The 527149-nt window shown below is 32.4% G+C and overlaps 8 protein-coding genes across 28 annotated transcripts in view; 3 read left to right on the top strand and 5 right to left on the bottom strand.

Moving 5' to 3' along the window:
* Positions 1-137094, top strand: part of LOC115877955 (death-associated protein kinase related-like) — a 188483-nt gene extending 51389 nt beyond the window's left edge. Inside the window, exons 3-6 of the mRNA XM_030894307.1 lie at positions 130823-131018; positions 133699-133963; positions 134441-134687; positions 136245-137094. Of these exons, the coding sequence (XP_030750167.1) occupies positions 130823-131018; positions 133699-133963; positions 134441-134687; positions 136245-136611 (1075 nt within the window). The 3' untranslated portion in view covers positions 136612-137094. The remainder of the gene's footprint in view (positions 1-130822; positions 131019-133698; positions 133964-134440; positions 134688-136244) is intronic.
* An 11297-nt stretch (positions 137095-148391) lies between these two features.
* Positions 148392-182858, top strand: LOC115877852 (peptidyl-prolyl cis-trans isomerase G-like). 7 transcript variants are annotated; one of them, XM_030894187.1, is made up of 10 exons: positions 148392-148593; positions 148730-148972; positions 149033-149134; positions 162437-162760; positions 165929-165985; positions 171821-171950; positions 177523-177575; positions 177639-179378; positions 179434-179640; positions 181905-182855. In XM_030894187.1, the coding sequence occupies exons 2-10, from the start codon at positions 148734-148736 to the stop codon at positions 182089-182091; spliced, it is 3039 nt and encodes a 1012-aa protein (XP_030750047.1). In that variant the 5' UTR covers positions 148392-148593; positions 148730-148733; the 3' UTR covers positions 182092-182855. The 7 variants fall into 7 exon arrangements, with proteins under 7 accessions (XP_030750047.1, XP_030750051.1, XP_030750049.1 ...); XM_030894191.1 differs by lacking the exon at positions 181905-182855 and adding an exon at positions 181618-181745; XM_030894188.1 differs by having other exon boundaries at positions 148404-148673.
* A 1669-nt stretch (positions 182859-184527) lies between these two features.
* Positions 184528-466535, bottom strand: LOC115877849 (inositol-trisphosphate 3-kinase homolog). Of its 6 annotated transcripts, XM_030894173.1 has the most exons (7): positions 466396-466535; positions 465992-466069; positions 378977-379039; positions 195712-195912; positions 188251-188529; positions 186566-187141; positions 184528-184909 (listed from the first exon to the last, which is right to left on the bottom strand). In XM_030894173.1, the coding sequence occupies exons 1-7, from the start codon at positions 466465-466467 to the stop codon at positions 184829-184831; spliced, it is 1350 nt and encodes a 449-aa protein (XP_030750033.1). In that variant the 5' UTR covers positions 466468-466535; the 3' UTR covers positions 184528-184828. The 6 variants fall into 6 exon arrangements, with proteins under 6 accessions (XP_030750033.1, XP_030750034.1, XP_030750037.1 ...); XM_030894174.1 differs by lacking the exon at positions 378977-379039; XM_030894177.1 differs by lacking the exons at positions 378977-379039; positions 465992-466069; positions 466396-466535 and adding an exon at positions 218048-218167.
* LOC115877847 (toll-like receptor 7) lies at positions 401069-426167 on the bottom strand. 3 transcript variants are annotated; one of them, XM_030894169.1, is made up of 4 exons: positions 426013-426167; positions 425856-425951; positions 417419-418958; positions 402486-402801 (listed from the first exon to the last, which is right to left on the bottom strand). In XM_030894169.1, coding segments are annotated over exons 3-4 (1542 nt in total). In that variant the 5' UTR covers positions 425856-425951; positions 426013-426167; the 3' UTR covers positions 402486-402799. The 3 variants fall into 3 exon arrangements, with proteins under 3 accessions (XP_030750030.1, XP_030750031.1, XP_030750029.1); XM_030894170.1 differs by lacking the exon at positions 417419-418958 and having other exon boundaries at positions 401069-402801; XM_030894171.1 differs by lacking the exons at positions 425856-425951; positions 426013-426167 and having other exon boundaries at positions 401070-402801; positions 417419-417650.
* On the bottom strand, positions 433757-442580 carry LOC115877850 (toll-like receptor 4). The gene is made up of 3 exons (XM_030894179.1): positions 442457-442580; positions 442263-442392; positions 433757-435632 (listed from the first exon to the last, which is right to left on the bottom strand). Exon 3 carries the CDS (start codon positions 435630-435632, stop codon positions 434382-434384), a length of 1251 nt encoding a protein of 416 aa, XP_030750039.1. The 5' UTR covers positions 442263-442392; positions 442457-442580; the 3' UTR covers positions 433757-434381.
* LOC115877848 (toll-like receptor 6) lies at positions 446160-456982 on the bottom strand. Of its 3 annotated transcripts, none has more exons than XR_004049417.1 (5): positions 456755-456982; positions 456597-456687; positions 456254-456350; positions 446636-449429; positions 446160-446520 (listed from the first exon to the last, which is right to left on the bottom strand). XR_004049417.1 is itself a non-coding variant. In XM_030894172.1 (4 exons), the coding sequence occupies exon 4, from the start codon at positions 449427-449429 to the stop codon at positions 448017-448019; it is 1413 nt and encodes a 470-aa protein (XP_030750032.1). In that variant the 5' UTR covers positions 456254-456350; positions 456597-456687; positions 456755-456982; the 3' UTR covers positions 446160-448016. The 3 variants fall into 3 exon arrangements, 1 of the variants encoding a protein (XP_030750032.1); XR_004049418.1 differs by lacking the exon at positions 446160-446520 and having other exon boundaries at positions 446897-446963; positions 447124-449429; XM_030894172.1 differs by having other exon boundaries at positions 446160-449429.
* LOC115877851 (AP-3 complex subunit beta-like) lies at positions 466432-479727 on the top strand. Of its 6 annotated transcripts, XM_030894186.1 has the most exons (6): positions 471978-472074; positions 472132-472223; positions 473810-473908; positions 473967-473999; positions 479144-479446; positions 479507-479727. In XM_030894186.1, exons 2-6 carry the CDS (start codon positions 472208-472210, stop codon positions 479530-479532), a joined length of 477 nt encoding a protein of 158 aa, XP_030750046.1. In that variant the 5' UTR covers positions 471978-472074; positions 472132-472207; the 3' UTR covers positions 479533-479727. The 6 variants fall into 6 exon arrangements, with proteins under 6 accessions (XP_030750044.1, XP_030750042.1, XP_030750043.1 ...); XM_030894184.1 differs by lacking the exons at positions 471978-472074; positions 472132-472223 and adding an exon at positions 466432-466546 and having other exon boundaries at positions 473970-473999; positions 479153-479446; XM_030894182.1 differs by lacking the exons at positions 471978-472074; positions 472132-472223 and adding an exon at positions 466432-466546 and having other exon boundaries at positions 473970-473999.
* LOC115877846 (rotatin) lies at positions 479723-512484 on the bottom strand. Its single transcript, XM_030894168.1, has 27 exons — positions 512348-512484; positions 512108-512295; positions 511759-512048; positions 511447-511705; positions 511246-511386; positions 510957-511190; positions 510732-510901; positions 506898-507117; positions 506588-506849; positions 506336-506535; positions 505111-505370; positions 502216-502381; positions 500498-500807; positions 500233-500436; positions 493000-493270; positions 492756-492946; positions 492434-492706; positions 491004-491254; positions 490766-490925; positions 489178-489365; positions 488758-489056; positions 486908-487104; positions 486632-486850; positions 481613-482425; positions 480711-480922; positions 480205-480475; positions 479723-480139 (listed from the first exon to the last, which is right to left on the bottom strand). The coding sequence occupies exons 1-27, from the start codon at positions 512388-512390 to the stop codon at positions 479874-479876; spliced, it is 6558 nt and encodes a 2185-aa protein (XP_030750028.1). The 5' UTR covers positions 512391-512484; the 3' UTR covers positions 479723-479873.
* Positions 512485-527149: the final 14665 nt, after the last annotated feature.

The following is a 527149-nucleotide window of genomic DNA, read 5'->3' as shown; positions in this document are numbered from 1 at the left end:
GTTTTGTACGGTGGGGACATAAATCGCAAATATGCGATGTTTTCCAGTTTCCGTGTGTATATTATGAAGCTTTATTGGACACGTTAAGGTTACAATCTAGCGACTACCAAGACATAAATTAGACGCCTTTATTATAGTATGCACGAAACGAATTGAGTGAAATATAATATTGTATCGTATAAGAAATACTACGTAGCAAGCTACAAATATGCGGTTTAATTTTGTTTTGCTACATTTTGTTAGCTTTCCTCAACTTCTGTAATTTTAGCCAGATATTTATCTTTCTAAAGTACGTCTTATAAACATGTATGAGCTGTGACAGGGTGACAATTTAAAAAAGTAAAACAGACACCTTAAAATGTTAAAGTAATTTAATGTTTAAAAGTAAATTTCAATACATTTTATTTTAGTGGGCCAATTTTGGTAATTTGTAGTTGGATTATTTGACTTTTTAAAAATGAAAGTCCCTGTCTGTCTATTATACGAGGATAAACAAAATTTTACTTTAGCGAAAGTTTGAAACACTCTGTGGAACGGTTTAAAAAAACAATAAATTTTAATAACGCCAAAATTATAATGAAAAAAGCGATAGCCTCTAAAAGAAAAATAAAAGAGGCTTTTGTAATTCAGTCTAATAAAACTAAATGTATTGCTCATGCATCTGTAGATGTTAGTAATGTATGGCAATCGCTTCTTTGATTTTAAAGAATATAACATACGTAAAATTTAAAAATAATCATACAGAAAGTTTGGGGCTTTTGGTTTTACCTTATTAAGTAATTGTTAATTTTGAACCTGATATAATGTCATTTGAACAGAACGTCAACGGTTTCTTGTAGACGTATCTGTTTAAAAAAGTAAGGTGTTCTGGAATAGTTGAATTTAAATATTTTAATTTTTTTTTCTTTATTCTGTGTATTTTTTTTTGCTTCTGACGACGGAAAGAGATAAACTTTCCGAAACGTTAAGCATTTTTTTCTTTGTTAGGCAAATTTGTATAACTGTAAACATAACTTCTGACAAGCAGTGTCCGTTTAGGTTTAATGCCAGAACTGTTTACAAAAAATGACTATTTTATTTTGTAGATTTTCTTGCAGTGCAGTGGCGAAATACCCATAAAGGATTTTTTTGGATTGAAATTTCTTGAAAATATAAAATAAAAAAGAAATGCTCATTTACTTAGGTATTTGTATATTATATGAATATCCATTAATTGATGCATAAAAAAATTATTAAGCAAAAAATATTTGTACGAAGTGGCACTTTGTCGGATGTCCAGTGTTCAAAGTTGACATAAGTACGTCCAAAGTTGGATGTCCAAAGTTGGCATACTGTGGGCCAAATTAAATTGGAATCTTTTTTAATGCCTAATAATTTTTTAATTTTTAAATATTTTTTTTATAATTTTTTGGATATGTTATAGCCTACGATATTAGAATAAAAAAAACTGTCCAAAGCGGATCTACTTCAGTGGCATAATAACTTTTTGAATTAACGTAAAACTATTAAAATAAAAAAATACATTTTAATGTACGCCACTGAAGTAGAGTAGCTTTTATCATTGTGTTGACTGTTTTTATCTGTAGTAGTATTATCACCGTCAGTACTGTCAAAGTCACTAATTAAACTTCTACGTCCAGGTGTCTGAAGTGGTAGGTATTCTGAACCAGATTCAATTACGAATGGCTCAGATTTGCTACTCAATGAACCATCACAATCACTAATTTTAATGTTAGATAATAATAATAATAATTAACAAAATTATGTAAATCTGATGATTTTGGCTACTGTAGTAGTAATGAGCCCAAAGTTTTTGAATTTTTTGAAAATCAGATGCCTGACTCTCGAGTTTAAGCATAAAGCATAAACATCACATTAACCAATCTTACCGCGACTTTTAAACAGGGGTTCCCCTTTTGTCAAGATATCAAGAAATTTCAAGATTTCTTGAATCAAGACAAGAAATCAACTCTCAAGAATGGTATGAAGACAAGACGGAGATTTTTTTTTAATTCTTGAAAATATTTCAAGACAAGAAATTGCTTGTCAAGACAAAATTTTTTGTCTTGCCGATCCCTAGGCCCATTGTTGGCTATGCGGGCCCAAATTATCCCTGCTAATTTCCTAATATCATGGTCCCATTCCAGGTTCTGTTATTCCCAACATATTTCGTTCCATTGAACGTTGTGCGACTTGCAGTCTCCATTTGATGTCCCTTTTATCAATGAACGTTGTGCAACCTGCAGTCTCCTTTTGATGTTCGTTTTAAGTGTCTAGATTTTGCATGCACAGGTCATGACTGGTAGTACACACAATATATTGTACTATAAAATATATGAATATTTTAAGGCGTCCAATGTTTTGTAATGGTCACTGTAAGTCCTCACTATTCGCTGTTTTGGTTCTTCAATTCGGCTCGCTAATGCAGCGATTCGGCGGAATATCGGTTTTTGGACTACAACCATCAAAATAAATATCACAAACAGAATGGACGAATTGACAAACGAACCAACGAATCGCATCGCCGCACCGAACTGCATCGACGAACCGGAATAGCGAATAGTGAGTAGGGGGCTTAATATCAGAAAGATCTCGAATTTATAGGGATCTTAGGATTGTAGGGGAATTAAAACGAAGTAGCTTTTGCCCACCCGTCTCATCTCTTGGTAGCCACCACGACTTTTTTAATACGAACTAAAATTTTCGAAACTCATTACTACTATTACCGTATGTTCAAAAACTCGTATCTATATAACGTATCGATTGACAGATATTATATAGTATTATATAAATAAACATAACAGTAGTTAAGATACGTATGGATTCGTCGTGTGAATTCGTTACAAAAATTGTAATAAATCTCTTAAGTTTCACAAATGTCTCTATAAAAAACGTTGGATTCGGTATCAAGTTTCGGTAATACAAGAAGTGGTACGTACGACCTCGGAAATGTTTTACTAACTGCTTCTTGCTCGCCTATAGCCATAACAAAATTATAAAAAATGACCGGTCGTGTTTTATGTATTTTAATAACTACATTCACTAAGGATATGGCAGATAATGAGTCATAATAATTGACAATTTAATTATATACATAATGTGGGGTTTAAAATGGATTTAACGCTTTATAATGAGACATTTTTGCGGCAGGCTTCAATGTCCAATTGATTTATTTAATATATCCATCATTTTAGTATTTATATATTTTCACCTTAAATTTTTATAATTTCTATTAATTGTTGATAATTTAACAACTTCTAGGATGAAGAGTAAGTGTTGGGACACTATTTAATATTTATGTTATCTTTTTCTTTCAGTGCCGTACATTGTTAACCTCGCGTGTACTTATGTTGTCTGTCATCAGTATTCACAAGTACACAGGATTTACAGTTTATCCCCGAATCCCAACAGCTCTATTTGAGAAGTTTTACTAGGCAAATATTCTCAAAGTAGTTTGCCATTGTCTTCCTTGAGGTGACGGCGAGGGGTGTCTCACTATTGGAATTACATGTAGATTTTCCTTGGCAGTCTTACGGCAGTCGCCTATAATAATTACATGGCAGTCATAGGCAGTCTTCTTCGTAGTCATATATACATTTTCTACCGAAGTGGAGACAACCCTCGGGTGGCGCGGCGGCTTGGTGGCCGCTCTATTCAAATAAATAAATAAAGCGACCTTACTGGCTCCTGATCGAATCCAGTACCACTTGCATTGCAGTTTGACACACTACAGCTGGAGCCACGAGTATAAATTTATATCCTGTTAAAGTTTGTTAGGTTTAAATTTGACCGTCCTGTTGATGGTATGAATATTCATGAGCTGGTTTTAATTTGTGCAACAATGCATTTGCAAGAAAATTACTTATTACCGCTCGTATATTTGTTGTCTTTATTATAGCTGTCAATAAAGCAAGGTAGTAATTTGCGGTTAAAGATTTAGCAATTTCGTGGAGCATAAATTGAAAATGAAATCAATATTTTCAAAATTCAAAATTGCAAAATTAAACATCGTCGAGAATGATTTTGTTAAGGTTGTCCGGTGATATTTTCTAAAATTTTAGTAATAATAACGCCTACAGCCGGGCTGGTTTTACACATAAATGCTATAAGGTTACGTAAATTTGATTCTGTTTGCTATGTCATCTATTCAGCTTAATTACGAAATTGTTTTTTTTTTGGTTTTATACACAATGGCATGCTTTTTACCTGTAAGTTTTTTACGATTCAGTCAGGATTTCTTTTTGAAATTGTATGTCACCTCTGTATTTTTTCTACATTATATCGGAAAGCATAAATACAGGGTGACAGTTTGAAACGTAACAGGTTGAAAAACAATGTATCTAAAACAACTGATGCGTTATTCTCCAACCTGTTTTGAACCTCCATCGACAATCGACCGATGCAGCAGCGTTACTTCCCCACTCCGATTATCTCGACTGCCGCGCGCTGCTCTGTTATGCTCGTAACAGGTTTAAAAAACAACGCATCTAAAATGACTGCTTCTCCAACACGTTGCGAGCCTTCATCGACAATCGACCGATGCTGCTGTATTGGAGATTGGAGATTGGAGATGGAGTCATCCTTTTTTTTTGTCGATGGAGTCATCCTTTCCCACTCCTGTTATCTCGACCGCCAGGCGTTATGCCCGCAACTGTTTCAAAAAAGCTGCTTCTTTTATATCCTATTATTTTTAAGCTGTTGCAAGCCCCATACGACCATCGACCGATACAGCTACGTTTGCCGCGCCGTAGCGCATTCCCCACTCCGTTGTCCGTTGTATCTCGCCGCCTGTATCGATGGTTGTCGAAATAACATGTTTTCCATTTTCCATCCATAATCCATACTAGTTGTTTTTTGGAATTGCTTCGAGCAGCATCGAATTTCGTGGCGGTGCAGAGCGCCGACTTCGTTTCACGAACGGTCGATCTCTGCGTATCGTTATTTTATATCTATTATTTTTTAAAAGTAGTAACGGTTGCGTTATGTTATTTCTAAATAATTGTTATAAAATAACAGATAGTTAAATATTAAAATAATGAGTATAGAACTGCAAAATTAAAATTTAAATGTATTTGTTATTATTAATACTATACAGAAAAGTCATTCGCGTATTATTTATATTCATATAATGTTTACAAAAGGTTATGTTTTGATTAAAGGATGAAGAATTGAGAAGGATGAAGGAATTAAGATATCTAGATATTAAGATAGATAAGAAATCTACTTAAAATCTGTAACTTATAAATAATAATTTTCAAGTCTTTGTTCAATATTGGTTTAGTAGACAAAACCACACAAAGCAATGTAACAAAATTAACATAAATAAATATATAAACTAGTACTAACATAAACCCTATAAATAATACAGACATTCTTTCATAAAATTTCATTGTTTGCCGAACCTTGGATTTCTGCGAGTCCGATCTGCCAATCAAGTCAGCCTCTTATTGAATTCGAGAAGGTTATTAAACATATTTCACCTCTTTCTTAATTAATGAAATAACGATTTATCGTCATAACCGTGGCACTTTGCAAATATTTGTCGAAGCAAAGAGCGAGAGCGTTTAACGAAAGTACGTTTTTTTGTCTGGTCGGTTGAAGTGATTCTCGTAGGATGTTCAATGTCAAATGCAAATTATTTTTCGTTACGTAAAAACGCCCTAATTGCTTGTTTTGGCTAATTCTGTAATCGTTACAAGCGACAACATATAATTTTAGTTTTTTTGCGATGTAGAATGTAGAATGTTTGGGTGGGGAGTTAATCAACGCGACCTTACAGATCTATCGTGTACCCCTTTCTTGAGTCATAACGAATTATAACTCATCATACAGTTTTAGGGCTTTGACAAAAGCCAGTATCTGTAACAAAGTTTTGGCAAGAATGTTGGTAGTCTCGGCGTTGTTAGTGTACCCCAGTTTTCCCCACAGAATCTGCATTCGCCGTTGTTTCTTAGCTTTAATCTACTGAGGTGTTCATTTAGGGGACAGTGTTCTGTTAAAAACCCCGTGACAATCCGAAAATTGTTCTTACTTAAATCAAGAAAAATCTTTGATTGTTCCCTGTTCAGTTTTAATTTAAAAATCGATGCATTTTTTTTTTAAATTACTTAAAATCGGCTTGTATAAAATTGTTCAAATTTAGCATATGTATTCAGCATACGCATACCTTTAAAAGCCTGTTTACAATTTCGCTGTAAAGTTAACAGAGGTGCAAATATTTGTACAGTTCAAAATTTCTATGCGATTTTGCACTATAATCAGTCTATGTTCAAATGAGGTAGTACACTGAAAAAAAGGATCTCTCAGTCGAAATGAATATGACTTTGATTACAGTTGAGGGTTGGAACCTTTGGTGTTACACAGCAAAATAAAAACACTAAATCACCACAATACACCAAAACACTTTTACTTTTACACTCAGTTTATAATCATCTGCTGATGATGCTAACATGGTTAGCGAAACGCGCGTCCAGTGTAAAAGTAAAAGTGTTTTGGTGTATTGTGATGATTTAGTATGACTTTGACCCAAAAGATTGGCGCTTTTTAATAGGGCCAAGAACGACGTTTCTTTGCCCAAAGCATTAACTATCTTTTCATAAGCTTTAAAAAATTACTTTAGAGAATAGAAGAATCTATCTGTCCAAAGTATTTCACTCTTGACCCAAAATGAATATGCAAAGAAGTTCTTGCTACAAGAACAATAGTCTCTTTGATTTATGCAAAAATTCTTGATTGAAAAGGGACATTTCTTGATTAAAGAGACACTTTTCTTAAACCAATAGCGAATACTATTGACTCAACTAAAATTTATTTTGATCTAAGAGATATACATCATATACAGGCATATAACGAGGTATATTATTTTCTGATAAATTTAGGTTTTCCTGGTCTGTAGTTAGGTAAAGTGATATTATTTTCCTCGATAGTAGTTATTTCTGCTTCTTCACTCCTTGGTATTTTTTGGGGTGGTTCATCACTCTACAAATAACAAAAAATGTTACATCACGATTAGTCAAAGTAAAGCAAATAAATTATTAAAATTATAAGCTTTGTTCGCTTTGAATTTTTTAATACGACGACTTGAAATTCTAAAATGTTTGTAATTATTTGCATAAAAAAATCGATACATATATTCTTATATTCTTATTCTATCTATAGTCACGCATGCATTATCTAAATAGGTGCATTAGGTAAATGTCTCTTACCTTAAAATATAGCAAATAAATGCTCTAATTTCCATTTTTTCAGAAACTCCTTTAAATAATCCATATATATCCTAAAATTTGTCCATAAAAAATGACAAATGCATGTTAATAACGATCACTAATTTGTTATACGATATGCGTTTAAAAAGCAAATTATGCAAAATTCCAAGTGGAAAATTCCAAGCAACAAAACCCGTACGTACTATGATGTGCGACCTATGAAATGCGACGTACGACTGATCGGACTGCCGACTGATTGTATATACCGTCCTTTCGTCATCGTCTTTGCCTGTGGTTATTATTTTTCATCAAAAGAGTATTTAGCTATTGGAAAAATGGCCATGTTTCTTGAAAGAAGTACTTCCTAGTGTATTTTTCTTATTATCTTAAAACAAAGTAACTTGCACTTGGTTGAATGAAAATAGATTCAAGAGAAATTTTCGAATTTTTCAAGAGAACCAGTTTTCTTCAGTTAAGAGAGTTTTTCTTCAGGCAAAATATTTTCTTTTACGCTAAAATAAATTCTCTTGCCACTAATTTTTTTTTGAAGAACGATGACGACTTTAGTTCAAGTCTATCTTTTTTATCAGTGTATGTTGAAAACTAACGTAAATACCAAGTCATGTAGAATTATAATAGTGTTTTTTTTTAATAATGAGTGAATGAAAATGCGTGAACATGAAAAGCTAAATTTACGATTTAACAACGAAGATATAAATACAAAAACGTGCTACTTATAAATATATAAATAAACCAACCATTATGAAAAATAAGGAAAACGTTGGTTCGAAATTCAATATACACTTTATGATATGGGATGTGAAACATTTAGAGACTTCTGGCATTTAATGCAATTATATAACACGAATCCGATAAAGAACTTATTTTCAATGAACTTTTATGTTCTCTTTCCAACGAAAAGACCCGTTATTAAGCCCATTCCGGTTCTGATTCTGTTCTTATCTGGCAGCGGTTCACTTTGGCAGTTAATTGCCGCCGATGTTATTGCATTCATAAGGCCCTGTTCCAGAATAAGATCGCTATCGATGCCGGATGCCGTTCGAGCTCGAATTAAAATCGCTCTCTTATCGAATTTCAGACGCGCAGATCGTTTGCTTACAGTGTTGTTAAATGGTCGAACAGTATGACAGGCCTTAGAAGAATTCGCCGTTTAATCCAACAGTTAATGCCTTTTATATCTTGATTAGCAAGTTTTGATATACTGCTACCGAAATTTATAGGTATACTGGCGTGTACCAGCGACTTCGTTCGCGTCGAATTAATCATTTGTAATGGTGATGATAAAGCAAAGCAAGAATTTCCATTAACATACAAACTGGATAAAATTTTCTCACATTTATGTCAGCATGAGAAAAAACAATATGGCGATATTATTATATAACTTGGTAATATTTGAGGGCTAGTTTCATCTCGTGGAATTTGACTTTCGAAAAATCCGTTTGCCAAAAATAAGATTTTTACGTCAAGCAGTTTAAGCAGAATCGTGGTTAAGAAATTACCTAACTTGTTGGAACACTCTGTATGATTTTTTAAAAAATTTAAAAATATGTAAAAAAATAAATAAATTATGCTTGTCCAAGCGTTTTCCTGAAAGACTAACCGTTTTTTAAATAACAAATATTGTAATATTTGAGGGGTGTTTTCGCCTTCTTGGAAATTGAGATTCGAGAAACCCTTCCTTATCGGACCTCTACACCCCACAATCAATCCGTTTGCCAAAAATTAGCTTTAAACGTCAAGCAGTTTAAGCAGAATCGTGATTACTCAATGGTCATATTTTGTGAAACACCCTGTATAAATTTATAACAAATCTTTAAATATGTAAAACAACAAAATAAAATATACGTGTTTAAGAGTTTTTCCGAAAACTCACCGGTTTTAAATAAAAATATTTAAAAATTTTTCCCCTTAGAATTCGAGTTTCGAAAAATCCCTTCTTATCGAACTTCTACACCCTAAAGAAAAAGAAAGAAAAAAAGAAAAATCTGTTTTCTAAAAATCAGCTTTTTACGTCAAGCGCTTTAAGCAGGATCGTGATTAATCAATGACCAGATTTTTCGAAATACCCTGTATACATTTTTAAAAAATCTTAAAATATGTAAAAAAAAACAAAATAAAATATACCTGTTTAAGCGTTTTTTCGGAAACTTGACCGTTTTTTAAATAAAAAATATTGTAATATTTGAGGGTTTCACCCTCTTGGAACTGGAATTTCGAAAATCCCTTCTTATCGAACCTCTACCCTAGAATCAACCTGTATGCCAAAATTGAGCTTCTTACGTTGAGTGGTTTGAGCAGGATCGTGATTAATCTGTAGTAGCAATATTGTAGCTACTTACAATATAAAAATTGATGTTTTTCGTTGTTTTAAACGTTGTTAAACCAAGTCATTTTGCCAAACCAAGTCATTTTTCGAAAGATTTTTACATCTTTTTAAATTCAATTTGTCTTGTCTATTTTGTAAAAGAACTTGTAACAAAGTAGTCAATCAATATCTCATTTACTAATAAAAAGACGTTTGACATACTTAAGATACTTGCTTGAGGGAAGTACTGCAACCTAATTGGAATTTCTTGAAATAAGTCTGGGATTGTCGCCACTGGAAGATTCCAGTCGCCACAACGGAATTCAGTGACTTTGATGTATCAAGTTGATGTACTATTAAAAAGGCACTGACAATCAAGAGCAGATGAAACCAAGAGCTTAGACAGTTTAGAGAAGACCTAGCTGGGCATTCCGTTGGACTTTCATGGCTAATGAGCAAGCCTTCCTACTCGTTGATAGTCGGGTTTGGATACATGTCCTGCAACTTCTTTAGTGGCTCATTATTGGATGAATGTCCTGAAACATTCCAAGGCAGGCTTGATTGGTACTAATTAAGTAGGTAGTGGTATGGCATAGAGCAGCCATAGGATGACAAAACTCTTCTCTTAAATACCTGCATTTAATATCAGTAACTGTCCGTTGATTGAAATCGATGGATATCTAACAGTTACAACAAACATTAATTGAGGTACCTACTTCTTATTAACTTTAATCTCAGTATATACTTCAAAACCATATTTCTTGTTTCTCGTGCTGGCTTCCAATTTACCCTTAAATAGGGCTGGGTGCGAATATTGCACATCAGCATCAAAATGAAACTGTACAAAATGCCCACATTCATAAGCATTTCTACCACGTTCAAAACTACTCACATCGACCTTTCCATGGTCTTCCTAAAATGTCATGATCACACTCGATGTGCGTCGTAGCCATCATTCTGTAATATTAAATAAAAAGAACAAAGAATACAAATTGCTTAATTTTATAGAATCTATCAACTATGAAGAGTATTAGTAAGTAAGTTCAAGTCTTAGTGTGGTAAGCTTGGAAAAACTTTAGAAATCAGTAATAAAATAATAAATCGGATTAACCCATTAGATACAGAGTTTGTTTGGGTTCAGCGACACTGACCTTCCGCAACATGATGGTCACCCATTCATCTACTCACATCGTATAACGTCGCTTAATTTCGGTGATCTATCGGGAACCCGTTTTAGATACTTACAATTAAACCATATATTAAATAAATTGGAAATATCTTTGTCATTAAATGTAAATTAAGATCTGTGAAATTAAATAAAATTTCAGATTTTTTTAGTGAGTTTGCTGCTGGGTTGGAAAGATGTTCTAGAGCCTTAGTTTTTCACTATACAATTAACTGAAATATTTGGCACACTCGTATGTTTTTTAAAAATATGAGATACATTACAAGTAACAATAGTTGTGAATCTTGTTGTTTGTAAATTATGGGATATCTTAAATAGCATTCAAACATTCCTGAGCGGTTAATTTTGTGAACAGCCTTCAGTTGTGGCGATAAAAGCAAACTCAAATTCCATCGAATTCTTATATCGAATGGCTTGTTTATTATTACGCGTGTTTACATTTTTTCACATTCTGCTCTCTTTTCAATACCAATTGTTCGGCTTCTATCGAGGATGTTTTGTTGTTATATGTTTTTTCATTTTGTTGTTACGTTAGTCGTGCATTTTTCCAAGGTTTTGCGATCGGCGAGGTGAACGAACGTGAGCGATTCCGATCGAGATTCAGACGAGCGACGGCGGCGGCGGCGGCCGGCAGTGGCGTAACGGATGTTGTTGAACCGTCTTTATGCAAATTGAGGCACAAATTGGACGGAGGAACAATCAAATAATTATTGCAGGTACGCGGTCTTTCCGGGTGTTTCCAATTTTCATAGTGGGAAACAACACAAGTTACAAGTTGTTACATCTCTAATATACTCTGTTTTACGACCCACGGAAGTTATCGACAGACGATGGCAGAAAAATAGCGTTTATACCACTCCATTTATTTCACTAAAAAAAAATTCTAACATTTGTAAAGTTAACTATGGAAAGGTTGATATATAAGTCGGCCATGCGTCGTCTCTTGTTGTTTTTAACCAGTCTTATTTGAATATTTTCAAAATGACAGATCATATTTCAATATGATTGGAGTGATATGATTGGATTAGAGGAACGATGAACGACGCACAGACGCAGATACATATTAACTCGACGTAAGATTTTTGAAACTTGTTCAATTCTTGCTATCAATAAAGTTTGTATACCATCTCGTATATGGTACTGAAAAGTGGAGTAGTTGTACAATAAAGACACACGATATTGATCACACAATAATAGCCTTTTAGTACTACTACAATTCTTTTTTTAGTTTGGCACATCTTATCTCTTTTTGTACTAGTTTTAATATTCTGATTTGATTTATATAATATAATTGTTTGAAGATATAGGCCACCCCTTTCCCAAGATATTGTTATAACGACTGTTACTGACAACAATAATGTTGTGAATCGTTGCCACTAGTATCTTCGGAGGCGTGGGTTCGAATCCCACCGCTGCCACCAATTAGTGAGAAATCAAACTTGCTTGTTCTAACATTGATAAGAATTTACACTTTCTTCTTTTTAATTAAATACTTTATTCTATATGTAAAAAAAACTTTAACAATTTGGTTTTAAAAGTAAAATTAGATATAAATAGTGAGAACTGTGAACTGTCTGGAATTTAGAGAAGTAACAAGTAAAGAGCTTGTCGAAAAGTAAAGAACCACATCTTGGAATTAAAGAGAGTGTGTCATAAAGTGTTAAGAGTGTCAATTTAAAGAGTTACATCTTGAAACTTAAGAGAATAAAAAGAGTGTGAGGACAAGAACTGTGTTTCAGTTTCTTAAAGACTTAAAGATATTGTTGTCTCAGACTACCAAATATCCAGAGGCGTACAATACAATTTTAATATTTTTAGAGTAAATTTCACAGTAGGCGTCACAAAACCTAGTAGATCCTTTGTGTAAAACACAGACGTATCTGAACAAAAGCTATATAATTTTACAATCATCTTTTTTTTCGGCGATGTATGACGGTTTATTTCTTTAACGGTAAAATGCTTTTAAAATCTCTTTTTAGTGAGAAAGACCGTACAGATCGTCTTTTAGATGCAGAACAAAATTTTAACACAGTGGCGTAACTTGTGGCGTTACAACTTTCTTAAAACTAATATAACAATCTAATTAAATCTAGGTAGGGATATAACAATATGCACATCGTCTAAGTGTCCAGACAAACTAATTTAGAAAAGAAGGTGGCAACGTTATTCATGCTAGACTTCATGGTCTGGTGGAAAATACACATCTGCCAGAAGACTCGCCACCACTTTTTTACACTTATGGTCGCTTCTACAGAACTCTGGGAGGCCTTTGCTCTCTATTTTTTGCCACACATTTTTCTCTTTCCTTTCTTATTGGTGCTTAACCTTGAAGGTTGAATACCTTTAACGTGCAATACTATTTGTTGGATGAGTTGGGGTTATTCAAATGGTACTTGTTCCAAATAGGAAGTTCTGCTGAAACTCATTAATGTGCCCATCTCGTTTTGTTTACTTGATGTTAGTACCGGAAATTCGTTTCCTTCTCCAACGTCAATCTCCAAGGCAAAATGACTGAATTCATACTGCTTTCCTGAGATGCATATCGTTTTAATATTACTTTGATATTAGTATGTGGGATTTTGAGCCTTGATTCATATTAGTTTCAGTATTAGTCATAGCCAAAAATGTAATTTCATTTATGTATGAGGTAATGAAGGAAAGAATGAGACTGATTTCTTCATTGGACAGTCATCGTACGATTTATCGGGCCCACTCAGTATTCCCTGGCGCTTCACCAATGGGTGAAAACAAGATAATATTTTAAAAGAAAATTATTATTAAATTAAATTTTTCAACTGCGCAAGTTTTAAGTTTTAGCAAAGTTTAATGCCTGGAATGACGAGGTACATTTTTTGGCGATGATATTTTCTTCCATAAACCACATAACAGTATGATTAATATCTTTAGCTTTGCTTTATTATTATTCCTGGCTGAATTTATTAAAAATAAGCTTCTTTACGTAACTTTGTAATGACTATTAATTTATTACTGGTCACAAACTCGTGCTTTACTGTTAGGTTGGGTCGAATCGGCGTAATGCGGAACCTTTTGACGCTCGTTGGCATTAAAACCGTGGAACTGTTCGGCCGAATTAAAAAACGGCGCTAATAGGATTACGAGGCGTTCACATCGTTTCGCGCAGTGCCTTTCGGAAGTCGATGATCCCGAAAAGCCGTTTTTATTGGTTGTTTTCGTTGTAGCGGATTAATTTCCTTAAATACTTCTTTTAAAAGAACGGAAAATTCGTAGAATTAGTCCGAGACCTTTCGGTAATACATAACTGTAAAAGTCTTAAATTTAATCTTGTTAGGTTTTTCATTCTAGTCGATTGAAAAAATTACCAGGTTATTTTTTAGTTTAACTGTGAACTCTACGTTAAGTCCTTCTATTAACGGATATATTTATGTCAAATTTAGAGGAAATTTATTAATGTACGGGTGCTAAAAATATATTTTTCTATTAAAAAGACGATCATTAGCTTACTTCAAAGGAAACTATAACCTAACTTTCGTTCTAAAATAATTGTTGCTTTATAAAGTGAAAAGACATTAAAATTATAGATTTTAGATCTATATTATATTTAAAAACACAACCTCTAGATAATACTACATCGATCGATCGATTCTGGTGGCAGACTGCGCCATGGAAATGACAAAAGGCGTGCCCCAGGGATCCATACTAGGTCCGCTTCTCTGGAATATTCTCTATGACGGACTTCTCAGGCTTCAATTCCCCTATGGAACTGAAGTACTGGCCTACGCTGATGACATTGCTTTAATTATTAAGGCTAGAAGCGCGGAGGAAATAATTGCGATAGCAGAACAGGCAACGTTCCAGGTATGTTCCTGGATGGAGGAGGTGGCATTAGAAATTGCCCCTCAAAAAACAGAATGTGTTACACTCGTAGGAGGCCGCAAATTGTCAGGCCGAGGCATTTTAGTAAAGGACAAAGTCATTGTGCTTAAAATCACAGTAAAATACCTGGGAGTAACGTTTCAGGCTGGAGGTAACTTTACTCAGCACATATGCACGGTTGCAGCGAAGGCAGAGAGGCAATGTATACTGCTATCAAAACTTATGCCGAACTGGTCCATTATGGGGGAAACCAAGCGCAGAATGTTGGCCGCCGTTCAGACGTCTACCATTCTGTATGCTTCCGAGGTCTGGGGAAGGGCCGCTGAAGTGAAGAAGAATAGGGAAAGGTTAAGGGCAGTTCAAAGGCGATTGGCGCTGCGAATATGTCGAGGGTATCGCACTATATCAGCAGATGCGGCAGAAGTAATTAGTTGCATGATACCGATAGATCTTCTAATACAAGAGAGGATGCAGAGAAAGGCGTGTCCGGATAGATCGCGAGAGTATAACCGGGAAAAAATACTGAACAGATGGAAACACAATGTAGACGGGAAAGCGCAGTGGACAAGACAACTTATACCACATATAAGAAACTGGATAGATCGGAGCCATGGAGAAGTTACCTACGCTATGACACAATGTTTATCAGGACACGGATGCTTCAAGAATTATTTATATAAAATGAAACTTACCGATAGGCCAAAATGCATCTACGGTGACCACGATAACGACACAGCAGAGCACACAATCCTGGAGTGCAGAAGGTGGACCTATGAAAGAAATAAATTAATGGAGAGTCTAAATAGAGAGAAACTAACTTACACTAACTTGGTTCCAACGATGCTTAAGTCAAATGAGAACTGGAAAGCAGTCCGGGAATATATGGAGGCGCTGATATCTGCAAAGGAAAACGAAGCCAAAAGGTTTGGAAAGTAAAAAAAAGAAGAATAATTTGAGTGTACTTACCATACTGCTCTAGTACTGCTTTGTACTTACCACACTCGCTAGTGTCCAACTTTGACTGAAGTGCTCAATTACCTGTAACATCACAATAAAACTGCCTCCCCCAGAAGTAATGCCGAAAGGTAGTTCCTTGGGGAGATACTCAAAGCGGTTTGTGGAGGTTTTTTAGTCGGTAAGGTACCTCAACCACCCCGACAGTACCACTTACGGTCTCTGGTTTGCAGATTTTTCCCCACCAAAAAAAAAAAAAAAAATAAAGATAATACTACATAATAACATTCATTAAAATCAAAGCGGAGAATCATAAAAGGTACTCTTTAATTACCTATTTTTAACTATTCCGGTTTTTCCCATAAAAATACCCCTAATATAAATGACACAAATTTTACTAACAACGAATTTTACTAACAACTTTTACTTACGAAGAATTTTACTAAAGGAAGCTAAAAATGCAATAGTATACAGGATGCTCCATTAAAAAAAATCATCCACTCCTCACACTTTTTTGAGTCACCCTGTAGAAGTTAAAATATTTTCTGAAATACATCCTAGTACATACTTTATGTTTGCACTTAACCAAAATTTCCAAGTTTGTTAGTCCATAGGAGCTACAGATGTAGGTATAGGAGCTGTAGCTGTAGAGTTAAATTTTCAATTTATTTAAATTTGTACCACATTTTGGTGCGAAAATTGCACAAGTTTTAAGTGATTGCAGTCATTTAGTATAAATATCAGAAACACGTTTCAATTAATCGAATTATCGTAATAGTAAGTAATATAATATGACCTTTAATGGAATGTATATTTGCATAATATTGTAGTTACCGTAATAAAAAGTAACATGTAGATTGATTATAGGAATAAACGTTAACAAATAAAACAATTAAATATATCATAGCATACAGGGTAATTCGAATTGTAATCGGGAAACTTCGGGCTTCGGGTACATATTCTACAGGGCTCAGATTTTCAAAACCATGCGATTTTTTTCGCATGCGGTCTAATTCGAATGAAAAAAGTCGTGCACGAACCAAGATGCGTCTTTTTGAAGACCCTTCGAAAATGTTTTCGTATACGAGTATCATTTGCGTTGGCAACATCGCAAATTCGCATATTTGTTAATGGCCATTTCGATCGATATAAAGCGAAGAAGAATTTTTGATATTTAGTATTTAAATTTATATACCATAACCTACTTTTGATGTTTAATAACGAATTATTTTTGTATTTTGTGGTTGGTTATTTATTGAGTTTGTGTAGATCTTGTTAAATTATATTTTCTGCAGTTAAATTTCCAACGGCTAAGGACAATCATGGTTTCGATGGGCCTGTCAGATGGGGCTGTAAAAGGTCTATCAACTCTAACGTAACTGGCTTCGTCAGACGATATAATTTTCGAAATTGAGTATCCGAATATTCTTCCAGCGGATTAAGAAACGGATGAAACTATCTCTACGATCTGCCACTATTTCCGCTTCTTCGAGGGCATCAATAACATTCTTTTCAATTAAATAATCCAATCCGGCCATTTCAAAAACTTGTCTTTCAATAAAAAAAAGTAGGACAATCCACTGCCATAACCGAATCCACAAATTATTTGCAAACTAAACTAGTGAAAGGTTAAGTAAAAGGAAAACAGAGTTTTTACAACGTACATACTACGAACAACAAAAAGAACTTCAAAATTGGAAACAATGCGCAGAATTAAGTAAAATCGCGTGCGAAATGGGACATTCGACTGGTGGATACCCACTCGAGTAAACGTAACGTCAATTTTCATGCGAATTTCGTCGTATTTCGCATACGAACGGCATTTGAATGAATTCGAAAATCCGTCCCCAGATAAAAATAAGTAAAACAGTTATTATAAAATCATGTTCACATAGGGTGTAGAAGTGTCATTTTTATTTTACTACTGAGTAAAACTACTGCATTTTACGTGAAATAGTTCTCTTGAAAAAAATCGCTACGAGTAACGGTTCTCAAGATGTTTGGAATAGTTTAATACATGTCATCATGACAAAATGACAAAAATTACAACATATTGGCCAAATAGTTATTAGATTGATATAATAAATTTGAAATGTTTTTGTTCCAAAGGTTCAACAAAAACTGTTTATTCATAATTTTTTCTAAATTTATAAAAATTAAGTTTCCAAATTAATTCAGTCAAATAACTACCGTATGATCGAAAAAAACGGCGTCCAGGTGGCTTGGAAATGACGATCGATGCCACTTCCCATATAATTTTACATATAAAATGACAGCGAACTCCATTTCATAGCCATCGCTGATGCCGTTTTTATTCGATCGTACGGTATCTCGTCAACAAGTTTATTTTTCAGTCATTATGTATATTTCCATTCCAAATGGAAAGAATATTGCCATTTCCATAATGAAGAAATGAATGAGAAATGCAATATTCTTTCCATTCCAAATATCAATAAGATCATCATTTTTACCAAGAGACCTTTTTTACGTAAAAAATGACGGAAATATGTATTTTTTTACTCAGTAGTTTTATACAGGTACAGACAAAAATTACTCTTCAAAACAACTAAAATACAGGTAGGTGGCCCCCCTACAATGTTGACACGTCGAAATCAAATATCTCATGTCATAAGACACCCAGACACATTTTTTCATGCAAATATCAACAATAGATCAGAAATTATCTGGAGACAAAAATATATAAAAATGAAAAAGTTCTACACCTTGATCTACATAACGATGCATTTTAGGACATACAATATTTACAGGATTTTTTACTTATTTTCTTATCTGCAGAATATGCTGCCAAACTTTCCCGAATACAACTCGGACCAGCCTGTATACTCATGTACCCAGCACTTAGTGATGGCCCTTTACTAAAAACCTTAAAAATGTTTAATTGCTAGCAGTATTGAACCGTACGTTATCAATTAGTGTATAGGTCCCATAACGAGTTTCTTCTTCCTTTTAGGGCTGTTTACGTGACGGTCGGCCGTCCGATAATCCTGATTTAGATGCGGGCGACTTTATTGAAATATTAATTCGGGACGTTTCAATGGACACGATATATAGACAGAGACCTTATTAGATAGATAACTTTACGCCGTTTCGGCTTTCGGTTTTGGGAAATGTCAATTAACGGAGATATTACGCCTACGAAACGTCGTGACCACTTCGACATCGGTCGAAAAGGTTACTGGGTTCGTTAGTCGCGATTGTATCGAAAATTCTGGCAAATTTGGAAAGGGAGTGTATTTTTTCGGTTAGGTTATTGGCATTTCGTGTTCAAATAGTTTATCTATTATGCGTTGGTAATTTATTTGTTCGACGTCTTAGTTCTGAAACATTTCTACGATTTAAATCGATGTTGAACGTTGAAATTCCTTTTGCAGAGTTTTCTGAAACCTGAGAAGAGTTTAAACATTTCAATTGTTTCGAAGGTGTCAAAATTTCAATGTTTTGTTTGGATCTTTTATTTTTACTTTAGTCTTAGATTAAATGATTTACTTTTTCTCTCAAAATTCAAAAGAATAATATAATTTCTTCAAAAAAATGCTTAACGTTTCAGGAGATATATCTCCTACCGTCGTCGGAAGTAAAAAAAAGTGTCCACTATGTGCGCATATTTGAAGAAACTTCTTCCAGCTATTAAATTGAAGGATTTGAAGGATATATATTTTTATGAATGCTTTTTATAAACTTCAAAAAAATTAGAGTTAATATGAAACAGTATACCTACTATTCTAGCTCTATAATTTGATAATGTGTTTTTTTTATTTATTATTAAAAAGGGATAATTATATCACCCGGCATGGTAGCTGTGGCCATTAAATCAAAATACTACGACATCTATATCTCTGAATATTACTAACTGCTACTAACCAACAATTTGTTTTGTGTAGTTTGTGGTCTTTTTTGTTTAAATGTTTTGTTCATTATTCACGTTGTGGATTTATTTTTAAATTAATGTTAATTGTTTGCCAACCAGTAAACTGAAAGAATATGTATTTCTTTTAGATAATCAAAATTGTCAATCTAAATCGCTGTTGTTTTTTTAGACAGATGTCACTCATTATTCAATTCATTATTGGAATTCTCAGAATGTTGGTATCAAAAATTTCATCTTAAAATAAGATTTTTATGAATCACAATTGTTTATCTCCATCGTTTACCGAATTAATAATACAGAAGTTACATTATCTATAGTGATTTTACAGTAATTTTATTAAATTATACAAATATTCTCGTTTATTATTGGTTTGAAATAAATATGACAATGCACTGAAAAAAAGGATCTCTCAGTCGAAATGAATATGACTTTGACCCAAAAGATTGGCGCTTTTCAATAGGGCCTAGAACAACGTTTCTTTACCCAAAGCATTAACTGTCTTTTCATAAGCTTTAAAAAATTACTTTAGAGAATAGAAGAATCTATCTATCCAAAGTATTTCACTCTTGACCCAAAATTAATATGCAAAGAAGTTCTTGCTACAAGAACAATAGTTTCTTGATTCATGCAAAAATTCTTGATTGAAAAGGGACATTTCTTGATTAAAGAGACACTTTTCTTAAACCAATAGCGAATACTATTGACCCAACTAAAATTTATTTTGATCTAAGAGAAGTCTATACATCATATACAGGCATATTACGAGGTATATTATTTTCTGATAAATTTAGGTTTTCCTGGTTATTTCTGCTTCTTCACTCCTTGGTATTTTTTGGGGTGGTTCATTACTCTACAAATTACAAAAAAATGTTACATCACGATTAATCAAAGTAAAGCAAATAAATTATTAAAATTATAAACTTTGGTCACATTTTGAATTTTTTAATACGACGACTTGAAATTCTAAAATTTTTGTAATTATTTGCATAAAAAATCGATACCTATATTCTTATTCTGTCTATAGTCACGCATGCATTATCTAAACAGGTGCATTAGGTTAATGTCTCTTACCTTCAAATATAGCAAATAAATGCGCTAATTTCCATTTTTTTCAGAAACTCCTTTAAACAGTCCATATGTCCTAAAATTAGTCCATAAAAAATGACAAATTCATGTTAATAACGATCACTAATTTCTTATACGATATGCGTTTAAAAAGCAAATTATGCAAAATTCCAAGCAACAAAACCCGTGCGTACTATGATGTGCGACCTATGAAATGCGACATAAGACTGATCAGTTTGTGACTGATCGGACTGCCATGCCATGCCGACTGATTGTATATACCGTCCTTCGTCATCGTCTTTGCATGCCGTTATTATTTTTCATCAAAAGAGTATTTAGCTATTGGAAAAATGGCCATGTTTCTTGAATGAAGTACTTCCTAGCGTATTATCTTAAATTCTAAAATCTTCTTATTATCTTAAAACAAAGTAACTTGCACTTGGTTGAATGAAAATAGATTCAAGAGAAATTTTCGATTTTTTCAAGAGAACCAGTTTTCTTGAGTTAAGAGAGTTTTTCTTCAGGCAAAATATTTTCTTTTACGCTAAAATAAATTCTCTTGCCACTAAATTTTTTTTTCAAGAACGATGACGACTTTAATTCAAATCTATTTTTTTTATCAGTGTGCGAGTTACTAACTCTAAATTCTAATTCTGAGCTGGCAAATGAGCTAGATGCTTTACCTAGACCGTTATTCAGAAGCTACATACCTATCGATAAAAATATGCATGAAATCAAGGTTGGTATAGTTTCAAATTTATTATAGTGATTTTCTTAGGCGCGTATGGCACAGATCGTGTGTCACGGCCTTGAATTTTTATTCCCAATGCGCGTAAAGAAGTTTCACTTCAAAAACACAAAGAACAAAGAAAAAACTGTTTAAAATCTCTAAATACAACTATTTAAGAACACTTTATTAGTAATGACACTATAAATGTAATGAGTATGTTTATATCACAATATGCATCGTTAAAAATGAAGCACGTACCTATATCGTAGTTTTGGGCATTAAGTTTATAGACGCAACCGAGCGTGGGTTCAATGCCGATTATGAAACACATCATTAGGAGACGCACAACAACAATTACCAATTTTACACGTCGAGATTTAATATTAGATACATTTTTATTATGGCGTTATCTCTCTTAAAATTTGTTTTGATTGTTAATTAATTCGTTCTTGATCATCGCCACATACATTTTGTTTTATTAATTTAGCTAAAGGCGCGCATTAAATTATTATGATATGCAAATAAATTTGTTATAATGGATTGGCCAATAAGGAAATGTTTGTTCATCTTCTGTATTTAAATTAATTAGAGAATTAAAAGCATTTCAATATATTTACATTGCTATTAATTGAGAATAAGATTACTAATACATATATGTTTTAAATGAACATTTGTGATTAATACGAATTTTACAAACTGTTTCTGTATAATATAATAGAGTGTATAATACTACCCTATAGAGTACCTATTGGGCGATTGACTCACTTCACCTCAGTGACTACCCCAACCTATCTTGTATTATGTTAACAAGCTCATTGCTTTTTCATTTCAGTTTTAGGGTAATAACTAGGGTTTCCGGAACCGGAGCTGTTTTTCGGAACCGGGAATTTCCCGTTTTTTCGGTACTAACTAATGTTTGTTCAATGATAGTGCAGTCTATCAATTGGTGGTTTCTAAAGGGATGGTTTTCCAAAGTAAAATCGATAAAAATGAGATTTTTAATCAAAATAATATCAAATTATTAAGTCTTGAGAAATTTAACAGGAACACAAGCAAAAAAATATATAGGACAAAAAGAAAAATATAGGTAACTTAAAATTGACATCAAACAACATAACCCAGTTTAACTAAATTTAACCAAAAAAAAAACTTAAAATATTGAATTAAAAATGCAAATACCTATATAAAATAAAACTAATAGGTACATTGAACAACATTATACTAAATAACAAAATAACATATTAAACTTCAATAATTGCTAATTAGGGGCGGATACAGAAATTTATTTTAGGGGGGCCCAAATAAAAAGCAATGTAGATTGAGCTTTTTAGGGCGCCATTTTTAACCCAAAAACCTAATATTTAACCCCATTTATAGATTTTAGCCTGGGGCCTATGGGTCCCCTCTGTAACTGCCACTGACATTCAGGACTACAACATATTACCAAATAAGCACAATCGATTTTCCAAAATTTTTCAAAAAAGTTCCTCGGTACCCCCTGTCGATTTTGTCAAAAACCGAAATGTCTCAGATCGCAACTAAAATATTCTTACTGATAGATAATTTTATTTTACGTAGAATTGACTACAGCAAACCGTTCAGCGATATCTCTAATAGATCTTTAATTATTTGAGAAAATAGACAAAAGAAATTATTTTTCTGCTTTCCAAAATATTTAACAATAAATATCTCAGGAACAAGAAGTGTCAATCTCAAAAACAAAACGGTTTTGTAAATTACACATTCAATAATGCTAATAAACATTATATGATCTTCAAAGGAGAAAAAAACCAAGAACGATAAGTAATAGCATCACTTCTTATTTAGAAGAGTTTGATTTTCGACCGCTAAAAAGTATCAAAGAACTTTTTCTCATGTAACAAAATGTTTAGCTATTATTACCGAGTCCTGAAAGAACCAGGAATTCCCGGTACTTTTAAAACTGGGATATTCCGGTTCTGAACCCTAATTGGGAAAATAGGGTTCCGAAACCGGAGCTGTTTTTAGGAGGCGGGAATTTCGGAACTAGCAAATTTTTGTTCAACGATGGTGCAATTTGTCAATCAACAAGCAAGGGATGGTTTTCAGAAGTAAAACCGATAGAAAATTGAGTTTTAAAAGAAAATAATATCAAATTATTAAGTAATCAGTCATGGGAAAATTAACATGAACACAAATGGGAATAAAAACGAAGAAAAAAAAACGAAAAAAAAAACATATAGGGAACTTAAAAATTACATCAAACAACATAAACCAACACTTTTTTCCACTTACATCTTCTATGAAAAATGTCAGTAATTCTTAAAAGTTTTTAACTGTTTTTATAGACCTTTAATAATCTTCAATTCTTGAAAATTACGAATAAGCGTGAACCAGTTTGTTCCTGTAGTGGAAGCAGGCCTTTCAAGTGGCAATTCTACGGCGATAAGCGCCTTTATTATGCAAAATGAAATAGTATAATTATTGTCCGCTAATGACCACCGTCGTACGCGGATAAGGAACCGCACCAGTCCAAGGCCAATGGCCAAATACAATCGCAAACACACTCACACACATGTGCGCGATTGCGATCCGCAAACGTTTCTGAATAATTTGTTGTGCGGCCGGTCGGTGTAGAAAAATGAATTTAACGAGCGGGGAAGCGAGTACAAGCAGAACTAGCGGGCAGCACGATCTCGATGGGATTTTCGAATGGGATAATTGGATGGCAGGGCTAATTAACGCCATATTTTGTCTTTCTCCGTACTAATAAAATATTGTTTTGGTAGGGAATGTAAATTTATTTTGACCATTACAGCTATTTTTTGCGGTCAGAATACGACAAGCAGTTCCAATTACAATTCTTAAATACAACAGAGGACAAATAATATTTGTTTTTGTTTATTCTGGTGTGAACAGGACAAAACGGTGAAACACGTCAACTTTATTTTCGAAGGGGAAATAAGACGCGACTATTTTTGAAGCCCCTAATTCAAACCCCACGCAGGGGTGACATCCATCCTTAAAATCTTAAATGTAATGCGGGGTCTCGAGTAGCACATCATTTGAAAGGTTATTAAAACCTCTTTTCAGCGCCGCTGCCGTCTCATTTTTGGAGTTTTTGTCACATTTGGTGGAATCGAGCTGAAAAATAAACTTTTTATAAATTGATCATGCTTCGATATTTGATTAATTGTACAGGAATCGAAATGGGGTCTAAAATAAGAAATTTAGTTTAAATCAACAAGATTTTGCTTAAGGAATAATACACAATAAGTGGTACCCTGCTTTGAAACAATTATTTGATTAAATGTTCGAATTGAGCGCCCCCTGCTTCCATGCACGAACTATACCCTAGTTTGACGTAATACTTCTACTGTCTCCGGTTTCGTGGAGAATACTTGTTCTGAGATGTCCCCATAAAAAAATCCAACGGAGACAAATCCGGTGACCTGGCTGGCCATTCAAGAAAGGGTCCTCTTCTTCCAATCCACCGACCGGGAAATGTTTTATCAAGATACTGCCGCACACGAACAGCATAGTGTGGAGGAGCTCCATCTTGTTGAAACACAAGTTGATTTTCGTCATAGTGATCTTCATTCTCAATGATTTGGGGAATGCTGGGATTTATGGCATTTGTAAACGTATAATCACAGAATTTTCTATGATAACTGTTATGATGTCGAACAGCGCCCCCTAGCTACCACGACAAACCTATTAAGACAATTTTTTTCCTTGTATTGTCAAGGATGGAATTATTCGATATATAAAATAACATATTTAATATTAATATATTTAGTAGTAGTCATAACCCACAAAATGGGGTGTGACAGTATATTATTAAGGAAGGGAAGCTCTTTTAAATGAGCTCCATTTTGTTTAATTCCTTTAACTCAACTCAGAGTCATCCCTCAGAACAGCAAATTTTACCTTTTCCCACTACTTATTTTTATTTTATGAGTTGGAGCAAAATCACTCCTTAACAAAACATTTAAAATCTTCTCTTCACGCCCATATTTTTGAGAAAAATACCGTTTCATGATAGGCTACAACAGATGCGCCCCAGAGAATATTTTTCGAACTTAGAAATTATTTTTCCAGCAACTTCTCTTGGTCGATTTTTGGGCCTCATTTGGATCCATCATTGCAGCGTGTAATCCGCTTAAACTACCTTTAAGCTTTTAGCGATACGATGACCAGACCCAATCACCCAACAGTTGGCATTAAAATTAATGAGTTTCGCACCGAAAAGTTAAGTGCGGTTTGTGCCTACGTATTGATGAGATCGTTTACCTTTTTCCAAATTTTACTTGTTTGTCTTGTATAGGTCCTGATGCATAAAAAGTTGATTGTATTACTGTCTTAAAAGGTTTAAATTGTGTTTTTTATGAAACGGCAAGAAATCCATATCTTTTTATGATCATGAAAATATAATATTCACTCCCAAACACCAATTGTCATATCAGTGTGGGTTGTTTCTTATCTCTTTCACTTGGAGAATGTATACAGAATTAGAATGTCTGTTAAAACATTACATAGCGATCATTTTAACATACAACAGTAGTAGAGTAGTGCTAGGTCATGGAGTCGAAATATTGAGGTATGTAAGCCCCTGGGATTTTAGGATACTGGTTCGTTTTTTAGCCGACCATACCAACAGGTATGCTATAGGCTATTAAGATCGGCATTTTTTTTTAATTTCACTCAAAATGAGTTACTTGGGTCATAAATGACCTAAATACAAAATATTTTCATGGTGTCTGTGTCTGTCTGTTCGTCTGTAACACGATAACTCAAAAACCGCTAAACCGATTTTAACCAAATTTGGCACAAAAATACACCGAGAATGGCACCCGAGAATCTGGCCATTAGTTTTTGGTGGGAGTGGGGTGTTGGTAAGGGGGGCGGGGGTTAAAAATTTTAAAAAATCGTAAAATTACAGTAGCTAGCGAAACGTGGTTTACAATTTAAGATTAGGAATAATATTTGCAACAAAATTTGTAATAACATCAAAATTAATCAAAGTCGCAGGTTTTGAGATATTCCGTGTTTCCGTAGTCCGTTTTTGAGAAAATCCGTGTGGAAAACTCCAAACTCCCATCGGACGCGACCCCAGGTGGCGGATAGGGGAAATAACCGCGGACCAAAATTGGAAAAATTCCTTTACTTTGAAACTAAAAGAACTGCCTACCAACTTTTTATTAACATATTTTAGTATGGGCGGCTATACGTGCCTCCCGGCGCCAATTTTTTAATACATAATTTGAGAAATTTTGTCCTCTTTTTTTTAGTCGTTATACTTTGTTAGTTATAATAACAAAATACTGATTATTCATTTAAAGCCAAAATTGAAATTATATTTCAACCAAAAACGTTATTAAAATAGTATGCTATCAAAATTCTACCAATGAAACTGTTACTGTTCTTTCTATCATACTTGATTTAAATAAAAACGATCTATGCTTTTTTAAAGGGTCCTCATTCGTATGAAGTTACTTACAATAAGTTTGTATTTTTAAATCACCATTGAATTTCTAAATCACTCTAATTCAATTTCACCATTACGTATACAAATTGTACCACACGTACTTGTATAAATTTGAAGCAAATTTAATGTAGGCGGATCATTATTATTAAATATAGACCGTTTGGGTTTGCATAACGACAATTAGTAGGAAGAAAGCTAGGCCCGTTATAGTTAATGGGTTAGTGTGTTCTCTGGGAAAAGCCATTGCCTCGGCCATTGAGGAAAAAGTGTGGCAACGGAATAGAAGCAGTATTTTCTGTAGCAGTTTTACCAGTGTTAATTGAATATTAAGGAGAAAGTGATAGATATCGCGTCGTTTTTGCTTGTTTCTTATGATTAGTCAATGTCTTTTTTTGGGTTCTTGAATAAGGTAATAACAGCTTTCATATCACCGTTTAATTTATATTTCTTGACAAGTTTATTTTTGTTACCATTGAAGCAAGAATTGCGAAGATTAGTAGTGATAAAAATACTTAGCAATTTTGTAATTTTCGGAATTAGGGACTTCAGGATTATTAAAAGAAAAATAAAAGTATTTTAAGTTTATGTCTACTTTTTACATTGTGAATTTGGGCCTTAAGTTGAACATCGATAAAATTAAAATTAAGTGCACTCTATAAAAATCTGAGATGAATTATTGGAATATGTAGCGGAATTCAATTACCTCGGCAGTTTGATTTCAGAAAAGGCCAATATCGACTCTGAATTTCAGCACAGGTTTAGCAGCGTCTCAAGAGCGTTCTGGAAATTAAAAGACAGGGTTTTCTACAATCATGACTTGAGTACAAAAACGAAACTTGCAGTGTACCGAGCAATAATAATCCCCACCATGTTATAACATCACGTATCGGTATTTCATTCACTGAAAAGCTCACGAAAGAAAGATCCTTGCGTAACCAGCGTCTGATGCGTGTCAAATACTCGTCAGCGAGTAATGGCAGTAGTAGTAGTATGTTTTTAATACATTTATTTAATAATTTATTGCCAACCAAATACAAAATAAGCAAAATCAGAGTTATCTGAATCGTTGTTGTGATACTGATCCGTTGTTGATACCGTATGATTAAAAAAAAAACAGCGTCCAGTTAGCTTGGAAATGAACATCAATGACATTCCTCATATAATTTTACATACAACATGACAGCGATCTTCATTTCATAGCCATCGCTGACGCCGTTTTTTTTTTGATCATATTGTACAGGGTGGGTCAAATTCGACGCTTTTAAATGGAAACACCCTTTTCTATAGAAGATAGACGAAAACTAATATCGGTTTCTGGAGCTCAATTTTCATCAAAAACATGATGGTGAAAACCGCATATCGGTATCTGTTACCGTTTCGAAGTTACGGGGTGTTTTACAAAAATGTGCATTTTTACGAATCGCTGTAACTTTTTTACTATGGAAAATTTTGTATTTCTATGCAAACATTTCCAAAGCACCTTTTTACGTAGAATTTAATGGTTTAAGTATAATTTTTTTTAAATTAATAATTTAAGAGTTCTCAACAGAAAAATTGATTTTTTATTTGGGACACCCATTATATTTTTAATTAACTGAAAAGAATTTAAAATTACCTTTCCAAAAATATAGCACACTTGATATTTTGTTATAATCCTCTTCGAAATACAGAATTTTTAAAAGTTTGCCACTTTTAACTAGTAGGCTTTGGACCCCTTATTGATGATATGCCCTTAATGGAACTCCAAAACATATTTTTCCAGCAAGACGACGCACCGCCTCAGAACGCTGAAGTTATCAGCAAATTTTTGCAGCCAATTCCAAGAATAATTGAATAGCTAACCAAGATCCCAGCCGTTGGTCGTCGAGGCCGCCTGACTTAGTGCCCATGGATCTAATCCTATGGATATATTTGCGGGACAATAAAGGTTCCTTATTCTTCCGTATAATCTAGACAAGAATTAGAAATACTTAGCAGTTATGAGAGGGTATCTTCCACCCCCACTGAGTTAATGAATTCCACGAGAAATGTTTAAAAACGGCCCCGTCTGTCCATAACAGAAGACGGTCGATATGTCGAACACCTGTAGCAAAATCTCATGTTTTGGTTTGCTATTTATTTTTATTGTTATCAGATATAGTTTAAATGTGTTTGGTTTGGCGAATTTTTATATACTCTATATCTCGAAGAGGAATCGAGCAAAATATCAAGTGTATTATATTTTTGGAAAGGTAATTTTAAATTCTTTTCAATAAATTAAAAATATACAGGGTGTCCCATATAAAAAATCAAATTTTCTGTTGATAATTCTTAAATTATTAATTTTAAAAAAATTATACTTAAACCATTAAATTCTACGTAAAAAGGTGGTTTGGAAATATTTTCATGAAAATACAAAATTTTCCATAGCAAAAAAGTTACAGCGATTTGTTAAAAATGCATATTTTTGAATAACACCCCGTAATTCCGAAACGATAACAGATATCGATATGCGGTTTTCACCATCATGTTTTTGACAAAAAATGAGCTCCAGACACCAATATTAGTTTTTGTCTATCTCCTATAGAAAAGGATGCTCCTATAGAAAAGGATATCTCCTATAGAAAAGGATCCATTTAAAAGCGTCGAATTTGACCCACCCTGTACATATACATACATATTCTTAGGTATATCTAAGAAAATATTAAAAATTGTAATTATAAGCCTGTCAAAAGTTTTTTAATTAATTTTTATTATCCGGATATATTTTTTTCAATCTATAGACGTAAGAGAAAAGTTTATCAATTAGTATATAAAAAGTAACTGTACGTCTCTGCAAAAAGCTTAAAACAATAATTGTGAGAATGAAGATTATCATGGGACGATGAATAAATTTCAGTCGGTCTCTTGACACGCAAGAAGCCAAATTGTCTGAGAAAAAATTTAAGCTGTCATGCATTCCCATCAATCGGAACCGTTATGAAGCTTGTGTCGTCAAGAAGGCACTTCGCTGAGATGAAATTGCACTCATGCATTTTTAATGAAACTCTTGAGTACTCCTACCTATTATAATATAAAGTGTCGTTCTTTGGGAAAATTTGTCAGGTCTTATATTATTTTGTACTGGAATATCTAAGTATCAACTTAATGATATAAATATTTATTTAAATATTTTATAGATGGTTTGTTGACTATTGATGTTACCTCTTTACATTTACAACATTATTTCATATAACATTTTCCGATTTTACTTTGTTTATATCTAATTATTTACCTTCATTTATTTTATTTTGGTGATTATAGTTCATACCAATTAAACTTTTAGTCTGGTGGTTAAGCTTGACCGGCGTTGCTCACTTTTACATATTTTCTTTTCATCAAAATATTTTAGGAAACAAAAATAAATTAATTATATCATCTTCTTAACAGCACTTAAGGGATATAAAGGGCCATTATTACCGCATTCCCGTTCAAAATATTCTAGTAAGGTTGCGATGAGTTTTTGCATTGGCTATTAAGCTATCTTGTACACTTCAAAGAGGTTCTAAAAAGAACAGTGTTCGACTGCAAGATCTGCTTGTAAAAATGTTTAAGCTGTAAGTATCACAACAGAAATCATTTAACCAAAAACTCGTAAAACAAAACTAAAGTGTCAAAACAAATGACATCAGTGTCAGGAAATAAATAAATGTGGCAACTTGACATTTTTTTAGGGGGTAGTAGAGCTACCACTTGAATTCCCAGCGCGAAATTTAAATTCCAGTTACTGAGCCCGGCGCCCAATGTGTCCATGGTTGAAAACAATGAATTTAAAAATCGCGTCCTCGATTACGTAACTAAAAATTTAATTGGTATCGCTTGTACTTTCGTTTGTGTTGTTTGTGTTTGTGCCAATAAAGCATGTTTTGGGGACTAAGATTTGTCTTATTTTAGTTTTCATGCACTATTCCCGCAAATGTGGAATAGGGAGGGAGTGGTGGGGTGTGTATTGTTTTTAGAACGTCAACGTTTTTTGTTGCTCTCTATTTTTTTGCCCTCCCTGAATTTAGCTGTAAAAATCTGTCACATCTTTTTTTTTCGGGAGAGTCAATAAATATTATAAAAATAATTCTTTAAATATTTAGTTAGCTTTTATTTGCAAAAAACATCTTTCTGGGAAAGGAATTATTTACTCACTCAAAACATACAAACCTCAGATGTTTAAGAAAGTAATTTTAATTCGGTAAATAATCTTAATGCATTTTCCACATTTCCATCTCAGTGTTATTTATCCTTTTTCTTTTGGCTTCCTTGACCTTCTAGTCAAAGCGATGCCGAATCAGACAAAGACAGTTCAATCTGCCGTCTTCTCCTGTTTATCCTGTCTTCTACGGACCATATGGCACGACACAGTAACGAACAAAGAGGTAGGGTTGTACAAAAGTATCGAATTATTGAAAATTGTGCTGAAATATTTTTACAAGCAACACAATATATTATTCACACATTTAATATTTTAATAAATTACTTTGAATGTGCTAGAGTTCACACTTGGTAACGGTCAATGATACTTCTGACCGAAACGTTGTGTAAACAAAAATAAATAAAGACAATGGAAGTCCGAAATTCTTTTAATTTTAATAAATGTTAACAGGGACTGTTGCATTTTGCAGCATTTTTCATTATTATTATTCTTATTGGAAGATTTAATGAATTATTAGACGAAGATTATGATACGATATAGCACCTTTTTAAAATATTAATTTAAAATATACAGGTAGTGATTTTTTGACCATAATAATAATAACAAGAATGTCAAGGCGTATAGGATCTAGATAGTCGGGGATTGTAGGATCCCGGAAAATCTTTATGCTATCCCGGAAAGCGTCAAGCATTTTACTCCAGTCTATGTTTTTATTGGCGAAAAAAGATGGAAATTTTTTTGGAATTTGTTGAAAAAAATGTTTGGATTTTCTGGCAACTTAGGTAGTAGATTAAATTTACAACAACGCAACCTCAGAAAAGATCCAGTGGTTCTTAAAATTTATGCAAAAAATATTTTTTTATTTTAAAGTAAATGAACTCGGTTGAACTATTCAAACTAAGAAGAAACGCCAAATGCAAATTCTGTGGGGAAAATGGGGAACGAGATAACCATTCGTGCCATGATCTTTGGGACGACTGATATTGGAGATGGAGAACTACCCTCTGTAAAACCGTCCCAGATACTGGCTTTTGTCAAAGCCCTGGGACTGTATGATGAGTTATAACTCAAGAAAGGGGGATACAATAGATCTGTAAGGTCGCAGTGATTAACCCCCCTCCCACTCATTCTAAATTCTAAATGAACTCGGTTATTTTGGACTTTTTTATGCTTTGTTTTAATTTATTATCCACACACTATTATTAGTACGACTGGTATCGGAGATGGAGAACCAACCTCTCTAAAACCGTCTCAGTTACTGGCTTTTGTTAAAGCCCTGAGAAGGAAGAAGTATGATGAGTTTATTATTCAAGAAAGTGGAACACAATAGATCTGCGGGGTCGCTGCGATTAAGTCTCTCCCATACATTCTACATTCTGCATGCACACACCATTTCCGCAAATAATGTCGGATTTTTGTGAACGCCGCTTTTTTACCGGCTAGGAGTTTAGCTATAACAATCTGGCAAACCTAATAGTAGGTATGAGACTAGGGATAGTTTTCTTAGAAGGCTTTTCCAATGGGGGTGTAATTATCCAATATTGGGTGTCACTATTTCCCGGTCAGAAATGATTGAAATCCACTTCTAGTATCGAAGGAATAATAAGGTGTGTGACAGAATATATCGTTCATTTGCTATCTTTACTGATGGCTGATAGCCAGGTAACGTCAGCCTGAGTATTGAGACACGAGAATCACAAAGACAACGAAAAAGCAGAAAAAACTTATCAAAACTGTAGTAGGTTGACTAATAAGGGGGCAAACTCAACAGGCATTTAAAGGTGATGGTATTAACAAACGAAGTCGTGTAAACGTTCTGTCAATCAGAACAGAAGCAGAAACGACCGAACGTATTCTTTGTACTAAGCATATTTATTTTGTAAACTTTGGCATTAATATGGAGCAATGACTAACAGCTGTATGAAAGGTGCAGTATCCATAAATTATTAATCTTGTGAAAAATGAACCACAAAAAATCACTTTGTAAAATGTAATCTAATTGATCGATATTTATTGAATTCCAAATAAAAAAAAACATTCCTACAAAAGAAAACAACTGGATAAAAACTTTCTTCGGCAAGGTCGCAGACTGGGGAGCGTCTGTCAAATTAATGTTCGGATTTGTTTTTTTTGCCGCGAAGGGATATTATTTCGCGTAATTTGGCGTTCGTTTCGGTTAACGCGTTTGGCGTGAAGGAAAACGCCGGCGTCCGTCGCTTTGTACTAAACTTAAGGACGTCTAGGTCGAAGAAAAAGAATCGTCGAGGAAGCGGACGATTAAATGAAATTACAGGCTGTCGAAGAGGTATGCACATTGGTAATAGCTGGGAATGAAGTGATTTGGCAGAATGGTAAAGATTTGATTTGATGAGACGATGAAGTTGATATTACTAGGGACGTGGAAAAATGACTAGTAAAGTTTTACGAGTCCTATTTTATTTTCAGTTTAAGAATACAAAACCTTACGTGATCCGCAATACCTGACATATTTTCTTTGCGTATGTTTTTTATACTCGTTAAGTCGTACATTTAGAGGACCTTTTGTATCGTCAATATATTACTCTTCACATTCACAGAATGTACCTAGTAATGTTACCTGTTTAGTTTTAATTTAAGAATAGATGCAGTTTTTCTTAAATTAGTTAAAATCAGCTTGTCCAAAATTTTGTAAATTAGGCATGTGTATTTACCGAGGTATTTACCATTTAAAAGATATTTGCGATATCGCTCTAAAATCAACAAGACAGTTAATATTTGCACAGTTCATAATTTGCCTGGGATTGCCTGCTGTCAATGATGATGAACACCTGATATGTGTAGACTCGTGTAGACTCAGATCAGTTTTTACAATAAACATTATCTCTGTAACCATGTATTTTTTTCCAAATTTTCCATACCTTAAAACGAAGATTTAATTATTGTTTTTTTTTGTTTGTTTATACATTTAGTGGTCAATTAGTGCAGTATAATCGACGACAAAAATAAACAAATTTCGTAGAATTTCATTTACAATACAATAAACTTATACTTGAGCTTTGTCGAAATCTTATTTGCTTGTCAAAATTTTGTTTTATTTTCAGATTTGGAACCTATCTCTACAAGGTTTAAATTGTGTGAAATTTTCCTGATTTATTACCAATCCTTAATATATGTTCTTTTATATAACCTAGGTATATTTATTTTTGTTATTATCGTTCTTATTGTTAGATATTTAATATTTGTTGAAATATTTATTTACTATACAGGGTGGTCTGAACTGTATTCCGAAATGGCAATAAAAATTATTCTGCAAATAAAAATAAGTAAAAAAGTTTGTCTAAATGTATGTCCTAAAATGCTTAGTTTCAGAGATACAGGGTGTAGAAGTTTCATTTTTATTTCGATTTTTTCAAAATAATTTCTGAAGTAACGTCAATATTTGGATGAAAATTGGTGTCTAGGAGTTTTTTTACATGAGAAATTTGATTTTGATGACAATATGACTCCTGCTGGTAGAGGGCGCCACCTACATGTGTTTTAACTGTTTTGAAGCGTAATAACTTTTTGTCCGTACCTGTAAAAACTACTGAGTAAAAAATATATATTTTTACGTAAAAAAGGCCTCTTGGTACAATTGTGTGAGATAAAAAAATAAACATGTTGTGTGAGTAGATAGTTATTTGACTGAAATGATAAATTTGGGAACGTTTTATTTTTTTAAATTAATCACAAATTTTTCTTCGAAAAAATAATGATAAAATAGTTTCTGATGAACGTTTGGAACAAAAACATTTCAAATTTATGATTTCAGCCTAATTACTATTCAGTCAACATGTTTAATTTATGCCAATGATGACAGGTATTGATCATTTCGATTTTTTCGTAGCGATTTTTACCAAGAGACCTTTTTTACGTAAAAAATGTCGTAAATGTACATTTTTTACTCAGTAGTTTTATACGGTACGGGCGAAAAGTTATTAGTCTTCAAACCAGTTAAAAGATATGTAGGTGGCGCCTCTACAAGTAGGAGTCATCTTGACCTCAAAATCAATTTCTCATGTCAAAAAACTCCCGGATACCAATTTTCATCCAATTATTGACGCTACTTCAGAAGTTATTTGGAAAAAATTAAAATAAAAATGAAATTTCTACACCCTGTATCTCCCAAACTAAGCATTTAAGGACATGCACTTATACGAACTTTTTTACTAATTTTTAACTGCAGAATATGCTGCCGAAGTTTCCGGAATACAGATTTCGGTTCTGGAATGATTTTACTGGAAAATTCTTTACTTTTTCATAAACGTACTTTCACTTTTATATATTAAATTATTTTGTTATAGTGGTTCGTTAAATTATTCATATTTTATTATTTTTTTTATATTCACTTAATAAATTAACGTTTTGATTGAATTTAAATCGATTGTAAAAAAAGGAATGAAATTTTCATTCTACTACACTTTGTTCAAGAATATTACAGCGTATTAAGTAATTTAATCTATATACTCCTAAATATTAGAATGCAAATTATTTAACCAATGCAAAAAATTAACAATTAGATTAATAGTTGCCCGTAATGACCATAATTATATCTCCTAGATTTATATAGTATTGTTTGTTAAATTACAATAAACAATGAAATAAAGGTCAGCGACTCGCGATCATCGCATTCTTTCCCACAATTTTCTATCTGTATTTATTTTGTATAAAGATCCGAACCAAAAACCTTCTACCCCGATTCTCATCGTCTCACATCGAAACAATGGTTGCTATATTTTTTTTAGCTTTTTCACCGGTGTATTTGGAACGTTAAACGCACCTACACATATACGCGCAAGATTCCCATTGTTGAAGCGCATAGAGAAATTAAATATAAAACGGACCCCCTTTGAAGAAGAACACTGAGAAACCTTTAATTATCGTATTTGTACCGTAGGCACCTCTTCCATGTAACCATTGTATAATTCACCAGGCGTGTTGTATTGTTGTTTTCACGCCAATATAAAGATGATGAAGTCATTTTTTCTTTGCCATGAATTTTCTTTAGTAATATTTAGTATAATTAAAACGGTTAATCATAGATATATTTTGTCTTTTTTTTTTGCTTGAATTTTTTGATTCTAAAAATTTATCATATTTCTAAAATTGCTCAGTAACTTTTTTAGCCGACCATACCAACAGGTATGGTAGGCTATTAAGATCGGCAAAAAAAGTTTTTTTTAATTTCACTCAAAATGAGTTATTTGGGTCATAAATGACCTAGTTATGGTGTCTGTCTGTCTGTCTGTCCGTCTGTCCGTCTGTCTGTAACACGATAACTCAAAAACCGCTAAACCGATTTTAACCAAATTTGGCACAAGAATACTGTGGCACCCGAGAATCTGGCCATTAGTTTTTGGTGGGGGTGGGGGGTTGGTAAGGGGTATGAGAGGAGGTTAAAAAGTTTAAAATCGGAACTCCAAAATTACAGTAGCTAGCGAAACGTGGTTTTCAATTTAAGATTAGGAATAATATTTGCAACAAAATTTGTAATAACATCAAAATCAGTCAAAGTCGCAGTTTTTGAGAAAATTGAAACTAAAAGAACTGCCTACCAACTTTTTATTAGCATATTTTAGTATGGACGGCTATACGTGCCTCCCGGCGCCGATTTTTATTTTTTCAGATAAAAAAAACTAGATTTGATATATGTTAGTATATGACATAAATTAAGATTGATTGACTTATTTAATTGTTTTCGGTCACTTCCCATTTCACCGAAAATTCACTCTCGCGCACGTAACTTACATACAATATTTTAGAAAATTATTTCTCATCTTGGACCCACTTCTGATAATTTTCGTTATGATTAAATTATGAACACGAAAACATTTCCGGGAATAATTTAATTTCTTGTGACGTTACTAGTGATCTTAAAGAATAGTAGATAGTAGAAGTTTTAACCGTCTTAGAAAGATCCTATGCAATATGCACCTGAATATTGCTATAAGAACACAGGTTCTAACGCTCACACACTCCTATATGGAGTGGAAGCTTGGACGTTGACAGATGCTACATCTAAACGCTTGGAAGCCTTTGAAATGTGGTGCCACATGCTCAGGATTTCATACACTTAACATGTCACAAACAACACCGTGATCCAGAGAATCCAAAAGGAACTAGAAATTGTATATAGTGGTGAAAGTGAAAAAAATGGCATACCTTGAGCAACTAATACTGCAGGGCAAAATAGATAGTAGAAGAGGTCAGGGACGCCGAAGAACATCATGGCTGAAAAATATTAGACATTGGACGGGAATGACAACCGTACATTTATTCAGGGCGGCTGTCAATAGGATTATATGGACCAACAAGATTGTCAACATCCATAGAGGATAGGCACTGGAAGAAGAAGATACTAGAAATCTTATGGTAAATTCAATGAGAAAAATAATACAAAAGTCTCTATTAATTTATTTAAATCATCCTGTATACGACATTTTTTATTTTACCAACTCTCTTGTTCTTATCCGACTTAATATGTCAAACAATCCATCATCTCTAGAAGTCCATTATTAAAATTTAATACTTATATTTTATTAGCAGATGCTTATCTGCATCGCGTCTGAATAAAATTCCACTTAACAGAAGTCGTTGTAATCCGTTTTGCTAATCCATGTCCACGCCTTCCATACTACATTTTAATCTATTCTTTAATTAGGCGTACTGCTGAGTACTTGAGCCGGTTGCAAATTTAGGCAAATTGATTTTTTTTACGCCGCACTGCTGGTCTACGAATACGGTAGTCGTGGGCAGACGGTTTGGTGTACGACGATTGCGATCTCGACTCGTGGCAAGGTGTCTACGTAGCTTTACTAGGAAATATGTCTAACGTTGGATGTATTTCATTAATAATATTACCCAAAATACTTGATAAATAATTAGATATAAGAGCAAAAAATATATATAGAATGGTTTTTTTTTCATGGGTGAATAATATGATATTCAATGATTAAAGCTCATACCATTGTGGTTGATTAATCTTCTTCGAATATCGTCACTAACATATTTCTTTATGTAAAAATTTTCTGGACTCGGAAACTTCATATGTACGAGGTGAAGCAATAACACTGGTCTGCAAAAAACATCGAGTTCTAAATCCAATGTCTTGAAGCTAAATATAGCTCCCATTTACCACCCCACCCACCATTTCCGGGGGACACTCCTTCTCTACTTTTATCGCTTTTTGATAATGATGATAATTTTATGGATATTAATTTTATTTGAAGATGTGAAAATAATTATTTTAGCTGTAAACAATAATAAATACAAAGATATCTATTTGGTGCTTGCTTGCCATTTATACTTTATACCCACTCTTATTCCAAAAACCAACAATACTCCGCAACATGCTTGCATTCTTTTTCTCTGAAAATCTTTTCTCTAGCTTAGCAATGTCTTGATAGAACCGTTCCTGATGTTCATACAAGACTATCCTTAAATTTTCAGGGAAGAAGTCTAGGTGCGAGTGAAGGAAATGCACTTTAAGAGGCTTGCTACATCTCATGACCTTGTACACTAAGCACTTCTTCGGCCTAAGCGACATAATCATCATTTTTTTGGATACCCAAAATGGTCTTGCACATGTTTTGGAATGCAAACTAAACTCGTTTTATTTTCGATTCAAGTGTTCAATAAACGTTCGAATCTTTGAAAAGCTATCTGATCGGGGAACCCATAAGAACGCTTTTCTTGATTTTAGCTTCACTAAGCCGAGGAAATTTAGTATTCAAAAATTGAAATGCGTCACTTGCCTTGGTTATTGCTTTCGCAAACTGTTTGATGAACCCTAGATTTACGTGCAAAGACGGCATTATTATAAATTTATAAACCTTTATATAGCAACATGTTTGCTTTTTATGTTGGTATACACTTATAATTTTATTACCTACTAGTTGAAGCCTGGCGCATCCGCCACATCAGGAAAAAAATACTTTTTATTTTTTTTTAATTAAATGAAAAACAAAAAATCCGGCGATGACAGATTTTAGAAGAGCCAATTAGCTATCTTTTAGTAAAAAATTCACAGATTTTGCAACATGCGCAACCATCATAGGCGTATTGAAAATACCAGACACAAAAGTCGGCGGTGGTCAGCAATCACCTGTTTTTTACATTTTATATTAACTTATGACGTCATTTGGAAGAGCTCAATAGAAATATAAAAGAACTAAAGCTTGTTTGGAAAGCAATTTGACATTCGTGACGTCAGCACTCCGGCAGTCTAACGTATCGCTAATTGCCATTCGCAAATATATTCCAGATAGGTATAGTGAACAAATGAACCGTTCGCAACGTTAAATAATTTTGATATTTGACTTTTTATCGTGATGGCTTTTTTAAAAGTGAAGAATTTAGTAAGAAAAATATTAATGATGGAGATGAACGCGTACGGATTCATGAATGGTCACGATCACGGTCACGACACTATAGAAATGTGAGGTATGTGTGTATACATATATATATATATATATATATATATATATATATATATATATATATATATATATATATATATATATATATATATATATATATATATATATATATATATATATATATATATATATATATATATATATATATATATATATATATATATATATATATATATATATATATATATATATATATATATATATATATATATATATATAGTATATATATATATATATATATATATATATATATGTATATATATATATATATATATATATATATATATATATATATATATATATATATATATATATATATATATATATATATATATATATATATATATATATATATATATATATATATATATATATATATATATATAGGTGGTCCGAACTGTATTCCGGAAACTTCGGCGGCAAATTAAAATATAGTTCGACGATAATTTAGTTTGCAGCTTCTTTTCATCATACCTAGTAAAATCCCGTCACAACCACTACTCATAGTAAGTATACCTATGTATTTTTAAACATCATTATGATATTTAAGTCATAGGTGCCCATAATATGAGTAGCGGTATTGACGGTTTTTTGTTATGATGAAAATGTTGTGTGATATGAAAAAGCAACAAAATATATTATCGATTACAGCAACTATACCTAGTTTACATTCAGTATGCCCAATTAATATAGAACATTATACCTATGCATGATTTTAAAAATTTGCTACCATTATATTTTGATAGTTGAGTTTTTGAAATTATTTGTTAGCTTCTTAAACAAAACAGACCCATAATAATTCAAATCTTTATCATCCAAGACTTCCAAGAATTATAAAGTAATCTCATGTCAAAATTTTTTAAAATTATTGCATGCCTTAAATGTTTGCAAAGTTAACAAAAACATGTCTTTGATTACCTGCAATTAATATATTTGGTCCAATTTATCAGTTCTGCATCATATCCGAAATTCAGATTGTGTGTGACACAACGAAGAGTCAACGTGCAACGTGAACGAGAAGAAAATGGCAAGTAAAAAAAAATTGTAGTCTTAATTACTAATTGCACAGTCGTTCTCTTGAGTTCTCCTGCCTAAAATCTATATTGCCTTCCCTAAGATTTTAAATATAAATGATTGAAACTCATACAAGTTTACCACAATTTAAACTTAAGATAATTATTTAATTATTAAATTCATAATTATATTAAAATATAACACTTACGAAGTTACTAAATATTAACTATTTCTACTTAATCATACAATAATTCTGATAAAAACACTCTTGATTATTTATTTTAGAAATCGTACGGGCTATAATCATTAATATGACTATATTAACAATACTTAAATCAAAATTTATTTGAAGGAATGCTATTGTATTACAATAATTGTAAAACAAGTATGTAATAATAACTCGGAATAATTATTAAAAACTGCTCATCTTGTTATAGATGTCGGCGTCTTGTCTCTATTATTTTATTAGCCGTTTAGCTATAGTTTGATTTCAGATAATGCAGATTTTAATGTGCCATTTGTGTTTTTTTATTGGAATTATTATTTTTAGCATATTTGATATACTCTATGAAGTTATTTTTAAGTGCTCCTGTCCATTTTTCAATTATTAAAGTGCCTTTAGATACAATTAAAATTAATTAATTGGTGTATAGTATTTGTATTATGGGTTTGTTTATTTTTTATGAAATGAATTTTTTGCCTATTAAAATAAACAAAGCTTACTAAATCACTAGATAGCCATTTTTAAATACAGGATGTTAATTAAGTATCTGGCCAAACTTCAGGAGGTGATCCTTTGAATGTTTTTAAGGTAAAAAGTTCATATAAACATGTGCCCGGAAATGTATAATTTTAAAGATACAGGGGTGTCAAGGTGTTTTCTAATAGACCTATTAATATCTCAAAGATTTTGTTGTTGGCTGATTTTGTTGAAATTTCGCCATGTTGTAAAATTTAATAAGTTAGCACTAATTAAATGATAATTATTATTTACAACAATATTTAAACGATAAAAACTTATCCCAATAAATATTTGGCACCGCCTTGAATTCATTTGTTTTTACTGTTGACGGTGGAAACCATGCAAGCTTTTTCTTTGTCCTAAGTTGTTAATTAAAAAAATTAGTATCATATAAAAAATATAGGTCCTAATAGCCTAAATTTTATCAAAATATATCAGCAGATCCGATGAGACCCGAATTATTATATGTTTTGGAACTTAATGATTTAATTAATCATTCCCTTTAATGCATCCATTGTGCGCATTATCCTACGCGCCAAGAAAAAATATTGCATTAGTCTAAATTTATTATTTATGTTATTCCGCTCTTTCACGTATAATGTGCCCTCTGCTTTTCATAGGAAAGAGTTAGATTAAATAGTCCCACTGTACCTAACAACCCATGCATGCCTTGACGCATATTCTTTTTTATAATAATATCGGCTTTCCCAGACTAATCATCCATATCCATAAAATAGTTGGCTCACACTAATAAGACCTCATTTCGGCCCTAGGACGACCTTGGTCTATTCAGCTATCGACTTACGTGTTGACAAGTTGATTAGGCAGGTTATTGAACTCCATGTCGCCTCTAGCATGTCGTTTTTTCAAAGATGGGTCCCATATAAACGCGGCCAGAAGTATTTTCAATACTAAAAACAACTTTCTAGAGCAAGTCGTTACTTCAGTAGAGACGACACAGATAAACATTAGCATTTTATATATTATGTAGATTAGGGCTGGAAGCTGAAATATGTAAGTAAAAGCCAAAATACTCCTTTTTATTCTACCAAACCTTCCAAAAGCAGTAAAAATATGAATGGAAGTCTTTCTTAAAAACAGGGATGATGACACACACAGACCAGTGTAATAGAGGGCATCAAAAAGTTTTTTGATCTAGCAAGCTATTTATAAAAAATGGTCCCTTATAGGTTTTAGTGCTAAATTTGTCTTAAAATTTCCATTTTTACGTTCTCATGCTTTTTAAGGGAATTAATTTTGGGTTAGAGGAGACGCCCACATTGCTTAAAAATTAACCTGACCTGAGGCACTGTAGGCAAAACTCCATTTTTTGTGTTGTTTTTTGTCCGACTGCATGCTTCTAATTTAAGGATTTAATAACTGACTTTATTTACTCCCATAAAGGCCTATGTGTCAGATATTATTAAAATCGAGTTTTAGTTAAGGTTATAACAGACAATATTCAAACGCCCTAAAATTCCAACCGTTGAAATATACGGATCTAATTATAGTTATTGCTCTGCAGATCATTGCTAATAAAAGTGGCCATTCCTTGGCAAAAGAACTTTTTAATAAAGCTTTTAAGAAATAGTATGATGTTTTAAAGTCGTTTAATGTATTTACTTATCTATACGTTAAATCGAACGTTTTAGGGCCTGCATTTGGAAACGTTGAAAATTTTGTAAATTAATCTCAAGGATTTTACTGCATCTGCCTTGTCTTTCACCTTCATCCACCCGCCATTTGCATTCATAATGGGACGCCATCGAATCTGGGTTGTGTAAATATCGAATTTCGAGTGGATCGGTTCTTTTGTAATGTGGAAACAAGGACATCTGGCGGATTTGGAACGTACCGCACGCGACACCGATCTCTCGACGATCTTCTAAATATTATTTTGGATTTCCTTTAGGTTCTAGATTATATTATACTTTTATTTGTGTTGTAACAAAGCGTTTTAAAAATGTTCTTAAATCTGTAACTGATGTAAGACATTAATATGGTAACGTAAACAAACTAATCTGGTTCTGAGTACTTACTCGAAAATGTCGGGTTCGAATCCGATATACGGTAGCTTTGTTTAGTTAAATAACAATATTTTTATCTGGTAATGATATACAGGGTGTCCCAGAAATGAGTGCAGATATTTTAAGGGGTGGTAGATCTGGCCAAAAGAAACATATTTTCTCTTTACCATTTTTAAAATAGATTGAAAATAACCGAGTTATTTAACTTTGAAAGTTTAAAAAAAAAATTGCGACATTTTGAGAGCCGCCGGGGAATCTCGCGGATCCCCCGGCGCGGGGGAGAGATCTCGCGGATCTCAGCTTGTTCGCCGCCCGCTGTTGCCACATCGACTAGAAAGACTTAAAAAGTACTTGCAAAATCCCACACCATCCAAGAGGTTCTGCAGAGGTGCGTTACTTTTTTTAAGTGGGTGATCGCCAGTAGCCCTACTTTCCACATTACACAAAATAAACTAAAAGAAAAAAAACTTACCAAACAATAAAAAAAGATATCCCTATAGCAGAGAGATACAACTGCAGAGCTTTCTTTTTTTCCATTTTACCACTCTTAAAACTGCACATAACACTACACTTAATAACATCACTTCACTACAATTCTTAACAACACTATGCAAATTTTCAACTGTGGAAATATTGGCTCCCCTATTAATTTTAGAGCTAAATCGTAAATGGTTTTTAAAGATACATTACAAATTTGCACAAGGGGATCCAATATCTCGACAGTTCAAAATTTGCATGGGATATCCTATATTTCCAACGATGATGCACCACCCGGTATACCCTTGCTTCTTGACTGCATGCTATTATAATAATTGTTCAAAATGACGACCTCCATTTCCAATACATGCTCTCCTTCTTCTGAGCATGGAATTTTTAACGTTTTGCAGCAATTCTTCGTTGCTTTTCCCGAATCCCTCAAATGCTGAACCATACTTACAAAGGTTCGAGCATTAGGGATTTATCTATTCGGATACTCTTCGGAATAAAGTCTCCGAGCTTCTACAGCGCTTTCCCCTGCCAGAAAGTACCTATGCTCTTAGCATATCCACCTTCTCCGGATTTCTATACTCCATCGTGATTTGCCTATACCGATACCGATTACCGACACAAAAATATGCACTAACGAACATTTCACAACACTTTAAACACAATCTCCGATCACTTTCTCGAATTTTAAAAGCTCGATAATATTAGAAATTAGATCGATTTCTAATAGTGTACATGCTTTGTGTACATGCGATTAATAATGTCGTTAGTCGTTAATATAATACAGGAATCTGTAATTTTCTCCCCACCGCCCATTTCATTGGAAAAAACGGCGGCAAGTTTTCTGCTTTTGAAATTACGATCGATGGCATTTTATTGTGTAAAAGTGGATGGTAAATGGCATCGATCGTAATTTCTCAGGCAATTTAACGTCTTAGCAGTATACTCATTTTTTTATCAAAAAAGCTTTATAGAAAAAAGAATAACTGAATATGTTAGTAGCTTTATTACTAATTAAACTATTCAAAACATGTTTTGATATTACTAAAAAAAATTAACTAAAAAATATAGCAAATTTTATAGTTTGACGACGTTATAATTAACAATAGGCAAATGGAAAAAATTACCTAACTACATATTAGAGACATAATTCCATACCTAGAAATACCGTATGGTCGGAAAAAACGGCGTCCAGAATGGCTTGAAAATAACGGTCGGTGAAATTCTCCATAAAATTTTACACATAGATTGACAGCGATCTTTATTTCATAGCCATCGCTGACGCCGTTTTTTTTTTCACGACCATATTGTATTTCCCATTAATCGCATGGTGGCAATACTAATTTATATTTAAAGAGATATATCTAAATGTGTATATACTAGGTATTTTATGAGCAATCATATTTAAGCTATTATGACTCATATCATATTCTAATTACTTGAAACTTGAAACATAATATTTACTCCTATTATATTCATGTAACTAAATTTTCTAATATTAATAACTCTCTGATAATAAAAAACAAGAGTGTGTTTTGAAAAAGTAAAGCATAATTACTGCGTATTGACTTTATTGTGAAAAGCAACCTATTTGAAACACATTTACGTAAAATATAATGTTTTAAAAAAGAATAGTTTAAAAAAGAACTTACACACATGTTTTTTTAGTCTATTTTCTTTATTATATTTGAAAACTACAGTCCCCCTTCCAATACATAAAAACATTTATATTCAAATATACTCTAGATAGAGCTCCAATTTTTATATGAAATGAGAATTTGTTCACACATAAACTACCGTATGATCGAGAAAAAACGGCGTCAACGATGGCTATGAAATGAAGGTCGCTGTCATTTTATATGTAAATTTATATAGGAAATGTCATTGATCGTCATTTCCCAGCCAACTGGACGCCGTTTTTTTTTCGATCATATGGTACATTTTATGTATTTTATTCTTTAATTTTAATTACTACAAATGGTCTTGATATTTTTCTTTTGAATACATATATTCTTGTTACTCTCTTTCATCTTTGTCTCTAATATACAGATGCATTGCAATTTGTTGTTAGTATATTTATGTAATCATTTCATAAATCCTAAAAATAAAAATGGTTATAACATGCTTTCCAGATATCCATATCCACAATATTCTGTGTGTAAATATGTTCAATTTTTAATAACCCATTCACTAAATGAGATTGTGAGACAACATACAGGTAGCTGTTTAAATAATTTTCAATCTTTGTATGTAATAATAGATTTCACATATTATATGCATTACACAATATGCATTACCTGCAATAATAAAAGATATTTTCTTTAAAGTGTATAATTCTATCTAACACACTTCTAATAAAGTATACTCTGACTCTTTGAACATTTGTTACAGCTTCTAATAATTAGGTATATCGATAACTTCCTAAGAAATTTTGTTAGCACTTTTAGTTAGTTTACCATTTTTCTCAATATATTCTGCAGAATATAATATGACTCGATACATTCACCTAGAATAAAATCAATAATATCATTTATGAATAGAAAACTACATGTATAACTTTTTCATTAATATTTGCAATTTCAGACCAGAACTTGTCTGAAGAGAACTTTCTTGGTTTGTTTAAAAATATCTTACCGTATAACATAAATTTACATCTGAATTAATCTAATCAGATCAAATTTTCTTCATAGTATAGAAAACATCGAAACTATTTGACTGGTAATCGAGCTATCAATAAGCTGACACTAAAATTTAATGAATAATTAAATGGGATAATTATTTTCATGTAAAACAAAACTTTATACTTAATAAGACCACAGGGAGTACATTATTACACAGTGTTACTGAGATTTTTGATTTAATGTATTGCTTGGTATTTGTAGATCTATTATTGTATTGTGATTACAATTGCCTTCTTCTCCATTGATGCATCCTAATTTAAGATTACTGATTTTCTAATACATAATTAAAGTGAAATTATTTTTCCTACCATTACATAATTAATTTCTTCCTACCATTAGGTAGATACCTGAAAGGTTAATAAATTAAAAACGAATTTATTAAGACATTTAAACTGTTTACCTCATTTCTCACATATTTTTGACACCAAACATTATAAATAAATCAAAAAATATTCGTATACCAACTGAATTATATGATATTTCATTTTGAATAATAAAAGTACTTTTTTACAGGTTTATTTGGCATTGTTTGCATTGTTTTTTGTTGTTTTCTGTTTTGTTTTTGTGCGAGTTTAATAACCCACGATTAACCTTAAACATAACCTTAAACTACACACCATACTAGGGATGTACGATTCGAATCGATTATTATCAAATCGACGTGATTTTTATCAAACGATTTTTTGGTATAATCGATCTTTTTTTTTAAATCGAAGACCGATTTTATTTATACAGTTTTACAGGTTTATTTATTTGTTAGAATTTAGAATAAGAAAAAACACTTTAGTTTTGCTGGAATATTTGTTTGCAGTGCATCCCTAGTAAAAGGCCATCTAGCATGAACTGAAAAATTAAGTGTAAGTGCTCGCTGCCGCATGCGCCGATGTTTGTTTATCACTTTGATATCAGGTGTCAGATTTTTGTCGGGGCTTCCCATATTTTTATATTTTAGATAACGTAGAATACTCTTTGATTTTACCTTAATTCTTTCTTGGGTATACCCTTTCTTGTACTTTTATTTTATTTTTGGGATATCCCTACTCCATACATTAAACATTTAGAAAATTGATTTATCTATCTTTATACAACCACCAAAACGTTGACCCATAATAGTAATACATCAGTCCAGTAGAGGACGCTAAGTCAAAAAATTCCCAAATAAAAAATTGTAATTTGTAATTCCTTCAGTGTTTTCGAAATCGGGGTTGCGTCGGTTTTGAAGAAATGTCGAAGAAAACCCCGGACTGTCTACCATCAGCAGCCGGATATAAGTAGTTATTAAAGCAAGTTTTTTTTAACATTTTTTATTGTATTTATGAGTTTAGTGTTTGATTATTATCATGTGAAAAAATTTAAATAATATTTTAAAAGTGATAAGCATGTGATAGGTTTGTGATTTTCAGTTTAATAGATATTTGGTGTGTATGTGTTTGCGTATATGTGTGCTGGATAAAAACACTTTCATTAAAAGGGTAAGCTCTAACTAAACATTAAAGGTTATACTTGTTTATTGAAACGATTGAAAATATTTTCTAATATGGCGAAAAAAGAAGCTATAATTGTTAAGATTTATTTTTTCAGTTTACTCCACTGTAAAAAGTATTTAAAATATTGCGCGTTTCTCTAAAATTAGTAGAGCAATCTACACTAATATGAATAAAATGAATTTTCGTATTTTTTTCTGTAGCAACTTAAAATAATTGAATTTATAGATAAACATGCAGAACGTGGGTATGGTAGGAGGTGGCAACGTTGCATTCTCTCCGACAGTCCCTATGCCCGGTAAACGAATTTCCCGGGGAGTGAACAGTGGCACTCAAAAGTTTTTCAACATTTTCCGGAAAATGTCAAGAAAAATATAAAATTTTCAACATTTTTTTTTCGCAAAAAAAACCTCATAGGCGTGTTTCTGGGGTTGAACTATACTACCAGTTAAAATATCTGCACTCATTTCTGGGACACCCTGTATAAAACAACCCCTAAGTTCCCAACTGGCAAAAGAGTACGACAGGAAGACGCGATATCCCCAAAGCTGTTTACAACAACACTATAAGAAATCTTCCATCAACATCAACTAGACTGAACCAACAAAGGATGGAGAATATCTCAGCCATTTTAGATTCGCTAATGGCATACTCCTAATTGTCAATAGTCTTGAAAAGAAGAACTACAAGGCACAATGACTAAAGAATCCAAGGACAAATAACACCCGAGAGCAAATTGTGACGATGTCACCAAACAGTGCCGTAGCACATATTTTTCTTAACCTAGCTGTTTGAAGCAATATTTATATTTTTTGATAATTGTTTTCACTATACGCCTATGGTGTATCATCCTAATTAATTACGAAAAAAACGTATTAAAATGTTATCAAAAGGTACAAAACTAGTATCGACGTATAGCACATATCAAGTACATAATATAGATGATAATTGAAATTGAAGAATAATTATCGAATTCAATAAGAAAACGCTAAAAAGTTGGAGTGGACTGTTTATTTACATATGAAACGTAACTCCTGGCTCTTTCTTATCGCTGCTGCTTTTACACTTGAAAGCTGAACAACTAATCACCATTGTAATAAAGTTTATACAAAGTTTACTACACACAAACTATTAAAAATCGCTAAAATTGTCGCTGGTGACCAAATAATGACTCATAGTTTGCCACCAAAAGAAAGGTCTCTAAGGTCACAAATTCTGCTGCAGCCCGTATAGGTATAGGGGCGTTACATGTCCTCATATTCTTTAGTCATTGACAAGGCATAAGCACAAATTAACGAACTAAATACAACCAGCAATAAAGTAGGTCTCAAAATGAATTTAGCAAAAACTACATTAATTTATAACAAACTAGTAGACAAAAAAGGCATTCTAATAAATAGCACCACCCGGGAAATAGTAGAATATATTATATTATATTTTAATACACAGCACAGGATCTCTATACTACCAGAAATTAACAGAAGGATTAAGTTAGCATAGAGTACATAATATGGAAGATCATATTAACATCTGAAATGACACTTTATTTAAGGAAGAAAAAATTCGACCAATGTGTATTACCAGTTATGACCTATGTATGCGAAATCTGGACACTTAAAATGGACATTATATGGAAACTGCTGGTCGCAGAACGCTAGACGGAACGAAATATGCTAGGAATAACCAAGAAAACCCGTAAAAAATAGACTGGACACGACAAAAGACCCAGGTTATAGAGATCATCCACAGAATCAAATCCCTCAAGTGGCAATGGGTAGGATACCTGAAAGAAGAATGGACTACATACTATGGACCACAACAATACAGCATAATACCCACGAGGAATTAAGAGACCTGAGATGGCAGCATGAGATTAGGAAATTAGCAGGGATCACAGGGGCCCGTATGCATTTATACATTCCGTACATATACCTATACGGCACCTAGCACAATCCCATTGGCCAGATTTAAATTTTAAACCAATTGAACTCCGATATACGCGAGTATGGAATGTAAGACAGTGCTATACGCACTTACGGAATGTACTTGGTAAGTATGCTTGCAGCAGAAAGTAACCCCTGGCTATAGCTAATCTTACAAGAGTATATAGCTGTGGCTCCGTCACTGAGGCCATCGCTTCGTGAACCAAAAGTCCGTGGTTCAATTCTCACGCCGGCGCCGGACCATAACTTTTACAACTGTTTTTATTTTTTTAAAAAAATCTGTAAATATTTAATAGCATTCAAAATACGGATTGCGTTGGATTCACTTTTTTTGGTGGGGCTGATTGCGTTGGTTAGGTTAGCTATTTGGTTGGGTTGATTTGGTTTTGGTTGGAATGCTCTATAACAAAGCATTAATGGTAATATCTAAGGTACATTCCATATGTGCATATGGCACTGTCTTACATTCCATACTCGCGTATGGCACTCGGAGTTTAATTTCGGAGGGAGGTGACACCATAATTGGAAATGGTTGAATAAGCTAAAAATTATGATTATGATTTATTTTTCTAAAAAGAGCATCGGCCACCAATTCACGGAAAGCACTGGACTTGATATTGGCTATATCAAGCCCAGGACAGCCTCCCAAATAGTGCCATTCCGATTCTTCGATAAAATATAATAGGTCCCTAGTACGTATTTGTGAAAAACTGATAACATATATCACAGGTACATTGGAGTGTATTTTATAGAGAATATTAAATTATTTTTTTCTAAGGATGAACTTTAATTGGTGAACCTGAGCCACCTTGCCCTGGCCCTTGCAGTCGTATTAAGGGTCTCCCATCGTGATATCCATCTAGTTACATTACAAAAACAAGTATTTATTGTTTTTATTAGTTAAAAAAGTGCTTAATGGTTGATTTGTTACTTAATGAATATTAAGAATGAATAAAGAAGTGATTCTTAAATTACTTAATAGGTAAAGGCGTTTTCGATATTTAGAAGTGATTTTTCCATTAAGACTTTTTAATTTGACCAGTTGTCGTAAATCATTTATAACAATGATTTATCGACTTCATTATGTTATAAGTTATGCGAAGGTATTGTAACGTCAAAGAGTTTGTTTTGAATGGGCCTCGTCCAGCGACAATTAGCCAAGAATTACAAATTATATGCACTTGTTCGACGTTTTGATACGACCGCATAATGATTAACGATACATTGTACGCGAATATTGAACGTCGGACGGTTGTTGCGATTCATTGCAACGGACCCGATGTATGGTATGTGATTTATCGTTGATTAAGATGTAGATTAAGAACCAAGGTTAAGGTTCATGGATAAACGACGATATTTAAAGAAATCAATTAGGCATATTGTTTGAGGGAAATATATTCGTACTACATTATTTATTATAATGTAGTACGAATATAATAATATCATAATTATTTTTAATTGATGTAGTTTGTAATTCGCGAAAAAATATTTTTTGGGAAATAGATTTGTGTGTCCGAAACCGTTCTATCTTTTTTTAATCTGTCTTTCGGTGATGTTGGTTTTTGACAAGTTTTATGTCATTTTTTAGTAAATATCGGCTAGAGATTGAATTACCAATATTATCTTCAATTGTCCATTTCCCAACCACAAAATTATCTTCAATTGTCATTTCCCACCCGTCTTTGACGTTGTTTCTCAATGGTATTGTATTTGGTACTTAATTTAAATGCGGTTAATTTTAATCGTTTGCCCCAGAAATAAGTGCAAGTATTTTAACTGCTAGTATAGTTCAACTGCAGAAACACGCATATGAGGTTTTAATCGCGAAATTTTTTTTTTGAAAATTCGGAATTTTTTGAAAAATTTTTGTAATTTTTGTTAGTTTTTATTTAAAAAACATAATTTCTTGATAATATGGTAACATAGGTAGTAAATTAAATTTACAAGAAAGAAAATCCAGAAAAGATCCAGTGGTTGTTAAAATTTAAGCAAAAAAATCATTTTTTTTTTGGAAATTTTCAAAATAAAATAATTCCGTTTATGTTGAAACTAATTATAACTAATTTGAAAAACGATACAGAGAAAATATGTTTTTTTTGCCGAGATATACCACCCCTTAAAATACTTGCACTTATTTCTGGGACACCCTGTATAATCAATGGAAAACTATGAATTTCTCTACTGGTAATTCACTAAACTAATTTGTGTTTTTTTATTGTTTCAGGTAAGAACAACAAACAAGGATCATTTAAAAATAAATAGTCCAATGTAGTTAAATGAAAATCAGTAAGTAAACTTGGCATCAACATTATATCATAAGCATTCCTTTATATCTTTATTTTGGCGAAACACAACCAAACAACACGTTTCAATAAGAAATGCTTTCAGGTCAATAAGATTTGACGAAAGTGCAAAATTAAAACAGTTTTTGGCAGCTTTAAGTTCATTACAGTTGGGGGTTGGAACCTTTGGCGTTGTTCATAGTTTGTTGTTTCAGCACAAATTTGCCTTCAGCCTATTGAGGTGTTCGCTGAGGAGTTAGTGTTCTGTTAGAAACCCCGTAACAATCCCAAAATAGTTTTTACTTAAATCAAGGAAAACCTTTGATTTTTCTCGGTCGTAAGTTCTAAGGAACTTTTTTATCGAAAGAGATAGTCTCAAATAAATTTACATTTTTATTGTAATTTTTCCTTCTCTACAAGATGGTCAAATTAAATTTTTGATCCGACACACGGTGGGGTATTAGCATGAAAAAGGTGATCGAAATTCGAAAAAGCAAATGTGTTTAAGATTTCCCAAAAAAAGATAAATGATAAGTTAAATCATCTCTGCCATGAATGGCATTGCTATGGGTGTGTTTAGTTGCATTCATTTGTTTCAACGAAACGTCAAAGTTGTAGCTAAATTTTAAGTTTAAAATTATAAATTGTTGTTGTTTTTGTGCTCTTTTTACGTTTATATTATTGTTTTGATTGAAAATGGCTCAGCAAGCTGCAGGTATGTATTCTACAAAAACGTATTATTTATTTTGATATTCTCTATACTAACGATTTTTTTTGCAACTAAAAGTTAGGCGTTCAGAAAATTTGATTAAATTTGTGACATTTTTATTAGACTTAGACATTTAGTTGCGCATTTCGAAGAATTCAGCATATTGTCTACATACGTTTTACTTAGTAAACATTGGGCTTTCATACAGTAATATAAAATACTGCGACTTTGCTGATAAAATGAGAAAAAACATTCTTGGTTTCCTCTAATTTGCCAATCAGTGATATACTAATGCGAGGTGTAAACCGCGATGGCATTGTTGTGTACAAAGCGATCGCCATTAGCAGTAAAGCACAATTTGGCATTAGTAGCGACTTTAGTGGTATGGGCAATGCTCGCGGATCAGTCATAGCATTAGTAGTATTAGTTGCGATATTACTACTGGCATTAGTGGCATTGACCGTGGAAACACTGGAACAGTGATTTTTCTTTCTTTTTTTAGAATCGACGAATTATCCTTTATTTTGTTCATATTATTTCCTCTTTATTGAAAATAGCAATAATTTATATAAGGTCTACATAAAAAAATTTCGATCAACTATTTGTGTCAAATACCCCACTGTGCGATAGTTCGTTCCTTTGTAATCATCATCGCATAATATGATGATGGTTTTTCTTTTGAAACGTCTGATATAATTGAACGTAAGGAGCGATATATCCTTGTATTTAGAATTGAGGTAAATTGAGTTTTTAACAAATAAACACATGTTTTTGCTACTTTAAAAAATAAAGTTGATGATGTTTGGTATAGTATTTCCGAAGTCAATTGTAAGTAGTAAGACCCTAAGCTTTTTGTCTTTTTGACAAAGACAGTGCCGAAATTAAGACTATTACTACAGACAAACTATAAGAAACGGAACAGATCAGATTGTTAATCTAATAACACCAACTTTTGTGCCAACTTATCGAGCAAGAAAAGTCTGAAAAAATAATAATCTAAATATCTGTTAAAATAAGACCAGTGAAAAATAAAAATAAAATCTGTTTCTTTTTTTTTCTAAATAGCTTGGGAAGCAATGTTTTTTTAGGTTTCGAAACACGACGTTGTAGTGTTTAACAAAGCGCATTTTTTTCACTTTAATCATTAATAATAGTTTAACCATCATCTTATATGGGATACCGTGTCTAATAGTAATTCACCAGCATTTTAAATAATTCAAGATTAGCGCTCAAGAACTTAAACGATAGACTCAGTGAAGCTATCCCTAGCAATTGCTATTTCTGCGCCGATCATGCGGAATTCGTTACACGTTCAAAACTCTTATTATCTTAATTTTCTAAAGAAATCGTTTTATCTTATGAGAAATTAGTTGTACCTACTACCTAACTTGTACTACTTCCCTTTTCTAGACTTTCGGGTCAGAATATTTTCAGTCCCACGTCCTGGCGATATAATCAGATGTTAATAAATGCCGTAAATAATCGAGATCATCTGAACCGTTGCGAGACTTTGTGCAGCGCTTCATGCACGACGTGGCAGGATTAAATAATTCCAAAAGGTCTTTTAGAAAATTTCAACGTCTACTAAAGGCTACGTAGTCTTTTAATACGTACATGTGAATCTCTCGGGATGATATTCGACTAAGATAAGGCGGCGTTTCTAGGTAACCTACTTCCTGAATTCTCAAATCCCATTCTATTCGATATCGAGTCGGTCACCATTGACGTTTGCTGATGCGCGTGGGATTGATATATGGTTATGTCAAAATGTAATATTTGTTTTTTCTTCGGGTTTGTTTTACATAACGATTGACCGCTTAGTAATTACTATAAAAAATACTGACGGTTGGGAAATATATTAGTTTTGAAACTGTGAAAAATCATTTTACTTAAGGCGTGAAAAGTCGTAGATTTAAAATAGCGATGACAGTATATTATGTATCTAATTATGGATTACACATCTTGGATTTCAAAATGGTAAAAAGGAAAATGGCGTAAAGCTTAATGTAGAATATTACCTGGCCAACCTTTCTGTTTTCATTTTATTTGATAAACATGTGTTTCAAAGTTGCTGTGCAGAACTTTTGGAGCTTTTTTTGGAAATTGGGCTTCTTGGCGGATTCCATTGATTTCTGCGTCTATATAGCGGATTTAGAAATTATTGTTTATTATGTCTGAGATCTTTTATCATAAATAAGGAAAAGAACTAATTACCATCCTATATCAAAATCTAGTACTTGATTCACACTTTTTATGTCTTAAATACTTTGTGTCCGATACTTATGCCAAGGCAATAATAGAAAGCTAGCGAAACAAGGTATTTACCGTCCTTATAAAGAAACACTCGCCAATATAATATATAAAGAAGCCAAAGCAAGGTAATGATTTATAAAACAACCTCAGAGTTCCCAACTGGCAAAGGAGTAAGACAGGGAGACGCTTATCCCCAAAGCTGTTTACAGCAACACTAGAAGAAATCTTCCGTCAATTGGACTGGATCAACAAAGGATTAAAAATAGATGGAGAATATCTTAACCATCTAAGATTCGCTGATGACATAGTCCTAATTGCCAATAGTCCTGAAGAACTACAAACACAAATTAACGAACTAAAACAGCCAGCAATAAACTAGGTCTCAAAATGAATTTAGCAAAATCTAAAGTAACGTATAACGAACTAATAGACAGAAAAGACATTCTAATAAATAAAAAAAAAACACTGGAAGTAATAGAAGAATATATATTTGGGACAATAATACACAGCTCGGGAGCTCTACTACCAGAAATCAACAGAAGAATTAAGTTAGCATGGAGTACTTATAGAAGAAATTCAATCATATTCAAATCTATAGAATGCCACTTTATCTAAAGAAAAAAACAATCGATTAATATGTACTACCAGTCATGACCTATTCATGCGATACGTGAACACATAAAAAGGACATTATAAGGAAACTGCAGGTCGCACAACGCTCAGTGGAACGAAATATGCTGGGAATAACCAAGAAAGACCGTAAAAGAATAGAGTGGACGAAAATAGAAGACCCAGGTAAGAGACAAAAGACCCAAGTAATAGATGTCATTCACAGAATCAAATCCTACAAGTGGCAATGGGCAGGACATTTGGTAAGATGCACGGACAACAGATGGGCCACAAAAATTACAGCATGGTATCCACGAGGAATTAGCAGGGATAACTTGGGCACGCATAGCCAACAATAGACAACAATGGGCCCAGCTACAAAGAGATTATCTAAATATGTGAGGGAGGCTACACCATAATTGGAAACGGTTTGAATATGCTAAAAATGATGGGTTACTTGGGACGTCGGGGTTTCTTGGGACGCAACTTCGGTTTTTCTAATTTAACTGGCGGGAACAACGCAAATATAAACAAAACCTTAATTTAATGTTTTGGTTCGTTAAAGAACAATGTGTTGATGATTTAATTAAACGAATTCTATATAAAGTGATAGTATTTTACTTATATAAAAATAATGGGTGGCGGGAAGCAAGCTAAAAATAAGTGGTCGAAAACTTTATCCGTAAGAGGCAGTCAAAAAGTAAACAGGTAAGTCCAATTACATTTCTTAGTTAGTTTTTTATGTTTCATAAATAATACCAATGTCATTGCTCGCGTTTAGATAATTTTTTAGATTGTAAAATATATTTTTTAAAAAAAGTCATGGTTTGGGGTAACTTGGGTCAACAATTGTCCCAAGTTAGCCGTTGGCCCAAGTTACCCCATGTTATTTAATCGATTTTGTTTTCAGTGCTCCACATGCCAAGAAAATATATTCGCAAAGTAGGCTCTAAAAATATCACGACTTTGAAGAAAAAAAATATGAAAAGTGCCATAGAAGACATACAATCTGTAATGTCCTATAGAACAGCGGCAGACAAATGGAAGGTAACCAAATCAACTTTACAGAGCAGTGTAAGAATCAGAATTTAGAAAGATAAGGAAGACCTATAGTTTTGAAAAAAGAGGAAGAAGACGAGCTTATCAGAGGCAGTTTTATGAGAAAATCTATGAAAAACAACAAACATTTTGTGTTCCCAGATTTAGCTCATGAGTATGATATCACAGAGGATAAAATTGTGAGAATGTTAAAAGCAGAGGACGTGAGCATTACTAGAGGCCGCCATACATTTAATGGATTAAAAAATACTGGTTGGCTACAATAACGAGAATGCAATCGATCTATTTTTCTTGGGTTTACAAAATGTTTTTTTTAGTTCCTTTTTGTCCTTACGATTCAAATCGTGACTTTGTTCCTATTATGTTTATTGAAGAAATTTTACATTTTCTAATGAATATATAAATATTTCAAATAAGTTTACGCTAAATCGAGTTTTTCTTTCCTCTAAATAATTATCTGAGAAAAAAATTTCAACTCATGATGTGTGTTAGTGTATTTTTTTATTTTTTCTGCTGTCCCAAGTAACCCGTGAGTAGTTTAACATGCATTTTCGGTATAAAACCGTTAAGTCCCATTTAACCCCAATGCGGGGAAACTTGGGACAGTAAATATGTTAGTTTTTTTTTCTAAATATTCTTACATTAGGAGCCATTTATGATGCTTTATAGGTTAAATACATATGAAGGAGATTTTCTACACATAAATTGTTACTTTGTCTTCACAAAAACATTTATAAATTACCACATGACTAAAAAAATTATAGTGAATTTGTCCTAAATAACCCCATTTTACGGTAACGTTATAGTTGCTTTACTAGTGCTTAATATAATAATGTATGTGTTTATTTAAGTATAACGTTTTCAAATGATTAGAGCCATTTATTAACAAATAATTTTCAATTAAATTTCCGTTCGTGTCGCAATAAATAAACGATATATAATATTCATTCCTCTCTCTTCTGTCAAATAAGTTCTGGTTTACCATTAATCCATCGCAGACCCAGGAAGTATTAAGTTGAAAATACCTACAACTATTTTTAAAGCCAACAAACATTATATATAATTTAATTCCCACATAAAGAGAAAGATATTAAATATCTCAAGCGAATTACAAAATCAAATCAAAACTAAAGCATCGCTATTTATATCCTGGTGTAATTAATAGCAAGGGTCTGCCCAGACATCACACCGCAATTATTTATTTGCAACGATGTTTAAGAATAATTTATATTCGTTATTGTTTTAATGTTTTATAATAAATAGCCTTGCATCGCCGCATGCGCCCACTAGGATATAATCGTTATGTTCATATTTACAGGGTGTTCCAATATTATTTCATTATTGATTCTATTTAACATATGTAACGTACTTAATTTAAAAAAATAACAGTGTAATAATATTGTGACGTTTTCCTCTTTATTTCTAGTAAATAATTACAGAAAAGTTCAAACGCAATTTGTGAAGTACTGTCACAACTTTCATATATGCGGGGCTCTGTATAGAAGTGGACCGACTAACCCTTGCGGTGTATCACCAGCTTTGCTAGAACTTCAATGTAAGGTCATCGAGTTGGCGAGTAATCAACTCGAGAGAGGAGGGACATAATGAGGTCCTCACAATAGGAATTGACCTCAAATCCAGGGGGGCAATAGAGAAAGAGAGATATATCATCTATTATAGATCCGAGACAATACCGGTGTCAGGTCTAAGGAGAGACCAAGTTCAAGAGGTGGAGAAAATGGAGACAAATTATCCAGCCTCCACCTCAAAGGTACCTCAGTCGGAGACAAGCTTCTCGACTGAGCAGGGCACGGAGGGCTAAACCCCAAACGTGGAAGGGTGTAGTGTAACAACCCAAATTCGTCAACAAAGTTGAAGAGGTAGTATTTTGGCCAACTGTATAACAAGAAATTTAAATGAAAGAAAGGAACTTACGTTGTGTTAAATATTTTTTTTTTATTGTGATTACCTCGGATGCGCCTCGACAGAAGCAATATTTTGGGAAATTTGAGGAGAATAGGTTATGTAAATAAAAGGCTAAATTTGTAAGTAGCCCTACTTATTTTATTAAATGAAATGAAAGGAGTGCCGTACTCTGCCTGGAATTCACATGTAAAAGAGCACGGCAGAGAAAACCATGATCACTATTCCAGAGAATCTAACTATACTGTCGTGAACTTTAATAAAAGAGAAATAATAATATAGAAACTGTCCTCATACCTAGGTTTATAGTTTAATACATTCAAAACATGCCACATTTATATCGTTCAAAACTGAAGAGTTTTTTTGTTAGTTTAACGGGTCCCCACCTGTAGGTACGAAGTCTCTTGTTGCGGAATCGACGCTAAAGTTGAAGGTTTGGTGCCAATATCTTATAATTTAATAAATTGTAAGTTATTCTATGAGTTATTCTATTTATTGTTTTTGTTGGCCCTTTTGCGAGCTAAGATATTCGCCCATGCACGCTCGAAAATTGTTAGTACGCTCAACAAGGCCCTTATTCTCACAAATCACAAACATCGGCACGAAGGAACAGTAAACGGTTTTATTTAGATTACTTTTAAACTGAAATTATTTAAAGCATAAATAGATTCCATTAAATGCATACACATGTTATATATTGTCTTTGTCAGATCAAATGAATAAGGAAAAGCTTTAGAACCAAAGATTTTAGAACAGAATTAAAACAAGAAAACAAAATAATATGATTTAGTTAACATTAGTTAAATAATGAGAAAACATTTACTTTACCTTTAATAACATTCTTTGTCACAGAACTCAAGAACCAAAATAATATCAATGCGTCTCGAATGGTAGTGAAGCTATTATCTAACAACTATCACCTCTATTCGTCGCCTGATTTCCCTCTCCCTAGTTTGTGAATAATATTTTAAAAATCAATAATTTTATTTATGTATACAGAGTGTCTTAAAATGAATGTTTTGAATTTAAATAAATATGTCTATTTTTAAATTCGTCAACAAAGTTGAAGAGGTAATATTTTGGCCAACTGTATAACAAGAAATGTAAATGAAAGAAAGGAACCTACGTTGTGTTAAATATTTCTTTTATTGTGATTACCTCGGATGTGCGCCTCGACAGAAACAATATTTTGGGAAATTTGAGGAGAATAGGTTATGTAAATAAAAGGCTAAATTTGTAAATAGCCCTACTTATTTTATTAAATGAAATGAAAGGAGTGCCGTACTCTGCCTGGAATTCACGTGTAAAAGAGCACGGCAGAGAAAACCATGATCACTATTCCAGAGAATCTAACTATGCTGTCGTGAACTTTAATAAAAGAGAAATAATAATATAGAAACTGCCCTCATACCTAGGTTTATAGTTTAATACATTCAAAACATGCCACATTTATATCGTTCAAAACTGAAGAGTTTTTTTGTTAGTTTAACGGGTCCCCACCCGTAGGTACGAAGTCCCTTGTTGCGAAATCGACGCTAAAGTTGATGGTTTGGTGCCAATATCTTATAATTTAATAAATTGTAAGTTATTCTATGAGTTATTCTATTTATTGTTTTTGTTTGCCCTTTTGCGAGCTAAGATATTCGCCCATGCCCGGTCGAAAACTGTTAGTACACTCAACAAGGCCCTTATTCTCACAAACCACAAACATCGGCACGAAGGAACAGTAAACGATTTTATTTAGATTACTTTTAAACTGAAATTATTTACAGCATAAATAGATTCCATTAAATACACATGTTATATATTGTCTTTGTCAGATCAAATGAATAAGGAAAAGCTTTAGAACCAAAGATTTTAGAACAGAATTAAAACAAGAAAACAAAATAATATGATTTAGTTAACATTAGTTAAATAATGAGGAAACATTTACTTTACCTTTAATAACATTCTTTGTCACAGAACTCAAGAACCAAAATAATATCAATGCGTCTCGAATGGTAGTCTAGAAGCTATTATCTAACAACTATCACCTCTGTTCGTCGCCTGATTTCCCTCTCCCTAGTTTGTGAATAATATTTTAAAAATCAATAATTTTATTTATGTATACAGAGTGTCTTAAAAATGAATGTTTTGAATTTAAATAAATATGTCCATTTTTAAATAGGCGCTTCATCTCAGTGTATACTAGGGTAGATGTCCACTCCTCGGAGGTTGAACAGTTGTTGTCAGAGGAGGATGTAAAATACCCTGTCCCTCCTGCGACAGGAAGATCCCCATGTATGATGAGTTATAACTCAAGAAAGGGGGGCCCAACAGATCTTTAAGGTCGCGGTGATTAACCCCCCTTCCATCACTCATTTTACATTCTAGATAGTAAAGACTGATAAATTTTTAAAGTCGACATGGTTTTAGCGATCATATATGCATCATATATGAAAAATTGTAGATACATTAATTATCTAAACAATTTGTTATTATTGCATATTGGTCAAGTATATTGTTACATGTGACACCCGGTATATTTATGTAAGTTACGGACTTTTAGAATCCAGGAAGTGACATTATAACATGCTTTGTCCACAGCTCTTTTCCCTTTTTAGGCGATGTGCAGAATAAATAAGGCAATTAAAATTTAATAAGCAATTTAACCAAATACGAAAAACTCTGCAGGATATCAAAACGCTGAAAAAATGTTGTTTACACTGGGATAATTAAATATTAATGTTAATAATAACTGGAATACGACAGAAAATGTATTAGTAACGGCGTTTAATATTTTAACGGCTTACCTGTAGATTTATTAGAATTGCATATTTAGTAAATTTACACGTATTTTATATGACTTATATGAAGAACTCTCGAAAAAGACTTAAATTAATAAATAGATAATTGTGTTTCCCAATCTTTCCCACAGAATCTGCATTCGCCGTTTTTTCTTAGCTTCAATCTACTGAGGTGTTCATTGAGGAGAACCCGTGACAATCCAAAGATTTTTCTTACTGATAACAAAGAAAATCTTTGATTTTGATTGATTTTTCTCGGTCCTAAGTTCTGAGGAATGTCTTTTAGGCTGTTGAAGGGTTACCATTCCAGGTTACGGATGGGGTCTTCCAAGTTGTTGAGTTCCGCATTAAGTTGGTTTCCACTTGGGAAGCAGAACGGTGCTGGTACAGTTAGTGGGGTGTTCGCTCATTTTCTAGCTAAATCTTTTGTTTTTCATTACCTTCTCTCTCTTGATGGGCTAGCACCGAAAGTAGAAGGATCTTATTTTCTTTACCTGATTTGTTTAGCTTCTTTAGGCATTCTTTGACGAACTCCGAATTATTAATGGTTACTAAGTTAATCGTTTTTAACTTTTAAGGCTTCTTGACTATCGGATAAGATGATTATTTTTTGTTTCCGATAGTTCCTATCTAAGATAAGTTGTACGCATCTGCCTGAAGAATGCTGTGATAGATCACTGTTCTTGCTTTGATTTTGGAAGCATCAGTGTACTACGTTATGGTAGGGTTGCCAACTTTCAAAATAAAAAATAGAGGACGGGAGGGTAAAAAAGAGGCACTGGCGAAACCTGTTTAGAAACTTAATATCTAGAATGTACCAAAAAGTTATGTCAACGGTATGCCATTGATGGCTTTTCTTACTTTCTTAAAAATAGTTATACTCAAAACTTGTTAAAATAAAACAAACCATTTTGAACAAAACTTTTTTTTTGAAACAATCTAATAGTAAGTAAACATAAATTTTACGAGTATTTTGATATGTAAAAAAAGAGGTCTTTTTCAATACGTGAAAGAAAAGAGGACAGTGAGATCAAATAGAGGACTGTCCTCTGGAATAACCTGGAATGGTGTCCTACAACGGTCTAAGACACTCGAAAAAGTTCCTCAGAACTTAGACCGAGAAAGATCGAAGGTTTTCCTTGATTTAGGTAAAAACAATCTTCGGATTGTCACGGGGTTTCTAACGGGACACTGTCTCCTCAACGAACACTTCAGTAGGCTGAAGTGAAGAAAAAAAACGGCGAATGCAGATTCTGTGGGAAAAATGGAGAAACACTAGAACACCTTATCACTGAGTGCGCCAAGACGACGACTGTTCGTGCCATGAACTTTGGTACGGCTGATGTCGAGGATGGAGAGCTGGCCTCCATGGCCAGATACTGGCTTTTGTTAAAGCCCTGAGACTGTATGATGAGTTATAACTCTTTATAACCCAAGAAAGGGGAACACACAATAGATCTGTAAGGACGCGGTGATTAACTCCCCTCCAAAACATTCAACATCCATTCCTTTGGAATAGAGAATGCTTGGCAACCCTACGTTATGGTATGGTCTTTTACCTAAGATTACCTTAAAAATGGACTTTTACGTAAATTAGTTCATCACTTATTTCAGAATTTTCAATATTCTTCTATAATAGTTCATCGCCATACCGTGACGCATCTCGAAACCGATAAAGTACCGGTGTCGATAAAATAAAAGTGCAATGGTACGATACGATTGACGCAGGAATAAAGAAACGTTCCGCAATGGGAGTAATGGTAGTGGTCGGGTGGCCTTGGGACGACCCGGTTACGCCAATACCCACAGCGACGATGTTGACGGAAGAAATAGCCTCTGGCTTGTCGTTGACTTCTATGGATGTAGGTTGTCTTTGTGTTGACATCTTTTTTCTCGATTACGTAGTTCCGTTTTCTAGGAAACATTTGTGTGGAGACGGTCGTTCTTCAGATTCTAGCAGTACGATCTCGGGTTCGTAATGAAACCTGAATGTTCAGATCATTAGCGGTTTCTCGAAAACGGTTAAAATGTTTTGTTATTTTTATAAAAAGTGTCCGAGGATTAAGCTAGTATTTTGTACATTTTTCACTATATTTACGCAGCATTGCTATGTGAAAAATGTTATTGCCTGATTAGGAATAAGTTTTACAGTGTAATTATTTCTGGAAATACTAATCAAGGAATTTATCTGGACAGTTACTTAAACGGATATCAAGTAGTTATTTATATGTCAAGGGAATTTTATAAGGGTGTTAATTACCGAGGACAATAATTGCCAGCAAGATTATTAATACATACTTTATAATTCCCGTGGTACATAGGTAATTTTATTTCTTACTGAATTTAGTATATTTTGTTCCATTTTAAAACGACACAAATGATGCATTTATTAATTTCCAGGTGTTTTTGTATTAATGCTGCTGGCGGGAAATTCCTTTGTTACGAGGTTGCTATTGTATTATATGACCTGTTTATAAATTGGCGGTTAATATTGACGGGTATAATTGTCAATCAAGTTTACTTTTTTGCCAACGAATTCCGTGTCCCGAATTTCTTTTGCACGAATTCGGCACACGTTCGAATACGTTTCTATTCATATTAAAAAAAACGTTATATATTAAAAAAAGCTGAAGGTATGACAACCACCTAAAAGTGAATCCATTTATTATCAACAAGTATATTGCTAAAATCAATTTAATACTTACGCGAATTAAAAAAGAACATAAAAGTATTAATTTTTGCGACTTGATTCTCAATATGAGAAGGTCATTTTAGGGCCTAGGTATAAAAATAGTATAGCACTTTTACTCCTAGGCACAAAAGTACAAAATTATATTATTAAACTGACACTGTTATTATTAAACTAAACTGTCAAATGTAACGAGTGTACGCATTATTCCTCGATATATAATTACTTACAAGGTATTATTTTTTATGTTATTTGTGATGTTTGAAAAAAATAGCATGTTCTATTCTGAGTAAAAATGTACTTTTTGTGTGTCGCCGGTAAAGCCAAACGTATAACCCCGCCACAAAAAGTTAGCTTTTTACTGCTAATAAAAACTACTATTTGGTAAAGAAATACAGTAGTAATACACCCACCTCACTTATTTACTTTTTTAAAATATGTCTACGTTTTTAGTGTTTAGTTTAATTTTCACTATTGAATATTATTCATGATAAAAATGACCGTCGCGTCGGCTTAAAATTGTTCGCCTTTAACAGTTAAAATTGTCAGAATGCGAATATTTAGAAATATTGAGAACACTTGTTATAAAACGACAGTATTTTGGTTTAACAATTTGGCGTATAGAATTTTGGTTTTATACGCCATTATTAATATTTATTGCTTATACGATTTAATCCATTCTGGAATTAAGAATGTTGTAATCCTCATACTGAGTCTAAAATGGCCGTATCTATAGATATGTTGTCAGGATGCAGTATAACCGATGGATGACATAAATCATTATGGAGTAAAGACCAAGAGCAGGCAAGCAAAGCCATCGATGATCTCCTACAAGATGAACAAACAATTTTTTATATAAAAAATACCGATAAATTGAATAGCAACTGTTCATAACAGAAAAAATTAGATACATTTCGAGAAGACCGAGGAATAATGATGATGAAACTATTGATTCTTTATGACCGCCAGTGTTACGTTCTTCCATCCCACCAAGGGATAGAAGATAACAAAAAAGCAAACGATCTAGCTAGAAAAGGGGCGAATACTCCAGTAACTGGACCAGAACCGTTCTGCTTCCCAAGTGGAAATCAACTTAAAGCAGAACTCTCAGAACCCTCCATCCATAACCTGGAAGGGAAATCCTCCAACGGTCTAAAACAATCGGAAGAAATTTTTCAGGGCTGGCGACCGAGAAAAATCGAAGATTTTCATTGATTTCAGTAAGAACATTCTTCGGATTGTCACGGGGTTTTTAACAGGACACTGTCTCCTCACTGAACACTTCAGTAGATTGAAGAAATTGTGTCATATAAACTTTGATAAACTGATATTTGAGATGGAGAACTAACCTTTGTAAAATCGTCTCAGATACAGGCTTGTGTCAAAGCCCTGAAATTGTATGGTGAGTTATAACTCAAGAAAGGTACTCAATAGATATATAAGGTCGCGGTGATTAACTTCCCCCCTCCCATACAATCTAGATTCTTTCATTCATAACTTTCAATCATAAAACATCCATATAGTAATGGGGTGATGGAAAGTACAATTCAATTTGTATTTCATTGATTTTAAATATGTCTTCTCTCTGTTATTATGTACCGCTTTACTATTTTAAAATAGTAGCCCAAAACTTATTTATTTTCATGATTCCAGAATATTTCAATTACAAACTTGACCTGGCTTAACACTTGCCACTCTGTATTTCTCCAGTAAACGACCAGATATCGCTAATAACTTCTCTCTCCTAAGAACACATATATGATAAGTGAACGTAAAAAAGAAACGATAAAATAATAAGGAACAGTATAAATGCGCATTCTCCGATACTTATGCTGGCGCCATCGTCTGTTTTATAGTTCTGGTTCCGATCCGGTCGAGATGTGCATTGGAAATATCGTTAATAAAAAGATTGATATTCAATTGCGGACCTGTCGAGGAATGTCGACGGTCGAGAGCTATTTTAACGCCAGTTTAAGTAGCCCGATCTATTTCTTGTTGCGGTTTTATAGGAATAGGTCTATTACCGGATGCGACCTTGTTCGGAATAGAAAATAAAGCAACCGTTGTTTTTGCCTTTCTTTACTTTTATATGAATGCGGTTTGTGTTTAATAATAATTTAATGGCAGGCCCTTAAAGAGATTTTACTACTCTCTCGCTACTTGTTTTTCTTTTCTCTTATGGTTGTGAGATAATTTCTGTTGTTTGATCCTTCTTCTTTATAATCACGTTTTTTTTGTTTTCCTCTTTTCCATATTCCTTAAGATTTTTATACATCTATTGCTGTTTGTTTCTCGTTACTCTTATCTAAATATTGTGTTATTTAATAATTTAATAGCCGGTGTTTAATAGATTTTACTACTCTTTCGCTACTTGTTTTTGCTTCCTATCCTGTTTGTGATATTATTTAAAATATGTTAGTTCCTCCAAAGTATTATTCTTAAGTCCTTTCTACTATTGCTTTCTTATTTATTATCCTCGTTATATATTTCAAGAGACCAAGATATTCTAAGACCAAGAGACCAAGTTAAAGAGGTGGAGAAAATGGAGACAGATCTTCCAGCCTACACCTCACGGGTACCTCAGCCGGAGGCAAGCTCCTCGACTGTAAAGTGCACGGACGGCCAAACTCTAACCGTGGAAGGGTGTGTGCCCTCGGAGGAAGAACATCTGTTGTCAGCGGAGGATGGGAAATGCCCTGTCCCCTCTACAACAGAGGTATGATGAGACTGTGTGATGACTTAAGGAAGGAGGGCACAATAGATCTTTAAGGTCGCAGTGATTAACCTCCCCTTTCACTCATTCTACATTCTATATATTCCAAACTAGATGGGGGATGACATAAAACTGAACGATCTTAAGGTCGCAGTGATTAACCTCCCCTTTCACTCATTCTACATTCTATATATTCCAAACTAGATGGGGGATGACATAAAACTGAACGATCTCTTCTACATACCTATTCTTTACCTATTTTGTTTTTCGTATACTGTAGTTCAGTTAGGAATTCAGTCAGGATGTAGGACTCCAGGTAGGATTTTATTTTCTATATACATAAATATAATCGAGTGACAACGTTTTCCGTCTTCTTTCCTATTGCTAATCTCCTTATCCGTCCACTTCCAAACATCTGCATAAAACGTCTTTGTCTATATAATACCCTCTCTGCAGCTCTTACGTGGTCTTCTTCTTTTTCTTCTACTTTGGAGGCTCCAATTTATAATATAATTTCTTTGGGATTCGATGTTCTTCCATTCTTTGGACATGTTCATAAAATATTGTTGGGTTCTAATTTCGTCTACGGTGTCATGTTTTGTTTCCAGTTTGCGCCTTACGGCGTTTCATTTGGTATTTTATATTTCCTTGATTTTCCAGCCGCTCTTCCCCATAAGAGTCATTAAAGATCCTATAAGAATCATTAGACTGATAACATATTTTCTTCAATAATTCAAACCGGTTGCGATACATTTAAGAAAAAATTGAGATACTTCGCCAATGCAACTTTTATTCAGAATTATTGTATTCCTTTTTGTAGTGGTGTGTAGTTTTCTCATATACTATTAGTTATTATAGTATGTAATTTTACTCCTCTGGTGCAATTTTTTTAATTGATGTATCTGGCTGACGGATAATTATTGACGATTACCTATTACATGTTTCTTTAGTGGTATTTTTCGATTTAAGCCTTTTTCTTATCTTGGAAATTGCTTATTATAAGGATATATCCATGCGGTACTTATAGGTATCAACATTTAATAAGCAGGAGTTCCAAAAAATGTAAGCATTTAGACCGTGCACACACAGGTCGTTTCAAACTCAATACATCAACAAAAAGTTTTGTTAAAATAGAGTAAAATTAACTTAATTGATACAGTGTTTGTGGGTTATAATTTATAATCCTACTAAATTTTATGTTGTTAATTCATGTTCTAGTATTCTATTCTATTTATTCCTACCTCGACTCCTACTTAATATTTAAATTGAAACATTTCTTTTTTTCGATTATTATCATTTCTATTAAATGTATACCACAAATTTAGAATGTGTGAATTGCGTCTTGCATTCGAGTACGATAATGGAATTGTTTAAATATTTAAACATATATATGACAAAAAGTAATATATGTCGCTGGGAATTTTATCTGGTGACCTTTATTTTTTTTTGTTAAAAACTATGTCCATTATATGTCATTTATATTTCTGTGATTTTTCGATAAATAAAATTGAAGAATGTTTGTTCTGTACTTCGTTCATATTTTATTTAAGCTTGATGTCTATAGGCGCAACTGTACGTCTAAAGGTGTGCCCAGACCGGCCGCGCCGCGCCAAGCCGGACGACGCAAAATATTTTGCAACGTTGCATTCAATGTGGATGTGGAATCGCACACAAACGATCTGTTGTACGCGCGTTCGTTGTTCCAGTAGTTGTCGGTCAGTGTTGCCACTGCCAAAATTTTATTTTCAGTAGATAAATTCGATAGAAATCTGTAGATTGGATATTTAACACGTATTTTTATGAAGGCGTGCTCAAATTAAGTCGTTTTTGGGTTGCGTACACAGGACGAAGGACGAAGCTCTTAAATAAATTAATAAATACCGTTCTGGTTCAACAAAATAAGAAGTTTTCTATGGACGCTCTAGCAAAGTCCCTCCAAGTATATACTGCCTAAAATTAGTAATGCAGGAAAGATTTAATAATGAAATCTAGTAACACAGAATGCCATTATACAATTACTTAATATAAAATAACATAAATATACTAAGTATTTTATTAAATATATATAATTTATATTGTTTAAGAATCTTAATTAAATTAAAACCGTGTAATATTTATCTCCAAATGTTCATCACATTATTAAATCGCCCCTTAATAGTCTATAAGGCGAAGAAAATCATTACTGAAACCTAATGATCCATACTTCAACTGTTTTTTAATCCCCGTTTCTTTTTTGTTGCAGGTAAGGGCTCATTTACATGAATCGTGCAACACGCCCGGCAGATCATGTGCAACAATTTCAGTATTGTTTCCGACTAGGCAATCGATCGGTTTACAATATCGATTGGCAATAAAGATAAATTTTTAGAATCGATCGGGTGGAATATTGTTACGTCAGGTAAATAGTCGCGCTTGGTTGGCGGATGCTTGGTGAGTAGAATTACGTTATCTGAGAAATTTAATAAGGATCAAGATATTAATCGAATACATTTTTTTAATTAAAAATCGATTTAACTTTGATATGCATCATATTAGTATCAGATAACAAAGCTTTGCACATTAATAGGTTATAAGTTTGTTCAGTTTGACATTTTAAAATTGATTATATTTTATTGGGTTAAGGTGGTTTTTAAAATGTTTAATTAGGTCTATTACGTTAGGTAATGAACAATTTATTGTATTTTTTAAGTAAATTTATGTGTCAAGGTGTATTTAATTCGAAAATTGAATAATTTTGTGGTCTTAACTATATGATTAATTACGATTTACTACACACTAATGAAAAAGTGTTAATGATTAATTTCTGGCGTTTTTGGCTTTGGGACCATTTTGAAAGAAAGTAGACACCAATGCATCGGTGTGCATCGGGCAAAAAATACCCCAAGTTTCTGTTCGTTCATCTGTATGTGTTTTAGTGTTAAAGGTTGGAATCGCCATGAATGTTTTTAGGCATTTGGATTAATATATGTTTTGGTGCCTGAAGAAGCGACAATAAAGTCGCGAAACGTCGCAAAAACATAATTGTTTCCTTTCGAGTCTTCCCAAACACCCAGCACGATTTTTTTTCTGCGTACTAACTACTGGGAACTAACAACAATCATATCTGTCATACGTTTGACGAAAATATCTTTGGATGAAAAATCCGCGTTTATGTATTGAAAATGTATTCGTGTTAAACATAGAATAAACAACAAAAATAAAAATTCTTTTATAGGAACTGAATATTTCGTATGATCGGAAAAAGTCGTTTAGTTGGCTTGGAAATAACCATTGACATTTGCCATAATTTACATATAAAATAACAGCGATCATCATTTCCAAGCCAACTCTGTCGCCGTTCTTGGCTTAATAATATAATATTATATTAAATTGTTTAATGACCGTATTATTAACGTACTGTACCCAAAATCCATAAATCTACAGATTAATCCGTTGTTCTGGCAACACTGTTTTCGGCAACCACCAACTCTATCGACTGAAAGCAGAACTACGGTACGGTATTCTTTATCCGCGGCGGCGCAGAACTAAACTAAATCTCGGACAGGTTGACTAGCGGCGACGGTATCGCCAGCTATATCTCGGACAGGCTTTGTGCCACGAAATCTCCAATAAGGTTGCGCATCTTCTTATTTTTTCAGTCAACGCCAATACGTATTTCCAAATTGTTCTAGGAGATCTTTGATTTACGACGTTTCAGATTACTATCTTCAAGTCTTATCGAATAATAACGATCGAAACTGCAAACTAATCCGATCCGGTTTATATTTGATAATAGGAGTTTAACCGAAATTCTGTAAGGTAAATACCCTTGACGATCGCAAATAACCGTCAACATCCAATTACTGAATTCGCAAAATATAAGCTGGTTTTCGATTCCAATATATTCCGCCGGGTACTACATCTTTCCCCCCGTTTTTCTTCTTTTTTTTCGTCTTATCTGGGCCGTACTCACACGAGGTTGTTGGCGCTTTACGGGTCGCGACCGCGGTCCCCAGAGGTCACTCGTTTCGTTCCCTTCGGCCTTTTTTCTTTGCCGACCGACACGGTACCGCCGCCTCGGTCATTATCGGACACGCCCGGCTCGCTTCGGATCGGTTTTGCGCGGTCACGGCGACGTTTTCATTAGGGCCTTCGCGGCAAGATAGAAGAAAATTGTCGGTGGGGTATCGACTAATTAGTAGAGATAGACAATAGAATCGGCCAGGTGATTTTGATTGTTGGTCGTTCGAAGGTGTGTGTGGGAAGTTGTAACTTTTACGATTAACTAATTACATCATTAGCGGATATAATAGTACTAAATAAGTGGAAGAGGCGAGTAAATGATTCTTTTTTAACGGTGAATAAATCAGGAATCAGTTTAGGGACGCCCAGACCAATATTCAGCTGAGCCTAATCGTGTGACACTTAGACTATAGTTTAGATTCTTCGACGTGGCTATCGGCCTGATCCACTGCGCCCTTTTCAGATCTCTTAGGTTACATTGACAGTGATCTATCATTGTCTGTTACAGAGAACCGCACATTTGCCAGGGTGTCCCACCGACATAAAATGTGTTCTGTACGTTTTTTCTTCAGATTGACAGAACCTGCTGTCCATCATTACCATTAGCTTCAGATGCCTATTCAGCTTACAATGCCCTGTTAGTAGACTCACTTCAGCTTTGACTGCCTTTCTGTCTTTGCTTATCAGATCTGTTCTGAATTTTGACGAATGTTCTTCTATAAGTTTTTTCCCCTGTCTCTGCCCTGGTGAATTTCTCCACCATTCTAGAAATTTGTTGACCACTCATTTTGAGTGAAATTAAAAAAAAACTTTTTTTTTGCCGATCTTAATAACCTACCATACCTTCAAAAATTATTTATCAAAATACGTTACTGCACGTCAAACAATAATGGACACAAAATATAAACCTATTAGCTCTTATGCCGGAACACATAAAATCATCTTCTTAATAGTTCCAGCTGATTCGAACAATAAACCGTAATGTTCGTTCCTGTCAGTAGATTGTTTCATAACTAATTATATAAGCACGTTTGCAAATATATCCGTTAATTAAAATTAAAAATAGCCTATTAGATCTGTGCGGACTTTCACACCTTCCATCTTCAGAGCGAGCGAGGTCAAAGAATGGGTTAAGGAAGAAAATTTTCCGTATTTCTTAAATCTATTGTACGGCTTGTATGCAATAAAAAAATACGTTTTTACTTTATTTATATAACATACTTTTATTTTTATTTTCGACTTTTTATATTTTTGTTCGCGAATTTATGCAACTTGAACTTGCTTATAAATCATGGATGTTTTAAGCAATAGCAAAGAGGAATATTTGTAGAATAGTGTTAGTAGTACTAATAAAAAAAATTGGCGCCGGGAGGCACGTATAGCCGCCCATACTAAAATATGTTAATAAAAAGTTGGTAGGCAGTTCTTTTAGTTTCACAGTAAAGAAATTTTTCCAATTTTTTTTTATCTCAAAAACTGCGACTTTGACTGATTTATGTTATTATACATATGTTATTATATTTATGTTATTACAAATTTTGTTGCAAATATTATTCCTAATCTTAAATTGAAAATCGCGTTTCGCTAGCTATTGTATTTTTGGAGTTACGATTTTTTAAAATTTGTAACCCTCTCCCAAACCCCCTTACCAACCCCCCACCTCCACCAAAAACTAATGGCCAGATTCTCGGGTGCCACTGTATTTTTGTACCAAATTTGGTTAAAATCGGTTTAGCGGTTTTTGAGTTATCGTGTTACAGACGGACAGACGGACAGACCGACAGACACCATGAAAATATTTTGTATTTAGGTCATTTATGAGCCAAATAACTCATTTTGGGTGAAATTAAAAAAACTTTTCTTTTGCCGATCTTAATAATAGCCTACCATACCTGTTGGTATGGTCGGCTAAAAAACTTGAAATATAAAATAAAATTGTTTCTAAATTGTTTCTAAATCTTAAAAATCAAAAGGTGTTTCTATGGTAATATAATTTAGATGTCATTCTTTGATAGATGGTTATTATTGATTTTGATTAACGTAATATTTTTGCTGTTGTTAAAGTATCACATTTTTCCAATAACTATTATCACCTTTTCCGTAGCATTGAATTAAATAAATTTTGTGCTACTTTAACATTTTAAAACACCAAATTATATGACGTTAATTAAAATTCTATCAATAACTATTAACGAATGAAAACTAAATGATATCACTATAGAAACCAGTAATTTAAACATTTAATTAAATACATTTTAAATAAAAACATTGAGTTAGTGATTTTTTTCAGAAAGCGAAACGTATGGCCTTTTTATATTTAGTAAAAAAGTTACTTCTTGTGCAAGATGTGTCTTAAAGATGATTAGTTTCAACGATGATTGCATTTACATTTATGTGGCCATAAATTTCAAAAGGTTAGTTAATAGTTTACGGGATTTTAGATAACATACAAAAAAGCCGTTTCTTATAAAGGCATTAAACAAATGTTTTTCCGAACAGTTGAACAGCTCCTGAAGGATGGCTAAACCGTGAAAGATGCGTTATATATTTTCTTCTTGTATGTTTCAGGTCTGTTCGATATAACACTTCCGTGTAATAAAATAACAGCGGATGGCAATGGAAATAATTGACTTGCGTTTGTTATAAGAAATGTTATGTTTTTTGAAAACCGTTCTTCATTTTATTATTTTTAGTTTTTTATTATTAAATTAACAAAGAGTAAACAAGAGTAACAGGATGTTTAACAGTATTTTTTTTAATATACCTCTTTATATTTTATAGATTCACTATAATTACACGTACTGAGTCTGTATTCTTAGATTTGTGAAAATCTCCCTTTCTTAAATAATCTTTATGTTCTTTAATTCGAACATTTAAGGGTCTAGATGTTTCACCAATGTAAAATTTATCGCATTCATTTTTATTTTTCATTTTCACAAATCTAAGATTTGTCAGCATTCATGGGACACAGGGCACATAATAAATTTTAATAACGCCAAAATTAAAATGAAAGAAGCGATAGCCTCTAAAAGAAAAATGAAGGAGGCTTTTTTAATACAATCTAATAAAAATAAATGTATTGCTCATGCATCTGTAGATGTATGGCAATCGCTTCTTTGATTTTAAAGAACATAACATAAATAAACATAACATACGTCAAAATTAAAAATAATCATACAGAAAGTTTGGGGCTTTTTAGTTTTACCTTAGTAATAGTGTTAATCAGGTAGTAATTGTTAATTTTGCAGATATAAAAAATGTCATTTTAACAGAACGTCAACGGTTTTTGTAGACGTATCTGTCTTAAAAAACTAAAGTGTTCTCGAATAGTTGAATTTTTAATTTAAATATTTTAAATAGCTTTTTTCTTTATTCTTTGTATTCTTTTGCTTCCGACGACGGAAAGAGATAAACTTTCCGAAACGTTAAGCATTTTTTGTTCGTTTGGCAAATTTGTATATCTGTAAACCTAACTTCTGACAAGTAGTTTCCGTTTAGGATTAACGCAGAAGTGTTTACAAAAATTTCTATTTTATTTTGTAGATTTTTTTTCAGTGGCGAAATACCCATATAGGATTTTTTGGAGAGATGAATCCGCCACATACGTATAGACATTTTTATCAGTATTTCAATAAAACACGCTTTTAGATATATCAAAATTTAGTAAGAGTAACTTTAACACTACATAATATTTGTTTTGGCTTGTTAGGTCTTTTTCAAGAGTTTCTTAAAACTCTTTAAGAAAAGTGCTTCGTTTGTCCGCTAGAGGGCATCAAACTTTAAAGAGAAACCTAGGTTGCGAAATATAGTGTATTCGTCGAGACCACACTAAAATACATAATTTATATACTTTATAATATATTCTTTTATGTATCCTTGACTCATATATAGTCTAACGGTCATCGTTATACGCGCGTTCACTTCCGCTTGGAAAAAGAAGTCGGAGATCGACATGGAGAATTTCGAATCGTGGGCTTTTTGTTGCCACATCAACAGTTAGATCCGGTGCTCGATATGCGATCAACACGTACGTTTGTATGCTCTTTAGGCGGTCGGATATATCCGATTACAGTTAAATAACACGTCCCTAATTAAGTTTCTGACCGACCAGATCGAACGACAGGACGTGAAATTATTATCGAATAATTGTTTTTCCTGTTTTATCGGCGGTAAAAACCATTTATATGGCGTCTTGTTTTCTCTTAAATCGTTAACAAGGAATACTGCAATGGAAAATTACATGCTTCAAACACAATATACTCATATTCTTTTTCCAAAGATGTTAGCTGGTAGTCAAAACACATTTATTGCCAAACTTGTAACGCTATGGCTCTGCTACAGCTTATTCATCAGACAGTCGGTCGACTTAAGATCGGTTACACTAAACTCAGCGTACCTGCCTAGATGAATATCTATAGGTAGGTACGCAGAAGAATCCATGTAAATGGTCGTCATAATCCGACTTATGGATACATATTATTATCATCATTCTCAGCTTATTCAACCATTTCCAATTATGGTGTAGCCTCCCTCGCATATTTAGATACACTCTTTGTAGTTGGGCCCATTATTGTCTATTGTTGGCTATGCGGGCCCAAGTTATCTCTGCTAATTTCCTACATCCTTGGTCCATGGTCCCTTCTCGATTCCTGGTGATGTAATTTTTGTGGTCCATCTGTTGTCCGTTCTTCTTGCCAGATGTCCTGCCCATTGTCACTTGAGGGATTTGATTCTGTGGATGACATCTATAACCTCGGTCTTTTGTCCCTTGTTTTCTGTCTTGGTCCGCTCTATTCTTTTACGATCTTTCGTGGTTATTCCCAGCATATTTTGTTCCATTGAGCGTTGTGCGACCTGCAGTTTCCTTATAATGTCTGTTTTAAGTGCCCAGGTTTTGCATGCATAGGTCATGACTGGTAGTACACATTGGTCGAATGTTTTTTTCTTTAGATAAAGTGGCATTCTAGATTTGAACATGATTGCGTTTCTTCGATAAGTTAATTCTTCTGTCTTCGATAAGGTAGTTCTTCTGTTATTCTTCCATGCTAACTTAATTCTTCTGTTGATTTCTGGTAGTAGAGATTCCGAGCTGCACTGATAAAAAGATAGACTTGAACTGAAGTCGTCATCGTTCTTGAAAAAAAATTAGTGGCAAGAGAATTTATTTTAGTGTAAAAGAAAATATTTTGCCTGAAGAAAAACTCTCTTAACTGAAGAAAACTGGTTCTCTTGAAAAATTCGAAAATTTCTCTTGAATCTATTTTCATTCAACCAAGTGCAAGTTACTTTGTTTTAAGATAATAAGAAAAATACGCTAGGAAGTACTTCATTCAAGAAACATGGCCATTTTTCCAATAGCTAAATACTCTTTTGATGATTAGTGATCGTTATTAACATGCATTTGTCATTTTTTATGGACAAATTTTAGGATATATGGGTTCTTTAAAGGAGTTTCTGAAAAAAAATGGAAATTAGAGCATTTATTTGCTATATTTGAAGGTAAGAGACATTTACCTAATGCACCTGTTTAGATAATGCATGCGTGACTATAGATAGAATAAGAATAATAAATAAGCAAATAATTACAAAAATTTTAGATTTTCAAGTCGTCGTATTAAAAAATTCAAAATGTGACCAAAGCTTATAATTTTAATAATTTGTTTGCTTTACTTTGATTTATCGTGATGTAACATTTTTTTGTAATTTGTAGAGTGATGAACCACCCCAAAAAATACCAAGGAGTGAAGAAGCAGAAATAACTACTATCGAGGAAAATAATATCACTTTACTTACTACAGACCAGGAAACCTAAATTTATCAGAAAATATATACCTCGTAATATGCCTGTATATGATGTATAGACTTCTCTTAGATCAAAATAAATTTTAGTTGAATCAATGGTATTCGCTATTGGTTTAAGAAAATTGTTTCTTTAATCAAGAAATGTCCCTTTTCAATCAAGAATTTTTGCATGAATCAAAGAGACTATTGTTCTTGTAACAAGAACTTCTTTGCATATTAATTTTGGGCCAAGAGTGAAATACTTTGGACAGATATATTCTTCTATTCTCTAAAGTAATTTTTTAAACCTTATGAAAAGATAGTTAATGCTTTGGGCAAAGAAACGTCGTTCTTGGCCCTATTGAAAAGCGCCAATCTTTTGGGTCAAAGTCATATTAATTTCGACTGAGAGATCCTCTTTCTTGATTGAAAAGGGACATTTCTTCATTAAAGAGACACTTTTCTTAAACCAATAGCGAATACTATTGACTCAACTAAAATTGAGAGCAGAGAGAGAAGTCTATACATCATATACAGGCATATTACGAGGTATATTATTTTCTGATAAATTTAGGTTTTCCGGGTCTGTAGTAAGTAAAGTGATATTATTTTCCTCGATAGTAGTTATTTCTGCTTCTTCACTTCTTGGTATGTTTTGGGGTGGTTCATCACTCTACAAATTACAAAAAAATGTTACATCACGATTAATCAAAGTAAAGCAAACAAATTATTAAAATAATAAGCTTTGGTCACATTTTGAATTTTTTAATACGACTTGAAATTCTAAAATTTTTGTAATTATTTGCATAACAAAATCGATAACTATATTCTTATTCTATCTATAGTCACGCATGCATTATCTAAACAGGTGCATTAGGTAAATGTATCTTACCTTCAAATATAGCAAATAAATGCTCTAATTTCCATTTTTTCAGAAACTCCTTTAAAGAATCCATATATCCTAAAATGTGTCCATAAAAAGTGACAAATGCATGTTAATAACGATCACTAATTTGTTATACGATATGCGTTTAAAAAGCAAATTATGCAAAATTCCAAGTGGAAAATTCCAAGTAACAAAATCCGTGCGTACTATGATGTGCGACCTATGAAATGCGACGTGCGACTGATCGGACTGCCGACTGATTGTATATAGTATATACCGTCCTTCGTCATCGTCTTGTTCACCGTGTCGTTATTATTTTTCATCAAAAGAGTATTTAGCTATTGGAAAAATGGCCATGTTTCTTGAATGAAGTCCTTCCTAGCGTATTTTTGTTATTATCTTAAAAGAAAGTAACTTGCACTTGGTTGAATGAAAATAGATTCAAGAGAATTTTTCGAATTTTTCAAGAGAACAAGTTTTCTTGAGTTAAGAGAGTTTTTCTTCAGGCAAAATATTTTCTTTTACGCTAAAATAAATTCTCTTGCCACTAATTTTTTTTTCAAGAACGATGACGACTTTAGTTCAAGTCTACCTTTTTTATCAGTGTAGTTAATGCTTTGGGTAAAGAAACGTCGTTCTTGGTCCTATTGAAAAGCGCCAATCTTTTGGGTCAAAGTCATATTCATTTCGACTGAGAGATCCTTTTTTTCAGTATGTGTATTAGTTGTTCTAAATATATGTATTCTTCTACTATTTCCAGTTTTGTGTTATTTATTAGAATGTCTTTTCTGTCCTACTAGTTTGTTGTACATTACTTTAGTTTTTGCTAAATTCATTCTGAGACCTACTTTATTGCTGGCTGTATTTAGTTCCTTAATTTGTGTTTGTAGTTCTTCAGGACTATTGGCAATTAGGACTATGTCATCAGCAAATCTTATATGGTTAAGATATTCTCCATCTATTTTTAATCCTTTGTTGGTCCTGTCGTGTTGACGGAAGATTTCTTCTAGTGTTGCTGTAAACAGCTTCGGGGATATCGCGTCTCCCTATCGTACTCTTTTGCCAGTTGGGAACTCTGGGGTTGTTTATGATGAATATCTAGTTAGGTACGCGGAAGAATCCATGTGAATGATCTTCAGAATTCGACTTAGGGGTCTGGCGTATTTATATTTTAATGTCAACAAAAGCTATCCATCAGTTTCCAAACATCTTGTTCGGCAATTCCTTATTTCGCAGAAAATCACATAAAAAATCACTTCATTCAGATTGTTTTAAATAATGATATAACAAGCCGGTGAAACGACATCTTTACGTTATTATTCACTTCTATTCCATAAAAATAAACACGAACTATCGGTATTAGATAAAATACGAACCTCCTAGACGTATCGAATGCCCCTGTCCTCGCAGAAAGACAGTCGTGGCGTGGCATCTTTGTATCCACGCTCTATATGGCGACGATTTAATGTTTTTTAGTGTTCGGAGGCGACGACTGCCGCGTTTACTACTGGTATTTGCTGTCGTAGACAAAATAGACCTGCATTCCTGCATAACGGCGTCGATGAAATATCGTATCGCCGCTCGCAGGAAATAAAATACGCCGATGGAAACCGAATGGCCAGGCGCTATTTTGAATAAAACTCACAACACACTACAATCTTTTTAAGCTGTGTAAAAATGTGAAGTGAAGAATTATTTTAAGATGTTCTAGGCGAGTAAACACTTAGAATATACAATGTTTAGGAGGGGAGTTAATCACCGCGACCTTACAGATCTATTGTGTGTTTCCTTTCTTGAGTTACAACGAGTTATAACTAATCATACAATCTCAGGGCTTTAACAAAAGCCAGTAGCTGAGACGGCTCCACGGAGGCCAGCTCTCCATCTTCGAAATCAGCCGTACCAAAGTTCATGGCACGAATGGTCGTCGTCTCGGCGCACTCAGTGATGAGGTTAGTTCTGGTGTTTCCCTATTTTCCCCACAGAATCCGCATTCGCCGTTGTTTCTCAGCTTCAGCCTACTGAGGTGTTCGTTGAGGAGACAGTGTCCTGTTAGAAACACCGTGACAATCCGAAGATTGTTTTTACTTAATCAAGGAAAACCTTTGATTTTTCTCGGTCGTAAGTTCTGAGGAACTTTTTCGCGAGTGTCTTAGACCGTTGGAGGACACCCATTCCAAGTTACGGATGGAGTCTTCCAGATTCTTTAGTTCCTCTTTCAGTTGGTTCCCGTTTGGAAAACAGAACGGTTCTGATCCAGTTAGTGGAGTGTTCGCTCCTTTCTTAGCTAGATCATTTGCTTTTTCATTGCCTTCTATCCCTTGGTGAGCAGGCACCCAGAGTAGGAGGACTTTATTTTCTTTGCCTAATTTGTTGAGCTGCTCTAGGCATTCTTTGACCAACTTCAAATTGATGTTTACTGAGTTGATCGCGTTTAGTGCTGCTTGACTATCGGATAGGATGGCAATTTCCTGTTTTCGATAGTTCCTATCTAAGATAAATTGTATGCATCTTTCGATAGCGTAAATTTCTGCCTGAAGGATACTGGGGTAGGTGCCCATTGGTTCGGAGTATTTAGTTTTTGGCCTAAATACTCCTATCCCTGTCCCTGCGTTGGTTTTGGAAGCATCAGTATACCACGTTATGGTATGATCTTTTATATGCTGGGTAAGCGTTTCTTCTTTCCAATTATTTTATTTTCTTCCTTCACTTCCTTTTTATTACTCAAGTAGGTGTTTCAGTTTCAGTTACAGTGAGGTGTTTCCCAAAGTTATTAATTCTTGGTATGTCATCCACTGGGGGTTGGAGAAGTGGAATTTTCTTTTTGAGGGTCTTCCAAGCCCTTGACCTGAAAATTCTCCACACACATTTAGGCAACCCAAATAATGTTTCATACCGGAAACGATGTCAGTGTTACTGTATAATGTGTTTTATACAACCCTTCCTAATAGGCATTTTACAAGATGCAAACTCGAGACGTGGCTATATCCAGTTTTGTACGTTTAACGGATTCATATTAATAATCAAATTTGATTTTCAAACAATTACAAAGCAGTTTTCCATCCGAAACCGTTAGTCGAGTATGTAAGTCAAGGATTTTTTCTTATCCTGCGTGCCTTTTTTAGATCGCCAATGATCGCCGCGGCCTTGGAGGGTGACGCGTTGTACAGGGAACAACAACGGAAAAAAGCGCAAAAGTAAAATTCCTGACTGCGACCGGTTTCGCCGTCACGTACGGATGTTTTTGTCGTAATGAATCGGTTTGTTTTTAGCTCCCGTAGAAAGGCAATTTTACAGTTGGATATTCCTCTTGCGGAGACGCCAGTAGCACCATCTTTGTTAAAATAGGACTGTCATATTTCTCTTTTAACTGACTTATGATCAGAAGGAGAATCAGGCTGTCAAAGTATAGCTGTATAGTAGGTAGTTCATAAACTAATAATACCAGTTTTCTTAGCAAAACATGCGTGATAAAGAAGTAATATTATAAAAGTGTTTATAATAATTATTAAACTATATGGTATTCCAATTATAGAGATAGAATAAAACCTGTTGGTTTGAGGTGATAGTTATTGCAGTATATCGGTTTAAGTCAAAGTTAGATTCTTTTGCTGAATTCAGAAAGAGGTCATTATTTATATTCATTGGCGGTGCCTCAATCAATGCAGTACACAAATCTAATGCTTGAACAAAACTCTCAATCATTATATGCTGAATAGGGATAATATGTCAACTCCACACATGTTATTTTTAATCAGATTTATTCTATATCGCATCGCCTGATCACTTCGTTCACAGTTCATCGGAATATTATATCTGATTGGTCAAATGTTTACCAGCCGCACCATTTGTTTCCAACGATACTTTAGCGACATTCGATGTATTAAGCTGGCTCGTGTGCTCATATTCATCCGTGCACTTGTAGCTCACAATTGGAATTATCAGCGTCCGATTAGAATTTGCAATATGTAAAAAGAGAAAGTAAAGTAGAGATTTGAAGTTAACACCTCCTTTTTGCTGCCAGGGCTAATCTGGACGGGGCCTACTTTGTTTACGCGGAATCCGAACCGCGGTCCTCAGCCATATAATGGTCAATGGCCTACCGACTTAGCAAGTGTCTAAATCGACTCTTACTCACGAGATATCCCATCTCATTCGACTTCGAACCGGCACGGCGTGAATGAGCAGTATGTGTCAATAGATTTTACACTCTTTGGACAACAGCACGATACAGAGTTTCGAACCGGTCACCCGTCCATCCACTAGTATCGCCTTACGTCGCTTAACTTCGGTGTTCTAATGGGAACTGGTGTTTCGACGTAGCTGGGCCGTTGTCACTCATATATGTAAAAAGAAAAAAATGGTAGACGGGGTTTTAAGTTGGCGGGTGATTTTTTTTCTAAGCTTGCTGACTGCTTAAGAATTGAACCACATGCTGCTAATGTTTATGTTCATCTTCCTATAAATTATTTCCAAAAGTCAAAAACAATGTTTTTCTTGTTTTTGATTTATTTCTGTTACCAATTTTATCAAAGAAAAAAGTTAAAGTATTTTATGTTAACGTCTCCTTTTTAGTGCTAAGGCTAATCTGGTTGGGGCTTACTATGTTTACGCGAAATTCTCATTGGCTTACCGATTTGGCTATACATACATATATACATACAGCCGTTACTCGCTGACGAGTATTCGACACACATAAAGAAAATGGTCACTCAAGGCGTTTTCTTTCATGAGCTTTTCTGTGACTGAAAAGCCCGATACGTGATGTTATCTGCCTACCGCACTCCGGACATTCAAAAATCTCATTGCTTTGTTGCCTCTCTACTTTTTGGTTGCCGCTGTTAACTGAGTTTACAACCCTTCTCCATTGAGTTCTATTGTGAGCTGCTTTTTCCCACTCATTCTGCATGTTAATTCCCTTTAAATTTTCGTGGAAAATGTCCTTGTATCTTTTCAGTTGTCCACCCGGCCTCCTCTTACCGTCCACAAGCTCACCGTAAAGCAGAGATTTTGGTATGCGGTTTTCTTGCATTCTGCATACGTGACCAGCCCATCTTAAGCGGGATTTTGTGACCATGACTTCAATACTCTCGCAGTTAGATTTTTCAAGGACCGATACGTTTGAGACATGATGGAACCACCGGACTCTTAAGAGTTGTCTAAGGTGTCTCTGTTGCAACTTGTTCAATGCGTTCATGTGTCGGCGGTAAGGCACCCAGGTTTCGCTCCCATATATCATGGTGGGGATTATAATTGCTCGGTATACTGCAAGTTTTGTTTTTGTACTCAAGTCATGATTGTAGAAAACCCTGTCTTTTAATTTCCAGAATGCCCTTGAGGCGCTACTAATCCTGTGCTGAATTTCAGAGTCAATATTGGCCTTTTCCGAAATCAAACTGCCAAGGTAATTGAATTCCGCCACATATTCCAATAGTTCTTCTCCGATTTTTATAGCATTGTTGTGATCTTCCGGGTGAGTGCACATGATTTTAGTTTTGTCGATGTTTAGCTTAAGGCTCAAAGCCTCGTATGCCCAGGTATATGTGTTCAACATTTCTTGTAATTGTTGTACCGTGTTTGCAACTAGAGTGCAGTCGTCAGCGTATTGAAGTTCTGTGATAAATTTTGTACGTGTTTTTGCCCTGAGTCTTTTTATGTTGAACAGACCGCCGTCATATCAGTATCTAATGCCCAATCCTCTCTCCTGCAGTTTGCTGTCCACTATAATGGAGAGCGCTGCCATGAATATGTTGAATAGGAGAGGCGCTAAGACACATCCCTGCCTAACTCCTGTATTTGTTAGGAATGGGTCTCTCAGTGATCCATGATGTGACACTCTTGACTTGTTGTTTTGGAGGCTTTTACACACTGTAAGAAATTTGTTGGGTACTCCGAACTTTTCCATAATTGCCCAAAGCGCATCTCTGTTCACAGAGTCGAAGGCTTTTGTTAGATCGATGAATGCAACATAAAGTTTAGACTCCTGCTCTTTTACTTTTTCCTGTAGTTGACGGATGGAAAATATGGAATCGACGGTGCCGCGGTTGGTACGAAAACCCCTTTGCGATTCTGGAAGGATTTTTTCTATATATGGGTGCAGGCGGTTTGACATTATTTTTGCAAGAATTTTTCCGCCGATAGCCAATAGCGAAATTCCCCGGTAATTTCCGCAGTCTGATGCACTTCCTTTGTTCTTAAATATATTCACTATATTCGCGTTCGAAAATCGTGAGGTACCTCTCCGCTTTCCCATACGACATCAAAGAGAGCCTTAAGATGATCCATAATTTCTTTACTTGCACACTTATAGATTTCCGCCGGAATCGCGTCACAGCCAGCTGATTTGTTGCTGTTTTATGGAGGTCTTTATTTCTTGTTCTGTTATTGGGATGTCTAATACATCGAGGCTGTTATACTGAGGTATTGTGTTTAGTGCTTCCATATTGGGGTTGTTTTCTTGGTTAAGGATATGGCTGTAATGTTCTTTCCAGTGATTTCTGATTTGTTCTTCCTCTTTTAGAAGTTCGCCATTTTGAGCCATGATTGGGCAGCTTACCTTCTTAGTTGGACCGTATACTTCTTTTACAGCCTCGAAGAATTTACGATAATCGTGATGAGTGGCGTACTCTTGAATCTGATTCGCTTTTTGTGACCACCAGTTATCCTTTACTTGGCGCAGTTCTCTTCGAAGGGTGTTGTTGGCTGCTTTAAAGTTATCTACCAGTCTTGGATTAAGTGGATTTGCAGTGACGGCTTGATGTGCTCTATGCTTTTGTTCCAAAAAAGCCTGTATATGCTGTTGATTTTCGTCAAACCAGTCTGGTTGTTTCTTTTTGTTCGACTTTCCCAGTACTGCTTCGCTGGTTTTATGAATCGCATCCCTTAATTGTGTCCAGTCTTGTTCAGCTTCCAATATTGAGATTGAAGTTATCGGTGGAAGTGATTCTTTGATGGCTTCCCGGAGGGCGTCGGCGGTATTCTTGTTCTCTAGATCCCGTACGTTCAATCTGGTCATGTTGTTTTGCTTTTTACAGCGTGGATGTTTGGGTTTTAACTGGATTTTCATTTTTGAAATTAAAAGTCGGTGGTCAGTGCCGCATTCGGCATCTATTCTAGCTTTTGTGAGCCTAACATCTTTTAGATGCATCCTTCGAACGATTATGTGGTCCAATTGATGCCAGTGGCCTGATCTAGGATGTTTCCAGGTATCTTTAAACTTGTTCATCAACATGAACCACGTATTGGTGATGCAAAGATTATACTCTGCGCATGTTGTTAATAAGCGTTCACCATTGCTATTTGCGTTTTCCATTGTTTTCCCAATACGTCAGGCCATATTTCCTGTTGTTTGCCTACACGGGCATTAAAGTCACCTAGCAAGATGATTCGTTCGTGCTTTGGAATTCGTTGAAAGGCATTTTGTAATGCTTGGTAAAATTTATCCTTATCTTCAATTTTAGCGTCAAGGGTGGGAGCGTAGGCACTAATGTTGTTGACGTAAGTTTTGTCTGATATGGGGTACCTTAGGGTCATAAGACGTTCGGAGACACCAATAGGTACTTCTGTTAACTTGGTGGCGATTTCGTTTTTGATCGCAATGCCTACACCATGAATTCTCCTGTGTGTTGCGGGGTGACCTTTCCAAAAGAAGGTGTAATGCTCCTCAGTGAGACTACCTTATCTGCAAGGCGTGTTTCGCTTAGAGCGGCAACATCTATATTTAATCGGTGGAGTTCCTGTGAGACCAGTGCTGTTCTTCTCTCTGGTCGATTTGAATTTATCTTGTCCAGTAGAGTGCGGACGTTCCACGCCGCGAACGTGAAACATTGATGTTTTTGTTTCTCCGATGATACGCTCGAGTAGGCACCCTCCCGGAGATCCGATTGAGGGGGTATTTTACCCTCCGGACGATAATTTTGTCCCACTCGAATGTTCCATCATTGCTGTGTGTAAGCTGCGTGAAAGGTTTAACTGTGGCGGTTACGCTGCCGCACAGTTTTGGCTGCAACTGTAGCACGGGATGGCTATGGCACAGTGAGGACTGCGACGATAGTTCCCTTGTGCTACGTTCTCGGCCGGCTAGGTGTATTTTATTACCCTTTTCCTCCAAAAGTCAAAAACAATGTTTTTCTTGTTTTTGATTTATTTCTGTTACCAATTTTATCAAAGAAAAAAGTTAAAGTATTTTATGTTAACGTCTCCTTTTTAGTGCTAAGGCTAATCTGGTTGGGGCTTACTATGTTTACGCGAAATTCGAACCGCGGTCCTCGGCCATATCATTCTCATTGGCTTACCGATTTGGCTATACCGGGTGCGTCTCAAAAGTGGCTCACCCCTATAACTTTTTTATTTTTACAGTTAAAAAGCGAGATTTGGTATGTTAGTATATGACATAAATTAGGATTGATTGATGTATTCAATTGTTTTCGGTCACTTCCTTTTTCACCGGAAATGACTACAACTTTTGATTTTTAAATAGCAACCTCGGTATTTATTTACTTTATTCGATAGAAAATAACACTCTGAATAAAATGATATATCATATGTCAACTTTTGACAATTTCGCATATTTTTATTTGAAATTATAACTTTCGGTTCGTAACGAAAATTTCGCTCGAAATATTAAGTGTGTGGTATCAAATTATTCGTAAAAAAATCTTTTTCCGAATATGTTAATGAGCCACCCTCGTTCCATTTGGAAAAACTGAGATATGATTAAAAATACGATTTTAGCATTTTCTAACTGGCCAGGGCAAGACACTAAAACATTATACGATCAAATGTATTTTTCCAAAACTCCTTGATTAAGAATTAGTGCTTTTAACACAGCGATGGCACTCTAGATTGAAATTTAAAATGCGATTTTTTATTAAGCGAGAATGTCAAAAGTTGACATATGATATGTCATTCTGTTCAGAAGGTAATTTCCTATCGAATAAAGTAAAAAAATACCGAGTGTGCTATTTAAAAATCAAAACCTGTAGTCATTTCTGGTGAAACAGGAATTTACCAAAAATAATTGAATACGTAAATCAATCCTGATTTATGTCATATACTCACATACCTAATCTCGTTTTTTTATCCGAAAAAATAAAAAAGTTATAGGGGTGAGCCACTTTTGAGACGCAGCCGGTATAGAGTAACGTATTACTATTAATCTTACTCACGAAATATCCGATCTCATCTGGCCTCGTCATTGGAACACCCGTCCATCTACTCACATCGTAACGTCGCTTAACTTCGGTGACGTAACGTCGCTTAACTTCGGTGATCTATGGGGAACCGGCGTTTCGGCGTAGCTGAGCCCTTGCTCTTTATTCAAAAAGAATGTAATTTTAATAAAAATAGGTACCCGATCTTACTTTAAATACAGCTTTAATACTACAGTAGGTATATACTACTATACTACAGTATATACTACTATATACAGGACTATATACTACCCTTAAAAATATGGGAAGAATTTAAAATGAAATATTTTTACTATTCTTACTTTCCAACAGAAACTATTCAAAATTTATGTAGCAATTTAATTCGTATTCATAATTTACATGGCATAATGAACCGGCGATATAAATAGAACGCATTTATCAAAACGGATTATACAAATTTATCAATTACCTAGCGGTGTCTCTATATTTATAGCTTACTACGAGAACCGTATCGTTGTCGACGTACAGTTAGTTCAATTATGAAATTTTAACAATGCGCGAAATTAAAGAAATAAGAACTGGAATAAAACGGGCGTAAATCATGCGATCCGAAGGGGATAAAGCAGTTAAATTTTATGGCGTCTACGGACGGCACGTACGACACAAAAGAGGGGTTACTGTTATAGTCACTCTGGAGAATTGATCCAGATAGAACGAGACCAGCTGTATGAATTATTACCTTTGGGGATTAATACAGTAAGTCGTAATGGCGTATTTTCAATTAGATTATTGGAACTGCTATATGGATCGTTTTGCTTGTCGTTTTTGCGGCATCTCGTTTTGCAGGATGCCGCAGAAACGGATCGTGGCTTCCAATTATACGATCCTGCAAAAACGGATTGCGGGACCTTCGTGCAGCTACTACGCACATTTTGATATTGTGTGGCAGACGCGAAGGAACTATGTCCCTTTCAAAATTAAAAATTGTTCTATTACTTGAAGCTGAACATTTATTACGAGAACCGAAATGCCGTAAAACCTGGGTTCATCCTTTTAATTCCGAACGGGAAAGAAGACGAAGATTTGAAAACTTTTATTCTAAAATTCGAAAGTACAATGATAAATTCTTTGGCTACTATCGGATGTCTCAAAAATATTTCGATGTATTGCTTGAAATATTGAGACCCAGCATCACGAAACAAAACACGACAATGAGGATGGCAACGAGAATACCAAAATGGACTGCTTGGCGTTCCGCTAAGCGAAACCGCGAAGCGAATACTTTCGCTTACCGCTTTGAAAGCGTAACGTTTTTATGTCAAAGTTCCAGAATTCGAGCCCAGGATCTATTCAAATAATATATTTCAATGAAACTTATTTATATTATCTTTCATCATCCAAAAGCCTTTTTAATTATAAAGCTTTTTGTTTATATTGTATTTCAAAAGATGATGGGAAATGTCCAAACATGCGAACAGAGTCATTAAGAACATTACGCTCATAAAGCGTTTGATGGTTTCATTATCTAAGTGAGTATTGTGTTTTTCAAAGAAAACTTGATAAAAGCAGGGATAACTTGGACCCGCATAACCAACAATGGACAACAATGGGCCCAACTACAAAGAGAGTATGTAAGGAAGGCTACACCATAATTGGAAATGGTTGAATACGCTGAAAATGATGATGATGATATTCCAATAAACTATGATTTTTTACTTTATACCAACAAAAATCCCATGAAGCTTAGCCTAATTAATTCATTAAGAATTTTAAAAGTTACAGCATCTTCGGAAGACGACGTGGAATTTAAAGCCGACCGCGTGTTTGCCGTAGCTCGAGCGCCTGTATAAAAGGAAGAAAGACGCTTTCCCAACGAACGCCTGGAAATCGTAAATCAACTTCCTGGAAGGTAGTAGTACTAATATTTGATTCGTTTACGCCAGTTTATTGCCGGTACGTGTTGGGTCATTGTTTGTTTTTAATTAGATGTTTGATTTATCGCGACGGTGCGTATATTATCGTCGAACGGTAGTACTGCGCCTACGCCATAAAGTAGCACGTTTAATGACTACGGCTGCGTCTTTCAGTTCGATAGATGTAAATGTAAAAATATTTACAAAAAAAATAATGTATTTATTGCCATTCTTGATCTTTAATACGAAAAGGAACTTGTAGTATAACAACCCGTGTTCGTTCAAGAGGTAATATTTTGGACAACTGTATAAAAAAAAACAATTTAAATGAAATAAAAGGAACCTACGTTGTGTTAAAAATACACTCACCGGCAAAAAAAACGGCCACTAAAAACTAGTCCCAATTTCAAAGTTGGATTTCTCGCGAACCACTCATTAGATTTTGATTCTTAAATCACGACATTATCTCTGTTTGTATTGGAGATATGCTGCTTTAAAACAAACGCCTCGAAAAAAGCTTTAAAATCAAATCAAACATCCGAACGTAGACGTAAACTAACTTAAACATGAAAATTAAAAAAAAGGTAAAGGAAATTTTAAGGGACTAATATCTAGTGTCCACTCGCTTGGTGAAATTTCCTGTTTCCATATACTGATTCCAGGCATCCTGGACTGTTGTCATCCTCAACGGCCATCCTCAATTAAAGCAACAATATGAGCAACATCCGTTACAGATAATGGCATTTTTTAATTTGACAACCGTTTCTCTCATATTGCAAATACATACTCATAAATCCCTTTTCGCCTATGTTGCCTTGATTATTTACACATAAAACTTTCTGCCTTTTCCGAGATGAATTCTGAATTTTTCCGAAACGTTCGTTTTAAAACAGCATATCTCCAATACAAAAGGAGATAATGTGGTGATTAAAAAAACAAAATGCTCATAAAACTGTGTTACAAAGTTCGGGCAAAAAACGTCCTCTTATTGTTGTGCCCTGTATATGCTCAAAATAAATTTGGAATAAAAATTTCTGACGTAACATCCATTAAGAAGGAATTAATTTACAATTTAAAAAAAAGATCATCAAAATCTAACGAGTGGTTCGCGAGAAATCCAACTTTAAAATTGGGACTAGTTTTTAGTGGCCGTTTTTTTTTGCCGTTGAGTTTAGTTTTATTGTGATTAGGATGTGCTCGACAGAAGAAATATTTTGGGAAATTTGAGGAGAATAGGTTATGTAAATCAAACGCTAAATTTGTAAATAGCCCAACTTATTTTATTAAATGAAAGGAGTGCCGTACTCCGACTGGAATTCATAAGTAAAAGAGTAAACCCTGAGCACTATTACAGAGAATCCAACTATGCTGTTCTGAACTTTAATTAAAGAGAAATAATAATAATACACATACTGTCTTCCTACTAAGGTTTAAGGTTACATTCATAACTGAAGAGGTTTTGTTAGTTAACAGGTCCCCACCTGCAGGTACTGAGGCTACTCAGCTAGAGTTAATATGGTTGGTGCCAATATCTTTAGACTATGAGTACTTGCACAACCATTGGCACGGTTACACGCATCAAAGCCCTTATTGCCACACTATTATACTGTCAAAAAGTCATACTGTTATCATAAGTTGTGTCTCAAAAAGTCATACTGAACCAAAAACATCTGCACGAATGTACAGTAAACGATTGCATTTAGATTTAATTTAAAATAGCAATTATTCACAGCATAAATGGAATCTTTTAAATACATGCTGTATAATATACTCTGTTTTTTTTCTCAGGTAAGATTTCGACAGACGATGACAGAAGAAAAGCAGATGACGTCCCATACCAATCTATTTATTTTACTAAAAAAAGTTTCTAATAATTTTTAAGTTATTTATGGATGGGTTTAAATATAAATCCGTCATGCGTCGTGTCTTGTTGTTTTAACCAGTTTTTATTGGTTTGTTAAAAAATAACAGATCGTATTTCTATTTTATTGGTTTGACGGAACGATGAACGACAAACGGACGCCGATGCGTAGCGGAGCTCGCCTTTAGATTTTTGTCATTTTGACGCTTGTCAAAGTCTTGCCAAATTATAGGTTATAATTTTTGTGCCAACTTTTGTTAAATGGTGGGTTCATACAGCCAAAATAAAATAAAATAAAGAATAAAATAAAATAAGAAATAAAGAATTCTTAAGAAGCTGTGCGTTCATACAGTCAAATAAAATAAAATAAGAAATATATATTTTGCTCATGCGCAGTACGATGAGGCTGGATAAAGTTAACTTTTACGATTGTTTATAGTAATTTTACTATTTATAGTATATTTATTTATTCGTTGCCTACTATATTATACATTTACTTATGTGGTATAAAATAAATTAAATCAAACTGAAAATATTTGTAGGTTAGAATTAAGCGTGCGCAAAGCCGTTTTCACATAAAATAAAACAAGAAGTTAAAAGATAAAGACTTCTTATTTTATTTGTTATTTTATTTGGCTGTATGAACGCATGTACGGTATCCCATATAACCAACTTTCTTATTTTATTTTATTTTATTCTTATTTTATTTTATTTGGCTGTATGAACCCACCAAAATACTCTGCGTTTTGGAAGATGATGCATTTTGATTCGTATTATTACGTGTGTTTTGTGTCTTTTGAAGTCAGGTGGAGGAAAAATCGAGTGAAAATTAACTGTAGACTCAGAGCACAGTTTATGGTTAATACTCGCTGCCCAGGCAGAAAGTCTTATACACACCAATGAAGTTGCCATCGATAAAGTTTATTATACCCTTTCGTCGTAGATAAGTGCATCGTATATGGTAGAAGGATCCAAACTAAGCACATACTAAAAACTGGAGTAGCTGTAAACATCACACGATAGGTAAATAATGGATTTTTAGTACTGCAGAAAAACCATGTCAAAAGGTACTGGTTTAAAGTAAGATTAAAGTTAATTAATCAACCTTTAAGGTATAAAAATTTGGTAGGTGTTATTATTAATAAAAATAGTTTGTTTTATTTACCTATGTTGTTTTATTTATTCCTGTGGAATATTACAAATTTGTATTTGTACATAAGTTATATTGATAAATATAATTATAAATGCGGGTAGTTTCATAAAGCTTTAAAGAAATAATAGTTCTTTTTATATTTTTTTGATATGTATTGTCTTGTTCTTGTTTGTTTTGTATTATTAACTCCGTTTTTATTAAATAAAATAACTGGATTACATTTTTTTCAATTTTATACAGTTTTTCTACAATATTTTGATAATCACTCGTCATCTGTCAATCAAATTTTAAACCATATCCTGCTATGCGTTCCAGTTATACCAACTTATTTCTTTGTAAAATAAAATAAACTACTTTGAAATTAAAATGACAGACACATCTGTCACTGTCAAGGATCTTCTCGTTGGACAGACTATACCTTTGTCAGGTCAAATAAATAAGGAAATGCTTGCTGGAAAGAATCTGCTTTCTTGTATTTCCGATTAAAGTGAGTGTTTAATCGGAAGTGGCTGAAAATTCACTACATGAAATTCTAAACACATTTTGTGTATGTCGTAGGTAACCTAGAGTGTACAGGGTTGTTCACCACATACGACACGGAGTATTGTAGCTAAACGATTAGATTTTTCCAAATTGTAAGTTTTGGGTTCGTTGAAGGACTATTAGAGCTACAATTTAAAAATAATTTTACAAGATAGAGAGTGTCCCAAATAAGTAAAAAATATTATAGTTTTTTTTAAAGGATCACCCTGTATATTATTCTATTTTTAGATTCTACGAGTGAAATAAAGGTAAATTTGATTAAGGTTTATCACACTTAAACCTTACCGTTTTTAAAATATTTTCAATTTTGTGAAATTGCAGTAAAAAAATTTTTAAGGCTTCATGTCTCCAAGGATATTAAAGTTTTTAATACTAAATATTTACTGAAGATTATTTATTGATCAGATATTGTGTTGCAATAATAAAAATTGTATTACCTTATAGAGTGTCAAAAAAATTATTTTAAATAATTACTAGCTTTAAACGGCAATGTTTAATTTAAATGGAAAACCCTGTATATTATACGTGTATCAGATGCACGATTTAATTGTCTATCAAATTTTATTATACCATTATTATACTCTCTCTTCAAGTTTTTGTAGAAAATGCATTTTCTTCTAATTTAGACCTCATTTATCACTATACCCATGGAATATTGACATTTTAGATTTTTTTAAAGCAACATACCTATGTAGAAAATGTACTGGTAGTAAAAATAGTAATATTACAAGCTCATTTGTTTACAAAAAGAAAACTATTTAAATCTTTGTAAAAGAGTATACCAATTATTACTAATTATTAATATACCACCATTATTTCAGCACAAAAATTACATACTTAATTGTTTTAATTAATAAATTATTTTAAATAAATGTGGATTTGACTCAGAAATCAATACCATAATAAGTTATGAAAATGAACGTATCTGTTGTTATAAATAAGCATTCGCCCAAAAATGAAATAAAATTTATAAGGTGTTACTTTTTACCACACTGTCTAATACACATACAAAATTAAGTTTTTTAGTATTTAGAGCAATTTTTATTGATCAACGTAAACAGTCAATTAATGTAGTTTGAATACTGGCGTCATATTAATTAGTGCTCTTTAACAAAAAATATTTAAACAGCTTTTTATTTTTTAATGAAATTAGCGAACTATATCGACAACATTCGTATCTACTCTTTGAAAATTTGTTACATCATTAAAAAAAATTAAAATGTCAATATTCCATAGGTATAGTGATAAATGAGGTCTAAATTATAAGAAAATGCATTTTCTACGAAAAATTGAATTGATAAGTAAAAAATGGTATAGTGCAATTTGATAGACAATTAAATTGTGCATCTGATTCTCGTAAAACATACAAGGTGTTCCATTTAAAATAAACAAGTTATCGCCGTTTAATGCTAGTAATTATTTTAAATAAATTTTTAGACACTCTGTATAAGATAGCATTTTGTTAATTAACACAATATTTGATCAATAAATAAACTTCAGTAAATATTTAGTATTAAAAACTTCGATATCGTTGGAGAAATGATGTCTTAAACTTTTTACTGCGATTTCATAAAATTGAAAATATTACAAAAACGGTAAGGTTTAAGTGTAATAAACCTTAATCAAATTTACCTTTATTTCACTCGTATAATCTAAAAATATAATAATATACAGGGTGTTCCATTTAAAAAAATACAACTATAATATTTTTTACTTATTTGGGACACTCTGTATCTTTATAAAATATTTTTAAATTGCAGCTCTAATAGCCCTACCACGAACCTAAAATGTACAATTTGTAAAAATCTAATCGTTTAGATACAATACTCCGTGTCGTATGTGGTGAAAAACCTTGTATAATGTAGAACCCTACACACAGGCACCCTGTGTGATATGTGATATTATCCAAAGCGGACTCCGTATCACTGAGAAGATGGTGCAGGGCTGTCGGGCTGAGCATAAATTTAGAGAAGACCGCTATAAATGGAAAAAAATACTGCCATTACAGAAAGACAAATATCTGGTAATATCCCTGGACACGAAACTATGGAACAGGTATATTAAGAACATTACTAGCAAAGCCACAAAGGCTCTTATGATATGCAGAAGACTGGCGAGAAATAGATGGGGCTTTCGATAGGGAAACTTTCGATATTTTTCTAATAAAAGTACTGCATCCCAACCTACTGATGCGCTACTGTGGAAGCCAACTCTTTCTATTTATATCTCGAACAAATGTTCATACATGCTCATTTAAAAGTCTAAGATGGATATAAATGCACGTGAAGAAGGGCATTTCTCAGCATTCGAGAAATACGCACCCGTTATAGAAATTTGCTAGCTTTCCACGGCATACATTAGACGGTAAATAAACGTATCTCCGCGCGGCCCCACGGCTCTGATATTTAAGTTGCGACGTCTATGCTAAGGATATTTACTAACATCGCGAACAGATAATATAACGTGGGGTATTGCCTAAGTACACGAATTTTAACACGGAAATGAAAGCGTTTGTGCATATACGTATGCAAAATATTTAACTTGCAAAAAACTAAGTGATGTAATTGTAAGATTGTATTTGACATTTTTGAGCTCGAAGTTCGAGCTTGTTCGTTTTGAGCTCTATACAGGGTGGTCCGAATTGTATTCCGGAGTCAAATTACTCCGGAATACCTCAGAATCAAATTATTCTGATGTTAATACGACGCCTATTTGTAGGGGCAGCCACCTACATGTGTTTTAACTGTTTTGAAGAGTAATAACTTGTCGTCCGCACCTGTATAAAACTACTGATTAAAAAAATATACATTTATGACGGTTTTTACCTAAAAAAGGCCTCTTGGTAAAAATCGCTACAAGTAATGGTTCTCGGGATATTTGGAATCGAAATTATCAATACCTATCATCATTGACATAAATTCAATATGTTGACTAAATAGTTATTAGACTGAAATCATAAATTTGAAATGTTTTTTTTGATAAAAGTTCAACAGAAACTGTTTTATCATCATTTTTTCCAGAGATATTTATGATTAATTTAAAAAAATAAAAATTTCCCAATTTATTCAGTCAAATACTTTTCTACTCAGCGTGTTTATTTTTTGTCAATAATGACATGTATTAACTAGTTCCATTCTAAATATCTTGAGAACTGTTACTCGTAGCGATTTTTTACCAAGAGACATTTTTTACGTAAAAAGTCACGGAAATGTATAATTTTTCACTCAATATTTTGTGTACAGGTACGGACGAAAAGTTATTACTCAACAGTTAGAACCCAAGTAGGTGGCGCCCCCTACAAATAGGAGTCATATTGATATCAATTTCAAATTTCTCATGTGAAAAAACTCCCAGAGACCAATTTTCATCCAAATATTGACATTACTTCTGAAATTATTTGGAAAAAATCGAAATAAAAATGAAATTTCTACATCCTATATCTTCGAAACTAAATATTTTAGGCATACATACTTATACGAACTTTTTTACTTCTTTTTATTTGTAGAATATGCTGCCGAAGTTTCCGGAATACAATTCGGACCACCCTGTATAATATATTCATATAGTATATTCCTAAATTTATTATTGCTTTTAATCCAGTCTCTTTAGACTCTAGAGAATTTTTCACCGAAGAGGAGTTTTGAAGAAAATTATTTGCTAGATTCTTCAAATTTTGAAGAATCTTGTCAATGATTTTGTTTACGGAAGTTTCCGATTTTTGGATTGATGTTACGTGCAAAATTTGCCAATCATTAAGAATACCTGCATTGGAGCGTTTTATGAGTGGTTGCCATATTGTTGAAATGTCCATACTTGGATTGCTAAAGTTTTTATTATTGTTAGAACTGAATGCGGCCTCTTTTTAAATTTGAGATTTTTCCAATGAGGTTCTACAAAGAATGAAATGGATTCCGACCGTTTCATGTTGCTTGGACCATACATGATCTGCAATGCCAGACTTCATTGTTTCACCTCATTGCGTATATTTTTTATATTCGTCAAGTCGTACATGTAGAGGACGTTTTATCTCTCCAATATACGACTCACCGCACTCGCAAAATACCTGGTATATGCACTCTTTTTCTCGGTTTGATGATTCTGGTTTTTGTTATTGTTAGAATACTTCTTAGAGTTGTCTCAGACGTAAAAACAGTTTTAATTTTGTACTGCTTAGCTATTCACCTGATCTTCACCGATGTTCCTTTTACATATGGAATAGTCGTCAGGAGAGAGAACATCCTCCTCAGGCTGGCACAACAATGAGTCAGACTTGATAATATTGTCTAAGGATTTTGCAGAGTAACCATTCTGAAGCAAGTCGGTTTTGATATTACTTAGTTTAGATATAGACCTATAATCGATATGTCTATTAATAATTAGTTAATCTCTATATGACGTCATTTTTTTTGACAATTGAATGAAATTTACGAATCGAAGCAAATTGTTCATTATATATTAATTATAATTAAGACCGGTAATTAATTATGTTTATGTATATGGCACGTATAAAAGTAAAAGCGGCGAATTCGGCCACTAAACAATCTTCGTCGCGTCGTTATTCCCAATTATTCGCGGTTTATGATGTACTTACGCCAATTAACATTATACAGAGTCAACGGACAATATAACGTTTAAACTTTTAATTAGCCATAAAATACTCGACATCGAGAGTCGTTTCATAGAACATTTATCACTCATGTACCTATCGTTTCCATTTTAACGATGTCATATTATTGTCTAAGACGGTCTCATTGATGTTTGTTTGGAAGTTTAATGTCCATCTTTATGATCGTGTATGATAGCAAAATAAAACACTACTTCACCACAATACACCAAAACACTACTTTTTTTTGCGTTAAAACTAAATTGTTTTGGTATATTGTGGTGAATTAGTGTTTTATTTTGCTGTTCTAACACCAAAAGGTTCCAACCACTAACTATAATCGTTTATGATTGCATGATTGAACCTTCAATGTCTGTATCCTGAAGGGAATAGTCTAATGTTGAGACCGAAACTTTGAGATTTTTTGCTTTGTCTTTTGTAAATATTTTAATGTTTTGTGACGCAACTTTGACACAACTTTGAATGTAGCATTTTTATCATGCATCTAAAATGTAGAATGTAGGATGTTTAGGAGGGGAGTTAATCACCGCGACCTGAGATCTATTATGTGTTCCACTTTCTTCAGTTATAACGAGTTATAATTCATCATACAGCCTCAGGGCTTTGGCAAAAGCCAGTATCTGAGACGGCTCCACAGAGGCCAGCTCTCCATCTTCGACATTAGCCGTACCATACATACATACATACATACCGCCATTACTCGCTGACGAGTATTTGACACGCATCAGAAGATGGTGACACAAGGCGTTTTCTTTCATGAGCTTTCCTGTGACTGAAAAGCCCGATATGTGATGTTATCTGTCTACCGCACTCTAGACATTGAAAAATCTCATTGCTTTGTTGCCTCTTTACTTTCTGGTTGTCGCTCTTAACTGACTTTACAATTCTTCTCCAATCCGTTCTATTGTGAGCTACCTCTTCCCACTCATTCTGCTTGTTAATTCCCTTTAAGTTTTCGTGGAAAATATCCTTGAACCTTTTGAGTTGTCCACCCGGCCTCCTCTTACCGTCTACAAGCTCATCGTAAAGCAGAGATTTTGGTATGTGGTTTTCTTGCATTCTGCATACGTGACCAGCCCATCTTAAGCGGGACTTTGTAATCATGACTTCAATACTCTCGCAGTTAGCTTTTTCAAGGACCGATACGTTTGAGACATGATGGTTTGGTTGGCACGAACGGTTGTCGTCTTGGTGCACTCAGTAATAAGGTGTTCTGGTGTTTTCCCATTTTCCCCACAGAATCTGCATTCGCCGTTGTTTCTCAGCTTCAATCTACTGAGCTGTTCGTTGAGGAGACAGTGTCCTATTAGAAACCCCGTGACAATCCGAAGATTGTTCAGATTGTTTGTATTAGACCGTTGGAGGATTCCCATTCCAGGTTACGGTTGGAGTTCTCCAGGTTCTTTAGTTCCGCTTTAAGTTGGTTTCCGCTTCGAAAGCAGAACTGTTCGGGTCCAGTTAGTGAAGTGTTCGCTCTTTTTCCAGCTAGATCGTTTGCTTTTTCATTGCCTTCTATCCCTTGTTGACCGGGCACCCGGAGTGGGAGGACTTTATAATTTTCTTTGCCTAATTTGTTGGGCTTCTCTAGGCATTCTTTGACCAACTTCGAATTGATGCATCTAAAATAGAAGTTTTCCAAACATTATTTATCGAACAATCATAAGCCTCTCACTTTCTTGACGATTTCATACCGCATTGGCATTTTTGGCTTTGGGTGCCGATTTGCCTATTCTCATGCGCATGAAATCTAGCATCTGATTAAGTGGTTATGTAATAAACACTTCGCATTTTTCTCTCTCCGACTTACAAGAACGCCAGAGCAATTCACTCCTAGACTAAATACCGATCCAAGGCTTCTCTTGCCGATATGGTATATAAAAGAAACATCAAAAAATCAACTATTAAAACAGTTTTAAGTCGGAGCTACTATAAGGATCGTTTTAATAAAAGCAAAACCGAAGACATCGACAGCAAGAGAAGGAGTGTATCTACCACAAATAAATCACGAGCGTTGAATATATCTGAAATGGAATTGCTGGCAACAGATTAAGACATACACCGCAAATACCGTAACGTTAAGTCGTCAATTTTCAAAACTGTCACACAGAGATGATTTTGCGGTGACCGTATCTAATTTGCCTGATTTAAAGCCACTGCATCTTTAGAAAGCTGCGCCAAAATATCTCCCGAAATATCTTAATCGAAATTAAATGAAAAGATAATGTTTGGCATCACTACGGGTGCATTACTCTACTAATCAGAACTAACAACCAGATCGGAATGTTTCATATAAGTATACTTTAAGCAATAATTAAACTGAAGAAAAGTTATTTTTAATATCGATCTACTAAACTAAACTAGTATGTAAAATAGTGTAACTCTGTTTCAACACAAACTGATTAAAGTAATTATACGTGAGCGCAAATAATCCGGTGTTTAACCATAGTAAATTTTTGTTATTTTTAATATAAAATTCAATTGAAGTGATTAAAAAGTACTCCCTCAATACAAAAAGAAATGCAACGAAGTTACAATTGAAGACTTGAAGTAAATAATGTTCTAAGTGCAAAAAATCGATTTGTCATGTTTTATTTGTAAAATGTCCTAAGTTCCATAACCAACAACATATATAAATCGCTAAGTGCCACGGCTATTAACAACTGTATTAAAAAAAATCTCAACAGAGACACCGTTCTTATACATTGGTTATATAACAAAAAATGTTGTTTATCTCAAAATAGTGATTTTGGCACTTAGAGCATTATTTACTTCAAGTCTTCAATTAAGGAATAAATAATAAATCAAATTCAATAGAAATCTCACTGGTTTGAAATGACGCCTAGAAAATTGTGACGTCACCTATCAGCATTTGACTGAATAGTTGACAGAGGGCGCCAGTCTCTGAAGAATAATATTATAGCGTGTCTAGTTTTCTGCTACCGTATTTACACCATATATCTTAAAATCACGTTAGATTTTTCTATTTTTATTAAGATCATTAAAAATAAGTTTTTATGTGGAATTATTCTTTATTAACCCAATATTAAATTTACTTTTATATTTTTTACTACTAGAAATTAAAAATTAAATTTTTATAATTAACAGGTTACTGCCATTTTTTACCGAAGCACTAAATACCCAAAGTTGTGCGGATGTTCGAGGTTAGATTTGTATTTTGTGGATTTTGCCTTTGGCATTAAATACTTTGAGTTTTCAATTTTGTTTTATTGTACCCTCTTTATTATTTTTGTAATGAAGGGTGTTAAAGTTTGTTTTGTGAAGGGCTGTCTAAATAACTGTGAAGGCTCTCCAGAAAAAGTTTTTATAACTTTTATTTTGGATGAAAGCCGTCGAAGAGCCTGGTTTGAAGCGGCAAGATAACAATGTGTCAGCGAAAGTACGAGATTTTGCGGTGAAGATCATTTTAACGTAAGTTCCTTAAGTTTTATTTTACAATTAATTTTATATCTACTTTAAAATACATTTAGAAAAATGTTTTTATTTACCTTTGTACCTGGTAGAAAACCGTGACACTTTTGATTGCGAAAGAGATTGCAAAAGTGTAAATTTGAAATTCTTAATATTGATTAATTTTTTAAAAAAAATGGGATGAAATTGAATTAAAATAAAAAAAATACGGCTGTCACAAAATTGTATGAAGATTAATTATTTGCAATAAAAAAACTATGGTTAAACTCCGGATTTATGGTTAACAATTTTTTTTGGAACTTTCGAAAAATCATTTCAGTTTTCACTAAAAAAACATTTTTATTACGAAGCATCGTTCTTAAAAAAATGTTTATCAGTTTTAGGTATATCCATCTTAAATTTATCAACTCATGATTTATTACTTAATAAATTTGAACAGGATTAATGTTTAACCTGAAATCCATTATTTAACTATATTGGTTTGAGATCAAATTATTTCTTCTGGTGAATATGTTATAGATAATAAATTGTTATAATTTTGCATGTCCACTGACCCGCTATACATCTAAACATGATTAAATCAGCTGTTTATCTTATTACATACTGTTGGCCAGGTACAAAACGAACCCGAGAAGAAGTACCCAAGGAATTACATGGAAACACTGTTTCCTGCAACGGCATTTGGGTTAGATGAAGCGGCGAATGCCTACGATAAGAGCGGTCTTAGAGCTGCCGTTGTGTATAGCACAAAGGGTCGGTTCATTAATTAATAACGGAACTCGCAAGATGCGCATTTAAAATATAGTATTACAAAGATGCTAGCAACAATGTAAGCGATGCAATATAGAGCATAACTCTGATATTAGAGGCTAAATATGCACTATTTTTAGAGCACATTTAAAATACATATTATATCTATAGATTTTTTTGAAAGTGCTTATCAGAAAAAAAACTACAATGTAGTCAGCATAAGACCAACAAGTTACCTTATTCTAACTTAAACTACAGATATTTTATAATGCTTTTTCGAACATCCATTGACTTTATTCAATTTAACTTATACAACGTTTCGGTCAAGTTTCACAGTTAGTGAACTAAACTAATTCTTAAAACAACTGAGCTTATACACTAGGGCAAGACATTCACCGGATGCAGTCATGAAAGAGTTGGATTCAGTTAAACATGAAGTTGTCCACTGAAAACGCTAGTATTAGTGCGTTTTATAAGTGGTTGCCATATTGTGGACTTTACCTAGTACTCCAATTGCTAGGGATGATGTTTGATATAAAAAAGCTTGGGCAATACAAAAATCGAATCACGCGATTTAATTTTTCATAACGAATCGACCCTTAAGATTCGTTCATTTGAACAAACTACAAACACATGTTGCGTATCACAGTATAGATATTTTTTTGTAAATAACTGTCACATCGCTTGCATTTTAAATCCATGTGTGTTTAAGATTTATGTTCGAGTCTATTGATGCCTTACATACGCCTTACATACGCCTAATAAATACGCATTCTTCATAATTATGTAGACGGCGTTAAATTATAGGTTATTTTGTTACTAAAGCTTCATTCAGAACCTGTGATTACTGGAATAAATTAGTGGTTTCAAGTACACTTTATACTTTTTAGTTTATAATCATTCACAATGTCTAAAAAATACAATTAAAATTCATAAAATATCCTAGCAGCAGCTTCCGGTAGTCTGTTGTATCCATAGAGAAAGCATAATATTTAGCTTAAACAATAAACTTTTGATTTCTAACCAAAATTTTTCTTGACGGGTGATAATCAAAGACCAAAATGACATTCCTCGCAAATTTTGAAGTATAATTAGTGGAAAAGTCAAAAGTTTGTTAACTTTTTCCACTAATTGAAAATTACTACCTCTAATTATGACGTTATGAATGCTTACATTAAAATTAGATGAACAAACTTCTACGACTAATTGAAACTAAGTACATACTAATTTATTCCACTGATTTCGAAGTTCTGAATCAAGCTTAAGATATAAAATTCTTATAATTGAACATAAAATTTTACTACTGAGATAATAATTACTTATCAATATAGCATTGTTATTACCTATATTACAAACGTTTGGGTACCCAAGCTCATAGCATATTAGTATATTATTCTAATATTTATTTTTTAAACGAACCGTATATTGTAAGCAATGAGTCAATTCTCAGGATTCTTTGAATAAACGAGCCGTATAAACGAACGAGTCGCATTATGATCCGATTCAATTCTTATGACTCGTTCATTCAAATTATATGGATCCGCGCTGGCCACGTCTCAATTGAAAGAACCGTATTGTAAGCAACGAATCAATTCTTACGATTATTTAAACGAACGAGCCGTAGAAGCGAACGAGTCGCATTGTCATCCGATTCAATTCTTACGACTCATTTGTTCAAATTTTATGGATCCGCGCTGGCCACGACTCAATTGAAAGTGGCGGGGGCATGGGGCCCGGGCCCCCACTAAAATCTGTAAAGTGTTTAAAATATTAGGCTTTTGGGTTAAAAATGGCGCCCTAAAAAGCATATTCTACATGGCTTTTTATTTTGGGCCCCCCTAAAATAAATTCCTGTATCCGTCGCTGCAATTGAACGAACCGTATTGTATGCAATGAATCAATTCTTATGATTTTTTGAACAAACGAGTCGTAGAAACGAACGAATCGCATTATTATCCGATTCAATTCTTGCGACTCGTTCGTTCAAATTTTATGGATCCGAGCTAGCCACGATTCAATTGATCGAACCGTATTCTAAGCGGTGAATCGAATCTTACGATTTATTTTTAATACTCGTTCAAATGAAACGACTCGTTCAATATTTGCCTACTTCTAATATACAGGGTATTTCAAAAAACATGTACCATCTCTCGTGGGGCGATTCCTCACGTAAAAATACTATAAGCGCGACATATTTTAATGCTAAAAAATTGCCGATATTTACAAGTGGCGTGCATATGAGTTAGGACTGAAATATTTTCTTGTTTTAGTTTTGTTGACTTATTATTCTACAAACTTCAAACAAGCACATTATAGTAATTCATTACCAAGCCTACTCGAATAAAAGTAAGAAAAATAAGCCATATCGAAATTTAGCGTTAATTACATACGTGGCCTCTATTTTAAACCAATTTTCCCATGCTCTCCATTCGCCTCTTTTTCCTAATCTTCTCGTACTAAATAGCCGGTACGATGTTGCACTCGTGACGTAATTTCAGCCTCCGCCCGAACGCGCACGAAAAGCCGCGGGGTCGACCATCTATTGGTGCTCCCGCCCGACCCAGTGACCCTTGCAACTCATCGGTACGCCACTGACCTTTCGGCCGATCCGGCGATATGCCGCCGCGGCCGACCTCTTCGTCGGCCCCAGGGCTATTCGGACCGATGGCACAGTTTTCAACAAATGGTTTGGTTCGAATAGTAACTGCAGATAAATGTTTTATAGTCGTATAGTTTCCGTCGGCAATCATTCACATTCCGGTAAAAATTTATATTTCTTTGTATCCATTGGCTGAATAATTTAGATTCATTGAACTCGCCGGTCTTTAATGCAGACAAGTGATGATCCTTTTTAGTGAGTCGCGACTGGACATAGACTTTTCAGCATTATGAACTAAACGCTTTGTATATCGGTACCTTGTATTTTTTTTCCAGAGGAGGCAACTTGGTGCAGTTCTTATACCGGGTGGTACATCATCATTGGAAAAATTCGAAATTCTTTACAAATTTTGAACTTTCCAAATACTGGCTTCCCTGTTGATTTTACAGCGAAGCTCTAAAGAGGTTTTTTAAATGTCTGCGCTTGGTGAATTTGAACAATTTGCCAAATTTAAACAATTTTGGACAAGTCGATTTTAACTAATTCACCACAATACACCAATTCACTTTTGCAGTGGACGCGTGTTTCGCTAACTATGTTAACATCATCAGCAGATGATTAAAACTAAAACGCTAACTTTTTCCTTTTTAGTTTTAATCTTCTGCTGCTGATGCTAACATGATTCGCGAAACGCGCGCCCATTGCAAAAGTAAAGTGTTTTAGTGTATTATGGTGAATTAGTGTTTTATTTTGCTGTTGTAACACCAAACGTTCCAATCCCCAGATATAAACTGCATTTATTTTTAAATGAAAATTGAACATGTAACAATGAAAAACCAGGCAAATGCCAACATACCTTAATTTGCCAATCTATGATTTTGTCAATGTCAAATTGAAATTCCTAAACGTTAGACTTTTTCCTAATTCGAACAAGTTTTAAATTACAAAAATGCATATTATAAAAGACATAATATGATAACATAAGTAGAGTAGATTAACTAAACGTTCTCCAACCCAGTGTGAGTATATCTCAATCGCAAAACATCTAACGAAGGCCCGGACTCAAAACAGTCAAAACTTCACAATCTTTAAAAATTGTGAGGTTTTGAGTCTTCTACCCCTCATTAGAGGTTTTGCGATAGGGTAGATCAAATTTACAAGAAAGAAAACCTATAAAAATGATTCAAAATTGAAGCAAAATGTATATTTTTTAGAGTAAAATAACTCGATTAAGTTGGACTTATTTGAAAAACGGCAAAGAGAATTTTTTTATCGAGATCTACCAGTCCCGAAAATATTTGCTCTTATTGAAGACTCACCTTGTATGATATTACATTATACAAACAAAAATCTGTGCAGACAAATATCTGTACCAGTTTAATAAAATTCCAATTTACATATTTCAATAGCTCTAAGATTTTGTGTTCTTCTCACTATAGTTACATTCCGACGATCCACCACGAGAAATAATAAGATTTTATTTTAAAACTATGTGGTACGAGCTTGGTTAATAAGTACGACATTCTTGTAACCGCACACATTCCTCCGTTCCTGTTCTTATCCAGATTCTCCGAAAGTATTCCAAGAGTCACGCGCTAAATCTTGTTCATTAACTCCAGCCGCATATTTTACTGAATTTCCTGCTAATTCTGTCAAATGCGTCCACTAATTCATACTCAGTCGTCCTGCTCCTTTAGTTCGGAGGCGAATTTGGAATGGATGTGATAGATGAAATGTTTCACGACATGTGGTCTCGCACACAGGCCAAGCCAATCTGTTTTAATCAACGAGACTATGAAACGATAATGTTATTTTCGAGTGAAATTATGTCGTACTTGTTTATCACAAAGGGACGTGTGACTTAGTTATTTCTTATTACATATTATTAATTGCTGATTAAAAACGAATTAATTAATATCTTCAAAAAAGTCTAGTGGGTATTTCGCCACTTGTACTGTAGGAGAAGCTACAAAATTAGTTAGTAATTTTTTGTTAACACTGCTGCGTTAATCCAACGGAGACCAATTTCTTAGCAGTAATTTACTAATAAATTTGCCTAACATACCGGGTGGCCAACTAAGAATGGACGCCGGCGGTATTAAGTATTATTATTTATAAGTAAATCGTCCGTTTGAAAAAAAAATCGTAAATTTCGAAAAATGTCCGCTAGGGGCGTTTCTCTGATAGCCAATCAGAAAACAGGGTTTTTCTCAAAAATATGCAGGTGAACAGGTATTTTAAATATTACTATTGTAATCATCGAGAAATTTGCAATTTTTTTGATAAAGAGTATTTTGCTCTATCTCATAAAATAAAGTGGTGGGGAAAGGTTAATCTTGCTTTTATTAAAATAAGGGTAACTCTGGTTTGGGTTAACCGATTTAAACAAACTAGGGCTCTTTTAAAAGAGCTTTTCTTCCTTAATGATATCCAGTATAAATTTTGTTACCATATTTTTTTTCGTGATTTCAGCTAGATGGCGCTGCTTGACATCATAACAGATATTGCACTTTTGCATAAAAAAAAATAGAAGGCTATATTTTTCTTTGCACAGTTAAATAGAGCACAACATTTCCAAAATATCAGCGCAAACTGCAATGCCCTACATAGGACCCCTTTTGCCATAAAACCACCGATGTTATGTTCATTAAAATCAAAGAAGCGATAGCCATACATTACTAACCTAAGCAATACATATATTTTTATTAGACTGTATTAAAAATCTTTTTTTCTACAAACGTCAGTAAAAATGTAATTTTTAACGCATGCTGTCAGTGCTTACTATGTGACATTACGTCACTGATGGTAAAAGCCATTTACTTTTAGCACTGGTGCTAAAAGTAAGTCACGGATTTACTTTTAACTCTGAAACGATAATCGTTACCTTAGCAACAATAAACTTCATAATTAATTTGATTTCAGAATGACATATTATGACTTATTCATTAACGTAAAAAGTAATAATACCTTGATATATACAAGCATTAACTTGTTTGTAGAAAAAAATAGTGTATGATATGTGTGCTAAAAGTGATTTTATTTTGTTCGAAGGGATTGGACACTTCGCCTTCGGCGTCGTCTTTAATTTTTTAGTTTAAAATAACCTTTATGTTCTTAAATAACCTTTATGTTCTTTAGTTCGAACATTTAAAGGTCTAGATGTTTCACTAATATAAAATTTATCACATTCACAGACCTTTAAATGTTCGAATTAAGGAACATTAAGATTATTTAAGAAAGGGTTAATTTATCGACTAAATTCTTAAACTGGAATCTCTTAAAAAATAAAGAAAGAAATTTGTTCTCGCCAATACCATATCTAGACTTAAACCAAAATATACCAACTTTTGTACTGTAAACAAATCCATACCAATATATAGTATGGGTTTCACCCAATGTACACTTAGATGCTGCCAAATGTACTTATACAGGGTGTCCCAGAAATAAGTGCAAGTATTTTAACTGGTAGTTTAACCCCAGAAACACGCCTCTGAGGTTTTTTTCGCGAAAAAAAACTGTTGAAAATTCGAAATTTTTTGAAAAATTTTTTTGGAAATTTTTTTAGTTTTTAGTTAAAAAACATAATTTGTTGATAATATGGCAACATAGGTATTAGATTAAATTTCCAAGAAAGAAAATCCAGAAATGATCCAATGGTTCTCAAAATTTTAGCAAAAATGATTTCTTATTTGAAAAACGATAAAGAGAAAATACTTATGTTTTTTTATCGAGATCTACCTCACAACCTCTTAAAATACTTGTACTTATTTCTGGGACACCCTGTATTAATGCGCATGAAATAAAGCGTCAGATTAAGTGGTTATGTAATAAACACTTCACATTTTTTTTCTCCCACTTTTCAGCTCAGGTTAAGCCGGTCCTACATGGTGCTTCCAACGTTGGTTCCAACGTTGGAATCATCAAGTTCTCAATCAATCATCAAGTACTGCAATTCACAAGTGTGTTTTTACCTACACGATGTGGCAAATGTTCATATGTCCAACGCTGGAAGGTGTTTGACACATCGTGTGGGACCGGCTTTAGCGACATTCTCTTACCGACATTGTATAGCTATAATCGTCGAAATTGTATAAATTTGAGTATAAAGTGATTGAAAGTTCGACATGTTAATAACAGTTTTATATTATTTATAAATGTTATTTATATTTCTATTGCAACTTCTTCTTTTATTCTTTTGAAGGTAAATGTGCGAAATAAATCAGTTTAATGGCACGATATTGTCTTCTAAACGCGGATTGCGTTATTAAAATAAATCGCCACGCTGCACTAACATTTAACCATTCTAACGGCGAGATTTCTTCCTGAAGGGCAACCATTCTATATTTCAGCGGTCCGATCGCCTTTCCTAAGCCTTGTTCCTTCTCCACCCCGAGTACCACACCTCGGGACAGACGTTGCGGTCCGTTTTCTGTGTAATGCCGCTTGTAAACTGGCGATATTAATGATATGATAAGCGTGTTTTACGGTAATGACGTGTCATTTCGTAACGCTCCTTGCTTGTTTATGGTCGTTGAGGCAACGGAGTGGAGAGAGATAGAGCGTCGCTGAAGCCAGGTGGATTTCGAACAACGCGGAAGAAAGGGCAAATGGAAGTCTTAAGAGACCATTTTCTCACATTTTTTCTCGCTAAATGGCTTATCGTTTAGATTGTTTCATGGAAGAGAGATGATAAGCATAATATTATGTAGGCATATTTCCAAGTGGTCATCGAGTATTTCGAATGTTACGTGGTTATAAGGTACGTTGAGAAAACTTTCTGATTTTCGATTTCTGTTTTCTGTTACATGTAGAATAAATAGACTGACGTTACATCGAAAAAATAACAGTGCCAGAGTTGGTCTGACTATCAAAGTTATCAAGATCGCTATCATTTTAGATGATGATGTAGGTATAAATCCAGGGTGATCCGAATTGTATTCGGAAAACTTCGGCAGCATACATACATACATACATACTGCCATTACTCGCTGAAGAGTATTTGACACACATCAGAAGATGGTCACGCAGGGCGTTTTCTTTCATGAGCTTTTCTGTGACTGAAAAGTCCGATAGGTACGTAATGTTTATTATCTGCCTACCGCACTCCGGACATTCAAAAATCTCATTGCTTTGTTGCCTCTTTACTTTTTGGTTGTCGTTCTTAATTGAGTTTACAATTCTTCTCCATTGCGAGTTCTATTGTGAGCTGCTTCTTCCCACCCATTCTGTATTAACATACTTCCCCTTAAGTTTTCGTGGAAAATGTTCTTGTATCTTTTGAGTTGTCCACCTGGCCTCCTCTTACCGTCTACAAGCTCACCGTAAAGCAGAGATTTTGGTATGCGGTTTTCTTGCATTCTGCACACGTGACCAGCCCATCTTAAGCGGGATTTTGTAACCATGACTTCAATACTCTCGCAGTTAGCTTTTTCAAGGACCGATACGTTTGAAACATGATGGAAGCATCGAATTCTTAAGAGTTGTCTAAGGTGTCTCTGTTGCAACTTGTTTAATGCCTTCATGTGTCGGCGGTACGGCACCCAGGTTTCGCTCCCATATAACACGGTGGGGATTATAATTGCTCGGTACACTCCAAGTTTCGTTTTTGTACTCAAATCGTGATTGTAGAAAACTCTGTCTTTTAATTTCCAGAATGCTCTTGAGGCGCTGCTAATCCTGTGCTGAATTTCAGAGTCGGCATATTGGCTTTTTCCGAAATCAGACTGCCGAGGTAATTAAATTCCGCTACATATTCCAATAGCTCTTCTCCGATTTTTATAGCATTGTTGTGATCTTCCGGGGAAGTGCACATGATTTTGGTTTTATGTATGCCCAGGTATGTGTCCAACTTCGGCAGCATAATCTGCAGCTAAAAACAAGTAAAAAAGTTCGTATTAATGTATGTCCTAAAATGCTTTGTTTCGGAAATACAGGGTGTAAAAATGTTATTTTTATTTCGATTTTTTCCAAATAATTTGAGAAGTAATGTAGATATTTAGATGAAAATTGGTGTCTGGGTGTTTTTTGACATGAGAAATTTGATTTCGGTATTAATATGACTCCTACTTGTAGGGAGCACCACCTACCTATTTTTTAAGTTGTTTGAGAAGCAATAACTTTTTGTCCGTACTTGTATAACACTATTGAGTGAAAAAATATACACTTCCGCCGTTTTTTACGTAAAAATAGCCTCTTGGAAAAATCGCTACGAATAACCGTTCTCAAGATATTTGGAATGTAAATTATTAATATATGTCGTCATTGACAAAAATTGTTGACTATAGATGGTTATTTGCCTGATATAATAAATTTGGGGACTTTTTGTTTTTTTTAATTATTTTTTTTTCTAGGAAAAATTATAATGAAACGATTTCTATTAAACCCTTGATCTAAAAACATTTCAAGTTTATGATTTCAGTCTAATAACTATCTAGTTCACATGTTCAATTTTTGTTAATGATGACATGTATTGTTTATTTCGATTATAATATTTTGAGAACCATCACTTATGCCCGAGCTTCGCCAAGAGATATTTTTACGTAAAAAACGGCGGAAATGTATATTTTTTTACTTGGTAGTTTTATACAGGTACGGACGAAAAGTTATTACTCTTCAAACCTCTTAAAAATATGTAGGTGGCGCTACCTATTAGTAAAAGTCATATTTACATCGAAATCAAATTTCACATATTACAATACCCCTAAATACCAATTTTCATCCAAATATCGACATTTAGTTCACAAATTGTTTGAAAAAAAAAACGAAATAAAAGTGAAACTTCTACACCCTGTATTTCCGAAATGAAGCATTTTAAGACTTAAATTTATACGAACTTTTTTACTTATTCTTATCTGCAGAATATGCTGCTGAAGTTTCCGGAATACAGTTTGGACCACCCTGTAAAAACATATCGGGGTAACATTTAAAAATCAAAAGTAGTGGGCATTTTCGGTGAAACAGGAAGTGACTTAAAATAATGAAATACGTAAATAAATCCTGATTTATGTCAATATACTAATATACTAAATTTTGTCTTTTTATCTGAAAAAATAAAAAAGTTATAAGGGGGAGCCACATTTTAAAAACACCCAGTATAATGTAGAATATGTTGCCGAAGTTTCCCGAATACAATTCGGACCGCCCTATATATTATGGAATATGTCATCGTTTTTTTTTCGATGTTGTAAATGGAGTAATGTACCTGAGTAAAATTTTATTGAGAACTTTATAAGCCTCTTACAGTCGAGAATCTTTTCCCCGGCTGAGGTACCCTTGAGGTGGAGGCTGGAGGATCTGTCATTTACTCCACCTCTTAACTTTGGTCTCTTATTATTAGACCTGATGCCGGAATAATAGTGGAATACTGGCGTTTATATGTCCTTTACTAGTGTGAAACTTGTAGAGCTGTTGTCAACATTAAAGTTTTTAAGGTTGCACCCCAACATTTTCAGATCTATTGTGGTCCTCTTATCTCTAGATTACATTATCCAGTCGTAACCCTTCTACAAAGTTTAATAATTTGGAGACTGACACTTCCATATTATGCACTGGATTATCATAGCTTAGTGTAAGGAACCGTACATATGCCAGACTATAACACTGACATAGAATTTTTGTTCTGCCTTTTCTTCTTCTAGCTGACAAAATCTGCGCATGGCTTCTTCTGTTATTAGTTATTACATCTGCTTAAATCCCTATTGAGTTTACAATGCCTTTTAATAGACCCACCGCAGTTTTGACAAGTGTTCTACTATGAATATGAATATTTCGCCTGCCTCTGTCCTGGTGATTTTTTTACCATTCCAGCTAGGTTACCCAATATTTTGAGGATATTTTTATAATTATCTGTGCCGCACTGCAGAAGTGTTCTAAAGTACAGTTTGTGAAGAACAAATATCGCCGAAAAAAAGAAAAAGATTCATGAAATCTTGCAAAAAATTGTTAAAATAAATTAATGCAGTTGCATCTTTTATGGGTCTCAACTTTTCGTAAACCTATAGAAACGTATACGTTTGCTCTCAGCAGCCTCCTTGCGTCAACTACCCACTCTAGCTCGCCGAAGATGCAAGAGCGAATTGCATACCTACACTCGCGTATAAGTACGGCCAAATCGGCCGGTGAAAGCAACCGAATTGCTTTGACCTACGCACATCTCGCCAGAAGCGACAGGCATTGACCTCTTTAACGCGTTAATGCCAGGCAGCGCAAGCGTCGCGATCCGGATAACGGTGGAAAAAGACGCATGAATTGGTCGTCGTGTGGTCGCTGCCAGCGATGAATGGACGGATCAATTCGAATGATTTATGTGCGAAAATGCGGCGGCTCTAACGTCCGTCCCACACCATTAATCTTGATATACCGTGCTAAAAGTTTGCCACAAATGTGTAGATTGCAGATTGTATGGAAGGGGGAAGTTAATCACCACGACTTTACGAGTATATATCTATTGTGTCCCCCTTTGTTGAGACAGTTTTATAGAAAAAAATCATCACAGAACTTCAATACTGCTGATGACTGCGCTTTAGTTGCAAACACGTTACAACAATTACAAGAAATGTTGAACACATATACCTGGGCATACGAGGCTTTGGGCCTTAAGCTAAACATCGACAAAACTAAAGTCATGTGCACTCCCCCGGAAGATCACGACAACGCTATAAAAATCGAAGAAGAACTATTGGAATATGTGGCGGAATTCAATTACCTCGGCGGTTTGATTTCGGAAAGGGCCAATATTGACTCTGAAATTCTGCACAGGATTAGCAGCGCCTCAAGAGCATTCTGGAAATTAAAAGACAGGGTTTTCTACAATCATGACTTGAGTACAAAAACGAAACTTGCAGTGTACCGAGCAATTATAATCCCCACCTATGACAACTCTTAAGAATCCGGTGGTTCCATCATGTCTCAAATTTATCGGTCCTTGAAAAAGCTAACTGCGAGAGTATTGAAGTCATGGTTACAAAATCCCGCTTAAGATGGGCTGGTCACGTATGCAAAATGCAAGAAAACCGCATACCAAAACCTCTGCTTTACGGTGAGCAGAAACTCACCATAAAAATCAAACTGAAAAGGTACAAGGACATTTTCCATGAAAACTTAACATGCAGGATGAGTGGGAAGTAGCAGCTCACAATAGAACACAATGGAGAAGAATTGTAAACTCAGTTAACAGCGACAACCAAAAAGTAAAGAGGCAACAAAGCAATGAGATTTTTGAATGTCCGGAGTGCGGTAGGCAGATAACATCACGTATTGGGATTTTCGGTCACAGGAAAGCTCATGAAAGAAAACGCCTTGCGTGACCATCTTCTGATGTGTCATGGGAGTTTTACAGAAGGTAGTTCTCCATTTTTTTTTTTACAGAAAGTGTTCTGGTGCTTTCCCATATTCCCCACAGAATCTGCATTCGCCGTTGTTTCTTACCTTCAATCTACTGAGGTCGTGAGGAGACCTGTTGAGGGTCCTGTTAAAACCGTGATAATTTGAAGATTATTCTTACTTAAGCCAAGACAAATCTTTGATTTTTCTCGTTCGTAAGTTCTGAAATACTTCTTCTAGTGTTTTAGACCATTGGAGGATTCCCATTCAAGGTTACGAATGGAGTCTTCCAGGTTCTTGAGTTCCGCTTTGAGTTGGTTTCCACTTTGGAAAGAACACTCTACTTCTGGTCCAGTTAGTGAAGTGCTCGCTCCTTTTCTAGCTAGATCATTTTCTTTATATTGCCTTCTATCCCTTTGGCAAGCTGGTACCCACAGTAGGAGGACTCTATTTTCTTTGCCTAATTTGTTCGGCTTCTCTAGACATTCTTTAATCAACTTCGATGCTTGCTTACTGAGTTGATAACTTTTAATGCTGCTTGACTATCAGTCTTTCCGATATTTCCTGTCTAAGGTAAGTTGTATGCATCTTTCGATAGCGTAGATTTCTGCCTGTAGGATGCTGGGGTAGGTGTCCATTGGTTGGGAGTATTTAGTTTTCGGCTCAAATACTCTTATCCCTTTTGATGTTTTGGAAGCATCAGACTATACCACATTATGATATGGTCTTTTAACTGCTGAGTAAACGTTTCTCTCTTCCAATTCTTTTTATTACTCAATACTACATTGAGATGTTTCTCAAAGTTACACATTCTTGGTATGCTATCCACTGGGAGTTGGAGGAGTGGAAATTCCTTTTTGAGGGTGGTCCAAGCTCTTGAGCTAACAGTTCTTCCAGTACTGTTTTCGCCTATGGCCATTCCTTCATTTGGTTCATTTGGTCGCATTGGCATATCTACCGGCATGTTTGTGGCATATTTTTATTGGCATATCTACTAATACTAAGATTAAAGAAACAATTTGACTTATGTGTTCTGATAACTTCACTCTCATTGCAACACTTAAAACAAAATCTTTAAATTTGCAAAAATGAGGCTAAATAATGAAATATATAAACAATTGTTCAGAATTTGATTTTATAATGTTAATTTCCAAAAATATTCAAGAATTTTCCAAAAATTTAAGTTCTTGATTATTTTTCGAAAGAACATTATTTTATCTTGGATACTAATAAAATAGGTAACCAAAAAAAAACAATAAAATTTAGACTACAAATAGAGAGAAGCAATAATATTTGGAATAAAAAAAAGTAAAGTTCGTATTAAAGAGGTTAAATACTTAAAAGCCATCGCATCGTCTTTATTCTGTAATTCATTGTTAGTTATGTATACAGCTGTAGCGGGCCAAACGTCTTGCACTGTTATTTTGATGACCAAAAATAAGGAGTCTGTAAAAAAGTTTACCAGTAGATTGATATGAGAAAACGAAAAGTACATACTTTGAAACATTTATTTGCCAATTCAATGTGCATTATGTATACAGCTGTAACGGATCAGCTGTGGGCATAATCGCTGTTCCCCCTTGAAAATCTTTTATAAATTAATATTGGTTGAAAAACATTATTGATAACTGTAGATTTTGACTGTGCATTCTAACCAAGAGGGTGAAGGGGATGGGGGGGGTGACTACTTGCTACAAATCTAGCATCACAATTTAGTACCTATATAAATCTGTGGTCCAAAGAAATCATGCGTTTATATCGAAACAGTTGACAAATAGATGCTTTTGGTCGTTTGTGTACCTACAATAAGTGCACCATGGCGTAAATGATTAATTGCAGTTTACAATAATTCTAAGAGAACAATATAATTTGCGGTTGAATCGTAGTGTTGACCACGTACATAGATGGCTCTAGTATTACTACCTGTATTGTTTTATTTTAACTCGATTTAATATTAAGGATACGTAAATTAGTTTATACCTATTAATGTTTGACAAACACTATTAGTCTTGCATTTAACATATTATCAAACTGTACGTGTTTAGTTTAACATTTATTTTATTGTTATTAACTGATGCAAGTAAATAACCTCGTTTGGATCTCTGTAAGGCAATAAAATGATCGCCGCTGATAACTTCAAACGTACCGCCAAGTAGGAAACAGAAAAATGTTTTGCCGAGATTACATCCATGTTTGTCTAAATCACGTCATGTTTGACTCCTTCTGTTCGCATGCAGTGAAAGGAATTTTAAATGTACTTCATTTTGGCATCGACGGGACTATTTTCTGACATGGAATAGTAGAGATGGTCTCAAATATTTGACAGTTACGTATTATCCCTTGGTTTCTTTCTTTGTCTTCGAGATGTTTTTTCATATGTTTATAGGGGTGCTCTATGTCTATGGGACCTATTGTCATTGGTGTAATAAAGAATGTATTTTTGAGAAGCTTGAAAGTTTCATCATAATGCAAAGATATTAAAACTAAATATAATTTTAATTTTAATATCCTGTATCTAAGTTTAATGTTTTCTAAAATAAAGGGTGGTCTAACAATACGTGGGTCGTAACTCGGAAATTGTTAGTAATAGAGCCTCGAATAGAGTTTAAGAATAAAAATACTCGTTATGTAAATCGAGCAAGAGAAGTCGTTGTAAATTATATTTCACTTCGAAAGTTGACCGCTAGGGTGCGTAACAACAACACGTAATCGAAAATGCCAATTTTACTATTAAATCCTTTAATATTCCTTATTGAAGTATGATGAAAACACCATACTATCGAAAAAAACGGCGTCAAAGACAGCTGGGGAATGACAATCGATCATAATTTTGGCAAGTTCAAGCCCTAGATGTTACTTACTTGGCCCCGTATTTTTCTTTTATTTTAATGGTGCTTGCTGCCAGCTGGTCTTAAGAAGGTTGTAATTTATTTTTATATTGAGTAAAAATGATTTTTAAATGGTGTAATTTAATAATTCGAGAAAAAATATTTTTTTGGAAATAGATTTGTGTGATAGATTTGATTTGTCTTTTTTTAATCTTTCTATAATTAATACCAATTTTTGTTGTTTTATGTCAATTAGTAAATGACGTCTAGAGATTGACATCGCCAAAATTATCATCAACTGTCATTTCCCAACGGTTTCTGACGCCGTTTTTTTTCGATCATTATATTGTCTAGACACTTTTTGTCTATTATCAATAATAAAATGGTAGGGTAACATTCTTTATTCGAATGTTGATAACCTCGTTTTGGATGAACCGATTTTTATCATTTGTGTCGATTTTGGTCATTCGTGTTGTTATCGAATAAAGGCGCTTTTTGCCAGTAGTTTTAAACTCAAATTTTCAAAGAAATTCTTGAGTTAATGCTGCATTTTTCAAAAGAATCAAATAGTCTACTATGATTTTTATATCGGAATATATTTTATAGTTCGTATTTTAGAACTTTGTTTTTTTAGAAAATTTTAGAAATTTGTATATTGAAATAAAAATCTGTAGGTCCCTATTTAAATTAAGAAAAGTGCAGATGGTGTCTCGGTGTCTCGAATGCGTAACGGTGGATCAGAAAATTAACCTTGCCATTTTGTAGAGGAGCAGAAGTAACAATGATAAAGTGAAAACCACTGGTTGCCACTGGTTGCCACTGGAAAAGAAATCTGTATAATAAAATGTTATTTTTTTTGGACACCACTGCGTTGAATCCAAAAGGAAACAAGCTTATCAGTGGATTTTTACTAATAAAACAACTTTAGCTAACCGACAAAAAACACTTAACGTTTCAGGAGGTATATCTCCTCCCATCAGCATCGTCAGAAGTAGAAAAAAACAGAAGGACCAAAGAAAAAAACTCTTTAAAATATACAAATATTCAAGAGGAAGTTTATTTTCCATGAAAAGTTTATTTTTTAGCAAATACGTTTTTTACTAAACGTCAATAAAAATATCTTTTATTTTGTAGATTTCTTTTCCAGTTGCGAAAAAAATCAGACTTTTTCAAGAGAAGATTTTTCTTTATTACTAATGTAGTAAAACATTTTGAATACTTAAAATAGCCAAACTAACTTCCTAAGAACGATCGATTCTTGTGTCGATGTCTCTCGCATCGTGCATCGTGCACATTTTGAGAAATCTTGTCATGTATGTTGCGCGTTTAGTTCCTTATTCCTCCGCCGTCCCTGAGGACGACTGTTAACGTTGGATACCGTGCGCATTACCATTATCATCAATATTAGTTTGTCGCCGACGTGTGTGTGTGTGTGTTCGTTTCCGGGGTGAAACACCGGTAGAACGGGATCATGAAACTGAACACCGGAGGCACTAGGATAAATTATATGGTTAGGATGGGACGGTTATTTGGTCCAGGTATTCATATAAACGTCATAATTTTCCTTATCTTGATATTTTCTTGAGGATGATCAGAAATATATGTTTTATTTCTTTATTTATTTTTTTTTGTTTCAAATACAGGGTATTTCATTAAACATGTACCATCCCTCACGTAAAAATAAGATTTATTTTTTTTATATCAGCATAGGTGCAGTTCTGCTTTGTTTGTTCTTTTATTGACTGCTCTTCATTTTTCTTTTCGATTTATTATAATATTCTTCCAAGTGCTTTTAGCGATTCGAATGAAATTTTGACCGTAAATTTTACTATAAGTGCTACACATTTTAATGCTAAAAAAGTATCACTGGAATATTTTTCTAAAAAAAAACATGTACGCCACTGACTTTTTTCTCTTGTTAGTAAAATCATGTAGGCTGTTTAATGCCGATTAAAAATTGTGTCTTGATATTTCGATGATTTTAATCTCCTTGATGAGATATACCGGGTGCGTCTCGAAATTGGCTCACCCCTATAACTTTTTTATTATTTTTATACATTTTTTTTTGGGCATCTTTGCCCAAATCGTATTTTTAGTCATATGTCGATTTTTTCAAATGGAACGAGGGTAGCTCATTAGGATATTTGGAAAAAGCATTTTTTACGAATAATTTGGTACCACACACTTGGTATTTCGAGTCAAGTTATGAACAGCATGTTAAAAAATTTTAAAATGGTTTCAAATAAACCATATGCGCAAATGTCAAAAATCGACATATGAAATATCCTATTCAGAGTGTCATTTTATATCGAATAAAGTAAAAAAATACAGAGGGTGTCATTTAACAATCAAAAGTTGTAGTCATTTCCGGTGAAACAGGAAGTGACCAAAATCAATTGAATACCTACATATTATGTCATATACTAACATACCAAATCTCGTTTTTTATCTGAAAAAATAAAAAAGTTATAGAGGTGAGCCACTTTTTGGAACGCACCCGGTATACGTATACAATTTTGATAACCACAATAAAATAAAATTAAAATTAAAGAAAATATTTATTCTAATTTGTTATTAAATTTCATTGGAATAAAAGAAATATATTATTTAACTGGTTTTTGTAGTCACTCTGTATATAAATAATATTTGATACGTATAAATTATACTTGTGCATTTTAATACAACTTTTCGACTCATATCACTGACGTATCAGTGTTACGAGAAACTGGTATCACTGTTTAATGGCAAGTTGATCTGTGTCACTAAACTTCATTTCTTGCATGTCATTATTATTTGAACTTAATATAACTAGGTTGGTAATTCTTAATTAGAACCAATGATAACTAGGGGCGAGAAACAATAAAATAAATCAGTGATTTGTAGAAGGTATTTTTGTCTTGATCAAAATACACAATTTCTTTTGTTACCATTCTTTCATATTTTCTAATAATCTTTAATTTATTGTTACTTAAATGATAATTATATGCATAATAATAGGTCTGTAATAGCAAGGCTCCCATATTGAAATATAATTTATGATTATTATATACAATGTTATGATTAGCTCCTACACACTATCCATGTACCCACTTTTGCAAATACCGTGATTTTTTACGTTTAATTATTATGCTAATTTATCATTAGATTGTTTATTTATAATAATTGTACACGGAAAATATTTTATAATACAATAGAGTTTTATTTATGGGTTTTAAATTTATATAAATTTTTGATACCACTTTGGCTTGATAACTGCTACGGCTAAATCAACTACTACCTTATTCAAATCTTTCTTTTAAGCGGCGGCTACACGACAGCGACTTGCCTGCACGGTATAGTTAAAGTTAAGCGCAGTTAAGACGGAATGCCGTTGGGTGGCTACACGTTGCAAGCATGTTTTCGGTTTGCGCAAACCACAGTGTGGTTATGGTGTGGTAATCGTCGCTAAATTTTGTTTGAGAATTCGCAGCAATGCTAAACGACGATTTTTTTTATATTTTAAGTGCATTCTTCTACTGTTTGCTACTGAATAAAAGAAAACAATATAGATCGAAGTGGAGTAAAAAATGATTTTTGAAAAGGAGGATTTATTTCCATGTCAACCTAATTAACGAGTTACGAGCAGAAATATATAAATTCTGTTATACCTAAATGTCTTTGGATAACTCGGTACATCGCCCATTATCACTTTTCTTTTATTTTCTTTTCACTACTATCACAAAATACTCGACAAAATACTACTATATTTTAGGTTATTTCGGCCCTTTAAGGGCCGGCTACACGTACAAGCTTTACCACGAGCTTACCTGCACAAACCTGTTTGTATCGGGAACTCGCTGTGTGTAGACGGTAAAACCACAAGTTCTTTAAACTGTGGTAAAACGGTAGCACGCACAAACCAACAAGCGCGGCCTGCGTAAACGTCGCGCTGCTAAAGATTTTAGTTTGCGCCGAGGTTTGCGCAAACCAGTTTGTGCGGTGATATCATACGTGTAGACGGTATCAGCGAGTTCAAGCTACAGTTTTGTGACTTTTGTGGGTTTTGTGTTATTATTTATCAACTCTTAGAAAATGTCTGATATGCGTACTTATTCCAACTAGGAGTTTATGACGAGTTTCATTGAAATATATTGATCGTTGCCATGCCTATGGAAGATAAAATCGAAAGATTATTCCGATAGAAACAGAAAAAATGATGCGACAAGAAAATGGTCTTCTATTTAAAAGTCAGTTTTTTGCTGTTTTTTCTTTAACAATAAGCAATAAAAAACAGTAATTCGTTACTTGACATTTCCACGAAAGGAAACAAATTCAAAATAAAAATAATGATGAATGTACGCTCTTACTTGCATGGTATGGACACCGCACAGTTTTCCTTCTAGTTTGCGCAAACTATACCGTGCAGGCAAGTCGCTACCGTATAGCCGCCGCTTTAAATATCAGCAATACCGATATGGAAAATTGATTATTATCACAAGGAAGTTATTCTGAAAACAATCTATACGTAGAAATGCCACTGAATCGCAACACAAAATGCTTCTTCCCTGTTAGAGATAATCTTTCGTTCAACAATAAAATATCCATATTTCTATTCCGTATCATTGAATCGGGCGCGCCTATTCCTTTTGATTTATGCATCTCTTCTTCTCTTCTGGCTAGAAATAACTATCTCCAGATACGAAAACGGTCACGTACCAGGCCATTCATTAAATGATTTTTATTGTCGGTGAAAGAAGCGACTTCTGCCTTATGCCGCTACGCTCAGTAGCGCAACCAGAAGGACAACTTTGTGTTTATTCAAATAAATAAATATTTTATACTGTTTAATATTTTGGAAAAAAAAATTGTCGAACTTTATCTTTTGTTAAACACTTCGTATACACATAAATCGATGTTTATTGGGTAATTTTCAATTTTCTGAAAATTATTTTAGTCCTTATTTCCTTATTTGGGAAAAACTTGAATTTTTGATATAAGTTACTTTCACAGATCTAAAAACGAACTGCAAAAAATTTTTTTAAATTCACCCCCAAGAAAGGCTGAAATACGTAAATAAAGTATTTTTTCGCAATTTCGGTGAAACGGTAAGAACTAGAAAAAAAAAGTTCAAATAAGTTGCGGGTAGGGAATGCAATCCCGCACCAAAATCTCAATCCCGCAAGCCCGCGGGATTAAAGCAATCAATCCCGCGGATCCGCAAAATTGCGGGACTATAAACAATAGTCATACATTTGGTCCTAAATGGTACAAAAGGCATTGTACATTTTGCATAGGCCCACAATATATTGATATAGCGTGTATCTTAAACTAGCTGTACAGAAATTTGGACCGATATATTTGGGTGTTCAAAAAATATATTTAATATTAAGTAAACTTAAATTTTATTATAATTTATCTACTTATTTTATAAATAAAAATATTATTCTTATGTTGATGTTTTTTTTAACTTGTGTTAGTTATTTGCTTTTAGATACACTCTATATCAACAATTTTTTGGCATATGCAGAATGTACAAAGCTTTTTGTACCATTTAGGACCATACGTGTGACTAAAAATGCATATTTATTGAAAAAAACCGTCGTATTTTCCTTAAAACAAAAAAAAATAAAAAGCCGATCAATTTTTTTTCTAATTTCAATACAGATTAGTCGTACTTGGTAAAAATGTCGATTTTTTAAAAATTGTAAATTTGCGGTAAAAAAAATTCTTAACCAAATTTTCACACTCTTATAAAACACCCTGTATACGAGAATTCGCTAAATATATTTTCGAAAATCACATAGCGTTTTAATTACAATAGATGTATCTAAAACCTGGTCCAAACCGCATCCCAAAATCTTTTTTAGTTCAAGAGATATTCAACTTTAAATTTACCCTAGAATTTTGCTTGTCCCGATAATTATGTCCGGCAGTTTATTTGACGAAATTGTCCACAAGTACTAGTTTACTAGTTAAACGCTTTTCTTCACTTACGCACATACGCCAGAAAGAAAACTAAGAACTAACCTGTTTGTTGTTTCACTTATTTTTAATTGCCAAGCCGTAAGGGGAATCCCCCGGGTTCCGAGCGTCGACGCATTGGCCCGGAACGAAACGGTTTGATCCATAGACTTAAAATAAAATATAGACTGAGCATCTCATTCATAAATAGCTGGAACATGCGGTCAGACACTGTCTTGTTATTGTTGTGTTATTGTTTTAGGTTATAACGAGTGCGACACGAGCGATAGATAGGTTGTCTCTGTCGTAACGGTTGTTCCCTGACGACTCTGCCGAGAAACACAACACTGTCTTTCGTTTCTCAAGTACACCTGAACTCTCCGTATCATAGCCGGGTAATTTTTTTATTTTAATGAAGGTATAATTAAATTAAAAATATATCGTATTTAAACTTTTTTATATTTTATTAAGATTTAGGACAGGTTTTTTAAATAAAACTTTAGAAAAAACCAAGTCCAAAAAGGATAAAAATAATAAAATACACGTTATAGAAGAAATTTTATAATCGAAATTAGGTAATTTTTGAATTTAATAATAAATTATTAATTTTAGTCAAACATTTACAACCCCTAATATTAATCAAAACAGGATCTATTCCACAGATATAATAGAATCGGCGACAGGAGAGAAAAAAAAATATGATTGTTGTAATTTTTTTTCTGGTTAAGTGATATCTTATTATGTAAATTAGAGAAAACATAAATCTGTTCCATTAAAGCAAGGAAGGTTATAGGAAGTGGATAAAATAAAAACTACATTTATTTAACTCGGTACTGTCTTTATTATACCGGGTGCGTCTCAAAAGTGGCTCATCCCCATAATTTTTTTATATTTTCAAATAAAAAAACAAGATTTAGTATGTTAGTATATGAAATAAATTAGGATTGATTGACGCATTCAATTGTTTTTGGTCACTTCCTGTTTCACCGGAAATGACTATAACTTTTAATTTTTAAACGGCACCCTCGGTATATTTCTGCTTTATTCGATAGAAAATGACACTCTGAATAGAATGACATATCATATGTCAACTTTTGACATTTTCGCATATGGTTTAATTGTAATTGTAACACGCGGTTCATAACGATAATTTGACTCGAAATACCAAGTGTGTGGTATCAATATATTCATAAAAAAATGCTTTTTCCAAATATGCTAATGAGTCACCCTTGTTCCATTTGAAAAAATTGACATATGTATGATTAAAAATACGATTTGTACATCTTTTAACCGGCCTAGACAAGACACGAAACCTATTAGACGATCAAAACTATTTTTCCAAGGCTCCTTGATTAAAACTTAGTGGATTGAAAAAAACTGGATTGAAATTTAAAATAGGATATGTTTTAAGCGACAATGTCAAAAGTTGACATATGATATGTCATTCTATTCAGAGTGTCATTTTTATCGAATAAAGTAGCAATATACCGAGGGTGCCTTTAAAAATCAAAAGATGTAATCATTTCGGTGAAACAGGAAGAGACCAAAAACAATTGAATACGTCAATAAATCCTAATTTATGTCATATACCTACTAACATACAAATCTGTTTTTATCTGAAAAATAAAAAAGTTATAGGGTTGAGCCACTTTTTGAGACGACCCGGTATATTAAAAAATATTGTTTCATAATGTAATATCATTTTAAAATTCTTGTATGTTATTTTAGATTCTGAAGATAATTTTAGAATAAACCGGAATATATTTTTAATAAAAACATTATTTATTATTAACAGGGTTATAATTATGATTTTGTTACAATGTAAGTAAGTAAATAATGTAATGTAAGAGAAAAAAATCAGATTTTACATTTTACTAAAATATTATCTAAATAAGCGCCTTTCTACAACAACGCCACTGACTCCCAATGGGTAAATTGAGAGTTGCCTACCGGTCAAAAGTCGTTTCAAGACTTAAATGGATTATTAAAGTCAAATTTCTTGCAAATTTGGCACTGGCGAACCATATTTTATAGTTTTTGAACAGAAAAAGTCAATAAAATAAACAATTAAGGACTACAAGCTAAGAAAATGCGTTAATACAGCCGCGGAGATAGCGGCAACAAAGCTTTACCGCACACGTGCGACACGTACTACAAGGTAATAAATGAATGAATAGGCTCCCTCGCCTCTAATCGGTGTTGTCATATTGTAAAGAACTTATCCTTATTAAACAGTATCCGACTTATAATTTAGTAGAATAAGGACTATTTAATACATCTATGGAATATTAAAACCTACTTATTAAACTGTAGTATTAATATCTCAATATATGTGTATAACAAGAAAAAAAATATTGATAATATTAAAGACGTGACAACATAGGCTGGATGAGGAAGGCTCGGCCGACTGTACCCAGAAGTAAACACGTGTACAAAAAAGGTTGTTTGTCCGCGTTGAGATGTAAATAGTGTAGTCTATATTTTATTTTAAGTCTATGGTTTGATCGTGATTGAGATCGATTCGGTTACCAAGTAGTAATGTGTCGATCCCGCACGGTAAATCCCGCAACTTTGATCCCGCGAAATCTTAGAGGAATCCCGCATTTGCGGGATTCAGCATTTGCGGGATTGCATTCTCTAGTTGCGGGGGTGAATTTAAAAGAATCTGAATTGAAGTTTATAATTTTCGAGCAAATTGAAAGAAAATGTTAAATATCTATAACTAACTTGAATCAAAATAACTTTATAATAATATCAAAAATTCAAGTTTTTCCCAAACATTCTTATTTGAAGGCCTATTTTCTTGGACTATAGTTGCTTCACGAATAAATCAAAATTAAGTGTCAAAATTGTTATAACCCTGGTATACTAACTACCCAGTTTTGCACACCTTTAAAATATTTTAGCATCGGCAAGTCCCAAGTCGTACGCCAACAAAAATATCTCCAACAAGAACAGGATCTTGTATCCCAGCTATTTTAAAATTATTTAATATTGTAAATTTATGCCCAACCTTCCTTAATTCGAAATTATTATTCAGACGTGGTGATTCCGATTCCGTTGGAAAATAATGGCGCTATATTAAAAGTACAGTTACGTATATCCTATGGCAGTCTTAATAACTTCATTAATTTTATTTCGAGGTCGGCCTAGGCTAAGAACAGAAGACGTAGTCACCTAGATTCGAGTACTATTAACTTTTGATTTATGTGCTTGTGCAGCGTTATCAATTGCTCGACCGTTCATTTTCCTGGTCGTCCAGCTTTTGGCGATCTCTCACGATAACATCTATATCTTTTAACGTGAAACAATACATTGTAAAGTGTATTAATTGTGACGATTGGTTAAATAAATTTGTTATAGAAAAAAAAATTGTGTGTGCACTATTTGCGAATATTTGAAGTGAAACTTCTTACTAATATCTATTAATAGAAGGATTTGAAGGACACGTTTGAAAAAATTTAGTTTGAAATGTTGAAAAAGTAATAAATTAAAAATTAATAAATACTTTGATTCACTTTCACAAAATTTGTATTAAAATGACCGTCTGAGGATTCTAGCCGGGTACTTTTATCCACATGCCGAGTTTGGTTCCAACCGACCTATAATTAAGAAAAATCCTGATGATTTCGCCCATTTATAGGCATCGCATCGGTTCGAAACATCGAGGGCCTGTAGCCCGTCCCCAATTATGCCGAAATTGACCCACATTTTTCTTCAATATCAAATCCTTATTCCCACCTTGATGAAGATGTAAACGAAACGTCGTATCCAACTTTGCACCAGGGTGGGACCGTATGCACCGTCGTCGCTCACTTAGCATACCCACTAAATTTGGTCGCGATCGAACTACATCAACTTTTGACGTTTCTTACGTCAAAACAAACTATCACCGTGACACGTGTCGTATACGGTTAAGCTGGCCTTGGTCCAATCTATCGACATATCAAATTACACTTGAATCGGACGACGTTACTTTTTCTCTTCCGTGTTGTGTCACGGCTCACGGCCTTGAATTTTTACTCCCAGCGCGAGTAAAGACGTTTTATTTAAATAATTAAAAAAATCTATACTGCAGATCATTTATCTAAAACAAAACAGCAACAAACATTTCGTTTCAGTTTGGTCTTTGCAGTCCACAAAGTAATAGAATCATTCTTACGTTTCGTTCCCGTTTTCGTAATTCTGAAGAAGACGACGATTCTGGAAAATTTGACGACGATTTTTTTATTATTGGCTGATTATTATTATATTTTGTTAAAAGCCTTGGGACGATAAGAATACCGAATCGGTCCCAGAAAGAAATCGGGCTCATAATTTCAGGAAATATTTGTACCCATAAAATACTAATACGATATAGCAAGTTTCAGATTTTTAGTCGATCATACCAATAGGTATGGTAGGCTATTAAGATCGGCAAAAAAAAAGTTTTTTTAATTTCACTCAAAATCAGTTATTTGGGTCATAAATGACCTAATTCGTCGGTCTGTCTGTCCGTCTGCCGTCTGTAACACGATAACTCAAAAACCGCTGAACCGATTTTAACCAAATTTGGCACAAAAATACTGTGGCACCCGAGAATCTGGCCATTAGTTTTTGGTGGGGGTGGGGGGTATGGGAGGGGGTTAAAAATTTTAAAAAATCGTAACTCCAAAATTACAGTAGCTAGCGAAACGCGGTTTTCAAATTAAGATTAGGAATAATATTTGCAACAAAATTTGTAATAACATCAAAATCAGCCAAAGTCGCAGTTTTCAAGATATTAACATATTTTAGTTTGGGCGGCTATACGTGCCTCCCGGCGCCAATTTTTATCTACAACCCTGTCTGAATAGAATAAATCGAAAAATACTAAAAATTAGTAAAAATTGTTATTCTCAGCGTCTGTGAATCGAATAATCTAGCTACCGGAAATGTTTTGGGGCATGGTGGTCAGGTTTCGGAAGTAGTTAATTAAGACGTAATTTACCGGATTAACTACGTGTAGTTTTTTCTTCAAAAACTACGTCTTTTCCCGTTCATTAACTACATGAAAACTACGTTAATAAACTATGTATTGATATTATGAATAATTTTTCCTTTGTATGAGGTGTAATAGAGATAATATGATGTAAATTATATATTTAAAGCCATATTTCTTCTGTTTTCTTAAATACATTATGTGTTTTTAAAGCTTCAACTTATTAAAACCTCACCTCAAACCTTTGATATTTGTTATAGTTATTATTGATAAGTTACATAAACTACACCCTCTACATAAACTACATTAACTACATGTAATGTAGTTTATGTAGTTTTTAAAAGTAACATGTAGTTTTCCGAACCCTGATGGTGGTAGCTTTTTGGAAAAAAATAACGACCTATATCCGTCCGCAAGAATCTAAAAAAACGAGGTTTTATTTTTAATTTTAATTTTTAACCATGTTACGATAACCGTAAAAATGTGCAACTATTTTTTTGTATTCCTCGTTCAATTTTCGCTGAAATTATGAGCTTGGTAATTTTTTTTAAACGGTACCGCACATAAAAAAAATTAAAAGTCGATTTTTTCTCAAAATTCGATTTTTTTATGATCAACTCTTGAAATGATAAAAAAATAAATAGCAAAAGTTTTGTATTTTTACGGATATCGTAACATGGTTAAAAATTAAAATTAAGAATAAAACCTCGTTTTATGTTAGGTTCTTGCGGAAGGATATAGCTCTGATTTTTTTTCCAAAATCATGCCTCAAAACATATCCGGTCGCTAGATCATTCGATTCACAAGACGCTGAGAATAACAATTTTTACTGATTTTCAGTATTTTTCGATTTATTCAGACAAGATTATAGATAAAAATCCGAAACTTGCTGTATCGAAGTATTTTATGGGTACAAATACTCATATTTCTTGAAATTATGAGCCCGATTCCTTCAGATGGGAACACAGATGGGAACTTTAATTTTTAATTTAGAAAGATATAGTAAAAAGTCAAATAACTTAGCTACAAATTTCTTAAATGTTTATCCCAAAGTCGGTCCACTAAAACAAATATAAAACTTTAAAATGAAAATCTGAAAAAAATCTGAAACTTGCTGTATCGAAGTATTTTATGGGTACAAATACTCGTATTTCTTGAAATTATGAGCCCGATTCCTTTCTGCGGCCGATTCGTTATTCTTATCATCCCAGGGCCTTTGAAGAGAAAAAGAAGATGTTTTTGGACGAGACCCACTTTGCGAAGCCGAACGAGTCAAAGAGTCGAAACTTTAATAACAGATAACCGTGAAGATAGACATTATTTTATCAAGCTAGATACGCTCTAGTTTTACCAATGTCAAACGAAAATTTTAGCTGTTACCTTAAGATTTATGGAAGCTGCGGCTATTAGAGATGAATTCGCAGAGTACGTTGTTTCGCAGCAGGGCAAGTTCCTTGGCAAATAAAATGCTGCTAGTTAATAAAACTTGTAACTTTCTGCATATAATTAAATTAGAATTGTTATTAACTAAACGCATTAATTACTTGCTGGTATACGCATGGATAATCCTCCAGCTTCTGGACAAGTATTTCTTGTTCTTAACAAAACCCATAAGCGCAATCCAAGGCTTCCATTACAATACAATTATACACAAAAATATTAAATTTGTGGAAGGGGTGAAATACGAGTACCGAATACCTACATAATTTTGGAAAGAAATGAAACAAGATTATGTGTTTCTTCGGAGGTAATTCTAAATCTTATTAATGTTCAATATATTTCCTATGGAAATAAATTATAAAACCTCCAACTACTGAGTGAGGTCGGTATAGTTGCGAAACGATCTTGAAATGTCGTCGTATGAACGGTAATAAAAAGTAGGTGTCGAGTTGAAGAAAAACTTTCAATAATCCGTTTTAATTACATTTGCTCGAAATGTACATGCATGGCTTATGCAAATAAGTAAAGTGAAATACGATACATTCTGCAAGACGTGTGTTTTTATTTCGTCGCGGTTTTATAACTTAAAAATTGCTTTTAAAACTTTAAATCCCATTGAAAAACCAGCCAACCCTTTACGAGAGGAGCGTCAAGTGCTCCAAGTTTGCTCCAAGTGCATACTATTTTCCGTTTAATAATGCGGGATGTTATAGGATTTCCACTAACAGTTAAATGTCAAGTTTAAATACATTTTAACGTAGCAAGACGTGTTTTAAGGACAGTAAACCAGGCTTGGGTATTTTTAAAATTCCCTTCATTCATTAGTGACGCCGTTTTATGTGTTACTTTTATAACCCCTGCGTGCGTATATTTTTTATGACTTTTCAGCATACACTTCTTCCTTTTGCTCGCTCACGAATATTCCTAGAAGTACTTATTTTTGGAATAAGTAGAAGATATCGGATGACATTTTAATGTACAAACTTTAACAGTATAGTCTGTTTCTGTTTTATAGATTTCGTGGTCTTATAGATAAAGTCGCATTATAACTAAAAACTACAATTTACCACAAAAATTCCACAATGAGGATTAACCACACTCACCGGCACGAAAGACGGACACCTTAAAATTTTGGTGTATTTTAAAGTTTAATATATTTTATTTTAGTTCGCCGATTTTGATGATATTTTAAGCAATATGTAGCTAAATTATTTGTTTTTTTAGTATCTCTTTCTAAATTAAAAATGAATGTTCCCATCTGTCAATTATACGAGGGAAAACAAAATTTTAATATATTGGTGATAGTTTGGAACACCCTGTGAAATATGTTAAGACAGCAAGGAATTTAAAAACTGCATCTTTTCTCGATAGTTTGTTTTTTGGTTCATTTCAATAGCTTTACTTTTTTCGGAGATATTCGCTTTTGAAGAAGACACTAACATTTTTTCGTAATTTATAGATTAAAACCATGGCTTTGCTTTGGGTCCTAGTCAGCAGACCTAGTAAGTTGTGGTCCCGAAGCAGGCCTTCTTAACATATTCCTTAAACAGATAACAACTTAACAGATTTGCTTCATTTAATCTTCTTCTACAGTCCGTTCACTTACATGGACGTTCCTGAGATGCAATGCATTATAAATTTGAAAAGCTGGCAAACGGCGGCGGTTTCTTAGCGATATACCTACTTAAATAAATCGATCGTCTCGATTCGAAGTTCTCATACGAAGGTTTCTGGACATTGCATTTTTTCTTTTCATTTTTCTGGACATTTGTTTCATGCCTCAAAACATATCCGGTCGCTAGATCATTCGATTCACAAGACGCTGAGAATAACAATTTTTACTGATTTTCAGTATTTTTCGATTTATTCAGACAAGATTATAGATAAAAATCTGAAAATTGCTGTATCGAAGAATTTTATGGGTACAAATACTCATATTTCTTGAAATTATGAGCCCGATTCCTTCAGATGGGAACACAGATGGGAACTTTCATTTTTAATTTAGAAAGATATAGTAAAAAGTCAAATAATTTAGCTACAAATTTCTTAAATGTTTATCCCAAAGTCGGTCCACTAAAACAAATATAAAACTTTAAAATGCATCAAAATTTTAATTTTAATGAGTCTATACAAAGCCCCGATCATTTCTCGTACAGGGACTCATCTAACTCAAGTTAAAAATATAATACAAAATATAAAAACAGCCTGACAATGCTATTGTGACTTGTTACTTATGTAATTTGATTTAGTTTATAGGATAGGAACTCTTGAAATGATAAAAAAATAAATGGCAAAAGTTCTGTATTTTTACGGATATCGTAACATGGTTAAAAATTAAAATTAAGAATAAAACCTCGTTTTGTGTTAGGTTCTTGCGGAAGGATATAGCTCTTATTTTTTTCCAAAAATCATGCCTCAAAACATATCCGGTCGCTAGATCATTCGATTCACAAGACGCTGAGAATAACAATTTTTACTGATTTTCAGTATTTTTCGATTTATTCAGACAAGATTATAGATAAAAATCTGAAACTTGCTGTATCGAAGTATTTTATGGGTACAAATACTCATATTTCTTGAAATTATGAGCCCGATTCCTTCAGATGGGAACACAGATGGGAACTTTAATTTTTAATTTAGAAAGATATAGGTAGTAAAAAGTCAAAAATAATTTAGCTACAAATTTCTTAAATGTTTATCCCAAAGTCGGTCCACTAAAACAAATATAAAACTTTAAAATGCATCAAAATTTTAATTTTAATGAGTGTCTATACAAAGCCCCCATCATTTCCCATACATGGACTCATCTAACTCAAGTTAAAAATATAATACAAAATATAAAAACAGGCTGACAATGCTATTGTGACTTGTTACTTATGTAATTTGATTTAGTTTATAGGATATTTTCCGGCAAGTATTATACTAAAATATTTATTCTTTTTCAGAGGTAAATACGCGACAGTATGCCGAGCAGTTCACAAGAAAACAGGCACACATTATGCAGCAAAATTCGTAAAAAAGAGACGCAGAAATCAAGACCAGATGAATGAAATCATACATGAAATAGCCGTACTGATGCAGTGTTCCTCCACAAATAGAGTAATTCGGTTACACGAAGTATACGAATCTCTCACAGAAATGGTATGTATCTTTAACATTTTTGGAAACGTCTAACAAAATATACCATGAAAAAAAATGAAAAATCTCGAATGATGATATCTCGCGGGTTCACTTAATGACTTAATAGAGTTCTAAGTTCTAAACCCTACTTTTTACACTACTACTACTTGTTATCTACTTGTTATCTACTTGTTACTGTACAGGGTGTCCCATTTGGGCGTAGTCTGTTATTCTACGAAAAAAATATTTTTAAAGATATGAACTAAAGTTATGTTTTTTTTTTTAAATAACACCCTATATATTTATAAATTATATCATCTGGTTTGCCATAAGCTTCTCAAAAATATATATCACTCTATATTTATTTTCGCTATTTAGTGCAATATTTAAAAAAAATGTATTAAAAGATCAAATTTATTAGTAGGCCATGATTGATAATAAAAGAAACTAAAGAATTATTAAAAGTATACTTTTCTCTCTGTTTCTTGTTTTATTTTGAGAGCCACTAATAAATTCTTATATATTAGGGAAACTTAATTCTCTACCGCTGTTCGTAAATCTTGGAAGCTATCGTATCGGGACTTTTAAATGTTCCTTTAGCTAATTTACGTGAAATATACTTTCAGCAAGATGGGGCTCCCCCTCACAACTTAACTTACAACGTAAATATTACAATTTTGTTAAATTATTATTTCTCAAATCAATGAATTGAAACCAATGCACCCATATGATGACCTCTTTTATTCCTGGATTTGTCCGTTTTCGATTTCTGATTTTGTGGATTTTTGAAATATGAAATATATCGTGGCAACTAACACATGTCGAACCCCTGAAAAATGCTTTAATAATGCAAGCTTTTAGATATTAGCAAAACCCATCCCGTTATAATAAATTCCGTTATAAAAAAAGAAAACTATATTCAGAGATTCAGGGGTAACAGTTTAAAAGTAAAATATATCAATTCCAAATAAATTTTAATATTTGTATGACTATTTTAGTAAATACCATTTTGATTTTTTGTTATTTATCACGGCCTACTAATAAGAAAATGACATATTTTAAATATTGCAGTAAATAGTGAAAATAAATATAGAGTGATATATATTTCTGAGAAGCTCATAGCAAGGCGGATCATATGATTCATAAATATACAGGGTGTTCCATTTGATAAAACATAACTTTAGTTCATATCTTCAAAAATATTTTTTTCGTAGAAAAACAGACTACACTGTATTCTACGTAAAAAGTTCTCCAAGAATCAGTTTTCATCTTCTCCATATTATCCATAATAACGGAGATACGGGGGCTGACCCAAATTGCAAAATTTTCGAAAAGACCCCGTAGCTCAGAAACGAACACAGACAGATTTGTGCAAACCGCATCCTTCTATCTTTACTAATAACGGAGATACCGTATGATTTCAACTAAAATGGGACACCCTGTACTTGTTACATATATTCGTAAGCCGGCTGGCTAGTTATGATCAGGCTGTAGTATTTAGTAGTATTAATAATCGCTATTAATTAATTCAATTTCAGTTGAAGTGCTATGAGGGTTGTCGTTTATATTTTGCATATAGAAGTAGAATAAAACAGTAGATAACTTTAAACACTATTGTTTTTCGAAATATTCTGTACGAAGTGAAATGCATTTTTGCATTTGTTGGAACCAATTCTGAAAGTAGTTATTTTACACAGTTGGTACTTTGAAAACTGCATTTTGAAAGCGCTGACTGCATCTTCTGAGGACCGGAATCTTTGACCACGCAGTTTATTCTTAATTTTTAGAAAAGTAAAAAAGTCGTTAGGATTTAGGTCGGGACTGTATGGAGGATGGTCTGACAATTCGATGGTTCCTTGCTTTAAAAAATCCATTGTTTTTCTAGGTGTGTGGGAACTTGTATTGTCTTGGTGGAGGATCATTCATCGTTGAGGGTTGGTTTTTCCAAACTCAGCAATTACTTTCAGCCAACAAATACCTAAATATGTATTCCAGTCAGCGACCAATCAGCAGTAATAGATTTTTGATTTCGCAGAGGAATTGCTGCTACATGACCCGCTTTTGATACAAATGTCGCCATCATCTTAGGAGTTTTTGGAAATACTTCGGGAACGGATAACTCGTCGGTTTTGGCTCATCTCGGAACACTCAAATAGCCGATTGGTGATTATTTTCGGGTTCATAAGAGTAAATCCGTTTTGTATAGATTTTTGACACCAATTAACTCTAATTGCTTTCTATTCTTCCGTCAACAGATGCGGTATCTGACGAGAAACTATTTTTTACAGATAATTCTTCATGTAAAATTTTTTGAATTGAGGTCTTTGAAATGCCCAATAATGCTTCAATTTCACTATATGTGACATGTCTATTTTCTTGTCCATGTTTAAATTTTCCATACCAATGAGAAACTATCGACTGATATGGTTCAGGGTTCTTCATTACCGTAAACAAAAACCAATTCGGCAAGGCATTCTTTTTGAGACAATTGTCTTCTTCAAAAATTCAGTTTAGGTACATTTTTAAACGAAGCGGTTTAGTTTCTTTGGCGTTAAGTTAACTGAAGAAGACAGTTAATTTTGACATTTGATACATGTCGATAGGCGCCTACTATGTTTCTTTATACAGAATATAAAAGACAACCCTCGTACAGTTTAGTTCAAATATGGAGTACATATATTACAACTATATTTACTTTTAGGTTCTGGTGTTGGAATTGGCCGCGGGCGGAGAACTCCAACACATCTTGGACAGCGGTCAGTGCCTGGGAGAAATGGAAGCTCGCAAAGCCATGAAACAGATCCTCGAGGGAGTTTCGTACTTGCACGACCGCAACATTGCCCATCTCGACCTCAAACCTCAAAACCTACTACTCTCGGTGGAGGACAGCTGTGACGACATCAAGTTGTGCGACTTTGGTATTTCAAAAGTTCTGCAACCTGGTGTTACAGTGCGGGAAATTTTAGGTAACGATCTTGTTTCACAGTTTCATAAGTATTCTCTGATAACAAAGGTTTTACCATAAAAATGCTTTATGATGACAGATTGACTGTCTCTCAAGTTTAATTTTGTGATAATCTATGAATAAGTAGAAGATATATAATAATAATAGCTCCCGTATATAGCGTTTAACGCCTTGGGAGTAGCAAGGTACTTTTCCATACTAGAGCCGTTCGGTATACAAGGTAATGTGGCTAGCATTACGCTTCAACCGCCTATTATTACCTCACTACCTTGAGTAGTAACTACCTAATAAAGTAGTAACAATAAGTAGAAGATAATTTAATAATACATTTATTAACTATTCAATAAATTAGTGTACCCTTTGCTATGGTAGTTTTTACAACGATATTATTTCTTTGTGTTCTAAAACCCACAAATCAATAGTTAAGTTTCTTTGTATTAAATTTTCATTATGATACAAGCTGTCTTGTCTATTTCAGGTACTGTAGATTATGTAGCACCCGAAGTGCTTAGTTACGAGCCCATATGCTTATCGACTGATATTTGGTCTGTGGGAGTCCTGGCCTACGTACTTTTGTCCGGTTTCAGTCCGTTCGGAGCAGACAGCAAGCAGCAGACGTTCTTAAACATATCCAAGTGCTCGCTGAGCTTCGAACCTGAACACTTTGGCGACGTATCGAGTTCGGCCATAGATTTTATCAAGGGCGCTCTTGTGGTTGATCCAAGGTAAGTATTTGATATATTAAACTCCAAAACTCTTAAACCCCTATAATTAATTAAAATTAAATACATACACGCAAAAAGAAAATGAGAGTTAGTTAGTTTGTTAGTTTAAGATGAGAATGGAGTTCATACCTACTGACAGTTTCCTTCTGTTGAGAGATAGAATCTACAATATATCCACAATAACACAATAAATTTCCGCAATAACCGAGTTAGTAAGGGCTTCGAAACCTCATAACTTATCAATTTCCGCAATATTGTATTGTGCAAATTGCTGTACTCGTCTATAGTATTTTTTGCTTCTGCCTGTTCTCCAAAACAAATTAGTCAGATGATCCAAGAACGACAGGTTACTTCAATCTTCTTGATTCTAGGTTTCATGTTCTTTTGCAAAAGCAAGTTGACTTCTGCGATATTCAACAGATACTACCTGGACACAGGGCTGGTCTTCTAGAGAAGAGATTACCTTCAGTTAGTTTTTGACGAACCTTTCACATGCTTACATCCACATTCACAGATCATAAATCGACTATCGCACAATTTGATTGCAAATAACCAAGAACTCAGCACCAAACCAAACCATAATATTTGCTAGAATCGTCTTGAAATAAAGCTACTATCTTGCTGTCCCCGACGTTCTGACAACAAATTGGTGGTTTAAATTAAAGCATAAAAGTTTAATAGCATAAAAGATCATTTGCTTTTTCATTGCCTTCTATCCCTTGGTGAGCAGGCACCCAACGGATAGAAGGAGGCAAGCAGGAGGACTTTATTTTCTTTGCCTAATTTGTTAAGCCTCTCTTTGACCAACTTCGAATTGATGGTTACCGAGTTGATCGCGTTTAGTGCTGCTTGACTATCGGATAAGATGGCTATTTCCTGTTTTCGATAGTTCCCATCTAAGATAAATTGTACGCATATTTCGATAGCGTAAATTTCTGCCTGAAAGATGCTTGGGTAGGTACCCATTGATTCGGAATATTTAGTTTTCGGCCCAAATACTCGTATCCCTGTCCCTGCTTTGGTTGTGGAAGCATCAGTATACCACGTTATAGTATGATCTTTTACATACTGAGCAAACGTTTCTTCCTTCCAATCCTTTTTATTACTCAATACTACAGTGAGGTGTTTCTCAGAGTTGTAAATTCTTGGTATGTCATCCACTGGGAGTTGGAGAAGTGGAATTTTCTTTTTGGGTGTCCCAAGCCCCTGACCTGAAAATTCTCCCAGTACTGTTGACGGTTGATCTCAAGTTATACATGTCTTATATTGGGCATTTGGACATATTTGTCCAACGGGAGGATGTATGATGTATAACAGTTGTGTTCTGCTTTTTTTTATCTTCCCTGATTCCTTGGGCAGATTTTATCAGGTTATGCCATAAGTTTAAAAAGCAAAAATAATTGCTACATATGCAATGGATCGAAATTGTGTGTTTATATTATTTGTTATCTTTGCTTATCTTTTCTGGATAAAGCTATTATAATTGATCATTTTCATTCGCGAATCGATCTATATCTAAATCTGTTTGAATATTGATATATTTGTTTTATTTTTCAGAGAGAGGCCTACGGTTCACGAACTCCTCGACCATCCGTGGATCTCGCTGAAGTCCAACCTAGCGCCCGTCCTCGCCCTGCCCACGGATCCGAATCCCATCACCCCGAAATCGACGCCGATCAGCCAGCGAAAGAGCTTCAGCTGCATAACGACGACGACGACGACGGACGGACCATCGCCCAAATCCAAAGACTTTCCGTCGCATAAGCGCAACACTTTGAACGGGTCCTTTCCCGAACCCGGCGTCCGTACGTACACAGTCACCGCTAACTGTCTTTGTCCGCAGTGCGGGACGGCGTGCAGACACCTGTCACACCCGCCCGTCACCAAGACAACCATCACCATCGACCGGGGCATTCTGTGTTAGTTAGTTCTTATCGGTCCGGTGTATGTGTCCGCCGTGCCTTTTGTTGATACTTTGGAGCTGTTTTGATTTGGCCACTAGATTATTTTTGTTCAGAGTGATTGTTCGATATGGAGAAGTTGCTTTCCAGATATTTCATTCCGTGATTCAATAAAAACCCGTTAACTAAATGTGATTACATATCACACGTTTGAATATGTAAAATTAATATTTTACTATACATTTCACGGAACCATAAATTTGTTAAATTGTTCAGAAGAAGTGTTGCCTTTTGATTCTACAAATTGAGGGAACTTCCTCAGAATTAATCTACAGCAGTACTTTGACAACATTCATTAAGTGAAACTGAATACTTTAACTTTAAATACATATCAATAAATTATACAGAGTGGTATCCGAACTGTATTCCGGAATCTTTGGCCGCATATTCTGTAGATAAAAATTAGTAAAATGTTCTTATAAATGTATGTCCTAAAATGCTTAGTTTCGGAGATACCTACCGGGTGTAGAAGTTTCATTTTTATTTCGATTTTTTATTCAAATAATTTCTGAAGTAACGTCAAAATTTGGATGAAAATTGGTGTCTGGGAGTTTTTTGACATGAGAAATTTGATTTTGCTTTTAAAATGATTCCTATTTGTAGAGGACGCCACCTACATATTTTTTAACTGGTTTGAAGAGTAATAACTTTTCGACCTTACCTGTATAAAACAAATCTGAGTAAAAAAATATGCATTTACGATGTTTTTTACGTAAAAAAGCATCTTGGTAAAAATCGCTACGAGTAATGATTCTCGAGATATTTTGAATCAAAATTATCAATACCTGTCATAACTGATATAAATTAAACATGTTGACTAAATAGTTATTATTATTATATTAGTTATAGACTGAAATAATAAATTTGAAATGTTTTTGTGATATCATTTTTTCGAAGAAAAATTGATGATAAATTTAAAAAAATAAAAAGTTCCTAAATTTATCATTTCAGTAAAATAACTATCTGCTTAACATGTTTATTTTTTAGTTAATAATGACATGTATTGTCTATTTCCATTTTAAATATCTTGAGAACGTTTGCTCGTATCGATTTTTACCAAGATACATTTTTTGCGTAGAAAATTACAGAAATGTATATTTTTTTCACTCTAACAGTAGTTTTATACAGGTACGGACAAAAAGTTATTACTCTTCAAAACAGTTAAAACACATGTAGGTAAGCCCCCTAAAAATAAGAGTCACATTGACATAAAAATCAAATTTCTCATGTCAAAAAACTGCCAGACACCAATTTTCATCCAAATATTGATGTTACTTCAGAAATTATATGGAAAAAATCTAAAAAGTAATGAAATTTCTACACCCTATATCTCCGAAACTAAGCATTTTAGGACATATGTACATTTATACGAACTTTTTAACTTATTTTCATCTGCAGAATATGCTGCCGAAGTTTCCGGAATACAGTTCGGACCACCCTGTTATTGGTACCAATTAAGTATTAATCAACCTAAATTCTAAATTCGAAAATGATATTTGAAAAAAATTCCGTTATTCCTCTTACTCAACTAGTTCATACTTTCAATTTTGAATGAATCCTAATTTTAGTAATATGAATAAATTTAAACCAATACATGATGCGTTCCAATGCTGCGGTCCCATGCTGCCGGTCTTAACTATTAACAGGTCATTCCATATCAGCTGGCCATTTTTGATTGATTTTGAGGATCTGCGTTTTACTTGCTGGGCGTCAACAGTTAGAGCATCAGTCTCTATCGTTCGTATAAATAAGTTTCAGTGAAGCTTAGAACCCAGCTTAGCTTGGTTACATAACATAAGATAAGCGAATATTTAGAAAGGTTCACAAATTTCTATGCAAACGATCATAAGGGGGCAGGCTGGTTTAATAGGCTGTGCTCTTAATCCTAATCCTATGCAGTGTTAAGAAAAGTGTTGTTTTTTTTTGTATTCTTAGGGCTAATCCTAAAACCAAATTGCATGTTCAATGCATGTAGAATAATAGTTGACAATTTAAAATTCACAGGTTCAAAATGTCTTATAGTATCTTCTTTGCTCTAGTAATGATGAAATTTTGTTCACAACCAAATCAATGGCAGCATTGAGTAGATTAGTGTTTCATTTTCTAAACTTTAATAATATATTTGTAAATTTAGTTTAACCAAAACATAATATGTATTGTATGGACACATACTAAAAGATTCTTAAAAAAATGGTAGTACGAACAACATTTTAAATAAACTCTTGGAGATAAGTTTGTAGGACTGATGTTAAGAATAAGACCGATCTGAAATCTGAATCAACCAAAAAACGCGTATGTTAATACTTTTGTTTTAAATATGATTCTTTATGCGCTTTATTCAGGAAGGAATGTTATAATCTGAAACCTTACCCTTTACTTTCACAGTTAGGATGATATTTATTGAAAAGAAACGATTGTTCATTTCACTATTTTTAAATCTAGCACTTGGTTCTTTTCAATAAATATCCATTTGTTGTTAAATTTGCTGTTGTGATTAACTGTGAGACATTTTCTTTCATTTTCCGGCTAGCAACTCTTTTTGTATGTACATATATGTTGGCATTAAACAATGTCATTGAATTAAAAAAAAAATCTTTCTGGGTATTTAACTTCTATTGGAAAGCAATTTTTCTTCAAATATTGAAAACTGAACAATGGCATATTTACACTACCTATCTTTATCTTTTTCAGTTTTGATGTCTTGATTATTTATTTATGAATTTTCAAATTGAGGTACAATTATTGATTATATACCTCAGTTTGAAGACACCAAGAATATATTTTATGTAGTAGAAAATAAATAATGTATCCAATGAAAAAGTCGTCTCAGATAATCTAGAGGATCTAGTCTCTAAGGAATCTTATTAGTGCGAAACTAAGTTTTCTCTGGTAAATAGTCTAGAGACCATTTAACAGAAAGGTACACATGGTATACCAACTTGGAAGGTCTTAAGTGATTTATAACATTATTCTATTACCAGCGTATATTTTAGCATTTTTCCAATTTTTTTTTATGCAATGACTGATGGGTAACTGAATAATTAAAACACTATTATTTCACTCGTGATATTTGTTTAGATCTGCCGTTTTCCAAGTATCTCTCTATACCTACATATAATTTTACCATGGTATACAGGTATGGTCATCCTAAGTTGTTGATCTGAAAGATAAATGTAGCCAACTTCCATTATAATCTAGTATATAGATAGAAATGCAGTATTGTCCATTCCTTAGTATGGTAGCCTTAATAGTAGTCACCAATAAAATGTAATATATTATGTGATGTATTAGAACTATAGCAAAGCCACTAATTAATTTTTGACGTATTAAACTACATGACTGCTTCAAACTTTTTGGTCGGTGACAAATAAATTAATAGAAAATCCGACATTACCACATATGAAGAAATGTATCAAAGCCTACTCTTTGTCTCTTTTTAACTCATATCTCCATCATTATCTTACACATTAAAAGCGAGCCGACTCACATAGGATGACCAGGTCTGTGTATCTGGTTTATTAGATCACTAAGAGTGCATTTTTATTTGCGACACCATGTATAAATGATAAATATATGTATATATCACTTGAATAACTGTAAGTTATTGATTAAAAGATTAAAATATGAATAATCAAAAGGCAAACAGTCAAAACTGGTAAATAAAATAGAAGTAGACATAGACATAAATGTTTAAGAAACTTTATTTTTATTTCTTTTGAGTGAATATTTAATGTTCAGTAAATTTTTCATTTCAAAACAGTTCCAAAAATACTGTGTTAGCTAATATTACCTTTTTGCTGTATGTACGCACCTCTTAAGTTACGTTATGTCCTCAGAGCATAAGACTACTTTAAATGGTTTATATTCCAATAAAAACATTAAGACAGGTCCACGAAAAAAGTTCTCATTAATAAACGCTGCAGATAGTGTTTAAGGCTTAAAATAATTTTTAAAAAGATGTACTGCCAAAAGCAAACTGCCGTCGCCGTCAGGACATACGTCATCATTTTATTGGATTATGACACCTGGAAATTATCATTGTGCTTAAGTGAGGTCCATGTACAGAACAAGTTTTTATTTAAGCAGTAATTTATATTTCTGTTGCTTTTTTTACTTTTGATCAGTGTATATCTAAATAAAGGTTGATTGTTTTGTCTAAAACAGCGTTTTATTTCATACAATATCAATGTACTAATTTTTTTTATTTTTTTTGTGAAAATTTTTAACTTTTCTCAAGAATTATGAGCGATATTATTTTAACTATTAAATAAAGACTATATAATGATCATTTGCTTATGTATTTACATAAAAATGTTGTGGCCATTGCTTCTTTGTTTCATTTATTGTCATCATAAAACTGTCATAAGAATGGGAATCAATGTGGTTTTTTGTCATTCTCATTCTAAATGTACCTATTTAGTGAAAATTATTCCCTTAATGGAGTACCAAGCATTAAGTTTTTATTTTTTATATTATAGACACATTTAGTTGATGATTGTTTTTATTTTTATGGCATTTTCTTCATTATCACGTTGACAATTATAAAATTATAATTTTCCATAAGAACTGTTACCTATCTTAATTCAGACAGCTTGAACATAAAATTCTGTGATAACATGTAATACCATATGATTGAAAAAAAAATGGTGTCAAATAGACTTGATGCAACGAATGCTATTTATTTCAAGATGGAATTTCATAAAAAATTGTTTGCTATTACAGCGCTTTCAGATGGAGCGGATTGTCCGCATGTTTTTATACTAATGTATGTTTATGTATATGGCTGTCATCCGGACGGAGCATACGCGACCCATGTGAAATTTTTCATACTCATGGTACTTGCTCGAAGTCGCGGACGGTCCGCGCGGATGCTCCGCTCCGTCTGAAAGCGCTGTTAGAGGAGAGCTTATCTTACTTAAATTTTTATACATTTTTGATAAAAATAAATAATAATCGGATCGAAAATTTGAGGTTACAGCAGCCTTTGGGAAATTTGAAACGATCAGTTATTTCTATCAAGCAGACTCTTTTATCTCATTTTTTGTCTATGATCTCCTTTAATAAATATTGATAGAAAGTTATAAAAACGTAAAAGTTTCCAGATACGTCAAGGAACACGCAAATCTATTTAGATATACCAGTATTATCGAAAAAAAAACGGCGTCCAGTTGGCTGGGATATGATCGATGACATTTCTCAAATAAAATGATGCGATCTTCATTTCAACTTTTTCGAAAATAGATTTGTGTCAGGTAACTCTGTTATCTTCTACATTAAATATTAACTGGATGCATAATTGGAATCCATAAAGGCTATTGTGACGCCGTTTATTTTCTATAATACTCTATATCATTTATAAGGTATCAATAATAACAGAAGCAAAAATAGATAAAGTTAACAAAAAAAGTGGATTTCTTAACCGCAATCTGTAATTTTTGCCCATTGTTTTATTCGACGTCAGAAATAAAAACTGTGATGTAAAAAAATTGCGATATTTTTTCTCGATTTTTAAACTAGGTATACACTTTAAAATCATTTTTACTCAATATGAAAATAAGTTACAACATTTTTAAGGCCAACTGGAAGGCGCCATTAAAAATTAAAGTAGGGTACGGGCCAAGTAATGACGTCTAGGGCTTGACCTCGCCAAAATTATCATCGATTGTCATTCTCCAGCCGTCTTTTTCCATCGTATGGTATTTGTTTGTTAAAAATAAAATATCATTTACTAAATTGTATTACAATTTTTGAGGCATAAAAGAGAATAAGAGTAATTTACACATCATAAATGACAAGCTATGAATCAACGGCAACGTCAAAATTTGTTTAAATAATTGAATCGCTCGCACCATCTTAAAAGTCATCGATCGTCATTTCCAAGCCAACTAGATGCCATTTTTTTTCAGTCATACGGTATTTGTTTATAATAATCGTGGAAAAGTGTATTTCTTATTAGTTTAAGGCTTGATTTTGTTTAAACCGAACGTCATAGCTTATTGTAATCCATCTGTAACCCCGAGGGGCCAAAGTCTAATTGGTATATTTATTTTCAGATGACAATGAATCTAACAAACGTATAATGGTTAAACATGACATTTTTGTTCTATTGTCTTGTTACCCTGCACGAAGATGTTTAACGGACTAGAAGAATACCTCATATTATGTCTTCTAAAATCTGCCATACATAATTTATGTTTTGATTTGATTTGTCCTAATTTTATTTATTTATTGATTTCTAGGTTTATTGAAAATGAAGTGAAATGCTCAAATATGCTGAAATATTTATGTAAATACAAATTTATAAATACAGTATTAAAGTCTGTCCATTGACAGAAGGGGTGACTTTGACAGACGGCATTCAACAAATGACAAAGAATTCACACTGGCTTTTTCTTTTGAATTATAGTGGCGGGCAAGATATTATACCTATTCTCTCATTGGACAGACTATCCCTGTGTTATAAATAATTTGTCCTTTTAATAAAAAGTTTACTCTAAGATGTTTTATATTATTTGTCCGCATCAACTATCAAGGGAATTATTTTACGTATCATCATACAAATTCAAACGCTGAAAATTGGGAAAAGATAAATTTTGTCAATATCTAAAATATATGTATTATTAAGTAAGTTCTGAGAGTGGTTATCGACAGTCGACACTCAAATTGTAAATGGACAAGTAACCTTCCAGTGTAATCTGTCATATATTCTATCGTCTAGAAGGACTATACCGGGTGGTGCATCGACGTTGGAAACATAGGAAATCTCATGCTAATTTTGAACTGTCCAAATATTGGCTCTCTTTTGATTTTACAGCTCAGTCGCAAATAGGTTTTTTAAAGGTATGCATATGCTGAATATGCACGTTAAATTTGAACCATTTTGGACAAGCAGTTTTTAACTAATTTAAGAATGCATCTATTTTTAAATTAAAACTGAATAAAAAAAACTTTATTCTTATTATATATACAGGGTGAGTTTGTTACGATGTTCTCTATGGGTATCTCGGAAACTACTGGAGATAGAGAGTCGCTTAAATGGGGAAAGAATTGCAGTTTTGTGGGGTCATAAACATGCGCCTTTCAGATTTTTGAAAAAGTTCATGGCTTACTAGATATTTTGAAAAATACAAATTTCGGCTATTTCAAAAATTGTCCCTAATTCCATTATAATCTATTTTAGACAAAAAGTTTTCAGATAAAAGTTGTAGATAATCACATTCTTAATGACATTGTGTCCTCCGTTTTTTTCTAAAGCCTGTCATTTTTGACATATGACACAAACATATGTTTTTTTTTAAATGGAAACCATAGTTGACCATCACTTCATAAAAAGCGCCATTTTTTAAGCTTTTTAGCGATATAAGCTATACTATGTTTCTTGCATAAAATTACTGAGTTATAGCCAATTCTTTTATTTTTTAAAAAATTTCACTTAGTTAGCCATGGAAACAAGTTCAATCAGAAATGTGAAACTGTCACATCCAAACTTTATAATTTAAAATAAACAAAAATTGTAAATATGAATTTTTCAAATGAAGAAAAGCGCGTAGTATTATTGGTTTAACTTTACTTGGCCATACATTTTCGAGGATACGTTGACCGGTGAACGTTACTTACGTTTTTTAGAAAAGTTAAATATAGATACTTGCGCTTCAATAGAATGGTTCCAACATGACTTTCATTATGACACTCCCCCTAATAATAAAAGAAATGTTAAAAATTATTTATACTCCTCGATCACGTGACCTATCCATTAATAAGGGTTACAAGCGAACTTATGAATTTCCACAGAACGGTTGACTACGGCCGGTCGACTTTAATAAACTTCTCCCGTACCGCCTCTTCGAGTGCCTCTCTTAATTCATAAGTTCTTTTGTAACCCTTACTGTTAACCATACCGTCTAAAAAAATCAAAAATGGATAGGTCAGGTGATGGAGGAGGCCCATGCAATTGGTCCACCTCTTCCTATCCCTGAGTTTGCATAATTATGATATATATAATTTTTAACGTTTCTTTCATTATGCGGGGGAGTATCATAATGATAGTCATGTTAGAACCACTCTATTGATGCGCAAGTATCTAAATTTAACTTTTCTAAAAAACGTAAGTAACGTTCACCGGTCAACGTATCACGTATCCTCGAAAATGTATGGCCAAGAAAAGTTAAACCAATAATACGACGCGCTTTTCTTCATTTGAAAAATTCATATTTACAATTTTTGTTTATGTTAATTTATAAAATTTGGATGTGACAGTTTCACATCTCCGAGAGCAACGACAATTGAACTTGTTTCCATGGCATGGCTAACTAAGTGAAATTGTTTAAAAATTATAAGAATTGGCTATAACTCAGTAATTTTTCGAAAGAAACATATTATAGCTTATATCGCTAAAAAGCTTAAAAAATGGCGCTTTTTATGAAGTCATGGCAAACTATGGTTTCCATTTAAAAAAAACATATGTTTGTGTCATATGTCAAAAATGACAGGCTTTAAAAAAACGGAGGACACAATGTCATTAAGAATGTGATTATCTACAACTTTTATCTGAAAACTTTTTGTCTAAAATAGATTATAATGGAATTAGGGACAATTTTTAAAATAGCCGAAATTTGTATTTTTCAAAATATCTAGTAAGCCATGAACTTTTTCAAAAATCTGAAAGGCGCATGTTTATAACCCCACAAAGCTGCAATTCTTTCCCCATTTAACCGACTCTCTATCTCCAGGAGTTTCCGAGATACCCATAGAGAACATAGTAGGAAAAAAACTCACCCTGTATACGGCATTAAACACCCAAACCATAAAATTGTAACTTCTAATTAACCTTAATTATTTCAAAAGAATATATCCTGTTACTACAGCCTTCCATACACCTGAAGATTTGGCCTGTAGGCAAAGTCCCCAGGACAAATTTTCATGGGGCTGTTGTCTTTGCCCGTTACATAAACAGCCTCGGATCTAGGGGGTATATAGAGGCGTGGCAACCGCCCGCGCCCCTGGCTGCAGTTTCAGGGGCCGCCAAAATCATAATATAATATGCTTTTTTAAGTAATTTATTTCAAACGTTGGAGAATTAAGTGCACCGTGCACTACATATCAGATTTCTACCGCGGTTCAAAAAAATTGTAGATCCGGTGCTGTACATAAAAACTAGAAAAACTTAAACTAGTGGAAAACTTGATGCTGATATTATAGACTAATTTTAGTGATTTTTTTGTTTAGAAGTTAGAAGTTGAAATATCAGGGTCACAAAATAGAAATCAACAATCAATAGTTGATTTCTATTTTGTGTCAGGGTATTGTATCAGTTCATAAAAGCAAGGAGGTAAATTTAGGCATTTCTCTTATACCAGGTTGCGTCTCAAAAGTGGCTCACCCCTATAACTTTTTTATTTTTTCAGTTAAAAAATTAGATTTGGTTTGTTGGTATATGATATAAATTATAAGGATTGATTGACGTATTCAATTGTTTTCGGTCACTTCCTGTTTCACCGGAAATGACTACAACTTTTGATTTTTAAATGGCGCCCTCGGTATTTTTTTACTTTATTCGATAGAAAATAACATTCTGAAGAGAATGACAGATCATATGTCAAGTTTTGACATTTTGCATATGGTTTATTTGAAATTACATGCGGTTCATAACGAAAATATGACTCGAAATACCAAATGTGTGTTATCAAATTATTTGTAAAAAAATGCTTTTTCCAAATGTGCTAATGAGCCACCCTCATTCCATTTGAAAAAATTAAGATATGATAAAAAAAATAAGATTTGAGTATCTTTTAACCATCCAGGACAAGACACTAAAAACATTAGACGATTAAATCTATTTTTCCAAAGCTCCTTGATTCAAAATTAGTGTTTTTAACATATCCATATGGCACTCTAGATTGAAATTTAAAATACGATTTTTAATTAAGCAAAAATGTCAAAAGTTGACATATGATATGTGTCAATATGTGTTGATTATACTACACATATACTAACATACCAAATCTCGTTTTTTTATCTGAAAAAATAAAAAAGTTATAGGGGGTGGGCCACGTTTGAGACGCACCCGGTATAAAATACCGTCTATCTCAGAACAACTTATTTAGTATTAGCCTTGTATATGAATATATAAACAAGGGTATTAGGTAGGGTTTTCATAAAGGCTTTTGGAAATTCCGGACAAGTGAACTCAGAAATCTTGACAAAATCCGGACGTCGCGTTGCAAAAAATAAAACTATAAATTTTATTTATGAACTTTTATAGGACACAAATAATAGTCCCGAAATCAACAAAATATAGACCAAAAAAACATTCACTTTCCAGGAGTACACCAAAAGCGAAAAATTTGAGCGCCAAAGTATAGAAATGGGTACTTTCGAACATGCGTCGGTTAAATAGAGCTTTAGCATCGTAGAGCCCAAAATATTCAACAAAGTAACAGAGACATCAACTGTAACTGTAAAATATTTTACCAAGTTAAATTGTTTTTTGCGGTCAGGTTTCCTGGACGCTTTTTCAAATCCGGGCCGGACCGCCCCGGAGTCCCCGGACACTTTAAAAATGCGCGGACATGTCCAGGTAAATTCGGACCTGTGGACCTATATTATTTTTCTGATAATTAACCTTTTCTATTTGTTCAACTCATTAATTATTAATTATTATTTATTTACATATTATATTTTATTAACAGAGAGTACCTAATATAAAAAAATATATTAAAATCCAAGGTGTTCATGGACATGCTGATGTCTCTGTTAAGGTAAATAAGTCTTCTGGCTACTCTTCTAGAAAATATTGCTTCTTTAAAAAAAAAATAAAGAAATAATTAATTATTTATTCACTAACAAGCTTGATTAAAAACTATAATATTATTTCTATAACTTTAAAATCAGTGAACTGATAGGGTACATAAAATATTATAAAATATATAGAAATCTTCGTATAGAGAACTTTTTTGATAGTAATAGAAGGAAAAGCATGGCTACGTTGTTAGTTGTATTTGTAATTAACAAATATTTTAATTATAATATTTAAAAAAATGTGAAAAATTAAATTAAAAAATATAAACTCTATACGAGCAACTCTATATACACGTTCAGTGCACTTATAGTTGCCTAAAACCAAAATTATATTGATGTATATTTAGTCGCCTATACTAAAGTAAATTGTGCGCCAAATTGTTTTATTTGAAATTAATCATTTTCTATTTATTTTACAAAATACAATAATATTATATTAGGTATGTATTTCTTAAATATATCGGTGGCTATACAAGAGAAAGTGACCAAGTCCAATTAACAAATGTTATATGTGTATTTTATGTTTTTTTTACGTGGACTTGTACAGTTGTGGAGTTACGCAAGAGTTTACGTACAAAAAAATGTACCAAAAATGGTCTAAATTTTAATCTTTTAAATTTATTTATTTAGATATCATTGATTAGAATGTTATGGCCAAGGACCGCGGTTCGAATTCCGTGTAAACAAATTATGCCCAGTACAGAGATTATCCGTGGACTAGCCTAGCCCTGCTGTCGCCGTACCAAAATATAACACAGAACACGTATTACCATAACTACGGTATTACAGAATATATTCTCTATAAAGTTTGAATACGTTCTGTAAACGTATATTATATTCTGTAAACTTTGGTCATATTCGGCAATGCCTTAGATGGCCTTAGCAGCAAAAAGGAGATAACTATTTTAAAGAAGAAGAATAATGTCAATTTGGACAATTTGACATTATTGACAATCGTGATTGACAATCACTTTCAAACGCAAATCCTCTTTTTAGCAAATCCTAATAGACTTTTAATTTTTTCTAGAAATCTACTGAAATTGTTTATTTTAATGAACCGACTTTAATTATTGGAGATCATATGAAGAAAAGCGTCTTCACGTTACTTTTTTTCTATCCAAATTAGAATTAAACCCCTAATTTATTAAGTAAGTTTGTGTACAATATTTGGAACTAATAATTTTTTGAACAAAATCGATACCCTCTTGCAGTAATTTTCAACTGGCATGTGTGTTTTAGTGTATTGTTAATTACTGGACTACTTACTTTTGTTATCTATTTTAGCATAATGTATAATGGAATAGGATTACAAACCCCTCGTGGGTCTGGTACAAATGGTTATGTTCAAAGGAATTGGGCATCGGTGAGACCTGCAGAGAAATCGAAAGCGTACAGAACTGAAGAGGAACTGGGTGCTCTAGATACAGCAAGTAATCGCCAACCGAATAAAGAAATTTTGGACCATGAGCGTAAAAGAAAAATAGAACTGAAATGTGCTGAATTTGCTGATATTTTAGAAGAACAAGGGTAAATAATTATTGCATTATTGATTGGAATTTAAGAAGTTATGGTTCATTTATTGTATAGTTTTAGCGAAGAAGCTGTGGCAAATAAAGTAAACAACTATAGGAATATGTTAAACAAAGGAGGAAAAATAGAAAAACCTCTTGGACGTTGGAGTAGACCTAGGTAAGTTTTTACTTAATAATTAAATGCTTTTACCATGCTCTTTTATCAACATCTACTACAGACATATGTCTAAAGAGTGAGGAAAGGATTTCTACGGTTTGATAATATCCAAAAAATGTGAGAAAATACAATTTATATGTGAAATAAAATGACAGACACAACTGTTACTGTCTTAGATGCTCTTGTTGGATAGCTCATGGTTAGTGTGTCTAAATTTCTTTCAATAATTCTACTTTAGTTATTGCAAGAAATGTAGACAAAATATTTTTAAATTAAAATTGGTTACATTTTTGTTGATTAACAAAAGATATTTGTATACTTCTCTTAATAGAAAACTACTTTTGAAATCATAATTTTTAAACTATTAACTCCCAAGATATTTATTTATTTAACAGATAAGAGAACATTAATCCTTTTTAAAGTTTTGTTTTTCAAAATTAAAGTGATAAAATAAAATATTAACATTTTCTTAATTGGTTGTTTAATTTTGCAGTTTTAATGTTAATCCTCTGGCCGACACTCGTAAAATTGTTTTGGTAACAACTGGTAACAATTTTGTGCCTGGTGTTATTGGTCCTTGTATTCTTTAGTCTGTATGAACATTATTTTCATATCCTGTACTAATTAATATATATCCCTATTCTATTCTGGTGTCCAGTTGATTTTGTAAAATTCATTTTTCTATCGCTTTACACAATAATCCTGATTTATTAGAAATTGTGAATATATTTTTTTAATAAATGTTCGACAATTTTGTAGCTAAAGTATTAATATTTTCAACATTTGTATTTAGTATTGCACATGACATCACTTGTATTTTTATCCTATTAAACAACTAAGCATTTGTAAGCATTAGTTAATTTTTCACACAAGGACTAATTAAATAAGCAGCTTTCAATTTTATATGCAAAAGAACAGAATGTTTATGCCCTTGGATTTATTTGGCAGATAGTGTAAGGCACTATATGGCACGAATGGTTGTCGTCTCGGCGCACTCAGGTGTTCTGGTGTTACTTCAGTTTTAGTTTTTGAACACTAAGTCACAAATATTTGCTTTTGGGTACATTCATATCACTTTTAAATAGCGAATATTTTCATTCATTATTATAAAAAATATTTGCGTCATTTTCTATTTATTCGTATTAAAATCACACGAATTCAAATCAACGCTTTTGAAATAATGAAAAACTAACAATTGCGTTTCCACTGCAAAATTTTGATGCTACAAATGATGCTATCGTGAACAAACACAGCGAATATTCGGGTACTTTAATAGAGAACAACGGCCTACGGTCGAATCGGCCGCTGCTGGCACGTATACGTAGACGTAAACAATCTTTCACGTGTAAAAATATAATAAATGCGCATGCGTACGTAAACGTTTACGTGTTTGTAGGCTGTGCCGTTGTTCTCTAATGTCTATTAATTTACGTAGCCAAGAAAGTTTTCAGTTTCCGATTATACACAGACAGTGTGGAACTGGGTATGCTGAAATATATATTGAGACTAGTTTTTTCCAATATAATAATTTTTGTTTTAATGTAACTAATAATGTTCTAATTAGAGATGCCCAGTACCGTGATTTTCAAACCACGTTGTTAGCGTGATTTTTTTTAATATCAGTGATTTAATAAGGTGACGTGATCACGACTTTGAATTTCATCCATGACAATAAAGATATCTAATCCAGGCTATTGTGATAACAGCTATTGCGATAGAGATCACAGCGAGACGTGATCACAAAGGAAGACAGGATATCACTTACTGTTCCCAGATTTGCTAGAATGAAATTGCTCATTATTGTTGTACAGTGAGTTTGAAAATGTTAGAATTCCCTTCAAATTCAGGAACTTATTATTTAAAAAAAATGCCTCCCTTGGCTGTTATAACTGCCTGTATAGACGTCCGTTCATACTTATGTTTTCTTCTTCTTTAAGAACCAAGTCAAATTATTTAATGAAGCTGGTGCCACTTCGTGACCTCTAACCGAGGGGTGTCTAACTATTGGAATTACATGTACATTTTCATGGCAGTTATACCTGGTTATACGGCAGTCACCTATAATAATTAAATGGCAGTCATAGGCAGTCTTCTTCGCAGTCATTGGCAGTCACTTCACACTAAAATGATATTTTGGCAGTACATGTACATTTTTTATCCAAGTAAGAAACCCCTAGCCTCTAACCCTCATGCCAAGTATTTCCCAAACCTGTTCTATGGGGTTCACATCTGTCGAACATGCTGGGCAGTTTTTAGTAGTATATAGTTCACAATAATAACCAAAGTCACCTCGTAATATCGAAAAATAACATCAAAAAGAAATGATAATTGAAAAAATTACAATTGTTCAAAAGTTCATTTCGCTTTTAAAAATTAACAAAGGCATATATTGACATTTTCTTAAATTGCTATACTCTATACCGGGTGCGTCTCAAAAGTGGCTCACCCCTATAACTTTTTTATTTTTTTTTCAGATAAAACAACGATATTTGGTATGTTAGTATATGACATAAATTTAAAATTAATTGATTGAGTCAATTGTATTCGGTCAATTCCGGTTTCACCGGAAATTAATACAACTTCTGATTTTTAAATGGCACCCTCGGCATTTTTTTACTTTATTCGATAGAAAATGACACTCTGAATTGAATGACATATCATATGTCAACTTTTGACATTTTGGCATATGGTTTATTTGAAATTGTAACATGCGGTTCATAACGACAATTTGACTCAAAATACCAAGTGTGTGGTATCAAATTATTCGTAAAAAAATGCTTTTTCTAAATATGCTAATGAGCCACCTTCGTTCCATTTGAAAAAATTGAGATATGATTAAAAATACGATTTGGGCATCTTTTAACTGACCAGGACCAGGCACTAAAAACATTAAATGATCAAATGTATTTTTCCAAGGCTCCTTGATTAAAAATTAATGTTTTTAACACAGCCATGACACTCTAGATTGAAATTTAAAATAGAATTTGTTTTTGAGTGACTGTGTCAAAAATTGACATATGATATGTCATTCGATTCAGAGCGTCATTTTCTATCGAATAAAGTAAAAAAATACCGAGGGTGCCATTTAAAAATCAAAAATTGTAGTCATTTCCGGTAAAACCGGAAGTGACCGAAAACAATTGAATACGTCAATCAATTCCAATTTATGTCATATATTAACATACCAAATCTCGTTGTTTTATCTCAAAAAATAAAAAAGTTATAGGGGTGAGCCACTTTTGAGACGCACCCGGTATAGAGCGTCGGCTACCTCTCGCATGTACTTGTGATGTGTGTCATCAGTCATCAGTGTTTCACAAGTACACGGGACCTACAGTTTATCGCCGAATCCTAACGGCACTATTTGAGGGGCTGTACAAGGCAAATATACTCAAGGTGGTTTGCCATTGCCTTCCTTGAGGAGGTGGTTCGTTGGTCGCTCTATTTAGTTAAATAATTATTTTTATTTAAATAAATAAAGCTACCGTACTGGCTGGGAATCAAACCCAGTACCTTCCACCCCGCAGATCGACAAACTAACGCTGGAGCTACGGCCGGCCACTATGTATTGACATAGTCAAAAAAAAATGCTCAGAAGACATGGCTCTGATCGAAATGTTTTACATTTCAATGTTTTAGAAAAAAATGCTTACGAAATTATTGCACAAGATGTTTTAAATTTAGGATAAAAAACAATCCTTTGATTTACCCTTTATAATAAGCCAAATAGGTACTAAAATTTATAAAAAAAACTGAGCTTACGAATTAAAGTTGATATATTTATATACAGTGTTCTAAAAATGCATGAAAATAGGGCTAAAATATAAAAAAATATGACACTTTAAATTTGACTGCAAATTTTTCCTTATAAATAATACGTTTCGTTTTTTTGCATCTGAGTATAATAGACGGTTGAAGCGTAGTGTTTTTGGTTAAATTGGCCTAATATACCGACGGCTCTGGTATAACTAGATGTACCTAGTTTTGGTACCTAGGCCGACTACGACCTTTAAAAGAGTATTTACGGGAGACTTATTATATTTCTGTATAATCCAGATATTGAAGATGTGGAATATGAAACAAAAATATTAGTTTAAAAATTTAAATCCTTATTTCAAAAATCTGCCATCTAGTTTTAAGAAAAAATGTATTTTTTTAAACTTATTAAATGTAAAACATTTATATGTCTAATATAATTAGAATATTAATCAAATCTCTTTGTTAAATTAATTTTTATTGCTTTTTATAAAATAGTTTTGATCCCTTCGACACGAAAAAAAGAGTTGGATGTAAGTCCTCAATTTTAAACTGTATTTATCCCCTTCTAAGCTTGACAAGAAGTTGTTCTTGGCAATTTTAAATCGATTCCAGCGTGAATCCGGCGGATGCTGCGCGTATCAACTCCCGTTCTCTCCCTCTTCGCCCCTCTGCGCTCCCTGTCACGTTTGTTTCAAAAGCAAAATGCCTGACGTGGCACGGGTCCGCGTTTTACGGTGCGATTTTATCGAAAAATGTAATCCGTAATAAATCAAAAACTCAAAATCACAAATGTCTTCCAACGTTCGCTGAAGTTCCTTTAATATCTTCACGCCAAACCAAGTCTTCCGTTAGTTCGTAAGGATTTCGTAGCTAAGTCGAATTTTATTAAACGTCGTGTGATAGTAATCCGTAGCTTCCACTAAAACCGCAAATATACGTTATATAGAAAATGTTTTACAATAATCATCCGAGGAACAGATTGAATCTAGAAGGCCGTCTGCCGATTGATTACGGGGTCAACAAAAATATACATCGATTACCTGTAGACGAGAGGGTTATTTTTGAGAGATTATGGAGGGGTGCGTTGTGCCAAGCTCTTGGTCCTAAAGCGCCGTTAATGAATAGAAGACCTAGATCGTGTTGCTGTCACTGTCAATGCGTTGAGGATATGGGGCATAATGTGCAGCCACCAAGAAAGTCTCTTAGGTCGGTGGTCAGGTAATTAATAAATATATACTAATATGTATTTTCAAAATCGTAGATTCGTTTTTAATACAAAATTAAAAAAAATGCTAAATTAAAAAAAATGCAAAATACTAAATTAAAAAAATGCTATTTAAAATAATTACAAAAGAGTTATTTTTTAAAAGTTTCGACGTCCAGCAACTTTAAAACTATGCATTTTCGCATCCATGTTTATAGGAACTTTCTTTCACATTTTTTGATGATAAATCATTTGGCACTTTGTCCAGTTAATGACATTAGAAAATGTTAAAGGTTGCTATTAGATTTGGACTAAGGCAAGTTAATAAAAATGCATTTATCTCATCAAGGCGACTGAAACTGACAAAATATCAATAGACAACTTTTAATAGACTTTTAAGGGCCTATACAATTTTTCGAACAAGAGACAAAAAAGTCAATGGCGTACATGTTTTGTTTTTAATATCCCAGTGATAACCTCCTGGTGAATCTGTCGGTACTTTTAGCATTAAAATATATCGCACTTATAGTAACTTTTGCCCTCAAAATTTCATTCGAATCGCTAGGAGCATTTGGAAGAAAATTATAAGAAATCGAAAAAAAAATAAAAACTTTAACCCACTGTAGCTACGAAACAAAACAGAATCGGACCTATGTTGTTATGAAAAAAATATTATTTTTACGTGAGAAATTTCTCTGAGTTGATTAGCTATTATGTTTTTTTGTTTTATATTGAAGATTTAATGATAATAATAATAATGAATATATTGTTGATATCTAAATCTAAGGGGCGGAGAAAATATATTTTCTCCGCCCCTTAGAGCACAAATTATATTTTATTTTAGTTTTTTATTTAGTGATATTTGTTAAGTCTAACATTAAAAGAAAAAAGTACTATATTTCAGCTAAAATAATAATAAAATATTAAGTAAATTTCCTGGCGAAACAAATATCCCTTTTTTTTCAGAAAATTTTTATTCGCATTTTTCTGCCATATATTTATTTGGTTTCTTGGTATGGAGTTCTGTTTTTTAGAGAAAACCTGTTTTTTTTTCTGATTAGGCATTAGAGACATTTAAATCACTGAATTTTATTATAGTGGGTATTGAGAAATAAATATTTTAATTGTTAAGTGTTAATTTTGGTATCTTTAAGGGCATTTGTCTGTAGAAAATGCGAACATTCATTTTAACATAACATTTTGTTAATATAGAATATAAATATATTCTTTTTAATAACTAATTTATAATTTTTGATGACCGAAAGTAATATATCACCATTCAAATTCTTTAGTTTTCCTTCTTTGCCTTACATTGCATTCCTTACATTTAGTGCCTCAGCGACACATCTCATTATAAAGGTCCTTGTTGCAGGCTTGAGTTCATACTGTTATTCAAGGCTGTTTTTCTCACTAGAACTACATACCCTTATTAATTTGGCACTGGTAACTTAGACCGTTAGCTCCAAAGGTTAGCTCTATGCTCTAAGCTACCAGGGCTATCTGGCCTGGTGATGCAAACACGTCCAACCAACGTCCAACGATAGGTTCCTTGACAGTGACAGCTAATGTCTGTCATCTTAATTCGCAGGTAATTGTTTGTCAGTTCTTGGATAACGTCTGTCGAAATCCTCTCTGACGCTTTGGACAGACTTTGTCTATCTTTGGAAAGTGTTTTGGAGAAGTTCATATGCTCATTATCTTTGGTTTGTGAGTATTTTTGAGCGACTTCTTTTCTTTTGTGAGATAAATAGTATTGTAATATTTTTTTATATTTGTATTTCACTAATTTAGTGTATTCTATTATTTTTTTTATGATAAATAATTAATGTCATAATATATTTACTGGTTCAGTTGAATAGCTACTAGATCTCACCTAGGGATTGTACACGAATCAGACGGCCACTTAGTTTGAAAATAAGTTCGCAGATTCATTTAAACATTTCAGCACACCTACAAGTTTCATATATTGGATCTGGGAAAATTGGTTGAAAAAAATTGACCAAATGAGAATTTTCCGAAAAGAAAATGACCCGAAAAGTTAGTTGCCCGATATCCCGAAAAGAAATATCACCGAATTGCAATTGACAGAGATAAAAATTTCCCCGAAATGTCGATTTTTGGTAAGAGATTGCTCTAATGCAGGGCATTTAACCATGGTTCATTTGATCCAAACCAAACTAACAACACCCTGTATATCACACAGGAATTTGAAAGAAGTGCTACATTTTTTTGGATACAAATAACTGTGAACTAACAGTTTCTGTTTTCCCTTTTCATGGAGTGATTTGACTTCCATTTTCATTCGACTGCAGAATATAGACATCATTCAGACGGTTCTTAAAATATTTTAAAATGTATTTATTTTTTTAAAGTTTGATGCCGTCTGACGGACAAACGAAGCACTTTTGTATAGAGGTAAAGTTTGTCCAAGGAACCTATTGTGATTCCAAAAATATGGTGTTTCTAGCTACTTGTATGATGATAAACATAATAAATACAACTTTACAGAAATTGGCGAAGGATGACCATGACAATGGCCTGACAATGACCTGACAGTTGTTGCTTTTCGGGTCTCTTTCTGGTTTGGTAAAATAGTCTTAGGGAATTATATTTTCTGGCAATTTTCTGGAGCCGTCATATATTCATACTAGCGTGTACCAGCGACTTCGTTCGCGTCGAATTAATCGTTTGTAATGGTGATGACAAAGTGAAGCAAGAATTTCCATTAAACTGGATAAAATTTTCTCATATTTATGTCAGCATGAGAAAAAACAATATGGCGATATTAATATATAACTTGGTAATATTTGAGGGGTAGTTCATCTCGTTGGAATTTGACTTTCAAAAAATCCGTTTGCCAAAAATAAGCTTTTTACGTCAAGCAGTTTAAGCAGAATCGGTTAAGAAATTACCCAACTTTTGGAACACCCTGTATGATTTTTTAAAAAATTTCAAAATATGTAAAAAACCAAATAAATTATGCTTGTCCAAGCGTTTTCCCGAAAGACTAACCGTTTTTTAAATAAGAAATATTGTAATATTTGAGGGGCGTTTTCACTATTTTGGAATTTGAGATTCGAGAAACCCCTCCTTATTGAACCTCTACACCCCACAGTCAATCCGTTTACCAAAAATCAGCTTTAAACGTCAAGCAGTTTAAGCAGAATCGTGATTACTCAATGGTCATATTTTATGAAACACCCTATATAAATTTATAAAAAATCTTAAAATATGTAAAACAACAAAATAAAATATACGTGTTTATGAGTTTTTCCGAAAAACTCACCGGTTTTTAAATAAAAAGTATTTTAATATTTGAGGAATAGTTTCACCCCCTTAGAATTCGAGTTTCGAAGAATCCCTTCTTATCGAACCTCTACACCCTAAAGTCAATCTGTTTTCCAAAAATCAGCTTTTTACGTCCAGCGCTTTAAGCAGGATCGTGATTAATCAATGACCAGATTTTTCGAAACACCCTGTATACATTTTTAAAAAATCTTAAAATATGTAAAACAACAAAATAAAATATACGTGTTTAAGTTTTTTCGGAAACTTGACCGTTTTTTAAATAAAAAATATTGTAATATTTGAGGGGCGGTTTCACCCTCTTGGAACTAGAATTTCGAAAAATCCCTTATCGAACCTCTACACCCTAGAATCAACCTGTATACCAAAACTGAGCTTCTTCCGTTGAGTGGTTTGAGCAGGATCGTGATTAATCAGTATGTCAGTCACTTAAGGATTTTATATATTAGTATCACAATTAGTACCTATAGATTATTCATTATACAGGGTGGTCCGAACTGTATTCCGGAAACTTCGGGAGCATATTCTGTAGATAAAAATAAATAAAAAAGTTCGTATAAATGTATGTCCTAAAATACTTTGTTTCGGAGATACGGGGTGTAGAAATTTCATTTTTATTTCGATTTTTTCTAAATAAATTCGGAAGTAACGTTAATATTTGGATGAAAATAGGTGTCTGGGAGTTTTTTGACATGAGAAATTCGATTTTGATGTCAATATGACTCCTATTTGTAGGGGGCGCCACCTACATGCGTTTCGACTGTTTTGAAGAGTAATAACTTTTCGTCCGTACCTGTATAAAACTACTGACTAAGAAAATATACATTTCCATGACTTTTTACGTAAAAAAATGTCTCTTGGTAAAAATCGCTACGAGCAACCGTTCTCAAGATATTTAGAATGGAAATAGTCAATACATGTCATTATATTAACAAAAAATAAACACACGTTGAGTATAGTTATTTGACTGAAAAATTTTTTTATTTTTTTTAAGTTAATAATAAATTTTTCTGCGAAAAAATGATAAACAGTTTCTGTTGAACTTTTGGCACAAAAAAATCAAATTTATGGTTTCAGTCTAATAACGAATTAGGCAACATGTTTAATTTATTTCAATGATGACAGGTATCGATAATTCCAAATATCTTGAGAAGAATTACTCGTAGCGATTTTTACCAAGAGACCTTTTTTATATAAAAAAGGTTGTTAATGTATATTTTTTTACTTACTAGTTTTATACAGGTATGGACGAAAAGTTATTACTCTTCAAACCAGTTAAAACATATGTAGGTGGCGCCCTCTACAAGTAGGAGTCATATTGACATGAAAATCAAATTTCTCATGTCAAAAAATTCCTAGACACCAATTTTCATCGAAATATTGATGTTACTTCATAAATTATTTGGAAAAAATTGAAATAAAAATGAAACTTGTAACACCCTGTATCTCCGAAACTAAGCATTTTAGGACATACATTTATACGGACTTTTTACTTATTTTAATCTGCAGAATATGCTGCCGAAGTTTCCGGAATACAGTTCGGACCACCCTGTATACTATAGACAGATATATTAATGGCTTTAAAGATAATTTCCGAATACAGTTGAGGTTGGAATGTTCGGTGTTAAGACAGAAAAATATTAAACTAGTTCGCCCAATACACTAAAACACTTCACTTTTAACACTGGACACGCGTTTGGGTAACAGGGGTAACCCTGTTAGTATCATCAGCAAATGAGCGTGGCGATGATTAACACATTAGTTAGCGATTATGAAAATAAAACACTAATTTGGTTTGGTTTGGCTATTTTTCTCATAATTTCTTATTTGACGAGGATGATACAGAATGCGAAAACCGAAAGACATGTTTGATAGATATATGAGAAACGCCATTTTTCGTCGTTTATAATCATTAAACCTCTAAACTAGTAGTTTTGCTGATAAGTCTAGTAACTGAACGTGTGTTGGCTGTTTCTATTTTAACAGTACTCTATCTAATTTCAGTTTTATCGAATAAAAAAACAACTTTTCATTCAACAACGATTCATTTTTTGAGAAGTACGCGTTAGATCTGCCTTAATTTCATCTGCAGAAATAATCCAGAGGTGTTTTACGTCTAGAAACTTTGTTTTTTTTTGTTATAATCGATAAGTTTGATTTAAAAATTTGAAAAAAAAAACTATTTCTCCGAGCACGCTTATCCACCGCCGAGGCTTTACCCTACTTCTGCGTCAGTGCGAGACACAGGGGTGAACGTATTGATCGGGGGAGGCTAGTCGTCGCGTGCCACCCTTCCCATATTATTTCATACTAAGCTAGAGTGTCACGGAAGTGGGATAGTGGTCACAAGCGATACATTTTAATATTTAGCGTTATGAGTAATCACTATTAAAGGAAGTTGTCTTTACCGTAGTATATCGATTAATTTGTATTTTTATAACAGTTTTGTTATGATGGTGTGTTATAATCACGAGAAAGAATTGACAGAAAAGTAAGTTTTCACTTAGTTTTAGTTATTTGAAAGCGTTGGAAGTAGATATTTTTGCAGAGTTTCTTGTCATTTATTTAATAATTGGAGAAAATTTCAATTTTCAGTTTACAGTTCTTGCTTACTGATGGCTTATTTCAATATATTTTTTTTATTCTAAAATTCTTGTATCTCTATTTCAATCTTGTCTGTTTCAGTAATACGCCTTAAATATTGTTTAGACCTTAGTATGACTTCTTTTGGATTTATTAGAAGATTTAAATTGTAAAAAAATCTTATGAGAATTGCTTTGGCTTCATCCAAGTAGAGTTTGTAATATCTACTGTTTTTGTGTGAATAAAAACTTTTAAAACAAATTTCATGCCCTGCAAACTATGGGAGATTATATAATATTTTTTGGCACATAGGGAATGATACATCTGGTTTAGGTAATTTATTATTATCGTCATAAAACTAAAAATCTATAAAGACTGTTGAGACAATGAACTTTTTTTTAAATTAATATTCGTTTAATAAGAGAAATTATTATTTTTCTATGATCAACCCCTCTCCCCCCAACTAAAAAATTATGTTTATATAGCAGAAAAAATAATCTGAAAATCAATGGGATCAGCTAGAAGGAGACTAGACATATAGATAATCTATTTAGTAGACACTATAGTTCTGTGGTACTAAGGCAGAACCCGATATGTCATAAAAACATGTTGACTTCTGCCACCGAACAATTTGCTTGTAACACTTGTAGGACACAGGATTTTTATTTTATTGAATTATATTGTTCAGGAATTTCATATTCATATTGGGTTTTGACATCATGTTTTTTACCGTTGTTCATGTTGGCATTAAGAACAAAACTGTGCATGTTGGCATTAAGAAAAAAAATCATTTTTGTTTACATATCGGATTTTGCGGTAGTACCACAGAATTAATATTATTTAATTTTATATAGAAGATAGATTTAACATTTTAGGGGAAGTAAGATAGTATAGTTGCAAGTGATTAAAACGCTATTTTATTATCTATGAATATTCACTAAAGGAAATGGTCTTTATTGTAGTACTTTTATCAATTACTTTTTATTTTATGACAGTTTTGTTATGATGGTATGTTATAATCATAGGAAAGAATTGACAGAAAATTAAGTTTTAAATGCACCGTTTAATTAGAATAATAAAATTTATGATCAAAGAATTTTATTTTGACATTCTAGTATTCTTATAAAATTGTCACCATACATAGTTCATCATCATACATTTTGTTCACAATATATCAAGATCTATCATAGATATCTATAATCTATTAAAAAGAATAATATTTTAGAAGTATCTAAAAATACAGTGAAGAATTATTAGAAGTGTCTATTTCAATAAAACTCTCCTCATATATCTTTTGTACCTTGATATCACTTATTTTGGTATTCATTACAAGGTTTCTGATGGAATAAAATAGTTAGGTACATGAATTCTTTTGGCTTCACTTCCTTTTGTGTTATATTGGTTTCGGAAACAAAAACTTTAAAACAAGATTCATTGTTAAAATTATGGGGGCGTTAGGTAATTTATTGGGTTCTTTGAGGGTACAGAAGGAATAGTACAAACCCTTTTTGTCACATAATTATTAGAGTTACAGAACTAAATTTATTTGTAGAATCTTTTTCTCCAAATATTTTTAGAAAATTAGTGGAGAAAAACTGTAAATTTTATTTTAGTTATTAAGATTATTAAATGTTTATAAAGTGCTAAATGATTCTGTCAATAAATTTTACTTCATAAATTTTAATATCCATATAAATACTTAGTATAAACGGAGAAATCCAAAATGATTAAAGTAGCTGGCAAATCTGTGATAGAGGATTTTAGGATTAATGATTTCTATCGATTTAAAATCAAATTATCGATCGAAACATTTCAGCAAAGTATGTCAGTTCGTTTAAAATCTATCAGTTTTGAATTTGCTATTTTTGTGAAATTGACATGATTTTCATTGTAAAAGATTACCTACTATATTTTAATAAAACTATAGTGTTCAACATACAAAAATCCATTTATTTTTTATCTCGTCTCACTGTTGTGAAAAATTAATTAAATATCGTTAAAAAATTCCTAGGGGAATCCCCACTGGCACTTTAGCTGGGTCTAAGGAGCATTTCATTGTCTTGTCGCTGTCTGTAGTGGCCAGGGAATTGCACCAAAACGTACAACGATGCCCCATGGGACTACCCTGTCCGTCTGTGGTACCCTTTATTGTCTGTGGTCATGTATTACGGGCAGAGACAACCTCCTTGTAACGGTGAAGGGCACGGAGCGCTAAGTCCCAACCGTGGATTATAGTAGGAGGTAGATGCCCACTCCTCTGAGCATCTGTTGTCAGAGGAAGATGGGAAATACCCGTTCCTCCTCCCTCTTCCTCATTCTACATTCTAGTTATAGTATAATATGGGAACATTTTTAAATTTGTAGCTTGACCATTGTAAAAAATATCTGCTTTAAATGTTTATACACAATATGTATATTTATAGCAAATTAAATCAATCTCTTATTTTTAGTGTCACCGAGACGCATCAAGTAGCCGAAGCGCAGCAAGAAAAGAATGCTAGACTGCGCGAAGCATTCGGCATATCAGAATATTTCGTAGAGGGCAGCAGTTTTGATCCTGACCGTCAGGCGAAGGAAAAACTGGCCGCAAGCGCAGCCGCCGCCGAAAGAGAGAAACAACGGGCTTTAGAGAAAGAAAAAGAAAAGCAGGATGCGGGCAGATACGAATTGGTGAGAACACCGAGTCCGGAGAAAAGCGACGACGAGGAGCCAGAAGCCACAGGCAAAGTGCGCAGTCCCAAAAGGAAGAAGAAAAGGAAACAGAAAGATAACAGGTGAGAATGAGCTTGTTAAGTCGCTGGGTTCAGGTACTATAATCAGGGAGTTTCTTTATTCAAACAGTTATGTCTTTAGAAAACGTAACAATTTTCATATTTAGTAGTAAAAGTAAGATGTATTGGCTTGATAATTTTGCCAATTTACTTTGCTTATATTATACATTCTGAAACTTACTAAATAGACGGTCCGGATTTTAACGCGTAAGATAATGATGGAAATACTTTAATAGAAATTCAATGTATCTATAATCTATACTGGTTTGCGTATCTATTATATACTATCTGTAGTTATTTGATTATTTCACTATATTTGTAGGCTCCCGTGTTTTGAGTTTGTTTGTTCTGCTTAAAGAATTAATAGTGTTCGAGTTTAAATTCTGATTCCAGAATTAGAATTTAAGATTATTAAAGGGAATTGCAGTGTAAAGGAGTCTTTCTCGGGCAGTTGTAGCTTTTTGAAGATAAACTATTTTTCATCTTTTTATTATTCGTCATTGTTTCATATCTTCGGAAGTGTTGTTAAGCTAACTCAACAAATTGTTTGTGTTTTTTCTTTGCTACCACAGCTTATTCACGACATTCTGTCATCTTCGCTTGTTTTTGAGTACCTGCTTGTTACCTACTGCAATTATTCTCGTAAATGTGCGAGCAGTCAGAGTACCAGTTTCAATAGTTTTTATTAATGAAGTTTCAATTGACCTTAGAGCCTAATTTGTTTACATAACATAAGCGAATATCTACATAGGTACGCAGATTTTCAAGCAAATGAATGTATACTTTAACCAAGCTGATTTATCATGTGCGCATGTTTTTAGTTGGTTTCCACTTGGAAAGCTGAACGGTTCTAGTCCAGTTAATGGAGTGCTCGCTCCTTTTCTAGCTAGATCATTTGCTTTTTCATTGCCTTCTATCCATTGGTGAGCGGGCACCCAGAGTTATTTTCTTTGCCTAATTTATTCAGTTCCTCCTGGCATTCTCTAACCAACTTCGAGTTGATCGCGTTTATTTCCTGTTTTCGATAGTTCCTATATAAGATAAATTGTACGCATCTTTCGATAGCGTAGATTTTTGCCTGAAGGATGCTGGGGCCCATTGATTCGGAGTATTTAGTTTTCGGCCTAAATACTCCTATCTCTGTCCTTGCTTTGGTTTTGGAAGCATCAGTATACAACGTTAAGGTATGGTCTTTTACATGCTGAGCAAACGTTTCTCCCTTCCAATCCTTTTTATTACTCAATACTAGAGTGAGGTGTTTCTCAAAGTCGTAAATTCTTGGTATTTCATCCACTTGGAGTTGGAGAAGTGGAATTTTCTTTTTGAGGGTATTTTAAGCCCTTGATCTGAAAATTCTCCCAGTACTATTTCCGTCAATGACCATTCTAATAATGTGTCGCATTGGCATAACTACCGACGACAATGTGCATGGTTAGGTCTAGGATGACCTCCATTGCTGCTGTCGGGCATGTGCTCATATACCAACCATTCTACCATGTCCTTCAAATCGCTGATTTGGGGGTTTTACTGAATCTGTCTAAAAGCCAGAATCGACGATCTTGGCGCTGTGTGGTTCCTCTAGGATGACTCTCCTAACCAAACAATTCGACTCTTTCAGAATTACAGAGCTGAGAAACTTGGCGAATTCTGTGCCACTCTAGGTATTTCGATTAATTCACACTTTATTATTGAGATTCGGGTATAGTCTATAAAATGAATAACTTCTATAAAATGAATGACAACATGGCAAATATAAAATCAAAGTCAAAAAAGTTACTGATATTCTTTAAATTGAGTGCCTGAACGAATCAGCTAGGTAACTCTTTTTACTTTCGTGAGATAGAAAAGGAAAATAATAAAACAAGTGACAGTTCTTCCTCTTCTTGCAAAAATCAACACGAAATGTCACAATTGTCAAAAGTAAAGTGTCATCAGCTTTTGACATTTCTAAATATCAGACCAATGCCGTCTCTAATAGAACAGCCTCGGAGCGAGATTTATGACAGTTTATCAGTAGTTATCAATACTACGGATTAATAAATATGTTAATAGAATACATGGAAAACATAATTATTCCTCGCATTTTTGGTTATACTAAAATGTTTTTTTAACCAAAAAAAATAATGAAAAATCAAATGAAATCAGCGTTTTTCCCGAACCTAAATCCCAAGAAAATTTTACATATAAAATGACAGCGATCTTTCCATCGCTAACGCCTTTTTTCTATGATATTGTATTATTTGCAAATATAATTTTTTGAACATTGATACTTGCAAAATATACATATAAATTTTGTGAATGCAAATAATAATACATCACTATTAATAGATATTGAATGTTTTTTGTTAAATTAGATCGATTTTCAAACCCCAAATTTTAAAATATATTTTACATTTTACCCATTATCTTATGTACCTATTCATTATTTGTATATTGTAAAACATTTGCTGCATTTGTATGGTTCATTGTTTATTTGCCAAAGTATTTATTACTATAAATAGGAATATATATTGTATTTATTAACTGTATATTATGTATATTTCATGTAAATTATATAATTTTTAAAATACAAACCAAAAATACGAGGAATAATTATGTTTTCCATGTATTCTAACACATATTTATTAATCCGTAGTATCTAACTAGCGTGACGTCATAAATCTCGCTCCGAGGCTGTTCTATTAGAGACGGCATTGCCTCAGCATGCCCACAAGTTGCTAACCTAATAAAATTAACACTAGAAAAGCCCGCGGAAACTGTCAAATTCAAAGTTATTCGTTTCACAGACTATAGTATAATCATTTAGATGATTCTATAAAACATACTACTGAAATTCGTATCTAGTACTTGAAAATTAAATATTCTGTGTATCTTCTTTTCTGTATCTAAGAGCTACAAGAGTTACAAGTTTTTTATTTTAAATTTTGTATGGACTTTTGCTTACTTACGTACTATATTTGTAGTTAATAGACGGGGCATACTTTTCATTGAATCACTGACAAAGTTAAGAAATACAATTTATTTTACTAACTTCTTCACACATAATATAGAAAATGCTAATATATTTTACAATATAATTGCTAGTGAGTATTAATTGGCACAAATTATATTAGCAGGGTGGTTGTGTTATTTGATAATGACCTCGTTTTTCTTGTTACAATGCGACCTTAGTCCTTCAAGTGAGGAATCAAAAAAGAAAAAGAAGAAGAGGAGTAGGAAAAAGGACAAGTAAGTAATGACAATAGGCGTTTGACTTTTGCAGACATTTTTTCATCATGTTCTCTCTATATACTTTTATTTACATTTAAAAAAGTACAACTTAATTGAAACTTATAGTCTATATAATTTTATAGATATTTGATGTTATATTTTCGTTTAATGACTTTTTCCATTATTTTCACTTTTATTCAATAATATTTTCATATACTAATTCATTGGTGGTGTATTTTTTTTGCCGTACGTCTTTAAGATGGCTGTAATCAGGTAATTATTGTATGGTCCGATTTTATACTCTTTCGTCCGATTTATACTTTCGTTTGTCCTTTTATGATGTTTAGCCTGTCCTACTTTGCGGATAAAAAGGTGCGTTCACCAAAACGTTTCAGAGCTATCGCTAAAAATCAAATTGATATTATTGTTGTTTAAAGATATGCATTTGTATTGTTGGTACGTAATATGACATTAGGATTTTTGGTATATAAATTGTTATAAAAATATGTTTCTGAGCTATGGTTTTAAAGCGACTACAATACTCACTAATTATTTCTTTTACTAAAGCTTACAGCGTATCGTAGGAATTATCTTACTTATATTTTGTTTATTGTCAATATTGTCTGTCTATTTTATAATTTTGGGCGAGTTTTAAATTTGTAGAAAATTTAGTCTTAAAATTAGGTACTATCCCAAACCACTCAGTATGATATTTTTGAAATGAAAATTTTTGAACATTTCCATGCAGCACAAAATTTACATATCTATAAAAAATATTTTTAAAGTGTGATAAAAATCAATGTGAAAATCATTCCCTACATATTTTGTAAAAAAATATTAAAGAGAAAGCTCATATAGAAATTCTGATATGGTATTTTTTATCAAACTGTATGCAAAGTAAAAATTGTTCATAATACGTCTAAATATATTTTTTTCTTTGAACTATATACATCTTGTAAACTGAATTAAGTGGGGTATTGGAGTCTATTAATTACGACGTTTGATAACTTTCTGTATATTTTATTTTATTAGTTTGAAATTTAATTTATTACAAACTATTTACGTACATTCTATTTAAATGTATATCTTTGAACATAGAGTGTGTTTTAGTTACTACATTTCAGGTTATTTTTTATATCTTTATTGCAACATAATTAAATTAATCGTAGGAATGAAATTACAAGAAAGTGAGTTTTTAATAGTCTTATTTCTACTAATTCTTTAATTCTAAAGAATAAAATATTGATAAATTAAATAATTATTATTGTAAAAGAATATTACAATATCATTAAATATTACGGTATAGGTAAATTGTATTGATTAAATTTAGTATTGTTACTTTTTTTAGGTAATACTGTCACCAAATTTTAAATGATAAATCTAACTAGTATTGATTTTGATGGTATTGAATGTGCTTGTGTAGTTTTGAGTAAATAATAAATCTTTAGTATTTTTTATGGTTTAGAGTTAATAAAAAATAATATACTGGGACTGGGCAAAGCTAAACTTAGCTTTATATACATACAGCCAGTATGCCACATACAAAATCATATTAGCGTTGATTGAAAGAATTGGGAAGATACGCAATCTAATGGGCGAATTCCTGACAAGGCTGATTTTATTTCCTCTTACGTCTCAAGTGCTGCACGGTGGAGACGACAATCATTCTGTGGTCAACGCATAAAACACTTATTTTCTCTAATTCGGTCAGCAAAGGCATATCGAAGACGGTGTGGATCTGAAAGCGACAGTGTTGAATAAAAGCGACAGTGTTAAAATATCTTTGGATGAAAAATCTGCTTTTATGTATTGAAAATTCATTCGTGTTAAACATAGAATAAGCAACAAAAATAAAAATTCTTTTATAGGTACTTAATATGTCGTATGATCGAAAAAAGTCGTTTAGTTGGCTTGGAAATGAGGATTATTGACATTTACCATAATATTTTACATATGAAATAACAGCGCTCTTGATTTCCAAGCCAACTCTGACGACGTTCTTTGTTTAATCATATAATATTATATTAAATAATTGTTTAATGATAGAAAATATGTATTATTAACGTTTTGTACCCAAAATCCCTAAATCTACGGACTAATCACTAGATTAATCAGCAACACTGTCTCCAGCAACCACCCACTCTGTCGACTTAAAGCGGAACTACGGTACAGTATTCTTTATCCCCTGCGCTCTAAACGACTATCAGCGCGGAGCGGCGCAGAGCTAAACTAAATCTCGGAATTCTCGGACAGGCTGACGGTAGCAACAGCTACATCTCGGACAGGTTTTATGCCACAAAATCGCCCATAAGGTTGTACATCTTATTTCTTCAATGAACGATATTATGTAGTTTTTAGTGTAGCCATACTGAGTGTGTACCATTTTTAGTGTAGCCATGCTGACAAAGAAACTATGTGTAGTAATATATATATTACTCTTATATACTCTTTACATTTTTTATTTTTATTATTGTGTTATGCTCTAGTTAGCAGTTATTATTATCAGTTAAGTATTTGTGCTATAGATGTTCCCGATAGGTGTCAATTTTCGAAATTATTTTTAATTTCAAATGAAAGGGATTACCAGTTGCATTATATAATGAGATGAATTCACTTAGTATAATTTATTTGCTGTTACGTTTAATTGTAAAAATTAGAGCAGTGTTTTCACACTAGACGTTATATCATTGTCACTGAAATTGATTTTCATATAGACCATGACAATAATGTCTGTCATTTTAATGCACACGTAAATTGTATTTTATGTTTTTTTTTGACTGGCTATTCTCACGAAGAAAGAGGGAAGAAATGAATGTCATAGAAACGATCAGATTAAGTAACTATTGCGTATGCGTACTAATTATGTCGTCTAATGTACGTACATATACATTGGAGCGCTGTGCGGCGCACAGTGATGTCGAGAACGCGAAAAGTGGCAAAAAATAATTTCTCAACTTACTGCTAAATTTTTTAAAATTATTTTTGTTAAATGTGGTTTTCTAAGTGTATAAGTGATGTTTGGAGTTCAGAAAATTGAATTATGTATACAGTGTGTACTTAAATTGGCTGTAAAAAATAAAAAATGGGTTGTAAAAAAATTAATTATATTATTTTGTCTTCAATAGCATATTAATTTAATACTCTATTCTTTGTAAAGTTTAAAAAATCAAAAAAAGTTTGTGTAAACACATTAATAAATATACAGGGTTTTATTTTCAGCCCCCTACAATAGAATTAGCATTTCGTTCTTACTATAATTAATCCTTTTTTCAGAACTAGTTACCAATAAGTATTACTAAATTCAAGATATTGACATTCATTTCCATGAGAAAAAAAAAGAAAGTAAATACATCTGTATATTTTATGTAGTTGATATTAATGAAAGTAACACCCTTGATTAAGGGTAACACCAAAACATCTAAAAGACTGAGCGCTCCTTTCGCATTAGATGTAAGCAGTTGTTCATTTACAACCATTTAATTTTAGTTATATTTTTAAATGTTCTATAATTTAGAAATATCTGTAATTACCTGTGGTAAAAATATTATACTTAGATGATAATTAGAACTTAGTTACAAGAATTTAATACACAAGAAAAAGAAACTAAAAATTATCCTAAAGCTTCTAGATAAGATGGATAATATATTTAAGATGGATTTAGCAAATGGATAAAAAAATATAATAATTTAATCTATAATAAGTTTTGGAACCTCAGGATGCTGTTCTATTTTACTTGACAGGAGAAGTCTTGGTGATCTCTTACTATATCCGAGAAAATTAGTATCTAGAAGGTGCTTGACATTCTTGATAAAAGTTGTTGAATGAATATTGACGCATGATAGACACATTGACACGTCTTTTTAGTTTATATTAACAATAATTATTCAAAATTAATGAGATTTCTAATAATATTAAATTTAATGTCATATAAGCACAAAACGAATAAAAACTTAGGCTTAACAGGGAAAAGCTAGTTAAAATTACACAATAAAAAGTATTTTTAAATTTGAATACTTTGTATATCGAAAATTAAATTGAATAAGAGAAAATATATTACAGTTTTCTTTCTAAAACTAATTAAAAATAACCAACAACAATATTTTACAGCACATAAGAAACACCCAGCAATATTACTGTCATACGTAATTTATTTTGGGAAACTAAACCATGGTTTTCGGGAGAGTTAGGCAATTTAAAGGGTATTTGTGGGCTAATGTTGGTCATGAAACTTCGTAGTTATGAAGAAAAAAGGCTAATAATTATAACCTACATCATATTTTTTAGGAGCAATTTGGAGCATTTTGTATTAGCTTACATAAAATGTGATTTTAGATTAAGCAGTTCTTAATTACATCAAGGTCTTTATTGATTTTTTTATGGTACCACAGGGAAGTTAAAGCTAGAATTACCATGACGAAAAACAGTTGAAAACATTGTACTTTCTCAGAGTACCATCAGTTTTTAACTAATTTATCACCAACGTTAAACGCACTAATTTTATTTAATTAAAATTTAATCAAAATATTTTAGCTTCAGCTAATAATTTTATAAGCTCGAACATTTCTTATCAGGGATTAATAATGGGCCCGTTTTCATTCAAAAATCTTCACGATTCTGAAAATATGGTCTATTAGGAACTATACGAGTGAAATTATAATTAAGAAAAAATACTTTTGATATTTTGATTTTCTGCCGCTTTTGGGAACTTCTGCATCACTGTGCGGCGCCGCGAACATCCCGCAATCCATAGAAATCCCGCGAACATTATTTTAGTCGTTAATCATGTCTCTATCGTACGAAAAGAACTACGCAATTTTTATTCATTAATAAACAATATTCAAAGAAAAACACAAGAAAGTGAATTTATTCACAGAAAATACACATAGTCACTGATAAATGCGCGTAGAATGGGCGCGGTGTTTTTACCGGCCGTCCCAATTGAACAACGAACATAGAAAGCGGAGCGTCGAAAAACCGACTGGAGATGGTTCGCGGCTAGCTGTTGGCGCACAGAGCGCGCGAGACTTGAAAACACGTCCCAAGTACCAATAGAGGCGAATCGACGCGCAATCAGCGCGCCAATGTATACGTACCATAATGCGTGTAATCGAAGGCATTTTCACCAATATCTCTAAAAACAAATATAACACAAGTAAAATTAAAATAAATGCAACTGAACATAGAACTACAAACTGCAAACCACACCATATCATAAAAACAACAATGGTGGGTAGGGTTTTGTTTAAGGTATTATGCGTTATGTAGTTTTTGCATTTTTGATTTAATAAAATGTTCCATGTTGAAACTTAAATACACTAGTCTTCTAGAGTTAATTATGGGTTTCAACTTGTCTTTTCTGGAATGTGATATGTATATTGATAAGTATGCTGATATATGGTTTTTAAAGGCATATTAGAATACCAAAAGATGTATAGTAAAGAGTAGACGACTAAGAATTTTGATGGGATGAATATACCGTATGATCCAAATAAAACGGCTTGAGAATGGAAATTGATGGCATTTCCCATACACGACTAATTTATGGATAAAAAATGGACAGCGATTTTCATTTCCAAGCTCTTTGTCGTCGCTTTTTTTTTCGATTGAATGATATACTCGGGGTAATGATTATTATTTCAAAAAATTACTTAATATTCTCAAACAATCATTAATTATATTATGTGTTTAAATTTGCAATAGTCAGAATATTAAAAGTAAGCAGCGTATCTCACTCAAGTGTATTTTTAAAACTGAAATGTGTAAACTAAAACAACTGAAAACCTTTTATGTTGTGTTAAACACCTACTTTATTAGTTTTACTTTATTATAATCTTTATTTTTATTTTCTCTTAGATCCGCGAAGTCTAAAGACAAGAAGAAAAAGAAGAAACGCCGAGAGGAGTCTTCTGACGAATCGGATTCCAGCTCTGACAGTGGTTCTGACGACGACGATAGAAAAAAGAAGAAGAATAAAAAGAAAGAGGTATGATGGAAGTAAACATTTTTTACACTATTTTTGTTTTTTATCAACTAGATGGTATTTTAACAGCTTGCTCAGTCTTTATTCTAATAAATCTTATTTGTATATTGCTTTTGTATTGAATTTGTAATATTGTTACTGAAATGAATGATTTTGTTAAATTTTGTAATGTATGCAAAATCTCAAATATATATCCTGTTTGAAGTATGCTCTATATGTAAATATAATTTAAAGTCTTTGAATAAAAAGTAAGAAGTAGTATTATATAATAAATATAGGCGGTACCGCGAAGGGATTTCAATATGGCCGATTTGAATTTCGGATTAGCAGGGACGTTCCGATTTTTAGTCGACCGTACTGTTACGGATTCCGTGGATCCACTAATTTAAACTCACGACAAAATACTTAACGAATTTATTATCTCACTTTATACACACAATAACTAACTATAAAATTTCTTCACCAAATTGTCCGATTCACAATTTCCAAACGCGGTATATTCAAACTTCAAACTGGTCTAACTGCCAAGAACGGGCCTTTATATACCCCTACTGATTGTTTCTCGAACCTTCTACAATTATCGGAGAGCGTTCTGCTTCATACTGGACAATTCCATTGTCTGATTCGCTTACTTGTCGACTTGATTAAGAGATGGCGCCTAAAAATGTATTTTACTCTCTGGCGGATGCGCCATTTTTCTTGACACGTTGCGGTTGTGTAGGCAACCAATAATACATTTTAGCGCTACATACACCTTGACAGTACCAACAGGTATGGTAGGCTATTAAGATCGGCAAAAAAAGTTTTTTTTTAATTTCACTCAAAATGAGTTATTTGGGTCATAAATTACTTAAATACAAAATATTTCCATGGTGTCTGTCTATTTGTCCGTCTATCCGTCTGTCCGTCTGACAGAGAACTCAAAAACCGCTAAACCGTTTTTAACCAAATTTGGCACAAAAATACTGTGAATTTCCACCCGAAAATCTGGCCATTAGTTTTTGGTGGGGGTGTAGGGTTGGTAAGGGAGTATGGGAGGGGGTTAAAAATTGAAAAAAAAACTCCAAAATTATAGTAGCTAGCGAAACGCGGTTTTCAATTTAAGAGTAGGAATAATATTTGCAACAAAATTTGTAATAACATTAAAATCAGTCAAGTCGCAGTTTTTGAGATAAAAAAAATATCAAGTATGGGCGGCTATACGTGCCTCCCGGCGCCAATTTTTTTAATTAACTGTTAAATTTACTGATTTTATTGAGTCATTAGTTGTTAATAATAATTATAATTGAGTATAAAATGTGTTTCTAATAAAAGTAAATGAGTACTACAACACATTGTTAGTTATTAATAACAAAAATATACGAAACCTACTGACACAACTTAAGTAAACTTAATGAAAATATAATTAAAGTTTACATGAATCTCTTAACTGAATGGTTTAGTACTCTTAACTGATTAGTACTATAGTAAACGCCACGAATGTTTGGGAGTGATTCATCGGTCGCTACCATGTGAACTAATCTGTTCAAGGTCACATAAAACTTAATTCCAGTGCCGTGGTGTTTCAAGTCATATAATAATCAATATATAATCTGTTGTTTATGTTTTTGTTCATGAAATTTTAAATTTATTATTATTGATGAATATTACAAAAATATTACAAAAACAGTTTAAAAATATCCAAATTTATACTAAAACACAAAAATAAAATAATCAATAATATGTAGCATTCCAGCAAACTGTTAAAGTCTTGTCAGAACATATATTTGGTTATAAATATAAACTGGAATGCCCCACTGGTCGCACTGCAAGCACACCAATGGACTGACGCACAAAAACGAATCAGTCAAAGAAACGCGATATAGTATCGTCTTTGTCAATCACGCTAACATTTTAGAAAAAGTAGGAGGAGCGCAGTCAGATGCTTTTCTAACTTCATTAAGCGATGAATCACTCCCAAACATTCGTGGTGTTTACTATGTTCATCATATAATTACATACTAATGAAAATTTGTTTTATTCGTTTTCATGTTTTTTTAATCTGGGTACGATTGCACGTAGCACAAATAACTATTTTTGAAGCCCGTTTCTAAAGATTTCTAGCTGTAATTTAAACAATTATAAATAAAATATGTTCTTCCGTTTATAGACCGTTCAATGATAGATGACAGTAAAAATTCTTGTCACTGACATTTTAATTTAAATGTAGATTTATTTTCTGTCATTTTTTGGATTTTATCTGTTGAAATAGCTTTGTCGTATGTAATGTATTAATTTCATCTGTCGAAAAAGCTCTCTCATCGAATGTGTTAATGCTTAAATATAAAAAATAGTGTTTGACTCGCTTTTTTATTTATTTTTTAATGCTCGCAATACATCTAACTTTAACTTTTGCCGACTTCGCCGAATGTCAGTATTATGCCCGGTATTATGCTCTCCAAGCTTCCTCCATTCTATCGAACTCTAACAATCTCCTGTTTAAAATCCTCTATTATACAGGGTGAGTGTTAAATAAGTGCAAATATTTTTAGGGGCAGTATATTTCGAATTTCGACCCCAGAAACACGATTATGAGGTTTTTTTCGCAAAAAATTGAAGATTTGGAATTTTTTGACTAAAATTTTGGGTTTATTTTTAGTTTTTAGTTAAAAAACATAATTTCTTGATAATATGGCAACATAGGTAATAGATTAATTTTACAAGAAGGAAAACCCAGAAAAGATCTACTGCTTCTCAAAATTTAAGCAAAAAATATTTTTTTTTGGAAATTTTCAAAATAAAATGTTATTTTGGATTTATTTGAAAAACGGTAAAGAGAAAATATGTTTCTTTTATCGAGATCTACCAGCCCTGAAAATATTTTCACTTATGTATAAGTGTAACGACTCACCCTGTATAAGAACTTTAGGAAGATTGTTATATTTATTGAATGTAAAATATTTTTATCATTATTGTCATAGTCAGTGATTGATATATATAATTTTAATATACTTTTTGCTAATAATAATATAGTCCTATATAGTCTCCACGTCACATCTTAATTAGTTGTCCGATAAGAAGCCTGTTTTTTTTTAGTTTTTTTTGGCGTGTATTTGTTTTATATAAACAATTTATTGTACGCTAATTGCATGCCGGCATTTTTTTGTTAAAATAAGTAAACATTGTTTTTTTAAACTTTGCGCATCAATATAGGATAGCCTGATTGGCTTACGTCGATAGTAAGTACTGGTCCGTGTGGGACGTTTCAAGTGCATGCAGCAAATATTAATATGTTTATAAGAAATTGGTAGTGCCATTTCAATATTTTGTACTTTTAAATCGAGTCTAACACGGGGTGTCTTCGTTGTAAAATACCTTTATATTAGATTTCTGGTTGAGGTTATGTTAATATACATATAGATTATGCAATAGCAAGTAATTAGTGCACATTTTACAAATATTTTTGTCAATGTACAATGTACAGGTGATTCAAACTAAAAGAAGTCATTGCAAAAATATCATAATGTCGTTCCAAAAATATCATAATTTGGACTATATAGTTTGCACATTTATAAATAACTCTCTAAGAAATATTAAATACCAAATTACTTATAAATATTGTTTTATTAGAAGTAAAAATGATACATTTTGTGGCGAGTATGATATTATTTTTTGTGTACGTTTGACATTACACGAAAGCTATTTTTACTCCGAATAGAACATGCTATTTTTTTTAAACGTCACAAATAATTATTTATATACCGGGTCCGTCTCAAGAGATTTGGTATGTTAGTATATGACATAAATTAGGATTGATTGACGTATTCAATTTTTTTCGGTCATTTCCTGTTTCACGGGAAATTACTACAACTTTTGATTTTTAAATGGCACTCTCAGTATTTTTTTACTTTATTCGACAACTATGTCAACTTTTGACATTTTTGCATATGGTCTATTTGAAATTATAATTTGCGGTTTGTAAAGAAAATTTGACTCGAAATACCAAGTAAGTGTGTGGTATCAAGTTATTCGTAAAAAATGTTTTTTTTCCAAATATGCTGATACATCCTCGTTCCATTTGAAAAATTTAAGATATGATTAAAAATACGATTTGAGCATTTTCATAATTCATTTGAGTATTTTCATCACCAAATCAAACCAAACCAAACTGACCAGGACAAGACACTAAAAACATTAGACGATCGAATCTATTTTTCCAAAGCTCCTTGATTAAGAATTGGTATTTTTAACATAGCCATAGCACTATAGATTGAATTTTAAAATACGATTTTTTATTAAGCTAGAATCCCAAAAGTTGACATATTCTATTCAGAATGTCATTTTCTATCGAATAAACTAAAAAAATACCGATAGTGTCATTTAAAATCAAAAGTTGTAGTCATTTCCGGTGAAACAGGAAGTGACCAAAAACAATTGAGTACGTCAATCAATCTTAATTTATGCCATATACTAACATACTAAATCTCGTTTTGGTATTTAAAAAAAAAATAAAAAAGTTATAGGGGTGAGCCACTTTTGAGACGCACCCGGTAGAGGTAAATTGTGTCCAACGAACTTATTCTGATTCCAAAAATACGTAGTAGTTCTATGTCCACGGAACATTGGGACACCCTGTATATCACAAGAACAAAATTGTATTCCAAGTGACCAAAAACAATTAAATACGTCAATCCTAATTTATGTCATATACTAACATACCAAATCTCGTTTTTTTATCTCAAAAATATACATATGTAATAATATAATATAGTATAGGAAGTATTTAACAAACCAATAACATTAAACAAAACTCCGTTCATTTTTGATACAAAATTCGGGGTGTTCCATTTGAAATAATGGAGAAAAATATTTTTAGTTTTCATTCACCCGTATTTGTAACAACATTACAAATTTTAGTTGGCTGGGTTTTGAAGAATATACTATTATACAGTGGTAGTTCTTCTTCAAACTGGTACTTTAATGACAAATATACTAAGCTAAAAAATAAAAGCATTTAAAAATATACAACTTTAGATTGAAAATATGTTTGAATCTCCGTGTATATTGACAAAAATACTTTTAAAATGTGCGTAGCTGTTGCTCGCATATTTTATAAAAAGAAGATTGGAGTACGAAAATCTCAAACCTCAGACATGAAGCTTTTTCGGAAGGCACCCTGTATGTTTTTTTAAACACTAAATTCTGAAATGGTGGTTATAAATTGATTTCATTTTTTTAACTACTTTATTGATATACAAAATGTACAACTTGCATATTAGTTGTACATTTATTAGGCAGTACACTGCCTATGCAGGAAATTAAAAAAAAAGTATAATAATTATTTTCAAGTATTGTATTGTATTTTGTTTGTTTGTATGTAAGTAGTAAGTAATGATAAGTTTCATTTTTGGATCATTTGGTTATAGTGTTGCAAGTTTTATTTTTTGGCTTGTTTTTAGATTGATATAAATTCACAAACTTATTACATTTACATTAACATGAAGAAGTGTAGATATACATATATTATAATATAGGGCACTGTGTGTATTTGTTCAAACTGCGTTAACTAATTTTTAATACGTTTTTTTATTCTCAGAAAAAACGATCTAAAAAGAAGAAGCGAAGCTCATCGGAAAGCTCTGATAGGAGGTATGTTAAATAAAAAATAACTAGGAAAATGTGTATTTATATTTTTTATATTACATGTTACAGTTCTCCAGATACAAGGAAAAAGAAATCTGATAAAAAAGACAAGGATTCTCGAGACAGAAAAGAAAAAGACAAACGAGACAAAAACTCTTCAAGAAAATCTAGAAGGGATTCAAGATCAGTTTCAAAAGAGCGGCGCAATTATTCAAGGGATCGATCCAAGGACAATCCGCCTAGAAGGAAAGATAGAAGCCGCACTCCTAGAAAGCATTCTGGTGGGCGCAATGAAAAAAATGATAACGAGAACCATAGAAATGACAAGAATAAATATAAACACGGCAGAAGGTCAACTTCAGTAGAAGTTCGCAAACGAACCCCTGATCGTAAAAAATCTAGAAGTAAATCTCCTATAAAACATTCTCACAGGTCTCGGAAGTCAGAATCGCCCGTTTTAAAGAGGGAAAGATCCGTATCTGTAGAAAATTCGAAAAAATCGTATTCTAGAAGAGGCGCGTCAGAAGAAGAATCTGACAAATATAAAGAAAGTTCTCGCAGGCGTGATAGAAATGGCAGAAATAGTAGAAAATCTGAAGATAGGAAAGTATCGCCACATCGAACTAGGAACGCGTCATTTTCTCCTAAACGAAGGGACCGATCAAGATCTATCTCTAAGTACAAAGAAAAGAACAAAAGATCGTCTCCAGTACATAGAAATAAAAGTTCTGTAAATAATGAAAAAATGCACATGGATGGAAATAAGGACAGACGATCGAAAAGTAGATCAAGATCACCAAGGTATCGATCGACCGAAAGAGATTATTCAAAAAATGAAAAGTATGGAAGTGATAAATATACAAACTATAAAAGAAATAGTAACAGTAGGTCTAAATCCCCGGGTTTAGAAAGGCGCAGTAGTTACAATAGTGATACAAAGAGAGATAAAAACGGAAAAAATATAGAGAAAAATAGAAATGAAGATAGGAGTAAGAATTCTTCAGATCGAATTAATGGCAGAAATAAAACAGTTGATAGTAAAAATGAAGGAAAGGAACGTAGAAGTAGAGAAAGAAGTGTCAGTCTTGATAAGAAACATGGATATAGCTATTCAAAGAATGATTACAATCGGAGTGAAGAAAAAGGTTTAAAAACGGTTGGATATTCATCGAATCGGTCACTCACACCACCTGAAAGGCATCCTCATAAGCATTCTCCCAGAAAGAGATCTAGATCTGGAAGTCCTACAAACAACAGACACAAAAGACGTAAATCGTCCTCTCCAGTTGATAGACCAATAACCCGATCTCCTCCAAAGAGAAACTCAAGATCACAGAGCCCTTTGGAGCCACCAAGATCAAAAACGAAATCTGAGAAGTCTCGTACGAAGTCGCCCAAGGTGAAAAAACCGTTACCCGTTGTAAAATTGAGACCTTCATCTAGCGAATCAGAAGAATCGGAGAAAAGTGACAAAGAGGAAATTGAATTTGACGAAAAGGAATTGAGAACATTGAAATTGTTAAAGAGCGGATTGGCTGCAAAAGCTAGGGAGGCGTTAGAAAAGAAACGAGAAAGAAAGGAATCGGTTGTAAGTCCCATCAAAACTTTAGTGGCAAAAGATGTTATTCATCCCGATCTGTTCGATATTAAAATACTGCCGTTGAAGAAAGATGTCTCCAAATCACCAGATATTAATAAAGATTCCTTTGATATAAAGAAACGCAGCAATAGTAGATCAAGATCCAAGAGTCGGTCTAAAGATAGAAAAAGCAAATCTAGAAGTAGAAGCTCTTCTCATTCAAGTCATAGGTAATGAAATTATTTTTGAGTTTTATATTTTTCTTACGAAACATACTTATTTTAGTTCCAAGCACAGCAAATCAAGGAGTAGATCTAGATCATTGAGCCACAGCAATTCGGACAGTTCGAGGTCTAGGTCTCGCAGCAACAGTCAGTCTAGTTCGTCAGATAGTTCTTATAGTTCCAGTTGTTCATCGAGAAGATCACGTTCATTGTCTATACCACGCCGTCGAGGATCTCCAAGCTTCTTGTCAAGACGTAGAATCACCAGGTAGGTTCAACTGTAGAAATAGTGTTTATAGAAATAACAAAATACATATAATACATATCTATTAGAAAAATCGTATCATCTATGAATTTAGAGAAAAGGTATAGATGTAAATTTATGAAAAAAAATAGAAAATTATGAGAAAGATAAACTGGACGATGCAATTTTTTTAAGTGTAGTATAGTGTTCCGCCCAAAAAAATTCAATAAATTCGAAAAAATGTTCATGTGTTATCCAAAAAGATTTTGTTGGATCAGTTCAGCATACCCATTCCCAGTAACCAGAATAATCGTTTTGACACTAAACGCCCGTGACGCACGAGCTAGCGAGAGGAAAAGTGGTAACGGCAGTGTTGTCACCGCCACGCCATTCGGGGTAGTCTACCCCTCTAAAAAAACAATTTATCCCCGCTATCTCATGATAATCTATCCTGATGAAAAATAAGCTTGTGGCAACACTGGTTAACGATCTGTGCCATACGCGGCTAAGAAAATATAACATTTTCATGCTTATTTTAATCGATAGATTTGTAGCTTCTGAATAACGGTCTAGATAAAGTATCTAACTCATTTGCCACCTCATAATTAGAATTTAGAGTTAGTTACTCGTATTTTCATTGGATGACACTGCCATATTCATTTCAAACCCATAATCAACGAGAATATTCGTATAATTAAAATTACTGTAAATCACTATAAATAATGAATAATAAACAAAACATTTAAACAAAACAGACCACACAAAACAAATTGTTGGTTAGTAGTAGCCAGGTAGTCAGAGATATAGATTTAATATTTTGGTTTAATGTCCACAGCTGCCAAGACTATCCGGCAGGGTGAAATATCGTTTTTTAATAAAAATAAAAAAAAAACATTGTAAGACTGTAAAGCTAGAATAATATACGATTTAACAGATACGTTATTTGTTATAACGTATTTGTTTAAAGGGCGCTCTATAAACTTCAGCCGTGATAGTGGTCACATGACAAATGCCAATATGATTTCTTTTTGGTACCTATTGAGTTGATTCCCTCATAAACTTTGTTCCGATAACCAAATATGACAGTGACAGTTGCCTGTCATTTTAATTCGCAGTAAATTGTATTTTCGGACTCGTTGGATAAACATAGTTTTTTTGAATTTATTGCAAAGTTTTTGGCGCACACTGTATATTTGTGAAATATATCATATCAGATGAGCAACTTCCAAATTTTTTTAAGGTTTCTCCAATAATAAAATTGAATTTTAAATCCATTTGAAACCTTAAGGTTGATTCTCACTATACCTTTCATATCAGCTCCCTTCCGTTTCCCTTCTGTTTACATAAAATATTATATCATGTAAATGAATAGGACAATGCACAATATCCGTTCGGTTTCCCCTCCGTTCCATATCCTTTCCTTCCATACATTTTTTTGGCGGTCGGACTGAAGCGTATCGGAAACAGCTCAGCGTTGTCAAGTTCTTAGTACCAGTTCTGTTAAAATTTTGCTGATATTTATTTATTCTTTCACCTCTTAATTAAATCTATTACCTTTTTCAAAAGATACAAATTTTTAAAATAAAAGATTCGTAATGATATAAATTGTACAATAAAAAGTTTGGAACTGATACGGAACGGAAGTTTACGCTATACGTAAACTTCCAGTCAATACAATAAAAATACGGAACGAATATGGAATGGAAACGGAAGGTATAGTGAGAATCAACCTTTTTATATGGAAATTAATTCCTTAAAAGCTTCAAAAATATTAATATTAGTTCGCCCACTCCGCCCTGTTTTAATTTAGGCGATATGAATCATAATGTTAAATAATATGTTCAATCAATCTGTCAGTCAATAACTTAGAAAGGGGATATTTAAACTTATTTATTTAAATCATAAATACACTCAGTCAGCTATATTCTGATATATTTTATAAATTTAGAAAAGCACACATATGTAGGTATCATTTTTTACTTTGCTTTTTTTTAATTTCAGACACAAGTAGGAGATTCTGTTACTTATTAGGCCTGACTATATTTAAGCCTTTTTAAATTATGGTTTCTATTTAATGTATTCACTAGTTTAGTGTATTCAGTTATGTACAATAAATTTTTTGTTACATATTTATTTTTGTTTGAATTATTTTTGCAGTTTTTTTTTGTTCACATTCAGTTTTATCAAGGTAAGTTGCATGAAGTATGCTTTTTCTTATTGTCGTTGTGCTCTCCCATTAACGTGACTAACTTTCGTACTAACATCATTTCATTGTTTTACTAACATAGTGCTAGAAAAAGACCAATACCTTATACAAGAGTTTCGCCCAGCTCGTCTGAAAGTAGCTGCAGTAGCAGCAGAAGTCCTTACTTTGTAAGACACAGGTCTACTACTCGTTCTCGAAGTAAATCATTGAGCAGATCTGTTAGCCGATCTGTCAGCACCTCTCCGATACGATCTTCAAAGTCTCCTTGAAACTTTAGTTCTATTAGTCAGATACTAATCAAGATAGATTATTATTTATAAGCAAGTACTAATTGTGTAGTTTCAATACAGACGTTCCAAAATTTTAGTACAAATAAGTTTAGTGGAAGGTTTTGTTTGTGCAATATTTTAGTTAACTTACAACTTTTACTAATTTATTAATGTAATAATAAGACTAGTATGATATTAATATTTTTAACAAATATTTAACATTGTTAACAATGCGTGTATACTGGTGCTTTCAACCAACTGGTTTATTTTTAGGATCTAATTCATGTTTTCTCTATCTACAAATTTATGGAGGAAAGTGGAAAATATTTAAACAAATACATCTAGAAATAACATTAACTTGAAACATTCAAATTTGTATCTAAACTAGAGATCCTAAAAAAACGTTTAATGAACCAGTTCTGTTAAAAACCCTGTATATTAATATTGTCCAATACTTCACTCAAAAAGGAAATAATTATATTTGCAAAAAGAATATGTTTTACAAAAATAAACAAAAACTAGTTAGAGTTAAAATTTAAAAGGTGTTGATATATTTTTTTCAATGTATTTATCTCATTAACTATTAACTTCCAATGCGCTAAAAGTTGTATTCTTTCTTGTAACGAATAATTGTTGATAGTGAAACCCATAACTGTTGAATAAGTAATTTAATATTATATTCTAAAACATTTTCTTGCATAGGTTCATGTGCAATTATGATTTTTATATTTACATTTTCTAGTCTGCAAATACTCTAGGTGTGATATTTTATTAACTTATTTATTTTTTACTTATTTATTTATATTTATATAACTTATTTATGTGTATATATTTATTAGCGGTTAAATAATAAAATTAAGTCTATTAATTAAATACGATTTTCTGATTTTATGCTTTATTTTATACCTAATAGCGTGTACCAGCGACTTTGTTCGCGTCGAATTAATCATTTGTAATGGTGATGATAAAGCAAAGCAAGAATTTCCATTAACATACAAACTGGATAAAATTTTCTCACATTTATGTCAGCATGAGAAAAAACAATATGGCGACATTATTATATAACTCGGTAATATTTGAGGGGTAGTTTCATCTTGTTGGAATTTGACCTTCGAAAAATCCGTTTGCCAAAAATAAGCTTTTTACGTCAAGCAGTTTAAGCAGAATCGTGGTTAAGAAACTACCCAACTTTTTGGAACACCCTGTATGATTTTTTAAAAAATTTCAAAATATGTAAGAAAAAACAAATAAATTATGCTTGTCCAAGGGTTTTCCCGAAAGACTAACCGTTTTTTAAATAACAAATATTGTAATATTTGAGAGGCGTTTTCACCCTCTTGGAATTTGAGATTCGAGAAACCCCTCCTTATCGAACCACTACACCCCACAGTCAATCCGTTTACCAAAAATCAGCTTTAAACGTCAAGCAGTTTAAGCAGAATCGTGATTACTCAATGGTCATATTTTATGAAACACCCTGTATAAATTATAAAAAATCTTAAAATATGTAAAACAACAAAATAAAATATACGTGTTTAAGAGTTTTTCCGAAAAACTCACCGGTTTTTAAATAAAAAATATTTTAATGTTTGAGGGATAGTTACACCCCCTTAGAATTCGAGTTTCGAAAAATCCCTTCTTATCGAACCTTTACACCCTAAAGTTACTGTTTTCCAAAAATCAGCTTTTTACGTCAAGCGCTTTAAGCAGGATCGTGATTATACAATGACCAGATTTTCGAAACACCCTGTATACATTTTTAAAAAATCTTAAAATATGTAAAAAAACAAAATAAAATATACGTGTTTAAGTCTTTTTTCGGAAACTTGACCGTTTTTTAAATAAAAAATATTGTAATATTTGAAGGGTGGTTTCACCCTCTTAGAACTGGAATTTCGAAAAATCCCTTCTTATCGAACCTCTACACCCTAGAATCAACCTGTATGCCAAAATTGAGCTTCTTACGTTGAGTGGTTTAACTTAAGGATTGTGGTCACTTAAGGATTTTATATTATATTAGTATAGATTTGGAAGGTCTATGATAAAAATATAAAACAAAACTAGATAATGTATTTGTTTTATTATATATTTTAAATAAGTACATATAGTAACTCAAATCATAATTTATGAATATAAAAATCAAATTTACAATATTTACAATAAATAGTTCCCATAAAACTGGTAACTTTATACTTAGTTTTCTAACATAAATAACTACAATATTAAGAAACATTGACTAGATGCAATCAATAAGTCTATTAACAAAAAAAAATTGATTTGGATTCTTCTCTATTAAAAGTTAACATTTTTATCTTCTATATTGAATTCCTACCATTTCAGTTTTTTTATATTATTTAATTTTTGTAGGAAATTTAATAAGGGAATTAAAATAACGGTAGTTAATTTGTCCAATTCTGTAAGTACACGGGTCTTTGGGGTCTGGATTATATCTAGGGAGAGAAGAGATAAAGGGCAGTAAAATGATCCAGTCCTCCAAATCATAATTATATACAAAATGATACCAATTAGTAATACTTTTAAGAAATAGCGAGACCAACTCGGGTCGAACAACGAACACATTCGATAAATAAATGAATTACAATCACAAATTTCAGTAAGAGCTGCCCGACTGTGCAACGATCCCACTAATGTCCGTTTTGTGAGCTCAAACCCCCACATTTTCACATGTCAGGGTTACAGGAAGCGCATACCAAGGACTTTGTTCACACGCACTAACTCAGGATTTTACGCTGACCGTTGGCATGGGTTTCGTGAAGGAATCATGATGTCCGTCCCTGGTTTTGATGTTTTCTATGATCTGTAACAAGAGAAAACTATAATTAGACTTAACCGTTCAAATCTTACAGCATTCTAAATATGTCCTGTATAAATGGGATTGAAGTTCAGTGAAATTAGCACTTTTCTGACGTGCGTTCTTATTGCATGTACTTAGTTACACAGGCGAGGTTAATACTGAATAATCAGCTTAAAAAAGGAACATGTGTGTGGACATTAGTAATTTGCATAACTATTATTTGGTAACTTACGTCGGCTACACATTTTCAGCTATTTTAAGTAACAAAATATCAATAACAAGGTAGAAAGTAATTACGATGTGTAATTAGTGTTTCTATTTATTTACAACTTGTCTAATATATTAATGTACGCTCAGGCAAAATTGGTACGTTGACGTTAATATTTATAGCTATTAATAAAAAGATATATACTTTGGGAATATTTTTAAAATAATTTCTCTAGTAATATTGTCATTAAAATAACCTCTAATTAAATATTTCTTTTTTTTTAAATAAAGCTATTGGGTCATTTTCATTTAGTTGTTTAGCAAAAAAAATTGTTAGTTTGCCATAAGACATTCAAAAAATACCAGAAAAAACTTTTACTTTTCAATTAAATTGACAGTCTTGGACTCATATTGTTATACTGTTCTGGTCAATCTAAATCCGTGGTCTGTACTTTGAGTATATAAAGAGTAAGATAAAAGAGTTGTCTTATGTCAAAACCAGTTGATAAAGGTACTAAACCCTTGCTATATTAATATCCAAAACACTTTCTTGGTCGGTATTAAATATTAATGCCCACTTGAACCGTTTGTATAAACTTTGTTTAAAGGCTAAATTAACTATATAATATTTTATTATAGTTAATCACTGTTTAGCCTTTAAACAAAGTTTATACAAACGGTACAAGTGGGCATAAATCTTTTAATGCATCTACCCAATCTTTATCTCTCTTTAGCATATTTGAATTTCCATTAGGGTATATCCATCATCATCATACCCATTAAAATCCAGACCACAGATTTAGCATGACGAGATATGTATATTGTTTTATCGGATAGATACTAGCCCTGGTCGCTTCATCTGCTTGGTCTGTATTTTAATGCATGCGACAGAGATAAATATAAATGACCGATTGACAGACAGAGAGACATAGTAAAAAGCGGCATACAGTGTTGCCGATTTTTACGTGTGTAGGAAAAGGTGTGTAGCAAAAAAACTATTTTAAAAACTTTCATGTATACTACTGAAATGCAGATACTCTATCTAAGCTAAATATAATCTATTACAGCTGTAGTAAAATGAGTTATTAATTGTGAAAAATAAAGTTTCAAGCCTAGATGCGACATTTTTTGTAAACGCCTACTTGTGCGGTTTGAAATTTTGATGAAAAATCCGGAAATCCATAGAAGAAATGTACCAACCCAATTGTTATCTATTTTTATTGCATTTAATTTTCCATTAAGCTGTTTACATCGCTGTCTTATATGTTAAAATCCAGATCACGCAGTTTCGATGACCAGATCGGTATATAATATTTGATAGATCATAGCGAATTTTGAACTAAAATGACCGATAACAAATGTCACTATCATAATTCATTCAATTTCATCATTAAGAAATGAATTTTAGTGATAATTTGGAGTTTCCCGAATAATAAAAAATATTAATACTACCGAAATAAGCCGATCAAATCCAAATAATAATCCTTCCTCATAATTGCCTTGTACCCATGGCGTGCGATGGTTGACAGTCTTTCCTTCGGGTAACTTATTAGTTTTCGCAAAATCGATGAGCCAAACTCCCACTTTCGAATCGTCGTAGATGATGAACAAGCTACTCCCAATTACTTCTCTCGTCTTGAAGTATTCGGACTGGTCTATTTTATTTCTAATCTCGCAAAGTCGAGCTAACAGTCTTTGTCTTACGTCCTCTCTACCCGCGAGAAACATGTCTAGCGTGTTCAGAACTTCGTCTCTGGATTTGACTTTTTTCAAATCCGTAACTGGCGGTGATCCTCGGCATTTCATCGCTTCTAATCGAAAGCCTTGGCTGCAGGTGGACGATTGTAGTTCTCTGAACTGCATGTAACGCAGCTTGGTTACAGCTTTGTTTTGATGCTCTTCTTCGGTCGGGGCTTGAGGATCGATAGCTACCATTTTTTGATACAAATCAGGTCTGGCTACAGTCTTACGTACTTCGGATTCTAAGAAAGTTCTGGTTCCCATTTTAATGTCAACTACATAAGGGTCCTGCAAAGAAAAATTTAAATTTTAGAAATTGTCTTAATAGAGATTAGCGTTAAATTTAGGTGTATATTAGTTTGTCCGGTGAAAGAACGTATGCTAGTAGTTTTCTCCTTTATGAGTAAACTAAGAGCTAAGAAAATTTCTGACATCTCAAGGTTAGGTTAGGTTGCTGGGGTTTGGGACCATGTTTGATCCCTCACTTGGAGGCCTTGGGTCCATTGCGATACCCCTGCCATTGTTGTACTAAATCTTCCTCTCATTCTTTCTTTGCGTTAAAGCACTTGCAGCTCTTTGCAAAGTTCCCGATGTAGCTGATGTTGGCTTCTGCTGCTTCCTCTAGTCCCGTCAAAAAACCTTGTCCTAAAGTTTTAAAGCGTCGTTATTCCACTGCCGGACAGCGGACAGTAGTACAGCAGATGCTCTATGGTTTCTTCTTTCTCTCCGCATTCTCTGCAGTAGTAGTCGTTGGAAATCTTCCATCTCACGAGGATTACCCTGTGGAGCAGTTTCCCGTGATGACACCTTACAATTATGCGTACTAGTTTTTTTTTTGTACTTTAGTAGTTGTTTTGTCTTTTTGCTATCTACCACTGGGCACAGACTTCGAGCTGTAGCGCAGTCCTCACGGTGTTGCCACGTCTCTTGCTGCTTGGCCTTGTTGGTAGATCCTATAGCTTCCTTCAGTGTGTTGATGGGATGAGGAACCTGCATCATCGATAGCTACCTGCTGTGCCACTGTCCGGCACTGGATTAACGACGCTTTAAAACTTTAGGGCAAGGTTTTTTGGAGGAACCAGAAGCCAACATTAGTTACAGCGGGAACTTTACAAAGAGCTGGAAGTGCTTTAACGCAAAGAAAGAATGAGAGGAAATTTTGGTACAATAATACTTCTGACATCCCAATCTCAAATAATAAATATTATGTAATTGTAATGTAGGAAGAATAAATAAAGTCTGTCCAACGACCTAGGGAAGATTTCGACAGACGACATCTAAAAAACGACACAGGAACGTCTAAAAGATGAATACCGGAATTGAAATGACAGAGATAACTGTCACTGTCATGTCTCCGCTCGTTGGACAGACTATATACGAGTATAAACAAAACCTACCTGGAAACCATGGAGAAGATCCTGTAACTCGATGAAATTCTCTCCTTGGTATTCTACTTCGCGGTAATATTTAGGTACGATGTCCTTAAGTATGGGGTCCTGGCATAACTCCTCGTAAACGATTCTTTCGGTGTCGTCGGAGTTGGGGGAACGTTTTTTCCACACCGTGCCTGGTCCAGCCGGCGCTAAACTGTCCGGGTGTCCGCTAAGTTGGAACCAATTGGTACTCCGGCTTTTTAATAGGACAGGGCTGGCGGGTAAACTGAGATCTAATGCATTCTGTAACAAAAATAAAAACATATTACAAACCTGACAATTTTTTATTAAGTCAAATAAATAGGAAATTATGAAAAAGTTGTATTAGGTTGTAATCCAGTGGTGGAACGACATTTAATGTTTGAATTGTGGGGATATGTATATATAAGCGATATGGAATTAATCTTTTAGTCACGTAATCGAGGGCGCAATTTTTAAATTCATTGCTGCCAAGTATAGACATATTCGGCGCCGGGCTGACTAACTAGAATTTAAATTTCCCGCTGGGTATTCAGGTGGTAGCTCTGTTCTAAAAAATGTCAAGTTGCCACATGTATTTATTTATTTCCTGACATTGTCATTCGTTTTGACATTTTAGTTTTGTATTACGAGTTTTTGGTTTAAATGAATTGTGTTGTGAAACTTTAGGCTTAAAATTATTTATTTTAAGCTATTTATTTAGGCTATTTTTACTGGCACATTTTGCAGTCGAACATTGTTCTTTTTAGAACCTCTTTAGTGTGAAGTGTACAAGATAGCTTAATAGCCGTTGTAAAAAACTCATCGCAACCTTATTAGAATATTTTGAACGGGAAAGCGGTAGTAATAGCCCTTTATGCCCCTTAAATTCTGTTAAGGATGTGAGTTTTGTTGATGTAAATAATAACTTTATATGTTTTTAATTTATTTTTGTTCTCTAAAATATTTTGATGAAAAGAAAATATGTAAAAGTGGGCAACGCTGTGCCGGTCAAGCTTAATCACGCGACTAAAAGTTTATTTGTTATTGCTAATCATATGAAGCTCATGCAATGTAAGTACTTATAAAAATTTAGAATATCGAAACTTAGAAAAATCATCTTTATCTACAAGATAATAATAATATAAAATAGGTACACATTTAATAAAGCCAACAAATCAGTGCCCAGTATATAAAAAGAAGCATATTTACTAATTTATTTTAAGAATTTCCGATCATGTGTGCAGTTTAAATCAGATATGGAGAAATTAACGTTAAAATTATCTGTTAGTGATTTATGGTATTGTTGTTGCACTAAAGTTGAGAAAGTTCACCTTCGGATATAAGCTATTAGTTTAGAGGCTAAAACACATGTTCTTTTCTTAACAGACCGGATATAACGTGTAGTTTTTTTCTAAAATCTAAATTTAATCGAATGATTTGTTTCATAAAGCGCATTGACTCCACGTAAAACGCAAGCGTGAACAATTTATTTATTTGCTATAGCTATATGAGCATCATTTTTGGTAAATTTTTCATTAAGTCTGTTCAACGAGAGAATATATACAATGCTTAGTATTCATGTTCGTAAGTATTTCTTTTGTCAATTTTTGAACGTTGTTTGTCGAAACCGCCCCTTTTATTGCTGGATATTTTTTAAATATATCTCGATAGCGACAAAAATTAAATAAAAAATCAATTTAGAGTCGTTGGCACGTATGGTTGTTTGTTTTTATTTTCCTCGGTTGCACCGGAGACGGCAAAGACCAGATCGGCGCATACAAACGAGCGCATTTGTTGTACCGACTCGGAACAATCCTACGTAAATTGAATTACGAAACTATTTCGAAGGTGGACGTCGCCCGATGGACAAGAAAGAATCCGATGGATTTCTCTTCGCCTTGACAAAAACCATCAGTCACCGATTTGAGGTCGTTCGCATATCGCATAATAAATTTGTTTTTTTTATGAAAAAAGTTGACGTCAAATGCGCTTGTTAGGTAAGCTCAGGAAGCGAGCAAGCGACCGTTGTTTCCTTCCTATCGTCCGTCCGTTCGACCGGAGCATTTTCGCTAAATATATCGGATTCCATTTAGAGAAAATATAGCTGTTTTCTTTGGTTCGGTGCATAAAAATATACTGCGACGCGCCACCCTAATCGGTGTTTTGACTGAATCGCGTAAAAATTCCTCCAGTTTGGTATCTGTTTTACGTCAATCGTGCCAATTTGATACACGCCGAGCGGGAATTTGCCGAACATTCGAAAAAAGAAACTTTTCGAAATGGTTTCTAAGAGGAATCGTCCTATCGCATCGCGAAAATATATAAATATTATTACATTCGCTACAAGCATGATTTATTAATTACAGAGCGCTGACATAAGCATGGTAAATCGAAAATATCGTTATCCATTCATAAATATTGAAAATTATTATACAGTTTTCGATATAGTATCTTATATGCTTAAGTATCAACACTATTTTAAGAAGTAATTATAAGTAAAGCTAAAAAATTCATCATTACTTCAGTTCTTATATAAATAGCTTGGTTGTAATAAGCATCTATTAACTTTTCATCCAGTATTTTTTTAAACTGCTAACTGTGTAAAAAACTATATTGATATACCTACTAACTGTAAACGAATAGATTAAAGTGCTATGTAATTTTAACATAATATTAATTAATTTTAACTTTAATTTAAAAAAAATAGTCGATGTATACTACGACCACAGATTATCTCAGATTTATCCGTAAGTCGGAGAAACATAATTAAAACTAGGATGCATTCGGGCCCTTTAAATATCTTATTTAAAGGGACCAAATGTAAAGCGCATGCGTTTGATGAATCGCTACAAAAAAGCTGTGCCACAGATTAAGTATTATTTTAATTGGGAGTATATTTTTTTACAAAAGGCAACAATGTATTCGAGAAAATTAACGAAGTCTGACAACGCCATAGCCCTATTAAAGGTCCGAGGTCACGGCGGCGTTTATCAGCAAGATGAAATAAGTGCCACATCTGTATAATAATACTTAATCTGTGCTAGTACTAACCATACAAACTACTTATTTTCAGTTTCATGTTTGAAATCAAAAATTACGGATAAAAAGGTTGTTTCTTGTAAGATTAGCGAAATACTGAGACATGAAAAATCATTTATGGGAGGAGAATATATTACAAAATCAAGGGAGTCAAACCCAAAGGCCATAGTATCGCATTTTCCTGGTTACGTATCGTAGTATTGCTAATTGTTTAGTTTTTAATTTTTCATATGTATTTTTTCAATTTGACAAATTACTTCTTGATATCAGGTTATATGTATACAGAGTTTGTAGTATTAAGTAGGTGTAGTTGTTAAAAATTCTTGAAAATAAAATGTGTTTTTTTTTCAGAAGGTAATTAATTAGATTAAATTGACAAACTAAACCGGGATTCAAATCGAAATTAATTCCAACGAATTTATGGTTAGATATATTTATAATACATAGTTATCACCTGCAATTTTTAGCAAATAATCAAACAGCAACCTTAACTTACAATCAATAAAATTAACATAGTAAAATAAAGTTCGAAAAAAAGAACCCAGGCAGTTTTTTCCTGCTGAACTTTAAAATGATATGCGACACCGGTAAACAAGTACACCAAAATAATTACGTCAAAGAAAAATTATTATTATTTATAAAAGTCATTTTTATTATTAAGTATCATTTTATTATACAGTATGTCCCCGGATTGTCTTTACAAGAGGAAAAACTTTTTTGAGAAAAATGCATTCTTCATCAAAATTTTTGCTTGTTTGCTTGTTGCCTATTTATACTTTTTCAAATTTCCATACCGTTTTAGAGAAAATGAACAAAAACATGAAAATATGGTTGAATTTCCTGAAGTCCTAAAAATCAAAAGGCGTTTCTATAGTAATAGAATTTAAATTTCATTCTTATGATGGTTATTAATAATTTTGATTAAACGTCATATTATTGCGGTAGATAAAGTATACGTAGTACACTTTGGTAGTACATTTTTCGATAACATTATCACCCTTTCCGTAGGATTGAGCTAAATAAATTTCCATCTTGTTTAACATATTCAAACAGCAAAAAATATGGCGTTAATTAAAATTCTATCAATAACACTACCATAGAAAGGCGTTTCGATTTTTAGGACTTAACGGTATTTAAATTTGGAAAAGTATAAACGGGATTAACCATTTTAGAGCAAGCAAAACTTTTTATGAAGAATATAAAAAAGTTTTTCCTCTTGTAAAGACAATCCGGGGACATACTGTATATGAGAATTCGAGCTCAAAAATTACGCCTGCGTTTTAAAACAATAAACAGTCCTAACTGATGTTTTAATTATAAACAGTTGTTTTAAGAATATTCGAGTCATACTTCAAATGCGTGTTTCGAAAAATTTGACCTTTATAGCTGTCGCAGACAAAACACTTGGTTGCGAAAAAAATGAAAAAAAATGCGAAGAAATTCGCTAACTAAATTTAAATTAAAATCAGGATAAAAATGTATAAATTCCATTAACCACGAATTTACAAACAATGTTGGATTTGCCAAACAACGATATGTCATTGGTGGTTTTTCTTCAAGTTGAATATCAATTTTTGCGATTAAAAAATTCCGTCAGATGTACGTGATAGAAAGACAACACAGAAGTTCGTCAAACCGAGGAAGTTAATTATCACAGAAATTATAAAATCCATGCCCGAACGTTCATTAGCAAATCAGGGAAGCTATTACACATACCTGAAGCATTCAGTTATTATAAATATTAATTACTTTAGGAGGAAATACGGTCGGATATTGTTTGAAGAAAAATGCTTCAAGTTCCCATCGCAATGCTAGGAATATTAACAATTTTAAACAGAAATTGATATCACTCGATTGTAGTAGTCGGGGACTAGACTGGTAAATAAATATTTACATGGTGAACTTTGTAGGTAATTGCCTAATTATTCGTGTACGCACTGTATGCCCTTGAAAACGATAGCGATTTTTTGATTTTTGATAGTAGGTGTACAAACAAATTGCGTTTTTGCCGACTGATTGACAGAAATTTGACACACCTCTATGACGCATAGAATACATCATGCGTAGATTATGTATAGAACTCATTTGTTGAAACTCTTTACATATTTGTGGTAATAATTAAGAGGAGATTTAGATAGGTCAGGTAACGTTCTCCCAACACTTGTTTGAGTACGATTTATGTTTAGTACTTGTATAATGTGTGAACCACCTTTTTTTTGTGCTAACACCATATCCGTTTTATAGATATCTTCTTAATGGATTCAGTTATGAAATTTTTTGTTATGAATGGAGTTCAATATTTCATGTAATTGATGAAACGCCTATGATTTTATTGCCTTCATATACCTACAAGCGATATTAATTTAAACTTTTAGTTACGTAATCGAGGGCGCGAATCTTAAATTCATTGTTGTCAACCATGGACATATTCGGAGCCGGGCTAACTAACTGGAATTTAAATTTTCCGCTGGGGATTCAGGTGGTAGTTCTGCTGTAAGAAATGTTAAGTTGCCACATTTATTTATTCCCTGACATTGTCATTCGCTTTGACACTTTAGTTTTGTATTACGAGAGAGTTTTTGGTTTAAATGTGTGTGTTATGATGTTTTAAGCTTAAAAATGTTTACTAGCAGACCTTGCAGTCGAACATTGTTCTTTTTAGAACCTCTTTTAGCGCGAAGTTAACTAAAGAACTCAACGCAACCTTATTAGAATATTTTGGACGGGAAAACGATAGTAATAGCCCTTTATGTCCCTTAAGTGCTGTTAAGAACGTGCATTTTGTTGATGTAAATAATAACTGTTTATATACTATTTATAATTAATTTCTTTTTGTTTCCTAAAATGTTCTAATTAAAAGAAAATATGTAAAAGTGGTCAACGTTGGACGTGCCGGTCAAGCTTAATCAAATGACTAAAAGTTTAATTGGTATGAACAATATGAACGTCTTTCCAATGTTTTAGAGATTCAAAATGTGGTGAAGAGCAAACATAGTAACTGGGATTTTGAATATTATTTGATTTATTAAGAATAATATTTGTGTGTGGGATTTAACTGTTGAATGCTGATAAAATCTGAAACTGATTCCTTTAAAAACTGCGAAAATTGACAGTAAAAAGAAGAATTGAATTTTCTGCTAAAGAAAAAAACATTTCCCGCCACGAGGCTGATTAATTGATTACTACCAATCAGACAAAGCGGGCAAATTATCTTAACAAAATAACACTTCATTTGTCGCACAATATAAATCAAATTGAGCTCTCGACCATACGCAATTGATCAGTTTCAATTAGCGTGGCATGCGGCCCGCTCTATTTCAGCAAAACAATTTTAATGCCAGTTAAGTTGAGATGCTATTTACAGTATCACTCGGGGTATTCGTGGACAATTAAGGCTTTCCGATAGACATTTTTTTAGATCGGGGAACCAATTGGGTTCGGGTCAGATGCTGGACGATTTATAAATATTTGTGATTGAGATGCAAGATGTTCGAATTCGAAAACCAGTTTCCGCCAGAGTTACATGATATGATGGACAAAATTGATTTTGCAGGGAAGCTTTACACGCGCTGGAAATAAAAATTCAAGACCGTGATACGCGATACGACACGCGACACGACAGGCGAGACGAAAAGTAGTAAGGACAGCTTACAGCTTAGAAAAAATTGTCCGATTTAAATGAAATTTGGCATGCCAATAGAAATTTGGCATGTCAATAGACCAAGGCTAACTAAGCCGTGTACGACACGTGTCGCTGTGATAGTTGGGTTTGACGTAAGAACCGCCAAAGGTTGATGACGTCCGATTTGGTGGGTATTTGGCGACCAAATTTGGAGGGTAGGCTAGGTGAGCTACGGTGCACCTCATGTTTACATTTTCATCAGGGTGAGACTAAGGATTTGACATTGAAGAAAAATGCGGGTCGATTTCGGCATAATTGGGGATGGGCTATAGTATAATTAGGAGGACGCCCTCGTTTCGAACCGATGTCTCTAAATGGACGGAATCATCAGGATTTTTCTTAATTATGGTTAGATTGGAACCAAACTCGGCACATAGATAGAGGTACCCGAATGGAGTCCTTAGACGAAGAGACGGTCATTTTAATAGAAATTTTGTGAAATTGAATCATATTATTTATTTTTAATTTATTACTTTTTCAACATTTCAAACTACACTTTTCCAAAAATGTCCTTTAAATCCCTTCAATTTAATAGCTGTTAGTAAGAATAAGTTAGTAAGTTACAAAATATGTTTAAGTTGCCTTCGTCAGTTATGTATCAATTATTATTCTTTTCCAGTGTTTCCAATGACAATAGATGCATAGATGGATGAATACAACTTTATAAAGTAACGAGTAAAAAAATTAAAGCTCGTGATATCAAAAAATGACATGAAGGATAGATCTAGTGCTTATAAACTTACAATTGCCAGAAATTTCAACAGGGACATATCTTCTTCCACATTAATAATATCTGGACCGCGTTTGGTTCCATTAAGGGCATTTTTGTTCTGGTTCGCCTTCCTCCATCTTTTGAAGGCATTGTGTGGAGACGGAGAACGGATGGTTTTTCCGTGCCTTCCCGGTTTCCAGATTTCGGAGGCTTCGATTTCATGATCGCTGGGCTGTAACAAACAAAAAAATAAATAAATTACTAAATACAACAGCAGTTGTATTTCTATTCTATTCAATAACTATAGTTTTATTGTATTTTTTGGCGAAATTTTTATTTTCTATGTTACGTTCTTGTTTAGCAAACAAATTTATTTTAGTGATGGGCAAAACTGTTATTTTTAGATAACAGTTGAAACTGTTATAGTTATTTATAAAAAACAGCTTAAAATAACAGCTTAAAAATAACAGGTTTCTTTATTTTATTGCTAAATATCTGAAAGAATATGAGGCGGTCACCGCCAGGCGTATTAACGCAGTTGCAACGTGCTCGGTGGTAGTATTTCCAGGGTGTCATAACATTTCTAAATATCGATTGTTATCTAAAATACCTCTCTAAAAACGGGGGTTGTTTACAAATAAGCGCTGTTTACAAATTGCGATATAAAAAAGCCAAAATGCCGCCACTCGTCTATATCTATAAATTCCGATCTACCTACGCCCTACCCCTCGATCCGCGTAGATTCTGAATTGCGTAGCAGTGTACAGGGTGCATCTCACTCGACGGGCGAGAAGCTCTTCGTTATGATTTTACCATTTGCGGTCAAAAAATAGCAATATAAGAAAATGTGTAGTATATTCTTCATAAGTAAACCAACTACACACTAGAGTTCGAATTAATTTTACACTTAAACTAGCATGTACAGTTTGACAAATATAGGAAGAGACTTGGGGATAGCACCGGTCGCGCACACGATAGAGAGAGAACGCATTCGGCGGAAGAGAGATGCAGTTACGCTACGAAAAATCTGATTGAAGCAAATTTGTGGGATGTCCACTGCGCATCGGGGGGCGTCTCTTATTTTATATTTCTCACGTCTCTAGCTATACTTGTTAAGTTGTACCCGCGACTTCGTTCGCATCGAATTATTAATTTGTAATGGTGATGATAAAGCAAAGCAAGAATTTCCATTAACATACAAACTGGATAAAATTTTCTCACATTTGCCAAAAATATGCTTTAAACGTCGAGCAGTTTAAGCAGAATCGTGGTTAATCAATTACTCAACTTTTTGGAACACCCTGTATTATTTTTTAAAAAATTTCAAAATATGTAAAAAAACAAAATAAATTATGCGTGTCCAATCGTTTTCCCGAAAGACTAACCGTTTTTTAAATAATAAATATTGTAATATTTGAGGGGCGTTTTCACCCTCTTGGAATTTGAGATTCGAGAAACCCCTCCTTATCGCACCTCTACACCCCACAGTCAATCCGTTTACCAAAAATCAGCTTTAAACGTCAAGCAGTTTAAGCAGAATAGTGATTACTCAGTGGTCATATTTTATGAAACACCCTGTATATATTTTGTAAAAATCTCAAAATATGTAAAACAACAAAATAAAATATACGTGTTTAAGAGTTTTTTCGAAAAACTCACCAGTTTTTAAATAAAAAATATTCTAATATTTGAGGGTGGTTTCACCCCCTTAGAATTTGAGTTTCGAAAAATCCCTTCTTATCGCACCTCTACACCCTAAAGTCAATCCGTTTTCCAAAAATCAGCTTTTTACGTCAAGGGCTTTAAGCAGGATCGTGATTAATCAATGACCAGATTTTTCAAAACACCCTGTATACATTTTTAAAAAATCTTAAAATATTATTCTGAAAATTTTTCAGAATAAATAAATACTTAAATATTGAAACTTAATAACAAAGTATTGAAACATACAGCGCCATAATATCTCGACCTCCGCCCGTTATGCTCGTAACAGGTTGAAAAACAATATGTATCTAAAACAACTGATGCGTTATTCTCCAACCTGTTTCAAACCTCCGATTATCTCGAACGCCGTTCTGTTATGCTCGTAACAGGTAAAAAAACAACATAGCTAAAACAACTGATGCGTTATTCTCCAACCCGTTGCGAGCCTCCATCGACAATCGACCGATGCAGCAGCGCTCCTTTCCCACTCCTGTTATCTCGACAGCCAGGCGTTATGCCCGCAACTGTTTCAAAAAAGCTGCTTCTTTTATATCCTATTATTTTTAAGCTGTTGTCAGCCCAACACGACGCGCCGCGCCGTAGCGCATACCCCACTCCGTTGTCCGTTGTATCTCGCCGCCTGTATCGATGGTTGTCGAAATAATAGGTTTTCCATCCATACTAGTTGTTTTTTGGAATTGCTTCGAGCAGCATCGAATTTCGTGGCGGTGCAGAGCGCCGACTTCGTTTCACGAACACTCGATCTCTGCGTGTCGTTATTTTATATCTGTTATTTTTTAAAAGCAGTAACGGTTGCGTTATGTTATTTCTAAATAATTGTTATAAAATAACAGATAGTTAAATAACAACCCATCACTAATTTATTTGAATATTTACTTCTTTTTGAGTTTTAATCATATGCTGATGATGGTAACCTGTATTTTGGTGTATTGTGGCAAATTCATTATTATTTTGATGTTGGAAAGCGAGAAGAGGTTCCAATCCAAACCCAATTGTATTCTCTAAATTATAATGAATTTATCTTTTTAGTATCTAGGTTAGAAGTAAGTAGAGTACTGGATAAGACATTGTAAAGTCAAATCTCAGGTTATATGTATAAAAAAGCAGTATGTTTTTCATAAACACATCAACAGGTTGGAAAAAGATGGTGACGCGTTAGTTGTCGGTATATGGTTAAAGAAAATGCGTGGAGGTCAGCTTCATCCTCGTGTTGATGAGAAAAAATGTGCTATTAACACTTGAACGCATATCCCATATTCGTTAATAAATTAATTAAATCCTCCATCAATTGTCTGTTGAAACTAGCTTAATTAGATTAATAGCGGTATATGGTATTTACTTATTAAGTTTAAAAAGTTTTAGGAATAAAAAGAGGGCATAAAAAGCACAAGAATCGACAAAACCAAAATTTAGATTTCTTTTTCTTTCACTTTTTCATTTCACACTTTTTTTACAAGCAATGCATTTCTATTTATGTTTCAACATTGTCTGTTAAGTTCAAAGAAACGTTTAAACCTATCTAGACTGCATCTATATCCTCCTACGTAAAAATAGCCACTTTTGTGCTAATTATAGTTTCGTAAATAAATGCAAATGAAAAAAACAAACAAGTGAAAATCGAAACTCGGCGTCGTCGGACGTCAAAACGTCGAATTTTTCCATCATGGTCGGGAGGTGTGAATCGGCTGTAATTAATGACGTCCAAATGACAGAAATAACCGGCAATTAGACAAATCGATCGTGACGTTCTTATAAACACACAATTGAAATAATAATCAACGGTTCCTAGCAAACTGATTTGCTTTAAATGATTTCGAAACATACACAATAATATATCGCTGGAGTTTAAACATTATCACAGCAAACGAGAAAGTAGGACGTTACTCATTCGAGATACAGGAACAAGCGAACAAAGGAAACGTTTTAAAATATCGAAAAAGATGTCGCTGATTAGAAGGGAACAGGATATTGCAATAAAAATGTGAAATCTATAATTATGCTTTCGAGGTACTTCTAAATATAATTACCAGATTTTTTCTTTCATAATGATATATTGTTTGAATACTTTTTCCCATAATTATCCTCAATTGTAATATTTTACATAAAAAATCGCACGAAAATCTAGCATAAAATTAAGTTCACCATTACTTTCTAATAGATACGTTGAACAAGAGTTTTTTTATCGCTTTGACGTGATTTGGGCAAGGTACAGTTATCGTAGTCAATGTTAATGAAAATGTCAGCTAAACCACATTGAAAACACAATAAAGAACATAATTTCACGCCAATTAAGGAGGTTCTTTCGAAAATATGGACTGACCGTGGTCATGGTCTCCATTTAATCCGAATTTCGAACAAGGCTGGCGATGGTGTGCGAAATTTATCGGAAAATTAAATTATTTGTCGTACTGTTTTACCAAATATGTAAAATTTGGTTATATTAATGGAATTATAAGTGTTTCGAAGACACTTTGAAGTTCTGTTGTAATCCATATTGTTCAATTTAATATTAAAGAAGTTTTATTTTTAGAAATAGTATCTAGATATTTAAACAGTCTTTATCTATTTTCTTATAGTTTTTTAGTTTTAATATAATTATAATAAATCATAATAACCAAGTTAGTATCAACATCTACTACATCATCTGCGGTGAACTAGTGTTTTATTTTGCTGTTGTAATGCCAAAGGTTCCAATCTGTACTGTATCATTTATACATATTTTATAATACAAAGTCACAAAGTAATAATATCTAATATCATAATCTTTTAGAATATGATAAACACTTTTTATTAAGTTTTAGAATGAAATTATATTGACTATAGGCTATTTTAAGGAATAAAATAATGGTCCTTAGAGTACCATGGAGATTGTATTAAAATTATGAAGAAATATATACTGGAGGATCCTACTCTAGGTGCCAGCTTACCAAGGGATAGAAGGCAATGAAAAAGTAAACGATCTAGCTAGAAAATGAGCGAACACTCCACTAACTGGGCCAGAACCGTTCTGCTTCCCAAGTGAAAACCAACTTAAATAAGCGGAACTCAAGAACCTAAAAGAGTCCATCAGTAACCTGGAATGTCACACTCGAAGACATTTCTCAGAACTTACGACCCAGAAAAATCAAAGATTTCCTTGACTTAAGTAAGAACAATCTTCAGATTGTCACGGGGTTTTTAACAGGACACTGTCTCCTCCACGAACACCTCAGCAGATTGAAGCTGAGAAACAACGGCAAATGCGGATTCTATGGGGAAAATGGGGAAACACCAGAACACCTCATTACTGAGTGCGCCGAGACGACAACCATTCGCGCCATGAAGTTTGGTACTACTGATATCTAAGATGCAGAACTAACCTCTGTAAAACCGTCCCAGATACTGGCTTTTATCAAAGCTCTGAGACTGTATGATGAGTTATAAAGAAAGGAGGACACACAATAGATATGTTAGGTCGTGGTGATCCCCTCCCATATATTCTACATATACTGGAGGTTCTGTCAGAATAATAAATTAAATATAACGTTAGATTAATAGCTTAAATGGTAAACATTTTGAATGACAAAGTATTGGAGAATCTTTGTAAATATTAACCATATTACATATCGTAGATCACGCTAAATAACATTTTATGGCTTTCGATCAAATATTTCTCGTTAAATGTGTCGTTTCCGTTTCAACTACCTTTAATATGTAAGTAATTAATTAATCAGTTTTTATTACAGCTCGTCGTGCGATTGTAACCCCAATACTCGTTCCGCCAAACGGAAGAACAGACGAATTTCAAATGCGGGTCGTGCTTCGTCGGTCAAGATATTTTTTAAGGTCGCCGACGCGGATGATGAGGTTACATCCGCGAGCAAAAGTGTAACAAGAACCGGACGAAGCTGCTAGAAGTGGAGAAGAAAGAAACGCGAAGAAAAATGGTACACTTTATACACGAGAGATTGCGGAAGAAAGATTAACTTTACCGGTTGTCTTGTATTATGTCATCGGAATTAATGAGAAGAAATTAGTACGAATTTATACAACGAACTGAGTCGAACTGTAGCTTGAAAAATACAAGTTTCTACGTATACCAAGATGGCTTTTTATAGAGGATTGGATGGATTTGCTTTGACATAATAATGGACTGTTAAATGTAAGAGAATATTGTTAATAGGGAATATTATACCTACAAGATTAATATATGAGATAAATTGGATGGAGTTTATATTTAATATTCATTTGTAATATCTACAGTGCTTTTATTTTAACTATGCATAACAAATAAGCTATCATTGACACCTTATGATGATTAAATTTTTATAATAACTAGTACTGTTGGTTTCATACAACTATTAATTCAATATACAGACGTTTTTCATTTTCAAATCGTATTAGAGTATTATTGTTTACAGTTAAAATAACTTGTACTGTACACAATATGTATATTATGTATGTGAATCATATGCATCAAACTTTAATTTGCATCAAAATGGCTATGTCCAAAGATATACATGTATAAATAGAATTTATGTGCATTAATATCTATTTCCCTTTGTTATATTTGCTTATTTAGATCATGAACGTATCGATATTAACAGATGGATATTTTTGTTGAATACGAAGGTGTTTTGTAAATATTAATACACAGACATTAGACATAGAGAAAAAATATTACACCACGCTGACCACGCGCACTTGCGGGAAAAACATCATAACAATTTTTATTATGCGATTTACGGCATTTTTATGCGACGCCATTTCTATTGAAATAAAATGGGACTGCACATACTATGCACTAGTTATATGAAACCTCGAGTACAATAATACTTCCTATAAAGAGAAAAAAACTTTCCCTTCAAAATAAGAGCCTCCACAGACGCTCAGTTCTTTAACACAGCCAGTTTGCGCAGTTTTAACTGTACATTTTTACCCTAAATTATTACTTTTTATTTATTTTTTCTAAAAGAGCATCTTAAATTATGAATTTTTTTCGAATCAATCTCCTTTAGCTTATAAAAAATAGATAGAATTGAGCGTTTGTGGGGGCGTTAAGCTTCAGGCATGATAATTTAAATGAACCGATTAAAACATTTAGGTATTTTTATTATTAAAGTGTAAATATTAATAAGGCGTTGTTTGAATACCATTCTGATAAAAAATAGAAGTGTGCAAGTCAAATAATACAAAATGAAATTAGCTAGTCTTTTTTTTTAATAGAGATATTTTAGATAGCTAATAAATATGCGTTAAGGCTGACAAATTGTCAGTTAAGCGGAGTCATTAGTAAATTTATATAAATTAACTGTATATTAGTGATATTATGGTAAATAAGAAGGAATTTTTATTGTTTTTAATTTGAGACGCAACAAAAATATTTTGCAATGTGTGCATAATATATATTATTTATTAATATGTTGGCTTAGACACTTTAAATATGCATACCTAATTGTATTATACATAATAAGATTAAAAGTTTATATGTAAAGGTCATATTTATAGGTTTGTAGTATAAAAATAAAATAATGAAATAAATATTCTGTTAAAAAATTATTTCCAAACGGCATACTTTCTATTTTGTTACGAAATAAATCTGTTACCATAACACTTAAAAGCAAATTTTCCCAAAAAGAAATAAAAGATGTCTTTTCCATATTCGAAATAAAACACTTCAATATTATTATGATTTAATAATGTCAAATATATCGGACTACATCACATTTTATCACGAAACTCAATAAGAAATCTTGAGATAAAATATCGCGACTGGCGCCTAGCCAACAAGTACTGTTTATATTTCATTTTATGTTATTTTGATTATTTCTTGGAATAATTACATACTATTACTCGGACTTGGGAATCTCATCGGGACTTTGTACTCAGACCCTCATAAATTTACGACATCAGAAATTTCCTTTATCGATTCGGAATTGTTTGAAAAAAAGAATGGAACGATTGCAGAGTGTCTTGACCCATATTTTTTTAAAGCATTGACGCAAATAGAAAATTAATATTTAATGCGCTAGAATTTTTGGAACCGCACTCACCTTGAGGAGATATGAGACCCGTATTATTAATGACATCCTTTTAAAAATATTCTTTTTTCAAATAGTTAATTTTAGTAGAAATTTGATTACATTGACATTGGCTATTTGCATTGAAAAAAAAAATAAAAGTAGAAAAAAAGAAATAGTATGGAATATGAAAAAAAACATAAAGACATATAGCGAAATAAAACACTAATTAACCACAATACACCAAAATACTTTACTTTTAACACTGAACGCGCGTTTTGCCTACCCATGATAGCATCATCAGCAAGTTTGCTGATGATGCTAACATAGTTAGCGAAACACGCATCCTGTGGCAAAAATACAGCGTTAAAACGGTGTATTGTGGTGAGTTAGTGTTTTATTTTGCTGTTGTAACTCTAATGTTCCAACCTCAAACTGTAATAAATATACCTATAATAGGTATTCCATTTATTGGCGAAAATTTTAACATGCAAATTTACATTTCTTTTATTATGTATTTATATAGTAGTATAATAGTTATTATTTTCCTGTCTATATCACTAAAATGTTTAAATAAAAAGCATTAAAAACCACATTTACTGAAACTTTAAATTCTGTATTTTTATTTGAATCTCCTAGTTGTAGATCCTCTTAAAGAATAAAATAAGAATAAAGAATAATAATAATCACTCAAGTCTCTTGACCCATATTGATTTCAATTGACGTAAATTGAAAGTTAATAAATATTTAATGTATCAGAATTGTTTGTGGTTTGGAAAGAAACTGATAAATTATTAAAATGAAAAAAAAAAGTGAATGATTACGTTCACACTGTCTGAAAAACTTTGTAAAAAATATAAAAAAACAACTCTTGAATAACCGGTAAAATTCTTTTAGACTTCAAAAACATGTCAGTCAATATTTTAACAGTTTATTGATTTTGATTTCATCATGCTCATTTTGGTTATAATTTAAAATTTTAAAAATCCGGTTTTGTTTGTAAATTTGTCTTCTAATAATATACATGCAAATCAAAAATTTAAAATCGTCATTTTAAGTCATATTTATCATGATAAAATCCAAACTACACTACAATATGTAAGACATTTTGAACTGCAAAATTATTATCAAGCGGCGTTCATGACCTAGCAAACGAATCATTAAAAAGTCCTGTGGAATGTTCATTTAAAACTCAACTCAAATCATTTAAAATTCTAAATTTGTTGCAGATAAATGACTTGTTTATTAGTATTTGTTTACAATGAACAATTCTAAACAGATTGAGAGAATTTCTAATTAGATGTACACCTGACAATTCAGATTGAGATATCTTTTCAATTTTGAAAAATATGAGATTCCCGCAAAAATTTGAAGTGGAATTTGAAAAGTGTATTCTTGCCTTGGCAATTAAATTGAAACACCAAAGTTTCCCCAAATAATCCAGTTTCACTATTTGTTCGAAAAATAAGACGAGAAACATTCGAAATTTATAATTCGTCGGCGCCAAACGCGTCGTCGTCGTCATCGTCATCATCCACAAAGGGCACTGTCCTTACCGAGAGGTTCTTGCACTTGAAGCAGCTGATCTCCTGGATAAAGCCCGAATAAGTGTCCCTTCCCTTGTTGGCTACTAGACTGACGACTGCCGGGACCATTTCGAAATGGCTAACGCACATATTTCGCTAACTAGAAACACTAAATGAGAAAATTCGAGTCACTGTTTGAAACGATGAGATTTATCGGGATCGCGACAGGCGGTATGAGTTCTGAGATGAGTGTTCGGACGACGACGAAACGTCGATCGCGTCGATCGGTGTTCGGTGTGCTTGCACACGCTAGCGAAAGCTGCTGTGAAACTGAAGCCGTGCGCTGCAAAACCGCGGAGATATCTTGAACGGCTCGAGTCGTTTCTGTGCGTCAGAACGCGGTTACGGTGCGCTTCGAGAGAGTTTTTTACCGATTCCCTACGCGCTCGCCGAACTTTTCGAAGCTTAGATTAAATTTAGAACAAACACTGCAACAGCTTGAAGGTCCGACAGCACATTCGTCGTAGAGGGTGCGATACATATGTTTCCAAAATCATCACAACTATTTGAAGAGACACACCTTCGTCATTCATTTGATCTCTTTTTAAATTTCAGATTTAAAATATTTATAAAATTTGTTAAAATATATATTTCTCTAGGCATAATTGCTTTTGTATCTTGTGTTTTTTATGATCTGTTGTTCAATTCTGCGTTTGTGAATAACTGGAACTATGCAGATTATACCAACAAGTGCGCTGGAGGTAATGCTGGATTACCTCCATCTTTTGCTAAAATCCATAGGTTTAGCAAATCTGGCAATAACAATTATGGGTATGTCTCAAGTTTGTTATTGTTGTGAACTTCGAACCCTTTCGTAGATCATGGAGAAGCACAACGCAGCCTCTGGCATGAGACTTTCAAAATAATACCCAACCTACAAGCAAGTGATATTTCCTTGAAAATTGTCTTCGACATGCCCTATACGCGATACACTTAGTAAAATTGGAAGTGTAATCATTTTAATCAATATAGTCATAGACCAAAAGGTTAAGAATGAACGGGTTGTGGATTATGTTGAAGAAGCTGAAAAATTCAAGATAAATTGATCTGCAAGCATATCTAGTATGAAGATAACGGGCAAAGGCAGCAGCATCTTGACCGATAGTTAGTTTAAGCGTAAGAAGACTCAAATTAACTACTGGATCTACAAAGAAATGTTATCAATCTTTTATAGTGGCAAAAGTAAGAGAGCAGCAAGTCTAAATAACAATGATCAATCATCCCCACCCCATTGTCAATAATAGTGATAACAGATAAAAAATATCCAAATACGTATTTGGATAAAGCAAACAACTGAAAATGACGACGCAACAATAACATTTTTGGCCAGAAGTAGTCATCGAAATGTAATTGAGATTCTAACTGGACATTGACAACTCAAGTGTCATACCATACTCTGCAGAGGAAGTAAACAGGAGAAAGGGACTGCCGATTCTTGTGAAATAGAAGGCAACAGAGAGTCAAACAGATGTTTGACTACGAAGCGAGACTATTCGAGTCACACTCTCACTTTCTTTTCTAAGTCAGGTTCACTTGTGGATTAGAGGATGTACATCTCTTGGATCGGTCGAGGTTGCCTCCGAAGTAGCCTATAAGTTGATAGGAGCAGGAGATGAACAAAGGGTTCAACGAGACCTAAGTGCTGTAGTTTTTTAGGATTGCCCTCACTCCACCAATCATACTAGATCTTCCCCCCCCCTCCAATTTTTATCAATAGCTTTTACTTCAAAGAATACGCAAAATAGCTATAGATCAGACAAATCCTATATAAATCGCCAAAAGCGTTCTTCTAAGCAAATAGTTCTTCTAAGCATTCTCAGATCAACTTGACGGATCTGGGTAACTCGTTAAGGGTCTTCTTTAGGAACAATTATTCCCTTCAGACGTGTATTCCTGGAATCATACTTCTGGAATATTCACTTCAGGAGTGTGATTAAACCTACATGTTTGCTCTGTAAATATCATTCCTTTTGTAACAAGTCGAGAGTGTAGTTCAAATGATATCGTGTATCAGAACCGTTTGAATAACCGACAAAAATGCTTAATGTTTCTCCTCCCGTCCTCGAAAGAAAAAAAACTATTTAATACTATTTAAAATATCCAAATACAAATATTCGAGAACACTTTAATTTCTCTATTAGAAACCGTTGACGTTCTGTTTCGTTTGGTTTGAAATGACATTCAATAGTTCCGTCTATACATTTTAAATAGTTTTTGTTCTTTTGACTTCTGATGACGGGAGGAGATATGCCTCCTGAAACATTAAGAATTTTTCGTTGATTAGGAAAATTTGTTATACTAGTAAAAAACCACTGACAAGTTGATTTCCGTTTGAATTCAACGTGGTATTACAAAAAAATACATATTCAAAGATTTCTCTTCTAGTGGCAAAAAACAACAGACTCTTTTCAAGAAATAAACCCGCCACACAAGGTATAGACACTATTTATAGTTCTTTTGGTATATTGTTTTAGAACAGTGTCATTTTTCGTTGTAACACCAAAAATTTCAATCGAAGTTATATTACATAAAAATAATTAATTATATTTAATAAATCAGTATTAAAGGTAGATGAAAGTGAATTTATAGAATTTTGCTTAACTGTATACAGTTAGATAATTACTAACTACATATTTTAATGAGAGTGTCAGAGATACCATGATGTAAAGCTTTTGCAAATTCCCCCATTACTTTAAAAAATATAAAAACTAAACCGACTGACGTTGTCTTCATCGAATTTAATTTTGCTGTGGATTTGTATTAACAACGTACTTTCAGTCACGTAAGCAGGAATATTAAAATGTCATTAATAATAAATATGTTAAACTAGATTCACATAATTCTTGATGGAAGTAAATAAGTAGATTTATTATTATTTATCTATGTTGATAAAACTTTGTAGCAACATTAAGACTTTAGCCCTTAATATGAGTTGTTTAAAAGGATTCTTTATTTAAATTTTAACCTCCTAGAATTTATGTTTAAAAATGCACATTTTTTGATTACCTATGAGTAAAGAAAACTTATTTTTAAAATAAGTAATTTAATTTTTAGGATCGATGAAGCCTAACATTTACACACAAGAATAAGATTTGGAGCTGATACTTTGCGAGTGGAAATTTAAAATAACTGATACTCTCAATATTTTTTCTGTAATGTAATATTTTAGATTGAGCAGCAGATTTGACTTAGTATTGTGAATTGCCGTCAAATCTGCTGTTCAATCTAAAGTATTACATGTTAAGGTGCGTCCAGACTTGAACATTTTAGACCCGAACAGAACGAACCAAACGCTCAGGAACAAGCAGAACAAATAGTCGGAACAAAAAATCATTGCGTTCGCGCAAACATAAATATGAATAAATATTCTATCTGCCTCGAAGTGTTTGTGATACTGTGGTAGATAAGTTTTACTAGTAAATGTACAAACTCAACAATGAAGATTCTATTGACATGCATCGAGTCACTAACTTTTTACGAGAAACGGACCAGTTTAAAAAAAATCCCTATCCCACTACATTTTCAAGTGGAAATTATGCTAGTGACAAAACGCGAACGACACAAATGCTGCGAACAGCACGAACTGAGTTCTTTTCTCGTCAACTGAATAATTCGACGAACGCTAAATCCTTTTGAGCATTTTCGATTTGCCGACACGCTCAGGAAAACATTTGGCTAGGAGACAGGTCCAGACTTCGCCTTCGGTTCGTTCTGTTCGTCGGACTATATGCTTAAGTCTGGACGCACCTTTAGATATTTCAAAGATATTCCGCATGGGGGTAGTGTTTCTATTTGAGTCCAGGAATTGAAATGGTTTGGGCACCTCATGAGAATGCCAGATGATCGATAACCAAAACGCAACTTTCAATTGGTCCCGACACAACGAAGAAAACGAGGAAGACCACGAAGATCCTAGAATGATGGAACTTAGAGAACGATGATGTCTTTGGCAGACAACTTGGAGACTGGAAACGGGAAGACGGCGCGGCGTTAGCAGTATAATAATATAATATCCTAATGATTTGTTTATAATTGTAATAGTTTCCACCCGTAATAACATAAGGTAGTGTTTTCAATCAATGTTCGTTGAGGAGTAAGTACTAGTACAGCAGGGGGTATCACTACCAGAGAAGATACTTCTAACAACAGGTTCTAATGTTTCTTTTGCTGATCTATATATTTTTAACAACTGTTTAGTATAAAGTGGTTAAACTAATACAGGCATACACGGCTTAAGACGATACAGCTAAATCACAGATATGGCACTTATTTCATCTTAATAGGAATAGGGCTATGGCATTGTCAGACTTCGTTTTTTTTTTCTCGAATGCATTGTTGCCTTTTGTAAAAAAGGTATACCCGATTACTTCATCAATAGTTAATATGTGGCAAATCTTTTTTGTAGCGATCCATGGTAGCGATTCATCATACGCATGCGCTTTGTATTTGGTCCCTTTAAATGGGATCTCCTTGTTTTATTTAGTTTCGCCGTCTTACTGATAAATCTGTGTTAATACGTCTAAATACACAAATACTAGTCAAATGGATCTGTGATTTTTCGTATTTTTCGCCATTTACGTGTACCTTTATCAGAAAAAATCAAAAATCTCTGTGGATGGTAGCGCGTAATTACTGTATTATTGTCACATAATAGTAAGAAACAACACTATCTGTTGTAGTATTGAATAAGCTGTGATTCTAGTTTGACTGAGTCATACCTTATGTAAGTGATGTAGTATGTCAATTTAAGGTAAAACGCAATTAAATTCAAAAAATCTGATATAAACAAAGATTTTAATATTTCTATGAAATACGCTTTTTACTATAATAATCAATCAAATGATTAAGTATTAAGATATTATATCTGTCAGTGTCAGTAAATAAATATGTGGAGTCAAATTATGACTTCTGATCTAACCCATTAAGTGAAAAATCAATCTAGATTAATAAGTCTAAAATATAAACTATAATAAACTATTTGAAAAAATAGGTTTCTATAAAATGTTTAATTTGAAAAATAAGTTACAATAAACTCGTAATATACCGAGTATATAAAAATTTAATCGTTATAAAATTAAAATTTTAATTTAAAATTTAAAATATAGGGATATATTAGAATAAATTATTCAATATAAAATTAGTGGAGCTTACTAACATAGGGTTTTTACGTAGGCATAGGCAGTTTCGATATTTGTAACAATCTATTTTTGTAAATGGTGAACAATAATGGTACATCGAACAATAATGACAAAATTGGAATTTTATTAAATTTGTCTAACGAGACGCAGATATTCAGCAACGTAGGTTTGGGATCAAAGTTTGAAAACATTCAATTATATATGACAATAATCAGAAGATGATTAAGATTTAAGTAATTTTTTTTAAACGTCACAAAAGTATTAATTTTTGCGACGTGATTGACAATATAAAAAAGTCACTTTAACGCCTAGGCATAAAAGTAAAGCACTTTTACGTACAAAATCACGAAAATATAAAATTAAACTGACATACAGTGTCAAATTCAAAGAGTGTAACCATAATTTCTCGATATACCGGATGCGTCTCAAAAGTGGCTCACCCCCTATAACTTTTTTATTTTTTCATTTTTATATGACATAAATTAGGACTGATTGACGTATTCAATTGTTTTCAGTCATTTCTTGTTTTACCGGAAATGACTACAACTTTTGATTTTTAAATGACATCCTCGGTATTTTTTTACTTTATTCGATAGAATATGACACTCTGAATAGAATTACATATCATATGTCAACTTTTGACATTTTCGCATATGGTTTATTTGACATTATAGCATGCGATTCATAACGACAATTTGACTCGAAATAGCAAGTGTGTGGTACCAAATTATTCGTTAAAAAATGCTTCTTCCAAATATGCAGAGTCACCATTGTTTCATTTGAAAAAATTGAGATATGATTAAAAATACGATTTAGGTTTGGTTTGGTTGCGACAAGACGCGAAAAACATTATACGTTCAAATCTATTATTCCAGGGCTCTTTGATTAAAAAAAAGTTAGTGTTTTTAACACAGCCATGGCACTCTAGATTGAAATTTAAAATACGATTTGTTTTTAAGCGAAAATGTCAAAAGTTGATATATGATATGTCATTCTATTCAGAGTGTCATTTTCTATCGAATAAAGTAAAAATATACCGAGAGTGCCATTTAAAAATCAAAAGTTGTAGTAATTTCCGGTGAAACAGGAAGTGACCAAAAACAGTTGAATACGTCAATCAATCCTAATTTATGTCATATACTAATATACCAAATATCATTTTTTTATCTGAAACATTAACACAAAGATTTATTATTTTTAACCTCAAAAATTTTATTGAGAATTCAAAATAAAAAAAGGTATACCATCGGTATATTTATATTAAAAATGTATAATTGATCAATGCCACATTTTTAGATTTAACTTTCGGTAAGTTAAAATTCCACACATTTCAACAATTTTTAATTACTTTTAATTATCTGTCAGTTAATATTTTTTATCTGATATAACATCTGCCACGATCTAGACTTTGGAACACTTTCGTTTGATGTACATAATTGCAATTAAAAAAAAATGAGAATTTTTTTCACCATTTATTAGAATTAATGTGAGCTGTGTTTGATTTGATGACTAACCACTCTTTATATTATTCATTTTTTTTAGTTTCGTTAGATGATTAAAAAATTAAAAATCATGTTTTTTAACTTGTTTTAACTATCAATTATTAAAACGTGACTTTATATTATATTAAACAGATATAAAGGCTGTCTCAAATATTATGTAAACCATAAAATATGAACCATTTGTCAATATACTGGTTGAAAACTGACAACCAAGGCCGTCAATTGATTTCTTTCTATGACGCAGGGGCAACAGGGGCAAAATAAGGCTATGAATCTACATTTTTATCTTTAAATTAATTTTTTAATAATAAATATCAACGCTCTATTGCGAAATAAAATATTTTGAATTATTTTTGTGAAAATATTGCAAAAAATTAAAAAAAATATATTAAAAAAATCATATTAGGTCCCCTCGCTGCCTTGTGACCCTCGATATAGTACCTAACATTTGGTCCAAACAGTTCGGGGCATAAAGTATATTTACTTTATTTATCAATCTTATTAACATGTAATTTCGGAAATTTGCTTGCATCATTTTTTCATTACATATAATTAAATAAAATCCCTTTCTTTATTTACACGGTTTATGCTGCGTACAATTCTTTGATATAGTGGGAAACATCTGTACATAAATACGTCAAATAATATTGGAATATCCGTTAATCTGGGGGAGACTTTTTGTTAGTCTGTTCAAAAGTTATCTGTCCAAAACATTACCAGGAAGATGTACAAATAATATTTTTCTTGGTTGTGTGCGTCAGAAATACATCAACGCAAATTCCAATGTCTTGTTGCACATCGATTCCCGTTGGGAATTTAGAAGAGTCGTATACAGGGTGGTCCGAACTGTATTCCGGAAACTTCGGCACCACATTCTGCAGATAAAAATAAGTAAAACAGTTTGTATAAATGTATGTCCTAAAATGCTTAGTTTCGGAGATACAGGGTGTAGAATTTTTTTTTTCGATTTTTCCTAATAATTTCTGAAGTAATGTCAATATTTGGATGAAAATTGGTGTCTGGCAGTTTTTTGATATGAGCAATTTGATTTTGATGTCAATATGACTTCTCCTTGTAGAGGGTGCCACCTACATATTTTTTACCTGGTTTGGAGACTAATAACTTTTTTTCCGTACCTGTATAAAACTACTGAGTCAAAAAATATACATCTACGACGTTTTTTATGTAAAAACGGTCTCTTGGTAAAAATCTCCACAAGTAATGGTTCTCGAGATATTTGGAATCTAAATTATGAATACCTGTCATCATTGACATCAAACATGTTGACTAAATAGTTATTAGACTGAAATCATAAATTTGAAATGTTTTTGTTTCAAAAGTTCAACAGAAATTGTTTTATCATCATTTTTTCGAAGAAAAATCTATGATTAATTTTAAAAAATACAAGTAGGAGTCATATTGAGATAAAAATCAAATTTCTCATCAAAACTACCAGATACCAATTTGCATCCAAATGTTGACGTTACTTCAGAAATTATTTGGAAAAAATCGAAATAAAAATGAAATTTCTACACCTTGTATCTCCGAAATTAAGCATTTTAGGACATACATTTATACGAACTTTTTTACTTTTTTCTATCTGCAGAATATGCTGCCAGAGTTTCCGGAATACAATTGGGACCACCCTGTAAAACAACATACCGATCTACATGCGTTTTCTGTTCTTACGTAAAAAATATATGCTAATACAGGATGTGGAGCACAAAATCTACAATAAAATGACACTTGCGATCTCAGGGGATTAATGACACTAAAATAAATATTATTGAAATCTCTTTAACCCTTTAACCCTTAAAATTTGACAGACACATTTTGACTAGAAGATGGGAAATAAACAAAACTCTGCTATCGTTACCTTCAAACATTCCTTTAAAGGTCTCAACTATTTTGTTCGGATAGTATGAAATATTTACGATTACGATTATGTAAGTATGTCGTAATAGTCGTAATGGGGTATTGAAATTCATGTATTATTTTTAAACAATCAGACATAGCACTAGCAGATAAGTATTTTTATTATATAGTTAAATTATGGAAAACCAATATAATAATAATATTTTGACAAATATGTACTTACAGGGATTAGGTTAACTGTTCTTGCTTACAGGGTATTCTATAGTCTATAAAATGAATAACTTTGAATTTTGACCGTTATTTTTTACCAACATGGCAAATATAAAATCCCTCTGTAAATAAAGTTACTGATATTCTTTAAATTGAGTGACTGACCGAATCAGATAGGTAACTCTTTTTACTTTCGTGAAATAGAAAAGGAAAATTATAAAACATGTCACAATTCTGCCTCTTCTTGCAAAAATCAACACGAAATGGCATAATTGTCAAAAGTCAGATGTCATCAGTTTTTGACATTTCTAAATATCAGACCAATGCCGTCTCTAATAGAACAGCCTCAGAGCGAGATTTATGACGTCACGCTAGTTAGATACTACGGATTAATAAATATGTTGTAGAATACATGGAAAACATAATTATTCCTCGTGTTTTTGGTTTGTATTTTAAAAATGATATAGTTTACATGAAATATACATAATATACAGTTAATAAATACAATATATTATATACCTATTTATAGTAATAAATACTTTGGCAAATAAACTATGAACCATACAAATGCAGCAAATGTTTTACAATATACAAGTAATGAATAGGTACATAAGATATTGGGTAAAATGTAAAATATATTTTAAATTTTGGTTTGAAAATCGATTTAATTTAACAAAAAAACATTCAATATCTACTAATTATTATTATTTGCATTCACAAAATTTATATGTATATTTTGCAAGTATCAATGTTCGAAAAATTATATTTGCAAATAATACAATATCTTAGAAAAAAAGGCGTCAGCGATGACTATGAAATAAAGATCGCTGTCATTTTATATGTAAAATTATTCTAAAATTTTTGATTTTCTTGGAATTTAGGTTCGGGAAAAACGCTGATTAAGTTTTCATTTGGTTTTTCATTATTTTTGTTGGTTTAAAATGAAAAAAAAATCATATGACAAAGCAATGATTAAGACTATAATGTTAGCCGAAACGTTTTTTTTTTAACCAAAAAAAAAATAATGAAAACCCAAATGAAAACTTAATCATAGTTTTTATTTATAAAAAAATATATATACAGTTAATATATTTTTTTATATTAACTTATTCATATTAACTGTTTATATTAACTGTATATTATGTATATTTCATGTAAACTATATCATTTTTAAAATACAAACCAAAAATATCAGGAATAATTATGTTTTCCATGTATTCTACAATATATTAATCTGTAGTATGTAACTAGCGTGACGTCATAAATCTCGCTACGAGCCTGTTCTATTAGAGACGGCATTGCGTCAGCATAGCCGCAAGTTGCTAACCTAATAAAATTAACACTAGAAAACCTAGAAAAGCCCGCGGGAACTGTCAAATTCAAAGTTATTCGTTTCACAGACTATATTTAGCGTGAACTTGAAGTAAAGTGGAATTTTCAAGTCAAAGCAGTCTAGATGTTTTGCAAAGCCGCAAAATTTAGTAGCTGATGGTAATTTTTTGTCCTAAAACTCAAGTGGCTGAAATATTTATTACCAATAGAAATTATATGCTTCTGTTACAATTACATTCAGTTTCAAAGGTTGTGATTCAGATACCTTTTAAATTTTTCAAATACTGCGTAATGTATTTCAATTTCCGGTCATGTATTTGAAATATCCCTTAAAGTATTTTAGTATCTATGATAAGGTATTTCCTTTTCTCATAGTAAATATCTATAGAGTGATAAAAAAAATCATAACAAATGTTTAATTTTGTTTTAAGTTATGGAAAAACGAATGTAGTATGTATATTTATTCAAAATGCACAATAAGAAAAAATAATTTCCACATATACCATGAGACAACTGACTTTAGGTAATTAAAAATTGACTAAAATGTCAAAAATGAACTAATTTGACAAGATATGAAAAATTATTAAAGAGAATAGTTGTGACATTAAAGGTCAATTTTTATAAGAATTTTAGACCTTTAAAATAATCATTTTGTCTATTTTTTGATCTTTAAAAAAATACCCAGTTTTTACATTCAAATATATCACTGTAAAAAATAAAAAATAATAATTAATTCCAAAAATGTAAAATTTAGTGTCTTAAATTTAAGAATTATAATAAAATTATTTAAAAATATTTTGATATTATGTTTTAAATAAAGTTTCTAAATGTGTAGTGAAAGTGAAATTATACGTAACAGTTCTTAAATATAAAACTAAAATATACCGGGTGGTACATCGTCGTTGGCAACATAGGAAATCCCATGAAATTTTGGAATTGTCTAAATATTGGCTTCCATGTTAATTTTATAGCGAAGTAGTAAATAGGTTTTTTAAAGATTTGCATATGCTGAATACGCATGCCCAAAGCCAATTATAACTAATTTAAGAAAAACTGCATCTATTTTTAAATTAAAATTGAACAGGTAACAATGCAAAACCAGGCAAATGTTAACATATCTTAAGTTTTCAAATGATGTTATGATTTTATCATTGTCAAATATAATTTCTTTTGATGTCTACACTACTACGTTATAGTCCCTATGGTTAGTGTCCCCGAAATGCATTTTGTAATTTAAAACTTGTTCGAATTCCTAGATCATATATACTTACGTGGATAAATCAACGCCATAAGTTTAGCATTAAAAAATATGTCTCCAACATCACGACATGCCATTTTCAAACCTTCTTTATTGTACTTACGAAACGTTTAATAGGTTTGTCTTTCTCGAGGACCTTACTTTGCGTATGCACATGAAAAGTTGCATGTATTTCCAAAATAATCACAATTTTATACGGTTTAGAAAATACAAATTATACATTGTTATGAAAACTAAACCAACTTTTCATTGTCATCATATTATCATAATCATATGTCATAATCTTATTTCTATTGTGTAACGACCCTTGTTTTTTGCGTTTTTTATTTTAAAAATTGTATTAATTATTCTTTTATCGACCGCTTTTATATAGCCAAGGATGCAAGTGTGTTCCGTGAGAAGTTAATTTTAAGTTTGTGCAACTATATTTCTATTTTTTTTTCGTTGGACTTTCTAAATACTCGTAAAAATGACTAGAAAGTGTTTAGTGTGTGAAAGTGCTAATATAGAGGTCCCCGAATTATCTTTTATTAGGCAAGTAAAGTATTTAGTTGTTCTTTTATTTATATTAAGCCCCATGCATACTTTCTGGTTAGATTTCCTAAGAATATTGATATTCGTACGGAGTGGCTAAATGTATCTTTTATATAATTTAATTTTTGGGACAGTAAACATTCAATTTATTGTTCAAATATAAGCATTTTACAAATTAAATTTTTAAAATTAATGTTCAAATTTGGCGCGCGGACGATAGGTCCTCGACAAGGATAGATAGAGTAGAAGCACCGCGTGTGCAACAAAAAAAGAAGATAAATGGAAGTCGTTGATATGTTTGCGACTGTTTTCATAGGGATTTACTTATCCACGTAAGTATATATATGACCTAGGTTCGAATTAGGCAAAAGCATAACGTATAGAAAATACAAGTTGACATTGGCGTTTGCCTGGTTTTGCATTGATACCTATTCAGTTTTAATTTATATAATAGATAAAGTTTTTCTTAAATTACTTAATATCGGCTTATCCAAAATTTTTCAAATTCGGAATGTGTATTCAGCAGAGGCAAACCTTTAAAAAACCTAATAGAATTCCCTGTAAAATTAATAGGGGAGCCGATATTTGAACAGTTTTTTTTTCCAACGACGATGCACCACCCTGTATATGATCAAAACGTATTTTGTCTCATTTTATTTTATATTTTTCAGATAGAATACCCACTTATAAAAAATCTTTGTTTTTTATGTCTTTTTATGTTATTTCATTTTGAAGTCCTTATATTTGATTTAGTTGGCAAAAACAAAATTAAATCTATTAATAAACGGTTAAAAGTAAATTAAGAATAATTAATTGGAAACAGTCGGTTAATATCTAACCGACTAGTAGTCTGAGACTACCCATTTAAAACGGTTGTGTATAAAGTGCAGCCCTTTTAAAAGATTGGGTTCTTGATTTTGTAAAGGTTATTTTACCTGAATTTTTATACTGAACGGGTTTAGAAACACTTATGACAAACCCTCATTTTTGTGATAAAATTTTAGAAAAGTTTGCTTTTTATACATCATAATTGTGATCTAATTATTCTAAACAAATTCGAATTATAGCCAAAAACCAACCTATTGTAAATTTTCATTACTTTAACAAAACCAAAACACATTTTAATAGCTTTAGACGCACATGTTAGCATCACCAGCAGATGACTAAAAAACTAAACAAACAAAACAAAATCTTGTACTACGACTTACACAAAAATATAAATCCTTGGATTCTTCTGGCATTATAATAATATTCCGAAAATACCTCAAACGAGATAAACACTGTTCTAGAGAACGACGCGACGGAAACTGACACTTTGATAGGCGCAGGCAAACAGAACTTAGGTACTACTTGAAGGTCAAGAAAAGGATATCAATAGGGTTCTGTTCGGATTTTAGGTACCTCGATTTAATTGCTTATTCTCCCGAAACGGTGGCTAACTTCTCATTTAAAAACAGATTGGTTTTTAAATTTTTGTTAGATTAGTTGATCAAAAGATATTATAATATTGTGGTATTTTAGAATGAGCATTTTATGACATCCACTGAGCAAAGAAAAACATTACAGATTGTTGTATTTATGCTTACATATTATGGTTTCTAAAATATATTGTAACATTGATATTTTTCTTAGGGCCGGTTTTATACTCGTGTGAAGTTGGCACCCTTTTTTCAAAAAATGAACTGGAATTTGAGAGTTCTGGATAAATTTACAATAGTTCTATAGTTCTTGATAAGATAGATAAATAGTTCTGGTTAATTTCGGGAGATATGACAAGGGGGTGCCAACTTCAAGTAGCACCCTTTTTTTATTCTGGAACGGTTCTGATAGTGGAAATATATTCTAGAACAAGAGTTCTATAGTTCCTTCGTTCTATTGTATTAACCAAGTTATGAACAAAAATAAAATGGCAGCCTGCGCAGTTTAAATCGATTTTCTAGGTAAAAAATGATTTAAAGAATAGTTCCGAATAGAGTTCTGAATAGCACCCCAAAAGTTCTATAAGATGTACTATTTGATTTTTAAAAAATACCAATAATTAAAAATTTCATTGATGCATGACTCTATAGATAGACATAAAAAACGACTTTACGGAGGAAATGCAATGTTGAAAAACAGTTCTGGTTAGAGTTCTGAATAGCACCCCAAAAGTTCTATAAGATGTACTATTTGATTTTTTAAAAATACCCATAATTAAAAATTTCATTGATGCACGACTCTATAGATAGACATAAAAATCGACTCCACCAAGGAAATGCAATGTTGAAAAACAGTTCTGGTTAGAGTTCTGAATAGCACCCCAAAAGTTCTATAAGATGTACTATTTGATTTTTTAAAAATACCCATAATTAAAAATTTCATTGATGCACGACTTTATAGATAGACATAAAAATCGACTTTACGAAAGAAATGAAATGTTGAAAAACAGTTCTGGTTAGAGTTCTGAATAGCACCCTAAAAGTTCTATAAGATGTACCATTTGATTTTTTAAAAATACCAATAATTAAAAATTTCATTGATGCACGACTTTATAGATAGACATAAAAATCGACTTTACGAAAGAAATGAAATGTTGAAAAACAGTTCTGGTTAGAGTTCTGTGAAATTCTTTGATATTTATATGAAAAAGAAGAGAATACAAATAGTACGAATGCAAAGTTACATGTATTTATTAGCTTCAAATTTATATAAATAGTTTAATCTCAAAAGGGGCAAAATAATTAAATCACAAATTTAACCTTACAAAAATACGTACGTTCTTACCAAGAACGCTTTGTATAGTACCTTTCTATAATTTATATTCTATTTATAACGACTCAATATTTTATAAACCCATGGTATTTTTTAGACGCAGCCTTTTTGTAATAAATTCTCTGGCTTTGTTTTTATTAGGACGAATCGGCCAGTTCTTGAACAACTCGCTCTTGTATTTTATTTGGGTGTCGAGTTACACATACACCAGATAACGATATCCAGTGTGACAAAACTAACCTAACTATTACCTGCTATTACCACTATTACGGAGGAAAAAATTAATATATCATGTTACATAAATATTCATTTAATCAGTTTTATTGCCACGTAATTTAGAATCAATCAGAGCCAACCAAATTTTCGATATAGTAAGTTTTATAGATGCAAAGTAATTCCATCTTTTTATAAAATTTCTGTTATTAAAAACTCTAGTCTGACTATTACTTTGCTATTACTTAATATTATTTTTTGCTCTTAAAGTCAACCTCTATGAGACCTCTTTTGAGAAAAAAGGAAAATGCATTCTTCATAAAAATATTGGCTTGTTCTAAAATGGTTAATTCTGTTTTTATATACTTTTGCTAATTTCCATACCGTTTTAAAGAAATTTAAAGAAAACATGAAAATATGGTTGAAAACCCCTAAAGATCAAAACGCGTTTCTGTGGTAATATAATTTCATCTTCATTCTTTGATTGTTATTGATAGAATTTTAATTAAAGCCATATTTTTTGCTGTTTTGAAATGTTAAAGAAGCACAAATCTTTTTTAGTACAATACCACAAATTATAGGTAATTTGTGACAATACTACGAAAAGTGTGATATTTTAAAAGAGCAAAAAATATGACGTTAATCAAAATTTATAATAACCATCCATCAAAGAATTTAGTCGAAGTAATCTTATACATACTTATATATATAAATAAATAATCTTATACATACTTATAATATACATACTTATATTAGTCTTATAAAAATAAGTCGATTTTTATGTCTATTTATCATAGAAATGCCTTTTGATTTTTAGGACTTAGATCAAATTAAATAATACTTCCATGTTTTTTTTAATTTTTTCTAAAACGGTATGGAAATTTGGAAAAGTATGAACGAGATTAACCATTTAAGAACAAGTAAAACTTTGTATGAAAAATGCATTTTCCTCAAATCCGACATACTGCATAACGTCGGGAGTCAATGAAATTTTTAAAAATTAATATTTAAAAAAATCAATTGGCACAACTTATAGAACTTTTGGGGTGCTATTCAGAACTATAGCCAGAACTGTTTTTCAACATTGCATTTCCTCCGTAAAGTCGATTTTTATGTCTATCTATAGAGTCGTGCATCAATGAAATTTTTAATTATGGGTATTTTTAAAAAATCAAATAGTACATCTTATAGAACTTTTGGGGTGCTATTCAGAACTCTAACCAGAACTGTTTTTTAACATTGCATTTCCTCCGTAAAGTCGATTTTTATGTCTATCTATAGAATCGTGCATGAATGGAATTTTTAATTATGGGTATTTTTAAAAAATCAAATAGTACATCTTATAGAACTTTTGGGGTGCTATTCAGAACTCTAACCAGAACTGTTTTTCAACATTGCATTTCCTTCGTAAAGTCGATTTTTATGTCTATCTATAGAGTCGTGCATCAATGAAATTTTTAATTATTGGTATTTTTAAAAAATCAAATAGTACATCTTATAGAACTTTTGGGGTGCTATTCAGAACTCTATTCAGAACTATTCTTTAAATCATTTTTTACCTAGAAAATCGATTTAAACTGCGCAGGCTGCCATTATATTTTTGTCCATAACTTGGTTAATACAATAGAACTATTTTGATCAATAGTCAGGAACTATAGAACTCTTGTTCTAGAATATATTTCCACTGTTCCAGAATAAAAAAAGGGTGCTACGTGAAGTTGGCACCCCCCTGTCATATCTCCCGAAATTAACCAGAACTATTTTTCTAACTTATCAAGAACTATAGAACTATTGTAAATCTATCCAGAACTCTCAAATTTCAGTTCATATTTTGAAAAAAGGGTGCCAACTTCACACGAGTCGGTTTTATAACCTTGAGATAACAGTTTATCATAAGATCTTATAGAAATTGGCCTTTCTAAGTTGTGATACACTGTAATTAAAACTACAATCTGAAGATTTGAGACTGATCTGATTATTTATTTACTTCGTTAATTTCTTGTTTTCCTATATGTCGATTGAGTAATTCTGTTTTTTGTATAAAAAAAAATAAATTCTCCCTTAATAAAAAATCGTATTTTAAATTTCAATCAAGAGTGTCACGGCTATGTTAAAAACACTATCAAGGAGCCTTGGAAAAATATATTTGACCGTCTAATGTTTTTAGTGTCTTGTCCTGGACGGTTAAAAATGCCCAAATCGTATTTGTAATCGTATCTCAATTTTTTCAAATGGAATGAGGGTGGCTCATTAGCATATTTGGAAAAAACATTTTTTTACGAATAGTATGGTACCACACACTTGGTATTTCGAGTCAAATTTTCGTTATGAACCACATGTTATAATTTCAAATAAATAATATTATGCGAAAATGTAAAAAGTTGACATATGACATAGGTATGTATATTATCTTTTTTTTTAATTTCACAGGTTTTTCATATGTGCTAGCCGGGGTTTAACCAAGGCTATCATATTTCCACATTACCTGGATAGAAACCGTCTCACAATTGCTGTGGTGCCCAGAATTGCAGCTTTTTGTAATTAGAACAAGGACCGATCTCCGTAATCCCAAACGCCTCAAGATATCAGCTAAGTTTTTACGTATTAAACCGTTGGCAGTAATAATTATTGGCAAAGTTTTTACGGTTTTTAGATTCCCAACTCTCTTCAGCTCAACGTTTAGAGTCTCATATTTATACATCTTTTTCTTGTACGCCCTGACTATGTTGTCATCTACAGGAATTGGCACGTCTATAATGGTAAGTTCTTTATTTTCTTTTTTTCCAACATCATGATATCAGGCCTATTATTTGGTACTAGTTGATCGCTAATTATGCTCATATCCCAATAAAGCTTAGCAGAATCATTTTGGGTTATTGCTTTAGGCTGGTATCTATAATATGTTTCTTTATTTTGGACTATTTTGGGTTTCAGCCCCAGTTCTTGGTGGATGATTTTGGCTATTTCATTGTATCGGCTGAGGTATTCTGTAGGAGCCAAATGAGTGCAGCTTGACACTATGTGTTGAATCGTTTCCTCCTGTTTGCACCCCATGCGGCATGATGTATCAGGAAAGTTATCTTTTAATATGAACTTCCTATAGTTTTTAGTTGGAATTACTTGGTCCTGTATTGCTGCCAATGCCCCTTCAGTTTCAGTAAATAAATATCCCTGCGTTAGATAAAGAAATGATTCTTCTTTTGCTACTTCAGGATTTTGCAAACTTATAGAACCTACTATGCAGAGACTTCTTTTGCCATGTTTCTTTAAAAGTTTGCGGTATAGTTTGGTCTTCTTTAACATCTGAAAGTGATAGTGGTGATAACTGCTTATCTATTTGGATTATTGCTCTAATTAATGGATGGTTTTGTCGATTGAAATATTTACATAAGCTGTTTTTTTCTTGTGTTAAAGCCAGCTCTAAATTGGTTAGACCCCTACCGCCCTCACATCTTGGTAAATACAAATATTTCTATTGCAGATTTTGGGTGATGTATGGTATACTTTGTTATCTATTATTAATGTTAATATTTAATTCCTTTCCTCTATATAATTAATTTAACGTGTGGGACTGATCTCCGTAATCCCAAACGCCTCAAGATATCAGCTAAGTTTTTATGTATTAAACCGTTGGCAGTAATAATTATTGGCAACAGTTTTTACGGTTTTTAGATTCCCAACTCTCTTCAGCTCAACGTTTAGAGTCTCATATTTATACATCTTTTTCTTGTACGCCCTGCCTATGTTGTCATCTACAGGAATTGACACGTCTATAATGGTAAGTTCTTTATTTTCTTTTTTTCCAACAGCATGATATCAGGCCTATTATTTGGTACTAGTTGATCGCTAATTATGCTCATATCCCAATAAAGCTTAGCAGAATCATTTTGGGTTATTGCTTTAGGCTGGTATTTATCATATGTTTCTTTAATTTGGACTATTTTGTGTTTCAGCCCCAGTTCTTGGTGGATGATTTTGGCTATTTCATTGTATCGGCTGAGGTATTCTGTAGGAGCCAAATGAGTGCAGCTTGACACTATGTGTTGAATTGTTTCCTCCTGTTTGCACCCCATGCGGCATGATGTATCAGGAAAGTTATCTTTTAATATGAACTTCCTATAGTTTTTAGTTGGAATTACTTGGTCCTGTATTGCTGTCAATGCCCCTTCAGTTTCAGTAAATAAATATACCTGCGTTAGATAAAGAAATGATTCTTCTTTTGCTACTTCAGGATTTTGCAAACTTATAGAACCTACCATGCAGAGACTTATTTTGCTATGTTTCTTTAAAAGTTTGCGGTATAGTTTGGTCTTCTTTAACATCTGAAAGTGATAGTGGTGATAACTGGTTATCTATTTGGATTATTGCTCTAATTAATGGATGGTTTTGTCGATTGAAATATTTACATAAGCTGTTTTTTTCTTGTTTTAAAGCCAGCTCTAAATTGGTTAGACCTCTGCCGCCCTCACATTTTGGTAAATACAAATCTTTCTATTGCAGATTTTGGGTGATGTATGGTATACTTTGTTATCTATTATTAATGTTAATATTTAATTCCTTTCCTCTATATAATTAATTTAACGTGTGTCGTTTCGTTAATCTTTATACTCGTAGCTCTCTTGACATTTTGTGCTCTACCATTATGGGGATAAAGACAATTATAATGGCTTTAGTAACAGAATATCCAATTTTCATATTTAAATATAGACGCCAAGTATATTTTGTTAGCATTACGACCAACAGTTTTTTATAATTAATTTTTGAAATTTAAATATATTAATAATAAAAAATAAATTCAATGTCAAATTCACAGTACAAAATTATTTAATAAAATCTCGGGTACTGATTGACTTAAAATATTTCATTTTTGTAAAAAATAAACAAACAAAAAAATTAATCTATCGATATTTTTGAATTAATGTGTAAAAACTAATAAATTATACGGATGTTAACATCCGTTAATAATTTTACGCAATAGCGAAAATACGAAATAATGTTGTTGTCTAGTAGCACGAACGAAAATAGAATTAATATTCAAATTTCCAAAAATTAATTATAAACTAATTGTTTTTAATGTCATTATAAAAGTAATCAATATTAATTTTTAGAAACAAGAAAAGCAATAAAAAATAATTTGTATACTATTATTATTAATAGGAATTGGACTATTTTAAATATACTATTTTTTTTCTCAGGTAAGATTTCGACAGACGATGACAGAAGAAAAGCAGATGACGTCCCATACCAATCTATTTATTTTACTAAAAAAAGTTTCTAATAATTTTTAAGTTATCTATGGATGGGTTTAAATATAAAACCGTCATGCGTCGTGTCTTGTTGTTTTTAACCAGTTTTATTGGTTTATTTAAAAAATGACAGATCGTATTTCAATTTTATTGGTTTGACGGAACGATGAACGACAAACGGACGCCGATGCGTATGAACTCGCCTTTAGATTTTTGTCATTTTTGACGCTTGTCAAAGTCTTGCCAAATTATTGGTTATAATTTTGTGTCAACTTTTGTTAAATACCCTGCATTTTGAAAGATGATGCATTTTGATTCGTATTATTACGTGTGTTTTGTGTCTTTTGAAGTCAAGTGGAGGAAAAATCGAGTGAAAATTAACTGTAGGCCCAGAGCACAGTTTATGGTTAATACACGCTGCCCAGGCAGAAAGTCTTATACACCAATGAAGTTGCCATCGATAAAGTTTGTATACCATTTCGTCGTAGATAAGTGCATTTCGTATATAAGGATCAAACTAAACACATACTAAAAACTGGAGTAGCTGTAAAATATCGACATCACACGATAGGTAAATAATGGATTTTAGTACTGGTGCAGAAAAATAATGTCAAAAGGTACTGGTTTAAAAAAATTAAGATTAAAGGTAATTAATCCACCTTTAAGGTATAAAATTTGGTAGGTGTTATTATTAATAAAATAGTTGTTGTATTTACCTATGTTGTTTTATTTATACCTGTGGAATATTACAAATTTGTATTTGTACATAAGTTATATTGATAAATATAATCATAAATGCGGGTAGTTTCATAAAGCTTGAAAGTAAATAATAGTTATTTTTTATATTTTTTTGGTATGTAGTGCCTTGTTCTTGTTTGTTTTGTATTAACACATACCGTTTTTATTAAATAAAATAACTCGATTACATTTTTTCAGTTTTATACAATTTTGAAGTAATCACTTCTTGTCATCTTGTCAATCAAATTTTAAATATATCCTGCTATGCGTTCCAGTTGTACCAACTTATTTCTTTGTAAAATAAAATAAACTACTTTGAAATTAAAATGACAGTCACATATATCACTGTCAAGGATCTTCTCGTTGGACAGACTATAGAATCCCTAAAAACATGTATACAGGGTGGCACACCTCATTCGCCTCGGTTGATTATACGAAAACGGAAAGATGTAGAAGCAAAATATTTTATGGGTATATGTGGGAAGGCAATGTACATAATTTTAAATTATTTTGAAATGTACAGGGTGTGTCAGAACTAAGATACATACCAAAGTTATATTTTTTCTTATGGAACACCCGGTATTTTATTTTATTTTTGGATTCTTGGGCATTAAATAGGGCATTTATTATAAGAATTTAATATGTTTAAATCATAGATTTAGGAAGAACAGATATCACATTATGCATTTTAACCCGATCAACCATTCGGAGGTTGACTACGTACTGTAAAAACCAACTGAAATAGAGAAGGCGACATTGCCACATATCAAATTTGCGCCTATCTACTTATTTTGATTTGCAGAAAAGGTTACTTTAAAACCTTCACCGGAGATCAATAAATCTCAATTTCTTAATTAAATGAATAGTTTATTTTTAAAGAAGCATGTGTAATAATATGTTATTAACCAGAGGATATATGCGTTACTATTAAAGGACATGTTTACTGTTTAATGTGCTGAAACGTCTAGAACTATTGGCAACGTCGCTGCTAGTCTTCCAGAATGAAATGAGCCGTCCGTCCCACCACCCCTCGCGACGGCCTATGGTCCCGATTATAGCGTACTACGTTTAGCTTAGAGGTGTGTTTGAAGTCGGAATCAAGTCCAAAGTGAACTTTTCAGTGTTTTCAGTAGTTTTTGTTATTGTTTAATGTACTTTTGAATCTGCGAATTTTCAATATGGTACGACAGTGTCAAATGTGTGGACAAATAAGCTCAAATTACCCGAATTTGGCTTTCCACAGGTGGTATTATTGTCCGCCGCGCCATGTAATCGTACATAGGCGTCCCACAAGGGAGCCTCTCACAATTAAAATAATTTCTAATTATATTTGTTGAATTTTGATCTACTAAAACAAGAACGTAGTAGCCGGTAATTGAATTATAATTTGTCTCAATTACTACCTAACTGTTGTAGATCATAACAAATTTAAATATAAACGTTACATTTGAAACTTTATTATAAGCCAGAAAGTGACATTTTGTTCTTAAAATTGCGTCCTATTTTGGTCATTATAAACGTTATTCTAAAGGAATTTTGCTCAATAAATAAACATAGGTGTTTACCCGTCCTTTTTTACATTTTATTGCTTTATTATATCTGCTCCTACAAATACATCTTCCTAGAGTTATTTGTACGGTGGGTTTAACTTTTTTTAGAATGGGACGAACTGTAAATAATTCCTAGGCTACTAGTTTTATACATATCTATATAGAGAGTGACCCAGGCCTCCAAAAAAGCTTTTTACCTATTACGTTTTTGGTTTGTGATTTTTATTTCAATTTTTTACATAAGATGGGGGTCATTGTAACGCACATTTTCAAAATATTTTTGTCAACATACAGGGTAATTCAAACCGCAATACATATGCTTAATACAGTTCATGAAGATTAGGACATTTAACTAAAATTTGATTATCTGATGAAGCCACCTTTAAAAGTAATGGATTTGTAAATAAACGTAATAGGTATTTATTATTACGCAGAAATCCCATACTGTAGCACACAGATTTTATACTTTTAATGATAAATGCCTTCTATTGCGAGACTAAAAGGCAATTGCCTCGTATCAGAGCCATCATAATATAAGAAGAAAACCGAAAGTCAAATCTTGTCTTATATTTTCAAAAAAAACACAATTTTCTCATTAAATATTGATTTTAGGTATAGGAAGTTATTAATAATACAAGATTAAACAACTATTACACAGTACTTCTAGGAAGCTATCGATTGCGAACTAACTAAATCGTTGCTGAATTAAACGGGAAGTTCTAATTAATGTTGCCTATTCTAAACTTAAAGAAAAATATTTATAAGTTAAGTTTTTATAACATTCCTAATTAAATTTGGAATATTTGTGTTTGCTGTAGGTAATTTTCTCAGGAAAATATGAAAATAAAATGACTTTTTAAGTCAAAAAAGTCAAAGGACAAGTTATTCAAAAAGGACAACTGGCAACCTTCTATGTATCTGGCACGGTTTGACAGCCTATCTCTTCTGTCCTTGTTTGTACATTGGAATGTTTGATACACTACCAACGAGTATTTATGAATGAGATGTTCGGTCTATCTTTATAATGTCTTTGGTTTAAATGCTTTGGATTTTAAGATATTTAAAGATATTTAAATATGCTTGCTATAATAAAAAAGTTTGTAAACATCCTGTACATTACTTTTCAGAATTAATTCTTGTGCTGACTTTCAAGCCAGAGAAATAAACTTTACTAAAATATTTGATTGCTTCCTTATACAGTTGTATCAAAAATGATTGCTGGTCTATTTTAAATATTTATTTTACATAAAAACTTCGTTATTTCAAATGCAACACTATGTATTTTTTAAATAAGTCGAAGCATATTTAATGCTCTTTCAAACTATATTTGGGTTTCCTATACCTACATATCTGGCTCAGATTTTGAATTAAAAGCGATTTTTCAATAAAATTGTAATCAAGATGGCTGGTGTAGCCATGGCAATTTTCTAGTGACACTTAGTAGCTATTTTAAAAATTGACATTAGTTTATGCACTTTATTTAAATGTATAACAGGTTTTTTTATTTAATTTACCTACAATAAGGTTAATAAGTAAGTATTTATTATTTTATCAAGAAAAATGAAGCAGTATCTTCTGGCGGACGGAATGGATATGTTACTAGTGATTTTATTTTGTAAGGACAATAATTGCTTGTTGGCCTGAGGGGTTTATGCTCAAAATTATCCAAATATGAATTTTCTTGACAAGCGTTCCTTTGAAAAAATACTTTTCCTATTTCGCAGAGCTGATAGTGTAGTATATGAAAAACCTATTAGGCAAAAATCTGTCGTTGGAAGTGAAGAAAATGAATTTGCCTTAATTGGTTCTTTTGTAGAAAATCCAATATACATATCTACAAATCAAAGAACTATTTCTTTATTTTTCTTGATAAAATAATAAATACTTATTAAACTATTGTAGATAAATTAAATAAAAGTAAACTGTTATAAATTTAAATAATCTCCATAAACTAATCTCGATTTTGAAAATAGTCATGGTCATCTTGATTGCCATTGTATTGAAAAATCGCTTTTTATTTAAAGTCTGAGCCAGGTAGATATAAGAAACCCCTGAGAGAAACCCTAATACAGTTTGAAAGAGCCTTTATATCTGCTTCGACTTATTTTAAAAAATACATAGTGTTGTATTTGAAATAACGAAGTTTTTATGTAAAATAAATATTTAAAATATACAAGCAATTTTTAAAACCCCTGTATACATTCAAGGAAGCAATAAAAAATTTTAGTAAAGTTTATTCCTCTGGCTTCAAAGTCAGCAAAAGAATTAACTCTAAAAAGTAATGTACAGGGTGTTGACAAACTTTTTTAGTATAGCATGCTTATTTAAATATCTTTAAATATCTCAAAAACCAAAGTATTTAAACATATTAAACCCTTATAATAAATGCCTTATTTTATGCCCAAGAATCCAAAAATGAAATAAAATACAACACATTGGGTATGGATCTTAGTTCTGACACACCCTGTACATTTGAAAATAATTTTAAATTATGCACATTGCATCTCTACATATACCCATCAAAATTTTTCTACATCTTTCCGTTTTCGTATAATCAATCGAGGCGAATGAGGTGCGCCACCTTGTATATACAGGGTAAGTTTTAAATAAGTGCAAATATTTTCAGGGCAGGTAGACCTCGATAAAATAAACATATTTTCTCTTTACCGTTTGAGAATATTAGGTAATTTGATTTCCTTTTAACCCGAACAACCTACGTCTTATTTGACGTTAATAATAACTTAATACCGTAATAAACCTAATCAATGCGTTTGGATTTTAATTGTACGATATTTTTTTTTGTTAAATTTTATCAAATACCAGTGACTTCAAATGTAGCGTGTTAACAAAAAACTATTTTTTTCATCTGTACCGCGTATTGCGTTTATTTGTTTTTGGTAGGTGTGTCAGTGTATTAATTAGCAAACAAGATGATAAGACATTCGAACTTAAGCATTGTTTATTGTTTCGAATCGTTAAATGTTTAGTACTGTTGTACTTGGCTCTTTAAAATACCAGTTATTTTATTATATTCGCTATGTTCATGTACCTGTGGTAGTAGAAAAATAGTGTGGTTTTCATGTATCATTATGTCCGTAAGTTATGTGTGTCATTTGAACAAAGACATTTGAACAAAAACAATGTACGCTAAATAGGATACTTGGCTAGTTTTAAAACTAACCAGCTAATACACAAACTAACTAAAAGCGCTGTTATTTTGAAAGAATTCGCCTATTAATTTGTGTTAACCATCTACTGGTTACCCACTATTTTGAAAGAATAAGCGGATTTAAAAGGAAAACATCTCTTTTATTTGGTTTCCAAAATTGCTGGCTAGTTTTGAAAAACTAGCGAAGTATGCATTATAGCCGTAACATATAATAATTTCATATTGAAAACTTCTGAACACACGTCTAGATAGTGTGACAAGTTTCGAGATCGCGATATTGGTTGTGTTTCATCATCTGCAAAAATGGGTTGAGGTCTGGTGTACAACCAATGGTAAAACATTGTGATATGGCTTTAGAAGTTCAGCAATGTTCAATTGGGCGGAAAATTAAAAGTGTTAATAACGCCAAACTGGAAAATGAAGAAATTCGACAAGTAGAATCTGCACAGTTTGAAAACGGCCATGATTTTGGCATTAGCCTACTAATTAACATTAATGGGCTCATAAGCTTTTGTTAAAATCAATAATAAAGGCAGTTTATTTGATTAAGTATGCATAATTTACCCTGGATTATCTGCTATATTAAGAGCCAATTTGTTGTAGATTTAAGAATTTACTTTTATCTCTAACCATTTTCCCACGTTTTCACTGATTCAATTATCTAGAGGCTTATATATTATGAATCTACACTATTTTAAAATACCATTAGAATAAACCCTTATTTGTATAAGACTTCTTTATACTCGTCTAAGAGCAATCGCGCACGGCTCAGCTACGTCCCAATTCATAACCAATAAATCACCAAAGTTAAACGACGTTGGACGATGCCAGTGAATAGAGGGGTAACCGTCTGGGAAACTCTATCGTGTTGTTGTTCCATGGTAAGAGTGTAAACATCTATTGACAGCTAATGCTCATTCAGGCCGGATGAGATCGGATATCTGGTGGGTAAGAGTCGATTTAGACACTGGCCATGGTCGGTAGGCCATTGACACTGATATGGCCGAGGACCATGGTTCGGATTCTACATAAACAAAGTAGGCTCTGTTTAGATTAGTCTTAGAAGCAAAAAGGAGACGCTAACATAACATATTTTTATATCTAAAGTAATAAACAACTGCAGTTGGTCAAAACAGGAAAAAATCAAAATCGATTAAAAAGTACAAATATTTCATTGTATGTATAGTTATTTTAATCGAAATTGATTATGTAAAAGTATGTAATTCAATATTAAAAAAGACGCAGTAAACCAAGTGCGCACTATAGTGCGTTTTTAGGAAGTCGGTTATGGTTTTCACTAAATGTATTCAGTCCAGTAATTGGTTAAATGATATCCGAAAACTGATTAATCTATAAAATCAATTTTTGCCAGCTAACAATATGGGTAAAATCAGTCTTTATTTTCGAAAGAAGAAAAGATATGGTTGGGCAAGAAATTGCCTAATGGTTGATCTACCTTTAAAAACATTATTTTATTTTAGCTGAGAATGTGGCTGCAATATTTAAATTTCGTAAAAAAAACTATCTAAAGCAGCGGAATCTAAATAAGTGAACTTAAATTACTTAGATCATCTCGTTAAAATAAATGGAAACAAATTTACGTTTTCTTTTTAGAATAATGTTAGTTTACACGAAACGTTTAACGGACGACAAAGATGTTTGATAAACATATCAGTGACGTAGACTAACTTACGAACTATCAAACGTAACTTAAATCTTGATTCGTCATACAAGGAGTTAACTCGAGGTCATACACACATACACATGAAAAGACACATTTTTGATAGTATTTTAATCAGTTTTTATAAAGTTAGTAGAGAATCATAAATGTTTTACATACACATAATATACAATATTAAAAAGGCCTAACAAGCCGAAACATATATGTTGAGTTAAAGTTACTCTTATTAAAAGTTTTTTGAAACATCTAAAAGCGTGCTTTATTAAAATACTAATATACAATATGTCCAAAAAAATCTATAATCAAATGTCTTTAAACAAAGATTTATGTTACTACAGACCACACGTCTTTTTTTTGGAAATTTCTGATTGACTAATTAATAATTGAATTTATAAGCTATACTACTAGTGATCGCAGCTCATCAGCAGCAGTGTGATGATTCGCTAAGCCGAGAACAGCTAGTTCAATAACCATTTAGTAAGGTATTTAAATGAAAATCATTATCTATCTCAATAAAGTGACCATTGGCAGTCACCTCAGGAAAGACAAATCACAGTATAGTCTATCCAATGGGAGGATCTCCGATAGTCACAAATGTGTCTATCGTTTTAATTCACAGGCAAATTGTATTTTCTGTCATTTCTGGGAATCTTCCCTGAGTAGTTGGATAGACTATAAGTATAATTTCTAGTACCGTCGCGTCGTAAAAAAGTGTTGTTCAACTTTGGTGATAATGTTCGGTGTAGATTATAAGGAATAATTATAAATCATACACATCAGAAATATATGCGAGAAATCGCCTACATAGATTATGGATTATCATGACTGGTTCAGAGTGACCTGTCTGTGTGAAATAGGACCCGGAAGGACTACTAAGCCATGCAAATCTTCTTGAAAATTGTGAAGTCAACCGCCGCCTCAGACATGGGTTTATCAAAACGACAACCCTCCCACTGACATATGCGATGGAATTTCTTCGAAGTTGTATCTGACAGGTCCTACGAGACTCACAACAATGGTAAGGATGAAAGTGTATAAAAATTTAAGAGAAAGTATCATAAATAAAGAGACTAGTAGTAGTAGTATCCTAGAGATAGAACTGGCAGGGTATATTTCCATGGAAGCCAGAGAAATGTTCCTTAGAGAAATTAATGGGGCAAAGAATCAGAATATTGACAAATATTAGGACCTAAGTTACTTTTACAAAGTGGTGGCCCATTGTAAAAAACATAATGTTAAAATCAAGAACAAAGCCCAAACCACTGGTCCCTAATAAAGAATTTTTTTGACAGTGGTTTGGGCTTGATTTTAACATTAAGATATTAAGTAGGCAGTCTTTTCTACAAAAATTCACAAGACAAGACACTTCAATATGTGCTATGCTACTACCCGATTTTTTTTTCATAATGGACTATCTGATGCAAATGGACTATCTGAAGACTGCAATCGCATGCATAACATCTAGTCTTCCTGTTTACACCCCTTCCAGAATAATGTGTCATTTTGCGCGTTTTCTTATAACAACATACCTCCATGAGTACCTAATGATATTTACATACAGACCCGTTAGTTGAAAAAATATTTAAGATAGTATCAACAAAATACTACACAAAATATAATTACTATTTCCATAAAATATTAATAGGTACTATTGGTTCTCTACCTGTCTTGAATAGAAAATGTTTGACCGGGGGAAACATTTTATTAGGTTTTCGAAGACTACATTAAAAAGTCGTATTACCCCAGCCCTTATTAGAAACTATAAATAGCATTCCTAAATACCATATCGGCAATACTAAAAAATATCCTTTATCAAATTAGGTGGGCGGAACATCCTGTACATTCATTGCATTAATCAAAAGCTGACAAGTGACGAAAAGGAATTTAAAATCTAAACATTATCTGGCATATACACGCGTCTAATGCATGTCAAGCGTGTGTAACAAATAGTTTATTTTAATAAGCTCTGGCTGTTATTTTTCACAAACCAAACAGTCTGCACTGAAAAATCGACAATTTTCTCACCAGACGTTAAGACGTTAGACTTCTAAAAACAGAGTTCGTTAAATTATCCAAAAATATTATTCTTCGTTTTCTCTAAACGAAGTGATTTATTTATAGTGATACTAGAATAATATATTTTCTTAACTTGCCAAACATCTATTTATGTAAGAGTTTTGTTAAAATTCCTGCCAATGTTAAAGATTCAACGTCACAATTTAGTTAGATCTCTTCTTTGTTGCAAGAGATAAACTTGATGGGAAAAGAGGTGTCGACCATTTTATGTGGTCTGCAATACCTCACTTCAGTGGCACGTTGCGTCTCTCCAATATATGACTCACAGCACTCACAAGATACTTCTTTTCCAATAACAAGGGGCCGTCCTCTGCTGGAAACACTGCGACCTGTGAGGCCTATTGTGTTTGTCCCCTTTCTATATCTGCACCCATCCTCCTATCCCAGTGCCCTGCACTAACTTATGCAGGTCCTTGATAGGATGGGAGCATGTTCATGAGCAACGACTTCCTTGATACAGGTTGAGCTTGTTCAGGTAACACTTGACACAAGATACTTGGCAGATGCATTCATTTTCTTGTTTTGATGATTCCGGGTAGTTCCAGACTTACTAACAACTTTAATTTTATGGTGTTTGGCTATAGGTCTGATCTTCTTCCGGCTGGTGCACCATTAAGTCAGTTATGTAATAGGATATAATCTTATCGAGGGACTTGGCAGTGTAACCATTTTGAAGCCAATTCGTTTTAATATTACTGAGTTCAGAATTAAAAGATTGTCGGCCACTGCATATAGTGATACCTACTTGGTCACTGCATAATATACAGGGTGTCTCAGATTTTAATCGGGAAAATTTAATAGACGATAGAACTTGCAAAAATAAAACAAAAAGTTCATATCAACTTGAAAGATTTAAAGCTTCCTTTTCGAGATACAGGCTACCATTAGAATACCAATTATAATATTAAGTACCAATTAGAATTTATTTTTTTTCGCAAGAAGTAAGCAAGATAGACAAAAAAGTCAGGAGACGAAAAAATAATATTTTTAATTACTAAATCCAAAAATAATATTAAACTTCTAAAAAAACAGTGGCGTGCCTATTTTTTCCTTTGAAATAATTTAACAGTGATGCCCCACCGCCGCCCCTGGCCATTAAACTTAAATCTAATTAGATCAAATTAAGTCCCATAGTAAGTATTATAAACGGGTCAAGTTATATCAAAATCGATTAAATAGTTTTTCAAATATCTTAATTTGTTTTTCTTTTTTAAGTAACTTTGTATCTCGAAAAGGAAGCTTTAAATCTTACAAGTTGATATGAACTTTTTGTTTTATTTTTTGCAAGTTCTATCGTTTATTAAATTTTCCCGATTAAAATCTGAGACACCCTGTGTGTTGCTCGATGAATACTATTGACTATATCATTGAAAATATATGATATTTTATTGTAATACTATTTTGGTTGCAGAATGATTCGACTGAGAATTTAAATATTGTACTGTAATGTGTGGGTTTTCTATATACAGAGGTGCTAATGGATCCATCGTTTCTAATGTTAAGAACATCCAGAAAACTGTTTCTGAATCTGCAATACCCCACTTCAGTGGCACGTTGCGTCTCTTCAATGTGTACAGAGGCAGAAGGCAGAAGGTTTTCCGTTTCTCAATCGTAAATCTGATGGAGTTACTTTGACAATTCCGGTGATTGAGAAATGAATCCAACTGCCTACCGTTCCAGATTATAAAGATATCGTCAACATATTAACGATATCTTCATAATCCGGAATGGCTACTCTTTCTTGCTAACATGTTATTCTTAAGTTGATGATACTGACGATTAGTAACGAGGTGTTTATTAAAGCTTAGATTATTCCTCGAAATAACCAACCATATTAAATATGCTCTGTCAATCCAATCATCAAAGTCACTGGCGGAACTATGTTTCAAGCTTAGATAAATATAACTCAAAATGTGCGACGTATGCCCCACTTCAATTTCCTTCAATAAAACACTAAACAGCGCCATATACTCGGTAATTATTTTCTTTCAGTTTGTTATTGCCTGTGGTAAGATTAGATTTTATTGGGGGGAGATAGGACCAAGACACAAAAACAAATATTGCTAGATAGCATTACGTTGTTGAATCAGAGATTTGAAGGATAGATATGAAATTCTAATCAAATAAGGACAAACGATGATGGCTCGTTAAGTTTAATGTGTGATTGTGCAATAAATTTAAAAATAAATGATGAGTTTGTCAATAAATGTTTATCGATGGACCGGTATGCCTTTAACATTTTATAGGTATAGTAAAAATAATACAATAATAGGTACATAATGACAATGCAAAAAAAGGAGATTGATAAGACATCCAATAAATGTGAACGCTGTATAGGTAAGGAACAAACATGATTGACAAGCTCTTGATGGTTAGTTGTCGCTCGCATTTTATTTATCCAATAGGTAGATATTTATCATGAGATAATAAAAACGCAGAGCATTGTAAATATAAAAAAAATGAATCAATCGTTTTGACTGCCTCAGATTGATGTACCTGACAATTACTTAACATTATTTATACAGGCATATTGTATGGTGCAAACTATTTTTATTTTAATAAAAATAGTCGGCTGATGAAATGCCGGCTGTAGGATTCGAACTAGAGGCGGGCAAAGATTGAACGAGTCGTTCATTTGAACGAGTATTAAAAATGAATCGTGAGATTCGATTCATTACTTGCAATCCGGTTCGTTAAATTGAATCGTGGCCAGCCCGGATCCATAACATTTGAACGATGAGCCGTAAAAAAGAATCGCGAGAATTGAATTGTTGTCGCTCGCGTTTTATTTATCCAATAGGTAGATATTTATCATGAGATAATAAAAACGCAGAGCATTGTAAATATAAACTACAATTACTTAACATTATTTATACAGGCATATTGTATGGTGCAAACTATTTTTATTTTAATAAAAATAGTCGGCTGATGAAATGCCGGCTGTAGGATTCGAACTAGAGGTGGGCAAAGATTGAACGAGTCGTTCATTTGAACGAGTATTAAAAATGAATCGTGAGATTCGATTCATTACTTGCAATCCGGTTCGTTAAATTGAATCGTGGCCAGCCCGGATCCATAACATTTGAACGATGAGCCGTAAAAAAGAATCGCGAGAATTGAATTGGACCACAATGCGATCGTGCGTTCAAAGAGTCGTGAGAATTGATTCATTGATTACAATACGGTTCGTTCAACTGAATCGTGGCCAGCACGGATCCATAAGATTTGAACGATGAGTCGTAAAAAAGAATCGTGTGAATTGAATATGATCAAAATAAATCGTGGCCAGCACGGATCAATAAAATTTGAACGATGTGCCGTGAAAAAGAATCGTGAGAATTAAATCGGATCACAATGCGATCGTTCGTTTCTAAGGCGCAGCGCGGGCGGTGATACAGGCATAAATGCAGGCACCAATATTTAGACTTGAACAAAAGCCGTAAACAAATATCAAAAGCATAAAATGCAACGGTAAGAAAGTTATTTAAAAGAAAACAAACTTATTTATACTGTGCTTAGTACGGGAGTATCTGTAAGGTATTTAATTTTCACGTTAATATTTTTGTTAAAACAATATTACCGACTATTAAATGTCGGACTATAAAACGAAATCGTGTCTTTATGCACCTCCAAATAAATATTGTTGGCCTCTGCTCTATGTGATGAAAAAAACGGCGCGGCGTGAGCGATGGTTATAAAATGATGGTCGCTGTCATTTTATATGTAAAATTATATGGGGAATATCATCGATGTTAATTTCCAAGCCAACTGGACGCCATTTTTTTTCGATCATGCTGTATTCTATACTATTTATTATGATTATTAAATCGGATTTAAAATATGGCTCTAAAAATATTAAATTGGTATTAAGAAGTCTTTAATAAACAGTATATTAAATGTATAAATTGAATTGATAATTTTAAATTTTTTATTGGTAAAATAATCAATCCAATTCCGCCAGTGTTATAAAGTGTTCAAAACAAAATAAAAAAACGGTAATTTCTTTTTCTGATCCCTTAAGTTAATGTTAAAGATTCTCTTTTTTAGAGCTTTGCTGTGCGAAGCGTGCATTTTACAATCATTTGGGGCAGACTCTTGCGGTCTTGCCATATTTTTCACGTTTTTATGATTAAGAATATACATATTTGTTCAAAAATGTTCATCACAGATGTTCATCCACCGAGGAATGAGCATCTACCTCTTACAAGGGTACACACCCTTCCGTGGTTGGGGTTTAGCCCTTCGTACCCTTCACAGTCGAGGAGCTTATCTCCGGCTGAGATCCTGAGCCTCTGAGACGACGACCATTCGTGCCATGAACTTTGGTACGGCTGATATCGAGGATGGAGAGCTGGCCTCTGTGGAGCCGTCTCAGATACTGGCTTTTGTTAAAGCCCTGAGACTGTATGATGAGTTATAACTCGTTATAATTCAAGAAAGGGGAACATACAATAGGTTTATAAGGTCGCGGTGATTAACTCCCCTCCTAAACATTCTACATTCTAGTAGGAAGCAAGTCTTAAAAGTCAAATGAAAATGAATATATTATTAAAAAAATATATTTATACTAAGTTGGGTATTATCCATCAAACTAGTAACAAACGACACTACAATCTCAATAATATAATAATATAATTATTATATTAATATCCTAACTGCATTATTGATTTAAAAAAAACTCAGTACGTGTTCCAATAAGCCCTGTATGAGGCTTATTTACCTCACGTCCTTTTATTTTATTACGTCAAAGAAGATACTAGAAAAGACGTCATAAACTGACTAGTATTTCAAAAGATATACAACAAAGTTTGTTACAACAAAACGCTAAATTAAATAAAAACCAATTGCGTTCAATGCACTTTTTAATATTGTTATTAATACCTTAATAACTATAGGTATATAGTATATTTCCTTACTTCCTCTTTATTCGTCTTCAAAATAATAATAATAATGTAATTTTGGACACTTCTATGGCTTAGTAAAGGCAGATTTATTGATATTGAATAAAATTGTGTTTGCACAATTTCAACAGTTTTTTTATTTTATTTTTTAACATAATATCAGTTAAAAACCATAATAATGTAAACGACCAACAAGAATGTTTAAAGAACTCTAAACATTTTTTATTGCCCCGTTGTAAACTCCTTATAGTCTAAGAGCTGGCTACATAAAAAACCTTATCATCGTTACATGGCTAATTTTTCTTGTGAAGTATCCTTTTGTGTAGCCATTATGAAATAATCATGACTGCCAGCGCGATCCCGGGGCTTAAAGCGGGGGCGGCCAATCGAAAGGGTGAAATTTTGACACTAAAAATATTATAAGATACATGAGTTATAATTGCGAAAATAGCTTTTATTTATTATTAAGAAACGTGGAAAATTGTTGGCAGGCATTTTCCAGTCGCTAAAATGCCGACAGACTACGCGAAAGAGGCATGAAATTTTAAAAATTATTAAAAAATGAAATTTAAAGAATTAAAAAAATTATGGATATTATAGATTATATTTGCATGCCGATTGGTGAAATGTCATATTTATTTATTTTAAAAGCCATATGCAAAAGGGCAGACAAAAAGATCGTGGCTCAATCAGCTGCAGACAGTTATCAAAAGCGCGATATTACTCAAGCGCTTTATTCAGTGAACGCTGGCCGCCTCACCGTGGTCACAGAAAGCTAATCAGATTCAAGAGTACGCCACGCATCACGATTACCGTAAATTCTTCGAGGCTGTAAAAGAAGTGTACGGCCCAACCAAGAAGGCAAGCTGCCCAATCATGGCACAAAATGGCGAACTTCTGAAAGAGGAAGAGCAAATCAGAAACCGCTGGAATGAGGATTACAGCCATATCCTTAACCAAGAAAATAACTCCAATATGGAAGCGCTAAACACAATATCTCAGTATAACAGCCGCGATGTATTAGATATCCCAATAACAAAACAGGAAATAAAGGCCTCCATAAAACAGCTTGAAAACAACAAATCTGCTGGCTGTTACGCGATTCCGGCAGAAATCTATAAGTGTGCAAGTAAAGAACTTATTGGTCATCTTAAGGCTCTCTTCGATGTCATATGGGAAAGCGGAGAGGTACCTCAGGACTTTTGCAACGCAAATATAGTGAATATATTTAAGAACAAAGGAAGTGCATCAGACTGCGGAAACTACCGGGAATTTCACTCTTAGCTATCGGCGGAAAAATTTTTGCAAAAAATTGTGTCAAACCGCCTGCACCCACATATAGAAAAAATCCTTCCAGAATCGCAAACGGGTTTTCGCACTAACCGCGGCACCGTCGATTCCATATTTTCCATCCGCCAACTACAGGAAAAAAGTAAAGAACAGCAGTCTAAACTTTATGTTGCCTTCATCGACCTAACAAAAGCCTTCGACTCTGTGAACAGAGATGCACTTTGGGCAATTATGAAAAAGTTCGGAGTACCCAACAAATTTCTTACAGTGTCTAAAAGCCTCCATAACAACAACCAGTCAAGAGTGTCACATCATGGATCACTGAGTGACCCCTTCCTAACAAATACAGGAGTTAGGCAGGGATGTGTCTTAGCGCCTCTTCTATTCAACATATTCATGGCAGCGCTCTCCATTATAGTGGACAGCAAACTGCAGGAGAGAGGATTGGGCATTAGATACAGATATGATGGCGGTCTGTTCAACATAAAAAGACTCAGGGCAAAAACACGTACAAAATTCATCACAGAACTTCGATACGCTGACGATTGCGCTCTAGTTGCAAAAACTGTACAGCAATTACAAGAAATGTTGAACACATACCTGGGCATACGAGGCTTTGGGCCTTAAGCTAAACATCGACAAAACTAAAATCATGTGCCCTCCCCCGGAAGATCACAACAATGCTATAAAAATCGGAGAAGAACTACTGGAATATGTAGCGGAATTCAATTATCTCGGCAGTTTGATTTCGGAAAAGGTCAATATCGACTCTGAAATTCAGCTTTTAGGATTAGCAGCGCTTCAAGCGCATTCTGGAATTAAAAGACAGGGTTTTTTACAACCATGACCTGAACACAAAACGAAACTTGCAGTGTACTGAGCAATAATAATCCCCACCATGTTATATGGGAGCGAAACCTGGGTGCCAATACCGCCGACACATGAACGCATTAAACAAGTTGCAGCAGAGACACCTTTAGACAACTCTTAAGAATCAAATGGTTCCATCAATGTCTCAAACGTATCGGTTCTTGAAAAAGCTAACTGCGAGAGTATTGAAGTCATGGTTACAAAATCCCGGACTAAGATGGGCTGGTCACGTATGCAGAATGCAAGAAAACCGCATACCAAAATCACTGCTTTACGGTGAGCTTGTAGACGGTAGAGGAGGCCAGGTGGACAACTCAAAGGTACAAGGACATTTTCCACGAAAACTTAAAGGGAGTTAATGTGCAGAATGAGTGGGAAGTAGCAGCTCACAATAGAACCCAATGGAGAAGAATTGTAAACTCAGTTAACAGCGAGAACCAAAAGTTAAGAGGGCAGCAAAGCAATGAGATTTTTGAATGTCCGGAGTGCGGTAGACAAATAACATCACGTATTGGGCTTTTCAGTCACAGAAAAGCTCATGAAAGAAAACGCCTTGCGTGACCATCTTCTGATGCGTGTCAAATACTCGTCAGCGAGTAATGGCAGTATATATGTTTGGCAGTATATATTGTTACGTTTTTCGTCGGTTCCGTGTGGATAGAAAGTCACAATTTATTTAAACACTATTTATTTAACACTAATTAACAAAAATAATAACGATAAAAGACTTATAGAACTATTTACAAACGATTTATAACTAAGAATTTATTTTGAATTTTAGCGCGTCAACTGTATATTTATAACTGCCCTCTCTAGGCCACTGCCGCCGGCTTTTATACCGACAGGTAAAAGAAATCTAGAATAGTCCAAAGATCGTTAGGCGCATAGAGAAGGTTTTCGAATGTTCTCGTATGTACTAGTCCATGCTAGTGGGTCTCGACTCTTCTCGAACGAATGAATCATTGCGGTGTCTAAGGTCATCCGAGGGCGAGGATGTTAAGGTCATCCGAGGGCGGGCCATATTGTGAGGTTAGGTCGAGTCCACACCGGCTCGCAACACTGCCCCCTTCTTAGGCACATGCTCGTCCCGAGATGTATACGGTGAATGAAGGTATTTGCAAAGCTGGCCCCTGGTACATTGCGAAGTCTGGTAGAAATAAGCAGTCTACAGTTTTCTCCCGATCTCAGCTTTGGGTTGTAGCAGCAAACGAGGATCTCGATTCCCGTAAATCTGAACAAGACTTCAATCATGTTCCGGATTGTACGCCAACTCAAACCATCGAGTCCACACGCCAGCTTCGGGAATGGCTAATCGTGCAATGTTGTTGTTTAGCAGGGCTTCTCAGTTCAATCAGGGTCTTCCATAGATTCAGATAAGTCGGCTTACTCGGGGACCATTCCTTGGTGACCAGGTAGAAGATGTGCCTTGCTTGACCATGTGCATTGTCGGTTAGCCTCAAAACGCTTCCAACCTCTGGATCCTGTCGGCGTAGTTCTCCGACACGCCCAAACTTCTCATTGAACGTCGCAGCGATTCCTCTGGACATCCGCAAATCTCGAGCCACACAATGAGCGAGCGAATAATCAGGAGGCACGGAAAAGAGGTCTCGTTGATCTTCTTTGGTTACACCATAGCGAGCCTTCTCACTGCTGTTGTATCGGGCCATGAAATCGTCAAAGGACATCTCCGAATCAGGGGAATCAAAGCTGCAGGTTCTCACGGTCCCAGCACGATCTTCTATTTCGCCTTGGTAGGGGCTCAAACGGTTGAAATGGACTACCCTCGGTTTTCCTTTTGGCAATTTTCTGATACGGTATACGACGTCATTAATTCTATCCATGACTTCGTATGGCCCTTCCCACGAGGATTGTAGCTTCGGAGATAACCCACGACGTCTCTGCGGGTTATATAGCCACACCAACTTCCTGTTTGGTATCCTCCATGCTCAGCTTGAATGTCGTAGTGTTCCTTCATTCGGTCACTAGCACTTTGAATATTTAGGCGGACTCTCTGATGAATGTCGTCCATCCTTTGACGTAGTGTGTGGACATAATCTTCTCCGGCGACTTCTTCTCCCGGTCGGCAACCAAATTTCAGATCACAGGGTAGGCGCACTTCCCGTCCCATAACGATGCTGGCTGGAGTTTGCCCTGTAGATTCTTGGACGGATGAACGGTGAGCCAACAGGAACAGGTGAAGAAATTTGTCCCAGTCTCTTTGGTGGTCAGAGACTACTTTGGCCAGATAACGGTTGATAGTTCTGTTCATGCGTTCAACCATCCCATCGGATTGTGGATGTAGAGCAGTCGTCCTGGTCTTGCGGATGTTCAGGACTTCACAGACGCCTTGGAACAGATTGGACTCAAAGTTTCTTCCCTGATCTGAATGAAGCTCCATGGGAACACCAAACCTGCAGATCCATTCTTTAACAAGGGCATCAGCAATCGTGGACGCTTCTTGATTTGGCAACGCGTAGGCCTCGACCCATTTGCTGAAGTAATCCATTACTACCACAATGTATTTGTTGCCATCGTTCGTCTCCGGGAAAGGACCAGCCACGTCGATCGCTATTCGTTCGAAGGGACTACCAACATTGTACTGGCGCATAGGGGCTTTACCACGCTTTTGTGGCCCATTAATGGCTGCGCAAATGTCACATTTCTTACACCAGGCCCTCACATCTTCTTTGCAGTTCACCCAGTAGAACCGTTCACGCAGCTTGCCAAGTGTCTTGGTAACACCAAGATGTCCACCGCTGGTTCCATTGTGAACTTCCGCCAAGACTTCCGGGACCATCTTCTTTGGAATGACGATCTACCTTCTCTCTTCTTGTCCCTCTGGTCTCTCAATCACACGGCGAAGTAATCCGTTATCTATTACCAATGAATTCCACAGGGACCAGTACGACTTCACGTTCGGCGAATATCTGCAAACTTCCTCCCACGTTGGTCTCTGGTCCGCGTTTTCCAGTTAATCACCAAAAACCAACTCTGGATCACTGATTTGGTCATTTGCAAGATCTTCGGTTTGCCAACTATCACCAACCACAGTCGTCCTTAAGACTTTCACTTCTTTCTCTTCTTTGCAACGATTTCCCATCTGTCCACAATTCCAACAGCGAATCGGTCCCCCCTTCTTGCTCATATACTGATCCAGTACTTTCCGCACAATCCTTTCCACTTTGGAATCGTCGGAACTCTCCTCAACAGCCCGTACAAATCCTAGAGACCTAGAGCATTCTTTCAGTGGCCTCAAATTCCAGGGCACGTGCTGGGCATCTCCCAAATGCGTTGGATGAGCTAAAAGAAGTGTTTGCCTTGTCTCGTTGTCACGTAAACCATCAATAAAAGCCTGTACTGTTAAGCGCTCCATAACATTTTCGGGCATAGCAGGGTACGCAAGGCGAACGAGGCGGGCTACGTCGGCTTCCAAACTCCTGCAGAGACTCATTTGACTTTGAATGCGATTTTTTAGCTGGGAATGATAGACATGTTCCAAATGAGCTTGGCCGTACCTCATTTCTAAATGTCGTACCAATTGCTGATAATCTCCCTGTTCCGATGGTGACAATGTCTGCAGAATATCAGTCGCATCTCCTCGCAGTGCGACAGTCAAAGCCGGTAGCCTTTTCAGCGATTGTCCATCCGTTCGCTCTCGCAGCGGCCTCAAACTGGCAAAAATAATTGGCCCAAGCGGTTTTTCCGTCAAACTGTGGAGGCTTAATAACTGACTTGAGATATACTTATTTTCGACTAGTTTCGGCACCTCCGATGTTTCTTGACATTTTGGTGAATTTTGACTTCGCTATTTCTTCTCTTAAAATTTCGATTTTCTATTTACATCTTCCTCAATCTCTGTTATTTTATTGTTAAAACTTTCTTCCAAAATTACTATTTTATTATTAAAAGCTGGCCTGTATATCTTACAAATTTTTCGATGATCTTATTCTTCTAATGTGATGATTAAATCCTGGGAATTTTCCATAATTTTATCACTGATTTTCTCTTCTAAATTAAATTCCAAGTCAATTATTTTACTATTCAAATTGTTCAAGTTGTCGTCTAATTTTTGAGAATTCTCTGTCATTCTATTTTCTAATTTTTGTAGGCACGAGTCAAGATCACCTTCCAACTCAAAGCAAAATGTGTCAGGATCCTCACCTTCCTCCACCAAAACGTCTCAGTCTAGCTTGCAAAATGCTTTTCTTTCCATCTGTTTCGCATTCCCTCTCTTCCAGAACGCATTTTAATTCCGACACTTTCAAGTCTTTCAACAATTTTTTCGAAGTCATTGTCAGTCTTATTTATTTTTTTTTTAGTCTATCACACACGCCACACTTGACACCAATTGTTACGTTTTTCGTCGGTTCCGTGTGGATAGAAAGTCACAATTTATTTAAACACTATTTATTTAACACTAATTAACAAAACTAATAACGATAAACGACTTATAGAACTATTTACAAACGATTTATAACTAAGAATTTATTTTGAATTTTAGCGCGTCAACTGTATATTTATAACTGGCTCTAGGCCACTGCCGCCGGCTTTTATACCGACAGGTAAAAGAAATCTAGAATAGTCCAAAGATCGTTAGGCGCATAGAGAAGGTTTTCGAATGTTCTCGTATGTACTAGTCCATGCTAGTGGGTCTCGATTCTTCTCGAACGAATGAATCATTGCGGTGTCTATGCGATGTTAAGGTCATCCGAGGGCGGGCCATATTGTGAGGTTAGGTCGAGTCCACACCGGCTCGCAACAATATGTATATATGTTAAGTATAGATAAATCATATATCTAATATACGATTATACATATTATAAATATATTTTTTTAATATTTCAATAACAATTTTTTTGTGTACCCTTTTGCATACGGCTTTTTAAATTAACAATAAACATGGCATTCCACCAACCGACATGCATGTATGCGATGATTTTTTGTCAAAATCCTATGCCTCTTTCGCGTTGTCTGCCAGCATTTCAGCCACGAGCAAAACGTCTGTGAACAATTTCACACGTTTCCTAATAATAAATAAAAGCTATTTGGCAATTATAACTCATGTACCTTCTAATATTTTTAGTGTGAAAATTTCACCCTTTCGATTGGCCGCCCCCGCTTTAAGCCCCGGGATCGCGCTGGCAGACGTGACTATTTCACAATGGCTACACAAAAGGATACTTCACACAAAAAATTAGCCATGTAACGATAATAAGGTTTTTTTTATGTAGCCATCTCTCGGTCTATTATACCCATCCCCATAGAAAATACACTCAGATGCAAAAAACGCAACGGAGAAATTGTTGGTCAAATTTAAAGTGTTATAATTTTAGCTCTATTTTCATGAATTTTTTAGCAAGCTGTATAAAATTATATCAACTTTAATTCGTAAACTAAGTGTTTTATAAACTTTAGTATTTGGCATATTATACAGGGTTAAACGAAGGGTTGTTTTCTTACCTTAGCTTTAAAACACCCTGTGCAATAATTTCGTCTGTGTCCTGAGCATTTTCTTTTTTGGTTCATGTCAATACATGCTTTGGTTAATTTTTAAGAGCGAAATGTACTTCCCACGAACAATTTGCAATTTTTTCAATTATCATTACTTTTTGATGTTGTTTCTCAATATGGCGGGGTGGTTTTGGTGATTAATGTGAACTATATACTACTATGAACTGCCTATCACGTTCGAAGTTTGGGAAATTCTTGACAGGAGGCTCTGCAGGAGGTTTACAGGTCGCGAAGCGGTACAAGCTTCATTAAATGAACTTCGCTTGGTTCTTAAAGAAGAATAGGAAAGCATAACGCAATATGATATACAAAATATAATATGATAATGACAGTATGGACGGACGTATACAGGCAGTTGTAGCAGACAATACTTTGTATTGCCTCCCTTAGCACTACTTTGTATTGCGTATTGATAACCTCCGGGTATTTTTTACAATTTTTTTCTGTTTGCATATTTGAGTATTACAGATGTTTTCTTTAAGATCGTTAGTTCTGTTATCGTTATGAGTGTTTATTAAAACCAGGACTCTATCGTTAGTTTCTAATGATTTTTTAATTTAGTATAGAGTATCCATTGCAACGTAATGTGACGTCACGACAATGGTCACCAAAACCATCTTATATTAAAAAGTAATTATAATTAATTGGAAAAATTGCATATTGATCGTGATTAGTTCATTTCGCTCTTAAAAATTAGCCAAACCATGTATTGACATGAATGAAAAAATAAAATGCTCAGGAGTCATGGTTTTTATCGTAACATTATATTTTAGGAAAATTTACACACGAAATTATTGCACAGGGTGTTTTAAAGTTAAGGTAATAAAACCCTCGATTAACCTTGTATAATATGTCAAATACCAAAGTTTATAAAAAAATTAGTTTATGAATTAAAGTTGATATAAATTACATACAGTTTGCTAAAAAATTCATAAAAATAGGGCTAAAAATAACAAAAATATAACACTTTAAACCAAACCAAAAATTTTTCCTCGTTGCGTTTTTTTTGCATCTGAGTGTATATTTCGTTACACTGTATAATTTTAGGTTATTTTGCAGAAACTCTTGAAAAAGGCCAAACATTGTAGAGTTAAAACTACTTTCATTAAACATGAAACATCTAAAACCGTGTTTTATAAAAATTCTAATACTTTCAGTTAAACAAAACAATCGTAATCCAAAATGCTAAAATTAACTCAGTTTTGATTATCAAGGCCTATGCATTACCAGTTTACAGAATACTAATCTGCAAATTTTTATTATATTCATTATAATTATTTTTGTTAGTAAAATAAATGTACCGTCAAATGATGATGTAAAATTGCTAAGCCTAACATCTATCAATGGTGAGTTTATCGGAATAAAAAAAATAATCAGGCTTATTTAAAATGTTTACAATTTACTTAATTCACACTCAGAAATCAAAGAGGCTACATTGAAAACTACGTCAGAGAATGTTTATTATTTCATCATAAACGTTACAACAGAAAATGACCTAAAATCGGAACATAAACTATCGGATTAAAATGCAACAAAATATTTTTTTTATATATCGGTGGTCATAAAATTGATTACAGAGTAAACAAAAACAATTAAATTACGAATTTAAAAGAAAGACATTAATGAAATTTTAAGGGGTAGGTGTAGATGTGGATGTAGGTGTAGATGTTATCAACCTTTCCTCAAGTAATTGGTATCTAACTCAATAAGAAGTGTTGATTTCGTTACTTTAAATAAAGTGTGCTTTAAATAAAGTGGAAAGAGAACAAACTGATATTACTGAAGAAGTTAATATTTCCTTATATAAAGTTACTGAAGTGTGAGTAGAATGTAGAATGTTAAGGAGGGGAGTTAATAACCGCGACCTTACAGATCTCTCTATTGCGTATTCCCCTTTCTTGAGTTATAACGAGTTATAACTTATCATACAGTCTCAGGGCTTTAAAAAAGCCAGTATCTGAAACGGCTCTACAGAGGCCAGCTCTCCATCCTCGACATCAGCCGTACCAAAGTTCATGGTACGAATAGTCATCGTCTCGGCGCACTCAGTGATAAGGTGTTCTGGTGTTTCCCCACTATCCCCACAGAATCTCCATCATAGGCCAAGGGGGGGCCAAAGTTAAAGATTAAAGGTAACCGGAGAAAAAAATAGCGTCGCAGGCGAAATTTTTTTTTATACGAGCGTGCGCAAAGTAACATTTTCCGCACGCAGAAAATTGATTTTCCCGAACGGCGCGGCAAATTTTTTTCCGCATCGTTTTTAGTGCGGCAAAACTTTTCCGCTATTGTTCATAACATTTTTAAAAACGTGCAAAATTATTTTTTTTCCGCAATTGTGAGGAAAATTGCTATTTTGGGTTTGGATTAATAAAACAATAAATTTAAGTAGGTACAGTGTTGCGCCCATAAAAATCTGGTACAACAATTTATCCTGGTCTATTATAAAAAACACCTGAGGACACAGGGTTGAAACAAGATTTTAGATTATCATGTAGGTTTCAGGTACATGATATTATGTCACCCATCCGTCAAAACACATCTAATAGTCTAGGAGATAAGTATTTCTTAAAAAAAAATTTGTTCCAGATTTTTATGGGCGCAATTTGATAATATTCTCAGGTTTGATAATATTAATGCAAATGTTTGCCAATTACTTAAATAATTTAAAAAGTATTTTATAGCTAAAATAATTTCTATTAAAGCTTTTCCAACGGTTTTTTTTGTGGGTTTTCGTTTGAGGTCTTTTTTATGTATTATTTATGCTGATTAGGGGGGGGCATGGCCCCCCGGCCCACCCGTGGGCACGCCTATGATCTGCATTCGCCGTTGTTTCTCAGCTTCAGCCTACTGAGATGTTCGTTGAAGAGACAGTGTCCTGTTAGAAACCCCGGGATAATCCGAAGATTGTTTTTACTTAAATCAAGGAAAACCTTTGATTTTTCTCGGTCGTAAGTTCTGAGGGACTTTTTCGAGTGTCTTAGACCGTTGGAGGACACCCATTCCAAGTTACGGATGGACTCTTCCAGATTCTTCAGTTCGGCTTTCAGTTGGTTCCCGTTTGGAAAACAGAACGGTTCTGATCCAGTTAGTGTAGTGTTTGCTCCTTTCCTAGCTAGATCATTTGCTTTCTCATTGCTTTCTATCCCTTGGTGAGCGGGCACCCAGAGTAGGAGGACTTTATTTTTTTGCCTAATTTGTTGAGCTTCTCTAGGCATTCTTTGGCCAACTGAGTTGATCGCGTTTAGTGCTGCTTGACTATCGGATAGGATGGCAAATTTCCTGTTTTCGGTAGTTCCTATCTAAGATAAATTGTACGCATCTTTCGATAGCGTAAATTTCTGCCTGAAGGATACTGGGGTAGGTGCCCATTGAAGTGTGAGTAACTTTATGTAAAATTATTTTAACTGGGTAATATAAGTACATTTTGTGAGACTACCAATGTATACTAGAGATGCTGTATAAGTTGTAATATACAATACTTGTAATATATAATATAAGTGTTGTGTCCCTCCGCCCGGAGACCAACTACAAGTAGTGGGGCTTTCCCTAAAATTTGAAATTTACCTTCAATTTTTTGTCAGAAAACTTTGATTGTTTCAATATGAACAAGAAAAAAATATAAACAATGTTGGGAATGGAAGTAAATATAATTTGCATAATGGTAGCTGTCTAACACTACGAATCTTATTATAGTAATAGTCTAAGTAACCAAGCTTAGAACAAATCTTGTAATGTAAATCCGAAGTGAACCTTCCCGATTTCCTAAGGTCGTATTTGTGTCCAGTTTTCCTGACTGTTTTGAAAGTGCTCGATAAAATACTATCTTTGGCGATTTCCTAAATAAAGAAGGAAAAGAAATAGGGGATTTTCAATTTCTATAACAATATAATTTCGTTTTCATTCTTTGATAGATTGACAGATATAATTTTAATTGATGTCATATTTTCTGCTGTTTTAAAATGTTAAAGACGCACAAAATTTATTTGGTTCAATGCTACGGAAAGAGTGATAATAGTTATCACTCACGACAAGAAATATAAGCGGTCTGGTGTAGAAAGCTAGTAATATTGATTAATTCCTGAAATTTACTTTTAAGGGTATAGACGTTTTTGGAAATGACAGCAATTATTTAATATTTCTAGTAGACATTCTTTAGAACCATTTAAAATTAAATATTTACTGAAAATCTTTCAACCGCAAAGTTTCCATAAATATTTAAACGGAATTTTGCAAATGGTACGTAGGTAGAAATTAACTGGCTATAAATACTGATCTCGTTCTTAAGCAAGAGTTTACAATTGCTATAATCTGTGGATAACCAGCTGCTAAAAATAATGTTCGCGTTAAACACCCAGTAAGAGATCGGTTTCTGTATATGGCGATTTCATCAACGATTTTTATTTTTCTAAACGATTTATTATACATCTCCCAAGAATTAATCAATCAGCTATAATTTATTTTCCTCGTCGATTCAAAGTCCCCTTAAAAAATGTAGTACTATATACTCTACCAAAAGTAAAGACACGTCAGAAGATGAAAACAAACGAAAATTATCAAATGGTTTGTCTTTTTGTCTTATACGATTTGAAATTTGACAGAAAGGAGCATTTTAATTAAATAAAGTTTAAACTATTAGTTTACAGCGTTTTCAGTGATCATTTTTGGCTTCGTATTTTGGCATACTTTGGATCGTATTTTGTTTTTCAAACAATTCTCATGTTGTATTGGTTTTCTGCCATGATACAAAGAAAACAAGGTATTATTGATAGCGGCTTTAATTTCGTTCAGTTTGCGTATCTCGTTCAATTGCCACTAATAAAAAAAGACCTAAAATAGGGAAGAATTAGGACATTACCTCAAAAGTTATGTCAAATCATTGAGCTTGACATTTAAAAAGTAATTTTCACATTATTTGTAGGGCAACGGCCCAGCTACGTCGAAACACTGGTTCCCATTAGAACACCGAAGTTAAGCGACGTAAGGCGATACTAGTGGATGGACGGGTGACCGGTTCGAAACTCTGTATCGTGCTGTTGTCCAAAGGCAAAAGTGTAAAATCTATTGACACACACTGCTCATTCACGCCGGTTCGAGGCCGGATGAGATCGGATATTTCGTGAGTTTGAGAGCCATTGACCATGATGTTTGGGAGCCATTGAGCCATTGAGCCAAGGACCGCGGTTCGGATTCCGCGTAAACAAAGTAGGCCCTGTCCAGATTAGCTCTGGCAGCAAAAAGGAGACGTTAACTGAAATCTTTACTTTTTACATTATTATGTGTCATCAGTTTGACGACTTGAAATTGGCGCGCGGAGCTTGCCGACCAATGGTGCAATTGGCACCTGCATGTGACGTAGTGACCAAACCTGCGCAATATCATACCTTGTTTTCTTTGTACCATGGTTTCCTGCCCATTTTTTCTTTCCTGGAACGCCTTGTAGTTGTATTTATTGTGTATTGTCTTCATTATGTGTATTAGGTGGTATTAGGTATGGCTGTGGTTTGTATTGCTGATTTATTTTAATATCTCACCAATAAAATATGATGATAATCGTTTTTTATTATTGTTTCTTTGATGTGGGTAATGTCGTCGTGTAATAAATTATATTATATGAACATTGTTACTCTGCAAAATCCCTAGACAATATTATATCCAATTGCAATTCGTGCGCCAGCCTGAGGAGGATGCTCTCCCTCTCTCTTGACGATTCCATATGTGAAAGGAACATCTGAGAAGATTAAGATAGCGAATAGCTAAGCAGTTTAAAATTAAAGCTGTTTTTAAGTCTGGGACTACTCTAAGAAGTGTCTTAACAAAAACAAAACCGGAATCATCGAACCAAGGAAAAGGGTGCATCTACCAGGTACCCTGCGAGTGCGGTGAGTCGTCTATTGGAGAGACAAAACGTCCTCTACATGTACGACTTGGCGAACACAAAAAACATACGCAAAGAGGTGAAACAATGAAGTCGGGCATTGCAGAAGTCGGGCATTGCAGATCGCATGTGTGATCCAGGCACAACAACATAAAATGGTCGGAAGCCCGGGTTGTCCACAAAGAACCCCATTGGAAAAAGCGCAAATTTAAAAAGAGGCCGTATTCATTTCTAATAATAAGAAAATCCATAGCAATCCAAGTATGGAAATTTCAACAATATGAAAACCACTCATAAAACGCTCCAATGCAAGTATTCTTAGTGACTGCACCCAACTAATTCACGGGTGAATGCTCGGCTCTAGTATATAAGCTCAGTAGTCTTAGGATTTAGTGTCGAGTATGCTTCACACATGATAGCGGTCAGTGATACCTGACCGAAACGTTCTGTAAGCAAAATTATTAAAGGCAATGGAAGTACGAAAAATTTTTAGTCTTAAGGTTGAAACCAACCAGGCAGTTATGATGAAATCAATACCTTGATGTCTTGAGGATGAGATTAGAATGAGAATTCATTGTACATCTATCAGTCACAAGCAAACGATTACCCCGTAAAAAATGAGACGGACAAAATGAAAGTATTCTTAAAACTTTGAATTTTCAACTGTCTTATTAAAAATGTGGTTCATAAAAATAGTTAACACTATTAAACATACCGCCTAAACCCTAAAATTTACTTTTAAGGACGTAGACGTTTTTAAAAGTTAATATAAATATAGTGCATAATGTGTATTTGTACTAAAAATTCCTTAGATTTATTTAGACTTAAATATTTACTGAAAATCATTCAGCGAGTAGGTAGAAAATAAGCGGCAATAAATCCCGATGTCGTTTTTAAGCAGGAGTTTACAATTACTCTAACGATTAATGTGGATAATCAATCATAAGGTCAAAGAATACATAAAGAAGCTAAACAAATTAAGAAAAGATAATGTCCTCCTACTCTGAATGCCAGCCCACCAAGAGACAGAGGCAATGAAAAAACAAATTAAACCGGACCATTAACTGGACCAAAACCGTTCTGTTTCGCAAGTGGAAACAACTTAAAGCTCAAGAACCTGGAATGGGACCCGTCCAACAGTCAAGGTATTCGAAAAAAATTCTCAGAACTTACGATGGAAAAAAGTCAAGGATTTTCCTTGATTTAGGTAAGAACAATCTTCGGATTGTCACGGGGTTTCTAACAGGACACGGTCTCCAACAAACAAACAACAAACAACGCTTTATTGTGCAAAAAGCCAAAACAGCTTCATCGACAAAGCAATCACAAAACAAAGAAAAGCACAAAAAAATATATACAAACAACAAAAAATACACAATACAAATCATACAATTCAAAAAAATTATATTATAATTACAAAAAGTACATACATTGACAATTTCAGAATAGTAAGCAGTAAATAGGTATAACTTTAAGAGTTAAAAAATTTTAAATTTTTTAAATACTTGACCTTTGACCAGTGTGTGAGATGATCAAAATTTTAAACCTCAAAATTGTTCAAGATTAAACATCAATAAAAAAGTCGTTTACCGCATATAGGGCTCTCTCCAGTAAGTATGATGTCAGAGCTTTGCGAAATGCGGGAAAGAATGAAAGCGACTTGATATTCAAAGGCAGATGATTGTACATTTTTTTTGGCATTGTACAGTATTGAGCCTTTAACTAGTCCTGAGCTCGGGGTTGGCAGATAAAGATCGTGCTCCGCATTCCTAAGTGGATGGCCTTTCGGGAATAGCAGATATGTGCTTGCGGATTAAGCAAACGGATTCAAAAATGAATAAAGAAGGAAGAGTCAGTATTTTGAAATTTTTAAAGAAATTCTGGCAGTGAGTTCTACTGTTCAGTCTCAATAAATATCGACCTGCTCTCTTTTGAAGTCTGAAAATACGATCAAATTTTGTTGCGCAGCAAGTACCCCAGAATGGAAGGGCATAACGAAGATGTGACTCAAAAAGGGCATAGTAGGCTATTCTAGAGGTTGATAAGTTAAGCTCCTTAGAAACTGATCTTAGCGCAAAATAGGCAGCGCTTAGTTTCTTTGATAGAGCTTCGATGTGAAAGTCCCATTTTATCGAGTTGTCTACAACAAGTCCTAAGAATTTCACAGAGTCCACGACGTGAACGAACACTTCAGTAGATGAAAGCTGAAAACCAACGGCAAATGCAGATTATGTAGGGAAACTGGGGAAACACCAGAATACCTCATCACTGAGTGCGCTGAGATGACAACCGTTTGTGCCATAGTCTTTGGTGCAGCTGATGTTGGAGATGGAGAGCTGGCCTCTGTAAAGCTGCCTCAGACACTGGCTCTTACTTATATACTAAGCCCTGAAACTGTATAACTCGTTATATCTCAAGAAATGGGAACATACAATAGATCGGGGTTCGCGTTGATTAACCCCCCTCCTAAAAATATTAACATTCTAAAGTGCATAATGTTTATTTGTTCTAAACATTCCTTAGATTTATTTAGACTTAAATATTTACTAAAATCATTCAGCAAGTATGTAGAAAATAAGCGGCAATAAATCCCGATTTCGTTTTTAAGCAGGAGTTTACAATTACTATAATCATTAATGTGGATAACGAGCTGCTAAAATTAATGTTCACGTTAAACACCCAGCAAGAGATCGGCTTCTGTATATGGCGATTTCATCAAGATTTTTATTTTTTTAAACGATTTATTTACCCCACACATCGAATCGATTATTAATACGTCAAAGAGGTGATTGGAAAATGCGTCACGGACTGTTATTATATTTCGACATAATTATTACGAAAATGCTTGACGCGAAAAGAAATACTATTCCGATAAATAAAAGTGCACCTGGGTGCGTTGAACTTATTTTTAACGGAAATTATGTGTGTCGACGAAAAAACATGGCTTTTGACGTGGGGAAAAGTTAAATATTTCACTTTTGTTTATTCATTAGGAAAGGTTAAAGGAAATCAACAAAAATGATTAATTATTGTGCACTATGGCACAAATAGATAACTAACCTAGATCAATAAAATTGTAAGATTACTATTTAAAAAAAATCAAATAAAGGTAGTTTTTAATTATTTTATACATTAATTTCCAATTCTCAAGTCATCTATTTTTTCAAAATCTAATTCAGAAAGTCATATTTGTCGTTGGCACTACAAAATAATTTTTCTTGTTTTTTTTTAATGGAACACTCTGTATATTATTTTTTCAATAGATGGAGAATTAAAAAATGAACATTTTTGTATTTGGAGTATTTCAAAAATTTTGAAAGTTTTGCAGATATTCGCGGTTTTAGATTTCATATGACATTATGCACGGTAAATTTTTATCAAAGCCACCCAATGATTTTTCTTTCGTATTTTACCGTTGAAAGAGCCATAGTATGAAATAAAACTGCGTGTATCTGCAAAACCATTAAAAATATTGATAAACTTTAAATACAAAAAATGTAAATTTTTTAATTCTCCATCTAATAAAAAATAATATACAGGGTGTTCCATTTAAAAAAAAACGAAGAAATATTATTTTATATTTTAGAAAGTTTAACGTAGAATTTTGAACACCCTGTATGATTTATGATTACGATATTAATAGCAAACTAAATATAGACCATCTAAAGTAAGTATCTAATATAGTTTTGATTTCAGGAGAGGTTGAAAAATATATATTTTTCATTTATTCATTAATATTTCTGAAGCTATCGCTATTTACTCATATCTTAGGATTATGTAAAGTGATTTGAAAACAAGCCAAAAATGCATGGGCGCGGGAAGAATGAAATTTAGGGGGGGGGGGGGCAAGGTAATAATGAATAAAAAATTGACATTTTTGGTAATTATTGGGAAAACTGGAAATCATCCGATTTTCACCAAAATTGGTATACATCCTATTTTGAAGTCGTAGATTACGAATCTGAACTTTTTTCTTGGCGGTCTCTTACCGTTTTCAGAAAAACGGAAAATAATTTCAATATCGAATTTTTCTTAATTTCTCATATTTTTAAGGTTTTCTAGCACATATTTTGTTAGGTATTCAATAATCAATAATGTTTTTGCTATTTTCTGTTACTTTTTTAACCAATTCTATGCATAATAGAGGAAAATTTGCTTAAATAAATTTGTAAACAATCTGAAAATGTTAGATTATAGTTCGTTTCTTGTTATTACCGATTCTGAACCGTCCAAGAACTCTGCAGCGCATGCGCAAATGAAATAGTGTCTTCATATTTCCTTCTGCGCATACGCATCACAGTTCTAGGACGGTTCAGAATCGGTAATAAGAGAAACCCGAAGTAAGTTTATGTGTTTCTGGCATTTAAAGCAACGTTGCCAATGCTAAACCTAAATTTAGCGTGTTTTTCGCTCATTCTGAATTACGAAAGGCGGTCGCCAGAAGAACGGTTCCTTCCCATAACTGCTATTTTACCAACGAGATCTGACTATTTATACCCACGAAGTTGCACGAAAGAGAGTTTTGATTGCATTGGTTACAACTTCCATGCAGAGGGTGTTAATCTTTTGTTGTTATATTATTAGATTAACTAAAAAAGATTAACCCCTCCGCAAAGAAGTTAAAACCAATGCAATCAAAACTCTTCCGCGTAATTTTGTGGATATAGGTGTATATTTAATTATTGTCGATCTCATAATAGGTAATTTATTTAAAATCCCTAATCACCCGAAAAAATAGAAGATATGGCAACGTTGTAAATTTTCAAATTTCTAGATTAGGTCTAGAATATATTTGTCTCTCTTATTACATAGGAGAGAGAAAGAAGGATATATCAAATGTCAAACTTCCATCTGATCTCAATTTTCTTTGCTATTTTGTTAAGAAAAGTGTTTGTCAGTAAAATGTTGGACACTTTTCTATCCCCAATCAAGTGTGGCTTTTAGATAAACTATAATATAATGAAAATATAGTGAAATTATTACTTTATAGGGCCGAAATAAAGAAAAATTCAATGTTGAAATAATTTTCCGTTTTTCTGAAAAACGGTAAGACAAACCAAACTAAACCAAACAAAAAAAAATAGATTCGTAATCTACGACCTCAAAATAGTGTGTATACCAATTTTGGTGAAAATCGGACGATTTCCAGTTTTCCCAGTAATTACCACATTTTTTATTATTTTACAGGTAACACCTAACAATTTCATAATAATGATTATTTTTTTTACAGATGGATGTAAGAAGATAGCTTTTATTTTTATGGTTTCAGTGATCCAGGGGGGGAGGGGGCAAATGCCCCCTCTTGCCCCCCTGTCCGGCGCCCATGCAAAAATGCAATAATATACAGGGTTTCTATTTATTAGTTAAATTATTTTCCTGAAATACATCCTCGGATATACTTTAGGTTCGCACTTAAACAAAATTCTCAAGTTTTTTATTCTAGCAGTTATAGATGCCCTATGCAATACTGCCGGACCCTGTATAGACTTAAATAAAAAAAACGATTTAAATTAGGTACATTTATATTGTTTTAAGTCTTTACGAAAATTAGTTGGCTTGAAAGAACATGATTTAAGTCAGACTTAAGATTTAAATCATTTAAACTGTATGTTGAAATTGACTTAAGATTTAAATAATTTTGATTTTAGAAATAACTTAAGACTTAAGATTTAAGTCTTTTTGACTTGTTGCAAAAGCAGACAAGCAAACAAGATAACAGAACACATTACAATCGTGTAATGTTCGACAATCAAGAATGATAATGTAAACGTGCGTCCAAGAAAATAATTTATTTATAATTCACGATTGTCTACCGCTTTCAAATAAACATTCCATATTCTGCAGAAGACTTACTGCAACTTAATTTAACATTCGGCGAGGAGAGAATACTTCTTCGCTTTATGCTTTTTGTATCCACGCGTTTCAAAAAACAGCAGTATTTTAAAATTGACTTTTGTCCAAAAATCCTATTTTGAAATTTACTGCTTGTGACAAATAAATACCGCACTTAAATACGGTATGATAGAAAAAAAACAGCGTAAAGTTGCCTTAAAAATGATAATCGACAACATTTTCCATACAATTTTTCACATAAAATAACAGCAATCTTCATTTCCACGACCCATCTCTGATTCTGTTTTTTTTTCGATCCTATAGCCTCCACTTTTAAACTAAATATATAACCGCCACTGAACGATCTCATGGTTTATAAAAATACCTTATAATATATCTCTGTATGTAATTTGGAATAGCATTAAAATTTAAAAAAATGTCGGAATGCCTTAATTAGAAGCCATAAATTAGCCATATGTTATAATTATTAACGAAACATTAATGAATTTAATATATAATAAATGGGTAAATTACTTTTAAACAGTCTAGTTCCTGTTATTCCTACAACGATATTTACAAAAACTGCAGAAAAATGCGCCATTAGTTAGATATAATGAGACAGGAAGAGTATAAAATATTATGAAAAATATGGAAAATGCTGAGGACAAATATTAAGTATTTTTTTTTTTAATATACGAATCATTCAAGTACTATAAATTATTATATTACAGAATACTATTTTATTTTTAATTTTTTTATTGTTATAGAATATTCTAAAATTTGTATTAGTATAGCTTAAAACCTTATATTAATAGGTTGAAGTTGTGATCGAAGAAATATGAAGATGCGCGACCTTATGGATGATTTCGCGGCACAAAACTGTCCTAGATGTAGCTGGCGATACCGTTGCCGCTAGGCAACCTGTCCGTTACTTTGTTATTAGATCGGCGCCGCGCCGCTGCGCGCTGACTGATTGTCGTTTACGGCGCAGCGGATAAAAAATACAGTACCGTAGTTCTGCTTTCAGACGACAGAGTGGGCGTTTGCCGGAGACAGTGTTGCCAGAACTACGGATCAATCCGTAGATTTACGGATTTTGGGTATAGTACATTAATAATACAGATTTTCTATCATTAAACAGTATAATATTATATGATTAAACAAAGAACGGTGTCAGAATTGCCTTGGAAATGAAGATTGCTGCTATTTCATATGTAAAATATTATGGTAAATGTTAATAGTCGTCATTTCCAAGCCAATTAAACGACATTTTTCGATCATACGAAATATTCAGTACTTATAAAATAAAAATATTTTTGTTGTTTATTATTATGTTTATTTATTTCTATGTTTAACACGAATAAATTTTCAATACATAAACGCGGATTTTACATCAAAATATATTTTCGTCAAACGTATTACAGATATTACACATTTTAATATGGCACACTGTCATTTTCAGTCCCACACCGTCTTCGATATGCCTTCGCTAGCCGAATTAGAGAAAACGAGTGTTTTATGCGCAAAACGATTCAAGGCTCCACTGTACAGCATTTGAGACGTAAGAGGAAATCAAATCAAATTTGTCACGAATTTGATCATTAGGTGGCGTATCTTCCCAATTCTTTCAATCATAATAATAATAATATTAAAAGGCCTTTATTTTTAGCTTGGCGAAGGACAGCAATGATGTTTGCTTAATATCATTACCTGTATCTATAATGCAGTACTGGCCAATAAGGCGATATGAAATTAAAAATTAAAATCATATGATTCATTTTCTATCTTCTTGTTAGTTATAGAAAGCGACAAGAAACTTCAATCCTTAATATAAATACTTTCCAGATGGAATTTGTACAAACTGGTTTTATAATTATCGTAAAAATATGTTAAGGGGCGTTTCACAAGTCAAGTGAATTGATCAAGTCACATGAACTCAACTGACATGAAAGCATACTCCGAGTTTACATATTTCATATGAAAAAGTTTCTGGAAATTGATTCAAAAAGGGCTACAGTGCCTAAGGTCATACTTCAGACTGCCAAAATTATGGCAGTCTGAAGTACGATTTTTAATTTTTTTACGTATGTTATATTTATTTATGTTATGTTCTATAAAATCAAAAAAGCGATTGCCATACATTACTAACATCTACAGATGCATGAGCAATACATTTATTTTTATTAGATTGAATTAAAAAAGCCTCTTTTATTTTTCTTTTAAAGGCTATCGCTTCTTTCATTATAATTTTGGCGTTATTAAAATCTATTCTGTGCCCTGCGTCCCATGAATGCTGACAAATCTTAGATTTGTGAAAATCTCCCTTTCTTAAATAATCTTTATGTTCTTTAATTCCAACATTTAAGGGTCTAGATGTTTCACCAATGTAAAATTTATCGCATTCACATGGTATTTGGTATATTACATTTTTTGATTGTTATTCTGTATTCATTGGTTTAATATGTGATAAAATGGATCTAAGTGTATTTTGTGTTTTGAAAGATATTCGTATGTTATATTGTTTTCCTATCTTTCTTATTTTTTCCGAAACGCCTCGTATATATGGAATGTAACAGACATGTATGAAATATAACAGACAGTCAGGCATATATCAGGCATTCCCAAATATTTCTGGGCGATACCTTTGCATGGGCTTGTAATAGTCCCAAGAGTTGTCCTGACTGTCTTCGACGACGGAAAAACACAAACTTTCCGAAACGTTAAACATTTTTTGTTTGTTAGGCAAATTTGTATATCTTTAAACCTAACTACTGACAAGTAGTTTCCGTTTGGGATTAACGCAGAAGTGCTAACATAAAATAACTATTTTATTTTGTAGATTTTCTTGCAGTGGCGAAAAACCATATATCATTTTTTGGAGGGATTTAGATTTATGTCTGCATATACACTCATATTGGTCATAAATATTAATAAATTCACAGTATTTTTTTCTGACCCAACTACTTTCCTTCGGCTGATGCTGATCAATTATTGGCTGCAGAATTCGAAGCCACAACCTTCAGATTGCTCTATAGGAGAACTGTTCTTCTACGCCACAGCACTGATAAAAAGATAGATTTGAACTAAAGTCGTCATCGTTCTTGAGAGAATTTATTTTAGCGTAAAAGAAAATATTTTGCCTGAAGAAAATCTCTCTTAACTCAAGAAAACTGGTTCTCTTGAAAAATTCGAAAATTTCTCTTGAATCTATTTTCATTCAACCAAGTGCAAGTTACTTTGTTTCAAGATAATAAGAAAAATACGCTAGGAAGTACTCCATTCAAGAAACATGGCCATTTTTCCAATAGCTAAATACTCTTTTGATGAAAAATAATAACGACATGCAAAGACGATGACGAAGGACGGTATATACAATCAGTCGGCATGGCATGGCAGTCCGATCAGTCGTACGTCGCATTTCATAGGTCGCACATCATAGTACGCACGGGTTTTGTTGCTTGGAATTTTGCATAATTTGCTTTTTAAACGCATATCGTATAACAAATTAGTTATCGTTATTAACATGCATTTGTCATTTTTTATGGACAAATTTTAGGATATATGGATTGTTTAAAGGAGTTTCTGAAAAAATGGAAATTAGAGCATTTATTTGCTATATTTGAAGGTAATATGCATGCGTGACTATAGATAGAATAAGAATATAGGTATCGATTTTTTTATGCAAATACTTACAAAAATTTTAGAATTTCAAGTCGTCGTATTAAAAAATTCAAAATGTGACCAAAGTTTATAATTTTGATAATTTATTTGCTTTATTTTGATTAATCGTTGTCACTGCTTTCCAAGTGGTAACCAACTCAAGGCGGAACTCAAGAACTTGGAAGATTCCATCCGCAACCTGGAATGGAAATCTTGCAATGGTCTAAGACACTCGAAGAAGTTTTTGAGGGCTTATGATCAAGAAAAATCACAGATCTTCCTGGGTCTGAGTAAGAACAATCTTCGGATTGTCACGGGGTTTTTAACAGGACACTGTCTCCTCAATGAACACCTCAGTAGATTGAAATTAAGAAGAAACGGCGAATGCAGATTCTGTGGGGAAGATGGTGAAACACCAGTACACCTCATCACTGAGTGCGCCGAGACGACAACCATTCGTGCCATGAACTTTGGTACGACTGATATTGGAGATGGAGAATTACCCTCTATAAAACCGTCCCAGATACTGGCTTTTGTCAAAGCCCTGGGACTGTATGATGAGTTATGATTCAAGAAAGGGGGACACAATGGATCTGTAAGGTCGAAGTGATTAACCCCCCTCCCACTCATTCTAAATTCTAATTGATTAATCGTGATGTAACATTTTTTTTGTAATTTGTAGAGTGATGAACCACCCCAAAAAATACCAAGGAGTGAAGAAGCAGAGATAACTACTATCGAGGAAAATAATATCACCTTTACTTACTACAGACCAGGAAAACCTAAATTTATCAAAAAATAATATACCTCGTAATATGCCTGTATATACCTGTATAATATGATGTATAGGCTTCTCTTAGATCAAAATAAATTTTAGTTGGGTCAATAGTATTCGCTATTGTTTTAAGAAAAGTGTCTGTTTAATCAAGAAATGTCCCTTTTCAATCAAGAATTTTTGCATGAATCAAAGAAACTATTGTTCATGTAGCAAGAACTTCTTTGCATATTAATTTTGGGTCAAGAGTGAAATACTTTGGACAGATAGATTCTTCTATCCTCTAAAGTAATTTTTTAAAGCTTATGAAAAGATAGTTAATGCTCTTTGGGCAAAGATACGTCGTTCTTGGCCCTATTGAAAAGCGCCAATCTTTTGGGTCAAAGTCATATTCATTTCGACTGAAAGATCCTTTTTTTCAGTGAGGGCATCCTAATTCCTAAATTTATTGCGTTAAATGTCTGTTAACAAGTAATTTGCATTATCGAAAATCCTCGCAACTTAGTCTTGAATCGTAGAACAAAGTTGAGAAAGGCAGCAAAAATATTATATCGTTATGATCAAATTATTTACAGGTTTTGCATCACAGATGTTCCAGTAAAACGAAACGCATCATAATAATACAGATTTGATATAAATATTTAGATCCTAGATTTTTCGGAATGAACGGTTTAAAAACCTTCTGGATGATACGTGATCCGTGTTTGTTACTTCACTTTTCGTCAGTCACTTTATATGTTTATATGAGAAAAATATTGAGTTTATTTTTTTAACAAAACAGGAGACGTTTAGTCACTTACGTATATATTTACATTATCTTTCTTTAACCTGCGATATCATTATAACATAAGTCTTGATAATAAATAAAATGTCTCCACGTAATCTGAAAGTATTGTTAACTGATCCATTTAAACCAAGAAACTATGTTATGTGATTATTAATTTCTGTAGAATGTTTATTCAATTTGTTTTTATTTTATTCAATTTAAATTATGCTGAATTTGGATATAAAGATGACTACAGCCCCCCTTCTTCTTAATGCATATTGCAGCGATGACAGATAAAATCAAAGACACTACCTTACAAACATGGGCGCCGGACAGGGGGGGCAAGAGGGGGCATTTGCCCCCCCCCTGGATCACTAAAACAGTAAAAATAAAAGCTATCTTCTTACATCCATCCGTAAAAAAACAATCATTATTATGAAATTTTTAGGTGTTACCTGTAAAATAATAAAAAATGTGGTAATTATTGGGAAAACTGGAAATCGTCCGATTTTCACCAAAATTGGTACACACACTATTTTGAGGTCGTAGATTACGAATCTACTTTTTTCTTGGTGGTCTCTTACTGTTTTTTTTACCGAAAAACGGAAAATTATTTCAACATTGAATTTTCCTTTATTTCGGCCCTATAAAGTAATAATTTCACTATATTTTTATTATATTATAGTTTATCTAAAAGACACACTTGATTGGGGATACAAAAATGTCCAACATTTTACTGAAAAACAATTTTCTTAACAAAATAACAAAGAAAATTGAGACCAGATGGAAGTTTGACATTTGATATATCCTTCTTTCTCTCACCTATGCATTGAGACAGACAAATATATTCTAGACCTAGAAATTTGAAAATTTACAACGTTGCCATATCTTCTATTTTTCGGGTGATTAGGGATTTTAAATAAATTACCTATTATGAGATCGACAATAATTAAATATACACCTATACCCACAAAGTTACGCGAAAGAGTTTTGATTGCATTGGTTTTAACTTCTTTGCGGAAGAGGTTAATCTTTTTTTGATATAATATAACAACAAAAGATTAACACTCTCCGCATGGAAGTTGTAACCAATGCAATCGAAACTCTTTCGTGCAACTTCGTGGTATAGTCAGATCTCGTTGGTAAAATAGCAATTATGGGAAGGAGCCGTTCTTCTGGCGACCGCCTTTCGTAATTCCAGAATGAGCGAACAAAACACGCTAAATTTAGGTTTAGCATTGGCAACGTTGCTTTAAATGCTAGAAACATATAAGCTTACTTCGGGTTTCTCTTATTACCGATTCTGAACCGTCCTAGAACTGTGATGCGTATGCGCAGTAGGAAATATGAAGACATTATTTCATTTGCTTGTGCGCTGCAGAGTTCTAGGACGGTTTAGAATCGGTAATAACAAGAACCCGAACAAAGCTATAACCTAACATTTTCAGATTGTTTACAAATTTATTTTAGCAAATTTTCCTCTATTATGCATAGAATTGGTTAAAAAAGTAACAGAAAATAGCAAAAACATCATTGATTATTGAATACCTAACAAAACATGTGCTAGAAAACCTTAAAAATGTGAGAAATTAAGAAAAATTCGATATTGAAATTATTTTCCGTTTTTCTGAAAAACGGTAAGAGACCGCCAAGAAAAAAGTTCAGATTCGTAATCTACGACTTCAAAATAGGGTGTATACCAATTTTGGTAAAAATCGGACGATTTCCAGTTTTCCCAATAATTACCAAAAATGTGTTTCAATTTTTTATTCATTTTTACCTTGCCCCCCCCCTAAATTTTATTCTTCCGGCGCCCATGCTTACAAATCTTAGCAGAATTAAAGAGACAGTTATAAAGGGGCTAAAACAGTGCCTACTTACTTATTGTCATTACTCGCTGACGAGTATTTGACACGTATCAGAAGATGGTTACGCAAGACGTTTTCTTTCATGAGCTTTTCTGCGACTGAAAAGCCCGATACCTGATGTTATCTCTCTTCTACACTCTGAATATTCAAAAGCCTCATTACTTTGTTGCCCTTTTACGTTTTGGTTGTCGCTGTTGACACTGAGAGCTCCCAGTTCACCCAGGTATTCCCAAACATTTCTGGGCGATATCTTTAGATTTGTAAGAGTCTCATGAGCTGCCTGACTATCTGAGCATATATTGATGAGCTTACCTGAATAATATGTTCTGCTGTTCGACATCATTTACTAAAGATTGGCATAAAACTTGTCAAAAATTAACGCTAATTATAGAAGAATAAAAAAGGATAGATATTTTCCAGACACACAAATCTATTTCCAAAAAATCATTTTTTTCTCGAATTTTAAACTACAGCATTTAAAAATTATTTTAACGCAATATAAAAATAAACTACAACCTCCATTAAAAACAAAAGAAGAGTACGGGCCAAGTAAATGACGTCTAGGGCTTGGCCTCGCCAAAATTATCCACGATTTTCATTCCCCAAGCCGTCCGTCTTTGACGCGCCGTTGTTTGCGATCGTATGGTAGATCCACAATAATGTTATGTTATATGTATTAATATAGGAATTTTTTTATTAATTTGGTTATATTAAGTAAAATTAGACGTATTTTACGTTTGCAATTACATTAAATACTTTTATTCAATTAATAACCCCTTTTAAATTTTATTAATAATTGATCGTAATGTCATAGTATTTTACATAGGTTATGTTTTTTAGACATACATTTCAGTTATTACTTCAACTAATTTAATTGTGCGATAATAAGGTATAACGTCAATACAATTATATATTTTTCCAACGTTACAGTAGTTTAATATATTTAAATTGAATTTGTAATATTACTTTAATTAAGAATATAATCAATTTGAAAGATTGATCGTTTTTTATAATATAAAGTATTAAGGTGCTTACGATAATTGGTTATTATTTTATTACACGGGAAGTTTTTTTTCCAACCAACACTCAATGTGAAGGAATTATTATAAAATTACTAACTAATGTGATAAGTTTTTAGCTGTAAGTTGTTCTGTAAGTAGTGATGAGTAAATACAAGAACAAGACTCCCTTGGCCTTGGGTTTGCAGTCTAATATGTTTTCTTGGTCCCTTGGTCGTGGTCTTGCTGCAAGACCGTCTTGGGCTTTTATATTATATTTTTACTAAAGGCACTTTCTACATAGAAAATCTTCAAATTAATAAATAGCAGTTTAAATAACTTAATGTAAATGAAAGTTTAAAGAAAGGAATATTTGTCTGATTAAAATGTTTAATATTCAATATTTAATTAGTCTATTAAATCAGCATTGGATCTTCCGCCTCTTCACATGCTGATACAGGAGGAGGCAATAATGGACTCTATCGACAACAAAGGTCGTTTTGTCTGGAAAATAAGACAAAAACAAGACACTTCTTCAAATGAGATCGGACCAAATTACCCCTCTTTAGCACCACCATAAACCATTCGAGGTGAATAAAAAATAATAATTTGATTATAAGAGCAAGCTTATCCTTTCCTTTGGGTAAATAATCAACCGTATTCCAGAGGTAAATCTTCGTCATTCTACAACGCTTGACAGATTATTACTGATTGTCATTCAATTTTTTCCGATTATACGGTATCTTCTTACTTAAATTGGTAGACATATACAGGATGTCCCAGGCTGAGCCTGCATTAGAAGTTTCTAGAGTACTACAAGATCTAGATCGGAGATTTTTCACAATGAGATCTATCAATTGAAAATATTTTCAATATCGCGGCAATATACCGAAAGTTGAAAGCAACCTTATTATTTTAAATAGACACACCCATTTTATAATACGTATTTAAATACTCTATAAAATTTTATGAATTTTGATAACCTAACACTCTATACCTAACATTAACCGTTTTTGAGAAAAAAAGTATTTAAAATTTTTGGGAGAAAAAACTGCCTGTCAAAAAAAATTGTATAGCCTAAACTTCAAATTTAGTGACACAGCCACTGCGACAGAAAGAGAAGACATATGTGGCTAACTATTTCAAAAATTATATTGTTTGAATGTCATATAATATTGGCCGTATAAGTCATGGAATTGAGAGATAAAAAAATTATCATAAATTATTTTTTCCAAATGATGGTATGGAGATTATGATATAGACATTTATTTGATATTACAACAAAAGGCTTCCTTCTTGAAGAGTTATACAATTTATAATTACAATGAATAATGAATGAGTTGTGTAAATGTTAACAGCTCTAACTAGTTTTATTTCTTCTGAGTGGTTGTAATTTCTAGGTGACTTTTGTGTGAGTATGCTTTTATTTTAAAGAACACAAGTTTAATTAAATTAAAATAAAAAATAATTCTTGTACATATATAAATTAAAATAAATATTAAATTTCTAAAAATTAGACTAAAGTAAATATTCATTTTCTACAATATAAATTTGAAATATAAATTAAAATTCAACATATATTAATTAAAAAATAAAAAAAATAAACATAATTCTTAACTTGTTCTTAACTAACATAACCAAAAAATTTATCCTACAAAATTGAATATCAGCATATACAGATTGAAATCATTAATTCTCAACTTACTTTACTAATACAAAAATAAAAAATATATAAAAAAATATATCTCTCAAAATAAATTTAACTAATGCTTAAGGAAATTTCTTTGAATTGTGCATTGAGGTATGATTTGATTATTGCCTTGTTTTTTCTTTCAATTTATCTAATTATAGTTGATTATACGGCTCCCCTCGCCTTATGATTTTAGTCTAGTTGTTTTTAATTTTTCAAATTTAGCATACCATATTGTTATCTGTGATCGAACAATTTTTGTGATAGGTATAATTTTTTGACTTTGTAAAAAAAATTTTGACTTTTTAACTTGTTGTGATTGTATTTTATAAATTTGACCTCTGTAATTGTTTTAGCTTTGGGCCTGATGATGGGAATAGTTTAAATTCCCGAAACATGTCGCCCCCCTTGCTTTTTTAAGTATTAAAATTTAAATTAAACAACTTAAAGATTGTCAGTTATTGTCCTTTTACCCGCCTTCAAAGGTTTTGCTTTGATAAATTAGAATTTATTTATTTTTTTACAAAAAAAACTGACTGGCGTAATAAATAATTTAAGTTTAACATACAAAAATTTAATTTAATTCAATTTTTAAATTGTGATTGTGGAGCACTCTAAGAAAATTAAAATATTAAAATGCAGGTACAACTCATTCATGCAGTAAGTTGAACGTTTTACTGGGCAAATCTAGTTTACACACGACTTTTTTTAATTGCGATGCTAACACATAACCTAATATTTGATTTATTTTGTTTATACAAAATTATAATTGCTTTTTTATTTTAATGTCTATAATTATTCGTAATTTTTGTTGCATTTCCGGCATTCTCACTAAACGTTTTGAAGAGTGACGACACTAGTACGTATGTAATATTTGTTATTTGATATTATGAGCGATGTGATATTTTATTTTAATATTCTTAATTTTTATTGCAATGTAATAACATCTATAACTTATATGGTCATGACGTACTTACATGTCTGTTTTTGATTTTCTTCTTGTTATAATGCTGCTTATTAACAAGTAAATATAAGTAATTATAAGTAAAAAATATAATGTAGTATTTAAGGCATCGTCAGAATCTGCAATTTTAAACTAAATCATTTTTATTGAACATTAAAGAAACACTCAATGTCAATACAAATTTCATTACAGTTAAATATAAAAATTGCAATAGAGTCATTTAAAATTGTAAAAATTTAGGCTCACTGATTTAATAAAATTTATCGGATTATAAATATGTAATAACAAAAAAAAACATTTTTTCTATATCATAAATTTTTTTTTTAATTTTACATACACATTACATATTCCAACTGTCAGCTATACAGGGTGAGTCTTAAATAAGTGCAAATATTTTTAGGGGTAGTATACCGGGTGCGTCTCAAAAGTGGCTCACTCCTATAACTTTTTATTATTTTTTCAGACAAAAAAACGAGAGTTTTATATTCGTATATGACATAGATTAGGATTGATTGACGTATTTAATTGTTTTTGATCACTTCCTGTTCCACCGGAAATGACTACAACTTTTGATTTTTAAATGGCACCCTCGGTATATTTTTACTTTATTCGAGAGAAATTGACACTGTGAATAGAATGACATATCATATCTTCAAAAAAATCTTTTATGGGTATTTCGCCACTGCACTGCAAGAAAAATCTACAAAATAAAATAGTTATTTTTTGTAAACACTTCTGCGTTAAACCTAAACCGACACAGCTTGTCAGAAGTTATGTTTACAGTAATACAAATTTGCCTAACAAAGAAAAAAAATGCTTAACGTTTCGGAAAGTTTATCTCTTTCCGTCGTCGGAAGCAAAAAAAATACAAAGAATAAAGAAAAAAAAACGGTTTCTTGTAGACGTATCTGTTTTAAAAAAAGTAAAGTGTTCTCGAATAGTTGAATTTAAATATTTTAAATAGTTTTTTTCTTTATTCTTTATATAAAGAATATTCTTTGTAGTTTTTTTTGCTTTCGACGACGGAAAGAGATAAACTTTCCGAAACGTGTATTACTGTAAACATAACTTCTGACAAGCAGTGTCCGTTTAGGTTTAACGCAGAAGCGTTTACAAAAAATAACTATTTTATTTTGTAGATTTTTCTTGCAGTGCAGTGGCGAAATATCCATAAAGGATTTTTTTGGAGAGATGAATCCGCCACATAGGTATAGACATTTTTGACATATCATGTCAACTTTTGACATTTTCGTTTAGAAACAAATCGTATTTTAAATTTCAATCTAGAGTGCCATGGCTGTGCTAAAAATACTAATTTTCATCAAGCAGCCTTGGAAAAATAGATTTGATCGTTTAATGTTTTACGTGTTTTGTCCTGGCCGGTTAAAAGATGCCTAAATCCTATTTTAAATCATATCTCAATTACAAATAATTTGGTACAACACACTTGGTATTCCGAGTCAAATTGTCGTTATGAACCACATGTTACAGTTTCAAATAAACTAAAAATAAACCATATGCGAAAATGTCAAAAGTTGACATATGAAATGACATTCTATTCAGAGTGCCATTTTCTATCAAATAAAGTAAAAAAATACTGAGGGTGTCGTTTCAAAATCCAAAACTTCTGGTGAAAGAGAAAGTGACCAAAAACCATTGAATACGTCAATCAATCTTAATTTATGTCATATACTAACATACCAAATCTCATTTTTTTATCTGGAAAAATAAAAAAAATATATAGGTGAGCCACTTTTGAGACGCACCCGGTATATCGATCCCAGAGATTTAAGTTAATAAACATACTTACGTATTATCTCTACATAAGTAGTAGATTGAATTTACAAGAAAGAAAATCCAGAAAAGCTCCAATGGTTCTCAAAATTTTAGCAAAAAATATTTTTTTTGGAAATTTCTAAAGTGAAATTACCCGGTTATTTTGGATTTTTTTGAAAAACAGTAAAGAGAAAGTATGTTTCTTTTATCGAGATCTGCCAGCCCTGAAAATATTTGCACTTATTTAAGGCTTACCCTGTATAGATAAAACTATTTTGTCGTCATTTTTAACCAATAACAGCCGTTTCTTCAGGAATTAGCAAAAATTACTGCTAGAAGTACGTTTCCCAGTCATATCTAGTGGGCATATATTATAAAAACTTTCTAAGCCATGACATTGACATTACGCTTTAATTGAATATACTTTATTTTTCTTGACCCTTTTTCCATTCTAATGTTTGGAGTATTTTACAAAAACATTCATCATCATCATCATTTTCAGCTTATTCGACCATTTCCAATTATGGTGTAGCCTCCTTCAAATATTTGGATACTCTCTTTGTACTCTCTTTGTAGTTGGACCCATTGTTGTCTACTGTTGACTATGCTGGCTAAAGTTATCCCTGCTAATTTCCTAATATCATGATCCCATCTCAGGTTCGGTCTTCTTCTAAGTCTCTTAATACCTCGTGGATACTATGCTGCAATTTTTGTGGTCCATCTGTTGTCCATTCTCCTTGTCAGGTGTCCTGCCCATTGTCATTTGAAGGATTTGACTCTGTGGATGACATCTATTACTTGAGTCTTTTGTCGTATTCGCTCTATTCGTCTACGTCCCATTGAGCGTTGTGCGCCCTGCAGTTTCCTTATAATGTCAATTTTAAGTGTCCAGGTTTCGCATGCATAGGTCGTGACTGATAGTACACATTGGTCGAATGTTTTTTTCTTTAGATAGAGTGGCGTTCTAGACTTAAATATGATTGATATCCATAAGTACTCCATGCTAACTTAATTCTCCTGTTAATTTCTCGTATTAGAGATCCCAAGCTGTGTATTAGTTGTTCTATATATATTCTAATATTTTCAGTGATATAATTACAATATTAACATCTAATAAAAAAGGAAAACTTTGGCAATATTCTTTCTATCATCGCCAAAATAGAGAAAAAGCAGAGTCTATAAAAAATAACATGTTTACACTTATGTTTTTACTTCGCTAATAATTATTATTAACATTTCACAAGTAACGTTTTGATTTAAAAAATATATATTAGTAATGCTAACAAAAAAATAAATTAAAAGCTAATGACGTTGAATTTAGAATAAAAACACATTAGAAATGGATGATGGAATGATATGTTGATCAAATTATATTTTACCTACCTATTTAAACTATGTTGCGTGATATATATTTTAAATTAATTACAAAACGATACATGTAGTTTGCTTACGTCTACATAAGCCTGGACAATAAACTAATTCTTAATTGACTTTCTTGACATAAATTGTTGTTTATTTGTTAGTAGTGTTTTGAGTATTAATTATATATTTTCAAAAATCATCTTTACTAAAACTACAATTTGATTATCTACACACATATCAATTAAATTAGGGTTGCCAAACATCCTCTACTCCAGAGGAGTCCCAGAGAGAGTCCTCTTTTTGATCTCACTGTCCTCTTTTCTTTCACGTATTGAAAAAGTCCTCTTTTTTACATACCAAACTCAAAATCTAAAAAATATTTGTCTATCGTCACAATGCTTTAAAAAATTGATAATCTGTGTCTTTCGCAAATCCCCTGGTTTGCCACAAAGACGAAAATAAACATAAAGACATATTTATATATGTATGTTGAAGGCAGATGCCGAATTCGACCTATGTCCGAAATAAATAGACATATGGCGATTATAATTAAATATACCTACCTATATCCACAAAGTTACGCGGAAGAGTTTTGATTGCATTCGTTTCAACTGCTATGCGGAGGGTGTTAATCTTTTGTTGTTATATTATACCAAAAAAATATTAACCCCCTCCGCAAAGAAGTTATATAAAGACTATTTATAACCACGAAATTGCACGCATCTGGAAAGTTTAGTATGGACAAATCGCCATATGTCTAATTATTTCGGACATAGGCCGAATTCGGCATCTGCCTCCAACATACAAGAAATTATTGTGGAAGCGATAAACATATTTAACTATTTTATGTTTACTTACTGTTAGCTTATGTTTTGAAAAAAAAGTTTGGTTAAAAGTGGTTTGTTTCATTTTAACAAGTTTTGAGTATAAATATTTCCAAGAAAGTAAGAAAGACCATCCGTTGATAAACTTTTTTTAGTCAATTCTCGACATTTGCTTCTTTTTTGCCCTCTCGTCCTCTATTTTTTATTTTCAAAGTTGGCAACCCTAAATTAAACCCACTTATAAATATATTTGATCTACCTCATTGCTGACCGTATAAGAGAAGACATGTGGTTATCTATGTCAAAAATTAAATTGTCCGAATGTCATATAATAATGGCCGCAGCTGTCATGGAACTGAGCGATAAAAAAATTATCAAATCATTTTTTTTTCAAATAGAAATCCACTTTTATTTCATTCGTGAAAACTCGCTTTCGTTACTTTAGTTTTTAAAATTTGTTACTTTTTGACTATACATGTTCCTGTACCTAAAATAAATCGTTTTTAAGTTATTTAATATTTAGCGTATATTTTTCTTGATTGTAACCAGTAGCCTATGACAGTATAATATTATCGATCATCATTTCCAAGATACCTTTGCGCTGTTTTTTTTTCGACCGTACGGAATATTATTAAAATATCAACTATAAGATATCAATAAAATACAAAAATATATTTATATAAATACTCTTTTTAAACATTTAATCAGCAGTAGTTATAATATAGGAAATTCAAATAATTCATTTTCTGGCAGATGGAAATAAATTGTCTGACTGTTTGACACTTAATGTCAAAGGAAGCTAGATAAAATCAAGAAAAATATACGTTTACAAACTAAATATAGGAATGAAGACATTCTCAGAAGAGCTGGTCTGGAACAACGTGAACTCTTCGAAATCATCAAGAAGAGGAAAATAGCCTATTTGGGACACATTCTACGTGAAGAACGCTATCACTTTCAGCGTCTGATTCTCCAGGGTAAAATAGAGGGGGCAAAAGGGGGATAGGACGAAGGAAGCTATCATGGCTGAGAAATATTCGTCATTGGACAGGCATACAGGACTTCCAAGCACTCCAAGTCGCGGCAGTTAAAAGAACCATCTGATGAGGAAGAAAAAGATGAACGCCTACGCAGGAATCTGCACGGCACCTTAAGAAGAAGAACAAACTAAATCTTAAATAACTTAAAAACGATTTATTTTAGGTATAGGAATATGTCTAGTTAAAACGTAACGAATTGGAAAACCTTTTCACTAGTGAACTAAAAAAAGTGTGTTTCCATTTGAAAAAAAAATATTTATGATAATTTTTTAATCGCTCAATTCCATGACAGCTACCGCCATTATTATATGACATTTGAACAATTTAATTTTTGAAATCGATAGCCACATGTCTTTTCTTTATGTCACCTAGGCTGTGATAATCACTAATTTTGACTTTTAAGCTGTACAATTTTTTTTGACAGGTAGTGTAGTTTTTTTCGTCCAAAAATTTTAAATATTTTTTTCTTAAAAATGCTTCCAGGGAAATACCGCGACAAAATATCGCGATTTTGTAAGTCCTCCAAGATCCGAGGGGCCCCTTCGCTGTCTCAGGCCCGTGGCCCCCGTTATACCGTATGATCGAATAAAAACGGCGTCAACGATGGCTATGAAATGAAGATCGCTGTCATTTTATATGTAAAATTATATGGGAAATGTCATCGATCGTCATTTCCAAGCCAACTGGACGCCGTTTTTTTCATACGGTACTAAAGACTTCACTGCTCATCATCAGTAATGAAGCTAGAATACAAGTTATGCTGTGCATTGGTTGTAATTTAAAATGTTTATTCAGTAAAAATAAATAATGAAACCATTGAAAAATAACTTAAAAGCTAAAATAAATAAATTCAGTCTCAAAATATATTAAAAATAATAATTATTCGATATTTTAAACAAAGAAAATTACCCCTTGATTTAATTTCCTAAATAGAAAATGTCATTGACAATTATTGGGGCAATATAACAAAACATATTTTCTCTTTACCGTTTGGTTTGGTTTGGTTCTTTCTTGTAAATTAAATCTACTACATATGTTGCCATATTATGAAGATATTATGTTTTTTAACTAAAAATTTAAAAAAAATCCAAATTTTCAATTTTTTTTTCGCGAAAAAAACTCATAGGCGTGTTTCTAGGTTCGAAATATACTACCCCGAAAAATATTTGTACATATTTAAGACTCACCCTGTATAGAATTTGTTAGCCATGATTTTGTGAAAATTTTGTCAATCATAGACTTTTAAATGTGTAACTTAAGGCACATTAGCTTACTTTAGGTTTTTCTTATTACCAATTATTCTGAACCGTCCTAGAACTGTGATACGCAAAAGAAAATATACAAAACTTTTTTCTTCTGCGTAAGCGCTGTTCTAGAACAGTTCAGAATTAGTAATTACAGACACCCGAAGGAAGCAATCAAGACTATTAAAAAATACGATTTTCGTTACATTTAGAAAAAGAACAAGAAAAAATATTTTCGGTCTAGAAGTATAAAAAAAGGAGAGTATAAAATTTCAACAAAAACAGTAATTATCAATTCGGCTGCCGTAAATAATCTCGAATTTACCTACGTCACTAATTGTATCACACCAATTTATTACCAACTTACCTAACAAATACTTATTATTTAACAAACTTTGCTTCTATGGTTCGTTAATTTGAATAAATTACCTAAATTAAGAACTCGCTTGAATAGAGATTGATTAATTACACTAATTTCCTATCAAAAAACAAAACCTACCTATATCACAATCGATTTTTCTATGTCGCTTACGTCATTATTTTATACATTTTAAAGCTGCTACTGTATATACAGTACGTCAATCCGTTCTGTAGCTATGGGGCATTCGTAAGGGGGGAAACAATATTCTCTATTACCGAGCAATTCATGGGCAACTTTACCAAATCAGTTTCATTTTATTCAACGATTTTCCACGTAAATGAGACATAACCTTGATAAAAATTAAGAAGAAAAACAATTAAATTAGTAAAATCACGCAACTTTTTTACCGATGATTGCATTGTTCTCCAAGCTCGGTCTACTACCGTTCTCGTACAAAAATTAGGAGTTGCATCCCGTCAATAAAAATTCGACAAATTTGCAAGTGGCCAATGTACCTAATGAAAAGGCGGAGTCTGTTTTGTGGTGACGTACTCGTCAAGTCCACGTGGACTCTCTGCCGCGGGTATATAAGTAGCGATCTATAAATATATTCTGATTTATTTAAATATGTTTTGTAGTAAATTGATCATACTCCAATATTGTGCCTGCAATTGTCTTGAAATTCTTTCGTAGATACACATCCAGTAGACATACATTAGCTTGCCGATTTTTTCAATGCCCTGTGGAGGGGTAGAGCTTCATTAATTTTCTTTGACAGTCTTTGACAGAAGTGCATTATAAAAAAGAAATACATAATATGTATTTCTTTTTTATCTATACATATTTAAAGTCGCAATGCTTACATTGTATGCTGTACATTGTTATATTATGGAGTAAAAATGATACTTTTCATAAAAAGTCATTTTTAGAACACGCTATTTTTTTAAACATCTTCACTTTTAGAAATTATTAATTAAACAATTTTAAACGTTCCAAATAATATAAAAATATTTAAAATTCATACCTTGTGTGTAATACAGGGTGAGTTTCCTACGATGTTCTCTATGGGTATCTCGGAAACTACTGGAGATAGAGAGTCGGTTAAATGGGGAAAAGTAAAGTAAAGATTTCAGTTAACCCCTCCTTTTTGCTACCAGGGCTAATCTGGACGGGGCCTACTTTGTTTACGCGGAATCCGAACCGCGGTCCTCGGCCATATCATGGTCAGTGGCCTACCGACTTAGGAAGTGTCTAAATTAACTCTTACTCACGAGATATCCGATCTCATCCGGCCTCGATCCGGCGTGAATGAGCAGTGTGTATCAATAGATTTTACACTTTTCCTTTGGACAACAGCACGATACAGAGGTTCGAACCGGCCACCCGTCCATATGTCAACGTATCCCCGAAAATGTATGGCCAAGAAAAGTTGAACCAATAATTCTCCACGCTTTTCTTCATTTCAAAAATTCATATTTACAATTTTTGTTTATTTTAATTTACAGTGTTTGGAAGTGACAGTTTCACATTTCACGACGATTGATCCTGTTTCCATGGCTAACTAAATGAAATTGTTTAAAAATTATAATAATTGGCTATAACTCAGTAATTTTTCGAAAAAAAACGAATTATAGCTTATATCTCTGAAAACCTTAAAAAATGGCGCTTTTTATGAAGCCATGGCCAACTATGGTTTTTATTTAAAAAATATATGTTCGTGTCATAAGTCAAAAATGACAGACTTTAGAAAAAATTGGAGAAAACAAACTCATTAGGGATGTGATTACAACTTTTATCTGAAAACTTCTTGTCTAAAATAGATTATAATGGAATTAGGGACAATTTTTAAAATAGTTAAATTTTTTTTTAAATATCTAGTAAGTCGTGAACTTTTTTAAAAATCTGAAAGGCGCATATCTATGACCCCACAAAACTGCAATTCTTTCCCCATTTAACCGACTCTCTATCTCCAGTACTTTCCGAGATACCCATAGAAAACATCGTAGGAAACCCTCTATATCGAGAGACTATGGTTACTGCTCGTTGAATTTGACACTTTATGTCAGTTTAATAAAACCGGGGGCGTCTCAAAAGTGGCTCACCCCTATAACTTTTTTATTCTTTGAGATAAAACAACGATATTTGGTATGTTAGTATATGACATAAATTGGGATTTATTGACGTATTCAATTGTTTTCGGTCACTTCCGGTTTCACCGGAAATACCTACAACTTTTGATTTTTGAATGGCATCCTCGGTATTTTTTTACTTTATTTGATAGAAAATGACACTCTGAATCGAATCACATATCATATGTCAACTTTTGACATTTTGGCATATGGTTTATTTGAAATTGTAACATGAGGTTCATAACGACAATTTGACTCAAAATACCAAGTGTGTGGTATCAAATTATTCGCAAAAAATGCTTTTTCCAAATATGCTAATGAGCCACCCTCGTTCTATTTGAAAAAATTGAGATATGATTAAAAATACGATTTGGGCATCTTTTAATCGTCCAGGACAAGACACTAAAAACATTAGACGATCAAATCTATTTTTCCAAGGCTCCTTGATTAAAAATTAGAGTTTTTAATTATTAATTATTAGTGGCACTGTAGATTGAAATTTAAAATAGAATTTGTTTTTGAGTGACTCTGTCAAAAATTGACATATGATATGTCATTCTATTCAGAGTGTCATTTTCTATCGAATAAAGTAAAAAAATACCGAGGGTGCCATTTAAAAATCAAAAGTTGTAGTAATTTCCGGTGAAACCGGAAGTGACCGAAAACAGTTGAATACGTCAATCAATCCCAATTTATGTCATATACTAACATACCCAATCTCGTTGTTTTATCTAAAAAAATAAAAAAGTTACATGGGTGAGCCACTTTTGAGACGGACCCGGTATATTTTCGTACTCTTGTGCTTAGGCGTAAAAGCTACTTTTATACCTTCGCGTTAAAATGACTTTTTTATATTGACAATCATGCCGCAAAAACTAATAAGTACTTTTGTGACGTTAGAAAAAAAAAATTTTATATTTTTATGTTCCTAAAATAGTAAATCACATTTTTTATCTATTCTTAAAATATCAATGAGTCTAGCCCATACTAATTATTACACTCTACATTACACATCGTATCAATTACTAATGTCTAAGAAATATCGTCAATAAAGAGACATCAACACTTTACTAACTGTAATATAAATTATTAATGAACAATTCGATGAATCACAGAAAAATTCAATGAAAATACGGTTATGCTAATTGCACTGTATGTATTTATGAATTATCAATAAATTACCGACTTTGAAACACAATTCTATTAGAGATTTAATTTATTCAAGTATTAAATTTAATTAGTATACGAACTATGTTTAGTGGAAATGTGTTCAAGTTTCTCCTTAATCGGATCCGATTTGACTATTGATATATGAAAATGTACTTATTATGCCCCAATGCAAATCTGTGGAAAAAAAGATTGATTATGCACTTTCAGTCTTGACTTAAAGGTACTTTTAACTGGGCATAAATGATAAATTAAAAAAATGTCCTTAAGAGTCTATTATGCTGTATTTTCGGGGAGCTCTCAGGGGTCGGGTAAAACGGGTGTGTGGCCGAAGGAAATATATATTATATTTCAGAAATCTGCCTAAGACTTAGCTCGATCCTGTCGTGTTAAGTCAAACCTAAAATTCCAAACACACGTTTGCTTTGATTAAAATTTGCAGATCTTCAGCATTTGCAACAAAATAGCGAACAATTTGTTACAAAATCATATAAATTATATATCACTGTAATCACAAAACTTCAATATATTTTCGTATTGCAACGGAATTTTAAATTATGTCTTTATTTTCGAGAAAATTTAGTCCAAACAAGTAATATTTTGTTGATATTTGACTATCAAAATCTTAAAAATAAAGAAGTTGTCTAAAAATGTGTTACAATACGGAAATAGTATAATCCTTTATGTTTAATTTCCTTCTTCATTTGTGTAAAAATACCTAGCCAGTTTTTCATAAAACGTTAAATGCCGAACGCTTATTTTGCTACTTTTTCGGAATAGTGAAATGGACTCTTAATATAGGTAAGTGAAACTATCTAACGACCCCTGCTGAAGAAATGCAAGATTAGATTGCATTGACAAGGAAGGAAGGATACGTAACCATTCTCTTCCGTTCCATACGTAACATTCCATTTTTTGCTGTTTCGAAATTTAATATTTCAGGTATAAAAAAATCAGACAAAAATCCTTTATGGGTATTTCGCTACTGCACTGCAATAAATAACACTAAAAATTAACACTAAACGAATAAATAATGTAGCACCGAAGGTGGGAATCTTAACAATATGCACTACTGGTCAAAATCTCCCCTTGATGCAAATAGTTCAGCACCAAGACCGTTGGTCGGTAAAAGCTTAGGCAGGAATTTTAGGATGGCGAACGATTGGACTTTTTTAATTAACTTTTAACAAATGCAATTTCATCAGCATGAACGCAGTTGGTGCAGTAGTGCCGCTTATTTTGCTATGAATATGTGGGACTTCTTGGATACCTGTTACTTTAGTAGATAGAGACGCTGGAGCGGCATTTTCCATGGCCAGGTAGGTCATCGAATTCAATATGCCGGGGTTTTAATTTATGGGGTCGAATCAAGAACGATATGGATAAATAACAATTAAATGGTATTAAAATGAAATGAAATTATATCTTTTGACATAACCAATTAGTTTCCTAGCCTACTACTATAATTTTTAGACCTTATAATCCTAGGCGACAATAATGAATATGATTTATTTTCTTAATATATCCCGTTAGAGAGGAGATAGAAAGTTGCGGTTTCCGCTAATATTTTGTAAATTTTGTGCTCTATTTAACCGTGCAAAGAGAAATATAGCCTCTTATTTATTTATTTATGCAAAAGCGCAATATCTGTTATGATGTCAAACAGCGCCCTCTAGCTACCACGAAAAAAATTATGGAAACAAAATTTATACTGGAGATCATTAAGGAAGAACATCTCTTTTAAACGAGCCCTAGTTTGTTTAAATCGGCTAACCAAAACCAGAGTTATCCTTATTTTGATAAAAGCAAGTTTAACCTTTACCCACCACTTTATTTTATGAGATTACAAAAAAATTACAAATTTCTCGATGATTACAATAGCAATATTTAATATACCTGGCCACCTGCATATTTTTGAGAAAACACCCCCTTAGGACATTTTTCGAACTTGAAAATAATTTCCAGCGATTTCTCTTGATCGATTTACTTATTAGAATTTTTTCCCAAAGTTATACAAGGGTTATACGATAAGTAGTTTCTGAGATGCAGCCGGCGTCCATTCTTAGTTGGCCACCCGGTACATGTATTTATAAGAACAAAAAGAAGTTTGAATGTATTTTATAAAGCTTTTTGGTTTAAATAAAACTGTGTATAAAAAATTTTAGTTTAGTTTGGAAACAATAAAAGTGTGAAACTATGTAACATTATAAAAATATTCCTCTAGTAATCCGGATATTTCATTAATTCGGCAGTAGCTGTTCCGATATGTCCGAACTATCGAAGTTCTACTGTAACTATAAACATTCTCCCTGTAGATTCATTTGTTCGTTTTAGCAAATCTAATTGAAGTTGATATCCCAAACGATAAAATTATAATTAAAACGTAATAAAAACGTTTGCGATTTTGCCTGACATGATTTGATTTCTTAAAAAAACATATTTCATTTTGTGAATCATACATTTCAAATAATATGTGACGTCTAACCCCTGATGCGATCCGTGAGTATTTCCTGTGAGTCCTGTTTAATAATAATGTACATTATTTTCTCTTCCAACATAATGGTGATTAACATTTTCTAGAGAACGGATTCTTCATCGGGTTTGAATCTAAAGACGTCATATAACCTGTTTACTCGTTTCACCATTAATAATACTATTATGAATATATTTTTCCGGAACACTCGAATTATTGCAAATGATCTTTGCTAGAAGTGGGCTGGGAAATTACTTTGTTTTTCTTTTATACATTCTATTGTTTTGATAAGATATTATACAAAGTTGTACATATATTTAATATAAAGAATACATTTTCTTTTAATGTAAAGTTTTGTGGTTATTAACATTTAATATAATACAGAATACAGACACATTTTTCATTATTTGATATATTGTACATTTTTCATTATTTGGTATATTGTGTTGATGGTGCCCCAAATTCGAGTCTTTATTGAGGACTCCAAAACTAGAAGAAATACGAGGTTCTAAGAATGTGTAATTTGATGATAATCAAAATGTCACTTTAAAGTTTAAACATTTCAAATATTTCCGAAGAATTGTGGAGAAAACAGAATATTCGTGATTTCATTTTTATTTTTTAGGGTTCCGTACCTAAAGGGTAAAATCGGGAACCCTATTACTAAGACTTCGCTGTCCGTCCGTCCGTCCGTCTGTGACAAAGGTCTATGTTATAAACCGTTATAGCTAGACAGTTGAAATTTTTACAGATAATGTATCTTTGTTGCCGCTATAAGAACGAATACTAAAAACAGAATTAAATAAATGTTTATAAATAAAAAAGTCCTTTCACTAAACATTATCTTTTAAGTAAGAATTTTACATAGAATCTTTCAAGTCCTCGGTGGCCGCGTGGTTAAAGCCTTTGGACTTTACGCTGCTATGACGTTGGAGCCGTAGTAAGGCAGGTTCGAATCCTAGTCAAGGCAAAGTCAAGGCGACTTCTTTTTTAATCGTTTTTTTTTAATTTTTACATATTTATTATTGATTAATACAATTTTTAGTAATGTGTTTCTTCATTTTTTTTAAATTACTTATACGCGCATTCAAAACTTCAGTTAAATCGGAAAACAAGTTTATAATAAATAGTGTCTAATGTTGTATAGATAATGAATGGTACGGAACCCTTGGTGCGCGAGTCCGACTCGCACTTGACCAATTTTTTATTACTCTATTTGAATATATTAATTCTACAAGATAATAGATAGTGTTATTATATTTTCAGACAGACGATTCGTCTTCAAGCTGCCATCGTCACATTTCTTTTTTAAATACGATCCTGCATTTTTTATTAAGCATATGAGGACCCGAAACCAACAGCACAGGGTCCGGCTGCAGGGTTATTACGCTCAGAGACACCTTAGACAACTCTTAAGAATCCGGTGGTTCCACCATGTCTCAAACGTATCGGTCCTTGAAAAAGCTAACTGTGAGAGTATTGAAGTCATGGTTACAAAATCCCGCTTAAGATGGGCTGGTCACGTATGCAGAATGCAAGAAAACTGCATACCAAAATCTCTGCTTTACGGTGAGCTTGTAGACGGTAAGAGGAGGCCAGGTGGACAACTAAAAAGGTACAAGGACATTTTTTACGAAAACTTAAAGGGGCTTAACATGCAGAATGAGTGGGAAAAAGCAGCTCACAATAGAATTCAATGGAGAAGAGTTGTAAACTCAGTTAACAGCGACAACCAAAAAGTAAAGAGGCAACACAGCAATGAGATTTTTGAATGTCCGGAGTGCGGTAGGTAGATAACATCACGTGTCGGGCTTTTCAGTCACAGAAAAGCTTATGAAAGAAAACGTCTTGCGTGACCATCTTCTTTATGTGTGTCGAATACTCGTCAGCGAGTAGCGGCTGTGTGTATGTGTGTATGTATTACGCTCATTATATTTTTAATCAAAACCTAATTTTTACGTATATTTATGAATATGAAAATAATAATTAAACATATGTGCGGCAACTTTTTGATTGGAACACTATTAAAAGTGTATTCCTCTTCTATTCAAAAATATACGTAAAAATTAGGTTTTGATTAAAAATATGATGAGAGGAATAGCAGCCGGACCTAGAATGATGTATGTGCAGCCGGACCTAGCATTTATTCGAAAAAAATCCTTAATATTTTTTACATAGCCCTTGACAATATTAATATTGAAATAGAAAAAAAGGAAATCCCAGATGAAACGTAAAATCTATTCAGTAAAAAATATTTAAAAAAATTGTATTTGAGAACTTTTTATTATTTTTTCATTAATTTTTCTCAAATTTTTAGGTCAATTCTTAATCAATATCATATATTAGCCTAATTAATAAATAAAGTAGGTAGAATTTTACAACAAAGTAACTTTTTTATTGTTGTCTTTTTTCGGGTTACTTAAATATTGTTTTTTTCGAATAACAAGGGGCCGTCCTCTGCCGGAAACACTGCGACCTGTAAGGCCTATTGTGCTTGTGCCCTTTTTATATCTGCACCCAGTCTCCTATCTCTGTGCCCTCCACTAACCTATGCAGGTCCTTGATAGGATGGGAAGATAGTACTTCCGGTTCTAGCCTAGCTCTCCCAAATAAAAAGTGTCACTTGCGATCCAGAGCCTCGCAGTGACATATTATGTGCTCCGCTGTTTCAAGATCTTTATCGCAGAGTTAAACATACTAAGTTAATTAACTTAATTAACTCGCCATCGCTTACTTAAATATACTAAGCGACATTGAAAATGCAACATCTACGCGTGCTTTAATTTTCACCATAGTTTGATTTTAACCCGAAACGAAGATATATTCTACAGTAATGTTGATATATTATGTGCTGTTGTATGCTTGATCCTCCTCTGTTTTTACACACTTGTGAAGTATTGCAGTATCAATTTGTTAAAATGGTTTACCTCATCTTAGGGTATAGTATCCTAGGCTACCTGAACTTTGTTGCGTAGAACATCCAGTGTTTGTTGGGACTGCAGTAAATTATGTAGCCTTCCCACCATATATTCTATTGGAGAAAAGTCTGGAAATCGACGGCTCCACTGAAGAACATTTATACCAGAAGCTTAAAGACAGTCTAAAATTAAGCGAGTCGTTTATGCTCGTGCGTTATCCAGTTGAAAAACTGGATTTGTGAGTGTATGATAAAAAAAACAAATTTTAAAGCTGTATAACGTCGCTGATGTATCGCTAGGCGATCATCCCATCTTGAATGAATATTAAATGTGACCTGCTGCTGTAAGCAAAATAACAAAATTCAATGCAAAACCGACGGCTCCCTATGCCATTATACATCTTCATAATACCTGCACATCGAATTTGATTACACTTGGGGTTGGAACCCTTGGTGTTACACAGCAAAATAAAACACTAAAGCACCACAATACACCAAAACACTTTTACTTTTACACTGGACGAGCGTTTCGCTAACCATGTTAGCATCATCAGCAGATGATTAAGTCTCAACTTAATCACTCGTCTTAATCATCTGCTGATGATGCTAACATGGTTAGCGAAACGGGCGTCCAGTGTAAAAGTAAAAGTGTTTTGGTGTATAGTGGTGATTTAATGTTTTATTTTACATCGAATTTGACTTTATCGCCGACCACAACTGAGTTTGATTCCATATTCATTCTTGTCTTTCCCTCCAATCGTTGCCGTCGACTAAGAACAGGTCCTAAACCGGTATACCGGTTGGACCGGAAGACCGGTTGGTACCGGAAGACTGGTTGGGACCGGAATACCGGATGAACAGGTAAGTACACGAGTCGTGAGAATGCGCCATAACTTTAGATTTTCATTGTTTATGTTCACATTGCAGACATATTCTTCTAACGTCCAACATTCTCGTTACTTATGAAAAATGAAAAACTACTGGAAGCTGCTGTTTTTGTACATATAAATGGTGCGGAAATAAAATGCTATTTTACATATTTTAAATAATAGAGTAGACGCCATTGAATATAGGCCTGAGTTTAAGATTTACTTGAGTTAAAGTTTTACTTGAATTTTAGATGTACTAAAAACAGAAAACTAGATTACTAGACCAAACTAGACTAGCACATGTCTTAAACATACATCAAAATAAATTACATTATTGTATGTTCCTGGCCGTATTATACCGAATGATCGATAAAAAGGCCTCCAGTTGGCTTGGAATTGAAATCGGTCTTCCGGTATCGATTGAAACTGGTCTTTTGGGACCGACTTAAACCGGTCTTCCAGTACCAATCCAGTCTTCCGGTACAGGTACCTAAACCGGTATACCAGCCTTGAAAAGATCGATACCGGTACCGGAATATTTCAAAAGTACCAGTCGTGGTACCGGTATATCGGAAGACCCTCGGGAAGACCGAACATGCCTAGGTCCTCATTGATGAGTCCTACAACATCAAACCACTGGATAGCCAATGGTGTTTACAAGTATTGATCAGAATACGTGATCAGTGTGATTGTTGCATTTTCAATGTTACTTAGTATGTTTTTGGTATATTTAATACTAAAATATATGACGCTCAAATTAAACAAGCTAAAAATTTCAATAAAATGAAAAATAACTTCGTATAATTACACAAATCTGCTGTTTCTGGCTAGTCAACATAATAAAATTTGCATATTCCACACTAATATATATTATAACCTAAATTTGTTAAAATCAAGATAACAGACCTCAAAATTATTCGCATTTTAAAAGTTTTTTAAACAAGAAAAATAATACTGTAACTACGAGAAATAAATGTTAAAATAACTTATATGCCCAGTTTAGTAATCAAAGAAAACCGCCAAAAAATCATGGCCTCGCTTTGAATGAGATCAGGATTAAAATTAAGCTTCTTGTGACGACAGATCCATGACCAGTGTAAATGATAATTCATTAGGGTGTCTTTAAATACATGTATACAATGTAAGAACTGCCGTCCCAAAACCAGTTTCGACGAAGACTAGTCATCTGATTTATTATGATCCTTTAGACTTTGTGGTAAATTGTAGAAAGAGAACAATTTATTAGTAATTATAATAAACTTGATTATCATTTTTACTCACTTTACGTCAGTCGTACTAGATTTTAAGAGCAAATTAGTGTTACTGAAATTTTCCAGTTAAATAAACATTTATTCAGAATAGAGAGTACCTACCATTAAAATATATAAAATACACAGATTGTTAGTTAATTTATGTATCAGATCAGGTTATCCAGTAGATATTTAACACATAATATGTTGGTAATATTTTGGTATAAAAGTTCCAATTAAAATTGTAATTATAGGTAGATTATTGTCATTAGGTAGTACATAATTGATAAATAATTTAAAAATTGTTTATCTTATGCCAGTTTAACCCAACATCATGATAGTTAAATAAAAAAATCTGCAAAATGCGTTACATTTTGCTATTTTAAGTTTATTAAATATTTAGACCTTTATTATATTTATTTTATAAAACTTTAGACCTGTGCGGAAGTCTTGTCAATTATTATCATTTGGGGTACAAGAGTCGTACGTGAATATACGTTTCTTCTAAACAAAGTAAGAATAGAAGATTACAGAAACACAATGATACATTGATTATTTTTGCAACTTTTTAAAACGTCAATTTAATTGCTATAATAAAAAAAAATGGAATATTTAAAATTAATAATGCTAATTTAAAATATAATAGTACACTTTAAAGTAAGTACTTAATTATTTAAAATGCATACTAATTAAATTATTACACATGTTTCTTACATAATTTCTAATAATAATATTTAATGTCAAAAATTCATCTATTGGCTTTCTGATTTCTAACAATAAAAAATATACGATTGATTCCTCTATACAATCTAAATAATCTTGATTATTTCATGGAATTGATGTAGGAGATTGTTCTTCCTGAATCAAGGATATTCTTTGAATTTTTTGCGGTCATAAGTCCTAAGAACGACTGACATACAATGTTAACGACATATAGTGGAGATATAAAGAATTAAGCCATACGTTACTATTTGTCATAAAAATGTGCCCAAAAGGGTACATTTTTTATATTGGTTGATTTTCGAATGTTTGGTACATAATATGGTAAATAAATACCATAATCGAGAATCGAGATTATTTCATTTTAATCCTAACGGGCCGATAAAAATATTTTTATATTTGCTGTATACCAGTGTGTTCATTAGAGTGATTATTATTAATCACATACCTGATGAGATCAGTTTGTTAATACATATTTTTAAATAAATAATGAATTAACTTGAAACCTAAAAATAGTTGCTGTAGTAATAGGTGGAACTAATATTTTTTTTTCTAAAGGGTATAAAAATTAAATAATATGCAATTATATAGCTCTAAATAATTATTTTTGAAATAATTGTCTTTAAATAAACCTTTAACTATATACTACATCCTTAATAATTGTTTATTACTGTATTATCAAAAGATTTCAAACAGAACAGAAATTAGAGTAATAGTAGTAGAAATTATAGTAATTAATATGCATAGGACTAATTCACAATCATTATTTTTTTAAAACTTTTTTTATATTTCAATTAACGACAATTACTAAAACAAGTCAAAAATTAGAAAAAAGTGTAGAATCATACCTTTTGAATATAATCTTTATCATTCATGACTAAGAATATACAAGAACGATATACCTATTTGTCAATATACACTCAGTCAATTGCATGTCAACATCGTTTTGCCATCGTGTCGCCACCCCCCACTGCTCCACTACCATAGTTTATGCCGGCACAGGGGTAAAGGGAAAAATAGTGAGAGAATTCAAGGTGTAAAAGCACGTGTTTATTCAACTCAATAGAAATGTTAAATCAGGAGTGGTTAAAAGAAAAGTTACTATAAGCATTAATTTTAATAGTTATTTTATATACAAGACGATAAAATGGTATTTTATCGTCGACCGAAAAGATTAATTCACGAGCGATGAAATCGCGAGTGAATTAATTTCGGGAGACGATAATGCAATTTTATCGTCGTGTATAAAACAATATCTTTTTCCATAGCGAGTTACGTTTTAAAAAATATTCAGAAATTATTATTTGAAGGAATTTATTACGAGTAGAAAAAATATTGTGCTGGGTTGGCGTTGGTTTCTATGTAATTTGACAAATAAATAAAGTTGTCTCTTTAGTTGTCAGTTTTGAGTTAATATTTTTTAATTCTCTTTCGTGTCGATTGCTAACTGAATTGGAGCCAGAAATGGCTCAAAATGAAATAAGTAAATTACCAACAGATATTCAGGCTGAGGCGACAAAAGCCATATCCAAACTACTTCCATTTAAATCCCGAATAACTTATGAAAAGGAATACAAAAAATTTCAAAGATGGAAGCAATTAAAAAACGTGCGAGAAGAAAAAAAGTTTTTAACCTATCGGTTAACTTTAACCTTGCGGTTAAAGTACTATTTTATCTACTATTTTTTATAGATATAGGGCAAATTTAACAGTTGCTATGGAAAAAATTAATGAATCCACAATCCAACACTTTTATCCACTTTAATATTGATACTTATATCACTTAATACGCGTATATATACGCGATAATATACGTTAATATCACGTATATTGTTTTATTAGCAGTAAAGATTCAAACGTTCCAAATAGTATAAAAAAGATTTAAAAGTCATACCTTGTATAACAAGGTAGCAAAGAAGGTAACAAACCTTCAATAACGTCGCAAAAATTAATACTTTTGTGACGTTAAAAATATTCCATCAATGGAAAACTGAACATAGACTGTAAAATTTTTAATTTTTTAATTTAGTGGGTAGTTGCTTCTTGAGCTTCCGCATAGTCAGCAAAGCACGACGGCATATCAAAGCAAATGGTATATCATCCCGAATTTTTCAGTGTTTATTTCAAAAAGCTTTGCAGATACTTATGATACGATCTTCAAATTTTACTTTTCTCAAGCTTTTGTTTGTATCTATACTAAACAATATAGTTACAATAACATAAAAAAGATATCTTTAATTCGATTTCTAAAAATAATACTAGGTGTTATAATTTTTTATAGGGGTGAGCCACTTTTGAGACGCACCCGGTATACATGTATTTGTGGATAAAACGTTGTATTAAGGCCGCCTCAGACACGCATGCTTTTCGTCCGTTTTGCTTGCACAGTCATAAGTTGCAATGCAACACTGAACGCTGCCAATCCTTCATACACTCCGTCTTACACTCCGTCTTAACGTGCAGTTTTCTCTTCAGTCGTCAGTCTTCAGCTTTCAGAATAAACATGGACCGTCAAAAATTAGCTGTTTGTGCAGCAGCAGTCTTGATCATAAAAAAGAAAAAAAAGGAGAGACCCCGAAAAATATGGTCAAAAAAATGGTTGCTTTTGAGAGAAAAATTTACACATATTAATTTGTTGAATGAATTGAAGTTAGAGCCGGAAGATTGGTTTAATTATTTACGTATGGATGAAGCAACCTACTCCGAACTACTAAAAATTGTTCGAATCTCGGCCGGGACATAACTTTTTATTTATTTTTTTAACTACTGTTGTATTCTATAGTTTATTTTTGTAGTATAAAAAAAAGAACTATTTATTCTGTTATTTTTTAATCTCCGTTATTAATATAAATTGATTGTTGGTACAATACATCATTTAATATAAAATAATATTCTACTTTTTGAAATGTATCGGACCCTAATTGTACCTAAAAGTAATATATTTTTAGTGATATACCATATTGTAAACTATTTAATATTTCACTTAAAAAGTTAATTTGCATTGAATAATTGCCTACCATTAAAGGGAATTTGAGCTATATAATCCTTGATGGGCATATTCTGGGTATGCAAATACTTACTCTAAATTTTTTTTTTAAATAAGACGTAATGCAAGACTGAAGACCAATCGGCTCAACGTTTTCTTCGCAAGCAAGTTGGAACGCGAACGAAAAATCAACCCGCGGCTGATTGCGTTCAAGCCAGTCAATTGACGGTACACGATAAACAAAACGGACGACTTGATGCTTCACACACACCGTCTTGCATAGCAACTTAAGACTGTGCAAGCAAAACGGACGAAAAGCATGCGTGTCTGAGGCGGCCTTTACATCCGTCTTTTAACTGCATTTAAAAGACTGCAGGAAAATTAAACACTTTAAAAAATTAAATATTCTTGCATTGATGAAAAGAAGAAAGGCGGAAATTTCGCTGGGTATCAAATTCAAAAAAAAGTATATCCATATAACAAATTTTTGCAATTTCGTGAGTAGAGGTCCCGATCTTCGAAGCTTATTTCAAAATAATAGAGATGTATAAATTTACATAAATTTTGGAAAAATAAGTTTGCAATATAACGTCAATGAAAGGACGTTTTTACAAGTGCCAAAAAAATACCATAAAAAGTATTATTTGTTTACCGCAAACTGGATATTATTAGAATATCAGCGCCGAACTAACAGGTTACTGACTATTTTCATAAATAATTAATGGTTATTCGATGAACGTTTAACACAAAAAAAGACAAGGACATCGAAAAGCCTCTACTAATTAAGCCATCGTTAAAAACATAATTATAGCCCAATGAAAACTGAAAACTACTTTTAGATTGCCTAATAGTTACCATACTTACAAGATGCTAATATCTTATTACAAAAAGTTATTGACCGTATTTAGACCAACGCAACGATCAGCCTAAAATAGAAACATAATATAAACGACCTAAATTAAGTTTTGTTTTCAGGCTGTCAATTACAGTCTATTAGTTTCATTGACTATATCTATAAATATCAGAACATAGTATGAGTTCATATATGAAGCCGTTCGTTGGAAAAATTATCGTTATGAAAGGAGATTTATTCCCTCTATATGGTTTTTAACTGAAAATTATCAATTCAATCCTTTTTATACATCAGGGCATTAATAGCTGCGTAGATTTTAAAAATATTTTGTCAAAGAATTTAACTGATTAAATACCCGCTATGATTTCTTGTGCTCGCCGCTATTTAGACTAAAGATGTTATAATTAATATAATATTTAATTAATAATAATAATATTTCCATCAAACAGACAAAACAGAGATTCTGGCGTTTTCAGCAAATTAGCTGGTGTTTAAAAATGAGTAACATTTTGGAGATTTCGACTGTTTTCGTCATCAACGAATTACCTCGGCACTAGATCAGAGGGTTCAATATCAAAGGGTTTCTCGGAGACATTTTAATAGTATGACCAATCCACCTCCATTTCCTAAGTTTGATCTCGTTATATACCTGCTTCTGGTTGGTCAAGCTCCATAAATCATCATTTCTGATAGTATTTGGTCAGAATATTCCTACAATTTTTCGCAGACAGCGGTTTATGAAAACTCGAAGTTTGTTAATTAATGGCGATGTAATTTTCCAGGTCTCTGCACCATACAGCAATACTGACTTGACATTCGAATTGAAAATTTTAAGTTCATTAAATTGAGAGTACTGTCTAGATCTAGGGCAACGGCCCAGCTACGTCGAAACATCGGTTCCCATTAGAACACCGAAGTTAAGCGACGTAAGGCGATACTAGTGGATGGATGGGTGACCGATTCGAAACTCTGTATCGTGCTGTTGTCCAATAAAGGCAAAAGTATAAAATCTATTGACACACACTGCTCATTCACGCCGGTTCGAGGCCGGATGAGATCGGATATCTCGTGAGTAGATTTAGACACTTGCCAAGTCGGTAGGCCATTGACCATGATATGGCCAAGGACCGCGGTTCGGATTCCGCGTAAACAAAGTAGGCCCCGTCCAGATTAGCCCTGACAGCAAAAAGGAGACCTTAACTGAAATCTTTACTTTACTTTACTGTCTAGATCTCCAAATATTGTTGAGCATTCCAAATGTTATTCTGGCCTTGTTTATTATATTTATGATAGCTTGCTCTGTGCCGTGTTGGTTGAGATTATACCTACAACCTAAGTATAAGTAAAATTGTTTACCTCCTCTATAGGTGTTCCAATGATAAAAAGATCGACGTTCTTGGTACAAGCTCACATCGATTTAGTTTTTTTAATATTGATCTTAAGACCTGCAATTCGAGCATCCTTTGTCAAGTCAAGTAGTTTTGATACCATAACCGCGTGACTATGAGAAAGGAGAGAGATTGTCATCTGCATAACTGAAATCTTCTAACATGCTAAAGGGAGTCCACCATATTCCACGATGGCTCCTGGAAACTGTTGTATTTAGAATATCATCTAAGAGGATATTACAAAGAAACGGCGACAGGACGCAACCCTGCCTCACCCCATTCCGAATGTTGATGGATTAACTCCGTTGACTCTTATTTGTGCAAAACTGCTTATTGAGCCTCACAATAGCCTTTATGATTTTTACAATTTTGTTAGGAATACCAACTCGGCTAAGAGCTGGCCAAAAAGATTGGTGCTTTAGGCTCAACAAATATCAGGTATAAACGCTAATGCCATTCCAATGATTGTTCCATGACCATACGGAGTGTATTTATGTGATCCACACACGATCGCTGAGGCCTAAATCCTGCTTGTTCTGGACGAAAATGATGTTCTATATGTTTCGATAACCTTTCAAGGATGATACTAGCATTTAGCAAGGATTTTATTTATAGTGTTCAATAATGTAATGCCTCTCCAATTCTAACATTCCGAGAGGCTACCTTTTTTTGGGATCTTAATTTTATTATGATGCCTTCCTTCCAGTCGGTAATGATATACTCAGAGATCCAGTCAGTGAGTAGGCTGATATCAATTACTTATGCTTCTATTATTCTATTACTATACTTCTTCTTGGATTACTTCTGAAGGTAAGTTGTCGAGGCCAGACTCCTTACCTTTTTTTAATGGCTTCTTTTAGCTCCGATTTTGTGGAAGTAGCCGTATTTATTCCATATGGGTTATCGTTTGTGGCTAGAGGTGACGCTGTTGTAGGATTATTAATCATAAATTCATCATTTGTAATACCAACAACTTCAGTGAAGTGTGCATGCCAGCGTGCTATTTCTTCCTCTCATGCTCTGGTCGATATGAGAGACAAATATTTGAATTATGTAATTTTCTATGTTTGAAGATACGTGTCACCAAAAATGAGCTCGCGTATCAGCATTGACACGCGTGTCATAGGTCTGCCATCGCTGATCTAAACGGTCATGATTTTATATATCAGTTCCATAATCTAATCGTCGCGTCGTATCGGTTTAAAAATAAATCCTTTCCAATACTTGGTCTCTTCCCCGTTTGCTTTTTTTTATTCAATTAATTTGGAGTGTCAAAAATCAACATACCGTAATAAATAAATTGCTAAGAGGAGAAGGCATAATGAAAATTGTTCATCTAATTGAAAGAAATATTTTCAAAACAAAAGACGCAGTTTTAGTTCATTTGGTAGAACTAGAATTTCGAGTTTGAATTCGAGACTGTATATAAACATGATGCATCTTAGATATACGAATTCGTTGACATTTTCAATATCGACGTTCCTCATAGTGAAATGGGATGACTTGTTTAAATTATGTGGTCTTATTGATGTTAATTTTTAATCTGCGTCTTTGGTTGATGACCTGTGTTTATAATTATCACCTATTCAGAATAGGCGAGGTCCATCAGATGTGATGTCCAGCTAACTATATTTAAAAAGATGATAGATAAAATCCAGGTTCATTTATGTGCAACACGTTAAAAGCATATAATATATGATATCAAATATCCAAACGAGAAATACTACCATGATTTCTACTATCAAGGAGGACTTAAAAACTAATGAGCGAGCTAATGACTAATAGAGTTTACTATAGTTATACAAAAAAAGAATCATCAACGATCTCGTATATGAAACTAATCTTTTTGACTTTCTATTATGAAGAAAGATAACGAAACGGAATAAAGTGCGGATTACTACAGGCCTTTTGTCAGGACACATGGCTGTCAAGTGTTACCTGAACAAGCTCAACCTCTATCAAGGAAATTTTTGCTGTAGACTCTGCGATAAAGATCCTCAAACAGCGGAGCACATAATACGTCACTGCGAGGAACTATGCTCCCATCCTATTCCATTACGAGAATGGGTGCAGATATAGAAAGGGGACAAACACAATAGGTCTCACAGGTCGCAGTGTTTCCGGCAGAGGACGGCCCCTTGTTGTGGAAAACAAAAAGATAACGAATCGATCCAAAATGATTGAACTAGATGACTATTCTGATTTTGCTCATTTGGCCGAAAATCAATATAAGAAATTCAATTATTTATCAGTTATCTGGTATTATACGTGCTCCGCCCCCGTATATCGCTTAAAAAAACTAATAAAAATCCAGTTGGCTGAAACCTGTGTAATTGTGTATTAATTAGATTCATGTTATTGTAACTATACATTAATATTTATATGAATTTCAACAACAGAATATATTTTTTAGCCACTTGACTAGTTTTTTTTTTCATTCTTGTTCTTTTTTGCAATGAACCAGTTTTTATCCATTTTTGTTTTTTAGCTCAAGATTGTGGTTTTTTAATTTCAGTTTTTTTATTACATGCTAATTTTTTATTAACGAATTATTATTATGCCTGAGTCGTACATGCAGCAGTTGGCGATTTCCAAGCTAGTGATGAGCAAATGCTAGACCAAGGCCAAACTGCCTTGGTTTTGGTTTAGTAGTTAATAAGTAGTCTTAATCTTGCAGGGTGTAGTATTGGTCTCGATCTTGCTGCAAGACTCTTGCTTGTTAATAGATTTTAACTAAAGGCACTTTCTGCATAGAAATTCTTTATATAAATAGTGTATTTCATAATTTAATACAAAACTTTTAAGAAAGAAATTGTTAGAATATTTGTCTGATGAAAATTTATATTCTTCAATATATTATATTGAATGAGCATTTCTTCTAGAATTTTGTTTTAGTTTTTTCATTACGTCAAAAATTTTCTACTTGATAATTTTTGATAAAATACACTAATATGTTTAATTTCTAGTGTTAAAAAGTAAACAAAGGTTTCCCTACGCGTATACTTGTGTACATTAGATACATACGCTATATTTATTCAATTCAAAACATTACGGATAACACATGTAGCATCATAATCTATACAATTTTGTTTTGAAGCTCAAAATTGAAATTTACGTCAATGAAATACTAATTGTCATTGAACTTATTTATTCTAACAGAATATTAACGTAAAACATGTACAATTACACTATAGATGTTAAATAATTAGTCACGTAGCTATAGATAAAAGATTTGTGGCAGTAATGAAGAGCTGTACTGTAAAATTTAGCAGTAGCGAATGACTGTGTTGATCAGTGGATTTAGTGGATATCCTATAGGCATCGTATATTTAATTTATTAATTTTCTTTTGTGTTTGAGACATGGTGGATTTGATTCTCAACAATTGTCTAAAGTGTCTCTTTTGGACGATTTTCCGACCACAAGATTTTATGTATGCTCAGGTACGTGTTCAGCATTTCTTGAAATTGCTGTAACGTTTTTGCAACTAGAGCGCAGTCATCAGCGTATTGCAGTTCTGTGATGAATTTTCTACGTGTTTTTGCCCTGAGTCTTTTTATGTTCAGAATACACTTACAAAGTCGAAAGATTTTGTTAGGTCGATGAATGCAACATAAAGTTTACTCTGCTGCTCTGCATAGAGCTGTTAACGAGGAAACACGTAAAATTCAATATTGGCAATACCATTACTATTACAACAAAACATTAAATTTGTAAAAAAAAACACATTGGGTGCCTGCCACTTATTATGTCTGCAATCTTATTATGTCTGCAACTTATACGCCTATCAATACAACAAATTTACTATCGCGAACCGTTTTTGGAAAAGAATGAAGTAAATTAGAATTAATACCAATTTAAATTATTATTAATACACTAGATCTCGTTTATTTCAAAATTAGCAAAGAGGATAAAAAATATGGTAAAATAATGCAAATGAAGTAGGTTAATAATAGGTTAAGACATGAAAGGTTCCCTACAAACTTGCATTGTAGGGTTAAAACTTGACAGGTATTAGTCACAGGGATTCTTATTAGATACGTAATGAGAATAATAGTAATAATAATATTAAACACCTACCAAACATATTGAAAACAAAATTAAACTCGCGTAATCTAACAAAAGCAATGTACACATATGTAATCCCTACACTAACTTACTCTTTCGGGATAATAAAATGGTCCCAAACAGAACTAGAGGCTACGAATAGACTAATTCGAACATCACTGACTAAATATTGTATAAATCATCCAAATGCCAGCATAGAAAGGATTAATATAACACGATTGAATGGAGGAAGAGAATTGTCAACATCAGAGAGCTATGTGAGAAACAAATAGAAGGATCATGTCGTAAATACTCTGAACTATAGAAAATATATATTAAAAGATGGAACAGTAACATCAGACGCGTGCCGAAAATGCCACCTTGCACCGGAAATCATCGAGCCTATTACAGCAGGATGTAGTCTTCTGGCAGCAAGAGAATATACAGACAGACACAATAACGTTGCAAAAATAATTTACAAGGAACTGATTAATGTACACAAAATACAAACCACGACCCCGTACTACCAATACCATCCACAATCAATAACTGAAAATGCATTCTATAAAGTTTATTACGATCTCCCCATTCACACGGATAAGACAATTAATGCCAACCGACCAGACATAGTATTTATAAACAAAACAAAAAGAACAGTATATCTCATTGATGTATCCATACCCAATAATAACAACATAGAGCAAAAGTATAGAGAAAAAATCGATAAGTACACACGACTGGCTGAAGAGATTGAAAGAATCTGGAAACAAGAAAAAGTTGTTATCATACCACTTATCATGTCCATAACGGGAATAATACCAAAAACATTTATACCGCTACTGAAAACCCTCAATATACCGGAATACACTCATACTGAAATAGCCCGTTGGAAAGATGATCCCCGACAAAGTCGAAAAAATGATACAGGTAATAATATGTTTAATCCAATTTATAATTTATTTGTCTTATTATTATAAAGCCAGACCAAGGCCTAAAACGATTTTATCGTGCATAATATTCCATAGAGAAAATTTATTTGGATGTTGTTAACCTAGAAATCAGTGTTGTTACGTAAAATGTCCATTCAGAATTTTAAATGACGTACTGTTTTCCTGTGATAAACTAGTGGTATTTACTCGAACCGTACTATATGCTAATAGAACATATCAAAACACATAAACACAAAGTACTATTTGCGCATACCTTCGTCTCCATAACAAATATTTTACCTTTTTACTTTGCGTAAATATTGATGTGCTGGGAAAACATTTCTTAAGTCTTCCTGTGAAGGTGTTTCCAAGTAAGCTTACCTGCAACAAACAAAAAATAAATTAATTTCTATAGATTGTTTTGATCCTGTTGAAAAAAGTTACAAATCATATTCTAGGAATTTTTATTCTAATGAATAATATATTTGCCATTAAGTTTTCTAATTTAAATTGAAAAAAAGTCAGAAAAATATTTAGTGTGAACCTGCAGGTTTACCTGTAAGAAGAAATAAAAAACTTAAACCGTTGATTGAAGAAATAGGTAGATGCGCAACCTTATGGCAATTTCACGGTACAAAACCTGTCCGAGATGTAGCTGGCGTTACCGTCAGGCTGTCCGAGATTTAGTTTAGCTCTGCGCCACTGCGCGCTAATAGTCGTTTACAGCGCAGCGGATAAAGAACACTGTACCGTAGTTCTGCTTTCAGTCGATAGTAGGGGGATGACACTTCTTATGGGAGGACTGGCAATGGTTCAAAACTTGGCTAAAGCGATTTTCTAGGAATCTTCCTTACCGATAAATTATTGACAAGAGTGACAGATAAAACCTTGACGATCTTTCAGTAATTGAGTTAATCTGTTTTTCGTTCTAAAGCGTGCGTTGAAAAGAGACAATCAATTTTTGGTGACCGACAATTTGTCATTCGAACACCACTTTTCTCCTTGTCGGGTGGTTGAATTGTCGCCATTATATTTTTTTGTTTACACGCTGCACATTGCTTTGCAAATTTAATACAGTAATAATTTAGGCAAATATAGGTTTTTGATCAAACTCCTCGGACTAACGTGTAGGTACATAAGTGCTGATAAATAATGTGTACTATTTTTTTTTTCATCTTAAAATGCTCATTGTCATTCTCTTGATTTAGGTAACAGACAAGGGTCATTGAATCAAACTGAATTTTATGTTTTTTCATCCCAGGACCGATAGTAATATATATATTTTATGGATACCTTTCCTAAATATCAACGAGATGAGTCATCGGAAGAAACGGGCCATAGTACAAAACAGAAAGGTTATCGTTTTTCTTTCCACTTAGGATATTGAAATTATATACTGTATGTTTGAAATAATCGTCCAATTGACTTAAAAATGATGATCGATGACATTTCCCATGTAATTTTACTTACAAAATTATGATTATATCTTCATTTCTAAGCCATCTATGACGCCGTTTTTTTCAATTTTGTTATATAAATTATTTTGTCTCTTGATCTGTACTTGTAACATTATTATTTTAATTTTATTAATATTTTGTGGAGAAATTATATTTCTGTTTTGTATTTGATATTAATATTAAACATATCTTTAAAAAATGTGTATTTTTTGTGTTTTTATGTATGTCATAATTGAAAATAACTAAAGAATTAAAATTTTAAATTTTTTAAGCTTCCCGCCAAATCTAGTCCGTAGTTCCTACACAAGCGATATTGGAGGCGCTAGTAGCAGTAGGCTTGGAAGAAACGGGCCATAGTACAAAACAGAAAGGTTATCGTTTTTCTTTCCACTTAGGATATTGAAATTATATACTGTATGATTGAAATAATCGTCCAATTTACTTAAAAATGATGATCGATGACATTTCCCATGTAATTTTACTTACAAAATTATGATTATATCTTCATTTCTAAGCCATCTATGACGCCGTTTTTTTCAATTTTGTTATATAAATTATTTTGTCTCTTGATCTGTACTTGTAACATTATTATTTTAATTTTATTAATATTTTGTGGAGAAATTATATTTCTGTTTTGTATTTGATAGTCAATGTCAATAATCGTCATTTTCAAGCCAACTAAACGATTTTTTCCGATCATACGAAATATTCAGTACCTATAAAAGATTTTTTTATTTTTGTTTTTATTATGTTCAACACGAATAAATTTTCAATACATAAACGCGGATTTTTCGTCCTAAGGTATTTTCGTATACAGATTTTCCAGATTATAATACGGCAACACTGTCGCTTTCAGTTCCACAGCGTCTTCGATATTCTTTCGCTGGCCGAATTAGAGAAAATGAGCGTTTTATGCGTTGACCGTAGAACCACTAGGCTCCACCGTACAGCACTTTAAGGCGTAAGGGGAAATCAAATCAGCCTTGTCACGAATTTGCCCATTAGGTTATGTATCTTCCCAATAATTCTTTCAATCAACGCTTAAACTTAAACTAAGCCAACCCAACCCTTAGTTTCTTTATTAAATGTCTACTATAATAAAAATTCAATAATCCATTATCTTGTCTAAAAACACAAAGTGGAAATCTGAAAAAAAATGATTTAAGTGTATCACTTTGTTAGTCGAAAAAAGCTACAGAATAATTTAAATTGAGCAAATTACAGTAAATTGGCCAATAAAGATAAGAATAATGAAACGAGTCGAACTCAGTACGACGTTGTTTACAAAACAGTTTAAGTAAAAAGGGCACTTTAGAACAGTTAATTACATTTTAGTGTGTCTTTTATTGGATGTTTTTTTATCCGCTACATGTGTAAATGTAACATCTTTCAACGTCCGGACAGCCTAAACGGTTTGGTGTTTAATTAAAATAACAACATTAGAAATACATTCGAAGTAAGTCATAAATTTACAGTATTACGCCAGCAATTCGGTAGTATTTTATAGAATTTCTGAATAGACGACGTAACATGCATTTCTGAATGCGACAATTTTTTCAGATATCCTGCCAACAAACAATTTAATGTGTTTTTTTTATAAAAATAAAAAAATGGCGGTCTGTGAACGGGAGTTAGTCACTGCGACATTACAGATCTATTCTGCCTGCCTTTCTTGAGTTCATACCGTCTCAGTGCTGGCAAAAGCCTGTATCTGAGACGGGTTTTCAGAGGTTAGTTCTCCATCTCCGATATCAGTCATACCAAAGTCCATGGCACGGATGGTTGTCGTCTCGTTGCACTCAGTGATGAGGTGTTCTCAGGGGTGTTCTGGTGTTTTCCAATTTTCCCACAGAATCTACATTCGCAGTTGTTTCTTACCTTCAATCTACTGAGGTGTGCATTGAGGAGACAGTGTCCTGTTAAAAACCCTGTGACAAGATTGTTCTTACTTAAATCAAGAAAAATCTTTTTTCTCGGTCGTAAGTCCTCGAAATTTCTTCGAGTGTCTTAGACCGTGGGAGGATTCCCATTCCAGATTACGAATGGAGTCTTCCAGGTTCTTGAGTTCCGCTTTAAGTTGGTGTCCACTCGGGAAGCAGGACGGTTCTGGTACAGTCAGCAAAGTGTCACTCCTTTTCTAGCTAGATCGTTTGGTTTTTCATTGCCTTCTATCTTTTGGTGGGCCGGCATCCAGAGTAGGAAGACTTTATTATTTTCGCCCTAATTTGTTCGGCTTCTCTATGTATTTCTTGACCAACTTCAAATCGATGGTGACTGTTGAGTTGATCGCTTTGAATGCTGCTTGACTATAAGATAAGATTTCTTATTTCTGATAGTTATACTATCTAAGATAAGGTGTCAACATCTTTCGATAGTGTAGATTTCTGCCTGTAAGATGCTAGTGACTGTCCATTGGTTCGGAATATTTAGTTATCGACCGAAATACTTCTGTGCCTATTCCTGGTTTGATTTTGGAAGCATCAGTATACTACGTTATGCTTCCTTTAACAGCCAGTACGTTTTTGAAAAAAAATGTGATAATATTTATCAAAAATAATAGATAAAAACGATTAATAATTAAGGCAATAAAAGTCTAAAATAATCTTCACTTTTACAATATGTAAATAACAATAATACATACTTTTTGAACAAAAATAAATAATTTATGTGCGCTCACATCACGCAAGGTTGAAGATACCGTCGTGCATTTATAATATTTCCGTAAAATATTTTTCTTATCGAAAAATATTCATAATCTTATACTTAATTTACAGAACATTTACATTTTAAAGGTAAATATTGTAATAATTAATAAAAGTTCACTACGTGTTTTTATTTCACTAGGAATGATTTAACATTTGACTTTGATTACTAATATCAAATTTTTGACTAATTTAATGGCATGGTTGCCAATGGCAAAACTACCTTACTATTTCCAATATTGATGCTATTAATAGTTCATATCAAATAAAGGAATCCTTTTTCTCTTTACTTTTTTTTTCTCTACTTTCGATTTTTCGAAATTAGAAAAAATACACAGCTAAAGGCAAGAAAATATTATTTATTAATATACACTAAAGCTGTAAGAATTTTGTTCATTTCATATAAAGGAATCCTATCTATACTCCTTTTAGCTGAAGGCTTCTAAATTGCAGGAGATCCTAAAATGATCTGATGCAATGTGTTTTGTATGATGAGAAGATTCTATGGAAAATGAAATTAGAATTTTTTTAAAGGTGTTAAAACCCATACCGTTTAATCGTTAAAATATTTAAAAAAAATGGCGCCGGGAGGCATGTATAGCCGCCCATACTAAAATATGTTAATAAAAAGTTGGTAGGCAGTTCTTTTAGTTTCAAAGTAAACGAATTTTTCCAATTTTTTTTATCTCAAAAACTGCGACTTTGACTGATTTTGGTTTGGTTAATGTTATTATTACAAATTTTGTTGCAATATTATTCCTAATCGTAAATTGAAAACCGCGTTTCGCTAGCTACTGTAATTTTGGAGTTACGATTTTTTTAAATTTTTAACCCCCTCCCATACCCCCTTACCAACAACCCACCCCCATCCCCACCAAAAACTAATGGCTAGATTCTCGGGTGCCACAATATTTTTGTGTCTCAAATTTGGTTAAAATCGGTTTAGCGGTTTTTGAGTTATCGTGTTACAGACAGACGGACAGACAGACAGACACCATGAAAATATTTTGTATTTAGGTCACTTATGACCCAAATAACCCATTTTTAGTGGTATGGTCGGCTAAAAATAGCATCAAAAAGTAATGTTAATTAAAAAATCTGAACCTTGTCGGTGGCATGTTTATTTCGCTCAGTCAAGTCAAAAAACAAAATGCGCAGAAGACATGGTTCTGACCGAAAAATAATGTTTTAGGAAAATTTACTTACGAAATTATTGCACAGGATGTTTTCAAACTAGAGTAAAAAGCAACCTTTCAATTAACCCTGTATATTAAACAAAATACTAAAGCTTATAAAAAACTAAGTTTACAAGTTAAATGTGATATATTTATATACAATTTCCCAAAAAAATCACAAAAATAGGAATAAAAATAAAAAAAAAATATATATATAATTCTTTAAATTGGACAAAAAAAAATTTCGTTGTATTCTTTTGCATAAAATGAGTGTGCATGTGATCTCTTCGGACGGGGCTATCTCGTATAATTGAGGATTGAACTTACTTATAGGTAAGTCGTTTAACCTCTAATTAAATCTAATAAAAAATTGATACCAAAGTCTGTCTTAAAAAAAATAAAAAATAAGAAACTTTTTTATTTTATTTTGTTTGTATGTAACCAACTTTTACTTTTATGTTACTTTTATATGACTGTTAACTGACTTTAACCAAAGTTTCATTGCCAAAGACTAATTGATTTAGGAATGTACTTAATAAAACATAATTGACAATTATATTTCTAACAAATATACGAAGTACGTGAAATAAAATTTGTTGTATTGTAGTGAGGTCTGATAATATGTGATACCAATAATGATAGCGGTCATATTGGTTACCATGGTTACTGATTATTATGTTTTTATTATTTAGGAACTTGATAGTAAAACATTCCGAAACACATGAAACTTATTTAGCCAATATTTTTAATAGGCATTTTATTAGTCTAGTTAAATATGAACTGATTTAGTGTTTCTCATAATGACATGTTTAGGAGGGCTTGCATTATCTGTTTTACTAATTCTTAACTTCATTATACTGAATAATAAAATATCAACAATAAACAACAAGAAATTATTGAAAAAGCGGGGAATGTTAACAAATTAAAAATTAGAAATGTATGTTATTAAAAGAATATCTAAAAATAAACATAGAATTCAGGAAACTGATTTGTTAGTTATTAATTTAACATAATTCGCACAATTTATCAATCTGACAATGGAAACAGAGATACACAAACTAAATATAGGTTTATCGCTAATAAATTTCGTAAAATATTGCCAGTTCATGAGGTCACGACGATTAAAACATCATAAAAAAGGTACTATAGATAAATTCTAAAATAGGAACATTACGAATGAATTTTTCAGCAATAACTGTGAAATAATGATAATTAAAAAATCTGAACATTGTCGGTGGCATGTTTATTTCGCTCAGTCAAGTCAAAAAACAAAATGCGCAGAAGACATGGTTCTGACCGAAAAATAATGTTTTAGGAAAATTTACTTACGAAATTATTGCACAGGATGTTTTCAAACTAGAGTAAAAAGCAACCTTTCAATTAACCCTGTATATCAAACAAAATACTAAAGCTTATAAAAAACTAAGTTTACAAATTAAATCTGATATATTTATATACAATTTCCTAAAAAAATCACAAAAATAGAGATAAAAATAAAAAAAAAATATATATAATTTTTTAAATTGGATAAAAAAAAATTTCGTTGTTTTTTTTGCATAAAATGAGTGTGCATTTGCACATGCCCAATACGCTGAAATTGTATACATATTGAATATAATGATTGCTTATTTTATTATTTACACTGAGGATGTTGTTTATATCAAATAAATAATTAAATCTAATAAAAAATTGATATCAAAGTCTGTCTTAAAAAAAATAAAAATAAGAAACTTTTTTTATTTTATTTTGTTTGTATGTAACCAACTTTTACTTTTATGTTACTTTTATATGACTGTTAACTGACTTTAACCAAAGTTTCATTGCCAAAGACTAATTGATTTAGGAATGTACTTAATAAAACATAATTGACAATTATATTTCTAACAAATATACGAAGTATGTGAAATAAAATTTGTTGTATTGTAGTGAGGTCTGAAAATATGTGATACCAATAATGATAGCGGTCATATTGGTTACCATGGTTACTGATTATTATGTTTTTATTATTTAGGAACTTGATAGTAAAACAAAAAAAACATTCCGAAACACATGAGGTTGCAACTAAAATATTTAAACTTATTTAGCCAATATTTTTAATAGGCGTTTTATTAGTCTAGTTAAATTTGAACTGATTGAATGTTTCTCATAATGACACGTTTAGGAGGGCTTGCGTTATCTGTTTTACTAATTCTTAACTTCATTATACTGAATAATAAGATCTCAACAATAAACAACAAGAAATTATTGAAAAAGCGGGGAATGTTAACAAATTAAAAATTAAAAATGTATGTAATTAAAAGAATATCTAAAAATAAACATAGAATTCAGGAATTGATTTGTTAGTTATTAATTTAACATAATTCGCACAATTTATCAATCTGACAATGGAAATAGAGATACACAAACTAAATATAGGTTTATCGCTAATAAATTTCGTAAAATATTGCCAGTTCATGAGGTCACGACGATTAAAACATCATAAAAAAGGTACTATAGATAAATTCTAAAATAGGAACGTACGAATAGAATTTTCAATAGGTTTTCAGACTCGGTCAAGAACTCGAACAACGTAAGCAAGCTCCAATAACTCCGCTGACTTTTAATTCCAACTGACATTATTAAAACAATATTTGTATAATTGCAATTACTCCATGACTAATGACACGCACTGACTCGTTAATCAGTAACGTCATCAGAACTATGTGAATTTTTTACGAACTATTATTGAAGGCCCCTCATAAGGAAGCAGCATAAAATTTGAATATTTTAAAAGAAGTGACGGATTATATTAATATTCAATTTTAACACTTTCTTTCTGCTTTGTTACAATAGGGTCCTTTGTTTTACATTGCATAAAATCTAGAATTATTTAGCAAAGCATTATTTCCATATTCAAGTATAAACTGTCATAGAAAACTGTATCTTCAAATTGTATGGAAAGGGAGACCTATAGAAGTATGGTGTCATCATATTGTCAAGGATGGAATTGTTCGAAAGTTAATATATGAATGAATTATTCGAAAATTATATATGTATAGTTTTACGGCTTTGATAAAATCCATTTATCTGAGACGGTTTTACAGACATTTTTGTCCATCTCCGATATCAGTCGTACCAAGGTTTATAGCCCCAAGGGTTGTCGTCTCGGTACACTCAGTGATGAGGTCTTCTAGTGTTTCCCCATTTACCCCACAGAATCTGCATTTGCCGTTGTTTCTTACCTTCGATTTACTGAGGTGTTCATTGAGGAGACAGTGTCCTGTTAAAAACCCGGTGACTACCCGAAGATTGTTCCTACCTAAATCAAGGAAAATCTTTCTCAGTCGTAGACCCTGAGAAATTTCTTCGAGTGTCTTAGACCGTTGAAGGATTCCCATTCCAGGTTGCGGATGGAGTCTTCCAGGTTCGTGAGTTCCGCTTTAAGTTGGTTTCCACTTGACAGCAGAACGGTTCTGGTCCAGTTAGTGGAGCGTTTGCTCCGTTTGTAGTTTGTAATTTATTCAGGTTCTACAGGCATTCTTTGACGAACTTCGAATTGAAGGTTACCGAGTTGATCGCTCTTAGAATGTAGAATGAGTGGATGGGGAAGGGGGGAGTTAATCATCGCGACCTTAAATATCTATTGTTCCCCTTTTCTTGAGTTTCTATCATCATACATGGGGATCTTCCTGTTGTAGGCGAGACAGGGTATTTCTCATCCTACTGTGACAAAAGCTGTTCATCCTCCGATGAGTGAACAACTACCTCCTACGAGGGTACCCTCTTCCGTGCCTTTTACAGTCGGGGAGCTTGTCTTCGGCTGAGAAGGACGCTGGAGGATCAGTCTTTATTTTCTCCACCTCTTTAACTTGGTTTCCCCTCAGACCTGATATCGGTGTTCAAACACCCCCCACCCTACCAATTCCTATTGTGAAGACCTGGCCATGGCCCTCCTACCTTGAGTTGGTGACTGGCCAACTTGATGTCCTTCATTGGAGTTCTGGCAAAGCTGGTTACACACAAGGGCGACTCGATCCACTTCTACAGAGCTCAGCATATAGAAGTAAGGGAGACGAGAATACAATGGGTTGTCCCCTTGTGCCCCAAGGTTGAGACCAGTAGAGAGAGAGAGAGGTATAGAGGCTATATAGTCTTTTATCTAGCCACGTATACCTTTGACCTGGTCTCGCCATCGTAGGATTTAGATTTTTGGTGAGGTTCTCTCCTCTTGGTCCGGGCGGTTAAGCCAAGACCCTCCACACTTCTGCCCGTGATACATGACCACAGATAGTAGAGAGTGCCTGCTATGACCGACAGGGTAGCTCCAGCATCGTTATACGTCTTGGTGCAATTCCCTGGACACTACGCTACAGCCAGGGAGAAGACAGTGAGATGCTCCCTAGACCCAGCCAAGGGGATTCCCCCTAACTAGGAGCTTCTCCATCAACGGCAAGGTCTCGTATCTCCTAGAGAAAGTGTTCGCTGTTAAGTCTGCCTAAAATGTATCTTACAATATTATGTGAGAGCAAACTCTAATATCAGTTATTATTTAAAATTTCAGGTTGTTCATGGCATAGAGGTAACTCTCAGCGAAAGATTTAGACCGCACGTGACCAAAGTATAATACGTAAACTTTAACGAGGCCATCGATATTCGTATGTTCTATTCATTGCTCGACTAATATTGGTCGACGATGTAGTAAAAGTTTACAGATTTTATTTTTGATTTTGTAAACTTGGGTGGTCCATTTCTAGCGGACCAATGTTGATTTATGTTTTATGTCACGTGATGAAGAACCGCTGTAACTTACTCACGTGACAATGTCTCATTCATTCATTGGGCTACCTTTACAGCACAAGTGCTGTTTTTTTAAAGTAGAAGGTCCAAGTACTGCAACCGGCGCGGCGTTTCACCATCCACCATCTACCATTTACCAATAAAAATTATTTTGGTGTAAACCAAAAAATAAAACCTTGTTCAAATGGTAACTTTCGACAGGATAATTAAATCGAAAAAGCAGTATAATCAAATCTAATGCTGTGTCCATGTTTGAGTACGAATCAGCTAAGAACAGGTCACGAGAGTTATCACCTAGGCATCATTTGACTCTCTTGCACTGACACATCCATGATTGGCTGAAGCGCTCAAGAGAGAAGGCGATTGTTGTTGGCATTTTTAGCGTTGTGGCAAACACATTTTACTCTTAACACTGTACGCGCGATTCGCTAACCATGTTAGCATCATCAGCAGATGATTAAAACTAAGTAGGTAGGTATAGTTTATTATATCTAAAACTTACATTTCATCTGCTGATAATGCTAAAAGGGTTAGCGAAACGCGCATGCAGTGTTAAATGTAAAGTATTTTAGTGTGTCGTGGTCAAAGCGTTTTATTTTGCATTTATAACAACAGAGTCAAATTTGCTGAAAGTATTTCCAAAGCTTTGGTATTTGATGCAATATTATAGTAAAAGAGTACAAAAAATTAAATAATTTAATGCATTTTATAAATAATAATAATAATACATAGTAATCCTGTTGTAGTAGACCCTGTAGTCTTAAATATGTGCAAATATTTTCAGGGCTGGTAGATCTCGATAAAAGAAACATATTTTCTCTTTACATTATTTCAAATAAGTCTAAAATAACCAACTTATTTTATTTTGAAAATTAAAAAAAAATCTTAAATTTTGAGAACTAGATCCTTTCTTAGCATTCTTCTTCTTTTTTGTAGATTTAATTTACTACCTACAGTATTGGCCAAAAGTGGATGAACCAATACCAATAATTGCGAAGAAAATTTGAGGTGTTAAATATCAAAATTATTTTATGTACCTTTGTATATTAAAAGGTTAATACATTCTAACCAAAATACTACAAACAAATATAAATTCTTCTGTTAGTCTTATCAGTTATAGATAAGAATTGGCAAATGATGCTTTTTTGTCTTGGACAAAAGTAGATGAACCAAATATTTTTAAAAATCGTTAGTTTCATTTGTTCTGCTTTTATGAACAATTGTGATTTAAAAACATTTGAGCTCTTGTGATATATCATGCCACGTGGAATTAACTTGTCTGCAGATCTTAAGTTGCGAGTAGTGAATGCTTTTAAGGATGGTTTGAAGCAATCGGAAATCGCTACGAATTACGCCTTGGAAAATCAGCGGTACATTATATTTTAAAGAGATATAATGAGAGAGGAGATGTCTCTATAAAAAGAAAACCAGGACGACCTAAAAAAGTTGGTCCCAATGTAATAAAAGCCATAAAACGAATTTCTTCACAAGATCCATTTTTGCCGTCAACGAAGATAAAAGCAAAACTTGAAGAAATGGGCTATCCACCAGTGAGTACAAGGACGATCCGATGTAAATTAGTTGACCAGAAGTTGTTTTTTCGAAGACCCGCCAAGAAACCACTGCTATCAAAAAAAAAATTGAAGGCCCGATTAGTATTTGCCAAAGAACACCAAAACTGGACTGTGGCACAATGGAAAAAGGTTTGTTTTAGTGATGAATCAAAGTTTAATTTGGTGTCATCAAATGGAATTCAACATGTGAGAAGACCTCCCAACACACGATTGCTACCAAAATACACGCGACCCACTGTAAAACATGGTGGGGGCTCAATCATGGTATGGGGCTGTTTTTCTGGGTATGGGATGGGGCCTCTCCATAAAATTGAGGGCATAATGGATCGGTTTGGCTACAGAGACATTTTACGAAACCTTTTATCATGATAACGACCCGAAGCATGCCTCACAATTGATTAAAAGGTTTTTGGAAGATGAAATGGTGACTGTTCTCAAATGGCCATTGCAATCCCCAGACCTGAATCCAATAGAAAATTTATGGGAAATTTTGGATCAACATATTAGAACCAAATTCTACAAAAATAAGCAAGAATTAGTTGCAGCTTTGGAAGAGTCTTGGAAAAATATCGATTTTTCAATAATTGAAAATATTCTGGAATCTATGCCTAAACGATGTCTGAAAGTAATTAAGAATAAGGGTTATTACGCTAAGTACTAGTAAATTATAAGTTAATTTTTCAGTTTTTGTTAACATAAGATTTTTTTTTATTAAATATATATTTTGTTCATCCACTTTTGTCCAATGGTTTTTTCAATTTAAATTTTTTGCCACCTTATTAAAGCAAATTTAAAAAAAACAATACTATTTATTTTTATAGCACTGACACTAGACTTGAATTAAATATAGCTCAAATTTTAATTTTAAGCATATTAGGAAAATCCCATAATTTTAACAAAGTTCATCCACTTATGGCCAATACTGTATGTTGCCATATTGTATATAAAAAAAATCGCGAAAAAAACTTCATAGTCGTGTTTCTGGGGTCGAATTATACTACCCCTAAAAATCTTTGCACTTATTTAAGACTAAGACTCACGCTGTATAAAAGATACCCTCTACAAATTTTATATGACGTAGCAGAGTTAAAAATTGTTGTGACAAACACAGTATCGTATGTTAATTATAATTAAAAGTTAAATATATATTTAAGAAAAATAGTAGGTTAATTTAATAAATATCGACTCCAGTGCAAGAAATGCGTCAATAAAATTTAAATCTGTACCAATAAAAATATTAAACAATGATTATTGTTACCAAACAGATAACTCGCTATCTGGTTTTATGATTAAGTTATTTTCTTTCAAACTGGTCTAAATCAGTTATGTTTATATTTACATTTAACAACGTTACGCACTGAAACACTCATAAATTTTGCATTTTTATTTTACAACAATATAACAATTTTAACAGCTAGTTTTTGTATTTGTATATTATATATTTTTATATAGGATTTTATGAGTAAAATAATAAACACACTAGATAAGGAAAGAAGATAAATATCTTTATTGCTAAAAGTGTCAACTAGAATTTACTTTTTATAATTTACTCCAATGTAAAACAAAAAAAAATTTGTTTAATTATAAATATTAAACCAACTTTTTTAATGGGGCTTACTGCCAGTTGGTCATAAGAAGTTTGTAATTTATTTTTATATTGAGTAAAAATCATTTTTAAGTGGTATACACCACATAGTTTAAAATTAGAGAAACAATAATTTTTGGAAATATATTTGTATCTGGAGAAACGATCTATACTATTTGAATCTTTCTATAATTAGTGTTATTGTTGTCAAGCTTTATGTCAATTTTTAGTAAATGACGTCTAGAGACTGATCTCGCCAAAATTATCGTTGCCATTTTCATTGTCATTCGCCAGCCGACTTTGACGCCGATTTTTTATCATACGGTATATTTAAACTTGTGTTTGGTTTATAAGTGGTAGTGATGAGTAAATGCAAGACTTGGTCTTGCAGTCTAAGAAGTATACTTATTAGACTGCTATAGCCTTGGTCATAGTCTTTTTACAAGACTCTTGCAAATCTTGTTTTTTTATAGAGACATTTTCTAAATCTTTTTTTTTAATAAATATATTATCAAGTAATCAAATAAAGCCACTCAATAACTTCCACTAGCCATGGCCTTAAATAGAAACTCTCGCCAACATATACAAAGAAGCCAAAGCAAGAGTAACGATATATAAAACAACCCCAGAGTTACCCACTGGCAAAGAAGTACGACAGGGAGACGCGATATCACCAAAGCTGTTTACAGCAACATTAGAAGAGATCTTCAGTCAACTGGACTGGACCAATAAAGGATTAAAAATAGATGGAGAATGTCTTAACCATCTAAGATTCGCTGATGACATAGGCCTAATTGACCATAGTCCTGAAGAACTGCAAGCAAAAATTAGCCAAAATGAGCTAAATACAGCCAGCAATAAAGTGGGACTCAAAATTAATTTATCAAAAACTAAAGTAATGTACAATGAACTAGTGGAAAGTAAAGACATTCTAATAAATAACACAACACTTGAAATAATAGAAGAACATCCTATATATTTGAGACAACTGATACACAGCTCGGGATCTCTACTACCAGAAGTCAACAGAGGAATTAATTTAGCATGGAGTACTTATGGATCAATCATATTCAAATCTAGAATGCCACTCTATCTAAACAAGAAAACATCCGACCAATGTGTACTACCAGTCATGACCTATGCATGCGAAACCTGGACACTTAAAACGGACATCATAAGGAAACTACAGGGCGTACAACGTTCAATGGAACGAAATATGCTGAGAATAACCAAGAGAGATCGTGAAAAATAGAGTGGATGCGACAAAAGGCTCAGGTAATATATGCCATTCACACACAGCCCTGGATCTACAATTTTTTTGAACCGGGGTAAAAAATCGATAGTAGCGGACCCTCTGTCCAGCGTTTGCAATAAATTAATTTAAAAAACTTACAAATATCTAGATATAGGTAGGCATTTTTCGTAAACGGGACCGAATGAGCCCTTAAGATTCATTCAGAGCCTCCGAATTAGTGGAATAAATTAATGGTTTCAATTAGCGTAGAAGTTCGTTCCTTTAATTTCATTGTAAGCATTCAGTACGTCTAAATTAGTGGTAGTCCTTGTCAATTAGTAGAAAAAGTAAACAAACTTTTGACTTTTCCACTAATTATACTTCAAATTTTGCGGAAAATGTCATTTTGTCCATTGATTAGCATCCATCAAGAGAAATCGTGGTTAGAAATCAAAAGTTTATTGTTTTATAAGCTAAACTAGCGTGTACCAGCGACTTCGTTCGCGTCCAATTAATCATTTGTATTGGTGATGAAAAAGGTGATGATAAAGCAAAGCAAGAATTTCCATTAACATACAAACTGGATAAAATTTTCTTACATTTATGTCAGCATGAGAAAAAACAATATGGCGATATTATTATATAACTTGGTAATATTTGAGGGGTAGTTTCATCTCGTTGGAATTTGACTTTCGAAAAATCCGTTTGCCAAAAATAAGCTTTTTACGTCAAGCAGTTTAAGCAGAATCGTGGTTAAGAAATTACCCAACTTTTTGGAACACCGTGTATGATTTTTTTTAAAAATTTCAAAATATGTAAAAAAACCAAATAGATTATGCTTGTCCAAGCGTTTTCCCGAAAGACTAACCGTTTTATAAATAACAAATATTGTATTATTTGAGGGGCGTTTTCACCCTCTTGGAATTTGAGGTTCGAGAAACGCCTCCTTATCAATCCTCTACACGCCACAGTCAATCCGTTTGCCAAAAATCAGCTTTAAACGTCAAGCAGTTTAAGCAGAATCGTGATTACTCAATGGTCATATTTTATGAAACACCCTGTATAAGAGTTTTTCCGGAAAACTCACCGGTTTTTAAATAAAAAATATTTTAATATTTGAGGAATAGTTTCACCCCCTTAGAATTCGAGTTTCGAAAAATCCCTTCTTATCGAAGCTCTACACTCTAAAGTCAATCTGTTTTCCAAAAATCAGCTTTTTACGTCAAGCGCTTTAAGCAGGATCGTGATTAATCAATGACCAGATTTTTCGAAACACCCTGTATACATTTTTAAAAAAATCTTAAAATATGTAAAAAAAACAAAATAAAATATACGTGTTTAAGCGTTTTTTCGGAAACTTGACCGTTTTTTAAATAAAAAATATTGTAATATTTGAGGGATGGTTTCACCCTCTTGGAACTGGAATTTCGAAAAATCCCTTCTTATCGAACCTCTACACCCTACAATCAACCTGTATGCCAAAATTGAGCTTCTTACGTTGAGTGGTTTGAGCAGGATCGTGATTAATCAGTATGTCAGTCACTTAAGGATTTTATATATAGTATAGATATTTGGCTTTCTTTATGAATACAACTGACTACCACAAGCTGTTGCTAGGATATTTTATTAATTTTAATTGTGTTTTTTAAGCATTGTGAATGATCGTAAACTAAAAAGTGTAATTAATTGAAACCGCTAATTTATTCCACTAATTGCGAGGTTCTGAATGAAACTTTAGAATGTGTTCAAAAACTAACTGGGCGTTTTAAAATAAAATGAATACTTGATAGAAGAACGTAAGGTGCATACTAGGCGCTTTGTGGAGTAATTTTTTTGATTTTCAACCATATTATATTATGATTTTGGCGCCCCCTGACATTGGCGCCCGGGGCAGGTGCCCCGGTTTGCCCCCCCCCCCTTAGATCCGGGGCTATTCACACAGTCAAATCCCTCAAACGGCAATGGGCAGGACACCCGGCAAAAAGAACGGATAACAGATGGACCACAAAAATTACAGCATTGTAGCAAATGGTTGTGAGATGGGATCATGGTATTAGGAAAATAACAGAAATAACTTGGGCCCGCATAGCCAACAATAGACAACAATGGGTCCAACTACAAAGAGAGTATGTGAGGGAGGCTACACCATAGTTGGAAATGGTTCAATAACCTGAAAATGATGATGATGAATCAAATAAAACTTTAAAGAAAGAAAAGTACATTAAATAGTGTAAACTTTTAGTTCACTACTTAGTTATCTCGATACACTAGAAATCTTGAACCCGAGTTATATTTTATTATAGAATAATGAATTATGAAACGAAATAAATCCAAACCTGGTTTCTTAATAATAACTATACTTAAATTGTTATTATTATTACTATCAGAGCAAAGAAGTCGATAAAACAAAGATACAAATGTTTATGAAGCTCAAATTCAATAATTTTTAATAGCAGTTTATATAATACAGTTATTTCATAACCATTTTTTACGAGTTGCATATATTTAGAATAATGATAACTACACCAAAAATGAAAATATTTGATCACCTTCTTAAATCATGGGCAGTACTATCTAATGAATTGCTAAACAAAATCGGTTATACAACTGATAACTTTTCAAATTTATCAAACATTTACCTTAACCAATGTCACTAAAATACAAGTTTGTAGACACATAATGTGTACCACATCGAGAAAAAATATAGATATGATTCGGGAATGAAGTGATCATTTTATATGAAATTATATATTTTTAAGTCAAATTGACACCATTTTTTCGATCATACAGTACAAATATTAAAGAAAAAGAATTTGCGTCATATAAAATTTTACAGAGCTCTGTGACTGTTATAAATTCCAGTGTTTAACATAAGCAGAATCTGATTAATATAATACCAGTTACACTTAACAGATTGCTGTCTCGACGTAATAAATGAGGACTAAAACCTCCTGTACATTCTTAGATTATTTAATACACAAAGCTTCATTTATAATAAATAGCTGTGTTTTTTTCTGTTTTGTATGTTGTGCCTTTTTGTAGGGCAAATGCAGATACCTATCAATTTTCAAGAATATTCTTTAAAAGTGCGCGAATATGTTAAGCTTCATTCAAAACCTCGAAATTAGTGGAATAGTGGTTTCATTTATACTTTATAGTTTACATTCATTCACAAAGTCTAAAAAATTCAATTAAAATAAATAGAATATCCTAGCAACAGCTTATCCTATCAGTTACATCCATAGAGAAAGCCTAATAATTAGCTTATAAAACGATAAACTTTTTATTATTGATAATCACAATTGATAATCACAATTTCTCTTGATGATAATCAAAGGTTTGTTAACTTTTACTACTAACTGAAAATTGCTGCCACTAATTTTGACGTTCTGAAGGCTGATATTGAAATTAGAGGAACAAACTTAGTTAATTGAAACCACTAATTTCGACGTTCTAAATGAAGTTTTAGTGTGCAACATACTATAACAAACCAATGAGAATGTGTTTGCCTAATTCCTTTCTTTTTTTATATTAGAAATTAATATTGTTTATGATAATTTTATATTATTTTGACCAACATGGCATATTCAAAGAAGACAGCCAAACTGAAAATAAACGCTGGATTCCCAGATTTTTTTCACAAACAAAGTGGTCAGACAGGAAGCCCCAATTTCTTCAGAGCCGTTCACAGCAATTTTGGAGAACATCTTCAACAAATTAGATTGAAGTAACAAAGGTATAGTATACAGATATATGGCAAATAACTGGGAATCTCTGATGATATTAACTCAATCGCTAACAGTCCAGAGTTCCAAAACCAATAAAAGAAACTTGACATCCTAATCCCTAAAACCATTATTTAAGACTCGCTGACAGTATTATTGGCGAAAGAATTAGTTATAAAAATACTAAATTAAATTATTAAAAATAGTACAGCCGTTTAAAGCTCTGTAGGCAAAAAATTTCAAACTTGCAATTTTGCAAATTGCGAAAGTTAATTTTCTAATAAAATCTTTAGATTGCATACACAGTCAATACCGTACACTTCTGCATCTTCATGAAGCATTAGTTAAAGCAATATATATATATAGCTGTGGTCAATATTCTTCCGTTAATTGCAATTCTTTTATTTGCCATATTCTTTAAATTACGTTAAAAAATATCTTGTTTTTACTGACATTCCAGTGGTCAAATATACTCACACGTATACATACACACAGTACCATTTCCCATAAATATTCATTTATCATTCGATTAATAATAGATATTGGTATTGAGTATTTATGTATAAAATTGGTTAAAAAAACCCGGTTTTAGTTTTTACATGAGAAAGAAATCAAGCTGTTACAAATACCTACTTATAAACTTATAATTCTAAATACGACAATTAATGTTTAATGATTAATTAACGCTTAACAATTCTCTCTTGTTATTAAAACTACACGAATTAATAAAAATGAAGTATATGGTGTGATTATAATAAATTCAAGGTATACTTGTAAAGTTACACACACTAATCATTGTTATTTAGACCGTAATGTTTATTAGTAAGATTAATATAGTAATATATCACTAAAAGGGGGTAAATGAATAGTTTCTTATTATACGACATTTGTTTTAACCATACCAAAACATTTGCTATTATAATTCTTTTGATTTAACAATAATTATATTTTTTACAAAAAAATAAAATGCTATGCCTAGCAGTATTTTTCAGGTCGCAAATATACATAGAGAAGTTTTAATATTATATTCTGAGTCAACGAGTCAGGGAACAGTTGGACAGACTACATTCAAAAAATAACAGAAAATAAAATTTAACTGTAAAATAAAATGACAGACAGAACTTCCACTGTCATAATAGATCCTATTGTTGGACAGAGTCTTTTTTTAGTAGTATTTTATTTAGTCTTTTTGCTTTAGTAGTATTTTTATAGTACTACAGTATATCTTCGAAACAGTTTTTTATTATTGATATTTTCAGAAAAATCCATTCTTCATAAAAAAATTCTTATTCTAAAATGGATAATAACGTTTATACTTTACCAAATTTCCACACCATTTTTAAGGAATCCAAAAAAACGTGAAAATACCGGGTGCGTCTCAAAAGTGGTTCACCCCTATAACTTTTTTATTTTTTCAAATAACAAATCGAGATTTGGTTTAGTATATGACATAAATTAGGATTGATTGACGTATTCATTTGTTTTCAGTCACTTCGTGTTTCACTGGAAATGACTACAACTTTTGATTTTTAAATAGCATCCTCGGTATTTTGTTACTTTATTCGATTGAAAATGAAACTCTGATTAGAATGACATATCATATGTCAAGTTTTGACATTTTCGAATATGGTTTATTGGAAATTGCAACATGCGATTCATAACGACAATTTGACTCGAAATACCAAGTGCGTGCTACCAAATTATTCGTTAAAAGATGCCTTTTCCAAATATGCTAATGAGCCACCATCGTTCCGTTTGAAAAAATTGAGATATAATTAAAAATACGATTTGGGCATCCGTTAACCCGCCAGGACAAGACACTAAAAACATTAGACGATCTAATCTATTTTTCCAAGGCTCTTTGATTAAAAATTAGTGTTTTTAACATAGCCATAGCTCCCTAGATCGAAATTTAAAATACAATTATGAAAGCAAAAATGTCAAAAGTTGACGTGTGATATGGCATTCTATTCAGACTTTTCATTTTCTATCGAATAAGGTGCTATTAATAATGGTGCTATTTAAAAATCAAAAGTTGTAGTAATTTCAGGTGAAGTAAGAAGTGGCAGAAAAGGATTGAATATGTCAATTAATCATAATTTATGTCATATACCAACATACCAAATCTCGTATTTTTATCTGAAAAAATAAAAAGTTATAGGGGTGAGCCACTTTTGTGAGGCACCCGGTATGGTTGAATTATTTTTTCCTAAAAATCATAAGTTGTCTCTATGATAATATAATTTCGAATTCATTCTTTGATAGATGGTTATTATTAGTTTTGATTAACGTCATATTTTGTTGCTGTTGTTAAAATATCACTTTTTCCGATAACTATTATCACCCTTTCCGTAGCATTGAACTAAATAAATTTTGTGCTTCTTTAACGTTATAAAATAATAAAAAATATGACGTTATTTAATATTCTATCAATAACAAACTATCAAAGAATGTAAGTATTATTTTATTATTTATTCTTTCAGATTGAGGTGTTTCTGAGCACAAATTTATTAAAAGAAAGAAAGGACTCTATACATCCATAGTCAATAAATTGGTAAATTGACTGACGTTTTGATTAGATACCTTTTGCTCGCATGTTTTTTATTTTGTATCTAATGGCAATTTTTCCTGTTTTGGTTAGACGAATTCCAGTAAGGTTCTCCTAGGCAAGAAGAGATGCAAAAGTATCTTGTTATCGTGTTTTATTAAATTTATTAATACTTATTAACGATTTGTGAATTTACAAAACTAATTGTAATAGACTCTTACAAATAGTTTGTAAATTTACTATAATAAAATGTTTTTAATTGTTGTTACTATACAGGGTGCTACAAATTCGAGGTACGAGCTTTGATATCTCGGAAACCGTAAGAGATACGAAGATGGTTAAATTGGGACAAAGTTGCGCTTTAGGATGTTCACCAAGATGCCACCAAAAAAGTTTTAACTATTTCAAGGATTGCTGAGTTTTTTTGGAAAAAACGGATTTTTTTGAAAATCAATTTAATTTTTTCCTGGCTTTACTTTTTAGAAAATCAAAAAACTAATTGCACATTCTCATGGCCCCTTTATTAGGGCTATCTGATAGTATTTTTATATTTTCAAATTAGCTGATAATTTGTGAGATACAGAGGCCAACTTAATTTTTTTAAATACGGATCTGCAATTTTTATGTTTAATTAAGTTTTGAAAGAACTCGGTCTCCTGAGTACCATGATATGCCACACTTGATACTCTTTTTGTTTTAGGTACCTTAAGAATAACAAAACTATTTAATTATTATTTAAAATAATTTCAAGTCCGACTCTGGTTTTTTAAATTATTTAATCTGATTATATTCATCTCAAAAATATGGATCAGCGCTAATTAACATTGAATAAGGAAAATCAAGCCAATTGAAAGATTCAAATAAATAATATCCAGGTCAGCAATTTGAAAATATTATTTTTAATTTTTTTTATTGTGAATTTGAAATCTCCCTGTACGATTTAATAATATGCATAATATTAATCGTAGTTATTATAAATAAATCAACTTCTACAAACTACTTTCCAATGCTCTACATTTTCGAAAGGGTTATCACCAGGGTTGGAAAAAATCATGATTTTCTTAAAAAAATCAAAAAAATCAGATTTTTTTGATTTAAATCAGATTTTTTTGATTTTAATTCAAAACAATATTTAAATCGGATTTCCAAATGACTAGGACTTATTTCCAAAAGTCCTATCCTAAATGGCTAAATCTATACCCCGATACCGATAACATAAACAATTCTACGGGGCGCGGGCGTTGTGATTTTTCCACATCGGTCACCAATATATTCCGCAAAAAAGTCGTTCGCTTCAGATCAAAAAGATTTTTTTTCAAACGTCTCAAAAGAATTAACTTATGTCATTTTAACGCCTAGACATAAAAGTAAAGCACAAAAGCACAAAAATATATTATTAAACTGATATTAAGTGTCAAATTCAACGAGTGTACAAATTGTTGCTCGATTACTGTTTATATTATTTGCAATGTTTGAAATTAATTAAAAAATTATTTGTAATGTTTTAAAAAAAATAGTATGTTCTATTCGGAGTAAAAATTTACTTTTGTGCCTCTCTCTAACGTCGGAATAACTTTATGATGGTCCTTCAAAGGTACAGCATCGTCAAAAAAGTATAATTTTTATTCCTAATAAAACAATACACTATTGTTCGAAAATAGTCTTAAGTCAATGAAATTAATATGTATTATCTAATGTCAAAGTGTAAAGTACTTACTGCAGATCAAAATGTCGGTAGGAATTTGGAAACACACAACCGTTTCAAAAAAAAATATAAAACAACATATTTTCAAGAATTTATTATTTATTTATTACAATTTATTAAGACAACGAATATAGATTCTCGGGAATGAAGATATAGTCTCTATATGTATTAGAAGAACCTAGTTCTGCACTAGACTTTGCGAATGATATGTATTCGAACAGCGATTTTTTGTCACTTATATATAAATTTTAAAATAAATCCCTGCGTTTAGCGGTCTAATGGATGCACACAAAATTAGTTCAAAAATCGGTCCAACAATTAAATTGATGAATAGATATTTTTATATAGTTATATATAACATTTAAAATTTTTGTCGATTTTTTATCTGTTATATCTGTTATAGAAATATTTTTTATAGTTTTCTAGGACAAATTTTTATAACTTTTACAGTTATTTTTTGACTTTATTATAAAGTTTCAATAAAGTTATTTTTTTTGATTTAAATCACATGATTAAAATTAAAAAAATTACTTACTTTAAATCATTTGATTTAAATCATGCCAACCCTGGTTATCACCGTCCCTAATGCACAAATGTATTTTTCGTTCAATCTTATTTATAGCTCTTTAAACATATGTTCTTATACTTCCGAATGCATTCTGTGCTTTTTATTGTAAATGTTCGACGTCAAGTAATGCCCAATAATTTTATATTATTTTATTGCATATCATTTTCCGTATTCAATGTTTTACCCCACGTCATTGTTAAGTTTGAAAGCTTATCAATATTGTAACGATGAATAAATTAAATATTTAAAAAACCAGAGCCGGACTTGAAATTAGTTTAATTAAATTGTGTTCAAATGTCCGAAACAAAAAAAATATGTGTGGCATATCATTGTACTCAGGAGACCAAGTTCTTTCAAAATCTGAAATAAAAAATGCAGGTCCGTATTTAAAAAAATCAAGTTGGCCTCTGTATCCCACAAATTATCAGATAATTTAATAATCTAAAAATGCTATAAGTTAGCACTAATAAAGTGGCCATGAGAATGTGCAATTAGTTTTTTGATTTTCTAAAAAGTAACGACAGGAAAAAATAAAATTGATTTTCAAAAAAATCCGTTTTTCCCAAAAAATTCAGCAATCCAAAATTTTCAAAACTTTTTTGATGGCATCTTAGTGAACATCCCAAGACGGGCAACTTTGCCCCAATTTAACCATCTTCGTATCTCTTGTCTTATCGGTTTCCGAGATACCAATGCTCGTACCTCGAATTTGTAGCACCCTGTATAAAAGAACAAGAAGTTGGCGATCTTAAAAAATAAATTTACAATGAAAAAATAAATTTACAATGAAATTTACAATGGGATTTATACAGATTTTTTTAATAAATTCACAAAATTTATTGGTGAATATAATTATATATTTTAATGTTACAATGTTACAGCGATTTTACAAACGAGTTGTAAAACTAAAGAGCGGATGGTAAGTTTACTACAATAATTTGTAGGGAGAAATATCCCTCAATATTGTTATTAAATTCACAAATACACTTTTTCAGTGTACTTACAAAAATTAAATACTAAAGAAGTAATTCCAATTTACTATAATATCCAAAAATATAAAATGAATACCACTTAAAATAATTATCAAAAATAGCTTGTGACAAACACTATCGGTGCTAGACAGACTAATTAGACAAAATTAAATTGTCAAACAAATTAATTAAAATAAAATGAGTCAAAAGAATATTTTTAAAATAATATACCTAGAGGATATTCACATTCACATAGACTTAGTCAATATTATATAAATAAGGTTAGTACTTTTATTAGCTAAACATATCTTACCTCTAAATATGCAAATTAGAATCAACCGATACTTAATGGTTTACTGATTCTTAAATAGTCAGTCTCAATTTCCAATTTTTTCGCACTATAATTAGTCAAAAAGGAAAACAAAATTTTACCACTGGAGCAAGGTGTGTAATCATTATCTAATTTCCTTTCTTCGATAGTCCATAAATCGAAAATGGTATATTTACATGTGCGTATTCGCCAAAGATAGTGTGGCAAGGTAGACATGAAGTCTGGTCCGGCAAATCAACCTTATTGCATTTTACAGAGCGCGGTGCGTGCCACGATGACGGCCCGAGGTTATGACAAACCTTGGAATAGTATTAGGTCTTTTTTATTGGACTTAATCAATTCACTGTTAATACACATGTGACTATGTGCACATCGTACCTAGAACCGTAAGAAATAAAGAAAAACGTTAAAGAAACTATAAAATAGAATTGGTGCTGTCTGCAGTGTGGACACAAACGGTAAATATGAAAACTGTACTTCATGGTCGCTTATTTTTCTTTAAATCAATAATTTTATATCTCTTGATACAGCGGCGGTTTCTCAATAAGTTTATGTACATGACAACTCCCAAGTTTAATATGAATCTTCTTGAGAAAAGAATGAATTTCATTTTTATCATTCTTCCATTAATTCTATTTATTCCAAAAACGATTGAAATTTGGAAATAAAAGTTAACATTTTACTATATCCACATAAAATATGGCCAATTTCTTATTTGGCTTTAAGGCTTAAACGCATCTATTACTCTCTAAATAAAACTTTTAATCGTTATACAGTATGTCCCCGTATTGCCTTTACAAGAGGAAAAACTTATAATTAAAAAGTCCAAAGATAATCTTTTACTGGAAGAATTTGTATTTAATAAAAAACATTAAAAGAGTTAAATGGCGCAAAACAACTCAGAGGCTTTTGGACTTGAAGAAAAAATATATAGTTAAGTAGTTGTGCGTCTTAATTATTCTCTTACGTGTCTCAATTATCTTACCAGAACAATAACACCTACATACCTACTATACCATTCACCACAAGAATTAAAATAATTACATCAATTTGCTGTTAAAGAAATTTTGAATTTTGTGTGGCATTTGTAGTACCATTAATTAGATAGGTTATAATAGTTATAGGTAAATATACAGTACCGGCCAAAAGTGGAGAAACTTTTTAAATTTATTTGCTGCCGTTTTACAAGAACGAAAATGTTTATAAAGCATATATATATTTATACATAGGATAATATAATATAATATAATAACTGTCTCATAAAAATACACACAAGATTTTTTTGGAAAAAGCCTCTATAAAATTTTCAAAAATTAAACTACTTTCTATGAGGACAAAAATGGAGAAACTGGTATTTTTTATACATTTGTAGTCGCTAGTCCCAGTATTTGGTTGCATAGCCTTTACTTTTGATGACTGCTTGGCACCTTTTGGGCATAGACTCAATCAAGTTCTTTATTACGTCCCCGGATATTTCATTCCAGGCTTGTAATAGGGCAGCGAACAAAACATCTTTATTTTTAAATTTGTCCCTGTTTTTACGCCTAACATCGATTTCTAGTTGATCCCATAGGTTCTCTATAGGGTTCAGATCGGGGTTTTGAGCTGGCCATTTGATCACTTCAACTTGTTCCTCGGTTAAAAATTCCTTAATAAGTTTGGCAGTGTGTTTCGGATCATTATGGTGCATAAATTTCCAGGTTAATGGGAGAGAGGATTCAGCATAAGGTACCATTGTTTCTTGCAAAATATTTAAATACATATAACGATCCATAATTCCATTTATTTGAACAAGGGGCCCGACCCCATGCCCAGAAAAACAACCCTCGTCTAGAACGTTCCCACCTCCGTGTTTTATGGTGGGTATGGTCAAATACATTTTAATTAAAATATACTGCGGCCTCCCCATAAGAGCAATGAGAGAATTTATGTCCCAGGATTGAAGGACAGAAGATCGAGTTTGACATAAGTCCATCCTTGTTCAGTAGATGGATGTAATGCACATGCGCCGAAATGCTACTTTTCTATTGGCCGAATGGTGTCGAGATGGGTTATCGATTTATTTTTGGACGCGTCGTCGGCGTGGATTTTGTTTTCAGTTTGGACTTGGGCAGTCGCCATTAGAGTTTTCTCTAACTTTCTGTTTTCCACGTGTACTGTGTTTTCGTTTGTATTTTATCTTTGTGCGTTTATTGACAATTTTGTGATTTAGTTTTAAAGACTTTTGCTGTAGTTTAATTAATAGAACAATGGGAATGGGCTACTGCTTCTTGTGTGGTAGAAGCCAACTAACCAAATTAATAATAGAAATTTTTCTCGATGTTCGTTTGTATCATGAAAGCAAAATCAGAAATGAAAGGGATGTTAATATAAGACAAAAATATACGAAACTAATTTAATTCAAAAATCAATAATTGTTAAAAGCATTATATTTAGTCTTACTATTTTAAAATAAAAAAGACATTATAATGTAAAGACTAAAAATAGAGACTACATAAGGCTAATTCTAATGCTTACACAGTTACACACAAACTGTCTTATTGTAAATTATTATTGTTTATTTTTCATAATATAAAAGAGTATTTACAATGCAACAATGTAAATAATTATATTTTTTGTATCTAGCTTGATTTATGTATAAACTTAATATGTACATACTTTTAGTTATATTTGTTTAATAAAAAATATGTTAATAATAAAGAATTACTTTTGTTTCATTTTAAACCAGGACTGATGTTGATTATTGATCATAAATACATGGGCAGTAAAAGAAACAATAGACAGTAAAAAATGTACTGTTATACTTTGTTTTGCTGCAATTTTTAAGTCGAGTGAAATAGATATGCAATTTGTAATACTAAGTTCTTAAGACAGTTCCTTAATTGAGGTTTTACTAAATTATTTTTTGAATTTTAAAAAAAGTGAAATAGATATGCAATTTGTACTACGAAGTTTTTAAGACAATTTCTTAATAATTGTGGTTTTACTAAATTATTTTTTGAATTTAAAAAAAAAATATCGTACCTGTCACTTTTTTTCATTCGTTTTATTTAATAATAATTGTCTAACACAACAAAGTCTACTTAGAACGATATGATATAAATATAAATGAGTTCATTAAAAAATGGTCTGATTAAAATTAGTACCTAAATAAGCAAAAATTATCCCCTCATAAAACAAGAAATTAAGGAGTTCAGTAAAAGGATTGCAACTATATATTTTATTCAGTAAATTTTCATAATAGTAAGTATAAAAGCACAATCTCTAAAACGACAATATGAATAATGTATATTAAGATTTAACTCGAGTTTCAGTGAAAAAACTATATTGATATTAAAATATTTTAATACCTTCAGAATACTAATTACATACCATAAAATAGGAGTTTTTCGATGCGGGAAGCCTATCTAGAAAAAGAATTTTAGAAATCAGCAATGGGATTCTGTAAGCTCTGTAGCAAGAAATTTCCTATCGAGCCTATGCTATTTGTATACGATTGATGAGTCACTAGACAGGGAAATGTTTACAGAATCGCACTGCAGATACCTATTACGCTACTAGGAGCCCCCCATTGTGAGACAGATATAAAATAATTTTTATATACCTATTCCATAGCCTATTTTTTTAAATGTCTGTAATATTTATAATAAACTTATTTTAACGAGTAGAAGTATTGCACCAGCATCAAAATTAACACTACTTGTAAAAAACTGTTGCTCCTTGAGTTTGTAATAGATATAAACAAAATAAACATTCGAAAATAACTAAATCGAAGATATCTGAAAACTTTTGGTTGAAAAAGTGTTTTGCCATAACATGTTGGATACGATTAAAATATCTCAATTGATAAATATGCGCATAATGTTACATTATCAAACTTATTTGATTTCAGAATATTTAACAAAAAACTTCCAATTTTTCGAAAGATTTAATTCAATTATTAGAACGTCTTTAACCTCAACTTAAAATAAATAAAACCAAAACAAAACATATCATATGATTTGGAACTGTCCAATCAAAGTGCTTACAGATCGAGCAAGCGCAGAAAACCTCCTCCCGAACAAGGATAGACTTATGTAGGAAATGCATTGACATTCTATAGCCATCCTTCAACATCGGGACAGGAATTTAAGCGGTACTCTCCGTATATTTTATTAAAATGTATTTGGGTATGGTGTACTTGGGATTGAATCTCTCATTGGCAGGACGTCTCACCCACCTAATACCATCCGAACCGAGTACATTTTTCCACTTCCTTTAGGTCCAATTTGCATGTTCCAGTGCAAATTGTAGTCGGGCCTGCCTATTTTTCTTAGAAATAAACGGCTTTCGGGCAGGTGTTCTGGCATTTAGTTGTACCTGTTTCAGACACAGTCTAATGGACCTAACAGATATTGAAATAAAGGGATATTCGTTCCTTATATGCTCCGCAGTGCAAAATGGATTTCTAAGTGAATATCTTCTTATTATTTTATCTGTCGCCAAAGTTGTTTTTTTGGGTCTTCCGGGCTTGGGTATACTGGCAGTTGCCCCACGATTTCTATACAAATTAATCTGTTTGCACACAACACTTTTATGTAAATTTAAGTGTCTAGCAATATCAATTTGTTTAATTCCCGAATGATACTTCTCAATTATGACTTTTTTTATTTGATCTGACAAATTTATCCCGCGCGGCATATTTTTAACGCACTGTGAACCTAATACCACGCTCTAGACGCTTTAACAAGAAAATATCTCACAGAATGTTAAGAAGAAGATAAGGTTTCTCCACTTATGTCCGCTGGAATTTGTGAATATTTTTTCGCCTGCAAATTTATTCACAAAATAAGCAGTTTTTATATGGCTATACAAAGCAGATTATGCGAAATATTTTCTTGATATCCTATTCTGCAGAGAGTAAACTGTATTTTGACATAGTAAAAATATTAAAAGTTTCTCCACTTTTGGCCGGTACTGTTCATACAGGTACTGTTCATACAGGGTGAGTTCCCTACGATGTTCTCTATGGGTATCTCGGAAACTACTGGAGATAGAGAGTCGGTTAAATGGGGAAATAATTGCAGTTTTGTGGGGTCATAAATATGCGCCTTTCAGATTTTTCAAAAAGCTCATGGCTTACTAGATATTTCGAAAAAAAAATTAAAAATTGTCCCTAATTCCATTATAATCTATTTTAGACAAAAAGTTTTCAGATAAAAGTTGTAGATAATCACATCCCTAATGAGTTTGTCTTCTCCGATTTTTTCTAAAGCCTGACATTGTTGACATATGACACAAACATGTTTTTTTAAATGGAAAGCATAGTTGGCCATGACTTCATAAAAAGCGCCATTTTTTGGATTTTCAGCGATATAGGTATAATATGTTTTTTTCACAAAATTACTGAGTTATAGCCAATTCTTAACTTTCTTGACTGTATATAGAAATTACTTTTTTGTACCTTTGTAGTGCGGTTTTCAATTATTTCATACTTTTAAGCCATTTGGCAGTTTATCAATAATAACGAAGTTCATAAGTCTTATGAACTAAAAAATAAAACTAAAAAATTCACAGTCCTTTACAAAGATGCAACCGGGGGGGCATTGAAAATGATGAATAAAAACGTAAAAATATGATTAGTGTTAATATGAGTGTATTACATACATATGTTTAAATAACGAACTTAACAAAAAACAACAGATTTAAAGATTCACTGAAAAAGTAGTAATGTTAACATTAAATATAACATTATCAATAATAATTATGCGATCGCACCTATCCGTAAAACAAGCAAGCAAAAACCTCGAAAAAACAAAATAACATACATAACATCAGGTTAACATGATGACAGATCATGATCAATGACAGATAAAGAATTCTTACGGAAAGTTACAGTTTACGATATAACTTTTTACCTGTTAAAGGCAAACCCCATTTAAACACAAAACTTTTTAATACCTACTACTGTATCTAAAAGACTTTTTTTAAATTACCAAATTCTTAGCCACGCTTCTGTTTTTCTTGGCTGTTATGCGTCACGTCACAGATTAACAGGCCCACGTTTGCACCACAAGGCGATGCTGCAGACCACTAGGTAGACCGTTCGTAGAAATTTATGTTATACAACTTGTAGTCAATCTACACAAATATTATCAAAAACGTTTTTTCTTTTAAAATGTGTTCAGATTTTGTAAAAAGTATAAGTCGAAATCGCAAAACTGAAATTTGATATGAGTTTCTTAGTTTTTAACTAATATAGTGGCGAATTACAAAAATTCCTTTTCAATGAAAATTAATGAGTTAAATAAAATAATTTAATAAATTACTAGCTTTTTCTCGCAACTACGTTCGCGTTACACCTCGAATCGTTTATGCATTGATTTAAATGATTTTTTACTTCTTTATAGAGAGCTAGTGAACATATAGATGTTTTTTATTTTTCATCTTTTTTTTATTTATTAAGAGCACTAATACTCTCTTTATAGGTTATTTTTTATTCTTTGAAGGATAATTGAGGAAGATATATTTCCTTATGATGTCACTAAATAAACCCTTGTATAAAATTTTATACTGTCTGGTTTATAATGTTATAGTATTGCATTTTCGTACAGCAAACTTTCATTCCCTATTTTACTCCCTAAGGGTATAAATTTCATAAATTCGCTTTACCTTTGTGCCAATTTTTATGTGTATAATCCAGACGTCACCAAGTTTTATATAAATTTTTACTAACTTTACCCATTTGGTTGATGAATTTCAAAAATTTCTTCTAATTCTTTTTGTAGGATTTCATTCTTCTAGACGAAATAGTAAGGAATTTTCATACAACAAACTGTTCCGAGATAATTTTACTCTCTAAGAGGATGAATTTCCTAAAATCGCTTTGTGTAGCTAATTCACTAATGTCGTTTAAACGAACCTTTGTGCTAATATTTATGTATCTAAAGCTGGCGGCATCAACTCACTCTAAAATATCTAAAAACGTAATATATAATCTAACTGACACACCACTGACAATGACAACTAATTTATTTCTGGAGGTATTGTGTGTAGGTGTTTTCAGGTATGTTTTAGTATTTAGTCGTTTTACACAAAGAAATAGCCATTAAGCACTATAAAAATACTTCATAACAAATCTACACATATATACCTTTCATTTAAAAAAAGAATCATCAAGATTGGTAAAGCGCTTTCGGCGGGATGGATGCAACAAAAAAACCCTTTGAGCTTTTATATATGTATGGACTAATTATTTTTCCAACATATTTTACTTTGCAAATTTTTATAATATTCAGACTCGCCAATATCGTACTCCACCGTGTCCAGCCTGTTTAGCCAAACGTAGGCCGATTCCTCTTCGGCGGCGTCGTGACCCTGGCCGAAGGAAGAGTCTTGAAGACGCTCATCCGCGCATAGGAATAAGTTGACTGCGTAGCGTATTGCGTATTAATCGATTCTGAAACTTTCTATCTCGTGTATAACATGTTACGCAAGTTTATTATTTTAATCTCGATTTTAATAGATAAATGTGTGAAATGCCACCTGAATATCTTCCGCCATGACATGTTTTTACTTTTTTGTTATGGTAAAGTGATTTGTATAAACTTTATTCAATAACGTATATTTTCCTCCATTTGTGATTTTTTAATTTTAAGCGAAAATTAAGTATAACATTTTAGGAAAAAGAAACACTGTAATATTTAAAAGAATAAGAAGAAATTAGTCTTATTTTGAAAGGAAAATATAGAAAAAACTCTTTCTATAGAAAAAGTCTTTATACTAACCAGAATCCGGTGACATATACGCGGTCTCACCGGAAACATTACTTATTACTTCGCATAACTTGAAGAATATCTACTTTTAATAATGAACACTTCAGAAATACACCAGTAAAAACATTTATTATTTGAGATTAAAACTCGAATTAAATTATAAATATTAGTTACCTATGTTGTTATAGCTTTTATAGGCCTGTTTAACGACTTAATAAGTTACCTAGCGAAAAAATCTGTGCGCGTACCTACCACTATTGTTACAGGTTAATTCGTTAAAGAAATATGTTACACAAGTTAAAAACGCTAAAATTTTAATGGTATTACTTGTGCATTATTGGCCTTATAATGTAATTTGTTGGAATTATATCTTCTTTAAATATAATTAGACTTTTTAACGACTTTTAAGTTACCTAGGAAAAAATCTGTGCACGTACCTACCAGTATTGTTACAGGTTAATTCGTGAAACAAATGTGTTACATATTATTCGTGGTATTAGTGGTATTATATTGGAATCAGCTTGGCATTAGTGGGGCATTATATGAGAAATTTTGGTATTTAATTTGTATTTTTGGCATTACTTTGGCATTAGTATACAGACATTTGTCAGCGGTTTACTCCTTGTAGATAATCAAAAAGTTTTTTGATAAAATTTGCTTTTCATGTCAGATCATTTCTATGAAAAATTACATTAGATTTTTATTAAAGACGCTGGGTAATTAAAACATTGACTAATAAACCTTGTCCACTTTAAATACGGGGTCACGAAATATCCTCCTTGGAGTGTTTGGGTTAAGGGGTGTATAATAAATTAATCGTTGTTTTATAATAAAAACCATAAAACATTTATTTGTGAGTAAAATAATGCAATGGTTGGATATCTCTCCTTTATAATTCGGTGACTAAAAATACACTAAAATAATTAGAAAAAAAATCTTGTACTTATTTAGTAATTACGTCAATATTAATTAATTGACTTTCTAGTCTATTTTATTTTATGTACAAATATATTATTAAATTTTAAGCATTAAGTAATAAAACACTTTGTGCCCTCTTATATCGTAAAAGGTTACGAAATATACTCCTGGTTACACCCCTTACAGAAAACAGTGTAAGGGGTGTAAATAAATTGTATAATCACTGTTTTTTATAATAAAAACTATAAAATATTTCTTATTTGTGAGATTAAAAAAACAAAACAATGCATTGGTTAAAATAAGTACATTCAATACTGTTTTCAATTGTTAATTCAATAATGTGTTATAACATAATATAGCCATTACTATTATACTATTATTATTAAAATAATATGTGTGTAACATATTTCTTTAACGAATTAACCTGTAACAGACATTTATATGCCCAGTATATTTTTGTTTAACAAACCAATCAGGAAAAATCCAAAACCTACCGTTATAGGAGGTATAAGACGATTAAACTTATATAATGACAACTACTTATCGGATAACAAATTAATTACTACTGTCAGCTAGTTCAGCTACTGTCTAGGTAGAATTTACCTAGAGTACCTACACCTACCTATGATGATGTAGGTAGATTAAAGCTTATTTTGACGTTACCTCTCACTTCGGTGTCACAAGCTGAATTTTTCAGGGATGGAAGTACAGTACATCACAGTACATGATATGGGGACCCTTATTCCGAAAGTAGTACAAAATTAAACAGGGTAAAAAGGCACTATCATCAAAAATCGATATATTAATACCACCGTATAGAGAAAACAAATACTTATTTTTTGATCCAGTACAGAATAAAGTCTTCGTAGGGAGTAATTTTTTATAATTATTTACAAAAAAACATTTCCATTAGCGCTTATGACCAAAAAAAAACTTTAAACATGAATAATCATTTCAATCATGCGAAAATTTGGTTTAAAAATAGAGATTTTTTTTTAATATAACTTTCATTTAACGAAAAACGAAGGCCTAAATGAAAAAAAGAAACAATTTAAAAGTTTCGCTCATGTCTTGACAAGGTATCAAAGCAAACCCCATATTTTTTGCTTTTAAACTAATAAAGATATATCAATAAACAATTAGCGATGTAATGGTTTTTGCGCGCGCTGGCCGACTGCCGCCGCTGCGCCGAGATTTCCTATACCCTTGTATATATGACGTCATGGTGTGGCAAATGTAGCATTTTAATTCGATTTGGGCTCCCTTATATAGGATAACAGAAACATTTTCAATGTTAAAAAATTAAACTTATACTTAGTATAAGTTTTTCTTTCTTGCTTCTGGTGATCTATTGGATATCCCTACCAACCCCTTCAAACATTAATTTTTTTTTGTTGGTTAAGTAGATTTGTATTCACATCAAAAGCCACTAGAAGTAAAAAAAATCTCACTAGATTTGGAAGCTAATCACTATGAATAAATAAAACAAATATTTTAAACTGATTAGTAACAATATTCTGAGAAGATTTGTAGTAATTGCCTTATAATTAAAAAAATAATTATTGTATTTTAAAGAAATAGTAAAAAGTAAAAGCAAGAAATATGTGCCAATAAATATTCAATTAATGTTATTATTATAAACCAATGCCAAACATTTTTACACAGTTTTAATGGCATTATATCTCAAGAAAAAAAAAATAAACTCAATTTTATGCGTATATACAAGTTTACTATAAATTAATTTTCCCCGTAGTCATAATTTCCCTAATTGCTTATGACTATTTCAAATCTATTAAGTAAATGTTTACTTTATATTGATAGCTTTTTCCAATACATAATAATCAATTAGTTAAATGTCAATGGAAGCAATATTTACGATGTATACAAAGCCAACGAATTAGTTGCGGGCTGTTTTGGTTTTCAAATCCGTTTTCTTGGATGTGGGTGGCGCAACGGTGTACAGATGTGCGGATGTGAACAAGCGCATTTTGCGTGGTTTAACAACTTGTCACTGACATTGAAACCGATTTAATTTAACAGAAAATTGATTCAAATGACTGACTGTTTGTTTAACTTACTCAGTTTTCGAAGAACCGTTTACATTTTGTATACAGAGAAAATAGCAAATTATATATCGAAGGACATTGTTAGTTAATATTAGCATTTATAAAATCCACTCTTTTAAGGAATAATTGGACATATTATAAAGTAATTACATTAACAAATATTAACAGGCTGTCTACAAGTAAAAAACACCATAGCTGTGCTACTCAAATAACATTGTAAGCTGCATCCTCAACGAACACCTCAGTAGATTGAAACTAAGAAACAACGGGAATGCACATTCTGTTAGAAAAATGGGGAAACACCAGAACACCTTATCCGCTAGAGGGCGCACCTGCAACAAAAAATAAGAAAATGGAGTTTTTACACCATTTTGCCTAGATAAGGTGTACTATAAGTAATAGCTTCATAATCTTCAGTAAATTTTGAATATTTTTTGTTAGAGCCATTTTCCCCTATCTACCAAAATAAAGTGGTGGGGGAAGGTTAGATCTGTTTTTATTTAAATATTAATAACTCTGGACTGGATGATCGGAATCCAACAAGCGAGGGCTCGTTTAAAAGAGCGTTTCTTAATCTATATTGTATCATATAAACAATAATAATAAGCTTTTGAGCGTAGACGCTAGGGGGCGTTGTTTTACAATTTAACAAACATTGCGAGTTTTTTCAAAAAAATTAAATGCAATAGTACATGTAATTCTAACTGAGAGTAAAGAGTAGTAAAAACTTAAAAAGTCAGCGAAAACCGCATCTCGATATCTTCTTTCAAACCGAAGATATTAGCAAAATTATAATAAATACCAAAAAATAAGCCCTTAATTACCTTATTTTTACAACACGGTATTAGTAGCCCTCTTGATTATGCCCATTCCAACAAAAAAATAAGATAGAAACAGTTAGTTTATTTTAAAATCGACGAAATACCATAATACCAGAGGTATTAATATCTAATAATTAAGATATTAATAACAGTGAAGAAGAAACGATGATTCAGTGAATTCATGGGAGGCTTTGGAAAAAAGTTGCTTTTCAAGTAATAGTATAAACGTCAAATTGTTATTAGATCAACATTTTGATAGTCTTAGCAGCGTTTTTTATCTTTTGATTGCTTTTTCAAAATGCCAACAACTTCAACTACTTCAAATAATGAAGGTTTTATGCCTCCGTTTATCGGACATACGTTGGTGTTATTTTATATTTTCGTTTCCATAACGATTTTACTATTTTACTTATATTTTTATTAAGCTTAGATTAAATTTGTCAAACAAGTGTCAAAACGTCCGTTATAGTATGAACGGGTCCGTTGACGGGCTGAAGTAGAATATTTACGGATGAAAAGTGGGGCGAAAACGCTACGACCAATCAGAGCACCGTCGGACCATTGTATCAACGTATAACGGATGCATGAAAATCAAGCTTAATACATGAAAAAATAATATGATCATGATTCTAAAACGCGCGGAGGAAAATTAAAATTTTCATTTTTTTAACCTTTGTGAAATATGTCACTCACTAAAAATTGTCAGAAAATGTCTTTTATACTCCTTTACACTATGGCATTTTTTGAAGTGGTGGAACAATATGAAAAAAATTAAAAACAATTTTTTTTTCTAAAATTTTCTGTTTTAACTAATTTATATTTTTGTTTAGTTTAAAAAAGTGCGTAGAAAATATTTTTTCATTAAAAATACATATTTGCCAGTCATAAACATAAAGATGATTTAAAAAATGATCCCGAGATTTTAGAAAAAAAAGATTTTAGAAAAAAATGACTTCGCTAAAAATCGGCTTTTCATTTGACAATCATGATCATATTATTTTTTCATGTTTTAGACATTAGTTAAAGAATTAGAAAAAAAATCATCATTAATTAATTTTGAATTTTACTATAAAAATAAAAATAAAATTGAAAAAACAGGTTTTTTCGAAAATCTCGAAAACGGTTTAAGTTAAAGAGCTAAAAATTTACGTGAATTATTTTGATTCGACACCAAATCGATCCCCTGAGTGCGAGTTAAAAAAGCCGCGGGGGCAGATTTCCCATATTAATCCGGCTATACCCTTTATTATCTTGAGACAACAATATGTAAAATAGCTGCCACCTAGATATTAGGGAATTTTCTAAAAATTCCTGATGCAGACTCGCCCAAACATTTGCTCTATAACATTCGTTGTAACCACATATATTGGAAATGCGAAAAGAACAGTTCATTTTTGGAGCTTCCCTCCCACATTAAATTACTATCCATATAAACACTACAATATATTCGTACAAAATACGCATAGGCATTTCACGAATAACAGTCGGTTGGAATTTTGTTTTGAACGCAAATACAATTTATTTTTAAATCCGAATATTTGAACTGCTGTGTGTATAAAATATTAAATCGAGTCAATAGTAAGACCTCACGCGAAGCGCCTCAGTTAAATTGGCTCATTTTATTACCTTGAATCTTGTGTGCGATCTGTATCTATAATTATTGAATGAGATACGTTCTTGAATTCTCTTCTTTTATATATATGTTCTTTTAGTGTACTAAAAGTAAACTAGGAAACTAGTTAGTACTAGTAAACTGGTGTACACTGGTGTATACGGTTACGAGTTGTTGAGGGCTGAGCCGTTTAATCTTTTTTCTTCTTTTTTATACATTTCCCTCACTATTTCTTTCTCTTTCATATTGGTACCACGGCTAAGGGTATTGCGGCGGGTTGCTGTTGGCTACCTCCGCGGCTGTTCTGGACGAAGCCCACAATCCTGGGCGACTCTGATTCTTGGCTGCAAATTGGGGCTTTAGGCTCCCGTTTGCTCCTTTTTTTTCCATCATTTATTTTCGTTTCTTCATCAATTTTTTTTTTCCATCTCCTGGGTTGCACACGGTGCCTCGTTGCATCGTTTGCTTCCTGTTTTTTTTTTGTGATTTGGGATCGCTTTCTTCGCTTCCTGAATCCTTACCGTACTGATGAAGCCTGAAGGCAGTTACATCAGTGTGCACTAGTGTAGGTGTGGTTGTGTGAGTGTGCGTGTCTGCACTGGTGTACACTGGTGTGTACGGTTACGAGTTGTTGAGGGCTGAGCCGTTTAATCTTTTCTCTTCTTTTTTATACATTTCCCTTACTATTTCTTTCTCTTTCATATGTTGTTTTATATATATATATATATATATATATATATATATATATATATATATATATATATATATATATATATATATATATATATATATATATATATATATATATATATATATATATATATATATATTTTAGAACGTCGTGCGACGTTGTCCGATGCCTAACTTCCACGTCTTCCGATCGTTCCATTGTCCCTCGCTTAGATTTCTGGCACTCATTGCTCTTGTGACACCCTCCTTCCAAGTCTTCTTAGGTCTTCCACGTTTTCTGCGATGTTGGGGTATCCATTGGATAACGTGTTTTGGAAGTCGTGTGTCATCCATCCTCTGGACATGTCCGTACCACATAAGTTGTTGGCGTTCGATGTCGGTTGCCAAAGATCCCTCTATTCCTATCCTCTGTTAGATTTCTTCGTTTCGGACTCTATCTCTTCGGGAAATTCTTAAGGTTCTTCTATAGGCATCCATTTCTACCGCTTCCAGTTTTTTTCGGTTGGCTTCCGTTATTCGCCAAGTCTCTGCACCATAAAGTAGACTGCTCTTTACCAGGGTCTCGTATATATTGATCTTCCGTTTCTTCCCTATTTCATTACTCCAAAATACTCCATTCAGACAGCCAATTGTTCTTCTAGCTTGTGATATTCGTTCCTTGTGAAAACTGCAAAATGTGGATATAAACAATAGCCCCCCATATACCAGAAGATTTAGCCTGCGGATTTAGTCTACCGATTAGATCTTTGCCCGATTAAACATTCTCGTTTGGGACAAAATTCGACGTTTTATAGCAGTTTTTATATAGAAATATGTTTATTGGAATAAAAACTGCCAAGAAAGAAAGAGGGTTACATGTCGGCTGACTTTTAGGCCAATCTAATCTGACAGATCAAGTCTGCGGATTTGGCCTCCCATAAACTTGGTCCAACGTTACTTTGAATGTGGTGGCTCTTGACGATTCCATATGTGAAAGGAACATCGGTGGAGATCAGGCGAACAGCTAAGCAATATAAAATTAAAACTGTTTTTAAGTCTGGGACTACTCTAAGAAGTATCATAACAAAAATAAAACCTGAATCATCAAACCCAGAGAAAGAGTGCATCTACCAGGTACCTTGCGAGTGCGGTGGGTCGTATATTGGAAAGACAAAACGTCCTCTACATGTACGACTTGACGAACATAAAAAACCTATGCAAAGAGGTGAAACAATGTGTTGTCCAAGCACCATAACAAAAATGGCCGGAAGCCCGGTTTGTCCACAAAAACCCCATTGGAAAAAACGCAAATTTAAAGAAGCCGTATTCATTTCTAACAATAATAAAATCTTTAGCAATCCAAGTATAGGAATTTCAACAATATGGCAACCACTCATAAAACGCTCCAATGCAATGCAGGTGTTCTTGGTGGAAAACCTCATGTTTGACTGCACCCAACAAATTCACGGGTGAATGTTCGGCCCTAGGATATAAGCTCGGTAGTTTTAGGATTTAGGTTCACACTTGATAACGGTCAGTGATACTTCTGACCGAAATGTTGTGTAAGCAAAACAAACAAAGACAATGGAAGTCCGAAACTCTTTTAGTTTTAAGACTTGGTCCGTCACACAAACACAAAGTTACGTCTACAGACCAAATCCGCAGGCCAAATCTTCTGTATAGGGGGCTAATAAGTTGCTAAATAAAAACAGAAAGCCCTTTGTATATTTGAACATTTTTACACAGATGTAAAATCGAATTCTGAAAATTTTACTTGATGAGTATCATACTACTCCGTTTCTAGTGTTTCTTTATTCACTAAATAACTTATTTGATTTTGTTTGACAAATTCTTATTCAAGGTATTATAAACACTTTTATAAGAAATCAAAAGATAATATATTTTTTTTTATAAAATACCATCAAGAATATTTAATTTTATTTAATCACAGGAGTATTCTCCATTTTCAGAATATAACATTGGCTATATATAAATATATAGATTAAAAAATATTATAGCTATAAAAGGCTTTGTGGAACAATACCCATTCTATAATAAAACGATATTAAAAAATACTTATATTCCTTTTCGATTAAAGAATGAAGAACGCACCTGTACCTATTAAGATTCAATAAAAAAATTATGTCTCGTTGCAAATTAAGGTGTTACCATTCACGCCAGGAGCCACCACCCGCAGCGTTCGGTACTAACTAAGCATTTCCATGGCCTTTAATTAGACAATATACAATAGCGAGTAATATATTCAGAGAGATAAAAAGCATTAAGTCCATCTTAGATGACGCGCTTGTCAAATTGGATTTATTTATATAGTTCTTGGGCGTTATTTTTAGATCGTTGCCCAAAAACAATGAGGCTAGGTTAAGTATTGCGTCAAACTATTGAATTTAAAGTTCCTATAATTGCGTTTCTATGATTATGTTAATGATAAATTAAAAGATTACGCACTAGAATTTTTATTATTAATTGTAGTACAGAGAAAAATCTAGTAAGTGAAACATCGCATATTAGCTGCTACTTGACATTTGTATTATAAGAAAATTATAAAGATTGAAAGCATAGAGGCATATTACCAATAATATTTTTTAAAAATGGAATTTGAATTATAGCTCGAAATGAGAAGCGATAAGGCATAACCTAAACCCAACATTTTCAGATTCACAATTTAGCCATATATTGAGATTTTACAATAAAAATGTTTATTAATGGCAGGGTCGGCATGATTTAAATCAAGTGATTTTTTTAATTTTAATAATGTGATTTAAATCAAAGAAATAATTTTATTAAAACTTTATAATATATCAAAAATAACTGTAAAAGTTATAAAAATATGCCCTAGAAAACTAGAAAAATATTTCTATAACAGATATAACAAATAATAAATCGAAAAAAAATTGTAAATGTTATAAAATTATATAAAAATATCTATTCATCAATTTAAATGTTGGACCGATTTTTGAAGTAATTTCGGGTGAATCCATTAGACAGCTAAATGCAGGGATTTATTTTAAATTTATGTATACGTGACATAAATTCGCTGTTCGAATACATCTCATTCGCAAAGTCTAGTGCAGAACTAGGTTCGTAGGTTCTTCTGATATAGAGACTATATCTTCATTCCCGAGAATCTATAATCGTTGTCAGAAAGTGTATTGTTTTATATATTTTTTTTGAAACGGTTGTATGTTTCCAAATTCCTACCGACATTTTGATCTGCAGTAAAGTACTTTATACTTTGACATTAGATAATGAATACTAATTTCATTCTCGACTTACGATTATTTCCGAACATTAGTGTATTGTTTTATTAGGAGTAAAAATTATACTTTTTTTGACGATGCTGTCTGTACCTTTGAAGGACCATCGTAAAGCTATTCCGACGTTACAGGGAGGCACAAAAAGTACATTTTTTCTCCGAATAGAACATTGTGCTTAGGTATAACAGTATTTTACTTTTATGCCTAGGCGTTAAAATAACAAAAGTTAATATTTTTGAGATGTTTAAAAAAATCCTTTTCCAAATTTAAAAAAAAAATTGAATTTTTTTAAAAATCATGATTTTTTCCAACCCTGATTAATGGTAATGTTCGCATTTTTGACGATGCTGTCTGTACCTTTGAAGGACCATCGTAAAGCTATTCCGACGTTACAGGGAGGCACAAAAAGTACATTTTTTCTCCGAATAGAACGTTGTGCTTAGGTGTAACAGTGTTTTACTTTTATGCCTAGGCGTTAAAATGACAAAAGTTAATATTTTTGAGATGTTTAAAAAAATCCTTTTCCAAATTTAAATTAAAAAAATCTGATTTTTTTTTAAAAATCATGATTTTTTCCAACCCTGATTCGCATTTTTATCTTGCCCAGTTTCTGTCTATCGATCAAGTACCGGAAATAATTAAATAATTACAGTTTAAAAATATTGTTATCAATAATTAAAATAATGAATTGGTCATAAATCTAAAGCAACACTCAGGGTCGGACTGGCCATATAGTCAGGGTGGCGATTGACACACTTGCCACAGCCTTTCTAGGCCCCCTGTTTTAAGATCTACATGTAAAATAGTTCATTATTTATTTTTAAATAGAAATGAAACAAAAAAAATGACGGTAATTTTCTGAGGTTACCCCGAAAAAATTTTTGGGTTAACAATTATTTTCATTCGTAGTCCATTTTAGTTTGCATTAATTGGTAGTTTCCTGATTTGAACTAGCAACAAATTAATAGGGAAAATTTGTCTAAAACTTAAGGCGAAAAAATACGCCAAAAAATCCACCTGGGCCCCTCCTGACAATGCCATCCGAGCCCCCCTGGCCCATTTCGAGCCTGGTAACACTTATAATTGCATAAGGTTTTTAAAATTGGAATATTGAGAACACACTTTCCATTCATTTTCATTAAATTGGTAAAATAAATTATCGAACTGAACCACAGTTTCTACGTGAACCACAGATATGATAGATTGATTCAAAATTTGCACTTTGGGTTAATAAGACAACTGGAAAATAAATGTGTTGATAGATATGATCCAAAAAAAACTGAGATTAAAGGTATATTTTTGTGCATAATCACCTAAATTCTTTAACAATGGCGATTGTGAAATCAGTATTTTTCACCAACCATACTAATTTTTCAGGCATAGTCACACATTTTTAAATAAAATTTATATAATTTTATTTTCTTTAGATCTAGAGGTTTAGTAACTAGAAAGTCGAAAATACAATATGATCGAAAAAAAAACCGGCGCCAGAGATGGATTGGAAATGAAGATCGCTGTCGTTTGATATGGGAAATTACAGAGGGAATGTCATCGATCGTTATTTCCAAGCCAACTGGACGCAGCCTCAATAAGATTTAACTCTTTGATATATTTGCGTTACGGCCAACAAACCTCCACATGATCGGACTTTTCTAAGTATAAAAGAATAAAATTTGACACAGAAAACAATTTACCTGTGAACTAAAAGGACAGATAGCTATTACTGTCAGAATCCTATTGTTGGCTAGATTATACTAAAGCTTTATTATATCTGGCCTATTAAAATCTGAAAAATCTTATTTAAAAAACGGTTAGTCTTTCGGGCAAACGCTTGGACACGCATAATTTATTTTGTTTTTTAACATATTTTGAAATTTTTTAAAAAATCATACAGGGTATTCCAAAAAGTTGGGTATAGATTAACCACGATTCTGCTTAAACTGCTTGACGTAAAAAGCTTATTTTTGGCAAACGGATTTTTCGGAAGACAAATTCCAACAAGATGAAACTACCCCTCAAATATTACCAAGTTATATAATAATATCGCCATATTGTTTTTTCTCATGCTGACATAAATGTGAGAAAATTTTGTCCAGTTTGCATGTTAAAGGAAATTCTTGCTTTGCTTTATCATCACCATTACAAATGATTAATTCGACGCGGACGAAGTCGCGGGTACCTACATTTGATATAAAACACTTGGTATTTCGAGTCAAATTTTCGTTACATTTATGGCCATGGTACTCTAAATTAATTTTTTTTTAAATTGAGAATGTCAAAAGTTGACATATGGGATGTCGTTCTATTCAGAATGTCATTTCTATGAAATGAAGTAAACAAATACCGACAGTATCATTCCAAAATCAAAAGTGGTAGTCATTTCCGGTGAAACAGGAAGTGACCGAAAACAATTCAATACGCCCAATCAATCCTTATTTATGTCATCTACAAATATACCAAACTTTGTTTTCTTATCTGAAAAAATAAAAAAGTTACAGGGGGTGAGCAACTTTTGAGAAATACCCATATATTATTTCCTTCTAATTTTTGTAATTCCCTACACTTTATCAAATTAAAGTATACTGTCTCTAAATTCTTAAGATTTTACGTAGACATGAACACAAAAAGACAAATGCCTAAAATTATTATTAGAGCAGTATCGTTATTAAAATTATACAAACAACCTAAAATGGTTAAAAACTATTAAAACTTTAATACTTACTCAATGAACCGGCTTTGAACTAAATGTAATGCTTTTACCGATTTTATCAAACATGTCATACATGTTTCATAAATCATTTTCTATTTTTTTAAGAATATTTGTATTATAAACTACCTAAAAATAACATATTTATTATTAATCATTATATTAAAGTAGTATGGATTTTATATTTCGATACAATTCTCATAAATTGTGTGATTTATGACAAAAACAAGTTTTATGCAATTGACTCCCTTTCAAGATATCCTTATACACATATTATAACTAGTTTCTAGCAAGAGAAAGAACAATAGTTTGGAAAAACGACATCCAAAAATTGACAGAAAATATAACCTCTTGAATTAAAATGATACACCTATCCTGTTACTGTCATATATTTCCCCGTGGAACAGGCTGCTCGATAAGTCTTAGCGCACATTGAGATACATGCGATGTAACCCACGCAGGGCAGGGCAAGCAATCTTTTTGTATTACATATTATCATGTACCGAGCAGTATGCGTGCGCATGTTAAAGCCTGGCGCAAATTAGATACATGCTAAGCAACCCACGCAGAGCAGTACAAGCACAAACCATGTTTTTGTATCAAATATCGAACAGTGTGTAGTGCGTAAGCATAGCTTAGCACGCGTAAACATCCACGATATTCGCATATTATGAAGCTGCGTCATAATATTCGCACACGCAATACTCAGGCATTCGCAAATGTACAGAAAAGAAATTGACAATTTTCGTTCATTACCTGAGCCTAACATAAAGCACGCATAAAAATGAGATAATAGATATTTACGATACAAGTGAGTTAACAGCATCATTAAGATATGCGTGTGAAAGTTGTACGAGTGCGTAGCACGAGTTGTGTAACCACACAAGTATCGTAATGAAGTTAACTCGGGTGTATTGTACAATATTTTATCTACGTCTAACTATAAAAACACACAATGAATTTTAAAAAATTATTGTACCTAACTATATACCTATCCTAAAAATCAATAACCTTAATACATTTGTTCAAATAACACCATGCATGGCAATGTCAATATGACAGTAAATAATATTGATGTCACTATAGTTTAAAAATAAGCGATTCGGAAAGTATTCCCTCTGACATTGAAGAAGAGGCATTCAGAGCCATTTCTGGATTGCTTCCAGCAAGATCGAAACAGAAGTATGAATATACATACTCCAAGTATGAAAAATGGTGCACCGAAAAAAAAGCTATTGAAATGAAAAGGTACTCATAACATATTTTTCCAATTTATCCGCTACTTACGATTAAGGAATATAATATAATATAATAGAACAGTTTATTTGTATTTAGTGCAAAATAAATGTTTTACAAAATATTTTTTTCTCTTTGGTAGTCATCGAAACAAGGAGTGTGGTAATGAAAATACGTGAGTTAAGAAGCTTTTAACTCACTCAAAGTGAGTTAAGAGCTTCTTAACGCACTAACGTAGATAAACATATAAATATTCAAAATCAAAACTAAACTATAGGTAAAAGTAAAATAAAAACAAACTCTAAACATTTATTAATAGACATTAATATTCAACCTATTTATCTATCCAATTATGAGTAACGTGTAATTTCCTAACGAAGCCATCATTTGGAAAAATATGTAGCGTTTAATTAGGTAATAAATATCGATTAATGTAATACATAAAAAACATTATGCCAAATTTAGAAAACATAATTTTCGATTGAAATCTATTTATAGCTGTCTTGAGAGCTATTTTTAGATTATAGTGGACAATATTAGTCGTTAAAACAGACGATTTAACGTCAAAATCTGCGTCAGACTGTTGATTTTTCTTGTTATCGGTCATGCAGGTTTATTTGAACAACTCAACGTAAAAGACGATTGTTTGTGTTTGTGTACTATTCAAAGAAGTTATTTAGCGGAAAACATACGTTATTGGAAATAGTAAACAATATGTTTTAAAATTTGTAAACCATGAATACGTAGGTGCCGTTTTTATTAGTTAGAGCTTTAATATGCTAACTTTACTAACTAAATTATAAAAAGTCCGTTGAACTTAGCACGGAAGATTTCGGCTGACGAAATCCAAAAATTGACAGAATGTGTATTTTACTTGTGGATTCAAATGACAAAGAAAACTGTCACTGTCATATTACTTACAGATCCATTATGTGTTTCCCTTTCTTGAATTACTCATAGTCATCATAGTTTCAGAGCTTTAACAAAAGCCAGTATTTGAGATGAATCCACAGAGGCTAGCTCTCTATCTCCGACATCAGCCGTATCAAAATTTATGGCACGAACGGTTGTCGTCTCGGCGCACTCAGTGATGAGGTGTTCTAGTGTTATTAGCCTTCAATCTACTGTGGTGTTCGTTGAGGATACAGTGTCCTGTTAGAAACCCCGTGAAAATCCGAAGATTGCTCTGACGCAACGAACAAATTGCTAAAGCCACTGAATATTTTTAAAACACTGGAAGATGGTATAGAATAGATAGAATACTTTACACGAAATATGTCTAGAAGGTCTAGAATATTAATTGTGAAGAAACCAAAAAATATTGACACACACTGTATACTCTTAGATTAGATTAGAACATAGATAGATCAGATCCTTGTGACTGCTTTTGCAGCTCCGCAGAAGGGTCCTGGGCCTATTAATGGCATTGATAAGTCTTGTTTGGCCATTTCATCTGCTTTTTCGTTGCCCTTGTGATCCTCGTGCTCTGGTACCCAGGACTCTATACTCTTACATATAATATTATTATTTTTCGTAGTTATCTTCAAAGCAAAATTATTGACAAAACTTTTATCCTCGATTTATATTGTGACACATAAATCGATATAAAATTTTATTATATTAACAGTTGAAACAAACCGTTTTTATTAATGTAAGTTAGTTAGGCATATGATGATGAAGTTGGACATCTGCTGCGCATGGAACATCAAAGGTGGCCCTTTCGTATCTACAGCTGATCACCTCCTGGAAAAAGGAAGCGTCCTAGAAGATCATGGAATGAGGCCATTAGGTGGGCAACGGTGGACTGTAATTTGGAAGAGGAAGATGTCTGGATCGTAACAGATGGAGCTTAGGCGTGGGGATGGATAGTCGCGACAACCCTGGATTTATTATATTATTATTCTGGTTAGGCATATCGCCTAACTAACTTATATTAATAAAAAATATTTCAAAAAAATCCTCTTATATTATATTCCTTAACTGTTGGCCAGTCATCGCATTGAATAACAAACCATTCGATTGGCAAAAATACAGAATGAAAATTTCATGATTCAGAAAGGACGAAAAACAATAGGAAACTGGAATTTGTTTATTTCGTTTAACATTCACAAGTGGTATTTTCATTAATGCAGAACCTTACACACTGTTCTATTGAATATTTTAAACAAAAATATTATGAATAGAGCTTAATAACGAAAATCGATGTTTTAGAAATCGATATTAGAATATAGCAGCGATATATTTAAAGAATGAATTTAATACCTTCTTTCAAATTTCATTTTCTTCAATAGAAACACCAGTATTTAATTCTAATATTAATTTAAACGAAACGTATTGTAAGTTATGAATTAATTCTCACGATTCTTTGAACGAACGAACTATAGGAACGAACGAGCCGCATTGTGAGTGGTGATCCAATTCAATTCTTATTATTCTTTTTAAGATTCGTTCGTTTCATAGCTCATTGTCAAATTGTGAAGCAACTCAATCATGTACTAACGAAAAAAGTTGTTTACTTCAATTTTATTATGATTCTGTTACAAATTTGTCGCAATATAGTGAATTGTTTAAGAAAGAATAATATTATTAATAATAATATTATTTATGAATTATTTAAGAAAGGGAGATTTTCACAAATCTAAGATTTGTCAGCATTCATGGGACACAGGGCACAGGATAAATTTTAAAACGCCAAAATTATAATGAAAGAAGCGATAGCCTCTAAAGGAAAAATAAAAGAGGCTTTTTTAATACAATCTAATAAAAATAAATGCATTGCTCATGCATCTGTAGACGTTAGTAATATATGGCAATCGCTTTTTTGACTTTAAAGAACATAACATAAATAAACATAACATACGTAAAAATTAAAAATAATCATACAGAAAGTTTGGGGTTTTTGGTTTTACCTTATTAAGTAGGTAATTGTTATCAACCATGAATATGTAGGTGGATATATAGATGAATATTTATGGGCATGGACACTGAAGGTAGCAACAATAAACCGAATTGAAGCCTTCGAAATGTGGACCCTACGACGAATGCTAAGAGTGCCCTACCGACCGTGTTAGGAATGAAGACATTCTCAGAAGAGCTGGTCTGGAACAACGTAAACTCTTCGAAATCATCAAGAAGAGGAAAATAGCCTATTTGGGACACATACTACGTGGAGAACGCTATCACTTTCAGCGTCTGATTCTCCAGGGTAAAATAGAGGGGAGCAAAAGGGGGATAGGACGAAGGAAGCTATCCTGGCTGAGAAATATTCGTCATTGGACAGGCATACAGGACTTCCAAGCACTCCAAGTCGCGGCAGTTAACAGAACCATCTGATGAGGAAGAAAAAGATGAACGCCTACGCAGGAATCTGCACGGCACCTTAAGAAGAAGAATTGTTATCAGGTAGTAATTGTTAATTTTGAAGTTTAACTTGATTTAATATCATTTTAAGAGAACGTCAACAGTTTTTGTAGGCGTATCTGTTTTAAAAAAACTAAAGTGTTCTCGAATAGTTGAATTTAAATATTTTAAATAGTTTTTTTTTCATTATTCTTTGTATTTTTTTGCTTCCGACGACGGAAAGAGATTGAACATTTTTTTGTTCGTTAGGCAAATTTGTATATATTTAAACCTAACTTCTGACAAGTAGTTTCCGTTTGGGATTATCGCAGAAGTGTTTACATAAAATAACTATTTTATTTTGTAGATTTTCCGGCAGTGGCGAAATACCCGTATAAGATTTTTTGAAGAGATGAATCCGCCACATAGGTATAGACATTTTTTAGGGTGAATTGTGTAAAGTGTATCTCATCTAATGTATTATACACATATATTAATACAAAATAATATACATATAGGTTTATATTCATGCTTTAATGTCAATTAAATAGCGTTCTAATAGCGTTTCCCAGAGGCGGATACAGAAAATTGGGGGCCCAAATAATAGGTAATGTAGAATATGCTTTTTAGAGCGCCATTTTTAACCCAAAAGCCTAATATTTAACCCAGTTTATAGATCTTAGGGTGCGCCTTGGCCCTATGCCCCCCCTCCCCCCGTATCCGCCACTGGCGTTTCCCAAATAAGATGTAAAACAACCAGAAACATTTTAATATACATTACATAATGTCATTTGCCGAATTAAATACTTTGTAGAATGTAGAATTTGTTTAGGAGGGGGATTAATCACCGCAACCTTACAGATCCATTATGTGTTTCCCTTCCTTGGATTACTCATACTCATCATAGAGTGTCAGAGCTGTAACAAAAGCCAGTATTTGAGATGACTCCACAGAGGCTAGCTCTCTATCTCCCACATCAGCCGTATCAAAGTTTATGGCACGAACGGTTTTCGTTTTGGCGCACTCAGTGATAAGACGTTCTAGTGTTTCCCCATTTCCCCCACAGAATCTGCATTCACCGTTATTTCTCAGCTTCAATCTACTGTGGTGTTCGTTGAGGAGACAGTGTCCTGTTAGAAACCTCGTGACAATACGAAGATTGCTCTGACCTTAATCAACGAAAATCTTTGATTTTTCTCGGTCGTAAGTTCTGAAAAAAAAATCGAGTGTCAGACCATTGAAGGATTCCCATTCCAGGTTACGGATGGAGTTTTCCAGGTTCTTGAGTTCCGCTTTAAATTGGTTACCATTTGGAAAGTAGAAATGTTGTGGTCCAGTTAGTGGAGCGGTCGCTCCTTTTCTAGCTAGATCGTTTGCTTATAATTGCCTTCTATCGCTTGGTAAGCGGGCACCCAGAGTAGGAAGACTTTATTTTCTTTGCCTAATTTGTTCAGCTTCTCTAGGCATTCTTTCACCAACTTAGAGTTGATGGTTACTGAGTTGATAGCTTTTAGTACTGCTTGACTATCGGATAAGATGGCTATTTCCGGTTTTCGGTAGTTCCTATCTGTTCCTATCGTAGATTTCTGCCTAAAGGATGCTGGGATAGGTGTCTATTGGTTGGGAGTATTTAGTTTTCGGCCAAAATACTCCCTGTCTGTTAGACCTGTATGTAAAATGTAAATCAATGTATTTTTAAGTTTGGTTTTAATGCTCCATAGGTAATCATGCTTCTTACTATCATGTATAGATATACATCCAGCGCAAAATGTTAGGGTTATATATTAGGTTGTTATATTAAATACTTTAGAAAAATCGGGTTTAAATCGTATTAAACACTTGAGAAAAATCCGGTTTAAATCAATTTAGCATATCGAAGTTGAAAAATTGGCCAATCTCTAACTATACATAAATATGTTTTAAATAACACACACTAGAATTTTGCATGCAATATTTAAATAGCTCCTCATTGTCACATTCGTAGCGTATGGTCTTCGACGTCTCCGTTTAACTAATTACAATCAGTGGAATTTTACTTATAGTATATATTATTATAAAAAAAAAACGAATAGTATATTTCCACGCTGATTAGTATTCACCATAGGTACGGAATTCAACTTGATTTTGCAATGCTAAAAATTTCAGAAATAAAGGATATAAATCAATTTACCTTACTGCCAATATCAAATATATTGTATATATCAAAATAATTTAAGAGTCGCGTTAGTTAGACCAATTATAATTCAAAAACGGTTGGACCGATTTTAATGATCTTTGATTTGTTGGATTCGTCTTCGCCCCGAATAGAATAACTATTAACATATCGGAAAAAAATTACATAGAAAATTATTTTCTATGACTCCATCATCTTCCGCAATTGACAACTCACATTTTGCAAGCTTATAGCTTAATTGTAAAATTGATAACTGACAACTGCCAAACCGAATGCTCTCGATCGAAATCGATTTGACAGTCGTTGCCATGTGATCTCTATATTTTTGTTTATATTTCGATTCAAGTATTTTCTTAATGTTCGGACATGCGTTATCAATCCAATATTAGTGGAGTACTTTAAGCCCTTATAGGATAAAAACTTTGGAATTCATTTACTGTGAACGAATTTTATAAAACTTTTTGCATTGTATTAGTATTTAAATAAACACACATATACAAATGCATACATACAATATGGCTCCGCATTCCGGAAAAGCTCTGTATCAGGAATCCTATTTGAGATTTTCACTCCAAACCTTTTACAAAATATGTGTTTAATAGTAGTTCACATTTCAAAAATATTTTTATAGATATAGAGAGTAAGTCAAATATATATCTATATTTGTTTATATCAGTGAATTTGCTTTAAAATTCCGGTTCCAAAAATACTCTAATACCATATAGAAATACTAAGTAGTTTTTGAATTATGACCACGGCCATGAGGATGTCAATCTAGACGTCCAGGAACCTTCGTATGAGAACTTCTAATCGAGACGATCGACTTATTGTAAGTTTATTTTTCGCGCCGTTTGCCAGCTTTTCAAATTGATAATGAATTGCACTTCAGGGATGTACATATTAACTAACGGACTATAAGAAGAAGATTAAATGAAGCAAATCTTATGTCAAGAAGGCCTGCTTCGGGACCAGAACTTACTAAATGTGTTGACTAGATCCAAAAGCAAAGGCATGGTCTTAATGTAAAAATTACGAAAAAATGTTAGTGTCTTCTCCAAAAGCGAATATTTCGAACAAAAATAAAGCTAATGAGATGAACCAAAAAACAAACCATCGAGAAAGGATGTATCTAGATGATAAAGTGATTTTTAAATTTCTTGCTGTTTTAACATATTCCACAGGGTGTTTCAAACTTTCACCAAAATATCAACATTTTGTTTTTCCTCGTATAATTAACAGATTGGGCGTTTCATTTTTAATTTAGATAAAGATACTAAAAAGTCAAATAATTTGGCTACATACTGCTTAAAAATCATCAAAATCGGCCCATTATAACAAAATATATTAACCTTTAATATACATCAAAGTTTTAAGGTGCCCATTTTTCGTGCCGGTTCGTGCGGTTTTATATACTTTTCTAAAGAAACAAACCTTTATTTTTTACTAGAATCCAAAAATCAATTAATATATATAGGGTGTTCCATTACAAAAAACATAACTTTGATGTGTAACTTTTTTTGGGGACACCCTGTAGAACTTTACATACAATTTTAGAAAATGCTTTAAATTGACTTACATAAGCTCACAAAATTTCACTTCAATACAAACTTTTGTTCTCCTTGCAAAAACCGCGTTGTATATGACGTGCCACCCTGTATAATTCGATTTAAATTAAAATTTCAATAATTAGAATATAAGCAGATAGGTATAGCTTATGCATCAGATTTATTTATTTCAATAAATTTACTTACAAAAGCCGCAACCATTTATAATATACTTACTATTTTAAAGAGAAATTATTCTTACATCAGGACCATAACCTTCTACTGACAAAATTGTTAATAGTATTCTAATTACCATTTATGAAGACGAAATAAATTGCATAAAAATTACCTGAATATTAAAATATAAATTTATAAATGCTATTAGAAAAAATTGTTTATAATATTTTTTTTAATTTGACTTATTAGATCTATTTGCATAATAATAGTGCGTTGTTATTATAAAAACTGCTAATTAAAAAAATATTTGAAAAAATATACGAAAATAAGTTTAATTATTCAGTTTCATTATTAACCCGACGAATTGTTTTTATGCACTTTAAATAACAAAATAATATGCGCGCTAAATAAAACATGATTTATTTTCAACGTGATAGGAAATACACACGTGCATGAAGGTATTTAGGAAATATGTACGTATTCATTTTCAGCAGGTGTCAAAAGTAGAAACATGGTTTTGTTATAACAGCATTTATTTACAAACAGTTTGTGGAATTATAAATAGAAATTTTCAGTTTCAAACTAGTTGTTGCTAGAGAGACCTCTGACACATTTACTGAAACAGATTTATTATTCGTAATAGTCGTATTAGTAATGTCTAAACTTTCTGGGGTGTAAGTCTGTAACTAAATAGCGATCGGTAGCGATGAAGAATACTGTCGCTTGCCGTTTAGTTTGTATGGCCAAGGTCAGTATTCTACATGGCTACCGATCTCTAATTCGTTACAGAGTTCCACCTATGGAAGATTATATTTTACATTGTTTTCCAAAATATTGTCAATGCTTAGGTTAGGTTATATTATTATATAGGTAATACTATTATATGTATATAATTAAAAGGAATCTGACCGGATAACTTCAAAGAAAGTAAAGATTTCAGTTAACGTCTCCTGTTTGCTGCCAGGGCTAATCTGGACGGGGCCTACTTTGTTTACGCCGAATCCGAACTGCGGTCCTCGGCCATATCATGGTCAATGGCCTACCGACTTAGGAAGTGTCTAAATCAACTCTTACTCACGAGATATCCGATCTCATCCGGCCTCGAACCGGCGTGAATGAGCAGTATGTATCAATAGATTTTACAGTTTTCCCTTGGACAACAGCACGATACAGAGTTTCGAACCGGTCACCCGTCCATCCACCAGTACCGCCTTACGTCGCTTAACTTCGGTGTTCTAATGGGAACCGGTGTTTCAACGTAACTAGGCCGTTGCCTTGGATACCTTCAAAGAGTAATGCTTAAAACTTTCTTCGTCGTTAATGAAACGATAACTACACATAATTCAAATATATGTAACCATGTTTAAAAAGAATTTGCCTATCGTTCGATCGCACAATAACCGCAGATACAGTAGAAACAACACACACCAAACTTTGTTGTGGTAATACATAGGCGTGCTAATTTTGTATTAAGAATTAGTAAACAAGTATTAAATGTATCGATAATTTACACTTTACTACACAATACCGCTTCTGTTTATAACCATTTGTTTTTTTTGTATCAGTATAAATCTTTAGGTCATTTGGAGATTATAAGTTTCCATTCCTATTTCACATACATTTTCTTTTTTTGACAGTCTCAATTTCCAAATAAACAAAATAGACCAAAATAAACACTTACAACCTCTCTTAAGTCTGAACATTATTCAAATATTATTAAATCATTCGATTCTATAAATAGAATTAACAGCGAAATAATTCAAGTTCAATTTTACTAATTAGGAAGTATATGATACGCCTATGCCCGGCAGCTGTAGTATTATAGCGACCAATATCAAGATAAGGGATTGACGTCAATGCAGAGGCGGAGCTAAATAGTGGGTGTCGGGGAAAGGATACCAATGTGCGGTTTTAAATAGTATAATTGATATTAAATGATACTCCCAAGAATAATGAGTTCACAAAATCACACAACCCACAACACAATAATTACTATTGTTTCATCGTTATTCATAACGATTTTGGCGGTTAAACCATAAAAGTAAGATACTTATAATTAAGTGCTTTGTTTGTGTAGTTTTTTGTTTGTGCATTTTTATCTAAATTATAAACATTGTGCAAAATAACTGAAATATTTTATTTTACTGGAAAAACCAGAGTACTGAAAACATTGTGTGAGTACTGAAAACACATACCATGTCCAATCCCAGAAAAGTTAGAAGGGGGTGCGACAGGGTTGCGTGCTGTGTCCACTCCTATTCACTTTATACTCAGAAGGTATTTTCCAAGAGGCTCTAGAGGACGTGGAAATGGGAGTCAAAGTTAGCGGAGTGTGGATTAATAAAATCCGCTTGATTGCAGATAATATACACGACCTACAAATGGTCAACAATATAGGAGAACGGAGCAAAGCAATGGGTTTAAACATGAACATCAAGAAAACCAAATTTATGATAATATCCAGAAATCCAGATGTGTTTAAAAACTACATTATAACAAAACTCCATTAATACAAGGCCCATAAAAAGGGTAGATAAATTTAAGTACTTGGGCATCTGGCTCTCCGAAGATTTTCCCCCATCCCCCCTTTTTTGGGCAGAGCTCCCTACCTATTTTTACTGCTTTTCGATAGTTTGATGGGATAAAAAGGAATATTTTGGCCTCTACATTGTTATTTTGGGGTACTAAAGATATTAAGTGTTAGTAAAATATCTAGCTTTTGTAGTAAAGCGGAAAGCTTTTTTAAGGGGGAGGGGATTCCCGCTCAAATTGTAATAAATTCAATAAACGTAATCGATTTTCCCGTTTTATTTTATCGCATTTTTTACTTCTTTTTTGCATATTTCACCTTCCATCCCTAGTAGGTAATAAAGTTATATGTATAGCAACATATAAAGCAATATATTGCTATATAAAAATATATAGAAACTACAATAAATTTTGCGAGAATGTTCTATTCCCGGTCTGAAAAGAATCATACTTTGATCCCGAAATAAAATATTTACTTCTCGCCCTTGCACATCAAACTAGGGTAGATCAAATAGTTTGTGAAAGCAATGGACAAGACAGGTGACGCAATTTTTAAATACTAAATTTCCTCGCCTTAGTGAGGCTAAAACCCAGAAAAGAGTTCTTGTGGGTCCCCAGACAGTTTTTCCAAGATTCGACATATATTGAGGTTTATTAACACCTGAATCATGCAACAACTTTTTGGGTAACCACAAAATTGATAATTATGTGGTTACAAGTTACTTTTAAGGTACATTCAGGCTGACAACGTCGAGCGTTGCGTCGCGTTTACTTCGCGTCCGCGTGTCGAAATGTAATCAATTCACTTAACTTAAATTAGACCGTTCATGCAGACAGCGTCGCGTTTGGTGTTGCGCTAGCGTCCGCTCAGCGTCGGGGATCGAGTTCAATGGGGCGGACGCGACGCAAACGCGACGCGACGCTCGACGCTCTCAGCCTGAATGTACCTCACAAGAAACAGCTCCATCAAGACATTGCTAAGCTGGAGAAGAGACTTTCAGGGAAGTGGAATGAAAGTATGTTGGCGTAGAGCTAGTGGTTTTTGGGACGATAGCTATATCTCAAGATATAAATGGCAATGTAAAATGTAGAATGAGTGGGATGAGGGTTAATCACCGAGACCTTACAAATCTATTGTGTCCCCCTTTCTTGAGTTATAACTTATCATACAGTCCCAAGGCTTTGACAAAAGCCGGTATCTGGGACGGTTTAACAGAAGGTAGGTTCTTCATCTCCAATATCAGTCATACCAAAGTTTATGGCACGAGTGGTTGTCGACTCCGTGATGAGATGTTCTGGTGTTGCCCCATTTTCTCCACAAAATTTGCATTCGCAGTTTTTTCTTAGCTTCAATCTACTGAGGTGTTTATTCAGGAGAGAGTGTCCTGTTAAAAACCCCGTGACAATCAGAAGATTCTTCTTACTTATTAAGGAAAATCTTTGATTTTTCTTGGTCGTAAGTCTTTAAAAACTTCTTCGAGTGTCTTAGACCGTTGCAGGATTCCCATTCCGGGTTACGGATGGAGTCTTCCAAGTTTGGGAATCTCCTAAAGTGGGGAAGCAGAACGGTTCTAGTCCAGTTAGTGGAGTGTTCGCTCCTTTTCTAGCTAGATCATTTGCTTTCTCATTACCTTCTAACCTTTGGTGAGCTGGCATCCAGAGTAGGAAGACTTTGTTTTCTTTATCTAATTTGGTCAGCTTTTCTATGCATTCTTTGACCAACATCGAATTGATTGGTACTAAGTTGATAGCTATTATAACGCTGCTTGACTATCAGATAAAATGGCTATTTTTTATTTCCCATAGTTTTTATCTTAGATAAGTTGTACGCATCTTTCGCTAGCGTAGATTTCTGCCTATAAGAGGCTAGTGGCTGCCCATTGGTTTGAAATATTTAGTTCTCGGCCCAAATACTACGATCCCTGTTCCTGCATTGGGTTTGGAAGCATCAGTACATATACAGTATACCAAGTTGTATAAATATAAGTAAGTATAAATGGCAAGGAAGCACCAAATATAGGTAAAGATCGTTTAATTAATTATTAGTTACAGCTAAATTAATTTTTTCCACCTCTTCAAATTAAATTCATATCCATAAAATAATTATTATTATCAAAAAGGGACAAAAATAGAGATGTGGGAAAAAATAGGACAAGTAAAGTTATATTCAACATCAAATGAATGCAAGAAATATACATCATTTTCTGGTAACTGGTGTTAAATAATGATGCTATTTCACATCAGTTATCAGAAAATGTATAAATTAAGTGCTTTAAACTTTTATAAAATAAATCACCTCATATTTCTATAAAGAGTATGTGTTCCACTGTGTTATCAATAGGCACAATAAAGGCCATATAAACATATGAATATATCTAATTTAATCTTTAAATTTCCGTTGATTATTTTTATTTAATTACAGACATGCTAACGACCTGAAACTAGAAATAAAACTTTTCCACGCAGTTTCATAAGATCATTTTTGCATATTACAATACAATCGACAGCTTTATGTAGATTTTTTCTAACTATTCCCAGCTGCCAGTTCAAGGATATTTTTGTCTCCATATTCAATTCAAGAATACTATAATTATTCCATATGGTATGGAATAATGGCATCGTTATTTATTAAAATAAATCTAAAATAAATAAATGCACTTTTACTTGTTTACAAAATGATTAAATGCAAACGCTATTGTGAAGGACATATCCGAAAAATTCTCAATTAATTGATATTGTAATTAACTTTTTAAAAATAACATTCATTAAACTAGATTATCTTTGGCGTGTATTAGAATACAGTGTGTGCCAAAAAGTTGGCATCAAAAGTTTTTTTTAATAGGGTAAAAATGTTTATGAATTATACAGGGTGAATCTTAAATAAGTGCAAATAATTTTAAGGGTAGTTTATTTCGACTCAAAACACGTCTTTATTTATGAAAATTTGGAATTTTTTGAAAAATAGTTTTGATCTTTTATTAGGTTTTAACTAAAAAACATAATCTGTTGATAATATAGCACCATAGGTAGTAGATTAAATTAACAAGAAAGAAAACCCAGAAAAGATCCAGTGTTTCGAAAAAATTTAATCAAAAAATATATTTTTTTTAATTTTCAAAGTAAAATAACTCTGTTATTTTGGACTTATTTGAAAAATGATAAAGAGAAAATATATTCGATACCAATTAAACTTTTAGTTACGCAATCGAGGGCGCGATTTTTAAATTCATTATTGCCAATCATGGACATATTCGGTGCCGCGCTGACTAACTGGAATTTAAATTTCCCGATGGGGATTCGGTGGTAGCTCTACTGTAAAAAAATTAAGTTGCCACATGTTTTATTTATTTCCTGACATTGTTATTCGTTTTGACATTTTAGTTTTGTATTAAGAGTTTTTTGTTTATAAGCTTAAACATTTTTACTAGCAGACCTTGCATTTGATAATTGTGAGACTTTATGTCCCTTAAGTATTGTTAAGGAGTAAGTTTTGTTGATGTCAATAATAACTGTTTATATATTTAGAATTAATTTATTTTTGATTTTCGGATTGTAGGAAAAAAATAAAGGTGAGTTTTATTAAAGAAGCATATACCTAAAATCTAAGGAGTTTGACATATTTCACATTTTGTGAAAATGAAGAGTAAATTTTAAATTTCGATAACAGCTACCTAAATTTTAGTTGACCTTGTATAGCTTGATATTTAATTACAGTAACCATTGTATGTTAAACCAAATTGAAATTTGACCAGAAAAGTTATACAGGGTGAGACAAAATTAATGTGGAACATTAGTCACTTTTAAAAGCAAGTTACTCCTTTATTTTAAATGGAACACCTAGTATATTTTTCCGGTGTTCAATGAGGAATTTATATATCTTCAAAATATTATTAAGGTTGCCTACCCCTTGGACAAAGATTTTCCCAGATATTTTAATTTTTATGATTTTGCGTCAGTAAACCATTATTATTTGAAAAAATCTAGGTGGCTGTGTGTGATGTACCTTTTGTTAATTTCACAAAAAATAAAGATTGTAGAGTAAAATACTCAAGGGTGATAAAAAGATACACGTTTAAAACATTTTTTAATTATTACAGAATTAAAACTAGATATAAACCTATAATTATGTGACAAACATTAGCTAGATGAAATCAAATGCTCAAAATGCTTCTTTTCCTGTTAACTGCATAAAATGATTGTCTTTTCAAAAGGATCTTTTCATTTTAAAAGGCATTATGTGGAGTTCTACCTCGAAAAGCAGCTACAATAATTTCACTCATGTTGTCGACACTAGTTGGTCGAGTTTTGTAAACACTGTCTTTAACATATCCTCATAAAAAAACCAGACTAGATAAAATCTATATAAGTATTCTATTAATTGAATGTATACTGCATTCACCAACTAATAGAATCATATCAATGTTCTCTGATGTAGGAAAGTTCGCATTTTCGGCAAATTTCTGAGAATTTTTTTTTGTTTTAACTGACACAAAACGATAACTAGTTGTTAAAGTTGAATTAATTAGACAGCTATGATGAAGTAACGTCAGACCCATATCACAGCCACCTATATTTTATCAAATTATAAAGATCTACTCAGATCAAATCATGTACATGAAAATATCTAGGAAAATCTTTGTTTGAGGTATAGGCAACCTTAATAGTATTTTGAAGAGACATAAATTCTCCATTGAATATCGGAATAATATACTGGGTGTTCCTTTTAAAATAAGAGAGTAGCATGCCTTTAAAGGTGAACAATGTTCAATATTAATTTTGTCTCACCCTGTATAACTTTTTGGATCATTAGGCTATACCGGGTAAATTCCAATTTAGGTAGCTTTTATTGTAATTTAAAAATTGTTCTTTATTTCTAGAAAATGTGTTATATGTCAAAACCCTTACATTTTAGTCATATACTTCTCTTATAAAACTCACCTTTATTTTTCTCCCAAAATCCGAAAATCATTTAATATATAGGGTGTTCCATTACAAAAAACACAACTTTGATATGCAACTTTTCTTGGGGACATCCTGTATAACTCTCTATATTTTTAAAAAGTGCCCTGAATTAACCTACATACGCTCACAAAATTTCATTTCAATACAAACTGTCGTTTTCCTTGGAGCCTCCGCGGCGTATGAGAGGTGCCACCCTGTATAAATTACCACAAAAATAGTTATTTTCGCATATTTCATAAAACTTTTGTTTTTTTGTGTTATTGAGCATGTTGAATTGCTATCTATATGTTCATACTTTCTTCAGTGTTTCCCAGTTCACTGGTATTCAAGTGTAATATGTTTCTAATATATCAGTCAAAAAAAATGTGTTCAAATATAAAAATCAACTCACTGGACAACAATTTTTAATAAATACACTGAATTTACTTCTAAAATAAAAATCTAGTCAACTTAACAATTCTTTTTTTTGAAGTGAAACTTCTTTACGCGCGTTGTTAGTAAAAATTCAAGGCTGTGACACACATTTAATAAAATTACTGTAAATCACTATGGGTATTAAGATATTCTTTGCTATAAATAATGAACTGTTTGTGATTGAGCTGTAATTTCTATATTATTAATCCGGCAAATGATGGAGATAAACAATTGTGATTGATTAAAATTTTATTTTAAAATGAAACTTTTCTTAACAACATTCTGAGAATTCGAATAATGAATTGAAGACAAGTGACATCTGTCTAAAAAAGACAGCAAGTTAGAGTGACAATTTGGTTATGTAAAGTTCAGAGTGACAATAATTTTATTTATGCAAAAGAAATACTGGTTGCCTAACGATTAAAATTAATTTAAAAATAAATCCCTAACTTGAATAATAAACAAAACATTTAAACAAAAACAGACCACAGACTATACAAAACAAATTGTTGGTTAGTAACAGTTAGTAGTAGTCAGAGATATAGATGTAGTAGTATTTTGGTTTAATGGCCACAGCTATCCGGCTGGGTAATAGAATTATCGTTTTTTAATAAAAATTAAAAAAAACATTGTAAAATTATAGAGCTAGAATAGTATACGGTTTTATATTACTCTAATTTTTTTGAAGTTTATAAAAAGCATTCATAAAAAATATAATATATTCTTCAAATCCTTCAATTTAATAGCTGTTAGTAAGAAGTTTCATTTCAAATATGCAGGGCAACGGCCTAGCTACGTCGAAACACCACCAGTTCCCATTAGAACACCGAAGTTAAGCGACGTAAGACGATACTAGAGGATGGACGGGTGACCGGTTCGAAACTGTGTATCATGCTGTTGTCCAATAAAGGCAAAAGTGTAAAATCTATTGACACACACTGCTCATTCACGCCGGTTCGAGACCGGATGAGATCGGATATCTCGTGAGTAAGAGTTGATTTAGACAATTGCCAAGTAGGTAGGCCATTGACCATGATATGGCCGTGGACCGCGGTTTGGATTCCGCGTAAACAAAGTAGGCCCCGTCCAGATTAGCCCTGGCAGCAAAAAGGAGACGTTAACTGAAATCTTTACTTTACTTTTACTTCAAATATGCGCACATAGTGCACATACAATTTTTTTTTCTATTTATAGGTAAAAGCAACTACTGTTCAAAAAAATGTCTTGAAATTTCTCACCAAAGCAATTAATTCTTCAATTTAATTGTCAAGACTCCAAGACGTAATCAAATCTCAGTAAACCTTCATAATATGTGCATATTGATAGTGTCAACAAACTTGGTGTTCCAAATATACCTCAACATTCTTTCAGTCCTAATGCCTCAAAAATATTTCCCTTTTTTTTAAGTAAAATAAAAAACACAGTACGTATACCTAACTGAATTAAATGTTATGTTGATTTACTGTCAATTTGAAAAAGAGCAGTAACTTAGTTGCCAATTAAGTTATTAAACTAATTTACATAGCAAAACCGCTTCACTAGAAATGGATAAGAACCAAAAAACAAACATTTCTTAGATAATTGATATTCTTTTTAGGCAAAAATCGATAATTAGAGTAATTAGATGCAGTAAATATAAAAAAAATAAGTTAGTAATTAGAAACAACCTTCTCATAACAAGAGAAACTTGTAATGATATTTTGATAATAATCCGTTAAAAAAAACGTTTACGTCAGAAGTTTTTTTTGGTCTTCCTTATACTTTATCAATTAACGTTACACATTCTACGTATAAGACGCATAATTTTGAGCGGTAACATACGGCACATAAAAGCATCTACTTTCGCGTTTAAATTAACTTGTTAATAAAACGTTTTAGTCAGGAGTGGCGTGAATTCAATCATCTGAGTTAATAGGGTAAACTAATTAGTATATTTGGATTACAGAAGTTCATAATTTGCATATTCAGATGACAGTGTATAAATATATATTATCTAAAGCTATATATGGGAAGAATTGTTACTGACTATAGTACCATAAAAAGTTCGTAGATATTGAAATTCTTAATATGTACAGTTATCAGTATCCTGTATTGTTCGACTTTTAATAAAGTGTTATACAGGGTGAGTTTAAATAAGTGCAAATATTTTCAGGGCTGGTAGATCTCGATAAAAGAAACTTATTTTCTCTTTGCCGTTCAATAAGTCTAAAATAACCGAGTTATTTTACTTTGAAAATTTCAAAAGAAAATTATTTTTTGTATTAGTATTTTAATAAAGCACGCTTTTAGACGTATCAAAAAACTTTTAATAAGAGTAACTTTAACTCTACATATATGTTTCGGCTTGTTAGGCCTTTTTCAAGAGTTTTTTTAAGAACTAATCGTCTAACTACACTGTAACTATATATATATATATATATATATATATATATATATATATATATATATATATATATATATATATATATATATATATATAGGCAGTAATAATATATATATATATATATAATATATATATATATATATATATATATATATATATATATATATATATATATATATATATATATATATATATATATATATATTTGCTATATGGGGGTGGGTTCAGAGAGTTTACAATAGGGGTAATAAAAAATGTGTTTAGAAATCCTTGTTGGTCGTTAACATTATTTTCGTTTTTAACAGATTTTAGTATTTCTAACTGTTCAATGTAATTTAAGCGTCTACCTTTTGTTTCTCTGGGTAGTAACTTAATTGAGTTTTCATTAAGAAATGTATATAGTTACAGTGTAGTTAGACGATTAGTTCTTAAAAAACTCTTGAAAAAGGCCTAACAAGCCGAAACATATATGTAGAGTTAAAGTTACTCTTATTAAAAGTTTTTTGATACATCTAAAAGCCTTGGAACAGATTGGACTCAAAGTTTCTTCCCTGATCTGAATGAAGCTCCATGGGAACACCAAACCTGCAGATCCATTCTTTAACAAGGGCATCAGCAATCGTGGACGCTTCTTGATTTGGCAACGCGTAGGCCTCGACCCATTTGCGGAGTAATCCATTACTACCACAATATATTTGTTGACATCGTTCGACTCTGGGAAAGGACCAACCACGTCGATCGCTATTCGTTCGAAGGGACTGCCTACATTGTACTGGCGCATTGGGGCTTTACCGCGCTTTTGTGGTCCATTGATGGCGGCGCAAACGTCACATTTCTTGCACCATTTCCTCACATCTCCTTTGCAGTTCACCCAATAGAACCGTTCCCGCAGCTTGCAAGTGTCTTGGTAACACCGAGATGTCCACCGCTGGTTCCATTGTGAACTTCCTCCAAGACTTCCGGGATCCTCTTCTTTGGAATGACGATCTGCCTTCTCTCTTCTTGTCCCTCCGGTCTCTCGATCACACGGCGAAGTAGTCCGTTATCTATTACCAAGGAATTCCACTGAGCCCAGTACGACTTTACGTTCGGCGAATATCTGCAAACTTCTTCCCACGTTGGTCTTAGGTCTGCATTTTTCTAGTTAATTACTAAACCTAATTCTGGGTCACTGGTTTGGTCATTTGCAAGATCTTCGGGTTGCCAAGTATCATTAACCACAGTTGTTCTTACGAGTTTCGCTTCTTTCTCTTCTGCTCGGGAACAATGCTTACAGTCCTTATCGCAAGGTCTTCTGGAAAGTGCGCCGGCATTTCGATGGATTGCCCCAGCTCGATGTTCTGTGTCGAAGTCAAATTCTTGTAATCGTTCGATCCATCTAGCTACCTGCCCTTCAGGATTCTTAAACTGCAACAGCCATTTCAAAGCAGCATGGTCTGTTCTTAACAAGAACTTTCTTCCATAGAGATACTTGTAGAAGTGTTCCACTGCTTTAACTACGGCTAGTAATTCTCGTCTGGTCACGCAGTAGTTCCTTTCCAGTTTTGACAAGGTCTTACTAAAATAACCAATTACTTTTTCTTGACCATCCTGGATTTGAGACAGAACAGCGCCTAATCCAACATTGCCAGCGTCGGTATCCAATATAAAGTTTCCGTTGCCAAGGGGGTAGCTAAGTATGGGCGCACTAGTCAGGGCCTTCTTCAATGTTCGGAATGCCTCGTCAGATCTGAGTCCCAAGAGAAACGCCTCTCGCCTTCGGTAAGTCTGGTCAATGGTTTTGCGATGGTGGCGAAACCCTGTACATAGCGGCGATAATATGTGCATAGTCCCAAAAAGCTTCGTAGTTCATGTTTATCTTTAGGTATTGGCCACTCTTCCACTGTCTTGGTCTTCTGTAGATCTACCGCAACTCCTTGGGAGGAGACTACATGTCCCAAGTTTCAAACCAGAGCTCCCTAGTCGCTTGAAAACTTCTTCCAAATTCTTCAGATGATCGTCAAAGGATTTCCCAACCACTATGATGTCATCCAGGTACACTAAACAGGTAGTCCAGGATAGACCCTTTAACACAGACTCCATTAGTCTCTCAAAGGTAGCTGGCGCGTTGCACAATCCAAAAGGCATGACGGTAAATTGCCACAGTCCGGTGCCCACCGAGAACGCTGTCTTCTCTCTGTCTTTCGGCGCCATGTGACTTGCCAATATCCACTCTTCAGATCTAACGTAGAGAATATCGTTGACCCCGCCAGCGTGTCTAGAGTATCGTCTATCCTCGGCAGGGGATAACTATCCTTCTTGGTAACATTATTGAGCTGCCGATAATCAACACAGAACCTGGTGGTACCGTCTTTCTTCTTTACTAGTACTACCGGCGATGTCCACGGGCTGTTAGATGGTTCGATGACACCCTCTTCTTTCATTTCTCGAAGGATTTTATCAGCTTCTTCACGTTTGGCGAGCGGAAGTCTTCTCGGATTTTGTTTGATTGGTCGTGCATCTCCGGTATCAATTTTGTGTTGTACTAAATTGGTACGACCTCTCTGTCCTGCTTCTCCTTTATCAAACACATCTTGATACTTGATTATCAGGTTTCTCAATTTTCTTCTATTTTCGGGAGATAATCCTTTAACGTTTACTAACTCCTTCACCATTTTGTCCGGAATTTTTGAAGTCGAAACTTTGGAGGCTTCCACGCTTCGAACGACTGAGGAGACCGAACAACAGTACCCTAAGAGGGTTCCCTTCTTCAAGGATACAGAATAATAATTCGTGTTCATTACTCTCACCGGTACAGTTTTCTTCGCTCGTAGCAGGGCTTTTCCAACAGCGATCCCCCGTCCTATTTCGCTGTCATGGTTCCTTGGCTCCAACAGAATAATACTCCCATTATTCATTTTATCTTCCAGGCAACCATCCAAAAATATCTCACAGCGCTCAGGGATCGAAACATCTTCTGCTACCACCACGCGAAGCGTCTCCTCACATTTTCGATGTAGAACCACTTCTTCTTCATTTATTTTCAAAATTCCCTGTTTGAAGTTTAGTTCAAAACCTCTAGTGGCCATGATGTCCATTCCGAGAATAAGTTCATCTTCGATATCTGCTACTACCACTGGATGTTCAAAACTGGTGCTCCCAATAACAAAATTAAGGTTTACTTCTCCATGGACAGCAGCAGAGCCCCCCGTAGCAGTACGTAGTCGCCATTGTGTTGTTTTAACCTTCTTCGATGTTTTAAGAATGTCCGGTCTGATAATAGTTTTCGTCGCTCCTGTATCCAACAGCATAGTCCGGAACTCTCCATCAACAAAACCATCCACAAACATGCTGTTGAATTTGTGTTGTAGCGAGGCGACTCGAGCAGTTTTCGTTGGGGCATGTTGGGTACAGGTCGACGTGTGCCCCTTCATTTCGACCCTTAGTAGTTTTCCGACCTCGACGAAGCCGGTTCTTCGTTCTTCTCCTTACAACGGCTTCGCACGTGTCCTACCTGTCCGCAGTTCCAGCAATGAATCGGTCCCTTCTTGCCCATGTACTGGTCCATTATCTTCCGAATAATCCCTTCCACGGATTCGTCAGAACATTCGTCGATGGCCCGTACTCTTCCTAAAGACCGAGAACTTTGTTTCGCGGCCTCAAATTCTAGGGCACGTGCTAAAGCATCCACCAAGTGCGTTGGGTGGGCTAGGAGAAGTGCTTGTCTTGTCTCGTTGTCACGTAAGTCGTCGGAGAATGCCTGTACTGCCAACCGCTCCATAACATTCTCTGGCGTAGCAGGGTACGCAAGGCGAACGAGGCGGGCTACGTCGGCTTCAAACTCCTGCAGAGACTCATTTGACTTTTGAATGCGATTTTTTAGCTGGGAATGACATGTTCCAAATGAGCTTGGCCGTACCTCATTTCTAAATGTCGTACCAATTGCTGATAATCTCCCTGTTCCGATGGTGACAATGTCTGCAGAATATCAGTCGCATCTCCTCGCAGTGCGACAGTCAAAGCGGTAGCCTTTTCAGCGATTGTCCATCCGTTCGCTCTCGCAACGGCCTCAAACTGGCAAAAATAATTGGCCCAAGCGGTCTTTCCGTCAAACTGTGGAGGCTTAATAACTGACTTTGAGATATACTTATTTTCGACTAGTTTCGGTGCCTCCGATGTTTCTTGACATTTTGGTGAATTTGCCTTTGCTATTTCTTGTTTTAAAATTTCGATTTTTTTATTTACATCGTCCTCAATTGTGTTATTTTGTCTTGTAGTTCTGTAGAATTATCTATAATCTTTTCTTCTAATTCCCTGGAAGATTCCTGGATTTCTGTTATCTTTTCTTCTAAATTAAGTATTTTATTATTAAAGCTGGCCTGTAGTATCTTTAGAATTTTCGATGATCTGTATGATTCTAATGTATTGATTTAAATCCTGGGAATCTTTCCATAATTTTATCACTGATTTTTCTCTTCTAAATTAACTTCCAAGTCAATTATTTTACTATTCAAATTGTTCAAGTTGTCGTCTAATTTTGAGGAATTCTCTGTCATTTTATCATTCCAACTCTCTTCCAAGTTAATCATTTTACTATTCAAATTGTTCAAGTTGTCGTCTAATTTGTGTAGGCACGAGTCAAGGTCACCTTCCAACTCAAAGCAAAATGTGTGTCAGGATCCTCACCTTCCTCCACCAAAAACGTCTCTCAGTCTAGCTTGCAAAATGCTTTTTCTTTCCATCTGTCTCGCACTCTCTCTCTTCCAATATACATTTCAGTTCGGACACTTTCAAGTCTCTCAACAATTTTTCAGAGCCATGGTCAGTCTTTTATTTTTCTTGTCTATCACACACCACACTTGACACCAATTGTTACGTTTTTCGTCGGTTCCGTGTGGATAGAAAGTCACAATTTATTTAAACACTATTTATTTAACACTAATTAACAAAAAACAATAACGATAAAAGACTTATAGAACTATTTACAAACGATTTATAACTAAGAATTTATTTTGAATTTTAGCGCGTCAACTGCACTGGTATATTTATAACTGCCCCCTGTAGGCCACCGCCGCCGGCTTTTATACCGACAGGTAAAGAACTCTAGAATAGTCCATAGATCGTTAGGTGCGTAGAGAAGGTTTTCGAATGTTCTCATATGTACTAGTCCATTCCAGTGGGACTCGATTCTTCTCGAACGAATGAATCATTGCGGTGTCTATGCGATGTTAAGGTCATCCGAGGGCGGGCCATATTGTGAGGTTAGGTCGAGTCCACACCGGCCCGCAACAATATTAACAACAATAATATTTTAAAGATATATGTAGTCTCCATTAAATACCAGTATAATATACTGGGTATTCCATTTAAAATAAAGGAGTAACTTCCTTTTTAAAGTGGCAAATGTTAAAAATAATTTTGTTTCACCCTGTAGAACTTTTCAGGACAAATTTTAATTTGGTTTAACATAAATGGTTATTGTAATTAAATATCAGGCTATACAGGGTGAATTTGAATTTAAGTAGCTGTTATTGAAATTTAAAATTATTTCTACATTTTCACAAAATGTGAAATATGTCAAAATCCTTACAATTCAGGCATATACTTCTTTAATGAAACTCACCTTTATTTTTTTCCTAGAATCCAAAAATCAATTAATATATAGGATGTAGCGTTACAAAAAAAAACAACTTTGATGAGTAACTTTTTTTGGAGAGGGTGTCTCCAAAAAAAACTATATATTTTTGTAAAATGCTTTCAATTAACCTACATAATGTTCCCAAAATTTAATTTCAATATTAAACTCCCGTTCTCACTGGAGCCTTCGCGTCGTATGAGTGTCGCCACCCTGTATACATAGTATCTAGTAAAACTATTTCCGCTTACCTGAAAAATTGTCTCGCTAAAATACCACTCGCCAGGCATATTGCCCCCACCAAAGCGTCAACACTAGCGCGAAATTTCGAAATTCCCGCGAATTATGGCACCGATTCTCGCAATATTACCAGCGCGCCATCACTTAATAAACAAATCAAATAACGTATTCTATTAGCGGATTCGTTCAAACGGACTTACTTGGGCGGCCGTAACAAAAATAGAAAGTCTAAAAACTTGTTTAGTGCCGCCGCGGGAACGCGGGTCTGTGACTGACTTGACTTTCATTGACGTCAATCGGCGTCCATTTACATGCCGATCCGTTTGTCCGTGTCATATAATTTCGAATGCATATAAATCAAAATATTCCGAACGATCTTGTAACGGGCCGTTTCGGTTTTCTGAACAGCACAGTTCAAAACGACGATGTAGAATGTAGAATGTTTAGGAGGGGAGTTAATCACCGCGACCTTAGAGAACTATTGTGTATTCCCCTCAGTCTCAGGGCTTGAACAAGAGCCAATATCTGAGACGGCTCCACAGAGGCCAGCTCTCCGTTCTAGACATCAGCCGTACCAACGTTCATGGCACGAATGGTCGTCGTCTCGGCGCACTCAGTGATAAGGTGTTCTGGTGATTCCCCATTTTCCCCACAGAGTCTGCATTCGCCATTGTTTCTCAGCTTCAGCCTGCTGAGGTGTTCATCGAGGAGACAGTGTCCTGTTAGAAAGCCCGTGACAATCCGAAGATTGTTTTTACTTAACTCAAGGAAAACCTTTGATTTCTCTCGGTCGTAAGTTCTGACGAACTTTTCCGAGTGTCTTATAGACCGTTGGAGGACACCCATTCCAAGTTACGGATGGAGTTTTCAGATTCTTCAGTTCCGCTTTCAGTTGATACCCGTTTGGAAAACAAAACGGTTCTGGTCCAGTTAGTGGAGTGTTCCTTCCTGGATTTTTTCCTAAAAAATTACAGCTGTCCACTAGATTCTTTATCTAAAAATGTTTTTTGTCCTGACATGTAATGCTTTACATTTTATTTTTTAATTTCAAATCGGTGAGTTTTATCAAAAAAACACAAAAAAGATTCTAAATAAACTAAACTATCACAATTAATTTTTTTGCATGTGTTTGATAAGATTTTTTTTTAAATTTCATTAACAAGAATGATAGGGGTAGTTTATTTCAACCCCTTCCACTCATTCTAAAAAAGTGAACAAATTACCAGAAAGTGTGTTTTCATAACAGTAATGCTTCCGTAAAATTTCATTAGTCTATCTCTTTTCGTTTTCAAGATAAAAAATAAAAACATTATTTTTCCGCCATCTTTGTACCGCGATATCTCCCGAATGGTTGACTTTTGACCCAACGTTTATGAAGCAAACTACCCTTTATTTTGAACAAGGAATCGCCCCTTGAAGTTTTTCGCATTTGTTTTGAAACACCCTGTATATTGTTCACGATAAGGAAAAAAAATTCTGGTAAAGTTTGAGCTCTAATATTAAGAGATGTCTCAGCTTAATTTTCTATTTTCCATTTAAATAACACGGTAAAACATTGTTTTTTTTTATCTAGTCTAGCTTTTCATCAACATGAGCAATCATGGGTTCGTTTGTATTTCACTGCAGTGGACCAAATTACACTAAAACTAAAAGCATTGTTCGCCAGGCAAGAAAAAAAACACAGTCACTTAATCTACACAGTGTATTAAATATTCTCAATAACTTTCAAACGAGCAGATTAAATGAAAAATCATACATAGGTATACAATATTAATATTAAGATCTCAAACTTTACCAGAATTTTTCTTTCATCGTCGTGAACGATATTTTCACAGTAATTTCTTTTTGGTGCACCCTAATGTATAAGTTTCTCAAAAATCGATAAAATAACAACACACAGTATGTCCCCGGATTATCACTAAAAGAGGTTTTTTTTATTACTGACATTTTGGGAAAAATGCATTCTTCATAAGAATTTTGGCTTGTTCTGAAATTGTTAATCCTATTTCTACTTTTCCAAATTTCCATACCGTTGAAAATTAAAAAAAGCATAAAAATATGGTTTCGTTTTTATGGTAATATAATTTGGATTTCCTTCGTTTATAGATGGTTATTATTAATTTTTATTAACGTCATATTTTTTTTAATGTTAAAGTATAACATTTTCCGATAACTATTATCATCCTTTCTGTAGCATTGAAAGTGAATTTTGGGCTTCTTTAAATTTTAAAACAGCAAAAAATGTGACGTTAAATAAGATTCTATCAATAACAATCTATTAAAGAATGAAAACGAAATTACCATGCGTTTTGATTTTTACTTGGAAAGAAATTCAACTATATTTTCATGTTTTTTTTTAATTCTCTCGTATGAAAATTTGGAAAACTATAAACGGTATTAACCATTTTAAAACAAGCAAAAATTCTTATGAACAAATTCATTTTTCCTAAAATGTAAATAATAAAAAAGTTTTTCCACTTGTAAAGACAATTCGGGGACATACTGTAGAAATAAAAAATCGATTTTATACAGGGTGGCGCACCTCATTCGCCTCGGTTGATTATACGAAAACGGAAAGATGTAGAAACAAAATATGTTATGGGTATATGTGAGGCAATGTGCACAATTTAAAATTATTTTGAAATATACAGGGTGTTTCAGAACTAAGATCCATACCAAAGTTATATTTTTTCTTATGGAACACCCGGTATTTTGTCTCATTTTTGAATTCCTGGGCCCAAAAAAAGGCATTTATTAAGGGTTACATATGCTTAAAATCTTTGGTTTTTGAGATATTTAAAGAAATTTAAATTTGCATGCTATAATAGAGTAGGTATATTATTATTATTAACACCCTGTACAATACTTTTCAGAATTAATTCTTGTGCTGAGTTTAAAGGTAAAGAAATAAATTTTATTAAAAAATGGTATTGCTTCCTTAAATTTATACAGGGGTATCAAAAATTGCTGATTTATTTTAAGGATTTATTTCACATAAAAACTTCGATATTTCAAATACAACACCTTGTATTTTTTATAATAAATCGAAGCAAAATCAAATGCTTGTTCGAACTATATTAGGGTTTCCTATACCTATCTAGCACAGATTTTGAATAAAGAGCATTTTTTCAATAAAATGGCAACCAAGAGGGTTGTGTCATCATGGCAAGTTTCTAGTGACAGTTAGTAGCTATTTTCAAAATCGAAATTAGTTTATGGACTTATTTAAATTTATACCAATTTACTTTTATTTAATTTACCCCTACAATAGTTTAATAAATAATATTTATTAAATATGTTTTTATTATTCTATCAAGAAAAACGAAGAAGTAGTTCTTTGATTTATTTTACGATGACTTGTAGATATATGGATTAATTGCGGCAAATTCATTTTCTTCACTTCCAACGACAGGTTTCTGCCTAATAGTTTTTTTTTATAAACCACAGTACCAGCTCTGCGAAATAGGATAAGTAGTTTTTCAAAAAAACGCTTATCAGAAAGATTCCTATTTGGATATCTTTGAGCATAAGCTCTTGAGGCCAAGAAGCAATTTTCCTCACAAAATAAAATCACTAGTAACATATCCATTCGTTCCACCAGCGGATACTGCTTTATTTTTCTTGATAAAATAATGAATACTTACTTATTAAACTAGAGTAGGTAAATCTAAGTAAACTGTTATAAATCATAAATAATATCGTTCATAAACTAATGTCGACTTTGAAAATAGTTACTAACTGTCAGTAAAAAATTGCCATGGCGACATTAGCCATCTTGATTGCAATTTTATCTAAAAATCCCTTTTTAATCAAAATCTGAGCTAGATAGGTATAGGAAACTCTAATATAGTTTGAAAGAGCATTTGAACCTGCTTCGGTTTATTTTAAAAAATACAGGATGTTGCATTTGAAATAACTAAGTTTTTATATAGAATAAATCCTTAAAATAAATCAGCAATTGTTGATACCCCTGTATAAATTTAAGAAAGCAGTACTATTTTTCAATAAAGTTTATTTCTTTACCTTTAAACTCAACACAACACTTAATTCTGAAAAGTAATGTACAGAGTGTTAATAATCTATTCTATTGTAGCATGCAAATTTAAATTTCTTTAAATATCTCAAAAACCAAAGATTTTAAATATATGTAACCCTTGTAATAAATGCCTTTTTTTGGACCCAAGAAACCAAAAATGAAATAAAATACCAGGTGTTCCATAAGAAAAAATATAACTTTGGTATGGATCTTAGTTCTGAAACACCCTGTACATTTCAAAATAATTTTAAATTGTGCACATTGCCTCCCCACATAAAATATTTTGTTTCTACATCTTTCTGTTTTCGTATAATCAACCGAGGCGAATGAGGTGCGCCACCCTGTATAATCCATGTCTAGTTGATTTATAAATTTAAAACAATACCTAATTATAAAAACAATAACAAGGTAAATTAATTAAAAAATTAAAAATATTCACAATACGCAAAAAAATATTTTAACGCCTATCTACCGACAAATTTTTTTATAAAACAACAAAACAAACCATTAAATACAATCAGAAATATTCATATATTAAAGGAAAAACTTCCCGGGAATGCTGAACATTTCATAAACATTTAAAATATTAATTTATATCTGGTTTATGTAATTTGTGCCACCCTATAAATTGTTTTCATGCCCACTTGATGGCATTTATTTTGCGGTTGGTGTAATAGTACCGAAGAGCCTACAGTACCACGTGACCGCAGCATTGACGTCAATGGTGACCTCCGGATAATTCTTAGCAATTGGCTGGAGGGGTGAATGTATCGATAAATATTTTCAATTGTTACAGTTCGATAGTAGAAAACCGTATGGTAAAAGTACTAGATTAAGTTCATTTGGTTTATAATAATTAGTTCTTCTGTTAATTTAACACTTTTTAGACATTTTTAAAGCTTCTTTTTTTCAAGATAATATTAAAATTTGCAAAAATTAAGATGATCGTTTCGATTTTACAATTTTTTCTGATAATTTCATTTAAACTCAGTAAAGGAGTGTATCCAAAAAAATCTATATATATAAATAAAATTTTCAAATTCAATTAGACAAAGAAGTAATGACCGCGTCCTATAATACAAAATGTTGGTTAGCCATCAATATAATCAGTAACAAATAAAATATAAAAAAGTAGTTAAAATTTGTAGTTAATTTAACTACTAATTTAAGATAATACTGAAATTTAAAAAAAAACAAAGTCGTGTTAGTTATATACCCTGTTATACCATTCATTTTAAGACATTTACCATTATTTAGTTAAATAACTCAAGAACGCCCGAACAGATTATCTGTTTTGTAAGATTCGTCTCCGCCCCGAAGAGCAGAATGGCTAGTCTATACAGGGTCAGTCTTAAAAAAAGCTCAAATATTTCTAAGGGTAGTATATTTCGAAAAAATTTTCTCGCACTTATTTAAGACTCACCCTGTATTGAATCAGCATTTTAATAATATTACTCCCCTTTCATGATACAAAGAAAACAAGGTATGATATTGCGCAGGTTGGTCACTACGTCACAGGTGATAAACGGCACTATTGGTCGGTAAGCTCTGCGCGCCAATTTCAAATTGTCAAACACATGACACATAATAAATGTATCATAACTTTTCAAATGTCAAGCTCGATGATCTGGCATAACTTTTGGGGTTATGTCCTAATTCTTCCCTATTTTATGTCTTTTTTATTAGTGGCAATTGAACAATATGGATATTTTTTGTATGGCGTATGACGTCACAGGTGGTATGCGCAAACTGAACGAAATTAGGGCCGCTATCGATCATACCTTGTTTTCTTTGTACCATGCTCCCCTTTTATATCATATGTATTTATTTGATTGGTTCAAAAAACAATGAGGCAATATTCGGTATTGATCCCTTTATTATCCTTTATAAAGGGTATATAATACCCTTTATATGAATATGGTTGGACTTACCAGGGTGTGTATAAAATATAATATAATAATAATAATTATATCGGAAAAAATTACGGAAAAAAAATATACACAAAATTCATTAGTAAATAAATTAGGTTTGGAACTCCTGCCATATTCCCCTAGATCCTAGATCTTATATACTTACGTGGATAAATCAACGCCCAAGTTTAGCATTAAAAAATATGTATCCAACATCACGACATGCCATTTTCAAACCTTCTTTATTGCACTTATGAAATGCTCAATAAGTTTGTCTTTCTCGAGGACCTTACTTTGCGCATGCGCATTAAAATTTGCACGTATTTCCGAAATAATCACAATTTTATACGGTTTAGAAAGTACAAATTACCTATACATTGTTATGGAAATAAACTTTTCATTGTCATCATATTGTCATAATCATATTTCCATTGTGTAACGACGCTTGTTTTTTGCGTTTTTTATTTTAAAAATTGTATTAATTACTCTTTTATCGATCGCTTTTATATAGCCAAGGATGCAAGTGTGTTCATTGAGAAATTAATTTTAAGTTTGTGCAACTATATTTCTATTTTTTTTTCGTTGGACTTTCTAAATACTCGTAAAAATGACTAGAAAGTGTTTAGTGTGTGAAAGTTCTAATATAAAGGTCCCCGAATTATCTTTTATAGGCAAGTAAAGTATTCAGTTGTTCTATTATTTATATTAAGCCACATCACATGCATATACTTTTCTAAGATATACATAGATTTCCTAAGAATATTGATATTCGTACGGAGTGGCTAAATATATTTTTTATATCATTTAATTTTTGTGACAGTAAACATTCAATTTATTGTTCAAATATAAGCATTTTACAAATTAAATTTTTAAAATTAATGTTCCAATTTGGCGCGCGGACGATATGTCCTCGACAAGGATAGATAGAGTACAAGCACCGCGTGTGATGTCGTTGATATGTTTGCGACAGTTTCCATATTGATTTACTTATCCACGTCTATATCCAAGATCCAAGTATACATATATTATGATCTAGGCATATTCCACATTAAATAACTGACAGCTCACGTTGCAAATGCTTATACTCGTAGCTTATTTGTAATAATTGATGTCCACTGCAAATCAATGACACACACATTATAAAATAGAAATTCAATTGAAAATAATGGGAAAATAGCATATTCAAATCTAGAAAGACATTGAAATAATATAGAAAATACCGTATGATCAAAAAAATAACACGTCAAAGACGGCTGGGGAATGACAGTCGATGATAGTTTTGGTGAGGTCAATCTCTAGATATCATTTACTAAAATTTGATATAAAACTTATATAAAGATTAAACGAAAATTTTAGAACGGTCCAAAGAAATTTTCCATTAAACGGTCCAAAATTTAGAGAGGTCCAAATATTGGCTCCCCTATTAATTTTAGAGCGAAATCGTAAATAGGTTTTTTAAAGGTCTGCGTATGCTGAATATACATGCCAACTTTGAGAAATTTTGTACAAGCCAATTTTAAGTAATTCAAGAATAACTGCCCCTATTTTTTAATATTTTTTTTTTGTTTAGGTTTAGTTAAAAATTAATTAAAACTGAACAGGTAACAATGCAAAACCAGGCAAATGCCAACATACAGTTTGACAAATATAGGAAGAGACTTGGGGATAGCACCGGTCGCGCACACGATAGAGAGAGAACGCATTCGGCGGAAGAGAGATGCAGTTACGCTACGACAAATCTGATTAAAGCAAATTTGTGTGCTGTCCACTGCGCATCGAGGGGCATCTCTTATTTTATATTTCTCACGTCTCTAGCTATACTTGTTAAGTTGTACCTTAAGTTTTCAAGCTATGATTTTGTAAATGTCAAATTTTATTTTATAAACGTTATAGTCTAAAAGCTAGCAACGTTTTCGAGAAAGTATTTTATGACGTCTGGTTCTTTGATATATCTTTTACTCTCTCTGGAACAGCACGCGGCCCGTCTGGCTGCCGATACCCGTTGCGTTAAGCAATGCGCATCGGAAGAAGATCCTATATTTTTTATTAATTTATTCCTTTAAATTCTAGTATTGAATATAAATCGGACATGTCTCCATAGCGCATTGCGTAGAGTTTCCGACCACAAACCGAATCCGGGTCAGAGCAAAGACTTTTTTATTTTATTTTCGTTTATATTCTGATAGTAAAGTATTAAATAATTCTGGTAATTCAAAAAAAAAAAAATATTAAATACTTTACGATCAGAATATAAACGAAAATAAAATAAAAAAGTCTTTGCCCTGACCCGGATTCGAACTCTGAATCATCGGTTCGTGGTCGGAAACTCTACGCACTGCGCTATGGAGAAATGTTCCATTTATATTCAATACTAGAATTTAAAGGACTAATAAAAATATAGGATCTTTTTCAATGCGCAGTAGGGAACGCAACGTTTACCGGCAGACAGACGGGCCGCATGCTATTCTAGAGAGCATAGTAAAAGATATATCAAACAGCTAGCTAACATTGCTAGCTCTCGTCCTATTAGACTTTTGCCTCTTTGTAAAAAGTTTTAAATTACGAAAATGCATTTCGGGCACACTAGTAGCACAGATTAGGTATCCTATAAGTATACAGATAAAAATCTTGTCCCTAATTCGTGGTATGAAAATTGTTTTTTATGACGATGTGCAAACAAGTCAAATTTCCTGTGCGCAAAAATAAACTCGCCTAAAATAACAATAAACAGCGTAATAGAGAGATATCGCTAAACCAAATAGCGTGCATGGACGTTAATAAGGCCAGGTGTTATTTCCTTTACGTGAGGTGGTATTAACTCTCTTCATTTATAGTTATCGGATCGGAAAGAATTCTGATCGCGTCGCGTCCGCTATTTAAACTTAACCTAACTTTGAATTTAAAACTTTGAAATTGTTTTGTTTACTAGGTATTTTAAAACTAAAGGGCTAAAGTGCTTATTTCCAGTGCTTTATTGTTCAACGTCTGCCAATGGGTTTAGGAAAACAAGCAACAAATTCTCTTAGAAGGGCTAAGTCGTCATCTGCTGTAAACCTAAGACTCTTTATAGGTTCTTTAGTATTGGAAGAGGTGGAATCCATATTTTGGGCCATATTTATTTAATTAAAACTAATCCCAGCTACTTAAATATCAAATTACCTAATAAAACCAAAGCAATAATTCAAAACAATTCAAACATAACCTTAAATAAAAGATGTCGCCGGCCGGCTCCGGTTGTCAAATACCCGCACATGTCCATTTAAGCAATTTTTAAACGTTATCAGAGGTTATTTAGAAAGAGCGCTTGGTGTAATTGATCCGCAAATTACGTCAGGCGGTAACGTTATTAGCGGGCGTTGACTCGCGCATATCGTAACCAGGGTTCGGAAGTAGTTAATTAAGACGTAATTTACCTGATTAACTATGTGTAGTTTTTCTTCAGAAACTACGTCTTTTCCCGTTCATTAACTACATGAAAACTACGTTAATAAACTACGTATTGATATTATGAATAATTTTCCTTTGTATGCGGGGTATTTCTTCTGTTTTCTTAAATACATTATGTATTTTCTAAAGCTTCAACTTATTATAACCTCACCTCAAACCTTTGACATTTGAAAGTTACATACATAAGTTACATAAACTACACCCTCTACATAAACTACATTAACTACATGTAATAACCATGATAAGGTACGCGTAAATACCGGATGACGCTATTCGGTTTTCCGATATCTCTCTAATAACTCTGCCCGTCAGGCGCTGTGCACAATTTTAGAGGCTATAAGTGGGCGTGCTATGTGCGCAAACTAGTCACCTAACTAGTGCCCGATTCCGAAAATTGGAACCTCGAAAAACAATAAAGAAAAAACAAAGATTATAATCTGTATAATCATGTGCTAGTAGATACCATAACCCCATAACGTAGTAGCGTAAACAGCACAACAAATTGACAAAATCATAAGTTGAGAACTTAAAGTATGTTGACATTTGTCTGGTTATGCATTACCAGTTCAGTTTTAATTTAAAAATAGATGCAGTTCTTTTTAAATTAGTTAAAAAGACTTTATCCAAAATTATTCAAATTTGGCATCTGTATTCAACATAAGCACACCTTTATAAAATTTAATAACGATTTCGCTGCAAAATCAACAGGGGAGCCAATATTTGGACAGTTCAAAAATTTTAAAGGATTTCGTATGACCGACGGTATATTGCACCACCCTGTATATAAATAGAATAAATGCGGCGCCCGTCTATACACAATGAGACTTACTAGCAATTATTAGCAATTAGGTACCTCGTATGTTGCTGAGATAGGACCAATAAAACTGATTAACTAGAGTAGAGTTGTAGCCTAAAATATATCATCACTGAGTGACAGCAAATACGCGTATTACTACTATATCTAGTAAAGCATAGTATTAGTATTATTATTATTTACCTATCAATTCATAGAAAAAGAGACAACAACAGACACGATGATAACAATACACAATATATACAATTTACAATTCCATACATACGAGGCGTTTCGGAAAAAATAAGAAGGATAGGAACACAATATAACATACGAACATCTTTCAAAACACAAAATACACTTAGATCCATTTTATCACATACTAAACCAATGGATACAGAACAACAAACAAAAAATGTAATATACCAAATACCACGAGAATGCGATAAATTTTACATTGGTGAAACATCTAGACTCTTAAATGTTCGAATTAAAGAACATTAGTAAAGATTATTTAAGAAAGATTTGTCAGCATTCATGGGACACAGGGCACAAAATAAATTTTAATAACGCCAAAATTATAATGAAAGAAGCGATAGCCTCAAAAGAAAAATAAAAGAGGCTTTTTTTATACAATCTAATAAAAATAAATGTATTGCTCATGCATCTGTAGATGTTAGTAATGTATGGCAATCGCTTCTTTGATTTTAAAAAACATAACATAATAAACATAACATACGTAAAAATTAAAATCATACAGAAAGTTTGGGCCTTTTTGGTTTTACCTTATTAAGTAATTGTTATTAGGTAGTAATTGTTGCACTTGATGCAATGCCATTTTTACAGAACGTCAACGGTTTTTGTAGACGTATCTGTTTTAAAAGGGTCGACTCAGCCTTAAATGAGTACTTGGGATTCACAATCCTGAGGTAATAATAGACGGTTGAAGCGTAGTGCTAGCCACATTACCTTCCTTGTATACCGAACGGCTCTAGTATGGCAAGTTGTACCTTGCTACTCCCAAGGCGTTAAACGCTATATACGGGAGCTATTATTATTATCTGTTTTAAAAAGCTAAAGTGTTCACGAATAGTTGAATTTAAATATTTTAAATAGATTTTTTCCTTTATTCTTTGAATTTTTTTGCTTCCGACGACGGGAAGAGATAAACTTTCCGAAACGTTAAGCATTTTTTTGTTCGTTAGGCAAATTTCTATAACTGTAAACCTAACTTCTGACAAGTAGTTTCCGTTTGGGATTAACGCAGAAGTGTTTACAAAAAATAACTATTTTATTTTGTAGATTTTCTTGCAGTGGTGAAATACCCATATAGGATTTTTTGGACAGATGAATCCGCCACATAGGTATAGACATTTTTTTTATTATGTATCGAGTTGTGTTCAGTTGTGTTCTTTTCGAGTTTACGAATAAAAAGTGAAAAGTAGCCGCTTACCATCTCTTATTACTACATTTAAATTGATGTGAATCTAATTATTAATGCAGTATTCTTCAAATAATTTTTCCTGAATCCAAAGAAACCTAATTTACTCTATGAGGAATTGCGTTTTTCTTAAAAACTTCAATTCTATACCGTCACATAAATCGACACATACAAGTCGATATATGCTTTCTCATTCTTAATGGCCTGATAATTTTACAAACCAACCGAATATTGAGTAACCTAAACAGTTCTAAACTGTTAAGAAATGTCATTGCTTTTATCCTTTTAAATGGTATTGAATATTAGAAGGTAATCACGATGTGCTTCGCTCAATGTAGGCAGTTTAATAATAAATTAAAATAAAAAATATCGACTTCATATTATAAAATTATCTCATGCCCATACCTACCAGTCAACTATAGTTTTATATAATCATTTTAAAAATTTCAAATGCATAATGTAACAATTACTTGCAGGAATGTAAAACATACCCAAGTTAATTACTTTATTTGGAATAAATTAACACTAACAGTTAACTAACTCTATAAACTCTTAAAAATATTATGTATTTTTTAATTTTAAAATTGTTGCATATTTATATCTTTTCAATTAAACGATATGTGGTGTGCCAAGGCTTTACTAATGGAAAACAATGGAAAAAATACGTCTACAGCAGGAGATAAAAAAAATTAACAAGCAATGCTCAAAAATATCATTGGTCAAATTGAAGGAATTAACGATTAGTAAACAATCCGCCACCTATACAGCAAATTGAAGAACTTTTATAGGCATGCAATTATTAGTTCCACACTCAGCACATAGGTGGCGGTAGTCTCATAATTTCTAATTTAAACATAACAACTGGTAATTTTTGATTTTTAATTTGCGATGGAATATAATTTACGACGGAATTGCAATGTTTTTAGACAAAAAATGTACAATGGTGCATAATGGTAACATGAATTTACCTTTTGTTTTTCTTGGCTTTCCTTGCATTTTGTTTGTTTTCTATGACGTTCTCTGAATAAAATCTGCAAAAAATTGAAGTAGCTTTGTAAATATACTTTTTTATGCTTGAATTTTCAATATATCCAAGGTATACGAATGAAAAAAAAAATGTACTGTATAATATATTATTTATAATGGTAATATATCAATATATTTATGTTTTTTTTCTTTTTATGTTACGATTATGTTGATAATTATTTAGGTTTTAAGTTTTAAATTTAAAATTTTGATCAGAGTAACTTTTACATTCTCACACTTCCTTTCTCCTTTTATCCTCAAATTTGTTTGAACAAAAATATATTTTTTAAATTTAATAGTATTATTATTATATTATTATTGCACCCAACTGGTTTCTAGGACACCGTTATTAGTTATTTATACTCCTTTATTAGCCGATTTATTACGATTATTTTTTTAATTTCACTCAAAATGAGTTATTTGGGTCATAAATGACCTAAATACAAAATATTTTCATGGTGTCTGTCTGTTTGTCCATCTGTACCACGAAAACTCAAAAACCGCTAAACAAATTTTAACCAAATTTGGCACAAAAATACTGTGGCACCCGAGAATCTGGCCATTAGTTTTTGGTGGGGTTGGGGGGTTGGGAAGGGGGTATGGGAAGGGGTTAAAAATTATCGATATCGATTAATCAATATTAGAGTTGGGTTAAAGCGTGAATTCACGTCAAAGGGGTACAGGCTGCTACAAATTCGAGGTACGAGCATTGGTATCTCAGTAACCGTAATAGATACGACCATGGTTAAACTGGAGTAAAGTTGCACTTTGGGATGTTTACCAAGATACCATCAAAAAAGTTTTAAAAATTTCAAGGATTGCTGAGTTTTTTGGAAAAATTTGATTTTTTTGAAAATCAATTTAATTTTTTCCTGTTGTTACTTTTTAGAAAATAAAAAAAACTAATTGCACATTCTCATAGCCACTTTATTAGAACTATCTGAGAGTATTTTTAGATTTTCAAATTAGCTGGTAATTTATGAGATACAGAGGCCAATTTAATTCTTTTAAATACAGATCTGCATTTTTTATTTCAGGCTTTGAAAAAACTCGGTCTCTGTGTACAATGATATGCCACACTTTATACTTTTTTTTGTTTTTGGGTACCATAACAACAACAAAACTATTTAATTATTATTTATAATAATTTCAAGTCCGAGTCTGGTTATTAAATTATTTTTTTTGTCAAGATTTACTATAATCTCACTGTAATGAACAAAATTCTTACAGCTTTAGTATATATTAATAAATAATATTTTCTTGCCTTTAGCTGTGTATTTTTTCTAATTTCGAAGAATCGAAAGTAGAGAAAAAAAAAGGTTCCCCCCTTTACGACAAGCAAAAACAATTTTCTCTTTACTTTTTATTTTTTTTCTCTACTTTCGATTTTTCGAAATTAGAAAAAATACACAGCTAAAGGCAAGAAAATATTATTTATTTATTAATAACTCTAAAGCACTAAAGCTGTAAGAATTTTGTTCATTTCATATATATTTGAGCGGGCCGAAAAACCCTCTTTACCATCTTTTGACGGGAGATGCACTAATATCTCACCGACACTTTACGACATCGTCTGTTGATATTGAAAAGGTTTTGCTTGTCGTATCGGTGAGAACCAGCCTCTGGACAGCCCTCCTGATGAAGGATAAGCCCAGAAACCGGTTGAGGGAGTGGAGCTTGGTTCCCCCCTTTACGACAAGCAAAAACAATTTTGTATTCAAAGTACTGAAATAACATTCCGTCATATTTCACCCAGTATTTAATCAGGTATTACTATGGTGTTAGCTATGGTGTTACCTAATAAGGTAACACTATGGTGTTACTTTATTAGATACTGGGTGGCCCGAAATTTGTTAGGATTCATCACGTAAAGCAATAATCTTTTGCTTGTCCTACACATCAGATACTCTCTGTAGAATTCCGGTGTCATTGGGCACCACACTTCCGCACATTGTACTCTAAAAAGATATTAAAGATCTACATTTTAACAGAATGACCAACTTTACAGAAAAAACTCCAAAATTTGTAATAACATCAAAATCAGTCAAAGTCGCAGTTTTTGAGATATTCTGTGTTTAGAATTTAGAATGAGTGGGAGGGGGGTTAATCACTGCGACCTTACAGATCTATTGTGTCCCCCTCTCTTGAGTTATAACTCATCATACAGCCCCAGGGCTCTGACAAAAGCCAGTATCTGGGACGGTTTTATAGAGGGTAGCTCTCCATCTCCAATATCAGTCGTACTGGAGATATATTCCGTGTTTCCGTAGTCCGTTTAAAAAAAACCGTGTGGAGAACTGCAAACTCCCATCGGACGCGACTCCAGGTGGCGGATAGGGGAAATAACCGCGGACCAAAATTGGAAAAATTCTTTTACTTTGAAACTAAAATAACTGCCTACCAACTTTTTATTAACATATTTTAGTATGGCCGGCTATACCTACCTCCCGGCGCCAATTTTTAGTTATAAGATACTTACTAGCAGCATGTAAATAAACCAAATATGTATTGCCATAAAATCTAAAAAAAGCGTTAAAAGTTGGCTTGGAAATGACGCGATCAATGACATTTCCGATATAATTTTACATATAAAAAGACAGCGGTATTCATTTCCAAGCCATTCCTGATGCCGTTTTTTTTCGATCGTATATGGTACTAAAGAGATCTAAACTAATTTAAATAATGACAGAATACATACAGGGTGAGTCTTATATAAGAGCAAACATTTTCAGGGCTGGTAGATCTCGATAAAAGAAACAGATTTTCTCTTTACCGTTTTTCAAATAAGTTCAAAATAAGTCGAGTTATTCAAGTTTGAAATTTAAAAAATTGACTTATTTTTAAAAGAATTTGAGAGTCACCGGATTTTCTCTGTTTGTAAAGTTTCTTGTATAAAGTAAAGGTTCTCAAATAATTATTTTTGAACTTTATGGTAAATATGTATCAGAGTAAAGCCATTGGAAACTTGCAAATCCGTAGATGTAGTCAATTTTGGAAATAAACAGAATTGTTAGAACACCAACACCAAACAAGCTGGATAAAGATAGGGTTTGCCAGATTGTATTAGCTAAATTCATGGGCAAAAAAGCGATAGCAAAAAACGGCGACGCTCTAAAAAATACACATCACCACATACAATCGTGGGAATAATGTATGGAATAATATTAAGCATAATATGTGTATTTTTTACTTTGTAAAACTTTGTAACATTTGGTTTTATAATTTGAATGACGCTTTCCGGGATAGTATAATGATTTTCTGGCATCCGGGACAACTTACCTAAATCCGGGATTTTCCGGAAATCTCTAAAATATGTAGTGAATACACATGGTCATACAATACCAAGGATGAAATATAGCACTTGTTTGATTTACCTATACCACAACATTCTGTTTAAATGACTGATTAGAGTTGGAGGTTAGAACCTTTAGTGTTACAACAGCAAAATAAAATACTAATACACACAAATAACAATACACCAAAATGTTTATTTTTCATGATTCTGTTTTTTAATTTTAAATCGATTTTGCCTTGACTAAGGTTGGATTAAATTCTTCGAGCTCGGTATCGGCATGATCCGCTGCGACCTTTTCCTATGATTGCTTATTACAAAAAACCGCATATTTTCCAGACTTTCGTTTCTTCTTCAGATTGACAGAACCTGTACATGGCTTCGTCTGTCAATCCCTTAGCTTTAGATGCCTATTCAGCTTACAATGCACTGTTACCTTTGACTGTCTTTCTGTCTTTGCTTATCAGGTCTGCCGTGAATTTTGGCAAATGTTCTTCTATGAACTTTTTCGCCTGAGTTTGCAATGGTGAATTTTCCCACCGCATTCTAGAGATATCTTGTCCATCCCCTTTTTGTAGCCATTTTCGCTTTTGCAACGCCGCAGAAGGGTGCTGGAATGGCACTGATTTGGCCATGTCATACCTAGAGCAGAACACAACCAGCTTTGCGCAAAAATCGGTACCTAAATCGTTTTATACAGTTTTTTTTGATTTTCATATTATCATAAATCTATTTTTCTGTACCGGTTTAAATCGGTCTTCTGATACCGGTACCAAAACCGGTGTATCGATATATAACCGGTATACCGATACCGGAATATTTCAAAAATACCGGTATACCGGAAGACCGAATATGCCTACGCGAGGATCAAAGACGTTTTTTGACGGTGACGAATAGACTTGTGTCCAATATCATGGATTCCTCAGGACTTCAACTTTATTTAAGTTATTTTAAACTTGACGACTGTCTTAATCCAAATGCATATTTAGTGGATGACACACACCAGAACATAACCAGAATTAAAGATACTCATAATGTCATGTTTTATTTTTCATCAAGTTCACTATCATTATTCGTCCATGAACTAAATTCGTATTTTTGCATTTTTACGACTACATTTATTTAATGATTTTGTCGATTATGTAGGAATCTGGTTAGCATGATTCAGTCGAATATTGACCTTAAAAATAAAGAATTAGGAGAAAAGTAAACGAATTGAAGGGTTGTAGGATTCGTCCTTAAAACTGGCTTAAATATTAAATTAAATAAAAACTGCGTTTTAGTTCTTGGTATCAAAACATTTATTTTGGTTAATATATTAATAATATATAATATATATATATATACTAAAATAATATTACTATTAACTCTGATGCTTACTCTAAAGTTCTTTCCATTTGAAATGTGTTGAAAGTTAAATATGTGTCCCAAATACGTGCAAATATTTTTAGGGCTGGTAAATCTCGGTAAAAAAGAAACATACTAACTCTAAATAAAAAAAAAGTAAAAAGTATAAAGTAAATTTTGAGAACCACTGTATTTTTTCTGTTTCTTTCTTGTAAATTTAATCTACTACCTATGTTGCCATTTTATAAAAATATTTTTTCAATTTCCATTTTTTTTTCAAAAAATTCAAAATTTTCAAAAAAAAACATTTTTGCGAAAAAAAATCATAGACGTGTTTCTCGGGTCAAAATATACTACCCCTAAAGACATTTGCAATTATTTAAGACTTAAGACTCGCCCTGTATATGAAATGATGGTATAAGTATATAACAAAGTTGTAGTAGCTAACAGAATAATAAAAAAATGTATCAGCAAAACTTTTAAATATTAAACAATGTTGTGATAATTATGAAAAGCATACAATAAATATACATACAATACATTTTAAATATGACATCACCCCACATTACAATTTTCATCTAGTAGGCTCTCTCAGTTTTCTCCTGTTTGTCATTATTTTAAACGACTTGATAAAAACAATTAAGATTTAGAATAGACAGTTTAATTGACAAATATCAGAATTATCAACAAGAAATATATTAAAAAAAATCTTAGGGCAATTTTAAGAAATAAGTGTTTTGGAATGAAAATGAAAAGTAATTTGAAATAAATGGAAATGTACAATTCTTATACATATAAAACAAAATTTTGACATAATACTTTATTACCTAATATATATTTTTACCGCAAATGCTGCACAAAATAATCAAGTAAATTATACATTTTTGATTAATCACTAATCAGATGGATTATATTATTAAATATATAATTAATTATTTCTTAGAACTTACTCAAGTAAATCCACACTCTTGCATATTCATTATTATTCAAACTCCTAATTCCCCTTCTAGCTTTAATACACTTTTAATGAGATATTAAATTAATCAAATAGAATTTATACCTCGAAACTAATACTATTCTCTAATACGGGTAAAACTTTCTTAAGGTTTTACATTAGCGATAGTTTTTAGATGATTTTAAATATATTTTTGAATCAGTGCACACACGGCAAAATGCTATGTTTAGCTTGACAAAAACCCAGATTAATTTTTTTTTCGTACGTTTATCCACACATTGTTTTTCTTATTCCATTTGTAGGGCTAATTTTAAATATTATAAATTTTTCCAATGAACTAGAAACTAGAGTAGTGCAAGCGTTACCGAAAATTGATGCTGTTCGCGTTACACCCAGCACAGCCATTTAAATGTTTTTCTAGTGTCAATAATATATGAAAAGCTTGTAATAAACTTAGAAATTCATAATTTAGAATATCTGTCTTCTTAAAACTAAAAAAATCCTTTCTTGATATTAGAGGGCTGGTATAGAAATCAGTACGACTCCCTGCAAATAAAGGGCTATTTCAAGAAAAGGGCAGATTTGGGAAAGCTGATTTTTTATGCCTGTATCTACATACATTACTGATTTTAATTTTATTAAATTAAAAGCGGAACTCCGTGGAACTCATTACTATAAGTCATTATGAACACAAAATGATAAAAAAATAAACCCAAAATAGTGTGTTTAAAACAATGACTAAAGAATCCAAGGACAAATAACATCCGAGAGCAAATTGTGACGATGCCATCAAACAGTGCCGTGGCACATATTTTTCTTAACATAGGTGTTTGAAGCAATATTTATATTTTTTGAAAATTGTTTTGACTACGCCTATGGTGTATCATCCTAATTAATTACGAAAAAAACGTATTAAAATGTTAACAAAAGGTACAAAACTAGTATCGACGTATAGCACATATCAAGTACATATAGATATTAATTGAAATTGAAGAATAATTATCGAATTCAATAAGAAAACGCTAAAAAGTTGGAGTGAACTGTTTATTTACCTATGAAACGTAACTCCTGGCTCTTTCTTATCGCTGCTGCTTTTACACTTGAAAGCTGAACAACTAATCACCATTATAATAAAGTTTATATAAAGTTTACTACATACAAACTATTAAAAATCGCTAAAATTGTCGCTGGTGACCAAATGATGACTCATTGTTTGCCACCAAAACAAAAAAAAAGGTCACAAATTCTGCAGCAGCCCGTATAGGGGCGTTACATGTCCTTATATTCTTTAGTCATTGGTTTAAAATATATTTAATCTACATTCAAAACAGTCCAAATTTATTACGTTGATGTTATTTAATTGTACTACATGTCTGTAGCTATATTGTCCATAATGATAATTATTTTTCAAATGGCTGTGCTGGGTGTAAATGACACTCTTTAGCCTAGTTCTCATGGGACAGAAAATCGCGTTGCGAGCGCGGATTTTTTTTAAATTGTCCCGCTACGGGAAAATTTCAACTTTTGACGGATCCGCAAAAAGTTAAACTATTTTTAACTTTTTAGCGAGTTTTTATAGTCTATCTTTGTCTAAACATGTTCTTTCTTCGTTTAATTTTTAACTTAACCTCAAATTGGGAGGGAAGTTGCTGTTTGTTTTGGTTTTGATTGTTTTGGTAGTTTGAATTTTAATTTTGGAGTTGGGATTGCTTGCTCAGACATTTTTTAAGAAAATATCTCTGACCCACATTCTCCTTTTTTTATTATATGTTTTTGTAAAGACTTTTTGTTATTAGGCCATTCATAAATTAATATTAATCCAACTATGTACCTACTGCCTTCTCCATTGATAATAGTTATAATTGTATTAATTGTTAGCAATATTAGTATCCATAATCACCATAAAATTTAAATTAATTAATAGAATAATATACAAGTTACAAATATTTTTGTTTATTGTTTATTTACTTAAAAAACACACTTGCCTTGTAGTGACAAGACAAGTGTGTTTTTGAATTAGTGCATAAAAGTTCTGACATTAAAAAAATCACTAGAAAATAATCTGAAATACCCTAAATTTATATAAAAATGCGCATCCGGAATTCCGCTTCATGTGAACCAATTTTACTTTCTTCGACAATAAGCGTTATTCCGTTCCCGCAACGCGATTTTCTGCTCCATGAGAACAAGGCTTTTTGCGCTCCACGTTTGTACAACTTTTGGTACCGCTTGTACCGGTATAGTTGCTCGAAAAAATTTATAACATTTAAAATTAGGTCCACAGATTTTATAAGAATGACAGTGAGTGGATAAACATACGAAACAAAATATTTGTAATTTCAATTTTTGTCAAGCATTTTGCCGTGTGTGCGCCGGTCAGTTGTTTTGATTCCTGCTTTTAGGCTGGTATCGAAATTACTGTTCCAAATACGGCTCACGAACAATTACAATTCTGGATGGAACGCAAAAGTTATCGTTCGCTAAACGATTTTCTCGCTGCTGGAACGCATTTTCTCTACTGCGCATAAGCGTAAACGTACTACGAACGGGTTCTCTGCTGTGTTGGAACAACTCTTAAATTATTTCCCATTTATTTTCACTGAAGTTTTTTTTTTTCGTTAAATATGAGACGATTCGTGTGTACTTGGCAAATATTTGTTATTAGTATACAGGGGTATACATCTATACAAAATATCTAAGTTATTTATTATAGGATCTACGATGTATTACCCTGTATGCTACGACCGTACCCTGTATGCCTATCACAATTATTTGCACAGTACACGAGTCGTCGGAGTCCGCCTTAGAAGAATATGCTAGTAAAACATGTCAATAAATAAAAAAGCAGAAAACTATAATAACGTTTTGAAAACAGGGTGCTTATATTTGACTCAACAGAATAAAACATGTTTTTTTGCTATACTCGAGTTAGAGATGACCCATGTTCAGTAGAATGTACATGAAGAATTCTAAAAGCATGAAATGACTAATATAACTACTGATGTAAATACATACATACATAAAATAAAATTTATAAATGGGGAAATATCATTCTATCTGCAAGTTTTAAAGCAGCAAAACAACTTGTTAATGAAGCGATACCCCATACTGCGATCAATACACAACAAAAGTGCAAGAATGATAGTAATAAGAACTAAGGTCATTATAATATTCAAAGTGTGCGATTCTCTCTCAATTATGCAAAAAATACCTTCACGACTTCTCTTATTGTGAACTTCCACACCTGGTACAAGTTTAACATATATTTTTTCCGCAGTTTTCAAAGTTAATTCTAATGCAGTACACGAAAACTGATTACAGTTTATATCAACACTAAATAACTCATTGGTAAATGTTATGTTAAACATGTCAATATCAATAAACGGTATTCTATTACTTGATAAGTTCAAAGAAAGAAGCCTTGGAAAAATAACGTCCTTTACAGAAAATATAACAATTTTATTATTTGAAAGATTTAAAGTCTCTAAAGAGCTCAGTTTCCTTAACATAGTGGTCATAACAAAGCTAAGATTATTATAACTTAAGTCCAATTCTCGCAAATCAGACAGGTCGTTAAAGGTTTTGTTCCTTATTTCCGCTATAGAATTACGAGACAATAAAAGTTTTTTTAATTGATTTAGTGAACGAAATGCAGAATCCTCGATTACGCTTATGGTATTCCTCGACAGATCTAACATTTCTAAACTCTCCAAATTAACAAAACATGACTCGATAATGCGTTCAATCTTATTTCTATTAAATTTTAGGTACTTTAAATTACTCAAGCCTTTAAAATAACTGGAACTCAACGACTGAAAGTTATTTCTACTTAAATTTAATTCGGTTAAACACGAAAACGGTAAAAGCTGTTTATCGTTCAGTTTAGACAAATTTTTTCTACTGAGATCCAACTTTATCTCTAAAGTCCAGTCTTCATTATTTACAGTACTATTAGAGCATGATGAACAATCTCGTGTTGAATTATTCTCTGCCCGAATAATGAACAGATAATATAAGAAAATTAAAAATGTTCGCTCCATCTGAAACAAAAGAAAATAACGTGTAGTAGTCCATTGGCCAACTCTGAGGGTTAGTTTAAGTGCAGAATTGATCTGTGTATTATAGTACAGGGTGGGCCAAATTGGAAGCTTTTAAAGGGAAATATCCTTTTCTATAGGACATACACGAAAACTAATATCGGTGTCTGGAACTCAATTTTTGTCAAAAACATGATAGTGAAAACCGCATATCATGTCACAACCTAATCTAACCGCATATCGATAACTGATGCCGTTTCATAGTTACGGGGTGTTTTTCAAAAATATGCATTTTTAACAAATCGCTGTAACTATTTTGCTATGGAAAATTTTGTATTTTTATGAAAACATTTCCAAAGCACCTTTTTACGTAGCATTTAACGGTTTAATTATATTTTTTTAAAAATTAATAATTTAAGAATTATCAACAGAAAATTTGATTTTTATGGGACACCATAAATTATTATTAAATTAAAATTATCTTTCCAAAAATATAGCACACTTGATATTTTGCTCGATTCCTCTTCGAGATATAGACTATATAAAAATTCGCCCACTTTTTTAAATAAATAGGCTTTGAACGGCGCCGGCTGTAATGCAAAAAAGTTCTAGCTGTGAGCTGTGAGCATCAACACTAAATTACAACAACAATTTAAACTATATTTAACCAACATCAACACATTGAAACTATATCTAATAACAATAAAAATAAATGGCAAACCAAGACATGAGATTTTGCTACAGGTGTTCGACATGTTGACCGTCTTCTGTTATAGACAGACGGGGCCGTTTTTGAACATTTCTCGCAGAATTCATTAACTCAGTGGGGCTTAAAGATACCCTCTCAAAACTGCTAATTATTTCTAATTCTTGTCTAGATTATACGGGCAATTTAAAAATAAGAACCTTTATTCCTCCGCAAATATATCTATAGGATTAGATTCACAGGCACTAAGTCCAGCGACCTCGACGGCCAAAGGCTGGGATATTGGTTAACTATTCAATTATTCTTGAAATTGGCTGCAAACATTTTCCGATAAATTCGCGTTCTTAGGTGGTGCCTTGTGGCGGTCTTGTTTGAAAAATATGTTTTCGAGTTCCATTAGGGGCATATAATCAATAAGGGGTCCAAAGCCTACTAGTTAAAAGTGGCGAACTTTTAAAAATTCTGTATTTCGAAGGGGATTATAACAAAATATCAAGTGTGCTATATTTTTGGAATTGTACTTTTAAGTTCTTTTCAGTTAATTAAAAAGATACAGGGTGTCCCAAAAAAACCACAACTCTTAAATTATTAATTTAAAAAAAATATACTTAAACCATTAAATTCTACGTAAAAAGGTGCTTTGGAGATATTTTCATAAAAATACAAAATTTTCTACAGCAAAAAAGTTACAGTGATTTGTTAAAAATGCACATTTTTGAAAAACACCCCGTAACTCCGAAAAGGCAACAGATATTGATGTCCGGTTTTCATCATCATGTTTTTGATGAAAATTGAGCTCCAGACACCGCTATTAGTTTTCGTCCTATAGAAATAATCTCCTATAGAAAAGGGTGTTTCCCTTTAAAAGCGTCCAATTTGACCCACCCTGTACAATACAAGACTAAAAATTATTAGGTGGCATTGATGAAAATATACCGTTGAAAGACCTACATATAATAAGACCTCGAATAAAATATTGACATTAAATTTTAACAATTTACAATTACGATATTAACAATAAAATAAGTACAGAACTGTAGACTGTAGTCTAAACTTAGCATAATATGCTAATAGTTTTAATTTCGGATCCTTAGTATATTAAGTGTATTGTATTCTTTAAATCGTTCCAAGATAAACTTTTTTATTTATTTGTTTATATTTCTGAAACTAATATAACAAAAAAAATGTAATAATAACCTAATTGCTGTGTAATACTTTTAAGTTCTGTATACTTTGAATTATCAACTAATATCCTTCCCCCCAAATATATATTTATTATTTTATATGATTTCCAGTAAATTTACTTTAATATACAAGGTGGCCCATTTGTGCGAGGAAGTCCAATATCGTCGGTGTTATCAAACATATGAAAAAAGTTTTATTTCTATCTACAGAAAGGGGGGGGGGGGGGGTGCAATTTAAAAAAACTTTGTATTAAAATATTTTTAGGACATGCCCCTTTATAAACCATGTAATATTTATATAAAACTTTTTTTCATATCTTTTACCCATACCCCAACACCGACGATATTGGACTTCCTCGAACTAATGGGCCACCCTGTATACCCCAGTCAAATTAAGCGGTTCCTCTAGATTTGGGAAACTTGATACTACATTGAAAAAATGAATTGGTAGTGCAGATACGTACACAATTTACGTCAACTGTAGCTACAGGAAGGAATACAGGAAGGAATCATCTAGAATATATATCATATCGAAATATAGCACAATGTACCGGGTGGGCCATTTTGGTTGATTCTATAGAAATATTCAAATTTTGATACTGCAGTCTCGGGTTCTTTTTTTGAAAGCGTATCGAAGCTACAGGGGGATTCTCAAATTTTGTACTTTTCGAAGATGTCCGATAGTTTGTTTATTTCAGCAACCAACGAAAAATGAATTATACATTCTATAGGCACTTTTCTGTGTAGAATGCAGTGGCGTAGTCAGACTTTTTTCAAAAAAATATATATTTTTAGATATTAACTATACTTGTGTTTATAAATAGAACACCTTGTATATTTTTAAATTTCCTGATTCAGCTTGGCATGGGCTTCTCGAAAATATATAACACTCTATGTTTATTTACACTATTAACCTCAACCTTTTACATTTTTCTTAAAATATCCTTATAATATAGTTAGTAGTAGGCCGGCGCCGAGTAACAAAGTAAACGGTTGTTATGGTGATCGAAACATACCTTTGATGAATGCGTGACACTTCATTTCAACAGACTGAAGTGTCTGTATTTTAAATAATAAAAAATGAGTAACATAAGCCTTACAAAAATCCACTGTAGAAGGAGATAGTGATCTTCAGCTCTGAGCAATCATGGATCACGAATCATGATCCATGGTTTTCGTTTACTTTCTACAATATTTGCAATGCTGTGGTGCACTTTTTAACTGTACGGCAAGCATGCATTGATCCTTAACTTGCGGTTAGTGCGAATTACAGTTGAGGGTTGGATCTTTTGGTGTTACAACACAAAATAAAACACTAATTCACCACAATACACTAAAATACTTTACTTTTGTACTCGCGTTTCTCCATGTTAGCATCAACAGCAGATGATTAAAGCTCCTTTATATTCTTGTCGTTATAAACTCGTCGACAGTTTTAATCACCTGCTGATAATGCTAACTTGGTTAGCGAAACGCGACTCCAGTGCAAAAATTAAGTGTTTTGGTGTATTGTGGTAAATTAGTGTTTTATTTATCGGTTAGTGTTAAGTAGTGTGTGCACTAATGCTTTCCAATGGAAGACAAAAATTCAAAATGCGATGAAGACTTGTAAGATAACATAATGGCCTAGTGATGTGTCGGTATTTGAGTAACGCGATTTTGGAGCGGTATATTTTTGTAACGTCGTGTCGCGCTCCATAACGAATTAGGAATCTGTTACTGAAGAACGACGATCATAATGACGACTAAATTATAAATTATTTATAATTTGCAAATAAATCATTTATAATCGCTCTTGAAGTTAACTGGAACCATAGTAACCGCATAGCGACGTGTTTAGCTCTAGCCGTCGCGTCGCCGCCGTCGCGATTTCGTCGGTCGCCAACAGTAGTAACTGGCACTGGTATGTACTTAGCGTCGCGCGTGTTCACTCCAGCCGTCGCGCTCCTAGAGCCGAGCCGTAGTTCCGTCCACAAAACACATACACAAGGAGAAGTGCGAGCGCCTTGCTAAATATTGGAAAGTGAAATTGACGTTTAAATTTGACACTGTTGACAAGTCTACTGCTACTAGAGCCCCCAATATCGCTTGTAGGAACTACGGACTAGATTGTCACGCATGGCGGGAAGTTTAAAAAAATAAAAAATTTTAATTCTTCATTTATTTTTAATTATGACATACATAAAAACACAAAAAATACACCATTTTTTAAAAATATGTTTAATATCATTATCAAATATACAACAGAAATTAATTTCAACAAAATAAATTAATAAAATTAAAAGAATAATGTTACAAGTAGATCAAGAGACAAAATTAATTATAACAAAACTGAAAAAAATGGCGTCATAGATGGCTTAGAAATGAAGCCATCTATGAATTATATAGGAAATGTCATCGATCATCATTTTAAGCCAGCTGGACGATTATTTCAAACATACAAGCTGAGTTCGTTCATAGTGCTCTTAGAAATCTAGATAAACAAAGAATAATAAATTAAAAGTATTCCAGGGGAAAAGAGAGGAAGAACCTGTATCGTCTCTGATATCTGTCAGGGTATTGTTGAAAGTGTCATCTTTTTGCTCGAAGTTTTCAGGTCGATTAAAAAGATGACATTTACAACAATACTTTGCCGTAACTTTCACAAATATCAGAGAGAGAGTACAGGTATTGCCTCTCTTTTCCTCTGGGATGCTTTATATCTGTTGTTCTTTGTTTATCTATATTTCTCAGAGCATAATGCCGAACACGACTACAGTATATAATAATTTCAATATCCTAAGTGGAAAGAAAAAAGATCACCCTTCTGTTTTGTACTATGGTCCCTTTCTTCCGATGGCTCATCTCGTTGATATTTAGGAAGGTATCCATAAAATATATATTTTATTATCGGTCCTGGGATGAAAAAATATAAAATTCAATTTGATTTGATGATCCTTTTCTGTCACCTAAATCAGGAGAATGACAATGAGCATGTTAAGATGAAAAAAAACTTATTTATCAACACTTACCTACACGTTAGTCCAAGGAGTTTTATCAAAAACCTATATTTGCCTAAATAATTTATGTATTCAATTTACAAAGCAAACTGCAGCGTGTAAACAAAAGAAATAAAATGGCGACAAGTCAACGTCAACGACCCGACAAGGAGAAAAGTGGTGTTCGAATAACAAATTATGGGTTACAAAAAATTGTTTTTGTCTCCTTTCAACGCACACTTTAGAAAGAAAAAGAGATAAACAGTTATACTGAAAGAATGTCAAGCAGAGAATAGGTACATTAAAGAAATGCTAACTTCATGTTAAAAAATGGAAACAGACGCCACCTGGTGTCGCCTGCCAGTACTAGCGAAATTGAGGGGAATTGGAGGGGCGGGGCTTAAAAGAGGGGAAATTTTTAAAAAAATATTTTTATAAGAATCACTGACTTACTGTTTAAAGTTAATAAACATATTTTTTATTACTTTAATATAATTTAATGTATTAAAAAATATGTTTATTAACTTTACACAGCAAATCAATATTATTAAAGGCTTATTATTTTCAGTTCATAATTCATAGTAAATAAATTACACATTAGTAAACAATATCATTTATTTTTTAGAGCTGCGATTTATATTACAATAATATTGAAATATATATATATATATATATATATATATATATATATATATATATATATATATATATATATATATATATATATATATATATATATATATATATTATATACAATATAAAAAATGAATATATATCCGGAACCTGCAAAAGAAAGATGATCAATTAATGACTTAAATTAGTACAAAATACATTGCAAATAACTAGTGAATTGGAGAGATAAACATACTATTAAAAAGACATTTTAGTAGTATGTTATCATCTATTTACTGATAATACATAAGTATTTAATAGGTAAATAACATGCATAAGGCACTATGATACAACTACCTGTATCATGATAACACACTAATATCACAAAAAATATATGCTAATTTAAATTCCTTTAATGATCTAATGAAACACTATCTAGCCTCAATGCATGCCATTCCAAAGGTAAAAAAACTGTTAACCAAATAAATATAAGCTGAATAAAACATAAACCAAGCCAACGTGCATAAAAAACCAAAAAATGCATCAAAAAATACTTTTATCAGATCATACCCTTGGATATATTATGTATTTTATATATCGCACATCCCGTTCAAAAGTTTACTAACTCAAAATAGAGAATATAGAGAACATTGTCAAGAGAAGTAAAAGAAAATTTAAGTTAAGGCAATATGCTCCTTTTTGGATATTAATGGCCAAATAATATAATGTTGATTTAATAAAATTTTACTGGCATCCTTCTGAGGTATAAATCAGATTAAAAGGACATTGTTTTTGTAATAATTGTTTGTTTTGTAAACATTTTTTGAAGACAATACAGTTTTGAACGGGCTGTGCGATATAAACAAGGATCTTACTATTATTTGAGGTTAGAAAGTATTTAAATAACATAAAACATAATCAAAATCATTTGTCATCATAAATTATAGAGGTACTTACGTGTTTTGATATTATTATCAGGAAATAATACGTTTAGTTAAACAGGTACGCTGCCAGGCAAGTTCTATCGGCGGGTCTTTGCAAAAGTTGAAATCTAAAAATACAAAAATACGTTTACATCTTAGTTGTATTTACGAATAAAGTATTTGTGTGTAATTTCTGACTTACCAGTTAATTGAATAATAGCATTAAATACATCCAAATGGTAATTTAATATTGTAAAAAAGCAAAATTGTTTTAAATCACTTGCCAGGACAGCCCGGTCAACTTCTTTGTTGGCAAAATGGCCGCGGTATCATGATTTAAACAATGTGAGTGACAAAGAAAGCCAATGCCTGGCAGATGTTGCTTTCTTTGTCGTTGGTCCTGGCACGTTTAAATTTGACTGTTGCCTGTTTTCCCATACAAGTGACATCCCCGTGATGTCAAGGTTTTATCTGTCACTCTTGTCAATAATTTATCGGTAAGGAAGATTCCTAGAAAATCGCTTGTAGTCAAGTTTTCAACCATTTCCAGTTCTCCCATAAGAAGTGTCATCCACCTGGTTCCGTCTGTCGCGAACAAAGTAACTGGTGCCTGCTGTAACTGGCTACTGGCTATCGACGCTCGACCTCCACAGCGACGTACTTCGTTCCAGCAGACGCTGGAGCGCCTCTAGGTTTCTCTGATAGTCAATCAGAAAACAGGGGTTTTCTCAAAAATATGCAGGTGAACAGGTATTTTAAATATTACTATTGTAATCATCGAGAAATTTGTAATTTTTTTGATGTAGAGTGTTTTGCTCTATCTCATAAAATAAAGTGGTGGGGGAAGATTAAACTTTTATTAAATAAGGATAACTCTGGTTTGGGTCAACCGATTTAAACAAACTAGGGCTCGTTTAAAAGAGCTTTTCTTCCTTAATGATCTCCAGTGTAAATTTCGTTTCCATCATTTTTTTCGTGGTAGCTAGAGGGCGCTGTTTGACATCATAATAGATATTGCGTTTTTGCATAAAAAAATTAAATAGGAGGCTATATTTCTCTTTACACAGTTAAATAGAGCACAACATTTCCAAAATATCAGCGCAAACCGCAATTTTCTATCTTGTATCTAACCTTAGATATTAAGAGAACAAATTATGGTAAGCTGCCGTTTAGGATTATATGTTCTAAAAATTATAGTAGTAGGCTAGGAAACAAAAAGAGGTAAATTAGTTGCGTCAAAATATCAAAACGCTTAAGTTCAGTTTTCATGCATCCGAATTTCGGGCGTTATCTTAAAAAAGATGACGTCATAAATTTTTAAACGTGTTTATGTAACATTATCGTCCATCCACATAATTTTTACGAATTTCTTGGTTAATTATACGTAGGTAGTTCTAAGATTAAAATGTCCGAAAGTCGGCCAATTAATAATTTTATTAAAATTTCTAGGAATTTTGTGCCGCCATATTGCTTTTAACAAAAAAGGGCCAAATTTTGTATGGCCGAAAACTAGGGGTTTATTTCATGTAACGTCATTTAGCTATTAATCCAAGTTCGTCCTTGATTTTACTAGTTTTCGTGTTTTACCTGTTGTTTGTGTTATTTATTATTGTTTTATAAAGTTTATGTCGTTTGGGTCAGTTTATAGCCCCGAAGGTGCGAATGTTAACAATATGCACTACTGGTCCAAATCTACCCTGGATGCAAGTAGCTCAGCTCAGCTATGTTTAGGCAGGAATTCTAGGATGGCGAATGATTATCTGAATGAAATGAACTATCCATAATTTCTAAGAGATGAATTGCCAATTTTGTTATGGGATCCATCATGAGATGAAAATGCATTTGTTGCAATTTCATCAGCATGGATGCAGTTGGTGTAGATAATGCAGTTTGGTGCAGTTGTGTCGCATATTTTGCTATGAATGTGTGGGGCTTCTTGGATACCACTACTAGATAGAGACGCTGGAGCGGAATATTTCCATGGCTAGCTAGGTCATCGGATTCAGTATGTCTGTGTTTTAATTTATGGGGTCGAATCAAGAACGAACATGGAAAAATAACAATTAAATGGTTTTAAAATGGAATTAAAATATATGTTTTGATATTTTAACGTAAACAATTTACCTCTTTTTGTTTCCTAGGCTACTACTATAATTTTTAAACTATATAATCCTAAGTGACAGCCTAACATAATTTATTCTCTTTTATATATATATATATATATATATATATATATATATATATATATATATATATATATATATATATATATATATATATATATATATATATATATATATATATATATATATATATATATATATATATATATATATAATATATATTTTCCGGTTAGAGACAAGATAGAAAATTGCGGTTTGCGGTGATATTTTGGAAATTTCGTGCTCTATTTCACTGTGTAAACAGAAATATAGCCTCCTATTTAATTTTTTTATGCAAAAGTGCAATATCTATTATGATGTCAAACAGCGCCCTCTAGCTACCACGAAAAAAAATTATGGAAACAAAATTTAGACTGGAGATCATTAAGGAAGAAAAGCTCTTTTAAATGAGCCCTAGTTTGTTTAAATCGGTTAACCTAAACCAGAGTTATCCTTATTTTAATAAAAGCAAGTTTAACCTTCCCCCACCACTTTATTTTATGAGATATAGCAAAACACTCTGTATAAAAAAAATACAAATTTTTCGATGATTACTATAGTAATATTTAAAATACCTGTTCACCTGCATATTTTTGAGAAAAACCCTGTTTTCTGATTGGCTATTAGAGAAACGCCCCCTAGCGGGCATTTTTCGAACTTGGAAATAATTTCCAGCGATTTCTCTTCGGTCGATTTACTTATTACAATCTTTTTCCCAAAGTTATACGATAAGTAGTTTCTGAGATACAGCCGGCGTCCATTCTTAGTTGGCCACCCGGTACTAGGCATGGTATAATAGCGTTGTTTGAAAGATGAAAGCAAAAATGAAAGGCAAAATAAAATAAAATAAAGTAAAAATATTTTCTTTTCTTTTATACATTTACATAAGTTTTATTGTTTATATCTATTTTTACGGTTAGGTTAGGCCAATAAACATTTTTTTTGACAGTGGTGGACATTAAATATATTATATTGCAATACACATAAATATGAGCCGTTGATTTTATTTAAACGAAAATTGATGGAAAATAACAAGGAATGTCATCGTTCGATATTTGTAAAATGAGTGGCGGATAAAAGTTGCATTAATATATACCACCTTAGATATTACGAGAACAAATTATGTTAAGCTGCCGCTTAGGATTATATGGTCTAAAAATTATAGTAGTAGGCTAGGAAACAAAAAGAGGTAAATTAGTTGCGTCAAAATATCAAAACGCTTAAGTTCAGTTTTCATGCATCCGAATTTCGGGCGTTATCTTAAAAAAGATGACGTCATAAATTTTTAAACGTGTTTATGTAACATTATGGTCCATCCACATAATTTTTACGAATTTCTTGGTTAATTATACGTAGGTAGTTCTGAGATTAAAATGTCCGAAAGTCGGCCAATTAATAATTTTATTAAAATTTCTAGGAATTTTGTGCCGCCGGTATACAGGGTTGTTCACCACATACGACACGGAGTATTGTAGCTAAACGATGAGATTTTTACAAATTGTATGTTTGGGGTTCGTTGAAGGACTATTAGAGCTACAATTTAAAAATATTTTTACAAGATACAGAGTGTCCCAAATAAATAAAAAATATCAAAGTTGTATTTTTTTAAATGGAACACCCTGTATATTATTACATTTTTAGTTTCTACGATTAAAATAAAGGTAAATTTGATTAAGGTTTATTATACTTAAACCTTACCGTTTTTGAAATATTTTCAATTTTGTGAAATTGCAGTAAAATTTTAAAGCTTCATTTCTCCAAGGGTATCAATGACTAAATATTTAATGAAGTTTATTTATTGATCAGTTATTGTGTTGCAATAATAAAAATAATACTACCTTATACAGAGTGTCTAAAAATTTATTTTAAGTAATTATTAGCTTCAAACGGCAATAACTTCTTTAATTTAAATGGAATGCCCTGTATATTTTAGGAGAATCAGATGCACAATTAAATTGTCTATCAAATTGTATTATACCATTTTTTACCTATCCCTTCAAATTTTCGTAGAAAATGCATTTAATGCTAATTATTTTTAAATTGTACCTCTAATAGTCCTTCATCGAACCCAAAACTTACAATTTGTAAAAATCTCATCGTTTAGCTACAATACTCCGTGTCGTATGTGGTGAACAACCCTGTATATGGTATTTTTCCATAGTTATCGTATTTTGACACATACTAGCCCAAGTATAGAGGAACCGTTAAAACCATTTTCAAAACTGTGGGAATTGTTTCCACCGACTTGTCTAATTTGCCTGCCCCAATAATAGTATATTAAAGAGTGGACTTAAAAAATCAAATCGAAAAAATAAATTAATTATATTTGAAATTCAAAATGAGCACAAATCATAGTGAGTGAGTGTTGTGTGTTGTCAGTAGTCAGTAGTTTTAAATGACTCACTAAAGTGTGTTTAATTCAGAGTCACTTCAAAATATGGTGAACATACACATAGGAAATGAATTATTTGAAGAACTTTTGACTTTTTTTCTAATTATTTTGTGAAATATAATACTTCTTTAAATACCTAATGAAACAAAAAAAACACAAATTTTTATGAAATACTGTAATATGATATACCCAATTTGTTCAAGTGATAAGTAAGGGTACGTTTATGTTGGAGCTGCGATAAACGATAAAAGCAGTGAATTAGCGCTGCTCTTATCATTGCTCAACTGCCAACCGTGTCTCGACGCGTTGCTCCAATATAAACACCTACATATAAATTAATATAATAATATTCTTTGCTTCGCTACTATCGCTGCTCTTATCGTTTATCGCCGCTCCAACATAAACGCACCCTAATAAAGAAAAAGAAGTAAATACCGGGAGCGTCTCAAAAGTGGCTCACCCCTATAACTTTTTTATTTTTTCAGTTAAAAAAACGAGTTTTGGTATGTTAGTATATAACATAAATTAGGATTGATTGACATATTCAGTTGTTTTCGGTCACTTCCTGTTTCACCAGAAATGACTACAACTTTTTGTTTTTAAATGGCACCCTCCATATTTTTTTACTTTATTCGATAGAAAATGACAATCTGCAGTTCGTAACGAAAATTTGACTTGAAATACCAAGTGTGTGGTATCAAATTATTCGTACAAAAATGCTTTTTCCAAATATGCTAATGAGCGACCCTCGTTCCATTTAAAAAAATTGAGATATGATTAAAAATACGATTTGAGCATTTTCTAACTGGTCAGGACAAGACACTAAAAACATGAAACGATCAAATCTATTTTTCCAAAGCTCCTTGATTAAGAATTAGTGTTTTTAACATAGCCATGGCGCTCTAGACTGAATTTTAATTACGATTTTTTATTAAGCGAGAATGTCAAAAGTTGACATATGATATCTCATTGTATTCAGAATATAATTTTCTATCGAATAAGGTAAAAAAATACCGCAGGTGCCATTTAAAAATCAAAAGTTTTAGTCACTTCCGGTGAAACAGGAAGTGACCAAAAACAATTGAATACGTCAATCAATCCTAATTTATGTCATATGCTAACATACCTCAACTCGTTTTTTAATTTAAAAAAAAAATAAAAAAGTTATAGGGGTGAGCCACTTATGAGACGCACCCGGTATATCGCAATTTCATTTTAAAATCTAAAAAGTATTTTATTTTTATAAAAGAGGTTAATATTTTATACATTTTAATATTTTAACATTGTAAAGGACTGAATAAAAATAAAACATCAAAAATTAATTAATATACATTTATTTCAAAAGAGACATAAATATTTTGTTAAAATTCTTACATAAATCAAAATGTTAATGCATTTTACAAAAATATATAATACACAAAAGATACATTTTTAGAAATAAAATGTATTTATCAATATATTTTTCATCATACAAAATAATATGCCGTATAATAATATATGCTATAATATGTATGTTACATATTTATACAAATTTTAGATATATTACCTTAAAACATTTATACGTTGAAAATCATTGTTACAATTATTAGATTTTAACTATTTTTTCATCATATTTAAAACAAAAATGCAATAATATATGATTTCGTCACGATTACTTTGCAAGTATAAAAGTTCATAAAGAGAATAGAAAGAAGCATTTCCGTAGTATAACAAATACGAAATAATTAAAATACATCACGATTGCAATACAAGGCAGGTCTACTGGAAATAGCAGCAATGGTTTCTTTCGAGTTAAAAATTAATCAAGGTCTAAAACAGGAGGTGGTCTCTCGCGACTGATTACTCGACAAAACCGACGTATTTGATATCCACAAACACAGTCCAAAATTATTATACATTCAATCAAGAAAATTACTTCTGCTATTATAACCATAACACGAATATTGTCTTTAGTATGCTCGTCCAAGACTAAATTAACCTTCTCGTCCAAGCTGAGGTACGCCTTCGGTGGCTTAGTAGTACTAGACTGCTCATTTTCAAAATCAAATGGAATTCGAAACTGTCTCATAGCACGTACCTGGTCGGTGTCGCTTGTTCCGGTCTCTTGGATATTATGGCAACGAATGCTTTCTCGATGGTGCAAAGCACCGAGATATCGACCTTGCGATACCGATATGCTCTTATTTTTAAAATACTGTAAAACCTTTTGCAAATACGTACAATCAAAGGCATTTCGATTTAAGTCCACCGTAAATTGCTTGCTTTTAAAATGTACAGTGAAATTTAAATAATCTATTTCGTGTAAAAAATTATCCGTTAGATTGAGTAAAAGTAAACTAGAAAAAGTAAAATTATCAGGCCTATCTGACCCCTTCATGTAAAAGGGTAATGTGGTCAAAGCATTCCCCGATAAATTTAGAGTTTCCAAAGTAAAGTTTGTAGATATAAAGGCTACTAAAGGTACTTTGGAAATATCGGCGTAAGAAAAATCGAGATGCAACAAATTGAATAATCCCTCGAAACTATGAGAGTGATCTATACTTTTCAAGCTGTTATGATCTAAATGCAGCGCTTCTAACTTAGCGAGACCAAGAAAGGAGTAATCCTCGATCTCCATAATATGGTTGTACGATAAACGTAATTCTCTAAGATTTTTTAAATATTTAAAGGTCATAGTGTTCAAGTGAGTAATACGATTATATATGAGATTTAATGATACTAGGGTTTCTAGGCCGTACCACTGCGAAGGGTACAAATCGACAATGTTGTTCTGCCTTAAATTGAGAAAATGTAAGCATTGTAGATCACTAAAAGCCCAGCCTCTAATTTCGCGGAGGCCGCTGTGACTAAGGCTCAACTGCATAACGAAGGTTTGTTCGCCAGAAGAAAATCCATGCCTAGGTACTAAGTCCAGCGGACCTTGAATGATCACGTCGTGTTTTATTAAGGGGTGCATTCTACGCTTCTTAATGAGACTCGAATTGTATGAAGCACTCTTTTGGTATTCTGCTATATCTTTAAATATTCGAATATCTGCATGTTTCAGGTCATAGCCTTTCAAACAAGGTCCAATAAAATATTTGTAATTGTCTAGGTACGTGCTATATCCGACATCATCCAGCAATCCGGTAATGAAACGGAAATATATCATTAAGTGAATAAGATGCTTCCAAATCATTCTGAAATAAAGAAGAAAAAAACAGTAACATAAATGATTTTTTTATTTAAAGTAAATTAAAGTATAGAGATGAACAAAATTATTATATCTAAATAAAAGTTGAAACTAAAGCTTCATTCAGAACCTCGAAATCAGTGGAATAAATTAGTAGTTTCAATTAGTCGTAGAAGTTTGTTCACCTATAATTTTAATGTAAGTATTCAGAACGTCATAATTAGTGGTGGTAATTTTCAATTAGTGGAAAAAGTTAACAACCTTTTGACTTTTCCACTAATTATACTTCAAAATTTGCGAGGAATGTCATTTTGGCGTTTGATTATCAACCGTTAAGAAAAATTTTGGTTAGCAATCAAAAGTTTATTGTTTTATAAGCTAAATATTATGCTTTCTCTGTGAATACACCAGACTACCGCAAGTTGTTGCTAGGATATTTTATTAATTTTAATTTTGTTTTTTAGACATTGTAAATGATCGTAAACTAAAAATATAAAGTGTAATTGAAACCACTAATTGGGAGGTTCTGAATGAAGCTTAAGAGAAGCACAAACTGACGCGAATAATTCGGCGTGAGACGGGAAAATTCTTATGCCCCGAAATTTTCGGTGTCCCAATGTTCATTACGTACAGGGTGTCCCATTTTCGTGTTTTACAGGGTTTCGAGTTTATGAGATAGTAAAGATGCGCAATTCTGTACTACTTTTTATCAAACTAAAGATACCACTCACAGATTTGTCTTAACCCTGTTGCCTCTTTTAAATACAGGGCGAATTTGAAATTGGTGCATTTTTCGACTCCCCCCGTATATCGGCTGTCTTATAACTTATCGAAAACTAAGTCCCGTAGAGTTTTTCACGTAAACCTAACACCAGTTTTTCTCAGAAAGTTATCATTCTTGAAATATGATCCAAACTTGTTGTTTTTTTTAAAACATGTTTTTTTTAAATTTTAAATGAGATAATCTGTATATTATTTTTATTTTACTTGTCTTGTTATGACCTTTCTAAAAATACAATATAAAAAAATACATAAAAAATTCACAGATTTTGCAACATGCGCAACCATCATAGGCGTATTGAAAATACCAGACACAAAAGTCGGCGGTGGTCGGCAATCATCTGTTTTTTACATTTTATTTAATTAATTAATTAACCTGTGACGTCATTTGGAAGAGCTCAATAGAAATATGAAAGAACTAAACCTTGTTTGGAAAGCAATTTGACATTCGTGACGTCAGCATTTTGGCAGTCTAACGTATCGCTAACTGCCATTCGCAAATACTGGGGTCGGCATTACTGGTCTTGGGTGCCGATTTTCGTGTGTACGAAACGTAAAATAAGATGTACTGAATAAAGACAGAAGGCAAGTATTTTCCCAAGCGCATGGATCTAGCGTCAGATTAAAGTGATTATATTACAAATATTTCGTATTTTGGCTCTCTCCGACTTAGAGATTAGCGATTCACTCCTATACATGTAAACGCCGACCTAAGGTTTTGTTTGCCAGTAGGGTATATTCGAGATACGTATAGTGAACAAGTGAACCGTTCACAACGTTAAATAATTTTGATATTTGATTTTTATCGTGATGGCTTTTTATAAAAGTGAACAATTTATTAAAAAAAAATATTAATGATGGAGATGGACGTGTGCGGATTCATGAATGGTCACGATCACGGTCACTACACTATAGAAATGTGAGGTATGTATATACATAGAATTAATGGCATTAATTTGCAATAGCACCTGGAACCCACAGTTTCATTATGGAGCCAGATTAAACCAATCAGAATGAGTATTATGTTACCGTAAAAGCCCGAATATTGGTTAAACGTAGGGTTACCCACGTAGGAGCCCGAAATATGCAAAAAATGTCAGTTTAGGTTAAGTATAGATTAGGCCTATATTTTTTTATTAATGCAAAACCAACTAAAACCTAATTCTAATCTAACCTAAACTCACTCCCCCTTTTGCATATTTTGGGCTATTACCTAGGTATTTCTAGGTTTAACCAATATTCGAACTTACGGTTAAATTCGCCGTACAAAAAATAAGTAATAGTTACTGTAGATAAAAATAAATTAAAATATAGTTCCACGATAATTTAGTTTGCAACTTCTTTTCATCATACCTAATAAAAAACCGTCACAACCACAAATATACATAGGTGCCCATAATATGAGTAGCGGTATTGACGGTTTTTTGTTATGATGAAAATGTTGTGTGATATGAAAAAGCAATAAAATATATTATCGATTGCAGGAACTATACCTAGTTTACCTTCAGTATGTCCAATTAATATAGAACATTATACCTATGCATGATATCTATGCATGAAAATTTGCTACCATTATATTTTGATAGTTGAGTTTTTGAAATTATTATTTTATAATTATTATTTCTTAAACAAAACAGACCCACAATAATTCAAATCTTTATGATCCAAGACTTCCAAGAATTATAAAGTAATCTCACGTCAATTTTTCACAGTTTTTTTTAATTATTGCATGCTTTAAATGTTTGCAAAGTTAACAAAAATATTTCTTTGAATACCTTGCAATTGATATATTTGCTATTTAATATTATCAGTTCCCCCATTAAGCCTATTTAATATTATCAGCTCTGCATCATATCCGAAATTCAGATTGTGTGTGACACAACGAAGAGTCAACGTGCAACGTGAACGACAAGAAAAATGGCAAGTAAAAAAACTTGTAAAGTCTTAATTACTAATTACACAGTCCTTCCCTTGAGTTCTCCTGCCTAAAATCTATATTGCCTTTCCTAAGATTTTAAATATAAATGATTGAAACTCAAGTTTACCACAATTTAAACTTAAGATAATTATTTAATTATTAAATCCATAATTATACTAAAATATAACACTTACGAAGTTTCTAAATATTAACTATTTCTACTTAATCCAGTAGCGTAGCGTAGGCCCCGCAGCACCCGCAATGGGGCCTCGTGATTTTGTTTACTAAATACATATATATGTGAACAGCGTCCCCTACAATTTCCAAAAATATTGTGTTGATTTATTTTTTAATGTTTTATTTTTTATGTTCTTTTATTATTATTTTTTCTAGTTCTAGTTATTATTTTTTCTAGTCTATAAGTTTTTTTTTGTTTTTATATTTTAAATGACTTGATATACGTACATAAAGCTATATTATGTTTTTAGTGTGTTTTTTTTATTTTAATATAAGGGCACCAAAAAAATTTTGCGGGGGGGCCTCACATTTGAAGTTACGCTACTGACTTAATCATTTAATAATTCTGATAAAAACACTCTTGATTATTTATTTTGAAAATCATACGGGCTATAATCATTAATATGACTATATTAACAATACTTAAATCAAAATTTATTTGAAGGAATGCCATAACCATCATTACAATAAATTGTAAAACAATAAGTATGTAATAATAACTCGGAATAATTATTAAAAACTGCTCATCGCGTTATAGATGTCGGCGTCTTGTCTCTATTATTGTATTACCCGTTTAGCTATAGTTTGATTTCAGATAATGCAGATTTTAATGTGCCATTTATGTTTTTTATTGGAATTATTATTTTTAGCATATTTTGTATACTCTATGAAGTGATTTTAAGAAGTGCTCCTGTTCATTTTTCATTTTTCAATTATTAAAGTGCCTATTTAGATACATTTAAAATTAATTAATTAATTGGTGTATAGTATTTGTATTATGGGTTTGTTTATTTTTTATGAAATGTATTTTTTTCCTATTAAAATAAACATAGCTTACTAAATCACTAGCCAGCCATTTTTAAATACAGGGTGTTAATTAAGTATCTGGCCAAACTTCAGGAGATGATTTTTTGAGTGTTTTTAAGGTAAAAAGTTCATATAAACATGTGTCCGGAAATGTATAATTTTAAAGATGTCAATGTGTTTTCTAATAGGCCTTTTTTATTAATATCTCAAAGATCCGTTGGCCGATTTTGTTGAAATTTCGCCGTGTTGTGAACTTTGATAAGTTAGCACTAATTAAATGATAATTATTTACAACAATATTCAAACGATAAAAACTTATCCCGATAAAAAATATTTGGCACCGCCTTGGATTCATTTGTTTTTACGCCTGTTGGCGGTGGAAACCATGCAAGCTTTTTCTTTGTCCTAAGTTGTTAATTAAAAAAATAATAATCATATAAAAAAAAATATAGGTCCTAATAGCCTAAATTTTATCCTTGTTTATAATAATATACAAGGATTTTATCAAAATGTATCAGCAGATCCGATGAGACCCGAGTTATTATATGTTTTGGAACTTAATGATTTAATTAATTATTCCCTTTAATGCATCGATTGTGCGCATTATCCTACGCGCCAAGAAAAAATATTGCATTAGTCTAAATTTATTATTTATGTTATTCCGCTCTTTCACGTATAATTTGCCTTTTGACTCTCTACGGAAAGAGTTAGATTAAAATAGCCCAACTGTACCTAACAACCCATGCCTTGACGCATATTCTTTTTTATAATAATATCGGCTTTCCCAGACTAAACATCCATATCCATAAAATAGTTGGCCCACACACACTAATAAGACCTTATTTCGGCCCTCGAACGGCCTTGCGATCGACTTACGTGTTGACAAGTTGATTAGGCAGGTTATTGAACTCATGTTGCCTCTAGCATGTCGTTTTTTCAAAGATGGGTCCCATATAAACGCGGCCAGAAGTATTTTCAATACTAAAATTGAATGAATATTTAATGAATGAAAATTAAAGGTTCGTTCCAACCGGACCGAGAACCGACCCTGGGACGGTAATTTCTAGTCGTCCACTAAGCTCCGCGCGCACTGAATAGGTATCGGCGAGAGCGAGCGACACGTAATTTTCAGTTTACGTTGAAATAAATAGAAGCCCGCGCACCGCATTAGATCGGCGCGCTCGGTGCGCTTCGAGCTATCGGCGGTACTCGCGCCATCAGGGGTAATCAGAGAATGCATGGGAGGGGGCGAATAAGTCTACGCCGAGCGACTGTTTTTAGTGGAGCGGTTTTACATTAAATATATCCGATGAATTATTAATCGAAAGTGTACGAGACCATATCATACTTAATATGCGGTTTCTGATAAAAATTTCTTACAAGCACGTAACCTATATTGTTTACTACACTTATTCAATAACTGAATTAGAAAACCTTCCGATTAAACCCATTTATTTCTCATCTCGTTTTGATTATCTCACATTATGGAAATCGAATTTAAATATCGTCAAAAAACTTATCATATTATTTAATTTTTGGTTTGTTTTGACGTTAGTAATAACAGCTGATAGTCATCCTATGTTTCTATGTTGATCGCTCCGTAAAAGGTACAAATAGAGAAAATAATATTTATGTTTGAATAAAATATTTGTACATATATCTTCCGTATGTTAGAAAAAAACGGCGTCCAGTTGGATGGGAAATGACGATTGATGACATTTCCTATATAAATTTACATATAAAATGGCACCGACCTTCATTTCATGGTCATCGCTGATGCCGTTCCTTTTCGATAATACGGTACTATAAAAACTATTTATATTTTTTATTTTTTCAATTTTCTTTGACTTTTTTATTATATTTTAAGTTTTTAAAATCTTGGTTTTAAGTCAGTAGTGAATAAAACGAAACTTGTGTTTACATTTTGTTTAATGATTGACGTTTCGACTAATTTTAGTTCGGTCTTCTTTAGAATCTATAATATACAATACAATTTTATCACTAACAATGTGTTTAATATATAATTTTTTCTTACCACAAACGTAGAAAATTATTTATACGTATATTATAGATTCTGAAGAAGGCCGAATTAAAATTGGTCGAAACGTCAATCATTAAACAAAATGTAAACACAAGTTTCGTTTTATTTACTACTGACTTAAAACAAAGATTTTAAAAACTTAAAATAAAAGCGATATATAAATGTTTGTAATGACACTTATTTAGATTAAAAAACTAGAAATAAAAGTTTTATTTGACTATTTTTCATATCTAGCTTTGTTTTTAAAGAACAAATTAAACCCTTTTGAGTTATACCAAATTTGTTAAAATCGGTTAAGCTAAGAGTCATGTAGTATATTTTATCCCCATCTTCCACTCTATTTCACTAATTTTATGTGGTTTGTTAAGATCTAAATATATTAATGTGTGTTTGGTTAAGATCTAAATAATATCAATTTCCATCATAAAGCATAAAATATAAAAAGTTGCATAAAAATATAAATAGTAATAATACTTTATAATTTTTTGAAATGCCAAATGAATTTGACTAAATTTGAATAAACTTCTCCTCATCTATGCTCAAATTTCTGCTGGTGACGTACTCTCGACCGTCGATCGTGCGACTCCAGTGCGCGGCTACAATCGACTTTCCGACCGGTCGTGCCGCTCGCGCCTCTCGCTCTCGCCGATACCTATTCAGTGCGCGCGGAGCTTTTTATTGTTTGAAAAGTTTGATCGTTTGTCAAGATTAACAAATGAATTGACTGATAGGAAATGACCGTTCTAGGACGGTTCTCTCGCCCCGTTGGAACAAACCCTAAATAAATATAAAATTGAATCTAAACTTATTTTTATAAACAAGGTAAAAAACTGAAAACTGATATCTAATTTTAAACACAGGCAGCCGGTTTAAGTTAGGTACTTAACACAATCAAACAATCTATTCGACGTCAAATTTTGGTTATTGGCTATTCGACGCTAGTTTCCGTGAGTGAAATTATCTATTGCACAAGTAGTGCATAAAATACCAATAACTCTGATTGACAGCCGTGTTATCTGTCTAAAAGCTGCACAAGTTCATTTGCAGTACAGTTTATTAAGATAATAATATGGAAAACAAAATTTATCTGGTTAAATTAAATTAAACAAAATAACACTCTTTTAAAATAGGTTGATTTATGTTAAAAAGTTAAATAATACATTTTTGTAACTTATATAAAAAATAAGTATAAAGTATAATATATTTTTTGAAAGCTCGTAACAAATTCGCCCTGTATTTCAGAAAACAAGTAGGCTAGGACAAATATGTGTGTCGCATCTTTAGTTTCTAAATTCCACTTCTCCAACTCCCAGTGGATGACATACCAAGAATTTAAAACTTTGAGAAACACCTCACTGTAGTATTGAGTAATAAAAAGGATTGGAAGGAAGAAACGCTTACTCAGCATATAAAAGACCATACCATAACGTGGTATACTGATGCTTCCAAAACCAAAGCAGGGACAGGGATAGGAGTATTTGGGCCGAAAACCAAATACTCCGAACCAATGGGCACCTACCCCAGTATCCTTCAGGCAGAAATTTACGCTATCGAAAGATGTGTACAATTTATCTTAGATAGGAACTATCGAAAACAGGAAATTGTCATCCTATCCGATAGTCATGCAGCACTAAACGCGCTCAACTCAGTAACCATCAATACGAAGTTGGTCAAAGAATGCCTAGAGAAGCTCAACAAATGATCTAGCTAGGAAAGGAGCGAACACTCCACTAACTGGCGGAACTGAAGAATCTGGAAGACTCCAACCGCAACTTGGAATGGGTGTCCTCCAACGGTCTAAGACACTCGAAAAGTTCCTCAGAACCTACGACCGAGAAAAATCAAAGGTTTTCCTTGATTTAAGTAAAAACAATCTTCGGATTGTCACGGGGTTCCTAACAGGACACTGTCTCCTCAACGAACACCTCAGTAGGCTGAAGCTGAGAAACAACGGCGAATGCAGATTCTGTGGGGAATATGGGGAAACACCAGAACACCTCATCACTGAGTGCGCCGAGACGACGACCATTCGTGCCATGAACTTTGGTACGGCTGATGTCAGGGATGGAGAGCTGGCCTCTATGGAGCCGTCTCAGATACTGGCTTTTGTTAAAGCCTTGAGACTGTATGATGAGTTATAACTGGTTATAGCTCAAGAAAGGGGAACACACAATAGATCTTTAAGGTCGCGGTGACTAACTCCCCTCCTAAACATTCTACATTCTACATCTTTAGTTTCATAACAAAGTAGCACAGTGATGTAAAAACCGCATCTCTACTTTGTATCTCTACACATAAACGAGAAATCCCATAATGAGACACCCTGTACAATGAGAAGCAACACACTGGTGTGATAATTTCGCTGAATTTTGAGATTCCGAATATTTCGTCGCCTCACCGAATTATACACGTCAATATTAGCATTCGCATATTGATATTTATAAATAACCGCTTAAAACAATAACAAAATTTACTTGCTTTTTTGTTAAATAACTAATATATAAAAAATATACTGGTATATTTTAATAAACACATTTATAAGGACAATACAGGGTGGCGCCTCTCATACGACATAGAGGCTTCAGTTTCTATTGAAATGAAATGTTTAATGAGTTCTACAAATGTCCCCAACAAATTACACATCAGAGTTGTGATTTTTGCAATAGAATATCCTATACCGGGTCCGGCAATAGTGCGTCGGGCATTTCTAACTCCTATAGAATAAAAAACTAGAGAATCTTGTTTACGTGCAAACCTAAAGTAAACATATATGTACTAGAATGTATTTCAGGAAAATATTTTACCTTATTTATTTTATTATTAGCCACCCTATAGGGCTCAAAAAAGTGTGAGTAGATCGAGATGTTTTTTACTAACCTAACGGAACACTCTGTATATTACTGCATTTTTGGCTTCCTTTCAGTACACTTTACATCATCATAAGATATGCTTAAATAGATTTCGATAGTTTCAGAAATATTAATAAATAAATAAATATAGGTATATATTTTCAGCCTTTCTTAAAAAATATTAAAAATACAGAAACTGCCCTGAAATCAAAACTATATTAGGTAGGTATTTACTTTAGATTGTCTGTTTGATTTTACTTTGATATAAATATTATAATCGCGTAAACATTACGGGATGTTCAAAATTCTACGCCAAACTTCCTAAAATATAAAATAAATTTTCTTTCGTTTTTTTAATGGAACATCCTGTATGTTATTTTTTCAATAGATGGAAAACTAAAAAAATATTTTTTTGCATTTAGAGCATTTCAAAATTTTTGTGTGGCATTTTCCACAGTAAATTTTTATCAAAGCCACCTAATGATATTTCTCACGTATTTTACCGTTAAAAGAGCCATATGAAATAATACTGCGTGATATCTGCAAAATCATTAAAAATTTCGAAATACTTTAAATACAAAAAATGTTCATTTTTTAACTCTCCATCTAATAAAAAAATAATATAAAGGATGTTCCATTAAAAAAAACAAAGAAAAATTATTTTATATTTTAGCAAGTTCGGCGTAGAATTTTGAACATCCTGTATGATTTAAGATTACGATATTTATAGCAAAGTAAGTATAGACCATCAAAAGTAAATACCTAATAGTTTTGATTTCAGGACAGATCGTACACTGAAATTTCAAATTCACCTTAAAAAAAGTTAAAAATAATATCTTTAAATTGCTGACCTGGATATTATTTATTTCAATTAGTTCGATTTTCCTTATTCAATGAATTAGAGCTGATCAATATTGTTGCGATGAATATAATCAGATTAAATAACTTAAAAAATCTCGAGTCGAACTTGAAATTATTTTAAATAATAATTAAATAGTTTTGTTGTTATCAAGATACCCAAAACAAAAAAAAGTATCAAGTGTGACATATCATTGTACTCAGGATATCGAGTTCTTTCAAAAACTGCAGGTCCAATAAAAAAAAATGCAGGTCCGTATTTAAAAAACTTAAGTTGGCCTCTGTATCTCACACATTATCAGCTAATTTGAAAATCTAAAAATACTATCAGATAGCCCTAATAAAGTGGCTATGAGAATATGCAATTTGTTTTTTGGTTTTCTGAAAAGTAACGACAGGAAAAAATAAAATAATTGATTTTCAAAAAATCCGTTTTTTCCAAAAGTCTCAACAATCCTTGACATTTTTAAAACTTTTTTATGGCATCTTGGTGAACATCCCAAGATGCAACTTTGGCCCAATTTAACCATCTTTGAATCTATTACGGTTTCCGAGATACCAATGCTCGTACCTCGAATTTGTAGCACCCTGTATAGTGATTAATTATGAAAAAAATATATGTATACAGGGTGGTGCACCTCATTCGCCTCGGTTGATTATATGAAAACGGAAAGATGTAGAATGAAAATATTTTATGGGTATATGTGTGGAGGCAATATGCATAATTTAAAATTATTTTGAAATATACAGGGTGTCTCAGAACTAAGGTCCATACCAAAGTTATATTTTTTCTTTAGGAACACCCGGTATTTTATTTCATTTTTGGATTCTTGGCCCCAAAAAAAAGACATTTATTATAAGGGTTAAATATGTTTAAAATCATTGGTTTTTGAGATATTTAAAGATATTTAAATATGCATGCTACAAGAGAATTGATTATCAATACCCTGTACATTACTTTACAGTGCTGAGTTTAAAGGCAAAGAAATAAACTTTACTAAAAAATGTTATTGCTGCCTTAAATTTATACAGGGGTACCAAAAATTAGTTATTTATTTTAAGGATTTATTTTACAGAAAAACTTTGTTATTTCAAATGCAACACCCTGTATTTTTTTAAATAAATTGAAGCAGATTAAAATGCTCTTTCAAACTATATTAGGGTTTCCTATACCTATCTATTTCAGATTTTGAATAAAAAGCAATTTTTAAATAAAAAGGCAATCAAGATGGCTGGTATCCCCATGACAATGTTCTAGTGACAGTTAGTAACTATTTTCAAAATCGACATTAGTGTAGGTACATTATTATTTAAACAGTTTACTAAAATTTACCCACAAAAGTTTAATAAGTAAGTATTCCTTATTTTATGAAGAAAAATAAAGCCATATCTGCTGGTGGAACGAATAGATATGTTACTAGTGATTTTGTTTTGTGAGGAAAATTATTTCTTGGTCTCAAGAACTAATGCTCAATGATATCCAAATAGAAATCTTCCTGACAAGCGTTCCTTTGAAAAATTACTTATCCTACTTCCTATTTCGTAGAATTCGTAATAGTCTAGTTTATAAAAAACCTATTAGCACATATTAGGCAGAAACCTGTCGTTGGAAGTGAAGAAATTGAATTTGTCGTAATTGGCTCTTTTATAAAAAATTCATATATCTACAAGTTACCGTAAAATAAAACAAAGAACTACTTCTTCGTTTTGCTTGATAGAATAATAAATACATATTAATAATAATAAATATTATTTATTAAACTATTGTAGATCAATTAAATAAAAGTAAACTGGTATAGATCTAAATAAAGTCTATAAACTAATGTCAATTTCGAAAATAGTTACTAACTGTCACTAGAAAATTGCCATGGCGATACCAGCCATCTTTATTGCTATTTTATTTAAAAATCGCTTTTTATTCAAAATATGAGATAGATAGGTATAGGAAACCCTAATATAGTTTAAAAGAGCATTTCAAGCTGCTTCAACTTATTTAAAAAAAATACAGGGTGTTGCATTTGAAATAACAAAGTTTTTATGTAAAATAAATCCTTAAAATAAATAACTAATTTTTGGTACCCCTGTATAAATTTAAGGCAGCAATAACATTTTTTAGTAAAGTTTATTTCTTTGCCTTTAAACTCAGCACAAGAATTAATTCTGTAAAGTAATGTACAGGGTATTGATAATCAATTCTCTTGTAGCATGCATATTTAAATATCTTTAAATATCTCAAAAACCAATGATTTTAAACATATTTAACCCTTATAATAAATGTCTTTTTTTGGGCCCAAGAATCCAAAAATGAAATAAAATACCGGGTGTTCCATAAGAAAAAATATAACTTTGGTATGGATCTTAGTTCTACACTCTGTATATTTCAAAATAATTTTAAATTGTGCACATTGACTCCCCACATATACCCATAAGATATTTTGTTTCTACATCTTCCCGTTTTCGTATAATCAACCGAGGCGAATGAGGTGCGCCACCCTGTATATTCTTGGGCTGAGAGTAAAACTTTTAAAATTACAAAAATATTCCAGTGATAATCCAAATGCAAGCCCCTGGTGAATATATGTCGACACGTTTTTAGCATTAAAATATGTCGGCCCTTATAGTAACTTTTACCCTGAAAATTTCACTCGAATCGCTAAAAGCACTTGGAAGACAATTATAATAAATCGAAAAAAAATGAAGTGACTAACTCGCTGCCCATTTGCATTTATTTCCTTTAAGGGAAATGTGTTCTAGGTGACGTCGTTGTTACATTACCAGGCCTTTCTTGTGCCTTATATAAAACAATAAAACGCAGATACGTAACTGTTTCCTAATGTTCCCTAAATGTGACAAAATTTTGCTCACTGGGTTATGAAACAAAGCAGAATCGGAATTATGTCGATAAAAAGAAATTTTATTTTTGCCTGAAGAATCTCTCTACGAGAGATGGCACATGTTTTTTGAAACACCCGGTAGAGTTGACGTCAGACTATCAAAAGTTTTTTTTTAAACGTCATAGAAGTATTAATTTTTACGAAGTGTTTGGCAATATAAAAAAGTCACTTTAACGCCTAGGCATATATAAAGCACTTGTACGCCTAAGACAAAACTACAAATAATAAGTTAATAATATATTATTAAATTAACATAAATTGGCAAATTCAACGAGCCGTAACCATAATTTCTCGATATATAATTACATACAAGGCATTACTTTTAAATCTCTTTATATTATATATTTGGAATGTTTGAAACTATTTGTGACGTTTGAAAAAAAATACTCGTAGTATGTTCTATTCGGAGTAAAAGTGACTTCGTGGCTGTCAAACATACAGCCTCGCCACGAAGACTGTCATTTTTACTCCTAATAAAACAATATACTGTTATGCTCGAACAATATCAACACAGAGGATTAGATATTGTCTGTCCAGCCACAAAAAAATGTATGAGAACAATGACAGTTATGGTCTGTCATTTAAATTAAAAATAAATATATTTACTGCAATCTTTGAATTTAAGTTTGATATTAAACGGAACTGACTTAAACGAACTGAGTATACAGGGTGCTTCAAACACATTTGCCATCTACCGTTGGGAGATTCCTCACTTAAAGGAAGATTTATTTATCATATTAACATAGGTCCAATTCTGCTTATAGTAAATCTTGATCAAAAATGTGAATTCAGTTCAAGCCTGTATGTGGGACACCGTTTTCATTCCCACACAATATAACCCCACGGCCACACAGAAAGGGTTTTTTGCGTTTTTAGCGTGAAGCGTCTTTAGCGACTAAAACAAAATAACAGGATTATAACAAGAGTGGCCCCACCAAAAGCGTGTAGCGTTCGGCGTGTCTCACAAAAAACGCAAATGAAAACAAATCAGTTTGTTTTCTGTAGCGTCTTTAGCGATTTCTAAGATGAGACCCCGTCATAGGCGGACGTTATATTTAATAATACAATAGAAATAAATTAAATAGGTAGTATGTATTTTTATAGTGAACATCTACTGTTTTAGGAAGATTCTATTAAATTCAAAAATTTGAAGGAAATGTTTGAAAAAGTGTAGTTTGAAATGTTGAAAAAGTAATAAATTAAAGGAATATTTTCTTACGCGTAAAAAATAGTTTTTTATAGCGAAAAAAGTGTTTTTTTCTGCGTAAAAAAAAGTTTTTAACAGGGACAAATAGTTTTTGACGCGTAAAAAATAGTTTTTTACGTGTAACAAATAGTTTTTTACATGTAAAAAATATTTTTTTTTGGTAAAAAAGTTTTTTACCAGAAACAATAAGTTTTTGACGCGTAGAAATTAGTTTTTTACGTGTATCAAATAGTTTTTTTACGTAAGAAAGGTATTTTTACCAGAAACGATAAGTTTTTGACGCGTAAAAAAATAGTTTTTACTTGTAACAAAATAGATTTTTATACGTAACAAATAGTTTTATGCGCGTAAAAAATAGTTTTCTACTAGTAAATAGTTTTATATGCGTAAAAAATAGTTTTTTACGTGTAACAGTTTTAATCACGTACAATAATAAAAATAGTTATTTACGTGTAACAAATGGTTTTTTACACGTAATAATTTGATTCACACATAAACACGTCGACTGCTCACAAATACACGTCGCGTCACTGCGTATTTCTAAACCGTTAACACGTTTCGTTACAACCACCTCGTGTGTCAGGGCCGTCTCGCTAGCTCGTATGTCACGGCCTTGAATTTTAACTCCCAGCGCGCGTAAAGAAGTTTTCTAACTACAACATAAAATAACATACATAAAATATACAACATAAAAAAACTATACACAAATAAACTAAAATTCGTAAAATAAATGGCAAATAATAATTATTATATTTACACACACCACTGGCACCAGAAGTAGATTGTTTGTCGCCGAATATAATGCCCCGCTCTCTTCAACGCTAACCGCGCCGATCTCGCCTATCTCTTTCTCACAGGATTGACTGTTGAACGGGCCGGGGATCCACGAGCTTGCGACGTTACTAATTGACATGTTTATAGAAACTGCAGACCTGCCGCTTCTTTGGCTTGTTTTTAATGGACACAAATCGCAAAAAACGCTTGACACGCAAAAAACGCAAAAAGCTCAAAACAGTTTGTATTCGATACCTACATTTAGATATTTGATAGCAAGGTCCATATTGAATTCCCGGGCGTCGCTGTGGTGAGTTTCTCCTCTTGCGTCGGCAAACTTTTCGCAGGTCGCATTCACCAAAAATGTAGAAAATCACCGGAATCATAATTATCAATACAGCAGAAATCGCTCCCATAAGGAGACGCAATGTGCCGTACGTCTCAGATACCTCACTTGTTAATTTTTCAACAAATGATTGAACATCGATCGGCGACTCACTAACTGGAGCAGCTTCTTTTCCGATTTGTTTCAAAAGGCTAGATTCTTCTATGGTATAGTTCGTTACAGGCTCATCTTCCATTTTACATCTATATAAATATTTATGAAATCCTGAATCATAAGACTTTTGTAGCACAAAAGATATTTTTAATCCCTCCAATCTAGGCAGTAAATTGTGTATCGTTAAACATGGAAAGTCGTTATCGTTCAGATCAATACGTAAATTGTAATTAACAAAAGTATTTCTAAATCCTACCGCATCGAAATCACTTAAGCGATTTCCAGACAAATTCATAGAAATAAGATGGCGAAACATAAATCCAGGTGTAATTTTAAACTCAAGAATCCGATTTTTAGCCAGATTAAGTATTTCTAAATATCGAAAATTTGCAAACATACCGGGAGTAACTAATGTCAGAAAGTTATCTTCAAGATCAAGAACATTGAAATTCAGTAGTACATTTGAAAATGATTGCGAAAATCTATATACGATTTTACTTATCCTGTTTTTACTTAAATTTACATTTCTTATTTTTTCCATATAGTTAAAAGTACTGCTTTCTAAATAAGTTATTAAATTTGATTCCAGATCTAAAATTTCTAAATTTACTACACACATAAAAGTATCTTTGTGTATTTCAGGTAATTTGTTATGGCTTAAATTCAGAACCTTTAGATTGGTAAGTCCTTGAAATGCCAATGTTGGGATCTCTTTTAACATATTTTTGCTTAAATCAAGTCGATTTAAACAGTACATTTCATCGAAAGCTTCAGGCATAATAGTTCTAATGCCTTTGCCGCTTATGTCTAACCCAATAATGTATAATGTATGAGGCAAGTCTGACAATTCAGTTTTGGAAAATTCTACTCTTTTTATCGGTAAAGGTTCCACGTCTTTTATTTTGGACTCCGAGGCAAGATCATCTTCATCAATCATCAAGGTATCGTTAGTTACATTTTTTGGCTTGAGAGGCCCCAAACTCAAGGTATCCTTAGTTAAAGTTTTGACATCGAAAGTAGTAAAATTTACGTAGTTTCCCGAATAACCTATACTGTCAGGATGATAACTAGAACTGTTCTTATACTCGTCTCTCGTATTAAATGTTCTATATTTTGTACCTTCGCAATCATCAATGGCACAGTTAATTAATGATCTATCGATATCTGGATCTCTAAATATTCTATTGGCACTTAAACAGTCGTTAATTTTGTCTCTGGTTATGTACTTTTTCGAGGTTAGCCAAGAGAGCGCCATTTGATAAGTTAGAAGAAGCGATAGTATAAATAGCATTAAATCCATCTGAAACAAGACAAAAGATTGTACAAACCACTGAAATACACTAGACTCGCGATTATCCGAAACTAAATCGGATAATAGAATTTTCGGTGGTAAAGATAAAAAGTAAACAATTTACGTTCATTTATTTATTTTTCAATGAAAATATCTATCGAACAGCATATTAATCAGCTCTCTTTCATGCTAACTTCGACAAAATGTAGTGACTTGAAAGGTAGAGATGTATCGTGATCAATTACTGCAGAAATATCCGAGTATTCTATTTCAGGGTTCTCGTTAAGAAAAAGACACGGATAACATATGTATGCTATGTAGTAACTACGTAAAATAGTAAATAAATATGATCATAGCATACACATAACTATACAGGGTCCGACAATAGTGCGTCGGACATCTGTAGCTCCTAGAATAAAAAACTTAAGAATTTTATTTAAGTGCAAACCTAATAGTACGAGAGCTAGCAACGTCGGGAAAACAAGTATTTTAAGACGTCTGGCTCTTTGATATATCTTTTACAATGCTCTCTAGAACAGCATGCGGCCCGTCTGGCTGCAGGTAAACGTTGCGTTCCCTACTGCGCATTGAAAGAAGATCCTATATTTTTATTAGTCCTTTAAATTCTAGTATTGAATATAAACCGACCGAGTCTCCTTTGCTCAGCGCGTAGAGTTTCTGCCTATCAAGCGAAGAGTCAGTTCGAATCTGGGTCAGTGCATAAACTTTTTTATTTTATTTTCGTTTATATTCTGATAGTAAAGTATCATATATTAATAATTAATAATATTTAAGAATTATTTATTACTTTACTATCAGAATATAAACGAAAATAAAATAAAAAATTGGCGCCGGGAGGCACGTATAGCCGCCCATACTAATATACAGGGTGGTCCGAATTGTATTCCGGAAACTTCAGCAGCATATTCTGCAGATAAAAATAGGTAAAAAAGTTAGTATAAATGTATGTTCTAAAATGCTTAGTTTCGGAGATACAGGGTGTAGAAATTTCATTTTTATTTCAATTTTTTTCAAATAATTTCTGAAGTAACGTCAATATTTAGATGAAAATTGGTGTCTGGGAGTTTTTTGACATAAGAAATTTGATTTTGATGTCAATATGACTCCTACTGGTAGAGGGCGCCACTTACATGTGTTTTAACTGTTTTGGAGCGTAATAACTTTTTGTCTGTAGCTGTATAAAACTACCGAGGGAAAAAATATACATCTCTGTGATTTTTTACGTAAAAAATATCTCTTTGTAAAAATCGCTACGAGCAACCGTTCTCAAGATATTTAGAATGGAAAATAGTCAATACATACCATTATTCACGAAAAATAAAGACGTTGAGTGGATAGTTATTTCACTGAAATAATAAATTTGGGAAATTTTTATTTTTTTAAATTAATCATATTTTTTCTATATTATATTTCATTAATATGTTAATATCTCGAAAACTGCGACTTTGACTGATTTTGATGTTATTACAAATTTTGTTGCAAATATTATTCCTAATTTTAATTTGAAAACCGCGTTTCGCTAGCTACTGTAATTTTGGGGTTACCAATTTTTAATATTTTTAACCCCCTCCCACCTTTACCTTACCTCACCCCCTTACCAACCCCCACCCCCACCAAAAACTAATGGCCAGATTCTCGGGTGCAACAGTATTTTTGTGCCAAATTTGGTTAAAATCGGTTCAGCGGTTTTTGAGTTATCGTGTTACAGACGGACAGACGGACAGACAGACAGACACACACCATGAAAATATTTTGTATTTAGGTCATTTATGACCCAAGTAACTCATTTTGAGTGAAATTAAAAAAACTTTTTTTGCCGGTCCTAATAGCCTACCATACCTATTATTGGTATGGTCGGCTAAAAAGTTTTCTCACTGATCCGGATTCGAACTCTGGCTCCTCGCTTGACAGGCAGAAACTCTACGCACTGCGCTATGGAGATATGTTCGATTTATATTCAATTTATTCTAGGAGCTACAGATGCACTATTGCCGAACCCTGTATAGCTGTGTATATAGGGTGGCGCCTCTCATATGACGCGGAGACTGCAAGGAGAACTACAGCTTGTATTGAAATGAAATTTTGTAAGCATATGTAAGTTGATTTAGAGCATTTTTTAAAAATATAGAGAATTCTACAGAGGGTCCCCAAATAAACTTACACATCAAAGTTGTGTGTTTTGTAATGGAACACCTTATACATAATATTAATTGATTTTCGGATTCTAGGAGAAAAATAAAGGTGAGTTTCATTAGAGAAGTATATGGCTAAAATGTAAGGTTTTAACATATTTAACAATTTCTAAAAATGAAGGATAAATTGAAAATTTCAATAAATGCTACCTAAATTATAATTTATCCGGTATAACGTATTATGTAGCCAAAATAACTATTGTACTTTAAATCAAATTAAAATTTGACCTTAACAGTTATACAGGGTGAGACAAAATTAATATTGAGCACTGGTCACATTTAAAAGCAAGTTATTCCTTTATTTTAAATAGAACATCCTGTTTATTATTTACCCAATACTCATGGAGAATTCAGATATCTTCAAAATACTATTAAGGTTGCCTATACTCTTTAAACAACGATTTTACTAGATATTTTCATTTTTATGATTTTGCTAATATCTTGATTGATATACCTTTTGTTAATTTGACAATAATTAATGTACGTAGAGTAAAATATTGAACTGTAATAAAAATATTTTTTTAGTGCCGAAGTTTAAAGTATATTTTAATTATTACAGAATTGAAATAGATATAAACGTATAATTATGTAACAAAAATTAGCTAGATGTAATCAAATGCCCAAAATTCTACCATTCCTCTTTGCTGAATAAAATGATACTCTTTTCGAAATATATTTTCATGTTAAGAGGCATATGTGAAGTTCTACTTCGAAAAACAGCCACAATAATTTCTTTCATGTTGTTAACGATAGTTGGGAGAGTTTTGAAAACACTGTCTCTATATCCCGATAAAAAAAGTCCATACTAGATAAATCAAGAGCATTTAAGTATTCTATTAGATGGTAAATGCATACTGCATACAGTCCCCCAACTAATAGAATCATATCAATTTTCTCTGATATAGGATGTTTCCATTTTCGGCAAATTTCTGAGAATTCTTTTTGTTTTAACTGACACAAATTGATAACTATTTGTTAAAGTTGAACTAATTTGTTATCTATGTTGAAGTAACGTCAGACATAGGTATCACAGCTAGGCCTGTTCGGTCTTCCGAATTTCCGGTACCAAAACCGGTACTTTTGAAATATTCAGGTTTCGGTATCGTCTTTTTCAAGACCGGTATACCGGTTTCGGTACCGGTGCCGGAATACCGATTTTGGTACCGGCACCGGAAGACCGGTTTAAATCGGTCCCGAAAGACCGGTTTCAATCGGTACAAAAAAACTTAACGTTACATGTCTTGTCACTAAATCACAAAAATGAAAATATCTAGGAAAATCTTTGTTTGAGGAGCAGGCAACCTTAATAGTATTTTGAAGAGACATTAATTCCCCATTAAATATCGGAATAATATACTGGGTGTACTTGCTTTTAAATGTGACCAATGTTTAATATTAATTTTGTCTCACCCTGTATAACTTTTTGGTTTTAAATTGTTGAGTCTCAAAAGTGACTCACCTCTATAACTTTTTTATTTTTTCAGATAAAAAATCGAGATTCGGTTAGTATATGACATAAATCAGGATTGATTGACGTATTCCATTCTTGTCGGTCACTTCCTGTTTCACCGGAAATGACTACAACTTTTGATTTTCAAATGGCACCCTCGGTATTTTTTTACTTTATTCGATAGAAAATGATACTCTGAATAGAATGATATACTATCATATGTCAACTTTTGACATTTTCGCTTAAAACAAAATTGTATTTTAAATTTCAATCTAGAGTGCGATGGATGTGTTAAAAACAGCAATTTTTAGTTAAGGAGCCATGGAAAAATAGATTTGATCGTCTAATTTACTGTCTTGTCCTGGCCGGTTAAAAGATGCCCAAATCGTATTTTTCATCATATCCCAATTTTTTCAAATGGAACGAGAGTGGCTCATTCGCATAATATTTGAAAAAAAAACATTTTTTACGAATAATTTGGTAACACACACTTATTTCGAGTCAAAATGTCGTTATGAAGCGCCATATCGCAACTTCAAATAAACCATATTCGAAAATGTCAAAAGTTGACATATGTCATTCTATTCAGAGTGTCATTTTCTATCGAATAAAGTAACAAAATACCGAGGGTGCCATTTAAAAATCAAAAGTCATAATCATTTCGGGTGAAACAGAAAGTGACCGAAAACAATTTTGAGTACGTCAGTCAATACTAATTTACGTCATATACTACACTGTAAAAATAAAAATAATTAAAATATTACAAATAATTTATCAAAATTACATAATAATATGTAATAGTCATATAAATATGTGATTTTACAAAAAAATCTGAGATTTTACATATTTACATTATGTAATAATATTTCCTATTATGGGAATACTCATAGGCATCAGCAAAGTTTACAGATTATTCTGTTAACTTTGGCAATCAGAGAGGATTGAGAGAGAGAGAGACTCGATGGAACTTCTTCAACTTATATAATATACAGGGTTGTTCACCACATACGACACGGAGTATTGTAGCTAAACGATGAGATTTTTACAAATTGTAAGTTTTGGGTTCGATGAAGGACTATTAGAGGTACAATTTAAAAATAATTTTACAAGATACAGAGTGTCCCAAATAAGTAAAAAATATCAAAATTGTATTTTTTTAAATGGAACACCCTGTATATTATTACATTTTTAGTTTCTACGATTAAAATAAAGGTAAATTTGATTAAGGTTTATTATACTTAAACCTTACCGTTTTTGAAATATTTTCAATTTTGTGAAATTGCAGTAAAAATTTTAAGGCTTCATTTCTCCAAGGGTATCAAAGTTTTTAATACTAAATATTTACTGAAGTTTATTTACTGATCAGTTATTGTGTTGCAATAATAAAAATAATACTACCTTATACAGAGTGTCTAAAAATTTATTTTAAATAATTATTAGCTTCAAACGGCAATAACTTGTTTAATTTAAATGGAACACCCTCTATATTTTACGAGAATCAAATGCACAATTTAATTGTCTATCAAATTATATTATACCATTTTTTACCTATCTCTTTAAGTTTCCGTAGAAAATGCATTTTCTTGTAATTTAGAACTTATTTATCAATATACCCATGGACTATTGACATTTTAGATTATTTTTAAAGATGTACCAAATTTTTAAAGAGTACAGATACTAATATTGTCGATATAATTCGTTTATTTCATTAAAAATAAAAAAACTGTTTAAATATTTGTTAAAGAGGATCAGTTAATATGATTCCAGTATTCAAACAACATTAACTGACTGTTTGCTTTGATTAATAATAATTGCTCCAAATACTAAAAAACTGAATTTTGTATGGGCATTAGACAGTGTGATAAAAAGTAACACCTTAAAAATGATATTTCATTTTTTAATAAATGCTTATTTATAACTACAGAGACTTTAATTTGATAACTTATTATTATATTGATTTCTGACTCAAATCCACATTTATTTATAATAATTTAATAACGAACACAATTAAGTATGTAATTAATTAGTATATGGGCGCAAATAATGGTGTTATATTTAATTAATGGTATACTCTTTTATAAAGATTTAAATAGTTTTCTTTTTGCATACAAATGGGCTAGTAATATTATCGTTTTGCTAAAAACGATAATATTACTAGTCTGTACATTTTGTACATTTGTTGCTTTAAAAACAATCTAAAATGTCAATATTCCATTGATATATTGATAAATGAGGTCTAAATTATAAGAAAATGCATTTTATACGAAAACTTGAAGGGATAGGTAAAAAATGGTATAATACAATTTGATAGACAATTTAATTGTGCATCTGATTCTCCTAAAATATACAGGGCATTCCATTTAAATTAAAGAAGTTATTGCCGTTTGAAGCTAATAATTATTTAAAATAAATTTTTAGACACTCTGTATAAGGTAGTATTATTTTTATTATTGCAACACAATAACTGATCAATAAATAAACTTCTTTAAATATTTAATATTAAAAACATTGATACCCTTGGAGAAATGAAGCTTTAAAATTTTTACTGCAATTTCACAAAATTGAAAATATTTCAAAAACGGTAAGGTTTAAGTATAATAAACCTTAATCAAATTTACCTTTATTTTAATCGTAGAAACTAAAAATGTAATAATATACAGGGTGTTCCATTTAAAAAAAATACAACTTTGATATTTTTTATTTATTTGGGATACTCTGTATCTGGTAAAAATATTTTTAAATTGTAGCTCTAATAATCCTTCAACGAACCCCAAACTTACAATTTGTAAAAATATCATCGTTTAGCCACAATACTCCGTGTCGTATGTGGTGAACAACCCTGTATATTAATTATGCACGTCCCTGATGAATTTATCGACACTTTTTTAGCATTAAAATATGTAGCACTTATAGTAATTTTTACCCTCACAATTTCATTAAAATCACGAAAAGTATTTGGAAGAAAATTATAATAAATCAAAAAAATATTGATACTTTAACACCCTGTAGCTAGGAAACAAAGCACAATCGGACCTATGTTGATATGAAAAATAAATCTCATTTTTACGTGAGGTAACTCCCCTCGAGAGATGGCACATGTTTTTTAAAACACCCTGTATAAGTGTCCCTTTTCTCATTTCTGTATAGACAATTTTAAAAATCCGACCTACCCAAATCGCACAAGAGCCAACAGTTTTCTAAAGCCAAATATAAGTTAAATTGATCAAAAAACGTGTTGCTTACCTTTGAAAACTGAATAGTCCTTTTCAAAAATGATTTAAAAAGTAGGATAATGTGGGTGACAAATATTTCTTCTAATTTATTTTCAGTGTATAACTCCTAAAATATAAATAAGTATGTTACAAAGTGTGCGCTTTCTACTTAATATATTATTACTTACTTAAGTGGTGGGTAAAAAACAACACTAATTAACAAAATATTGAACGGACTACAATGATAAACCATACACAACAACAAAATTTGAATAAAATTTACAAAGTAAATCGAAGAGAATGTATCTAGTCACATTTTTTTTTATTTTTTTGGATTTAGCGGAATTTGCTTCTTTAAAAGATTTTTTTAAATAAATAAAAAAAATGAAATATGTGTATTAATATATCTATGTGTGTTGTACCAGGGATATCCAAAATATTTTGAATATAAAAATTAATTTAAAACATCGAATTTCTTGCCAATCAAATGCCGTTTTCAGAAAATTTCTAAGCTTTCTAGATTTCGCAGAACAACAGTAAGTTTTTGTTTTCTTATGGCCGCCATTTTGAATTTTCATCGTATTAGATAGAGCAAAAAATAATCTCTACGGTGGTATCTAATTTTTATTCATTATCACGTAAATTCGCTAAAAAAATTAGATTTTTTAAAAATTCGCTCAAAAAATCAAGTCTGTCTTGGAAATCCAATTGACACTTTATATGACAGCAAGTTATTTTTTGTTTATTCTATATGTCAAATCTGGACGCACAAAAGTTGTATATCAGAGGCAATACAGGTCAATACAGAAAATTTGTAAATAAAGATTCATCCGTCCATAATATTTTTGAACTCTTGAACACTTTACCGAAACCATCTGCAAAATTGTAATCTTCTCTCGTGATCACCAGCATGTAAAAAATGTAAATTTGTGGTACAGATTTAACTTTAAAGTTGTGATATTTATGTTTTTTGATCATTTTCCCTACATAATACACTTATACAACATAATACACTTATACAACACTCGCGACTTATTTTACGGCTAGAAGTTTCCGGATTAATTTCAGTCTGAGCTGACACATTAATATCATTAAGCCTTAAATCCGTGCAAAAATAGTACGATGAGGCTGTGTCCTTTCAGGATACAATGTTCTATAACTTGTGCATGCCATATGGGAATTTCTAAAAAATGTCTATACCTATGTGGCGGATTCATCTATCCAAAAAAATCCTTATGGGTTTTTCGCCACTGCACTGCAAGAAAAATCTACAAAATAAAATAGTTATTTTTTGTAAACAATTCTGCGTTAAACCTAAACGGACGCTGCTTGTCAGAAGTTGTGTTTACAGTAATAAAAATTTGCCTAACAAAGAAAAAAATGCTTAACGTTTCGGAAAGTTTTCTCTTTCAGTCGTCGGAAGCAAAAAAATATAAAGAATCAAGAAAAAAACTCTTTAAAATATTTAAATTGAACTATTCGAGAACACTTTACTTGTTAAAACAGATACGTCTACAAGAAATCGTTGACGTTCTGTTAAAATGACATTATATTAAGTTAAACTTCAAAATTAACAATTACTACCTGATAATTACTTAATAAGGTAAAACCAAAATAAGTAATATTAAGTAATTATCAGGTAGTAATTGTTAATTTTGAAGTTTAACTTAATATAATGTCATTTTAACAGAACGTCAACGATTTCTTGTAGACGTATCTGTTTTAAAAAGTAAAGTGTTCTGGAATAGTTCAATTTAAATATTTTAAATAGTTTTTTTCTTGATTTTTTATATTTTTTTGCTTTTGACGACGGAAAGAGAAAACTTTCCGAAACGTTAAGCATTTTTTTCTTTGTTAGGCAAATTTTTATTACTGTAAACACAACTTCTGACAAGCAGCGTCCGTTTAGGTTTAACGTAGAAGTGTTTACAAAAAATAACTATTTTATTTTGTAGATTTTTCTTGCAGTGCAGTGGCGAAAAACCCATAAGGATTTTTTTTGGATATGGGAATTTCTATTATTTTTTAAGTAAACATCATACATATCTCGTGTTTCCTCACTTGTAAACGTATTGTTGATTGTTAATACACTACACTATCTACTATAAATTTTTGTGCCCAGATTTGACATTTAATAGAGTAAACAAAAAATAACTTGCTGTCATATAAAGTGTCAATTGGATTTCCAAGGCAGACTTGATCTTTTGAGCAAATTTTTAAAAAATCTATTTTTTTCAGTGAATTTACATATAATGAATAAAAATTAGATACCATCGTATAGATTGTTTTTTGCTCTATCTAATAGAATAAAAATTCAAAATGGCGGCCATAAGAAAACAAAAACTTGACTGTTCATGCATTCAAAACTTGACTGTGCGAAATCTCGAAGGCTTAGAAATTTTCTGAAAACGGCATTTCCCATCATCTTCGATGTTTGGGAAATGCTTGACAGGAGGTTTGAACGTCGCGAAGTAGTACCAGCTTCATTAAATAAACTTCGCCTCTTAACGTTTTTTTTTAATTTACGACAATAGTCACCAAAACCATCTCGTCATATTAAAAAATTACATACACAAAAAGTAATGATAATTGAAAAAATTGCAAATTGATCGTGATCAGTTCATTTCGCTCTTAAAAATTAACCAAACCATGTATTGGCATGAATCAAAAAACAAAATGCTCAGTAGGCACGGTTCTGACTGTAAAATTATATTTTAGGAAGATTTACACACGAAATTATTGCACAGGGTGTTTTAAAGTTAGGGCAAAAAACAACCCCTCGATTAACCCTGTATAATATGCCAAATATTAAAGTTTATAAAAATTTTTGTTTAAGAATTAAAGTTAATATAATTTTATAGTTTGCTAAACAAATCATGAAAATAGGGCTAAAAATAACAAAAATCACTTTAAATTTGCCCAAAAATTTCTCCGTTGCATTTTTTTGGCACCTTAGTGTAGTATACTCTGTTTTTTTTCTCAGGTAAAATTTCGACAGACGATGACAGAAAAAAAGCAGATGACGTCCCATACCAATCTATTTATTTTACTAAAAAAAGTTTCTAATAATTTTTAAGTTAACTATGGATGGGTTTAAATTTTAATCCGTCATGCGTCCTGTCTTGTTGTTTTTAACCAGTTTTATTGGTTTATTTAAAAAATGACAGATCGTATTTCAATTTTATTGATTTCACGGAACGATGAGCGACAAACGGACGCCGATGCGTATGAACTCTCCTTTAGATTTTTGTCATTTTTGACGCTTGTCAAAGTCTTGCCAAATTATAGGTTATAATTTTGTGTCAACTTTTGTCAAATGCCCTGCGTTTTGGAAGATGATGCATTTTGATTCGTATTATTACGTGTGTATTATGTCTTTTGAAGTCAAGTGGAGGAAAAATCGAGTGAAAATTAACTGTAGACCCAGAGCACAGTTTATGGTTAATACTCGCTGCCCAGACAGAAAGTCTTATACACCAATGAAGTTACCATCGATAAAGTTTGTATACCATCTCGTCGTAGATAAGTGCATCTCGTATATGGTAGAAGGATCATACTAAAAATTGTAGTAGCTGTAAAATATCCACATCACACGATAGGTAAGTAATGGATTTTAGTACTGCAGAAAAATAATGTCAAAAGGTACTGGTTTAAAAATTAAGATTAAAGTTAATTAATCAACCTTTAAGGTATAAAATTTGGTAAGTGTTATTATTAATAAAATAGTTTGTTTTATTTATGTTGTTTTATTTATTCCTGTCGAATATTACAAATTTGTATAAGTACATAAGTTATATTGATAAATATAATCATAAATGCGGGAAGTTTCATGAAGCTTGAAAGTAAGAAATAGTTCTTTTTATATTTTTTTGGTATGTGGTGTCTTGTTCTTGTTTGTTTTGTATTATCACATACCGTTTTTTCTTAAATAAAATAACTCGATTTTTTCAGTTTTATACAGTTTTTTCACAATATTTTGAAGTAATCACTTGTCAGTCAACTTTTAAATATATTTATTTGCTGCTATGCGTTTCAGTTCTACCAACTTATTTCTTTGTAAAATAAAATAAACTACTTTGAAATTAAAATGACAGACACATCTATCACTGTCAAGGATCTGGTCGTTGGACAGACTATATACCTAAAGGATGTCCAAAAAAAAGTTTTGTGTAAAAAAAAAATAATATAAAGGGTGGAATATTACTAAAAAATATATGTACAATATTTAAAAAAAAATAAGCCATACAGGGTGGTCCGAACTGTATTCCGGAAACTTCGCCAACATATTCTGTAGATAAAAATAAGTAAAAAAGTTCGTATAAACGTATGTCTTAAAATGCTTACTTTTGGAGATACAGGGTGTAGATGTTTCATTTTTATTTCGATTTTTTCCAAATAATTTCTGAAGTAACGTCAATATTTGGATGAAAATTGGTGTCTGGGAGTTTTTTGACATGACAAATTTGATTTTGATGTCAATATGACTCCTATTTATAGGTGGCGCCGCCATGTGTTTTAACTGTCTTGAAGAGTAATAACTTTTCGTCCGGAGTCCAAAGATATACATTTTCGTGACTTTTTACGTAAAAAATGTCTCCTGGTAAAAATCGCTACGAGCAATAATTCTCTAGATATTTCGAATGGAAATAGTCAATAGATGTCATTATTGACAAAAAAATAAACTCGTTGAGTAGATAGTTATTGGACCAAAATATTGAATTTGGAAAATTTTTATTTTTTTAAATTAAACATAAATTTTTCTGCGGAAAAATGATGATAAAACAGTTTCTGTTGAACTTTTAGCACAAAAACATTTCAAATTTATGATTTCAGTCTACTAACTATTTAGTTAACATATTTAATTTATGTCCACGATGACAGGTTGATAATTTCGATTCTAAATATCTTGTGAACCATTACTCGCAGCGATTTTAACCAAGAAACTTTTTTTACGTAAAAATCGTCGTAAATGTATATTTTTTTACTCGTTAATTTTATACAGGTACTGACGAAAAGTTATTACTCTTCAAAACAGTTAAAACATACATAGGTGGCGTCACCTACAAGTAGGAGTCATAGTGACGTTAAAATCAAATTTCTCATGACAAAAAAATCCCAGACAGCAATTTTCATTTAAATATTGTCGTTACTTCAGAAATTATTTGGAAAAAATCGAAATGAAAATGAAACTTCTACACCCTGTATCTCCGAAACTAAGCATTTCAGGACATATATTTATATGAACTTTTTTACTTATTTTTATCTCCAGAATATGCTTCCGAAGTTTCCGGAATACAGTTCGGACCACCCTGTATATAATTTTATATATTGCAATGTTGGCTACGCCAAAAAAAATATCCAGTTTTTTCATCGAGGATTATCATTTCTTTTATTTTTGGTGTTTAAAAAAATTAATTAAAAGTAATAATTAGTTAAGTAATTATTATTAGTAATATTTGCTCCAGTTTTTTGACCACTTTTTGGATATAGGTTTTTGGTTTTTAACCAAAATTTTAGAAAATAAGAAATATAATGGCAATACTGCATGCAGAGTTCCTCAAATAAAAATAGTGTGCTATATATAGAATTTTATGCTGAATCCAATTATGTCCGGAAAAATAGGTTGTGCATTTTTAAAAAAATTAAAACTTTATCGTAACTTTTTTGGCATATTTGGTCTAGCATTATAAAGCATGCAACACTGCTGTATAAAACTTTTTTTCATATGTTTGTCAACAACGACGATATTGAACTTCCCCGCCCTAATTGGCCACCCTGTATATACTACTAACTAAATATGATAAAAATTACACTCAAAAACTGTAAAATCGACTATTTTAAATGAAAACTTCCATTTTTAATATTTTTATATAAATGTTAAAAAGTTATATAAAGCTATGTAAATGCCTCGCTGATTGTGAAATAAATTCTTGTCCTTGTGAACTATGTTGTCGCGACCATACATAGTTCTTATACAGGTTGTTAACTGGAGAGTTACTTATAGGGGAACAGAATGGCAACACTGCCTATTGAGAACGCCATGCACTTATAGGGTTTTCTGCCGACTCGTCCCGTCGCGTCGTCTATCGACGAGCGGGCCGAGGTTGCCATAGTTAAACCATAAAGCTCTTGTCGCAAGTAATAAACAAATTAACAACCTGTATATTGCCGCGTGTATTGGCTGGTCACGTATGCAGGATGCAAGAAAATCGCCTACCACAATCCCTTCATTACGGTGAGCTTGTAGATGGTAAGAAGAACCCGGGGGACAACACAAAAAGGTACAAGGATATTTTCCACGAAAAATTGAAGGGGATAAGCATGCAGAATCAGTGGAAAGAAGCAGCGCACAATAGAACGCAATGGAGAAGAATTGTAAATTCAGTTAACAGCGATAACCAAAAAGCAAAGAGGCAACAAAGCAGTGAGATTTTTGAATGTCCGGAGTGCGGAAGAGATATAACATCACGCATCGAGCTTTTCAGTCACAGAAAAGCTCATGAAAGAAAACGCCTTGCGTAACCATCTTCTGATGCGTGTCGGATACTCGTTAGCGAATAATTGCAGTAGTAGTAGTAGTAGTAGTAGATAGTAGAAAAAAATAATTTATAATTAGTTATATTTTGTTTAGGTAATATTACCATGTGATGCATGGAGTGTAGAGGTAAAGAGAAAAAACATCTTCGTGCATTAAAAAATGGTCATAAAAAAGGGAAGACTTAAGATGGCGCTGCTGTTGCAAAAACCTAAAATTTGAAATATGCGCCCAAAATCTTTAGAACAGGAAATGATCCAAAAGAGATAAATATTTGCGCGGGTTTCAAAAAATACAAATTTTATTTTCATGTCACATACTGGAATAAATTATCGATTTTTATTCTGCAGCAATAGACTCGGCCTCTAATATATAAAAATAATTGTTTTATATTCTAAAAAATAAAAAAAACGTTTTTGGGTAATGTTTGGTTATGTTACGTTTATTCTCTTATCTATGGTTACTTTTTATTTTTTAGATTTATGCCTCCTTAGCGCCACTGCACTGTGGTTATTTGGTGAAGTCTTATTCTTCCCATTTTTTCAAATAAAGTTCCATAAGAGATATTGCTCCTCATCTCTACACTCCATAATGTGATGACAGACCAAATTGCAATGTATTATAAGTTGTCTATCTATTTTATATTATAAGTCTTTTATCTATGGGATAACATTTTGATGCATGAAAACGTTAAATTTGAGCCTCTTGAAAATTATGTACTTTTTTCATAGAAAACGTCCGAAATTAGAATGCATGAACACTAGGCTTAATATAAATAAGAGTTAATCATTAAAGAATTCAAAATTATAGACATATTTAAATAGCATTCACAAAAAAATAAACGTAAATTTGACCCGAAAAGCCTTAAAAATAAAACATAATAATCATACAAAAACAAAAAAATAATCACAGAAAGTTCGAAACTTTCTGGTTTTGCCACAAACTTTACCTTATTAAGTAATTGTTATCAGGTAGTAATGTTAATTTTGAAGTTTAACTTAATATAATGTCATTTTAACAGAACGTCAATGGTTTTTATAGACGTATCTGTTTAAAAAAAAACTAAAGTGTTCTCGAATAGTTCCATTTAGATATTTTAAATATTTTTTTTCTTTGTTCTTTGTATGATTTTGCTTCCGATGACGGGAAAAGACATACTTCCAGAAACATTAAACATTTTTTTATCAGTTAGGCAAATTTGTTTATTAGTAAACCACTGCTGACAATTATTAGTCTCCATTGGATAACGCCCAGCGGTGTTTACAAAAAATTACTATTTTATTTTGTAGATTTTCTTGCAGTAGCGAAATACTGATAGGATTTTTTCGAGAGATGAAGGAAAGTTATTTAAAAGGAAAGTTATTTAAAAAGAAAATTTTTTAAAAAAACTCTGAAAATCTTTCACATAAATTTTATTGTTGTCTTACAATAATTACATAAAATCTAATAAAAGGCAAATAAATTGCCGGATGTTAGCAAAAAATACATACATATAATTAAAATAATACAATGAATTCGATTTAAAGATTATTTATAAAATTAATCATAAAATACATTTTCTAAAGTTAATCATAAAATATAGGTATTTGCCAATAAAGTTATAAAATATATTATCTATAAAATATGTTATTTTTAATAATGCTACAAATTGTATTATTATAAATTGTAGATATATTTAAAGCCCACAAATTATATTAATATTTTTGGTAATAATAATCGTTTATTTACATACATATTTCATATCCATTGTTTAAAAACAACAAGCTAACGGTACAGGTAAAAGTATACTTGGTCAAATCCTCGGCGTGTACGTATCAAATTTTGTGTATGCAAAAAATTTGTTATCGCCCTTATAACTACAACACAATTTACAGAATTAAAAACATAAATATTTTTTATTCTGTAAACTCTAGTTATATCTGGTCAGAAAATAAATGCCATTTAACATTTTTTACTGCTAAAAATAGTAGTAATGGTTAACGGATATTTGTTTATGTTATGAATGAAAAATAATAAATCGACTTATTCAGGGAATGGGGTCGAATATCCATAAAGTTTTCGAAAACACGGATGATCCTGAAGGTGATCATAATATACAAAAAGGATATAAGCAATCGCGAACACTATAAGAATGGTATATACCACTAGCACTTCATAATGCTGTATACGTAATTTATCGTAAAATTTGTTGAGATAATTAACGTCCTCCTCAGTCATGCCCATATTCTCGCACCTAATGCGATTAACGCGGGTTTCATCTCCGAAATAGCGACCTGGTGCTAAACGAACTTTATCTTGGAATAAATTTAACATCTTTTCAATGTAATAGCAATGCACCGGGTTTTCGTTTATGTCAATGGTTAGGTTATCGAACGTAAAACGCTCAGGCAAATTCTCATAATTTTCAAAATCTAAATAGTTACCCGTTAAATTGAGTAGTTTTAAAAAAGGAAACTCAAAGAACGAAAACGTCTCCCTCAAATCAAATACTGCCATATTGTTGTTTGAAAAATTTAAACTTTGGAGGGCTTCCAGTGGTCGAAATTTAGCCATAGACACCGCACTAAGACTGTTATGAGATAAATCGAGATGTTCTAAATTAGTCAAATGAACAAAAATATAGTTTTGATAAATAGACGTTAGATAGTTATAGGCTAGCGAGAGACTCTTTAAACTAATCAGGTAATTAAAGGAAAAATCATCGATGTAGACAATATCATTGAGCGATAAATCTAAACTTTGAAGTTTTTTTAAATATCTAAACGTGAAAGGTTTTAAATGAATAATATTGTTCTTTCGGAGTTCTAACGTTTTTAAATTATCTAGACCGAACCACTGTTCCGGCTGCAACTCAACAATTTTATTGTCGCTTAAATTGAGGTAATGCAAGCAAGTTAAGGATGCGAAAGCTCGGCTGTGAATTTCGTTAATAAATAGACTGCTAAGATTTAAACTGATAATGGAATCAGATGAGTTAACTTCGAATGCTCCTGTTTCTAATACATCGGAGGTTAGATTCAGGATAGTTACAAAATTTCCTGGGAAAAGGTTCATCGGATTGCAACCTTGCGAAGGGGAACAGTAACGTTCGTAAGAGAAACTGAATGTATTGGCTTTATATTCTTCTAGATTTTTAAAGTATCGGTTATTTGATTTAGGAAGATTGATATCCTTATTTGCTTCATAACATATTGGTTGCGATTTATCAGCTTTGATTTCGCCTATAGGATGGTAATATATCAATAAGTGAAAACAAAAATATCTCCAAATCATCTGAAATAAAAAAAAACAAATTAAGGACTTGTTTCACGATAAATATATTATAATAAATAAATAATAATTTAAGACAAACTGTTTTTTAAGTACTATTCAGGCATTGCATCCGTGTAGAAGATACCTGTTCCTTAGAAAAATACTGGGTGATTCAAATTGCAGTTATCCAATAAAAATCCATATGAGATACGAAATAAAAACTTGTAATCTAATGATGCAAAACAATTTCTATTCTTATACTGAATTTGTTGAAAATAATATTTGTTATAATGTCAAAAGGCTTCTCAAAATTTATTCGCAATAAAAGAGCAAATTCTACAGGGTCCGGCAATAGTGCGTCAGGCATCTGTAGCTACTAGAATAAAAAACTTGAGAATTTTGTTTAAGTGCAAACCTAAAGTATGTACCAGGATGTATTTCAGGAAAATATTTTAACTTTTATAGGATGGCTCAAAAAAGTGTGAGTGGACCTGGATGATTTTTTTTAAATGGAACACCCTGTATATAATTGCATTTTTGGCTTTCTTTCAGATCACTTTACATAACCCTAAGATGTGAATAAATATATTTCGATAGTTTCAGAGATATTAAAAAATAAATAAAAAATATGTATTTTTCAGCCCTTCTTAAAAAAAATATTAAAAATACAAGAACTGTTCTGAAATCAAAACTATATTAGGTATTTACTTTAGATAGTCTGTTCTTACATTGTTATAAATATAGTAATCGTATATCATACAGGATCTTCAATATTCTACGCCAAACTTTCTAAAATATAAAATAGTTTTTCTTTGTTATTTTAAATGCAACACCCTGTATATTATTTTTTTATTAGATGGAGAGTTAAAAAATGAACATTTTTTGTATTTAGAGTATTTCAAAATTTTGAACGGTTTCGCAGATACGCGCAGTATTATTTCATATGGCGCTTTCAATGGTAAAATACGAGAGAAAAATCAATGGGTGGCTTTGATAAAAATTTACTGTGGAAAATGCCATATGAAATATAAAACCGCAAATATCTACGAAACCGTTAAAAATTTTGAAATACTTTAAATACAAAAAATGTTCATTTTCTAAGTCTCCGTCTATTGAAAAAATAATATACAGGGTGTTCCCTTTAAAAAAACGAGAAAAAATTATTTTATATTTTAGAAAGTTTGGCGCAGAATTTTGAACATTCTGTATAATTTACGATTTTCATATTTATAGCAAAGTAAATACAGACCATCTAAAGTAAATACCTAATGTAGTTTTGATTTCAGGACAGTTTTGTATTTTAATAATTTTTAAGAAGGGCTGAAAAATACATATTTTTTATTTATTTTTTAATATCTCTGAAACTATCAAAATATATTTATTCATATCTTAGGGTTATGTAAAGTGATCTGAAAGGAAGCCAAAAATGCAATAATATACAGGGTATTCCATTTAAAAAAAATCATCAAGGTCCACTCACACTTTTTTGAGCCAACCTATAGAAGTTAAAATATTTTCTTGAAATACATCCTGGCACATACATTAGGTTCGCACTTAAACAAAATTCTCAAGTTTTTTATTCTAGGAGCTACAGATGCCCGACGCACTATTGCCGGACCCTGTATATCGGATATAGGGTTTCACTACTTGACTTGAAATCTAGTAGTCTACTTGAGTAGTTTCTAAAAACATCAAGTTACTTAACTTGATGAATCCCTAATCGGATACATTTTTCTACAACCAAGCAGTGTCATTCATAAAAGGCATAATATGCGAATTGTTTGTAAAATTTTATGAGTAATATACAGGGTGCTACAAATTCGAGGTACGAGCATTGGTATCTCGGAAACCGTAATAGATACGAAGATGGTTAAATTGGGGCAAAGGTGCTCCTTGGGATGTTCACCAAGATGTCATTAAAAAAGTTTTAAAAATTTCAAGGATTGCTGAGTTTTTTGGAAAAAACTGATTTTTTTGAAAATCAATTTCATTTTTTCCTGTCGTTACTTTTTAGAAAATCACAAAAAAACTAATTGCACATTCTCATAACCATTTATTATTATTTAAAATAATTTTAAGTCCGACTCTGGTTTTTTAAATTATTTAATCTGACTATATTCATCGCAACAATATTGATCAGCGCTAATTAACATTGAATAAGAAAAATCGATCCATTTGAAAGATTTAAATAAATAATGTCTAGGTTAGCAATTTAAAGATATTCTTATTAACTATTTTTATTGTGAATTTGATATCTCAATGTCTATAATCTAATCTAATAATATGCATAATATTAATCGTAGTAATTATAAAAAAACTTTTACAAACTATGTAGTTCCTAATGCTCTACATGTTCGCAAGGGTTACCATCCTCCCTAATGCACAAATTAAGGCTCTCCTTCCCACTGGCGCTAGCCTAGCATTTGTAAGGGTTTGGCTGTCACTAAATGCTGCAAAAACCATATGACCTTTCTTCACGAATCTTTTTTTATTTGTTTATATACATCTTAAGACGTGCTTATAATTATATTTCCTTAACCAAACTTAACTCAAACTGTTTCAAATTTACCCCTAAAACACCCTAAAAAAAAATGATTTTATAAGTAATTTTTTTAGCATTAAATGTATTCAAATCGATTTTAAAACTAATTACGAGCATGTCCGGAACCTTCCTTAATAAAGTGAAACAAAAATTATTTCAAAATATTAAAAAACATGGTCGCAATTTTGTGACGGCCGACCCTCTGCAAACACAACTTTGATCATTTTTGTTGCCCGTAATGTGGCGCCTCCACGTGAATTTTGCTAACGCTTTTGAAGGCGGGCAAAGGAAACCAGGTACGTATTCGAATTATTTGGATAAATTATTTTATAACGCTTGTCTCTTACTAAAAATTCATATACAAGGCTCTTACACAATAATTTGAAATTTTTATTTTGTAATCAAATCACACGGCAAACAAAATTTTCGTTGCATCTATTGTGTGTGTATTGATCATGATGCAATGTAACAAAACATAAAACAATAAATAATTAATAAGATGGTTTGACCACTGTGAATTAATATTTTATGCTATTAAATTATTTTCACTATGCTTCAGTTGTCATGGTAATGGAAGCCCACAGTAACTTGGACCGGCGCGACTTCAAATAAGCAAAAATTAGAGTATAAAATCGTTATATCGCATTAAATAAAGAGATAGTACATGATACATGATACAGAGATTACGTGATAATATAATAATTGTTACTACCTATTCTTACTTTGATCTATTATTTTTAAATTGTTTAAAAAATTAATATTGTTAAAAGTGATAAAAATTATACTACTATGTATTATACTGGTGATAGTTAAAGTGCCATAATAGTACTCTAGTGCCATAGAGTACTCTACAAACAAAAAATAATTCGTTGAAAAAAAACACACCAAAATAGAATAAAAAACACTGAGATGTACTAAGATGATATCTTTACTTAAAAAGTATGTTCTACATATACGAAGTCAATGGAGATACATATAGGCAATAATAATGCATATATAAACATTTACTATATTAGATAATCATATTCTTTAAAAAATGGACGATTACGATAGACTACTTAACTTTTAACAGAGATATTTCTAATAGGCATATTTCTAGATTTTCTAGGATACACCAATTCAGTCAAAAGACATTTCATGTAGAATTCCGTAAGCTATTTTTTAGTTTTTTTCCCAAAAAAACTTCATCTTTGAAAATAATTTCAACAAGTAGGCTTTGGAGCATCACAAAACAAAAGCAAATGAATAATGGAATTGTCGTAACCAATGCTATTATATCGCAGCAGAAGAGTCTCAACTTTGTAATTTTTTTAAAACGTATATTTTACAAATATTTTTTTTATGATGAATGTAGATGATAGGGGTAAGTTTTTACTGTTTTTCTGCTCTTTAACATTTTAATAATATTTTGCCATATTTGTATTAGGGCCATTTTTGTTAAAATATATTTTTCAAAAAAAAAACTTTAAAATTTATGAACGATTTAAAAAAAATGTAGAAATAGCGTATTTTTTATACATGTCATTCGCTTAGGTAGTCCTTATTCTTTTATGTCGAGCAAAATAAATCTGCCCCAAACTGCCACCCTGTGTGGTAGAGCATATTGTTTTGTTGGATGCACATAGTCCGGCAATAGTGCGTCAGGCATCTGTAGCTCCTAGAATAAAAAACTTGGAAATTTTGTTTAAGTACAAATCTAAAGTATGTACGAGGATGTACTTCAGGAAAATATTATTTTAACTTCTATAGGGTGGCTCAAAAAAGTGTGAGTGGACCGGGATGATTTTTTTAAATGGAACACTCTGTATATTATTGCATTTTTGGCTTCCTTTCTGATCACTTTACATAATCCTAAGATAAGATGTAAATATATTTGGATAGTTTCAGAGATATTAATAAATAAATAAATAATATATTTATATTTTTCAATAAGTTACAAAGTAAGTTGATAAAATATATATTGCATTTTCAAAATAATTACAAACAAAATGCAGGTATAGGTATATGCCTCAAAAATCTTAAAAATCGATTTTTAAGAAAAAACTAGTTTTATAAAAAGTTCATTACTTTTGACTTTTGAGACACTCTGTATAACAATTTTTTTTACATATTATGATGCTTCTAGGCTCATACATTTTTTGGAAACTAGTTAAGGTGTGACTTTTTCTTTTTTGCAAGAATGTGCGAAAATATGATTTTTTATGTGGGTTAATATTGTAACACCCTGTATAAACCATTTCCTATGGACTAATAATTGTTATTTTTTTCATATTTTGTATTGAATTTGTAATTTTAACACATATTGAATAATATCTACGAGCAAAAGAATTTTTCTATAAAATATGGTCCACCAAGATTTGGGGCGCCGGCGCCGTTGACCCTGGATTTATCGAGAGATTCGCAAGTGCAAGTAGTCGATGCACCGCCTTCTGTTAGTTTAAAAGCTACCTCGTCTCTTCGGATTCCCCGCAGGTGTTATAGTTTGTCTAGGGAAGGGAAGCCTTAATTTATTTTTTGTTCAATCTTATTTATAGCTCTTTGAACATATTTTCTTCTATACTTCCTAATGCATTTGTACTCTTTAAATGTTGAAATGTATTGATTTCACTTTTACAAATGAAGTCAAGAAATTCCCCCCTCCTTGCTCTTTGGCGACAGATCCAGGAACCTCGCCATTAGACTGTGTGCTCTACCATTTCAAATCCATCTTCCGGAGAAGTAACTTGATTGTTTATATTATATCATATTTATATTTTTTATTTTTTATTATTTTGTTGCGTTTGATTTCTCTTATTCAATATTTTACCTCACGTCATTGTTAAGTTGGAAAGCTTATCAATATTGTAATGATGAATAGATTAAATATTAAAAAAACAGAGCCGGACTTGAAATTAGTTTAAATAAATTTTGATTAAATGTCCAAAACACAAAAAAACATTAAGTGTGGTATATCATTGTACTTAGGAGACCGAGTTCTTTCAAAGCCTGAAATAAAAAAATGGAGGTCCGTATTTACAAAAATTAACTTGGCCTCTGTATCTCACGAATTATCAGCTAATTTGAAAATCTAAAAATACTATCAGATAGCCCTGATAAAGTGACTATGAAAATGTGCCATTACTTTTTTAATTTTCTAAAAAATAACGCCAGGAAAAAATAAAATTGATTTTCAAAAAAATCCGTTTTTCTCAAAAAACTCGGCAATCTTTGAAATTTTATAAACTTTTTTGATAGCATGTTGGCAAACATCCCAAGGCGCAACTTTGCCCCAATTTAACCATCTTCGTATCTATTACGGTTTCCAAGATTCCAAGGCTCGTACCTCGAATTTGTAGCACCCTGTATACAAGGTGTCCCAGAAATAAGTGCAAGTATTTTAACTAGTGGTATAGTTCAACCCCAGAAACACGCCAAAGCGGTTTTTTTCGCGAATTTTTTTTTTTGAAAATTCGGAGTTTTTTGAAAAATTTTTTGGATTTTTTTTAGTTTTTAGTTAAAAAACATAATTTCTTGATAATATGGGAACATAGGAGCTTAGTAGATTAAATTTACAAGAAAGAAATTTCAGAAAAGATCCAGTAGTTCTCAAAATTCGAGCAAAAAATCATTGTTTTGGACATTTTCAAAGTAAAATAACTCCATTATTTTGGACTTATTTGAAAAACGATAAAGAGAAAATATGTATATTTCTTTTATCGAGATCTACCACCCCTTAAAATACTTGCACTTATTTCAGGGACACCCTGTATATACGTATAAAAACAACAGATTGACAAAAGAAAAATATTTTTTAAAGCTTCACTCAGAACGTCGCAATTAGTGGTTTCAATTACACTTTACACTTTTTAGTTTACGATCATTTACATTGTCTAAAAACACAAATAAAATTAATAGAATATCCTAGCAACAACTTGCGGTATGTGGATGATAATCAACCAATCAATCAAATTACTACCGCTAATTTTGACGTTCTGTATGCTTACATTTAAATTAGAGGAACAAACTTCTACGCTAATTATTGAATCCACTAATTTATTCCAGTAATCGCGAGGTTCTGAACGAAGCTTAATTATTAATAATTATATCAAAAAATGTATTGCTTTGCTTACCTTTTAAAACTGAATCCTTTTCAAAACTGATATAAAAATAGTACTACCAAATATTAACTTTTAATAAAGTGTGACAGTTATATATTTGATATAATGAATATTCCTATGTATTTATTTGCAATGTATAATTCTAAAATATAAAAAAATATCACAACCTGTACACATTTTCTTTTTAATTATTATATATAACTTACATCAAAAACGTACGTAAGGCGTATTAAAATACCATTTAGAAAAATATTAAACGTGCTTACAACATGGATAAACCATATAATACAACAGAAATTGAATACACTTTATAAAGTAAATGGGAAAGGTTTCTAGCCACATATATAGTTTTTGCTTGTTTTGGATTTAACAGAATTTGCTTTTTATGAGATTTTTTTTTAATAAATAAAATATACATATCATACAGAGTAGCCCATTAGTGCGAGGAAGTCCAATATCGTCGTCATTGTCAAAGATGTGAAAAACAGTTTTACAGGGTGTAAGGCATGGTTTATGAATTAAGTAAAATTCATAAACACCCTGTATGTTTATGAATTTGCTTTGATTTGCAAACTGTCACTAGAAAATTGCCATGGCGACACCAGCCAACTTGGTTGCCATTTTATTGAAAAATGGCCCTTTATTCAAAATCTGAGCTAGATAGGTATAGGAAACCCTAAAATAATTTGAAAGAGCATTTGAATCTGCTTCGATTTATTTAAAAAAATACAGGGTGTTGTGATTGAAATAACCAGAAATAACGAAGTTTTTATCTAAAATATATATTTAAAATAGACCAGCAATTTTTGAAACCCCTGTATACATTAAACAAAGCAATCAAATTTTTCAGTAAATTTTATTTCTCTAGCTTAAATGTAAGCACAAGAATGAATTCTGAAAAGCAATGTACAGGGTGTTAATAATCTATTCTATTATAGCATGCATTTTTAAATATCTTTAAATATCTCAAATAATATATCGACATATGTATAGGGTGTCCCACTAAGAATAGCTCTCGGCTGTAGCTTGGAAAGTATTAGCCGTAGGGCTTACGGAAAAAAATATTTATAACTAAAGGGACTATGCGAAATTGCTGGAAACTATTTTCAAGTTTGTAAAACGGCCGCTAGGGGCGCAACTGCTATGGAAAATAAAAAAATAGAATTTTTACAGAATTTTGCCTAGATAATGGGTACTATAAATAATAGCTTCATAATCTTCAGTAAATTTTGGCTTTTTTTTGTTAGAACCATCCCCTATCTGCTAAAATAAAGTGGTGGGGGAAGGTTAGATCTATCTTTATTTAAATGTTAATAACTCCGGACTCTCTGGATGAATAGAATTTAACAAACGAGGCTCGTTTAAAAGAGCGTTTCTTACTCTATATTATAGCATAAAAATAATTCAATTCAATTCATTTCAATTCAAAATGTCCTTATTAGGTATATAAACAATAATTGTATACAAATTAAAATAATAACGATGGCGACGTTCACATTTGTGCTCTTCCATAATAATAATAAAGTTTTGAACGTAACATAACATAGCGCGTTTTTTCAAAAAAGTTAAAGATGATAGTATATGTAATTTTTGCTGATAGTAAAGAGTAGTAAAAGCTTAAAAAGTCAGCGAAAACCGCATCTTGATATCTTCTTTCAAACTGAAGATATTAGCAAAATTATAATAAATACTAAAAAATAAGCCTTAATTACGTTATCATTACAATACGGTATTAGTAGCCCTCTTGATTATGCCCATTCAAACAAAAAAAATCGACGAAATACCAGAATATCATAATACCAGATGTATTAATATCTAATAATTAAGATATTAATAACAGTGAACAAGAAACGATGATTCAGTGAAGTCATGGTAGGCTTTGGAAAAAAGTTGTTTTTGACGTAATAGTATAAACGTCAAATTGTTATTAGATCAATATTTTGATAGTCTTAGCAGCGTTTTTTTATCTTTTAATTGCTTTTTCAAAATGCCTTTATTATTTGAAGTACTTGAAGTTGTTGATAACCTAAACGATATTGTATAAAATTAAAAAAGAATTCGAAAGAACTGCTAAACTAAAAAAGTAAGCGATACATGCATTATTATAAATAATAAATTAAAATCACTTTTTTTATTATATATAATATAGATAATTTTAAAGTATGGGGACTCATGTTATGTATGTGGATATGATTATTGTATTCAATTATTGTAGATTGAGAAGATTCAGAAATCACACTTTCATATGGGCTTTTAAGACTCTTTGAAAATCTGCGAGGGAAGACTGATACTATATTAGCGAAATGGGTTAGGTAGTGCAGATACGAAAATATTACACTTAGTTAACTGGGTATATACAGGAAGAAATCATGTAGAATATAATCGCAATATACAACCTCTTTTATATTTTTGTTTGAATTGACATAATCAAGAGGGCTTATTTTTTGGTATTTATTATAATTTTGTAATATCTTCGGTTTGAAAGAAGATATCAAGATGTGGTTTTCGCTGACTTTTTAAGCTTTTACTACTCTTTACTATCAGCTAAAATTACATATACTATCGTATTTAACTTTTTTGAAAAATCGCGCTATGTTATGTTCTATATAGAGTTCAAAACTTTATTATTATTATGGAAGAGCACAAATGTGAACGTCGCCATCGTTATTATTTTAATTTGTATACAATTATTGTTTATATACCTAATAAAGACATTTTGAATTGAATTGAATTGAATTATTTTTATGGTATAATATAGAGTAAGAAACGCTCTTTTAACGAGCCCCGTTTGTTGAATTCTATTCATGCAGTCCGGAGTTATTAACATTTAAATAAAGATAGATCTAACCTTCCCCCACCACTTTATTTTAGCAGATAGGGGAAAATGGTTCTAACAAAAAAAAATCCAAAATTTAATGAAGATTATGAAGCTATTATTTATAGTACCCATTATCTAGGCAAAATTCTGTAAAAATTCTATTTTCTTATTTTCCATAGCAGTTGCGCCCCCTAGCGGCTGTTTTACAAACTTGAAAATAGTTTCCAGCAATTTCTCATAGTCCCTTTAGTTATAAATATTTTTTTCCGTAAGCCCTAAGGCTAATACTTTCCGAGATACAGCCGAGAGCTATTCTTAGTGGGACACTCTATACATATGTCGATATATTATTTGAGATATTTAAAGATATTTAAAAATGCATGCTATAATAGAATAGATTATTAACACCCTGTACATTGCTTTTCAGAATGAATTCTTGTGCTGCCATTTGAGCTAGAGAAATAAAATTTAGTGAAAAATTTGATTGCTTTGTTTAATGTATACAGCGGTTTCAAAAATTGCTGGTCTATTTTAAATATATGTTTTAGACAAAAACTTCGTTATTACAAAAAAAACACCCTGTATTTTTTTAAATAAATCGAAGCAGATTCAAATGCTCTTTCAAACTATTTTAGGGTTTCCTATACCTATCTAGCTCAGATTTTGAATAAAGAGCCATTTTTCTATATAGAGTATTTTTTCGTAGGTGTCATATTTTTCAAGATATAAGCTAAAAAGTCATAAAAGTGACATTTAAACCCTCCCTTCTTCTCGAGCTCATCGTCTATCTTCGGGGACTTTTGACACATATCAGCCCAAGTCTAGAGAAATCATTTAAAACCATTTTCAAAACTGTGGGATTTTTTTCCATCGATTTTTCTAATTTGACTGGGCTATATGGGCACTTTCCAACCTAAACTTATGTCATTTGTCTATGCTTGTGTTTAAAAGTAAAGCGTTTTGGTGTATTGTGGTGAATTTGTGTTTTATTTTACTTTTACATTGTGCCGAACTTACAATTACCATAAAAAGTAATAAAATAGAAATAAAACACTGAAAGTTAGCAAAAATACATATAATTAAAACTGACAAAGAATTTGTATAAAAATAAAATACATTTACAAAAAAACGTATTAGTCTATAAAATATAATATTTTAATTATGCTACAGTATGTCTACAAATTTACTATTTTAATTTGTAGATATATTTCTAGCTAACAGTCATAATAATATATTAGTAAATAAGAACGTTTATTATATTAATATTATTTATTAACATTAATTATAATCGTTAATTTAGTTTATTCCGTATCTATTGAATAAAAAATAAAACAAAGCTAAGGGTGCAATCAAAGGTATATTTTGTCAAATCCTCGGCGTAATGTGCATATTTTGTCAACTGATATTCTTTCAAAATAAATAGCTTACTTCGGGTTTTTCTTTTCACCGATTCTGAACCGCCCTAGAACTGTGATACGCATGCGCAGAAGCAAATATGAAGATATTATTTCATTTACACATGCGCTGTAGAGTTCTAGGACGGTTCAGAATCGGTAATAACAAGAACCCGAACAAAGCTAATATATCATTTAAGATTTTCTCACTACTAAAAATATTCACGAATATTTTTTGTATGCAACGAAAATAATAAACCTAATTATTCTCTCGTGACAGTGCTGGTTCTCAAATGAGGAAGAGATGATCACAATATATTAGAATATAAGTGAATATTACAGTCGCAACAATAAATAGAGTCATAATAATGGTAATACGATTATAATATACCTTCTAGTGAAGTTGGATTAAGAGGTCTAACTTCCTCCTCAGTCATATCCAAGTCATATCCATATACCTGCACCTAATATCCCTAAACCTCTCTGCCAAATCCTCATAACCTGTAAAATTCAAAGGAGTAGTCCCAAAAAAGCGAACTCGAATATGCCTACCTCAAATCAAAATGCAACCATATACATAGTTGCTTGAAAAATTTAAACTTTTGACAAATAAAGAAAAATATAGTTTCGGTAAATAAAAAATCAATCAAATCCTCATAACCTGTAAAATTCAAAGGAGTAGTCCCAAAAAAGCGAACTCGAATATGCCTACCTCAAATCAAAATGCAACCATATACATAGTTGCTTGAAAAATTTAAACTTTTGACAAATGAAGAAAAATATAGTTTCGGTAAATATACGTTAGATAGTTATAACCTAACTAGTCTCTTTAAACTAACCAGGTAATTAAAGGAAACATCATCGATGTACACAATATTCACGGATATATCTAAACTCTGAAGGGTTTTATTATGACCCTAAATAAAGTAAAAAACAATCACTAACACGTCAACAAAAAACCCAATTGAAAGAAATCTCTATAATAATAGCTCATTATTTTCTTGTACCAATACCAAAATAGAATCAAAATACTTTTTAAAGCATAAATAATGTTAAATATATGGATTTAAGCGTGTTGCTACTTCAGGTTATTTGTAATAATGAGTTTAAAACACTTGGATTAATTATCTATATGATTATAAAATTTATTAAAAATTTGAGTAGAAGAAAAACAACGCACTTGTCTTACGACAGTTAATGTGGCATTGGCATGCAGTGCAAATCAAGCCAGGGTAGGCAAAATTTGACAAATTAATAAAATAAGAATAGCATAAGTAATTAATTAATCAAGATAATTATTTTTTATAAAAATTGGGAGAAATATTACCACAGAAACGCGTTTTGACTTTTAGGACTTGAAAAAATTCAGCAATATTTTCATGTTTTCCTTAATTAGTATTTTTCTGAAATTGTCAATAATAAAAAAGTTTTTCTTCTTATAAAGACAATTCGGAGACTTACTGTACATAGGAATTGCGCGAAAACGCATCAGTAATCGAAAATTATTTTAATTAATTGGATTAGTAATAAGTTAAAAAGTAATGATATAATTTTTTATATTGGCACGTCATCGTGACCTAATCGGTCATTTAATCTACGTGACCGGTCATTTAATCTACGAGGCCGCAAAACTTCGGGACATAAGTCTAATAACAAATCTCCTCGGATTTTCACGACAGGTTTGGGCTTGCACCACTTTGGAATGTTATGGCCACTTAAAATATAAAATGTAAATGTTATACCAAAGATAATAAAAATAACTGCTGTCAAAAAAATACCATTTTCTACAGAGATATACGGTCTGTTTAGTCTCCTAGTAATATCAGTAGAAAACAACTGAAGTTGCGCCGAACGCGGAATATGGTAGGTTCCATTCATCAAATACTGAAGAGTATTATTTTCCCCATATGTAATTTTACATAACATATACGGGCGTGAAGTTACCTCAAATTCTCGTATACGTACATCTAACCTCTTCAGAGCCGGTAACAAGATTTGTCTAGAGGCACAAAGAATCGGATTGTCGTTAAAATCCACCAATACATCTTTATTTTCAAACGTCTTTCTAAAGCCTTCTGCATCAAAACCAGGTAAACTATTGTGAGTTATATTCAGATAGATTACATGGGGAAAGGTAATGCCATCGTAAAAAATTAAGTCACAGATATTGTTTCGAATCAAACTAATCCGCTTTAACAAGTGAAATCTGAAAAATGTTGCCATGTCGATTCTTTCCAGGCGGTTGTACTCTAAATTAAGATCTCTCAATTGATAAGTAATATGATAGACCCTAGACTTCTCAGAATCATCTGGGATCGGATTGAATGGGACTATTTCATTAATTTTGTTGCTCTTTAAAAATATCTGTCTTAGATTTCCTAAATAAAGGAGCATCTCAAGTCTCAATTTTATCAAATTATTTTTAGACAAATCTAAAATTTCTAATTTATTTAAAGGCCTAAATGTCTCTGAATTGTTGATAGACGCAATTCTATTACTACTTAAATTCAAAACTTTGAGATTGTCCAAGCCGGTAAACAATTTTTCATGGAGTTTAGTAAGGTTATTTCCGTACAAATATAAATCAGTCAAACAAGGGAATTGGGCAAAAACATCATTATATATAGTACTGATATACGTATAGCTCAGATCTAATGCGGTAATATATTCCGCTTCATCATTTTTAAGGAGGTCTTCAGTTAGCCACGAGAGCTTATGGGATAGATTGCTAGGACCAAGGTACATAAAATTACTTAGATTAGCACCACTCATGTTTACGCGATTTCCTAGATAGGTAGCGTTACTTGGATTAAAACTATGGGTATTTTCTTTATATTCAATATCTGTTCGAAAGTTTCTCCATGCTTGTTTGCAATCAGCTACAGGACACTCTTTTTTTTCACTGGACATTTTAAGTGCATTTACACAGATTAAAATTAAAGATAACAGGAGTAGAAGTAAATCCATCTGAAACAAAATAGAACAATATATATACAGGGTGCTACAAATTCGAGCTACGAGCATTGGTATCTCGGAAACCGTAAGAGATACGAAGATGGTTAAATTGGGGCAAAGTTGCATCTTGGAATGTTCACCAAGATGCTATCAAAAAAGTTTTTAAAATTTCCAGGATTGCTAAGTTTTTTGGAAGAAATGAATTTTTTTGAAAATCAATTTTATTTTTTCCTGTCGTTACTTTTTAAAAAATCAAAAAACTAATTGCATATTCTCATAGCCACTTTATTGGGGCTATCTGACAGTATTTTTAGATTTTCAAATTAGCTGATAATTTGTGAGATACAGAGGCCGACTTCATTTTTTTAAATACGGACCTGCATTTTTTATTTCAGTTTTTGAAAGAACTCGGTCTCCTGAGTACAACTATATGCCACACTTTATACTTTTTTTTGTTTTGAGTACCTTAACAACAACAAAACTATTTATAATGATTTTTTTAAATATTTTCAAGTCCGACCCTGGTTTCTTAAAATATTTAATCTGATTATATTCATTGCAACAATATTGATCAGCGCTAATTAACATTGAATTAGGAAAATCGAGCCAATTGAAAGATCCGAATAAATAATATCCAGCTCAGCAATTTAAAGATATTATGTTAACTTTTTTTATTGTGAATTTGAAATTCTCAGTGTACGATCTAACAATATGGATAATATTAATCGTAGTTATTATAAATAAATCACCTTCTACAAACTTGTTTCTAATGCACTACATGTTCGAAAGGGTTACCACCTTGCCTATTACACAAATTTATTATTCTTTCAATTTTATTTATAGCTTTTTCAACATATCTTCTTATACTTCCGAATGCATTTTGTACTCTTTATTGTAAATGTTGAAAAATATTGATTTCATTTTTACAAGTGACGTAAGTAATGCAATTATGTTTTTTATTGAATTTGATTTTTTGTATTCAATGTTTTACCCCACGTCATAGTTAAATTTGAAGGCTTATCAATATTGTTGTAAATATTTAAAAAACAGAACCGGACTTGAAATTAGTTTAAATAAATTTTGTGTTTAAATGTCCAAAACAAAAAAAAAGTATAAAGTGTGGCATATCATTGTACTTAGGAGACCGAGTTCTTTCAAAATCTGAAATAAAAAATGCAGGTCCGTATTTAAAAAAATTAAGTTGGCCTCTGTATCTCACAAATTATTAGCTAATTTGAAAATCTAAAAATACTATCAGATAGCCCTAATAAAGTGGCTATGAGTAAGTGCAATTAGTTTTTTGATTTTCTAAAAACTAACGACAGGAAAAAATAAAATTGATTTTCAAAAAAATCCGATTTTTCCTAACCTAACTTAACCGTTTTTTCCAAAAAAATCAGTAATCCTTGAAATTTTTAAAACTTTTTTTGATGGAATTTTGGTGAACATCCCAAGGCGCAACTTTGCCCCAATTTAACCATCTTCGTATCTATTACGGTTACCGAGATACCAATTTGTAACACCCTGTATACCCCAGTCAAATTAGTTAGAAAAAGGCACATCGATGGAAAAAATTCCCACAGTTTTGAAAATGGTTGTAAACGATTCCCCTAGACTAATAACCAAACCAATTTCGTAGAGAATTTTCTGGGCTTCAATTCTCTATACCGGGTGCGTCTTAAAAGTAGCTCACCCCTATAACGTTTTTATTTTTTCAGTTAAAAAAAACGAGATTTGGCATATTAGTAGATGACATAAATTAGGATTGATTGACGTATTCAATTGTTTTCAGTCACTTCCTGTTTCACCTGAAATGACTTCAACTTTTGATTTTTAAATGGCACGCTCGGTATTTTTTTAATTTATTCGATTGAAAATAACACTCTGAATAGAATAATATATCATAATATGTCAACTTTTGACATTTTAGTATGTGGTTTATTTGAAATTATAACTTGCGGTTGGTAACGAAAATTTGACTTAAAATACCAAGTGTGCGGTATCAAATAATTCGTAAAAAAAATGCTTTTTCCAAATATGCTACTGAGCCACCCTTGTTCCATTTGAAAAAAAATGAGATATGATTAAAAATACGATTTGAGCATCTTTTAACCGGCCAGGATTAGACACGAAAAAACATTAGACGATCATATTTATTTTTCCAAAGTTCCTTGATTAAGAATTAGTGTTTTTAACATAGCCATGGCACTCTAGATTGAATTTTAAAATACGATTTTTTATTAAGCGAGAATGTCAAAAGTTGACATATGATATGCCATTCTATTCAGAATGTCATTTTCTATCGAATAAAGTAAAAAAATATCGAGGGTGCAATTTAAAAATCAAATCCGGTGAAACAGAAAGTGAACCAAAAACAATTGAATACGTCAATCAATACTAATTTATGTTATAGGTATACTAATATACCAATTCTAGTTTTTTTATCTCAAAAAAATAAAAAAGTTATAGGGGGTGAGCCACTTTTGAGACGCACCACGGTATAGAGATTTTTTCGTAGGTGTCATATTTTCCGAGATATAAGCTAAAAAATCATAAAAGTGACGTTTAAGCCCTCCCTTCTGCTCGAGCTCATAGCCTATCTTCGGGGACTTTTGACACATATCAGCCCAAGTCTAGAGAAATCATTTAAAACCATTTTCAAAACTGTGGGATTTTTTTCCACCGATTTGTCTAATTTGACTGGGCTAATAGAATAGGTATCTGTATTAATTATTAGACTTGGTGTCTCACAAAATGTGCAGATGTTTTAAATAAAGATGTCATTTTTATCTATATTTTTAGAAAAAAAGTACTGTATTACAAATATAATGGAAGGTTCAAAACCAATCAGTCAATCAACAATTGCATTCAGAAAATGAGGTTTAAAAACTACCCAAAAGTGATACAAATTTGTTTTTTAATATTACGTATGTTGTTTTCAGTTTTACTTTTCTATCAATAAATAAAAATGTTATTTATTGATTGTTGATTTAACTTGCATTGGTTGGCTTCTGAATCTTGCATATACTGTGTACTCTACTGCAGTGATGCAATATTAAATTTAGCATAAAAATAACTTATAAGTGTATTTCATTTTATACCATTTTTCAGTACAGCAAAAATAATTAATTCTCCATACAAGTCAGTTGTTCATAGTGTTAACCAAGGTATAAAAACTCCATAGGCGAAACATTTTTTAAAACCTCGCCCAAATGTTGTCAAGAATTTACCGAAAAGTTATGTAAACGTTATGCAGATGATGTATTTCTTATTTTCTCAAAAATATTGACACATTGTGGACAGATTAAAAATTTTATTAAGCATTGTGGCGATAGATATAACAGTAATTTTTTAGATTTTGGATTTAGTGTGTAAAAAAGAGGACTTTTTCAATAAGTCAGAGAAAAGAAAACAATATCAAGATCAAAAAGGACTGTCCTCTGATAGGAGAACGGTTGGCAACCCTAGTCTTAACATAGCCATGGACACTCTAGATTGAAATTTATGCTATTTTTTTATTGAAAATGTCAACAGTTGACATAATAAACCATTCTATTATCACAATGTTATTTTCTATCAAATAAATAAAAAATACCGAGGGTGCCATTTAAAAATCAAAAGTTGTCGTCATTTCCGGCGAAACAGGAAGGGTTGGGTTGGCCACCTTTAAAGAACACCCTGTATATCGCAAAATAAAAACACTAAATCACCACAATACACCAAAACCCTTTTACTTTTACACTGGACGCGCGTTTCGCTAACCATGTTAGCATCATCAGCAGATGATTATAAACTGTCTTTACAGTTCCTGCGCGTCCAGTGTAAAAGTAAAAGTGTTTTGGTGTATTGTGGTGATTTAGTGTTTTTATTTTGCTGTGTATGTATGTCCTAAAATGCTTACTTTCGGAAATACAGGGTGTAGAAGTTTCATTTTTATTTCGACTTTTTCCAATTAATTTATGAAGTAACGTCAATATTTAGATGAAAATTGGTGCCTGGGAGTTTTTTGATATGAGAAATTTTATTTCGATGTCAATATGACTCCTACTTGTAGAGGGCGCCACCTACATATGTTTTAACTGGTTTGAAGAGTAATAACTTTTCTTCCGTACCTGTTTAAAACTACTGAGTAAAAAAATATACATTTACGAAGTTTTTTACGTAAAAAATGTCTCCTGGTAAGAATCGCTACGAGTAATGGTTCTTGAGATATTTGGAATCGAACTTATCAATACCTATCATCATTGACATAAATTAAACATATTGACTAAATAGTTATTAGACTAAAATCATACATTTGAAATGTTTTTGTGCCAAAAGTTCAACAGAAACTGTTTTATCATCATTTTTTCGCAAAAAGTTTATGATTAATTTAAACACATAAAAATTTCCCAAATTTATTATTTCAGTCAAGTAACTATCTACTCAACGTTATTTTTTTGTCAATAATGACATGTATTGACTATTTTCATTCTAAATATCTTGAGAACGGTTGCTCGTAGCGATTTTTACCAAGAGACATTTTTTACGAAAAAAGTCATAGAAATGTATATTTTTTCACTCCATAGTTTTATACAGGTACGGACGAAAAGTTATTACACTTCAACACAGTTAAAACCCATGTAGGGGGCGCCCTCTACAAGTAGGAGTCATATTGACATCCAAATCAAATTTCTCATGTCAAAAAACTCCCAGATACCAATTTTCATCCAAATATTGACGTTAGAAATTTGATTTTGTTGTCATGATTGTTCAGAAATTATTTGGAAAAAATCGAAATAAAAATGAAACTTCTGCACCCTGTATCCCCAAAACTAAGCATTTTAGGACATACATTTATACGAACTTTTTTACTTATTTTTATCTGCAGAATACGCTGCCGAAGTTTCCGGAATACAGTTCGGACCACCCTGTATATCAATACCGGGTGCGTTTCGAAAGTCGGCTCACCCCTATAACTTTTTTACTTTTTCAGATAAAAAAACGAGATTGAGTATGTTAGTATATGACATAAATTGGGATTGATTGACGTATTCATTTGCTTCCGGTTACTTCCGGCTTCACCGAAAATCGCTACAACTTTTGATTTTTAAATGGCACCCTCGGTATTTTTTTACTTTATCCGATAGAAAATGACACTCTGAATCGAATGGCATATCATATGTCAACTTTTGACATTTTGGCATATGGTTTATTTAAAATTGTAACATGCGGTTCTTAACGACAATTTGACTCGAAATACCCAGTGTGCGGTATCAAATTATTCGTAAAAAAATGCTTTTTCCAAATATGCTAATGAGCCACCCTCCTTCCATTTGAAAAAATTTGGATATGATTAAAAATACGATTTGGGCATCTATTAACCGCCCTGGACAAGACACTAAAAACATTAGACGATCAAATCTATTTTTCCAAGGCTCCTTGATTAAAAATTAGTGTTTTTAACACAGTCATGGCACTCTAGATTGAAATTTAAAATACAATTTGTTTTTGAGTGACTATATCAAAAGTTGACATATTATATGTCATTCGATTCAGAGTGTCATTTTCTATCGAATAAAGTAAAAAAATACCGAGGATGCCATTTAAAAATCAAAAGTTGTAGCCATTTCCTATAGCGCCCTCTACAAGTAGGAGTCATATTGATATCAAAATCGAATTTCTCATGTCAAAAAACTTCCAGACACCAATTTTTATCCAAATATTGACGTTACTTCACGAATTATTTGGAAAAAATCAAAATAAAAATGAAACTTCTACACCCTGTATCTCCGAAACCAAAGCCGAAACTAGGCATTTGAGGACATACATTTATACGAACTTTTTTACTTATTTTTATCTGCAGAATATGCTGCCGAAGTTTCTGGAATACAATTCGGACCACCCTGTATACAAATACACAGGTTTAAAAAGCGAGTATGTATACGAAAAATTTATTATTTAATTATTATTCTAAAAGTGTTAGGAAGTAAAATAATTTGTAAAAATTCTAAAAATAAAAATAAAAAAGTAAATATTTTGATATCTTCAGAAGGTCTAACTTGTATTATAATTTATTATTTCAGTTGAAACACTTTTTAGATTAGTTCAACTACAGTAGCGAGCATAGTTTTAATTACCGGTTTTGCTAGTGGGGCATAATTGGGGCTATTTTGACTATAACGATTTTTTTAATGGTACATAATTATAATTTCAGAAGATGTTCATAAAACATTTAATCTAGGTTATTAAAAAAAAGTATCCCATTAATATTGCAAATTATATTTTATCCTCTCATAGTATAGTCTATTTAATTTTTTAATTATGCAACGACCACTTTGTTAATTGTGTCTAGCCCCAGCAAGGCAACTATTAAGCTTTGGTTAGCGTGGTTATGTGGAGGGTGTTAATTCATTGGTTAGTTGGTTATTTGGTGGGTTCGGTTGGTTTTTACTAATTTATATTTGTTTTTTAGATATTCATTGATTTCTTTATTTGTTTGTAATAAATGTATATAGTACGCCACAGCTGTTCTGCATCCGCTTTTGTCAAAAACTCTAACATGATTGGTCAAGCTTAATAGTTGCCTTGATGGGGCTAGACACAAGTGTTTACTCCCTTGTCGTCGAACTGCTTGAATCTTGAATTTATTTTTGCTATTGATCAAATCGGTATGAGAAAATTGTTGGAAAATATTGGGAAATACGTGAAATATTCATAATTTAATGGATGTTTAACTTAAATATGAATTGGTCACGGATTACTTTAAATATAGATAGCTTAAAAATGACTTCAATAAATCGTATTTATAAAATGTATTGCGTACATTACTTAAAAATTTTAAGAAAATAACTCACCTTTGTTGTTTTCCTTCCCCTCCTCCTCTAATTTGATTTTTCATCAACAAATTTAAACGATTTCGTTTTTGATTATTGTATTTGGTCGCTCACAACACTGGAACAAATTATCAGTAACCGTTAATTAGGTACTTAACAAAAAATAATTATGTACGTATTCAAATATCAATTAGGAACTAAGTTTATTCGGTATAGAAATTTGGAAAAGTATAAACGGGATTAACCATTTTAGAACAAGCAAAAACTTTTATGAAAATGCATGTATACCAAAATGTTAATAACAAAAAAGTTTTTCCTCTTGAAAAGGCAATCAGGGGACATACTGTATAAACTAATAACTTACCTTTAGTAATTTAATGAATTTTTCTTATTCCAAAAATTCTTAAATTATAATTCCATGAAAATCACAGGATGTGTATCTTCTATCCGTATAACTAAAAAACAGTAATTATATTACATAATATAGAATATAGGTACACTTATTAAAAATATCATACTTACCTAACATTGGTTGAAAAACCACTGTTATAATAATGCAGACAATTTGTACATAAATAGACAAACAAATACAAATATCTGAGAAAATTTTATAATGCCTTTGGAGGTACAGGCATGGAGATCAAACAAATACCATGTTTTTGCTTGTTTTCATTTTAACACAATTTGTTTCTTTGTACATTTGATTTTTTTGTAAGAATTCCAATGCAGAGGTTAAAATGGCACGATACGAATGATAATTTACGAGGGATATTTGAATAGGAATTTGATCCTGAACTGATCATCTCAAAATTTTATTAATACTCCATTTTCAAAAAAAGAATTACAACGTTTATTATGGAGTGTGTATGGAGTACTTAGTTATACTAACAAGATTTTTAACAATACATAACACTGTTAACAATATACTGACTGACTGACAAATCAAAATTTGCCATAAAGAATTCTTTCGGGTTTGGTTTGAAAAATATTAAGTTCGACATAATGCAACACTCGTTTCTTTCGATGTCAAAAGCCTGTTCACTTCTATTCTAACCTATGAATTGTCCTCTATTATTTATGAACTAATAATTAATAAATCTAATCTTAATATAATAGTAAAATAAGATTTAGTAACAATAATTATTATTATATATTTATTATGGAGGCGGGTTCAGAGACTTTACAATAGGGGTAATAAAAAATATGTTTAGAAATCGTTGTTGATCGTTAACATTATTTTCGTTTTTAACAGATTTTAGTAATTCTAACTGTTCAAGGGAACTAAGCGACTGTCTTGTTTCTCTGTGTAGTAACTCAATTGAGTTTTCATTAATTTTGTGACTTTAATATACAATGAGTTGGCGAGGCCAGAACTTTGCTGGAGATTATTAATAGACTTTACATGTTGTTTAATCCTCCTGTTTGGCCTATGTACAGGGTGGGTCAAATTAGACGCTTTTAAAGGGAAACATCCTTTTCTATAGGAGATAGACGAAAACTAATATCGGTGTCTGGAGTTCAATTTTTATCAAAGACATGTTGGTGAAAACCGTACATCGATGTCTGTTACCGTTTCGGAGTTACGGGGTGTTTTTCAAAAATGTGCATTTTTAAAAAATCGCTGTAACTTTTTTGCTATGAAAAATTTTGTATTTTTGTGAAAACATTTTCAAAGCATTTTTTAATGTAGAATTTCATGGTTTTAGTATTTTTTTAAAATTAATAATTTTAGAATTATCCACAGAAAATTTGATTTTTTATATGGGACACCTGGTATATTTTTAATTCATTGAAAAGAATTTAATTTTACCTTTTCTAAAATGTAGCATACTTGATATTTTCCTCTTCGAGATATAGAGTTCTTAAAAATTCGCCTACTTTGAATAAGTAGGCTTTGAACGGCGCCGGCTGTAGTGCAGAAAATTGTAGCTGTGCGAGCAACAATTAAACGAAAATAATATTTGCAATGAGATATGCAGAATTTTATATCAATTTAAACTATATTTAACAACATCAACACATCTAAACTATATCTAATAACAATAAAAATTAATAGCAAACCAAGACATGAGATTTTGCTACAAGTGTTCGACATATCCGTTTTTGAACATTTCTCGCGGAATTAATTAACTCAGTGGAGGTAAAAGATACCCTCGCATAACGGCTAAATACTTGTAATTCTTGTCTAGATTATAGGGGCAATTTAAAAATAAGAACCTTTATTCCTTCACAAAGATAAAAATCCACTAAGGATAACAGGCACTAAGTCGGGCTGCCTCGACGGCCAACGGCTGGAATCTTGGTTAGCTATTCAATTATTCTCGAAATTGGCAGCAAAAATTTAGTGATAACTTCAGCGTTCTGTGGCGGTGCCTCGTCTTGCTGGAAAAATATGTTTTTGAGTTCCATTAGGGGCAGATCATCAATAAGGGGTCCAAAGCCTACTAGTTAAAAGTGGCAAAACTTATAAAAATTCTGTATTTCGAAGGGGACTATAACAAATTATCAAGTGTGTTATATTTTTGTAAAGGTAATTTTAAGTTCTTTTCACTTAATTAAAAATATATAGGGTATCCCAAATAAAAAATCAATTTTTCTGTTGATAACTCTTAAATTATTAATTTAAAAAAAAATTATGCTTAAACCATTAAATTCTACGTAAAAAGGTGCTTTGGAAATGTTTTCCCGAAAATACAAAATTTTCCATAGCAAAAAAGTTACAGCGATTTGTTAAAAATGCACATTTTTTAAAAACAACCCGTAACTCCGAAACGGTAACAGATATCGATGTGCGGTTTTCACCATCATATTTTTGATAAAAATTGAGCTCCACCGATATTAGTTTTCGTCTATCTCCTATAGAAAAGGGTGTTTCCCTTTAAAAGCGTCCAATTTGACCCACCCTGTACACGGCATCACAATCATCGCAATCCACCCTATATACACCCGACTTATTTTTGACATTAGTTTTGCCTTTATTATTTAATACAATTTGACCTAAATTTCTATTACTTACGTTAATAGTTTTACATCCTATTTTATTGAGATTATTTCATATTTTGTTAGTTAAATTAGGAATGTAGATTCAAAGTCGATAATTGTTATTGTCTTTAGAATTAGCGGAATAAAAATTTTTCATTAATATTTTCTTTTGTTTTTTCTTTAGCATATTATCAATAAGGGAACACTTATATCATTGTTGATGGCGATTTATTTAATAATATTTAACAGTTTTTTAAAATTCTCTGGGTTCAGTGGAAACATTACTAATCTAAGAATTAAACTACGAAAGGGTGACATTTTAATTTGCCAGGATTGGTGTGATTTACTGTGTATTACAGTGTCTGGTGGTAGTGGGTTTTCTGTAAATATCAAATTTTAATCTATATGACTATTTTATAATTGTAATGTCAAGAAAATTGATGGTATTAATACTTTTTTCAATAGTAAATTGAATTCTCGGGTTAATTGAATTTAATAATGTCAAAAAACTGTATAAATTTCTCTCGGTGCCCGACCAAATGCAGAAAATGTCATCTACATATCTTGCCCAATAATTTATTTTTGATATTAAACTACTCTTGTTTTTAAATAGCTTCTTTTCAAAGTCTGCCATAAATATTTCTACGAATAACGGTGAAATTGGGGAACCCATCGGTAACCCATCTTTCTGTTTAAATATTTCATTGTTGTACTGAAAATAATTTTGTTCTAAACAAGTTTGAATTATTGTTATTAAATCTGATTTTACTATTTTTATCCCAGTCAAATTAGTTAAAAAAAGGCCAATCGGTGGAAAAAATTCCCACAGTTTTAAAAATGGTTTTAAACGATTCCTCTAGACTTGGGCTGATACGTGTCAAATATCCCCGAAGATAGACGATGAGCTCGAGGAGTGGGGAGTTGTTAAATGTCAGTTTTTTTAGTCTTTTTTGCTTATATCTGGGAAAATGCTCTATATATAAAAATAAAGCTGACAAAATTCTCTATAAAAATGATTCTATACATTTTTGTTCCGGGACTTATGGTTTCCGAATCCGAACTATGCCCTTCATAAATTTGGGTACTTCAATGCCAATCCGGCATATTACAAATCCGTACAAACACATTTCTTTCCATTGTACGTTTTTCCTTCAAATAGCGTATATACTGTGATTTTATAAGTTTTAGACGTGATGCGTTCACATAAATCCAGATAATATGGAATACTATAGATAATTTTAAAGTATGGAGAGTCATATCCTTAGATGAAGTAAATTGTTATGTACTGTTTAATTTGCGAAGTTTGAGTCTTTCGTCACATATTGTCATTCTCTCTCTCTTATCCATGTTTATCACATGAAATTGAAATTTTGTGTCAAAAACGTAAGTCCATTATATTTCTTACATCATACGATTATTTTTTCCGTTTTAAATACGGATCACCTTCATTAAGGCGCGTATTCATCTGAGCACGAACGCGAATGAGGCAAGGCGAGGCAGAACGAATGTCTCGTTTGAACTTTGAAAACCGCAAATTGAAATCAGGCGGGATAGCGAACGAGGCACTGATTCACAGCCGTGCGGCGTGCGGCACTGTCGGCAGATAAAGAAACACTGCAGGTGATGATTTAAGAGTTTCTTTAATATGTCAACCTTTTCTTCCAAAACATCTGCAATTTCGCCCCAGGCATCCTCTTTTTTCCATAAAATGGGTCGCTTTTAATATTATTTAATTAAAATTAACGTTTTTTCATTACTCCAGTTCATACTGCACGAGTTTATTATGACAAGAACACATGAACCAAAACAAATTTAACGAATTAAAGATTTAAACGGAAGCGCGAGGCAATAATACAAAATCGCCGTCCACAACGAACCGAATGGTACTCAAGTTCCCTTTGATGTACCAATTCGCTACGGATGGCAGCCGAATAGCCTCGAATCTAACCGAGGCAGTTTGCCGCTCCATTCGTATGCTCGCCTTGCCTCGTTCGCGTTCATGCTCACATGAATACGCGCCTTTACGTATAAAGAATCGTACTTCCTTGTCTAATGTGCATGAATAGAAAAAGGCAAACATCATATTTATTGTATTACCCGCCAAAATCGAACAAAAGAATATCGCCGACTGTCAACCTTGTCGTTAAATTTTAACGACTCCGATAGTTTCCCGTAAATTCTTGTGGGATTTTCTGTGTTTATTTAGTTATTTGTGATGTAATTTGTGTTTAAAATGCCGTCCCGTTTTAGTGAAAAAGAACAACGGCTCATATTAAAAATTATCGAGTATTTGAAACTCTAAAATGGTGGAAAACCCCCTTTTAACTGTGTGGGCTGTTTATGATGTAATTGGATAACTACCGAGTGACTTAATATTTTATAACTAACTCGAAACTATTCACGTGTTTTATAGAGAGCATCGGAGGCTTTAGAAACTTCATGCTCGACTGTGCAAAGATTAAGTTCCAGAGGAATCGTGAAAGATAAAGAACAAAAAGCAGCAAAACAAGTCACAATATTCGTTTGTCCCCTGGAATTCCTGCTTATAAGATCCATGATTAATAGAGGACGTATTTATTCATTGTATACACTGCGGGTAGGCTACAATAAGTTTGTCATTGTTTAATATTTTGTTATTAAATTTGTTATTGTTAGTTTACAACCAGAGATATAAACAACTCATGGACCAAGTCAAGAAATACGTGAGAACCAATATGGCGCCGAAAATGATGACGAAAGTTTCAAACTTTGCAAATTGAATAGTACATGGATAGGTTATAGGTAGAGAAGTTTCAAAGATCGCACTTTCATACGAGCATCATTTTTCAAATTCTGCGAAGGAAGACTGATACTATATTGGTGAAATGGATTGGTAGTGCAGATACGTAAATATTAACACTTATGTCAACTGTACCTACACGAGGGAATCGTGCAATGTAGAATATCAATAATCATAATATACAACCTCAGGGAACCAGACCTCAATGCTGCGTGCTTTTGAACATTAGAAAAATCTACTGCAGGCGGGGATAGAAATCTTCAACTCTGAGCAATAATGGACCATAAACCATGATTCTTGGTTATACTTTCTGCAATATTTCCAGCTGCGCTAAATGCGGTGGTGTACTTTTTTTTATCGTAACTTGCTGTTATTGTTAAGTCGTGTGTGCCCTAGTGCTCGCAAATGGAGGACAAAAAGTCAGGATGCAATGAAGACTTGAAAGATAACATAAGGATCCCTTAATATTACCATTATTAATATGAAAGGTTAAATTTAGACTAATTCTATTTTAAATCCGAAAATACAATATGAGAAACAGTGTTAATTTTGTTAACCCTGTAACTCTTAAAGGATTAGACCTATGAAAAAAATGCATTCAACCAATTTCGTAGAGATTTATATATACAATTTTCTGAGTTTTTTTTCTATAAAAGGTATATTTTTGTAGGTGTCATATTTTCCGAGATATAAGCTAAAAAGTCATAAAAGTGACATTTAACGGAAGAGGAAGGGGGAGGTTCCTCTAGTTCGTTGCCTATCTTCGGGGACTTTTGACACATATCATCAGCCCAAGTCTAGAAGAATCAATTAAAACCATTTTCAAAACTGTGGGATTTTTTTCCACCAATTTGTCTAATTTGACTGGACTCAATTAAGATTAGATTTATTAATTAGTTCATAAATAATAGAGGACAATTCATGGGTTGGGATAGAAGGCTTTTGACATCGAAAGAAACGAGTGTTGCATTATGTGGAACATCAATATTTTTCAAATTATCTAGCAACTCGAAAGAATTCTTTATGGCAAATTTTAATTGAAAATTGATCATGGAATTTAAAAAAATAATGACTTTTCTAATAAAACTGATATTTTAAGGACAGTTATCTTATTTTTGAATTTATAGTAGATACATATAATAATTATTGATTGGCAGAATTGGTAGAGTTAATTTTTGATGTAATACTAAAGCCGGGACGCCATTAGGCCACACGCCACGCTATCCCACATGAGACGTGAGCTCACGTGTTGCGACGGCAAGAGTGTACACATGACGGAAAGAGTGTACACATGAGATCTGGGGCAGACGAATCGCCCATCACACATGTGATAGCGTGGGATGGCGTGGGGTGGCGTGACGTGTTGGCTAATGGGGTGCCCGCATAATGTAGATATTTTATAAAGTATTATATCATTAAGAGACAAAAATTGCAATAAGTTCAATTTCCACTCCATTTTTCCCAAATGTACTATAATTTTGTTTTAAACTTTTTGACGGCCATTGTATAACGGCTGGAGGCGCGCCAACTGAATTACTTTTTCAGTTATATTTGGTAGGGTACTGTGATTTAATTACGAATTATGTTTGTTTGTTTTTTATGGAGTGACGTAAGCCATCGAATTCGGATCGGGGCCTCTCTGTAATGAAGACAAGGCGACCCAATACGGTCTTCGATTTGCAACTGTCCGCAGAATGCTAATTAATTTTGAATAAGGATACTACATTTGCGTCATTCACTCGGTTACTCTTTGCTATTGACATTCAAACATCGTCTGATTTAAATACGTTGAACACATAACAATACGAAAAACAAACGATGCATTTTTTGGAATAATAAACACTACCAAGAACGATTCGTAAATCGTTTGATTCAGATTGAAGAATTTCGTATATTTTCGTTCTATTGCAATACCTAATTATCTTGAATTGAAGATACACTTATAGTCCAAAATCGGACGAGTCAAGAAAGATTTTGACAGACGACATCGAACAAATAACAGAAAATACAATACAGACAATAACTGCCGCTCTCATGTATTCTCTCTTATTCGCACCGTTTTAATATAACAAGAGGTGAGTGTGGCCAGTTTATTCTTCTATATAAAAAATATGTGCCTATTGCTGTAATTGTGTTTATATAAAAAATTATTAAAATTATTATTTATTTAAATAATGTTTTATATAAAAAGTATATAAATTTAAAATCGAAGGAAAAATGAAAATCATGAGTGTATACAAAATCTTCTCACTTTTATCCTCGATTTTTCATAAAGTTGGCTAATTTTTATTAATGCCTTTGTTTACCGAGGTTTTATAATTCTTGTAGATATCTGTTCTAGTGAATTACAGAATTTGTAGGTATACCTTCAATTATTTCTGAGTGTAGTAGGTAGTAGAGCTTATTTATTTGAAAATAAATTAATGTCATACTTAACAACTGGCAAAGGAGTACGACACAGGGAGACGCGATATCTCCAAAGCTGTTTACAGCAACACTAGAAGAAATCTTTCGTCAACTGGACTGGGCCAACAAAGGATTAAAAATAGATTGAGAATAAGTATCTCAAATTGTTAACTGCAGGTCGCACAACGCTCAATGAAACGAAATATGCTGGAAATAACCAAGAGAGACCGTAAAAGAATAGAGTGGATACGACAAAAGACCCAGGTAATAGATGTCATCCACAGAGTCAAATCCCTCAAGTGGCAATGGGCGGGACACCTAGCAAGAAGGACGTCAAAAACAGATGGACCACAAAAATTCCAACATGGTACTCACGAGGAATTAAGAAATCTAGAAGAAGATCGAACGTGAGGTGGGACCATGATATTTCGAAATTAGCAAGGATAACTTGGGCTCGCATAGCCAGCAATAGACAACAATGGGCCCAACTACAAAGAGAGTATCTAAATATGTGAGGAAGGCTACACCATAATTCAAGGGGTGGCTGCAATAACCAAGCAGCTTCATTTTAACAAATTTTACTAGCCAAAGTAGGGAGTTCGAAGAGCTGCTCTGTTCTTGCTACAACCGAAAGCAAGGCAGCTCCAAATAATGTTGCCATTTATGTATTGTTGAATGAAGATACCTGATTGTTGCAAAGAACGATAGGACTATTTTTTAAAGGGCAATTCAGTAAATATCTCATTTTCGTAAAAAAAGTTGAGCTGCCTGGTTATTGCAGCTACCTCTTCAATTGGAAATGGTTGAATAAGCTGAAAATGATGATGATGACGACTTAAGAACATTATTGTAAATAACACTATGACCTCTGCGCCAATGTATGATTTTTTTTAAGAATAGTTTTCAATACAAGAAATTCTAAGATGACAAATAAAAATTGTAATATAGTTAAGCTAACATATTAACTGATTAACTAGGACCTAATAGAAGTGATAAGTTTAAGGTTATTTTATTGTATGGATATATTTTGACCAACTTAAAATGTGTAGAACAACATATCCCATTTTTAAAATGAACTGAATTTAATATTGACTATACTGGTGATATTTAAGGTAATAAAATATGAGATACGTGTAAATATAATAAAAGTTGCAGTTTAAGACTGGTATGCCCAGTTGCAGTAGTGACATATTTTACATTTTTATTTAACACTACACCAACAACAAATTATTAAAAAGCTTACCTATCATAAATCAGAACTTGGCACTGAGGCCTGGCTTGATCTTGATACATATGACAGAAAATTAGATGACTGGGTAAATATAATCATCTCTAAATAACTTACTACTTTATCACAATAAGTAAAGCTATTTTTGGTACAGAATTATATTGTATGAAAAACGAATATATCTATTTAGAGGCTCATCATTTTGCAATGTATTATGTAGGTACCAATTACAGTTAGTAGTTCTAAGTAACTTAAATTTCAGTTAGCTTTAATTGCAACAGCAAGTAGAAGTTACTTGTACATTCTAACATATAAACAAATTTCATTAACCCTATTCAGTTCTAAATAAAATCTACTTACTTACCGAAGTAATAAAGCAATCAAGTATTTGAGAACCCTCTTCTTTTACTCCATTTTCTTTAGAACTTGCACTGCTTTCTTCCTATAATATTTAAACAATTAGATTTAATTATAGGAATGGAATTACTTATAATTAAGGGAACTGGCTCTCTGACAAAGCTATCTATAAATATTACATTCGAATCGAGAAAACGGCAACTAAAATGTTAGTTGACATTAAACTTGCTATATGATTGACTGTTCTATGTGAAGCATCTCAACAACCAGTTCAATTAAAGAAATAAATATTAATAAATTCATGAACTATTAACCCTTTTTAATTTTGATTGACGTCTGTAGTGCTTTATAAGCTTTTATTGTTTATTTATATGAGAATCTGCTATATAACCTGCAATAAGCACCAGTTACCTCAGCCAACGCATTCAAGTTGAATATCGATGAATAAGTTTGCGGAGGAAAATGAGTTCCAGTGTCCGACATTATGTTACTTCACTAGTACACAAAACACAGATTGTCACAATAAATTTTCAACAATTAAAGGAAAATTTAAACATAAACCGTAAGTATAAACACAAACGACAAACAACCAAATCTGTGAACCAAATCTAGTGTGTTTATATTCTGTCAGTGTCAAATTAAATGTCAAACTATTGATGGTGCTGGATTTCCCTACGTACTGAGGGCAGAAAAATTGTACGAAATATTTAAAAATGTACTAGACATTTAATAAGGGGCAATCTTCAATCTCAGAGTAGACAAGGCAATTAAATATTTATACATAATTTATTTGTTTATAAGAAAACTTTTCAAACATTTTTTTATATTTATATATACCTATTTATCAAAAAATATGTATCAGTAAAACCTAATACCATTCTTTATAAAGGCTAATACAACGCTAATACCAAAGAATATCTTAATACCCCTAATACTAATATTTTCATTTTTAAAATATTTATATAAAAACATCCAATTAATTATTATTTGATATTAAAAAATCATGTATAATTACTATTATTGTAATTTGTTAAGGTTATTTTTTGTTTGTTTTTGGATCCGTTATACAAATCCGTGACGTGATCCAAGATATTTTAGCGATCTTTCATAGTTTTTCTAGACAACCGGTATCTTTGCCGGTACTTTATGAAAAAAGAATTTTAAAATCTTCCTTCACCATTTTGTCAAGAAGTGATGTATGATTTAATAAGAATTAAATGAAATATGATCAAAAAATCGGCGTCACAGATCGCTTTTAATTAAGATCGCGGTCTCTTGTCTTTTATATGTAAAATTGTATGAGAAATGTCATCGATTATCATTTCGAAGCCAACTAGACGCCGTTTTTTTGAAAAATACGGTATATATTATTACAGAGCCTGCTACTTACAGATTACATTATTACAGAGTACTAGGTCTTTCTATGGATATTCCTATAACCATTATTATCACTATTTCCGTAGGATTGAGCTAAATAAATTTTGTGCTAAAATGATAAATTTTGAAACAGCAAGAAATATGACGCTGTAAGAAGTATGAAGCTGTTGACAGAATACAGGCCAAAGATAAAATAGTGATCATGGGAGACCTGAATGCGAGAGTGGGAAATGAGCCACTAGGTGGGGTTACTCAGAGATTTAATGAAGAGGTGATGAACGATAACGGTGACTTACTTAAAGCATTCTGTGCAGTTAACGCGCTGAGAATTAACAACACTTTTTTGAACACGACATGAAGTACAAGTACACATGGCAGAACACAAGGGGCCAGCAATCAGTGATTGACTATATTATCACTAATAGATCAATAACACCACAGACAATATTAGACGTAAGAACACTGAATGCGGCTAACATAGGCAGCGACCATAAATTACTACTATGTAAGCTAAGATTGAGTATACCTGCATCCACAAAACCAAAACCACATCGAATGAATAAATTCAACATTGAATCTCTGGAAGACAACAACACAAAACTACTCTTTGAAAATAGATTAACAAACAAAATAAACGAAAACCCAACAAACAGAGAACATGACATAGATGAACAATGGAAGACAATAAAAGACAATATACTTGGTGCCGCCGAAGAAGCCATAGGAAAAAGAGAAATTAACATCAACAAGGTTAACAACACGCCATGGTTCACGCCAGAAATAAAGGAATTGTCCAGCCAAAAGAAAGAATTTTATATACGGTATCTACGAAACAAAACTCCAGAGAATTGGAACAGCTACAAAAATGAACGAAACAGAGTAAACGCGACGATAAGAGCGATTAAAGAAGACTATTGGGAAAGATTCACGAAAGGAATGGAAAGGGACATGTATGGAAGCCAGAGAAGAATTTGGGGAATGTTAAGGAGAAACAAACAAGAAATAAAAGATACAGTACAAACAAACAAAATTACTATAGATCAGTGGGAAACGTACTTTAAAAATCTATAGGGAAACAGAACAAATCGAGCAGCCTATAATAGACACGGAAGACGACAACAATATAGAACTAACGATTGAGATGAGAGAAGATAATTTTAAATCCCTCAAAAATCGAAAGAGCCCAGGTCCTAATGAAATCACGAACGAAATGCTCAAATACGGCGGACCCAACCTGCAGAAAGAAATATTAGCATTTTTCAGAACATAATTAGTAAACAGAAAATACCCGCCGAATGGAAGAACAGCACAACGATACCCATATTTAAAAAGGTCAAAAAACAGTCCCAGAAAACTATCGCGGAATAACATTATTAGACAGCACCTTAAAAGCATTCACTAAGACAATACTACAGGAAATCAGTAAAACTATACAAATTAGAGACGAACAACAAGGATTCCGCAAAAACCGCTCGACTATTGACGCAATATTCATTGTTAGACAAATCGTTGAAAAGTCCCTGGAACTTAATAAGCCAGCGTATATGTGTTTTGTAGATATGACAAAAGCTTTCGATAGAGTACGCCTGACAGATATATTGCAGATTCTAGAAACAAAAGGACTAAACCCGAGACTAATCAACTTAATATATGACATCAACACCAACTGCAAAACAGCAATAAAAGTTCAACATCTGTTTACTAACGAGATACTCATCCAAACAGGAATAAGACAAGGTGACTCCCTCAGCCCATTTATATTTAACTTAATCATGGATCAAATAATAGAAAATCTACCAAAAACGGCAGGTTACAAAATGGGAAACACCTTCTTCCACGTTGTATGCTACGCTGATGATGCAGTACTCATTGCAGATACAGAGGACAATCTTCAGAGACTACTACATGCGTTTAATCTAAAGGCCAAACAATTAAACATGATAATCAACACCGAAAAAACAAAATGCCTGGTAACATCCAAGGAGGCGGTAAGGTGCAAACTGGAAGTGGACTCAAAACTGATCGAACAAGTGAATCACTTTCAGTATCTAGGGGTTGGAATATCAAGTTATGGCAACCTGCAGAAAGAAGTTAGAGAACACACTATGAAGGCGTCTCGCATTTCGGGCTGTTTAAATGACATCGTCTGGAGGAACAAGTATCTCAACACAGAGAGCAAGATTAGAATATATAAAGCCGCGATAAGACCAGTCATCACGTACGCAGCCGAAACAAGACCAGACACGGCCAAAACAATGCAAATGATGAGAACAACAGAAATGAAGGTGCTGAGAAGCATACACGGAAAAACACTACATGATAGAGCGAGAAACGAAGATATTAGAGAGTGGAGCAAAATCCAGGATATAGGAAGATGGGTTAGACAAAGGAGAAGGCACTGGAACAAACACGTAAGAAGAATGGACGACAACAGACTAGCAAAAAAGCGCAACAAAACAACCCAATTGGAAAAGGTCGCCAACATTTTCTTCAACTCAACAGTCGGGGTATGGGATTTCCCAGGCTCGCTTTATAGCGATCCTCGTCTGTGTGTCATCATCTATATAAACGCTCAACCGTAGGTAGTTAATTCTACCATCCGGCCGGATAGCCCTGGCAGCTGTGGCCATTAAACTAATATACTACTACTACTACTATAATTAAAATTTTATTAATAACAATCTGTCGAAGATCTGTCAAAGAACGGAAACGAAATTATATTTCCATAGAGACGCATTTTTATTTTTAGGATTTCTAGGAAAAAATTAATATAAAACTATTTTCATGTTTTTTTATTTCTATAAAACGGTATGGAAATTTGGAAAAGTATAAAAGGGATATTAACTATTTTAGAACAAGCAAAAATTTTTATGAAGTATGCATTTTTCTCAAAATATGAATAAAAATAAGTTTTTTTTCCTCTTGTAAAGACAATCCGGGAACATACTGTACATTTATAAAAGTATAATTCTTGGCAAGTCTATATCAATTTAAAACAAATCATGAGGCAGAAAAGTTGCAACTTGCAACGCAAAAATTTCAGTCATATACAGTATGTCCCCCGTGAGCAAGAAAATGTCATCTTTATAACATTTTTCTTGCTCTAAAATGGTTAATCACGACGTTTATACCTCTCCAAATCTCCATATCATTTTAAAGAATTTTTTTAATAAAGAATGTATTTCTCTAAAAATGTTAATAAAAAAAACGTTTCCTTTTGTAAAGACGATCCAGGAACATACTGTGTATAATTTCAGTTTGCAGAAATCAAGTGTTATTTAATCAAAATAGTATTCTATATATTTCCTAATTAAAAGTGTTCCAGTGTATATTAATATAATATAAATCCTCCATGATTTTTAGGCAATCTTTAAGTACGCTACCGATAAGTTATATGCCGCAACGGATTTTGTATTCCCCTATTCATAAGTATAAGTAAAAATTAGGTTTTTGACATATGATAATCCGGCAGCGATCAGGATCCTGTTTAATTTTTTTGAACTCAGTTGGAATAGATTGGGAATATATAATAATTTTCATAAATAGGTCGGTCATAATAATATTAAGGAACTCTTCCAATTGACTTCGGAAATACTATACTATAACATTAAACAAGAAGTTCTGTTGGAATTACATCGATATCTGAAAATATACCGATACTCGCGCTCATTACTACAATCAATAAAAACAATATTTCAAATCATGTCTCTTTAAATTATGTACAAAAAGTAGTACATTTTGAGAACATAATTTCAATTTTCAAGAACTTAAGAATATAAAATATTACGGCACCAGAGATGGCACTTTTCATAATATTTAAGTGTAGAAAGTGAGAAAGATTATATTAGTTAAATATTCACATAGATAATCTATTCAATAATGTTTAACGTCCTGCTTACAGAATCCCATAGCTGTTCTGTAAGAATCTATGATATTAAATTTGTACGTTGTACAAAATTTTGTATCAAAACAAGTACACTTTGTGAATGCGAAATCTATATTTGTTTATTCAACGAATGCGAATAAGTCATAATTTTATGACCTTGCACCTTGTACTCGTATGTTTGAAAATCTACAGTTTATTTTGGAGTAGGCTATTTCTCTGGGTTATTTGTACCCATGGTACAAAGAAAACAAGGTATGATCGATAGCGGTTCCAATTTCGTTAAGTTTGCGCATACCACCTGTGACGTCATACGCCATACAAAAAAATATCCATATTGTTCAATTGCCACTAATAAAAAAAGACCTAAAATAGGGAAGAATTAAGCCCCGTTCTCAGAACAACGTCGTGTCGCGGGCGACACGACAAAAGAACCAATCAGATTTGTACAAAATTCAAACAGCTGTCAATTTTAAATTTAGTACAGCTCCCATTGGTCGTTTGAAGTGTCAATCAGTGTCGCTGTCGACACGACGCAGTTCTGAGAACGGGGCTTTAGGACATAACCCCAAAAGTTATGTCAAATCATTGAGCTTGACATTTGAAAAATTATTTTCACATTTTTTGTGTCATCTGTTTGACAATTTGAAATTGGCGCGCGGAGCTTGCCGACCAATGGTGCCGTTTATCACCTGTGACGTAATGACCAACCTGCGCAATATCATACCTTGTATTCTTTGTATCATGATTTGTACCTATTTTCTGGAGTAGGCACATTATATTCTTGTTTGAGACACAGATTATACGAACTACAGAAGACTTTTAAACTAGTAAATATAAAGTTTCATTATCTAATTATATTTAAGTACCTATCAGTAATTTCTAAGATCATTTTACGCCACACAGAGGTATTTGGTTGTTATTATATTGATCCATAATAATTACCAAATTATTACTACAACAATGCAGCAATATTTAAGTAAGTAAAATGTTATTAAACAATGCAATGACTATAAATTTTATATACTCAGTTAATATAAACACTTTTTTTAATAAAGATTAATTTAAAAACATGTTTTATTCTAATAGTTACCAGTTGCATAGGTAGGGGAGAGTGGTACATAGTGGGACGTGGTGTATACTGGGACAGAAGCGCTAGTCGCCATCTTTTAAATAATTGCAGAAATATTTCGGGGTATAACAAACAAAAATAAAGGTTTCTTTGTCGATAATAAAGTTTAGTTCGCTAGACAGGCACGAAAATTCCAGGAATGTTCCAGGAACAAAAAACAAACTTGTTGGTGTGTTGCATGTTATTTATTTATTCAGGTAAAATCCTGTGTAATTTCGGTCCTAGTTTGCAAAACATTCTAAAATTGATACAGGCTGTAGTGATATCGTTACTAAAGGTAAGTTTATATAAGTTAGATCAGTTTGTTATTATTTATTTATTTTTATTATTCAAATTTTTGTTGTAGTAAACATGGTATATATAGGGACAGTCCCACTATATACCACTGAAAGGTTGTCCCTGTATATACCATACAGGCTTTTCCTCAAGCCTTAACACCATCAAACATAATAAAAGGATTTCAATGTACTGGAAGCCCGTAATATAAAGAAAAACGTTTTCGTGGAGTCATCATCCAGTGAAAGCGACGTGGAAGATGAAATTGTGGACGATGATTCATGTGATGACATTGATAGTGACATGCAAGATATTCAAATTCCGAAAATAGAAATCTCCAATTTTGTTTTGGTTCAATATCCTTTAAAGAAAAGTATTAAGCATCAGGTAGATGTAGTGGACTCTGAAGAATACTTTGTGAATTTTCTCAGAAAATCTTCAGAGCTCACGTTTCTTTTTCCTGAAAAAAAATGAAGATATTGTCAATAAAATGGATGTATGCAAGCTACCCCAGCCAGTTGCGGTCGGTGGCACTGAAAGAGCTGCAAAACAACTTAAATTTAATTTTGACTTTTCGGAATTTAATATCCAGTAATGTGTTACGATTTTTTTCAATTAGTTATCATTTTTGTTTAGTATTTATAACGGATCAGATGTGTTTTCAGTTTAATGATTCAAATAAAGTTTCTTAGTAAATATTTAACTCTTTATTTTTCCGTTCTAGGATTTTAAAACAAATAACTATGCCGTTTCTCTGTAACTTTTGAATTGTCCCATTGTGGACCATAGGGTGGTACATATAGGGACACATGGTATATCCAGGGACATATTTTTTTCTGTGAGTTACATACAACAGCTATTCTTAATTGGTGGGAAAATTGATAGGAAAATGTAATTCTAAACTGAAAAAAATACTGTTGGCCATGAAGTGGGAAAAATGTTTTTTTAAATAAAGAAAGTAAAAAAACGTCCCTGTATATACCACTCTCCCCTACCATAAATTTAATAATAATGACATAACTACACACTAACTTAAACAAATTATGTTGATGCTCAATAGTTAATAGGTATGTGCCATAAATATGATAAAAAACTTAAATACAACTTGTTCTTCCAAACACTAATTTAGATATTTTCATTCTTTAAATTAATTATAGGCCCTACAGCAAAGTTGATAAGGAGTAGACAGTTAAATCCGTGTGATGTGCTATTTTGGAAAAGTAGAGGCTATCCAGATAGACCAATTGACTGGAAAGGTTATTTTTTAAGTATACCTACTTACCTTATAACATTATAATAATAGCGATTAATTTTTAGAACTATTTAGAATTGGATATTATAGCAATGGTAAGAAATAGAATCCATCAAGTCCTAGTTAATACTTTAAAAGCTGGAAATAGCTATAACTGCTTAAACAATTAGGTAATTATTAGAAAAAATGCGAAATAATGTGCTTTTTCATAAAATAATGTGTCTCCTATTTCTGAATAGTTTATTACCAATCTAAATCTGGTCGGTCGTTTTAATTTTTACGACTTAAATTATACAACATTTTCATGTTTTTTTTTATTTTCTCTAAAACGGTATGAAAATTTGAAAAAGTATAAATGGGATTAACCCTTTTAAGCCGAGGACAGACTTGACGAACGTTCATTCGTTCGCGTTCACGAGAATATGTTTCTCAGGTGTGAACGTGCATTCGCTGCGAATGTACGACGAATGGTGTCAGCGCGAAAAAACGCTTTCCATTTTCTGGCGGTAAAAGTGAATAAATGAAAGAAAAATACGAGCCGCGAATTATTGAAAACGTTGCAGTGTGAACAGATCGGTATAAATGCATAAAATGGAAAGAATGCGAACGATGGAAATCGAAAGAAAAAGATTCGTTCAAATCTGTCATACCACCCGGTGCGAATGGGTAGCTTTTATGTATATGTTGCGAATTACGAATGGCTGCAATGCGAAGGAATTGGTTTCTAACCAATCGAAGTCTTTAAATTCAACCAATAAAATTAATATCGTATCATCGTATCTTCGGATAACGGATGCATGAAAATCAAGCTCTATACCCTGAATTACAATAATTAAGATTGTCGGCGTTTTAGGAGGGATGAGAGCTCTTAACCAAACTTCGGAAAATTCTATTATGCTAGGTATACAGGGTGTTTCAAAAAACATGTGCCGTCTCTTGAGGGGAGATCCCTCACGTAAAAATGAGATTTATTTTTCATATCAACATAGGTCCGATTCTGCTTTGTTTCGTAATTACAGGGTGTTAAGTCTTAATAATTTTCCGATTTATTATAATTCTTTTCCAATTGCTTTTGGTAATTCAAATGAAATTTTTAGGGTAAAAGTTCTAAAATAGTGTCGATAAATTCATCAGAGACGTGCATCTGGTTATCACCGGAATATTTTTCAAAAAAAATAAGTGCGCCACTGACTTGTTCTCTTTTGATACCAAAATTGCGTAGGACGTTTAATGCCAATTAAAAGTTATCTCTTGATATTTTGTCGAAATCGGCTTTCTGGATGAGATAAACGCAATTTTATTAATCACAGTTAATTCAATTAAAATAAAAATAGAATTAATAAATTATATATTTTACCTAATTTATTATTAAATATTATTACTATTAGTCCAACATACAGCAATTTCAACTAAAAAAATAATGGTATTTAAGATAATTACAAAAAACCTAAATTTAAAAAGTTTTAACATACTGTAACTCTAAAACTATGCATTTCCATACCCATGTTTATAGGATTTTTTTTTTCATATTTTTTATGAGGAATCAACGAGTACTTATTTAAAACTTTCGCAAGTTAATATTTTTTTTAAAGGTTGCTATTAGACTTGGACATAGACTTAAAATAAAATATAGACTGAGCATCTCATTCATAAATAGCTGGAACATGCGGTCAGACACTGTCTTGTTATTGTTGTGTTATTGTTTTAGGTTATAACGAGTGCGACACGAGCGATAGATAGGTTGTCTCTGTCGTAACGGTCGTTCCCTGACGACTCTGCCGAGAAACACAACACTGTCTTTCGTTTCTCAAGTACACCTGAACTCTCCGTATCATAGCCGGGTAATTTTTTTATTTTAATGAAGCTATAATTAAATTAAAAATATATCTTATTTAAACTTTTTATATTTTATTAAGATTTAGGACAGGTTTTTAAATAAAAGTTTAGAAAAAACAATTTAGAGTCCAAAAGGATAAAAATAATAAAATACACGTTATAGAAGAAATTTTATAATCGAAATTAGGTAATTTTTGAAATTAATAATAAATTATTAATTTTAGTCAAACATTTACAACCCCTAATATTAATCAAAACAGGATCTATTCCACAGATATAATAGAATCGGCGACAGGGAGAGAAAAAAAAATATGATTGTTGTAATTTTTTTTCTGGCCAAGTGATGTCTTATTATGTAAATTAGAGAAAACATAATATCTGTTCCATTAAAGCAAGGAAGGTGATAGGAAGTGGATAAAATAAAAACTACATTTATTTAACTCGGTACTGTCTTTATTATACCGGGTGCGTCTCAAAAGTGGCTCATCCCCATAATTTTTTTATATTTTCAAATAAAAAACAAGATTTAGTATGTTAGTATATGAAATAAATTAGGATTGATTGACGCATTCAATTGTTTTTGGTCACTTCCTGTTTCACCGGAAATGACTATAACTTTTAATTTTTAAACGGCACCCTCGGTATATTTCTACTTTATTCGATAGAAAATGACACTCTGAATAGAATGACATACCATATGTCAACTTTTGACATTTTCGCATATGGTTTAATTATAATTGTAACACGCGGTTCATAACGACAATTTGACTCGAAATACCAAGTGTGTGGTATCAATATATTCATAAAAAAAATGTTTTTTTCCAAATATGCTAATGAGTCACCCTTGTTCCATTTGAAAAAATTGACATATGTATGATTAAAAATACGATTTGTACATCTTTTAACCGGCCTAGACAAGACACGAAACCTATTAGACGATCAAAACTATTTTTCCAAGGCTCCTTGATTAAAACTTAGTGGATTGAAAAAAACTGGATTGAAATTTAAAATAGGATATGTTTTAAGCGACAATGTCAAAAGTTGACATATGATATGTCATTCTATTCAGAGTGTCATTTTTTATCGAATAAAGTAGCAATATACCGAGGGGTGCCTTTAAAAATCAAAAGATGTAATCATTTCGGTGAAACAGGAAGAGACAAAAACAATTGAATACGTCAATAAATCCTAATTTATGTCATATACCTACTAACATACAAATCTGTTTTTATCTGAAAAATAAAAAAGTTATAGGGTGAGCCACTTTTGAGACGACCCGGTATATTAAAAAATATTGTTTCATAATGTAATATCATTTTAAAATTCTTGTATGTTATTTTAGATTCTGAAGATAATTTTAGAATAAACCGGAATATATTTTTAATAAAAACATTATTAATTATTAACAGGGTTATAATTATGATTTTGTTACAATGTAAGTAAGTAAATAATGTAATGTAAGAGAAAAAATTCAGATTTTACATTTTACTAAAATATTATCTAAATAAGCGCCTTTCTACAACAACGCCACTGACTCCCAATGGGTAAATTGAGAGTTGCCTACCGGTCAAAAGTCGTTTCAAGACTTAAATGGATTATTTAAGTCAAATTTCTTGCAAATTTGGCACTGGCGAACCATATTTTATAGTTCTTGAACAGAAAAAGTCAATAAAATAAACACTTAAGCACTACAAGCTAAGAAAATGCGTTAATACAGCCGGGGAGATAGCGGCAACAAAGCTTTACCGCACACGTGCGACACGTACTACAAGGTAATAAATGAATGAATAGGCTCCCTCGCCTCTAATCGGTGTTGTCATATTGTAAAGAACTTATCCTTTTTAAACAGTATCCGACTTATAATTTAGTAGTATAAGGACTATTTAATACATCTCTGGAATATTAAAACCTACTTTATTAACTGTAGTATTAATATCTCAATATATGTGTATAACAAGAAAAAAAATATTGATAATATTAAAGACGTGACAACATAGGCTGGATGAGGAAGGCTCGGTCGACTGTACCCAGAAGTAAACATGTGTACAAAAAAGGTTGTTTGTCCGCGTTGAGATGTAAATAGTGTAGTCTATATTTTATTTTAAGTCTATGGACTTGGATCAAGGCAAATTAATGAAATAGCCTTTATCTTTTCAAGGAGGCCGAAATCGACAAAATATCAAGAGGTAACTTTTAATCGGCATGTGCTTACACTATTTCGCTAACAAGAGAAAAAAGTCAGTGGCGTACATGTTTTTTAGAAAAATATTCCATATGCACGTCCCTGGTGAATATGGCGTCACTTTTTTGGCCTTAAAATATGTCGCATTAATAATAACTTTTATCCTGAAAATTTCATTCGAAACGCTAAAAGTACTTGGAAGAAAATTATAATGAATCGAAAAAAAAAATTAAGAGTTCAACTTAATTTTTTTTAACACCCTGTAGCTGGGAAACAAAGCAGAATCGGACCTATGTTGATATGAAAAATAAATCTTATTTTTACGTGATGAATCTCCCCACGAGAGATGGCACATATTTTTTGAAACATCCGGTATGTAGAAAGGAGTGGTTATTGTGACCCCTCGACTGTTTAGGCATATGAGTTTTCTCATGTAATTTTTTTTAAACAGTTTTTTTAGACTATTCATCAATAGGAGTATACAACTTTTTATAAAAATTGTGATATTTCCAGCTTTTTCAATTATTTTCAGCAAAATGTTTCCAGTCATCTGATTTCTTAGTAATGTTAAAAATAATAGCGTATTTAAAATTGTATAAATTACATTGGAATCGACGTCTTTTTGAAGAAGTTCTACTATAGTCTATCCGACGAATCAGGCAAGATTTCGACACACGACAGCCAAAAAATGACAGAAAATATAATTAGCCTGCGAATTAAAATGACAGACAAAGCTGTCAGTCATATGGATCCTGTCGTTGGACAGACTATAATCTGAACCAACTCGGGACATAGGTTTTAACAACGTCAAAAAAGTAATTCTCATTACATTAGATTTTTAAGAGCCCATATTAAGTTTTATTGTTTGAGAAATATTCCAAAAATCCAACAGCTGTCGTTATCTTGTCAAGGGCTGCAATTATTAAACATAAAGTCGATAGACAACTATCACCCTCATACCTTCTCTAAGTCTATCTAAGTTCATATAAGTCTCTCTAAGGGAGAAGTTCTCCCTTAGAGAGACTAAAGATATGTTCATAGATAGAGGAAATTTTTCATTTATCTATGATAATCTCGAAACAATTTGGCCAACCGTAAAGTCCTTTTAATGCAATTGTGGCCATACTTATAACAGAAAAACATTTGAATTCATCTAAGATATGGGCGTTAAATAATTTTATCAAATATAAATAAAATCATAATAAGATGATTTTATCGAAGATGAAACAGGTTTAGAGTATGAAGAAGCTTCAGAGTACGAAGAAGGGTATGAGTACGAAGAAGAGTATGAGTATGAAGAAGAGTATGAGTACGAAGAAGAGTATGAGTACGAAGAAGAGTATGAGTACGAAGAAGAGTATGAGAATGAAGAAGAGTATGAGTACGAAGAAGATTATGAAGATTCCGAGTACGAAGAAGATTCAGACTACGAAGAACATAGATATAATAGTAATATACATAATCCTAACAATGACGCTTTTTGGCAAGATATGGGATACAATGGTCGACCTGAAAACTGGAGAGGTAATTTTTAAGTGTTACATTTATTAAACAGAATAGACTAAAGAGGCATATCTTTTTTAGAATTGCGTCAACAATATGGTTTTTAATATTATATGTATATGCTAGACATGATGCATAACTCTTTTTTAGCTTTGTAATGAAAATAAGAATGTGTGTAGGTGTTTTTGTTTTGAGAAAACGAATAAGGGGGGGGGGGTAGTTTTTAATACAATAATTATGTTGCGTTACTTTTTATAAACCAGTAACATTATAATATCAAATAATATAACACTTTAAAATTACTAAAGCTTTTTATTGAACTGCAATAATTTCAGAGAAACTTTAAAAACTTTTTTTAACTGTTTATTAAAAAATGGTATAAAAATAAATAATTAAAATATAATTGTACTTAAGATCTTACAAGCTAGTCCAATACCTCCATTAATTGTTATCTATTCTTATCGCTACCCCTTATAATGCCTAGGACAGTATGTATCATACTTAAGCTTTCAACTTCCAATGAACTATCAGAGTCTTCTAACAATTCCATATGTTTTAGTATATTTTCTAGTTTAACATCTAATTTTGAAGCATTAAATATTAATTTAGCTTTTTGATTGTTAGCAGCCATAGACCACATTATTAATATTACTGTTTTCTTTTCCTCAACAGTACCATGAGTTAGCTTAACCTGTAAAACATTTATGAAGTCTCCTAAAATATAAGGAATTTAAAGATATTGTTTAAAAAAAGAATAAAGGCAAAATAAGTGAATGTACCTGATGATAATAACCTAGGTCTGTTGGGTTGATAAAAAGCTAAATTTCTAAGTACAAGCAGCGCGGTTTCTCTGTTGGCAATTTTAGTACCAGATGTCAGAGAGATAATCAATTCTAAAACATCATTAGCCTTCGCAACTGCAGCTTGACCTTCAGGATATTTCGTGTAAATATGAAGAAAATTTAACCAGAACTGCTCCACACTATCCCATGGATATTGTCTTCTAGTCACTGATGGATGTAATTTTATAGCAGCTTGAAATATATTACTCTAGAATAATAATCATATTATAGAAAAATATTTTCTTTTTAATTTAGGAACTGATCAACAATAAATAAATTAAATAAAAACAACTCTTTGGCTTGGGAACAGCAAATATTAATAGCAAAATTTACATAGGTGTGTAATTCAATCATGGTATAGGCTTGGTGCATTTCAGTTGATTTTTATTTTTGTTTGAATCAACTTCTCGAATTTTACTATGAATATAAATATAATATTCTACCTTCGCAATTAGAACTCTGCATTCAAGTAAGTCACTACAGTTTTGTAGAATTTCAAAAGCTAATTCCAATGAACACAAATTGTGACTTCTGCTAATTTGTCCCATTTCTTTAACTACTACTGCTATAACAGCATGCAGCAATGAAACATTGCTAGGAGTTTTTCTTGGACCTGACCCAGCTACAGCACTAGTCAGTGGAAGAGAGTGACACGCTACAAAATAAAATTTTTATTCATATTACCAGGACAAATAAAATAATAATATGTTGTATATGTATAATAGGTACGTTTACTGGATCTGTGTCTATGAAAGGAATTTCAAGAATGAATACAAAATATTGGAGTATGATCAATTTACTATAGAACACATTTAAATAAACAGCAATATACACTCAGATGCAAAAAAAACGCAACGGAGAAATTTTTAGTCAAATTTAAAGTGTTATATTAAGTTAGTGTTAGTGTTATGTTAGTGTGTATTTTATAGACCGCTGCCTATATACACGCGGCAGAGTCCACGTTAGTCATGGGTAACTCGGTCGGAGGACAGTCGAAAACAAGTGATCGGTAAAATAGTTGCCTGATTTTATTATTGTTTTTCTTCTTAATTTTTAATTTTTATAAAGATTATGTCTCATCTACGTTGAAAAATAATAAATTAGATTTAATGTTTTTGAAAAAAAGTAAGGTTAGTTAAAATATTTATAGCACGTCCATGAATTGCTCGGAAATGGATAATATTGTTTCCCCCCTTGGCCCTTATGGATACCCCGTAGCTACAGAACGGATCGACGTACTGCACTATATTGTCAACATCTAGATTTTTCTTAAATAATAAATATGTTATTTCTCTTAATTTTATTAATAATTTATAACTAGTATTAAAATTAAATTTTATCTTACCCTCCATGCAATCAGATGTGTACACAAAAATTAATTGTAGAGCATCAACAATATAAGTGTTTTGTATCATAAACCATATCCACAGTTTATGAATAATGTCAGCCAAATTGCAGTCTACTGCTGTTAATTTGACCTTCTGGTCATTCAACATAAAATTTGTCAATAAACCAAACCAATCATGCACATTATCAAGTATTGGGCATATTCTTTTCTTATCCTGAATTTTTCTGAGACTTTCTACTGATTCTAAACTAAGTTTTATGTGATGGTCTCTTAATTCTTTTACTGCAACTTCCATTAGTCCTTTTTTTAAAGCAAATGCTTTTGCTTCATTCGAAATATATAGTAAGCTTGTTAAAGCAGATATTATTATAGACTTTTTGGCCATAGTGTGCTGACCTCTTTCCACTTTTACACTGGCTATATCATATAAGTATAATAGTATTTTACAAAGTTCAGATCCAGCTATGCTTGTATTACTTGTATTATCTACAAAGCTTACTTCCACATCTTCTACATTTGTATTTGTGTTTTGAATTATTTTCTCAAAATATGCCTCCTCCAATAAGTTATTCTTATATTTGATGACATTTTTCAATCCAGTTTTTGTTAAACTTGCAGGTTTTTCTTTAGGTTCCAAATTTTCTAAGTTTTCTCTAATGGAGGACATGTAAACACTTCTAGGGGTATTTACAGTATCTAATAGCACTTCTAAAGAATAGTCCCTCGTGATTTTATGGAGATTTCCATGCGAGTTGTAACTTTCTAGTCGTAACATAGAAGCGAGACACTTCAAGGCGGAATGTTGTAATTCTGAAATTAAAATACTTACTTTAATTAAAATATTGATATATCGGCTGTTTCTGAAAAGTGGCTCACTCCTATAACATTTTTATTTTTCCAGATAAATCAACGAGATTTGGTACGTTAGTATATGACATAAATCAGGATTGATTGACGTATTTAATTGTTTTTGGTCACTTCCTGTTTCACCCTTTGAATAAGAAGACAGGAAGGCAAGGATACTATAGGAAGGAGCATAATGCTATCCATGCATGGTAGGCGGAAAAAGCACTCTAGGGTGGGGATCCTTGACAGTTCTCTTTGACGATGCATTTGACACATTTGAATTTGATTTGAAATTTTGTGGATTTGTCAGTCTATTTTATGTTATTTATTATTTATTCTACTACTGATAGTTGTATAAAGGTAGTAAATCTAGATGGAAATTGTGGCAGAACTTAAATTAACAGTGAAACTATCACGATTTATCGAAAAAGACTCTAAAATAGTTGGTTGTGTAGCGTGCGGTAGATCTCGGCAAAAATTGAGTGAAATAATGGAACAACTTTTCGCTAGTAAGTGACTATATAAAGTGCGTCTGCTGGATCTGTGTCTGTGAAAGGAATGCGGACAAAAAATATTTAAATAAACAGCAATATATTTTATACGTCGACTTGACGACTACGTCACCGCAAATCGCTCTGCCCACTCATTTTATTGGCTACTTGCAAATTTGTCGAATTTTTATTGATGGGACGCGTCGTCTATTTTTTTACGAAAAACATCGAGAGAATATCGTTTCCCCTCTCACGGATACCCCGTAGCCGCAGAACGGACAGACGTACTATAATATACATACGTGTAGTAAACCGATCATTTATGAAATTCACTTAAATTAACTAAATTATATATTTTTCTTGCATTTTAGCTTTTATTTATTACTTGTCAAAGATTAGATGTCAAAGAATTTAGATACGTTAATTTGACTTACCTGCTTCAGTAGCGTATCGGATGTTTGTGTTAATAAATACTTATTATAACTTATCTATTTTTATTAGAATTATATATTTTTATAACAATTTTAATAACTACCAACATTTATTCGCAACGTAAAATAAAACAACAAATTATTGAGTCTACCCCACGTCATAGTTTTACATTTTTTAAATAAAATTAGAACGACACTGATAAACCGGAATTTAAGTCGGCCATATTTGAGGCCCATCGCGGTGTACCTAAGGGCTCAAACTCACTGACGACCAGGCCGTCGTCTGGCCGGATGCATTGCGTTTTTAGCTGCGGCCAGATGAACGACCAGTGTCAACAGAGTTGTCAGATCTAACGATTTTTTACGTTTTACCAATTAGAAAATATTGTTTCAGAAATGTTAAAATATCCGAGTTAACTAAAAAGCGAAGTTGCTATTCACAACAAACAAAAAGCATTGTGTACGCGCGACCGACAAAAAGGGAGACATTCTGTTTCTTTTTTCTACTGATATGGCGTCCTTATCGACTTTAGTAGTAAACATATTAGTGCCATCGTAAAAAAAGATCGTCAGACACTGGCTCTAAATATAAGAAGGTAGTTTAGCTTCCAGTTATTAGTTTAGCTTCGTAGAAAGTTTAGCTTCCAGTTATTTCAATGTTTACAATATAACGAAGAATCTACAACAGTAATTACTTCTATTTTTATGAATGTTTAAGTTACTTTCTTAATTTTTTTTTCAAAATAGTGTACCTAGTCGAAATATAGTATAATGAACTCTGTTTGAAAAACGTTAAATTAAATATAATATTTAAAATACAGTTGTCCTGCTTGTACATGACTACAATACAACTAAAAAAACTAATTTAATAAAAAAAAACAAGTGGTTGTAGAAAAACTTTAAATATTATTTTTTTTATTTTTTATACATCAATACTCAAAGGTATAATAACAGGTATCATACCAACCAAAAATAGAGTAGGTATGTCATAAAAATGTTTTGAGTTTTTACTAGAATCGACCCTTGATAAAACAAAGAGATTAGATTTAAGTTTACCTTTGATCCAGTCTGTATACTATTTCTTTGGATTTTCTGCACGTGTGCAAAAACTACACTAAAACACTATATCTTATAGAAAATAAAATATTGTGCCTTGAATTTGAGGGATTTCATCTGAAAAATTATTAATTTGGAAGAAAACCGGCAACAAGCGGCAGAAAATAATAATATTTCCGTGCAGTCTTCTGGTCGCAACGACCAACGGACGGCCAAGACGTTAGTGTGCGCTATATCATTTGATTTAATGATTTTAGAGGTAGGTGCGGCCTGGCCGGTGCGACCTGGTCGTCAGTGTGTTTGAGCCCTAAGATTTTTGATATGCTCCTTCCTTAGTCTTCTTATTCAAAGGTTTCACCCGAAATGACTACAACTTTTGATTTTTAAACGGCACTCTAGGTTTTTTTTAAAGTAACATTCCATATATCCACATTTGACATTCTCGCTTAAAAAAGTCGTATTTAAATTTCAATTTAGAGTGCCATGGCTGTGTTAAAAAACACTATTTTTTTTAATTTTAATCAAGATTGATCTTGGAAAAATATATTTGATCGTCAGTGTTTTTCATGTCTTGTCCTGGTCGGTTAAAAAATGCCCAAATCGTATTTTTAATCATAACTCAGTTTTTTTTAAAATAGAGCGAGGGTGGCTCATTAGATGAGAGAGAAACTGAGTGAAATGTGAGTAAAATTAAAATTTAAAATGCTTTTTTTTTAATTGAAAATATCAAAACATGCATATAATAGCTTTTTTCGTTTTCCTGTTATTACCGATTCTGAACCGTCCTAGAATTGTGATGCGTATGCGCAGAAGGAAATATGAAGACATTATTTCATTTGCGCATGCGCTGGAGAGTTCTAGGACGATTCAGAATCGATAATAACAGGAAAACGAATAGACCTATAATGTCATTATATTCAGAATGCCATTTTCTATCAAATGAAGTAAATAAATTGGCGTCGGGAGGCACGTATAGCCGCTCATACCTAAAATGCGCTAATAAAAAGTTGGTAGGCAGTTCTTTTAGTTTCAAAGTAAAGGAATTTTTTCAATTTTCTTTTTATCTCAAAAACTGCGACTTTGGCCGATTTTGATGTTATTACAAACTACTTAAAACTTTTGTTTTACCTTAAATTGAAAACCGCGTTTCGCTAGCTACGGTAATTTTGGAAATTTTTTAAATTTTGAACCCTCTCCCATACCCCCTTACCAACCCCCCACCACCACCACCAAAAACTAACGGCCAGATTCTCGGGTGCCACAGTATTTTTGTGCCAAATTTGGTTAAAATCGGTTTAGCGGTTTTTGAGTTATCGTGTTACAGACAGACACCATGAAAATATTTTGTATTTAGGTCATTTATGACCCAAATAACTCATTTTAAGTAAAATTAAACAAACTTTTTTCTGCCATACCTATTGGTATGGTCGGCTAAAAATCAAAAGCGGTAGTCAATTGAGGTGAAACAGGAAGTAAACGAAAACAATTGAATACGTCAATCAATCCTAGTTTATGTCATATACTAACATACCAAATCAAAATCAAACATAATTAAAAAAAAACGGCGTGGAAATGACGATCGACATCCCCTGTAAAACATTCGCTGTAAAGTTATATGCTTAAAGTTATAAAATGACAGCGATCTTCATTTCATAGCCGTCGCTGACGCCGTTTTTTTTTCGATGATATTGTGCTAACATATCAAATCTCTTTTTTTATCTGAAAAAATAAAAAAATACATAATATCATTAAATTCTAACCCGTAAAAATACTCGCATTTACCCTTCGATACATTCGATCGTCACTGATAAACAGAAAGTTAAGTCAGCCATATACAGGGCGTCCCAATAGTCTGTGAACAGAAAACTACTACATATTTTTGGAATCAATATAAGTACATTGGATAAAATTTACCTATATACAAAAGTGCTTCGTTTGTCCGTTAGAGGGTATTGAATTTAAAAAAATAACAGCAGATATAAATTATTGTTAAAAATAACAGATTTTTTAAGATATTCTAAGAACCGTGATTCCGATTAGAATGAGATTTGAGGTGCCTATATTTTGCTAAGTATTTTAACATTCATCCGGTACACGAACGGATCACCCTGCAGACGAAAATCGTCTGATCGACAAAAATTATGTAATTTGTATAAGTGTATAATAATATACACTCAAAACGGTTAACTTACCAATTGATCCTAACGAACTTAGTGATTCACATAAGCTATCTAAGAACTGTTCAATGCCAACAGAAGATAGAGTTTCCAGTATCAGATTTAATCCTTCTATACTTTTAGAGCTAATATGAGTATTTTCCTCATTAAGTGTCTCCAAGAGTTCAACACATAAATTAAAAATTTCACTCCATAGTTTGTTCCTTAAGTAAAGTAATTCTGGTAGATTAGTTTCTGCAAATTACATAATTTTAATACACATTTTTTACATTAGAATGTTAAAGGACTTACGATATATGTTAGTATTTAAAAGGCCAAACATTACAAAAAGACAATCTCTCGTATAAAGAATTGTCCCAATACACGAGGGATTTAAACTGCAAATTTTTCGTAATAGACTACACACACTTTGGTTCATTTCCAAAATATTACAATACAACGCTAGTTTTCTAGTGGTTTCGACAGTCATTAGTGGATTACATATCGTGCTAAAAGCCAAAATATGTTTAAAGGAATATTACCGTTGATTGAAAAAATAAGAAGATAGGCAACCTTACGGACTATTTCGTGGAACAAAAGATGTCCGAGATGTAACTGGCGTTAACGTCAGGATGTTCGAGATTTAGTTTAGCTCTGCGCCGCTGTGCGGTGAGAGCCGTTTACAGCGCAGCGGATAAATACTGTAGTGTAGAGACAGTGTTGCCAGAACTGCGGATTAATCCGTAGATTTACGGATTTTGGGTACAGTACGTTCTTTGAATAAAAAGACTAAGGAAGGAGCATATCAAAAATCTTAGTTACACCGCGATGGGCCTCAAATATGGCCGACTTAAATTCCGGTTTATCAGTGTCGTTCTAATTTTATTTAAAAAATGTAAAACTATGATGTAGGGTAGACGTGGGGTAGACTCAATAATTTGTTGTTTTATTTTAAGTTGTGAATAAATGTTGGTAGTTATTAAAATTGTTATAAAAATATATAATTCTAATAAAAATAGATAAGTTATAATAAGTATTTATTAACACAAACATCCGATATGCTACTGAAGCAGGTAAGTCAAATTAACGTATCTAAATTCTTTGACATCTATGTAATAAATAAAAGCTAAAATGCAAGAAAAATATTTAATTTAGTTAATTTAAGTGAATTTCATAAATGATCGGTTTACTACACGTATGTATAATATATAGTCACTTACTAGCAAAAAGTTGTTCCATTATTTCACTCAATTTTTGACGAGATCTACCGCACGCTACACAACCAACTATTTTAGAATCTTTTTCGATAAATCGCGATAGTGTCACTGTTAATTTAAGTTCTGCCACAATTTCCATCTAGATTTACTACCTTTATACAACTGTCAGTAGTAGAATAAATAATAAATAACATAAAATAAGCTCCGTAAAGACTGACAAATCCACAAAATTTCAAATCAAATTCAAATGTGTCAAATGAATCGTCAAACAGAACTGTCAAGGATCCCCACCCAAGAGTGCTTTTATGGTGCTTTTTCCGCCCACCATGCATGAATACATGGATAGCATTATGCTCCTTTCTTAGTCTTCTTATTCAAAGAGTACGTTAATAATACGGATTTTCTATCATTAAACAATTTAATATAATATTATATGATTAAACAAAGAACGGCGTCAGAGTTGTCTTGGAAATGAAGATCGCTGTTATTTCATATGTAAAAAATTATGGTAAATGTCAATTATTGTCATTTAAAAGCTAACTAAACGACTTTTTTCGATCATGCCAAATATTCAGTACCTATAAAAGAATATTGATTTTTGTTGTTTATTCTATGTTTAACACGAACAAATTTTCAATACATAAACGCGGATTTTTCATCCAAAGATATTTCCGTCAAATGTATTACAGATATTACACATTTTAATATGACAACACTGTCGCTTTCAGTTATTATTTATGTCATTCCGTCTTCGGTATGCATTTGCTGGCCAAATTAGAGAAAAAACGTGTTTTATGCGTTGGCCGCAGAATGAGTGGCGGCTCCAGCGTACAGCGCTTGAGACGTACGGGGAAATCAAATCAGCTTTGTCACGAATTCGCCCATTAGAATGCGTAACTTCCCAATTCTTTCAATCGACGATATTACCAAGAGATTTGTTGTTACCGAAAAATCAATTTGATTAATCCTTTTTCATGCAAGCTGGACGATATCTCTTTGGGTGCTAATTCTACTGCGTTGTACAGAAATATATACACTGCGTTAACGAAGCCTGGCGTAGTTATGTTTATTTGACAATCTGCTGTGTTACTACTTGAACTTGATTTTTCAGAACTAGAAGACTTTATTTGTTGAGGATACTTTTCGCAATCATAATTTAAAGTAAATAAAGATGTCAAAATTATTTCAAGATGACTATAAAAATCATTTTCGTCAAATAATGATAATATTTCTTCACCGGAACTCTGTAAAATAAAAAAGAAATTTGTTTATAAATAAATCACGCTTATATATATATATATATATATATATATATATATATATATATATATATATATATATATATTGGAGCATGTATATTATTACCTCCCTTTGTAAATTACTGGAAGAAACTATTAGTAGGACAGGAGCTTTACTATCCGAAATTTCAAAGATATTTTTTGTCAAATTAGTAAGCAAAAATGCAGCGTTTTCTCTAACAACAGGTGCTTCTGTGTGATCAATTAGTACAGTAAAAGCCAAAGTCCAAATGTAAGCGTTGTCATACTTCAAATCTGGAAAAGCAATTATTTTGTGTTTTTTAAATTTAACTACATAGAATATTACAGTTGGGGATTGGAACCTTTGGTGTTACAAAAGTAAAATAAAAACTAATTCACCACAACACACCAAAACACTTTTTTAACCACTGGTCGCGCGTCCAGTAAACACTGAACTATGAAGTCCTCCTACTCTAGGTGCCAGCTCACAAAGGATCTAGCTAGAAAAAGAGCGAACACTCTACTAACTGGACCAGAACCGTTATGCTTCCCTAGTGGAAACCAACTTGAAGCGCAACTCAAGAACTTGGAATGGAAATCCTCCAACGGTTTAAGACACTCGAAGAAATTTCACAGAACTTACGACCGAGATTTTCCTTGATTTAAGTAACAAAAATCTTCGGCTTGTCACAGGGTTTTTAACAGGACACTGTCTCCTCAACGAACACCTCAGTAGATTAAAGGTAAGAAACAACTGCCAATGCACATTCTGTGGGGAAAATGGGGAAACACCAGAACACCTCCTCATTGTCTCTCTCTCAAGATACGACAACCTTTTCTGCCATAAACTTTGGTACTAATATCGGAGATAAAAAACTAGCCTCTGTGAAGCCGTACTGTGTGAGACTGTATGATAAGTTATCACTCGTTATAATTGAAGAAAGGACACACAATAGAACACACTGAACTCAAAAAACTCAGTATTAATCATCTGCTGATGATACTAACATAATTAGCGAAACGCGCCTCCAGTGTTTAAACAAAGCGTTTTGGTGTATCGTGGTGAAATAGTGTTTTAGTTTGCTACATAGAATAGTTAGGCATTTTAATTAACAATACAAGAAATAGGACATTATCAGTCATCAAATTTTCATTGTAATTTCTGAACTGGAAAACAAGGTCAGTATTTCGCCACTGATACAGAAATCAACAAAAAAATATTTACTGCTTTTGGAGATATGTCCCTCTCCGTCGCGTCGTCAAAAGCAAGAAACAAAAAAAATCTACAGAGAAAACATTACTTATTTAGTACAGATCCATCTATAAAATCTACTGAATAAAAAGAATATATCAACAAAATTAACGAGATCGCAAAGGCTAATGTAATTTCTGTTTTTACAGTGGCGTTCTAATTTATTACTTTATTTGGAAACTATCATTACATCGCACCATTGATGACGTAACTACAAGTTTATTTGATGTGAACCGTATGTCGTAATTGTCACAGTTAATAGAGGTGTCTGTGCGCAATAACTAAAGTGATTTTAGAAGAGCACATTTAGCCATTTTAAATAGTTTTTCTTAATTAATTTTGTTATGCACTCGCGACGGGTTTTTATATACAGCCTGTAAGGAAAGAAAATCAATCCAGCACAGAAGTATAGACGATTTTGACTATTACGTTGATAACTCACCATTTAATATATCCTCTGCGGCTTTAGGAGATGCTGATAAATTACTAAACAACTGTACAGCTGCAGCCCTCAAGACTACATCTCTACTACTCCACAGTGCTAAAATACTTCGGATAAAATTAATATCAACAATATCGCCAAAAAAACATTTTTCCCATCTCTGTAATGATAAGTGTTGCATTAATATTTAAAGTTAAAAAAACTTAAAAAAGTTAAAAAAAATATTTTTAACTGATACCTTGATTTTAGAACTGTGAATTTCAGACAAAATGTGATTTAGTATCAGTAATACGTTTCGGGATATACTGAGGCCCATGACTGATATTGTTGCAGTTGGACCCTTGCCACAATGAAATGCTGTTAATAGTTCACAGAGGCTTGAAATCATTTGAGGTAAAGGTGGTTTAATCGTCGAACCTGGCGTGCTGCTAGTCCAACCCAAAGATGCTGTTAAATGTACTAAACAAGATAGGAGGGCATTCAAATATGCTGAAATAAATTTTATCCATTAATATAATTTTCTCAAAATAAAAGATGTTTTTTACAGAATTTTTACAGAAAACATAACCAAATTCTTTTTTTTTTTGTATATATATACAAAATTTCTAGTACAAGGTCCGAAATAAAATAAATCTCTCGAGAATAACCACAAAATAAAACAACCAAAAATAAAACCAAACCCAAACATTAACTTGTTAATATATATCAACATTAACTGGATATCGAACCTTAACCGTAACTATGGAGTGTAGAGATGAGGAGAAATATCTCTTATGGGACTTTTATTGAAAAACTAGTCACAAAATGGGAAGGATAAGGGTTCACCAAATAACCACAGTGGCGCTAATAACGCATATTTATAAAAAATGAAAAGTAACCATAGCCATAGATAAGAGAATAAAAATAACAACCAAACATTACCCAAAAAAAAGCTTTGTTTTTATTTTTTATAATGTAAAATAATTATTTTTTATCCATTTTTTGTGCTTTATTTATTATTTAGCAATGGTTAAAGTGTGTGTGATGCGAAGTTGATTATTTCATGTAACATGAAAATAAAATTTGTATTTTTTTGAAACCCGCGCCTTCACGTCAAATATTTGTCCTTTGAATCATTTCCTGTTCTAAAAACTTTTCTTTTATCTCCATTTATCTCCTTACCTCTACACTCCATAACCGTAACATATACATACTAAACTTAAAGCGGTATACAGTGTTGCCGACTGTTGCCGGTTGGTACGAGAAATAAAATAATAAAGAAGATAATATAATATCTAAGCTATACAATAATGCACATTTCTGTTATATAGGCAGTTGTTTAAGAATCTATTATAGCTGTAGTAAAATGAGTAACTAAGTAATTGTGAAAAATTAAATTCCAACCGTTACTTTGATCCTTGTAGAAAGGTAAAAGAAGCGCCAAAAACTAAATGACACTTTTTAAAAGTTCTATATCTTCACCGCTTGAAGGATGCAACATTTTTCGTAGACACCTACTTGTACTGTTTGAAATTTTGGTGCAAAATCCGGCAACACCGCATACAAGAAATGTATCAAGGTAACATTTTTTATCTCTTTTTAATACATTTGATTTTTCATTAAAGCTGTCTACATCACGGTAAGGAAATAAGTAACAATATAATTAGCCAAAAATAATTAGTAAAATACCTAAATTATAAAAGTGTTGTGCATTATTGAGTAGTAAGTTCTCGCTGATGATTTTTATCAAACCATTCCAGTTACTGCAATTTTTTCGTGTCTTACAACTGCTTGAGTTATAGTGATCTAAATAGTGCTGTTCCCTAACTACACATAACGTGATAAGATGCAGGAGATCTTGGCTGAGAATTTTAATTTCTTCGTTTGTCACATTTTCATAAGTTATCAAATTCAGCAAGCAATTATTAGGATTTTTAACAATATCAGATATCCAACATGAACCTAAAAAAAGGAATTAGAACAAACTCTTATTGTAGTTTACATGAGTTACTTTGATCCTTGTAGAAAGGTAAAAGAAGCGCCAAAAATTTAATGACACTTTTTAACAGTTCTATATCTTCATCGCTTGAAGGAAGTACTTCTAAAAATCTAATGAAAGTCTTTTCCCATGGGTGAGAAAGAATCTGATCATGATTACTGTTGTTATTGAATTTGCTTACGTTATTATAAAAATTAATGTACCTAAAAGTAAATTAAAATTAACAACATGAATTTTTTTGTTTTATATTACGTACAATATTACGGAAGATATACTATCTATTATATCATTGTGTGATGTGGCACTCTGGATGGAATCAAGATACTTTTTAATGCATGGCTGTATCAAGGATGATTTTATTTGTACCAAATCGGAAATATTTAATTTTAAAATATCTTCAGTGACACTTAATTGATTCAACAAATCGCTTTCACTTAATTCAATTAAATTTTTAAAACCTCCGTTGATTTCAGCGTTCCACTGAACCTGAATCGTAGTAAAGCTCCATTTGTCATCAGTTATAACAGCTGAAATAAAATTAAAAACTCTGTTAAGAGTGAAAATATCATATAAGTAAAAAGCATTTTTTAATTAAAAACTAAAAAAATTTCCGAAAATTTTTTTTCAAAAATTTCGAATTTTCAAATTTTTTTTGAAAATCCTCATAGGCGTGTCTCTGGGTTGAACTATACTACCAGTTAAAATACTTGCACTTATTTTTGGGACACCCTGTATACTCGTCAATATCGATTAACTTTTTTAATTCGCTAAACAAAGAGAGAAACCACATCAAAAATATATTAATAAAAAACGACTATCCACTATCTTTTAATGACAAAACATTAAACGAAATTCAGACCTCAAATCATACACAGAATACACACAGTGATAACCATACACAATATATATATATATATATATATATATATATATATATATATATACACAATACACTTAGATCCATTTTAACCAACTAAACCAATGAACACTGGACAACAAACAAGAAATGTAATATACAAAATACCATGTGAATGTGATAAATTTTATATTGGTGAAACATTCACATCTAAAGGTTCGAATTAAAGACCATAAAGAGAATTTAAGAAAGGGCGATTTTCACAAATCTAAGATTTATCAGCTTAACAACGCAAACATTATTATGAAAGAAGCGATAGCTTCTAAACAAAAAATAAAAAAGGTTCTTTTTAATACAGTCTAATAAAAATAAATGTATGGCTCCGTCATCTGTAGAGGTTAGTAATGTATGGTTATGGCTTCTTTGATTTTTATAAACATAAATAAAATTAAAAACAAATTAAAAAATAATCATACAGAAAGTTTGAAGCTTTATGGTTTTACCTTATTAAGTAATTGTTACAAGGTAGTAATTACTAATTTTGAAGTTTAACTTGGTTTGGTTGTAGCAAGCTTTGGTAGTAACTACCAAACCAAATCATACAGAAAGTTATATATATATATATATATATATATATATATATATATATATATATATATATATATATATATATATATATATATATATATATATATATATATATATATATATATATATATATATATATATATATATATATATATATATATATATATATATATATATATATATATATATATATATATATATATATATATATATATATATATATATATATATATATATATATATATATATATATATATATATATATATATATATAGAAGATTTTATATTTTTTATTATTTTTTTTATTTTTTGGTTTTATCTCATTAAGTAATTGTTATCAGGTAGTAACTAAACTGTTTTTTTGCTTCCGACGACGAGAAGAGATATACCTCCCGAAACGTTAAGCATTTTTCGTCCGCTAGGCAAATTTGTTTATTTGTAAATCACAGCTGACAAGTTGGTCGCTGTTGGATTAACGCAGCAGCGATTACAAAAAATAACTATTTTATGTTGTAGATTTTCTTGTAGTACAAGTGGCGAAATACCCATGGCCTTTCTTGAAAAGATGATCGTTGTGATCTCCTAGATCATTGATTTCAAATAATTTTCATATTACTCAATTTCGTCGAATCACTATGCCTATTTTGTGAAAAAAAAAACTGTAAAATAGTAACTTGTTACGAAAATAATTATGAATTATTAGTATTATTTATGTTCTCTTCTACTGGTTACAAATTAATATTGCTTTATTTCTAAATTTCGTGCTTCTAAACTGAATTACAATGGAGGATGAATTGCAGTACTTAGGTTAATAAAATATGTGCAGAAAATAGAGGAGCCAAGGAAATTTTGAAAATATGTTATAAAAATATAAGAAATGCGCATGCATATTAGGGTGTCCGTTATTTCCCAAGTTGATTTTTTTTTGCTGCCGCCCTCTGAAGTTTTAGTTTTTGGCCTAAAAAAAATATCCAACGTAAACAAGCTCTTAATTTTTAAAGCAAAACCTTTGAAGGCGGGTAAAAGGACCATAACTCACAATGTTTAAATTGTTTAATTTAAATTTTAATGCTTAAAAAAGCAAGGGGGGCGACATGTTTCGGGAATTTAAACTATTCCCATCATCAGGCCCAAAGCTAAAACAATTACAGAGGTCAAATTTATAAAATACAATCACAACAAGTTAAAAAGTCAACAATTTTTTACAAAGTCAAAAAATTATATCTTTCACAAAAATTGTTCAATCACGGATAACAATATGGTATGCTAAATTTGAAAAATTAAAAAGAACTAGACCAAAATCATAAGGTGAGGGGAGCCGTATAATCAACTATAATTAGATAAATTGAAAGAAAAAACAAGGCAATCAAATCATACCTCAATGCACAATTCAAAGAAATTTACTTAAGCATTAGTTAAATTTATTTTGAGAGATATATTTTTTTGTATTAGTAATGTAAGTTGAGAATTAATTATTTTAATCTGTATATGCTGATATTCAATTTTGTAGGATAAATTTTTTAGTTATGTTAGTTAAGAACAAGTTAAGAATTATGTTTATTTTTTAATTAGTATATGTTGAATTTTAATTTATATTTCAAATTTATATATTGTAGAAAATTAATATTTACTTTAGTTTAATTTTTAGGAATTTAATATTTATCTTAATTTATATACTATGTAGAAGAATTATTTTTTATTTTAATTTAATTAAACGTATGTTCTTTAAAATAAAAGCATACTCACACAAAAGTCACCTAGGAAGTACAACCACTCGGAAGAAATAAAATTAGTTAAAGCTGTTAACATTTACACAACTCATTCATTGTAATTATAAATTGTATAACTCTTCAAGAAGGAAGCCTTTCGTTGTAATACCAAATAAATGTCTATATCATAATCTCCATATCATCTTATTTCGATTTTATATTTTAATTTTTGACGAGAATGGGCGTTCGTGTTAAAAGAATGTTTCTGTGATAATGTTTGAGGCAGTTACTTACTTATTAATAATGCAGCCTTTTGGTTCCCACACACAGAGGGCGCTTATTGTTTTGTTTTATTTTGTAATTTGTTCATATTGTAATATTAAAAAATTGATTTTTTCGGTTAAGAAAATAATCTCCCTATCTGGGCTATCAGCGTTTCTTTTTTCAAAAAAAAACTAATGGTGGGTTCATGCTTCCGATCTTAGCCCTAACACTAACATTAGTCCTAACCCCAAGAATATGAATCAACGTTAACGAACGCTAGTGTTCATGCTCTCGTTGTATCGGTCCTAACATTAGCCATAGTCCTAACAGGTTGGGATATTTTATATTCTTAGGGCTAATGCTAATTCAAAACTTAATCGCGCATGCTCAAAGCTTGGCTTTTAAGAATTCTCGAAATAATATCTGACTTGTTGAATTTGACGGTCTATAAATGTTAATAAATTATATATTTTTTGGTCTAGAAATTATTAATGTAAAAATTAGTTTCTCTAGTATTAGAGATTTTAAAAATAATTGTGAATTTAGGTTAGTTCAAAACATATGTTTTATATGAGCGCAAGCGCTTACGAGAATATTGATTTTCTTGAGACAAGTAGGAGAAGTATGAACGGCCTTTCCTTAAGTTCTCAAGGTTAATTTCTTAGGGTTAATGTTAAGGGTAAGGTTAGGGCTAATACTCGAAGTATTGACCCACCTTAGATATGGATGCAGAGATGGATGCAGAGTACTCCCTTTTTTAATTTTAATTTTACATTATCACAGAAACATTCTTTTAAGACGAACATCCATTCTCGTCAAAAATTAAAAATATAAAATCGAAATAAGATGGTATGGAGATTATGATATAGACATTTATTTGGTATTACAACGAAAGGCTTCCTACTTGAAGAGTTATACAATTTATAATTACAATGAATGAGTTGTGTAAATGTTAACAGCTCTAACTAATTTTATTTCTTCCGAGTGGTTGTACTTCCTAGGTGACTTGTGTGAGTATGCTTTTATTTTAAAGAACACAAGTTTAATTAAATTAAAATAAAAAATAATTCTTCTACATATATAAATTAAAATAAATATTAAATTCCTAAAAATTAAACTAAAGTAAATATTAATTTTCTACAATATATAAATTTGAAATATAAATTAACATTCAACATATACTAATTAAAAAATAAAAAAATAAACATAATTCTTAACTTGTTCTTAACTAACATAACTAAAAAATTTATCCTACAAAATTGAATATCAGCATATACATATTGAAATAATTAATTCTCAACTTACATTACTAATACAAAAAAAATATATAAAAAATATATCTCTCAAAATAAATTTAACTAATGCTTAAGTAAATTTCTTAAAATTGTGCATTGAGGTATGATTTGATTATTGCCTTGTTTTTTCTTTCAATTTATCTAATTATAGTTGATTATACGGCTACCCTCACCTTATGATTTTGGTCTAGTTGTTTTTAATTTTTCAAATTTAGCATACCATATTGTTATCTGTGATTGAACAATTTTTGTGATAGATATAATTTTTTGACTTTTTAACTTGTTGTGATTGTATTTTATAAATTTGGCCTCAGTAATTGTTTTAGCTTTGGGCCTGATGATGGGAATAGTTTAAATTCCCGAAACATGTCGCCCTCCTTGCTTTTGTTAAGCATTAAAATTTAAATTAAACAACTTAAAGATTGTGAGTTATTGTTTTTTTACCCGCCTTCAAAGGTTTTGCTTTGATAATATGTACTCACACTGGGTTAGAGAACGTTTAGAGTCTTAATTTTCAATTTAAACCGTGCCGGAATTATTATACTTATCCCATTTAAATAACATGGGATTTTCTGACCTTTTGCATTTATTTTTTTATCTCCAAAGCAAATGAACCTACAGCTTCGACAAAGACATATTCTAATTATTTTACGCTCTACAAAAAAGGTCTCTTTGGGTTTTTCCATAAAAATATTCCTTGAAATGTTATTCGCGGTTAAAGTTATGCACATAGTTTATAATCAAATTTTTCTATCATTCACTGCCAATTTTAATTGCGCTTTTTGATTTTGACTAAAAAAGGATCTAGAGCCATACTTTTTTCAATAAAACAATATTTCTTTACCAAAATCTTTGAATAAGAAGACTAAGGAAGGAGCATATCAAAAATCTTAGGTACACCGCGATGGGCCTCAAATATGGCCGACTTAAATTCCGGTTTATCAGTGTCGTTCTAATTTTATTTAAAAAATGTAAAACTATGATGTAGGGTAGACGTGGGGTAGACTTAATAATTTGTTGTTTTATTTTACGTTGTGAATAAATGTTGGTAGTTATTAAAATTGTTATAAAATATATAATTCTAATAAAAATAGATAAGTTATAATAAGTATTTATTAACACAAACATCCGATACGCTACTGAAGCAGGTAAGTCAAATTAACGTATCTAAATTCTTTGACATCTAATCTTTGACAAGTAATAAATAAAAGCTAAAAATGCAAGAAAAATATATAATTTAGTTAATTTAAGTGAATTTCATAAATGATCGGTTTACTACACGTATGTATATTATATAGTCACTTACTAGCGAAAAGTTATTCCATTATTTCACTCAATTTTTGCCGAGATCTACCGCACGCTACACAACCAACTATTTTAGAGTCTTTTTCGATAAATCGCGATAGTGTCACTGTTAATTTAAGTTCTGCCACAATTTCCATCTAGATTTACTACCTTTATACAACTATCAGTAGTAGAATAAATAATAAATAACATAAAATAAGCTCCGTAAAGACTGACAAATCCACAAAATTTCAAATATGTCAAATGAATCGTCAAACAGAACTGTCAAGGATCCCCACCCTAGAGAGCTTTTATGGTGGCTTTTCCGCCCACCATGCATGAATACATGGATAGCATTATGCTCCTTCCTTAGTCTTCTTATTCAAAGACCAAAATTAATATGGAAAACTAATATTGTGCCATCTATGATCAATCGATCAAAACTATAATTTAACGTTATTGTTTCATTGCCTTTCAGTGTTCGTAAATGTGTGTCAAGTGTCAATTCAAAAAAGAATGAATAAATTTCGAGTCGTTTTTATCTTAAATATTACTTGTAACGAATTAATTAAATTAATTTCATTAATTACTAATTTAATTTAATTAATTAATAATTTAATTAATTAATTCGATACAAGTAATATTTAAGATAAAAACCACTCGAAATTTGTTCATTCGTTTTTGAATTGACACTTGACACACATTTACAAACACTGAAAGGCAATGAAACAATAACCTTAAATTATAGTTTTGATCAACTGATCATAGATGGCGCAATATTAGTTTTCCATATTAAAGTTAGTAAAGAAATATTGCTTTATTGAAAAAAGTATGGCTCTAGATCCTTTTTTAGTCAAAATTAAAAGGCGCAATGAAAATTTGCAGTGAATGATTTACAAATTTACAGCAGAAATTTGATTATAATCTATGTGCATAAGTTTGACCGCGAATAACTTTTAAAGGAATGTTTTTATGGAAAAAACTAAAGAGACCTTTTTTGTAGAGCGTAAAATTTTGTATTAGAATATGTTGTTTGTCAAAGCTGTAGGTTCATTTGCTTTGGAGATAAAAAAAATGCAAAAGGTCAGAAAATCTCATGTTATTTAATTGGAAAAAGTATCATGATTCCGGCATGGTTTAAATTAAAAATTAAGAGCTTGTTTATGTTGGATAATTTATTTTAGACCAAAAACTAAAACTTCAGAGGGCGGCAGCGAAAAAAAAATCAACTTGGGAAATAACGGACACCCTAATGCATATGTAAACGTTTACGTATTATTAGTCAGTGCTTTTGTTCTCTATTGTAGCATATTGCTACAGGATGTTCTAAAAAGTTCGAAACGAATGGCATTCTTTTGTAATCGAATTGTTGCAAAAAAATATGCAGATTTTTTTCAACGCTCCATTTGTTGCAATTTTTTTGGCACACTCTGTATAAGAAAAACTAAAATAACAGTTGGCAAGTGAATCAAATAAAAATAATAATTACTTACAATACAAACTTTCCTCAGTGTTTTGGCTCGTTCTCATGTGTACATTACAGTTAAACGGCACAAATAACTTCTCTTCAAATATTACAGGTATGGAAAAATTGCCTCTTGAAGGAGTCCCAATGATATAGTCATTAAAAATTAAAATAAATAACAATGTTGACGCATCCTGTCTTACTCTATCATCGGTAAAAAATAAAAAGACACCTATAAATTAAGAAAGAAAAATAAATGTGACATAAATTATTCTATCTTCAAATCAGTTTACCTCTTAAGGTATAAAACAATACATTTATGTTGGTACTAAGAATATATCTCACGTTAGAATTAAATAAAGCAATGCTTTTAAGAATAGATATCACAGGTATAATAGAATCAGGATAGTCTTTAAAATCCTTTTCCTTTAAGCAGTTTTCCATTATCTCTATAATTAAATCAGTTCCATTAAATTCCAGAAATATGTCATGCAGTAAGTGATCTTCTACCATGACACTAACTTGATTTAAGGCTGATCTCCTTATAACAGGTTCTACATTTGGAGATTTAAGGAGGTCTAACACTTGACTTAAACTGCTAGGCTAAAAAAAGAGTGTTAGAGTTAAATAATAATAATTATTTTGACAAACAGATTTGAAATAATGGGGCATCGGTATTCGGTCATAATCATATCATAATATATGGACGTGCGTTGTTTTATGAAAATAACGGGTGCGTCTCAAAAGTGGCTCACCCCTATAACTTTTTTATTTTTTCGGATAAAACAACGAGATTTAGTATGTTAGTATATGATATAAATTAGGATTGATTGACATATTCAATAATTGTTTTCGGTCACTTTCGGTTTCACCGGAACTGACTACAACTTTTGGTTTTTAAATGGCATCATCCATATTTTTTTACTTTATTCGATAGAAAATGACACTCTGAATAGAATGACATATCATATGTCAACTATTGACATTTTCGCATATGGTTTATTTGAAATTGTAACATGCGGTTCATAACGAGAATTTGACTTGAAATACAAAGAGCGTGGTATCAAATTATTCGTAAAAAAATGCTTTTTCCAAATATGCTAATGAACCACCCTCGTTCCATTCTAATGGATTCAAACTAATCACTTCAAAAATCGCTCTATTAAAAATATTTAAATGCTACAACAGCAAGTGTAACATTTTATTTGATGGAGAGATGTAGGGTATATTTGTTATAGGAATAATTTTTTATACCTTTATAGGAAAGTTCTACAGATATTTTTCGATTTATTATAAGTTATTAAACAAGTTAATTTAAATCTCTGCACCCTATTGGGAAGTTGAAAAGCTGAAAGAAGAAATGCTATGTTTCACCTCTCCTTAAAGTTCTAACAATTTCTCACATTTATAAAGGTGTAAATCGATATTTTTATTTGAATAAAGCAAAATTGATGTGAAAATATAAAAAATCTACTTTACGTATTCTTTCCATGAATTTTTAAGGATAATAATGCGCTTCTAGAGAAAATATTAGTTTTTGCCATTGAAACAAAAAATACAAAGATTAATTTTTGAAAAATGCTATTGGGTTAGAACCTAACAAGAAACCAGCCTCTCAGTGCTTTTCTACTAGAAAGATAATTTTTAAACCAACACAGAACGCTTAGCTAAGAAAGAGTGACAAAACGGTTAGCGTTCAGAAGACAGAAAAAAAATGATAGGAGAAAATTATATTTAAAATAGTTAAATCTAACCAAACACACACTGAAGAACTGGTTTCGGATTTTAATCCAGTGGTATTGTACAAAAAAAATCTTTTTCAGTTTTCAGTTTCCTGGGAAATACTCAGCATTTTTTTCAGATTTAACATTTATATGTAGTATTTGTTCTCTATTATACATTTCTTAAGACAGTTAATTGAGCAACTAAAAGTTAATTGAATATAATTATGATAACGTAGCACCAGCAAAAAATACTTACACAAGCAAAACAAAAATATAGAAAAATATACCTGATAGAAGTGTTCAGACTTTCTAATTTTATTAATATCTAATATTTTCTTAATTTGGCACACATTAGCAAATCCTTTGTCATAAATTGTGTTAAACTTTGGAAGAAGTTCTCTAGAATTTTCTTGGCAAGCTATTAACCAACATAATCTTGAAAATGCTTCATTTCTAAAAAAAATATTAAATTATATTATATTTCACTTAAAAATTTATAGTGTAAAACCATAGATTTAGGAAGAACAGATATCACATTGCGCATTTTAACCCGATCAAACAATCGGAGGTTGACTACGTACTCTAAAAACCAACTGAGATAGAGAAGGCGACATTGCCACATCTCAAATTTGCGCCTATCTACTTAGTTTGATTTGCAGAAAAGGTGACTTTAAAACCTGCACCGGATATCAATAAATCTCAATTTCTTAATTAAATTAATAGTTTATTTTTAAAGAAGCATGTGTAATAATATGTTATTAACCAGAGGATATATGCATTACTATTAAAGGACATGTTTACTGTTTAATGTGCTGAAACGTCTAGAACTATTGGCAACGTCGCTGCTAGTCTTCCAGAATGAAAATGAGTCGTCCGTCCCACCACCCCTCGCGACGGCCCATGGTCCGTTATAGCATACTACGTTTAGCTTACGGTGTGTTTGAAGTCGGAATCAAGTCCGAAGTGAACTTTTCAGTGTTTTTCAGTAGTATTTGTTTTTGTTTAACGTACTTTTAAATCTGCGAATTTTCAATATGGTACGACAGTGTCAAGTGTGTGGAAAAATAAGCTCAAATTACCCGAATTTGTCTTTTCACAGGTAGGTACAAATTTCCGCCGTAATTGTACATAGGCGTCTTACAAGGGAGCCCCTTAAATTAAAATAATTTCTAATTATATTTGTTGAATTTTGATCTATTAAAACAAGAACGTAGTAGCCGGTAATTGAATTATAATTCGTCTCAATTACTACCTAACTGTTGTAGATCATAACAAATTTGAATATAAACGTTGCATATGAAACTTTATTATAAGCCAGAAACTGACATTTTTTTCTTAAAATTGCGTCATATTTTGGTCATTATATACGATATTCTAAAGGAATTTTGCTCAACAAATAAACAAAGGTGTTTACCCGACATTTTTTACATTTTACTGCTTTATTATATCTGCCCCTTCGGCCTTGTTTAGACAATTTTTTACCACCGTACAAATACCTCTTCCTAGAGTTATTTGTACGATGTGTTTACCTTTTTTTTTAGAATAGGACGAACTGTAAATAATTTTTAGGCTACTAGTTTTATACATACCTATATACAGAGTGACCCAGGCCTCCAAAAAAGCTTTTTACCTATTAGGTTTTTGGTTTGTGATTTTTATTTCAATTTTTTACATAATATGGGGGCCATTGTAACGCACATTTTCAAAATATTTTTGTCAACATACAGGGTGATTCAAACCGCAATACATATGCTTAATACAGTCCATGAAGATTGAGACATTTAACTAAAATTTGATTGTCTGATGAAGCTACTTTTAAAAGTAATGGGTTTGTAAATAAACGTAATATTCATTATTATGCGACAGAAATCCCATACTGTAGCACACAGATTTGATACTTTTAATGATAAATGCCTTCTATTGAGAACTAAAAGGTAATTGCCTCGTATCAGAGCTATCATAATACAAGAAGAAGACCGAAAGTCAAATCTTGTATTATATTTTCAAAAAAACACAATTTTCTCATTAGAATTAAAAATTTATTTTAGGTATAGGAAGTTATTAATAATACAAGATTAAAGAAATATTACACAGTACTTCACAGGAAGCTATCGATTGCGAACTAACTAAATCGTTACTAATTAATTTTGAAAAGTTCTTTTTAAGATCAAAAAAGGTAAAACTAAAACCTAAACTATCATTTGAGATTAAATGGGAAGTTCTAAATAATGTTGCCTATTCTAAAGAAGAAAAATTTATTTATAACTTTTATAACATCTCTAATTAAATTTGGACGAAAAGAATATTTCTGTTTGCTGTAGGTAATTTTCTCAGGGAAAATACGTAAATAAAAATGACTTTTTAAGTCAAAAAAAGTTATTTCAAAAAAGGACTGTCCTTTTCAAAAAAGGACAGGTGGCAACCCTAGGTATTTCTGGAATGGAAATTTAATGGCAAATCTACAACTTTCGTTTGAAAATATGTTCCGGCCACCTATGTTTACAAAAATGTCTAAAATGTGCTTTAGCATTGCCTGCATATTCTGAAAAAAAATTGAAAGAAAAGTCACCAACCACAAAGCTATTATAGAACTGTTTCAGAAACTTGAGTCCCCCGTAAATATTCAAAAGTAACTGAAAGTTTATATAGAAGTAACTGAAAGTTTAAATTGAAAATCGACGTTGGAGCGATTTTCGAGAACTACCTACTAACGTTTCAACATAAGTATATATGGGATATTAATTATATTATTATATTAGACCTTATAACAAAACTCATCTGACGAAAAAGTATTAATGTAGTATATTAATATGGAGTAAAAATTTTACTAATTACTTTACTTTTACTTTACTAATTAAATTCCTTCCAAAAAACGATACGCCACTGGCCATTGGAACAATCCAAATGCGCCTAGTTGCCGGGGTCGGAAATTTTACACTTCTCTGTCTCTTCTGTCCTTGTCTGACACATTGGAATGTTTGATACACTTCCAAGGAGTATTTATGAATGAGATGTTCGGTCTATTTTTATAATGTCTTTGTGTAAAACAGACAAATAAATAAAAATATTTTGTCGCTGTACAGTTTTCTACACTTTACATTGTCTCAAAGTAAACATTCGACAATTTTCAAATACAATTTTCATCATCCCATTCATTTTATCTATAAATCTATATTATATACCTTAGATAAGCGTCCTTAGCATATAGTAGTTGAACATTACTTCTAAGCATAACAATATTAGGGAACGACATGTTTTTGGCTGTATCTGGATCTACTAAATTAAGTATGACTTGGCCAAACGTGGATTGAGTTTCTGCATAACACAGAATTAGCGGTAAAGATGGAATTAGTGCTTCCAAACATTTATACCAAACATTTTCAGACACAATGATCTTGCATTTAAGAATGTAGAGCAATATATCCTTTGCATATTCACTTATCTAGCAAAATAAATAACAGTATATAAGAAAAACTGACAGTTAACAAATTTATAAACTAAAAGTCATCAATATCTATAATCTACACTGCAATACATAAGATCATTAGAAAAGTTCCAAAATGCAATATTTTAAATTTTGTCCTTTATCTTATGAAAACAAAGCATGGTATAACATTTTGAGCAATGGGCTCTTTCACTATATTTTGGAATTCGCATAATTGAATAAAGCAATTTATTCTAGAATTTTCTGCTATCTCACTTTCGAAAAACTTGAAGTCATTCTTAAGATAATAAATAAAAACAAAAAGGCCCAGAATAAAAACCCGCCCTTTATTTTTAATACGTCACACCTGGCATGTTGAAAAGCGGCAACACCGCCGGGCCACCATGCTGACCCATTTAAAATTTAACAATTTCGGCGTCAACCTTAGGAAGGTTATCAGATGACGCCTTTTCGAATCCAGGTTCTGGTACGACCATGATGGAACAAATTATCAAAAAATAACAATTTAAAACTTAAAATTTTATTACAAGCTTTCACAAACGGAGTATACAAAAAATTTAACCTCAAAATTATTATTCATCATGCACGTCAAATCAAATCGCAATGTTGCCAGTTATTGGCTGTCGCACAAGCACGGTTCTGCAATGTGATTGGGCGTATTTTTCATACATCATCAATTGGCACTTTAAAATTATTCCAAATTAAAGCAATTTTGAGGGCCTATAAAAAAATATTCAATGTCATGGAACTATTTTTTTTTGGATAAATATACTGAAAATAGTCTTCTATTTCAGATTTTGTCCTTGAATTAGGTATTTTATTTTTTGTGAAAGAGCCCATTATCAATACGATTTGAATAATTAAAATGTGGGTGTAACCACAATTTGGCAATACTGCAGTTAAGACATTGGTCACGCAAGCGCGACTATGTTTTAGTATTAATAAAAATATTTCAACTTTACATTGTCATTGTTCAATCCAAAAACAGCCATTTCAGTTAGTATCTTTGAACTAAAAAGAAAATAAGCTTGTGCGCCAACTTCTACTGTTGATATAAGATTTATTTTAGTTCCAATATTATCAATAATCTTCTGACAACATAATTTGTACACTAGTTTCTGAACAATGAAGTCACAGTGAGCTAATAATTTTGCTATTACATCTAAAATATACTATTATGACATTTATATAATAAAAAATAAAATATTAATTACCTTGTGCTAACTTCACTAGTTCATAGTTATTGCTATATGCATACAGTTTTTCAGAACAAAAATCAATAAACCTTTTTAAATACTTCTCGCTTTTATGAAACTGTATACTTGGTAATGCTTCTTCAGCTAAGCTGATACATTCGGATAGTGGCAAGTTATCTGCATTATTTAAGAATTTAACTGTAGCAGCCAATCCATTGCATATTACAGTTACTTTTTTGTATTTTTCCAAATCTCCTTGGTTTTCTGTCGTGCTGAAACTCTAAATAAGTATTAGGCGAATATTTCTGAAAATTATGTTATATGTTACCTCTACAAATTCAAGCAGACACTTGTGAACTTTAGGAAACAATCTCCCTAAGCTCACGTCTAAGAGACTGTTTGTAATAGATGTTTTAAAATTTTTGGGCAAAGTTATTTTACTTTTTGATAGAGGTACAAATGTCTTTAACCACTTTGCACATATGCATAGCAAATATAGGTATATGACTTTGTAACTAAAATTGGCTTCTAAAGATATTGATTCGACTCTAGAACAAAACAAAACTTTAATGTTACATAGAAAAATTTATCTAATAACAAACCGAGTAACAAACCATCATTACCACCCTCTATTAGTTATTGCCACCTGTGTTGCCACTAACTGTATACCGTGCTGGCAAGTCGTAATTTTGGGTTGGTATTTACACGTGTGTTAATGAATCAAATTTATATGGGAAATGTCATTGATCGCCATTTCCCAGCCAACTGGACACCGTTTTTTTAACAGTACATTTTAATGTATATTTAAGCCTAATCATTATTAAATAAATGTTTTTTAATGCAAATATTTGTTCTTTTACTGATTATTCTCAATAGAAATTAATTTAAGCTACAAACTTATTCCTAAGTTAACGTTAATCCTAAGTTTTGTCTTTTAATTTAAAGATTTATTGTCTTTTATTTTTAAAGATTTCACCTTAACTCGGAGTGAGAGAAATGCGACGGTGTGCTGTTGCAGCGTTACCCGATGACATCGAAATAAATTAGACCGGCGACTTACATTTTGGCGAAATCCATCATTGCCTTAGAAAATTGCATGTATACCAAATTTCTACTTCGGCCGCATTTAAAAGGAAATCTTACCTACGTATACGTACGGGGATAGCTAACCCACATTATAAACCAGGAATTCCATAATTCCAAATACAGATTACGTTGTAGAATACTTTAAACCGATAATAATTAAGGGTAGTAAACTTTGTAGTAAAGGTAATAAGTAAAGGTTTAAATCTTCTGTAATTATAATTTTTAGTTTTTAAGAAATTTAACATAAAACAATCGACAACGTCGCAACGCCAGCTGATGCCGAAAACGTACGCATTTTACTCTCTTCACTCCTAAATTTAGGCAGCCAACAAAACATCCAGTACGAATTCGTTCATAAATTGCTCTACAGCGTTGCCAATGTGTTGTGGTTTTTCGAAATGTTTTACGAGGTGATTTCCAGATATTTTAGTGTTTTGTGGTATTGCTTTTAGTGATTTTATTGAGAAACAATAAGACAATGGTGCGAACTTGCTTAAGTTGTAAAAATAGAGACGGTTTAAACCTAGAAGTTTCATTTCGAAGGTGAGTAAGGCTATGTTACATCAGTGCGGTACCGAAAGGTAAAATAGAGAAAAATCTTTGGAAATATGTATTAGTAAATCACACAGTTTTGGAATGTACCGTTATAAGTAATGAATTACATTAAGTTAGTTGCGTCACGTTTGGTTTTATTGAATATTTTGCTCATAATATTTAATTATTATAGTAATTTCGTAGTCGTAGTCATTTTCAAAATTTGAAGAGCCATCGAGCACAACAATATATCATATCCAAAAATCATATCGTATGATCGAATAAAAACGGTGTCAACGATGGCTATGAAATGAAGATCCCTGTCATTTTATATGTAAAATTATATGGGAAATGTCATCGATCGTCATTTCCAAGCCAACTGGACGCCGTTTATTTTTCGCGGTATTTACGCGGATATAATATTAAATTATATATTACAAAGTAACTACGCCACTGGCACACATTCTCAAGATCTCTGAACAGCGTTGCCATTCACTCGGGAATCCTTCATGACTGCGATCAGCCCGTCTTGTTCCCACTCGCATAAAACAAGAAACGAATGTCTGATTCTGATTTTTTCCTTTTTATGAATGAAATGCCGGGTCTACTTTATTTAGAGGCCATTGGCGTTACCACATTTCCCCGGTACGCCTTTCTCTATGAAGTAAAGTAAAATCACGATCGCAAACCACTTATTTTTAAAAGACTTTTATTTTCGAAAAGATAACTAGATAAAATCATTAGATATGTTTCTGAGCATCTGAAATGGAATTATGAGGATATAGTTAGGGTGTCCATTTTTTTATAACGAGAAAACGTCAATAATCGCGTTAATTTAATAACTCAACTTTTTAACACGCGATAACCCAAGAACTACTTTAGATATTGACACTTTTTTATTATGAAGCTTGGATCTTTTAAAAAATGTTTAAATAAGAAAAAATCCATAGGCTTGTTTTCTTTTTTTAATTAGGGTTCCGTACCCAAAGGATAAAAACGGGAACCCTATTACTAAGACTTCGCTGTCCGTCTGTCAGAAAGGTCTATCTTATGAACCGTTATAGCTAGACAGTTGAAATTTTGACAGATAATGTATCTATGTTGTCGCTATAAGAACAAATAGTAAAACAGAATTAAATAATTGTTTATAAATAAAAAAGTGCTTTCACTAAACAATATCTTTTAAAGTAAGAATTTTACATAGAATCTTTCAAGTTATCGGTGGCCGCGTGGTTTAAAGCGTTAGGACTTTACGCTGCTATGACGTTGGAGCCGTAGTAAGGCAGGTTCGAATCCTAGTCAAGGCGACTTTTTTTAATCGTTTTTTTTTAATTTTTACATATTTATTATTGAATAAAGGTACATTCAGGCTGAGAGCGTCGAGCGTCGCGTCGCGTTTGCGTCGCGTCCGCCCCACTGAACTCGAACCCCGACGCTCAACGGACGCTAGCGCAACGCCAAACGCGACGCTGTCTACCTGAAAGGTCTAATTTAAGTTAAGTGAATTGATTCCATTTCGACACGCGGACGCGACGCAAACGCGACAGGACGCTCGACGCTCTCAGCCTGAACGTACCTTAATACAATTTTTAGTAATGTGTTTCTTCATTTTTTTAAATTACTTATTATTATAGCATTCAAAATTTCAGCTAAATAGGAAAAAAAGTTTATAATAATATAGTGTCTAATGTTGTAGAGATAATGAATGGTACTGAACCCTTCGTGCGCGAGTCCGACTCGCACTTGACCAATTTTTCAAATTTTAAAAAACTCATCCATTTACTTTTAGTGCATTGCAATTTTCAGCAATGAGGTCCTTGCACGTGTCGGGTATAATTTAAATATTTATGATTTCTAATACATTGTGCGCGTTCAGAAAACAACAGCGGCTGACCGACCGCTGAGTAGTTTGCTCAGCGGCTGACTGATTTTGTGTGTAAAAAGAGACCGTTTAGGGAAATCGCTTACTCAGCCGCTGACCGTCCCTGAACGCACCCATTTTTACCTAAAACATATATATGTAAAATCAGTTTGTACAATTTCCATCTGGAAAGTATTTAAATTAATGATTGAAATTCATGGAAATTCGCTTAGCGCGAAAACGAGGGGTGACGTCAAAAATGTTAAAATTGATAAATACGCGTCATTAAAATCCAGACCACATAAATTGGATGACCAGCAGGGTATAGCTATACAAATGTATGAAGACAAAAAAAAATATATTGTCACAATATTCAAAATCATTTAAAAACTTTAATGGCAATTATAAACCAAAAAATAAATAGTCTGTCCATTGACAGTGATAATTGTGTCTATCATTTTAAATCGCAGGTGAAGCGTATTTTCTGTCATTTTTTGGATGTCATCTGTTAAAGTCTTCTCTGCCCTCAGTGGACAGACTATACCTTAACAACACATTCTTTTTGAATTCTGTCAACTAATTTCCTATATTAGTCTAGGAAGCTTGAATCATCATGTAACTATTTGACATTCTCTATAGTGATTATGACTGGTCACATACCAGGCAAACAAAATATCTCACCTGAAAAATTCTAACACATCACCATAAATTGAGAGTGTGTTGTTTAACTCTTTGATAATTGCTAAGGCCTCTGGGTTTGGTTGGTCAGTCCATAATTTATCACAATACACTGCTTGACATAGTAGGTCTACAAGCTTATTCAATAATGCTAGAGCCGTATTGACACCTGTCTAGAATTTAATAAATATTCACTCACAAAGAATTTTCTCCCAAAATAATACTGACTTGATTTAAATTTAATCTTGGTTCCTTGTAGTTTTCCTTTTTCAATATTAAACATTTCAGTGTAGTGTTTAATGTTTGGAAACAAAAATATGGAATAGAATACTGCTTATTTTGTAAAGCTGCTGTGTATTCAGGTCCTTCAAATATTTCACTACTATCAGTTGATTTATCACTTTTAACTGAACTCCTATTTGACGAATTGCCATTAGTCGAAAGAGTCAAATTCGGGAAAATCTATAATAATATCCATTTTATATTAATTTCTTTAATAAATTACACTATTCCTTACTTCAGTCTTTAAATTTTTAATAGAAACGTCATTGTAATAGTAGATTCTTCTTTGTAGAGAAGTAGTTACATTATATAGGCAAAGAAGAGTAATATTTGTTATTCGAGTAGATCTACATAGCTGAAGAAGTTCATAGAAAATCTAAAATAAAATTTTGTTCACTACCTTAATTCTACGTATTCTGTATATGAACATAATTACAAGTATAATTTCAGGCCTCTGAATAAATATTTCTGCAGGAAAATCATGTAATAAAACATTAATAAAAAATTCACAGGACTGATATATCTTAGTTATTTCGTGTATATTTTTTAAAGAGTTTCCTACAGATTGTAACACATTATTATCTGTTTCAATTAGTGAGTGCCATGTTAAATCCATATAAATTTTTGTATGTTCTGATACTGGAGTATTGTTGGATCCATTTTCAATTCGATAAGTTGAAAACTCTGGTGGAAATCTTAAAATATTATTGTAAATCAAGAAGCTTTTAGTAGAGATACACATAATTACCCAATCTGTTGAGCTACTGAAGAACCCTTTTGAATCAAACCTTCTATAGTTGTTGCCGTCGTTCCAACTATTGAAGTGAAACTTTCTGGTTCACTACGATAACTAAGAGGTATGTCAGTATTAAGTGGTGGTACAATTGGTTTAGACTGTTTTTCATTATTCTTTAAGAGATCTTGAATTTCTTTTAACTTAGGTATATATTGAGGATTGATATACGTTTGAATCTTTTTTAGGTCTTCTTGAATAGACCTCTTTCCGCAGTGAGTAATTAATAATTGGCCTGCGTCAGACTAAAAATGATTTTGAAAGGTTTACATATAGGAAAAACAAATTCTATACAATAACTTACTTGAAAAATGGATTCAATTAAATTTAAAACATGCTCCTCATTACTGCATGGTTCAAAAAGAAACCAATTAAGCAAGTTTGTGAGAAGTTCCCTTGACCTAGCCAAGTCATTATCAAATGTATATCCATTTTCTAGTTTGGATATAATCGAAATGAGTGCTCGGTCTCGTATTTCTTGAATTTTATGACCTAAAATGAAATTATCTAGAAAATAAATCCGCTATATACGATATTTACCAACCTAATTTCTTTATTTGGTTAGCTGTAACACATTTTTCATGCATTACGATGGTCTTCTACGACGAAAGTAAAAGAAAATATTTAAAATATTCACAAAAAACGCTTCTAATAAACTGTTGGTGTTTGTATTTTGTAATTTTTGACACATCTATTTTGAATTTTGTTAAATGTCAAATATGCGTTTTTGTGGTTGCCGCCATTACCATCAAAGAAAAAGATCAAGGGTATTGTGAGTTGCAGCAAGCATGATTTATAAATGATAAAAAAAATAATTCACCATTTTGTCAAGTCATTGAGTTTTCTAATCACAGACTGGCGTTTAATGGTTTTCAAACAATCTGGAAAGTTTCAATATAATCAAATCAAACATATTATACCATATGATCGAATAAAAACGGCGTCAGCGATGGCTATGAAATGAACATCGATGACATTTCCCTTAAGAAATTAACATATAGAATGACAGCGCTTTTCATTTCATAGCCATCATACGGTATTAAATAAATAAACAAATATTAATTAACATAAATTCCTTACACCCTCAGAACGGCACGGTCTAGAATTAAATGAATTTTACAAAACATATATCATGATATTTATATTTTGCAAAATTTTAAATTACAAATATCGACAATTCGGGAAAAAGTTTTTCAATACCATAACAATTAATATTTCTCTAAGAATTGTATTTTCTATATTTCCATCATTTTCTACAATAATATTTATTAATAACATTCTGAGGTCAAATAGTTCTAACAATTTATTCATAAAAAGCCTTATTATTACATAATTCCAGAGCCTATATTTCAGAGGCCTATTTTAAAAACGTATATTGTAAAAACGGTAACAGAGACGGTAACAATCATGGTACAAAGAATTAGAGGTGGGCCAGTCTGCGATTTTTGTGGAGCTGCTACGCTCTGCGACTGCTCCAATAAAAGCACTGTGACAAGTAGCAGCGATTTTTCGGAGCAATTAACCTATAAATTAAAAATGTAGTTTTATAGGTTAATTGCTCCGAAAAATCGCACTCGGTGTTCGGCACCGTTCGTTGCATTTACTAAAAAAGTACAGGACTATAGGTGTGATTATGATAGGCAACATCATCGTCTAGTTTTTATTTATTTATATCATATGATCGAAAAAAACGGCGTCAGCGATAGCTATGAAATGAAGATTGCTGGCATTTTATATGTAAAATTTATGGGGAATGTTATCGATTGTCATTTCCAAGCCAACTGGACGCCGTTTTTTATTTCGATCAGTAGTGGCGATTTTAACGTCTGTGCAATCGGGGTAAGTCACCGACGGGCCCCAAGCCTCCCGGGCCCTTGCGAACAAGATTCGAACTTTTCCGAACTACGGGCCCCTAGAGCTCTTAAAATCGCGGCTGTACGGTACTATACTGATGTCTTAGTTTGATAGATGTTGCTATATTTTTTTAGTCTATTCAGAAGAATTTGAGTGTTTCTAAGTACCAAGCACTTTGCTATAAATATCTTAAAGAGTCTGTTCATTTTCACAGAGTGGTGGCCCATGGTAAAAACTTAATGTTATATTCAATTCAAAGTCGAAACTGTCAAAAAAATCTTTATTAGTGACCGGTTTCGGCTATTTAGCCATCATCAGACCTTAAAAATAGATATAAATAATAAAACTTATATGAATGTATAAGATCAAATAAAAGATTTAGGATATACAACAAAACACAGATACAAAATTAACTAACAAATAAACATACTAACAAGTTAAAAATTACCTTTGTCAAAAACATCTGTTTGTGATTAATATATAATACATAAATATCTTATTTAGATTCATGAAAGAAAAAGCGAACGCTGCTACGTTTCCCGTTCCCAAACTCCCAACAGCTCCAGTACACAGAATATACTCAATATACTATGCTCCAGTCGACTGCGACCTGCGACGACTGTGACTGGAACAGTCTGACCGGGCGACGGGGCTAGGAGCATTTTCAGAATTTACACTATTGCCTGCTATTGCTCCTATTGCTACTCACGAGCGCAGATGTCCTAAACTTGTAAACTGCTCCGAAATGTCACTGCGATTTTCTTGGAACTGGAGCAGTCACATACTGCGACGTTGGTGGAGCTGTGACAAAGTAGCGGACTGCGATTTCACAACCCACCTCTACAAAGAATACAAGGGATGATCTCCAATTTCGTTCAGTTCGCGCATACCACCTGTGACGTCACTAGGAAAATAATGAATAAATAAAAAATAAAGAAAGTTGACAGGAGATCTGCATTTTTGAGGTTATGGTTAAGCATTGTTTATTTTTAAGACTTTTTAGTTCGTTTAATTTAATAATTACTAAAACCAGCAGTTCCAAAAATATATTTAAAAATAATTATCTATTAACATGGATTTGGACGATAATAGGTAAAAATACTAAATTTATTTCTATATTCGGTATAAAATTGTTTATTAGGTTTTTAGTTTGCGATGTTTATGGTAAATAATTTTCATTTTTATTGCTTCTGAATTCACATGAGGACAGAGATGAGGATATCTATGGAAAAGTAACCACAAGAGGAATAGGCTTGTTCCATCATATCCTATTTGTATGTTTTTTAAACATTTTTGGATACTACTTATTATAATAAGTGCACTATTAAAATTTCAAAACGAAATCTTTTACCGTTTTCGAGATATGAGAGCTTAAAGTTTGTAACGGCTTGACGAGGCCACGCCCCCTCGTGACGTAGTTCCACTACACCCGACTTCGGCCGTCAATCAGTTCGTAATGGAAACACTCATTTGAATTAATGTGATTTGTCATTTTATCGTTATTTAGACCAGGGGGGTGACAGTAAACCGGAAAATTGGAAACAGTTCTGGCGCGGTCTTACCCAGGCAGAAAGCATGGCCTTCTAGACTGTCCTAGACAAAAATCTGAATATTTCTATATGATTTCTGCCAATTTCAGTTGCGGAACATTTTTATGCACGTCGGCGTCCTCTTCTTTTGTCTGTGTGTCAGCCATGTGTCAACTCCCGAGGCCTCTGGCAAGGTCGGGCGCCATTTTTTTTTTTGCCGTTTTAGATTTGATTGGAAGTTTGTTTTATGATATTTCGGCTGAAATTTATAAGTACAAAGATGTTTTTTGATATAAAAGTTCCTTGTTAACACTTTAATAAAGTATATATGGTATTAATTACATGAAGAAAATGATGAAATCGACGTTTCTGCGTGTAGTAGGTATGAGCCATATTATATGTAAAAATAGGTAATATATTAACTGTGGGATATTCTTTACCAAGGATTTTTCCGTATCTCTACTTTAAAGACTGATCGGTGATTTTGAGCAATTGAAAGCAAGTTGCACAAGGTAAATTATGATTATTGAACTATTATTAGCTTACATTAATTATCTACAAGATGAACAGAAATGCGTAATTACATGTCACATAGGTACTATTATGTATTTTCATAGCAATAATGCTATGTATGTAGATTATTTTTAAAATACAAATGAGGTATTAGATGTATATGTATCATATTTTTTATTCATTTTATTTTCATTCAAGTCCTGTTTGATTTAATTCACAACAGTCTTATGTACCTATATTTATGTTTTTTTTTACATATTTTTTTTTGATTCCAGGTTTTGCGTGGGTTCCTGTTGTCTTTTTCTTGCTTCCAGTTAGTTTTACGCCCGTGAAGCTGTGAAAACATTTATTTATCTTCAAGTTTCTGTAAGTCAGTGCATTGTTACTTTAAATATTTTGATATTGATACAGTAGTTTATGGGTTTATAGCTCTTTAATTGTGTTGATTTGCATATTTACATTGTTCTAAATTCCAAATAAATATTTTTTGAGTAATTTTGTTGTATTATTTACTACTAGAAAAAAGTAAAAGTATATTAACCCTCATTTAAACCTCCTGAACAGCCCGCCATTAAAACCGGGAAACGGAAATAAATTTCATAAAATTGAAATTGTCATGTCAATGAAGTGTCTATGTCATGTCAAATCATGTCAAATGTCCCAGCCGCCATATCTGAAAATTAGTTACCCAGGCAGCCACGCTGTTTCCATAATTTAACATTGACTTGACACTTCTTCTTGTATTTATTATTTTATGATTTAGACTATTTCGTTGGTTTATTTTCACAAGATGCATTCGGTAGGAGAAGGGTTCAATAAAGCTGATTCGGGCAATCTCCCAGAAGTGGACATTTTCATGATAATGAATTATTTTAATAAAAATAAGGAATTTATTAGTTCAGAAATGAAGGAAATAAAGTTACAAAGGTACCTAAGTAAACCTTTTAATTTCTATTATATTTTCCTTCTAAGATATTTTCTATTGCTTAAATACCTATATCTGTATCGGAAAGCAGTGGCGGCTCGCTAGGGTAAAAAAACAAAGGGTTATTTACCCTATATGAAAGAAGGCAACCTATGCATTTTCTTAACTAACCTATGCAATCTTCTTCTATTTGTAACATTAATACAATTAATTAGCATTTTGAGGCTTTTCGGCTAATTATTGAATTAACAATTGTTTATTGTTTATATTAATAATATAATTAAGTTAGAATATGAATATAATTAATATTGAATTAATACATAATAATTGTACAAGTAAATAAGAGACTTTCCTCAAATATATATTTTTTTGTTTCCTTTAATGACTAAAGTAAATTTTAAAGCGCTAGTACCTTAAAGTAATATTATTATATATCGGAGTGTGGGGAAAAACATTTTAACACGCTTGTAGAAAAATATTTTTAATTATTTTTGAAATATTTTAAATTTTAAAAATTTTAATTTAAAAAAAAACAAAAATATATTAATTTTGATCAATTATTTATAAATATTCTCGCCAAAAATTCTCGAAGCAGAAAAAATCAGTGGTTTCATATATAGATGACAAATACTGAATTGATTTTAAGATATGTGATTGACTAGGGCTAGTTCGAGGTTGGTCCGCGAAAAGACGTAATACAATAAATATATAGAAAAATATTTCTACTTTAAGGTAAAAACTGATACGTAAGCTATGTACTTTTTTCTTACAGATCCGGCAGACAAAATTACGGTAATAATGCCATTGGATAATATGTGAAGTTAAAACATCAGCGATTACTATGACAAGTAGTGGCAAAAATTACACCGGAGCACAAAATTAATGCAAAAAATTATAATGTACAATGCATTATTATATCCATATATTTTTTTTACTTTTTCTGGGGTATGAGGGTTTTTTTAATAAATCGAAAGATTTTTTTTATGCGTCGTTTCGCTCCAACATAGTGGGCTTTATCAGGCACTTTATTCTTGAAGTCGTCTTGCTAGCACCAGTCTGTATAAATTAGTGTGATGACTGTGTTTTTTTACCCAAGAAAAAGTAAAAAAAATATATGGATATTATCTGAATGTGTAAGAAGTAAGAAACAATTAAAGCATTATTATAAATACTAGTAGAAAAAGTGTAATAGAAGCAAAGTGTAATGACTGTGCCGCATCCGAACGTGCAAGCACGCGGTAGCATTTCTTATGTGGCTGCATAAATTTGATGGTTTGAAATGCGCTCCTCTTGATTTCTCTTGATCATGCATTTTAAGATCCTTGTCTACTGTATTGGCCCCGAAATGAAAGTTTTCATTTGCCTCCTGCCTCGCGTCTTTTAATATTTCCTTAATAATGGCTGCTTGTTTTCTTTTTTTCGCCAATCCTCGAGGCTTTACAGTATTTGAAGCAGAAGATCGTTTTTTTGGCACTCAAAAATGTAAGGAATAACACCTGATTTTAATTTTATTCTTCCCGATTTCATAGTTTTTAAGTACATATATGTAATTTTCTGTCTTCTTCAACCTATATTAAAAAAAAATAGGAAACACTACTTGTAAGTATTAACTTACATTAAAGTGATCTTCACAACAAAATCTGATGGTGCCTCTATCAGGGACAAAATCATGTCTTCGCATTGCATGCTGCCATGCTCGTCTTAACTTTATGTCGGACGGTAAAGAAATAAATAGTTTTTCTGGGGAATTTTTATTCGTATTTGTGCATTCTGGCACTACACAACGTTTCCTCGTCTTTTTTACACTAATATTGAATAAAAGAAAGACTTTAGTACTACCCTTGTATTATAAACAAGGGTACTACACTACGTTATACTATAAATTTAAAACACACTTTCTGTAATCGGGCAAAGCAGACCTGTGCATTGTATCGAGCGCGGTCGCCAGCCGACCTGTGGTGCTATGACGTAGCAGCTGGCCACGCCCCTTTCTCGCACAATAGATGTTTGTACGTGTTTTTGAGGTACTAAACGTACGAATAAAATTCTAATTTTTGGTAGATCTGTTATTTTTTAGTTGTACTTTCGATTGGTAAAATAAAAAAAAATTGTGGAACAAGCCCATTGTTACATCATTTAAAAAATGTTGGGAAGTTTATTGTTTCCCATCGAAAAGTAGAAAATGCCAATGCAGATGAACGTATTGTAATTGTGATAGAAGTAATTCCAAGGGTGAAGTTTATTATAATTAGTGGAAGTAATACCAAGGGTGAAGTTTATTATAATTAGTGACCTGTGCTTCTTTTTATATGTAGATGTTTCTGGTTTTGAGAATAAATCCGTTGAACGACACCCAAAATTTAGAGGAAGTATTTGCATACCCAGAATATGCCCATCAAAGATTATATAGCTCAAATTTCCTTTAATGGTAGGCAATTATTCAATGCAAATTAACTTTTTAAGTGACTGAAATATTAAATAGTTTACAATATGGTATATCATTAAAAATATATTACTTTTAGGTACAATTAGGGCCTGATACATTTCAAAAAGTAGAATATTATTTTATATTAAATGAGGTATTGTACCAACAGTCAATTTATATTAATACCGGAGATGAAAAAATAACAGAATAAATAGTTCTTTTTTTATACTACAAAAATAAACTATAGAATACAACAGTATTTAAAAAAATAAATAAAAAGTTATGTCCCGGCCGAGATTCGAACTCCGGTCTCTCGCTTCCTAGCCCAACTCCTTACGCACTGCTCCACAGTAACTTGCTTAGCGATAATTCAATGACGGTATATAAACAAAAAAAAACAGGTTTATAACAATATCTTGACGATTTGAACTGGCGCGCGGATCGTGCTGACCAATAGCGCCTGTTATCACCTGTGACGTAGCGACCAACCTGCGCAATATCATACCTTGTATTCTTTGTACCATGGGTAACAATATCTCTGATTTTATTAAAATTTTGGGTTATTAACTAAAAATCGTCCATAAATTACCCATAGATCATTAATAATTGATCGCAGCACACTACAAAATATAATATAATTTTACCAGTGGTGAACATATAGCAGGGCAAGAGTGCTGTCAAAAATATTTTCTGTTTTTTTCTTGATATTTTTGTGGAACTATTTACGCGTAATGATTTTTCTCTTATAAAAGCATACTCCTAGGAGTCTGTTACGTCTATTAAAGGGGTAAGTTTATCGATATATTTATTTATTTATCTTATTTGGATTAATTTCTTGTTGAATTTTTTACCTATAATGGCGACGCGTCATTGTATTTGTTTCGCGAAAGGTTTCGCGTCGGCAGCGAATGTCAGGATTTTCATGGCAACGCGATACAATTTCTGCGTGCAGCGGACAGCATCTATCATTTATTATTGAAAATTTCGATGCGACGCACGGTGGGGTATTAGCATGAAAAAGGTGATCGAAATTCGAAAAAGCAAATGTGTTTAAGATTTCCCAAAAAAAGATAAATGATAAGTTAAATCATGTCTGCCATGAATGGCGTTGCTATGGGTGTATTTCTTTGGGTGTATTTAGTTGCATTCATTTGTTTCAACGAAACGTCAAAGTTGTTACTTCTCACAGATAAGAAGTAAATGGCTAAATTTTATGTTTAAAATTATAAATTGTTGTTGTTCTTGTGCTCTTTTTACGTTTATATTATTGTTTTGATTGAAAATGGCTCAGCAAGCTGCAGGTATGTATTCTACAAAAACGTATTATTTATTTTGATATTCTCTATACCAACGATTTTTTTTGCAACTAAAAGTTAGGCGTTCAGAAAATTTGATTAAATTTGTGACATTTTTATTATACTTAGAGATTTAGTTGCGCATTTCGAAGAATTCAGCATATTGTCTATATACGTTTTATTTAGTAAACATTGGGCTTTCATACAGTAAAATAAAATACTGCGACTTTTTGCGACTTTGCTGACAAAATGAGAAAAACATTCTTGGTTTCCTCTAATTTGCCAATCAGTGATATACTAATGCGAGGTGTAAACCGCGATGGCATTGTTGTGTACAAAACGATCGCATTAGTGCCATTAGCAGTATCGCACAATTTGGCATTAGTAGCGACTTTAGTGGTATGGGCATTGCTCGCGGATCAGTTGTAGCATTAGTAGTATTAGTTGCGATATTACTACTGGCATTAGTGGCATTGACCGTGGAAACACTGGAACAGTGATTTTTCTTTATTTTTTTAGAATCGACGAATTATCCTTTATTTTGTTCATATTATTTCCTCTTTAATTAAAAATAGCAATAATTTATATAAGGTCTACATAAAAAAATTTCGATCAACTATCTGTGTCAAATACCCCACTGTGCGACGCGACGGCATCGGCAGCATCTATCTAAAATTTCAACAGTTTATGTAATCAATGTTAATTTATTTTATGTCTTGCGTTGTAGGGAAGATACTTCCGTGGTTGTACAGGAAGAAAATGGTACTTAAGCTACAGGATGGAATTTTTCTTCTAGATAGTATAAGGTAATAATAGTATAAATTATACTTTTTTGTTACATTACTGTTGTTGACATTACAGGCGAGACAGAAAAAGTCAATTTTACTCCGAATAGAACATGCTATTTTTATCAAACGTAATGCCGGGTCCTGACCAAGCAGACAAAACAACGACAAGACAGAAACATTCATGTTTTACGACAAAATTGCGAGAAATACATTTCTGCGACATTTTTGTCTCATTTTTGTTTTGTTTCAAAATTCGGAGACTTTTCAGTGTCTCGTCTCGAGTCGGTAAAGATCAAAGTGTCTGTGTTTTATTACGCTACGTAATAGTAATAGTATATTTTATGACAAGTTGTCAGCGTAGTGTGGAGGGCGTGTGCTGCCAACAGTAGGAGGAGGAGGTAGGAGACCAGTGAAATCACACATGGTTAATAAAACTCATTCGCAACAACTAAACATGAACTAAACTTTTGACTTTGTTGTACTTTTGTCCTTGGGGTGTGGACAATTTGTCTCCAGTTTGTCTTGTCAAAATTCCACATTTTTGTCGCAAAATCTCTTGTTTTTGTCTCAAAATCGTGTTTACTTTTTGTCTCCTTGGTCTGGACCCGGCGTTACAATTACTTTTTTAAACAATTTTATACGGTGCAAATAGTATTAAATATTTACAGCATTTTCAGATGGAGCGGAGCGTCCGCGACAGACCGTCCGCCACTTCGAGCAAATACCATGAGTTTATATGAACGATTTCACATGGGTCGCGTATGCTTCGTCCGGATGAGCTATATTGAAAAAAACATTAGCGCGGACGCTCCGCGCGTACGGTCCGCTCCATCTGAAGGCGCTGTTGAAAGTAGAGGTCAGGGCCCAGTCACTCTTATGGAGCATTAATTACAAATTGACGATTCGGCCCACTATAGATGGTGCTAATTTACGTCGTGTATATATGGTTGCAGAACAGTTCGTCGTGTATGTATGGTTGCTTCAAACGTTACGATTGGCTCGGTCTTTAAATTCATTTTATGAATTTTGCGATTGATTTCCCTCTTCCGTCCACACAGTACTTCAAATACTCCATTATTTATGCTTCAAACTATATTTAAGCTGTCTTTATTTTGTTTTTAATACAAAATGTATTTCTCGTGCTTTTTGTATTCCAACTTTTTCATATTATATTATTCAAAGGTAGCCATATTTCTTAGTGCTTCTTGAATTATACAACTGTGATGAACTGCAACGAGATGAATTTTCAAAGTACAAGCAGCCTCTGGGATAAATTTTACATATCAGTTGTAGCAGGCTGAATTCATAATTTATTACCACAAAGATATAATTCTCCTCAAGATATCTGGTGGTGTAGGGGATAAGGCTCTCGTCTAGCCTCGTTATTATAAATAGTTAGCCTAGTTAATATAAATCGAGCAGCACCTAGAAAAATTGCATGGCATCTCCGATACTGAGCCAAAAACATCCACCTCCCAAATAACCAAGGGGAAACACGAAGAGACTACCACGAGAGAAATGGACACTGCTTCAGTAAGCTCTGATCTATTTGTGAGTCCAAAAATCACAGTACCACTGTCTGCATTAATAAATAAAAGAAAACGAACGCCAGAAACAGCCACGGCAAACAAATTTAGTAGACTAAATAATGACGAAAATCTATCTTCGACAGATTCGGAAACAGACACCGAAACCGAAATAAAACGAAAATCAAAAAGTACGTTTAAGAAAAATTTTGAGAACATCAAAACCTCGAAAAAGAGAAAACCTCCCCCAATTGTACTCCAAGGAACAATCAATGATCACAAAACATGTATCCAGAAGTTCAAAGAACACATCAAAGCAGAATTTTCATTGAAGTATAATATAAATACTACAGTCATTCAAACCAACAATATCCAAGACTATGACAATCTGAAGAAATACTTAGAGAATGATAATTCAGGAATAGAATTTCACACATATACACCAAGAGACAACGCCTCACACGCCTTTGTACTACGCGGACTCCACAAAGATACTATCACGGAAAATATCAAAGCAACCTTAAAAGATGAATTAAAAATACCAATCAACGAAGTCTATAAAATGAAAACGAAGAACGAAAACTACCCGCTATTTATGGTTACCACAAATAAAAACGTCTTGCTAAAAGTACTAAACGAAAAAGCAAGCGTTATCGAATACACTAGAGTATACTGGGAACGTCGCAAAAACGATAGAATAATCATACAATGTCGAAGATGTCAAGTTTGGGGACATACAACCAACAACTGTAGAAGAGCCCCAAAATGTGTGAAATGTGCCGAAAACCACTATAGCTACAACTGTACAAAACCCCTAGACCAACCAGCTAAATGTGCAAACTGCAATGGAGATCATACAGCAGCCAACCCGGAATGTCCGGTATATAAGGAAAAACTACAAAGCTTAGAACACAGAAAATCTGCAACATCAGGGCCCCAAAAACAGACATACCGTTCAGCACCACCACCGACAGTCAACGCCTGGGAAGAAAGAAACAGAAGAAAAGAACAAGAGGCAGCAACGGTTACACAACAACGTAGCACCCAACCACCTAGATCAAACTACGCGAAAACAGACCGAGAGGAAGGTATGTTTAACGCCGACAATTTTATGAATTCCTACAGCGATGTCATTCGAGATGCTGAAGAAATAAATCGTATGATTAATTTTACTGAGTTAAGTCGAGCTTTGGCATCGCTGAAGGAACTCCTAAAAAATGCTCACACGGGTATGGAAGTGATTAGGGTTATGCTTGGCTTTGAACAAAACCAAGTCACTAAATACAACATAATACGCCAACAAGACTAAATTTTACACCTGACAAATAATGACTAAACTGAACATTGTACTGTGGAACGCCAATGGACTAAGACATAAAATGTCCGAGCTTATACACTTCTTATCAATATACAAAGTTGATATCATGTGCATAAGTGAGACTAAACTTACTGACATAGACCGTATAAAAATTAGACATTTTAGTGTCCACCGACAGGACAGGACACAAAGACGCGGAGGAGGTGTAGCAATATTAGTAAGAGCACGTATACCACATAAGCTATTAAACATTAACTTACAAAGTTCCGTAGAACACATCATTATCAAATTAAGTGATGATACTCATATTGTTGCATGCTATAACCCTCCATCCAACACACTGACTCACAATGACTTAGACAATCTTATTTCTCCTTTCCCTCGAGTATTATTAATGGGTGATTTAAATGCGCGACACATAGCCTGGAAAAATCACGTAAATAACACTAGTGGACTAAACCTATATACATATACGCTTAACAATAATGTTGCGCTCTTACACACCTCTACTCCCACCCATATACCCCTCAATGGCATGACCCCAACGTATATAGATATAGTATTAAATAAAAATATTACTCAATATATCCAACTATCCACAAAAAATGAACTTAACTCCGATCATCTTCCGGTATTTTTCTCAATATCAAGTAATATTAACACACAAAACTATACCAACCTAGCATGGACATACAATAATGCCAACTGGGATCAATATAAAAATCTTATCAATCAAAATCTTCAAATAAACAATAATATAAGCACAGCACAGGACATCAATAGAGAGGTGGAGCGTTTTACTGACTTAATTCAAAACGCTCGAGCTGTCATTGGTAAGAAAGTGCGTATCAGGCCTAGAGAAGACGTCTTACCTGAAGAAATAACGGACCTAATCAAAGCGCGGAACAACCTAAGAAAAATATGGCAAAGACATAGACGACCACAAGATAGAGAGCAATTCAATCTATTGTCCGGACAGATTACTCTAAAAATAGCTCAACACAAAAATAATATCTGGCAAACTAAATTACAAGGCCTAAATATAAGAGACAACTCTCTATGGAAAATGACAAAAATACTGACTAAAACATTTCGGACTATTCCGACATTGGAAGACAATAACATAGAAGCTTTTGACGACAAACAGAAATCCGAGATGTTCGCTAAGCAGTTTGCAACAGTTCACACTCCACGACCAAGTACAACTAACGAACAGCGAGATATTGATGAATGCATTACTAATCTACCTAGATCGGAAATGGATGAACAAGCAAAACGCGACACATATATATCACATAAAAACTTAAAAATGGCAATCAGGAGCTTTTCAAACAATAAAGCGCCTGGTCCAGATGGTATTAGCTACCTACTTCTTAAAAAATTGCCGAGAAAAGCACAAGTGCAGTTGCTGTATTTGATTAATGCTATTGTCCGAATCCAATACTTTCCAATTGCCTGGAAAGAAGCAATAGTAATACCAATATATAAAGTAGGAAAAGATGCAACGAAACCAGGAAGCTACAGGCCTATAGCATTATTGAATACAATGGCAAAAGTATCTGAAAAACTTATATTACACGAACAACAAAACACGCAGAAAATAACAAAACATTGCCTAGTGAACAATTCGGTTTCAGACGCGGACACAACACCACTCTACTTGCTGCAAGAATGATACACGATGCACAGACGGGATTCCAGCGACAGCAGTCTACTCTAGCCTTATTTCTGGATGTGGAGAAGGCCTTCGATGCTGTCTGGCATGAAGGTCTTCTTTACAAGCTCCTCTTTATACATAATTATCCCCTACATATTGTAAATCTAATAAAATCCTATCTCCAAGGTCGTTACTTCCGAGTGAGGGTGGGCAATTCTCTGTCTTCTCAAAAACTTATACGCGCTGGTGTCCCACAGGGCACAGTAATCGCACCACTACTATACTCTTTATATACCGCTGACATTCCTCGATATCCAAATACAAACTTTGGACAATACGCGGATGACACTGTTTTATATGCTTCCTCTTACTACGTGAATATTGCCAATAAACAACTGAAGTATCACCTATTGAGACTATTGCCTTATTTCGAAAAGTGGAAAATAAAGATCAATTCTACAAAAACGGAACAATTACTTCTTACACAGAAAATTAGTAACGTAACTGTCCATGAACCATTAAAAATTGATGGTACAGCTATTCAGCCAAAATCCTGTGTCAAGTATCTTGGTATTAAAATTGACAAGCGGCTGTCATTCGTATCAAATACGACCTATAGGATACAACAGACTTACGCAGCATTACAGAAATTGTATTCTTTACTGTCACCTAGATCGCATATGACGGTAGATAATAAAATATTGCTTTATAAAACTATACTCAGGCCTACCCTAACATACGCATGCCCAGTATGGATTAAGATCTCAAATAAACAAAGACTGCGACTACAACGGTTACAAAATAAGACACTAAGGAAAATCACCGGATATGACAGATATACTCGTATAGCACATTTACATGAAAATACTGGATTAGAGACAATAAACGAATTTATCGACACAATAGGACAAAAATTTTACAAGACGCAAATTTATAATTCGCCCCTAACATCAAATATAACGCAACAAAGGCAGCACAATGTGATAAATATGAAACATTTGCCGATATACTCACGGCTACCTATATATAGTGAGTAATGTTCTCAGACTCAGAGCATAAATTAAATAATTATAGACGCTGACCACAAAGACACACAAAACGTAACATCAATCACTCCTAAGTTCAGACTACTCTCAACCGTGTACATAAAATATGTACATCAGTTGCAGAATAGACTGAAGACTACTACATCACAACTAAACATACAAACAATAAAATTACCGAAAATCTACTAGATATTACGAAGGTTTTTTAAGAGTTTTTTCCTCCGATTCTACGGATCTGATTTAAGTAACCAACATATTTATTAAAGTAAAACACGTCGGCATTGCCTCTATACTCCCAATGCATGTGTGAGCAAAAGCGGAACATGCAGTCCTCGCCCGGTCAATAAAAGAGCTACCTAGGGCAAACACCGGCCCCCCTGTTCACAGGGTTCGCTTAGGTGGTTGAGTGCTTCGTCAGAAGAACAACATACCATCTTATCATGTTATTTTATTTATTGTATATATTGTAT

This window comes from Sitophilus oryzae, unplaced genomic scaffold, assembly GCF_002938485.1.
Source record: "Sitophilus oryzae breed Bouriz unplaced genomic scaffold, Soryzae_2.0 scaffold_1499_pilon_pilon, whole genome shotgun sequence".
In the NCBI taxonomy this organism is placed as follows: domain Eukaryota; kingdom Metazoa; phylum Arthropoda; class Insecta; order Coleoptera; family Curculionidae; genus Sitophilus; species Sitophilus oryzae.
This window is presented reverse-complemented; position numbering and strand designations above follow the sequence as displayed.

Coding starts and splice junctions, on each gene's coding strand:
- LOC115877852 (XM_030894187.1), top strand. CDS start 148,734: ATGTATAATGGAATAGGATTACAAACCCCTCGTGGGTCTGGTACAAAT. Junction 148,973..149,032: donor GATATTTTAGAAGAACAAGG/GTAAATAATTAT, acceptor TTTATTGTATAG/TTTTAGCGAAGAAGCTGTGG. Junction 179,641..181,904: donor TCAAGACGTAGAATCACCAG/GTAGGTTCAACT, acceptor TTACTAACATAG/TGCTAGAAAAAGACCAATAC.
- LOC115877847 (XM_030894169.1), bottom strand. CDS start 418,958: ATGGATTTAATGCTATTTATACTATCGCTTCTTCTAACTTATCAAATG.
- LOC115877850 (XM_030894179.1), bottom strand. CDS start 435,632: ATGATTTGGAGATATTTTTGTTTTCACTTATTGATATATTACCATCCT.
- LOC115877848 (XM_030894172.1), bottom strand. CDS start 449,429: ATGGATTTACTTCTACTCCTGTTATCTTTAATTTTAATCTGTGTAAAT.
- LOC115877851 (XM_030894181.1), top strand. CDS start 466,447: ATGAGTTCCAGTGTCCGACATTATGTTACTTCACTAGTACACAAAACA. Junction 466,547..473,809: donor GGAAAATTTAAACATAAACC/GTAAGTATAAAC, acceptor AATTAATTATAG/GCCCTACAGCAAAGTTGATA. Junction 473,909..473,966: donor TAGACCAATTGACTGGAAAG/GTTATTTTTTAA, acceptor GCGATTAATTTT/TAGAACTATTTAGAATTGGA.
- LOC115877849 (XM_030894173.1), bottom strand. CDS start 466,467: ATGTCGGACACTGGAACTCATTTTCCTCCGCAAACTTATTCATCGATA. Junction 188,530..195,711: donor TGTTGAAATTTCTGGCAATT/GTAAGTTTATAA, acceptor TTTTTGTTACAG/AATGCATTAGATCTCAGTTT. Junction 184,910..186,565: donor GATTTGATCGGCTTATTTCG/GTAGTATTAATA, acceptor CTCTTGTTACAG/ATCATAGAAAACATCAAAAC.
- LOC115877846 (XM_030894168.1), bottom strand. CDS start 512,390: ATGCATGAAAAATGTGTTACAGCTAACCAAATAAAGAAATTAG. Junction 506,850..506,897: donor GTCTGCTTGAATTTGTAGAG/GTAACATATAAC, acceptor ATACTTATTTAG/AGTTTCAGCACGACAGAAAA. Junction 502,382..505,110: donor GCTAAGGACGCTTATCTAAG/GTATATAATATA, acceptor TATTTTTTTTAG/AAATGAAGCATTTTCAAGAT.